This window comes from Lycorma delicatula, chromosome 8, assembly GCF_047948215.1.
Source record: "Lycorma delicatula isolate Av1 chromosome 8, ASM4794821v1, whole genome shotgun sequence".
Taxonomy (NCBI): domain Eukaryota; kingdom Metazoa; phylum Arthropoda; class Insecta; order Hemiptera; family Fulgoridae; genus Lycorma; species Lycorma delicatula.
The window spans coordinates 110575379-111113325 of record NC_134462.1 but is presented as its reverse complement, the minus strand read 5'-3'; the positions used below and the strand labels follow the sequence as shown (position 1 = coordinate 111113325).

General features: G+C 30.5%; 5 protein-coding genes and 1 long non-coding RNA gene across 9 annotated transcripts; 4 read left to right on the top strand and 2 right to left on the bottom strand.

Moving 5' to 3' along the window:
- Nucleotides 1-21824: 21824 nt before the first annotated feature.
- On the bottom strand, nt 21825-57244 carry LOC142328957 (gamma-interferon-inducible lysosomal thiol reductase-like protein). Of its 2 annotated transcripts, none has more exons than XM_075373158.1 (6): nt 57087-57244; nt 50418-50534; nt 41956-42117; nt 39219-39389; nt 29939-30085; nt 21825-22045 (listed from the first exon to the last, which is right to left on the bottom strand). In XM_075373158.1, the coding sequence occupies exons 2-6, from the start codon at nt 50505-50507 to the stop codon at nt 21914-21916; spliced, it is 702 nt and encodes a 233-aa protein (XP_075229273.1). In that variant the 5' UTR covers nt 50508-50534; nt 57087-57244; the 3' UTR covers nt 21825-21913. The 2 variants fall into 2 exon arrangements, with proteins under 2 accessions (XP_075229273.1, XP_075229274.1); XM_075373159.1 differs by having other exon boundaries at nt 41956-42114.
- Nucleotides 57245-81616: 24372 nt separating this feature from the next.
- On the top strand, nt 81617-101954 carry LOC142329508 (uncharacterized). The gene is made up of 4 exons (XM_075374183.1): nt 81617-81651; nt 87286-87308; nt 95911-99345; nt 99811-101954. Exons 1-4 carry the CDS (start codon nt 81617-81619, stop codon nt 101952-101954), a joined length of 5637 nt encoding a protein of 1878 aa, XP_075230298.1.
- Nucleotides 101955-117243: 15289 nt separating this feature from the next.
- LOC142328953 (gamma-interferon-inducible lysosomal thiol reductase-like protein) lies at nt 117244-176763 on the top strand. The gene is made up of 7 exons (XM_075373153.1): nt 117244-117298; nt 147735-147820; nt 149392-149512; nt 162467-162682; nt 171157-171348; nt 173047-173193; nt 176579-176763. The coding sequence occupies exons 3-7, from the start codon at nt 149435-149437 to the stop codon at nt 176705-176707; spliced, it is 762 nt and encodes a 253-aa protein (XP_075229268.1). The 5' UTR covers nt 117244-117298; nt 147735-147820; nt 149392-149434; the 3' UTR covers nt 176708-176763.
- On the bottom strand, nt 131187-445043 carry LOC142328952 (uncharacterized). Of its 2 annotated transcripts, none has more exons than XM_075373152.1 (12): nt 444510-445043; nt 262914-263052; nt 255499-255742; nt 250770-250876; nt 241949-242152; nt 214475-214682; nt 210434-210581; nt 207677-207782; nt 207285-207492; nt 200060-200164; nt 140303-140420; nt 131187-131218 (listed from the first exon to the last, which is right to left on the bottom strand). In XM_075373152.1, the coding sequence occupies exons 1-11, from the start codon at nt 444596-444598 to the stop codon at nt 140413-140415; spliced, it is 1566 nt and encodes a 521-aa protein (XP_075229267.1). In that variant the 5' UTR covers nt 444599-445043; the 3' UTR covers nt 131187-131218; nt 140303-140412. The 2 variants fall into 2 exon arrangements, with proteins under 2 accessions (XP_075229267.1, XP_075229266.1); XM_075373151.1 differs by lacking the exon at nt 444510-445043 and adding an exon at nt 270140-270515.
- On the top strand, nt 198103-217946 carry LOC142328954 (uncharacterized). The gene is made up of 2 exons (XR_012757387.1): nt 198103-198169; nt 217673-217946. It is a non-coding gene; the product is annotated as an uncharacterized LOC142328954 (long non-coding RNA).
- Nucleotides 445044-501036: 55993 nt separating the features above from the next.
- Nucleotides 501037-537306, top strand: LOC142329323 (uncharacterized). Of its 2 annotated transcripts, none has more exons than XM_075373805.1 (3): nt 501037-501287; nt 534473-534605; nt 537046-537306. In XM_075373805.1, the coding sequence occupies exons 1-3, from the start codon at nt 501100-501102 to the stop codon at nt 537283-537285; spliced, it is 561 nt and encodes a 186-aa protein (XP_075229920.1). In that variant the 5' UTR covers nt 501037-501099; the 3' UTR covers nt 537286-537306. The 2 variants fall into 2 exon arrangements, with proteins under 2 accessions (XP_075229920.1, XP_075229921.1); XM_075373806.1 differs by lacking the exon at nt 501037-501287 and adding an exon at nt 511164-511260.
- The last annotated feature ends 641 nt before the right edge of the window (nt 537307-537947 follow it).

Genomic DNA, 537947 nt, shown 5'->3' with positions numbered 1-537947 from the left:
AATAAAAATTAGACCAATGAAAAAGACTTGTCCTCGTTTGTATCTCAAATTACAGTTATCATTTAACGTCCTCGAGGTTTACTCTGGTAACAATATAATCTGAATAGAAAAGCCAATAAAAATAGGACCAATGAACAAGACTTCTCCACGTCCTTATCTCAGATTACAGTTATCATTTAACGTCCTTGAAGTTTACTACAGTAACAATATAATCTGAATAGAAAAGACGATAAAAATTAGACCAATGGACAACAATTGTTCTCTTCCATATCACAGATTACAGTTATCATATAACGCCCACACCGTTTTCTATGGTAGCAATATAATCTGTATAGAAAAACAGAGAAAAATTATACCAACAAACAAGTCTTGTCCTCATCCGTATTTGAGATTACAGTTATCATGTAACGCCCTGCCGGTTACTATGGTAACAATGTAAACTGAATTGAAAAGCCGATAAAAATTAGATCAATGAACACAATATTTTTTAATCCATAATCTCAGAATAAAGTTATCAGTTAACACCCTTGCCGGTGACTGTGGTAACAATATAATCTGAATAGAAAAGCCAGTAAAAATTAAACCAATGTACAAAATGTGTCGTCTTCCGTATCTCAGATTTCTGTTATCATGTAACGCTCTCTCCCGTTTTTACTATAACAATATAATCAGAATTTAAAAGGCGATAAAAATTACACCAATAAACAAGATTTTTACACTTCCGTATCACAGATTACAGTTATCAGTTAACTCCCTCGCCGGTGTTTACAGTAACAATATAATCTGAATAGAAAGTCGATAAAAATTAAACCAATGAACAAGACTTGTCCATGTCCGTCTCACACATTGCAGTTATCCATTAACGTTCTCGCAGCTTACTACGGTAACAATATAATCTGCATAGAAAAGACGATTAAAATTAGACCAATGAAAGAGACTTGTCCTCTTCCGTATCTCAGATTACAGTTATCATGTAACGCCCTCCCTGGGTACTATAGTAACAATGTAATCTGAATAGAAAAGCCGATAACAATTTGACCAATGAATGTGTTCTCGGCCGTATTTCAGATTACAGGTATCATGTAATGCCCTCACCGGTTACTATGGTAACAACGTAAGCTTAAGTGAAAAGCCGATAAAAATTAGACCGATGAATACGAAATTTCCTATTCCGAATTTCAGATTAAATTTATCAGTTAACGCCCTCGCCTGTGACTACGGTAACTATATAATCTAAATAGAAACATCGATAAAAATTAGACCAATGAAAAAGACTTGTCCTCGTCCGTATCTCGAATTACATTTATCACATAACGCCCTTGAAGGTTACTTCGGTAACAATATAATCTGAATAGAAAAGCCGATAAAAATTAGACCAGTGAACAAAACTTGTCGTCTTCCGTATCTCAGATTTCTGTTATCGTGTAACGCCCTCTCCGGTTTTTACGGTAACAATATAATCAGAATTGAAAAGCTGATAAAAATTAGACCAATGAACAAGACGTTTCGTCTTCCGTATCTCAGATTACAGTTATCATGTAACGCTCTCACCGGTTACTATGGTAACAATATAATCTGAACAGAAAAGACGATAAAACTTTTACCAATGAACTAGACTTTTCCATGTCCGTATCTCAGATTACAGTTTTAATTTAACGTCCTCACAGCTTACTACAATATAATCTGAATAGAAAAGCCGAGAAAAATTAGACCAATGAACAACACTTGTCCTCTTCCGTATCACAGAATACAGTTATCATATAACGCCTTCACTGTTTAATATGGTAACAATATAATCTGAATAGAATAGCCGATAATTCATGAATGCCTCATGATGATTTGTTTTAAAAATGGTGGAAATTGAAGAAAAAAAACAGCACATGCAAAACGTTGATGTTTGTGGTTGTTGATCAACTGATATGGCACCCATCATGACTTATCTTCCAAGCCATTCATGAATAATTGCAAACACACTACCATAACTGATGTTGAGTTCACTTGCAATCTCTCAGTTTAATACAGTGGTTACCTGAGATCATTTCATTCACTTGTTCCACGTTACCCTTTATATTTTTGCAGTTGAAGGATGCCCAGCATGTAGTTTTTCACTGACATTTATTCTTCCGTTTCTAAACATTTGGCACCATCTTGTGATCACAGGAACATTTTGTGACATTGCATTCTCACTATACCTAACAATTTGGTGATAAATTTCATAATTGTAATTTTTTGCCCACAAAAATTGCACTACTGAACTCACTTCTATGCTGGAAAAACCTCTAAAGGATACGCCATATTGACAACAACGCTATACACATACTGAATGTCGTACAGAATTGCTGCTGAGGGAGTGTGAAGACAACAACACAACCAGTACTGCCACCGCAAGACATTAATATATCCCTTTTAGTTCAAGAACATGGCAAGGGTGTAACTTATTTTTTATCCACCTGTCGTATATTTAAAAAAAAATAATAAATTTGAAAATTTTTAACTTTTTAATTTTTAATCTTAATTTAATTTTTTATATCTTATATATTACATATTTTAATTATCATTTTGAGTTTAATATATAAATTGTCAATAAATATTTTCTAAAGAAGAATTACAACTGAGGATGTGGGTTGCCACGAAAGTACTATTGTAGACATTTTGAAAAAATAAGGTGAGTGTCATTTTACTTTGTTTAATTCTGTACTTGGGTGGACCAAGTTGAATCATACATGTTGGGTAAAGTTTACAAAAATAAAAGTACACACAGCTCGTATCTGCCAAAAGAAATTGGACTTTAATTAGAAAGAAGACAACTAAACTTATGTTAAATCATAACCTTAAAAAAATTAAAAGAAATTATGAAATAAACATAACTTAATTCTATACAGAAATTATACAATGAAAAATCAGCTGAATCAGCATATCAGTTGTAATAATACATGACAAATACAGAAAATAAACATTTTTCAAATAATAGTTTTGAGAATCTACAATTAAACAAAGCCTGAAAAACAAAGGAATATAAGACACCTTATTTTACAATTATTGCATTTAAAAAATACGTGGTTACAATACAGTTTAAATACAGTAAAATACGGTAAATACAGTAAATACGGTAAAATACAGTTTAAATAAATAAAATACATTATTATTCAAACTACAAGATGGAATATAAAAACAACAAATATTACTAGAACAAATTACAATATTAATTGCAGAGAAGTCCACAAACGTAACTTCACATCAGGAGTTATTTTCTTTAGATTAATTTAAGAGAAGTAATATGAATTCGTTTCATGAATAGATAATAATTAATCTCTGCGATTAACAAATTACATTAAGCTGAATGATAGAGTCAACTATAAAAACAAATTGTAATAAGTAAGCACATAAAATATGTTGCACATGAAATAATAACATAACCTTATCTAAGCCACCTGTCGTGACTGCACTTGAGTGAAGAAATGGTTTTTTAAACCAAACTTGAAATTGAAATGCATAATGTACAATTAACTGAATATTTCACAAATTTTATTAATAACGTAACTGTTTACTATAATAAATAATGAATGATTTTAACATGCCTTAATCACACATGAATATTTGTAAAAAATGAACTCATGAAATTGAAGTGCAGTTCAATTATCACAGTTTATAATAATAATAATACAGTTTATAATAATTATAATAATACAGTTATAATTATAATTATACAGTTTATCCTTGGCGTAGTCTACAATGGCGAATCAAAAATAACAGAGGTAACAATTTGTGATTAAAAGTTGAATAATACGTAGCACCTCAGATATTTAGAGAGAGTTTGCATAGATGAAAATGTAATCAGCAGCTGAAGAAGATTCGGCGTCGATAGAATTGGCAGTTTGTAGTGATTGAAACACTTTCAAGAGAGACGTAATATACTGAATTTGAAGATTAACTTAACAAAGAAACGAGGCAAAACAAAACGTAGAGATCGGTGAAATCATGAAACACTGACGAGTAGAACTAGAGAATATTTCAACAGAGAAATACCACAACGTTTATGAGAGTACGAAAATGACGAAAGTATTTAAACATTAAGTATGAGAGAGAAAGGTCACAGTCGACCGCACATGGTGAATGTCTGATCTACTCTGTACGAGAGAGCAAGAGAGAGAGAACGATCTTCACATAAAGTATCTCAGATCTGAACTGCAATTGTACGAGATAGAGAAGTGACCGAGTCCTAGGTCCGCACACTATGAAATTATTTTTCGGACTGAAGAAATAATGGCGCAATGAGAAGAGGGGGGAAAACAAAGAAGGCAATAGACCGAAGAGAGTGTGTGTTGGCAACAAGAGGTAGTGTGCTGGTATTGGTAAGACAAAGAAATTAGCATAAACGGGAAGTTTGGGTAAGAAAGAACATTTATCAACGATTAATTTTATAAGCTAGCAGACCATTTAAAGAGTTACGTAAGACTGATAAAAATAATTTCTGAATACGCACAAGTTGAAGAAATGACATCAGGGCAGACAAAGAGAAATAAACTTCTAGGAACTATGACAATATTGAAATTGGTGAGAATAAAAACACTTAAGAATAATATATATATTAAGACTAAACAGCAATAAATAAAGTGTGATATGAAATACATTGACACCAATATGTGATGCAACAGTAAGTCAAACTGGAGCCTGAGAGAAATGATATCGAAACAAACCCAAACAACCTATTTTAAAAATACACGTATGATAAGCCTTACAAAAATGCAAAATAAATTTACCAAGCCTGTAAACTACAAGACTCGACCATAACCTTGAATTTATTGGAATAAACGCAACTTTACGCAATAGCGTAAACAATACATATATATATATATATATATTCTATCAACCTTGTTTTCATTTTACAAAGTTTTATTACTTTATCAATTTACACATTAATAGTGCCTACTTGTTTGTATACTAACATTTGCTAGAGCAAATGTTCCTGTACCGTTATAATTTTTTTTTGGCACGAGACCACTGCATCCCAAGGGCACATGGGGGAAGTGTGCTACTCAAAAATGTTAAATGTAAAAGGTAGAGTTGTATCATCATTTTAAAAGCATTGAAAAACAACTATTTTGACATAAAAAATATTGGACTACAATAACCCTAACTAAGATGGTAGAATTTTAATATTTTTCACAGCTAATTTTAAAAGTGGTCAACAGTATCTGTTAAATAATTACTCAAGAATGAAAAAAAAAATCACTACATGCTTCTAGTTAAATTTAATTTATTTTTTTGGTATTAGACAATTACTTGGAGTGTACTGTTTTGGCCCTTTTTGAAACTAGTCATGAAAAATAATTAATGACTACTTTTGTCTTGGGTTGCCTTAGCCTGATGCTTTTTATGTTAAAACCGTTGTTAGTTGTATCCTCAAGAGAGTAATGGTCTTGTACAAAAAATTGTTTGAAGGTATGAGCATTTGCCAAATTTTATTTTTCTGTGTTTTAACTATCAACAAATTATTTATGGGTTCCATTTATTTATTATCATGCTATATTTATTAATATAAAGTACTGACAATTACGCCCTTAACTTCACTGTGGAAAGAGCAAGAACAATATCAGTTTAATTTAAAAATGAATCATAATTAATCTTCGTTATTAAAAACTAATTATCTAATTCTTTATTTTATGTTTGATATCAGTAGATTACTATATAGAACATCTTCTCACCAGTGTCGGTCTGCTTTTGATCTTTTCTTTACCTTGTCAATTATAATTTTTAGGTACTTTATAAACAAATACGCAAATTCAAAATTTTTGTATTTTATTAGATTTGTTTAAAAAAAAGAAAAACAATCATTGCTTCATTATTATTTTTTAAGTACTTATTAATGCTCACAATTGTAGGCTGGTACCCAATTGAAATTGCCGTACTTCTTTTGAATGAAAGATGAATTTTACAGCACATGAAAAAAAGCCCAGCCTGAAAGATATTTGAAACCTTCTGAATGAAAGGTAACACTCTTAAGATCAATGGAGTATACAGGTGTATTTATTAATCTGGTAAATAAATAGATTATTCAAAGTACCTATCTTATACTTATGTCACTAATAATTTAATTATTTTGCAACGTTTTCTACTGTAAAATGTGGACCATCCTTGTATGAAGAATAATAAGACAAATTTTTGTTCATAATCAAATTTTATTGGCCTTAAATTTTTTTTATTAAAAACTTACATGATAGATTTTATGAAAGTAAATACATCTGATGGAGTTAACAGATTTTACAAATTATTCCAAAAAAAAATTTTATGTGACAAAAGTAATATTTAAAAAAATTAACCGATTAAATTAGAAGTTTATAGATATTGTAGTTAACATCAGATAAAAGTTGTAATGTTAATGAGAACTTTATAATTATTTGCCAAATACTCAATAAACCCAGAAAATGTTAATTCATGACGCGTTAAAATTGTGATTACACACTACACAACAGATGTAAATTAGAACATACAGAGTTTGGGGTTGACTTAATTAATTTTTGACTAGTAGAACTGACAATTACTCTCTCCTCTTTTCATTTGTTCTTTCCTTCCCCTACACTTAGTTATTCACAATATGCACATGTACGTCACAACATAAAAGTACTAGTAAATTAGAACGTGAGATTTTATTGGATAGTCTTTCTTTCATTTTGCTATATAAGAATATATTAGAAAATCATTCATTATAAGTTTTACTTACTCTTCAGCTGTACATTAACTTATTTCATATAATAAATCTGCCTATTGATTTTCAGTCTTTTCTGATAATTGAGAATTCAGTTATCAGTTATTGATTTCTAAGAGAATTCAATTATTAAAAGAAAGGTAAAGGTATTATTTTGTTAAATTTTATTTTTAGATTATGACATTTTTTGATTCATATTGACAACACAATATTCATATATTTGTGTTATAAAAATTATTCAACAGGCTGACTGTCCAGTAACAATCATTTCACTCTTTTCTTTTTATGATAAGAAATTAATCTTTTTAGATGAGAAAAAAGTCAATCCTAATCAAGATTTAAACCCAAAATTTTCGGGATGATAGAATGCTGTCATTCTGATATCAGGCCAACAATGTGTACTAATTGTATGTCTTTTTACTTTTAATCATTTTTAAAAGTTATTTAAGGATGAAAAATTTCTAATATATTAATACTGTATTGTGGTTTAAAATTCTAGCTTCAATATCAATTAATAAATAGCTTCTCCCGTTCTATCAATCTGTTAGTAACACAACTAATAAAATGCTATAATTTAAATACAAAGAATACAATTTAAATGTTTTTGTAAATATATTGCTATAACCCATTCAAAAATAATTTATCTTTTTAAATTTTTACTTTAAAATTCTTTAATGAAATCAGCTTTGTAAATGTAGATTGAACCAATTTACTACACAATGAAGCTGTGGATACTGGGTTGAAGGCTTTTTCTAAAGCAAATCTTAGGTATTTAAAAGAAGAATAAGAATTCATTAAAACTTGAATCAAAATTCTACTATTATTATCATCACCAATTAATACCTTAATAAAACAAATAATGTTTTAAATGGTCTTAAGTATGTCATTATTCTACAGTCTTTTGGTTTAATTAAACTTTTTTATTAATTTAGCCCCTTTATAAGAAGAGAGTCATTTTGTGATACACAATGGGTGATACACAATTTCAGATTTAATTGTTTTCATCTTATTTCATTAAACAAATTTCAGAGATTTAATTAAAATGTTTCTTTGAAAGGGAAATAAATAACAGGTTATTAAACCTGTTATTTATAACAGGGTTTTATCCTGTTTTAAATCTCTCACTCTTTTGTTACTCCTTTTTAAATGAATTTTTAACTACGGTCAATGCTCTTGAATGGTCAGTCTAGTATCAGCCATCAGAGAGTCCACATTTAACAGTCATTTATAATTAATATATATCAATGTTACATATATAAAGCATAAGTTTGAATATTATAATAAAAATAACTTGAGATATAAACAAAACAAAGACTTTTATTTATTTTAATGAACCAGCTAATAAAATAATACTTAGAATAATTTTAACTCAACCGAGGTATTAAACCAAGGCGGCAAATTAATCGACAAATATTGCTAGAACCTCTAGGAACACTAGAAACCGATTTCTAAAATTGTTATCTAAAATCAATTTCCAAAATGGTTTCCCATTTGTATTTCATAATTTATTTGATCAATTTTAAATAAACCTAATAGTCATTAATTTTTAAAAACCTAGTGTTGTATTTATCTGTCAAGGGCAAAGCCAGAAAAGTTATGCAAATCTTTGATACTTTTTTACTTTAAATTAACTAGACTTTCTTATTATGGTTGTAATTCGCATTAAGCACTCACAATATAAAAGTTCCTTTGATTAGAGTTACTTTGTGTCTAATTATGTTCAGTATACGTAGATCCCCCTATGAGGATTGAAAGTCAACTATGTTTTGATATGCAATAGCCTGCTTGGCAGAAAGTCTATTCATTCATATCTTTCCTTTTTTAACATGAGTTTGATCTGATATGAGATGCTTGTTATGCTTTACATTTTTATGAACGAGTTAATTGTCTTTTATCTCAAGTTATGACAAGTTAGTTAGTTTTATGACAAGTTAGTTTTATCTCAAGTTAGCTGTTTGGTCATGGCACCTTAGACAAAATTCAGAGATTAAAAAAAAAATGCACAAAATATGAAAATGATTAATTAATTTTCATTAAAAAAAAATTAGATTCACCTTTATTAAAATAATTACTTAAAATGTTTTTGTCTAAATTATACCTAAGATTTTCTCTAGTGAAAGAAGACTGTATGTAAACTTGCACTACTAATTTACAAATGCTATTAAATATGAATCAGAAAAATTCTAACAACTAAAAAAATATGATCTGATGTAATTATCATGACTTGTACATTATTTTGGAAAGTATATCCACTTGCAATATTATTTTGTATTGTTTCCTTTAATTAGACTTCACAGAAAATAAGAAGTAATATTTTTGAAAAAGTATATTCCAGCATTAGTATGGGATAAATCATTCTGTTTTGTTTTAACATAGAATCCAATTTTGTCTGTTACATTTGATATCCTTAGGATGACCTTCATTTTGAGGAGAGCCTTAAACGAATTTGTATTATTTCTTAAAAAAAATTCATTTTTATCTCAAAAAGAATAAATATAAAAAAAATAATGGTGAACCAGGAGAACAGTTGCTTAATAAAAATTAATTTGTATCTCTTTTTAATTTTGTTTTTTTTATCTGTTTTTCATATACATAATATTTTTAATTTTACTTTTCTAGAACAGAATGTATCCAAACTATAAATGCAGTGTGACTGGATTATTATTATCAGTGCTTTATATATTACTCATTTTTTGCACTGAACAACAGTCATGTTCTGATAATTTACCTGATAATGAAAAAGTAGTACAATATAAACCTTTAACAGATGAAGAAATGGGAGAAATGGTTTTTAAGCTGGTTGCACTTCTTGCCAGTAAAAGAGAAAATTCTTCTTCGAATTTCAGAGATTATAACGAACAGAAAGCTGAATTACATACTATGAATGAACAGAAGAGTTGTGATGAACCGATAGAAAAAACCTGTAATATAATTGGATTACAGAACTATTTGTTTTTACATGAGAACCATAAAATGTGCATTTCCCCAACCCAAGATTGTTTTAATGACTGATTTTAATTAAAAGTACTAAGTTAGATATAATTTAATATAATAATAATAAAAAAATGAAAGAAATTTAGCACATTGTTCTAGTTGTTTGTATACTATTGGTGTTTCATGTTCTTATAAAAGAACATTGGGGAAAATATAAAACATTATATTTTCCCCAGTTTCTTTTCAACTTTGTCTATCTACATAACTGTCAATATTCTCAAGTAGTTTCACATTTGAATAACCGCTATTTTGCCTTTTCTATTGTTTGAAGTTTTCTCGTATAATGCAAAAATATTTTAAAATATTAAATATTTATACAAATATTTAAAAAAAAAAAAATTTTTCTAATTTCTAAATATAAGTTTTTAATAAAATGTATGTGTATGAAATATCCTGTACTTTACCAGTCTGTTTTGATGACTTTCTTCCTTTTTTTTGTCATCTTATTACCAAAATCATAATAGTTTTCTTTTTTTGGAATTAAAGAGGAATTAACTAGTTTGCTGTAGGAGTAACTTTACATAGTGCACTTAATTTTGTTACAATTTTTTCAAAAATAATGCAGTATTGTGTTGATATTGTACGTTGATTGGATCAATGTATATCATATTATAATTTATTATTTCTTCATTTGATTTTTATAATTTTAAAATTGTTCTGCATCAGATGAAACATCTGTCTTCCAATTATGTCATTTTTGTTTGGTTCAATATAATTTGTTTCTATCAAGGTTAAACTTTTAGTCTCAAAACATTTACTATATCTATCTTATGTATTTGAATTAAATATTTCTTTCTATGTTGTTTTTACTATTTAAGAATTAAATTAATTAAACCCAAATGCCTTAACACATAGTCTGTCTATATGTAATCAATTCTTTTTTTAACAAACATTTATTACAAACTGTAGCCTTTCCAAAACTTATCTAACAAGTTCATTTAACTTAAAACATCAATCCAGCTGTTTTATATCATTCTCTATTACACAAAATTTTAACACATGGACACGAAGCAAAACTTTTGTGACATTTCCATTCAGGCTGTCTTTTAAAATGTTTTTCTACATTTTTGGCTATTAATACTTGTTAAATTTTAATCTTAGCTTTAAATTAAAAAAAAAGTGCGACTTGTTGAGTAACATTCTTGTGCCAATTTTGGGTTATAATAGCTATTTTGATGTATAAGTTACATTTTAAAAACCATCAAATAAGAAAAAAATTTGGCGATTATGAAAATACTTAAAAACCATAAAATAATAATAAATGATAAAAAAACAAATAAAATGAATAATGATAATAACAAATTTTTCTTTAGAATTCAACACTTCAATAAGAAATAGTTATACTTGCTTGAATAAGTGTACGGTGAAAAAACAGACTTTACAATCTTTTCTTTACAGACGTTACATTTCAGTTGTAATCTTTATGTATTTGATACAGCATTGACAAGACTGACGATTTTAACCAACTTCTTATGGCAATAGTTACAGTGTTCACGATTTGCCTTAACCAAAACATGAACTAAGACAGGTTGAGGGAATGGCATCTTATTTTTATCATTCTGTTCTAACAATTTTTCGATTATTGCTTCTTAAAAATCAGTTACATTTATTTGTTTCCTTGTTACTATTACAAGTGCACTAAGCATTGACTACAGTTATATTTATTAATAAATTAAAAGCTACTGTTTTGTGATACCATTTGGTGCTTCGTCTTAAAGAGCCAGAATGGTAGGTGCTCATCTGATCTGATAAAAGATTTACCTTGATTACAGTCCACCACTATTTGTGGCTTAGTTGTTTCTTTACCCTTTTTGAGAAGTGTTACCCTGTTATGTATGTGTTTGTTTGTAAGCGTTAAAATTTCCCTTCGATTTGTCTATGTCACATGACTATGTTTTGAATTTAAGGGTTTAATTTTAATGTACAATCTGCAACATACAATTTTAATTTTAATGTGTAATTTGCAACGAAAGATTTGAAAAATTATAGAGCAACTAATAATTCAAGCGAAAGTGCTCTTGCTTGAATTATTTAATAAGGCATGTCATCCTATTTTATTTTATTAATTCTGTACTTGGGTTGATCGGATTAATATAATTTGTATAGTGCAGAGGAATATGATTCCTGAAAGGATCAATTTTAGAAAAATACTAAATATTTATATCCTTTTTTAATCATAATCATACTTTTTTAAAACCTCTTCTCTAAAGAAACACTTCTATTCTTTTCTAACTTTGGCAATTTATTGCTATGCTGTTCCTGCATATTTTTTAATTTATATCTCCATTGATGTCTCTAGGTTTATTCCCCAATTTCTTACACTGTCAAAAAATATTCAGTCCATTTATACATGTGTCATTTTAATTCTTGATCCAGCTGCATTATCTCTTTAGGTTTGGCTTCTTTGCATGTACTATATCAATTATGTAGATGTGATACCTCATAAGTTCAGTACAGCTAGCCGATTTCTCAGGAGAGAAAACATTTAAAAAAAAATTCTTTCTTTCTTTCAATTAATCTGCCAACAGAATTGCTGCTTGGGAAATCTTTTTATAAATGCTAAGTATCACCAATATTATATAGGTCATTTTTGTCAGGAAATTTATGTATTGATCATTTTATGATAAAAATACACAGATATGAAGTATATCTACACCACTGATATACTAACTATACTAATATATTACAGATGATATATACTAATATACTATAATTTTAACAGATTATGTAAATTCATAATGTTTATAATATATTTCACTCACTTTTATGTTGGTAATTATTGGTATTTTCTTGTATTGAGAAATCTGTATAATTTTCTAATTTAATTTTCATTTAATGTTACAATTCTTAATAGATTAAAGATTTTTAACAATATAACTGTTGTTTTTAATTTATTTATTTTCATCAGAACATAACATTTCCTATTGATTTGGATAACAGAGTGTAAAAAGTTTTCTGCTTTTTACACTTCATAGAATTTAAATTAAATGACTGACATATTTTATTTTAAACATAAAGTAAAAATTATGCCAATTATTGTTATATTCCAGTAATTATAAAGTATACTTTTTCTTTGATTTTATTTATGTTGGGCTCTTATTAATTTCAATGAAATTCATGAGTATACTTGTATAATCATTTTATGGATTAATTAATATATTTCAGTTAGTGCATTGTAGACATATTTTACCAAATTTACTAGTGAACTGCTAATACATCAATCCTATTTTTAGCAGTATATGGTTCTAAGGAAGGAAAAATCTATTACAGCTTAGTACAACTCGCAAGTGCTGTCTAGACTCTATTAATAGCTGATAGTTAGGATCAATCCAGCTTTTGGGTTTTAAACTACTCTTTATTAAAAAAAATTGTAATCTCTATTTTTTTTTAATATTTACATAAATTTTCTTCTTAAAGTATAGTGTGATATTGTAGCATCAAATAAAATAATTATAATGTTGGTCTTTTAATAAAAAATAAAATAATAAATTAAATTAATTTTTTATGGAAATAAAATATAAACAATGAAATGTATGTTGAATAAAACTTCATATTAATATGTAAATTAAACTTTAAAAAATAATAATAAAATACAAGGTTTTTTAATTTAATATAATTGTAAATATAATATGCTACAACATAATTCAGTTTTGAAAAGAAAATCAATTTGAATCACCCAACAAGTTAAAATATTACTTAACATGTACAATCTTTTTTACCATTAACTTTTTTATTATATGTGTGTATAAATGTATAACACACAACGAATTAATAAAACAAAACAAAATTATAATAGAACAGCAAATCCTAATTTACCATAAAAAATATCTGCTTGAATCATTTACTGTTCATAAGTAATTATATCTTTCTAAGAAAAATAAATTGCATATTACCAGCAGCTACAGCTCTTTTATAACAACAAAATAGGAAGATGCAGAAAGGGGACACGTGACAATTTTTTAATTTTACAGGAGTTGGACATTTACAAATATTTGTTAAATATTCTGGTAAAAGTCATCCATACCTTTTCAATTATTTATTTTATGCATATCATGTTTCAAATACATTTTTAGTAAAATTTCATTATTTATAATTTTTTTAAAAAACATCACATTTTCCCTTTTTGCAAAGTTCAATGATTCTAGGCTAACCCCAATTAAACTTTTATTCATATTTGTTAAAAACATAAACTTAAGTCATTTTATAATGAAAGTAATTTGCATTCGATCTGAAAATGATGCTTAAGAGTGTCTAAAGTTAAAAAGTTCATCGAGTATGAAGTTTCACCAGTTGTCAGTTTTTAAAAATCTTTATTTAGCACCATAATAATGTACTGTATATTATAAGACAATAAATGACCGATTAAACTTAGATCAACTTAGTTAACTAAAAAAAAAAAAATTATATTTTTTGGCTATAAATATTTTTAACATAAACAAAGAAATTTTTTTTAAAACATTTTTGGATACACAAATTTTTTCTTCGCCTATTAAAACCTGCACTTTATTCATCATCACTAATTTTTTCTTCATTGTTGTCACTGGAAGATTTGGCTATTGAAGAATTTCATTGTAGAACTCAGCATCAGTAATGTACTTATTAACATCTATTTTTTTAATGTTAATAGAAATTTTTCCCTCATAGGCTTAATCAGGTTGGATATTGACATTCAAATTCCTGTGCTTAAGTTTGAATGTGTGAAACTGTAATCCATCAATATAAAACCTTACAACAACTTTTCGGGTTTGATTTGCGCTACAAATAAACTTGTTGAATTTCATGATCTCAAATGAAATTCTTTTTCTCGCAGTACTTGTCTTCCATATGAATGATCAGATAAGCAGATACTTTTGTAGTAGGTTCAACGCCAAGACTTTAAGTTCAGAATCATTTCTGTTGTTGGATAAATTACTGAAAATTTATTGTTTCTTGAAGCTTTTAACATTAACTCCCATTAACGTTCCATATTTTTCAACAGTATAAATCCTTTCTTTCTTTCTTTTCCTGTTTAGCCTCCGGTAACTACCGTTCAAATAATACTTCAGAGGATTAATGAGGATGATATGTATGAGTGTAAATGAAGTATAGTCTTGTACATTTATCAGTTCGACCATTCCTGAGATGTGTGGTTAATTGAAACCCAACCACCAAAGAACAGTATAAATCCTGTCCACCTCTGAATTAATACTTTTAATTGCTCAAAGTTCCTATCTCACAGAAGAAAAAGTGACCTCTAAGAAGTAAATAGTTATGTTTCTACACATGTTTTCTTGTTCAATGAAGGCCAGGAACATTCAAACCACTATGTGGTTTTTATTCTGCCCACCATACCCTTCACTAAAGAATTAAATTTTACATTTCCTCTGTTTTATGGCATTTATATAATATAAAATAATACTACAAAATTCATTTGGCTATTTCTTTACTATACCCTCATGTGTAAACATAAATATCTGATTTATTAGTGCCCATATTGTGAATGCAAAATGTAAATAAAAGAATTGTCTTAAACAAAAAATGTCCTGAACCGTGACTTTGGTTATAGCAAATTTTGCATATAATCAAATGTTAGAACTAGATTTACTTTTGAGAAGTCAGATGTCTTATACTCTAATTTGTTTTGCATTTCAGTTAATTTACTGTACAATTTTTTTGCTTTTCACTTGTGCACTATTAATTCTGCAGCAACCGTTCTCTTAGTGTTATCACTCAAAGAGGTGTTCCTTAACTTTTGACCCAGCTCTTCACAAGTTATACATACATCAACTGGTGGCCATCCAAAAAAATAACCAAATTTTTCATTGTAATCGAGCTTAAAAAGGCATATGAGAGTTTTTCTAGTATATTGTTTGAGATATAAATATTATACAATATTTTTCTATTAAGCCTACCATCTAGATTGTATTTAGTCATTCCAGAGTACTGTGATTACTTAAAATTTAGTGAACTAATAAAATCATTAATTCTTAGGCAAACAGGGCCTGGGATAGCATTACCACTGAAGTTTTTTCCCCACATATCCTTTGGAATCTCATTTTTTGACAAAAGTTTGCAAATACGACGTACTCTTTTTTTTGTTTACTAACCCCATGAATTGATATAGAAGTTCATTTGCAGACTTCATGCAGTTCTCCCTATGTTTAATATGGTACACATAGGAATTGATTTTTGGCTTTTTAGAAGTACTTTGTTCAGCAGTATCATCAGATTTTCTTCTAACAATGTCCCTACACACAATTAGAAATTGTAAATAAACATCTTGCATGTCTTTGCTTTCCATTTCATTGAAATACTGAATAATTTCATTAAATTCATCATCAAGAAATTTAAAAAAACTTTTGTACTTACATACACAGTCACTGCCAGTTGTTCTAGAGGGTATTACTGCACCTTTCCAATTTGTATGTTCTTAACCAGCTACCTTACTTTTCTTAATAAGATCCTTTTATAGGTATCAGAATTGTTTTTTTGTTTGATTCTCACGTTAGCAGAATTTTCCTCTGATGACATCGTAGAAATACTATTAAATAACTTCACTTAACAGTTAATGTACAACAACTTAAAGGTTATTCACACTCAATACCTTTTAACAGCTGGTATGAAAGTGAAGGCAAAAGAACATGGTATTAATGCTTGAAGAGTTGCCAACCTTGTAAAACAAAACTTCATAAAAAGGGGGTGTGTATCATATGTAACCTTTCTGCATCACTCATTCAAAAAAATCTGATACGGACACCACATAACTTCCTTGTATGCCTATTAAATTACATATACACATTTTTTGCTGCATTTCATTTAAACTTATTTCATTTGAAAGCGAGATGTGTACTCCAATTCTGTAATGAAATGGACAGTTACACAATTACTAAAATATTAGTTATTAACACCAAATATTTATACACGTATTAATTCAACAATCTTACCTGAAATATTAGGATAGAGTAAACGTTATCTATATATATATATATATATATATTTTACTCTTTAAATAAATGTATGTCTTATATCTATCTAATACTGTTTTTTTTTTATTATTATGATACAACCATCAACAAAATTAAAACAAGAATAAATAATCAGATCCTTCACCAAATCTGATATGGACACTACATAACTTACTTGTACACCTATTAAATTACATATACACATACTTTTAAATGAAAAGTACATCAAATTTTGTTTCATTAGATATTTTTCATTATTTTTATTATTGTTATTATTGAATTATTATTTATTGTAATTTTTTTTTATAATTAGAGGTTAATAATTATTAATAAATCAATATATTTAAATTAAAAAAAAGGAGATGAAGTCTGATTTGAACCAATGTACCTAAACCCTTGTAAGATTCAAATATTTCATTAATTAAAATTTCATTTGACTATAACTCTGGAACCAATGAAAACAAGTACCACTTAAGATACACAGTTAAAAAGCTTTCAATGAGGGCTTATTACTACAGTTAAGAAAAAGTTCAAAATCCAATTTTTTTTGGATTTTGAGCTTTTTTTGGACACTTTTGGTTCAGTTAATTGCAATCAAAAGGGGAAGTGCACAACTAGGTGTTACAATAGTCCTAAATCCAAAATTTCAACATCCTATGGTTAATTGTTTTTGAGTTATGCGAGATACACACATATGTTATGTCAAAATGGATTCAGGGATGGTCAAAATGTATATTTCCATTGAAATCTGAAAACCGAAATTTTTCGCGATCACAATACTTCCTTTACTTCGTACAAGGAAGTAATAAAGTAAATGTACAGCAATAAGCAGCTATAACACATGTATCCTTCTTGCTTATTATATGTAACTATCCTGTACTAGCTGATTTACGTAAAAAAACCAATATTGAAAATTTCCTCACATGTCCCCTTTCTGGATCTTCCTATTCAGTTGTAGTGTATATATTATATATACAATCAAAGATACGGACGTACATAAGAGAAAACAGAAGACCATAAAAATGAATCCGGGATCAATCCTTAGGTCATACCTATTCAATCTTTAAGGATATGAAGAGTACACTACCTACCACAGCTAATTGTAGATTATATTTGATTGTATGAAACAGCACCATGCCAAAAAGTGTAAGTGATAGGGAAAATGCATATAGCTGAGTAAAGCAATTTAAAGTCTTTAGTTGTGAATCATTGTAGTGACTTTTGCAGGAAATTGCTGCAACTAATCGAAGAAACATCGCAATTGCTGGATCACCTGCTAATGTCCAATGAAGTACATTTTCATCTAAATGGATATATTAACAAGCAGAACTTCAGATATTGGGATGCAGAGAACCCGTGCTTGTTGCATGAGAAGCCACTGAACAGTGAAAAGTTACAGTGTGGTGGTGTTAGTGAATTTGGAGTGATTGAGCCGTACTTTTTTGAGAATGCTAATGGTCAGTCTGTTATGGTCAAATCAGACCAGTATGTAGTGCTGTTGTGAACATTTCTCCATAACGAACTTTAACGGCGTCATATCACCACATGCCTGATGTGGTTCCAATAGGATGGTGCTACATCCCACACAGCACAAAATTCCATGGCAGTCATGCAAGAAATGTTTTCCCAACATGTAATCTTTTGTTTCAGAGATGTTGCATGTCCTCCCTGCTTGCCTGGTTTATCAGAATGCAATTTTTTTCCTATGGGGCCATTTGAAAGAGAAGGTTTACACCAACTCACCTCACCCTATACAGGAACTGAAAGATTTCATATGAGCAGAAATTCATCAATTCCATTGGATCAGCTGAAGGAAATCATGGACGATATGCAGAAATGTACCTTACTACTAATGGTGCTCACTTATATGATATTATCTTCTAAACATAAGTTGAAAACTAAATGGTTGTCCTTGTTCTTTACAATGGTGTACCTAGTTAGTATTTCATTTTCATTAAAGTATTCAATTTCAAGTTTTAAATCATCTAATTGTTTCTGCTCCACTCTGTATATATGTTCAAAAGTAAAGAAGGTGAAAGATTAAAATGAGTATAAAATCCCATGTGGAAAGATGAATTAGAAAAAGATAAGTAGCCTGCTTTGAAAAGAAAATGATTGAAAACTTTTGAAAATCCTGGTAAAGGCAAGGAATGTATGATATGACTGAGACTTCAGCAATTAAAAAGATGCTGATAAAGATGTAATTGGTGGAAATGAGAATATTAAAATGGATGAGTAGAATATTAAATGGATGACAAGAGGAACACAAAGAATGTAATATAGATTTCTAAACAGTTCTTGCCACATATCTTGTAAATCTATTGACCAAAAAAGTTGAAATTGGACTATATATATCCTAGCTTTGGCCTGATTTTCGACTCCGTGATACAAGTGAGCATCTAGGTATTTATATTTTTTTTTAATTGTCAATAAATTGGTCTAACTTACTTAAGTAAATAATTACTTCAATAGATACATTTTTAAGTGAATGGGGCCCGTACTTAAAATTATCAATTCTTTTATATTTTAATTTAACACTTTGATATATTACAATAAATTATATTTTCAGAATCAGAAAACATAAAATGCTAGTATTTGAAAAAAAACTGTCTAAGTCTGTGAATGTGTCCACAACAATTTTGCTATATATTTTCAGAATCGAGTATCCAATTTTCACAGAACTGTGACCTATATATCTAAATTTAATAGAGGCAGGTGTCAAATTATGGCCCTTTATTGGACATTATTAATATAAATTTTTAATTTTGCTCATATCTTTTTTTTTATCTTATTTTTGAAGTTAATTTTTTCTTTTTACTTTCTGGTTGTAGAGTAGACAGTATTGATAAATGAGCAGATTTTACGATTAAATGTTTTCGAGGAGAATTATGACTATGGTTTAATATAAGTACAATTTGATGGGGGATGCTGAACCACAAGATTAGATCTGAACCATAATATTAGATCGTAAATTTTTATAACACTGAAAATTATTTAAACATGCGTACTTTAAAAAAAGCCTCCATCTAAAAGTTTTATAACATTTAAGTTGCTTACTACTACTGACCAAGTTGTTTTGATTTTTATTCCTAATTTTTAAATTGATTATTAATAATTTTCTAATGCCAGAATGAAAGGGAATAATTAAAGCTCTTCTTGAAAACAAATTGTGCTTTCACCTTCTGCTGTTAAGACCTTCTGTTGTTAATTATTGACAACTTTCTTACTGTAGCATCTGCTAGTGCTACTGGAATTCATCTCTACAGTAATGGCTCACTCTAGGTCTTGCAGATTACATGGGTTTGCTCAATTGTAAAAAACTCCAGAGAAAGAAGTCTGGTGATGATAGTTAGGGGAACAAGGGGGCCACAAACCTTTTCAGACTATGCAATCGTCAAATGTTTCTTCCAAAAATTCCATGGTGTTTTTGGATGTATGTCATGTTGCCCCATCTTGTTGCAAGTAACAATAGTGTTCATAGGCTGGAGAAGAGCTATAAGTTACATTATTGTATGGTGGTATGTTGGACTGTTAAGGGTTTTGTAAAAAAAATCTGGCCCACTATTCATCATCAAGAAATTACAAACTAAACCCCCACTTTCTATGAGTACAGCAGGAATTCATTTAAATATGTAGATCTTGTGTTGACCAATATCTGTTATGACAATAAGGTGAAAATACTCTTTATCACTTAAATTACATTATCCAGTATGCCCATTCCATTACTTTTCACCTGGTTGATAAATCACTGGCAGTACCTTATTCTTTTAACAGAGTTTGGGGATTTCAGTTCCTGTATGCAATGTATTTAATATGCATGTAGACCTAATTTCTTTGTGGCCTTTTGTGTACTCCTGTCTGTCATGATAATTTAAGCAAACTTTTTCTTGAAGACTGTTCAAGTAATGCACGTAGTATGCATTAAAATGATCACACTGTATTAAGTATAACGGTAAATAATAAAATAAATTATAGAATACTACACTATTACATACCTGGTAAAAGTGATATACCAAAATTTATTTAAAATACGTATTTACATATTACAAATAATTTTCAGTCTAATATAGTGTTTAGTGTAACCACTATACAATCCTCCCTGTCTTGTTTTTCTTCCTACATTTTGTTCAATTTATAAAACCCAAATTGCTATATTTGTGGTGTGTATTTTGTTACTTTACTGTTGGGTCTTTGAATCTTGCTTTCAAGATAAGAAAAAAAAATCATCTATTTTCAAAGGTGTGTTTAAAAAATACTCTTATTTATGTATTTAAAAATATTTTTATAAAAGCATTAAGTTTTGTCTTCCACCAAATAAAAACGAAATAATCTTCCTAGTCACGATAACATTTCAGAAGCTGTTTGGGTCCCACCCTAAAAATTTTACTGTAGCTTAGTTATGCAATAAGTAGTAAGTCCTACTTATTCTTTCAATATGCATATCTGGGTGGCCATGCATTGAGTGATCCAATGGTTATTTTGAATCTATTCATTTACATCCTTTTGGTGCTTCTCATCGGTCACAAAAACTAGTAAACTACTCCGATGTTCATCATTCACTTTATCTGCTTCTGATACACAAAATTTTATTGTCTACCTACCAGAGTACTTTGATTAACAATTTCATTACATAAATGGCCTTAGATGACGATGAATGTTGCTAGCATTCAATTTTACCATTGTAAAAATTCAATCACTGTGTATTGTTTCAAACATGTTGACAACATAGCAGGACTTCTCGATTCTTCAATAATGGCAATCGACAGAAAATGACAGGTAACAAGTTTTGCAATGTTAGTATCGATGAAATGAAACTACAAGATGGTAATACTTGTGAGTTTGTGGGACATTTTGCAAATTTTGACAAAAATATGATTGATAACAGCAAATACATCAATATAAAAAACTTATATGTTATTTTGTGTATTAAATGCAATCAATGATAATTATGTAAGTTACAACTTACTTTCTTCATAAATAAAGAAAATATTTTGGAGTTTTTCTAAACCTAAGAATAAACTAATTTATGTTGTTTAACGACAACTGTTGTAAAACAGTTATACAACTTATATAAATATCTGTTATACAAGTGACTTCATCAAACTATGAAAGAAAAATGACAATAACGTTTCTTAAATGATTAAAACATTAATATGAATAAGTTGACATTTTCCAGTGAATATCAAAAAAAGTTAAAAATTATTTATTTATGTTACAGACATGACACAAATAATAACATTTTGAACACTATCACTGAAAATATAATTTTTTAAACAATTTCATTGGAAATATAATCTTTCTGTTGGTGATGTTTGCAGGATTTTGGTTTACTTTTCAGATATCTACAAACAACTTTTTGTAAATCTTTTTCAGCATCATCTTGATCTTTTTGTTTGTAAACCTGAAAAAGAAACAATTTTAATATATTACTTATAAAATAATGTTGATAATACATGTAAATGTAATTGGAATAATTAACTCAGCTTCAAATAATGGGTAGGCAGGAGTAGGTTTCATAATGAACAAGAAGATAGGGAAGAGAATAGAGTATTTCAAAACGCACAGCAATAGAATCATTGTAATAAGGATAAAATCAAAACCTAAACCGACAACGATTGTTAACGTCTATATGCCTACAAGCGCCCATGATGATGATGAGGTAGAGTGTGTATTCGAAGAGATTGATGAAGCAATTAAACACGTAAAAGGAGATGAAAATTTAATAATAGTTGGAGATTGGAATGCAAGCATTGGAAAAGGCAAGGAAGGAAATATAGTGGGTGAATACGGGCTGGGCAAAAGGAATGAAAGAGGGGACCGACTTTAACACCCAATTTAAAAATCATACTAGAAGAATATACACTTGGAAAAAGCCAGGCGATACTGCAAGGTATCAGATAGATTATATCATGGTTAGCCAAGATTTAGAAATCAACTTGTTGACTGCAAAACTTACCCTGGAGCAGACATTGATAGTGACCATAATTTGGTGATAATGAAATGTAGATTGTGGTTTAAAAGCCTGAAGAAAAGGTGTCAGATGAATCGGTGGAATTTAGAGAAGCTTGAAGAAGAGGAGGTAAAGAAGATTTTTGAGGAGGACATCGCAAGAGGTATGAGTAAAAAAGATAAGGTAGAAAATGTAGAAGAAGAATGGAAGAATGTTAAAAAGGAAATCCTTAAATCAGCAGAAGCAAACTTAGGCGGAATAAAGAGAACTGGCAGAAAACCTTGGGTTTCAGACAATATATTGCAGCTGATGGATAAACGTAGAAAATATAAGAATGCTAGTGATGAAGAAAGTAAAAGGAACCTATCGGCAATTAAGAAATGCTATAAACAGGAAGTGCAAACTGGCGAAAGAAGAGTGGATTAAAGAAAAGTGTTCAGAAGTGGAAAGAGAAATGAACATTGGTAAAATTGACGGAGCATACAGGAAAGTTAAGGAAAATTTTGGGGTACATAAATTAAAATCTAATAATGTGTTAAACAAAGATGGTATACCAATATATAATACGAAAAGTCGATAGATGGGTGGAATATATTGAAGAGTTATACGGAGGAAATGAATTAGAAAATAGTGTTATAGAGGAAGAAGAGGAAGTTGAGGAGGATGAAATGGGAGAAACAATACTGAGATCTGAATTTAAGAGAGCATTAAAAGATTTGAATGGCAGAAAGGCTCCTGGAATAGACGGAATACCTGTAGAATTACTGCGCAGTGCAGGTGAGGAAGCGATTGATAGATTATACAAACTGGTGTGTAATACTTATGAAAAAGGGGAATTTCCGTCAGACTTCAAAAAAAGTGTTATAGTCATGATACTAAAGAACGCAGGGGCAGATAAATGTGAAGAATACAGAACAATTAGTTTAACTAGTCATGCATCAAAAATCTTAACTAGAATTCTATACAGAAGAATTGAGAGGAGAGTGGACGAAGTGTTAGGAGAAGACCAATTTGGTTTCAGGAAAAGTATAGGGACAAAGGAAGCAATTTTAGGCCTCAGATTAATAGTAGAAGGAAGATTAAAGAAAAACAAACCAACATACTTGGCGTTTATAGACCTAGAAAAGGCATTCAATAACGTAGACTGGAATAAAATGTTCAGCATTTTAAAAAAATTAGGGTTCAAATACAGAGATAGAAGAACAATTGCTAACATGTACAGGAACCAAACAGCAACAGTAATAATTGAAGAACATAAGAAAGAAGCCGTAATAAGAAAGGGAGTCCGACAAGGATGTTCCCTATCTCCGTTACTTTTTAATCTTTACATGGAACTAGCAGTTAATGATGTTAAAGAACAATTTAGATTCGGAGTAACAGTACAAGGTGAAAAGATAAAGATGCTACGATTTGCTGATGATATAGTAATTCTAGCCGAGAGTAAAAAGGATTTAGAAGAAACAATGAACGGCATAGATGAAGTCCTACGCAAGAACTATCGCATGAAAATAAACAAGAACAAAACAAAAGTAATGAAATGTAGTAGAAATAACAAAGATGGACCACTGAATGTGAAAATAGGAGGAGAAAAGATTATGGAGGTAGAAGAATTTTGTTATTTGGGAAGTAGAATTACTAAAGATGGACGAAGCAGGAGCGATATAAAATGCCGAATAGCACAAGTGAAACGAGCCTTCAGTAAGAAATATAAATTGTTTACATCAAAAATTAATTTAAATGTCAGGAAAAGATTTTTGAAAGTGTATGTTTGGAGTGTCGCTTTATATGGAAGTGAAACTTGGACGATCGGAGTATCTGAGAAGAAAAGATTAGAAGCTTTTGAAATGTGGTGCTATAGGAGAATGTTAAAAATCAGATGGGTGGATAAAGTGACAAATTAAGAGGTATTGCGGCAAATAGATGAAGAAAGAAGCATTTGGAAAAATATAGTTAAAAGAAGAGACAGACTTATAGGCCACATCTAAGGCATCCTGGAATAGTCGCTTTAATATTGGAAGGACAGGTAGAAGGAAAAATTGTGTAGGCAGGCCACATTTGGAATATGTAAAACGACTAGCACTATGATTTTACTTTCCCAATGTTACATTTACTTACAATTTTAAAAATTAAGGATGTACAGTTTCTATACAGTTGCACATTTTAATCGTTTAAAATAAAACATATCTGTACTATGAGAAGTAGCTGAAATGTAGTGCACACTGGAATGTAAAAGAACAACCTTTTTTCTTTTTTTTTACTAGGAATTTTTCCATTTGTTTCTTGCAATTTAATTATTAAATATTAATAATTCATTATTAAATATTAATTATTAATGTAAGTTTATACAATTTTTTTTATTTTTATTATCTCTGTCAATTTTATACAAACTTCAATTTTTCTTTACACAGATTTTCTCCTTAATTTTAATGTCTAAATATTGTAATTTTTATCTATTATTATTATTCTCATAAATAAGCTTTGGATCAAAATATTTATTTACACAAAAACAATACATTATTTGCAATATTTTGTATAAATATAGCAGAGGATTTTTTAATTCTGCATCATATATGTTTTTCTCCAATGATGGTGACACTGTAATATATATAAATTTCTTCAGCCATATTAGAAGGGTAGTTCAAATTTGACGGTGAAGTAAGTAGAAAGTATTTTATTAAGAGTTGTAATTTATTTTGTTTGAAAATGATGAACAAAGGTTTGATATCCTAACAATACAATCAACGAGAATATCTATGAAATAAAGGAAAATGTGATCAGTAATTGTTGAATCATTATTAGAGAAATTACTGAAAATGTGAGATTCTCTTATAGAATTTGTGAAACAATTTTAACTGACATTTTTGGTATGAAATATGTAGCAGGCAGCAAACTTTGTTTCAATATTCCGAATTTTCAATAAAAGCAACACTGCAAGACAATTGTGCTGATGACTCAGAATTACTCAAATATGTTATTACAGGTGATGAAATAATGTAGGTTTATTCATAAACGTAGGTTTATGAATATGATATTGAAATAAAGTTCCAGTCATCCCTATGAAAATTTCATAAAAACAAAAACCGAAAAAACATTCCAAGTTCGATCTAATGTTACGATTTTTTTACTGTTTTTTCTTTGTTACAATGAACTTTAAAAAGAACGCCTTACAGTAAACAAAAAAATAGTATTACTTAGCAGTTTCATTCTGAGGCAGTCTGAAGAAATGACCACAAATGTGGACTAACAATTCTTGGATTTTGTCCCACAATAACGCTCCAGCTCACACTTCACTATTAATTTATGATCATACTTAGCCAATAACACCTACACTTATGCTGAAGCCCCTGGACAGATAAAATTAAAAAAAAAAAAATGCTAAGTGAATGGATATAAATTTTTTGTGGATATAAAATTTCTTTCCACAAATGTTTTGAGGTAGAAGAAATGTGGACACAAGTGTGTTGCATATCTTGGGGCTATTTAGAAGGTAACACAATAAAAGTACACTTTGGTGTTTTTGGTTTATACTAATACTTCTTTAAAATAATAGTAGTAATTAAAACTGAAAAAAATTGTAGATTAGTGTAATTAAAATTGCCCAGTGGTGTGTTCTCACAGCATAATTTTTTTGTTTGATAAGAAATTTAAAAAAAAGAATGTTTTTTCTATATTTAATATATTAATTCAAGGCAATATATTTTGATTTTTATTGAAAATAATTACATAATGTCATGAGCATATTCACTAAACTGTTAATACAATATAACTAGAATTATAACTAACTATAATATAACTGGGTTATAGGTTATAATATAACCTATAACTAACTAAAATTACAAATACTTATAAAAATATTTGTACAATATTTATATTTATAAATATTCTCAAAAATTACAAGTATTTATAAAGTAAAACTTTTAGACCTGTTATTTAGGTTCAATTAGATGCATACAAACCAATTAAGAGTTAATACTGTATTAACTACTAAAAAGCGTAGTATGGCTGAGAACCTGTGTCAAATTTGTTAGGATCACTACTGTTTAATGCAGCAGCTAGCTGTACATAAACATAAAATAATACAATCTTCATAAGGTATGTAATGGAAACAAAAATAAATATACAATGTAATTCTTTTTTCATGGTGGGCGAAAACTTCACTGGATAAACATAAAATAAATAAAAAGCATTTTAATGTAGAAAGAATATCATTTTAATCTTAATATTAAGATTTTAAGAATATATTTATATGTTATTATACAGAGTGAGCATCATAAAACCGAACCCATAATGAAACTGCTACCAACCACTATTTATGAAAGACTCTCACTCAACTAGCTCGACTAGTAGATGTATATGTTACTACTGATTGTTGCTGCCATTTGTGAGGTGATCACATGTCAGAGTAGTATATCTTTTGTTGCAGTGCAGTATTGGGAGTGCAGTTGTGTTTGTGTAAAATGCCTTATTCAATCCAGGAAAGGTTAGCTATAACTGAGGCCTATATTCATTCTGAATCATTTGAAGAATCACATCAAGTATTCATAGAAAAACTTACAAATGCCTGTATCTCAGTGAAGAGCAGCATACATGATGTAGTTAAAAATGGCATACAACAGGTTGTTTCAAATGCAAAATGAAATAGGCAATTTTCCGTTAGGGCTCCACAAGCCATTGCCAATACTGAAAGAAGAATTACTGCCAGTCCAAAAAAAAATGCAAGTTATCTCAACAACCTGGTAATAAATACACATCTTGTCGTAAAATTTTTCATGGATTAAAATTGAAAACATACCATGTTACAACTGTGGAGCAACTGAAGGAGACAGACAAACCGAAACTACTTGATTATTGCAACTGGCTTTTTGAAAACATTGTTGGTGGACAGATAAATCTGATGTATTTTATGTTAGACCAGGCATGGTTTTATTTATCTAGCCACGTTAATTCACAGAACACCGGCTAATGGATGGTGAGGAATTCTCACGAGATATTTGAGCGTCCACTTCACGATAAGAAAATTGGTGTTTGGTGTACAATTTCCGGTAATCGTATAAATCTAGTGGAACAAATATTTTTTGAACAGACTGGCTACACAAATTTACCTCACAATTTTTGAAGAATTCTATGCACAATTAATGGCTAATGAAAAAGAATACAGCTTCTTTCAACAAGACAGAGAAATGTGTCTCACATCAAACGTTTCACTGAAACGAGCTGTCAGCAGAGGATGGTTGCCTCCACGTTCACCAGAGTTATCTACTTGCGATTTTTTCCTTTGGGGCTACTTAAAGGAGAGAGTTTATCCATCTAATCCCCACAAAGTTGATGAACTGATTGTGAAGATTCAACGAGAAATCAATGCAACTGACAACGTTTTGCGATAGACGACTCTCAATATGATCAGTTGGGCACAAAAGTGCATTGATGTTCAGGGTGCTTATTTTGAACATCTTTTTTAACAATAAGGTAAATAAATGCAATATTTAAATTACATTTTATGTCTATTTAATTTATCTGTGTAATTCATAAAATTTCATTTAAACTTAACCTACCAATTCTGCAGCGGTTATGTTATGGGTTTGGTTTTATGTTGCTCACTCTGTATTAACCTGATGAAGCAGTGTGCACTGTAAAAGTGTTGCTTAAAAAAAGAGAAAGAAAAACCCAGTCAGTATTATGATTAATAATTTATTAGATACTGAATCTGTAAATAGTTTATTAAGGTAAGGTGGTACCCCATATCTTGACAGTATATTTTTAAAAATATTAAGGTACATTTTTTCAAAAACAAAATTAGTCATACAAACAAATATACCATTTTAAACATTTTACTTTGCACTTTCTATAGGCATTTCATCATTTAGCGTTACTGAGAAATAAAATTACATTTTTAAATATGTATGATTCTATGATATTTATCCAACTATAAAAGTTAATAAAAAATGTATTTTTAATCTATGGGAATCAAAAATATCAGTGACTACATCATAGCATACACAACTGATGGCATAAATTTCATTTACCTGTGACTAGTAGTTTTTGGAAAACTATACTTTTGTAGTTAAGAAATTAATTTTTGGAAAATTAGGAAAAATAAATATTATTAGTACATACTTGCTTCATAATCACTCATCTGGATCTTGCTCATAGCCTTCTTTCTTCCATTTAAATCTTAAATCTCTTTCTAAATTCATTTAATAAATTCTCACTATTTTTATCAGATTTCTTGATGCACAGCATGACAATTAATAGTTTTCCAGTATAGTTAGCCTGGTTCAATACCAAAATATTTGAGAATATTTACTCTTCCCATACATCCATAAATACATTTAAGTATAGAATCACACACACCAGTTCTAAATACATCAATTCCAACAAATTTAGTTTTAGGTAGTTTACTCCAAATAATAGTATTGAATGCCTCATTTGGGTTTTGTGTTCATTCATGCAAACACTTGTGCAACACTTCCTATAGTAGTTGGTAATGCATTTTTGTGATTGTAACTTCTTCCTTTCAGTTTAGCTTTATTATAACTGCACCATATTATTAGAAGAGCGGCATAACTCATGATGTTGTTTTTCACCTGTTGATGTCTTATGAAATTGTCATCCCTACATCTCGTCTTAAAAAACAAATGATGCCAAATTACTATTATTTCTTCTGATAGCCTCACCACAGTAATTTTGCAGATTGTCAATCTGTCAAGCTGTTAGTCAACCAGATCTTGTCAAACCCTTACCACCTTCTAACTTTATATTACTTTTGTAATTTTCTATACCCATTTTTTTTTTTAATACTACTGATGCATTCTAGCTTTTCAATTTCCATTTCTCCATAAATTTCTATTTCAAGTACTGCTTTGGATGTATTACTTGCCATCACCTAGATATTTACAGTACTGTACTCATTATGTTCAACAGACCTTTAAAATACTACCAGAGTACCAGCAACTTCCATACCACCACTGCAGCCACTATAAGCATAAAGTTATTGTTTTCTTTGTGAGCTTGTAGGGCTACATTAGTATTTATTTTTTAAATTTCTACATCTATAACTTTACTAATATCAAAACTAATGACTGACAACAGACCGTTCTAACTTGTATGACCACGTTTCTATCAGGTTTCATCTTAAATTAACCGCAAGGTTACATTTACCTTCATTTTCAGCAACTGCTTCTTTCAAAGAATTCTGAGCACAAGTTTTTAAACACTGGATAAACCTTTATTAAATTTTCTAAATTTATTTGGTGGTGGGGGGAGCCTCATGACAGCATAAACTTAATATTTTAAACATTTTGGGGTGCCACCTTACCTTAAAATGTTACTAAAATATGTACTTACTCCATTGAATGCAAGTGTAGGTACATGTTTTATGGTTGGTTGAAAATCATGTGTCCTGTTACCCATTTTAGCTAATAAATCTTCTCCTTTAGTTGAATAACGGCACTGATCCAATTCTAATTTATTAATGCTGTATTTTTTTGTACACTAAACATAATTAAAAATATATATATATATATCATTGCTCAAAATATTTTAATGATACTGGTAATCTTTGATTTTCACACAAAATTTAGTTTATATAATATAGTTTACTTGTGAGATTATCATAAATAACTGGGATAAACATTTTGATTACTAGTGGAATAATGGATAACGTTGCAGATTTCTGCATATTGGCAAAATTCCATGTGACCTCACTAGAGCGTGGCCACAGTAGAATGGTCTATAGATATTTTAACAAAACTTGAATAATTTTTTTTACAGCGACCGAGTATACATTTTTTAATTTAAAATAGTTAAGCACTATTTTTTGTACATAAAACAGTTATTTTTAGTTTTGGAATTTAGATGAGTCTCAGCTCATAGCCAGCCTCCAAATCCAATCATTTATACTCCAGTGACTTTTTATTTGCTTTTATTTCTCCTTCACCGTCATATCAATTAATTATTCTCTTCTTCCTTCTCTGCTTGTTCCTTCCATCACACCTTCAAAAGGTCTATTAGCACGCACTTTCTTTTTAACCAGTGTCCTACTTAATTTTTTCTCTGACATACTTTATTATTTTTCTATATTCTCCTTTAATTTCTCATTATCTGTCTATTTTTCCAATGACCTACAGTCATTATGGCTATTAAAAGCTATGAAGATAAGACTCATCAACATTGAGGTTGTACCGCATAGTACATTAAATACCTCCAAGGGAGTTGTTGTGTGCAGGAACCTACTAAACTGCACAGAAGAGATCGTCAAGGAGCTTCAGGAGCGCATTGCATGATGTTGTTGGAATTGTTGCATGTCAAAGTTTGAACACCCAACATAACGGAGAAGTTGTACCCTCCGTGTCACATGTTTTAACATTTAACAAATCTTAGTGCACTGAAAAAAATCAAGACTGGCTTTCACAGACTGGATTGAGGTATTTTGGATGTCATTAATTCAGACATACTCTGGCGAGATGCACTAGGAAACAGATCTGTCCCTGTGGCGATCCATTACACCCGGACAAGTGCAGCTTCTTTTAAATCAAAAGACATAATCTCTGAACTGTCATCAGTATTGGCAAGCATGGACAAATGATGAAGAGAGGTCAGACTGAAGAGATGTCTCTACACAAAAGATTATTACACAACTGAGGAATGAACCTTCGACCAATCAAAGGCAAAGGAAAATGAAACCAAAATGAAGACCAAGGCTAAAGTACAAATTGAAAAAATCTCCCCTCGAGGATTTGTGAGATCAGAAGTATAGATTCTGGAAAATGAAGATTTTGAAAAAACCAACAATGGAGTCTCAGAAAAAACAGAGGCCTTTAAAGAGAGTCTTGACTGTAATGTACTTCTGACTACGCCATCAGAGTCGATGTCATCTGATGCTGACAGCAGGAGATCCTACAAAGTTTACTGTGAAGGATCTGAATACTCCATCTTCAAGGCCTCAGATACCTTGGAATTCAACATGAGGCCTTTTGGAAGATGGAAAAATGGAAAAAGAAAGGATGGCCTAAGGGAAAACCTAGGCAATAGAATTATTGATTGAAATAGGTTTTTTATGAACTCTTGAATTTTAAAATCAAAAATTGAATTCAAAAATCAAAAATGTTAAAATCAATGAATTTATTTTCATTGTATTGATAATATTTTGTTAAAAATGGTTAAGTGTTTTAATGTGTTTTAGAAATGTTTTTAGTGTTAGTTTTTAACTGGCAAGGCCCCTTTACACCTTTGTCATGTTGTGCTTCTTTTGGGGTTTTGTAATACCCCTTGAAAAATCTATTTCTGGGTGTGATCTTGTAATGACTATCTACTGACTATGTCACTAGTGTTTTTAACATGAGGGGAAAAGATTTTTCTTTTTTTCATTTTGATGTGGAAAGGGGCTAATAACCACAGCAGTCAATGCCCCCCCCCCCAAAAAAAATAATACTTTTAATAATAATAATAATAATTTCTTTGCAGCAGTGGCAGAAGGCAACTGTGATCTATTTTTTGCCAATGTTGGGACTCCAGTTATGAAGCTGGTTTGAGGGTGGGCTGCTTCCCAAAGTATTGAGCCGCTCAGTATGAGTCACAGTAACTTCAGCCCTTGGCAAGGATTGTCCCATTCATAAGGGTATTGGAGGTCTTACTGCTATGTGTGAGCCCTAGGATGACAGTACTGTGGGTCAGGCAGTACCTGACCCCATGGTTCAGGCTAAATCTGTAGGAACCAGTTGACTGGGGGAACTCAGGCAGGATCAATGATCCGGGGCATGTCCAACCACCTTTCCACCTGCACCTTGCGACATATTGACTGGCAAAACATATTGACTGTCTAAGGAAGATAAAAGCTTGATTTCACAAGTTGGATGTTCGTTTGTTTACCCAGACATGCATAACCATTCATGCAACAGCAAAGTCGGAAATTAAATTACTAGAAAAAAGGACTTGTCGAATGATAGAGCATTCAAAGGTACAGAGGCCTTTAAATGAGAAAGTGAGTACTTCAGCTGCCCCATAATCTTTAGGGGAACTGTGTAGAGTCTTGACTCTGATACGCTGCTGACCGCACAATTGAAATGCAGTCTCCTGCTGCCAGCATCATCTAGTGACAGTAGGCAGGAGATTCTCTGTGATTTACTGCAAAGAATCAGAAAACCCATTTCCAAGGCTTTGGACAACCTGGAGTTTGACATCACAGCCTGTAGGAAAATAAAGAAAAAAAAGAAGAAAAGATGGCCTAAGGGTAAATCTAGGCAATAGAAATTAAGAAATTACTTCTTATGCGAAAAAAAAAGAAGAAAAGATGGCCTAAGGGTAAATCTAGGCAATAGAAATTAAGAAATTACTTCTTATGCGATTAATGTAATTGTGTGATTTAAGTTTTTAATTTATTTTCAAAGTTTTGACAACATTTAAATAAAAATTATTAGTGTTTATTGTTGTGTTTGTTTTAGTATTTTTTTGTGGCAAGGATCCTTTACACCCTTGCCATATTGATTCTTTTGGAGTTTTAATATTCCATGACAAGTCTTTATTAGATGATCTGTGACGACAATGACTAACTAGTTTTCCGAGTACGTCGCTAGAGTTTTTTTTATCAGAATGGGGAAGAAATTTTTTTTTTGTGACGTGGAAATGACTGAAGTAGTCAATGACTCTAAAACCTCAAAAAAAGTAAACACAGCCTACATGATTTAATATAAGGATGATTTTTGTTTTTAAATGTAACCTTAGAACCAAAAAGTAAAAAAAATTATTTTGTAGGAATCATTTTCTTAATTCTCTATATAAAAACATTTGTATTTTCTACTTAACTATTTAAAATTAAATATTTTACACAGATTGATATAAAAAATTTATGAGATTGAAGACGCACCTCAAATTTCATTAAAACAATATTTACACTACACCAAAGAAAACAAGAGCAAATAGATATTAAAACTACATCACTTATAATGTAATAAACTTATAAGCTTGACATTTTATACTTTCAAATTATTAATTTCAATAATTGTACAGTATAATGAAACCAAATAACTGAAACCATGAGTGATGAGTGATTTTTCCAGCTTTTGTTTTTTTTTTTAATTTTATCAGTCTAGTTTGCTTTGCTTTGGTGGAATTTGTAATTAGCAGATAAAGTATCACATAAGATTCTGTCGTAACAATCAGTTTTCTCATGACCTGAATCATTTTGCATAACAATCACAAAAATGTGTCCTAAAGCCTCACATACTCTTACTAATGACAAACAGTAGTAGTATAACATAATTAGTTTTTTTTAAATTAATTTGAGACTTGACCCATTACAACAAGGAACAGTATTAATGAACTATAAAATCAAAATGTATAAACAAGGACATTCCTGCATTACATTTTTTTAATTTGTTACTTAGTTGTTGAAAATGTTGAATTAGGATTATAACACTTAATCTAACATAGTTATTTCATATTAGTTCTAGAATGTTTATAATTAACAGATGTCATTGTGGGCAAAACTTGCACTCTGGTACAATACACCTCATCAAGTTATGCTCATCAAGTGTTATGTGAAAGGCATCATCAGTACTGTAAATTTGGCTTCATTTTACCACTTTTGATTAAGCATAGAAAAAATAATTTAAGCTAAAACTTGATATAATCATAATAAATACAAACTCTTTTAGAGGGTAGACTGTAGCAAAAAATTGCAGTGAGGTATATCTTGTTAGGTGTAAAATTTTTAATAATTTGAATAAAAGGCGGCATGGTTTAAAATATTTAATGTTGTAAACTCTTTTATAAAAAAACAAAACACGACTTTTTAAGTAAAATATAAATCAAGAAAATGTCGGAGACTCATCATCCATGTTGTGATCTTAAATATTTATATAAATTAAAAACAATTCCAAATTAAATCATCAGATGTTTTATCTAATAACAAATTTAAATAAACATCTTGCTTCTATTACATCTGTTTTCATTGAAATTAATTATTACTGTACTCAGCATGTGAACTATGAAAAACAAGAAATAAAATTCAATATTTCTATATTGTAATAGTAATTTTTTTCTTTTTTCTTTACAAATTTAATATTTGTGATAGATTTTTTTTAAACTGGTCAAATTTATATATTTAATAAAAATTTACTTAAGCTTTCATCATTTTCTTCTAATAAAAAAAAAATCCTCAAATTTAATTTAAGGAGTTTATATAATAAAATTTAATAAATTAAGCTCGATATTCAGAGTTTCTGGTGATAAAATAAAAAATGTATACAAGTTTATGCTTATAAAAACATTAAAAAAATTATAAAAGTATATTACAGAAATAAATATTATTCATCCTTACGTTGTAGAATGGAAGTGTAAATAAATTGTGTTTTAACTACCTTTTTTCTTTTTTTGTTTAACCTCTGGGACCACCATTAGATATTGCTTCAGAGGATGAGATGAATACTTTGTAGCGTGTGTGAAAATGCCATACCTGACCAGGATTTGAATCCTGGACCTCCAGCTGAAGGACCGAGATGCTACCACTCATGCCACGAAGACCAACGTTTTAACTACCTGCATATTCATCAAGCTAATACATCCCCGTATCACAATGTACTACACCAATTTTAACTTGTTTTTTCAAGTTACACACACCTTTTACAATTTGAAAATATAAAAATTTACAGCAATAAACTGTAACAAATTTTATAATATATTTTTTTAAATTTACTTTTGGTTTCCAATTGTCTTTGTGATCATTTTCAGTGACACCAAAATGATCCAGCTTATGTGACTAGTTGCCAAGACAACTAATTCAGCTTGTCAAGGTAAATATTTGACTATTAAATTTATATTGCTTACTGTCACATAAAAAAATATAACAAAATAAAACTCCTTTCTTTATCAGAAGAAATGAGCTTAAATCTTAGGCTCACTTTATACTATCTACAGTACAAATCTTTAATTTCTAATTTACTGTTTGGGTGACCTGCAGTCCAAAAATTTAATATTTTACTTAATACTTTTTCATTTTCTTTTTTAATGCTTGTAGAATGTCAGATAAAGACTGAGATCTAATATGAAAGGAAGGATTAAAACAGGTGAAAGTATGAATTTGCTCGATTAATGGTATTTAACATTTTTTTTTAAATGTCTGCCATATTAATTCCATTGAAGAGGAAAATTAGTACGTTGTACAATATGACCACTGCTCATTAGATGATATCATGATTAAAAATTTTCTTGCATGAGTTGCTGTACCTTATAAGCATTCATACAAAATATTTAATCACCTTTTTATTAATTCATCTATGATGTAATAATGGATGTTTTGCATTATTATATCGTTTTACATTTTCTTTTTCATATTATCAAATAAATTTTCTTTATTTTTAAAAATAACTATTCCTAACTAAAATAGCTACCTCTTAGCTACAAGATCACCCAAATTTTTTGAGAGCAGTGAGATAAGATTAGTTATTAAGAAGCGATTAATAGTTCACATTTTAGAGTTGTCTGCACATTTCACGTGGATGTAAAGTCAAGTATAGTTTAAAAATGGTCTCAAAAGGTGTTCTTTTTATTTAATTTCTTTTTAGCACCTAGTCCTGGTTGCTCTTGGCTGCAAACTCAACTGTCCTCCAACTTTCAAAATCCCTTGCCAGCTCCTCCCAGTCTGCCACACCAATCTACTGCAAATCCCCCATCCAGCATCATCTTGGTCGCCCCCTAGGTCTCTTCCCATCAATATCATCCAGTTTTTATATTCAGAAGAGCGGTCAGTCATATTCCTAGTCTTTGGAGGGGAAGTATGGCATACACCTCCTCAAATTAGACTTGTATTTGATGAACAGGATATAGTCAATACCACACCATCTTGAAAGTTCTTCTGCAGACTTAACTTTCTTAATACATTCTGCATGACCCAACCACCTCAGTCTATTTGCTATGTTAACTCTGATGTTACGGGGTTCTTTCTGTAATTCATGAATTTCTTTATTTTTCTATCTCTTCCACTTCTGCAATTTGTTGTCTTTCATGGGTTCAAATATACTGTGTAAGATTTTATTTTTGAAACATTGAATTCTACATTCTATTTGTTTTGCAGTATTCCATATTTCACACCTATATAAAACAGCTAATTAAATTATTCCTTTATATATAATAATTTTTGCTTTGTGCAATAGTATCTTTGTGTGATTGTCATGAGCTTCTTTAACTTCTTTAAAGCATAGAAGGATCTATTTCCAGCCTGCAGTCTTGCCTCTATTTCCTCTGTAATCATGTTTCTGTTGTTGAAAATTACACTGATATGTTTTAAGTAATATACATTCTGAAGGGACATATCATCTATCTGTAGAGGATCCGTTATGTTTTTTCTGCCTTCCTTGCAACATGCAAGTATTCTGTTTTTTCCTCACTGATAAATAACCATCTTTTCTGCTGCACTTTTTGTGCTTTGAAATGCTGTTACTGCCATCTCCTTATTATCTCCTACCACAACCAGATCGTCTGCATAACCAAGGACATTAATCACCTAACATTGTTCCTTTGTTGTTTAGTACTCCTTCTTCCACTGCAATGTTGAACAGCATGGGCAATAAAGTGTCTTCTTGTTTAAGACCATTGTTTACTGAAGTCACACAATTTGACTCCCTTATATAACAAATGTTCTTCCCATTCTCCATGCAGATTTTAGTCATACTCCTTAATTTTTTAGATATTTCCAGTTCACTCATTATATTGCATAAGCTGCTTCTGTGTATAGATGCGTATGCCTTCTTAAAGTCTATGAATATACAGTGGATTTCTGTCGCATGCATTGCATATTATATTTATCTGTGGTTTTTCTTATTTTGACTGAAACAACTCCCTTATTATTTATTAACTCATCTTTCTTATAATTGTAAATGTTTCTCTGCAAGTGTTTCTATATTTATTCTCATTATTGAAATTACTTGCCTCTTATCCATGTCAACCAAGCCTTTTTATTACCCACTGCCAACTTGTACTCATTAGCAAACAACTTCTGGGGGCACTGTTGTTTCTTAGTGAGACATTTTTTACCTCATTCCTTGATACCTACCTTTATTTCACCCCCACTGACTATTTATATCTACAAGCGTATCTGCACCACTACCTCTCTCCTTGGTGTTCATTTTGTTTTTCCTGAAGACATTTGATTTCACACAGATAGATTTATTTTTAATATCTGGCACTTTAAGTCCATCTAACTTAAAGCATGTCTCTTTATGGTAGTTTCTATTAAGCTTCATTCTAAAATTTTCTCTAACCAAGAACTGATCACGTTGCATTCTACTCCCCTGAAACTTCTAATCTTCTCTAGGCTGTTCAAAAATCCTCTGTTTACCAGTATGTGATCAATCAGATGAATTTTGTTACCATCTGGAGAGTCCAAGGTTTGCTTGTGAATATTCATCTGCATCATCTTTGGGCTACTTACAACTAATCGATCTGCTGTTTCTAGGTTTATCAAGTGGTATCAGTTATTATTGGAAAGATCATTTAGGCTTTCCTTCCCAATCACTTCTCTGAATCTCTCCTCCTTTCCAATTTTTGCGTTAAATTCACCCAGCAATATGATATCATTTCTTGGTATCTTTTGAAGGAGTGCATCCATTTCATCAAAGAATGTTTATTTAGTTCCTGCACCTTTATTCTCATTAGTTATGTGAGCATTAACAAAGTTTGTCCAATTGTTTCGATTCAAAATTGTGTGATTCACTCATTTACTGCTTTCAAGTTCAATATGGAATTAAACAGGAACTTTCATACTGCAAACCCTGTACCATACTAGTGTTTATCAATGTTAATTCCTCTATATATTAACATGTAATTTCCACTTCTTATGTTACCATTACCAGTCCACCTTATTTCTTGTAAAGCTACAAAAGAGTGTATGTCATCAGAAAAAGAGTGAGCTGCAAAGAGTGTATGTCTTGTAAGTCAAGAGTGTATTTATATAACTCACCGAAAGCTTGTGTAAGACACCATTGAGAAGGCTTCTGATATTCCATGTTCCTGTTTTGATAATTTGTTTACTGTTCCATTTTTATTTACCCAAAAATCCTGTCCTACTCAGAGGCATTTGTACTTGTTGTGTGACTTGCAGTCCTTTTACAATGATAGGGTTTTTGGCCCTACGCAATCCCCCAACCTGGAGGACCAGGTCTGACTCAATATCCTTAACCTGTCCAGCTTGGGTGACCTTATCAGGACTTAAGTTCCTGCTGGCATAGCTCTCAGAATCACTTGAGCATGCATTCTTTCCCATCACATACATAACTTTGAGAGGAAGGAGAATTTAATTTGTTAAAATAATATTGTAATAAAGTGAAATCTTGTAGGCTAACTTGAACGAAATACAGTTGTCGGCTACCCTCGATTTTTAATGTTATTCTTTAAAACAAGTCTAATAAGCATTAAACTAATTAGCAAAAGTATAACACAACCAAGAAGATATTAATTACTGGATGGAATGTTAAAAGCTTTTTTGCTAAGCAGATATTATATTTGTCTATTATCATGCCATAAGGAGATATGAAGTTATAGAAAAAGATGGAACTTGTTGATTCTGTCAAAAATTAACTGCATATGGAAGAAAATTAATGAAGGAATACAAAATTAAAGTTTTATATGTTACCTCATTTATATGTAATTCCTCTTGTTTATCTTGCATTAAACATGCTAAGAACGGAATCAATTTGGCTTGTGAATTTATTTTATCAATTGCACAGGCATGAAGTTCATTATATTCACATTCTGTTTGGCCATGCTGACAAGTAAAATGCCAGTGGCCTTCTGAATAGTTTTGCTGAAAAAAAAATTAATGATTTTAATTTTTAGTGAATATAAAATAAAAAAAATTATATTGTTAATATAAATTACTATAGTATTAAAAGTTTATGCATTGATATTGCACTGAAGTTTATGTACTTGTTTAGTACATTATTTAGATTATGTAGTAAATTACATCATCTTTGTAACAGTCTTCTAAATAATTTGTCTATCTCTTTCCCATGTTATCATGAAAGATTTATTTTATTTTAATTTTCTTAAAACTAACACTAATTTAAATTAAAATATATTATACTTAATCTTATTTCTGATATACTTACTACTTATTAAGTTAATAAGTAGTTATCATTGGTTAATCATAAGTTATTACTTATCATACTAATACGGCTGATGAAAGTATAAAAAACTATTTATTCAGGTCGTAAAGTACAATGAAACTTCTTGTCAATGGACCCTTTTATAATCTAATCAATGGATAGTTTTACAATTCCTAGCAGTACTTTGAAGTAGATTTTCTTAAAAGAGTAATCCAAGCAGTAAACACTTTGAATGAAAATAACTGAATATGTTGGTGAAAATAATTCTCCTGTTTAATTTTTGCGCTTGTTACAGATAAAATTCACCTTCATTATTATGATGTAGTGTTCTGGGAAGGGAAAAAGTTTACTATTAATATTCTGTTAGTGCAAATAATCTGATTAATAAAATATAATCTTAGAACATAATAAGACTTTTTGTACAGTGATTGGAAAAATCTAAAAAACCCCATTATATCAATGCAAAAACTAATGAAATGTAGTGAATCACCTAGTTATTCTATCATCCATTTAATTTTGCAATAGGTATACTACTAGCTTTTGAATTCCTTCCTGGAATAGTTTTGGTCGGGCGTTTAGCCAAGTCTGCACAACTTCTAGACTTCTTCATCAGAATGAAAATTATTCCCACACAGTTCTTTTTTCAGTGTGCTAAAACGTTAAAAATCAAATTAACTCAAACAAACTGATATGACTGTACAGACAGTGGTGGTCTGATAGTTCAAAATCAAGACCTTGAAGACAAATAATTGTTTTGCTGGTTGAGTATTATCCTATATCAAAATAACATCTCATGAAAGTTTTCCAAACATTTTAGACTTGAATTTTAATTTCACTGATTGCAGTAACGTACATTCATTATCAATATTCATGTTTGAGATTAATAAAAAATTCATTAATAAATTAATATTCATGTGTGAGATTAATAAAAACTAGACCTTCCATATTTTAAAACATTGACATTCTCAATTTTTCTGTAGTTACGTGAATTTTAATTTTTTTCCATAGGAGAAAAATAAGGATGTTTCCAAATTAAACTTTGTCGCTTTTTTTCAGGTTCAAAGTGACAGACCGTATTTTGTCAACAGTTATCAGCTTCAGAAATGAGTCTTCATCCTCATAACATTTCAAAAGCTTCTGGGAAATTAAAAAAAAATTCTCTTTATGGATTTATGTCAGTTGACATGGAATCCAGTAGGCACTAACTTTTCAAAAGTTTAAAATATCATGAACAATTGAAATTGCAAAGTTTTAACTTATATTTAACTCAATTGCAACTTCATCAACTTTAACTCATAAATTATTATAAATAATTTGCTCAATCGCTTTAATATTGTCGTTGTTCTTTAAAATGCAAGGCTTCCCTTAGCACTGTTCATCACATTGAAAAATCTTACCTTTTACGTTTTATATAATGTAATATTGTGTGTTTCATGTAAACTATAACAGCAGTACTTCATTATGACAAAACATGGTCTGTATGAAAAGTGATAAGAAAAAAACCAGAAGCCTTTGATATGTGTTGTGTCAGAAGGATGTTAAATGAGGTGTATTGGTAAAATAAAGTATGAAATGAAGAGGTCTAAGACAAATAGAAAAGAAGATAAGTTTACCGCAGAATATTGTAAAAAATCAAACTAGTTTTGTGGGCCATGGATTAAATGTCCAAGTTTAGTAAATCCAAGGATAAAAACTGCAGAAGACAGTCTAGAATTTGTAAAACACATAGCTTACGATGGAGGATGTAATGATAAAGTTGAAATAAAAATATAGCACATAATGGATAGGAATAGTGGATAGGATCAAATCAATCAAGTGATTGATGAGAGAAAAAATTGTATTACAGATGTTTATAAACATAAAATTAAAATCATTTTCATTATATAATCTATAAAATTCCAACTCTGAATAATTATATTTACTGTATTGAGCACTTCTGAAATCTTTATTTTTAAAATGTGTTTAATTTTTTATGCATTTAATATAATTTTTTTCTACTTTCATAACATGTACATTAAGCTCTTGGATGCATTTGTATAATACCTTAGTATCCTAGTTTTTCTATTTATAGTAACATCAGCTGCAATTATCATTAAAAAATATAACAAATAAAAGTTACCATTACCCTCTAATTAGGTAAATTTGAAATAATTAGAGAAAAAGGTTAACCAAAGATCTTTTTAGGAAGGGGGTAAAGCTTCAGTTTAAAAATTAAGTTCATTAAATCTGTACTAGTTTATCATATATAATAATAAATTACTGTACCTGCGATTTACCATATGGTACAAGATCAAATACAACATTTTTTTTCAAATTTTTATAAGTAGGTGAAATCTGTTGAGCAAAATAATTAACACAGTCACCACATTGTGTTTCATAGAATAAGGTCACTTTAACTTTGTTGCCACGGTCTTCTTTATCATCCTGCTGTCAAACACAATACAAAAAAAAAATGAAAACAATAATATAAGATAAGAAAAAACAAATTTAAAAAAAGAAGCCAACAAAGAATTGCATAACTTTCTTGACGATACTGGGGTGGGTAGCGGCCCCTTAATCATTTGTCACCAGAATTTAATTAATTTGATTAAATTAACACGCAAGCTTCAATTGTGTATGGGAATCTTCTAGAATATGGAAAATGTCATGTCTGACTGGGATTTGGGGTACTGGGATTTTCTGGATGAAAGGGTGAGATAATACCACTCCACCTTGGAGGTTGGCTTTTAATTATATTCAGTAGGCCCAATGTGGCTCAATTACAGTAAACAATTCTCTACCAATCTTCTCCAAAAAGGCTGAGACTATGGTTTTTGACGTTGCAGGATATTCAATTTCTTTTTAATTAACAAACTAAATTTTTCATTGAGTGACACTAATTTATTAGTTATTGAATAATTGCAATTAATTATGAGTAAGTAAGTGTTAAATAAGTCGTTAAGTAATCGTGTAAACATTGAAGGTAAAGTTCTATTATGTGTAATTTTCTTAGGTTATAAATAATTATTAAATGAATCTTTGTGTTTTTATTAGAGAAACTTGTTAGCATCCGTCTCAACTGATTATTTTAAGAACTGATGGTGACCTCAACACAGCTATGCGCTAAGGAGGCACTTATCCTTAGTACATATACTTTTATTTTTTAAGTAATTAACGATAATAAATAATAAAGCATTAATCTAAGTTTTTTCGTTAGTCTCTTAAACTGTGTTTTTTGTTTTTAGATTTTTATTTTTTATTAGATCAAATCTAAGAATTTAATGTTAATTTTTAAGAATTAAAATTTTTTAATGGAAATTCATTTAACGCTTTGTTTAATTAATTAAATTAGTTTAAATGTAGTAGTAATTAAGGATATTGTGATTTTAATTAACTTAGAGAAATTTTGTAAATTAGTTTATTAATGTTAATTTTATATTTTTCAGTTATCATAGTTATATGTTACTGTATATTGTAATAACATTCTTTTTTGTATATGTATTATGGAATAAAGAATTATTATTATAATTTAACATCAACTTAAGAATATAAAATAATAAGAAATTTGAAAGTAAAAGAAATACATGAACAAATACAAAAATGTATAATACATAACAAATATAAAATTAAATATATTATTATAATTTAACAATTATATTATTATTTAAATATAAAAGGGATATGTTTGTCTGCAGCAGGAGTGTATCAGAGTTCTTTATGTCAAGATAAGGGTAACGTTGGAGAAGAAAAAGCTTTTCAGGCTTTAATTGTAATTTATCAGAATTATTCTCACAACCATGAGGATAACGAAAACAGCGGGATTCCGAAGGGCAGAGCCCACTGGATAGACATGTTTAGTATATTTCTCTCCAATAAAAAAGCATAGTGCATGAGTTCTTTTGTTTGCTGTATGCGCTCACATTTTTATTTTGAATGAAGTGAAGTATCCAAATTATTCAGAATGAAGCGTTGAGATGCGAGTTATTAAAAAACTCATTCATCTAATCAAATTTTTTAAATTTATTTACATTGTATGTGCTCACATTTTTATTTTGACAAGTGCTTCTTGGCAATCTAACAAAGAAGCAACCTGCATTTGTTTGCTATATTTTTTTGGAAAATTTCCTTTTTGTGTTGAAAAAATAAAGCAAATTTATTGCAATTATTTTTTCATTGCTATTGTAATTTTTTTTTAATTATTGAAGCTTTTCGTTGTAAAAGCTTTTGTTGTTGTTAGTACGTTAAATTTATGAACGTTATTTAGTTGGAATTCGCAAAAACATTCAACAAAATCATGGTAATGAAACATAAACCATGTAACATTACCATGTAATGTTACATGGCGCCATGTAACATTACCATGTAATGTTACATGGCGCCTTTTTTCTAGTTAAATTAATTTATATATAATTAAAAATAGCAAAAAACTTTAAGATTATAAATAATTAATTTATAGTAAAAAATAAAACAAATATAGCAAGAAAAAAATGCTATATATATATATAGCATTTTTTAAGGGTGTATATATGTATATATATACATATATATATATATAATTTTTTGAATATTCAAATAATTCATTAACATACTGATCATTGTGTTAATAAAATTTAATATTATATGAAATATAAACCATCAAAACACAGTAATTAGATAAGTTAAAGTTATCATATTCATTTCCAATGACCAGTTCTTGCGGTATCCCGCAACTTCAGTTGTATTAAATTTTTTACCTAATTTTTTAAAACATATTCTTTTTACTAATATTTGTCATTTTATTCGAACTTGTTTTCTATTTTGAAATATTGACTGACATTTCGAATGTTCATATACATTTTGCTCTCCAGTACTGGAATAAAATGGGAATTGGAAATTAATATGGTAAGGTTAATTTTTCTAATTACAGTGTTTTGATGGTTTATATTTCACATAATATTAATATATATATATTTATATAAAGTGTATCATGAAGTTCACCCGGGACTTTCATAACCTATTCTACTTGTGAAAATAATGGAAAAAAACATCTGTGTCCTAAAATGCTTCATTTGCGAGTTACGGCTAGTGAAAAATTTCGCTCGAATAACAGCTACCTCGGTGAAATGAGGGGTCGTAATGAGATTTTTAGGATGTTAATTAAGGAGCAGAATTAGTCATTTCTTATGATTTTTGGTCTTAAATTTGAATGAAATACGTCACAGAACCGTATCTACAGTAGTTTTTGAGAATTCTGGTGTGAAAATAAAAAATTCAGGAAAAAACCCCGTTTTTTATTTTTGACGTAAAACAGCTTTGTTAAATGGGTAATGAATATATAAAATGTTTAAACAAAACTTATAGAGAATTTAATTCCAAATAAAATTATGTAAGATAAGTTGAATAAAACAAAGAAAGGTTAGAGAAATTTGAATTTTATTTAGAAACAATACATAGACCAAACTGCATTATAGGCAACAGCTTATAATACATGTTCAAAATGAGCCTGCCATTTTCAGCACATTCTTGGTACGCTTCTGTACTATTTTTGTTGTTATTAGTTCCTGGGCTGTCCTTAGGTTGTTCAACCGCATCCATAGAGCGTGCAATGAATTCCTCACGAAAATGTATTTTTGTTTGGTATACAATATTTCCATCCATCCCCAGATGCAAAAAACTAAAGCTCTTAGATCAGGTGATCTTGGTGGCCAGGAATGTGGACTTTCTCAACCGATCCATTTCTCAGGGAAATGATTTAAGCGAGAGGAAACTGTACAAGAGAAGTGGAGAGGCGGCGAGCCATCGTGCTGGAAATATACTTTGCGTCTCAGCGCTAGAGAAACATCTTCAATCAATTGCAGAAATTCTTCTTGAAGAAAGTGCAAGTAAACCTCAGCATTTAAGCGGCCAAGTAATATGAATGGTCCAAACACCTGATTGTGAAGAAGGCCGCACCATACGTTGAAACTAAATCGGTGTTGGTAATTGCCTTCCAATGTTTCATGAGGATTTACTTCTGCCCATGTATGCTCGTTGCGTTAGTTGTTAACGCCATCTCGAGTAAAAATTGCCTCGTCGGTGTATCGTTGTCGATTTGTATTCCCCCAATTACAGAACTCCAAGAGAAGTGGACCATCTCTGGGTGTAGATGTTGAACTGGGGATTTAAACATTAATACAGTATTGCGCATTGTTGATCAGCTGTTGTTATTTTATTGTCAACTTTAGAATATTAACTTTTCAAATAATTTATTGTATTTCTGCCATTAATAAAAAAATTATCTAAGTAATTTTTAATTATATATTTTTATTTTACAATTGTGTAATTTGTAGTTTTTATACTTGCAAACAAGGAATTTTGGACAACAGTTTATATTAAATTTTTCCATTATCTTCAAACATAGAATAGGTTACGGGTCTCAGAACTCCAGGATACACTCTGCATATGCTACACCAGATGATTATTATTATTACATGATATACCATCATTTAACATATCAATCATCACATATCACCTGCAAGAACAATAATCCTAAATGAGGCTTGGTTCTCGTGAAATAGATCCAGTTTTATAAGTTTATTTAAATTACTAAAAATGTATGATCAAATGAGGAGTATATACGGGAGACATTCAATAATTAAAGAGACAAATTTATATAAAAATGAAACAGTTTGTAGGAGGAGTTTTGTACTTCCTAAGGTGTACTTTCTTTAGGTTGGCGTCACTGGGATGAGATGAGAACAGCTGACGGATAAAAATTGTTTTGTTTATAACCTCAATATTGCATTTAACGATGGCATGTCCGCTTTAAGTTTCCACCTTAGTTGAACAACGTTTAGTGATCCGTGTTTTTCTTTCTGAAGTTAAAATACCGGTTAAAATCTACAGTATGGTAAAAGTTTTATGAACCACGGAAACCTTTACAAGTTGGTAGAACAGTTCAAAGACGGTCAAACCTCAGTGACACAAGCAACGACCTGGCCGGCCAATTGAAGTGTCAATTTCTTCGCTTGAAAACCCGCACTGACGACATTATTCGTGAAAACCGACGTATTACAGTTGAACATACAGCAAAAATAGTTGCAGTAAGTGTTGGCACAGCTCATTATGTTGTCAGTAACAAGCTCAAGTATAGCAAAACAAGTGCAAGCTGGGTCCCGAAAGAGTTAACGCTACGACACAAGGAAACAAGACTCAAAAGTATGTACAGACTTGAAAAAACACTGTGAAAGAGAAGGACCCTTTTCTAAACAAGATTTTAACGTGTGATGAAACTTTGGTTTACTATTTTGAACCAGAGTCCAAAAGACAAAGCATGGAATGGAAGCACACCAGCTCACCTGTCCGAAACAAATTCAGAACACAAGCATCAGCGGGAAAAGTCATGTTGACCGTCTTTTGGGATGCTAAAGGTGTCGTCGTCTTTTGTAATTACTTGGAGAATCAGCGTACAATAATCAGAGTCTACTACTCAGACATACTGATGAAAAAAGTAAAGCCAGCAATTAGAGAAAAACATCGTGGATCTCAAAGAAAATGCGTGATATTGCTACACGACAATGCTCGCCCTCGCACCGTCCGGCTGACCCAAAAAACCATTGGAAAAATGGGTCGGGAGATACTACCACATCCTCCCTACTGTGCAGATTTGGCTCCCTCGGATTTTCATTTGTTTGGTCCACTCAAGGTGGCATTATGTGGAAAAACGTTCAGCAACAACAAGGAGGTCAAAGAATTTGTGGGAAAGTGGCTCAAATAACAAGACAAAGACTTCTTTGCATCAGGTATAAAAAAAGAGTTCATCATTCAGACAAGTGTATTAATATTGGTAGGGGTTATGTTGAGAAGTAGTAAAAGTCTCATTTTGAAAAATACACAGTTTTTTCTACATCAATTTGTCTCTTTAATTATTGAATGTTGCTCGTATCATAATTAGTGGTAAAAGTTTTACTATAAAATAGGTTTTCTGACTTATAGTGAGATGGTAAACTGTAATAAAACATTTTTTCCAAGATGCATAGGTTGTTGATAATGCCACAAACTAGTCCTTTCAGATAAATTACTTGAGCTAATTGATGGTGGTTCTAGAGTGTCTATAATTGGAACAAATCTTTTAGCACTTCAAAAGGTACTGTAAACAAATGTATTAAGCGGTATATTAAGCAAAATTTACAAGATTTGATGAAACTGAATGGTCAGAAAAGAAATCATTTGTTAAATCTACATTCTAGATTTAACAAAGAAAAGCTTCTGTTTATATTACAGCTGTTCAAAGATTTTCTCTAGAGCAGAAACAGAGTGTTTAGCCTGTAATTTTTAATACATAATATCTGTTTCATGTGAATGTAATATTCTGAAATTTTTGATTCTAATTTTTATTTTGTTTAAATAATAAATAATTTTTACTCTAAACTCTCTAGATATCAAAGATATCCAAAAACTATTTTCCAAACTTAAAAACAACAAGGCTTTAGGCCACAATCAAATAAAATCAGAACTTTGGGAAAAGTTAACATCAGTATAAGGTAATATCAGACCACAAAAAATATCTCAAAAATAGATCCAAATAATTATAGGGGAATTTTACTACTAGAAGAAATACATTCAGAAGTATTACTAAAACAAACAGAACCACAACTAGATCCCCAACTTTAAAAATTTCAAAGTGGTTTTAAAAAAAGTAAATCATTTTTAACATTAAATTTTTAATTTTAAAAATATTATGAATTATTGTAAAGTCTCAAATAAAACATATGTAATAGTAAACATAGTAAAACAACAGATTCCAAGAAAAACCAAAATCCATAAGATGGGCAAAAGTTTTGGAAGAAACCAATTTCAAAAAGAATGAAAGTATATTGGATAAAGAAGAAAGCATCCAAAACACATAAAAAATAATTAATAAGATACACTATCTTAAAGTGGGTTCAAAAAATAAATAAATCTAAGTAGTAAAGTACTTTTACACTAAACAACGTAATTCAGTCTTTATCAGGATGTCAAAGCAATTTAAACTAAAAAATCAAATGAAAATTATCTTACAAGTGTTAGCTACTTATAAATTTTTAAATAAACAAGAACGATAAGAATGTGATATTTTGATTCAGTTAATTGATTTTCTATACACTGATAAAAAATTTGTAAAGTGAAAGTTTATGATTAAAAAATGTTAGTTTAAAACATTTTCCTCGTGGTACTAGTGTTTTAAAGATACTTCATCCTTAAGTGAGTGATGAAATCATATGACTAAAAAAGTTTAAATTTAAAACATTTTCCTCGTATTTTAAAAATATACATCCTTAACTGGGTGATGAAATAAGTAAGTACTAGGACTTCCTCTAACAGAGAACTATGAATACAGACGTCAAGTGATATTTACAGGATTTCATTAAAAACCATTTTTTTATATGAAACATACAAATGAGGTTTGATGTTTTTTTTAATTAGAATCTTAAATTTATTTATTGGATCTGGGAGTGTACTTTTATTCTATTATTGTTTATGTCACAGATATTTGTTAATACTGACTTTTATTAATTTCTGGTTAAAAATGGATTATATCATTTAAAATTCTGTTCTATTGCTTTTAACGATATATAATTTTATTTGTAAAATATAATTTTTTCATATGCTGCTTTTGTTTCTCCTCCACATTTAATACTTCTGCAAGCATCTCTGCTTTATCAGAATTCTAATTTATCAAATTTAATTAAAAACATTATTTAAAATTATAGAGAGGTATGTTTACCATCTCAGTCACTATTATAAAATAAACTGTTCTCCTATTACAATCTTTTGGTAGATAATGAAACTATTGTTACTGGTAACAATTTAAATGTGCTGAGAGAGCTAAACGTCAGTTTCCCTAATTATTAATAAGAAAACAGTAAATAAAAAAAAGAAGTTTTCTTATTTATTCATGTTATTTATTATTACATATCTAATATGCAATAGAGGAACTGTTTAAACTATATCATTCTTATGTCCTTATTCATTCATGCCATTGTTTAACTCTATAGTTTCATCACAAATTTATTTTATTTTATTACAATTAAATGATGACAGGATTTATCCCAAAGCTGCTTTTTTTCTTAAATATAACTTAAAAAAAGTCTACCTTTTTTTAAGCACACATCTCGTTTTATTAAGGGATTAAGCCCAACAATAAACCTATGAGTTCTGATATCTTTACTCAAAATTTAACTTCTGGATAGGCATAGCAGTATGCTAGATTTCCTACATATTTGTAGTTATAGAGAGATAATGCTGATTGTGATTGTGGGGTTGAGAAACAAACAGTGCAGCATAACCAACCCAGATGAATGTCCTATGTCCTAACCTCATTCATTCTGTCACAGACACACACACACACATACATATATATACATAAATGAATCATGGAAAATAAATTTACAATTAAATTGGTATAAAGACTGATAGCAAATTTTGATGAATGAACTATTTTTTAATTATTTACATAGAACTAATTAATGCGCTTATATGCATGCATAATAAATACATGGCATTAATGAAATAAATAAAATAGATAAAAATAAACCCACACCTTTTCATAAAATCCTGCTCGCTACACAAATTCACTATCTTTCTGTATTTTTAATACAATTAATTCTAATACAATATTACAATTAATATTAATATAACAATAACTGTAACTATTATTATAAGATTAATATAACTTTTTTCCTTACTAAAATTGATAAGCTTAGTTTCAGTAAATTCAATAAAATATAAAAATTATAGATTATACATACATGAGTAATCGTAAAAGAGTTTGAAATCACTACAAAGGTGCAAGCAATTAAACACAGCAGCTGTAGTTTACAAACAGAGTATGAAAACATTATTGTTGTTCAGTAGAAAACTTAATCCTGTAAATAAATTATAGAATTAAATTATTAGCTTAATTCACTTCATAAGTGACTTTTGTCATTTATAAAAATAACCTATAAAAGGATTTATACAGCAGTTATAAATTTTATGTAAAAATATTGAATCATATAGTATAAAAAAATTATTGGAAAATTTACAAAGCTTCTATTTTTCAAAATATTGGGATAAGGTCTTAGCTACTGCTGTATTTAAACGAGTAGACCAAAATAATATAATAAAATGTTTATATTTATTTATTTTGCTTGTATAAATTGATTTTGTATTCTGTTCTATAGATGATACATTAAAATAAATTTATTTCAACTAAAGACTGTATTAGGTTTATTTGTGTAAGGTTTATCTTAATCATATTAATTGAAGTGACATGCCATTAGTCTTTGAAGTTTTATCTCCTTTAATTAGACATATTATGATAAAGAATGAAAATAATGAAATAAAAGGAAAGGAATTAAAAAAATTATTTTTTTCAAAATATTGGGATAAGTTGTCTTAGCTACTGGTGTATTTAAATGAGTAGACCAACAGAATGTAATGAAATGTTCATATTTATACTTGAAATATTTATTTATTTTGCTTGTATAAATTAATTGTTTAAAGCTATTCTGTATCTTTGTACGTAAATTTTTGGATATAATCTGATTTTGCTTCAAATCTACATGTATGTCTTATAAAAAATTAGTAATTACTATACTTCAATTTCAAGTACTTTAAAAACCAATTTAAAATGTAATTTATTTTATTAATACATTGAAATAAGGTTCCACAAGTTTTTTTTTGTAATTATTATCAGATTCCTTCATCACTGGTGTTGCTGATGATGCTCATCTTTAAGTAGTTAGAAGTTTTCATTACATATCCAGTTTATCATTACAGTTGCCGAAAGAGATGGTCTAGATAAATCATGTAAAGTATATGAAAAGTTTGCATGGAGTGATTTGTTGAGTAACAGTTATAGTAGATTTCATGTGTGTTTTTAGGATGTGCTTGTGTATCTTGGATTTGGTGACTTTCTGTAAATCTACACTCTTCTGCAGTTTCTGTAAGGTGGATTATTGATGAATAGTGAAATTATAACACAAGTAATTATATTTCATATTCATGTCATATTACATATTAATAAAACACTGCAATATTTGCAAGTATATTCAGATTTATCTAGACTTATTATACATTAATTTTAATAAAAAATAATATTACAAACCTTTGAAAGTCTCAGACACGTTTTGTATTACATTTTGAAAAATAAAATGAATATATGAGGTCTAAATAAAGTAGTGAGACTGGTTCAGAAAAACCTTTTCTTTACAATCTAATACATGGACTCTATCACCTTCGAAATAGTTCCCTTGGGAAGCCACGCAATGCTTTAAACGGCTTTCCCATTCTTCATAGCAGTGTTGGAACTCAGAAACTGGAATATCCTTCAAATGGTTGGTTACATTTTTTTTTCTACTGTAATAAATGGATGTTCTTTGAGTTGTTATTTAAAGCTGGAAAAGTCGCAGGGACTCAAGTCAGGTGAATAAGGTGGTTGAGGAACTACAGAAATGTTTTTCTTTGCCAAAAACTCATTAATTGAGAGTCCAGTGTGACAAGATGAATTTTCATGATGCAGCATCCAGTTGTCTTTGATGGCTGGTCTCATGCAGCCAACTCTTTTCCGCAGCCTTTCAAGAATTTCTTGGTAAACACATTGATTTACAGTCTGTCCTATAAGGAAAAACTCCGTATGTAGTTTTTCGCCATTACTATTGAAGAAAGAAATTCACATGGTTTTGATTTGCTCATTTTTGCTTTTATGGGACGTGATGAATTTGAAGTATGCCACTTCTTGCTCTGGCATTTTGTTTCTTGGTCGTACTCAAATATCCAAGATTCATCACCAGTAATAACATTTTTTAGAAAATCAGGATCAGTCTCAATTCGCCCCAGAAGACAGTGGCACACTTCCACCCTGTTGTTTTTCTGTTCAATGAGGTTTTTTGGAGCCAATTTTGGACAAACTTCTTTCATGTCCAATTCGTTTGTCAAAATTTGATGGACTGTAGTATGGTTCGAAATCAATTGTTCTGCAATCATTCTGACAGTTAATCACCGGTCGTACCGTATCAAGTCTCTGATTCGCTCAACATTGTCGTCACTTTTTGACGTGAACGGTCTTCCAGAGCGTGGATCGTCCGCAACTGATTCCCGGCCATCTGAAAATGCTTTGAACCACCTAAAAGCTTGGGATCATAACAAAGCGTCATCTACATACCTCTTTTCAATTTTGAAGAAGTTTCAGAAGTATTCTCACCGAGTTTAACACAAAACTTGATTACACAACGTTGCTCATAGTTAGTATCACTCATTTTTTTGACGCACAACAAAAAATCATTTCACGAAAAGTTTGTTTACTCTCATGTGGTGTAACAATCGACTAAAAATATAAATCAGCTGTTCATATAACCATATGTTTACTAGTAACTAAACAGTGTTGCCACTTTGGTTGCAAAAAAGCTAGTCTCATTACTGTATTTAAAGACCTCGTATGTACATAGAATTAACGGTGACATTTCAATGAAAAATCACCAATGACTTTCATATATCTTTGTCTGAATAACTAGATTTGATTTTTGAAAATCTTGTTTACTGCTTCCACTTCAGCTTCTCAATCAAATGTGGAAACATTTTAAATTATTCCTACATTCAAAATAAGAACGTTTTTAATCTGTTCCGGAGTTGGTAAAGAGGCTTTCTCTTAATTATGTGGATGCTGCAGAACACTTTATCCCATGTAGTTCTGGTCAGGAGAGAATTGCTTTGTGGTGGACAAGAGAGTTTTCTGATCTGAAGTGGTTTGTGAGTCGTCTTAGATAAGCTTCTCAACATGAGGGTGACCCTGAGCGATGAGCGGAACTCGCTTCCGAGTATAGGGATATGAAAACCCAGTATTTTCAGTATTCGAACAGAGAAAAAGGGCTTCTCGGCATTCTTTCGTGCAGAATCAAGGTAATAAGGAGGCTTAGGGTGTGGTTTATAGGATTTTGGGAAAGAGACATTCTTTTGTTTGCTCTCTCGACCCAACAAGGTGTACTGACAGACAGGACAGAAATATTGCGCAGTCTGATTTACTACCAGATGATGTGCAGGGCGAGTGTCAGTATTATAATGGTGGTACCATGATGTTGAAAAAACGTTTTAGTCAAAACCGACTTCAAAAAAAAAATTATGTATTCGACCCGTATATTTATTTTTGTTTGTTCGCGCATAACTCGTATTTTTTCTATTAATACGATTGAAATAAACCTTATTGCAATCGACGCAGCTGTTTTCCGCGGTGGTACCATGATGTTGAAAGTAACTTTTACACACAAATATCGGTCTGAAAATTGACAAAAAAGATTTTCTTGCCGCCCGGTGGGTAGGTAGGAACAGTGGGAATCTTGATATTCTATATGTATGCGTCACGTTAGATGATATATGGTCTTCAGCAGGGGGTAATATTAGTTTCTGCACAAGATATGTATCACCGGAAATAAAATTATCAAAAATGAAGATATCTCATCTTAAACCTTTCAGACTCGATATGCATTATATATAATATACAGCATCACAGTGGAACCGTGGGAATCGTACAATCTATACACGTGCATCACATTACATTTTGAAGTCGGTTTTATCTAAAAGGTTTTTTCAACATCATGATACCACCGCGAAAAACAGCTGCGTTGAATTCATCAATATTTATTTCAATCGGATTAATAGGAAAATGGTTATGTGCAAACGTAAAAAAAATATACGTGTCGAATACATAACCTTCTTTTTTGAACTCTGTTAAAAAGAAACATGAAGACGGTCAAATGGCCGTACATGTGGTTTTCGGTTGTCATAATATAGCATCTTTTCACGAACTCGCGTCAGAAACGATCAAAGTATGAGACCTGTGTCTTTTTTCCTATTTAGCTACCGGGAATCACCGTCAGGTATTACTTTAGAGGATGAATGAGAATGATATCTACGAGTGTAAGTGAAGTGTGGTCTTGTACAGTCTCAGGTCGATCATTTCTGAGATGTGTGGTTAATTGAAACCCAATCACCAAAGAATACCGGTATCCACCATGTAGTATTCAAATCCGTATAGAAATAACTGCCTTTACTAGGACTTGAACGCTGGAACTCTCGACTTCCAAGTCAGCTGATTTGCGAAGACGCGCTTACCACTAGGCCAACCCGCTAGGTTATGAGACCTGTGACTGGAACAACAAAGCTATTCTCATGATTAACTCTGAGGTGCTGATAATCTTCATGTTACAATCATAAGCTTTTCAGTAGTCGCTAACAACAGTTATTTCGAGGTTAACCCTCAATAATTTCAAGTAGAATGTACGAACTACATGGTCGTACAGGAACGAGAAAGCAGTTATATCTTTCGTGCTCAACAAGATCTATATCCAGGAGCAACTTATTATAATGTGCCCTTCGTTATATTTGCGGTATTTTCGCAAATTTAATTTTCGTAATCTATCCACACATCCCGCAAATACATGAACAATCAGTGTAAGTAGCGCTTACAAACACCCGTTTCAACACAAAAAATCTTGCCAAGGAGGTTTCAAAATTACCCAGTGTGCAACAAATCGCGTTATTTGTTCCACGGTAGGTTATGATTGCTGAAATATAATTCGGTGAATTGCGTGCTATACAAATATTTCATTATTTTTCTCGGACGCTTTTTTTAATATTATTCACTGTTATGCTTACGACATCGAAAAATGTAATTTTCTCTAGGAGCATCATTTCGCTGACATAATTTGGGCATATTTTCATCCTCGTAATAACGTCGTGATCATATTAAATCAACAATTCTGCCTATTAGTTGTTAGAACGATGAAATTAGTTTAAGATAAACCGATAAATAAAAAATGCCATTTTGTGAGACATATAGCAGTACTGAAACACACGACATACGATAACCTTAAATCATTATATACACTTCGAAATATTACGATAACAGTAATCTTTACTTTCCGACCTTTAATAACATCTCTAAATATCTTATCTAAAACTAAAGAAACATAAGAACTAAAATTGACAATCAAAAGCAAGGAAGTAATTGTCTGCAATTGCCTTATTTTATTACAATCGTGTTAGAAAATAATACTTCATAATTATTTACCCCTAATACTATATTCAATTAAGTTTCAGAAACTGCCTATTGTGTTCACCTATTATTAAATCTTTGAAAAAAGTTAATGAATAGAAAAGTTTCATTATATTCATTGAAAGTTTTAATTTTAATGTTTCCCAAACAAGAAACAGCGTACCCAAAATTTATGTTTATTTTCAAGATTCTCACATTTGCAAGTTACAGGAATAACTTTAAAGCTAATTTCATAAAATAAAACTTTAAATTGATTTATTGTAATTATAGAAAAATATTTTTTGATGAAAGTATACATTACATCGATACTAAAAAAAAAATTTGGGTTACAATCATTAAATAGCTGTAAGTAGTTTTACTGTTGAACAGCATAACAAAATATGTTAATAATTTAAAAACTCTAAGTAATTTACTCTAAAATAATGTGAAATTATTCTTTCTAAGACATTTTGAAGCTAATTATATAACTTCTTCTTAACATAAGTGGTGCTCTTGATAATGGCGTTTGTCTTAAAAAAGTTAGGAAACCCATTTAGAATGTAGCTGGATAATATATTTGATCTATGTTGTTTATTAGTTAAATATGCTATTCTTTTTTGTAAGATTTAAGTATTTATAAATTTCATATAGTTAAGGTATGAGTGTTGGTATCTTGGTTCATATGAGGTGTCTTTTGTGTGTTTCCTATTTCTATCAGGTGTTTTTTTTAGGTGATTTTGTATTCAGCCTGATCTAGCATGTAATTTTAATAGTAAATTAGATTTAGTTTTCTTGATATTTTAGAGAGGTAATTCAAAGCAGAATATTTATGTTTTATCTTTTTGTAAATGAAATCAATATTTTATTCTACGAAATGTTATTTTCTAACAAGATACCTATAATTTCAAAATATGGCAAATAGAAATATGAAATCACTGTCAACATGATTATAGTAGAACGTTTACTAGAAAATTGGAATTTAATAAAATATATTTAAATTTAAGTTAGAAAGGTCAAATCAATCTACTGAATGATCTTTTTAGTTAATATTAAATGAATATATTAATTTTACTAATAACCAAAGAATGGTGTGTGATTAAGGTGGGTCGAAACAAATTAAAATTAAGAAATTTCAAAATAATCGGAGAAAAAGGAGAAGCTTGTCTAAATTTTATAGGCCAACTAGCTAAGAGATATCACAAATCTGATCCAAAAGTTATTCAAGTTAGTTAAAATGATATGTAATGCAAATGGAAGAGATGAATACAGTAGGTACTAGCAAATTTAAGCTATAATATATTTTGAGCTTAAAAAATTAATGCTATGCCAATATACAAGTATATCAAACCAATAAATTAACAAAAATAAATAAATTGTTGGAAAAAGTATACAAAATATTATAAAATACCTTAAATCTGTAATGAATTCAATCAACTGAACCCAAAGCACTGCCTAAAACCAAATGAACAAAATTAATAAATCAAATTTAGGTTTATAAATATGTTGTGACAGTAAGATTTCTCATTACAAAAATAAATCTTATCTTGACAAGTGATAACTAGTTTGCCCTATCTATAATAAATTTTTACCACTTAACTACTGTATTTTTCATCTGTCACAATTTTTATTTAATTGATATAATCATGAATCTATTGTTCAGAGGTTTTAATAATACTTAAAATAAATGTATCAGTAAACTCTTCATTTAGTAAATATGAATTTAGTTTTAAAAAGATGATATAATTCTTAAAAATGTAACACTTGATAATTATTTAAAATATACATAACGAGAAAACAAACTGATAAATAATTACGATTAAATATTATTTTTAAAATTATGTGTTTTTTAAGTGTACTTTAATACAAGGCTTATCAAAAATTACATAACATTTAGCTATTAAAAAAACTATAAATGGAAAAAGCTACTACTAACTAATCTCCACATAGTCATTACTGAAAATTAATTACAAAGGCTTAGTTCTTGAAGAGTCAAGCAAAACATTGCAGAAATGACTTGTTAAGACACATGGTTATTTAAATGAGGAACTTTAAATTTTATTTAAAGAACATGAGGACTTTTAAACATTAAAAGTCCTTCGGATGAACATTTATATAGATGTTATTGGGTCAAAGGGTGCTCATAATGTGTATAGAACATCAGTTAACTTTGTCTCAAATATTCATCTTATAACCTTTTTCCAGCTCTGTTTCTTTTGCAGATCTTTCGTTATACACAATCCAACAATATTCTTCTTCCTTGAGGTTTTCTTCCTATTATAATTAGATTCAAAACTTCCTCTGCTACTGACTTATTCTACACTGTTAAATTTCTCTACTGTAATGCTCTATAGTCTTAGTTTTTTAGAAAATTGACTTAGACAGGTTCTCTCATCTTTTGAACCATGTCGCAGGCTTGTACTTTACTGCCTTCATTTCTTGTAATCATTCAAGGTTGGTTTAGAATCAAGATTTTGAACCATATGTTAGAATAGGGATATTATATAGTGAATTAGAAATATTTTCTGTTTTATATATTTCATTGATACTTCCTTATTTAAAATGTAAAATTCCATCCAATGGATTTTGAATAGCATTTTTTTAGGCTTATATCTAGAGTCCTACCCTACAAATTTTGATGCAGTTTTTTAAAATTATTTTCTAAACCCAGAGATGATCTAAAAAAGAAGAAAACAAAATATACTGAACAACGTTGGCTTCAATAAAACTGTAAAATTTGAGCTGGATGGGAGATGTATACCAATTTTACTTGACATTACATTTTATTTAATCCATTTTTCTGTTTAAAATTGTCAAATTTAATGAAAAAAACCAAAATAAAATTAAGATTTATTTTTATTTTTATAAGTTTGTCTTGCATTTCATTACATAACTAACAGTAAGCAATTTGACTGGAGGCTTTGAATTTTATGAGAAAATTAAACAAACTTTCATTAGATAAAACTAAAAAAAAAAAAATGCCTAAAAGCCTGTTATTGAAAACTTAAAATAAGATTTATAACAAAAAGTTCTTCAATTTCAGTGATAAATGGGGCTGACCAGTTTTGGAAATGATTTTTAATGTATACAATTTGTACACATATAATCAGTAGTGACACAATGGTATAGTTGTCTGTAGTGGCAATTGAATCAACCATAAAATTTTTCCAAAAAATTTTCAGTTTTTTTTTTAATAATAATTAACCGAATAATAGTATTTATTCTTTTATTTATATCTTTCTAAACATTTAAAAAAAATTTTTCTTAACAGCATAAAATAGATATTTAAGTTTGTATATAATTCTATGAAATAAATAAAGCACAGCAACATATTATACATCAAATGATGTTTACCATTCTCAGATATTTCACACTTTAAATACCTAAAAATTTTTAACATTTTTCATATTTCCCTTTGTATTTGCAGATACCTCTTCCATTAATATATATATTTATATATTTTTTCTTCCTTATACTTAAAGCTAAACGTGTATGATCACAATCACTTTCTCATCATGCTTCTCTTAGAATGTGAATGTAGTTGTAGTTAACAAAAAGCATTTCAGCTGTATTAAATTAAAATGATTATTCATTGCTGAATAGAATTCTAAGTTTTAATTATAACAGTCACAAAAAAACAACTATCAATACAACTGTCACTCCCAACAACTATGCTAACCATAAAGGAGATGATTAAACAGAAAATATCAGTTTTCTTAGTACAATTTATTATTAAATGTAATATTAATTATAATGATTTGTAAAGTACACAAAATTTATTTGTCAGGTAATGTCATTTCAGTGTAAATTTCTATAAACAAAATCTCCTTCAGCTATATATTTGCTTTCAATACTAACATCATCATCAGAATCACCGGCATAGAATAAGGTTCCAGATAACATTGGAGAAGGTGAAGATCATCGGGATTCCAACAATTTCAATCTCTCTTTTGTTAACATAGATTGAATTCTGTCCTGGCAAGTAAGTTGGTTTCTCATGGAAAGGTCCCTCCACTGAGCTGTAACATATTTTCCAAATATGTCAACCTCGTCGGGATGGACTTTGAAGTTGACAGCTGACTATCAGTTATTTTTTGTCATTTTTCAACTGCACCCTCAACTTTAGATAACTTACTTACACGCTGTTTTTTTTTTATTAGGTGTTTGAAAAGTAGGCACAACTTGGGGTTGTGATATGTCCTTTTCAATCTATCTGTCGATATTCTGTTCACTTTCAACAGTTCGATTTTCAGATTCACCAATTTCCTCATCCATCACATCATATTTAGTGCTGATAGCTGGGTAACCTGAAATTACAAGACAACCAATAATTTACCGAACTCACAACTCTCTATGTTTGTAACTAATATTTCTTTTTAAGGTTCCGCAAACATCAGGAATGGGTGGAAACCCAAAAAAGTTTTGAAACAAAATGGAATTTTCCTTTATGTTGTGGCGCTATTGATGGAAAACATGTGGCCATAAAACATCGATTGGGAGTTGCTCTGAGTTTTATAACTACAAAGGAGGTTATAGCGTTATAATTTTGGCATTGGTAGACAGACGCTGATTGTAAATTTCTATACACAGATGTTGTAAACAATGGAAGAGCCAGTGATGCAAGTGTATTCCAGTTGTCCTCGCTTAAATCAGTTTTAGACAATAGTGAGCTAAATTTTCGTATGACTATTTATTTTGGGTGATAAGGTGATCCCTTTGTCACTGAACTTAATGAAGCCCTTTTCTAAAACAAATTTGATGTTATTGGAACGTATATTGAACTATCGTTTATTGCATGCACGCAGAGTGGTGGAAAATGATGTTTGGTGTAATGGCAGCAAGATAAAGAATCTTTGGAAAAGAAATTGAAAATGATTTAGAAACTGTAGATCTGACAGTACAATGTAAATATACTCTCCACACTGGTTGCAGATGTCACCAGCAACATACTTTGAATGAGGATGGGTTGACCATAAAGACACTGACACAGCAGTTTTTCATCCCAACCAGTGGTGTTCCACTGGGACAGAACAACCATCATTGAGAGGGGCTCGCTCGACAAACACATATTTGAAAAGAACTTTGAAAACAAGGAAGAAACTGGTTGAGTATTTCAGCGGAGGACGAGTGTCTTGGCAGATGAAGGCTATTGGCATGTAATCAGTGGCACAGCAAATGTACTTAGGCACTACTTTTTATTAATCAACTCTGTAAAAATGTTCTTAAAATCTTACCAGTGTTATTGTTCAGTAAATCATAAAATTAGTTTAAAATGTTAATAGTTGATAACACTAACAAGATTGCAAAATCTTTTAAAACACAATGGGTTTGTAGTCTTTTGATATAGTCTAGTATCTTATTAAATCAGATAATCAGGTGAGTGTTTTATTTTGAAATAGTTATTATTATACTTTTTTTGCTTATATTTACAAATGTTTGATGATTCTGTTTCTATTTTGGCAACTAAAAGAAATTATATGACCTTACCTCTAGACAGGTAATTAAATACCTATATACCTTGGCACACAGTTTTTACCTAACATATTCAAGGATTAAAAACCAAACTTACCAAATTCGATGTTGACTTCATAGAGATGACTACATCTCTCAATTAACTGTCGGCTGTAGTGAACCATGGTAGTTTCGGTACACAGACATCGTCAATGCCTGCTCCGCTTGTTTTTGATTCACTCACTTTCAGGAGTTCACTTCTGTACATGGCCTTTATACGAGCTCTCAAAAAACACAAGTTGGGAACTGCAACCTGTAGTCCATTAATTCACCTTTTAACTTTATCATTGAATTCTCCCTCTTTGTTTTGTTGTTATAATCAGAATGACGAACATTCCATAGTAGTTCATAGTTTATGTAAGTTTATAAAAATATACTGATATTGTCCGCACTCCGTTTTACACTAGCAGTTGATTTTGTCTTCGCTTCTTCAGATTTTGAACACATTTTGCAACAAAAGTAAATACGTAAATATGAAAGTAATTGGCAAATCACAAAATACGAAAAAGTACAGTAAATCACAAAAGTAGTCCCTCAACAGAATCTAGCACTCTACTGGTGGCCAGTATCTTTTAAGACACGTCCAATAATGGCTGCCACTACATCATGTGATCCTGTTACTGACCCTCTGGTGTCCACTAAACTCAAACCTGCTTGAGTTTGGTGGACGCCAGTAGCCAACTGGATGTTGAAGCAAAAGTATCCCTACACACAAGGGCAGTGGAGGGATAATTAATAGCGGCCATTACTATCTAGTGCTACTGGCCGCCACTACTGTCCCTGTGTATAGGCAACTTAAGGTTGAGTAACAATATGTCATACAATCATGAAGTTAATAAGATCAGATAAAGTTATAATCATAAAAGTACAATCATGATAATAAATCATAACAGTTAATAATCATGAAGTTACAGGATCATAAATTTTTTGCAATCAGAGATCAGTTTTATATATTACCCTAGGAATGTATAAACATTCCTAGAGTACTGTGTTTGTTAAATGCTCTCTATTTGATGGTTTGTTTTGTTTTATTTACCTGAAAGCTTCATTGTATTGAGGTATTTTTTTTAATCTACGAGTTACTTTTCTGAATTTTTAATTTGTCAAAACTCTTTAGCATCATATATTTGTTGTAATCATTGTTAATTACATTTATTTTGTGCAGAAGTGAGTTAATGACTGTGTTGTATCTATTTATGTGTGCTAAGTATTTTTGAGTTTTTTTTTTAATATAATATTTAAATGATTTTATTTAACTAATATTGTCTATTCTCCCAGACCAAATCTAGCAATTTTCTCCCACTTACAAATTTATTTTACTTGAAATTTTGTTTACAGACATTGCTAATATCAATCAATGATAATAAGCTAAATTATAATAAAATAAATTTTAGTAGGAACTACACAGAAAAGAGAAAAATGAGTATTTAATACATTTGAAGCATGATGTAAAAGAATCATATGTTTGATTTAATCAAGGATGGTTTATTCAAAGGATGTGTTTTGTTTATTTGTGTATGTGCTCTTTTACTTACGATGAGACATCTTATTTCAGTGTGAAATTATACTTGGTCAGGATCTTTTCTGCAGTGTTTTTCCTTTCTTCGTCACATAATCTCATTTCAGTGTGATGAAAAATGTCTTTCTTTGGCACAATCAAATACATTAAAAGAAGGTAAATTTACGGCATCCTGAACTTAACATCAACAAAGAAAAGGCATTTAATAGAAGGAAACCATAGGAATGGTAAATGGAAGGTTAGACACCTGTACAAGATTTCTTACACCACAATCCAAAAAAAATTATATGCATGGATCCCCTAATTCCTGTGAATATTTTTAGCATATAAAAAAAATTTAGCACAAATACTAACAACAAAATTATATGGAAACAAGTTTTAGAATTTCCCTTTAAACTGTTGTTAAAGAGCTTTATTCTGGAAAAGCTGAAAATATTATGCAAAAATGTTGCATGAAGTACAAAACTTTATCATCAGACAATGAAAATTCATTCAATCCATTCACAGAAACTTTGAATTGACTTGACCACAATGCATATTGACTTACAGATAAAGAACAATTTAAAAAACTTGAAAAGGCAAAGAAAAATAAAAGAGGGAAAAAAAATTCACTATGGTACTTCAGGTATTCATAAATTCCAAGTTGTTTGACTTTAGTTGAGATAAATACTGCATATTTGTACAATAGTACATTTTGTTTTACATATCTTTTAGAAACTGGAGACAGATATAATTATTTTTAAACCTTACCCAAGGATAATTATGATTAATATAGAAATATATATTTTAAATTGATCATTTCCAAGACGATACTCCTTTTTCTGGGTCTTGCCTAATATTCTTTATATTATAGGAGACCCAGATTTTGTCAAAAGACATAACCACTAAGTGGAGTTGTCCTTATTAACAATTTATCAAATATTACTTCATGTAATCTGAAGTATGAAAAACCTAAAAAAAAGTGGATATATCAATTGTTGGTTTTCTAAGTTTCACTCAAACAATGTACGTACACGTATTTTGCTAATTTTTTATAACTCTTGCAGTGTAAGAGGACAGCCCTAGGATATTAGGATATGTCATACTAGACTCAGGTTCCTACAGATCTAGAACAGAGTTTCATAGCATACTGATTTATAAGTTTTAATAGTAATGACTCTTAATGATATCTTGGAAATATGAACTACAATCTATTCCGTCTGCTTATTTTTAAAAGATATATTGCAGTTTCTTACTTTCTGTACGCTAATCATTTACATAAATTACAGAAAGAATGTAGTTAGTTACCATGGAATAATATAGAAGTGATGAAAATATCAGTTCATATAAATGATTTCACTTAAGAAAACTAAAATCTATCTCACTCTTGCACACGTGCGCAGAGAGAGAGAGAGAGAGAGAGAATGAGAGGGAAAAAGAGAGAGAAGAGAGAGAGAAGAGAGAGAATAAATTAAATTAAATATAATTCATGTAAGTAAGGATAAGTAATTATTTTTAAATGCTGTAACTTGACTACTGACTGGAAAAAAGAAAAATATATTTATAATGAACGACACATTCTATACTCATATTATGAGTAAATTTGCTTTCAGAAGATATCTTTTCCAGATAAAAGAGTTAATTTAGAAAAGGAGTCATTATATCATCTCTCAAAAGATTATGCTACTTTTCCATATGTTTTACATATTACTGAAACAAAAAATTTAAATTTTAAAACTTTGTGAATATAATTTTTATTTTTCTCAATTTATTACAGCTATTCATGACAATATTAAAAAAGATAGTATAGAAAATACAGTACACACTTCTTGGTTTTCTTTTTAAGTGTCTACAAACAAATCTGTCTAAGTTTTCCATATCATCTGCAAGATCCTGTTCTTTATCTGTAATAAATAAAAGAATGAAAGTGGAAAAATCTATTTAAAATGTAACTTTTGTCTTCGCTCTAGGCCTTGTCCAGATATCTTGAATGTCCTACATTGTTGCCTTCTGAACTAGCTAACAGAGTTCGCGGAAGCATAAACCCTGTGTCTAGTTTTACTTTTACTGAACCACTTCCTTGTAAATGTCTCATAGATTCGAGGCAAATTGAAAAACAACACACCACCAAAAATTTTGTTCGCAACAACAAAATTTGGTCCTAGTTCCTTTAGTGAGCTCAACTTCAGTTCATATCCCTGACTTGGTTAATTTACAGACCCCAGTCTGGTCTACAAGGGAGAGGTGAACAGACCTACTTTCACTAAGCTCCATCGCAGAGTCCCCTATAACATTTACTTCACCTACTACCACTGTCGAGATGCTGCTACACCTCACAGTTGCATGGGATCCACGCCCTCAGCAGTGAAGTCGCCATTCCGCCGATAGTGATGTTTGCTCATTCAAAAACTGCCCTTGTCAAAATGGTGCTACACCTCATGGCTGCATGGTAACCTATACCCTCGGCAGCGTTAGCTGTCAGCCGTTCTGCCAACAGCTAACATTCAATAATAATCACCACAATTTCTATCTGACTGTGGCTTGATGCCAAACACCTACCTCCAGCCAACAGGTGGTCCCTAGCCAACCGGGGTGCTACTCTACTATACCCCTTCAGCCATCCTGCTCGATAGATACGGTCTATCTATGTGGACATGATATCAGCAAGCTCACCTTCCTTCAGAAGACTATCATTTAATATGGCATGGCAGATTTTTGTGATAATTTTGTCAGTTGAAATGGCTTTTGTGTCCCAAGCGTTCACATCAACTTGAATGGATATACAACCAAACTTAAATTCAACAGCTGTCTTCAAAAATAAAGGGAAAGAATCCTTTAAAATGGAATCTAACTTGTATGTCCGTTGGGTATAAACCTTTTAAAACTAATTACTTTTTAACAGTTTAAACTTCAATTTTGCCCTTTTTCAGAAAATATCTAAACTTGTTTGCTTTCCACAAACAAGCAACTAAACGCATGTGTTTTGAAACTTTACAGTACAGCATCAGCATAAAGGATCATACTTTACAAATATCATAGTCATTTGGAAAATACAGCCATACTATATGGAAAAAGGTTAAGTTTTAGCTGTACTGCTGTGTACACAGTTAAGAGCCATATCTCATGTATTTGGAGAAGCTTTGTGCAATATATTTGAAGTTTTAACCAATATGTAATATGATTAAATGTTGCTATATGTTTTATGATGTACAGCAGTTGAAAATGGATAAGATACTACTTTATATACTAATAATATCATTAAAAATATTACTAAAACTTACAATAAAGAAATATTTTAACTAACATACAAATGTAATAACCACTTAAAATATTTAAAAAACAAAACAAAATACTAATAGTAAAATAAACAATCTGTGTGGAATTTATGAAATTAATATAATGATTGTGATGCTATTTATATAGGAAAAACGAATAGCTCCTTTAAAACTCCTTTATTAAAAAAGGAAAATTATGATAGGAAAAAAAAATTGAAATTCAATCTTTTTTGTTCTAAGGCAATAAATTTTAATAATAAATCCATAAGATAAGAATTCGTAATTCATAAAAAAAAACCAAAAAAAAACAAAATAATCTAACAAAACTCAGTGATTATATACAAAAAGATCACCAGTGGATACCGGTGTTCTTTGGTGGTTGGGTTTCAATTAATCACACATCTCAGGAAAGGTCGAACTGAGTCTGTACAAACTACACTTCATTTGCAGTCATATATATGATTGAATACCTGAATGGTAATTCTCGGAGGCTAAACAGGAAAAAAAAGGTAAGATATAATTTCTTCTCCAAATCAGCTAATTTGGAAGTCGAGAGTTCCAGCGTCCAAGTCCTAGTAAAGGCAGTTACTTTTATACGGATTTGAATAATCGATCGTGGATACCGGTGTTCTTTGGTGTTATTGGGTTCCAATGAACCACACATGTCATAATAGATAATAAACAATGTTTTTGTGTTCCATATAATAAGAAAAAAAAGTAAAATTTGTTACAAAACTCTTACCATCCCGATTTCATTTATTAAACAACAAATAGTACGTATCACATTTACAGAAATAATAAAATTCTTTTGATTATTCGTTATTTAATAAATGAAATTGGGCAGGTAAGAGTTTTGTAACAAATTTTTCTTTTTTTCTTATATGGAACGCAAAAAACATTGTTTATAATCTATTGTCTATTACACATATTTTACATGTATTTTCTTTTTAACGAAAATTCTAAATTAATAACAGATTTTGATAATAGAAATGTAGTGTCTTTTTTGATATCAGTATTGCTTTGTTAAAAACAGTTTTATTTATATTACAGAACTTTTTGTTTTTTGAGTAGAAGAAATGAAATATAAATATAAATATATATATATATATATAGAAATGAAACCTAATTAGCTACTTGCCATTTTCTAGAAGTACACTTACTTTCTGAATTTCCTACACAAAGTTATGGAATAACATGAAAACAAAATCAAAAATGAATTTATCTTATCTGAGTTATTATATTATCTTAAAAAATCCTTACATTATTGAAATTAAAATGACGAAATGAATCCACGAATGGCTTGTGTTTGGTTGTCTTTTGACTCAATTCTTCAATTACTTTTTTACCTTTACCTAAAACTTTGCATTTTTCCAATTTGGTTTCACTAACTGGATACTTAAGTGAACACTAAAATACAACAATAAGAAATAATTATTAATAGAAAGAAGAATAAAAAAGTGGTATAAATCAAGAAAGTGAAGGCCAATAAATACAAAGGGCCATTTAAAATAAATTAATTTTAAATAATTTATAATGGATTTGTATTATTACTGTAACATTTTTACTCATTTCTCTTATGATAAGTCTCAAAATGTTTTTGTTGCATTCAACAATCTCTTATTATTACAATCTGCTAAGGATGGACAACTTAGTCAAAAACAGTCCTATTTTAAAAAGAATTTTGATAAATTTCCACTAAAAAATGTATAACCAGTAAAATGTTACCTAAGATTTTTTTTTGGGGGTGGGGGGGGGTGGGGAGTGAATTATGATGTTAATTTTATTGCAATATTAATATTATTAAAAGTTTAAACCAAAGAAAATTTTGAAAAATTCAAAAAATCAATATTTTTAAACTCTGATTGGCTTCCGCAACCCCCAATATATATATTTTTTGGGTTGCTTGTATAGTATACTACTACTACTACTACTACTACTACTACTACTACTACTACTATGTCTAGGAAGACATTAAAAAAAATTCAATAAAAAAAAATGCAATAAATAAAAAGATAATTTTTTTTTTATTTTTGGGAATGGGAAAAATTTTGGAGCAAAATTTAAAAAATAATTGTAAGACAAGCAAGCATGCATGTATTGAGATTAATGTAACATGGGATTATGGTATAATTTTGAAACCCCCGTCATCCACTATAGATATTGACCATAAAACTTTACCAACAAATTCACCCACATAGATGAGTTTATAAAGTTTCATCAAAATCAGTTTATCCACTTTTCCTCTTGCAGCCAAGCTCTAGAGGTATGGTGCCAGGAAAATTAAGGTCAACTATTAATTATATACAAATTAATTTCCTGGCTATAACTATACAGTAATACTGTATACCTATATAGTATGTTAAATATAGGAAAGTTATATAGGAAAGCTAACAAACAAAACTTTGCTGATCTTGTTTTTCATGAATCTCTTAACCAAAACAACATAATTTTAGCATTGAAAAATTCTGGATGATTATATATTTGCTTGACATCTCCAAACTGGATAGAGGAGAGATTTGGATTAAATTTGGCACAATAGTTTATGTATATTAGGCACTGATGCCATTAAATTTGGTCACAATTGGTCAAGGGGATAGGGAGATACAATCTTATGGGTCCCTGTATCTCAAAATTTTACTCATAGATTAGGTGAATTTTTTCACATAATTTAATGCTTCCTTAGCTAGCTAAAGATACTTTCCGAAAGCCTTTTGGTCTTATTGAAACCCCCAAAAAGAGATCAGGATAAAAAATCTTTTTCCTTTTTTCATCCTCATTCCTGTACTACTTAGATGATTTCATCGCAGCAATATGTTCCTCTGGTTATGAATTAGGGCAATTTCATTTAGAAATAAATAAAAAATCAGTTACTGTTTTGCTTGTCACCTTCAGGCTGGATTAAATAACTTTTACAAAGAGTGACTATAGTTATATAGTATTAGTGTCAGATACACAGTATACTTTGAAATTTTGCTGCTGCATTCGAAGAAATGTATAAATATTCTAGATGTAGAACTCTCTTAAAATGTATTTTGCAATTTATTACATGTAATATTGTAATAATAATGTAAAAACTTTTAAAATTAAGAAAGCACTTCTTTAAGTTAATAAGTAATAATTTTATAACTTTATAGATAAGAATTATTCTTATTTATTAAAGTAAATTTCCTATACAAAATTACACAGATACGAAATGCAAGTTATAAATAAACTAAACAATTTTTTAATAATTATTTAACTGACTAAAAAAAACACCTGAAAAATAATACTATTTCAATTGGCATTCTTTAATTTTTGAAGTCCAATCAAAATAATTTTAACAAATATTACCAACTCAAAACTTAGTATCTACTTCTAAAGAATTAAATTTAGAAAAAAGTACTAATTTTTAAAGTTTTTTTGATTTTTTTTTTAACTTAAATTTATTAATGAATATATATATATATATATTCATATATTATATATTCTCTCTCACTCTCTCTCTCTCTCTCTGTGTATGTGTGTGTGTGTGTGTGTGTCTGTGTGTACCAAAGTAGATTAAAAATTAATTAAATACCTTCTTGTTTCATTAAATTCAGTTAAAAAATTATAAACAATGACTTAGTAAATTGAAATTGTATAGAAATTTTATAAATTTTAACTTTTTAAATTTTAAACAGTAATTGTGAACTTGAGAGTAAATTTAATATAAATTTCAATTTCAAATTTCTAAATAATTTGTGATGAGTATGGTAAAAAGTAAATTTGCTGGTTTGTAATTATTTCAACTGCCTGGCAGTTTTTGTGGATTCTGTTAGGTATGACACTTTTTCATATACGACAAAATTCACCTTTCATTAATATAATAATTATAATTTAATTGTAACTGTAGTTTAATGTAAGTTTTATGAAAGAAAATAAATAAATAAAATTTCTTTAGATATCTCTGAATCTCTTTTCAGTAAGCCATTACTGTTAACATAGTAAAAAAATGACATTATAGCTTAAATAATTTTGACTACAACCTTCGGTATAAATCAAATTAACACTAAATGACACACACTACTACTATATCACATAGTCTAAACATAAAAACGTAAAGATAAGAAATAATACATGTGACAGAACATCAGCTTGGGTTTTTTCTGACAGACAATATATGAAATTTAATAAAACAGTTTCTGAATGTATTATATTTATCGCACAGACAAGAATTTTAATATTTATGCATTCTTTTGACCCATATTTGCAATCAAACTTTGAATCTTTGTTGACAACATATTTCTGAAAAAAAAAGCATAAAAAAATTATAAGAAATATTAACACAGTCTTTATGGAATTCTCGTAACATAAACATATAGCAGGTTTAATGACAAGAAAACAAAGTGACATCATAAGTTTAGTCAACTTAAACTGTGGATTTGTAATGAACAATTCTAAATTGCCTGTTAATATTTTGAAATTGCCATTAAAAATATTTTATTACTCTGACCAAGGGTAAAATAACTTTTTCTTAATACCAACCAGTATTCTCAAAGCATTTCTTGAGTGATAATGGTTTTTATTCAAAAGAGAATTTTTTTTTATCATGAGATAAATTTCAGTACATGATTAGTAATCAAAGTCAAGAGTATTTTCTCTACAAGTATCCTAAGACTACTTCTTAAAATTAAGTTAAGGTTAATATTTGTTGAAAACTTTAGAAAGAATGGATCTATTAACAATAATAAGAAACTGAAAGTAGTGAATATTAAATACTAAAAATATTAAAGTATTGATATTAAATACAAAAAATGCTAATCAACTGACTTGTCATGAAAGGAAAGAACACACCTGAAATTATAAGCCAAAATGTATTGTTTAATGAGTCGCTCACTAAACTGATAAAACTTTTTTATCAGCCTAGAAAGAGTAATGAAAGAAAGAAGAACAAAATAATACTTAATTTGCAGTAATTAAGTCATAATTTAAAAAAGCGCATAGGACTAAGCCTCTCAGTAAAATGGGGAAGTCTACCATCTTGCTCTGAACAGCAATATTGTTTATTTAAATGTATTTGTAGGTATTTGTATATTTTAAGTTTACTAAATACTCTTTATGTACTGGGTGTACAAAAATAGAATATCAGGGTTTTAATTTGCTTGGATTAGATGTATGGTTTGATTTTTGGCAAGAATCAAAAGCAAAATGGACATGAACATTTTTAGTTGCTCATTTGGACATAAATTGATTCCCTAGCTTTTTGCTTGGCAGTGCCACGAGCAAAGGTGGCAGCTCATGAACAGAAAGTCTTCTGTTTTGTGTTCTGCTGTTTGCTAAATGTGAATTTGTAGTAACAGTTCAACAAATATAGGAAACATATAAAAAATTACATATATATTTCAATAAAAAATAAATGTGCATATCCTTTGAATATAATTGTTGTATAAGTGGGTAGTAAAAAAATCTATTAAATATATATGAAATTGTCATAAAAAAAAAATTAATGTCAAATGAAAAATTTGTAGGGTGAAATTAAGTTTAAACTTAAAAAAATTATATTCTTTAACGGAGCTGTTTAAGACTTTGTTAGCTATATATACATCATAAAATTAGTCCAAAATAAAAATGACAATGATTTATTAACAGAAATTAAAAATAAGCACAAAATGTTAAAAGTTATAAGAATTTTATTACTATATAGTTTCTCTTTATTCTTTTTCTGTTTAGCCTCCAGAACCACGTTAAGGTATTACTTCAGAGGATGAATCACATAACATGTATAAATGATAACATGTATGAATGTAAATGTAGTGTTGTATAGTCTCAGGTCTACCATTCCTGAGATGTGTGATTAATTAAAACCCAACCACCAAAGAACACTGGTATCCACAATCTAGTATTCAAATCCATTTAAAAGTAAATACCTTTACTAGGATTTGAACCTTAGAACTCTCAACTTCAAAATCAGCTGATTTGTGATGACTAGACCAATCCAATGGGTTATTACTATGTAGTTTGGAGCTCATTTAATTTATTATTAAACATGAAAAGTCAAAAACCATCTTTTTATAATTGAGTTGAATATTGTAGAAAGTATATTAAAATGCCATTGAAGAAACTGATAATTTTCAAATAATTATTTAAATAAATTGTGATAAAATTTAAAAAAAAGAATGACCTTTTCATAAATATATAGACAAGTTAAGAGGTTAGAATGTTTTATATTAAAAAAATTAGGTTTTTTGTGTTGTATAAAAATTTTCTATGCAATCAGAACTCTAAATGATTTTTCACTACAGATCAGATTTGATGTAATAAAATAAACAGTTTTAAGAATTTTCCAACATGTACTTCTTAAAACAAGTGATGTAAATTTTAAATAGTTTAATTTCTTTGTTTGTAGGTGTGATTCTGTTCCATGACATATGATTTACACTTAACAGTAACTCATGTAAGAACTGTAACAAATGTTTCAGTTCTAACTGAGGAATCATCAGATTTAAGCGGCATAATGTTAAATTTTCCTTTGTGAAGTATTACTTTACTAAAGAAACAATAATTCTAGATAACATAGAAATATGTAAATTCACTTAAAAACAAATGTTTATTAGTTAAATATTAATAAAAAAAAACTGAAAAAAGGATTTAAGAATAGGTCAGAATATAATGTACACATACCTGTCGGAAACCAAAAGGTACAAATTCCAATATCATAAAATATTTTAATCTTTTATTTGTCTTTAATAAATCATAGCATTATTAGGCAAATAAAATGCTGATAGTTCTACTTTCTTTTCATAAGAATAAGACTATTATAAAGTATAGTAAAAATAAAAAAATAAACTAAACTAAACCTTAATAACAATAAGAACTTTTTTAGATTTTAATTTATATAAGCTGTTTTGTTTATTGTTCATCTCTACATATTAAGTCATATCACAAGCATAATAACTGTCCCAAGAAAAACTAAAAATGCTACCCTCATCTTTCCTACAAAGATTTGATAAGGTACAAATAAAAAGATAATACAGTGCAAAGTTGAAATTATTAGACATAAAAGCAGATAATGTGAAATATCAGTTTTACAAAAATTATTACACAGTTCCCAACCTGATCCAAATATTTTAAAGATATCTTAAAAGGCATTCTAGGAAAATATTGGATCTTTGGCTTTTGCATGCAGTTTTTCTTATCTATACATTCATAAGCATTTTTAATTGTGAGGGACCCATTTATCCTCAAAAAGAAAAAGAGAAAATATGACATGTTATTTCTATTCCAGTTCTTTTAGTACTGGTAAGCTATTTCCTTGAAACTATTTTTTTAAACTTTAAACAACTTGCTTTATCATAATATTTTAATAATAAAAATGAGATAAATGATATATGATAGATGAAAAAATACCAAATTCTTGCTGGGGTTGAATCCAAAAAAAACTCACCCAATAATCAGGTCAGTATTCTCTGATTAGACCAGCTGGCTGTAATATTTCTTTCCTTATCACTTGTCTAGTTCTGTTACTGTTGACTCTTTTAGTTCAAAAAAGATACTAGTGATAATAACTTGGGTGGTTAAAGCTATTTACAACTGTGAAATTATCTTTATAAAAATTCAAAAATTATTTATTCATTTCATATTCTGTTAAATTTTGAAAGTTGAACATTCATAACAAAAATAAAATTGAACCAATAACTTTCTGAAATGTTTATCTGTGCCAATTGTGTTAAATGTTTCAACCTTTTATGTGTTTTAAATGTTGATAAGAATTTAATTATAACTCTGGTGACATCAAGTAGTAATTTCATGAAAAATAGCAAGTTAATAAACAAATGGTGCTGATGAGCAACGGAATAGTTGTGAAAAGTTTGATAATAAAATTATATAATAGTAAAAAATTAATCTGTGCTAAGGTAGTGCTTCATACAAATGAACTGTTTTTTTCTTTACTACACGTAAACAATCAGTATGTTATCTAGTGAATTATAATACAATACTGAGGAAACCAGCTAATATTATTCTGTAGTTAGATTAACAGAATTTTACTTCAAATAAATACTAAAAGAATAAGGGTAATTTATAGAGCCACCACAGATCATTATAAAATAATTATTTTAACAGTAATAGTAATAAGACAAAAGTAACAACAGTAGTAAAGACTATAATATTTAATTATTACTGATGTTTCACACTATTAATACATCTAGTTTAAATAATTGTATCATAAATAATATCTAATTAAAGCTTCTTGCTTTTAATCTATTTAAAGCAATTTCATTTATATAAAATGTTTATGCAAATAAAAATAACATTTTCAAATAATAAAAATGCACCAGAAGTACTCAAAAACAAGTTATAGAAATATTAAGAAAATTGATAACTTAATTACCTTTGAGAAAACATCAACTTCAAGAATAAAAAGGAGGTGGTTAAGATAAGAGCAGAAAAATTGAAAAAGTTTTTATGAAAGTTAAAGTTAAAAAAAAAAATGGTTTATCTAAAAACCTTAAATTAAGACTACAATGCCTAGCAAAGCCAGAAACATTACTTTTAATGGGATCTAAAGACATACTATAGACGATTTATAAGAAAAAGAAACCAAGTAAAATATAGACTCTGATCATTAAAAAAGTTGGGATTTATAGGATAAGATAAAACTCCATAGTGTATAACTTTTATCCAATAATAACAGTTGAAATTGGGAAAACATGGTTACTTTTTATGGCTACCTTCAAAGAATGGATAAACAAAATGATTAACTAAAAAATTAGATAACTTTTTTAAAAATAAGAAAACTGACCGAGATAAAGGTGGGGGAGAGCAAACTAGAAATCTAGCAAAAAATAAAATAGGAATTAAACAAGACTTGATACTTAAGAGAAAATATTTACAAAAAAAATTAAAGGTTTTCAGGAAGAAAAACCCAAAGAACATTTGAATAAAGAAATAAATAATCAGAAGAAACTTAAAAATTGTTTTCGAATGTATGAGAGAAACAGTAGAGAAAATGGAAAAGAAATTAAATAGAAACCATTTCTTTATAATTTAAAAAGAAATAGTTACCTTCTATAGCCAAGAAAAAGAAATAGTTATTCTTTCGTGTACATAGCTGGCCAGCAATGAAAACATTTTTTACATTAGTACCAATATAATTTTATATTAAATTAAGAGAATAATCACTCGTTAGATTAAAAAAAATAATTAGAATATTGAAATTAAAAAATAATTCAATAATTCAATATTTCTTTCAGCTTATTAGAAAGGGTGTTATGCTCTTGTCATTTAAAAAAAATTCTGAACCAGTTATAAAATATTACAACCAATTAATTAAAAATAGAATTAAAAGATTTTTTTTACATAAACAATACTTCTCTACTGATATACTTTTTAATAATTCAGATTAAAAAGTTTAAAAATCCTGAACTTTCTGTAATTCAGTTCAATGTGCATACAAGTCCTCAAATAATTCATAACACCTTTACAATTTTGATTTATTTTGCAGTTATTTGAAATATATTCACTACCCTATTTTTATATTTTATTTTATATTTAAGCTTTTATCATGATTTCCCTTGATCCATCCTAGTAAGCAGTTGGAGCAGTCCCTTTTTTATAGTTATAGAAGCCTAACTACCCATTCTTGACGCAATGTATATAATACATTATTTTGTACTGATTAGAATAAAATACAATTTATTTTTTTATAAAAAGGTAGAGATTTGCTCTCAGTCTTACATCAGAAGTGACACAGTGATCTGACCCAAACGATGTTACATAGGGCCGGCCAAGTCTCTCACCAACCAAAAATACTTTACGAGGCTTAGCAGTTATTCGCTGCCTTCATTTTCTTCATTTAATGACAGTTTATCTATAGAGTATGATACAACACTGCATAAACCTACATCAGTTTCACAATCAATGGAAACTCCCCAAACCAGGTACAGTGCTCTAAAGGAAGTGATAGGTACAACAAAAATGTTGCAAAAAATGGGAATCTGCATCATTTATACTTTCAAGATCAATTTTAAATAAAATCGTAACTGTTCCAGTTTTTGAGAATTTGTTATTTAAATTTTATCGTGCTTGGTTTTGCAAAGAATGTGCTCTCAACTTAGTGTAATAGTCCATCTTCTATAAAAACTTAACTATTAATAATATTTGTGTATTATAATATTAAAAAAAAACACATGAGATTGATCATACAGTTTGTTTAATGTGGATACCAAGTTCTAGAGGTACAATTATTCTGCAGAGATGGAAAAGAAAGGTGATGAGAACAATTTATTGTCTACTGAATGAGAATTGAAAATGGCAGGACAGAAGAAATTGTAAATCGCAGGATCTTTATGGTGAGCCTGTGATAATGGTTTTGTTAGAGGGGATGATTGCAATAGGTCAAGTTATCTATAGAAATAGCAATGAATCAGATGAAAAGGAAGGTGTACACTGAAAGGGCTGAGAGGTGTTGATGGAAGGAGGAAACCAAGCAAAAGATGGATTGATAATGGTGTTGAAGAGGATTTTGAGGGGGATGAACATCATAATGTGAAAAACATGAAGTGGAGGACAGACAAATTGGAAGAGTTGTTGTTACGGAAACTGCATGAACTATAGTGCTGAGGATGAATGTATGTAAAATAAAAAGAACCTAATTGGCAATCATGGATGGAAATTTATTTATGAATAATGATAGATATTTTCAGTTTTCACTACATTACTGAAAACATCTTCAAAATGTTTTTCACTATCTGTTACACTTTAAAAATCCCCATTCTAAAATAAGTTTTACAGGCAGAGTTTTACAGCAGTTATTCAGTTTCACTGGATAAAAAAAATATGGAAAAGAAATTTAAATCAAGAAATTTAGTTTCTTCTATCTATGTATCGATGTCATCTGGATAGTTCATTTTTTATCATGTTATGTCTGTTTCTACAAATACTAATTATTGATAATTTAATTTTACATTTAATCTCCTCTGCATGGACACTTTTCCTCCTTTAATTTTCTAATTTATTAGAATAAAATTTATTAAAATAATCATTCCATTCTTTCAGTGTGCCTTCTGTTCTTTGAATCTGTAAGAATAGGTAATTGCAACATCGAAGTACATTTGACAGTTATTTTGAACTAATTTATTTTAACCTATTACAGACATCAGAATGATTACATTAACTGATTAACACTAATAGTTTCATTTCTTTTATTTATCCAATTTTTCAATATTTTTTCTTCTAAACAACTTAAATCTACTTCATAAATATTATGTTACATAAATACCTTGCTACAGTCATATGTAATTTTAGCTGTATAGGTTTTGAAATCAGCTTATCAGGTATCTTCACTTGATACCACTTTTGAGTTTTAAAAAACTCCAATTTTATGAATACAAGTATTATAAAATAATATATACTAATTGTCACTTCAGTTCGTTCCAACTGAGACTTGAAATATTAATATAGATGCATTACAGATTTCATGAAAATCAATGTTTGGAATTGAAAATACATAGGTATGCTATCCTAATGCATTAATCCTCCTGCCATTATATCAGAAAGGATTATTAAGTCCGGATTTATCCTTCCTAATAAACATTTCAACTACATATTGTGAAACATTCTTATATAGCCACTATTTAGAAATCAGAGATTTTTCAGGCAGGTCAGAAGACAGTTCTACCTTCAATAAACCACACAATACACTAAACTGCAGTAATTCAAACAGTTCCAATTGTTAACATAGTTCATAAAGTATGTAACAATATCCTACAAAATCACGAGGAAGGAAAGGATCAAAGGTAAGGAAAGGAAAAACTACTTACAGGGTCTCGTTTTGCAGGCCAGGGGATATAAATACTGCCAGGGACAGGGGACATGGTTAGAAGTTCAGCGAGGCCATGTTCGTAGTAACAAGCAATAACAGTCAGTAGTTTTGCAAGCTTGAGTTTGACTTAGTTGCAGTGATGGCGATATTAGTAAGCATGTGGTAACAAACAAGTGAAAAGTATGTAATGCGTATTACAGCTTGGACAGTGGGTTAAAGCAAGAAGTTGTTCAGTGAGTTATTGGTAAACAGCAGTGAAAGTAAAATTATTCCCATTTATAAAGTGTAGGGTAGTTCTATTGTATCATAAAAGTTGCAGAAATTGAATTGTATGAACTTTAGACTGTTTGATTGTTATCTTGTTAATGCAATATTAGTTTATATCAGTCATTTTAAGGTTTTTAGTAAATTGATAAGTATTCTAGTTTTTATAATTTAACTGTTATTAAATAAATTTTGTCCCTTTTATTTGAATTACTATTCTGTATTTTATATATATGTATTGTCATTATTATTATTAATTTTGTTTATATGTTGCTAGAGTAATAAATTGTATTTATAAAAATTTTTGTTTGTTAGTCTCTTAATATCCTGGTCGAATCGCAAACATGCGACAATAGCTTATTCTATTATCCTTTATCTTTTACTATCTAAAAAGCAATATTTCTTCACTTTCTAGTAAATTGTAATTCCTCCCTTAATATATAATTCCCGGTAATTAATTCTCTCCTACCAATAAATCCATGATATTCAGTATTTTTTCTAATTTCTGCCAAAAGAACAATCTTATCGGCAAATCTTAACATCTTATTTTCTCTCTTTAGATATCTATTTATATCCAAACTTCAATTACATCTTTTCTTCAATTATGTTGAAAAACAAATTCTTTATCTCATCCCTCTCAAAGAGAGGCTTGTTTTTGCATCTTCTACTCTATCACCTGATTTGTGTTAAACATTCAATTATGGTAAATACATATTTTTTGAATTCGACTAATTCAAAATGAACAAAATAAAAAATAAAAATATTGGATGTAATATTTCGAACAGTTTAATCAATCTACTTGTAAAAAAAATAATTATCATATTGTCATACAAAAAAATTAAATTGATCTTACATGTTTTTCTATGTAAAAAAAGAAGAAAGAGTCTTGCTGTTATCCAACTGTTTGTGAATCAATAATGTATCATGTATATATTTTTAAATATGTTTGTTTTTACAGTAATGAAATATTATTTGTTCTGTATGAGATTAAAAAAAAATCTAAATAAAATTACATCATGTTTTATTTGAGAACTGGAAAATGATTTCATCATAACAAGAACTTTTGTATGTACATAGTGTGTTTTTTCTTACTGTAGTATCTTGATAAATATAACTTTTTCTCTAAAAGATTTTTATCAAATTAGAGAGCTATTTAATAAGAGTTTATGATATTTATATTGTAATTGACATATAACTGACAAATTGGATTTTAACACAATATATTAAAATTACTTTTGATCACACCAGCTACAGTATAAGTTACTAACACATTCAAAACTACATTAAAGAAGTTTTATGAGTTACCATAAAATGAGAAATCTTTTTTTGAATTTAATATAAAATGCTTTATTTTTCAAATTTCTTAATTAAAGTGTAATAGTTGTAACTATTTACATATTTAAATAAGGATCACCAGATTGTTTATAACAGGTTATGAGACAAGTGTGATTTTCAAAGTCAATTTTCAAATGACTCTGTACACTTGATAAAAGATAATCATGCTATAATCAATATAGAAAAAATTTAAAAGGCAAGATCATTTTTTAAATGGTGTATAATGTACTCATACAGAGCAACCAGAGCATTTAAATACCATGTATTAGAAAAAAAAACAAATTATATATAACCACACAAACATTAGAAACTGTGTATATATCCACATGAATAGGGAAAACTTTGTCAATTAATATCTAACATAAATCATAATGTTTGCAATTATACTGCTCTAAATGTTTTATTTATGAAATTTAATGACTATACAGTCTTGTGCAAATTAATGTGAACAAGAGATAATTTTTAGTGAGTTACTTTGTATTAATGATTCAAGATGCAGTATAGCTGTTTCCCAACATTTCAAGTATTGTCTGAAAATATCTTGTTTCTTTTGAGAGGTTATGTGTATTGCTTACCTATTTTATTTTGGTTTCTTAGACAAAATATTGTGACTGATAAAATTTCATCCCAACAAAAAGGTTGCTGTGGAAGAACATGTAAAACCATCTTAAAAGATGATGCTATTTTATGTAGAATAAGTAAAATTAATTATCAGAAAAAAAGTAGTTTTGAGTTACAAAAAGACACAATAAGCTGGTGTGAAAATTCACAATTCTACTGTATGCAAAAGACTTCTGGAAAGCGGTTGCAAGGCACAAAAGACTATAAGAAAACAACTTCTTACGGAGGCTATGAAAAAGAAAAGGCTTCTTTGGGCAAAAAAATACAAAAACTGGAATGCTGAGACATTGGGAAAAATCCTTTTCTCTGAAGAGTCACTTTCTAGTTCAGGGAATAAACGTGTCACATGTGTGAAGAAGCGATGATGAGCGGGTTTTACCAAAACACATCGACAAGTTTTAAAGCATCCTTTAAGGAAGATGTTTTGTGGATGTTTCAGCAACTAAAACTTTAGTACCCATCTCTGGAATGATGAACAGTGAAAAGTACATCCCGTTATTGGAAAATAGTACTCCACCAGAACTTCAAAAACTTACAGATTTACTTGAGAGTCAAAAATGCCATTTTTCAACAAGATTTGGCCCCCTGCCACTCATCAAAGAAAGTTAAGCTTTTCATGTCTGAAAAAGGGATTTAGTGTTTGGAATGGTCTGGAAATTCACCAGACCTGAACTCAATTGAAAATTTGTGGGCAATTGTGAAGAAAAGACTGAGAAAATGGACTGCACTACCAAAGAGAAGGTGATTTGTGCTGTGATGAAGATGTGGTTTCATGATCAACAAATTAAAGAAATATGTTAAAAAGTTATAGATTCATAAATAAAAGATTTGAAATGGTTATTCAAGAGCAAGGAGGATATATTAAATACTAAGAAAATACTGTAATAAACACTACACATTCTTTATATGTAATAAATTTGATTATTTTTGAAAATATACTCTTGTTCACATTAACTTGCACAAGACTGTATTACATAACAAAATAATTCAAAAATGTCTACATCTGATCATTAACAAGTGAAGGCACCGTAAGAAAGGTAAAATATATTTCTGGTAACTGGAATTTTGATATAAAGAGTACCTTTTGATATAACCAGACGATACCTTTTAAACATAGGAGCAAATTATTTTCATCAGTATACCTATATAGATAGACCTATTGTGCAACAGTTATTCTCTATGTGTGTATTTCTCAGAGATCAAATTCAGTAGCTTTTAATTGCATATTCTAGCCCTTTGGATCTACAAGTTATTTACTTAACAATTCCAAACCTATATTTTTCTTAGTCTAATGGTAATCCTATTAGTAATTCATACAAATAGTACTCCAGAATTGTCTGTACATTTGTAAAATACAGTTTTATGATAAGAGTAAGGATGCTGAAAAACAAGCCTTTACAACTACATTAAACTAAGACTTCTCCTGGTCTTAGGTGTCTACATGAGGAGTGAATAAATCAATAAACTTTTCATTGATAAATAAAGGATTCTGGAAATAATGGATTGCAAATGTTGGCTGAATTATTATTACTAAGGTTAAATTCATTTCATTATGATAACATAATGATAGGAAATTTTAACTTTAGTCTTCATAATGATAGGAAATCTTAATTATATAAAAATTCATATATTTTATTACATAAAACTTTATGCTGACTATGAGAGAACTTATTAAAAAAAATGCTACATTGTGGTAAGTGTTCACATATATTGATCTGATGTTATAATTTTTTATTACATAATGCAAATTTACATTTATGAATTAATCTAATTTCATATTCTGCAAAGATTTGAGTAAAAAAATGGTTGTGAAAGAACAATATTTTTAAAAAGGGATGAGATACAAGAAGTGTTATTGGCCTACTAAGTAAGTATTGGTGAAATCTATGCAGAAAGAGATAAAGGAGTAAGTGTGTTTTTTATAAACAGGTAAAAGCATCTGACCGTGTCATATGGAATAAACTATGGAGATATTAAGAAACCAAAGAGTAGATTAAAAAGATAGAATATTATAAGAACTGAATCTAAATCTGATAATGACTATGAAAATAAAGGATTCAGAAACTGAGTAGTAGTATGACCAAGGAAGAGGAAAGTAAGGCTACTGGTAAGACAAGGAGGCTGGATATCACCAACTTTGTTTAATGTAACTGTTAAAAATACTATAAACTTTCTACAAGAAGAAATAAGGAATAAATGTTGGAGGAAGAACAAATTGAATAAGAATTTTAGATAAGATTTTTTTTTAGGAAAAGCATAGGATATTTAACAGATAATTATAAAGTTAGAAGGCAGTACGACAGATTACAGTATAAAAACAAATGTTAAGAAAACAAAAGTCATGACAGTAGAAGACAAAAAGCTAATGAATATTTGTATAAAAGAAAGAAATATTGAACAAATGAAACACTATAGGTAATAGGTAAAATTTAAACTAAGAATACCAACAGCTAAGAAAATGTTAACAACAAAAAACAGATATTACTAGATTGAAGATTAAATGGACAAAGTGAAAAATGTAAATGAAGTTAATGAGAATTGAAGCTTAACAAAACAATTCAGAATAGGAAAGTTAACTAGCTGGGAAATCAAGAGAGAAGGATTCATTAAACAATTCTAGAAAGTGTAAAAAAGAGTAGAAGTTTATAGGTGATTTAAAAGGAAATCAGAGTTTATCACTCATTGTAAGGACAATATTCTGTAACATTGTTTAATCCAAAAAAAATCCCAAACAAAAGCTGAGTGAAAATCAATGTAGTGAATTTGTTACAACAAAAAGATGCAGAATGCAATATGACAATGAAAAAGGGACAACTTGCAGGATCATTAAACATACACAGACTGGCTGAAAAAGTTTATAAATTTTATATTAGTCTAGTTTTGTGTTTTTTTTTTGTTTTTCTAGATGAAAAACATTTTCACATTGTTGCTCATATATGATATATTAGTTATAATAAAAAATAAACAATAAAAATTATCAAATTATATATTTTAATTAAAATAATAAAATTACCAGCTGCTTCATGGCAAATGACATGAGTAGTTGAAATACACTACAGTAATTCAAATATTTGAATATAACCAGGCAGTCCAAAGATATCATAACACATAAGATAACATTTCATTATCCCCTAGAATAGTTTGCAAGTTAGCCCTTAGTTGAAACTTGCAATGCAATGGCGTATAACAAGACACAATTCACAAGGATGTGTGCACTGTTAGTTGACAGTCCATTAGATATCCATTAGTGAACCTAGTGTCCTATTTGCAAACAGCAAATAACAACCTCCTCTTGACGGTTACCTCTACATGAGCAGCTCTATGGTGACACAGTGTTCTTAAATGGGTGAAGTTTATTGCTCATGGTAGCAGTACATTCACTTTCCCACTCATCATGAACCACCCCGTTTCAGGAAACAGACAAGATTGTTCAAAGCGATGTAATTGGTGAAAGGAGGCTGGAAATAAGCCTCTTTTGCCACATCATCAGCATGCTGATTACCTGAAATTCCAATATGGCAGAGGATTCATCAGAAGCACACAGTTGTATTATGTCAAGTCATTTGTGAAATAACACACTGAATCTCACAGACAATAGGGTGTCTGGAATACATTTTATTAATCACCTGTAAGGCACTCATGGAATCTGAGCACACAAGTACATGAAATGTTGGACTAATTTTATTTACGGCTTTATTAATAGCATCCACCTTTGCAATGAAAATACTGATGATGCCAACCACAAAAGTACAACCAACAGAATTAGCTTTTTTAGAGCTGCCCATATGAACTATAGCATCAGTACTCACGCTATTTATATTACAAAATTTTTTTCGTAAAATAACTGGATTTATGTTCTTTTTATAATACAGACCAAGACTGAATCAGTAATTAATGAGAGAAAGCCGCTAAGAGACGTAATAACATGGAGCAACAGTAAGGGTTGGAGGTAATTGTAGAGCTCTAATGCCTAGTGTAGCAGTAGATCTCAGTTGTTCCTGGTATCTATTTACATGCTGGTTGCAGAATACCGCATTAAAGGTTGGATGATTTGGTTGTGCTTTAATGCAAGCCACATAGGAGCATATAATTTGCTTTAGTCTATTACAAAGGCATGGCTCACCAATGTTCACCAGCATACTTACCATGGGGCTTGACCGAAATGCACCTGTTGTAAGACAGATGAATGAATGGTGGTCTAATTTTGCTATGAAGTAGTAAGGATTTCTCCATATTTAGGTGTTCTAAACTTGATGGAACTACCTTGCACTAAAGTTAAACAGCATTTAAGAGAAAATAATTACGCCAAACTAGATATCAAAACTTACTTTTTTTTCAAAAAGAATGTATTGAAACAAGATAACTGCTGTAGGAACAGGCTATTATTCATGTTAATGGGCAGATGTTTTCAATTTTAGTAGTAGCATGGTCATATAACTCCCAACAGTGTTTTGCTTGGAACCCACACTCCTGAAAGAGACACTGTTATGATAAATGTATAATGTAACCTTTCCCGTTGAGTTTTATCTATGTTTTATCTAATTTCTGCATCAAATTGATGACAAAAAATTCACAATTTTTTATTTCATCCATTGATCAGAAAAGGAAGGGGGAGGGGATATGTTGATCTTTTCATTTGTTTAATGATGAAGAATTTAATCTGTTGGCAATAAGCGATTCCATGAAAAAAGCACACAACTTAGCAGCAAAATCTGATTTCATCACTTCAACATTTTTGAAACTAGCGAAACTGGAAAGAAATTAATCAAATTTATAAACTAAAATGAATGCATGATATGGATAGGAATGAAAAGTTTTCAGTTTTGTTACTTCTCACTTCTTCAGGTTAGATATACAAATCAAATTTTAATACGTTTACTTCAAGCAAACAATTAAACATTACATTAGTAGAATTGTTAATTAATATTAAAAAATTAGATTTTTAATTAATGATTGTTTTCAAACTTTACTTACAGAAATGTTGTAAATAATCAATGTTCATAAAAAAGTGCACTACAAAAAGATCTAATTTTAATTAAGAATAAGATAGTTCCTGAAATAAATAAATAAGAAAAAAATGTAAGTAGATTTATTACACACAATTCAGATAAATTTTTTTCATATTAGCATACATTTAAATATGATGAGATTAAAAGGTAATTCAGATTATCAAAATTTAGATTATCTGAAAATCTGTAAAAGTAAAAATTATTTGAAAAAAATTTCAAAGGTAGAAAGAAAATACTCAAAAAACATTTAATCAAAAACAATCTAAAGTTAGTCTGTCTTTTAAATAAACAATTATCAGTAGAAAATAAGGAATTTATAAATAAAAAAAATTGAACCTCAATATAAATAAAAGTAAATTATTAAAATTAATTATAATAAAAGAACATTCATGTAATACAATGAAGACTACCATTTCTGTTGGCATTTATGAAATTAAAATACAGTTTTCAAAAAGTATCATACTGGATATAATACCAGTTCAAAATTTCAACTCCTAACCTAGACTAATTCAAATTTGATCAACTCAAGGGGCCCCTTATTTCAGTTTGAATTTAAGCACATTTTTTATTTCAGCTGGAATTGTATAGTATGATATTTCATAGCTTTTGGTATAAACTCTGAAGAAATACTCTTTTTGTAACTTGTAAATATTGTTTGATTAATTTAGTTTATAAAAATATTTTATTTACATTGTTCAGTTATTGAACTAATTCCTCAATATCTACTGATGATTATTTAATAATCAAGATGGATACTTATTTTCAAATTTTAATTAATTTTCTTTTTAAATAATTTTTGAGCATTTTCTATTTTAACATTTTTTTGCATGCATCATATAAAGTGTATCCTTTGCAAGCTAATGGTTTCACATCTGTGATGTTTTGGAATAGGATAAAGAGGTTTATTAAACATTTAATAACCAGTTTCTATATATAAAAATTTTGATCAAAATGAGATGTGAAAATATTAATTAGGGTTAGCAGTCTGGACTTAGGCAAGCTGATAATCCTTATCTGTCCTGATGGATAGATTGTCCTTTTACTCTACAAATCTTTTCCTTATTCTTGACCTTTATTGTTTATACATACACAAGTGTGACCTTATTAAGAACTACTTCTTACTGAGGTTCTTAGGACCTAAAGAACAAAAGCATCCTTGAAATCTAGAAGGGCTGCCTATGGTATGACTTCAGGAGTCATTATTTCCTATAACATTTGATGGCTGCACAACAAGTCTCTTATGTTTGAAGTTGGTATACCTACCCAGTAAAGTTTGCCTACTAATCTCCATTCAAATATCAACAACCATTAACTATAGCAGTTGATAACTACTTAAAAATTTATATATATTGCAAATTAGATAATCTTTACAAATTATCCAGCCAGCAATTATATTTTTATTAGATTCAGCTGATTATTATTATGACTAAAAGATGAAAATAAAAATGTTTGGTACAAAGTTATCAGATACTTTCTATAAGATTAATAACCATTGTAAATCAACAACCCCTTCAATCAATAGATTGAAAGTAACATGTTTTAGAGTCAAATATCAAATGAATTTCAATGGGCTGGAATGGTTAAGTACTGCAAATTCCAGTGCCATATCCAGTAGCAAACCAACACAGTTCTCACAGGTGCAATCTCTGAAGAAGCTTATTTATTATAAAGCGAAACACTGATTAAAAATTTATAAACTTAATCTTAAAAAAAGTATGCTGCAGCTGATTTTTAAAAGAAAATTTAGAAAATAGACTCAACGAATTACATTTTCTCTAAAGTTCTTAGTGATGCATAACTTTTAATGCTACATGTAACTTTGTTAACCAGCACGCCATGATAATTACAATTAAAAAATGTTATTTTTCTTTTATAATATATTACAATATGCTTCCAGAAGAACTTCTCAAAGCTGTTATACTGCTTCTTTACAACAGATTATCAGGTAGTTTTGGTTTTGCCTAGCATGGAGGGTTGTCTAAACCCACTTAGTACAGTATGTATGAGTGTAAATTGTAGTATATGTACAGAATACTCACACTTTTTGAGTATCCTGATACTCAAAATATCAAGAATGTACATTCTACATTTGACTTGTCATATCTTTTTATCAAATTGAATCAATTTTATAACATCAATTTTTTTATCCATTTGCTTTTTTTAATTATTCAAATAAATTACTTTAAGTACAGGAAAATATATTACTCACAGCAATGTAATGAATATGAAACATAGAATCAAAAAAGAACGAGCAAAAAAATAGTGATTCATCTCTGGTTTTCTGATTTTTGTAATCTGTATTCTTTATTTTTTTACAGGGCGAATGTTGGTACAATAAATGGTAAGTTTTTTAAATTAAAAATGTAATATAGTATATATTATATGTTTATTGATTAAACAGATATATTTTACACTTAGAAAAATACATGTGTTTTCATCTATTGAAGAATAAAAGTTTAATAATTATAAAATTATTAGAAGTTACTGTTTCACTATTTAAAAATTAGTTTATTACCAATGATTGTCCTTTATCAAATAGGTCTAATACTTATTAGTAGAAATATACTTTTATATAAAAGAAATGAAACTTAATTGTTAGTGTTAAGAATTTTGTGGAAAATACATTAGAAATACAAGTTAGAGAGACTTAATTCTAATCTGTATATGAATCTGACTGAAAAATATTCCTTTTCTTTGAAAATAAAGGATTTAAGCAATATAAGAATTTAAGAACAAAAAATAGATGTAAAGATTTGATTAAAATTATATATTAAATGGAATTTTTACTAAAATAGTGAAAAGAAATAATCATTTGAATTTACTAGTACAAGAAAAATATAATTAATGTAAAACTTGAAAATTTAAGATAACAATGATTATGGTTCAAATCACTGAAGTTTTTATAATTACCTTTTGCTGTTGCAATTGGGAACTCTGGGTTAACATAGATTTCTCATGTCATTTAGTGATGTTACAATATCTTCCTTAAGAAATTGTAAACTGCTATAGTGGTTTATTATGATGCTGTGGTGGAGATTTAAACTAGAATTCAAAATTTGTAATATTAAAGTAAGAGAAAGTGGAAACAACAGTAACCACTGTTTATTCCCAATTACCTGGAGCTTGCTTACATTACACTACATTTTTTTATTTTGTTATACATTGGAGGGGGAAATCTCTAACAGACACAATCTGCCCACAAAGATTGTAGTGTCAGGCTTTCACTGACTAAAACTCCACCACCTCTACAACAGGTGAAAACATAATTATAAGTACAACAGAATCTCCAGAGGAAATTGCAGGTTTCCTGTCAGAAATGGGCGGCAAGAAACTCAGCGGGGTCGAATGGGTATTGACAGAACACGTACATCCGCATCCAAACCTAACTCAGGATGACCTAACCTAACTTAATCTGGCCTTATTTATCTTATCTAATCAATGCAGATGGACGTCCACCGACCCGTAGCCTGCCCTTATCCTATTCCCAGCCCACTTCCTCGCAACGATGCTCATCACCATCTTGGAAACCGCATTCCACCTCTTGGCACTAGCGAGCATGACACCCGATTACGTTGTTTGTGTCTAGCGGACCCGTTACCACTGCATCCACTGCGTCCTTGGACTCGTCCACATACGCACATGAAAATCACATGATCGACATCATCAAGGGCACCAACAATACAGGCACAAATAGTCGTCGCTGTGCCCACCCATCCTAGTGTACAGATATGACCTGAAGCAGCCATAACCCGACAGGAACTGAGTAAACAAAGAGATTACCTTTCCAAGTTTCCTACTAACCTATGGCTCGACACGCTTAATTATTATACGTTTTATATCAGTCTTCCCTTGTCAAATTCATTTCATTTGGACTGCCACTCATCTAGAACAACACCGTAAGATGAGAGAACACTATAAGTCGACGGCCCTATCCTCTCCCTGGTAACAGTCTTCCCTGAAATGTGCCAGCAAGTCTATCGGCGTACTGGAGATAATGAACGCCGCCTCTGAGAAAACAGTTCTGTCGCTCGAGCAGACTCGCAGAGACCTACTTTTCAGAACCCGCACAAGGGTCAATCTGTACTCTATTTGTTCAGGACTTTTAAGCAAGCAGGTGCCCCGTGGTATCAGGATCGAGTTCACAAGACTGGAGTACACGTGCCGTTTTTTGCGGAGAAGCCTGCTCGTCGCGGCCACAATCTTCTCTATTTTACAATCTTCTCTGCGTTTTCAATCATATTTCTCTTAAAGTAACGTGTTTTAATCTCCTCGTTCTGAAAAGAACGCAAGCATAACTAGCAGGGGGTGGTCCCCTAGCTTGTCACAGGGACTTACGACCAGGAGTCGTTGCCAAACAAACCGAAGTCAGTAGTACAGACGTTGGGTGAGCAGTAGGAGTTGAAGAAAACCGACTGTCCTACATCAACCGACCCCCACATTCGACTATAGAGACGTTGCGATCGGACACAACGACCAGGTCTACATCTTTCCTCGTGGCTACCTCGCAATAAGCGTATTAACACGTGGCTTCGGTTGTAATTAAATCTGTAATACCTTCATTTCCTATGTTTGCAAACCTTGCTACTTAACCTGTGCCCCTCCGCACCACACAAGATGCACACATCGGCTGACTGGAATAAGCTGTCTCCTTTGCCAAAATTGAAACACAGTTCGGAGCGATCAGAGCCTGATACTTAACCGCAACATGGTTTGTCTCCCAGCACCTGAAACAACGATCCTACTCTTTTCTCATGATAGCCGACAGAGGACCCAGCCAATCCAAATTCTAGACCTGTCAGAAATTGCTTTAGTGGCCCAGGCAGAAAAAATTCACCGACGCGTTCTTAGTATCGCTTAAAGGCCAGCCTAACCGAAGATAGCTTAAAACATGCTCTCACGGTACTGAAGTTGATGTCCTTGATCTGGACAACGACCCTACAATCCGCCCTACTGCGGAAATAAACATCAATAACCCCTACATTTTCATAAAGAACGGCCTTAAAAGAAGAGATTCCGTCGCCTTGGCCTTACCTCTCGCACGGCTGTCGATCTCATTATTCTTCCCCCTCCTAATGGAGAGAATCTCGCCCGCTTCCTCCTCCGGGACCCTTTCTTTAACTTCCTTAAGAAGGTTTGTGTAAGACATTCCACCAGATTTCACAAATGTTCTAGACTGTACGGCGCTCTCCTGTTTCTTTTTAGGGTCGGCTTCCTTCTTGGCCGCTTTCTTAACGTCTCTATAAAAGGAGACATCGAATTCTGATTTTGTCGTATATTCACATACTCAAATAACCGCCTAATGGACATGCCTAGTCTGGTATCCGGTAGACCAGTGATCAACTTTTGTGAATCTTTTAAAAATTTGTTCACAGCTTCCTGGACAACGAGTACAGCCGGCCCTTCGCTTTTTGATGAATTTTCGACTATATTATAAGTAGAACAACAGTCTAAACTGAGGTCATCACCCATGACGGGTTCGTTGTTGCTCTCCCTAATCAGGTGCTCCGACTTAACCTTCCCTGGTCCGAGGAGTTTCTTACGGTATTGGCAGTTCTGCTTGACCCTCTTGACGTATCTAATGTTCCCGATGACCAGGTGGTGGATCACAACAATGCCTCTTATCATTGACTGAGAACTCATCAAACTTATTGAGTCATTAACTTAAATAGTCATAACAAACAGCTCCGAGGGCTATCTCCTTGACACTAGCCGGGCAATTTCATCGTCTAGGAGTTCCTCCTCGAGCGGAGTCCTAATATCTGAAGCATCACCTTTTTTTCAGTATGTAACGAGACAGACGTAAAGGACGTGATCTATCGCCACTGTCTGTATCTTTCAGTTTTCCCTAAGCGCAGCCAGCTGAGTCACTAGCCCCTCCCTCCAGCTCCCTATCACTCTGCTTCAGTTCGCGCTCGTCGTTCTTGGCGTTGTGACCGCGGATCTTCTAATTAACGAGCCTGCCGACAAGCCCGTCAAACAGGGTATCCTTGTCCTCTAGCCACTCCAACCCCGGCGACAGGTCTACAAGGGTCTCGGTCGATGTGGATGGACGCGAACTGGAAGTGTCCATCCATCCATTTCACCTCAACGGTTCAAAGTCGCTCGCATCAACTCCGGGGTTTCGGGTTTTAGCATCAAAAAGATCCAAAGCAGTGCTCTCTTGCCACTTAATGCGAGAAAATGACGGTTGCTTAGCAACTGTAAACAAATTTGATGCGAAACTGAATTTAAGATTAAAAAACATAAACTAAGCAACTAGTTATTCTAATAATGACTACTAAAAACCAATAACGTTAGAAGTACGTGTGTAAACATCACATTACACTGACTAAACCAGCATACAGGCATAAAACTTCTTAAACCAAATAATTAAGTAAAAAACTCATCACAGTAATTCAGTAGACTGGTCTTCATAAAGCTAAATTAAAAAAAACTAATTCATGAAATATAAGACTTCTCTTGATTTTTAATTTATCTTATTTAATTATTTTTATCTACATCTCTTTAGCGTTCTTACAATATTTATTAGCAGAATAGTGCTTTACAAAGTAAGAAAGAAGGTGCGAGGGTCATTCAATAATTAAAGACAGAAATTAATCTGGAGATAAAAAACCCATTTAATCAATGTTGACATTTATTTCCAGCAATATTTATACATTTGTCGGAATCTGCTTATTTAAGTCTTATGGACAAAACATCTTTGTCTTGATATTCGAGCCAATTTAGCATATTTTCTCTGATGTCATCATTGCCATTAAATTTTTTACCACGTAGCACCTCATTGAGACCAAAGAAGTGGAATCCGTTGGGCCAAGCCGTGTGGGAGCGGGCGTCATAAAGAGACAGAATGTCTTTACATAGAATCCAGAACGTTTTTTAAACATTGCTGTCTTTACTTTATTGATAAGCCTGTCACAGTAGTATGCGCTGTTTATTATTGGTTGATCAAGGAAATCGACAAAGACAAACACTATTGCATCCAAAAAAAGTTTCATCATGATTTTTCCTACTAATGGTTGGGTTCGGGGTCTTTTCTTGACAGGTCAACTCTAGTGTACTTTCATTTCATACATCTATATTTTTGATTTTAGTTTATAATGGTGAATCTATGTTTCGTCACACATTAGAAAAAAAGCATCACTTTCTTGTTGATAACGTTGTTCCAGCTCTATGCACATAGGAAATCTTGTCTTCCTACAGTGATCTTTCAACTCTCTTGGAAACCATCTTGCGCTTGTTTTACGGTACTTTAGCTTGTTGGCGATAATTTTATGAACTGTATCGACTTAACTTGTAAGTTTTCATCTCAACTGTAATCCGTCAGTCTCATTGGATAAGAGAATCTATACGAGTTCCAAGCGCTGAAGTTAAAACCAACTGGAATCCAGAATGGTGCTCGTCAGTCCCTACAGTTCAACCATCCTTAAATCTTTATTGCTACTTCATACAATTGACAGTATTTTTTTTGATTTTTTTTTTGTCTTCAGTCATTTGACTGGTTTGATGCAGCTCTCCAAGATTCCCTATCTAGTGCTAGTCGTTTCATTTCGGTATAACCCCTACATCCTACATTCCTAACAATTTGTTTTACATATTCCAAACGTGGCCTGCCTACACAATTTTTTCCTTCTACCTGTCCCTCCAATATTAAAGCGACTATTCCAAGATGCCTTATAAGTAAGTGGCTTATAAGTCTGTCTCTTCTTTTAACTATATTTTTCCAAATGCTTCTTTCTTCATCTATTTGCCGCAACACCTCTTCATTTGTCACTTTATCCAACCATCTGATTTTTAACATTCTCCTATAGCACCGCATTTCAAAAGCTTCTAATCTTTTCTCCTCAGGTACTCCGATCGTCCAAGTTTCACTTCCATATAATGCTATGCTCCACACATATACTTTCAAAAATCTTTTCCTGACATTTAAATTAATTTTTGATGTAAACAAATTATATTTCTGACTGAAGGCTTGTTTCGCTTGTGCTATTCGGCATTTTATATCGTTCCTGCTTCGTCCATATTTAGTAATTCTACTTCCCAAATAACAAAATTCTTCTACCTCCATAATCTTTTCTCCTCCTATTTTCACATTCAGTGGTCCATCTTTGTTATTTCTGCTACATTTCATTACTTTCATTTTGTTCTTGTTTATTTTCATGCGACAGTTCTTGCGTAGGAGTTCATCTATGCCATTCAATGTTTCTTCTAAATCCTTTTTACTCTCAGCTAGAAATACTACATCATCAGCAAATCGTAGCATCTTTATCTTTTCACCTTGTACTGTTACTCCCAATCTAAATTGTTCTTTAACATCATTAACTGCTAGTTCCATGTAAAGATTAAAAAGTAACGGGGATAGGGAACATCCTTGTCGGACTCCTTTCTTATGTTCTTCAATTATTACTGTTGCTGTATGGTTCCTGTAAATGTTAGTAATCGCTCTTCTATCTCTGTATTTGAACCCTAATTTTTTTAAAATTCTATTTTATTCCAGTATACGTTATCACATGCCTTTTCTAGGTCTATAAATGCCAAGACTGTTGGTATGTTTTTCTTTAATCTTCCTTCTACTATTAATCTGAGGCCTAAAATTTCTTCCCTCGTCCATATACTTTTCCTGAAAACAAATTGGTCTTTTCCTAACACTTCTTCCACTCTCCTCTCAATTCTTCTGTATAGAATTCTAGTTAAGATTTTTGATGCATGACTAGTTAAACTAATTGTTCTGTATTCTTCACATTTATCTGCCCCTGCTTTCTTTGGTATCATGACTATAACACTTTTTTGAAGTCTGACGGAACTTCCCCTTTTTCATAAATATTACACACCAGTTTGTATAATCTATCAATCGCTTCCTCACCTGCACTACACAGTAATTCTACAGGTATTCCGTCTATTCCAGGAGCCTTTCTGCCATTCAAATCTTTTAATGCTCTCTTAAATTCAGATCTCAGTATTGTTTCTCCCATTTCAACCTCTTCTTCCTCTATAATACCATTTTCTAATTCATTTCCTCTATAACTCTTCAATATATTCCACCCACCTGTTGACTTTACCTTTCGTATTATATATTGGTATACCATCTTTGTTTAACACATTATTAGATTTTAAATTATGTACCCCAAAATTTTCCTTAACTTTCTTGTATGCTCCGTCTATTTTACCAATGTTCATTTCTCTTTCCACTTCTGAACACTTTTCTTTAAGCTAGTTTGCACTTCCTGTTTATAGTATTTCTTAATTGTTTTTAGTTCCTTTTACTTTCTTCATCACTAGCATTCTTATGTTTTCTACGTTCATCCATCAGCTGCAATATATCGTCTGAAATCCAAGGTTTTCTACCAGTTCTTTTTGTTCGGTCCTCTCTTTCATTCCTTTTGCCCAGCCCGTATTCACCCACTATATTTCCTTCCTTGCCTTTTCCAATGCTTGCATTCCAATCTCCAACTATTATTAAATTTTCATCTCCTTTTAGGTGTTTAATGCTTCATCAATCTCTTCGTACACACACTACCTCATCATCATCATGAGCGCTTGTAGGCACATAGACGTTAACAATCGTTGTCTGTTTAGGTTTTGATTTTATCCTTATTACAATGATTCTATCGCTACGCATTTTGAAATACTCTGCTCTCTTCCCTATCTTCTTGTTCATTACGAATCCTACTCCTGCCTGCTCATTATTTGAAGCTGAGTTAATTATTCTAAAATCACCTGACTAAAAGTCGCCTTCCTCTTCCCACCGAACCTCACTAATTCCTACTACATCTACATTTATCCTATCCATTTCCCTTTTTAAATTTTCTAACCTACCAATCTTTTTTTAAATTTCTAACATTCCACACTCCGACTCGTAGAATGTTATTTTTTAATTTTCTGGTGACCCCTTCCTTAGTAGTCCCCACCCAGAGATCCGAACGGGGGACTAGTTTGCCTTCGGAATATTTTACCAAGGAAGGCGCCTCCATCATTGCTATATGAAAATGCAGAGAGCTACATTTTCTTGGAAAAAAAGCAGTTGTATTTTTCCATTGCTTTCAGCTGCACAGTACTCAGAGGACTGAGTGATGTTGATATGGCCGTTTGTCGTCCTGACTTACACCCTTAACAACACTGAAAGAGCTGCTGCCCTCTTTCAGAAATCATAAAGGCAGTTATAAATCTCCCTCTATATACTTCTCCGATATGGTCGCACCTTCAGTCCAGCTACTCTGTATCACTGAGCACTCAAGCTCCCTCACCAGCGGCTAGGTCTCATGATTCATAGAGGAGGTTTTTTGATCATACAAGTGTAAATGGTAATCGGGTTTTCTCCTTCTCAAAGCAAAACAAGATCACTGCACGCTGTTCTACTAATTTGTTCTACTTAATTAACTTCAAAAGATCTCGCCATCGTAAAATGAGATTTTGAAGTTAAAACAATTTTAGGTTAGCTGATCAAAAGTCATCACCGGCTCACTGTTCTAAAATATCATAACCCTCTTACCAACTCTTTTGCTATTTATGTTTTTAATTACTGAACGATCCTCGTTATTGATTATATTTACGTCATTAATTTTTATGTACATAAAGACTTGTTTTTGTTTATTATATTTTGTAGTCTACTCCTCATAGTTCTTTTTCAAACTTTTATTTTTTTCAGTTTAAGAAAGTATAATATTCTATCGCTTGTGTTTCTCAGGAAATAATAACCTGTCTGGTAAATTCTTTTATCAAAAGATTTAAGATTACAATAAATTCTGAAATGTTCTGAATTTCTCGGTTTATGTAAAAGAAAATTGTTTCGAACAATGAAAAGACCTATCACCGGTCACTTTCAAGGAGATTTTACTTTTTTATATTTGTATATCTATACAAAAAAAAGCAACACAAAACCCATATTATGCACATTTCCACAAATATTTCTATCAACTGTTAACAATTGTTGTTTTTATTTGTTCTAGAAGTAGTACTGACGTACAGAACAGATGAATTAAAATGGAGACGTATAGTATTTCTACCTTTTAATTTTTACTGGAGAATGTTTATGGCAGCATGCTGTAGCGTCTACTTCGGTATGAATATTTTTGATGAGGTGTTTGTGTACGAAGAAGTTCGGGAAAGTTACGTACCGACGTCAGATTTTGTATCTAAAGTTATTAATCTTGTTTACTTAACAGATACAGTATTATCAGCGTTGCACAAGACTTGGGAAACCGTTCAGACATCAATGCCATATCAACCGAGATCTAGTCTCTCACTCTTACTTGATTTTATCGCGTTGATACCAAGTCGAACGTTCATGAAACATAGAATTCTACATGAAGATGGTTCAATTAACTGGACGATGATAACACGAATGAACGGATGCCTAAGAATATACAGAGTGTTTATAGAACTGATAAATCTTCAACAATTAATGGGTCTAAATCCGGTATTAGTTTGTGTAGTTCAAAATAACGCCCTTATATTCTTCACAGCGCTTCTATTGAGTAGCGTTTGGTATACGTTAGGATTCAAACTGAAGAGTGACGGTTCGTGGTTGTCAGATCTTCAAAGTTACACCGATGGTATCGACATAAATGATCCGACAGAAATGTACGCTTTCAGTTTCCAACAGATTTACGTCGTACTGAATAATAAATTGACTACAGATGTAAGAACAGACAAAATACCGGAAAAAATTTTATTTACTTTAACCCTATATGTCGGATTCATACTTAAGACGGGATATATAATAGGGCATATGGTTTTAAGTATATGTAAGTTTCAAAGTCGTATATATAAAATTAAAGACCATTTAAGAGTTAATAGCAGATGCTTAAAAAATGAGAAGTATAAGAAGGAATTAGAAGAATACTACACTTCCTTCTGGAATAACTGGTTCGGAGTATACAAATGCCCGCTTTTAGATAAACTTCCTTTATGTTTACAGAAAGATATATTGACGGATGTTTATTGGGATGCGATAGACCATTCCCATATTCTGAGATATTTCAGCGAAAACATTAAAAGAGATATAAGTCTTGTCATGGAATCGAAATTTATGCAACCGGGAGATTATATCTTTAGGAAAGGTGAGGTTAGAAGTAACTATTATTACATCGCGAGCGGGGTCGTTCAAATAATGTCGCATTACGATGGCGTTTCTCCGATACTTACGATCGCAAGCGGTTCCTGTCTCGGTGGATTATCGTTAACGTTACCTTCAAAAAGTCCCACGGATGTTATTTGTGCGACCGTTTGTGAAGTCCGTTTTCTGACGTATAAAAATTTTCGTAAGGCGTTAATGTTATACATAGAAGGAACAAAGACTCTATTTACCATAGAAAAAGAGCATATTTCACACGCAAAAAAAATGTTCGTATTATCAAAAGCTTACAAGAAAGAAGATCCGACGATGAAGATATACGGTATACCTCAAGACGATAAATTAAAGTGGATCAAACACAGATGGAGAACGGTAAACAACATAGAAATGCAAATGCATCAGTTTTCAGAAAAGTACTTACATAAAATAAAAGACGAACAGTTACCCACAGAAATGACCCATACCTCAAAATATCTGGATGTTATCGTCCTCAGCAGCGAAGTAAAATGGGATGCCGACAAATGCTGTCTTCGTAGCGCATGCCCGTTTGTACTGGAACCAAACTGTAATTTCATTAAAGTATGGCTGTCATTTGTCGTTATCCTGATAACCATCGACTGTACGCTATTGCCTTACTGCTCCACTTTTAGCGGAGAGATTCCTGAATATCTTACAAGATGGGAAGAAGTATTATGCTTCGCTTATTTATTTGATATCTATTCCCAAGCGATAACTGCTGTTAGGACCGTCGATAAAACTATTACCGAACCGATGCCTCTATTACGTCATCATTTAAAACGCACGATATTTCTTATAGATATATTAGGAACGATACCTATTCGGGGGGTCGCTAGTCTCTTTTTTCAACGAAATCAGGTGCCCGTAAGCTTGGGATTACATAGATTATTAAAATTAGTAAGAATAATAACGTTTCTTAAATATAAACACAATTCAATTTTAGAGAGCTCTTTTATGAATCAATTTCTAAAATATATATACATTTTTTGGTTTTTCGCATATTTATCGTCGTGTTTTGCTTTTATGTTGGTCTGTAAAATCGACGATCAAGTACTGGCTTGTAAATTGAATTCTTGGTATTTACATTTTGTTGATTTGCTACAAGGTACCGCAGAATCATATAATATCAAAGACGGTTACGGATATATAATGCAGTCGGGAGAAGAAAATTTCACGTATTTAGTCAATTCACTTCATAATTTATTACAAATGATATACGAATGCGGTTTAAATCCTTTACCTTCAGTAAATAAATCGGATATATATTTTCACGCTTTTTTAATATTTTTAATATTTAACATATATATGTATAACCTATCCGAATCGGTTGCCATATGCGTATTGAAACGCCAAAGAGAGCAAATTCATAAAGAAACGTGTACTTCGCTAAGAGCTATTCTCGGTGAAAAAAATTTGCACGCGGGTTTATTAAATATGCTCGACAATTATATAAGTTTACAGTGGGTTTCAAATTTAGCAGTCGACGAAGATCTTGATTCGACGCGAGCAGAAGATATGATATCACCGATAGTAAACTTTGAAAAAGCGAAAGTTATATTGAAGGCTGTCAGAAGCATATCGTTTTTTGATCAACTTGATAGTTATATGGTCCAACGAATTTGCGATTCCTTCAGGTTGTTTACTGTACCAGAACAATTTATTTTTTGTAGATCTGGAGAACACTCGATGAGTTTTAATATTATTTTAAAAGGATACTGTAATTTGACATCGATGTTAAAAGAAGATCTATACTCTTACCTGGAAGGAAAAACCATCGGTCCTGGAAGTTTCTTTCCCTTAATGGAATTAGCGCAAAATATTCCTTGTTTGCAAACAACGTATAGCATTACGGTTTGTGAGGTAGCTACGATCGAAGCGCACAAACTACGAGAAATTTTGTATAGCGACCAATTAATAGTCAATAATATAAAATCGGCAATCAATTTTGAAATATCAGAGCTCGATATAATAGTAAGCAAGAAAAAATATAGAAAAGAGAAAATAAAAATACCGAGTTTTCTACCACGTCAATTACAAAAAAAACCCAAAGAAACTCGAACTACGGTTTGGACAAAAGTATCGATGAAAGTTTTAGATTTTATTAAAAATCCTCCGTTTATAATAAATCCTAACGGAAGATTTTTATTTTTTTGGGAAACTGTAAAAATTATACAAGTAATTACCACACTTTTATACGTGCCAGCTGTCTGTACATTAGTGTGCGACGTCAATAATACATCAAAATTCATTGTAGCCATTTTACTTGATACTTTCTCACTGGTCGATATTTGTATGAGACTGTACGTCGGACATTACGATGAAAACGGGGTATTGATCAACAAAAAGATTAATTATTTTAGTCATTCGTTCGCAGTAGATTTAATATCCTCGTTTCCTACTTACCTATTTTTTTCTAAAAATAGTTACGAGGTAAGATTTTTTACCGCATTTCTTAATAAATCTCTACAAATCTATAGAATAAACGGATATATGTCCGCGTTAAAAAGAAAATTAAACATGAGTCACTTTCAAGCTATAATTTTAAATTTTTCTGTACATTGGTTTTTAATTTCTTCATTATTCTCGCATTGTATTTTCGTATATACCTGTAAAGTGAAATGCGATAACGGATCGTATAATATGAATTGCAATGTGGTGAATACGTGGTTCGGACGAATGTTAAACGAACATTTTATCAATAATCCATTTAAAATGCTTTTGTTATGCTTTTATAATTCGGTAATGTTATTCACAGGTCAGCATCAGCAAGCCTTTTCTATAGCTAACAGAAAAGAAGTTAAAGTCATATTATTATTCGGTTTATTGGCCTGCGGATTTAAATGGGTATTTATTAGTAAATCGTCTAGTTATCTCATCGGAAACGGTAAGAATTTTACTAAATATAGAGGTAGTTTTAAATTGTACTGGTCATTTATACGTAATGAAGGAGGCGACAGACAAGTGGCAGCTAAAATTGAAAAACACTTTACGTTTCAATATATAAGAATGAAAGGTATAAACTTAAAAAAATTCGTGAAAACTTTACATCCATCGTTACAATCGGATTTGACGTTCGCTGTGTATTATAGAAGTATGTTATGTTTGCACGACTTCGTCGGTAAAAGTAAAACGTTTATGAAATATTTAACGAATAACGTCGATGAAATCCATTACGTAAACGGTGTGAACGTAATAAACTTGAACGAAGTCAACGATAAAATATACTTTATTCGTCAAGGATGTGTAACTATATTCAACGATTTAGGTGATTACGTAAAAATGATCGGTCCCGGGTCGATGTTCGGATCGTTCAAGGTGAACGGAAAAACAAGACATACGTTAAAATTTGTCAGTCAATTTTATACAGATTTATTATTCATACAGTCCGATGAATTCTTACAGCTGATGGAAAATTACGAACCGGAATGTAGACGTAATTTCATTAGAGAAACTCGTAAGTTGGAGTACGTCAGTTGTAATCTGAAATCCGAAGAAGAAGAGTACAAACAGTACGACTTTGATATCGGCACTAGAGATCAAAACTGGTTTTATAAAGGTTCGATATTTTATAATTGGTGTATGGTTATTTTATCTATAGCGGTTCCGTATATAACCGTTTATCCCGTACTGTTTATTATAATCGCAAAAAAATATCTGGTTATTTATTATACCGTTATATATTTACTAGATGTTATTTCTATTTTTCGGATTTTCATCGGTTTCAATGCGACATACACCGATGAAAAATCAGGCATTTACGTATCGAATTTGAAATATATACGTTTGAAGTATATAACTAAACCGACAGGCTTTATTTTGGACCTTATTTCAGTAATACCGCTTGAATTTATTTTTTACTTGAAAGAAAATAAACTAATAAAAGAGCTATTTCTTAATAGAATGGCTAGACTGATTATACTGATCAAGTTCATTCGCGATCATAACGAAAGAGTTTACATTAAACCTTGGTTACGTTGGCAAGAATATATATGCAAAGTAACACTACTACCTTTTATAATGGCTTGCACTTGGGAATATATCGCTTGCGCTAATGGATGCTACATATTAAAAGCCCCTAGAATGATAAAACTAGATCCAGAAACTAATTCTGCGTATGAGTTTTCGATTTCCTTATACGAAGCTATAAACTCGTTTACGATTAGCGGATCGTACGATTTATCCAAGCCGTACACGGTTAACGAATGCGTTCTGATGACCATCTTTATAATAGGTACATTTCTTTTTCTTCCGATGATGATAGGGAGTTACGCACAAGTATTAGATATGTCAAATTATTATAAATCGTTATACGAGTACGATATTCTTTGTATGAAATTATATCTTCAGCTACGCGATCTCTCGAAATCGTTGTTAGAACTACTATGGAATTATTCATTATTACTTTGGTCGACTAACAACGGGCAAAGTGTGCCGCATTACGTACAAAACGCACCAAATAATATGAAATGCGAATTATTCTTCGATCTTTATGGAGCCCATATTAAATATAATGCCCTTTTTGAACAATGTCACGCGGATTTTAAGTTTCAATTATCCGGTAGATTAAATAGAGCCGTTTATTTTCCCGGTGATTTTATCGTTCGTAAATACGATGTCGACAATAAAATGTATTTTATTAATTCTGGTCAAGTTGAAGCGGTCGAATTCGACGATTTAAATGTCGAATTGGTTAAAGACATTTACATTACCGGTCAGTGTTTTGGGCTTAAACAAGGACTGTACGAACGCTCACCGCATCTTGTGACATATAAAGCTAGGAATACAGTCGAATTGTTAACGTTAGCTAAACAGGATTGGAGCGATTTAAAAATAGCATTCCCAAAAGATGAACAAAATATATATAAAACGGCTCGTAAACTTAGTCTTGACGTTTTGTAACGATCGATCGATTATACTTCCTTTCATTTTAATTACTTTATATACGAAAATTTTATTGATATTTAATATTACTCTTAAGTACGGTGTAAAGATCTGATTCAAGTAAAATGATCTTTAAAAAAATATAATTTCATTATTTATGTAGAAATACACAGCTATATAAGAGTAATAAATAACATTATTATTTATTCTGTCTACCGCTAAAACAAATTAAAGTATTTCATCAAATCTTTGTACTAATTTTGAAACTGAATAAATTTGATTGTTTATTAATTATTATTACTTTATTTATTAATTAATCGATTTATTTATACAGGATCCGGCATATAAATCTGACGAATTTGTAGTAATTGTTATGTTGGCACCACTGTCAACGAGAAGGCGGGAGTGTTGTACATCGACAGGTCTATTCATGCTATTTCAGTAACCAGTATGGTCGTGGTCGGGTGAACAACGAGGTTTGTGATTGAAGCCTATTTTAAAAATAATGACTCTGTTATTGTAACAGCGTTTATTTCGCAGACATTTCAATTTAAATCGACACGCGTCTTTCCTAGTACGAATACGATATTGTTGTGGATGAAGAATTTTAGGAACACATCGTCTGCTTTGAAAATGAAACCGACAGGACGAAAACGGACTGTGAGAACGCCTGAAAACATTAACGCTGTAAGGTTAGCTGTTACGCGGTCTCTACGACATTCAGCAGCGAGACAGGCTGCTGCGCTAGCCATTTCTGATGTACGACGAATTCTTCATGCCGACCTGAAATTCCATCCGTATAAGATGATGTTAGTGCAGCAACTTAATGCAAATGATTGGGCGTCTCCCAAAGCAGCTTGCGATGTCATCCTCGAAAATGTCCGCCAGGATGCCATTATTCTTTTAAGTGACGAGGCGCATTTTCATCTGTCAGGATTTGTGAATAAACAAAATTACCGTTATTGGGCTTCCCATAATCCCCGGAAAATTCTTGAAAAACCACTTCACAGTCAATACGTTACAGTGTGGTGTGCGGTTTCAAAGTTCGGCATAATTGGCCCGTATTTGTTTGAGGAGTTAAATCGCCGAGTAACAGTAACATCTCATCGATACGTAAACATGTCGATACGTAAACATGAATTTCCGCGACCGAAACCGAATGACTTTCAAGGACATGAAATTTAGTTTAAACAGGATGGTGCCACCGCCCATAGCGAGAATCGCAATGGATGTTCTGCAAGAAACCTTTCTTGGACGTTTGATTTCCCGATTTGGCGACATTCCTTGGCCAGCGCCGTTCACCTGATCAGGCAGTTTGTGGTTTTTTTCTGTGGGGGTATCTCAAACAAAGTTTTCAGTAGTCGTCCACAGTCAATTGCAGAACTCAAGGAGGCCATTCAACGAGAAATTGAAGCATTTCCACAAGTGATGATTGACCGAGCGATGTCAAATTTTAGAATGAGGTAAGTGAGTGTGTGAGGAGTAATGGAAAACATTTGGACGACATAATCTTCAAACAAAAAAAAATCTAGTTAAGTAATTCACTATAATTGCAAAAATTGATATTAATTTGATATATTAAATGTGTTAATAGTACGAAACACAGTTTAATTATTATCCCTCAAAAATCGTCAGGTTTATATGCCGGACCCTGTACTAAGTCGGTCAAATATAAATCTGACTTTCGTTTTTAACATCTGTTATTACAGAATAAAAATCTAAAATATATTTATTGCATTTCTACTTTGTCTTGCTGAAGTTCTTAGTATTCTTCCCAACGTGTAAGAATCGCTTCTTCATAAAGAGTCCAAACTGGACTCTTCCAACGTGGAAGAGTCCTTCTTCACAAAGAGGCTGGACTGTGGACTGTCATTTCCTCCTTCAATAGCCCAAACAATAAAAACCGCAGGAGGGTAAATTTTGACTGTATGGTGGATATACTAAGGTTTCTCAATAAATTTCGTCCAGTTTACTCAAAGTGCTAACGGCTGTGCCTTTTGTTTCTGTAGGCGGCTTTCATTTTGTCAAAGAGCAGAAAGTAGTGCGCAGTATTCACAGTAAGATACTCGTGGAGAAAATTGACGAGGCGTCCGCCTTTCCAGTAGTAAAAGACGGTTGTGAGGACTTTTACGGCTGACGAACGCGTTTTTTTGCCTTTTACCAGGACCAAGTCGCTCTATTCCTATCGCAATATAATCGCAGATTTCGACTTGGGAGCTTGTGACAACGGAATGGGGACTTACACGACAGATACCCATTTCCGAACCGATTTCATTTACCGTAAGATGCTAAACATCTTAAAAGATATCCCCTTTAAATTTGCTGGCCCAGTCGTAGACTTTGATAAGTCATATCCTAAATCGCTTACGCAGTCTAATAAAAATATTTCAGAGGTTCTCAGCCTCATTCGTGAGAAATTTAAACGATAAGTCGTTGCACAACCGCCTATTGCTCTGACGTGACACGAATGCCGAAGCGGTTGGAGTGTTCATCCCTCCCCAGATTTTCGCAATCAATACCAGCCCGATTGAAAGTCGTGAGAACAAAATATCTGGTTTTTATTTAACTGTTTGTTAAATAATTTTGTATTTAAAAATTGAAGCAGTATTATCTAACGGGTTGTTTTAACAGAGGGATAAATTAATATGCGGCTTCATCTAATCTAATCTAATCTAGTCTTTGTTATGATGTGATGTGCATAAAGCACCTGAGAAACAAGAGATACTAATTGGAGTTATTTTCTCTAAAAAGAGTAATAATGTTTCTTATCTGATAAAACCTTGAACCGAACAAAAATTAACGTATCACTTGTAGGACTGAGTATCGCTCGCTTTTGATGTCATTCAAGATTGGATGTGTAAAGAACACTTATTTTCCCAAATGAGCCTTACATTTACACACCTGCATACATTTATGTTGTATAGATAAATTTATGATAAGGTAAGCGATTACCTTCAAAGCTCTTAAGGATTTATACTATCATCACTCATAGAAAAAATAAATATTGTTCCGAGAAAAGAAGTATAAGAATCGCATAACATATACACAACTGGGTGAGCAACACAGCTTAAAATTTTACATACAGTAAAATCTCAACACTACATTTTGATTTAAAAGGAGCTAGATGTCTTTAAAGGGAATGGAGGGCTGAACTTCTTGAATAACTTTATATCTTTGAGTTACTCATTTTTTCAGCATGAACTTTACATTTCTTTTACTGATAGAAAATATTTTAAAAAGGAAAGTTGAAATATTACAATGAAGAGTTGTTTACTGTATTTGATAATTTTTTTATATCATGTTAGTAATATTCAAACTGTTATTTTCAAAAGAACAGTTTGAATACACCTGTTGTTCAAACTGTTTGATACAGACTCTGAATTAATAAAACTTGAGAATACTTGACATTTCATACTTAATGTTACATCTTAAACATTTTACACAACTATTCAAGAAATTAAAAATACCAGTGTTGCCAAAAATGTAGACCAAAACCAGCAGATTTATCTAACAACATTTGTAGTATCACAAAAGGATAATATGTCAGAAACTTGTTTTCATAATCATTAATTGTAATGAATTCTACACAGCTCGGCAAGTGTAAACATCTTAAATAAGGATTGATGATAAAGAAAGTAATAATAAAAATTACTTTCAAACAAATATTAAACGGACTAAACAAAATGATAAAACAAGGTAAAATATACAATTAACTCATTCAAAAAAAAAAAAAAAATATATATATATATAACCATAGATGAATGAAATGAAATCCAATAACATTTACAACCAGTAAACATAACTGCAACACATACTTTCTAATAGTATTTTTAAGGCACCTTTCTCAAAACTGACAAGAGTAGAAAATCTAGTCTACATTTCAGATTTAATCAGACAATAATCCATTCATATCTTAAAACCTTTAGTTTTTTCTATAGAAAAAACCAGTTTTCTGGTTAATTTTTTTGAGAAGATTACATACAATGCTTTTAGTTTAGAATGAGTCAAAAATAATTCCCAGATTAATCACCTTATCAACCACATCAAAATTCTGCGTTTGAAGCAACCCAAAAGAAAGTAATCACATGAAGAGACATATCTGTGTGATTTCACATTGTTCCTTCACGGATCTAAATGTGACTGGCTCTCTTGTCTTGTACTAAATGAACATGCACCACAGGCTGTATTTAAATGTGGGTGGTAAGGCAGTTTTTTTAGGTGTAGCCATATTGTTGGAAATTTGAGCAAGGAATTTTTTATAAATGTTAGAGGGTATTTTTTTCTGTCTTGGAAATTATTTCCCTCATTAATTCTTTGTACCTCCCGTGACAGAATTCTACCTACCTCTAATATATTAGTATTAAGAAATCTTTCTCTAAATATGCTTTAAATTTAAATAATATTAACACAGCAGTCAAATTAATACAAATTTTTTTGGATATCAAACTCTTCCTCCTTGAAAATAATACACTAACATTAACATTTCTAATAAAAATATTCATTTCTTAGGCCGAAAAGATTTTGGCCATTTCTGAGCTCAGTAAATTTAAACCTGGTGAAGCTTTTTATAAAGCTTCTCATAAAAAGGGAAGTCTCAAATTTTTTTTAATATTACCATTTCAATAAAGTTGAATGGAACCTTACATTTGTGGAAGAAATTAATTTTAAATGCTGTTTAATTCATTGACCTAGTTTAAAGTTGATAATGATGGTAACTTATCTCCTTTTGAGAACTTAAACTATCGGAAACTTTTTAAAATTCCTAATAAATTTAATGTTATAATATATGGTGATTTTAATGTTAACTTTCTAGACAATTCTAGTGTTGTGACAAATGAACTATTAAACTTGGTTTGAGTTAGCAGATCTAAATATTTTGATCTCTCAGCCAGCTTGAATTACAAGGGTTTTGACCAGGGTAGACAATATTTTTACAAATTTACCAAAAGGTAATCTTCAATCCTTTTGTGCAGATTACAGTCTTTCAGATCATAATTGTCAAATTGCAGTAGTAACATTTATTAATGAAAATATCCGATGAGAAAATGTTTACTTTCATTCTTTCAAAAGAGTGGTCAATAAAAATTTTATTACAAATCTGAGATGTTAGAAAAAATTAGGGTATATAATAAAATATTAGCTCTGATGACAAATGTAGCAACTGTCTTAATGAGTTTCAGAAGGCTTTCTCTTTTAGCTTGCTCTTTAGTAATAAAGAAACTGTTTAAACATAAAAGAAAAAAAGCAAGGATTACTAAAAGGAATCCTAGTTGTAGAAATTGTAAAATCTAACTTAACATGTAGAAATTTTCATGAATTGTCAAACTATAATTTAAATGATAATTTCTAGAATTGATTGAAAGATTACAAATGGAATTACCCTAAAGTATATTTGAATATAAAAGCAGATTTGAAAATAGAAGAGGTCAGATAATGTCACCAAAAATACAAAAGGACTTTACTTCTGTTATCTCATCCCCTATCAGGCAGCAGTGGACTTAATTATTTATTTTCCAGATATTTTTCAGAATTTTCAGTATTTCTAACTACAATAATGTTAATTCATTTCAAACAAAGCATCACCTTGAATAGTTTTCCTGATGAAACAGTATTTTTATTTTCAAATGAAAGTGACGTGTAGTGAAGTATACAGTGTATAAGAGGTCTAATCTGCTTTAATATTGTTTTTGGTAACAACTGCATATTCGATCAAGCTTGTAATGCATAATTTGCTTGTATTATCCAACACTGAGTGACAATAAACTTATTTTTGTTTTGGTTTGAACAGTCATAACTTCTCAAAAACATTTGATAATTACAAATGTAAAAGTTAATATAACTATTTAATTTGCTTTTTACATTGCAGTGTTTAAAAAAATAAGATATTTTTTATGTAAGAATGTATGACAATTGTTAATTTTACAATTATTCAATTACAACAAAATAGTTTTTTTGTCAGTTGTCAACAACCAAGATTTTGCTCATAGCAGCAGTTCAGGCTACCAAAGTACAATACAACCTACAACTTGGGATAATAACAATGATGAATTACTATACAAAAAACAATGAGCTAGTAAAATAGTTAAACAAAATGCCAACTGCTTATAACGTTCGATATTGTGCATTGTAGATTACCTAATTCACCAGTTATGTCATATATAAGGCAGATCAGATACCATGTGAGCACTATTTTTATTTTCAATTTTGCATATATAAATATTTATTTACTATATGTATTTAGCAATTCCAGGAAGTATATGAAAGAAAAAAACAATAATCTGCTACTGGGTTAATTGTAATGAAATTAGGTTCACAGTCAAAATTAAGTGAAATTTTTTAAAATCATAACTAAACAAGTATTTTTTAAATTCAAATTTTAAAATCTAAGATGTTCGTAAATAAATAATAAATATAAACAAGTCATTTTGCATAGATATTTATTTTCCTGTAAGAAATATATAACAAAACTTATGTAACAACTGTGGCATCAGTTGAAACAATTTTGGGTAGTTGCATGTTGCAAAATTGTAGGTAAGTTTTAGTGTAAAATTCAGGTACCGGTATATTTAATTTTTGTCTTATTGATGTTTTTTCTTTTTCTTTTCTTTAGATTAAAGATTTTTAATTGAATGGCAAGTCAGAAGAAGGTTGAATCTTGCTCTAATGAACTCTGATCTTTTTCAGGATTAGATAAAATTAATGTAGTTGACAAATCCTTATTAAGAGTAAAACAAGTTAATTTTTGCGATTTTATATTTTCAGTTAGCCTTTCAATGTTTTTACACTGATGTGGTTTTTTCTTAATATATTTACAAATGACTTCATGCAACTTGCCTTCATTAATTTTATTACTGTCATTCTCATCATAAACCTATAAAAATTGAAAAAAAATTGTTAAATAATTTATATATGTAAAATGTTTTTGGAGTGTAAGGTATTGGATGTGTCTCACCCAGCCTCTCTAACACAAATGTCAAGCTTTTCTTCATGTGTTGTAACTAAGGACTGTTACACGACATACCTTGTTATTACAGGAGGAGGCTCTGACGGACGACCAAATGATTAGCAGTATAAGCAGCCCCTCTCTACAAAGTACTAATGGTCTCTTAGGAGGGTAGGTGAGTAGAGTTCTAAGACACTCTCTTGTCTTTAGAGTGAGAAATCATCTGGTACAGAATGGAGAAAGGAACGGAAAACTATTCCATTAAAAATCCAGAATAGATATCCCAAGTTGCAGATATTGCAAAACCAAGATGGGTAGTCCTGAGAGGAAATTTGTATCAGAAGTTAAAATATCTCCAGGTGAAAACTGTCTCAGGAGTTGTATGAACAAGATTAATAACAATCAACAAACGATACGGATAGAAGTATGGAATGTAAGAACGATGAATGTTGCTGGCAAATTGGAAAACATCATGAAAAAAATTGAAAATAAAATAAACATACTCAGTTTATGTAAAGTTAGAGGGGAAGGAGAGGGTCAGTTCACTTCAGGTGAATATAAAATTATATTAATAGGGGAAAAAAGGAGAAATGGTGAGGGAATCGTTGTGAAAAAAAATAGAATACGTCTCAGGAGTGATACTGCTATAAAACTTAAAGGAATGATAGTGAACACAGTAATCGCCCAGGACTACTTATTGACATCAGAAGCTGATGAATATGTTGTTGCTAGAGTATATGACCAAATAAAAAAGTGTAATAATAAATAAGAGAGACTGGAATAGCATAGGGAGAAGGAAGTAGGGGAAATGTGGTTGGAAAATATGGACCAGGGGTGTTGGGTAAAGTTAACAAAAATAAAATGACACACAGCTCGTATTTGCCAAAAAGAAATTGGACTTTAATTAAAAAAAAAACAACTTAACCTTTTCTTAAATCGTAACCTTAAAAATTAAAAGAAATTATGAAATAAAATACAGAATTTATAGAAGAAATATCAGCTGGATCAACATATCAGTTATAATAATGCATGACAAATACATAAAATACATATTTCAAATAATCAATTTGAAAATCTACAATTGAAATTTATGCAAGTAATATCGGCTGAAACAACCAGTTATAATAATAAGTGACAAATACATAAATATACATATTTCAAATATAATCATTTTGAAAATCTTTTGCATTAAAAATACGTGTCTAAAAACAGTTTAAATAACTAAATACAATATTATTCAAATAACAAGATGGAATACAAAGGCAAAACATATTACTAGATCAAATCACAATATTAATTACAAGAAGTCCAAAATCATAACTTCATTTCAGGAGTTATTTTCTTCAGATTAATTTAAGAAAAGTAATAAGAATTCAGTTCATGAATAAATAAGAATTAATATCTGCGATTAACAAATTACATTAAATCAAATGAATAGAGTTTATGAATCAAATCACATAAATAGAGTTTATTTAGTAAGTGAGCTTTCTTGAAAAATATTTGAGTTTCTTAGCCATTCTCAATTTAATGACTTTGTTTTTCTAATTTGTAAAAATAATATAATACTTGAAAGAACAAAACAATATTTAACATTGATCAAAAAATATTAATAACAGCAATAATCTAACACATTAGAATTATGTAAAATAAAGGATAAATAAACTGTCTCAATAAAACTGTTATTTTCCAAACGAAAACAAGAGGTTGTGTAGTTACAAGAGTCAATGAAATACAATAGAAAACATTTCTGGAAATCACTAGAATGCATATAAGATATTAACAAACACATTTATATCCATGAATGTTTGTGTCACACATATGTTCTATAAATTCTGAAGTAGTATTTAATTACAAGTCTATTTGATAATAATAATAGTTGGCATTAATAGCACATAAAATATGTTATACATAATAACATAACCTTTATTTAAGCCACCTTGCATGACTACTTGAATGAAAAAATGGTAGTATAAGTCATCTTGGTATTTCATTAATTTTACTAATAACATAACTGTTTAATATAATAAATAATGAATAATTTGAACTTGCCTTAATCACACATGAATATTTGTAAAAAATGAACTTGTGAAATTAAAGTACACAAAAATACATACAGTTTAACCTTGGCGTAGTCTACAATGGCAAATCAAAAGTAACAGAGGAAAGAATTTGTGATTAGAAGTGGAATAATACGAAGCATCTCAAAATTGTAACAAGCAGCTGGAGAAGATTCGGCGTTGATAGAATTGGCTGGTTTGTAGTAATTGTACCACTTTCAACAGAGATGTAATCAACGAAACGAGGCAAAACGAAACATAGAAATCTGCAAAGCGAAACGCAGGCAACTGCACATCGTGAATGTCTGATCTACTCTGCCAAAACATTGGCGTGATGAGAAGAGGAGGAAACAAAAAAACTAGGCAGTGGACAGGAGAGAGTGTGTGTAAAAAACAAGAACACTTCTTGTTTTGTATTAGTAAAAGAAATGTATTAGTAACGGAACAAAACAGCAATAAATAATGCGATATATGAACACACTGACACTAAAGAAGACACAGCAGTCAGTCAAACAGGCGGCTACAGAGACGAGAACGAACACATAGACAAAAAAAAACATATTCTAACAGATACAAATACGACAAGCCCATACGAAAGAACACAATAAATTTACCTAGCCTGTAACAACTACAAGACCCTACCCTAACTTTGAATTCATTGGAATAAACGCAACTTTACGCAATGGCGTAAACAAGGGCTAAGGAATGAATGAGAGAGACTGATTGAATTTTGTGAAGAGAATAGGATGAGAATAGCTAACACATGGTTTAAAAATCATAAAAGAAGATTATAAACTTATAATAATAATAAAGTCCAGGAGAACAGAAAAGATATCAAACTGACTTTATTTTAGTAAATCAAAGTAGTAAAAATTGTAAAATCTTAGCTGGAGCCGATGCATATACAGATCAATCTTTTGAATGTAGACATACAAAAAAAAACAAAACAGAAACAGAACATAAACACAAAGTGAAATAGTGATAAATTAAAAGATGAAATATATGGTTTCAAAACTAAAGTAGAAGAAAAGATCTCTAACCCCACCTAAACAGGAAGTCAATGAAGAGTGGAATTCTATAAAACGGTGCATAAAAGAAGGCTTTGACAAAGAATTAGGAAAACGTAAATGTAAACTGAAAAGGAAAGAACAGATAATGGATGAAATTCTGGACAGATGCTAATAACAGAATGAAGAATAATGTACAAGAGATTTAACAATGAAATAAGGCGAATTGCAAATGACCAAGGAAGAATGGATGAATGGTCTGTGTAAAGAGACTGAATCATTAGAAAAACAAAGAAAGGCTGAAGAAATGCATAATAGAGCAATAGAATTGAGTACCAACCGGGTTGGTCTAGTGGTAAACTCATCATCGCAAAACAACTGATTTACAAGTTTAGAGTATACTAGATCATGAATACCGGTGTTCTTTGGTGGTTGGGTTTCAATTAACCACACATCTCAGGTATGATTAGTCTGAGACTGTACAAGACTACACTACACTTCATTTACATTCATACATATCACCCTCATTCATCCTCTGAGGTAATACCTTGCGGTGATTCTGAAGGCTAAACAGAAAAAAGAATAGAACTGAGTAAAAGAAAATGAATAAGAAAGGATTAATAAATAAATATGGAGAAATAGTATCAGACATAAAAATTACTTTGAAGGAGTACATAGGACAATTGTTTGATTTGTCCAATAACCATGAAAACCTAGATATCAGTGATGAAGAAAAATGTGGTGAAGAACTGAAGGGCCCAACCATTTTAAAAGCAGTAAAATAATTCATAACAAAAACAAAGAATTCAAACAATTATGAAATAATTGTAACAATTATGAAATAATTGTAACAATTTAATAATTATTTTAAACAATAATTTAGATTGAAGTAAAATATTCAGTCAACAAGTTAAAATGTAAGAAATCTACAGGCTGTGAGTGATGAGTTACCAGCAACGATGTTAAAGACCTTACGGGAAGGTACAATAGATAGATTGATAAAGCTTGGAAATAAATGTATGAGACTGTGCATTAGTCAGAAGTTTCCTTAAAATAATTATGACACCCTTGCTAAAGAAGAACTGTGCCAAATATTCTAAGATTGTAGGACTATAAATAAGTCTAAAATCCCAAAATGCTACAAAAGCATTAACAAGAATAATATTGCAAAGGATAGAGGGTAAGATAAAGTTGGATGATAAGCAGTTTGACTTTAGAAGGGAAGTAGGGATGCAATAGGTTGTGTAAGAGTTTCGATAGAAAGCATAATAGATTTAAACAAAGTTTTGTACATATGTTCCATTGAATGGGAGAAAGCCTTCAATCAGTTTAAATGAAATAAACTAATGAAAATCTTGGGGGAGTAGGATTGGATTGGAGGGATAGATTTATTAAGTAATTACATATAGAACAAAGAATACAGGTTTGAACAGGAGAAGAAACAGAAACAGTAAAGATGCGAAGAGGATAGGCAGAGTTGCTCCAAGTCACCAATCCTTTATGGAGACCACTAATTAAGGAAGCTTTGGAAAACCAAGAGGAGAGTGTTTATATTAGAGTAAGAGGAGAAAAAATAAAGATGATTAAATATGCAGCTGAACAAGTAATAGCGGCTACAATTGAAGAGAAGCTAGAACAAATGATGAATAGAATAAGCAAGGTAGGAGAAAAATATGAAATGAGAATAAACACTGATAAATCCGAAGTAATGAGGATATCGAGGGAATACAGTGGTCTATCTGAGGAAGAGTTTTGCAAGATGTTTTGTTTGGAGTGTGGTATTGTATGGTGCAGAAACATGGGTAACAATGAAAAGAGAAACTGTCAATATCTGGAAATTTTTGAAATGAGTATGAAGGAAAATGCTAGGTGTCAACTGATTAGGTATTGACGTGGAGTGAAATTACAATTGTAAACAGTTGTGTGGTAACCAAATGTAAGCAATATCAGACTAAATTTTTTAATAAAATAGTGACTGCTCAGATAAAAAATGTTTTTGAGTGCATTAAATAAGTTTAAAAATAAACTAAAATGGTAAGTAATGCAATTGATTTTTAGGTAAGAGTAATTTGCTATCAAGGAAGTGGATTGCACAGAACTACAAATAGTAAATACACTTAATTTAAGATTAGTGGATAGAAACAACAATTATACATGAAGGATTTTGACAATGAAATGTGTAACGAAGCTTATATATGAATTTATAGATTTTAATTAAAAATCATAGACTGTTTCTGTTAAATTTGAGGGGATGAAAAATATGTATTCTATTTTGTAGCGAGATGTATTCTATTTCATAATAAGTGTTGTTGAGAAAGTGAAAACATTGATAAGGTGGGAATGAACTGAAGAAAAATCTCTATTCTTTGAAATCTTGAATGATAAAAATTAATATGGATGCATGGAAATATAGATAGGGACTAATACAGGAGTTTACTGAAATAGTGATAATGTGTTAACATAAGTTGACAACATAACGATAACATAAGCTACCAACACTTAAATATGCATGTATTAACATTACTGTGTTAATGTATGCCTTAATTTGATTGATAGACTAGTGTGATTTTTAAGTTTTAAGGTTTTATGATACCTCATAACATTGTTTTCAAATTTTAGTTGAAATTATTTCTTTTATTATTCTTAACATTTTTAGAATGTAATTCTTGAGATTTCTACTGCTCGAATTGCTGAAATAAGTAATTGTGATTATGAATTTCAAATTAAAGGTAACTTATTATTGAGTGTAATAAGTTAAAAGGGGATAATTGTTGAACACAATGTATTGCTGTAAATATGAGGGTTATTTTTTTTCAAGGTCTGATCGGTGACGGAAAAAAAAACCGCACGAATCGGATGAACCTTTGCATATATGTGTTGCGCAGCGTCTCTAGTATGGCCTTCAATCACGCAGCGTCACTTCTTCGTTTAGTTCTGAACGTGCAGCTAGCATGTAAACATGTCTACAACATTAGCATCTCCTGCAAAGTGTGAAGTGTGTGTGGCAATTCGATTTCTTCAGACTGAGGGGTGTATGCAGCTGAAACTATCATAGACGAATAAGTAATGTGTATGGTGAAACTTCAATGAGTGACAGCAACGTGTGACAATGGTGCAGGGACTTTAAAGCAGGACGTACAGATGTTCATGATGCAGGCGGTCACGGAAGGAAGCGAGTGTCAACCGATGATCTCGTTGAGCGAGTGGATGAGGCAATTCGAGAAAATTGTCGGTTCACAATTTCTGTATTGAATGATCGTTTCCTGAAATTTCAAAGTCAGCTTTCTATACCATTGTGAGTGAGACTTCAGTACCACAAACTGTGTGCGAGATGGGTTTCCAAGATGCTGTCCGACCATCACAAAACAATGAGAATGGATGCCTCTCTCTAACGTTTCTCCAGCGCTACCACAATGAAGGAGAAGATTTTTGAACAAAATTGTCACAGGGGATGAGATATGGGTCCATTTCGAAACTGAAGAAAGAAAAGAATAATCCAAAGAGTGGATGCATTTTCATTCTCCCAGTTAACCAAAATAGTTCAAGCGAACCTTCTCCAACAGAAAGTGTATGGCTGTGTTCTGGGACCAGCGTAAAAACATGACTGAAAACACAGGCGGCTCTGTTCTATGACAAGAGTATTGGAAAGTTGGTACCACGCTACGACAAATGTCTAAATCGGAGTGGCGACTATGTAGGGAAATAGCGTAACTATGTAAGTACTTGTTACAAATAAAAAATTTTTTATTTTCACTGTGGCTTTAATTTCGTGACCGATCGGACCTTGAAAAAAAAATAACCCTCGTATAACATAGTAAGAGAGGAAGAGTAGAATAGTAGAATCAGTTTTTATTTGTTTAGTTTATAATTCAAACATTATAAGAAATAATATTTTTCATAAGGATAGTGAAGAAATAGAAAATTTTTTTAAACGCTTGCTAGATAAAATATTCTGTATGTAAGATTATGAAAGTAAGTTCTATATTTTATTACAGCGGTAATCTTCTTAGTTCTTAAAAATCTGATGTAGACACCAATTGACTTGTTTGTATGCATATTAAATTACATATACATACTTTTTTAAAATGAAAAGTTCATAAAATTTTATGAATTATTATTTATTGTAAACTTTTTTTTTTACAGTCAGAGGTTAATAATTATTAATAAATCAATATATTTAAATTAAAAAAAAAAAAAAGCAAAAAGGAGATGAAGTCTTATTTCGAACCAATGTGCCTTTCTCTTAAAATCCAAATATTTCAGTGATTAAAATTTCATTTGACTATAACTCTGGAACCAACCAAAATAAGTACTACTTATTTTGGTTGGTTCGTCAAAAATCTTTCAATGGGTGCTTATTGCTGCAGTTAAGAAACAGCCCAAAATCAATTTTTTTTTTGATTTTGGGTTTTTTTGGACACTTTTGGTTTAGACAATTGTAATTAAAAGGGCAGGTGCACAACTAGATGTTACAACAGTCCTAAATCCAAAATTTCAACATCATATGGCTAATTGTTTTTGAGTTATGCGAGATACATACACATGTACAGATGTCATGCCAAAACTAGTCAAAATGGACTCGGGGATGGTCAAAATGAATATTTCTGTTAAAATCTGAAAACCTTAAATTTTTTGCTATTACAATACTTCATTTACTTCATACAAGGAAGTAAAAATAATTTAATTATAGTACTTTTGTTATTGCTGTTATTGTTTTTATTATTTTTAATGATTAATTTAATACTTTTCAAAGAATTTGGCTGTCATAATTATCATGGTCATAAGGATAATTAGATAAATTCATATTATAGAAGGAAAAAGATTGTAACAAAAATTGGTGCAGGTTACATTCAGATTGTGGTACAAGTGAAAGCATGTTTGAGTGCTGTCTAGGAGAAGGTGTTATGCATTTGTGAATTGTATCTTTGTTTATTGGATTGATTTCAGCAAAGTTAAAGAACTGTTTATTGACAAAGTAATTGAAACTTATAAAATGATATATTCTACTGCAATTTCCAGCTGCTGACATATGTCAAGCTATAAGATGTTTGTTAATTATTGCTTTTCTGGGAAAAGAAAGTATTATTATTATTATTATTAATTGGAACCTACAGGAACTCAGGTTAATTCATCAACAGTAATTCAATTTACAGTATTGTATAACAAAGAAGAATATATAAATAAAATACTGGTATAAATAGAGTGAGAACAAGTGAACACTTATATGGTCTGTAATAACGTACAACATTTTTATGGGTTCAGACCGTATAAAAATTCTTTCAACATTAGTAAAGATTCTTCAATAAATAAGTAATGAAATAATGTCTTAACAACAATTCAGCTCAAACAAAGAAGGTAAATTTATATTCTTCTAATATTATTTATTAAATTCTTATGTCCAAGATTATAAATCTTATTAATAAATACAGTATAGGTCAATTTTTTTTTTTTAAAGACAAAGAACGCTTTCATGTTATCATCACCCAGAAAATAAACATATTACAACAAAAATACCTAAAAAAGTAAAAACTAAAGCTAGATTAAAATAAAAAATATTAAAACAAAGAACTAAAATTTAAAACTAATAACATAGATAAAATATCACTAAAAACTTACAACTAATGCCACCAAAAACTTACAACTATCGCAGTCAGGATCTTAATATTAAGATAAATTTATTAAAAAAAACACAAAAATAAATACAAAAAAAAATATATGTATATAAATATAAACATAAATAAAATTTAATAAGTCTGAGGGTGTGTAAAGTGTCCCTTCTCCGATAACAGAATAAATAAATAAGTTAAAATAACTCAACACCAGAACAAAATATATACACCACAATATTAAATTTTGTGTGGAATATTAACATTTTGTAGAAAAAGCAACACCCGATCTAAAACTTGCTTATCAATGCCCGGGATTTGAGAAATGTTTCTGGGCAATTTAAATTTACGATGCAAGACCACATAATGTATTTGATCCATAAGGATATGCACAGTCAAGCAGCAGTTGCATTGTACACATAGTGGTGCGTTTTCTGCTGATATCATATACTTGTGAGTGATTGGTGTTTGTGCCGGTGTTTGTGTAGCAGTCCAGTTACCTTGTCACTTTGCTCAAAGAGAGTTTTATACAATTAATAAAGTCAGAAGTAGTAAGACGAGTGATGAAGGAAGGTTGACTACATGCATCTTTAGCAGCAGAATCTGCATGTTCATTACCCGGAATTCCCACATGGCTAGAGATCCAACAGAAACTCACTTATAGGTCAATATTAAATGGATTTTATTAATTTATTTTTTCAGTAAAATTTATTATATTTTAAGAATAAACATTACATAAAGAAAATAGTATTAATATATTATAAAATATATTATTATAATATATTATAAAATAGTATTATATAAAATAGTATTACTAGTATTAATATTACTACACAAAAATAGTAATTACATTCTATGTTTTCAAAGAATAAAAACTTACTTTTATTATCATCATATGGTTGTCTTCCTTGAATCAGATTCTGTGCTCTATGTCTGCCTTTACACCATACTATTTCCAACCAAAGTTTTGAGTTCCTGAGAACTGTCTTTTCTTTCAGTTTGTCTATAATTTTTACTCTTTTTTGCATCTTCTACTGGTCCTTCTAGCACTATTTTAATCAGCTCTCTCTATTCTCATGCTATTTTTCAGCCAAAAAACTTGTTCTAAGCTTTTATTCTCATTTACAGTCATTACTTCTTTATTTTTCATTGTGTCAGTCTAATTAACCTTCTCCAATTTCCTTCATCCCAAATTTCAAATGCAGCTTTCCCCCCTTTTTCTTAGTATCCGTCTATGTTTCATATCTTCACAAAAGTACACTCCAAACATAATTATTTAGGTTTAACTCCATCTCCAAAACAACTGTTTCTATTTACTAAATGTTCTGTTTAATGATCATACATAATGTAATTTATATAGCACAGTTTCATATAAATAGACCATATTCTGTCTAATGTTCTCTTATTTGAAATCATTTATTGAATATCTTGTGCTTCATCTCCTAAAACATCTAAATATTCGGTAAATCTTATAAAATTTATTGTTCTTACTCTTATCTTCAGCATAAAAGTTCTTGTATGAAGAAGAATTTTTGAGACATCTTCAAAAAGGTTTATATTTTAATATCTTCATTTACCTTAACACTATTCTGTGTGTTTATATTTTAAATAATTAAAATGGACTTCAATCACATCTATTTTTTATTATATAATTAATTGTACCCCATTCCTGATGTGATTATATAATGTATATTAACCTACCAGAATAGTTTATTTATTTACGTATTAAACAAGGGTTTATTTACATTAACATCCCAAACTATGTTTTATAAACTGTATTGCAAAAAATAAGCAATACAGATTATGAATCACCTGAAACTATTTTAATGAAAATATTTTATTGGTGGTATATTCTTCATTTTCTAACATGAAAGCTGAAATGTTTAGCTAACACTAGCTTATCCAAAAAATCTACTTGATAGCAATTTTTTAACAGCTTAAATTCACTTCTTAAAAATTAATAATATCTATCACTACCAAGCCAGACAATTGAACTATTTTCATATGTCTCTACACGATACTTCAGCTTATGAGAAAAGGCCTTATTATGCTTCCATTCCTATTTTTAATAAATTACTGAATTATTTGAAAAATCTTCTAACCAATTTATTTAATATACAATTAAAACATTTTCTTTTATGGAAACAATATTGCTCAGTTGATGAATTTTTAGATAAATAAAATACTAATTAAAGGTAATAAAAAGACCCTCTATTTTTCTAAATTCCATTTAATATGTACAAAAAAAATGCCCCAAAATAATTTTCAATAATGCTATCTGAATTGTGAATTACTTTGTTGCAATTTTTAAAATTTGATGTACTTACCATATCATTATCTCACGCGATTGTATTTAAATAATTATCTGGAATTTAATTATATTTATTATTTATCTTATGTTATTTTTACATTTATACCTTATGAAGATGTGGCCTATATAATGTATTATTATGAACCAATTAGAACAAACAATTTATGGTATTTAGCCTCAATGAAATTCATGCGACCTATTCAGACATTATAACTCTGGACAAACTCAAATATAATATGTATGTATATCAAATACTGTAAAATCAAAGTTCTGACAGGTCATTCAGTGTATCTTTGATATAAAATATTTTGATATGTAACATGATATGAATGCAATATGTAAAATATGAAATGTGCAAAAATTAAAATATCAATATATACAAACTTACGTCATTAAACAATAATGTCGGTACATAATTTTTAACTTGATAATATTTTTCAGTTTTTTCAGCATGTTGAGCAAGTAAAGCTTCTCCTTCTGAAGAATTGGTACAATTAAATATATCTGACATATTTATTGTATTAAAACAGATTCTACACTGAAAAAAAGAAGTACAATAAAACATGAGTGTATTCCCACACCAACCAAATGCACATAAGATCTGTGGATTAATATTAGGATTTGTATTCAGATTTTTTTATTATCTTACTGGCAAATTAGAGAACCAAATTTATTTTGGTTTTAAGTAGTTTACAAAATTAAGTAGTTTACATGTTTGGCCTTCCCTCTGTATTTTAGTTGCAGAACAGTATGCCATTAAGAAGGCCTAATAAATAATTTGCCCAAAATATTAACATGTTCTTGTTTGCTCAGATTTCATGAGTGCCCTACAGATGATTAATGACGTGTACTATAGACACCTTGTGAGACAAGGAATACAACAGTGAGCTTCTGATTGATCCCAGCCATATAGGAATTTCAGGCAATGAGCACGCAGATAGTGCAGCAAAGGAGGCTTGTTTCCAGCCTACTTTCACCGATCGTGTCGCTTATAATGATCTTGTCTGTTTCTGTTTCCTGAAGAGGGTGGTACATTATGATTGGCAAAGTGAATGGGATACTTTCATGAATAACAAACTTCGCCCAATTAAGAATTGTTTCAGTATGGAACTCCTGATGCAGAATTAACCATCAAGAGGGGAGGAGGTTATTATCTGCCATTTGCAAATAGGCTACACTAGGCTCACCCCTGGATATCTGATGACGCAAACAGATGCATAGTTTGTGCTCGCTGCGACTGCTGACTGGCAGTGCACCACATCCTAGTGGTATGTATCTGTTATGCAGAATTACGTTGCAAGTTTAAGCTGGAGGCTAACGCTTGAACTATTCTAGAGGATGATGAAATATTTTTATCTTATATATTATGATTTCTTAGGGCCGTTTGTTTATACTCAATTTAAATTACAGTAGTGTGTATCAACTATTCATGCCAATTACTGTGTAGCAGTTTGAAATCTTAGTATTTTAATTGAGACATAAAATATAATATATATTTGTTTTTACAACACACATGTCATGTCCAGGCGATGAAGTTGGAGCTGTTTTATGCAACTATTTTATTAGTTACAATACAGGTAGTGTTATGTTTTATGATGCCTATATTGAAATGTTCTAACTATGAATGAAGAAATATTAATATAATAGTTAATAATAAACATATTTAACATTAAATGATCTCTTTTTTACAAGAATGATTTATTATAATCATTATAAGAGTAACAGAAGAACATATAAATGAAGCTTTTTGCAACTTGGCAGTTGTGATCCGAAAGACCATTATCTATGTAAAACAAAGTAAACGTGTCTACTGATAAATTGTGAAAATCTTATTAATACAGCTGGCAGAAATGTATATAGTTTTATCCGTTTTCAGAAATTTAGCCTTGGTAACTCAAATGAGCTAACAACTCATTCATCTCAAGGGTGGATTTATCTGTAAGAATAACATTAAAATTGTCACGTATTATATGTTGATCTCATAAGAAATTTGAAAAACACAGTTTCCGAGAAATTTATTGACTGAACAAAGTGAAATCCTATTTTCACATGTTTGCTGCGACAGATAAAATAGGGAATTTAACCAAACGACCTTGCTGTACAGGCAACTATGATGCTGTATAGTAAATTACCCACTATGTTTTACGGTGAATAGTGGCCCGTCCTGAGGCTTTGTACTGTGTGCATAGTTTTTATATGGATTTACTCTATATGCTGAAAAACTTGACTTTGGATTTTTGTTCGGTATACATTTGTGCCGTACTGCATATCACATTGTTTTTTAACCTCTTTCTGACAATTTTTTTATTTCCTTTTCGTATACTTTTATCATAATTTGTTCAATAACTTATTCAATAAGACATTCATAATATTACTTAAATCTTATAAATGCTGGTTTTTATTAATAAATTAAATTAATTATATTACGTCACCTAATCGATTACTCACAATTTTGATTTGTCAACTTATTATTCCTAAATGAAATATTTTTGTTTAAAAAAAAACATTCATTCAAATGCACATTTTAATAATATAAACATTAGGCAAACATAACATTTATTTCCAGATAATTGGGTCTGAATCACTTCACATAAAATGCTTATACACTTGCTTATAAACATAATCCAAATTAATAAATTGATTTATTTTGACTTGATTACGAAGATGCTAAATAAGAATACGTATATAAGAACTGTTTCGACTAGAGTTAGTTCACATGTTTTCCGAGAGATATCGTAGACTATAAAATTGTTTTAAAAAATACTTTTATTTATAAAGAAAAATAAAATATTCATTACATATGGCACACTATGTGTCGTAATCCACAGTCAAGTACAATATGGCAACAATGAGACTTGTACAACACGAGAGTTAAATTAAATAACTTATCAATCCGCACTACTGGAATTACACAAAGACAAGCACACAGCAACTCCTCCCTATTATGGCACATATATGCACCACACTGCAGCAAACATGTAAACTTGATCTTTTGGCACTTTATCTGTTTGTGGTATAGTAAATGACTAAAAGACTAAATGAGTTTCCTGATTTATTAAATTTTAAAGCAATGTTTCCTTCTACTAGCTGGAATGACAAATGCGTTACAATTTTTAATAGTATTTTCTCTTACAAAATGGCAGCTAGTAACTCTCTTACAGAAGAATAAGGAGGTGTATGATGACATGGAAGTTTAATCTTTCTCAAACTTAAATAAAAGTGGAGTCAAAATAAAACTTCACTGTTTTTATGTATATAATTCTAAAAAAAAAAAAAAAAATCAGATTTGATTTCTTAAAGGTAAGATGGACTTTGCATTAATCCACAAGTGTTGTGAAAAACACTTACAATTTTTCTGACTTGATACAAAGAAACTTATTTAATTTTTTAAAACGCTGAATATTTAAATCTTACAAAATAAATTAGTGTAATTATTGGTTTTAAGCCCAGAGGAATACAAATCTGATGTATAAATAAAATTAGTAACAGTCTGACTATAAATATTATATTCATCAATATTATTAAAATTTCATTTATTATTAAGGATAGATTTACTAATCAGAATTATAGTCTTTGTCTCTTATATTACAGTCCAAAGTTTATTTTAGATTTAATATATTCATGTGTTTGTTTGCATAATAATTAATATAAATTAAAACATTACCTGCTTTAGGACTTCAAAATTTTCATCCAATCTACCTCTCATAATACATGTTATAAATCTAACAGCTAAATCATAGTCATTTACTTTATCAAGTACACATGCATGAAGCTTATTAAAATAACATTCCTCTTTACCATGCTGGCATTCATAATTCCATTTCTGAGTTACAATATGCTTAAATCTCTGTAATGCAATACAACACAACTATAAAACAAAATGAAAAAAATATAAAAGAACTATACAAAAATTTTTATACACTTTGTAGACATATCAAATAGTTACCTCTAAAAATTTATAACAAGTAATAAATTCTGGAAGTAAAATGGTTAATTTTAATATTATCAGAAAGGCAAAGCATGAAAAATATTACTATCAAAGAGTATATAGAAATATTAAGATGAGTAAGTACTGTCAACTATTAAGATGGTCATGAAAAGTGAATTTTCATTATTATGTAGGTTTGGAGGTGAATGAACTATGAATGTTATTTTACAAAAACTTTACAGTTTTTATAGTGACTTTGGATGTGTTTTTGTAAATGCATTTTAATGGTGAAGTATAAACAAATGAAATGACAGAAGAAAAAGTACTAAAAATTTGTCAGTAATCAAACCTAAGGGCAATGATTTAGAAGCCAGCCTGGTTATCAGTTAATACACTAATAAGGGTTACTCATACACCATAAAGATAATTGTAAATGATCTACTGATATTGTAAATGACTGAAATTTATATTAAAACTTTTTAAAATTACGGTGAACTAAATTACAAGTTCCCTATTAATTGGAATAAAAAAAGTGTAAAAAATTGCTTTTTATGTTATGATTTAGGGATAGTGGGTGATATTTGTGAATACAACTTTCTGTAAATGGCAACAATTTACATTATGCATTACATTGCACAAGGTGCATTTAAATTTTATGTTAATACTTTTAACATAAATTTTACTTAAATTTTTTATAATACTTAGTCCATCTATTTACAATAGAACGATACACAGATTTTTTTTAGATGGATCCAGGTCATATACGAGGTATTTATAGTTTTCCTTTTTGGATGCGCATCCAGCCTAAAGTGACTAGCAATATGATTGTTATTTTAGGTTGCTTAAAAATAGATTCATCAATCGATAATTTTTTATAGTAATAAAAACTTACTGATGCGGGTCTAATAAATACTTAATGAAACACACAAACATACAGCAATTTTAGAAATGTAAATATATAACATTTTAATATTAAATATTTTTGTTGTTCAAGTAAGGTGACAGAAATGTTTAATATTAAATTAATAATAATCAACTGACTTGGATTGATTGTTGTTGAGGAATAGACGTATATTTTATTTTATAGTTCAAATAAGGTTGGAATTTCTGATAAATCAACAAACTGAATTCTCACAACTAGATGGTTCTATGACTGAAACATCTTGGGGATTAAAATATTGAAAATTCAAGAGTTTTAAATAAAATAAAATACCAATGGCCAGTGGAGGCTCGAGGGGGGGGGGGTGGAACTGCAGCACCCCCTATTTCCACTTGATATTATCGATAACATTTAATATAATGAGTTCTTTTTTCTTTAATTCGTTCTTTATCCTTGTACATACGTAACCTTAAGCTTAATGTCAGTAGCCAAATATGCCTAATGTGGAGATGGGTGGGGATAGAGCTGCCATCACTGGCAAAAAATCTCAAACCAATTGATATTCATCAGCAATCATCAGCAACTTTGTGAGGTGTATGGAGATGTAATGAGTAAAACTGGAGAGGCAGTGGTGCATTCAGTTTAAAAATGGCTGCACCAATGTTCATGATGAGGACCGCAGTGGTTGGTGTAGGCTTGTGACTGATGTCACAAGTTTACTGCATAAAACTACGGCAGATTTCTACAGACAAGGAATTGAAGCTTGTGCATTGTTATGATAAGTGACTCAATTTAAATGATGACTACAAAGAAAAATAGTTAACATATAATAAAATTTCTTTTTTTTAATTGATTGGTTGGTTTTTTATTTCAAAATATAAGTTACTTTTTGGACAGCCCACATATTTAGTGATACCCAACTATAAATAATGATCATTTTAAATAAACTTAACAATTACGATAAGATTTTCAAATTTTCATATGAAATGGAGAATAATTCATATAAAATGGAGAATAACAGAAAAATATATCTTTTAGATATTAATACAAAATAATATTACAGAACATTTAAATTCTAATAACTTATGATAATTAATACCTATAAAAACATGATATTTAGTGCTACTCTGTTCAAAGAAAAAAAAAACAATAGAAATACACTCAAAAAAGAAATAGATAAAATAAAACAAATAGCAATATTTAATGGTTTTAATAAAAATTTATAAAAAGAATAATACAATGATAATTATACAAAAATAAAACAGCAGGAAAACTATACAAATAAATAACAGAAAATATTAATAGTGATAAAAATAAATATAAAAAAGCAAATAAACTAAATAATGATCACAGATTTAAGAAGAATAGAAAATTACATGCAATGGATATAATAATATTTCTAATGGTAAGACCAACAGATCATTTAAAAAAGATTTACAGAACTTTACACAGCTTACAAAAACCACTTACAAAAACCAAAAGAGGCATATTTTGGAAGATTTGGATAATGATAAAAAAATGAGTATTACATGAGAAATATTACATTTACAAATATAAACAAAAATATAAATTGATGAAAATAAAATTAAAATAAAATAAACTATAGGATTTAATAGTTTAAACTGAAATAACTAATTTAATACACAGACTGTCCCATGGCATGGCTTTTGGCTTAATATAAACTCACCTACTCCTACATCAATTCTACTGAAATTTTACAGACCTTTTAATGAAGGTTCTAAAAATTTTCTATGAAAATTTCAATCTTATATAATTTATAAAAACAAAATAGCGGCTTTCAAATAAAAACATCAATTTCAGATAAACATTTTTATTCATTATAAAATAGCTTGTAAAAATGATTAAAAACAGATGATAATTAGAACTAGAATATTAAAGTCAGTTAGATAATTATTCATGGTTATGAATAATTATAAACTTGTTTTATTCAATTTGAACAGCTGTTTAACAATACATAATCTGTTTTCTGTTTTTAATCAGTTTCAACTTTCCAACTTTCAGAATCATTTGAAACTAAAAGTGAAGCCAAACAAGGAGATGGACTGTCACCAATACGCTTTAATTGTGCCCTAGAAAAGTTGTAAGAGAATGAAAAAGAACTAAAAATTAAACTTTTTTGAAAATAAAAAAATGAAATTTATAAATACCACAATTAGCCTTGGCATATGATACTGAAATTTCCTTTGACAAAACAGGAATGGTTTTAAATGACTTAAAACAAATTAAATACGTAGTATGTCTGAAAAGTTCCCAAACTAAATTAAATAAAAATACAGATTTAAAGATAAAACTTATTTACTCACACCAGCCTTCTACATAAAACTCTTCTATGTAGACGGTACCGGCCGCATTCGTTGCAGCGCCGGTAGAGCCCGTCAAACACTTTGGAGAAATCACTTTGTGGGATCGCCTTCTACTACTGCTTGGTGCAAGCCCTTTGAATGGTTGGAATGTCGTGGAAAAAGGGCCTTTCATCTTCAACTTGAGTTTCGGGAACAGAAAATAGTCTGCTGGAGCCAAGTCGGGTGGAATAAAATGACGATTTGATTTGCGGCGTAATAACGTGTCAAAACTGTTGCCATGTGTGCAACTGTTGCATTGTCGTGCAAGAAAGTCCAACTGCCCGGACTCCGGTACTCGAGCCGGATTCGACGAAAGCGACGCATAAAGTGTTTAATTACTTCCAAATAGACTTTAGAATTCACGCACGGTTTGACCGGTTGGGGCAAATTCATGATGAATCGGCCCTTCGAGTCGAAGAATTCAATCAACATCGTTTTCACCTTGATTTTTGCCGCCGATCTTTGTGCTCTAGGACTTAACCAAGTAGCGGATTGACGCGTCATTTGCAGATTATACATGAAGCACCACCTTTCATCCCCAGTTACAATTGTTTGCCAAAAATTCCGATCGCTATCGGCAGTTTCAACGAAGGCTTGAGCGCAAGTAAGACGCACCTGTTTTTGTTCTTCGTCAAAAGGTGTGGAACAAAACGAGAGCACACCTTTCGGCGGTTCATTTTTTCTGTTGGAATTGTACGTACCGCGTCTTTACCGATGTTTAGTTCTTCTGCTATGGGCCAAAGGATAAGATGAGGTGGTTCGAACAGGAGCGCCCGCACTACCGTAACGTTTTCGTTGTGAACAGCTGTTGACGGCCTCCCGCTTCGTTCGTCGTCATCCAACGACTCCACCGTCTTTAAACCGCTTCCACCATGTGTATGTTGTAGAACGATATGCGGCTTCAACAGCGAATGCTTGCTGTATCATAGAATAAGTTTCAACGAAAGATTTTTGAAATCCAACACAAAATTTTATCGTCCTTTTCGGTTTCATGTCGCGAGCTCGCACAAGGTCATATGAACACAACGTACGCAGCCGAATATAGCTTGAGATTGGAGTGACGAAACGTGATGAAATTTTGTACACACACTCGGCAGACATCGTACTACATAGTTCCTTGGTTGTCTGAAAGATGGCGCTGCTTCTACCACGTACAGAAATTTACTTCCGGAACTTTCAGAGAACTGTGTAGAATCCAAAAATTTAAATATTTGAGAGAAATCATTACACCAAATGTAATTGGCATAAAAAACACAAATCACCTATCATCTCACGAACATTTACAACAAAAAATTCCTGTCATATTACTCAACATTAAGGCAATATAAATCTCTAGTACTACCAGAATTATTTACTCTGCAACATATATAATGTACCACCATATGCTATAAAATATTTAGTCTCAGAACAACAAAATAACAAAAATAAAGAAAATAATTCTAAGAAAAATATAAGAACCAAATTATGAAGATGGAATTTATAAATTGAAAAGTGGAAAATAAATTTATAAAGATAAAGAAAAAATTGGGGATTTTATCCAAAAAAGAAGATTGAGATTTTATGGATATTTATAAAGAATGAATAACAGACTGACAAAAGAAATATTTGATATTTAAGAAAACAGAACCATAAGACCACACGATCTAAAGAAATAGAAAAAGATTTAAAAATACTGATCATCTCTAAAGATTTGATTGAAGACAGAGATGAATTTCAAGAAAGACAAAGGTTTCTAGAGAAAAGAAAGAAAAGTATATACCTGAATAGATTAAAGAAAGGAAACGACTGAGCGAAAGATCCAAAAATCTTTTGGGAAAATAAAAAGAAGTCCAAACTATGTAAACATGACTTGTAGGGTAAATAGACTGTACAGAAGCACACTGTCACCTTTAGGGCTGAATTTTGAATGCCTTAGTAGGGTTGGCACACAAATATCAACTTCATGTCTGGCTAAGTGTAATATTTCTTCTTTTTTTTTGGTTTGTTTTACCTCCAGGTCCACAGTCAAACAATTCATTCCGCAGAGGATGAGATGAATGTTTTGTATGAAAATAATGTGTGTGAAAAATGCCATGCCTACCGGGATTCGAACCCAGGACCTCCGGGTGAAAGGCCGAGATGCTACCACTCATGCCACAGAGGCCAGCGACTAAGTGAACTTGGAAGCAGGAAAAAGTTTCTCATGTTCGGTAAAAGATCAAGCATGGGATACTTTTTGTTCAATTTTTTTCTGTTAAAATGGCATATTTATTTTCAACTATAATTTATGCCTCATGTGGGATTCCCTAAAACCATTATGGTTGGCACCTAATAGATTAATTTCAGTATTAAAGCGATAACTATGATAAAATGAAGTAGATACTGCTTTTATGTGTAATATTTTTTCTCCTCTCTTTAATTTACGCAGAAGGATTTTTTCTAATTTTCATGTCCAAAATACAGATGATAAAAGTAATCTGACTTGGATTGTAATAAAATTTTGGTTAATATTTCTAAATAATTTGAAACTATTATTTAATTAGAGATATCTTTTATTTCGGATAAAAATAATTATAGTTATCTCATTCAGCACTGAAATTGCCATTGAATATACAAATCCTGAGACACAAACATGCAATATCACTAAAATTCTAGAATGGGTAAATTACTCAAATCATGTCATTATACTGGACGAATGTACAATGGCACACAAAAATTGTTGGAAGCGCTTCATTGAACACTAAAAGATTTAAGAGGAAATGAACAGCCCTTTGGAGGTGCACTCATTTTATTGTCTGGTGATTTTTGACAAACTCTATTAGTTATATCACGTTCAACATTCACTAATGAACTTAATGCACGTCCGTCTCAAATCATCAGTTTTATGGCAAGTACAAAAATTGACTTTGAAGACCAATATGTGTGTACAACTACAACATGATGCATCTGCTGAATGTTTCGCTAAACAGTTGTTGAATATTGGGAATGGGAAAATGGCAATCGATGAATCAACAAAATGTATCACATTGTCAACAGACAATCTATAAAGACACAATCAATCTAAAAATCAATCTATAAAATCACAGCAACCACAGATGAAGTGATTCACCGAGTTTTCCAAAATATCACATGGAATTACAAAAATCATCAGTGGCCAGTGTACGTGCTACATTAGCTGCCAAAAATTATGATATCAATGCCATCAATTTCAGCATTCGAAATGAAATACCAGGTGAAGCGACAACGTATAAGTCCATCGATACTGTAATTAATCAAGACGAAGTTGCCAATTATTCAACTGAATTCTTAATTCACTTAATTTGCTAGGTATGCCACTGCAGGTTTTAACATTGAAAATTGGTATGCCTATCATTCTTCTCTGAAACATCAACCCACCACGGTTGCAATGGTACCAGGCTTTCAGTGAAAAAGATGATGAACAATATCATCGAAGCTACAATTTTAAATGGAATATTTAAAGAAGGTGTACTGTTGCCACGCATCCCACTGATTCTGACAAATATGCCATTCGAATTCAAACATTTGCAGTTTGTGGTGCGACTCACATTTGCAATGACCATAAACAAAACACAGACAATCGTTGCAAGTTTGCGGACTAAATTTGGAAAATCCATGCTTCTCACACAGACAGTTGTATGTGGCCTGCTTTTGCATTGGAAAACCTTCTGATTTATTTGTGTACGTACAAGACGGAAAAAGAAAAAATATTGTATATCCGTAAGCACATCAGTAAACAGATTTAAAACACAAACACCTTCTTTCTTTGAGTGACATTGCAAATAATTTTAAGTATCAAAATGTTCTGGAATCGTAATATCTTTAATCTCACAATCAAAAAGCATAAAACATATAACAAAATAAATCAAAAAGCCATTATTAACTAAATGAATATTATATGACAGATTTCATGCACTAACCTTAGCTTTACCATATGGCACCAATTCTAAATTAATATACTCTTTTAATTCTGCATAAGCAAAATACAGTTGGTCAGTAAACAATCTAATACTATCTATGCACAATGACTCATAAAATACTGTCACTGTCACGTCAGCATTATTTAATTCATTATTAGAATGATTATTATCAGTGTTACCAATGTTTACACTTTGAATAGTTCTATTTTCATTGAATATAGATGCAAACACAAAGTTGGTGTCATTTTTTTCATCACTTAATGAATCCACCTGCAATAAAAGAATTAAAAAGTTATCTTTAATAATTAATTACATTCAGATGCCACTCAAGGTGTTGTAAACATCATTTTAATAAACAATTGTGTAATTATTATAATAAATATATTTGCAGAAAAGTAATTTCCAGTTTGAATATACTTACATCCAAAGTGGATATTATTTCGTAACGATGGAAAGATGAGTTTGTTGAATAGCATTATGTTATATGAAAATAAATTTAAAGAAAAAAATGTTCTTACTAATTTAACAACTCAGTAATTTTAAAAGTTGGTTAACCTATTTATACGTTAAATTTTGTAATTGCTAAATTTGTTTACATCGCTTGCCTCATGTTAATGTTATTATTATAATATGTAATGTTTAAAAATTAATATTTTTACGTCTATAAAACAACATTTTTATTAGTAATAATTCTTATAATATTTTTTAAATGCTACAACAATATATTTGAAAATTTTTATTTTTCCCAATTACTGTTCATTCTAAGTAGAATTAAATAAGTAATTTAAGTAGATAATACTGGGCGTTTCATAATGTTCTTAGGAGTTACAAGAGTTACAAAAATTCAGTACAAAAAAAGTATTTCACTAACCTAAATGAAAGTTGTACGAGGTGATGCAGGGACTTTTTTTGTTAAACAGTTTTTGTTAAAATCTATAAATGTTCAACATGTGCTCCTCTGGTGACACGGCACACATCAACAAGAAAGTCTAGCTCTTGCCAAACTCGTTCTAACATGTCATTTTCCATAGAGTTGATTGCATTGAGTATGCGATCCTTTAGCTCAGCGACATCATGCGGCATTGGTGGAATAAACACCTTATCTTTCACGTAACCCCAGAGAAAGAAATCACATGGCGTGAGGTCTGGTGATCTTGGTGGCCACAGCATAATGTGTTGGTCTTCAGACGCACGTCCTATCCAGCGCCGCGGTAATGTTGTGTTAAGGTACTGTCGAACCTCGTTATGAAAATGGGCAGGATAACCATCTTGCTGGAAGATGAAGTCGTTGAGTAGCTGAGGCATAAGCCATAATTGTAACATATCCAGGTATATTGTGCCAGTTTCTATCGTTTCCATAAAAAAGAACGGCCCATACACTGCCTCAGGAGATCGCACAAAAAACGTTTACATTCGGAGAATCCCGAATGTGTTCCCCAAACTCGCACGTTATGACGGTTTACTTTGTCGCTAATATGGAAAGTAGCTTCATCGCTGAAAATAATCTTGTTTAGAAAACCTTCATCTAACATCTTTTCCTGTTACTGAAAAAAAATCGTGGCTACGTGTTTTATCTCCATCAGAAAGACGCTGGATTAATTGAAGATGGTACGGTTTGTATAATAAACGTTTACGGAGAACTTTCCACACGGTTGTTTTCGGAATTCCTAATTCTCTGCCTGCAGCCGCAGTCGATTTTGACGGGCTGCGAATGAAACTTGCACACACACGTCCGACATTGACTTCTGAGGCTGATGGAGGACCAGTTGATCTTCGCTTACACAAGCAACCGGTTTCACTGAGTTGTTTATACCATGCACGAATTGAATTGTCACTTGGTGGCTCCTTATGAAATTTCAACCGAAACGCACGTTGCACAGAAATTACTGACTTTGACAAGTGAAATTCTAATACACAAAACAACTTCTTGGTTCCCGTGGCAACCATTTTCTCTACTGTCAACACCTAGCGAGCAAATGGTTTACTAATTGCCTAGTATATGTGGAAAAAACTATTTGAAGTACTCTTTCGTACGGTACTTGTTTTATTCTTATGAGTAAAATAGTTTTTTGTTAATGAATTTTCGAAACTCCGAAGAACATTATGAAACGCCCTGTATATATAAACAAATAACTTGAACCGATACTATACATGAATCAATAATTTGTAGTTTGTATGAATATATATATATAAATAGAAATAATGCAATCCATGAATTTATTGCAACTAAGCCAGACTAAATCTGTACCACGATTATCATAAAATGAATTGTTTTATTGTTTTTACAATTCATAGTTAATAAATCTATCAAAGAATTATTTTAAGAATAAATACATTCTAAAAAGATTAAATAAATAAATTAATCTAAGAAAAATCTTTATAAAAATCAAACAAAATTATGTAAAACATACAATAAAATTACACATCATTTATCTAATTAAAAAAATAAAATTACACATAATTTTTTTTTGTTTTCAGTCGCTTGACTGGTTTCATGCAGCTCTCCAAGATTACTCATCTAGTGCCAGTCATTTCAATTCAGTATACCTACAATCAACATCCCTAACAATTTCTTTCACATATTCCAATGTTGCCTACCTGAACAATTTTTCCCATCTACAAGTCCCTCCAATATTAAAGCGACTATTCCAGGATGCTTTAATATGTGGTCTATAAGTCTGTCTCTTCTTTTAAATATATTTTTCCAAATGTTTCTCTCTTCATCAGTTTTCCGCAACACCTCTTCATTTGTCATTTTATCCACCCATCTGATTTTTAACATTCTCTTAGAGCACCATATTTCAAAAGCTTCTAATCTTTTCTTCTCAGGTACTCTGATCGTCCAAGTTTCATTTCCATATAAAGTTACACTTCAAACATATACTTACAAAAATGTTTTCCTGATGTTTAAATTAATTTTTGATGTAAGCAAATTATATTTTTGACTGAAAGTTTGTTTTGCTGTGATATGCGGCATTTTACATTGCTCCTGTTTCATCCATCTTTAGTAATTCTAATTCCCAAATAACAAAATTCTTCAACCTTCGTAATCTTTTCTCTTTCTATTTTATATTCAGTGGTCCATCTACATTATTTCTACTAAATTTCATTACTTTGTTTATTTATATAAACAAGAACAAAATGAAAGCAGTTCTTGCGTAGGAAGGAGTTCATCCATGCCATTCAGAGTTTCTTTTAAATCTTTTCACCTTGTACTGTTACTCCAGATCTAAATTGTTCTTTAATATCATTAACTGCTAGTTCTGTGTAAAGATTAAAAAGTAATGGTGATAGGGAACATCCCTGTAAGACTCCCTCTTTTATTATTGCTTCTATCTTATGTTCTTTGATTATTACTGTTGCAGTTTGGTTCCTGTAAATGTTAGCAATTGCTCTTCTATCTCTATACTTGAAGCCTAAAATTTTTTAAAATGCTGAACATTTTATTCCAGTCGACATTATCAAATGCCTTTTCTAAGTCTATAAACGCAAGTATTTTGATTTGTTTTTTTTTAATCTTCCTTCTACTATTAATCTGAGCACTAAAATTACTTCCCTTGTCCCTATACTTTTCCTGGAACTAAATTGGTCTTTTCCTAAAACTTCTTCCACACTCTTAATTCTTTTGTACAGAATTCTAGTTAAGATTTTTGATACTTCAATAGTTAAGCTAATTTTTCTGTATTCTTACATTTATCTGTTCTTGCTTTCTTTGGTATCATGACTATAACACTTTTCAAGAAGTCTGACGGAACTTCTCCTTTTTCATACATATTACACACCAGTTTGTATAATCTAGCTATTGCTTCCTCATTTGCACTGCGCAGTAATTCTGCAGGTACCTTGTCTATCCCAGAAGCTTTTCTGCCATTCAAATCTCTTAATGCTGTCTTAAATTCAGATCTCAGTATTGTATCTCCCTTTTCAACCTCTTCTTCCTCTATAACACCATTTTCTAATTCATTTCCTCCGTATAACTCTTCAATATAGTCCACCTACCTGTCGACTTTACCTTTCGTATTATAAATCGGTGTACCATCTTTGTTTAACACATTATTAGATTTTAATTTATGTACCACAAAATTCTCCTTAACTTACCAGTATGCTCTGTCTATTTTACCAATGATCATTTCTCTTTCCACTTCTGAACATTTTTCTTTAATCCACTGACACCTTTTCTTAAGGTTGTTAAACCCCAATCTAAATTTCATTATCAATAAATTATGGTCACTAACAGTGTCTGCTCCAGGATAAGCTTTGCAGTTGACGAGTTGATTTCTAAATCTTTTAACCATGATACAGTCTATCTGATACCTTGCACTATCACCTGGCTTTTTGTGCATATTCTTCTATTATGATTTTTAAACTGGTTGTTGGCAATTACTAAATTATACTTCATGCAAAACTCAATGAGTTGGTCCCCTCTCTCATTCCTTTTGCCCAGCCCGTATTCACCCAATATATTTCCTTCCTTGCCTTTTCGATTGCTTGCTTTCCAGTCTCCAACTATTATTAAATTTTCATCCCCTTTTATGTGTTTAATTGGTTTGTCAATTTCTTTGTATATAAATTCTACCTCATCATTATCATCTTAGGTGATAATGATGGTCAGCTATACAAGCTATACAATCATTGTCAGCTTAGGTTTTGATTTTATCCTTATTGCAATGATTCTATCACTAAGCATTTTGAAATAGTTTATTCTCTTCCCTATCTTCTTGTTTATTACAAAACCTACTCCTGCTTGTCTTTTATTTGAAGTTAAGTTAATTTTACTAAAATCACTTGACCAAAAGTAATTTTCTTCTTCCCACTGAACCTCACTAATTTCTACTACACCTACATTTAACTTATCCATTTCCCTTTTTAAGTTTTCTAACCTACCAACCTTTTTTAGACTTCTAATATTCCATGCTCAGACTTGTAGAATGCTATTTTTTAATTTTCTGGTGACCCCTTCCTTATTAGTCTCCATCTGGAGATCAAAACGGGGGACTAGTTTACCTTCGGAATATTTTACCAAGGAAGGCACCTCCATATTTGTTACATGAAAATGCAGAGCTATACTTTCTTAAAAAAAAAAAAACAGAGGTAGTTTTCCATTGCTTTCAGTTGCGTAGTACTCAGAAAAATGAGAAATGTTGATATGGCTATTTAAGTCCTATGCCTTTAACAACTGAAAGAGCTGCCCTCTTTCATGAATCATTCCTTAGTCTAGCTCTCAACAGATACCTCTCTGATATGGTTCCACCTTCGGTCTAGCTACTCTGTATCACTGAGCACTCAAGCCCCCTCACCAACGGCAGTTCTCATGATTCACATAGGGAGATTTATAACTGCCTTTATGATTCCTGAAAGAGGGCAGCAGCTCTTTCAGTAGTTGTTAAGGGCGTAGGTCAGGACGACTTAAACGGCCATATCAACATCACTCAGTCCTCTTCTGAGTACTGTGCAGCTGAAAGCAATGGAAAACTACAGCTGCTTTTTTTCCCAAGAAAATGTAGCTCTCTGCATTTTCATATAAATGTCAGGAAAAGATTTTTGAAAGTATATGTTTGGAGTGTCGCTTTATATGGAAGTGAAACTTGGGACAATTGGAGTATCTGAGAAGAAAAGATGTGGTGCTATAGGAGAATGTTAAAAATCAAAAGGGTGGATAAAGTGACAAATGAAGAGGTGTTGTGGCAAATAGATGAAGAAAGAAGCATTTGGAAAAATATAGCTAAAAGAAGAGACAGACCTTTATAGGCCACATATTAAGGTATCCTGGAATAATCGCTTTAATATTGGAGACAGGCAGAAGGAAAAAACTGTGTAGGCAGGCAATGTTTGGAATATGTAAAACAAATTGTTAGGGATGTAGGATGTAGGGTATACGAAATGAAATGACTAGCACTGAATAGGGAATCTTGGAGAGCTGCATCAAACCAGTCAAATGACTGAAGACAAAAAAAATCATAAATCATACATATTTTAAGAGTTCATTTTATGAAGACTACTAAAACATATTTTATTTTTAATTTCATGGAAAATTCAAGATATTAAACAGATATAATCTTACTGGAAATGAAATGTCGTCAACAGTGTGTGTTGGAAGTATACCTCTGACACAGATTATTTGAAATGAGTCCTAAATAGTTAAAACATCCTACAATTAACTGAAAATAGCAATTGTTTCCTTTTTAAAATTTATTAAATTGCTTTATTCTCATAAATCAAGAGTGACATGTTAGTTATAAAGAAATTCTTTATTCTGATTGGGACATTGAAGTTCTCAAATCATGCCAGGAAAGTAGATATGCAACTCCAAAGATAAAAATGGAACTACCAAACATTTGCCTGGATGGATCAAGAGAAAGTACGGCACAACAACTTGATATGAGCACAATCATAAAAAAACAAATTATAAAAAACAGATCTAATTAAAGTCCATATTTATTATTTAAAATATAACTACATGAAATAATATTAAGATAATCACATAAAAATACCAAATATAAAAAATAACTACAAAATAAATTACAATTCAGAAGGGGTTCATGAAAGTTGTTTGAGCATAAATGTATGTATATATTAAACAGACAGAAAATTCAGGTTTTTTTCTCTAAATTATTATTTAAAAATTCATTGTTAGAGTAATATTGTTTTTGTAAAAGAAATCTTTTGATTGTCTTTTAAAATGAAAGAAAAAGATTTTTAAATAGCAATGGAAGCAATAAGGCAATAAAAAATGGCATGGAATAGACAATAAGACTCTTTTTCAAAAGCCAAAGTATTATATTGAGTTACAAAATAAAGAAAAACCTTGATTTTACAAATTATTTTGGGTGAGTCTATCTAAAATCAGAAGTCTGTAGAATTGAGGTAAAGATAGTCTGGTATGAGTTAAGTTTATTTAACATAAATACAAAATATAGGATTTATATTGAGCTATAACATAGAGGAGGCAGATCATTCGCAATATCTTTTAGAACTTATAATTTTTTTTATATTCTAATCACATATTCTGTTCTGTTGGTGACTGTGCTTTCAAAAACAAGTGCAAAATACTTTTTTAAAGTAGTAAAGCTAGGTTTTTTCTACGTAAAGATTTTCTGAAAAGGTCAGTCCATTCCCGATCTCCATGACTGTGTCTTTGCTTTTTATACATAGGATCTGGGTTCAAGTCCTACTCAAGCATGGCATTTTTCAAACGCTACAAAACTCATTATCATCCATCAGCAGCTGTTATAAGGCATCAGTTTTTTTTTTTTTGTAAAAGTATATAAATAAAACTTTACACATTCTAAACTAACATTCATTCTGATTAATTTTGGTTAAATTTTTCAAGTTTTCAAAATATTTTAATTTTTAATTTTTTTTACCAACAATTTTATTGCTTTGTTGACATGTGAGTTACCCAGAAAAATATTAGACTGTCTAATAGGCCAAATAATGCAGCAAATGACAATTCATATCTTCTATTATACAAGGTGTGTGAGAAAAGTAATGAGACTGGCTTTTTTACTTACCGAAGTTTTTATTTTTTCAAACAACAATATTATCCCTTGCATTGTCATGATGAAGCATCCACTTGTCTGCAATGTCTGGTCTCATGCAAATCACTCTTTTCCTGAGCCTTTCAAGAACACTTTTGTAAAACACTTGGTGACAGTTTGTTCTGGAGGAACAAATTCTTTAGGCACAATACCCATACTGTCAAAAAAGCAAATCACAAAGATTTTGATCTTTGATTTGCTCATTTGACATTTTTTCAGTCGAGGAGATGACGGAGTGTGCCACTCTTCGCTTTGCTGCTTTGTTTCAGGATCATATTCAAATATCCAGGATTCATCACCTGTGATCACACAATTGAAGGTTCTTGGTCATTGTCAATCCTCTCAAGAAGATCAACGCACACGTTTCTTTGATTGCTCTTCTGTTCCATTGTGAGGTTTTTCAGCACCAATTTCACATGTCCAAATAGTCTGTCAAAATTTGATGTACACTGAAGGTGTTTAAATTTAACTGTTCACTCATCATCCTTATTGTTAAACGACTGTCTGATCTCACAAGAACCCTCACATGCTCAACATTTTCGTCAGATTTTGAAGTTGAAGGTCTTCCTGAGCGAGGATGATCTTCAACGTGTTCTCGGCCTTCCAAAAATGATTTTTGCCAACGGAAAACTTGTGCTCTTGATAAGCAATGTTCCCCATAGGCATGTTTCAACTTTTCAAAGGTCACACTCACAGATTCCCCAAGTTTAACACAAAACTTGATTGCACAATGTTGCTCTAAATTCAGATGCTCCATTTTCGTAACACAACAAAAACACAACTTCACTGATGGCGCTGTCAAAAATAATGTGTTGGCTGAATGGAGTTGAAACTCGTACTGAGCATGTGGAAGGGATGAATAAACCGGTCTAGCACAGACTGGTAGACACAGCGTTGCCAGATTGCTTGCAGTATTACTAATCTCATTACTTTTCTCACACACATCTTCTCTTATTCATATCTTTTCATGTTCTACTGTCACTTCTGATTTTATTCATTGCTTTTATCATTTTCCCTTTTTATACTCTAAATACTAGAAAACACTTGATTAAAAGTTTAATCAGCAGTATTTGTACTTATGTATCAGAGATTTAAACTTGTAGAAATTAGAAAACAAAAAGGCTTAGGTTTTTTAGATACATTGCTGGAGGAGAGTTCTGAAGATTCCATGGATATGAATAATGGAGATGTACTTTTGAGAATGAATAAAATGTGATCATTCCTTTAAAAATAATTAAAAGGTGAAACAATATGATTCCATCTCATAAGATTCAATCTGATTTAAAAATTTTCTTGGGCATAGAATGAAAGGAATAATGAGGAGGGAAAGACCACAACAGGAATACATGGATGAGATCAAGGAGAGAAGAAAATACAAGATCATAAAGAGGATAAACACAGAATGAGATAAAATATACAGAACACCAACCTTTGAGGTTTAGGAGAGAAGAAGAAATATGGAATCATTTCAATAAATCATTTACTGGTTACTTGATGTGAGCGTCTTAGGGTAGCAACAGTAATATCTCAACAAATATTTGCTCTAGGTATGCCTCTACGCTTTAGGCTCTAGGTATCCTCTATGCTTTAAGACTCATGATGCTACCTGACCACACATCTTTCTATGAGTGTGTTTGTGTACATGGTTAAACAGATATCCAATGTTTCATTAGCAATGCCCAAGTCATAAAACATGCCAGATTAATATACATTAATTATACAATTTATTTCCATTATTACATTATACATTAATGACGTATGTGGTATACTCAAACTTTATAGCACACACTTTATAGTATTATTTCATATGTCTTACCTTTAGTAGAACTTTATTAATGGGATGATCCATTAACATGGCAGGAAAAAACGAAAATAATAAAAATGATAAACAGAAAGCCATTAAAGAAAGTGCCATTTTACATAAAATCAATCACCTGCAAACAAAGACAAGAAATAAATAATAAATATAATTTATATATAAATAAATATGTCAAACTATCTTTTGACAAAATTAATGTCAATAAAAATAAAGTACTTGAATTACAAGTGTGAATATAAATCTTAAAAACTTTGATCTTGAAGATATCAGAATTTTTGACATTTCTAACATTTTTTTTTTTAAAAAAAGGTTAGAAAATAAACGAAACAAAAATCATTACATTAAACAACACTGTGCATTACATAATACACAATACAGCAACTTCTTCTTTTAGTATAGTTAACAGTAATGGATAATAAAACAGATTTAAAATATTTTAATTAAAAACATTTTTTAAAAGTTTATAAATAAACACACATTCATCGTTAATCAGTTCAAAATATACCTCAAACATAGTAAAACAGGTTTTTTAAAAAAAAACTTTACTTAGACCATTTTTCATTTTTAATTTTGTTAAATTTTAAAAGATAAAATGCTGCCACCACCAAAAGTTGTTAACCACATGGCATACAGTAAAACTGTATTGCTACTCCAGCCTCTACAGGAACTGTACTCTACAGGAACTGAGTCTACAGGACTCTTGAGACTTCAGCCTCTACAGGAACTGGTTTATTTAATTTAATTTTAGTCATTAGCATTAATATAAATTTCACACTGATAATTATTTTAGGATGCCTGTTTAGACATTCGGGGTGAGACCATGAGCCAAAAACTTCAAAACATGTAGACCAATAATAACATGTTTTGAAATGCATTATTCAAATGACAGATGTGATTAAGACTTTTTTTTAAATTCTATGATTTACCATTCTAACATCATTTAACAAGTCAGGAAGAGAAATTTATCTTCCATTAAATTGTAAAATCTGAATCCAAAACAGACTTTATTTATAATAATGATTGAATTAAATGTTCATCATAATAAATCTATTAGTTTCTAGAGCTTTATTATATTTGTAATTGGCTCATATTGAGGGTTAAAACAGTTTGTTAAAAATTTTCATTAATAATAATAGTATAATTGTATAAAAGTATACATGTATAATTTGTTAGAATATATTTAAAAAAATACATATGTATATATACTTTGTTTTGTAATGCATTTTTAACTAATTCTGTTCTATCACAATAATAGGTGTTGCACACAGAAAGTTTCATGTAGGGTAATATTACTTGAGTTAAATGTTCCTTTTGGAAAGTGTGTAAAAAGAATAAGTTTAGGTAAAATGCATTCCAAAGAAAAAAAGACTCCGCTTTCCAAATCAAGTTCTCAGAGCATCAAAATCATTGGTAATTATACTGCAATGAAAGGAAGGGAGGGAGGATATCATCTAAGCACTTAGAAGACAAAAGTAATGTCAGACAATGATATTTTATTAGTAAATAAGTAAAACAAATGTAAGATAATGCAGAAAATCTGAAATTAACGAGCTGTGTAGTATCTAATAACTGTTCAAAATGTTAAAAAATCTCTATGGCACAAAAATAGCCTCACCAAATGAAATTTTCTTATAATTTATACCAAATTTAATAAAACACATTGAAATTTAATAAAACACTTAAAAACATTGGATTGTTTTTTTTTTCTAGAAGGCAAACAACCAGTGAGGTAATTTTAACCAGTAAACACCATCTCACATAGGTGAAGCCGATTTACAAAATGAAAAAACAAAAAACAGTTGCTTCATTTTCAAATAAAGCTGAATAAAGGACAGTTGTAAAGTTACATAAAATAAATTTATGAACAGACAGAAAAACTAAGATCACCAGCAGGGATTTAAGAAAGAGTCATAAGTAGGATGACAATAAGTGAGCATCTTGCAGACGTTCCTTGAAAGAAAAAACAAGAAAAGTAAACTAAATACAGTAAATGTATAAAAGTAAATTAAAATTTATAATATTAGTGTTAAACCCATCCACCACTTATTGAAATGGAGTGCTAATCATTATCTCTGTGTGACTAGAAATCTGCTTAAGTAATGTTGTCAGATTTATCAATGATGCAGTTAAAACAACATCAATCACAGCTGTGTAGCAACATATAAATAGAATCCTAATAGAAGAACTAAAACAGTATGTAATCCTAAAATACTTCAGCCTACAGGAACAGCCATAGGCATCATGGCTATCCCACAAAACAGAGAGAAAAATAAGAACACAAAAGAATTCCTCTCTCACAATCTCTCTCTCTCTCATTAAAGAGTATCTTTTAAAAATGAATTTACCAGTACAATTGAATAGTTTCTTTATGCCTATGAGAATTTATTCTGTGATCCAGAGATTTCTGAATTATAGGCAAATAAAAATGAAAAAATTCATTATGGAAATTATGGATAAATAGGATCTCTCTTCATCTATTCTAAAACAAACAATCTTAGCAACAATAGAAGAGTGTCTGTTAAGAGAATGGATTACAGTATGTATAGAAGTATTCCAGACCAGTGGCAATAAAAATGAAAATGGAATAATCTTATCTACCTTAAAATTTTGTCCCTTGTAACAAAAGTAAATCTGATTGTGATGTTTTAAGTTATCTCCAGATTATTTAAAGATATGACCTTTTTTTTTCTTCAGTCATTTGACTGGTTTGATGCAGCTCTCCAAGATTCCTTATCTAGTGCTAGTCGTTTCATTTCAGTATACCCCCTACATCCTACATTCCTAACAATTTGTTTTACATATTCCAAACGTGGCCTGCCTACACAATTTTTCCTTTCTACATGTCCTTCCAATATTAAAGCGACTATTCCAGGATGCCTTAGTATGTGGCCTATAAGTCTGTCTCTTCTTTTAACTATATTTTTCCAAATGCTTCTTTCTTCATCTATTTGCCGCAATACCTCTTCATTTGTCACTTTATCCACCCATCTGATTTTTAACATTCTCCTATAGCACCACATTTCAAAAGCTTCTAATCTCTTCTTCTCAGATACTCCGATCGTCCAAGTTTCACTTCCATATAAAGCGACACTCCAAACATACACTTTCAAAAATCTTTTCCTGACATTTAAATTAATTTTTGATGTAAACAAATTATATTTCTTACTGAAGGCTCGTTTAGCTTGTGCTATTCGGCATTTTATATCGCTCCTGCTTCGTCCATCTTTAGTAATTCTACTTCCCAAATAACAAAATTCTTCTACCTCCATAATCTTTTCTCCTCCTATTTTCACATTCAGTGGTCCACCTTTGTTATTTCTACTACATTTCATTACTTTTGTTTTGTTCTTGTTTATTTTCATGCGATAGTTCTTGCGTAGGACTTCATTTATGCCGTTCATTGTTTCTTCTAAGTCCTTTTTACTCTCGGTTAGAATTACTATATCATCAGCAAATCGTAGCATCTTTACCTTTTCACCTTGTACTGTTACTCAGAATCTAAATTGTTCTTTATCATTAATTGCTAGTTCCATGTAAAGATTAAAAAGTAACGGAGATAGGGAACATCCTTGTCGGACTCCCTTTCTTATTACGGCTTCTTTCTTATGTTCTTCAATTGTTACTGTTGCTGTTTGGTTCCTGTACATGTTAGCAATTGTTCTTCTATCTCTGTATTTGAACCCTAATTTTTTCAAAATGCTGAACATTTTATTCCAGTCTACGTTATCGAAAGCCTTTTCTAGGTCTATAAACGCCAAGTATGTTGGTTTGTTTTTCTTTAATCTTCCTTCTACTATTAATCTGAGGCCTAAAATTGCTTCCCTTGTCCCTATACTTTTCCTGAAACCAAATTGGTCTTCTCCTAACACTTCTTCCACTCTCCTCTCAATTCTTCTATATAGAATTCTAGTTAAGATTTTTGATGCATGACTAGTTAAACTAATTGTTCTGTATTCTTCACATTTATCTGGCCCCTGCTTTCTTTGGTATCATTACTATAACACTTTTTTTGAAGTCTGACGGAAATTCCCCCTTTTCATAAATATTACACACCAGTTTGTATATTCTATCAATCGCTTCCTCACCTGCACTGCGCAGTAATTCTACAGGTATTCTGTCTATTCCAGGAGCCTTTCTGCCATTTAAATCTTTTAATGCTCTCTTAAATTCAGATCTCAGTATTGTTTCTCCCATTTCATCCTCCTCAACTTCCTCTTCTTCCTCTATAACACCATTTTCTAATTCATTTCCTCCGTATAACTCTTCAATATATTCCACCCATCTATCGACTTTACCTTTTGTATTATATATTGGTGTACCATCTTTGTTTAACACATTATTAGATTTTAATTTATGTACCCCAAAATTTTCCTTAACTTTCCTGTATGCTCCGTCATTTTACCAATGTTCATTTCTCTTTCCACTTCTGAACATTTTTCTTTAATCCACTTTTCTTTCGCCAGTTTGCACTTCCTGTTTATAGCATTTCTTAATTGCTGATAGTTCCTTTTACTTTCTTCATCACTAGCATTCTTATATTTTCTACGTTCATCCATCAGCTGCAAGATATCGTCTGAAACCCAAGGTTTTCTACCAGTTCTCTTTATTCCGCCTAAGTTTGCTTCTGCTGATTTAAGAATTTCCTTTTTAACATTTCTCCCATTCTTCTTCTACATTTTCTACGTTATCTTTTTTACTCAGACCTCTTGCGATGTCCTCCTCAAAAGATATGACCAAGCCAACATTATTCTGATAAATTCAAAGACAGATATCAACACAATCTCAGTAATAACAGAATAAACCAATAAGTAACTCAAAGAATAAATATATATATATATATATATATATATATATATATATATCTATCCAATAATTTAAACTTTATAACTCAACATGTGTCAGCTTCTAATAAATTTCACCCTATATCAAAGTAGTCAAGAAATGAGGGAATGGCTAACAGACAAAAGAAAATCTGGCATCTACACAACATTTCAGTCAATGTTCTTGGTGTAAAAACTAACTTAAAAATTAACAGTCAAGAAAATAATTTAAAAATGAAGTTTAATAAACCGAGTAAAATATGAATAATACATAGAAAGTAGTTCAAGGTAAGATCAAGAAAATAGAATCAGTAACATATTTCCATCTGAGAATGTTAGACAAGACTGCTTTGCAGTGAATATTAAACAGATCAACATCTTATAATTAGAAATCTGCAGTATGTTCACTGCCTGATGCCAAGATAGATAAAGGCTTACCACACTACAGTAAACTGGGAATACAAATTAAGACCTTACAAAACATCTGTCGATTACACAGGTTTGAGAAAAAACTATAGGAAAGATCATCAGCTAACCAAATAAAAAAAAAAATTAGTTGAATATAGTACAATAAATTAACATAAAAAATCTATTAGGTATCCTACAATATTAATGTGGTATTAATTTCCAATAGGAATAGGGTAAAAAACTGTAGAAACAACTATAGTTCACAAATAACAAATGAACTGAGTTTTAATTTTACAAGTATATCTTATTAAATAATTGGAAAAAACTGCTTAAAACACAGATAAATAATATTTGCCCTTTATTAACAAAGATATGAAGGTCAAATTAATAAAAGAAAGTAAATTTATCTTAATCACATGAGTAAATGAAGTTATTAATATAAAACACACACACACACACATATATATATATATATATATATATATATATATATATATAGAATGTTATATATATATATATATATATATATATATACATATACGTTCTGACAAATATATCTTTTACTCAATTACAAGATTAACTATCTTTTAGCAGGAAATAAATTAATCAACTCATGAAGAGTTATTTAAGATTCTAAAATCTGAAACAGCAACCGAAATAAATTTTATTAATACTGTGTGTTTAATAATTTACTTCAACATACTTTTAATTACCTGATCATCTTCAGCAACTACAAAGGTACTGAAGATTATAGCTTTAAGTAATTTTAACATCAACCATTATAGACAAAAACATAATGAATAAAATTGTCTTTTAAAACATTTTTCCCTTTTACACCAATCTTTCAATATGATTTGAAAACTTTTGCTTTAATTTAGTCTCCCTGTAAAATTGGTTCTAAATTTACATTAAATTCAATTTCTTTTACAATATTAATAATTTCCTCCTAATTTCTTACATATATGATAACCGATACTTTTTCAAGATTTGAGGTTATAGATTTATAACAATTTCATAACAATTAACCAAGATGTTAATGTTAATAAACCTAATGATACAAAAAATAAGCTTATGTTAATAAGTACAAACTTCAAAAGTTCACTGTAACATAAAAATGATAAATTCCAATTTTTCTTTAAATTTTTATTTTTCAGGATGGTGTCAAACTAAAAACAACCAATTACTCCTTAATTTGGCATCAGATTAAAAATATCAAAATGTAATGAATTGAAAAGGTATTAGTTTTTTACTTTTGAGTGTATTTTTTGTAATCAATTTTTTCAATTTTATCTATTAACAGATGTTTAGTTTTATTTATGCATATAATGTGTGTAGGTCTACAAAAATACAGCCTGAAAACAAGAATATTATGTGTTTTTAAAATATTTAAACCATTTCACATCCCTCTGCAATTGTTATTTAGTTTTTTATTAATTCTCTACATAATATATTTACCGATGTTTTTTAATAATTTACTCATTGATAACTATTATAGGTACTCAAATTTCATATTGCTCTAATGCTTTTATGACTGCATTATTTTTATTATTTTATACATGATTTAAAATGTAATGTATTTTATTCACGTGATATAGCAATTCATAAGTTTATAAATACTATGCAAAAATTGTTTAAAAAAATTAAAGTTAGAACAATAAAACTAGGTAGGTAAATTAACATATCACTGAAAGGAAATTTACAAGGCAAAAATTTTAAATGAAGAAAAAGGTTAGAATATATAAAAAGAATAATTAATTAAAGATAAACAATGTAACAGATAAGAAAGAATGAAATCAGAAGATTAGTAAGAACAGAAAGAATATAGAACATCAAATTAGGGTGGTACTTTCTTTTGATGGTTGAAAATTATTCAAATTCTGAAAATTATTAAGGAATATCTGCTGAGAGGAAATAGAAGTTTGGGTGGCCGAAAAAGAGATGCAAAGGATCAGCTTTAGATAAGAGATCAATGGATGGTGTAACAGGAGATCTGCCTTATACTTAAAGAAAAGAAGAAAACTTTCCTAATATTTAAGAGATACATTTTTAAACTGTTCATTAATGCTGTTGTATTTTTATATAGGTTTTATTTACGTAAATAATACTTATTCTTTTAATGCAGTATATAATTAAATGCATAATTACATTTGATAATTCTTATTGCTTTATATAATAATATTGTGATAATGTGATTTATTTAGATTTCGAAGTGACTTTTGACAAATTCAGCCTTAGTTAGCTGCTAAGAAAGTGTGTACATTTGGATATTCAAGAATAGTAGTGGAACGTAAGTGAACACCTTTCTATTTGTGTATTTTACAATAATTTAAAATCTGACATTTTTCACAATAGTTCAATTGTTTTACAAAGAGATAGTTTGGGTTCTTTTATTCTTATTATTAATAAATTATTATCAACCATGAATGATTATGCAATCAAGATGTCATTTAATTTACTGATGACATAAACATTTATAAAGTTGTGAAGAACACATGTAATTGCCTTCAATTTTAAAATGAGCTGAATGAAGCATATAAATAAGAACTCTGCATTCATATATATATATTTATATATTAATATACATCCAAAAATATAAAAATAAGTCAATTATAATCAGAGCTACTTCATTCTAAATCAATTGTAAGAGGTAAGAAGAACTGCTTATCTAAGCACTGTATTTGTACTTATTTGCACTGTATTTGTTATTAGAGGATCAACACCTTTTTACTATCAAAATTACAGAGACTATTGCCTTAGACTGCCTGAAAATTGAATGTGGAAAAATAATTTGGTACCAACGTCAGCAAATTCATCATAACAAAGTTGAAATTTTATAGAATAATTTCTTGTGATATCTTTATATTAAGAAATTTGACTGTTCTTCTTTTGGATTTTCTAAAGATTTGTTTCACACACCCCTACTGTTTGTTTCACTTTAAAACATGGACAAAAATTACAACACTAACATTTCTGTTTATACTTCTTTTCTTAATAAGCAGTGTTATCTAAAGTCTTAACAAAGAACTGAAACACACGATTGTTATAACTCCTACTTTTCGCAGTAATAACTAATTAATAAATTTCATCAGAACTGACTTTTTTTTTAAATTTTATAATAAACAAATCAAGCACTTATAACATTAAATATTTAAGAAAATAATTTTTTTCGGCATTTAATTATTATTTAAAAAAAATTTATTTTAATTATTAATTTTATATTATTTTTTTCTTTATTAAAAAATTTGTAAAATATATTTATTTCTTATTTTGTGATTTATATATATATATATTATGTTAATGAGGTTTATTAGGGAGATGAACTTAAACCTTTTTTAGAATTAAATTAGTTGTAAGATGTGGTTATCTTTATTTTAAAATTAATATTAAAATATGTATGATCCCATCATTATATACTGAGATGAACCATATAAGATTACGACATTCACTGAAAAGACATATCTATTTACATTTTATAGAAAATATAAGTAAAATGTAAAACTCATGATGTACAATAAAAATACATTAAAGTAGTAATTAAGTGATGAAATTGCCAAGAAGTGACAGTGAATATCATACTGTAGTTAAGTAATAAATAATATATATCAAATTTCTACTTGTTATGTATATAAATGTTTTACATATATATAAAGAATACCAGTTTGATAAACCTGTAACCTGAGATAAAACAGTAAGTTTTTATAATTGGGTGAAGATTTAAACTAACATGACAAGAGGTCGTACTCGCATCTTAAAATTGATAACATTACAAATATAATAATGATAATTACAGAATTGAAAACATCCAATTGCAGATACTGACAATAATAAATACTAAAGTAAAACTGTTTTTTGTTGCAGTTCAGTGTTGGTAGTGTTGCAATAAACAAGAACCACAGCAACAATGCAGCTGTTCAGCTACTTAATAGTATTACAAATAATTTTTGTAATTAGTGGAGCACAAAGTGTATATACAAATTATGTAAGTAAATTACACATTTTTTTGTAAGTAAAATTCTATCCCTGCTGAGTTGAAGTATTGTATATAGTACATTATTTCACTAAACAATCAATATTTATTGCGAATAGATTGGATGTCATTTGTAGGGCTGAGTACCAATTGTATTTCTGTTGGCTTGGCATGCTAATATGAAATTATATATCTGGCACAGTGAAGAAAACAACTTCACTTCTCACTTTCCCTATTAAGTCTGGCATTGAATGCTTGTTATTCCTAACAATGGCTGTCAAGTAATTTCTGAATTGTCAATTTATCAAGTTTTGTAGCTGGTTTTGGAATAATTATATTTTCAGTAATACAAAAAAAAAATTAATAATTAATTGTTATATTTGTTAATTAAAATACTATGATACTTAGATAAACTATTTACAATATTAAAAAGATATACTCATTTATCTTAATCGTTATATTTTTTTTAAAACCATTAAATTTTGTAATATTTTATTAACTGTTAACATAAGCCAAACAAATGCTATATTACATAAAATAAAATGTTTTTTCCTTGATGAAATTCACTACAAAAACTCAAAGCTTGTGAATTTTTGTAGTGTATGAAAACTGTCATGTTTCATCGGGATTTGAACCCAGGACCTCCAAATGAAAGGCTAATATCATACTTTGCCTTTTAACAACAGGCTGATACCCAACTATAGTTATTCCACAGTAAATGAACTGCTGTGTATGAAAAATATCTTAACTAACAGGATTCAAACTCAGAACCTACAAGATGAAAAGGTGTTTTAAAAAGTTAGTGATATTGTTGCATAAAAGCATGTGAAAGATTAATTAATTTATTTATTAATTATGATATAACAAAAAAAAAAAAAAAATAAACAAATGTATCTACAGTACAATGAATAACACTTTTATATATTAGTTGGCAAAGCCAAGCAGCAAACTGGCAGTTTGGTGAACTAAACTCATTTACTAAATTACCATAAAATAACTATGGTCTATTTATCGATTTGTGATAAATAACCATTAAACATTTTCTTGTACTTGATGTCTTTCATTTCAATACTATCTGTCATTTCTAATTTAATAAACATTTATTACATAATATTTGTTGTTACTTTCAGAAAAATTATTTATTAACAGTATTATATACATTATACTTTATTTTATTATTTTTAATGTAGACAATTACAGTAATATGTAACAAATAAAGACTATTTTTGTTATTCCTTAGTTGCAGGTTTGTAGTTAAGTATCAAAGTTTTACCTCTTATTAAACAGTACAAAACTTCCTCTCTATGACATCAAAACAGTCCTGAACTGTGCTTAGAACTGTTTACGCTTTTGATCAATGAAGAGCAAACATAGGAGACAGTTTTTGGATACGAGGTTGTCTGAAAAGTTTTAAGCCTCAACACGAAGATGGCAGCACTTGGTAACAAAAGTTAGGGAATATATTCGCACATGCATCGGAAGGTACTCACTAAAATTTCAGCCATTTTGGTTGCTCAGTTGTTGTTTGAGTAAGTCATTGTGAATGTTTTTGTGAAAATGGAAAAAAACTGAATATTGTGCCATGATTAAATACTTGTATTTGAAAGGCAATACGCAAATTTAAACCAAGTTGAACACTGTTTACCAGGACTCTGTCCCACCATGAAAAGATGGGCAGCTGAATGAATTTAAATATGGTCATACCAGCAAGGTTGATGATGAGCATTTGGGACAGCCGAAAACTCCAACCACCACTGATATTGAAAAAGTCCACCAAATGGTACTGGATGACTGATGATTTAAGGTTAGAGAGATAGCAGAAGCTGTGGGCATATCGAAAGAACGTGTTTGTCTTATATAACCTGAAGAATTGGATATGTATAAGTTATCTGCGTGTTGGGTGCCACGTTTGCTCACTTTGGAACAAAAACGCTTTCGAATGAACATTTCCAAAGCCCTGCTTGAGCAGTTTAAGCAAAATGAGTCAGATGTTTTGCATCAATTCATAACTATAGATGAAACATGGATCCACCACTACACTCCTGAGATGAAACAACAGTCAAAACAGTGGACTGCAAAAGTTGAACCTGCTCTGAAAAAGGCGAAGACAATTCCATTGGTCGGGAAGGTGACGACTGTTTTTTTGAGATAATAAAGGAATTTTTGTTTATCAATTATCTTAAAAAAGGTAAAACAACAACTGAACAGTATTACACATCATTACTTGACAAGCTGAAGGCAGAAATTGCAAAAAAACGACCACATTTGAAGAAGAAGATGCTTTTCCATCAGGACAATGCGCCTGCTCACATTTTGACAGTTGCTAAGACTAAAATTCATGAATTGCACTTTGAATTGGCTGACCACTCACCGTATTCACCATATGTGGCCCTAAGCGACCTTTTCTTGTTTCCTAACCTTAAAGTTTTGCTTGGAGACAAGAGATTTTCATCGGACAAAGAGGTTATCACATACATTTTGTGGAGAAAGATGCCAGCTATACTTTGGAAGGGTTAAAGAGGTAAAATATCACTGGAAAAAGTGTATCGACTTGAAGGGAAACTTTGTTGAATAATAAAACTATTATTATTAACTTTGTTTGACAAAAAAAATATGTCTTTCTATGTTAGGCTCAAAACTTTTCAGACAACCCTCATATGTAAATATTCATGTAAAATATAACCCATTTATTTGAAATGTGTGTTTTCTTAGCGCAATTTCAATCTTCTATTCTGCACCACCATATCATGGATTTCTTCAATACATTCACTTTAAATGTAACTTCAACAGATCATCCAGAATGTTCATGTTGTTTGTGCTCTATGACCACTCTGAAGGTAACCAAATCACTTGTTAACTAATCTAATCTATGAAGAGCCGATTCATCTTAACATTTATCCAGATCTACTATAGTTTCCTGTTTGGTTTTGCCTTTCAAAATGTAATGTCCGATTACCTCACAAAATCTTCTGTCCATTTTTACAAATCATAATACTTGATCAACTCAAAACAACTGTCAATAACAGAATAATGAATACATCTGGCTGAATCCTAGCAGAGGTATGAGAAATTAAGAATGACTCATGCACTACAAGTCCCAGCTCTTGACTTGTTTGGATTTATCAAACCTCCTGTTATTTAAATATATTAAATAGTAATTTAAATACATGTACTCTTAGATTTATTAATTTAAAAAATTGTTTATCATAGTTATTTTCCTCTATCAAATAATGCTAAATAGAACTTACTAATTTTAAATGTATAAATAAAAATTGTATTTTCAATTAGTTTATTTTAACATATCTTTATAATTTACCTTTAAGTCAATTTAAACAATATAAAATACTACATTTCTATTATTTTATTTATCAGAAGTTGCAACCTTTCTTTAAAATTGAAATATAAACCATAAAAAAATTCAGTTATGGTTACATAACAAGAAATTCTTGCAGAGCGAATGGATAATGTAACATCAGCTAGTTATTTTTTAGATACTGGTAGCACGATATTAAAATAAAATAAAAATACTGAAGATGAAATCACTAACTGATTCAACAAAGTGTTTCTCATTTCAAAAAAGCAAGAGAAATGTAATAAGATATTGGAAGGAAATGTAATAATGCAAATGAACCAAAAATTGGAATCAACTTGGAATCATACTGTTTTTCTTTTTAATGAATTTGATACAATCATTCCAAATTAATTAATTATAAAAAAGATTGTTGGTGAGATAAATACTAGAAAGAGAAAAAAATAATAACTGATGAAAGAGAAGGCGACAAGAACAAAACATACTACTATGTGCCTGCAATAAAATCATTGAAAATGCTAATCAACCTACAACCAGTGGTGGAACAGAGAAAATTAATCAAAATAACTAAATTAATTGATTTCAAGTTTTTTAACAGTGGACCTGAGAAGTTAAAAGTGAAAGTAACAAATCATTATCAATCTGTATCATGTCCATGTCAAAATATTTACATTATCATTAGAATTAATTGTTCATTTTGTAATTTATCTCTATGTTAAAGGCATCCAATTATAGATAGAACATATAATTTTGTATTATAATAAATAACTTTGTTTTAAAATAAATAACTTTCAAAAATGTTAAAGATATTTCAAGAATTTTCATTATGGATTCATCCTTCCTCATCACAAAATATCTGGAAAGCTAGTTTTTTCAATAACTTTTTTTTAGAAGACAAAATAGTGTTTTATTTTAATCGCCTGAGGCGATTTTCTTGTAAACTACGCACATTAAAAAAAACCTAAACAAAAGTTACTCAGATGGGACTGGGATATTTCACGGTCAGTTTGTATTTGACCGTAAACTTGACCGTTATTTCAAGGTTAACACAATTTTTTTGAATGGAATGACCTATTTTTGACCTCACCAATGAAAAGAGAAGAAAATTTTACATTGAAATGTGATCACAATATAACCTTGGACCTTTTTCAGGGTTTTTCATTTTAATTGCACCAGGCGATTTTATTGTAAACTACAAACAATACAGAGAAATTACCTAAAAATAGTTACTCAGATTGGAGACACCTAATAGTGACCTTGGATTTGACCAATTTCAAGGTTATTCCATTTTTTAATTGGAATGACCCATTTTTGACACCACCAATGAAAGGAGCAGAAAATTTTACATTGAAATATGTAGTAAGATATATGACCTTCAACCTTTTTTGAAGGTCATACGGTTAACCTTCAGAGATAGTGTTATACAATTGTCTAAAGTCATTTTTATGCCTTTTCCTATAGTTTGTGAGAACAAATTTTGAAGGTCGTACAATATTCCTGTAATATTTATACTCCTGGAACTATTATTTTGCAGAAAATAATAATGTATTAAGGAATAATAGTTGCTTTTCGTTTTTGACCTTCTAAAAAATGTAACTTGTATAACACTATCTCTGATGGTTAGCTGTATGACCTTCGAAAAAGGTCCAAGGTGATATGTGTAAATATATATTCCATATTTCTGCTATTTTCATTGGTTAGTTCAAAAATAGGTAATTACATTTGAAAAAAATCGTTTTAACTTTGATACATGGTCAAATCAAAGGTGACCATGAGGTGTCCCCCTCCAAGAGTAACTTTTGTATTGTACGTAGTTTACGAGAAAATCGCCTGGGGCAATTAAAATTAAACATTATATATACAAGGTGTGTGAGAAAAGTAATGAGAATGGCAACACTGCGAGCGATCTGGCAACGCTGTGTCTACCGATCTGTGCTAGACCGGTTTGTTCATCCCTTCCACATGCTCAGTACGAGTTTCAACTCCGTTCAGCCAACACATTATTTTTGACAGCCCCATCAATGAAGTTGTGTTTTTGTTGTGCGTTACGAAAATGTAGCATCGGAAATTAGAGCAAAGTTGTGCAATCAAGTTTTGTGTTAAACTTGGAGAATCCGCGAGGGTAACCTTTGAAAAGTTGAAACAGGCCTATGGGGAACATTGCTTATCAAGAGCACAAGTTTTCCGCTGGCACAAATCATTTTTGGATGGCCGAGAACACGTTGAAGATCAATCTTGCTCAGGGAGACCTTCAACTTCAAAATCTGACGAAAACGTTGAGCGTGTGAAGGTTCTTGTGAGATCAGACCGTCGTTTAATAATAAGGATGATGAGTGAACTGTTAAATTTAAACACCTTCACCGTACATCAAATTTTGACAGACGATTTGTACATGTGAAAGGTTTGTGCGAAATTGGTGCCGAAAACCTCACAACGGAACAGAAGGACAATCGAAGAAACGTGTGCGTTGATCTTCTTGAGAGGATTGGGAATGACCAAGAATTCTTCAATCGTGTGATCACAGGTAATGAATTCTGGATATTTGAGTACGATCCTGAAACTAAGCCGCAAACCGAAGAATGGCACACTCCCGTCATCTCCTCGACCGAAAAAATGTCGAATGAGCAAATCAAAGATCAAAACCATGCTGATTTACCTTTGACAGCAGGGATATCGTGCATAGAGAATTTGTTCGTCCAGGACAAACTGTCAACCAAGTGTTTTACAAAGGTGTCCTTGAAAGGCTCAGGAAAAGCGTGATTGGCGTGAGACCAGACATTGCAAACAAGTGGATGCTTCATCTTGACAATGCTCCGTGTCACACGGCCATTTCCATCACGGAATTTATTACCTCAAAAATCATTCCTACGGTTCTTCAACCCCCCCCCCCCTATTAACCTGATTTGAGTCCTTGTGACTTTTTCCTTTTCCCGAAATTGAAACATGTCTTAAAAGGACGCCATTTTGGAACTCTGGAGAACATTCAAAAGACTGTGACCGACCAGTTAAAAGCCCTACCAGTTGAAGCCTTCCAGCACTGCTACCAGGAGTGGGAACAAGTCCGCCGGTGTATAGCTGCCCAAGGGAACTACTTTGAAGATAATATTGTCGTTTGAAAAAAGTAAAGTCAGTCTCAATACTTTTCTCACACACCTTCTTGTATATCAACCAAATGTAGAAGCATGGTGCGTTGGCTTGTTTGCTTCTAGGCTCACGTTTTTGAGTGGTAGCGTCTCGGCCTTTCACCCAGGGGTCCCGGGTTCGAATCCTGGTCAGGCATGGAATTTTTCACACACGCTACGAATCATTCATCTCATCCTCTGAAGTAATGCTTAACTGTGGACTCGGAGGTTAAAAAAAAAAAAAGGCTCACGTTTTTGTTGCCGGTTGAAGCACAAACTTTACTGAATTGAATTAATGAACTGTAAACTGTGAGCCTGTATCACTGTCAGCTGGGTTTGAACTGAATGATTAAAATCAACTGAATGAATACTACAAAAATAATAGTGGCAATTTAAAAAAAAAATTATTTTGAAGCTTTTCGTTGTAAATATTTTTGTAATTAGTATGCTAAATTCACAATCATTATTTAGTTACAATGGCAAAAACATGTGACAAAATCATGTTTAATTAAACATAAACCATGTAACATTTTCACGGCAGGTCATAAGCTCGCCTTTTTTTCTAGTATATATAAGCAAAACTTAATATATATGCATAAATAAAACCTCTTGTTATCAGAATATTGTGGACAAGAAATGTCCCGCACATAGGTAATTTTCAGATATGATAACAAGCTGCTAATGAAACTATTCTTTGTTACAAGTCTGAGGCCTAACATTCATTTATTTATTTTATTTCTATAATATACAAGCACAAATGGATTGTTTTTAATTGTCTATGGTTTTTCATTCTCACTAAAAACATAATTACGAGAAATAAGGATAATCAAACCGTACTGCTTTGCTTTGAAGAATCTTAGTAAAATGTTATACTTTATATCAGTGTTAAATATTTATTATGATTACATATATTCCTGTCTGGAATATAGTATCATCTCTTGTGGCTTTCTCAAAAAATTTTCAAGATTCAAAAGTGGGCTGTCAGATCATGTTTTGCCACCCATACCTATTATCATGTAGACTAATATTAACAAAATTAAAAAATGTTAATTTATTCGCATGATTACATTTATGAATATGAAATCTTTGCAAAAGAATAGTCACTTACTCTTTAAAAAAAAAGCCGACAATGCATAACTTAACTGTTTAGTTGAAGATTATTTAGTAATTTAGTGGCTTTATTGTTTAACAAAATATGTTGTGAGCATTAAAAATTTGAAATTGTGAAAAAAAATTTCTTTCATTTTGTGGTTCCCATACCTACAGACCAGCATTTAGGTAAAATTAATTTAAAAAAAAATAATTCCAAGCAGTGATAATAAATTTAAAGAAAGTTCTTAAATTTTTTTAAAATCTACAAAGATATAGCCATAATTTTAAATAAACAAAGGAGGTGAAATGTTTTGGCTATTTTTTTTCTTCAAGAAATAGTACTTAGAGTAAAAGTTATCAAAAAATTAATATTTTGACATTTTAAATGCAATGGGTAACTTGCAAGTTTGATTTAAATTTGAAATAGATTTAAAGAAATTAAAAAAAAAAAATATTTTTTGTTACTAGATGACTGGGATGGGATAAACAAAAGGTTTTTATAATAGTTTGAAGGCATATTGATGTAGAAAACACAGATGCAAGAAAACTCCCAGTAACTCCTTTTTTGAAGCAAGATACAGCTAAAAAAATTAAAATATATGAAGTCATTTTTTGGGGAGAGGATGAATGTTAAATACTACTTTGATAAACATTTTATCAGTTTCCCTTGATCTATCCATACAAATGCTGGAATAGTTCCTTTTTTATATGTGGAGTAGCATATTTACTCATACCTGATGTGATCTTTATAACTTATCATGTACCAATCAAAATAAAATATTTATTATTATGATCTTGGATATGCTTTCACATTTACTTTAACAAGGAATTTAAAATGGATGAAAAAAATTTAGACCAGTGTTACTCGATGAATTCTGAATACATTATTACATAACAGAGAATAAATGGTGACATTTTCTGTTGGGTTTTTTGAAACAACATTATTGACATTCTCATTGGGTTATAAGAGTAAATTTGAATCTTTATTCAATCTCTTATAATTGTTAAAATCTGTTTTTTAATTCAAATTTACCACTTTTATTGCTTGATAACATTGGTCAACAAAATTTTTTTTGTTTGTTAAATGAGAGTGAGTGGCTGATTCTTATAGTATTTTTTATGCTGATTTCATATATGTTAATAAATTTTTTCTATCGAGCTCAGTTTTTTGGTAAGTGAAATTTCTTTTGAAACAAAAATGTATGATGATTGTAATATAACAATATATTACATGCATTTTGTACTCGCCTAAAATCTATTTCTTTTAGATTTTCTGCTATAATTTGCTGTAGTAGATCCCTCTTTAGATTGGAAAGTAGTCACCTAACATTTTTAGGTTCCATTTTCCCTGGTATTGTGCTTCCATTGTAGATATCTCCTGGTGAAAGCGTTCTCCATATTCATCACTGATAGCACAAAGATAGTTAGGGAAAAAGTCCAAATGTGAATGTAAGAAATGGATTTTGAGTGACACGTTACACCCAAGTTCTTTGTAGTTTTGAAGATGTTCACTCACAATTTCTCTGTAGTTACTGGCCTTGTAGTTTCGAAGACAGTTGTTTACCACATTTTGAAATGATTTCCTTACAGCATGCTCCAAGTCATTCAAACATTCTTCAAAAACCGGATCACTCATTAGTTTTCTTATTTGTGATGCAATAGATCATAATGATCTGCACCATTATGATTCATTGCTTTAACAAAATTTTTGAATAAACGTTGCTTAATGTGTAGTGGCGGAAGATAAACTTTTTCTGGTTTTAATAATGCCCGACTAACAACGTTCTTCTCTCCTACAGTCAGTACCTCTCTTTGGCATCTGCTCTTTTATGCAGTGGTTTTTCCTATCCCTGCTGTCCCACTTGCACAAAGAGCAACAGTACTTGGTGAATCTGACTTGCAGTCCAAGTAAAAGCGCTATTACTTTATAAATATTTCTTATACTGAATCCTGCTCAATACAAGTTTCATATTTTCATAAGACTCCTTCATGTGAACAGTGTATGCTAACGGTATTAATGGGTATTTATTTTCAAAGTGAAGTATAACAACTTTCAAACTAAGCTTCGATGAGTCAATATAAAGTTGCCATCGTCAGGATGGTGGAAATGTCCCTAAGCTTCCAGTAAACAGTTTATATCATTACAGTACACTAAGTTTTCGTACTGAGAGAAGAAATGTTCAAATTCTGACTGTCTGTCATGGAAAGCACTTATTTTAGTACACAGTTGTAACAGATGCCATCCTGATCTTGATGCCAGTATTTCTGCTTCATTCATTGATAAATTTAGATCATGAACCAGATCATTTAATTCTAACTGATTAATTAAATGGGGTTCAGTATATCTATTCTTTAAAAAGTTTGTATCTCCTTCTTCGTCGCCTGATAAGTCAACACAAAATTTGACAGTTTCATTTAAGTTCCATGATTCTAGTGGCACTGGAATTGAAATCTTTTCTAATTTTAGCTGTTATCCCAGATATCTTTATTACACAAAAATAACAGTTTGTGGTATGATCCTTCAGTTTTTTCTAAACCATTGGAATTGCAAATGGCATGTGATGATATCTGTTTAGCCAACCAGTCAACGTTTTACAAGAAGCACAGCAAATATGAGGAGCCCAAGATTTGTCCTGAACACCTAATCTACATCTAAAATACAGTTCATGCACCTTTTTTATCAGTGGAGTTATACTTCTTTTCTGAGATTTCAATGTTATCTCACCACAAATGCAGCAGAAATTGTTTGGATGATTAATGCAACTGTGAGGCATCGTTAATACATTACAATAACTAATATTGTTTATAAAGAAACACTTTATAAACACACTAATTTAATAAACATACACTCACTTATTGAATAACATTTACCTAAAAATACAAAAGCCAGCTATAGAACTGAATGTTATACAAGAGAACTCACACTTGAATGAGAATTAAAAATATTTCTCTAGTCTGCACAACAGTCTATAAGTAAATATAATAACGACAGAAAAATAACTAATGAGTGGATGATAAGTTTATAGTAAGATGAAAATAGGAAGAATGAGTCACATTTTTGTTCATTTTAGTGCGTAAACAATAAACATTATGACTAATGTCTAACAAATCAAGGTGACAACAATTAAGGGACTGTAATAAATAAACAAAAGCTATTTAGTTGATAAATAATACAAAGTACTTCACAAAATACTATGCTTATGGAGTTCATCCATGATACTACCTGAAAATAAGAATGGTATTTAAAAAAAAAAACTAAGCCTGATAGAAAAATTCTGATTTTATATTTGAAATCAGCAAGAAAAATACTATAAGAATCAGTTATTCTCATTTAACAAAATCATTGTTGATCAGTGTAATTATTCTCAATTTAAAATTCTGTGATACTGTACAATACCTTCGTGACTAATTCAACTGTGTGGCTATCCACAACTAGAACAAAACTCAATTATCACAAAGAACACTAATTAAAATATCTGCCTTCTCTGTGAAATAGACCCTGAGAAGGGAATGCTTTTTCTAACTGATAAATATTTGATGTATATTTATACTTTAATGTTTTATTTATACTTAAATAAAAACACGTTACACCCAAGTTCTTTGTAGTTCTGAAGATGTTGACTCACAATTTCTCTGTAGTTACTGGCCTTGTGGTTTCGAAGACAGTTGTTTACCACATTTTGAAATGATTTTTGAATAAAAAAGAGAGAAGAAATGTTCAAATTCTGACTGTCTGTCATGGAAAGCACTTATTTTAGTACACAGTTGTAACAAATGCCATCCTGATCTTGATGCCAGTATTTCTGCTTCATTCATTGATAAATTTAGATCATGAACCAGATCATTTAATTCTAACTGATTAATTAAATGGGGTTCAGTATATCTATTCTTTAAAAAGTTTATATCTCCTTCTTCGTCGCTTTATAAGATTTGTCGTCATCACAAGATTTGGGGGCTGATATTCTGGACAAGATTATATTATTATAGTACAATTCCCTGTAGTCATTGTTGTATCAATTTCCTGTTTATCCTTAGACTTACTGATATATATATATAGATATATTGTAGCTTAATTCGCCATATTACACTTGCACTTGATTTCTTTATGTTGTACCTGACCATTCTTGGGTTTTGAAGAAAATATTAGTCATTTTATTTTCCTTATATCAGTCACTAAAAATCACTGTTGACAATAAATTATGTTTTTCAATTTTTTTTAATAACTTCAAACATTTTGCAGTTATAATTACAATCTTTTCATTTGCTCTGAGATCACAGCTGATTTAGCATATGAACACAGAATATTAAAAGCAGTAAGGCACTATTATGTAACTGAAAAAGGTGTTACAACAATCACAAAACTTTTTACCAATTAAGATGTCCTATAAGTTATATGAATAAATATAAATGATAAAATGATTTTCTGAGAGAATCTGGATACAAGATGTTTGGATATACAAAAGTTGTAATGTACATACAATAATGTATACTTTAATAATAATAATAAAAAGAAGAAATCACCAGGCTCGTAAAACTTTCCTAAATCAGCTGATTTCAAAGTTGAGAGATCTATTAACCAGACGTCTAAGGTATGGTCAGTCTGAGTCTGTACAAAACTGCACCTCACTCTCACATCATGAACAAAGGATGTGACTGCCTACTGGGCTTGAATTCAGAAGGCTGCATTGGATATTTGGAGACTTCCAGATATTCATACGAGAATAATAATAAAAATAAAGGACAATATAAGCAAAAAATACATACCCAATTTTGATGATGGTATATTTACTGATAAAATAGGTTGATTATTCAAACATTAATCCTTAAATATTAGAGAATATAAAAATGGAATTCAAAATCACATGAAATTTGTAAAATGAATGATAAATTGTAAATGTAAACAAATCAATTTTTTCACCTTACCCTATTGACTTGTCTAATAGATTTTTAAGAAATTATTAATTATTATCAATTTTTAAGAATTTATTTAATACTTTAATTTTAATAAAGAAATATCATAATATTTCATTCATATTCATGTATCTTTTATTCTACTTTTTTGTACTTAAATCCGTATAATACCATACATTGCTACATTTAATGCATATGTATCACAAGATTTGGGGGCTGATATTTTGCACAATATTATATTATTATAGTACAATTCCCTGTAGTCATTGTTGTATCAATTTCCTGTTTATCCTTAGACTTATTGAGAACCAGTGTTACCAATTTTTAACAATGTAAAATGTGGGTACCAAGTCAAATAATTATTATGCTACTTTGAGATTTAAAAATCTGTTGGTGTATAATAAAAATCAGTTAAAACTTATGAAACTGTATATTAAATCAATCTTATGAACTATAAATCTTACGTATAAATCAATTGTATACTAACTTTTACAATGTATGGTAATAAATAAGAATATATATGTTTTTCAGGGAGCTCAAACAACTGCTGCTGATAATAACACTGATACAAAAGATCAACATGAAGCAGTTCATCTTGACGAAACAGTTAGAATGACTGTATTCTATGAAACACTCTGCCCATATTCAATGAAATTTTTCACAGAACAAATATCAAAGCTGTTTCATAATGATACCAAGCTGTATAAATATGTCCGTTTTGATTTTGTACCATACGGTAATGCAAAAGTAAGTATTTATTCAAATTTCTTTAAATAAAATGTCACGATTATTTAATTTAGGTAGAGGACTCATGTGGGATAGATTCAAGCAATTGGTACATAGGGATACATTTACCAGTTAAGGGATACATTCCTTAATAATGCAAGAAAATTGGTAAATTTTAAATACAAGATAATTAGACATGAATGTATATAATAACCTAAAGCCTTCATTAGAAGTCTGGGATCTTGTTAAATGGTTTATTCTTCCTACTGAGTTGGTTACTTCTACACACCACACAATTCTTTGAATGAATGAGTGTTGAGGAAACCTCACACTTCACTAAGAAAAATTTTTATGGGCGTTTATTATCTGAAGTAAAGGGGCTTTGTTGCAGAACACCTTTGTATAAATTGATGCAAATCTATTAATCGGTAATGTTGTTAATATTCCAAATAAAAATACCCTATTGTAGAATTGTAGACAAGAATTGAAACACTTCTTTCAGTGGGGTTGTTTATATTTTTAATTGTTCCTAAAAAAAATTAAAAATTGAGTGGGTTGATTGTCCCTTTCATGCTATTCATCCCTTTTCTATAATTTTGGTACCTTAAACCCATATAATGTAATGTGAATTTTGATTGGATGCCATCTTGGGAAGCTATGGTGTGAGGAAAGGGTCTATTTAATATACCACATCTTAGATTTTTGTTTGATTTTGTTTCCTACGTGGTAGCTGTACAAAAAAATTCACCTGTACAAAAAAATTCACACTGCTTTTCAGGTAATGCCTCCTTTCCTTTCTGATTTATGCATCATTTTAGGAATTTGTTTTATCTTACAATTATTTCTTAATGTATTCAAAAACACCCAACTTTCTACTAATGAAGATTCTGCGAAATACTGTAATGAAGTAACTAACAAAATGTAAATTTATTAATATTTATGAAAAACTATTACTATATTTATAATACTCAAAGTCTAATAATTAAATTCTCATTTATTTTCACTATCAGTAATGTAAAAAAAAATTATTTAAAATGAAAAAAAAATTATTTAGGCTGACACTAAGTATAAAGGGAGAGAATAATCTATTTTTTTCTGTTTCAAAAAATGTATTCCTTAACTTTTTCATTTGTATGGAGTTATTGCTGTTCCAAGATCTTTACTAAATGTTAACCTTTTATTAGATCTAATATAAAGGTTAACATTGGATCTAACTTATAAGTTTTATTAAATGCTATCTGGTTAACCTGATAATAAGCTCAACTAAATAAAACCACAAACAAAACAATTTTGTTTTTAAAACAAAATTTAAAAATGGCAATAGTATTATTCATTTAATATTCTTATTATTATTTATTTTAATAAAATTTGAAAATAGCAACTTATAGCACTTATTTATTAGCATAATGAAATATGGTAATATTAAAAAAAAAAAAAAAAATTAAATTGTAAATAATTCACTTTTAAATTATGTGAAAATAACAAACTTCTTCATTAACATTCATTACAACAAATCACTAAGAGAAATGAGATACCAGAACACATTAACCAAATCAAAATCTTAGCTTCAAAATCAAATATGGAGTCTTGGTATTAAATTTCAACAAGTACAAATATTTATAAAACTACTTTACGTAAAATAATACTTTCTTCACTTAACCAAGTCTATCAAAGAGTTTACCAATTTCTGGCATTTTATAATAAAAATTTTTCATATTACTCATCAATGAGACACATGTATACAAAATATTGTACCGGCATTATAATGTTGATGGCAATATATGCCTATTGATAGAAGGGCAACAAAGGGCAATGTCTTACATCCATCATGCTCATTAACACACCTTTACACACAATATACTGAAAATTATAAGAAATATAATCATTCAAGATTCAGTGATTACAAATATAATCAATCACCATATGGAAAATAATCCTCACTATTTCATTAAGTTAAAAATCCACACAAGTTTAATCAATAACCTCAAACTCACAACCCAAAAATAATACTTAAACTTACTCCAAGAAAAATTCAAATTAAAGTAACATATACAATTACTATGAATGAACTAGATAAGCTGTAAACAATGTACCTATTTAAGTATACAAACATTAGAACGTGACAACTAACAAACATTTCAAATTTAAAAAAAAAATTTCTTAAGACAACACTTCAACAGATGTGCAATATGTTTGTGGCATGACAAACATGATTAATAAACATAAACACTAATCCACTGAACAAACAAACATAATTACTATTCATTGTAATTTCTTGTTTTTATTTGCTTTTATTAGAGAAAAAAAGAATCAGCATTCTCTGAGAATAAATTTATAGTACTAATACTCAATATTAATATAATTTTATAAATGGAAAATGTTAAAGCCAATTAAAAATACATTTAAGAGTCCAAATCAGTGAGTTATCTATACTTAAAGTATCAGTAAAGCCAGAAGTACAAAAGTAAATATCCCCAACAAATTCTTAACAGGACATCTTTAAGTAATTTATAAAAAAAAAACCTCATAACACTACAAAATCAATTGTATAAAAACTAAACTGCAGTGATTTCATAACTCTATGTCAAATAGATTGGATGTAAATCATCCATTATAGATAAAAGGATTACATGCAAAAACAGTTAGCTCTGGAAAATCACCCTGTAGAAACAAAATAATCCACAAAAATATTAACTGTACATGTAAATTCTACACAAATTATAAAAACACACTTGATTGGCTTGAAACTTTCAAATACACTAAACTTGACAAAAACATATTAAATTAATGAACACAAAACAGATTGAATATGTTGTTTGATTATATATTGTCGCCTAATGGCTTCAATGGCATATAATTCTATACCTTGTGGCGGACCCTGAAAAGGGCCATTTTTTGAGTTAACTCTGAGAAGAGCTGTTTGGTCCAGAAATTGATTTCTGGACAAAGTCAGGGAGTTGCGGCTTACCCATTGAAGTCCAACTGGGCTTTCACTCAGCGTCAGTTGGGTCCCCACTACAGTGTGGCAGTGGTGGCCCTCATAGCCCCGCAGTGTCGGTCGTCCTTCGCCGGCGCGGCCGAGGCGGTTCTCCCCGAGCGATTCCACGCTGGGCCGGCTCCTGCTGCTGAGTCCGCCGCGGCTAGGACGATTGAAGCCCGGCGAGCTGGAGCTGGAGAGGTTATGTGCATTCGCGTCCAGCGTCTCCGTCGGCGGGCCGGCCAGGCCTGCTGCTCCGGCGGGTGTTGGCATCCGCCGGGAGGTCCCACATTGAGCTTGTCCCAGGGAACTTCTGCTTGGTCTTCTCAGGTGGTGGTCCACGATGAATTGTGTTCTCTCGTGGTGAACGCTCTTTTATTGGTGCCTGAGAGTGGTGGGGCTGCAGCGCCGCCATGGTGGGAGAACTACGCGGTGGTAGTGATGCTTGTATTAACGCGTCCGTATACTGTGCGCCCCGCTCACATCGTTGCTACCGTTATCGTCCGCCGATATTAAATTAAACATATATGTGGTAACAATATAAAGGGCTACTGTTTTTAACATGACTGTATTCACAGTAGTGCAACTAGTAACTCCACCAAAAGAAGAAGATATTCTGGTATTTAGCTCTGATAGTTCCTATAGTAAAATAATCTACATTCAGTTGAAAGTGAGTAGTGTCTAATTTTTCAAAACTTTAAAGTACTATTAAGTTTTGTCATGATATTCAATGAAACTTTTGGACTTAGATACATTAAAAGAAAGTGGGAAACTCTTTTTATAGATATCTAACTATAGGGAAAGATGAAAATTTGGTAGAAAATTTTCTACATTCTGATCTTTAAAAATTACATATGTGGTGCTGTAATCCCAAAACTAACAATTCAAGAACTTAGTTAAAAAAAAATGTAATTTGTTATTGCTCAACTACTTACAACTGAAATCTTAATTGTTTTTTTAATCTCATTTTTGATTTGAGTATAACAATACTTTGAGATTTTATAAATTTATGTCAAAATTTCTCACTCAATAAAACTTCAAGGATTGGTTTTTTGAGTATAAAACATAATGCGAGGACAAAATGTCACACTAAATGATTAGTGATACCATAAATCAGTCATGTTGATGATAATATTTTGCTCCTAGAGTTAACCATCTTATGGTTATGCCAGAAGGTACTGTTTATTTAAAAATTCAAATTACCATAAATATATCACAACTTCCATATTATGCCATTAATTATTAGTCATCAGATGTAAAAATGGTCAGATTATTTTGTATGTAATATAGTCAATTATATTTCGTAAATAAAACATTTAGAGCAGTTTCAACTTTTTCTGTTCTTTCCTAAAATTTCAAATATGAGTATCTTCTGATTGATGTTAGATATTAATTAATGACAAAATTTTCTCTATTTTAGTGGACAAATATAGTTTCTAATGTTTTTATGACCATAAGTAGTTTATAAATGTGTTTTATATTTTGAAATATAAATACAAAGGCTATGGATGTCCTGTGTATTATACACCACCTAACAAAAAATTATCTTTTATGATTTAACATTTTTTTCTATATTAGTCATAGGATGTTTATTTTTTGCAAAGCGTATAGAGATTTGAAAATTTCATGTCATTCCTTTCCATAGCTAGTGTTTTTAAAAAATTTTTATAAACAATTTGACGGTCGTATTAACTCTGAAAAGATCATACTTTGTAAAAATGATAATTTCAGATACCTTAAGTGAATTTCAGAGGGAATACCAAATTTTATTTTGATTTTAAATTTAAAAAAAAAATATTTGCTACGTTAAAATTTTTCCAAAAATCCTTGTAATAATATTCTTGAATTCAAAGTTTTACCATAATTCATTCAACTTTTAAAACACAATAGTGAAGGGTTGGGTAAAACTATACTCAGTGACCACTTATTTTTTTTCACCTACAGTAACTTCACTTTACAGAACAATACAAACATCTACCATATTTAAAAAATTTTTTCTGCATCTATTATATTAATAATTACATTTTTTGACCATTCATCATATAACCTGAAATCATAATTCCGATGTAAATCAAAGGCCAAAAAGAAAAGATGTATACTTAGTTGGCTTAAGTAACTTTTTTCCTTCCAGTACCTAAATAAATTTAAATCAATACAATGTAGGGATAATGGAAACATGTCCGATTAGGTACCAAATTTTTATCCTAATATTATTAAAGCAACCAAAACCAACAAAGTGACAAGAAATATGCATGGAAGTTGGCTTATTAAAAAATTCTCCATTCTTTACCTCAAAATTACTTCATAAAACTTTAATAATCTAAACATTTCATGCTTTACAATAAACAATTTGTAATTTTAAAACAAAATTACAGGATAGAATATAACGTTAAATCAATTCTTGAGTTTACTTTTTGCGTTTCTAAACCTTACAATTAATCACCTGGAAGAAGTAGACATGTTTTTACTTTATGTACCTTTTGTGTTAGCTTTCATACTGTCCACCAGAACAATAAATTGTACCATTCAGTTGTAGTATGACTAAAGTAATGATGGTTAAACACATCATCATAAAATCATCTGATTTTCAAAGTTGAGAGTTCTAAGGTTAGAGTCCTTGTAAAGGCAGTTGTTTTTATATGGATATAAATACTAGACTGTGGATACTGGTGTTCTTTAGTAATTGGGTCTCAATTAATCACATATCTCAGAAGTGGTTGACCTGAGTCTGTTCAAGACTATATGTTTACCAGTACATGGTAAACTTATTTACGTATACATCGAACCACATCTGCAGCTATGTCATCTGGCAAAATAGTAGCGCTGATTGCAGATGCTATCCATACACAAATGCCCAGATCCAGCAATAGCTGGAAAACTGGTTGGAGAAAACATTCAGTTGTAGTCTGACCACTTAATCAAGTTTAGCACGCAGGTAAACTATTCATAGCGAAGTATTAATAATAAACTGTTATTTAAAAAAAAACTTTTGTTTTCAAAAACATGCAACTTGAAAAGTTCATTTTAGTTAATTTATTGAAAACATTGAGAATAATATAAAGTGAAATATCTTAATTAGCAAATTATAAATATACTCTGCATTATATCTGCTATTTCCAGGCCACCAGACTTAAAAAAAATAAACATACAAATATTTAATATTAATTTATTTTTAAAATATACTTATATTTTGCTAAAAAGGCACTTATTCTTAAAAAATAATAAAATTCACCTTTATCAAACCAGAAAATGAAACCGTTTTCATATAACTCAACACAATATTTCGACTTTCAAGGAAAGGACTTACCATTTTTATATTTACCAATTTACCATTCAAAAACAATATTGAATTTTTAGATAATACTAATCAAAAAATAATTCAGTACTTACGTATTAACGCCACCGCAGCTACAGCTTTATTTAAAAACAAAGTAGTCAATCGGTGGAAAATGGGCCGAAATTATATTAAATTAAATTATATTTATTTTATAAATATAATTCAACCAAACTTAACCTACGCTCGCTAACCTTGACAAATTAACACTGTAATTTTTGGAGTATTTATTTAATATCCAGTAATATTGTTATTTAAATAATAAATAATTGCAATAATTACTGAATTTATTAAATAAATACTCAAAAAATTATGGTGTTAATTAGTCAAGGTTAGCAAGCAGAGCGAGCGTAGGTTTGGTTAAATTATAATTATAAAATAAATAAATGTAAATAACCATTTCTTAAAATTAATAAAGAGACTCAATAAAATAAATACTCAATTTTAAATAAAGCTGTAGCTGCGGTGGCGTTAGTACGTATGTGATTTTTCTGTATCTCATTTAGTTTAAATATATTTGCACAAAATAATTTTCAAGTACGCTTTCAGAATTGTAATTCATTTTGTAGCAATTTTTTTATATTTAATGTACTTGTATTCATACTTTACAATTTTTCCATTGTTTGTATTAAATAATTAATAAGGGCTTAAACTAAATCTTTATTTATATAATAACTTGTTTTTACATATAAATACACAAAATGATTCCAAATTACATGGCAATTTCTCAGGAGATGATTCTATAGCCAAAAATTGATCAGAAAACATGAATTTTAATACTAGATCATGGATACCGGTGTTCTTTGGTGGTTGGGTAATGGTCGAACTGAGACTGTACAAGACTACACTCATACACATATAGTCTTCATATGAAGACTGTAATTCATTTGCACTCATACATATCATCCTCTGAAGTATTATCTGAATGATAATTACTGGAGGCTAAGCAGGAAAAAGAAAAAGATAAAAAAACAGTTCATTAGTGAGTTTCAGCTTGCAAAACATTTAGTCCTGCTTTCTGCTCCCTCTGTAAAGTTAAACCATACCAAAATTCTTGGGGTAAATTTGGTGCTTCTTTACGGTTTTTAAAGTAAGAAATTTAATAAAAGTGGTCCCAGGCTGCTATCTCACATAGGTTTCAAGAAAAATGGAGTAAAACATGAAAATGTTTTGCAAGAAAATACACTTTTTTAGGTTTGCAATAAAATAACTGTTAATTTACCGATAAATAAATAAAAATTTTTAGTTTACCTTGTAGGGAATTCAATTATGAGAAAATTGTAGTAAATAAAAAATTTGAGAAGTTCAACTTTAATCAGAAACAAAACACTCAAATTGGATTGGAAAACTGATACGATTTTAAACAGAACAATTTGCATACAAATGCTAAAAATTATAAAATTTGAAAGTCATCCTTCTAAAACAATTTAAAAATTTGTATTTTTTCATAGGTTGGAAATACAACTGATCACCAATTAAACTTAGTGTTAACATTTGAATATTCTTTTGGATGGTGTTTGTCCTGTTATTGTTTGGTCAGTCATTCATAATGGGTGATACCATAAATTTGTTTTCATCTTAAAAGTTAACGGACATGTTGTTAATTTATGGCAAAGTCGATTTACTTTAAACAAATTGATGAAATCTTTTAAACAGATCAATAATTTATTAAAAATGATAAAAGATGCATAATAAAGCCCTTTCTCATAAGCTGAATTATTTTGTTGAGTTATACAAAAACAGTTCCATTGTTTGGTTCATAGAAGTAGGATGCTATTATTTTTTAAGTATACCTGAGGTAGCTTTTGTCATATTTAAGTAACTGCACATAAAAAAAAAAAAACTTAATATAAATAAAACCAAACATAGTTTAAAAAAAAACCAACAGCTCTTTTTTTTTTTAGAAAAAAGAGCTGTTGGTTTTTTTTGTTACTTTCTTCTTTTTTTTTTAAAGTAACAAAAAAAACTTTTTTTGTTTTAAAAATTTTTTACTTAATACTTTTTTTAAAAAAAAAAAAAGAAAGTAAAAAATAATTTTACTTTTACAGGGTACTTCTTAAATAGAAAAAATTGTTTAAACAGTTCAAACAATTAAAATCAACTCAAATAATTTATTAAAACTACTTAACTAAGCTCTGACAAATAATCTTGATTTTTAATTATTTTATTTTTATTGGTCTTTAGCAAGAGTATAGTAAAAAAGGATGGAAATTCACCTGTCAACATGGTCCTACGGAATGCAAATACAACATGTTGCATGCTTGTGTTGTAAAAACTGTGTCATTAGCAAATGGTGTAAATGAAGATATAGAACGTTTTGTACCATTTTTAATATGTCTTATGTCAACAAAACAGGAACATACAGTTATAACACAGGTAATAATTATAAGTAATATCTTAATTAAATTTTAATTTAAAATATAATCGTTTATAAAATGTATTATTCAGATCCATTACTTAATTTTTTTAAAATACATATACTCATATATATTATACCAGGTGATTCAAAAAGTACTTCACAATTTTAAAAGCACATAAAAATTTATTAAATTAACTTACATATTCGATTGAAGTCTCATTTCATAGAAAAATACATCAATAGTACATACATCTATTGGGTGATGTCACCCAACAACATTCACTTTGATTCGATATGGTTTCCATATGTAATGTAACATATCACACCACACCTGAAGTTGATTTCATTCTGGACTGTAGTCAGCAAGTTGGGCCCTATGAAGCTGTAGTGTTAATTCGAAGTCTTACCTCAACAAGATCAGCAGGCAAAGGTGGTACATAAACCTAATCTTTAATGAAAACCCACAAAAAAAAAATCTAAAGGAGTCATCTGGGGAATGAGATGACCATGCGATTGAATTTTCATCAACAATCCACCGACCTGGGAATCGAGTATCAAGAAAATGTTCACCTACCACTGATGACTCATCACTAAAAATTACATGTCTAAAAATGTATATTTTTTGTAACTCTATCCATCATTTCCATACTAAACTGCAGCTAAGCAACTTTGTCATCATCTGTAATGTTTTGAATTATGGTTAATTTGTATGGGTTCAAGTGCAATGGTTTAAGTAATACGCGCCAAACAGTCGTTTGTGGAATGTCAGTCTCACGTGATGCACTTTGAGTTGATTTCTTTGGACTACATGAAAGCTTTCTTCGAGTTGTTCCACAATAACTTCAGGGATCCATGGGTGTACTGATGATTTTGTATGTTTAACAAAACAACCCGTCTCAATGAAGGTTTGGTGCCAAGAGTAAATTGTATGGTTCCTAGGAGACTCCCTACCGTACTCTATACAAAATTATGTTGAACTGCAGTTGCTAATGCAAATTGTGAAACCAAAACACACAGCAAGCCCGTTCCACACCAGTAAATGTATCCATTTTTAAGAACTCTGGTGGCCTGAATTCATTACTAATGAACTACTAGAGTCAAAATGATGTGTTTTTCTATGAAATGAGACCTCAACTGAAACTATAAGTTATCTAGACAAATTTTTATATGCTTTTAAAGTTGTGAAGTCCGTTTTGAATCACCTGGTGTATTAATACACAGAATATTTCAAAATATTTCTTAATACCCAGAATACAACTGGTGGAATTACTTATTCATGTGTGCCACCTAGTGAGAACATTGAAAATTAACGGTGTTAGGTGTAAATGGAACTTGAAGATATACAGTATTCAGTGTATCAAGTAATTTAGTAAGTTATTTACTTTTTTCATAATTAAAGGTTACTTATGTATGTGTGTATATATATATATATACATATATATATATATATATATATATGTTGCTAATATGTTGCAAATTTTGTTCTCATCGGTGATTTAATCTAAATGTCTTAAACTATTACGAAAATTGGGTAAATAGCATAGCTACATAATTCAGATCAACGTTCATCAAACCTATAATCGAGACTCACCTACTTAATTTAGCGTTAAAACTCAAGTAATCTCTATTTTATTTACAAAAAATTTAATCTCTATTTTATTTACAAAAAAATGAGAATTTATAATAATCTAAACACAGTTTTATTAAATTTTCAGTGTGCTGAAAAATATGACATCCCAGCAGATGGTATCAGACATTGTTTAACAAGAGGCAATGGAGAAAAACTGCTTGCAAAATACGGAAACAGAACACATGAATTTAAACCACCAATAAAATCTGTTCCAACAATTGTATTCAATGGAGTAAGTATAAAAACAAATAATATATTACATTACATCTCTTTAGCATAGAACTATACTTTAATTGGTCCTTAAAGCAAGACAGTAAATTATTCCAATCCACCCTGATCAGAGATCACTCCTCTGTGTGTTAATTAACGTTTTTACTTCCTTTCTTACTTATCCTTTATTTTTCTTCTTTGGATGATTGCTATATTAGGTCAGTTGCTGCCTTAGTTCAACTTAGGCATCATGCTGGCACCTACTAGTAGCAGGTGACGCAGTCATTTCTTTGTTGGAGATTATTAGTGATTTTTCACATTACCAAAAATCTGATGTGGACACCACATGACTTCCTTGTACGCCTACTAAATTATATATATACATTTTTTTTAAAATGAAAAGTACATAAAATTTTATTTCATTAGTAACTTCTGATATTTTTTCACGTGTTTTTACTTCATTGTACGAAGTAAAGGAAGTATTGATCGCAAAAAATTTTTGTTTTCAGATGTCAATGGGAATATCCATCCTGACTAATTTTGGCACAACCTCTGTTGCTCCAACGGTCCTAAATCCAAAATTTAGATGTTACATCTAGTTGTGCACCCCCCTTTTTTTTTTAATTTAAATATATTAATTTTTAATAATTATATTAACCTGCGATTGTAAAAAAAATGTTTACAATAAAAAAAATCAGAAGTTAGTGAAATAAAATATTATGTACTTTTAAAAATGTGTATATGTAATTTAACAGGCGTACAAGGAAGTCATGTGGTGTCCACATCATTTTTTTTTTATTATTATTATTGAATTACTATTTATTGTAATTTTTTTTTAGAATCAGAGGTTAATAATAATTATTAATAAATTAATATATTTAAATTAAAAAAAAAACAAAAAAAAGGTTAAAGAAGAAGGAGATGAAAAATCGGATTTGAACCGATGTGCCTTCCAAATATTTCAATAATTAAAATTTTATTTGGTTATAATTCTGCAACCAGTGAAAATAATTACCACTTACGATATATCGTTGAAAAACTCTCAATCAGAGCTTATTACTGCAGTTAAGAAATAGTAAAAAATCCAAATTTTTTGTATTTGGGCTTTTTGGGACACTTTTGGTCCTGTAGATTGCAATCAAAAGAGGAGGTGCACAACTAGATGTTACAACAGTCCTAAATCCAAAATTTCAACATACTATGGATAATCGTTTTTGGGTTATGCAAAGTAAATACACACATACATATTTACAGGCATCACACCGAAACTAGTCAAATTGAATTCAGGGATGATCAAAAGGATATTTCCATTGAAATCTGAAAACCGACATTTTTTCGTGATTACAATCCTTTTTACTTCGTACAAGGAAGTAAAAAGAATTTGGTTTTTATTTACATTAAATAAGTTCTAACAAATGAAGTAATGTACTGTTTCTAAATAAAATACAAATTTTTCTAACTTTTTTTTTGTTTCATACAACTAATCTTACACCATTTTGTTCAGAATTAAATTAATTCTCTACAAGTTTTTTTTAAAAAATGTTTTGCGTTTATTTCCCATAATATCAAGTTATTGTAGATCAAACATAAAAAAACAGGGATTTTATCCTAGATTTCACAAAAACTACTGCAGATACGGTTCTGGGACCTATATTATTCAATAATTCAGATCAAAAGCCATAAGGAATCAATAAGTGTGCCCCTTAATTAATGTCCAAAAAAATGTATTACTACCTCATTTCAGCAGGGTAGGTGAAATACGGCAAGTGGGCAAAACTTCCACTAATCGTAACTTGCAAACGAGAAATTTTAGGACATATGTTTATATTAACTTTTTCCATTATCTTCACAAGTACGAAGAGTCGCAGAAGAACTTCAGGATATACCCTGTTAAATTAAGTAACAAACAAAATCACCATTTGGAAGACATTTTTGGTCCTTTTACACTAGCACATGAGCATCTTCATCTATCATCTTAATTTTGGTTTTAAATTTAAAAATAACAGATTTTTTTATAACTGAAATTATTAATAAAATGAATAGAGTAAAAACGGTTTAAAGACCAGAAATTCTCTGTCAAGTGACAGAGTTCTGTTTTATTGTATTGGTCTTCTGGATGGTTTGTTTATTAATTTGATTTTCCATAGAATAGAGCAAATTATTTCTTAAAATTATTTCAAAAAATATATATAATATAAGATTTATTTGAGAAATAAAAAAAAAATATTTGGAAAATAAAATAGAATTCAGATATTATCTACATGTTTGTTTTGTAAAATGTATAAAAAAACTACTTTTTCTTTATTGTGGCAATTTTTTCCTCTACATGTATCAAGGGAAGATCAAAAATGAATTAGTATTTTTTATGTACTAATAAATTGTACTTGCATTTCATACTGTTCAACTATTTCCCGTTATTGGTGTTAGATGTGTATTAATGTTACGTTTAAAAGTAGTCATTTAAGTGATTTTCTGAATTTATCTAGGCTATGTAGATTATTGATAGTGTTCTTTTATTTGAATTTTGTTTCTAATTCTCAGCCGATGAATATTATTTACATTGCTTAAAAGTGTTTTTATGTTTATGTTGAAATGTAGAACTTCTATGGTTAAATCAGTAAGTTCATGAAGCATTTTTAACAGTAATGTACTATGCTATGGTGTAGAAGTTTTTTCTAGTTCTATAATTCATGATGAAAGCACAAGATAAACAAGAAAGTGCACAGAAATAAAGGAAATATATTTCAAACAAAGCAATGATAATGCCTAGTGATTTCTTTTGAAACAGTAATTTAAAAAATAAATTTGTGACCATCTCTTGAATCTGATTGGTTTTTTCAGATTTTTTCTTGTGCTACCATTAGGCATGTCGTGTACAAAAAAAAAACTAAGAAATATTAAGTAGTTCAAAGTATTAGCACAACACTTAGAACAGAATGATTAAATACATTAGATTGTTAAATGCTTAATGAACCACCTTCAAAATACAGAATTTTTTCTTACGTAAGATTTTCTGGACAGCACCCTCACTAGTTACGGAAGTGCTGTTGTTCATATCATCTGTCTTAAGATGTTAGGAAACTTATACATATGTAATCAATGTAGTATTTTATGTTCTTTAATTAATGTTATATTAACCAAACGCAGAATATTTATAGATTTCATATACTGTTCAAATGTGTTCAGATTTTGGCAAAGAATACATATATATAAAATCAGGATCATTAATAGAGTAGCACTACCGACATCTCCACTAAAGAATGTGCTCGAAAAAGATCTATGAAAAGAAAAGTTCCAGTATTTTGAAAGAGAGCTAACATATTTAGTTATCTTAAAATATTGACATAATTTATTTTTTATACATTTGTTTCTTTTTGTACATTGATTATTAATTTATAATGTTTTAGGTGTATAAAGAGGATAATCAGAAACTAGCAGAAACTAATTTACCTCAAGCCATCTGCAGTAATTTAAAACCAAAACCAAAAATATGCAACACTACTAAAATATACAGCGTGACAGTAACAATTGTTTAATAAAAATAACAATTGTTCTTCATCAAATAAAAGATGAATAATAATTAAAATAATAATTATTTATTGATTTTCCTAATTCCAAAAACCAAACTGTGCTATTTCCTCAATTCTATACATACTCTACATAAACACAAAAAATTATATAAAATAAAAAAAAATCCTGCACTAACATAAATTAATTACACTGCATGTAACTGCAAACATTTCCAAAAAAAATTACTTAATCTACTGTAGTCAGCAAAATCAATAATATAATAAGTTTGAAAAGATGGATAAAATTTTATAGGTCAGAAACTTGTTTTACATTTTATTCTTTTCTAATTCCTCTCTGATAAAATATATATATTATGGTGGAATGGTAGCATCTATACTTTTCATCTGGTTCTAAATTTGAATCCTGGTCAGGCTTGGCATTTTTCATATACTGCAAAATTCATTTCTTATCACAAAAAAACAAGGAATGTTAGCTGTAATTGAGAATAATAATCAGCCTTTAGTTGCCAAATTGCTGGAATGAATAAATAAACAGTATTCATTGAAATAACAACAGAGACAAATATTATAACCAAATAAAAAACAAATAATTGCAGTATTTTTTTTTCAAAATTCATCCATTTTCACAGATGCAATAAGTAGGAAAATTCTGCAATATGAACAATGTGTGCAAGTTTTCTTCTGGTTTTATGATTCGTCATTATATCAATTAATTATCTTCAGCTTTGTCAAAAACTAATTGTAATTAATAATTTAATTTTGAATACAAGAAATAATCACAGGAGACAAATCTGGATAATATCTGAATGACTAAAAACATACAACTTATTCACAAGCTAGAAATTCCTGAATCACTGTGAACCAGTGCTTGTTAAAAACAAGTAATAACTAATCGATTGACTGTTGCCAAGTACTTAAGATGACATGGTGAATATTACTCCATAACGATTTCAGAATAATAAAAATTTCTAGAAACTGTTTGTTCCACATTCTTATTTTCCTTCATAGAAAACTATATGCATTTTGTTAATTTTTGAACACAGATTCTCTTATTTTTTGTGACACCAATAACATCTTATCAGCACTTTGATTCCTTTTTTTTTAAGTTATAGGATCATAACATCAACTCCAAGTTTAACCCTTCATTTCAATTGAATTCAAGATACTTTTTTCTACGAGCAGTTTGAAAGATTCTCCTTCAATACTATATACTGTATATTTAACAAAGAATGCAGCAGACTGAGACTTGCAATTCTTCTTATTCACATTTTTTACTGAATGGGCAAACTGCCTTTGTGGAACTAAAATCTACCATCTGTCTGTCAAATTCTGACCGAATTTGACAGTCTAATGTGAGGTATAAAAATTAATTTTTGATAATAAAAAAATAAAAGATAAATATTCATGTCATGCAAAAATGAATTAACACGGAAAAAGGCTTAAAATAAATAAATTGTTTAGATAAATGCAATAAAAGATGTTTACCTGAATTAAAATTTGATTAAACAAATATTATGAATCACAAAACAGGGCTTTTATAAAGAAACTGATCACTTAAACAAAATATTCACTCTAGTAAAATTATTCATAGTATACACTTATAAATAAACATACTGTATAATTTTGTAATTAAATAGTTAGAACAGAAGGTAATATGAAACAATGTAACTAATCAACACTACATAAGTTAACTAAAAAAAAATTATATATTGCAAATTTTATTTACTCTTACAACTTCTTTAATTCATAATTAAAAACACTTCAAAGATATAATAAGTGTTTAATTATACTGTTCAATATTACCTACAAAACACTGACATAGAAACAGCTTTTGAAATTGTAGATCATAATAGTATACTGATTGATTAATTATATTATTCTGGGATGAGAGGAGGCAATATCTTGTGAACAGTTTAATTAATTTATTAAATGGCTAAACTAAACAAACAGTAGTTTAAACTCGAGCAGTACAGATATGATTTGATCAAGTAGGCTACAGGATTTGACTCTGTCTAAATAGACAGTCTATTTAGGACTCTGTAAACGGACCAATTTACAAGTCTATGTTGATGAATTAGTCAACTAAATTTAATGGTACAATAACATTTTTTGTAGAACAATATACCCTTTTACAAAAATGGAAATATGGAAGAGATCTGTAAAAAATATATTTAAGACAAAATGTCTGATATACAATTATCAGTTAATTGTATAAATTAATAAAAAAAAACAATTAAATCCTTACAGTTTAATGCTAGAGAAAAAGAAAATATGGGAACTGGGTAACAGCATATAAATTTTAATATAGAGTATTTTGACGGTGTAACTGCAAAAAAGATTTAAATTTTGAATTTTACAATCAAGGAATGATAACTGAAGTAAATCTAACCTAATCATACCGCACTACAAAATGAAAAAGTAATTAAACATAAAAAAATAACTTTATTAGAAATATGTTTCCTTAATGAAAAATGGTGCAGGTGTTTAAAAACTTTAATTATTTGATTTGGTATCTCAAAAAATTTCAAAGAATTAAACATTTGTAAAATGCATTTTTTTTTTTTTTGGTTGGTAATAATTTTGACTGGCTTAAAAAAAATAGTTGTTCTTAATCTGATCTATTCTTTTTACATATGCTCATATCTTACTCTTAACTAAATACAATGATTTTGACGATTCTTTCTTTTTATTTTCCGATATTGTTATAATAATGTTCTGACTCATTTGTTTAGTTTTAACTATGAGCAAAAGTAAATTTTCCTCTATATTTAAAAAAATTGTTGTTGAACCTATATTTAAGCGCCGTGAGCCGATACATCATTATTATTATATGTGGTCTTAAAAATTTCAGAAAAAATTATAAAAATTAAGCTTAATAGATTACCTTAAAAAACAGGATTTTTCAATAAAAATCAATATAATAGAAGGTAAAACTAAAGGTCAGCAAGCAGCAGGTTTGTTCTTCGATTTTAAAAATGCCTTCTATGTTGCTGATCATAATATTTTGCTTGACAAAAAATAGAAGCTGGAATAAGAGGTCAGTGCAATAAATGGTTCGAGAAATGTTTGAGAGAAAGATCTCAACAGGTCAAATTAGGAAAGAAATGAGTTTTCAAGGTACTGTTAAGTGCAGTATCCCAAAGGGATCTGTACTTTGAGCAATTTTATTTATTATATACGTAAATGATTTATGTAGTGGAAAATTTAATGGTAGAGTGACAACATTTGCAGATGACCCAGCATTAGATTATGAAGTTGAAAGTGTATACGAAATAAGGAAAAAATATTGAAGAAAACTTTAGGTTGTGGTTAAACATAAACAATTAACGTTAACATTTAATGAAGACAAATTACATCATTTTTCAATTAAAATGTCTGCTGAAAATGTTATACAGCATAAAATATCACAATTTAAACTGTAATACAAAGATAAATTGTACATTTAGAACTATAACGCACGGTTAAGTATGCGGGAATAAATTTAGATGTGAACATGTCTTGGAAGAAACATATAAATAAGATAAAAAAAAGAATTAGGATTCAGTGTATAAATTTTATTTTTTAAATAATTTTTGTACAACAAAGTATTAAAGATGTCGTATAACTACTTGACAGAATCGAGATTAATGTACAGTATAACATGTTGGGGAGGTATGTATTATTCTAATATATAAAGCCATTATTGGTAGCACAAAAACATATAATAAAATGATTTCTCATATAAATAGATTAAGCAAATCTTTTCCACTTTTTAAAAAACGTAGCATCCCGCTTTTTGTATGTTTTTTTAGTCCTAAAACTTTTTTATGAAAGGTGTAATATATACAGAGTAACAAACACATATGTCAAGAGTAATTTAGGTAGTAATTAAAATTTGCTACCTTTGCCAAAATTGGAACTATAGACATTTTTTATTCATCTGTGGCTCCGAAGGTATACAATTTGTAACAAAATAATACAAAGCAATCAAGAAACTTTAGAGAATACAATGCTTTGTTATTATTAGTTACTAGAAATTGATATTATTATTCTAATTTAATTACTGAAGAAATTGTTAAAAGGAATTACTATTTTAGGATTAGAGTATTTATAAATTGCAATTACTCTTTTAAGTTACATACTTAAAATAGCCTGATTAAAAATAACTAAAACAGCCTTATATCTCAGAATTTCTGTTTCACTTTATAAAATGTTATTGCGATAGTAACTCTCAACATGGATACATCTACAGAGAGTACCTAAATTTTCACACATTTTATGTTGTATTGTAGAAATTGTTTTATTGAATTTTCTTTTTATTATTAAAAATAAAATATGTAATAAGTTACTGTTTGTAATTATATATGAAAATAATAAATATTTTGTCAAAGGTTCTAAAGAGGTCCCATAATAAGTTTCTTAAAGAAATCTTAAACAAAACGTTTTTTCACAAAAATGGTATGGCCTGCTTATGCCACTGTGATATAATAAACCATTATAAGTATGATATGGTTGCTTGGTATTTCATTGTTATGGTTTAGTGATACAGAGGCCTGATTTCTTTCTGATATTCAAAGTATCAAATGAAAGTTTGGAAGAAAAGTTTAAACTAAATCAAAATACTTATTAATTCAATCCAGAGAAAGGAGTCTTTGTTCATATTCAGTATGCTTTTTTTGCATCCTTTTTTATAAGACCTTCTCATCTTATACATTTTTATGAACTACTTTTTTCATACAAACAATTTTTTTTTGTATGCAATTCGTAATAAAGCTAAAAGGTTTCAAATTAAATAAACTTAAAAAATTTGATGTGGACAGCACATGACTTCCTTGTATGCCTATTAAATTACATACACACATTTTTTTTTACATGAAAAGTACATAAAATTTTATTTCATTAATAACTTTTGATATCTTTTCATATATATATATATTTTTTTTTTTTTGCTATTATTGAATTATTATTTATTATAATTTTTTTTTACAATCAGAAATTAATAATTATTAATAAATCAATATATTTAAATTAAAAAAAGGAGATGAAGTCTAATTCAAATCAATGTGCCTTTCCCTTTCTAAGATCCAAATATTTAATTAATTAAAATTTCATTTGGCTATAACTCTGTAACCAATGAAAGAATACCACTTATGATATATCATAAGTGGTATACTTTACAATTATGGTATTCCAACAATAGAAGATTTCACGAACAGACTAAAACCCAGCTGAACAATAAATTAGAAGAAATCGTTCAAAAACTAAAAGACACAGCCCAAGAACTTGTTCAAAAAAGGAGGAAACATCAACAGTGGAACAACAGCTTGGCTAAATAATCAGTTAAAAGAACAAAACAATCCCAGAAAGAACTGTCTGCAACCCGCCATGAAGCATCAACAGAAATAAGAATAGTACAAAGATATCACCACAAAAAAATGATTGCACGAACAGATAAGACTTTTAAACAAAATAATACACGATAATACTACAGAACATTTAAACAAAATCTTGCCCCATATGCCCTACAAAAACATTAGCGGATTACTTCAAAGACCTCCTGAATTGTAAAGAACCTGAAGAATATCAACAGTTTAACAAGAACCCCTCTAACAAGATTCCACTTGAAAAAATTGCCCCATTAACCTACAAAGAAGTAGAATCTGCTATAAACTCCCTTAATTATTATAAAGCAGCTGGAGAAGACCGGCTCACAGCGGAACTCTGGAAGAATGCAAATGAAGCCACCAAAAAGAATCTTCATAAATGTCTAATCGATATTTGGAACTCTGAGAAAATGCCCGAGGAGCACTGGAACACGGCCATCATACATTCTCTCTACAAGAAAGGCAATAAAATAGATCCCAATAATAACAGATATTGTAATTACGTATAATGATTGTTGCGTTTTCAACGCGTTTTGTATTCCCGCTCATATACGATACATGTGTTTGCCTTGCTCTGTTGGGAGCAAGGCATACTATTCAATCAGGTCGTGCTAGTCGTGCTCCGGTTGCCGACGGCTGCGCATTCAGTTTTACAGTCCGCTATTCAATCAGTATACTTTTTCTATGAATATAGTCATATTTAGTGCATTAAGTAACAGTTTATATTCAATTCATGTAGTTTATAATCAATCCAAGTCAGTATATTAAATAATTCAGGTGTTCAGTGTTTTTTTTGTAATAAATCAGTTTATATATACAGTTCGTTGTGTTAATTCAATTTAATATTTGGGACCTACACCTACATGTTGGTCCACCATTGCCGGATTTTAAAAGACATTTTCATTTTAATTCAGTGTTTGGTGCAGTCAACTTTGTTCATAAAACAAAAAACATTTTGTTACAATCAAAATACTGTCTTAATGTGTTAAATTAATGCATTAGTTGGTGCTAATGATTATTTTGCATAGCGCATATAACATTATTTGTGCACACGATAATTAACTGTAAAACATTAAAAACATGAAAACATAAAAAGATAGAACCATTGTAAGTGTAACTGTGAATGATACTTATTCAGACGGATCTTGGAGACAGACACCCTGGCACTGTGAGCGCGCAATGCTGCATGAATGCATGGGATTATTCATGTGAGTGGTTCGCCTTATCTTTAATTACTTTTCATAAACCCAATACATTCCTTAGTCATAACAATTTCTTATCGTCATTTCCAACTACTCCTAATTATTCATTACTTTATTCTTAGTAATTTTCATTCCACCCATAATTGCCCTGATAAACAACTTTCTATCATTAAACAAATGTTTCATTTAATGAGTTCTTGTGGAGTTATTATACACATTATTATTGATTTACAAATCTATTTTTACATTCATCGTTTTAGTTGGAATTTTATTTACTCAAACCTATTTTACAACTAGAATAATATTTATTGATTTCTCATCTATACATTTTGAATAATATTTTGTTTTTGTTTATGTTGTTGATGTGAATTTAAAACGTTTGTATTTTACCTTTTTGTAGACATTCAGTCTCTTTACATTTTGAATCATGGATTTGAAAACTTTAATCTGTAAACAAGGGCTTATAAAATCAAAATCAACTAGATTTAAGACGTTCCTTAGTTCATGTACATCTGATGAGACACAAACAATAGCCCAACTGCAATTACGATTAGATAAGTTTAAAGAAACATGGGAAGAATTCAATAAAATACAAGATGAAATAGAAATTTTAGACTCTGCTCCAGAACTGGAAACAGAAAACGTAAATGAATGGTTGGAATTCAAAAACTCAAATTTTGAAACCGTTGCCAGGGCCGAACAGTTGCTTAATTCAATTCAACAGAGTAGTTCTGTTAAACAAGAAACACTTGCGTCAGAATTGCCGCATTCTGTAAGGGTTAAACTCCCTCAGATAGACGCACCGAACTTCTCTGGAAAATACGAAGACTGGATTAGTTTTAAGGAATTATTTACAGCTGTTAACGATAAAAACCCAGATTTGACGAGGTCCATAAACTTTATTATTTACGGCAATCCCTGAAAGGGGGAAGCGCTGCTAAATTAATCGATTCAATTGATTTGGCTGCGCAGAATTATAAAAGTGCATGGGAGTTACTCACTAAAAGATTTCAAAATGAAAGGCTCATTATTGAGCGTCATATTAAGGCTTTGTTTGATTAACCTAAGTTAGACAAGGATTCAAGTTTTGCTATTAGACAAATAATTGAAGAAAATAACATTCACATTAGGGCATTAAAATCTTTAAAACAGCCTACTGATACTTGGGATACTATGTTAGTTTACCTGTTGGCTACTAAATTAGATTCAGTAAAAGAATGGCAGATTCATGCTCCTCCTAATCGTGTTGCTACCTTTGCAGAGTTTCTGGAATTTATTGACAAAAGAGCACAAACGTTAGAGGCTGTTGCAGCTACTTTTCAAGGAAAATTTAGTCTTGCTCAACCAACCAAAGCAGAATTTAAATATATATATTTATTGTATATAAATAATTCTGGTGTTCAGTGTTTTTTTGTAATAAATCAGTTTATATATACAGTTTGTTGTGTTAATTCAATTTAATATTTGGAACCTACCCCTACAATGATAATTACAATAATTACATCCGTTCTGAATGTGACCTACAAAATCTTCTCCAAAATTCTCCTAACCTACATTCAAGGACAACTAGATCAGGAACTTGGCAAATACCAATGAGGATTCAGACCAAGAAGAAACTGCCCTACCAAATGATCCACCTCAAATGGATCACGAAACATCTAAGGAGCAGATCCAAGAAACTTGGATTAATTTCATTGACTTCAAAAAGGCGTACAAATGTATCCATCGAGACTCCTTACTGAAAATTTTGGAGGAATTTGGCCTTCACAGAAAACTAATCAATCAAAATCATCCTCACCAACACCAAATCTAATGTGACATTCAGAGGAGATATTTTGGAAGAATTTGAAATCAAGATTGGACTTCCCCCAGGGGATGGGTTGTCCCCATTACTTTTCGACTAAGTCCTCAAGAAGATCATGAGAGAATGGAACAAGAGTTGCCCATCGATGATCCAAATTTGAAAGGATATCAAAGTAAACTGCCTCACCTTTGTAATGACCTAGCACTATATAACTTAGAAGAAACCAATCAGCAAATCAACACCCCAAACAAGTAGCAGCAAAAATTGGGCTCAAAATATAAATGGAAAAAACAATCTTTAAACAAGAACTCCACACCCTTCAACTGAGCAATGGAAAAAAATAAAACTTGTCAAAAAAAAAATCTCTGTGAAATAATCCCATGGAATCTCAACAAGAAGCTATCAATCAAAAACCAAGTAACTAAACTTAAACAAGTCCAACCAATCTCCTGGCCCACCTATAAAAAGAAGTCCCTTTCAGTCAATGCTAAAATACGACATTATAATTAAGTAAGCAAACTAAAAGCCACATACACCTGTGAAATCTTATTCAAACTAAACACCCTATCAACAACCAACAAACTTAAAAAAAAATACAGAAGAATACTAAAGACCAAGTTCATGGTAAATGGTGAATAATCCCTAACAGTATAGTCTAAAAGGAAAACGAGTTGATAACAGACACAATGCAAAAAAGGAGAATCACCTTTTTCAGCCACCTCCACAGACTACCTGATACAATACTACTATACCACAGGTACTGTACCTGATACAACTCTACTAAACAGTTACTAAATTATCAATTCAACAACAAGGCCTAAAATAAATGGATGCAGGAAATAAAGTCTAATATGAAGAGCTAAAGTGTTACTGAAGAAATGATCAAAAATGAGAAGAAAAAGTTTTAAAAGAAAATAAGCTACAACATTACTCCCCTTCAAAAAAAGAAAATAACTGAACTTTAACACAATAGAAAAAACGAGGGTCAGCAGATCATAAAATATGAAACTGATGTGGGAATGGAGAAGGCAGCAGCAAGCTAACTCCGTAGCTCGTTCTTTGAAAACTTAATGGACATGGAACAACTTAAGTATTCCTACCGGGACAAAAAAAAAACAGCAGAATTTAACAAGTTTTCATGATCATGACGGTGGTTTTGAATAACTTCTAGCAAATCAGTAAAAAAAACAAATCAAAGATGTAATTATGATTTATTGAAAAAAAAGTGTAAACTACCAATAACAATAATATAAAATGTATAATGCATATAAACTACATGTATATTATTACTAACATACATCCACTGATAACTAATAATTAATAGATAACAATAAATAATAACATTGTTATTACAATAAAATTATAATAATAATTAATAATACAAAACACGCAATCACAAACATACACAAATTTTATTTAACATATCATATAGTAAATAATAGAATAACTTACTATAACTTTTCATGAGAGAAACACAAATTATGCAGTTTTAAAAATTATTCATGAACATTTAAATGTCTGGTGAAAATGTATATTATTATCATTTGATTATTCTGAATATGTTTCATAAATCATCAACTAAAGAAAATAAAGATCTCATAACAAATATACAATAAAAATAAGCTTAAAAGTAAACTATACTAAATTCTTTGGTGCTTAATAAAAGTCTATAGTGTCTGTATTAATAAAATTAATACACTCTATTAATATAATTATGTAAGATCACTAATCAAATTTGCAGTTTCTTAAAATTAAAAGCTTTTACCTAAAATAAAAATAAAAATTAATAGTATTAATAGTTTTTGAATCATATTTTCCAAAATTGTACAATCATCTTAACAGTTCTTTATTTAAAAATAATAAACTCACTTAGGTAATTAATCAAAACATATGCCATATAAACCAGTTTTTTTTTATGTCCCAACCTATTTACTAATTACAACAATTTTTGAATAAATAGAGAAATCCATACAGTTAAAGTAATTTTATTTTGGGGGTGATAACAATGTAGGAATAAAGATTGGGGGAATGGGTAATGAGAATATATAAGTGCAAGAATAAAAAATGTAAGTTGTTGGGCAAAATGAGAAAACTGGGCCACGGATGGTTGAAAGAATGAAAGATATGGTGATGAAGTAAAAAAGGTTGAAGAAAACTGCAAGAGAAAGAGAGGTAGATCCCTGATGACAACGAGAAACAAAATGCTCAGCGATCTGGAATGTATAAGACTGAACCTGGAAGATGTTATGGATGGAAGAACAACAGCCAAGTTGTTGATGTCATACAGGGAGAAACAGAGAAGGGTTAAGTAAAAAATATCAAAAATATACCCAAAAAAAAAATTATTTGGAATGCAGTATAGTCTGATTTTAGTTGAAAACCAGTGTTTCTCAACCTAGGGGTAGTTGGTGGTGATATGAAAGGGGGGTCGTGAAATTACCCTACAACTTTATACGTAAACAATAATGAAATTATTTTATGAGGAAAAAAATAATTTATTGGAAACATTCTACTTATACTTATACATACACATGTAAAGAAAATAAATTAATGAGATGCGTTTGTTTTTCATTTAAAACTTTCTCCAAATGCAGATCTATGTTACAAACACACAAAAGCAAATCGTTTTCAAGTGATAAAAGATGATTCCTATATTAGTTTTTAGCACAGCTATTGAGAAAACCCCCTTTTTCACAGAGGTAAGACGTGGCAAAAGGAATTAATATTTTCAGTGCTTCTGTGTGACTAAATTTCTATACTCACATCGAAAAGCAAATCAAAATGTACCTAAATCTTCAGATGTGAATTGTATCTATAACGTTTTATTAGCAGACATTTCAATGAGCTGGTCGTGAAACTGCTGACTTTGCAGTTGCAACAATGTTTTCACTAAATGAATTCAGTACCCATCTCTTCGAGAAATCATTTTATCTCCAGGATATACTTCGCCAACTGAATTTTTTTATGTTCAAACATGGTGCTCTCACACCAAATATTATGCAAGCAGACCAAATTACAAGGAGCACATACGCATCAATTTGGAATCTACAAATTGCTCATGTTTGTATAGTTCATACCTGTCGCTATCAACGCAGCTAAATAGTTTTATCTAGATTTCACTGGGTTGTGGTCGGGGAGGGAGGTCACAAGAAGATATTCATTATATTTTTTTTTTTGCTTTTTGGGAGTCGTGGAACTAAAGCAGTTGGGAATCATTATTCTATTAAAAAAAAAAAAAAAAAAAAATCCTGATTTAGCTAATCCTCTAATCTTTCAGGTTCCTAACTAGAATCTGAACTATCTACTGTATTTAGTAAATTATACTAATTTCCAAGAATATTAAAATTTATAAATCTTTCCTTTGGCGAAAAATATCTACTGAAGATTTTTCAGTGAACTGTATCACTGTACTGCAGCAAGGATTAAGAAAAGATTACAGAACACTATAAACAATTAAATGTTTTGCATCAAAATATGAAAAATTCATATGGGTGAAAAGGGAATAAATACTAAGAGAACAATCCTATAGAAGATAATTCAACAAAAGAGATGATGATAAGGAATACAAACGTTTTAGAAATAATGTTAAAAGTATACATAACCTTTTATGTATACATTACCTTTTCCTTAAAAGGTAATGAGAAATTACCAAATAATATGTAAACACCTATAATATATAAATAAAAGCTAATGGAAGACTGACAAAATTTATAAGGAACTCCTTACTTCTCAGTTCCAAGACTTCATTGTCTGTTTCAAGTATATTCTTTATTTTAAAAGTGTTCAAAAAATAAACTCCAGTTTATGAAATTGGTAACTTACTTGGTCACCTAACAGCAAAATGTTTCTCTGCTGAGTTGGGGCAATGTAAATTAACAAGGGTTTAGTATTTCCTAATACAGGTATGATATCTATTCCATCTTTTTATGTCTGTGACATATGTAAAATTCAAGAGATACTTCAACCAGTTGTCAAAACTGCTTTCTCAATAACTGCACAAATTATGATAAACAGATTGAAGGTACCACTTGTAGCAGCAATGTAGCAAATGTCTGAAACAATGAAAACAATGGGAAACACTTTACAGCTCACTTTCTCAAAGTAAACCTTGCATGAAATGCTAGCTATTCTTGAGAACTACGCTAGTTTTGGATGACTTGTGTTAAGGTAGCCTGTATGACACTTAACAAACAAATATGATAAAATTAAATATTTTTCATGACTATACTATTATCACTTTCTCAAGGCCTCGAAAACATCTACTATCTAGAACATCAAGAAGTATCCTTTGCGAAACATAGAAGATAAAAAAAATACAGAAAAAACTGTTTTTTTATCAATTTTTCAAAAAACTTTCAGTACAAAATCTTTTTCTATCAACTGTAGAACAAAGATTGCCATATAAACTATATCCATATCCATAAACAATTAGCTGTTTTATCTTTTCCGAGATCATAGTGAATTATTTAGGCAAATTATTATTTTTAATGTGTTAGTTGACAAGCATCAAATGACAACACCTAATGAGGGGAAAACTTTAAAATAAAACTAACAATTTTTAAAACAGATGAGAACTGATAAAATGAAAATTATACTGTAAATTTAGTTGCCACCAGAATAAACAGTTTCACCTAAACATATGAAACTAATTTCATTCTGAATAAGTATATAAAATTCTGTGCGGATAGTTTTCAAAAACAGTCTTGTGACAAGGCATTAAATTACATTCTAAATAAATGAATAGTTTTAGGTATTTTTAAAAACTTGTAATCAAAGAAAACCAACAGAAAATGCGATTTGAACTTAAAAAAAAATATAATTCTTCAAGGAAAAACTTGAATTAAGAAAATTTTATACTTTTGAAACTGGAATCAAAACTTATTATCTAATCTTGCCTACAGGTTGAGTATTTAAAACTCATTTCATAAAAAAAAAACATGTGCAGGATAGACAGTAAACAGTAAGCAACTTTGATAGTTCCACAATTAAAAATCTCAGGGAGCAAAAACCTTGGAAAATTAACAGACAGGTGCAAATGCTAAGATATAATTTTTATTTTCTAAAATGTATGCTGACGGCATTAGATGATAAATTAAATACCTAAATAACTTAATTTTATTATGCCTGTAACATCAGTAAGGATATGATATCCTGAAAAATAAAATAAATTATTAAGAAATAATCAATTTTCAACAGCCAAAATCAGTGTTTAATCAGTTGCTTCAGATAATTAAGTTCTTCAGGGACTACAAAAATTGTAATCCCTGTGAATAAAAATCATACTAAATATTTAATGACGTTTAATTTAGGAATGGTGACAACATGCTGTAGGTAATGAGTTGCTATTTCTAAAGCCTTTAATGTTATTTGAAATTTAAAATATATTTCAGAATTATACAAATTATTAATTCTTAATAACACAATGAATTAGGTATTTTATTTTTCGACATATCACAACCATTCAGTTGCTCTTTGCATTTTGTAACAACTGTTTCTCACCACAACATTATCTTATATATTACTTTTAATATAATTTTTTGTTATATTGGTAATTATTTGCTTGAGGAACACACACATTCAGCATGTCCTGGAAGAGAATATTCTGAACGATTTGATTTCTATTCAATTAATAAAATACTTTTGTTTTTTATTTGTATATTTCAGAATGTTTGAACATGTGAAGATGTGAAATTTTTTTTTAATTATAAAATTCATTGACTTTTAATATACTTCTATAAAGTGATTGATAAATGCAGACTGTAAATTTTTGTGTTTGCTGAGACTTTATTTAAAACTACATTCTGATTGCACAATATACATTAAACAGCATAATAAAATGTGTAATACTAAAATTTTTAAAGACAGACTTTCTAATGAAAATATTTCATCCACAGGGCCTTCAACAGCTAATTAACAGTACTGATTTCAATAGAATACCAAACATATTTTAAAAGAGACAGTTCAATTAATATAAAAGCTAGACCAATATATAAAATTATGCAGTCGGAACAGTTTATTTATAAATTCCAAGGGCATTGCTTTGAATAGATACCTTTAAGTATAGTGGAATGTTTTTTTCTGGATAATAAATTAATTTATCCAGCTTTTTAAATTTTTGGGCTATAATAGAAAAACGTGCTGCAAACTAAAATACAATGAAATGAAAAAAAAAAACATTCCATAACAACATAGAGTAAACATAAACCGACCATTTAAAAATAAAAAAAAGAACAAGAAAGCTTTCTGTTCAATGTTTAAAAAGTAATTTGATTCAGTATCACTAAACTTTAATGTAGTTCATACAATTTTCACCATCAACCATAACGGATAGCAATATTCAAATGTCTATATTATATCAACCCAGTTTGATCGTTTTTAATAATACTAAATTAAAAATCAACTTACTTTTTTTACTCAAAAATAAAAAGTTATTATTTTAAGAAATATTATATAATTTTACTGAGAATATAATACATAAATTATTAACTACGAAGATTAATGATGTATAGTGTTGATTTAAACCGGTGACAATCTTAACAATTACAATTTGCATAATAGAGAATAACGCATAACAGCTAATAATGGACACAATTGTAATTGAAAAAATTTGTAGCTAACTACTGCAGTAAAAATTTATATATTGTAAGAAAATATTATAAAATTAGTGCCTAAAAACTTATCATATGAAATATAAATGTATAAATATTGCTTAATATATTAATATTAAATTTATAAATAGTAATATATGGTATGATTGTATTTATAATTGTCTTAAATTGAAATTCAATAGTAACTATTTGAAAATGTTATATTAATTAATAGGCAAAGAAATTTTGATTAACTCAGGATTAGTTGGGTAATATGACTTGCAGTCAAAATGAACAGTACATACAAAAAGGTTATTCTTATTGTCTTTATAATCTGTAATCTATCCAACACAGACAAATTTACATTAAAATTGATATATGGTGATTTAAACACCACACCAAATTTACATGAACCTAACATGGTTCATGGATATCAGCTGTAATGACAGCTGCTCTCTAACAGTACTGATTATGGATGTATACATGTATGTAGCAGAATAAGAAAGGTTGCCTTGCTTTACCAGATAAGCTCCTCAGCTCTCTGTTGGGTTTTTGTTATAGCCACTGGATAGGAAATACATTCTTCAGACAGGCTTACAGACAATTATCCACTTAACATATAAGGATGCAATAACATTATACACAATTCATAGCATAAATCCTATAGGAATCTTAACCAAAAATTATGGAATACTAATGAATAATAAGTTATCATGGATAGGGGAAGCGATGACCATCCACAGCAGGACTGTGAAAAGATATAACAGTCAACTCAAAAGTATACTTCCATGTTCAATCTTATTTATGCAGTAACTATCCTGGCCACATGCATCAGAAAATCACAGAATAATTACCAGTTAATAATATTTTATTGATTAGTTTGAATACATCCTGCTACAAATTGTTTTTCCTCAGGATACAAAAGAAAATCTGAGAACAGGCTTGGATGCCTTTAAAAAAAATCCTTACTTACTTATCCCTACAACTATACAACTAAACTGTAAATCATCTATCCAAAGCTACATATTTTATACAATTAAATAAAATAAGTATTATTAATTGGTCTAATAGCTTTTAATTCAAGCGGTATTTTATTGGTTTATTAGATTTTGATATCCAAGACAAAAATTTTACATTCATAATTCAGAGTACTACAGATTCTGGGATCAAAGCTTATTATCCAAAGGAAGCAAGGATAGAAAAAAAATTATGTGGTAAAAGCATAAATTCTAGATAAGATAAGCCTCACATTACCTAAAAAAATCCTGAGTTAAACCATAATTTACAGTTTCATAATGTATAAATATACCCACAATAAACATTCACATATAAAGGCATGGATAGAAGCATATAAAGCAAGGATAGAAAAAAAATTATGTGGTAAAAGCATAAATTCTAGATAAAATAAGCCTCACATTACCTAAAAAAATCCTGAGTTAAACCATAATTTACAGTTTCATAATGTATAAATATACCCACAATAAACATTCACATATAAAGGCATGCTGTGCATAAGTGAGTAGTATTTATTTACAGCATATATCTATGGTTTAATAAGATAATTATATAATTAACATATAAAAAAAAATTATAATTTAATTTAAATATTTTTACCCAAATTTAAAGAATGATTCACATTCTACATTATAGATATATATATACACCAGTATATATGGAACATGCTTCCAGAATTAATTTTCTTTTTCTTTGGTATTAACTCCATCAGGGGTAGTAGAGGAGGGAGTTTGATTAACTGTCATTAAGTAACTAACAGTGCTGGTATGCCCAGGTAGCATAGCAGCACTTTTAGTACATGAGGAGATTGGTTTCAAACCTGGACAAATCCAGTTCACTTTTTATTCAGGATAGCAAGAAAAGTGTTACAAACAATTTTACATGTATAAATATGCTGATTTTTTTTTTAATCAAAATTTTTATCAGGGAAAAGTTTTCTGAATGGGATTTTTTGTTTATACTTATTTAACTTTAAAAAATATACACCTGACGTATTTTAAAACAGATCAGAAGGCTGCTTTTGCCATTCATATTGTAAATTTAAAAACAGAAATATTCATTCAGTTTCAAAAAACTACAATTTATTTTTGTTGACAAAAAAATTAATATCTTACAACAGCTCTTTAAAACAAAAATTATAAAATAAAAGGTACCAATTTTTTATATTTCAGCATTTCTTGAATTTGTGATGCTTTATGTAAACTTTTTCAGAATCCAATTTTGAGTCAAATCAAAATAATAAAGCTTACAAAAAAAAAATTAAAGAATGTAAAAAGTAATCATTTTTATTAGTTGAGCATAAAAACAGCTTATCAGCAATCATATTGAAAAATAGGATCATTTTTTTTTTTTGTTCAGAACTCAAAAATTTAAGGGTTTGGTTTTAGAAATGGTCAGTTATGAAACTAAAATTCTGACAAATTATCAGAATTTGAATCTAACTCATGATTTAATAAACATTTTTTAGCAGCATTTGGCAGGTATTGAAACAAAATAACTTTAACAACTTCTAAAGTGAATAAACCAATAATATAACTCTTAATTTTCAATAACAATGGAGTTGGCTGCACTTAAAATCAAGGTCCTCATATATTTTATACTTATTTGATATCTCCCATTTAATTCGTTGTTTTTTTGCCAAATATGGTATTAACCATAAAATGCAATCTGTTTATTCATAACACAAAAAACATCATGGACTACAAAAATAAAATAAAGTTAAGTTACAAATACAACAAATTTGACAAAAAAATTTAACAAATTATAAATAATTTATTTATAGAATGGCTGCCATTTATGACAGCACCAAATGAAACACCACTGATGAAGAGCCTACACAATAAGTCTGATAAGATATTTTGGAGGAATTTGTATTCATATTATATATATGTGTAGATGAGTTATTGAAGTTTTTTCAACCAAATTTCATCATGCTGATTAAGATATTTTCATTTATACATAAAAACAAAACAATAAATCTACAAACAGGTCTAATTAAAATGGAATGTATAATAATATTAATTTGGAAAAAGGAAAAATATTTTTTTTAAAAATTCAACTATAATTAGGGATGGAAGAAACCTATTTATTTCATAAGAAAATATAATGAATTAAAATGCTAATATTAATACAAATTTGCCAATTTTAGTGGTATATACATTTCAACTTAAAAATGGAATGACAGAATAAAAAACAATTCTAATGTCTAACAGACAATACTTAACTATTATCGAAAGAAAAAAGAATCGATACAAGTCTTCAGATATTGAAATCTTTCCTCCACAAATCCTTGATAATGTAACCTAACTGAAGTAAAATTTCAAACACCTTGTTTTACTGTCCAATCTTTAAATTTTTGGAAACATTTCCAACTGAATAAAATTTAATTTAAAAAGATTTGACAAGAAAATTGTAATACTTTCCTGGCATTGTTTATTTATCCTTATACGGTGAAAAAATAATTATACATGAAAAAGGTTGTCTAAGATTTCTTTTTTGGGGTGGGGGTTACTTATGATGAAGTTTTATTGTAAAATTATCATTATACATTTAAACAGACCAAAGTTTTAAAAATTAAAAAATCGGTGATTTTTAATTTTTTCTGCTCCCCACCTCCAAAATCACCTTCCAATAGGTTTTTTCATTTCTCTGTTTACTATGTAAAATGGATGAAAATAAAAAAAAAAACTCCACTAAAAAACATACAACCAATAAAAAGTTACCTAATTTTTTTTTTGAGATTGTGAATTATGATGAATTTTGTTGTAATATTACTAAAAATTTATTATTTTAATTTTGATCAGCTCTCCACCAAAACTTTTTTTTTGTCACTTGCACTACAACTATGCCTAGGAAGACTGTAAAAAAAATTCGGTTAAAACATATGCAATAAATAAAAAGATAGCTTTTTTCGATTTTAGAGAAAAGGGGAATTTTGTAGCAAATTTTATATTAAAAATGTGAAAAGGAATGCAGGCATGTACTGAACTATATAAAGAAGGGTTGTTGTCAATATTTTGAGAAAATTGACCACAAAACCCCTTCACAAACTGAAGATATTGACACCAAATTTTTACTAATTTTACGGTAATGATCAATACGGTAATGATGATATTTTGTCCAATATTATACAAGAGTTATAGAAACTTTCATCAAAATCGGTTTATCCAGTGAAAAGTTATAGGCTTCAAACACATTAACGCACTACATACGTATATTACCCCTATTTCTTTTTTGTTTTATGGATCCCTTTGGTCATGAAACGTCGAGAAATAGAAAAAATCCCAAAACCGATTATTTTCCATACTCTTTATTGCATATTTTCCTGCATTTTTCTCTTTAAAGCAATTTTATTGCTTTATTTCCATATTTTTTATTGCAGCATAACAACTATGATGCCTGTGAAGTAAAACAAACAATACTTCAATTTACGTAAAATTACATGTACGGTTTACCGTACATCTAATGTAAAATAGAATGAATAAGACATAAAGTAAATAGATTAGTTACCGAACGAATTTGTGAATAAACACCCACTGTTTCTTCAAAGTAGTATATTCCCTAACTCGAATTATCTCATGGCTAAATAGAATATTACAAAATTACTACTAATTAAATTCTTACCTACTACGGAAAAAATAATGTTATTTTTTACAAAATCAAAGTTATTTTATACTTACTAATAAGTATTCACGTTCCGTATTATCTACGTGACTTATACGTAAATATTGACAGCATTTTCACCAGTAACACTATTAAAACGGTTAATTTAAGAATATATAATCACAATGAAATATATTACCAAATAGAATTTTACCCAGCTAAAAACTGATGTAAGTGTAGCTATGTCAATCACACTGACAAACGAGTACTGGACTACAAATACCTAACACAAGCGCTTCAGTCGTACTGCTTTGATTTAGTTGGCTTTGGATTTAAATTTTTAACGCGATTATAGTGTTTGATTTTACAAATGGGATGAATTTCCTTTAATTATCTTACAAAGGGCCACGGGATTAATTATCTTACAAAGGGTATTTACTTTGCCTCAGTTGGTTAAAAACACAGTCCATTCTTTTGTTTATTATTGTGCATTTATTTATTTTTAAAAGAAAGGCTGTCAGAATAATAAAAAGTGGTAACTACGATGAATAGAACCGTTCTATACTATTATTAGTTTTTAATAGAATTTTAAATATCTAAATTCTTTAAGTAAAAAAACGTAAACTTGTGAAGACTTGCGTTTGTTAATTAGCGAATCAATTTTTTTATCGTTTAGTGGAAAAAGGACACTATCGAAACTCATTACTATAAATATTTATTTCCTGAAGAATTATAATTGCGAACTAATCGATGTAGTATATCGATGCAGTACATTTAAATGAATAGTACGAACAATTTTCGTAACTATTTATTTATTCGTAATCTCTAATAGTGTTATAGCTATATATACGGTATTTAGAATTGGATCAAGAAAATCTGATAAGGTAAGATCATAGCAGGATTTTCTTTCATATAAATTACTCCCTAATATGAAATACATTAAATCATCTGTTATTACATTCAGTGACGTAAACTAAACGCGGGAATATTTTTGCAACTGTTATATTCACCATACGTTTTATTGAACGGTAATGATCAAAATTATTTTATTTTTTTTCTAAATTAATCTAAAATTCAGTAAAATTATTCAATTATCTGTCGCTATAAGAACTTCTTTATGCAATAACCTATCTTAATATTAGTTTTTCCATGTACTAAAAAGTGTCATTAATATTGTACTTTTTATTTGATCATTAAATAATTTTTGGATTGGTTAATTTGCTACTTTTGTTGTTTTTTTCTGGTTGACTTATTATTTATTCTTTTGATTACATTATTATTTCATTAGTAAATAATATGTCAAATGTAGTTTATTATTTTTTTGTAATGAAATAATGTAAATATCTTTCATTTTATTGATTCAGCTAAATTTACATTACATCTACTTAAAATTAATTTTGCTTATAAATATATTATACGTTAAAATATTAACTTAGTCTTTGAGAATTTTCAATATAGTTTAATTAGCAACAGAATTGTGTTCTAGTATAAGTTATTTGTTTAATTGATGATTATTCTTACCTTACAAGTAATACGAGTAATTTTATTTTAATTTACTGTAATTATTCTATTTAATAATGATTACTTATGCAGTGATAAACTTAAACGAGGCACAAAAGTTCACAGTTATGTTAATATGAAATGATGTAACATTACACAAATAGCATTGCAATTCATTATCTTAATTTATTGTAATATTTTTATTTTTTGAAAAAAATCAGTTTCATTTTTTTGATGCAAATTATAATTTATTTCTACTTTTTAAATTGTGTGAAAGCCTTATCAATAGTGTTTTGGGAAATACTGTTTTTAGTGTTTTACAATACTGTTTTAGGAATCAGCCAGGAATTATATGATATTTAACTTCATCTTAGACCTCCTCATCACAATTTTATGTACGCTTTGGTTTATTTATTTCTCAATATTTATGTTACTGATATAATTATTGATAATTTTAAGTTTATGATGAACTCTGCATTATTTATTTTCAGATTTGAATGATTATTAAAAATAGTTTATCCATTCAAGATTAATGTGATATATCCAAAAAAATTTTAACTTTGAATATAATCTTTTGCTAACTTTTTTGCTGAAAAATTATTTTGATAATATTTTTTTTGAAATGAACATTTTAAGGTTAAATTATTTTATTCAAGAGTTATGTGATACAACAATCAATGTAGCACAAATTTAATATTATTTGATGGATAAAACTGCTAATAAACTTCATCTTTTAGAGAATACATATAGTTTATGGAATACATAATATTTTGAAGAATCAGAGAAATAAAAAAATTGTTACAGAAGTTAAATACATTACTAAACACAAGAAGTGTAAATTGTATAAATCACATAGATCTTTCTTTGGCACTCAAAAATTGGTATCAAAAATTTCATTGATGCCTCCCTCCACCACATAGTGTTGTGACAATTTCTAAGTAGGAGACAGGGGGAAATTCATTTCATACTGGTGTTTAGAAATACTCGTCTAAACATAATATTTCTAATTATTTTAAAAACGTGTTTGGTGCAATATTTAAAATTGTTTAAAGTCTATCAAAGTAAGAAACAGATAGGAAGTGATATGTAACAACAGGAAAGGAGAAAAGACTGCAAGACTATGTGCTTAGTCTACAGCATCATTGCGAAAGTAAATTTTCCTTATCTCTCCATCAACCCCTGACTAAGAAAGAAACCAGCTACACCATTTTGAAAAGCAAAATTTTATGAAAATTCGTATGTTGTTTCAAATAATAGCTATAAAAAATATTAGAACCTTGCTGAAAAATTTAATAAGATGGGAAAATGTGTTTGATCATAACTATAACTTAGACTAAGAACCAAAAGATTTACTCAGATATTGAGAAAACAAGACCTTACTTTGCTTGGTCAATTAAGCAGTTTTTCATGAAGCAAGCTAATTTTTTTGCTTTGTGCACCATTATCTTATAAATAGCTCATCTATTATAATATTCTTACTTCATCATGCTTACATTCAGTTAAGCATAGGTTTTTTTCTTTTTTTCATTTTCAGTTCCCTTACTTACTGATTCAAGAAATTAAATCTCTTAGAATGGAGTGGTTCTTCAGTTACCGTAATTTCATTAGATTCATTAGATTTTATTTTTTTGAAATGGCTGTGATTTCAGGATTGATTTACATCTTGTGTAAGGTCATCTCTAACGATAAGGTTTTGGGAATAATGTACATGATAATACATTTCACTAAAGATATTAAATAAACCATTTGGGATATAGATTTCATGTTGTACTGATAAAAAAGTTTTGAATACTCTACTTTTAACAGCAGTACCTCTATAATAACTAAAACTTCTTTTAAAATAGTTTAGTATAAGATTTCACTGTGGCAGAATATACTTAACGTCATACAAATTAAAATATGATCAAATTAAAACTTATTTCTGCTACCTCTACTACTGCTGATTTATTTATGATATTATTATTATGCTGATTTAAAGATATTCATTACAAGTAGACCAAGAGTAATATATATATATATATATATTATTAATGAAAACTAGTGTTCCATCTTTTTTTTTGAATAGTGTACATTAGCTAAAATGGTAAGACCATTTCAACTGTACCAGCCTCTTAATTTAACATAATTTGATATTTTGATATTCTATGTTTTGGCACATACACTGGACGACATATTACATTTAATAACAAATGGACGTTATTAAAATCACTATATATTTTGATTTTTGCGACTGCTTCTTGGATGAGGTTTTAGAACATTTTCAGCAAACCTTGATATTATATTACCTCTTGGATGGTAATTAGCAACAATTACTACTTGACCACATTCTGTTGTCGCTCTACCAATACCCATCAGTTCTGTCTCTTTCCATACCATTTGAGTGAAGTGACCTGAAAATATACAAATTATTACTTTTATTTATTGGATGTTAACTTAGATGTTAATAATTTGATGACTATGACCTGGCTAAGATAAATTAATAAGAATTTTTACTTCTTCTGATGTTTTTATTAGCAAACAGTCTATTAAAAATTTAATTGTTTTTAATGTAAATAGGTAAAATAAAACTAACATTTTTAGTCCTTTTTAATGGGTCTTCCTATAGTAAGTAGAGGCAATGTATGTAATGCATTGTTTTTTATCAGGAGAGGTAAATCAATTTGTTGCTCTACACTATTTGCCCAGCTTTTCTTGGGACTGAATGCAAGCAAATCATACATTCAGTTTAAGAGATACAGATTCAAAATTGATTTCTCAGAGAGTAATGATATTCACTAGTCAGTTCCTATGGTAAACAGATTGAAGGTGCAGTCTTGTAGAACTGAATATCACAAGCATTTCGATGGGCTTGTTAAGCTGATATGCAAAAGTATATCTGCTTAGTGAAGAAGAGAACAGGGATCATTTCACTGCTTACTTTCCTTTTGTAAGAACAGCCTTTCCTTTGTAAACCTGGCATGGGATCTTGTTATCATGAAAATGCCAATTTTAGGGATGACATGCATATCATGTTGGATTATCTACAATCTATTTTGTACTGCAATAGCAACTAACATGCATAGTTTTCTTTGCATTTCTAAAAAGAAGCTAAACAGCCTACTTTCTTGATTTGTGTTTGAGTGTCTGATTTTCAAAAAAGCTTGCAGAATGAATTCTATGTTAATTGCAAAAAGTGGACAAAAATGACAGCCTATGAACTTCCAAAATTTTTCATATATTTTGAAGTTTTGTCAGAAGCCGGCTTTTTAAATAATTTTTTTATACTAAATATTAATAAAAATTAAAACTTTTATTAAATCTTGATTGGATATTAATGCTTGTAGCTAAGAACTGTGAAGTAGAAAAGCAATGTCAGTGCTACCCTCCCTGAGTAATTCATACAGATTAGTAAAATAATAAATATGCGAAATTACAGTCAATTATAATGAAAGATTGAACAGAATGACAAAAATGGAGAAATACTTTTAAGTTAGAAGATATTAAATGATTTGCATTCAGATTAACAAAACTTTTTATCCCAGGTCTTTTAGAACTAATTATTGTGCTCCCCTCATTCAAGTATTTGATAGCGTGCTTTTAATAGTATCCCTCTTAAAATGTTTACGAAGTCCCTTACATATACAAAATATATTCTGACTATTTGTGTTTCTTTATTGAATATGTTTTTTATCAAATTGTGTTTGTAAATTTCATTTACATCTAAACATCCTACATGGCAAAAATATGCAACTTTCTTATACATTTTGAACTCGTGTATATGATTTTAATTAATTAATTAATTTTTTTTTATGAGGAGGGGGAATAATCCCAGTTATGGACAAAGTGTCAGAGTTGCAACAGGTTCCACTAGTTGTTGTTAAGTAGTGTGTGTGTGTGTGTGTGTGTGTGTGTTCCTGTGCCCTACCGACTAAACCTAACCACCTCACCAGCTCCCCCTCTCAGGGCCGGATCTGCAATCAAGCACTACATGGCCCCTGGAAGTGCATTTGGGCAAGGGAGAATCCAGAATGCTCTCTGTGCATCATCACCTCTGCCCACCCACGCATGAACAGCAGCCCTGCAGGGAGCTGTCCCTCACCCCCCCCCCCCACCCAACGGTTTTGTTCTTCAGCCTCTCAGAGAACTTACTTTTCCATTTGCCTTTTTGTCAAAGTTCATTTGATCCTGAAACCTTAGACTTTAATGTGAATACCTCAATAAGGGGACCCTACCAGGTCTCAAGTCTTTTCCATGAAGGGACGAGGGAGTCTCAGTGCCTCATCACTACCGTCCCCATTAGTGCAAGCACCAATGAACGACAGCTCCGCTGTCTCTCATCCCTCGCCGCTCCGTCTTCTCGAATTTTTTGTTGTAAAATACGTATGATAAAACTGTTTATTGCCCGAAACTCCTCCACTCCGGACAACATACGCTGATGTTCTCAACTGCATGGTGCCTAGTGACCATTTCACAGCCGTGGCGATTGTTGACCCACGTCCGGCAGTTGAACACAATGTGTTCCGGCGTGTCCAACTCCCCACAGTATAATCAGAGGGGATTGTCTGTCCTCCTCCTGGCATGTAAGTATGCTCCGAACACGCCGCGGCCGATTAGAAATTGGGTCAACCAGTAGGATACCTCACCGAAGTTGCAGTTGATCAACGGCTCGATCTGCCAGATCAGTCGGAGAGTCAATCGGCCAGTGGAAGTCCCAGCGGGCTTGCCATTCTTGGAGGAGCCCGTCTATTCATCTCGTCTCTGTCATCACCTTGGATGATTCCAAGGGAATACCCGCAATGGAAGTGCTGCTTCTGTTGAGATGGAAAAGTATGCAAAAATGACGCAGAGGGTGATCCGCCTCTACACACCCACCAGTATCCGACGATTCCGTTCACATCTTAAAGAATTTGACCAGACTGTGACTCCGTATAGCAATATTGAATTAATGATGTGACTGTATCCTTCCCATTTTGAAGCCCGCGGTCTGGCCACATTACCCAGGAGTCTACTTAGGGCCTTGACCATCGTCCTTGTTTTCTCCGCTGCTCCTTTAACGTGCACGACAAATTAAGTCGATGGTCTAACCATCTTTCCTAAATGCTACACCGACCTTACTTGGGAAACCAACGTGTCTCCAATCTTGATCCGCAGCGGAAGTTGGGGGCGTCTGTCAGCCATACATATAAATGATATTTTTTGTGAAGATTTAGATAGTCCCTTACTCTGTATCCAACATGGTACTCGTCCAGTAGTCTCGTTGGCGATTACAACTACCCCGTTTCCGTCTTTCGCCGAAACTAGCAGTGTAAGACCATCTATCTGCAAAGGCTATCGGCACGACTCCCGCTGGGTATTGTAATTGAAGCACATCATCGAACACCAGGTTCCACAATGTTGGGCTAATAACCGATCCCTGTGGTACTCCACACTAAGTTTTACAGATGATGGGTACTAGTAAGTCAAGCTTGGATAATTTTGCCAAACCGAATGCAGCTCTGTCTGCATCTTTCTGTCTGTCCTTAACACTTCTGTGTAGAACTGAGTTGTGAATTCGATGAATAAATAATCAGACATCGATTCTTCGTCCAAGACTTCCCAGTTTGGAAAGTCACATACTCTGTCACCCGTCACAAATGTCAGGTATATTACGAAAGATGAACACTCTCTCATAAACGTAGGAACTTAACTCGTTTACGAATATAAGCCCCATAGCCGCCGTCCTCTCTCAGAGATGTTGACCCCTGAGGTCAGTGAGTTGCCTTCGCATAAAATTTCCGGCTACTACTTTAAAAAACGACACAAATTCTTCAATACCAGTATTTGGAGAGCAGTAACAGGGAAAAACTGTTAGAACCCCGATATTAGCCCACACAAAGCTTCTTCCTGAGCCACTGGCCACTACCAGCGCCCCAGTCTTAGCAAAACCAATCACTGCATTTGATATGGTGTCCAACAGACACACAGCCTGCAGTGACCAAGGCTGGCAGTTCAGAGAGAAGAACACATTGGACCGCTGGAGAGCCACCTCCTAACAAACATCGAGCAAGCGCCTACTTCTGTCCGCGTTCAGTTGCAAGAATTTCATTTTTGAGCTGTACAGTCGTCCATCTTATAGCCCTCCAAACCACAAATCGCGCATTTTTGTGGGCAGGTATACTGGGCCCGTTGATGTCCTTGATCACAATTGAAACACAGCTTGGTGCGGTCTGGTTCTTTGCAGGCCTTGCAAGACATATGTCCTAGCCTCCAGTACTTACAACACCTTTCCTCCGGGTCACGTACCTGGGCTCTACGGTGTACCTACCCTATCTTCACTCGTGCTATAAGTTGTTTGGCTGCATCGTACAACGTAATGACTGTCGCGTTCTGTGTTTTCCCAAAAGCTGGACAGAGAGAGGATATACGGAAGTCTACATCTGGCCTGGTCGCCTGCCTCACTACTGTTGCAACCTCATCATTGATCACATCAATTTCAATGTGATGAATGTGCACTACCGTGCGCCTGTTGTCCTTCAATTTTAGGTCTACTTTCAAATCAGATGCATCACCTCGAATGATCGTCTTCAAGGCGGCAGCCTTCTTCGCACCTCTCACTTTAATGCACAACTCTCAGCCATTGCCTTGTCTTACGGAAAGGTTGTCCCCAACTTCCTGGCCCAACACTGATTGCTTAACTGGTTTACTAAATCGGCGCCCAGAGGCCCGCACAACCACCCTGCCACTCTTCACCTCCGCCTTGGTAGAACGCCGAGTAGATGGAGTTACTGCATCCCGTTTCCGTTTCTGTGGTGGCTCGATGGTCTACCACCTTGACCTCGGTACCTGTCCGGCCAAATAAATACAGGACTAACACATTTCCACACACCATCCAACCTTGTCCTGCGGTAAGAAAAATGGAGGTGTAGTCGTCTCTTTATCAATACCTTCTTAGGACTCTCAATATCATCCCTTGAGACGCGACTTCCCCGAACTCGGAGTCAAAGAAAACAGTGAAGCCCTTTGAGGGTTTGGTCATATCTTGCCTGAGAAATCTAACTATCTGCCATGACGTCATCAGCAGCGACTCCGGAATACATGACCCCACCGGACTTAACTGCAGCCAGATCAATGAATCGGGACATGTCTGCCTCCACAGTCTTCAAGCCTTCTGTGATGTGGTTCACTCGAGCCATCACACTGCTTGGGCCGGTTTGTGCTTACTGCTCTAATTAAATCGTCGTCCGAGAGAGCCTGGGATAGTATATATTTCAAATCATGATCCCTTTTTTTTTTTTTGTACAGTTTATTATTAACACTTACATGAAATTTCCATTACATATCCAGTTCCTGTGCAAGTTTACCTTCTTCTCTGTCTTCATCAGAGCTGTCTTTTTCTCTTGAGTATGATAAATTTATCCATCATTTCGTTGATTAGCGGTTCCATCTTCTTATACTCAGTTTCAGCTTTTTTTTAGATGTTTACAATATGGTTTCCATTATCCTTATTCATTTCATTAATTTTTTCCTCAGCTAATTTTTTAATATCTAACATTAAAAATGTTGTGTTATTACTACCAACATATTTTTTCACATACGACCATACCATCTTGATCGGATTTTTTTATTGGGATGGTAAGGTGGAAGTCACTGAACCTCACACCCATGTTTTTTTAATAGTTCATCAAAATTTTACTTTATTTTTGAGTTTCTTTGTGATTTTATTAAGTCATACTATTGTGGTTTTAATATTGTTTTATTAAACAGAATGTTGTTCTTTTCTAATTAATTAATCATGTCACTTTTCCTAACATTTCAATTCGGAAACTTCACTAAAAGTAAATTGTGGTGTGGCACATTATCAATAACAACCACTGACTGGGGGTGAGAAGACCAGGAATTAATTTTTCAGATTTCCCCTTCATGAAATTGTTGTTGTTGACACTATCATAATAGCCACTGCTTTTTGAACTTGTTTTCCAAGTTAACATAATGTTTGGAATGAATCCCATTTCTCCTTCAGCATGGATTATGATTAATCAATCACCTTTATTAATCAGCAGTTTTACTCCTGCACCATTATCATCTGGCCATGATTTTGTTGTCGAATGGAACATTAAAATATACAATTCATCCAAATAAGCAGTCAAAGAATTTTCTTTTTTAAAATTGTAATTTTTCTTAAACATACTATCCTTTTCCACTGGATGTCTTCTTTCTCAAACAAACATTTCCTATTATTATCAGTTTTACACCACTTAAAATCTAACTATTTCAGGATAGTTGTTAAATTGTATATTCTTTTGAACTTCTTTCATTTATTTAATGTAGGCAGTTCATTATGTTTTGAGTGAAACTCGTTAACTGTTCTTACAATGCCTTGATCAAAACTATCTAATCCACTAACAGATTTTAATATTGTTATAGTTTTTTGGCATGCTGAACAAGCATGACTGATTTAGATTTAAGAAAATCCTGATTTTCTTTTCAAAGTTTTTGATCTTGTGATCTTCAAATAGCTGCAACGGTTCTTTTTCACATTCTTGAATGAATATTAAATGTGTGTCATCTTCTAATCTTCCTAACTTTATAATTTCTTTCTTCATAAAATTGTATTTATTATTAATTGTTTCATGAGCTTGACAATGTAGTTTATTAACTGTGGATTTAAATTCTGCCATTGCAAAAAAAAATTCAATAACAAATAACAAAAAACACACATCCATTAACACACACAAAAATTAAGACGCTATACATTACAGAAGGAAACAATTATACCATTCATATCAGGACACACCAAGAATTGAACTAAATCAGTTTATTGAAAATAAAAAGTAAACATTAGCATTGAATATTAATCAACAATGTGAAAAAAAAAAATTACTTACTATGATACGTATAAAATGACTAAGCTATTAAAAAATTATTATAATTTATAGCGTTTAGGCCTGTTATTTAATGCTTATGTTTATTACCATAAACATCATCAACAATATCTACTACAAGTGCATATAAATATAGCACATATGAAATACTTTGATATTATTTATTTGTAAAAAGGGGTCATTCATTTTTTGACTTGGTAGAGGTTGTATAGTATTAATACAAGTATAAACTGTTAAGTACATTAATTATTTTTAGAGATTATTGTTGAAATTAAACAAAATGATAATAAATTTTAATTGTAGAAAAACTTTATGAAAACAGTTAAACACACTGAGTTGTAGAATACTCAGTTTCTGAATGAACCTAATATTACAAGAAAATAGTAATATAATGCCCTACACAGCAACTGTCTGCCTCATACAAGCAAGCTTTTATTTTCATCATATGTACTATACAAACTTATTTCGAAAGAATTGGTTTACTAAAAACCAATAAAGTTGTTCATATGAACAACTTTACCCAATTATTGTGATAGTCTCATGAAGCGATAAGAATCAGTAAATCAGTGAGTCTCATGAAGCGATACGAATCAGTGAAGAAGTGGTGTCATTTACTATTACCAATAAAATATTAATAAACTTTAAGAGTAATTCTGTTATGGTTAATTACCTGCTGGAGGATCAAGACGTGATGGTTCTTGACCATAACTATGAAATTTGACTTCTTCACTGTACCAACTTGTACAAGCATCAGCAGCTGTTACTTGATCTGATGAACGCATTGCAAATAAATTTTCACCGTACGGATTCGATGGTCTATGATGGAATGTTCTTGTTCTTGCTAACGTGTCAGCCCAGTCTTGAGCAAATGCACATAGCTGTAATTATAAAACTTGATGTTTTAAAATATATTATTCTATTATAAAAACTAATTAAAACATATTAAATGATTTAAACATATAATATTTAAATTCTGGGAATTTTTCTGTTCAGTCTTTTTCAAGTTATACCTAAAAAAGAATATTCTCTGATTAAAAAAGAGGAAAATTAAAATTTGTATACCTGAGTATTTATTGATAGTGGTGGTGAGGAATGTCTTGCTCTATATTCATTGTGCAGTCTTAGTGCTTGATCCACAAAGTTTTCTTCATCTTCTTCCTCAAAACCTCTGAATCATGAACATTGTTATAAGATTACATTATTTCAGTTTTTTTTCTTAAATGCAGTAAATATAGTCTAATATTTATGAATTACAAGGACTAGTCAATAAACAAAGTACAACAGTAATTGATCAACAAAAAAAAATTAAATAAGATGTATTTTACTTTTCAAATCATAAGTTGGCATCCCTGTCATCAATTTAAAATATCTAACTGAAAATTACTTATATATATATATATATATATATATATATTTAATATAACATCAATCATTCAATAATGAAAAATCATTTTGAAAAGTATATGTTTGAACAATTTTCAGTGATAAGAAATCTTGTTTCAGATGGTGTAAAGTCTTTCCCAGATGCTAAACCACTATGCTTGAGCTTTTCCAAATCTCAATATCATAAGTATGCTCAAGCATATTAAAATTTGGTTGGGCAGTTCAAAAGTGACCGAATAAGTTTTACTGTTGACCAATATGAAGAATATACAGTTGAGGTTTCAGTTCTTCGTAACTAGTGAAGTTATGAGATTGGGAATCTCATGTTAGTAAGACAGGCAAATTATTTGAAGAAGATAAATTTTTGACAGTGACTTGTGATGAGAGCTGAGTCAATCATTATGAGCCAGAATTCAGTTAGTAAAGCATGGACTGAAAGCATCCCAATTTTCCCCAACACGAAAAGATTCAACATCAGCCAGTAGTGACGCTAAAGGTTAAAATTTCTGTAATTTTTTTGGAAAGACGGCTTGCCGTCTTGCTTGAATAACCAGTAATTCAGAGATATGGTTGAAAATAAAGTGAAGCCTGCAGTAATAGAAAAAAAACACAGTGTAAAGGATGATTCTTTGGGCATACTATACAAATAACACTTGAAACTACTGACTAAATATCAAAGTTTTGATATTCTCATCGTAGTCTAATCCTTTTCCATCACACTATTTTTGGCCCCTTAAAGCATCATTAAGTGTAGTTAAGTTTTATAGCAACAAGGAAGCAAAAAATCAAATGTAAAAGAGTTGCTGGCTTCAAGATGTATTCTTTGGTGTTGGTATAAAAAAGACTCATTGAGGAATGAGAGGTGTGTGGTGTAATTTGGGATATGTTGATAAGTTATTAAAATATTTTGAATAAAATTAATTAAAACAAGAATCATTTGTTATGTACTGAGTGTAAAGGTTTAATAATCTTTATTTCTAAGTTCAAAAGGAATTTTCTTTGCTCTGATACCACAAAAATAATTCAGGGTGAAATGGCGAATTTGATTCATAATTTACAATTCTTATAAAACAGAAATGATTTTACTCTGAAACCAATTTTATCTTCTTTTATGTGTGTTTTATTTACTATTACTTCTTTTAACTTCATTATCTTTTTGATTGAAAAATATTTTTATTCCATGAAGTATATTTGAGAATAGAATCCTAATAATCAGTTATTCAGTATTTCTGAATTCCCAAGGATCAGTTCTGAATAAACATATAATTATATTTATTTGAATTAAAATATCTGATATCATCTATGTGCTTTTGTTGTTAGAGTTCATTTAATATTATCTCAGGAATTTTCTTCAGTCTGATGATGGAATATCAAAAAACAGTGTTTTTTTATTATCAGATTGTGGATTTGAAGAACTTTGATTGAATTGTTTATTTTTTATTAATCTTTTCGCTGGTTTGATAAAATTCTCAATTTATTTTCATTCAGTGCCAAATATCTTAATCCATAAGTAGTGATATGCCTTACATTCCTAATTATTTGTACTATGTACAAGAATTATTACTTTTTTCTCAGATACAGTTTTTATAATTCCTTTTAATACTAAATTAGTTAACTCTATTTAGCTTAAAATGTAGCCTACTGACCTAACTCATATTAGTTGTGCTATAAACTTGTGTTTTTACCATTATTTTAAACATTTCTTTAAATTAAACTTCTTCAATAAATACAGTTTTCATCATTCAATGAAAACAATGTTTTAAAAAATTTTTCTTTTTGTTTGTCTTGAACTTTTCTATTATCCATATTTTACAACTGTAAAATACTATTTGCCACTTAAATATGTTCAAGAATTATCCTTAATCTAATTTTAAATCTGCGTTTGAAAGAAAAAAGATCTGGTGAAAATATAGACAAAAAACATTCATAAATTTTAATTTACTGTTATTGTATCAGTAATAGAAAGTATTTAAATAAAAATAAAAGTAACATAAATAAATTTTGAAACTAGTTATGAAAAAAATTCATTTTAAGTCAGTAATCTATAATGCTACATTCCAGAACTGAATAAATAATGTTCGGGTTAAACATGCTGATAATGATAACACTGACCTCATGCTGTTTTTACTTTTGTTGGCTGGATACTGATTTGTTTACAAACATAGTGTTTGTTTTAGTTACACGTCTTTTGATCTTAACAAACTTTATAATTATTTTGTTCATTTTTAAATTACATCCAAAAGATATCATTTTTATTCAGTATTAACTTCTTCTTTTTTTTTTATCTAGTTAACTGTTTAATATTATAATTTAGTATTTGTTTTTCAAATTATTGCAGTACATTTTTATAATTTTTTAATCTCAAGATAATAAGTCAATTTAATCTCATTGATAATAAAAATAATATATTTTTAATGAATCTGGTGAACATCTTACCCAATTGGTGGAACATTTCTGGCATAAGTTCCTACATAATTCCCAGCTGGATCATAATTGCATACAACATATGTTTGTCCATCTGTATTTCTTGCTACACCAACTCCTAGTCTTTGACTCGTTTTCCATAGAACTTGTGTCATATGACCTGTAATTAATTTTAACATTAGTATACTATATTTTCAATTATTAGGATTGTATATATCTGTTTGTTCTTTAAATTTGTTTAATTTATAACTTAATTTTATTGTTATTAAAGTAAATAAATAACTAGGATGAAATGCACCATGTAACTGGCCAGCCAATGTTACAGTACTGTGTGGATTTGAATTAAATTAAATTGAATTATACATTATCATTATTTGAATAATTCAAATAAAACTGTGGCAGCACTTTTTCAAATAATGATAATGTATTATTCAATTTAATTTAATTCAAATGTACACAGTACTGTATTGACTGGCCAAGTTACATGTTGCATTTCATCCTAGTTATTTATTTTAATTTTTACCAAATTTTGACATCATATTTTATATATGTAGTTTTTAATTTTTTATTTTTTATTTCTTTAATTTATATTTTAAAAAAGTTTTAACTATTTTTAATTGAAAAAAAAAAAAAAAAAATTATTTTTACCTCGATAAATTTGAATGTTTTGAGTGTAGTATGTAATTTGGTATAAACAGTTTAAAATAAATTGTAACTGAAGATGGGTTTCCACATAAACTTTTTTTAAAGATATGGAAAAAATAAGGTGTCATCTTATTTAATGTATATTTCTGTACTTGGGTGGATCAGTTTGGTTTATTATATTTTTATATATATTCCTTATGTTGTAATTACTATTCTATTTGCATATAAAAAAAAATTGAATTAAATTATATCATACTGGGTCATTCCATAATTAAAGAAACAGATTATTCTGGAGCTAAAAGGTTTATTTAATCAATGTGGCTTTTTTCACTTTTCAGAATAATCTCTAGCAAAATTAAAAAGTATCATAACTCTCTTACCAACTGTTTTGCGTCCACAGCTGCTCATGTGTTTAATTATTGAACGATCCTTATACAATTGCTCTCCTAATTCTAAAAATGTTATTTCTATGTGATTTTTTTCTTAATTTTTAAAGAACTGATTTTTATCTGATCTGGCATTATCTGGATGGGATCATTTTCAATCCTTAGAGTTAAAGGGTAATACACACTTTAAAATAGGACTCATACTAACTTTTTATAGTTCCTATTTTTTTTTTTTTGTTTTATCTCCGGGACCACTGTTAGGTATTGCTTCAGAGGATGAGATATGAATGATTTGTAGCGTGTGTGAAAATGCCATGCCTGACCGGAATTCGAACCCGGGACCTCCAGATGAAAGGCCGAGACGCTACCACTCGTGCCACGGAGGCCGGCATAGTTCCTATCTAGTTCGGCATATTATTAGGATGAATATTGTTATAAAATTCTTTTATAGAGAAAGAGGATAAATTAAAATTTTTTTTAAATTATTCTTTTCCATATAACCATCAGAATATTATCGTTTAAGACTGTTTTTATAGAATACTTTGCAAATGATTGAAAAACTTAATTATACTGTTGACAGTATTTTTTTAAATAATTTTTTTTTTTAAATAGCATACAAGAATTAAACATTATGAGTGATAATTTAGGATTCTTGCAATAATAAACATAAAAGTTTTATATAAATTGTACAAATTGTTTTTTTAGTTTTGATTTCTATAAAATTGTGGTCTTGCCTAATTTACAGAAGTGATAGATTTGTGTTTTACTTAGGCTTTTTGTGTTAATAGGGTCACTCATTATATCTTTTGATGAAAAGTAGATTTTTAAATTTTCTTGCTTCAGAGGTGAATCTAGCCACTTTACCTGTAGGAAGAGGCAAAAAATCAAATGGCATCATACGTGTGTATGTTAGTAGTAGTTTTTCTCAAATTTATGAAAAATTAGTTCATGAACTAATAATGTTTTAGCGGTTTATAATAATATGTAAGTAATCAGAATTTTAGCTTATTGAATTTACAAGAATTCCTGAATTTACAAGTATTTCAATAAAATTGGCTAAATTAATATTTAAAATTAACCAGTAAAGAATCTTTGTTAACTATTAAATACCAAATTAAAGTAAGAACTCAAGTATTTTCTTAAGATATCTGCCAAAAAATATTGTTACCAAAGGAGATATTAAATATAAAAAAATATGATAAACTTTGAGTTTAAAAATAGGAAAGTGCTACTAAAAATTTTAAAAATTAATTTACATTAAAGGAAGTACATGCATACTAAAGAAATACATTTTCAAATAATACCTTAAAAAACAAATTACATGACCTAATCTTTTAGAAAAAAATTTGGTGTGGATACATTAATATTATTTATCAGATAGAATAATCATTCTTAATTCTAAAATGTAATTAATGAAGAAAAAAGTAGGAAAAATATTATTCCATGATAATAATAGTTTATCTTTGAGGAAATATATAATTATAACAGACATCATCAACTTGGTGTTATAAGGAATTCAAATATAAATTTCTTAAGGAGGATTGATTGTTCCCAATTTGCCTCTAGATGCATCCCTGTCTTATTCAGGACAAGTTTGCAAAAAAAAAAAAAAAAAAAAAATTAATTGCACAAATGATTCTATTAACTTGGAATCAGTTTTAAAAATGATGAGTTATATGCATTGGCCACTTTAAAGGCGAAACTTTCAAAAAACAAAAATTAAAGCATATAAAATTTGAAATGACTACACAAATTTTTAAGAATTTTGATTGTGGAGGGGAGGTTGTTTCCTCTTGCAGAACTGATAATAATAGTAAAAAATCAGCTAGTTTTAAGTGTATATATAGCATATATTTGTTTACAACTGTAGTTCATTATATTTTAATAAACACGTCCCAGAATGTCCAAATTCATTAGTATGCATACAGAGTAGTAGCTATTGTGGAGGGTCAGTGAATATAAAAGGATAACATACAATTTATTAGTGATAAAATGCAAGTAGGTTGGCTCTATTCCAAGGTAAAATTACTTTCTGCAGAAGCTTGCATCTGGAAAATTGAATTAAAAAATTGCATTAATATTGGGATTGCTAGTACCATAGATTACATTAAGTAGAACATCAATACATATCCATAAGTTATTCTCATGTTTATGTTAAATTAAATTAAAGCATATTTATTCATCCAGATCTATTTATTAAGTTTTAATATTAATGTTTATGTTTAAGAAAATTACTATAATTTTGTGTTATTTAGGGAATGTTTTATGATATATTTTTGTATTAGTTTATCTAAAAATCCTTCTATCTTCATTTATAATGATTAATTAAAAATATTTTACAGAACTATTTATTTATGTTGATTTGTGTAAGTTTATATAGTTCATTCATAGCATGACATCAGAAGAATGTCATTAAAAGTGAAATGCAGCTGATTTTAAGCCCTACATTCTTGCTGTTTAGCAGAAAGACTGGCTAGACAGTAAACATTATTATTCTAATATAAAGCAAATGTAATTAATTGGTATCTATTGTACTTCAGGTAAGATTGATGTATCATTACCATAAGAAAGATTTAGACTGTTACTATAAAGAAACAAATTAATTTACCTGCATTTCTTAAATATTTCTCAGGTTTTCGTACAAAGAAATATGTTTAGCTAAAGATGCTTCATTTATTTAAGGTAATTGAGGATTAGAATGCTGTGATTTTCTTTAAAATTAGTTTAACCCTGAAATGTATCATATTTTTCTACAACCAAATTTTTTTGTCTGTGAAGTTTGGTGAATTGCTGGAGATAACATTCTTTTGTAAGTAATTATATAAATTTTTATCGGTTAAATGGTTAACTTATGTCAAAATGTATAAAAATAACGTTGTAGATAAAGTTGAAAAAAATATTTTTCCATTAAAAATAATTTTAAATTGTTTATTAATGATAGATTTATAAAATAAATTACATTTATATTAAAATAATAGTTGTGGATTATAGATTCTTTTCTAATATTTTCTTTTACACTTACCTGATATAAGAGTTTTTGGTTCAACACCAAATGTATGTTTCTCTATTTCCTTGTACCAATTATCAACTGGATCTCTACCATGTACCCTTTCTCTTGGATTGCTTGACCAAAAGAAAAATATATTCTCACCGTAATCTGAATTTGGCCGATGTGATGTTGTCTTTACTTTTCCCAGGTGATCTGCCCATTCTTGACTATATCTGCATAACTGATTTATAACAAATATTGTAATGTTATTATTACTTAAAACATTAACAAGAAATTTTAGTAATTTTATGGTCTTAATACTGATTTTTTTTTATTCTGGTGTAGTAGAATTACTTTGATAATTCTTAGGCAGGATCGTAAAGTATGTTTTTTCTTTATGATATAAGTAAACGAATAAATTCAAACCAAAATTTATTTATACATTATAAGTATAACGTTAAATTATAACTTCTGATTTTTATAATCATTATTTGCAAGTGTGTTGAAGGTGTTTAAATCATTGTCCTCATATGGAAGGTTGACAGTTCAAGACCTGGAGAATGCATTTTTAATGCTACCAGCTCCTCAACGCCATCATCACTTATTGGGTTCTAATAATTAATGTATCCTACTCTGACAATTCATCACGTAACAGCTACAAGAAAAAGCATTACACAAAGATATGCACCTACCTACAGGTGCTGAATCGAATCAAGCTAGACTAAAAGCCTCCAGAATGTTGTATTAATCAAACAACATATATTGCTATATATATGTTATACATCAAAATAGCATACATAATTAAAAATAAATGTTCATTATGAATAATTAAGCGGTGAGAACAAGTTTAGTTAACTAATTTTCATCTTTTGATTATCAAAGTTATGACTGCATAACACAGTTGCAACAATTCAGAAGTTTTAGGTTATGTGACTACTTTATTTATCGGAACTCATTTGTATTACTCGTTTTAGTTTTTGTATTATCCAGCCTTTTTAATTGTTACGTGTTACCGTTAGAACCTAGGGCAACTGGCTGGTGACAGAGATTGTGTTACAGCTTAAATAAGCTATGTTGTACAGTAAACCTAATAAGTTGTGGTAGCTCGTAAACCTAATTCCTAAATACTTACAACTGAAGATGTATTTTAAAACAGATCTTGTTAACATGTGATTTTTTTAATTTCCATTAACCTGATTTACAATTTTTCATTCTAATTTCTATTAAATGGGACCTACATAGGTTTGTGCTTGACATGCTGTAGGATGTGGATTAAGTACAGATTCAATTTGTCCAGAACGTAAGACAGCACAATCAATTAGAACCCAACTGATTTTAGACTTAATTTAGACTTCATTCCATTTTAGACTTAAATAATTATTACAGAATAACTCATTTGCCAACTACTTACACCAACCAGCAAGATACAAATGTTAAAAAATAATTTTCAAGAATCCAGTATTTAACTAAAATATCCCAGCATTTGTGAAGTGTTAACTCTATTTATTTACTTTAACTTTTCTTCCAGTTTAATTTTTCTTCTAGAAATATTTTGCTTTGATGAGCTATTTACTTTCTTACCTACATAAAAGCTGTAAAAACATTTGTGCGATTGTTTGTTAAAAATAAATATTCAAACAAATTCAGTCCTGTGCTGAGAATAAAAAATGACTTTGAAGAATATTTTGAAGTTTACTTGGTACCTCTATTAAACTCATTAAAATTTTTCATGCCCTGTTAACACCTAATTTTGACATACATAATAGAGAAAATTCAAGGTTTGGGGTTGAAAATGTAAAAAGTTAAAGTAATAATGCATAGAATTGTTGATTTTAGTACAGGATGTATAAACTTGACCCCTGTGATATGCCATACAGTTCTGTTATGATCTGACATGAATACTACCACTTTTGAAATTGGTGCAACCATTCTCAAGGTAATAACTGTCCCCATGACATGCTTACTAAAGAATATGAGAAATGAACCGGTTCCTTTGTTTTCTTCATTAAACCAAACATAGAGTTTTACTTAGGCTTGACCAACCTAGCAAAATGTAGGGTAAGTCCAATTATACAAGTGATTTCTTCAATCTGTTTTTTAATGTGACTGAGTGCACAGTGACCATTACTTTCAAGGAAAGCAACTCTGGTTAGTTGCTCTTTTACTTTAACTGCTTAGGATGTGCCACAATCATAAGAAAGGCTGAGTCAAATAATGTAAAAACTTGAAATTTTTTTTCTTTATGAGATGTTTTTAGTTTATGAACAATTTTCAACTCATCATAGTCATGTTTTCTACAAATTAATGCATTTTTCTACTTAGAGTTCATTAATGTTGCTTTAATATTTTATTTTTTTCATTAATGAAATAATGAAAAAAATTTCACGTTTTTATACTTTAGTGGACAGATTAATACATTTTTTTTTTTAACTGGACCAAGTTTTGGGAATGGAAAATTTGAGACATATTTTTCAGCATTACCTGCATTATATTTCATTATAAATTCACAAACATGAGTGAATAAATCTGATCCTCTTTGAGATCATATAATTACATAATAATAGATAAAATGGTATTGAGATTTATTGCAAGATAGGTACCGATAATGCACTTTATCAAATTGCTATAAGTTTGCAAGACACCTGTGTGATGGTACAGTTGTAAGTTATTCTCTGGAAATTTTTTTTTTTGTATATATGTATAATTTTATACATCATGAACTAGTTAAAAGTTTTACAACAGTTCTTTAGATGTTACATATTCAGCTATCCAATTTTCTTTTCAGATCTCTTTCTTTTTTTATTCAGAATTAATGACTATTGTTTCAGGTAGAAAATGGATCTGATTTTGTACAGGTCAGCTGATGGTTGAAGGTCACACTTCCTTCAAAATCCTTTACAATGGTAAACCAGGCATATTATGGATGGTATTTTTATTTCAATTTTAATTTACTTTTGCAACTGAAACAAGGTACCTAAAACAGCTCTAACAGTGCTAACAACTATATCACATTTTTAAAACAGACTTTGAATTATGAATAAAAATTTAAATTGAAATTTTCTGATGTAGCGATAGTAAGGTAGAAGGTATTTAACAATTACTTCATTATTTTATTTTAATCATTGATCTTGTATATTAATAGATAGAACTCTCTTTATTAATTACGTGTAGTTTAAATATTAATGATGAGTAATTTTTAAGTTAATCAATATTATTATCTATTTATATTAGGTGACGGGAGGATGGTTTATAGAACAGAATGAATGAATGAAGGTTAGAAGGGTAACGGATGGTTGATAATGACCTTGTTCTGCGTTTGGAAAATCAATATTAAAGACTCGCCGCACAACTGACTGACTGCTTCCACTGACATTGAATACTCTTTTCCTGTAGGGTGTTATTACACCAGGGAAACGTGTTACATAATTATTTAATTAAATCTATTGTAAGAATAATTAAAAAAAAAATAAAATGTAATTAAATAAAATATTTAATGATATGTTAATCAAGATTTTTTATTTCATTAAGAACTGTTAATTTATATTGTAGCAAATAAAATGAATTGAAGGAAATAACTTGTCAAATAATAATTTTCTTCAATTTAATTTTATCATTATCATATCAGGTGTTTTTATTATATTAAGTGGAGAATTTTACTGTTTTTGAACTCTGGGTTTTGATATTTTTTAATTTATCTATTTAATCATTGATAATTTGGTAGGCATGATTTTATTCACTATTCTGCCTGATTTTGAACTTAACATTCTATATCCTCGTCCATTTTTTTTAAATAGTCGTCTTTCTTTCTCGAGAGTTTTACGTACTCTTTAATAATACAGTCTTCTAGTAACAATTTTTTTTTTTTTTCTTGAAATGACAAAATTGAAGTAAACTTGAATGTTTTATTTCATGACTAACTGGTCTATTTTGTCTCATTATAAGATTCATACCCTAATTTCTCTACATTCCCATTTGTTCTAAGACTTCTTCATTTTATACTTAATCAATTAACCTAAGTTTAAACACCCTCCTTTTAAACAGCATTTTAAAAACTTCTTTTCTTTTCTGTTTTTCTGTTCAAGTTTCAATTACACAAAGTGTGATCTACACTGCATACAAATATTTTTAAGAACATCCTTCTTTCATAGATTCATATTTGGTTCTACAAGAGCTCTGTTTTAAACAAGTAATTCTTCCCTTGCGTAAGGTTTGTTTTTATATCCATATCACATCATTTATTATTTGTAATTTTACTAAGTAACAATGTTCTAGTAAACTGTATTCCCTTATATATAATGAAGAGTTTCTCATTACTATCCTTTCTGTCACATTTCATTACCTTTATTTTATTCATAATTATCTTAAGACTGAATTTCTATCCTAGCAATAATTCTATGCCGTTAAATATTTTTTCTTCTAACTAAATTTTACTTCCTTGTATGATTAAAAAAAGTATTGTGATCGTGAAAAATTTCGGTTTTCAGATTTCAACGGAAATATACATTTTGACCACCCCTGAATCCATTTTGACTAGTTTCGGCGTGACGTCTGTACGTACGTAAGTATGTATATACAGTTATCACATATCAGCCTAACTTAATATCGGCGGACGGCAACGGTAGCAGCTCAGATGTCAGCGGAAGCACAGTATACGTACGTGCTGGCACAGCGTCACTCCCGCTGCGCAGATGACCGCGCGGTTCTCCCACCATAGCGACGCTGCGGCGCCACCGCAGCGTCCAGGCTCCAATAAAAGAGCATGCACGGGAGTGAATTTTTGAATTCATCGTCGATCACCACCTGAACAGGCCAAGAAGAAGATGGAAGAAGACAGGAGAAGTTCCCTGGCGTGGGACCTCCCGGCTGACGCCAACATCCCCGTCGGAGCAGCTGGCCTGGCCGGCCCGCCGAGGGAGCCGCTGGACGCGGACGCTACCTTCCCGCTCTAGCTCGCTGGGCTTCAATCGCCCGGTCCGGTGGACTCAGCAGCAATAGTCGGCCCAGCGTGGGATCGCTCGGGGAGAACACCTCGGCTGCGCTGGCGAAAGACGACCGATGTCGACCCAACACTGCGGGGCTCTGGGAACCACCACTGCCACGCTGTAGTGGGGACCCAACTGTCACTGAGGGGAAGCTCGGTTTGATTTCAGTGGACAAGCCGCAACTCCCCGACTTCGCCGGAGACCAGCTTCCGGACTCAACAGCTCTTCTCAGAGTTAACGCAAGAAACAGCCCTTTTCAGTGGTACCACAAGGTTATAAATTACAACGAGCCGTCGAAGCCAATCGACGACAACAGCCCTTCTCAGGGCTAATACAAGGTTATAAAGAGCCACGTGTCGTCGAATCCATTCGGCGATAGTACGTACGTATGTATCTCGCATTACTTAAAAACTATTAGTTATAAAATGTTGAAATTTTGGATTTAGGACTATTGTAACATCTAGTTGTGTTCTTCTCTTGATTGAAGTCGACTGAACCAAAAATGTTCAAAAAATCCCAAAATAAAAGAAAAATGGATTTTGGACTTTTTCTTAACTGCAGTAATAAGTCCTCATTGAGAGCTTTTCAACAACGATATATCATGGTAGTTATTTTCATTGGTTCCAGAGTTATAGGCAAATAAAATTTTAATTAACGAAATATTTGGACTTTAGGGGATGGCACACTGGTTCAAATCAGACTTCATCACCTTTTTTTAACTATTTTTTTTTTTTTTTTAATTTAAATTTGATTTATCAATAATTATTAACCTCTCATTGTAAAAAAACAAAATTTACGATGAATAATTCAGTAATAACAAATATATATATATATATATATATAAAACATATTAGAAGGTTTTAATGAAATAAAATTTTATGTACTTTTCATTTAAAAAAATAATAATTTTTTTACGCATTCAAACAAATTTTAACTGAGTCAAAAGATCGATAAACGACATTAAATATGATGAATAAAAGTTTGAAAAAATAACCCTTAAATTAAATTAAATTTATACAATTATTTTATACAATTTAAAAAGTATTGAAGTGTTCGTTGTCATATAAAATATTAGTTTAGTTCCATTAATTCTTCGGATAATAATTGAATAGGCACGAGGGTTGTCAGCGGCTTATGATATGAAAAATACAGTTTATGTATGAAACAAATAGTTTTATTTTATATTAGTGTATTTTATCAAAAATTTTGTTTTTGGTAAATTTAAAATTATTTATGCAAAATCAAGAATTTATTTAATGTGTGCTATTTTCTGTCATTAAAAGATATAATTTTACTCAAAAAAATAATACCTACATAAATATAACCTCAAATCATGATACACAATTTTCATAAAAAAATTAAATATACGCTGCAATATAAATACAATTTTATGGATATGAACAACAATATTCAAAGTTTAAAATATCCGTGTATATAAATATATATTTATTCCGACTCAAAATCTGTTGTTTACAATACGTGCTAATCACTTAATTGTATTGAACGACCGACTGAATTAGACACTTCACGCATATGCGTGCAAACTGATCCACTTTGGCTTGCGCAAATCTTCATGGTGTGTTACATCGACGCGCGCACTTCCATACCTTGCTAAAATTACACTCTGATCAGTTTCTCCTAACGCGCCAAAAGAAGCATAACTTAAAAAATTGCACATTCATAAATAAAAACAGAAAGATAAGTTTACATACTTAATTTTCTAAATATCGGTCTATACGATTCACATTTATGAACACCAGGATAACGATCTTAAAACCCATTTTTTATCTTAAAAACTCATTCTGACTTTTGAAGGGAGCCCCAAGACTATACTTTATACAAGAATATATTTTAATAATGATGACAAGCCAAGTATAAGAAGGCGCTTTAGAGCAAAACAGTATGGCTTGATTTTTAAATTTTTTACAAAATTTAATCATCCCTCGTAAACTTGTCATCCAATAAAAAAACCCAAAACTTTTGCTTTGTGGACAACTGAAATACTATTGTTATCATTGGAAATTCTATCCATATGATCAGCGATGTAGGAGTGAAAAAAATATACGATTGTTTTTGCATAAAAATATTGTATTTTTTTAAAATTTTTAACTACTTTTATAAAAGAATAAAACATAGTGTGTTGCTCAGAATTAAGTTAATGCTGATTTTACAACTGATTTATAACAAAACTACAGAAATTTTCTTTTCAAAAAAAAAAAAATAAACTATTTGAAAATAAGTTAGTCTGTAATAGTAAAGATAATTTTTAGCTTTTTTGATTAGTAGGGTTAAATATTAACCCTAATTTTTTTTAATGGTGAGAAAGTTCATAAAAGATTGTTGCTAACTGAGGTTTAAATTATTGTGACTATGAACTTAGTAGCGTATTAAAATCAAAAAATTCTTTCTTGTGCATAAATCTATTAAATATAAATACAAAGCACGACTAAATCCCTACTACATGATGCTAGAAGTACTGTTATTTAGACCGCAAATAAACCTGATAATCTTTTTTCTATCGATACAAAGTTATACATCTTCTGAAAACATGTTCACAATAATGCATTTGCAAATCAATTTATATTTGATTATTGTCTAAAGGATGTTACGGTTGAATTGCATAAAATTAAAGTGAAAACCGACTTCAAAGTTGCAAGCTCATATGTTTCTCATTAAGCGAAATCATTAAATTTGATTTAGTGGTTGGTTTAAAGCTTACTCTTTAAAAACTTGCTTGCTTAAAATTTTTGATTGTACTAAAATTTTGTCTAGCTCTTCTTTACTCCATTGTTAGCACAACAATAAGTGTTCAAATTATTTTCTTATATAAGGTACTTTAGGAACAAATATAATAATTGTGTTTCTTATATTTTTGAACTTCACACTAATCAGGCCTTAAACTTTTAACACGTTAAAAAAATATTCGGAGTTCTGCGGAATGTATTTACCGAACTTCAGTAAAAATGAGAAAAAAGTTTACAACGACATAAGTCCTATCTTACTTTGTTTTCCTTCTGGACGCCATTTTGTGATTTCAACAAAAAAATTATTTCTCAGGAACGGAAGAACCAACTTTAATTAAATTTGATAAATCTAAGACTAGTATCTTGTTCTACAAAATAAAAAATGTTGAAAACGTCACCTTCAAAAATTTCAAAATGGCGGCCATCTTAATTATTTAATCTTCAATATATTTTTAATCGTTTATTTGATAAAATTTGTACTCATTACAAAATTTATTAAACATTTTATTTTGAACAAAATGACCTCAGTTGTAAAAATACGTTGATAAACAATCGAGTTATTGCAGACAATTAATCCGGCAGTACCCTTGCGCACCGTACTGCAAGCTGATAATTTTTTTGCCCGTTTTTATTTCCAACATTAAATGTATTAAAAATTATTAATAATAAATAATAATTCCTGCAAATTAATAAAAATTAGCGTACTGCCGGGTTAATTATCTCCAATAACTCGGTTGTTTGCCAACGGATTTTTACTGCTGAGGTGTCATTTTGTTCAAAATAAAAATGCTTAATAAATTTTTTAATAAATAAAAAAATTTGATCAAGCAAATAATTAAATGGCTATTGAAGATTAAAAAATTAATATGGCCGTTATTTTGACATTTTTGAAGGTGACGTTTTCAACATTTTTTATTTTGTAGAACAAGATACTAGTCTTAGATTTGCCAAATTTAATTAAAGTTGGTTTACCCGTTTATGAAAAATAATTTTTTTTGTAAAAAATCATAAATTGGCGTCTAGAAGAAAACAAAGCAAAATAGGACGTATATCGAAATTAACGTTTTAGCTCATTTTTGTGTCCTGAATCAGTTGTCCCTGAAGTTCGGGAAATATGTCCCGGAACACTGTCTGTCATAATATCTGATCCAAAGGAAATTTTTTTTTGTTGCAGTTTGAATACCTTACTCGTGCTCGTAAGTCAGTACTTACAACACATTAATACTACTTTATACGGTCTGCTAAATATGAAAAACAAAATTTTAATTGAAAGAAAAAAATTAATTTTACATTAGAACAGTCATGTTAATTTTTATTATTATTATTACTTCCTTGTGCTTCGTACAAGGAAGTATTGTAATCGCGAAAAATTTAGGTTTTCAGATTTCAACGGAAATATCCATTTTAACCATCCCTGAATCTATTTTGGATAGTTTCGGCGTGATATCTGCACGTAAATATGTATCTCGCATAACCAAAGAAAGGAATAGCCGTAGGTTGTTGAAATTTTGGATTTAGGACTGTTGTAACATCTAGTTGTACACCTCCCCTTTTGATTGCAATCAACTGAGCCAAAAGTGTCCAAAAAAAGCTCAAAATAAAAACAAATTGGATTTTGATTTGTTTCTTGACTACAGTATTAAATTCTCATTGAGAGCTTTCCAACGATATATCATAAATGGCGCTTATTTTTATTGGTTCCAGAGTTATAGTCAAATAAAAATTTAATTAATGAAATATTTGGATCTTACAAGGGGAAGGTACATATGTTCGAATCCGATTTCATTTTCTTTTTCTTTTTTAATTTAAATTTATTTATTTATCTATAATTATTAACCTCTGATTGTAAACAAATTTTTACTATAAATAATAATTCAAAAATAACAATAAAAAAAATTATGAAAAAAAATCAGAACTTATAAGTGAAATAAAATTTTATTTACTTTTAAAAATGTGTACATGTAATTTAATAGGCATACAAGGAAGTCATGTAGTGTCCACATCAGATTTTTTTTTATTATTTTGTTATTTTTTTATTCTGGGAATTGTGTATTAATTAATAAAGATAAAACAAACAAAACGAGCTATGAATTAAAATTTTGTGATTTCTCCTTGATGAAATATCTTTCTTTAAATTTTATGAAGCAATAGTTGGCTTTTAATTTAAAGCCATATTAAATTAAATTTTATGAATTATGATTTAATTTTCAACTCTTTTCATACATAAATTTCTGTTTACTCTTTTCATCAAGTGCTTTCCTATGATTAATATAAGTTTTTCATGTAGATCAGAAGTACATATTTTGCACAAGAGCCATATCTCTTGATTGTTTATTGATGACATTCATTTAATGACATCTGGGCATTGTATAGCAGCTGATGGGTCAAATCAATTATTCAACTAAATATTTATGCACATACAATAGCATTTGTTGACAGTAAGCTTTTTTTTTACTCTATAAAGGAAGTTATGTAAATGTGTCGACTTTTGTAACAATAATATTACAATTATTTTACAGTACAACACCTTGATTTATCATACTAGTGTATATGTGTAAAAAAAAGAGAAGATAACTAATAAATCATGTGTTTATCATACGGAAAATATACTTTTACATACTTAATAATAAAAATTAGAGTTTGTAAACACTTTTTACTAGTGAAGTATGCAGATCAATGTTTAATTTTGCATTTATCCTATTTTGACATGAAGTATTGTTGTTACTTCCGCATGGAAACAAAGATATTGAATTTGACAAATTGCATTTTTATGAGTAGGAGGAGACATCTTTCGTGTCATCGACCTTTCAGTTTGCTAAATATGAAAAAAAAACTAGTTCTTTCGTTGGAAATAGAAGGTTCTATGAAAGTAGGAATAGATTATTTTTTTTGAAGAGTTTGAATGTTTGATTCTTAATAGGCTTGTTTCACGATGAACGTAGAAAATTGAAGCTCATATTTTATCAACCAATACTGTTGCTTTCTATGGATAACCTTTCTGTTTTCCTATTCAATTTAATTCTATTATGGATATTTTTTTCAAAGAACTAAAATGACATAAAGAAAAGTATCCTCTTTGTCAGCTTTTTAATGTTAATCAACTTAACGTGAAAAGCGCAAAAAAATTCTAAAAAATATAACTAAAAAAAAAATAAATCATATTTTCTCATTATCCTTACTAATTTTTTTTTTTTTTTTAACAATGGTTATCCTTTAATCGGGCATTTTCCAAATTAGGGATATCTCACTTGGAATGGTAAATACTAAATATTTAATGTGGGCACCACATGACTTCCTTGTAACGTCTATTAAATTACATATACACATTTTTAAAAGTACATAAAATCTTATTTCAGTAATAACTTCTGATTTCTTCTCATATTTTTATTATTATTATTATTATTGAATTATTCTTTATCGTAAAACATTTTCTACAATCAGAGGTTAATAATTAATAAATCATTTTTTTTAAATTAAAAAAAAAAGTTATAAAAAAGGAGATGAAGTCTGATTCGAACCGATGTGCCTTTCCTTTGTAAAATATTTCATTAATTAAAATTTCATTTAAAACATTTAAATTTCGTTAAAAAGCCTCAGTGAGGCTTATTACTGCAGTTAAGAAAAAGCACAAAATCCAAACTGTTTGGATTTTGGGCTTTTTTGACACTTTTGGTTCAGTCGATTGCATTCAAAAAGAAAGGTGCACAACTAGGTATTACAACAGTTCTAAATCCAAAATTTCATTATCCTACGGCTAATAGTTTTTTAGTTATGCGATATACATACGTACGTACAGATGTCAAGCCGAAACTAGTCAGAATGGATATTTCCGTTGAGATCTGGAAACCGACATTTTTCGTGATTACAATACTTCCTTGTTCTTCGTACAAGGAAGTAAAAATTAAAAATTCAGCAAGGCATTTTTAAACTTTCCTGAAAAATCTTTAATTACCAGGTTAGAATAAGACACCAAATCTAGATGTTGAAAATTTGGACTTAAAATTTTATTTTTGAGTACTGGGTTATTTTATGGAAAAGAATTTGTTCAACAAAATCATTTTTTTAAAAGAATTCAAATCTCGTACTATTAACATTTCCATGAAGTCCAATCCTAGCCAAAATATGTTCCCTATCTTACTATTTGTTCCCTTGCCTAAGGATCCAACCTCAAACTTCATTTATAGAAGCAATCATGTCATTTCTAAACATTTTTGTCCAGCAAATTCCGAGTAATTAATACAAACAATCGCCCACAAACACATTCACATACGTACAAAAGAATTTAACCCATCTTTTTTTTATTTTTCAATGTTTTGTATTTTGAGAAAATGGTGATTTTTTTTACACGAATACCATAAGTACACGCTATATTATAATAACTGCAGGAAAGATAAAGTTTTTGTAATGTTAGTTTTAATGAGGTAAGCCGAGTATGACAATATCATAATGAAAAACAACGATTCGATGAGATATTTGTTATTATATATAATGTAAATTCAGTCGATATACAATAACATTCCAAAGGAACTGATTAATAGGGGCTTTATTTTATAAGCAGAAAATCATAATAACTGCTAATCAAGTCTAATTACTACTGGCTGATAGTACATATTATCTTCACGATAATTAATAGTATTAACAATTTTTTCAAAGAAATTTTCATTAAGTGCTACTTAGCTACCCATGATAATAAAGTTTACTTTTAATTACCGTTTTGCTTTTTTTATTTAACTTGTCGAAAAGAACATATTTTTTTATATTTAAAAGTAAATATTCCTGGCTGGAATAAGAATACCATTCCTGAAATAAGTGTGATAATAAGATAATTAGATGTTATTTATAATTTCTAAAAGAAATGTATTATTTGAAAATTTTGTAATAAATGGAAAAATTTAATTCAAATACTACTTAATTTCCTGTATTAGTTTGTGCGTTTTTGTTCTTCTTAATCTATTATATAAATAGATAAGATTATTTATTAAATAATTCACTGTGTACTCTTTTGAGCGTTTCGTACGGGCGTAGATTTCAGTTAGGATAAAATTAATTATTCAACAATATAACAATTATCCATTTAAGAAAAATACCAGGGAATGTAAGGAGAAAAATAAAAAGATAATTATTTTTGAATACTGTACTAATCAAAAATGAATTCTTTACTTTTTATTTATTTATATTTTTAAAAAAATCGATAATAAAATAAAATCGCATTGATTAACAGAAAGTGATCGGGGAATAAAATAAAAGCTACTACAGATTTTTACTGTTATTAAAAAAGGGAATTACTAAATTTCGGTTTCTTCGGCAAAATTATAACTTAGTTAATTAAGTATAAATTGTAGTTATCTACATATAAAATGTTTAATTTCAATTCCCCAGGCGATTTACTCGTAAACTGCGTATAATACAAAAAAAAGGACTAAACAAAAGTTACTAGAACTGGAGGGGGACACCTCATGATGATCTTGAATTTGACCTTGAACTTCATCTTGACCTTAATTTTAAGGTTAACATGATTTTTTTCAAATGTAATGACCTATTTCTGACCCCACCAAACATTAGAATATGTGGTCACACATATGACCTTGGAACCTTTTTGTAGGTCACACGGCTAACCATCAGAAATGGTTTATACGGGTGATAATGTTGTACGAGTTACACATTTTTGAAGGTCATACAACATTGTTTTTGAAGGTAATATTCACATTCCAGGCCATTTATTTTGCAAACTATGGAAAAGAGCATGTAAATGACTATAGGAGTTATGTGGATAGAAGGGGGATATCAGACGGTGACCTTGACTATGATCTTAGGGACTCCTTTTGGGACGTTTTTTGATTATATTCTTGTTTTTTCCAACTTCTTGAAGTTCATGGTTTAGGAATTAATCACATATCCGATTAACATAATTTGCTGAATTTTGAAGACACTACCAGAAGCAATCTTCTTCTTACGACTTAGAAAACCAGTGACTGTAAATATCTCTCTTTTTTCTGTTTAGCCTCCGGAACCACCGTAAGGTATTACTTTAGAGGATGATTGAAGATGATATGTATGAATGTAAATAAAGTGTAGTCTTGTAATCTCAGGTTGACCATTCCTGAGGTGTATGGTTAATTGAAACCCAACGGCAAAGGAACATCAGCATCTACGATTTAGTTTTCAAATCCGAATAAAAGTAACTACAAACTATTCTGGGACAGATCTGTACTTACAGAAAAAATAATCACATGCAATAGTCCAGAATCACATTAATCGACATATCAGAAGAATAAACGTACATAATACATACTGTTATACCAAACGACAATAGTTCAATATTGAAAGAAAAAGAGAAAAAAAAGAGAAAAAAAAGTATACTCTCCTCGTAATAGAATTAAAAGAAATCTGGAAACAGAACTTGATGACAATAGTACCATCATAATATCAGTCGTAAGACAAAAACAATAAACAATAACTGAAGAGATTAGATCTCCTAATACATATTCACGCCAAAAAGGAGAAAGCTATAATTCTGAAAACAACTGAAATAGTCAATAAGTTCTTACGACAGAAGAACTTATGACTTTATATATACCCATCACATGATCTGAACAACCACTACAGGGAGAAACCTCAAAATAATAAAATTGTTTTTTTTATTTTTATAACATTTACAGGCTATTTCTTCCACCACAGTCACTGCTTCTTCTTCTTCTTCTTCTATATGAAGAAAATAAATTAATCTAACATTACCATTTTAAATTTGTTCACAGTAATCAAATAAAAGTTGTAATTTCTTGTTAGAAAAAAATAAATTTTATTTTTATTGTATTACAGAGTGTTTCAAAAATGTTTGGCTGGCTATACTTTTTCAAATTCTACTTGTAAAACTAAACAAAAAACGCTCTTAAGAAAAATGGCGATTTCTCCTTCGTTCTCCCCCTGTCCGCCATTTTATTATTTTTATATAAAAATTTATATCTCAAGTTCGGATAGACGAATCACATTAATATTTGGTAAGCGTCTTGGTAATAAAATTTTAAAATTAGAAAAAAAATCAGGAATTAAATACATTTGCAAATTACAAAATGGCTGTCATGTTTATTTTTCAATTCGTTACATCTCCGTAAATATTAGTTTTATCAAAATGTATGTTTTACTAAAATATTAAGCCTTTTATTTTGAACAAAATGACATTTCGGTTTTTAAAATCGGTTAACAAATAGCTGAGTTACGGGAGAAAATTGATGTAATTTTATGTCTGTTTTCATGTTCTCCACTTGACATTCAATTCGATTAAATATTAATTGTTAATTCTAGTATTGTAAATACTAGTATCAAATTAAGTAATAATTTTCTCACAATAAGATTTAATATTAAATAATAATAAAACAATTGATATTAACTTTTCACTTTTGAATTATTTTATACAGCGACTATTACTGATCTTGTTAACAATGCAAAAATGAAGCTTCCTTCAACAGGATTGGTGTACAAAACTACCTCAACCAGCGTATCTGGATCAACAAGAATCCTCATAGTACCTTTCAAAGTAGCCATCAACAAAGATTTTCCTTGAAAATATGTGCAGGTATTTTTAATGACTATCTTTTGGGTCCTGTCATTCTACCAAAAGCTTAAATGGAGAAAATTATCTTGCTCATTTAACCAAAAATCTTTCACGGTTTTTGGAAGACCTACCTCTACAATTAAGAGGAAATATGTGGTTTCATCACGATGGAGCTGCTGCAGATTTCAGTCAGTCGGTATCAGATTTCCTGCATGAAACTTTCCATGAAAAATGGATAGGCCGCGGAGGGCCAGTGCCCTGGCCTGCCCGAGCACCTCGCTTAAACTCTTTTGATTTCTATCTATGGGGCCATTTGAAACATATTATTGTTTATTCAACTCAACATTGAGGATCTTCAACAAAGGATCCAAAATGAGTTTCAAGAAATTAGGAATACTCCCGGAATTTTTGAACGGTTAAGACAATCTCTCAGTAAAAGACTGGAGACTTTTGTAATTTCTAATGGTGGTCACTTTGAACATCTCTGATAACTTTTAACAATTTTTATCTGTTTAATTAGACTTAATGTTGTATAATAATTAACGTAAGATTATCACAGTCATCAGTTGTTTTATTATTAGGTCTATTAATGTGAAAAAATTATTACTTAATTTGATACTAATTTACAATACTAGAATTAACAATAAATAAAAAGAATTAATATTTAATCGAATTGAACGTAAAGTGGAGGACATGAAAACAGACACAAAATTACATCAATTTTCTGCCATTGTTAACCGATTTAAAAAAATAAAATATAATTTTGTTCAAAATAAAAGGCTTAATATTTTAGCAAAACATGCATTTTGATAAAACTTATATTTACGTAGATATAACGGATTGAAAAATAAACATGGCATCCATTTTGTAATTTGCGAAGTATTTAATTCCTGATTTTTCTATAATTTTAAAAGTTTATTACCAAGACGCTAACCAAATATTAATATGATTCGTTTATCCGAAAAATATAAATAAAAATTTATATTTATATTATTATTATTATTATTATTATTATTAATATTATTTATTTATATTTTTAATAAAAATATAAATTTTTATTTAAAAATAATAAAATGGCGGACAGTGGGAGAACGAAGGAGAAATCGCCATTTTTCTTAAGGACATTTTTTGTTTAGTTTTACAAGTAGAATCAGAAAAAGTATATCCAGCCCACCATTTTAGAAACATCCTGTATAATAGGATATTTTGATATAATCTTTGGAAAGTCATTAGAGGAAAACTTCCTTTATCATATATCTCAAAATAACCAGCTGTTTATAATCCCATTTTGATCAGGACGTCAGCGATTATGAAATGACAACAACATTTATTGCATAAGATCAATAATAATAATAAAACCACAACGATTGCGAAAAATAAATAAAAGTTCAGTCGGGTATCAATTTTCACATTTATAGGCCTAGACCCAGGAACAACCCGGTTGTATATCGTATACTATTCTTCATATCAAATGTCGTGTGAATGAAATCACTTGTGCGGTATCTCCCTCGTTGATGGTTTCTTTATTTAGCTTATCTTTTCTTTTATTTATATTTTTTTAAACAAAATAAAAAGGATGACAGACCACGCCCTGTCTTACCTATTTCGTAGAATATATATATATATATATATATATATATATATGTGTGTGTGTGTGTGTATTGTTCACGCATACAGAAAACGTATGAGTATATTGCACGCTAAATAAGAAAAAGTAAAATACTTTCGCACAGTATTGTGCTCCACCTGGCCTAGCCTATATTTTTACTTTAAATAAAATTGAAAGCGTGCTTCCTTGTAATTTTTATATATAAATAAGCTTAACTAGTAATACGACTGTATTACCAGATCTTATTTATTACCCAGAAGGAAACTTTCGATTAAAATTATTTCACATGAAAATATTTAATTTACTGTTATTTTGTACCCCCCCCCCCCCCGCGGATTCGGGTTATAAAAATGCAACCAGTCAACTAAATAATAAATAAATTCCGTCACAATATGTTGGAATGTAACCTGAGATTTTAAAAAGGTCTGTGAGAGATGTTTACTATTCTTTTTTCTTAAATTTTCATCACCAGTATATTTTATTTAAATATATCCTTAGCAAACAAACTATAAAATCAACAGCAAGGAGAAATCTCACCAACCCTAGTTTGAAATGAAAAAAAAATTCTAGGAACATTATTTCGAAACTTTTTTCATTTCTTATTTACTTTTTTGATAAAATGTATCTTGAGGGAAAGAATTAAAATAAAAAATAAAAAGGGAGCAGGTGTAATTGTAAACCTACTATTTTAAATGCACCTGAACGAATAGATCACAAAAACTTAATTTTTTATTTGAAACTGCTTCAGTCGGTTCTCTTTTGGATAATAGATAAGAATTGACACTCGACTACTCAAAACTTCAAAAATACTTAAGCGATAATTATTAATTGAACGTAAAATCCGTAGATAATTCAAGGAGGGTAGTAATTTTGTTCCTGTTATCTATATTTAAAATATTCTCTTATTAATAAAACTAAAGCTTCTGTTTATACGTAATTTTCCCTTTTTTAAGGGCTACAGTTTTAAAGATTTTTATAAATTTCCCACTTTTGCCTTAAAGATTTCCCAAATTAATTTCGCATAATGTTAACAGATTGTTCTTTACCAATACAGTATTACTTTATTGATTATTTTTTAAATAATATTAATATAATGAAAAAAAATTACACTTGAATTTTCTTCATCAATGTTTAACGTTTCACAGATAAATGTTACTTTCCTGTCTGGATAGCACTAAAGCAGAGCTGTAGCTCTAGAATGGAAAGTATTGTAATCGGTCTAAATTGGGCATATGCAATTTTCATCGGATCTTGACATTTTGACACCTAAGGAACCCAAAAACCGGATGGAAATATTCCGGGTGTTAATGTTTGTGTGTGTTCGTTGTTGGCCTGTAAATCGCCTTATATCTTGGTCAGATTACTTCTATATATGGGGCATTGATGCCATTAAATTTTCAACTTAAAAGGTCAAGGAGAGAGGCTGTAGAGCAAGGTCGTACTCATTATCTCGAGATTTCGCCTAATTAAGATCATATTTTTCTTAGGCACATTTGTTAGCAATTAAAAAATAACAATATTTGCTAAAGTAAGCTTTTGTAAAATCGCACCCCTATCCCAAAAAATGCTCTAAACTACTGCTATGTTGTGACGTCACAAATGGGCGGTAGAATTAAATAAATTAATAATATTTAAAATATAAAAAGTTAACTCGGTCTTGCTGGGTCTAAAACTCTATCGCCTGGTTGACACGGTACCTGGTGCGTTAAGCCTCGTGGTTACACCAGTCTGCCAACCGTACAAGCGAAAGTTTTTCTATGCAAGTTGTGAAATTACATTAGTTTAGTTAGTGCCGACCATCGCGGCTAGTACCGCCACACCCGCACGATTAAATACGATATGCGCCCGCACTTGAATTAGAATCATTGAATTAAATAAACGAAAAAATGAATTTTTTTTAATTTAGATATATTGATTTATTAATAATTATTAACCTCTGTAAAAATTTTCTAATTAAAATGAAAAGTACATAAAATTTTATTTCACTAATAACTTCTGATTTTTTCATATTTTTTTATTGTTATTATTGAATTATTTATGGTAAATTTTTTTTTACAATTAGAGGTTAATAATTATTAATAAATCAATATATTTAAATTAAAAAAAAGTTAAAAAAATATATATGTATATGAAGTCGGATTCGAACCGATGTGCCTTCCCCTTGTAAGATCCATATATTTCATTGATTAAAATTTTATTTGGCTATAACTCTGGAACCAATGGAAATAAGTACCACTTATGATATAACGTTGAATAGCTCACAATCAGGGCTTATTACTGCAGTTAAGAAAAAGTCCAAAATCCAAATTGTTTTGAATTTTGAGTTTTTTTGGACACTTTAGGTCCAGTCGATTGCAACCAAGGGGAGGTGTACAACTAGATGTTACAACAGTCCTAAATCCAAAATTTCAACATCCTGCGGCTAATCGTTTTTGAGTTACGCGAGATGCAGACGTTACGCCAAAACTATTAGAAATGGATTCAGAGATGGTCAAAATGGATATTTCCGTTGAAATCTGAAAACCGAAGTTTTTCGCGATCACAAAAATGGATGTCTGTACAAATTCCTAGCTTATTTTATGTTTCATAAAAACATTCATGAAAATTTCCTGAAAGTGTACACAATTTTTACCTACTTTTGTCTAAAGATCAAATGTAGAAATTTTTAGATCCACATTTTCACTGTGAGAAATATCTTTCTCACAGTGAAAAATATTATAATATAATTTTCTAGATTATTTTTCTCATTTTTTTTCATGCCTAAGACTTGAAATTAACTGCTCGACAGTGGAAATTTCAAAAATGATTAACCGGAATAAATGTCCGTGTCTGTGGCGGAGTTATAGCGTCTCAGCCTTTTATTCGGAGCTACCGATTTCGAATCCTTATCAGGCATGGCATTTTTCATATGCTACGGGAATATGAAATGAAAATTTCATATTCCCGGGAATATGAAATTTTCATTTCATATTCCCGTGGCACAAGCTTGAAGCTTATGTGGTGAAATAATAAAAAAAAATTCCATTTACTTTTCGTTTTTTTTCAGGCTTAAAAAGTTAACAAATAAGGAGACTGAAAATTCTCATTAAAATTATTTGATAATCTTAAAGGTCGTTTCTTGTTTATTAATTTAAAAGCATTTAAATAAGTTACTACTGTTTAACTTCTTGATATCGCTTTCTCTGTTGGTTCTCTTCTATTATTACATTATACGTATATTTTGTATTAAATTAATTTTTATCAATTAAATTTTTTATTTTTTTAATCGTTAAATTTTACATTCTTTTACAAAAAAAAATTAATATCTTTAAAATCTAATAAGTACGGTATCTTATTTCACAATATGTTTTATTTTTATTTTCTCTTTCAATTTTGCATTCATACCACTTATCCGAAAGATTATGATTTAAAAATTCGTTAACTTTCAAAGATTTCATTCGTTAAGAAAAATAAAAAATAAATAAACTAAAAATGTACATTAAATTGTATCATTAGAAATTTCTTTTAGATTATTTTTTTCTCATTCTAAAAGAAAACTGCCGGATTTTTTTCCCTTTTTTTAACCAACTTCTAAAAAGAAGAAGCTTATCAATTCAACCTACTTTTAAGTGAGAATTCAAAGAGTATTTGTTTGAAAGGTTGCATTAATTACATATAGAAAATTCGATTAACATACTACCAGAAGGAAGAGAATCAAAAGATACTACCTGAGTCTAAAGAATTTTTGACTGGTAGTCAAAAATTCTTTAGACTCAGTATTTTTAATAAATTTATATGTATAAACTACATTTAAAAAAATAATCATATTTCGAATTCCAGAGAACGTTAGTTCACGATTTGTTGTAATACTTTTTAAATTCTTTTCAATCTTTTTGGTGTTTTATGTTAACATATAGGTGGGATCGGGCCACGAAGAGTAGGTGGACCCACCGCCTTATTGAGGACATTAGGGGATGGTGCCGGAGGACCCATGGCACGCAGAGTTTTGAGTTAACGCAATTCCTGGCGGATCACGGGGGATTCAGGTCTTATTTATATAGATTCGGGTTCGATCAATCTGAAAATTGTCCAGAATACGAGGTGGAAGAGACCCCCCAACATGTTTTCTTTTTGTGTCCGTGATTCTCCATAGAACGTAGAGAGATGCTCGGCAACCTGAGACGTGAGTACATGTTTCGCCCTGAAGATACCCTACGATTCCTATTACAAGGTGAGGCACAGTGGAAGACTGTGGAAAGATTCGTCAGGACGGTCATGAGGAAGCTCTAATTGTATGAGGATTCCCGCAGAGGAGAGTGGCGCCGGAGGGCGCGAGGGCGGACAGGTCCTCCGCTAAGTGCCTAGAGGGCCCCCGTACGTGTGGGGGTCGCCTGGCTGAAATGAGGCCGGGTACACTCTGGTCGTGGGTCTGATGGTGACTACTGGTAAGTGGTGTGACTATTTAAGGTTTCTGTCTTGACGGCTGTGTGGGTGTGTAACGCGTGGGTGTTGTGGATGTTAGTAGCTTGTCCTGTTTTCTACAGGTTCTTGTGTGTTGTTGTCGGTGTATGTATTTGACGTGCTGTATGTGTTGTTTGTGTGATGTGTAACATTGTTGGATTGTTATGACCGTGTGTGCGGGCGATTCCCCCTTCTTCTGATAAAATGTTTTTATAAGCAGTCCAAGGAAGGGGGAAGCCAAGGGTGGAGAAATAGTCGGTAGTGCGCAGGTATACATACGCCCTTGGTTATGACTGGCGGAACCTGTTAGCGAACCCGATACTGCTTAGGCGTCCGCGGAAGAAAAAAAAAGTTGAGGCAAGTATCTCGGCTTTGTGTTTCTTCAAAGAACGTTTTTGTATAAGTCAGTGATTTTTGTAAGCTTACCTACATTATAATAAAACAAAAAAAATCCTTTTTTTTAATTCATTTAAAACTTCCGAAGGTTCTGAGGTTCAACTCCTAGTAAAAGTTAGTTACTTTTACACGGATTTAATTGGTAGACAATGGATAGCGGTGTAGTTTGGTGACTGGGGTTCAATTAACCACACATCGCAGAAATGATCATCGGCCTGAGTCTGTACAAGACTGTATCTCATTTACACGTCATAAATATCATTCTCATCTTATTGGACCAGGGTGTGAGGGGGTTGCTTATTGTTCGTTACTAGAATAGATTGCAACGTACAATTGGTCAAAATCGGTCCAGTAGTTCTGAATATTAAGGTGATTTAGGTGTACGTGTGTGTGTGCGTTCGGTGTCACACATCGAACACACACACGTACATACGAACATTATCATACGGAAAATTTCCATCCGGTTTTTTGGGTTCCTTAGATGTCAAAATGCCATATCCGGTGAAACCTGCATATGCCCAAACTAAACCGATTACAATACTTCCCTTCTATAGCTATATAGCACTACAGCGCTATCTAGCCGGGAAAGTAAAATGAAAATTTATCCAATAGAAGTAATATTTTTACGGTTATTTATTACTACAGAAATTACCTTGAGTTCCAGGCCTAAGTATAATTTACAATATGCACTTTATTATATACGTTTATGATTTCTAAATGTAAACAAAGGTTATCTTATCAAGTGGGTGTATGGGGTATGTGAGTTTACAGTGGTGATAAAAAACAATTGCAAGCTATGCCGATCAAATGATTTAATCTATTGTACAGTGTTAATCGTAAATTACTTTATTCACATGATATTTGTTACATATATAAAAATATATTTAGAAGACTTAAGGTTGTTAAGGTTGTTGTCGGCGTATGTATTTGACGTGCTGTATGTGTTGCTTCCAGTAGTGTTGTTTGTGTGATGTGTAACATTGTTGGATTGTTACGACCATGTGTGCGGGCGATTCCCCCTTCTTCTGATGAAATGTTTTTATAAGCAGTCCAAGGAAGGGGGAAGCCAAGGGTGGAGAAATAGTCGGTAGTGCGCAGGTATACATACGCCCTTGGTTATGACTGGCGGAACCTGTTAGCGAACCCGATACTGCTTAGGCGTCCGCGGAAGAAAAAAAAAGTTGAGGCAAGTATCTCGGCTTTGTGTTTCTTCAAAGAACGTTTTTGTATAAGTCAGTGATTTTTTTTACATGCATCTTTACTTTTTTTACTGCATCTTTAAATGCATGCATCTTTACTTTTCTCTAGTATCTGGCCTCGCTTTGTTTATGTTACCATGTATAAGTGTTTTAGTGTGTGTGCGAGTTTTGTTTATGTTACATGTTGTTTATTAGATACGGTGTTGTGGTTATGGGTTTAGTTTTGCGCTAATAATTATCGTTTGGATGAGCACATCACCCGTATTATTTTTTTTACGTTAATTAATGTTTTAACATTTAGTCATTTGTTGTGTTTCTGGAGCAAGACGGCCAACATAAGTTTATTATTATTAGCGTATTAAAATAAAAAGTATATATATATCCAACGCATGTATAACCTACCGATTGTTGTATTTGTAAATATAAATGAAATATCCAACTAGTTTTGTAATTGGGTAAAAGTATAAATACTGCTATATCCAAATATTATGAAAACATCTCCCCCTAACTTTTCTTTAATGGATTTTCAGAAGATGAATGGGATTGTAATTACTATATTAATGATATAATAACGAGATTTACTATATCATTTTAAGATACTATAACTTAAATAGTCATCGTAGATGTAGGATTCTCAAAACCCAATACAGAACGGTCTTATGCGGATCGTATATTTATCCTGTGAAAGTAATGAGTAGGATCGTACCATTCGGATAATACGATAATGTTGTGTAAGGTTATGTTTCTTTGTTTTAGAACGTATGTGTTTTCTCTTATATTATTTTCTAAATGTTTTGTTAATATTGAGGCTACACTGTTGTGGGTCAGTGGTTATTCTTAAAACCGCATTATTCGTATTAATTTGATGCTTTAGTTGGCAATAAATTAATTTTTATATATACTAGAAAAAAGTTATACGCCGCGAAAATGTTACATGATTTATGCTTCATTACGCATGATTTGATTAAATAATTATTTTTGCCAATTGTAATTAAATAACCTTCATGAATTTAGCGTATTAACAACAACGAAAGCTTCAAAATCCTGAACAATTTAGTTGTTTCTTGAATTCTGATTTTTTAACAGCTCTAACCCAATTGTTTTTCTTTTTTATCCTAAAAACACAAATATAATTTCAGATAAATCGTTTGTATCAAGAAGTATAAATCATTCGAACGACTAAATCATTCAAACGAATGAATTGTTTGTGTGCTGGGCGTAGTTACCCGATGCACCACCATTGATCCGCTCTGCGCCAATAGCAACTAAAATAAAAATGTGAGCACGTACAAACAAACAAACCCACGCACCATCCCTTTAACTTTCTTGTACGAAATAAAGGAAGTATTGTGATCGAAAAAAATGTCGGCTTTCAGATTTTAACGGAAATATCCATTTTGACGATCCCTGAATCCATTTTGACTAGTTTCGGCGTGACGTCTGTACGTATGTATGTATGTATGTCATATAACTCATAAACTATTAACCGTAGATTGGTTTAATTTTGGATTTTGGCCTGTTGTAACATCTAGTTGTGCAACTCCGTTTTTGATTACAATCGATAGAACAAAAGTGTCCAAAAAAGCCCAAAATCCAAAAAAAAGTAATTAGAATTTTTTCTTAACAGCAGTAATAAGCCCTCATTGACAACTTTTCAACGATATATCATAAGTGGTAATTTTTTTCATTGGTTCCAGAGTTATAGCCAAAACAGATTGTAATTAAAGAAATATTTGGATCTTACAAGGGAAAGGCACACCGGTTCGAATTAGATCTTTTTTTTAACGTTTTTTTAAATTTAAATATATTGATTTATTAATAATTATTAACCTCTGATTGAAAAAAAATATGAAAAAAAATCAGATGCTATTAATGAAATAAAATATTATATACTTTTCATTTTAATTATAAAGTTTTTACAGAGGTTAATAATTATTAATAAATCATACATTTACATAAAAAAATATGCGTATGAAATCGGATTCGAACCGATGTGTGTGAGGTTACGGATCCGACACGTTTTCACATATACCACATAACTACTTGAGCAACGTGAAACAAATTTAATACATAAATTAATATAAAATGCTGATATGGACACCACAAAAAATGTGGAGTCCACCACAATGCAATTGTGTAACTGTCAACTTTATTAAAGAATTGGAGGATCGTATCTCATTTTCAGATGAAATAAGTTTAAATGAAGTGCATCAAAAAATGTTTATGTGTAATTTAATAGGCGTAATAGGAAGTCATGTGGTGTCCACATCAGATTTTTATGGAGTGATAATTTTTAAAGGAGAGTGAATTCAAAATATTCGAGTGTTGGTTAATTTGTTCGCTTCAAATTTTGGAGCCGTTGATTGATTAGATTCATTTTTTTTACCTGGTGTATTGATTTAATTCTGAAGATGTTTATGAAACATTTTTTTTGGATTGAAATACCTCTTTTGTGAGACTGTTTTAAGTTTACTTGTTTCTATTTTGGTTGGTCCTTACCTACTTTTTTTTTGATAGAAGAATAGTTATTTTATTTTTTGATGAACAGGAAGAATTAAAACCGATAAGAAGTAGATTAATTTTTAAAAAAATAATTTTTTAAATCACTGACTAAATAATATTCTGTAAGAAATATCTTCACGGTACCAAATATGAAATTTAGAAAATTGATTGAATTTTATTTTGATATTTTAATTATCCAAACCTCGTAAACTTTACCCGACTTATCAATGATTTTATGGAAGAATTAAACATAATTTTGGTACGAAGTAAGTTTTTGTAGTTAGTGAGTGCTTTGTCGACCTATACATACTACACTCATGTAAAATTAAAGTTTCATGTGTTAATCGATAAAATAAGTTTTATTTTTTTTATTGTTTTACAAATTTTATATCCACCTCTTCATTTTGAGAGAAAAATAACTTTTAATTTGTTTGTACTCAGAAAACGTTTTTGAAAATTTAGGAATTTTAATATTTAAATTTTATTTTGATAATCGAGAGCTATGAGATATAAATCATAAAAAAAATTAGTTGCTTTTGTTTGAATCTAGACAGTGGATACCGGTGTACTTTGGTGGTCGGAGGTTCAACAACCACAAGTCTCAGGAATGGTCGGCCTGAGTATCTACAAGGCTAGACCTCCTTTACGTGTCATATACATCATCCTCATCTCATTGAGTTGTGGAGAGTTGATTATTGTTCATTAATTGAACAGATTGCAAAATATTCATGAAAAAAAATTATTTTGGTAATCATTACTTGACCAGCGTAGTCCGAAAAGTCATTCAATACTTTGCCAGTTTTTTTATTTCACATCCTCAAAATGTATTTCAACAAAGAATTTCGGTAAATAAAAATAATAATTTTAAATACCTTTCCTTGGAAGTTTTATTTTTCATTTCGTACGGGGAATTTTACCTTTAATAATAAACTAAGTTTATTACTTAACTGTATTTAGCGACATATAACTTGGCGGGTGACTTTGCCATCTTATTACGTCGTTAATAAATATTGTAAAGAAAATTTAATTACAACATTGGAATCATCAATACTTTTCTGCGTAAAATATATAAAACAACATTTGCGTGCTGTTTTCTTTTTATTGGTATAAAAATAGAAAAATACAGGATTTTTCAGTAGATTTTCAGAAAAGAATAATATTTAGACAGTTATAAAAAAATGACACGCCGCAAAAAGATTTGAGTTATCTAATTCTTATTAATCACTAAGTACTATTAACAGTCCGATTAAAATATATTTAAAATGCCTATTGGTTTTTTAAAGTGACAAATGAAAAAGTATTGCGGCAAATAGATGAAGAAAGAAGCATTTGGATAAATATAGTTAAAGAAGAGACAAACATCAAACCAGTCAAATGACTGAAGACAAAAAAAAAATTGGTTTTTTTAAAAATATAAGCGCATTCCGAGATTTAATGTGCATTTTATGATACATTTGATATTGTTGGAATCGTCGGTGCAACTCAAATTTAATTATAAAAATTTAAATCAAAATAAAATTATGGAGACTAATAACGGATTTAGATTTGAAACTACTTTATGAATTAAAAAGTCAAGCGTGGAATGTAGTTTCTCCGTTTAAATACACACAATTAAAACTGAACACACTTCCTGCTGCAAGTAATAAAATACGGACTTTTTGTACTTTTTTTGTTTCTTTCTTTCTTACTGCGTAGGCTTATCAAATATTTAATAATCTATGAAGATACTTTTATTTAACAAGTAAATTGAAATTAAAAAATATTAATAAATACCGTACAATGAATATCTGGATGTTCACGAGAAGAAGAAACGCATGAAGATATGTTTGAACATATCTTCTGGAGGTTATGAAAAAAGTAATATTTATCGAGGAAACCTACGCAGCCTCAAATAACTTCTACTCGTGACTGCTATTTTTTTTAATTTTCATAGGAACCATTATCAAAATATGGTAAATTAAAAATGATTTAAAATATATTTTGAATTATTTTAATAATTTTTGGAATGATTTTTTATAATCTATTTTAACAGAATTTCTTAAAAAAAGTGAACTTTAGTTCGAATGAATTAGATTATAATTACCTTTCTGTCTAATTTGAGCTCAGGTACTCCATGTAAACGTCGATATTCATTGTGCGCTAATAGACATTCACTAGCAAAATCTTGCCTGATTTGTCCAGTACCTCCTGCGTCGTTTTGCTGTCTTTCTCTTAAATGATGTGTTGTCGGTGTAATTGAACCGTCAGTCCCTCCACTTGCGCCATTAATACCATTTACTCCCTTTATCTAAATTAAACATAAAATAGAAAAAAAAAACAATCAATAAATCATAATAAAAACTAAAATCTTGTCTATATACACTGGTTAAAATGCCCTCTATTCCTGATATGTATTCATTTTCTACAAAATTAAAGGCAATTGTGAACTGTTATCCCAATTTACGTTTGTTATAAATCTGTTCAAACATCAGGAAAACAACTGTAACTGCTGTAATTGTACGTATGTCATTACAAAGAGGAGAATTTTGAGAATGAATAATATTATAAAACTTTAAAAAAATTTTCTTTATACTTTTTAATCGTACTTTAATCAAATTATTATTGTCAAGTTTTGTCATTTTTTTTATGTCAAACGGCTATCGGATTTGTCATCTGCGACCCCGCATAGCCGTTTTGCCGATTTTGCAATTTTTTATACCTGCACCCTTAATTTCCAGTCTTAATTTACCTCCGTACGGGAGGATTTTTGCAAAAATAATGGTGGAATATTGTATTGTCATCTCACCTTAGTAACTTAGCAAAATTTCATCAATTGCCAATGTCAGGAAGTATGTTAAATTAAGGATGCAAGATTTGAGGACAAAACATGAAAAAAGAACATTTTGAATTAAAGAAACACAAGTACAATAAAAGAACATATACATATTTACTTTATTGATAAAATAATTGATGCACACCTCATTGGTGGGTTATGGTAGTAGACAGACTTGATATTTTTTGCATGCTACAAAAATTAATTTCTTTTAATTAAAAAAAAAAAGAAAACGGAGTTGGATATGTGTAATTGGGTGTAGATCGGTAATTGCTGTAGAGAGTATAAATAAACTATAATAATTATCTATGTTTGAGAGCTGAATTATTAGTAGATGGTAATATTTCCTCACAAAGTGGTCTAAAATTCCATTTCTTTTCATAGTTTTTTACTTAATTTTTTCGGTCTTACACAGAGTTAGGCGGAATATATTTGGTAGAAATTCCAATGTTTTAAACATTTATTAAATTTAAAATTGCATGAGAATTATTTTGGCAGAATGTAACGTAAACGTGAACGGGGTTCAAGGAAACAAAAAAAAAAAAATTATCACTAAAAGAGGGTCTAGCCTCCTTATATATATATATATATATATATATATATATATATATATATATACAGGGTTCAGAACCTGCACCCTCAGGGACGACCTGAATGCCCGGGTGAACCCCGGAGCCAACTCAGGGGCTCCTCGGGGCTTACTTCAGGACTGCAGAGCCCGCTTTTTTCGCCATTCCCGTCTAACCAGCGGGCGGAGCCCCCTGGATCCCCGCACACTTTGTTATCTTTACGACTGTGAGAATAATACTGTTAAATAACAGTTAAAATAATTAGGCTTTATAGAAACATGAAAAAGAAACTAATTTACAAAAGTAAGAATAATGGTAGCTTTAGTAATAACTAAAGTACACACAACTTTGACGACGAAAATTTATAACTTATTTCTTTGCCGTGGAGGTAGAAATATAATAATGAAGTAAAAGAATTAATCTGTTTTGCCTTAATGAATATCTTTAATTTACAACTTTATCCTTCTTGGGGGTGAACAAATAATGAATATTTTAAATATTTTAACCTTCAAAGGAGCTAGAGGCTCGGTCTGCATCTTAAAACCTTCCATGGTATAATACAAATGAATCCTGAAAATTTGTTCCATTTTTCGAGATGAAATATATCTAAAAATCTTCTCAGTTATGCCAAGAAACATCGGTAAAAATTTTGTTGTAATTGATGTAGTTTTTTTGTTTATCTCGAATAAACAAAAACTCTTTTCCTCTTTATAAAATAGCGTATACATATACATATACATATAAATGAGTATATTAAAAAGGGATTAATAAAAAATGTTAAAATTTTATTTTATGACGTCTCTAAAATAAAATTTATCGTAAGAGTATCAGAACTTCGACTCCAAATTTTTGAGAAGTATTCTATACAAGTTTTGTTTTGAACAGTATAGGGCAATCATTTTTTTCCTAATAGGTTTTTGATAAAAATAAAAATAAAAGAAAATTTTGCAAAAAACTAATTTTCACTAAAAGAAAGGCTAAACCTTGGTCTATGATTAGAAAATAATGGGTTTTTAAATTTAAAAAATATTTGTTCATTCATTTATAACTAACTGAATTGCATAAGTTGTAATGAACGAGGAAATGTGTTAGAAAACGTTTCGGTTGTTCAAAAAATTAAGAACAAACGTACAACATAAAGTAATATACGGATACAATCTGAAATCATCCATTTTTTTAGGGGATTGGAAAAATATTCTTCTAAATGATTATGCCTCGAGGAGAAACTATCAACACAGAAACGTAATGCAAAACTTTAAAAAAATTAACACGTTATACTGAACCCTTGGAGTAGCCTGCTTACTAAGGGAATTGTTTTTTCCATGATACGCTAAACAGAAGAGTTGTTACATAAAGGATGGCAGGTATTATACGCGTACTTTTCTCCATATTGTTTGGATGTAGCGTCATTTGATTTTAATCTTTTTATAAAATAAAGGAAATTTTTGAGCGTGAAACGCGTGTAGACCGATGACGTTAACCATAAAATTGTTATCGACCGATTCAAAGAACTAATAATAGAGTTCTTCATCGAGGAAATCGTCAAGCTTGTCTCCTTATTTCAAAAAATGAATAGGATAATAACGAAAATAAAGTTAAGAAATAGTTTAATAATTTTCTTTTTAAACTATGAATCGCCCGATGGCACGCATGATATTTTTCCTGATGTAAGAAGTATGCAGGTCTCTAGGTGAATTTCCCCAAATCAGCATATTACACAGTTTCTTTATGAACATGGTGTTTTTAGAGATAGGTTGGCCAGATTTGGTTAGAGTAATTCAGGCTTTTTTCCCGGAATGTTGGGTCATTGATGTGCGCCGTGTCTTATGTCTCTTCACCAGGTACGAAGTTGAACGTACCAAAGTAGTTAAGAGAGCTTGGGAGGGTCAATTCTGGTTTTGATCTGCAAGTTAACTGGAGAGCCGAAAGAGAATGGAATAAGTATTTTTGGTATTTAAAAGACTCAGTCAAATAATGATTTGAGTGCATAGTTTGATTGAAGTAGTTATGGGAATAGTTTATGTGTGAAACCTTCGGTGTTAGAAGAAGGATCGCGCTTTCACGAATCGGTTAGTTTGATAGTTGAGAGTTGTTAGTTACCCTGGGTAGTCGAGGTTGGAAGAGGCCGTACGAAGCGATAGTAGGCTGTGTAAATACACTGATGTCATTTCCATAAGTGAGATCCCAACAGAAGCCAAACTGATGACTGTGATGTGTTATCAGGTTTAGAGGGGTCTAAAAGACGACCTCCGGTTGCTGGCTTCCTGAGATTCTTAGCCCTACGAAGGATGGCTAAGGTGGTTTAATGCCGTTATGGATCTAGAAAGAGAATAGTAACCTGGGTACTACTGGGTAGTGGCCCGCCTGGATGGTAACTTCGCCTAGAAGGGTGTCTTAACTTCTGCGATTGAGCTGCGGCGAGGAAGGGTGTAGGCATTGATTTCGCTTCCGAAAGTGAACCAGAGCAGAGAGAAATAGGGTTTGTTTTCATTAGAGCTTTATCAAATTTATAAATTTCTTTCTCGATTTTTGAGTAAATCAAGAAGAAAATTTGAGTAGGTTGAATGGTAGAAAAAAATTGTCGTTGTTGCGATCAACGGTCAGTACTTGTTTTGTTGGAATGAAAATAGTATTTTTGGTGTTTGAAAGGTTCAGTTAAATAATGATTTGAGTGCATAGTCTGACTGAAGTTAAATATGGGAATAGTTTTTGTGTGAAACCTTCGGTGTTAGAGAAAGTTGTAGGGATCACGCTTCCACGAATCGGTTAATTTGATAATTGAGGGTTGTAAGTTATAGTAGCTGGTCGAGGTTGGAAGAAGCCCTACGAAGGCGATAGTAAGTTCTGCAAATATACTGCTGGAAATGTCTCCCGAGGCAAAGACGACCTCCGGTAAAGTCCATCAGAACTGGGAACGGAAGGAGTGGTGTGGCGACTGGGGATCATCAAAAGGCAGGTGTCTTCACTCAAGAAGATCAGGATGATTAGTTTAAAACAAAAAAAATTCTTATTTAAGAAATAATTTCCTATAATTTACACTTTGCGATACTGTAGTATATCAGTATATCATAATTTCAATGATAAATTTAGTTCAAATAACTTCACTATTATAACCATAAAGACCAGTTGTATACATTACTCTCAGAGAAAATAACTCTTTGGTAGTCGTTAAATTATTAGTTTTCTTAGATGCGTCAAAGACATTAAGAGACTACGGCACTAAAATATCTCGTTTTGTGGTGAAACAGTTCATTATATCGGTAGAGAAAAATAATAATTATTATTATTATTATTATTGTCAAAGGTTTTGTTATTTTACGCGTGTTGATAATGCATTTACTACAACGCTACATCACCATAGGCATTATTTTATTTTGTTAGCGTGGAAATATACAATTATAAAAGACCTTGAAGTTGCGTTGGAGTGTTAAACGAAGTATTTTTTCTTTTTTATTTTGTAAAAGATGTACATAAATCCGGTTGGCCGGTTATATCTGGTTTAGGCACTTTTTAAACTGCGGTACACTATGCAAAACGACATCAAGTTGTATAGCTTATATATATAGCATATACAATAGATAAATTGTTCGGTACAATAAATTAAACATAGAATTAAGCAGTGACATCACAACGCTGTATTTTAACGTAACATAGTTCAGCAGAGCTTTTATAATACCAGTAACACGACTATCGAGGCCTAAACGTTATATTGCTCTTGCTCAATGCGAGGGGATTTATTCTTTCTTCTTTTTAACTAAGATTACATCTCATTTCTCATTTCTTTTTTACTCTTTACTTCATAGTAATTTTCTTTCTCTTTCTTTAAAGTGACGTCCGTTTATTCATTTTTAATAGTTGATGTACGTGTACAGCGTTGCCAACAATGTTACATTAAATTCAGGCATTTAATTTTATTTTAATAACCACGAGTAGTTGTAAAAATATACCTCTCTCGGCTGTCATTTGAACGTTTTTGAAAGCAGTAAATACGATAACAATTATGTCATAACACGTTGTTTTAAATAGCATCAACTTATAATGTTGTTATACATTTTTTTATTGTAATAATTACTATTTTTTACCGACTTCTAATAAAACATTTGAATTAAAAAAAAAAACAACGTGTAAACAATAAAAGACCTTCAAGAATTAAGTAATAATATATTTTTTTAATTATTTCTTAAATTTCTATTATTTGAAGTCGGTGTTAAATTCAAGGATTTCAGAGCACATTTGATAGTTGTTTTCAAAAAGGTAAAATTTTAATATCACGTATATATATCTACCTTTTTTTTTCATTATTTTCACCAGTAGTATTAATTCGGAAAGTTTCTCCGTTTCTTCATGGGATACTCTGTGTATATAAAAAATGATTCAAAACAATGTAACGAACTTTCAGGACAAGTTTTCCTGGTGAAAAGAAAGAGGAAATTTCAATTCAAATCTATGTTTGTAGATTCGGAAACGCTTCGTTTGTGAGTGTCGGCTAGCGCCCTGATTTCATCGCCTTCGGTAAAATTAAGCTGCAGTATTATTCTTGGGACCCAAATTAAAGGGTAAATTTAGTGGTTCTGTATAAAATCTGATCTGAAAAACTGAAAAAAAACCAACTAGGCCCCGGAACTGTATTTTATTAGTTTTCGTTTAATAGTATTTAATTTTTTTTTTTTCATTTAATACATAGTTAAAATACATTACAAAAACTAAAATATATTACTAGATTCCTGACTAAAAGATTGTTGGCGACAAGGAATGAGATAATGTCTCTTTTGAAGATGATATTCTAAAAAAAAATCAGTCATCTTAAATAATATTTAATAAAGGAAACGAGATTATTATTAGTAAGTTTCCATTGTCTTTTTCATTGTTATTATACCGGATAAGTATACAAAATGGAGGTAATATTCAGCACTACATTTTTCATCTTACACTATATATTAAAGCGACTGACAAAGGTAATAAATAAGATTCATTGTATACAACAAAATTAGAATAAAATAAAATTGGAGTTACATTTATCTAGGAAAGATTTTCCAACATTTTGATTATTATTTTGGTTATTACCCTTCTCTTATCACGCAAATAGAGAGCTGATAGCAGATGAAGCCGCGTTAGATGTTACCGTGTGTGTTTGCTTGAAGCTAAGATGGAGTGATAATCAGATGGTAATAAATATGGCAACGCTGTTAATAATGTTCTGTTAATGACTGCTTTACGTAGCCTACTGTACAATACTAGGTGAATGTATGTTGATTTGAATGTTCATACAATGTATGTTTACACACAGACACACACACACACATAGATATATTCATAGCGCATATTCGTAATTTATTACACACAGTTTTTTATACGTTGATATTGTAGAATTTTGCAAACTTCGTATGTTTTTCAAAAACTTATTAACCTTTTCACGCTCTGGTTAGTAAACTAGAATTATTACTACTACACTGTATTTGTGAAGAAACCGACTTTGATTAAGTTTACTAACAATAATAAATTATACGAAGAATGATATATATTAATTTTATTTTTTAATCTATAATTCAAATTATTTATTATCTGAATATCCGGTTAATAAAATTTTAATAAATATAAATTAATAAAAGTAAAATCCTCTCAGCCAATTCGAATTTCTGTAGTTGGTATTCTTCAGCCTTGTGGAAAAATTCCTAATTCAGTCCGGTTAATCACTGGACAACACTTTATGAATGGAACGAATAATGGTTTTTATTAGAATTCATTCGGCTTTACCAGATTGATAATTTTGCGTTTTTTTACATTTTTGGTAAATTACGTTTTAGCCACACGATAAAAATAGTTCTCGATCAGATCACCCTACATTAGTTCTATACATCTGTAAATCCTTAGTACGAATTTAATAGGATTCGATCTGCACTCAGAGAACCCTAAGGAAGAAGGGATAAATGAAAAGGCTGAATCGGGATAAAAGACAAACTATCTTCAGAGGAGCGGTTCCTCTTAAGGTAGTTTGTTCCTCTTACGGCAGTACTGGACAAAGTGATCCATTCAGATGAAGGTTCATTCTACCCGCAATGAGAGTTATTTTTCTTCAAAAACTGAAAGCAAATTTAAGAAAAAATAGACTTCAAGAGGTTGCTAAAGAAACAACTTTTTCCATTTTTAAGATCGTATATATTACGGAAGTAATTTACTGAACCGAATTGAAGTAGTATTTAAATAAGAATTAAACAGTCTAGTCATTAAATTTGTTGTATAGCCACCGAATCTAAAACAGAGTCCTCAGATTGCCTTCGGGTATGTCCAAGGATTTACTTATTAAGTTGTTTCAGATTCTCAGGTCGAAAAAATTTCAGCACGTATTCAGGGAGGTCATGACCTATTTCAGGCAACCATCCCGTCAAATCCTTTGGAAATTCGGAATATTTAGGTAACAATTAAAAGGATACGATAATTATAAATTCTTTTCTTTCGTCCGGTTAGCATCTAGTCAAAATCAGAACAACATTCAGAGGATTAAAGCGTTAAAAAAAGAGTAAATAGTTGGGTAATGAGGAAAGGGTAATCTGTGAATAGCAGCACAATGAATCGTAATAAATAAACCCGTTTGTCTTCAAAGATCGCTTCGTAATTTACTTTTAATGTGATGTTATCATGAAATCACTTACAGTACGATTTCTCAAAGGGTCGTTAGCATTCAAGAGAGCAATACTTAAGAAGAATTTCTAATATAGGAGAGCTGTCCCTTACATCAGTTACTGAAGTGAGGATATCTATTAATTAAATATTCACTTTTCATTGATATGGCAAAAATTTATAGTTCTACTTTTAGGCTTTGAGTACTTCGCAGTTAGCCATTGGAAAACTACAGTCTATTTGAAGAGAAATATCTCTTCTTCATCTTTTATTTTTTTATATTTTGTTAGGGAAATTATTGAATGTGTTAAAATTTTGGAAATCTGAATTTTTTAAGTTTTCGAAGTTGCCCAAGTTAAAAAATTATAAAAGAAAAAAAGTTAATTCTGTATTGGTGTGTGTGTGTTTGTGAATGTGCGTGAACGTCTGTTGGCGAATATTTAGCATATGGAAAGAGTGAATTATGAATATCGTTAAATTTGATATGATGTATATGGGGCACTGAAATTAAATTTTATAAAAATTGGATTAGGAGTTAACGTAGTTTCCTTCAAATTAGGGTTAAAAATCATTCATCTCATCCTCTGAAGCACAATACCTTACGGTGGTCCCGGAGTTTAAAAAAAAAAAAAAAATAGGGTTAAATACAGCTGTGAGGTTTTCGCAACAACGTTACCAGCTTTTGTATTTAGTACAATATGACAGGGGCTGTAGTAAAAAAATAAATCGGAAATTAAAGATTCGTTTCCCCAATTGTTTTTAAGTTTCGGAAGATCTATTTAACACGAGGTCATGATAAATAAAATAATCTTCTGTTTCAGTACAGCTCAGAAAAGAACGAAGAATTGAATCGAATCAATTCATATGAATGGTGGCGAAAAATAATATAGTTAATTTAATTTTACCTTTGTAACTGGCTGTGGTATTCTTGTAGCCGATTGTATTTGTTCCTTTTTTGCTATTGAAGCGTCTCCATTGGTGGTTGCAACACATGCTCCATTTATGTTGCTTTCTGAAAAAATAATAATCATAATCAACACTTTTATTTCATAAAAGTATAAAACAAATACAAAGATATATAAATAAATAAAATAGACAAGAAACAAAAATATATTAAATTAAATTTTCAAGGCGGAATGGTAGCGTCTCGTTTCAATCATCTGGGAGTCTAGGATTCGTTTCCCGGTCAGGCACGACGTTTCTCATAAGCTACAAAATTTTATTTCCATATTCCCACATACAAACTTAAAAGTTTCTGTGCTGAATTAATTCATCAGCAAAATATATATATATACACACACAGTATACAGAGTGCTTCTAAAATGGTTGGCTGGCTATACTTTTTCGGATTCTACTTGTAAAACTAAACAAAAAATGCCCTTAGGAAAAATGGCGGGTTCTCCTCCGTTCTCCCGCTGTCTGCCATTTTGTCATTTTTATACAAAAATTTATATCTCAACTTCGGATAGACGAATCACATTAATATATGGTAAGCGTCTTGGTAATAAAGTTTTAAAATTAGAAAAAAAAATCAGTAATTAAACACCTTCGAAAATGACAAAATGTCACGGTTGCCATTTTGTCATTTTCGAAAAATGACAAAATGGCAAAAATGTTTATTTTTTAATCCGTTATATCTACGTAAATATTAGTTTTATCAAAATTTATTTCATTTTCTAAAATATTAAGCCTTTTTTTAACGAAACGCCTTTTTATTTTTTAAAATCGGTTAATAAATAGCGGAATTATGGCAGAAAATTGATGTAATTTTGTGTCTGTTTTCATCTTCGTGTTCCGGGACGTATTAGCCAAACTTCAGGAACCGATTCAGGATACCAAAATGAGCAAAAACGTTTATATCCACATAAGTCCTATTTTGCTTTGTTATCCTTCTGGACGCCATTCTGTGATTTTCAACAAAAAAATTATTTCTTAGGAACGGGTGAACCAACTTTAATTAAATTTGGCAAATCTAAGACTAGATCTTGTTCTAAAAAATAAAAAAATTCTATAACGTAACTTCAAAAATTTCAAAATGGCGGCCATCTTAATTTTTTAATCTTCAATATATTTTTAATTGTTTATTTGATAAAATTTTTACTTTTTACAAACTTTATTAAGCATTTTATTTTGAACAAAATGATACCTCATTTATAAAAATCTGTTGACAACAATCGAGTTATTGCAGACAATTAACCAGTAAGTTTGCGCACCGTAGTACTAATAGATAATTTTTATTAATTTACTATTATTGTTTATTATTAATAGTTTTTATTGCGTTTACGGGAAGAAATAAAAACAGTTAAAACATTATCAGCTTGCAAGTACTAGTAATCTTTTTTCGAAAATTATTGTGTAACAAAAAAAAAATGGAAACATGCTGTTAAACTGTCAATAAAAAAATAATATTTTGAAAAAAATTTCTAAAAAATTTAATGCTGAGAAAAGTAATGTGAACTGATCATGAAGAAGAGTTTTAAAAGTTTGAGTTTTAAAACAACTTGATTGTTTTGAAAAAAAAAACAGAGCGAAAACTACTGAGCCTCGACTATACTCTACCCTACGTCGAATTACATTACCCTTTTTGTCGATTTAAATTCACTCTACCTTGTTTTTTGCTTTCAACAGAATACGAAAACGATAGAAAAGTACCAGTTGTAAGTAAACAATGAAATAATGAAGCAAAATTTTCGGATTTGTAATTCTTCTTGATATTCATGATGTCCAATTAGCATATTTTCATACAGTGCCCTAAAAAAATTATTTCTGCATATTTTTCATTTTAAAACTGAAGAGGGATATTTAATAAAGGCCTTACTCAAGTGCTGTGATTTTCTCTAATTTTGAAAGCATACAAAAGTTTTTAGATGCAATATCAAATTCCAATTGTTGATCAAATTTTAATATTACCGATTTAAAAAAAAAATATCAATTTATTTTTTTTAACTAGTGAATTTTCGTTTTGTAAAATTTTTAACATAATACAAGGGAATTTAAATAATGGTATTAAACTTTTATTTATTTTTATTTATATTTGTATTTAATAACTCATTTTATTTCTAGATATTTTACAGTTACTTTCCTGGCATAGCTCTAGAGCTATGCTGCAGGAAGGAAAGTATGGTAATCAATCAAAAAAACGGGGTATGAGGGTTTTGCATTTCTCGACGTTTCATAAGCCAGGGACCCCAAAAAACATAACAATAGTGTGAGGTAATGTTCCGATATAATATATACCTGTGTTGGCGTGTTTGAAACTTAATAAATTTTGATTGGATAAACCGATTTTGATGAAATTTGGCACAGAGACTCGTGTGTATGAAGTAATTTGTTGGTAAAAGCTTGGGGTCAATTTTCTCAAAATTTTCCAAACATAACTCCACTTTATATTAAGCTCAGCACTATCTTACCGTTTAAAACAAATTTGCTTTCCAAACTCTTCTCCTTCCCGCAATATTGAAAAAATTATGTTTTTTATTTATTGCATATTTTTAATCCGAATTTTTTTGTCTTCCTAAGCATAGTAATAGTGCAAGTGGCTCAAAAATAATACTTTGGGGGAGTACTGGTAGGGGGGGGGGAACCAATTAAAGTTTAAGAATATTAATTTTTTTTTTAACTTTTCAAGTTATTATTTCTCCACAATATAAAAAAAATATAATCAATGCCAGGAAAGTATAACAACTTATCAGCTTTTTTTAAATTTATTTTTCATAATTTATTTTATTTGTAGATATTTTCCAATATTTAGATCATTATTCTCTTTTTTTAAAGTTATAATTACATTTTTTTCTCCAACGTTTTAACCGTAAAAGAATCTAAAGTTTGAAGAATTTTTGTATTCTAGTTTAGAATATTCCTTCTGTTCAGTTTGGTTACCGTATACGAAATAAATAAACTGAAAAGAAGAAAGTTATTTTCTGATGGTCTTTTATTTTAAATAGAGTAACATTAATTGTTCAGAGGCTATTGAATAGTCTTTGAGTATTTAATTACGTAATTGTAACATAAAATATGTATGTACATAAGGTAGAATTTGTATGGAAATGAAACTTGGACGATCGGATTAGAAAAGATTAGAAGCTTTTGAAATGCGGTGCTGTAGGAGAATATTAAAAATCAGATGGGTGCATAAAGTGACAAATGAAGAGGTGTTGCGGCAAATCGATGAAGAAAGAAGCATTTGGAAAAATATAGTTAAAGAAAGAGACAGACTTATAGGCCACATATTAAGGCATCCTGGAATTGTCGCTTTAATATTTAATATTGGAGGGACTGGTAGAAGGAAACAATTGTGCAGGCAGGCAACGTTTGGAGTATATAAAACAAATTGTTAGGGATGTAGGATGCAGGAGGTATACAGAAATGAAACGACTAGCACTAGATAGGAAATCTTGGAGAGCTGCATCAAACCAGTCAAATGACTGAAGGCAAAAAAAAGGTAGAATTTTATAAATAATTTTTTTTTAATGTAGCTTTTTTAAGTTTTGAAAATTTATAAAAAAAGTAATTATTTTGCAAAACTAATACCTCTGTTACAAGTTTTAAATAACAAAATATTTGTGCGTGTTGAATTCTTTAACGTAATAGTTGTAATCGATTTGTTACGAGACAAAATCGCTTTCAAAAATTCCATGATTTTTAAGAATAATAATATTTTATGCCTTTATTAAGAATAATGAAGAATGCATTGATTTCCCGTTGCGTTTTTCACCGAGTCGAATATAATCTTTAATATCAAGATGCTAGAGTCACTGAAATGTGGTTAATTTTCAGCCTCCTCAAAACTTAATCAAGTAATTGAACTTAGATATAGGAAAGTTTTTTCAGACACCTTCGGTATTACAGAAAAACGCGAGGATCGCGCTTCCGCGAATCGGTTAATTTGATAATTGAGAGTTGCATGTTATGGTAGGTGGTCGTGATTGTGAGAGGCCAAATGAAGGCGATGATGGTAGGTTGTATAAATTCACTGACCGAAATGTCTGCCAAGGCATTTCCGTCGGTGGCATACTGACAGGGGCCAAACTGATGATTGAGATGTGTTATGAGGTTTACAGGATCTAAAAGACGACTTCCAGTAAAGCCCATCAGAACTATGTATGGGGAGGGGGGTGACCGGAATCGTCACAAGGCGGGTGTCTTCCTCTACTAGGGTCAGGATCCACAAAAAAAGCCTTCACAAGCGATAACTTCACTATATTCACTGCAGGGTTTGGTTATATAATAAGCATCATTATTCTCAGAGGAAGCAACTCATATTTATGAAACTTGCATATCAGATGCTTTACATCCTTCATAGTCGTAAGAAAGACTGTGAAAGATGGTGTAAGACTACATATTTACATGTGCTTTTCTGTAAGAAAGAATGCATCTAGAAAGAAATCTAGAATGCATCTATAAGAAAGAATGTATCTCCATTCAATTTCGAAGAATACTTCTTAAAAAATATTAAAATGTTATAAAAATATTCAAAACTGTTTAATTTTTTTTAGAAATTTAGCTTAGATTTTTTGAAAAAATATAGGCCGGTTATTCTTACAAATTTTCTTAAGTTAATCCCAACGTCGAGTATCAAATTATTCACTTAAGGTTTTTATCCGCATTAAAATTCGTTGACAGTATTTTACTTACTATTTAGAGTTAATGGTGTATTAGATGCTGTGCCAGGAGTTGTAGTGCCATTAGCGGGGGTTGCAGTACCGCATGTCGCAGGAGTGCCCGGAGTGACAGCCCCAGGGGTGTTACTACCAGGCGTTCTAGTTTCCTTGTCTGTCTCATCGCCGCTCTTCTTTTGCTTTGTGACCTTTCTCAATACTTTATTGTTGCCGTCGAATGTTTGAACTGTCGTTCTCGTCACGGTTCTAAGCGTTGGAGCCTGTTTAAATACAAAATAATTACTTTAAATTCGTATTTTCAAGTTAAATGACTTAGAACTGAAGAGTTTTTAGTTTACTCTGGGACATGTAACATATATATATATATATATATATATATATTATAAACCTAAAATTTAAGCGATCTCTAAAATCAATTTCCCTGATCGGACAATATAATATTAACACAAAAGGTTGCTTTTGTAGTAAATTAGTTAAATTATATAAAAAATTAAATAAAAATTTACGCTAACTAATCACTGAAATAAATAGGAAAATAAGAATTTTCTCAAAAAATCATTTATAAAGATTCTACTTAAAATCTAAATCTAGATGATTGTTTCGATTGTTAACAGTCATCATCAAGAAATACTGCGGAAATAATATATTTAAAAAATAAACTAGGAAATAGAATTAAAAAAAAAAATTACTAATATAAAGAGATAAATAAAAATAATAGTAATAAATTTTTGTATAATAAAGTTCTTTTAAGCATACCTAATGCGAAAAAAATTGCTTAAAAATAATTAAGGCACTAAAAAAGTCCATCTCATACTGTTTTAAGAAATAAGATTCGATTTTTAATGAAAAAATAATAAAAACAAGATTGTTACTCAGAAATAAATTATGAATGACAATCTCTTAATTAAAGATTTCAGATACTTAAATTTTTTTAAGCTAACTACGCGTTTGAATGGGATTTTTTTAAAACAATGGTTGTTTTATTTTTAATCCTGTTAACATTATTAGAAAAAATACTTGTCATATAGAATTTTTTAATTAACTTTTCTTTTTTAATAATCGTTACTATTTTTTAATATTATATTTAATATTACTTTCTCGTCTAGATAGCGCTATAGCAGAGCTATAACTCTACAGCTATTGTAATCGGTCCAATTTAGGCATTGCGGTTTTCAACGGAGGAAAATTTTCCAGATTTAATGTTCGTATGTACGTGTGTATGTTCAATGTTGACCTATAAATCACCTTATACCTCCAGAACTACTGGACCAATTTTGACCAAATTTAGTCAGATTACTTCTATATAGGGGGATTGATGCCATTAAAATTTTCAACTTAAAAAGTCAAGAGGGTGAGGCTGTAGAGCAAGGTTACCCTCAGTATCTCGAGATTTTGCCTAATTAAGGTCATATTTTTATTAGGTACATTTTTATCGATTAAAAAATAACAATATCTGTAAAAAATCGCTTTTCAGAAATCGTACCCCACCCCAAAAAATGCTCTAAACTACTGCTATCAGAAATTATTATGTAGTCAGTTTTTTTTAACCGATTGATTTATTTTATATCTCTTCTTATTTCTTCAGTATCTACTACCGATGATTGTTTAACTCTCAAAATGCCCATTTAATTTTTGATTTTAAGTAAAATGTTTATAAATGGTTTTTGAGAATTTTTTTGCTTTCAGTGTTAATTAAATTATAATCGGAAACGCAGTAACTTATTCTGCTCGAAAATAACGTTTCTAAGGTCTCGTATCACTTAAATTTTATTGTATACAGAAAAATGCTAAATACCACTTTTAGGGCAATACCACTTTTTAACAAAATCAGTACAGATTTCAATGTCAAACAATATCAATGTCAAGGGACTGACTATTTTTTGAAACTTGTCTACTACTGATTTTTATCGCCAACAATGTTTTATGGCACCCTAGAAAGAAGGCTTACAAGAAAAACATCTCAAAATAGTGGATTCATGTAAGTTATTATTACATGAATAATTTCATCTGTTCAATAATTTCAGTGATAGTAATTATCACTGGAAATTGTAACACGTTTCTTAGTAATTTTGTTGACCTCAAAATACGATTGCTTTATATAACGATGCATTTGATCGTCAATTTTTACAAAATATTCCCTAACACATACCTTTTTCGCAATATTTATTTGTGTAATATTTACAAACTAGTGAAACTTAGATATAATTTCGGTTACTAGAAGAGTAATACTGAATTGGATTTTAATGTTGCAATGAAGGGGTCCCCGTGGCTGTTGCTCGAGCAGCTATCGGGAGCCAAATCCAATCCTGGGTTGTAGCGCCAGTGGGAGTGGGAAGAGAGGATTTTCTACGAAAATTACCCGGGTGTATAATGAAGGAGTTCGAAGAATGAAATCATATATTTCAATATTTGATTACAAGTATGCCTTTTACCTAATCTCAACTCTTGTCTTTCTCTTTGTTTTGACACACACACGCACACACAGAGAGAGAGAAAGAGAGAGAGAGAGAGAGAATTTCAGGCATTAACTACAGAATGTCTCATAATTTTCCACTGAAAGGAAAAATACACATTTTTTTTACGAAAGCCATTTTTATTATTTTTTTTAATGTATTTATTGCTATTATTAATTATTATTTATTTTTATGTATTGTATGAATGAAAGGGCAGCTCAAACAGTTTTAGCCGTGTACAAGCTTTAAAACCCACAGATTATGGTTGCGTGCTAGCTTTGCAAATGAAATGATGCGACGTGACGATGAAGACTTTCTTTATCGTGTCGTATTCAGTGACGATTCAACATCTTATGTTAACGGAAAACACTCATAATGTGCGTATCTGGAGATCAGAAAATCCTCAAGAAATATTGCAGTGTGAACGAGATTTTCAAAAACTGAATATTTTTTGTGCCGCATCTCGACGGCAAGTTTACGGACCGTTATTTTTCGCGGAAGCATGTGTGTCTGGAACGAACTATTTTGATATGCAACCAAATTATTATTTTAAACTTTGAATGTTAATTATTTACCTTATTTTATTTAATTAATATTTCAAAGGTTCGTAGTGCTAACGTACAGCTGTTGTAGTCTGCTACGTTGTGGCGCCACAGGTGAGTGGTAGAATTAAATAAATTAACAATATTTATAGTTTAAAAAAGTAACTCGGTCTGGCTGGGTCTAGAACTCGATCGCCCGGTTGACTCGGCACTTGGTGCGTTAAGCCTCGCGGCTACACTCGTTTGCCGGCCGTTTGTCTCATTCCAGCGAAGTTTGTTCTATGTAAGTTGTGAAATTACATTAGTTTAGTTAGTGCCGACCGTTGCCACTACCGCACGAATTAAATACGATATGCGTGCGCGCTTTAGTTAGAATCATTAAATTAAATAAATATTATATTTAAATTTAATAAGAGTTTTAAATTAAGCTGTGTGTGTATGTGTGTGTGTGTGTGTGTGTGTATGTATATATATATATATATATATATATATATATAAGTTGTGCATAAGAAACAACTGTGTTGTCAGCTTTTTAAAATATTTTAATGTATTTTTAACTAGTGTTTGTCTCTTTATTAATTTTAAAATTCCAAGTAAAAAGTTATTGATGTTACTTTTGTATATTAAAAGTATTTATTAAAATGTACTCTGAATGAATAGATTAAACAAAAATTACCGAAAAAGAATGGATTTCATTTGTGTTTTTTCTTCAAGAAAGGATAGTCTAGTAGTAAAGATATATCTATTTATGTATCGGATTGAGGTAGTCTATTTATTTTCATAATTCCCTTTTTATGTAAATATAGTTTAGTCCGTAATTATAGTTTTAAAAACTGTGTCTTAGTGAGAATAATAGTGTATGTAATAGAAAGTTTGAAATTAAAAATACGGAAAAGTCGCCTTTATACGCGTATTTTAAATAAATACCCTATTTCTGAGTCCTATAAAAAAGAAGAATATTAAGAATAAAGCTTGTATGCGCTTCAGAATAATATAGTAAAAAAATGAATGGGATTTTAAGAGAGCTAAATTTCCCGTTCTTGACTCTTTTAATAGCAGTAAAGCAGTTAAAAGATGGAGAAAGCATTTTCCCTTTTCCTTTTTTTGTCGAATACCGAGCGAAAAAAAAGAAAAAGAACCTTTATTTAAATGAGATTTCTTTTGTAAGACTACATAAGTTTTATTTAAAAGCTTACAACAAACTCCGTACGTTACATTTTTAATTTAATGTCAAGGCAATAGAATTCTTAATTATTATTTTACTTTGTTTTTTTTTTATTAAACATTTTTCCTGGCCATTTCTCTTCCTGAAATTAAAATCGCAAGTGATCCCAACAGTAATACGATCACCATCCGTTTAGTAATCATATTCGATGTTACTTAACATTGTTATTCATGTAATAATGATTTGTTTTTATTTAATAATTAATCAAAGCAGAAGATCTGGGATGTATTACAGGAGGTGCCAAACTTTACTAATAGGAATGGTAGAAAATATTCTTAATTAAAAAATAAGCTTTTTGTTTGAAGAGTTATGTCGTATGAATTATTTGACAGAAATACAACTTTACTTTTATTCAATATTAAACTTTATTATTTTGTGTGTTTTTGTTGGGAGTTTAATTAAACAAAACCTTTGAAGTTTGGGAAAATTACGCTAAAAAAGGCACCGTTTTTCGTTTGTTTGTCCGGTAAGATAATTTCAGAATTATATTAGTTTCATTAAGGGAATATACAGAGTAAGAGGAGGCCAAACTCTAGGAAGAGATTCTATTTAACATAATGAAGAAAAAATGTTCACTAAATAAAGGTCCGAAAACGCATATTTTTCTGTCTGTCCACCATTTTGTGTTTTTTAAGAAAAAAATTATTTCTCAAGAACGGTTGGAGATAATATTTAACAATAAAATTTTGTACTTTATTTTAACTAACATTTTTTAATAGGAAAAAAGAATGATACTCTTCGTTGACAAATTTCAAAATGGTGGTCGTTTCAATTTTCCAATCTTAAATATCTTAGGAATTATTAGATTTATCAAATTGTGTTTTATAATAAAAATTATGAGGCGTTTTTTTGAGAACAAAACGATACCTTAGTCATAAAAATCCGACGACAAACAAGAGAGTTATTCGAAAAAATTAAGCCTAAACCGATGTGGCTGCCATCTTAGATCTTCAAGTGTCACGATAATAAAAAAACAAGACGGCTGCCATATCGGTTTAAGATGTCGTTTTTTTCACAAAAAAAAATGTTTCATAATTTTTATAATACAACACAATTTGATAACTCTAATAATTCCTAAGATATTTAAGAATGGAAAATTGAAACGACCACCATTTTTAAATTTGTCAACGAAGAGTATGATTCTTTTTTCCTATTAAAAAATGTTAGTTTAAAATAAAGTACAAAATTTTATTGTTAAATATTATCTCCAACCGTTCTTGAGAAATAATTTTTTTCTTAAAAAACACAAAATGTTGACAGACAGAAAAATATGCGTTTTCGGACCTATGGACCTATGTTCACTGGACAATTTTTCTCCAGTATGTTAAGTAGAATCATTTCCTAGAATTTGTCCTTACCTTTAAAGGAGATCTATATACACATTTAAAATTATTTTAAATTATAAGTAAAAATCTTTCAATTTTGTATTTAAAAAATATTTTCCGATGGCCGGTCTTTATATGGTAGCCTTATTAAAAATAAAAAGTTACTATTTTGGGTGTAATAAAGAATGGGATTTGTGTTTCATTGAACTTTGAATTTTAAACCACTATGGATGAAAACAAAAAAGTCATGTTATTAATAAAACATCTCTTCCGGAGTTTAAGGCTCTTTGCACCACCTGTACTCCTCTTCCCCTCCTCCATGCGGGAGACCCACTTCTCCAATTCAGAGACCTCTCCTGAGGAGTACAAGGAACCCCTACCACCAGCCTTGGACTTCTATGTATTTTACGTTATTTTGGAGTTTTCTACTTAATTTTAGTATCAGCTGTTTAAGCGGAGGGACACTCCATCAAAGCGACACTTATTTACTTTTTTGACTTTGTTTTTTTCGTTTGTTCTTTGTTGTTTTTTTTTTGTACTTAATTGTGGTTAATTTGGAGCGTTTGACATCATATAATTTGAAATGTCGGACCCTGATTTAGGTAAGGTGATTAAAAAACCTAGTGGCTCGTCGAGAAATGTTAAGACAAGGAGCGCTCTGGCGCACGAAGTTAAAGCTGGAAGTGTGGATCGGAAACCTTCTAATGAAGATATGAAAATGCTAAAAGTGCTGAGGAAAGCCTCTCATGGTCGACGAGATGTTTTTTTTGTACCGGATCTGAAATTATGATGCTCGAAAAAGTGCGGCAAACTTAATTACTGTACCACATAGATGTTCACTGAGCATGGTAACATTGGTGGTTACCTACACCGTATCGGGAGGCGCGAGTCCCCTAACTACGTGTATTGTACGGAACACGACTTCGTTGAACAACTGTTTCAATGCCCTGAATGGGAGGAACAGAGGGGTCGCGCAAGGATCGCCAACTTGACACCAGCGACCCTCCATCATACATAGTAACTACTACAGCTCGTTGGAGTGCGTTTAGTAGTTACTCGGATTCTGTTCGACGGGCTAAGGATATCGAGGAGCAGAGAAGAGACTTATAGCTGGAAAGGCTTTAGTAAGAGTTTATTATATGATGTGGATCTAGACAGAGGCTGAAAAGATGAAAACCGGCAAAGACGGAGAATATACAGACGAATAAGCGAGGGGGTGAAGGACAGCCTCCTGCAGAGCCGTCGCGTGTCCGCGCTTGCGTGGATAGCTGACGGTGATGATGCACGGAAACTCTGGAGCCCCCGAGCACGAGATACCTTCCGGGGCTGAGTAATACTTAATTGCGGGTCCGGCGCCGGGAGGGGAGTCCGGTGAGATAGGAGGTTTTGTCGGTAGGGCGCAGGCATACATACGCACTCTTAGGAACACCTTGCGGAATATGTTAGCGAGCCCGACACTCTGCCCGTAAGTGGGGTTCCTCAGACTTACCGAGAAAAAAAAGAAGGTAAATGATAGCTGTCAGTTTATAATTTGTCGCCATCATTCAGATGTTTAAATTAAAAAAAAGAATCGAAAACCCGTAATTTGTTACTTTTAAGTGTGTTAAAATAAGAGAAAATACTTTGCCAAATACGAATTATAATCTAAAAAAAAATCGCGAATGACGAGAGACGTTTCTCGGTAAAAATAGGAAGATAGAAGCAAACAAACCAGTACTAGGAACGAGACCAGTACTAGAACAAGACCAGCACTAGGAACGAGATAAATTCTCTGATGTATCTCATAAACAAAAAATCAGTTATTACAAACATTATTATTTTTTTTAATGATTTGGTTTTACGTATTTAATCTTGATTAAGTATTTGTAATTATTTTATCGTCTTACCTCGCCTTGTTTTCCTTCAGCAAATGTCCTTTTCTCAGTTTTTCTAACCATAATCAGTTTATTTTTCGGTTGAAAATCATGACCATGTGATGGTGAAAGGCTGGCAAGCCTGTTCATATCCATAGACGCTGTCGGGTACCTGTAAAAGAAAAAAATATATTATTATATATTATTTATGTCATTTTAATCACTTATCAAATAAGAAATATTTGGTAGATTAATTATTTTTTATTTTTTATTTCCTTGTACAAAGTAAAGGAAGTATTGTGATCGCGAAAAATTTCGGTTTTCAGATTTCAACGGAAATATCCATTTTCACCATCTCTGAATCCATTTAGACTAGTACTTATGTATCTCGCATAACTAAAAAAAGATTAGCTGTAGGATGTTGAAATTTTGGATTTAGGACTGTTGTAACATCTAGTTGTACACTTCCCCTTTTGATTGCAATCGACTTCACCAAGTGTCAAAAAAGACCAAAATCCAAAACATTTAGCTTTTGGACTTTTTCTTAACTGTGGTAATAAGCTGTCATTGAGAGATTTTCGATGATATATCATAAGTGACACTTAGTTTCATTGGTTCCATAGTTATAGCCAAATTAAATTTTAATTAATGAAATATTTGGACCTAAGGGGGGCACGTCGATTCGAATCAGACTGTCTTCTTTTTTTAACTTGATTAAAGAGGCGGGAAGGTTTAACGACCCGATACGGATTCTGACCCGGGCGATCCATTGTGAATGCTGTGAGAGCCTTGATGGAAAGATTGGATATCGCAGCTCAGAGGACCTCGAGGACTAGACAGATACCGTTGCTGGTCCTTTTAGATATCTGGAATGCTTTCAATTCCCTAAAATGGGAATTCATAATTAAATCAGTAGATGATTGGGACATTAGTTCATATTTGAGATGCATGATACAGGCGTACTTAAGTGACAGATGGTTAATATACCAACAAGTTGCTGGTAGCCGACGTTTCAGGATGACCTGTGGAGTTCCTCAGGGATATATATTAGGTCGTTCCCTACTTTAGAACATCGCGTCTGATGAGCTACAAAGAATGGCCCTCCCAGATGGTGTCAATATGTTCGCTTTCGCCAACGACCTGGCATTGGTTGTGTCGGCGGAATCGCAGGCGGAGGTGGTTAATAGAGACGAAGAAGTCATTATTCGAATCCAGGTCTGGTTGGGCGAAACCTGGTTACAATTTTCATTACTGAAAACTCAGGTTATTCTAATGACCGGAAGAAGGAGGATACAGCCAGTGAGCATCAAGATAGGAGATACAGAGGTACAGACACAGGAGCAGGTCTTATATCTCGAGGTCTTGTTGAATAGGAGAGTACCCGTCACGTTAAGGAGAGTTTCTATAAAACTGAAACACCGGTGAGCAATCTGACTCGACTCCTTGGTAATGTCGAAGAGCCTCGGTCTAAGAAGAGAGAGTTATATGGTCACGTGAAAAATGCCTGTTTGTTGTAGGCTGTACCAGCGCGGGGAAGTGCATTGCAGTTAGCCAGAAATAGACGATTGCTGGAACATGTACAGCGCATGATGGCGTTAAGGATAGCGATGTGCTGTAGATCAGTCTCGACCGATGCATTAGTCATCGCTAGGATGCCTCCCGCATCGTTGCTGGTAGAAATGAGAATAGCGTTTTATGGAGGCTGCGAAAGGGATATCGTATACTATAGAATGGTGGCCGAATGGCAACGTAGATAGGATACCTCGGACAAGGAAACGTGGACGAGCTACTAAGGAACATCAAGCCGTGGCTCAGGAGGAAGACGGGAGCTGACCTTTTGTCTCTTAGTTCCATATGGGCAATGACTGTTTCAAGACATACTTGCATCCGACGAGACGTGTAGACGACGACAGGTCTTCCTATTGCCTACTGATGGATTCATCAGCACATGTTATGTTCCACTGTTCCAAATGGGAAGCCCAAAGACAGCACTTGAATGGAATTACTGGACCCTTAGACATCAGCATTATTATCAAAATAATGCTTAAATCGGATGAGGAATTCAATACTATTAAACATTTTGTCCACGAAATATTACGATATGACAGAGAAGCGTGTGTCACATGATTTGGCTGCAAAGAGAGAAGATGCCTTGAAAATCTCATGAAGATCTGAGTATCGAGGAACGGTGTTGTGGGGCCGATCAACCCGAGGGAGAGATCAGCATGATTGCGGAACCGTCATCTGTCCGCAAAAGCGCGGGTGGATAGCGCTAATCACGCTCCTGGGACACCCGATCCCCGTGCGCGACACCCCTCCGTGGAACCATCAACTTTTGGTGGGATTGAAGCGGATGGGACTGAAGGATCATACTGTGCGATGTATTCCCGCTAAGGGTTTATACCTGTCTAGGAACCGCGTATGCCTTTTGGTGAAGCCGGTTCCTAGACTGGGGATAAGGCGTAGTTTTTGGTTTAGCGGGTTCAACTTCCACATACGCGGGTGTTGTGCTTTGGCTCTTTAAGACCTGAATGGCTCCGAGGAACGATACTAACATCTTTGCTCCTTTCGTTCGATATCAAGGCCGGAGACTGCGGTAGTTTCATCACTGTGAAATGAAAAAAACTATAGACAGTTTCAAAAATTATAGGACTGGAAAATAGAGTAGATTATTTTAGTGTTTGATCACATAATCGCGAAAATTGTTCATTAGAAGTATATTATACCATAATAATAATGATCATAGGCGATCTGACACTCACAAAAATGACGGATCAATTTCCAAGAACAACATATCCCATGCCTGAATTTTCTTTAGGAAATTGAGAATTGAAGTTTTTACTCGTAATTTTCATTAAGCCTAATAAATAGCCAAAAATATCAATATACTCAAGCTCATTGAAATACGGGTGATAATTAACTGGACAAGCGATACCATCGACTCTACTCATCTTAACGATTGTGTTGTAAAAATCATTACTCTATAAAGCAACTCTGAGTAGTGCCTTTTGTACTTTAAATTCAACACAATCATCATAAAGACTAGGGCAGATTATGTATTGGAATAAATTAGTGTACAAGAAACTAATTATTATATTGCCTATAATAAGGCGGAAACTTGTATCAAACGATTAACATAAAACAGAAAAGTCTATTGAATCATAATTTTCGTAGGAGGCGAGTACCGTAATTATTCATAACGAGAAGTATTTTAGTATTATTTATATAATTTAAGTTACGTCTAAATAATTGCTAAGATTTAGTTAATTTATTCACGTAACTTTACGTTCCATATAACATTAAAGTAAAATGGCTTTTGCTTCAATGGCATTGTTTAATCAATTTGTGCCCGTTACCTCGATTTGTGTCTATTTTAATGTTACGTGATTACGCATGTTAGACACATAGCCTTTTGTAACGATTTTTTTAAGGACGAACAGAGAAATTTTTCACGATTAAAATTTTAATAGTATTCTTTCTTTATTTGGATAATATTTACTAGTACGAAAAAAATGAAACCCACTTCCCTTTGGTAAGTTCATTTTAATTATCCTTGGAGGATATATTTTAGTAAAATTTTAGGTATAGAGGAAATAGAATTGTATGCAACTTACACACACTTACACACACACACACCCACACACACACACACACACACACACACACACACACACACACACACACACACACACACACATATATATATATATATACACATACACATAGAGAGAGAGAGAGAGACACACACAAAGTGTTACGGAACGTATTCCCCGAATTTTGGGTACTGATTCAGGATACCAAAATGAGCAAAAAAGTTCATAACAACATAAGTTCTATTTTGGTTTATGTTCCTGCTGGACGCCAATTTGTGATTTTCAACAAATAAATTTTTTTCATAGCAACGGGTAAATTAAACTGGGAAAATCTAAGATTAGTGTCTTATTCTACAAAATAAAATATTTTGAAAACGTAACCTTAAAAAATTTCAAAATGGCGGCCATCTTAAATTTTTAATCTTCAATATATTTGTAATTATTTGTTTGATAAAATTTTTACTTATTATAAAATTCAATAAGCATTTTATTTTGAACAAAATGACACGTAATTTGTAAAAATCCTTTGATAAACAATGAGTTATTGCAGAAAATTAAGCCGGCAGTACGCTTGCGCACCACTCTATTTAAATTGATCACCTTTTCATTTTAATATACACAAATAATCGGATGAATTTGAGCGATGTTACTTTTATACAAATTTAATAAAACCTTTTAACACAGTAGGTTGTAACCTACAAGCCATTTTATTCTGAACGGTGAAAGTACAATATTAACTTTTACTATTAAAATTAGCCTATGAAATTTAGTAAAAATTTCAGTTTGCCTAATTATAAAATCGAACGGAAATAATTTAATTTTGTGAGCCTTATGCCTGGCATTGTTTTGAAGTTTCTTAAAATTCAAAACATGAATCTAATGTAAACAAGGAGAGTGTGTTTACATTAAATTGTTGTTATTCCCCTCCCCCCACCATTTAAAATCCTTTTTTTTAGAGTATTATTGAATCAAGATAACTGCAAAAAAATTGTTTCTTTTATTGTTTATTTATTTTTACCAATAAAAGGCGGTAAATTTCCCCCTCCTTGTAGTTGCAACGGTTAATTGAAATACTACATAGCCTAAGTTAGAAGTGGACCGAGACATAATTAACTTGGAAATTTCATTATAAACGGATGAACCATTCAAGTGTGATGCTTGAACAAACAAATAACAGTAAATAAATAAATATTTATTTATACGTATTATCTACAGAATATTAATAAAGTAAGGAAATTTTTAAATAACTTTTTTAACATAAAAAATTGAAATTTGACGTATTCTTTTACCTTTCAACAATTTATTTTTTTATATGTGATCAATTTTTTACTCCACTATGGAGGGGAGCTACTCAAAAGTTTTAGTTGGAAAGAATAGAATTGTGAAGAAGATTTAATAGGCCATGGAAAAAAAAAAATTGACAAGAAAAACGTCGGGTAACGACAACCCAAACCTAAATGTCGATCATTTAATATATATTTACACATGTAGTTTCAAAAGCGGTCTATAGAACTTCTTAAATAACTGTTCAGAATTTAAAAAATATATATCTGATGTGGACAACCATGATTTCCTTGTACGCCTATTAAATTACATTAACAAATTTTTTTTTTTAAATGAAAAGTATATAAAATTTTATTTCATTAAAAACTTCTGATATTTTTTTTGTTTTATAGAATTATTATTCATCGTAAAAAAAGTTTTACAGCGAGAGGTTAATAATTACTAATAAATCAATATGTTTAAATTTAAATTAAAAAAGGAGATGAAGTCGAATTCGAACCGATGTCCCTTCCTTTTGTAAGATAAAAATATTTTATTAATTAAAATTTTATTTGGGTATAACTCTGGAACCAACGAAAATAACTACCACTTATGATACATCGTTGAAAATCTCTCAATGAGGGCTTATTACTGCGGTTAAGAAAAAGTCCAAAATACAGATATTTTGGGCTTTTTTGGCTCAGTCGATTGCAATCAGGAGAGGTATACACATAGATGTTACAACAGTCCTAAATCCAAAATTTCAACATCCGAAGGCAAATGGTTTTTGAGTTATGTGAGATACGTACCTACAGACGTCACGCTGAAACTAGTCAAAATGAATTCAGGGATGGTCAAAATGGATATTTCCGTTGAAATCTGGAAACCGAAATTTGTCGCGATCACTTCGTACAAGAAAGTAAAAAGAAAAAAAGGAAATTTTCCAACCTCAAAGCAATCATCTGTTTTTACTTCCTTATAGAAATGAAAGGAAGTATTGTGATCGCGAAATATTTCGGTTTTTAAATTTCAACGAAAATATTCATTTTGACCAACCCATGAATCCAATTTGACTAGTTTCAAAATGACGTTTGTACATACATATGTATCTCGTATAATCAAAAACGATTAACCGTAGGATGTTGAAATTTTGGATTTAGGACTGTTGTAACATCTAGTTGTGCACCTCCCCGTTTGATTGAATAAACTGAACCAAAAGTGTCCAAAAAAGTTCAAAATTCAAAAAGAATTAGATTTTGGACTTTTTCTTAAGTGCAGTAATAAGCCCTCATTGAGACCTCTTCAAGGATATATCATAAGTGGTACTTATTTTCATTGGTACCAGAGTTATAGCCAAATAAAATTTTAATTAATGAAACGTTCTGATCTTAGAAAGCGGAAGGCACATCGGTTAGAGAATCCTACTTCATCTCCTCTTTTTTTTTAAATTGTTTGTTTTTTTAATTTAAATATATTGATTTATTAATTAGAATTAACCTGTGATTGTAAAAAGAGTTTTACAATAAATAATAATAATTCTATAATAACAAAAAAAAAAAAGTATGAAACAATATCAGAAGTTATTAAATGAAATGAAATTTTATCTACTTTTAAAAACGTGTATATGTAATTTAATAGCGTACAAGGAAGTCATGTGGTGACTGCATTCGATTTTTGAAATTAAATAACCTGAAAACGAAAAATACAAATGAGTAATAAAAAACCAGGGTATCCAAAATATTTATCCATTATACTCGAGGTACATTTACTTAATAAATTATAAATATTATAATCTCCCATAAAATAAAAATATTACTTTCAAAAGTTGTTGAATCATTATAGATTAAAATTTTCTTTGCTATAATTTATTTGACGAAGTTTCATTTTGGGAAAGTAAAGTCAAAATATTATTTTTTCTCAATATAGGAAGGTACCTTCTCTATAATAATTTGAAATGTAGTTAAGATTTCATTGTGCTTAAGATAATTCTCTCCCCATAATGACTTCCATTAAAATCGGTGAGAAGTTTTATGTGTAATACTTAGTAGTAAGTTATTTACGGATTGCCATATTTTGTTAACATCCCCGCTCCACACTCTCGCTCACTCTCTTCTCTCTCTCTCTCTCTCTCTATATATATATATATATATATATATATATATAATATATTTGTTGCATATTGTATTTATTATATCAATAGTGTTTAAAGTATACACTGTTGATTTGTATTTTTATATTTTCGTAACATATATTTTATTCAGATTTTACAAAACAATTGGTTTATTTTTGTAATCTATTGTATTTGTATGTTTTAATTATTTCTATATTTTTTGATTTTCTTTTTAAAAGATTATGTAATTCTAAAAACAATATATGCTAAACGAAAAATTAATAAACACTTACCTAATATTGCCGTTGTTATTATTATTAGTGTTGCTAATTTTATTATCATCATCACTATTTGAATTGTTATTACCATTAACACAATATTCACTAGTAATTGTTGTTGTTGTTGTTGTTGATAACATTTTTTTAATTTATTTTTATTGTTATTATTTTTTTTTTTATGTTTACTTTGATTTATTTTTATTTAAAATGAAATGACACGTTCGTAATATATGAATATATATATATATATTTTTTTATTTTTTTTTATAAAATGTCAAATAGAAATGATATTGTGATTAATTAAAACAAGAAAATGATAGTATTCTTTATATAGCTATATACATATAAAAGATAACTGTCACTTTTACATATAAATTATTTTTTATTAGAAAAAACGTTTTATCTCTTTTTTCAATGTGATTTTATCGCTACCGATTAATGTACTTTTTATTTGTTTACATAATATTAACAAAAAAAAACTTTTATAGGTAATAAATTTAAAAAAAATTAAACATTTAAATTTACAAAAAAGTATAAATATTTATTTTTATTTACTTTATAGAATCGTACAATTAGTTGTGAAAATTTATTGACTTTTATTTATTTATAATAAATTAAAAATAGAAAAAAACGTGAATTTTAAAAAATATATATATTATGTGGTTTTTAGTTCGTTATAATTCATTTTCACTGTCAGAATCGCGTCGTTCACAGTCAGTCATTCAGAGTCACACTGAGTTAGTTCTCGGTTTCGGGTCATGATCTGATGATGTCGGTGATGGTGGTAGCAGTCTACGTCGGTCGGTATAGGCTGCAGCTTGATGAGGCCAGAATGATATTAGTGCTGCCGTCCTCTCTTCCAGCAGAGTCGGTGTTTGTCTCTTCCTCTTCTTCAGTTGTTTGATGTGCATCACTGAACACCACAATGTACTATACACCACTGCTACTAGCAGTATTATTGTTATTACTACTACTATACCACTACAGTGTGCAGGCCCCGCATTTTTCTCTTTCACTCTCTTTTATTCGCGCTCTCTCTCTGCCGTTTCTGTTGCTTCTGGTTACCGCTGTAATATACGATACGATCAACGTAATGTATATACATTAGGTATGTATATATATTTCGTAATAACAAATTATTATTCTTTATTATTAACCTACTGTTACTGCCTCTGCCTGCCGATGATGATAATGACGATTACTGTAATAGTGTTTGTTTCATTCATTGTTCTATCCATCCTCGCCTTTCCCTCCCAGACACTCTTTCGCTGTCTTTATCTCTGTATATCCACGCGTGGGTGTATGTATGTATGTATATTATCGGTACCGTTATTAAATTTACGTTATGTATATTATAATGCGAGTTTCGATCAGATTATAGTAAAAAACCGTACAGATATAATTCCTATTAATGAGATAAAATAGGTATTTCTATTCCCTATACTTTGAGAAATATTTATTTACATTATAACCAAAATGAAATTGATTAACTGAACCGCATAATTTTTAAGCTTCTTCAAAAAATAGGATAATTCTGTTCCAAGCTAAAACAATTTGATGTGGATACCACATGACTTCCTTGTACACTTATTAAATTTCATATATACGTTTTTTTATTAATGAAAAATACATAACATTTTATTTCATTAACAACTTCTTATATTTTTTCTTTTTTATTGTTATTATTTATTGTAAAACATTTTTTTTACAATCAGAGGTTAATAATTATTAATAAATTAATATATTTAAATAAAGAAAAAAAAAAAGAAAAAAAGTCGAATTGGAACCGATGTGCCTTCCTCTTGTAAGATCCAAATATTTCATTAATTAAAATTTTATTTGGCTATAACTCTAAAACCAATAAAAATAAATACCACTTATGATATATCGTTGAAAAATTGTCAATGAGGGCTTATTGCTACAGTTAAGAAAAACTCCAAAATCCAAAAGAATTTGGATTTTGAACCTTTTTGGACACTTTTGGTCCAGTCGATTGCAATCAAAAGAGGTACTGCACACCTAGACGTTACAACAGTCCTAAATCCAAAATTTCAACATCCTACGGCTATTCTTTTTTGAGTTATGCGAGATACGTACGTACAGATGTCACGCTGAAACTAATCAAAATAGATTCAAGGATGGTTAAAACGGATATTTTCTTTGAAATCTGAAAACCGAAATTTTTCGCGAACACAATACTTCCTTTACTTCGTATAAGGAAGTAAAAATATAATTTCTAATCGTTCTTTGACTTGACTCCCCCCTCATAAATATAAACGTTTAGATTAATATCTAATAAATTATAAATATTATTATACAAATTCTAATATTTCCAATTCGTTTATGTTTTTACTATATTTTTCAAGTTATTTATGAATAAAATAAAAAATCATGTATCCACTTTCTATCTAATTAGATACTCTTTTCTCATTACCTTATGTAATACTTTTCCAAAACAGAAAGAAAGTTAATATGCTTTTATTTTTATTATAATAAATATATTAAAAAAAACAAAAAAATATTATATAAAATATTAAGGATCTTGTAGCCAAATCATTAAAAAATGTTACATCGTTGGTGAGATTTAAAATAATAATAATTTTTTTTCATTCAATTTACATTTTTATTAGGATCCTCTAAACTGATACAGTAATTTGTCTGGAGTTTCCATATAAATAATAGAGTTAAAAAAAAAAAAATTCAATAAAAAAATAAAACATAAAACAAAACTTATGATTAATTAACAAAAACAAAACAAATAAATTATTCTCCTTATCCTCATAAACATTAATATTCTGCTCTCCATTTCTCTCTTTCATGTTACTTAAAATTAATTAAATATTTAAATAAAAATTATTAATGTCTTCCTTCACGTTCTTCATATAAATGAAATAATAATAATAATAATTAATAATAATAATAATAATAATAATACGAGTAATAATGATAATATAATCCTAAATATTTTGCATCTTTTTTTAACGCGTATATAATTTTTTGTTCTAAATTGTTATTTTATTTGGTCTATCTTGGTTCTAAAATCGAACAAATTTAATGAAAAAAAGTAATAAAGTGTATGTATAATAGCTCATTTTAAATAAACGTAATTTAATTTTTTAAAAACGTCTCAAAATAAATAACATTTCAATACCTAGAATAGATTGTTTTAAATATATTGGAGAATGGATATGGAATAACGTGAAAAGAAATTAGTGGTAGAATCTAGAGTATAGAAAATGGAAAGAACGTTTCATATAACAAGAAATACGTATAACAAGAATATTAAATGGTTTTCCTCCACTTTAAAATTTTGTTCATGGACGGTGGTATCTCTTTGACTGGTTTAACACTCAACTTTAAAACTTGGTTTAAAACTTGAGATAAGTTTAATTTATCCAATCAAAGAAAGAGATACGCGTTAACTCTGTCTGGATAGGTCAGGATAGGAGGTTTACATGGTTTGGATACTTTTAAACATGTTTACACTTTCTATTGCGATTGCTTAGAACGAAAATTATTATTTGTGTTTTTTTTTTTGCTCTAAAATCCAAACTTACGTGATTTATTTTATTTTATCAGTATTATTTAATTTACAATTAATGTCGTTTATATTGTTATTATTATAATTTCCTTATCTACATTTACTGTAGTACAACTGATGATGATTATATTACAATCGAATGACCATTTAGGTTTACATGTTAGATAAAAATTATTTGTAATGGGGTTTGAAAAAATTCTGTTTTCTAATTTATTCTTGAAAAAATAAATGGTTTTATTTTTATCGATACATAATAGTACGTTATAATAGACACGTAGTTGTAAGATAAATTATTATTAATATAAAAATATTAATGATAAAATATGATTAAAACCCATATTAATTATTAAAAATACAAACTCACGAAATGTTAAGGTTAAATGTACACGTGTTAAATGTACACGCTGAATGCGATGCAGAAAATTCAAGGGTATCTTTTTAATTTTTAAATTAGTATTATTTAAAAACTCATCAATAGTGTAATGTTGTTTCTGTAAAAAAAATCGTTTAACTGTAGTTTAAATAAATTGGTAAGAAGATTTATTTAATGGCTTTGTATTTATTAAAAGTGACAACTGAAGTAAGAAAAATAAAAAAATAAGTCTTAAAATAAATAACATTTTAATACCTAGAATAGATTGCTTTAAATACAGAGTGATTTTTTAGTCCTGTTACCCAATTTTAAATGTAATTACTCTTATTAATTGCTAAAACTATTATTAATAAAAATCTTATCCAACATTTTTATGAAAGAGGGAGGAACTTTATTGATTTCTGTTAAAATTACATGTACACCATTCTTATCATATTTTTAAATAAAAATCAATAATATTGTTTATACGTGAAATAACTATATGATTTTATAAAAGTACAGAGTGATTTTTTTGTCATGTTACCCAATTTTAAATGTAATTTAAGAAAGGGAAATTTAGGTGAAATAAAAATATGTATTTGTTACTTACAAAAGAGATTTAATAAAAAGCTATTACTTACATAATTGTTAGAGAATATGCTCAAAATGCCCACCCGTTGCGGTTATACACGCACGGACTCTTTTCAGCATATTAGCAGAAACCTTTTTAAGAGTTGCATTGGAAATATTCGCGATTAAGTCTGTAATATTGACTTTAAGTTCATCAATAGTGTGAAGATTGTTTTTGAAGGCCTCGGACTTAATATAGCCCCACAAAAAGTAGTCAGGAGATGTGAGGTCTGGGGACCTTGGAGGCCATAAGCCCTTGCTTATTATTCGATCATCAAAAATCTCTTGCAGAAAATCCACGGTTTCTCGAGACGTGTGGCATGTAGCGCATGTATACTTCACCGTTTACTGTTTGTTCGAAGAATATGGGTCCGACTATACGAGGACGAGATATCGCACACCACACACCAATTTTTTAGGATGCAAAGATTTGACTTGTAAAGCGTTAGGATTGTCAACCGCCCAAATTCCACAGTTTTGACTGTTCACATAACCGTCGAAATGGATCCAAGCTGCATCACTAAAGAACACTGTGTTTAAAAATTCGATTCCGTTATCGTTTACGAGAGACCTAAACCGACGGCAATATTGCAATCGCTTGTTTAAATCTGGAGGCTGAAGCTCTTGGACTAATCGTACGCGATACGGATACAATTTCAATTTTTTAGCGGAATTTTGAACACTCGAATATGACAAACCGACTTGCGTGGAAATTTTTCGTAAACTTTTCCGTGGAGAATTGAGCAATCTTGTTTTCACATTTTCTAAAACGTCATCCGTCAATTTAATTTGAAATGATTCTTTTACACTCGCGTACGATTTCGTAGCAAAATATTGTTTGAGAATGAAAATTCGTTGTTGTTTGGTAAAAGACATTCTGTTCGTAACATGCCCGAAAACGGCACAAACGTTTACACAGCTCAAGGAGAATCAACTCACACTGCCGTATCTATACCGGTTGAGTAACGCTACCAACTTCGTGTCACAAAACAAAATTTTCCTTTCTTAGAAAAAAATTACCAGACATTAACAATTGGGTAACAGGACTAAAAAATCACCCTGTATTTTAGAGAATGAATATGAAACAACACAAAAGAATGATTAACGGTAAAATCTAGATTACCGAAAATGGAAAGAACCAATAAAATAAATACTAAAAAATAAACTAAAAATATGAAGAAAAAACCAACTCATCTTGAAAGGTGTAAGATAATCCCTATAAAAATCTAACAGGGACAAAAAAAATCCAGACAAAAAAGTCTGTTTTTGATTTTATTTTTCAGACTCTTTCTCAATTTCCGTTTGTTGTGCTCCGTGGTACGTCTCAATAAATGGTACCGACATTTTGTCGTGCGCGTAGGGGAAACGATTTCCTCTACCAGAGAAATAGCCGCTGGGGTTCCCCAAGGAGCAGTACTTTCCCCGTTCTTGTACACCTTGTACGTGAACGATATGCCGCTGTCGGAAGGGGTCAAAACGGCCCTTTACGCAGACGACACGGCATATTTCTACGAATCCGCAAATGTGGATTACGCGGTCCGGAGGCTCCAAAGGCAGCTGGACTTAGTGGAACCGTGGCTCGACATGTGGAGAATCAGGGTCAACGGTGAAAAATCGGTGGCCGTGATGTTCACATGCAAGACACGAAAACCGACCAGAGAGCTGGAAATCTCAGGGGAGAAAATCCCTTTTGAGAAAACAGTTAAGTACCTGGGGGTGGTGTTGGACAGGCGGCTTACCTTCGGCGAACATGTAAATTATGCGACCCGGAGGGCTAAGGCCGCCAGAGCCTCGCTATACCCAGTGCTGAACAGTGCCAGCCCGTACCCACTGGCAACTAAGCTCCTCATTTTTCGGCTATACGTACTGCCGATTCTAACATATGCTTACCCGGCATGGGGGGCAGTGTTGAGCTCCTCGCTTCAAAAGAAGATCGAGGCCGTCCAAAACATCGCGTTGCGGACGATCTTTGGAGCTCCGTGGTTCGTCAGGAACGCCACTCTCCGATCTGATGCGAGATTTCAATCCGTGTCCGAGGTGGGGGTGGCGCAGGCGCGCAGACTGTTCGGGAGAGCGGCTGTGTCTGAACACAGTCATCTTCGGGACATCTGCCGAGAGGACCCAACTCCGACAGTTGTAAGGAAGCGGCCTCACGCCGTACTGGACGAACCACCGTGATGGTGCGGTGCGGTAGCCGAAAATCGACAAACCAGGCTTAGGGGCCTCCATATCGCATGAGCCATAAACGGAATAGTGCGTCAGACGCGTTTCCGGGGTCGCGAGTGAAAAGTTTTCGCGAGTTATATAGTTTGAAGACGTCAAACACGGTAAGTCGCGCATAAAACAAAAACGCGGTCTAAATTTAAAAAAAAAACTTACAGTAAGACAAAATATCCCAGCAATTGCGACTCCTCCGGAAAAGGGGACGCATTGCTCCCTCCTTATAGCTAGTGCCCCGTTGTGGCGTATTCCTGCTAGCCTATTAAAGAGTTAGCACCGAAAGGACTTCAGTGGACGGTCTGAAGGGGAATTACGTCGGGAGGACAGGCTTTATAAGCCTAGCCTTCCGCGGTCGGCCCATGAAATGGGTTCGATAACGCTGGTTTAACAACGGATTGGAATGCAATTAAATCCGTCTTAAATTCACTAAAATAATAATAGACAAAACTTGAAAAATTAGATCCGAGATTAAAAAAATAACCCTTTTAAAAACAAGCCCGATTAGAATGATCCAGCAGCAAGGGACTCTGTCCAGGTTCTGCGATAAAGTAGGGAGTAATAGACTCCTGCCAACTTTGCATTCCATTCCATTCCAATAAATGGTTTTGACCGTTTACTGAGAACAAAAAAATGTTAACTATTCTTTCTAGCAAAGATCAAACACTCAAAAATATAAACACACGGATAAGTTAAAATATTTTATTTCCTATATATCGTTCTACGTAATTTATGAGAACAAAAAATGATCTGAGGGCCGATATTTTTACATAAAAACCTGACTTTTTTAGGGAGCCCCAAGAGATAACATTTGAGACAGGAATACACAAAATGTTAGTAAATATTTAATAATGATAACTTTTATTTAGGTACTTCACAGCAAACAGTACGACTTGATTTTGTTGCGAACGAAATCAATTTGATCATCTCGAATTTATCACTGCTTAATAGTACTAGATAGCATATAAAAATTTGATAATGGATTTCAAATAATAAAATTTAAAAATATATTACAGCTTATTTTAATAATAAATGCTCTTATGTAAATTAAAAAACTGAAGATGAAACAATTTTTTTAATTCTCATCACTTTCAATAAAAAAAAGGTATTAGTTTACAAGAAATTGTAGCTGCTAATGAAACACAAACATACAGGAACAGTAGGGAAATGTTGCAAATGTGGCAACAAAGATTTGTTACATCAAACAAAAATAAATACGATTTATAAAATTTTTATTTTACAATCACAAAACTATTTACACTAATTTATGGAGAAATAAAAAAAATTCATTTAATAATAATATAAAAAATGTGTCCACGTTTATGATAAAAATCGAGGGTTACACTTATAAAGTCCAAAATTACATCACGGATCTTCAATTCGAGAAGGTACTAGCTTTATTAAAAAAGGAAAAATATGGTATGAAGTGAATGATATGACTATCAACAAAAAAATTGACCGACAAATTCAAAAAATGTATATTTGTTTGTTCTAGAAAGGCAATAAATTTTAATAAATCCATAAGATAACAACCAATATTTCATAAAAAAAAGAATAAAAGAATAATCTAACAAATCCCAGAGTTATCCAAAAAAAATTACAATGAAATTGTAAACCGTACGGTAAGAGTCTCGCAGATATCATTTCTTCCCCTCAAAAAACAAAAATTTCTGTAATATAAAAGAATTAGTAACAAAATGATACTGATACAAAAACAAGAGTAAGACGCTACATTTTAATTATCAAAATCTGTTATTAATTTATAATTTTGTTTAAAAAAATATATGTTAAATACATGTAATAGACAATAGATACACAATAATAGATAATAAACAATGTTTAAACGTTCCATATAATAAGCAAAAATAGAAAAATTTGTTACAAAACTCTTACCTTTCATTTATATGTAATACATATCACATTTTCAGCAATAATACAATTCTTATAATTCGGCGTTTAATAAATGACTTCGGGCAGGCAAGAGTTTTGAAACAATTTTTTCTATTTTTTTCTTATTATACGGGACACTTACACATTGTTTATTATCTATTATTGTATATTACATACATTTATTATGTATATTTTTTTTTTAATTCTAAATTAATAACAAATTTTAATAATAGAAATGTAGTGTCTTACCTTTTATGATATCAGTATCATTTTTTAAAAACACTTTTATTTAAATTACAGAAATTTTTGTGTTTTGAGCGGAAGAAATGACGTCTGCGAAATTCTAACCTTACGGTTTACAATATCATTGTAATTTTTTGGATATTTATATAACCAGCACGTAAATAAGACTAATTTAGTCTGAAAGAGCGAGACGCTACCACTTGGGCCACGGAGACTGGTAGTGTTGTTGAGAAGCATAATACGACAGAAGTATAACGTATAAATTTATGTTTAATAATAGTAAATTTCTTTTCAGCCCACAGGTTTTTCTTTCATGTGATAATCTAATTTTAATATCTTTTTTATTTAGTCCATCTTTGTGATATTTTACTGCTTAAATGACAAATCTCTTCGTCTTCGAATATGTTGTATAACTTTATCAAAAAATTATTTTATTTTTCGTTACATTCCATTACCTTGCTTTTAATTTTATTATAATTTTTACGAGTATATAACGATGTCATTATTCTGTTTATGTGTATGCTCATTATAAATATATATAAAGAAAGGGAGAGAGAAAATTTTTGCAATTTTAGAAAATTTATTGCATTTTTCGATATTGAAAATAGATTATATAGAGCAATAAATTCCTGGATGATTCATTAAGTGTGTTGGTCTGAGTAATGGTTGGATTTGTGTGACCGTGAAATATTGTTAAAACGTGAAAACGGGCTTGTTTGCTTTTCTTCTACGTTTTTTTTCTCCAAAAAAGTAGTACTGTATTTGTAATAAAATAAAACTACATTGTAGGATCGTGCTTTATAATAAAACATACCATTTTTTCGATAGTAAAAACAATTTATATTTGTTGTACGTTATACGCGTCACCCCGTTTTCACTTGTTTTATTTTGTTCAAAGATGAATTAAGCGTCAACTAACATATTTTTATTATTAATGCAAATAATGTTCATTATAATAATTTCTGTTTCTTTTAATAAAAGATAGGAGTATTTTTAATTTTAAGCAATTAACGCATTTTCACAAATAAAATTGAGAATAATATATTAAGTAAAATATCTAATTATTCTTTGAAAATATTTTTTATTGAATGGTGTGAATATTTAACCAGATATATATATTTTTTTTTAAATTTTTAACTGGCAAATGTATTACCACATCTTTGCTAATAATTCGAACGCATAATAATTCGTTTCATAAAAATACTAGGTAACTATAACTGATTTTTCTTTACTTTATAATCAGTTTTCTATTACTAGTTGTAATTTTCGTTGTATCACTGAAAATTCTGTTAAAAACCTTTAATTACGTCATTATATGATGAAATTTTTAACCTAGCGCCACTTCTTTCTTCTTTCTTTTTCCTGTTTAGCCTCCGGTAAGATAATTCGTTTAGATAATTCTTCAGAGGATGAATGAGGATGATATGTATGAGTGTAAATGAAGTGTAAGTCTTGTACATTCTCAGTTCGACCGTTCCTGAGATGTGTGGTTAATTGAAACCCAACCACCAAAGAACACCGGTATCCACGATCTAGTATTCAAATTCGTGTAAAAATACTGGCTATACTAGGACTTGAACGCTGTAACTCTCGACTTCCAAATCAGCTGATTTGGGAAGACGCGTTAAGACCAACCCGGTGGGTGACCTAGCGCCACTAGGTCATTCTATGCAAACGATTAGAAAAATATTGTGTGATTTTTACATTCCCGCTTAGCCCTATAACTTTGGAATGGAAAATATTGTAATCGGTCCAATATGTGCGTATGCGGTTTTCATCGGATCTTTACACCTACGGAACCTAAAAAAAAACCAAAAACTGGATGAAAATTTTCCGGTTGATTGTGTGTATGTTCGGTGTTGCCCTCTAAATCACCTTTTATCTCCAAAACTACTTCACCGATTTTGATTAAACTTGATCAGATTACTTCTATATATAGGGCATTGATGCCAATAAATTTTCAATTTAAAAGATCAAGGAGGTGAGGTTTTAGAGCAAGGTCACCATCAGTATCTCGAGATTTTGCCTAATTAAGGTCATATTTTTCTTAAACAGATTTGTTAATGATTAAAAAAAATAATATCTCAAAAATAAAAGATTTGCAAAATCGTACCCCCATCCAAAAATATGCTCTAAATTAACTACTCGCTAAGTGGTTATACTGAGTAGTATCCCCTCTCACCACACGGAGCACTACTGTAGCACTGACGTACAGTTGCTGTAATCGTCTGCTATGTTTTGACGTCACAGGTGAGTGGTAGAATTAAATAAATGAATAATATTTAAAGTGTAAAAAGTACTTAAAGTGACCGCTAGCACCGCTACACCCGCGCGAATGAAATACGGCATGGGCGCGCGGTTTAGTGTTTTCTTTTCCTGTTTAGCCTCCGGTAACTACCGTTCAGATAATACTTCTGAGGATGAATGAGGATAATATGTATGAGTATAAATGAAGTGTAGTCTTGTACATTCTCAGTTCGACCGTTTCTGAGATGTGTGGTTAATTGAAACCCAACCACCAAAGAACACCGATATCCACGATCTAGTATTCAAGTCCGCGTAAAAATAACTGGCTTTACTTGGACGAACGCTGGAACTCTCGACTTCCAAATCAGCTGATTTGGGAAGACGCGTTCACCTCTAGACCAACCCATAATATTTAAAGTGTAAAAAAGTACTTAAGGTGACCGCTAGCACCGCTACACCCGCGCGAATGAAATACGGCATGCGCGCGCGGTTTAGTTAGAATCATTTAATTAAATAATCGAAAAAAAAAATTATTAATATTTTAAATTAAGTTGTGTGTGTAAGCACAAAAACACCGCGTGATGGGAGTCCTACAACTGTTTTGTCAATCTTTTTTAATTTTTTTTTTTGTTACAGTCGATTAAATTTGGAATTTTATTGTGTAATTACAAAATATTCATTCTGATATTCTTTAGAAGAAGATATTTACACTTGAGATTTAAACAAAAACTTGATCTAAAATAATATTTATTACTGAATTTTAATATAACTAATGATGAATAATAATTATTTTATATTAGTTTTCTTATTTTTAATCAAGATATAGATTTCATCTGTTTTGAAGTTTTTGTTATCGATTTATTTTTTTAATACGGTTATTAATGGTTATTACTTTCCCAGCGAATATAGCTAGAATATTTATATTAAAGGGGAAAGTATGGTGATTATTTCAAAAATCCGATATCAGGTTTTTTTTTACAAATTTTTACGTTTTAGGATTCAACTAGTCCATCTAACCCAAAAAAGTATGTATTAATTTTTTTTAAAATTTGGTTAAGGTGATGGGGATATATCGCAAAAAGAAACAATTTTGAATTTCTTCAGAAACATTTTATACAAAATTTTATTAAAGCAAATTTGTTGCCTACAATGAAAACGGCATATATACATAATTAAAATCCTTTTTATCAAAAAATTATCCCCTATCTTAAAGTTTAAATATTTTTTTATCATCTCTTGATCTATTTTCCTTCGGTTTAAATATTTTTCAAAAGTTTATACTTCTCATATCCGAATAAAACTATTAAAAAATTTATATAATTTTATTTTTAATTATAGACTTCGCACCTAAAATGCAGAAAAGTTTTTTGAAAATTTTCTTTTTCATATTTTAGCCTTTATTGAAGGTGGTGTTAGATTTAAAGAAAAAAACATTTTAATTAATTCCCCATCTCTACAAAATATATACTCTGTTTTATCTCTTTTAATTTTTATTATTTAAAAAAAGTGTACTTATCATCTCATTTAAAGGGCTATTTAAACCAAAGTAGCTTTGCCATATTTTTCTGGACTCAAAATAAGAAGCACTTTTTTCATTAATTTCTTTCATAAAAGTTATACTTTATTTTTACTAAGTAAATGACCGACGTAGCCATGAAAGTCATGTAATATTTTTCCATCTTTTTTGTAGGTCTACCCATATTTTAAATAAAATTATAACAAAATAAGAACCTTTTTCGGTAAGCGAGTACCACCCCACTTTTTTTCTTCCAAATCAGTGGGTATTTGGTGGTAATTGCAGAGAAATTATAAATATTATCTAACCAATTTTTACCTACGACCGCTAGTCAAGGTTAGCAAGCGTTGGTTATAATAATAAGCAATAATGCTTATATTGGACCTCTCTTAGATACATTTTCCATGTTTGAATAAAATTAACGAGTAGAAATAAAAAATATAAAAGGCCCAGATCGATTGTTAATATGGAAAATTGGTCGTTTTTCGGTAAAACGTTTATTTGATTATTGTTATATAAATCTAAAAATGCGTTTTTTTATTGTTATTCTTGAGAAACAAGTGATAAAAAGAAAATTTAAAAAATCCACGAAGTAGTTTTGAAAAACATATCTACTCCAGCGCCTCCTGGCGGCTTATAATCGTAAAACTAATCAAAGGACCTGCCCTGAGGTGATACCTATGTAATTAAAAAAGACTGCATCAAAATCGGCTCAGCTGTTTTAGAGAAACACTATACAGCAGCACTCTCTGGTGGGCTATAACCGTAAAACATATCTAAGAATCTGCTCTGAAGTGGTATCTACGTAATGCAAAAAACCGCATCGAAATCGGTCCAGTAGTTTTTGAGGGAAATTGGTAACAGACATACCCACAAACACAAATAAACACACACGCACATACAACGTCTTAATACAAACGCATATACCGTCTCCGTTCTGTCGTGGGTAAAAAAAAAATGATACCCGCTTACCAAAAAAGAATACCGCTACCCAAAATAAAAACAGTAGTGTAATTCTACTTAAAATTTAAAAAATAATATTTTTAATGCCGATCTCCTTGGCTGAGTAAGTAACATCTCGGGATTTTATGCGGAGGTCCCGGGTCGAATCCCGGTCAGGCATCTTTCACACGTTACCAGTTTTCACTGGTCTAATGACCATAGATATTGATGCCCACTCCTTCCACGTTTATTCCGCTCACGCTTTTAGGTTAGCTCTAGAAGCTAGTTAGGACACTTGTCGCTAAACTGTTTTGTCAAAATAGCCGTTTGTGGCACAGACATTCGGTCGTATGCTTTAGGGCGACCGAATGGGGTGGTGGCGGGAGAAATGCCTTTCTTTTTCCTGTTTAGCCTCCGGTAATTACTGTTCAGATAATACTTCAGAGGATGATATGTATGAGTGTAAATGAAGTGCAGTCTTGTACAGTCTCAGTTCGACCATTCCTGAGATGTGTGGTTAATTGAAACCCAACACCGCTAAAGAACACCGGTATCCACGATCTAGTATTCAAATCCGTGTAAAAATAACCGATTTTACTAGGATTTGAACGCCGGAACTCTCGACTTTTCAAAAATCAGCCGATTTGGGAAGACGCGTTCACCACTAGACCAACCCGATGGTTAGACGGAAGAAATGCCAAGCAAACCAATGTCCACTCCTTCATAAAAAATTTTATTTTAATAATAATTTGTTAATTTTTAACATTGATTTTAAAAAGATTCAATTCAAATTAAGGATAGTTGGTTTTAAATTTGGTACCGATTTATAAAACTTCAAAATCTAAATAAAAAAGTATGAATTTGAAACAAAAAAAAGTTAAAAAGTATTTGAAATCAGTTTCATTTTTTAAAATTTCTTTTTTTTGTAAATTTTACAGTAAATCAATACCTATATTGCGGAATTAGTATAAGTCATGCGTGTTGCATAACATATTTATTTGACGATTCATCTACACGTACATTTGTAATTTTTTACTAGACCGGCATTTACATATGAAGTATTATACATTTCTTTTCACATTGTTTTATTTCATTTTGTTCCATTTTTTCTTCTTTCAGCGTTATAAATAGCTCGCAAATGAACCGATATTACTGTATATTGTTATAATGTTATTTTGCTTTAACCTTAACATTTTGTTATAAATGTTACCCGATGCTTGCTATACTATATGCATGTAAAACATACTAGCTATGCTGTTAGGCTATAGCATTTAAATGAACCGCTTAACAGAGTTGTTACATTTAGCATTATATTGTTGACTAGCGGGGTGGCATACTTGACTATGCGTTAAATAACACGAGTTCGTATATATTATTATTATTATTATTATTTATTATGGTATACAGTGCAGTGTGTGTTTGTGTGTGTATATATATATACGTTTGTAAGGTTATGTGTATGCACTCGTGTATATATATATATATATATATATATATATATATGAATACAATAATGTTTATTACTTTATCACCGCAGTTTTGTTTCGGCCTTGGGGGGCTCCTTTGCGCATGGTTGGGCTCATTCACTGTTCACTTTTAAAATGAATAATGGCTCTTGAAAGAGGTTAAGTTCGATATATATACTCGTACACTATTTTATTTTATATTTCGCTAACTTTTTTTTTTTTAATTTGACGTTATGTGAAGCGCTGTTTTAATATAATGAAATATCATTATCGTGCTTTTGTTTTTAGATTATATTTGCACTTAAAAATATTATATTAATTGAAAAAGAAAACTTTTCGTGTTTTTAAAGATATATGAAAAGAGAAAGTAAAAACAAAATTAATTTCATACATACTGTTTATTCAAATAATAATGCTGTTAAAAAAAAAAAATAATAATAATAATAAAATAAAAGAGTGAATAAACCTTGCAACGTTGTTAGTAATCATTGATAGTTAATTTGGAAAAAAAGGTTACTTTCCAAAAAACATATCTGTGTTTCATGCACAGAGGTTACAATTTAAAACCCTTTCATTATCTTAATTCTTATGTCAGTAAAAAATTATAAAAAATTGCACTTAAAATAACAATAGTTTGGGTTTTATTTAACAACATATTCTCCTTTTTTTAAAAAAATATATCCTCATTCGCTGATTGTGATAATTAATCAAATTCGCCGCACATTTATAAAAAATTTAATCAAATTTTCAGGATTTTATAAATTGAAAGGGCCAGTCGGGATGTACAGAATATGGTTAAATGCATGGATGAACGATATCTACACAAATAAATGGTCAGATGGTTTGCCCTTTGTTCAATATTTTTATTCAACTTTCACCATCAATGCATGCTGAATGCGGTGAACTTGATTAATCGCCTCCAATGTTGCAGAATAACATTTATAATTTGTATATTTAACGTTAATTAGACGAGGTTAGCGAGCATAAGGTCATGGTTTGGCTTAACTTTAAACTTCATTTTTTTTTTACGAGGAATTGTTGTAATCCATTTACCTTAGAGATTGGTATCGGGTGATTTTTTTTAATATCTAGATCATTTTGGGATCGTTTTGATGCCCACCCGAGCTTATCTGTGTTTATCGAAGTGTACCGGTGAATGTCCGAATAAAAAATATTTCGGTCTTTTACCGGCGTATTTTTTATGTATTTACATTCACCGGAGAATATTGACATTTGCCAGATATCGGTCTTTCACATTTATATGATAGGTTTTTTTAAATAGTTAATAGAATCAATAGCTGTAAAGATTAGATTAGATAATCTAAGTAGATTAGATAATCTACTACATAACATTACAAGATTATATGTTGAATTGTTCTTAAGGTCTAAAGCTAGCATTAATCTATAAATTAAAAATTCTGTCATTTAATTTTCTTTGTTCGTTTGAACTCATAGGACTTAAAATTTTAATTAATTCCAGAGAACTGGTGGGATTTTCAAGCATTAGCAATATTTATATAAATTGAATAACTACTGGAAAAGCAAAAAATAAATTATTATAAAAAAAAAAATAATTATTAAAAAAATGAAGTAAAACAAGTATAAAATTTATTTTTTAAATCTCCGACTTTAAAAAAATAAAATAAAAAATAATGAAAGATAAAATTAAAAATTTTAAAGTTTTGTGGCTCAAAAACCTTCGTGGGAACGTGAAAAATAATTTTCGGAAAGAATCAAGTCGATAGCTGCAACAGGTACTGAAAAAATCGTGATGAAAATACGCTGCACACGTGAAACACATAACTTCCTTTAATCCCTTCACTACGGTCGAGGGTTAAATATTTTTTTAGTTGTCCTAATTTTGACTAAAATTTACTATACAACTTTCACAACGTAATAAATTTTCCATTTTACTTCTCGAAAAGACACGATTTTTATACAAGTAATTGGTCTCATTGTTATGGAACTGTTTGTATTCTTTTAAACTGTTTTTATTCTTTTATCTACTAACTTTTTTCCACAACTAGTATATTTAAAATCGGTTCCTTAAGTGGAACCATAAGTAAATCGTTTGACAATAAGCACGTGATAGGGGTTCTTAAGGAACTCCCGTAATTAGTCAATCTATTACAAAAGCTATCGGTAAGCAGTAATTTTAAAGTTCATTAGTAAAAAAAATATATCTGCCAACGCTTCATAGTCTATAAAAACAAAGAATTAACAAATAAAATCCAGTAAACATATAAATAGTCAATAAACAAGCAAACAAATTAAGCGATAGTTAGTCGAACAAAACAAAAGATCAATATAAACAAAAAAATAAACAATAATAATATGAATAAACGACATAAACAAAAATATCCGTCAGGGAAAGCGTCGACAAGGGGGTGGTTGAAGTGGTCTCGGTTAGAAAAGGGACGGATGACGCTGGTCAAATATGTGTACGGGCAAAACAGGCTGAGACACTGAAGCAGACAATTAGCCAGAAGGTCGAAGGGGTTGTGGTAACGGAAATTGGCCGGAAGTCACGCTCTGCATATTTTCATGTGAAGAACCTGGAGCACGATGTTACTACTGTCGGGTGAGTTTGTGGGTTGCGTCGCTGAAGAGTTGATAATCCCCTCCTTGCGTCCGGCTTATGGTGATTCCCAGAATCGTCAGTTTTGGTTCCCGGTTTCGCAGCTCGGAAATTAATGACGGCGGGGAGGGTTGCAGTGGGCTGGATCAACTACCATATAATCCGGTGTAGATGAGGTGTTATCAATGCGGCGAGAGTGGACATATCGCAGCGAGGAGTGGTGACTAGGATCGATCCAAGCTTTGCTTTAGATGCAATAGGGAAGGTCACAGGAGGAATGAGTGTCCGCAGTGTGAGGGATACGTGGTGGACAAGAAGAGGAGCGAGTGCCACCAACGGGTAGTGCAGGAGCGAGTGCATGGAACGTTGCGGGTAATGAGACGTCACATGTCGACAGGAATGGCGACGACTACAGTGATATTTTCTGGGAAGATCTGCCTATTGAGGCGTTCTCTGCAACTTAACATGGATAGGAAGGCCATGAATGCCTCGGGAAAGGTCCGCTCTCGGCTATCTGTCGATGTTATGATGAGTAGCAGACAGGCTGGAAGTCTGTAGTTGACCTAAGGTAGAGCGATTGATGCCGTGTGGCTATGGGGGGCCAGCCGTAGGGAGTTACCCACCGGGTTGGTCTAGTGGTTAACGCGTCTTCCCAAATCAGCTGATTTGGAAGTCGAGAGTTACAGCGTTCAAGTCCTAGTAAAGCCAGTTATTTTGACACGGATTTGAATACTAGATCGTGGATACCGGTGTTCTTTGGTGGTTGGGGTTTTATTACTTATTTATCGGCTCCTCGATACCATCTCATTTCTGTTATTGGATTCTAATTAACAATATAAAACAAGGTGCAGGTACATTCGCCTGTATAAAAATAAAGGGATGCAGCTTTCTACGGAGCTACAAATAAAGAAACTTGCATAAGAAACCTTGAGAGATCCGAAGTGCATAGTAAGCGATTAATCAAACTTATGCTACGAAAAAAAACTATAATTTTTTATTTTCTCAACTTAATGGAATTAAGTTCATAATATCGTATGAGATAATTCAAATTATTTTTCATATGGGACTATTTAAGTGATTAAAACAGTTGTTTTTATTATTATTAAAAGAATTTTAAGGTAATTTAGTTTTTTATAAATTATTTTTCATGTATTACTACTACCTTGTATAAGTATTGTAACAGCGAAAAATTTCGGTTTTCGTATTTCAACGGAAATATCTATTTTAACCATATCTGAATCCGTTTTGATTAGTTTCGGCGTGACGTCTGTACATATGTACGGATATGTATCTCGCATAACTCAAAAACGATTAGCCATAGAATGCTGAAATTTTGGATTTAGGACTGTCGTAACATCTAGTTGTGCACCACTCCTTTCGATTGCAATCCACTGGACCGAAAGTGTCCAAAAAGCCCAAAATCCAAACAGATTTGGATTTTGGACTTTTTCTTAACTGTCCTCATTGAGAGTTTTTCAACGATATATCATAAGCGGTGCTTATTTTCATTGGTTCCAGAGTTATAGACAAATTTTAATTACTGAAATATTTGGATCTTATAAGGGGAAGGCATATCGGTTTGAATCAATTATCTTCTCTTTTTTTTAACTTTTTTTTAATTTAAATATAGTGATTTATTAATCTCCGACTGTAAAAAATGTTTTACAATAAATAATAATTCAATAATAACAACAACAGAAAAAGTGAAAAAATATCAGAAGTTACAATGAAATAAAATTTTATGCACTTTTAAAAATGTGTATATATAATTTAATAGGCGTAAAATGAAATCATGTGGTGTCCACATCAGATTTTTTAATAGGAAGTATTTTATTTTACAAAAACCAGTGGACTAAACCTACAAGATTAAGCATGTACACTACTTTTTTTGTTATTATTTTCATATCTTATTAAACTTTTATTATCTGTAAGATGAGATTGTATATTATAAAAATCGGTGTCCCAGTTTTATTTGATTTTGATAACGTTAATTACATTAAATAAATAGTAATGATCAATTGATAACATTCAGAGATTACTGTAATCTGCAGTTTACTTTATTTTATATATATATATATATATTTAATAATATATATATATATATATATATATATATATATATATATTTAATAATATATATATATATATATATATATATATATATATATATATATATATATATTTAATAATATATATATATATATAAATGTAATTAATATTAAAATATTAGTCTGTTTCAGGATGCTAAAAACAAAAATTTGAAACAAGTTTTAAAGGTATTAAATTCTGAATGTAAGTTTACCTCAGTTCTAAAATTTTACAACGTATTGACGTGTTTTTCTATTTCCTTCGTGACAAGGAAAAAAAAAGTTGGAAATAAAATAAAATTATTCTTCTTCTTTTGAAAATTGTCATTCGGCTGATAGGAAGTGGACAGCTAGGGTAAAATATGTAAAAGATTGCTTTGCTGTATAATTTGTTAATCCCTACGCTCATCGGTATATTTGTTGTCGTAGTAATACTGTACTGTCCTTACTCTGTGAAACCTGCCTACGGATTGATGTTTAATATGATTGCCTAAACGATTCGGTATTGGTTTTTTAAGCGTTTACTTCTCTTGTGACGTAATAGACTATTACCCTCTCTCCATTTTTTTTCTGAATGTGGCACTGCTGTAGATACATTCAACTTTCAGTAGATTAAACATTTTTAATGGATTTTTTAAACAAACTTTATTGTCGATTAAAAGAAAATAATAGAGAAATGAATTTAAACAGCTAAATTAATTTCTCTATTATTTTCTTTTTGTTAAAAAATGATAATCACAAATATTCAGTTACTTTATTTTACGTTCATCCTTAGCCATCAGTTTCATTTATTCCAAGTTTTATTTTCTCTCAATCTTCTTCTGTTTACCTGTAAAAATTCACCCTTTACAATATAAGAGAAAAGTTATAGCCGTTTTAAATCTGTGTTTTCAGGTATCTTCGAAATTTTGATTGTATTATTCCATTTTAAACTACATATGAATTTCTTTTTATGAGATGACTAGCATCGACTTCTTTGGTCATTTAGCTCTATGAAATTTTTTAGCGTATGAAAAATTCTATCTCTGACCGGGATTCGAACCCGGGACCTCTGGAAAGTCCGAAACGCTACCACTCCGCCACGGAGATCGACACGTATGAATTTTAGTTACAGTTAAGTAAACAAATAAATAGTATTTATTAATTGATAATATTCAGAGCATGTTATCGATTAATAAATACGATTTATTTATTATTTTTTTTATATTATTAACTTTATATCTTCAAATAAAATTGGAGAACGATTTTTCAAGATAATGCTCAGTATTTGTTTAATTACTTATCTTAACAAATAAAATCTGCACTAAAAAAAAATACTAATATAAAATTACATCGTTTCTTTCTCTGAAAGAAACGACTAGTTAGTAACGACTGATTTCAGATGGTTTACATACTTCATGGCTATAAGAATAACTTGTTCATACTGTATAATGCAACAAGAAACAAGTTTATGTACCTTTTCTGTTGTGAAACAATTAGGTACATACTCAATTTCAATTCATTAGGAGAATTTTTATACATAAAATCTCTATCTCTGTTTTTCTACATCTCCCCTTATTGTAGCCGGAAAATATTTATAAAGAATTAAAAAAGTAATTTTTTGGGAACGTGTTCAAACAACCTGTTGTATTACACACGAGTCTATTTATCCTTCTTATATTATCACGTCTTACATTTTTTTTTTAATTATGAATAAAAAGGTTTAAAAACTTCTGTATAAAGCGGGATATTCAAATATCTGAAATGTTAAATGAAAAAACTGATGTATGCACCAAATGACTTCCTTCTACGCTTATTAAATTACTCATATACACATATTTAAAAAAAATATAAAGTACATAAAATTTTATTTAATTAATAACTACTGATATTTTTTCATATTTTTTTATTGTTATTATTGAATTATTATTTATCGTATTTTTTTTTACAGAGGTTAATAACTAATAAATCAATATATTTAAATTGAAAAAAAGTTAAAAAAAAGCAGATGAAGTCTGACTCCAACCGATGTGTCTTCCCTGGATACAAATATATAATTAATTAAAGTTCTATTTGGTTATAACTCTGGAACCAATGAAAATAAGTACAACTTATGATATATTGTTGAAACGCTCTCAATGAGGGCTTATTACTGCAGTTAATAAAAAGTCCAAATAAAAATTTGTTTTTTGATTTTGGTTCAGTCGATTGCAATCAAAAGGGGAGGTGTATAAATAAATGTTTAAACAGTTCTAAATCCAAAATCTCAAAATTCTACGGCTAATCGTTTTTGAGTTATGCTAGAACCATACGTATACGTACGTACATACATAAGTACGAACAGACGTCACGCCGAAACTAGTCAAAATGGAATTAGGGATGGTCAAAATGGATATTTCTGTTGAAATTCGAAAACCGAAATTTTTCGCGATCACAGTACTTCCTTTACTTCGTACAAGGAAGTAAAAACAAAATATCCTAATCGGATAGATCTTGACGATATATACATGTATGGAAAGACCGACTGGAATCATGTACTCGGTGCATACATGACAACAAATTTTTCTTTGTTAAAAAATTTATATTTACTGTTTTTTCTGTTCTAATAATATCGAGTTTCATAGGATATACAATCTAAAAGATACATTCTTTTTAAATATACATCAATATTTAAAAAAAATATGAGTTCAACCTTTCTACAAAGTACAAGGTCATTTCAGAGAACAACCGAACATTATTAATTACGCTCCAACTGAGATATTTAGTGACGTGCGGTTGGTAGCATTTTATTTCGAATAACCTCCACTGTAACCACATTTTCTTGGATTGTTGATATCTCGTTTAGTTTTCGTGTTATTGTTATTTGAGAGCAACGTTTTTAAGTATTAGTAGCGATTTTCGTAATGTGCGATTTTCGAGAGGATTGATAACAACGTAAAATTTAGCGTAAAATTGGAGAAAACTTTCACAAAAACGTTTCAACTCTTTTGAAACAAGCTTACGGAGATAATGTTCTGGGTCGTACGCAATGTAACGAAAGGTTTTCACAATTTATTAATGGTCATCAGTTGATTGATGATTTCCTTCGATCAGAAAGGCCTTTGAGTTCAACTGATGACTTTCAGTAAATCAAATCGCCGATTGACTCTCACAAAACTTGCAAAAGAGGTAAGCATCTCGATTGAATCATTTCGTGACATTTTGATTAAAAAACTTAATATGCATCGAACAACAGAAAGAAAACATTGGACGTTTGTCGCAACTTCTTAACAAGCCGATGACGATAAAACATTCATGCAAAGGATCATAACAGGAGAAAAAAGCTAGGTTTACGGTATCGAGACAAAAGTCCAATCATCAAAATAGATCGGTAAAGGATCTCCACGCTCAAAGTAAGCACGTCAGTCTCGATCCGATGTCAAAGTGATGCTCTCTGTTTTTTCGATTTTAATGTAATTGTGCATTTTGAATTCTTTCTTACGGTGAAAGAGTGAACCGCGCGTACTATCAAAGTGATTTACAACGGTTACGTGATAAAATTCGCAAAAAGACACCAGAATTGTGGCGAGACAACTCATGGTTCTTTCACCACGACAATGCTCCCGCACATACAGCTTTGTCAAGATATCAGATGACCGTTTTCTCTCAGCCTTCCTAATTTACAGACCTGGCTCCTTGCGATTTTTTATTATTTTCGAAATTAAAATCAGTGATGAATGGACCAATGATGACACTAAAGCAAATTCGTCACGGAGTTTAAAGACTATTTCAAATGAAACTATCCAGGACTGCTTCGCGAAGTGGAAACACCGCTGGGAAAATTGTGTGAATAGGGGAGGAGAGTACTTTGAAGGGGACAAGGACCAATAATCTGTAAAATTAATAAGTAAGATTAAAAAAATAAAGTTCGGTTATTTTCTGAACAGACTTCATATTTATTTAATTCAGTGGTTTTGCTAACAGAATTAAAATTAAAAAAAACTAGGTTAGGCTTTACTATTTTATTATTTGTATTTAAAGAAGGTTTTTAAAAATAATCCCATTGATATTGTTAAATAAAAGGTTTATACAGGGTCATTCACGGGAACCGGATGTTTTTAAAATATTCATAAAAAATTGAATATTTACTTTAAAAAAGTTTTATTGGTACTGCAACACTTGTTAAATCAAAGCATTTGTTACTTACTCATGAACGAAATATTATGTCCGGCAAGCGATGTCCATTTTGGGCAATACATTGTTGTAGCCTTTCACGGTAACTGGCCTCAATTCTATGCAGCATGTCTACATCAATCTGGGTGACGTGATGACGAATTGCGATCTTTAGGTCCTCCAATGTACGCGGTTTATTGCCGTACACACGCGATTTCAGAAACCCCCACAGAAAAAAATCACAACTACTCAAGTCGGGGGACCGAGGGGGCCAAGGAATGTCGCCGAATCTGGAAACGATCCGTCCCGGAAACAAGTTACGGAGAACAGCCATCGTTGCCCTCGCTGTGTGCGCTGTAGCTCCATCCTGCTGGAATAACACCTTTTGAAAATCGATTCCCCGGTTTCGTAACTCAGGGATGAAAAACGTATTCAACATCGCAATGTAACGATCAACTGTTACAGTTACGGCAGCGTCATTTTCTTCAAAAAAATACGGTCCAATAACACCAACCTTTCCTATTGAACACCAGACAGTCACCTTTGGGCTATGAAGTGGTCTCTGCTGAAGCCGGTGCGGGTTTCTTTCTGCCCAGTACCGGCAATTCTGTTTGTTGACGAAGCCATTCAGATGAAAATGGGCTTCGTCATTCATTAACAATAACAAATTTTCATTTTCATCAAAAACGGTATGCATTTGTTGACAAAATTGTAATTGCTTCGTGAAATCTTGCTCGTTTAACTGCTGCACGACGGCTATCTTGTAAGGATGGAAATGCAGGTCTGTATGCAGAATTTGTCTTACCGTACTTGTGCTCATTTGAAGCGCTGCTGAATGCCTCTGAATAGAGGGGCGTGGGCTTCTGACAATGGCTTTCCTTTCTCGTTCGATGTTCTCCGGAGTGCTAGCAGTTCGTCGGGGACCCGGTGGTTTTTTCTTCAATATTGAACCGCGTTCGAAGGTTGTTTACCCATCGCAAAATTGTGTTACGAGAAGGGACACTTGCGGCGGATATTAAATTGACGGCGGAAATCTCGCTGAACAGCAGTTACGGATTCGTCATTTCGTACATAACTATCATACGCATATAGGCGTTGGTCTAGCGTCCACGGCTCCATCTCAACGACTAAAATGTAAATGCTACGAAAAAAGGAAACGTCAGACACCAGCCACGTGCCCCTCCCACCACGAACGCCCGAGTACAACCCACTTCAAAAACATCCGGTTCCCGTGAATGACTCTGTATTAGTATTACTACTCTCCCTGATGAATGAATGAATTGTTAGGTTATCGATTACATCTATAAATTTCTCTTATCATATTCTGTGCGTAAATTAAGCAATAATGATAGAGCTTTAATGAATTTTTATAATGCATGTTGATAGCGTTTAGTGTTAGTTAATGTAATTCGATAGTCTCTGTTAGTGAACACCGGTCTGTTGTTAACGGGAGTCGTCTATTAAGCGCTACACCTTTTTCCTTTTTATTTATAAACTAATTTTACTACCTCCGTTAATTATATTTATTTTAATTATCGTTGTCATTATTATTTCTTAAAATATATGTTGAACAATTTATATATCGGTTGTTGTTACATTAGACTACACTTCAGATTTAATAGTCTATTTCCTACGGACTGAATACTTGGTATAGGCTCAGTTAGTCGGATTGTAGTGTAATAATAATAATTAAACTTATTTTCCCGTATTTTTTTTCTCTTATTGTTGTTACAGATCGTTGAGTTTCAACTTCCTTCCCTTGAATAGCCTAGCCTTCATTGTAATCGTGCCCTTGATGACCGATCATGATCGTCCTGTTTGTGAACTTAATAAAGAAATTTTTCTATATAAAAGAATATTTAATGGTATGTTGCAAGGTACATTTTGCTTTTATGAGCGCGTGTGTGTGTGTGTGTGTGTGGGTGGGAGATTGAAATTTTTTTATTGTTTTAATATTTTAATCAAAATTATAAATAAGTCTTTTACACCAAACAGCTGTGTTAAAAATTAAAGATCAGAAAATATAAAGAAAAAATTTAAGTACACTGTTTTCTTTTAAGTTCGATTATTAAAATTTATTTTTAATAAATATCTATTTATCAGCACATTCAAATATCTCTAGTGCAAATTTAATATATTTTTATTAAGTTTACGAAAATATGATCACAATTATTTAATACCCATATTACAGCTACTATGTAAGTTTTAAAGTGTGTGTAAAAATAGATCACCATTATTTCAATTTTATATTACTAAGAAATGTTAGTGAAAAAGTTCCTATTAAAATAGGTCCAGAAATTCTTTTTATCGGTTCGTCCATCATTTTCTTAATATAAGTAGTATACGTCGGTCTCCGTGGAGAAGTTGCAGTATCGCGGCCTTTCATCCGGGGTTCCCGGTCAGGCATAACATTTTTCATAAGTTACAAAATTCCATTTCCTTATACAAACTTTTCTGTAATGAATAAATTAATCGTTCATCTCCAGAACGGATTAAGTTATTTTAACGAAATTTGACTTAATTTTTTAAATTATTATTCTCATCAAAGAAATAAATTCAAGAATTTTATGTTTATAAATCTCAAAATTAAAATCATCTTAATTTTTCTTTTTAAGATATCATAAAAACCATTGTTAGGATGTAATTGCTTAGTAGTTGAAATTTTAAATATTTTATTATAAACAAAAAGACAATATAATGATTAGATTCGAACAGCTGAGTTGTAATGGAAAATATCAATGGAAATTTTTACTGTTCCTAGACCTAAGTGTCCGTACAGTGTCTTAATTTGTATATACTTAAAAATATTCATTAAGGAAAAAAAAGATTAATCCTTTTACTTCAATATTATATTTCTTCCTTTATTTTTTTGTAATTTAGTTTCGTTTTCAGGTTTTTATAAAGCCTGAATACGTTAATCATGAGGATAACGAACAGCGCGGGGGGGTCCAGGGAGCGGAGCCATCTTGGTAGACAAGAATGGTGACCGAAGCGAGCTCTGCTGGTATCCAAGGCGCCGTCCTCCTACAACACAGGAATGGCGAGCGAAACGAGCTCTGGGCGGTAGGCCCCGAGGAGCCCTTAAGTTGGCTTTGGGGTTTGCCTGGGTCGAGCTAAGCGCTTGGAGTCTAGGTTCTGGCTAGACAGACCGGATAGTTATTAATATATATTAAATGTGCCAAACAAAATGGTGAAAACCACTAAACTGATTAAACATAGTTGGTACATGGTAACTATTATAACTGTTCTTTACTTTGTCACAAACATAACTTATTTCAATTTCATACATAAATATAGGTTATGATGTGCCACGATACAACTTAAACCAGTTATTAGTTCATATAAACTTAAAAAGTTTGAGGATATTTTTTTTCAGTAATCAACATTATTCGGTAGTCCGAACTGTTTATTTATTATTAATTTGCTGGAATTAACGGAAATATTTTTTAATAAGAATATATACTACAAATTATTTTTCGAAGATAAAAAATTAACCGGTTTCATATCCAGTGTAATCGAATAAATATGTTCCATTAAAAAGTAACTGAATAAAATTTAAATGATTTTTTTCGTACTTAGTATTTAAACTGTTGAATTCGGTGTTAAACAGTTAGTTATGGTATGCAAATTAACTGTTTTTGAACAGTAGAAAAAAGTAAATACAGAAACACTTAATTTTTATTTATATACCATCCTTTTTTATCTGAATTATATTTAAAATTATTTAACAGGCAACAATCTTTAGCGATTACAAAAAATAAATAAACAAATATGGAAAACATTCTCCGTTTGCCGAAGAATCATTTTAATTGCAATTTTTTTTTTTTAATTTAGGACTGGTAGGATGCCCATTTTGATCAATAAGCTTACTAGTTTAGCCTTTTACGCAACATTTAGAATAGAAAATAATTACACGAGTTGATTTATCAACCACCACACAGAGTTTTAATAAAGAAGCGGATTTATAGCGGCCACTAGGAGGTGCCAAAATGACAACACCATTTCAGTAGCTGACCCAGTTTTAAGTGTACCAATCTGAGAAATTGTATACCTTCGGGGAAAAGGGATGAAGAATGAAAAAAAGGAAGGGATCTATCAACTCACTAAGGGAATACGTATTATCAAGGTAATATATCATCTTAGGTAGACCCGTTTTCATTTTTACCTCTTGTAATTATTTCTATTGACATACCTTCTTTTTCAGAATTTTAATAAACATTTTTTAAATAATAAAATATACTTTAACACATTCTGGATTTTTACACTTAATCGCGTATTTACAACGCTCTGATAATTTAAAAAATATTTTGAACGTTACTAGTGTTTTACGCTTTATCATATTGTACATATAGTTTATCACTCCTGACAATGAATTTGTATTTTCACTATTTAAAAATTTGATTCAATCAATAATTTCTTTTTGATTATTATTTTTTCCTTTTTATTTCCTTGTACGAAGTAAAAAATTTCGGTTTTCAGATTTCAACGGAAATATCCATTTTGAGCATTCCTGAATCTATTTTGGATAGTTTCGGCGTGATATCTGCACGTACATATGTATCTTGTATAACCAAAAAAAACGAATATTCGTAGGATGTTGAAATTTTTTATTTAGGACTGTTGTAACATCTAGTTGTGCACTTCTCTTTTTGATTGTAATCGACTGAACCAAAATTGTCAAAAAAAAAGCCTAAAATCAACAAAAAAATTGATTTTGGACTTTTGCTTAAGTGCAGTAATAAGCCCACATTAAAAGCTTTTCAACGATATATCATAAGTGGTACTTATTTTCATTGGTTACAGAGTTATAACCAAATGAAATCTTAATTAATGAAATATTTGGATCTTAGAAAGAGAAGGGAGATCTGTTCGAATCAGATTTCATCTCCTTTTTTTAACTTTTGTTTTAATTAATTTTTTTATTTAATTTAAATATATTGATTTATTAATAATTATTAACCTCTCATTGTAAAAAAAATTACAGTAATTAATAATTCAATAATAACAATAAAAAAACAGTATGAAAAAATACCAGAAGTTATTAGTGAAATAAAATTTTAATGTACTTTTAAAAATGCGTAATTGTAATTTAATAGGCAATTTAATTTAACGTGTGTGTTTATGTAGTAGATTTGGTGAAACATCTGATTATTGAATATTAATTCAAAATTATAATTTAGAATCGTATTATTTTTTTATTTTCTATTTTAATTTCTGTTTAATTTTATTTAATTATTCTGGAATGTATGTATAATTTTATCTACATTAAATTTAACTACAGAGTGACTGAAAAATAGACCCTCACCAGAAAAACATATACACTGAGGCATATATGCCCGATTCTAATACGATTTAATCGCTCTTTGGTTTGAAATAATTCTTTTGATCTTTGTGTACACGTTCTCTAGTATTTAATTTTTTTCTCTCTTTATATTCATCATCCTCTCTTAATCTTTTTTTCTTTCTTTGGTTTTAACATTTTCTTCCTCTTTATATTTATCATATTCTCTTAATGTTAAAGGGACTTATGCTCTATCCTAATATTTCATGTAAGATTATTGAATTAATAATTGTATAGATATTTGATGTTAATAAAAACTAATATTTCAGCAACTGTGTAACTGTCCACTTTATTAAAGAATTGGCGGAACGTATTTTACTTTCAAATGAAATAAGTTTAAATGAAATTTAATAGGCATACAAGGAAGTCATGTGGTGTCCACATCAGATTTTTTAATTTTTATTTTTGGGCTATTTTTTATCATTTGTAAGGTTATCTGACCTAAGCTAAAGTTTTAAATTTTGTGATATGTTTCATTTCCTTTTAAATGGACAATAGTCTTTTTTTGAACTCTCTTTTTAGCACCTTCCAATGATGCTTCTAAGGATCATTTTTTATTTGCTATACATGATTGATATTTTTAATCTACATATTGATCGTGTTTATTTGGTTATATACGTCACATATCTCTCCAATAAAAAGCACGATGCATTGGTTTGTTTGCTGTATGTGCTCACCTTTTTTTTTTTAATAAAGCGCACGAACGATTTATACTTCTTGATACGAAGGATTAATCTAAAATTATATTTGCTTTTTGGGGATAAGAAATGATAAAATTTGGTTAGAACTGTGTTAAGAAATGACAACTTAATCTTATATTATAAATGCTTATATCTTATATATTATAAGATTATAAGACTGCTTATATCTTATATATTATATATTATCAACTTATATATTATAAATGCGAAAGTTTGTCTGTCTGCAACAGCATCACGCGAGAACCAGCCAACCGATTGCTTTCAAATTTTCAGGATATATTTATGTTATTCCGCGGTAGGTATTAAGTCAAGATCGAGGCCCTAACCCTCTAGGAAGTGAATCTATTAATTAAAGATATTTAAAGGAAATAAAGTATCGTTTTACTTCATTATTATACTTCTGTCACCATGGCAACAGAAATATAATGAAGTAAAATGATTATTTTTTTATTTAATGAATATCTAAAATATTTAATACTTTAATATTTAAAATATTTAACAACCATGAGGATAACGAATTTACTTTACTCAAGTCAGATAATTAAAAGAACGGTCATTTTCGCAACACAAGCAGAGATTTACGGTTAGTTATAGAAAATTTATATAGAGATCAGTGTTCAAAATACAAAATCAGACCACTTCAACTGCATCGGTTTAAAAAGTGGTTTTATTCCTACTCTTACACTTACCTCTGCGCATGAGCCCCGTTTCATTTTATTTAGTTTTACCATTGATTAAGTGGCATTTTACCAATTCCAATTCATGGGATCCGCTACCCAGTTATATAAATCAGCGGTTACTCTATATAAATTCTCACGTTTTTTGTTACTTTAATTATTTGAATTGGTCTAATGCCCTATTTTTAGTCAATCCGAGGACTCAACGTGTTTGTTACGAATGTATAAGTAATTGATGTAATAATGATATATATATATATATATATAGATATAAATTATCTGTTTCGGTTCCGCCTGGTAGCTGATGAGCTGTGCGTCTGCGGGGAGATCCAGTCAGATGAACACCTGATGTTTGACTGTTTGACTGCCCTGCTCTTGGGGGAGCCAGGGACCGCGCCACCCTGGAACTTAGAGGGGAAAATTGGCCACCCGCAACCGGTGAGTCAATGTGGCGAGAGTCGCATTGTCGGACCGTGTGGGAGTTCCTTGATGCGATTGCTATGTTCGACCGACATCAGTAGTTTACCAAAGGGAAAAGACTCTTCCCTCACTACTGTGTGAAGCTAACCTAGAGATATATGTGGCTGACCACCAGCCAATTAAGGTTCCAAGCGTTTTAATATGGTGGACAGGTACTTGTTGTCATTTAGCGACCTAGCGAATTGCTGTCTAAACGAAGTCAATTTTAATTTATGAATGTCGTATATATTTTTAGTAGTTGACGGGTTGCGCCTACCTATTTTAGGAAATATATGACAAGTGAGCGGTTGGAACACGTAAGCCGGTGGTGTATGGCACCGCGTTTAGATCGCTCACGCTGTTCTAAGATAAGGTAAGATCTAGGAGCTATTTGTTCAAGGCTAAACTGTTTCGAGGCTCAGTAGCCGTTTGTGGCACAGATATTCGGTCTTATGCTTTAGAGCGACGAATGGGGTGGTGGCGGGAAAAATGCCAAGCAAACCAATATATATGAATTACAAGTTCAAAGTATAATAAATTAATTTACATTATAAATAAAATAGACTTTTATTTATTTGAACGAACCAGCGAATATCAAATATTTAGAATAATTAAACCTAATCGAGGTATTGAACCAAGGCGGCATATTATTTGACAACTTAAAGGGTTAATTAAAACCTGCATTTCAGTGGGGTTAGTGTGTTGATATGTAATCGTATACTCGTATTTGGTTCAATGAAGAATGTAACGGGGATTATCTTCACTCCTCATTTTTTCTGGTAAACCTGGAACGGGATGTTGTATTTGAAAATGGATATAATTTTTTTTTATATGTGTATACGATAACTTTATATGTGTTAAACGATTAACTGTTTTCAAATATTACTGTTGTGCCATTTAATGAACATACAAGTTTTTTTTTTTAATTTAAACGCTTTGTACTTTATTTTATTTATTAGTGGATCTGTAAAAAAACTTTAAAAAATAGTACAAATAATTTGGGGTTTTAAAGAATTTAATAAGTACGAATAGTGACACGTTTAATTTACTGACATTTTAAATCGGATTTAATGTTTTTTATTGTACTCAATTAAATGGATGACTGGTTAGACAGCTTGTTGGCTAGTGCGATAAGAATAATTTTAAACTGGACATCTGTTATAGCCCAAGCGACATTTAACCTAGATTAGATCATAGACGAATTATAGTACGTAGTTAAATGCAAGTGCTTCATTTCTATGAAGATAGATTATAATAAACTAAACGAGACTGCATTTTATTTTAATCATTAAAAATAATAATAATAATGGCCTTGAATAAAATAAAAATAATAAATTAAATGTTTATTTTAATCAGTGTAATTATAGTTGGAATATTATTGTTTGAAATTTTTGTCTGTCATCGTCAAAAATACATACAACATTACAATTATGTTTCTCATCGCTGCTTCTTCTTCTTGTCAATCATTTTACCACTTCGTTGTTGCAATTTTAAATTTCTTTCTGTTTTATTTTTATCTCTAACGATATTTTATTCACAATAGTAAAATGAATTGAGCCCTAATTCACTCGATTGTGTTATCAATTGCTACCCGTACACCCAGTTTCACCCTGATAACAAAAATTGGTACTTACGTATTAACGCTGCCGCAGTTACAGCTTTATTTAAAAACAAAGTAGTCAATCGGATTTCGGTAGAAAATGGGCCGATATAGAGTTTAACATAAATTAAAATAAATAAAAATTATTTATTTTATAAATATAATTTAACCAAACTTAACCTACGCTCGCTAACCTTGACTAATTAACACCGTCATTTTTAGAGTATTTATTTAATAAATTCAGTAATTATTGTTATTTAAATAATAAATAATTGGAATAATTACTGAATTTATTAAATAAATAGTCAAAAGATTACGGTGTTAATTAGTCAAGGATAGCGAGAGAAGCGAGTGTAGGTTAAGTTTGGTTAAATTATATTTATAAAATAAATAAATATAAATAACCATTTCTTAAAATTAATAAAGAGACTCAATAAAACAAATACTAAATAAAATAAATACTCAATTTTAAATAAAGCTGTAGCTGCGGTGGCGTTAATACGTAAGTACCCAAAAACTGTATTTTCTTAAACGTTTTTTGATAATATTTTACAAAAAAAAAAAAAAGATTGAATTAGTTTCTATCATTTACATTGGATTTCGATAAAAAATGAAAATTCAGTCCATAACTCCAAGTGCTTACAAACAAACAGTGGCATTATTTATTGGTAGATACTGAGTCGAGAGAAATTCTAATAAGTCTTGCAGGATAACCTCCGAATACGATATATGAATATTCTGAGCCTCAAGCATCCTTGAAATATATAATACGCAGAGCGGCTCTCAAACGTATATTATTTTCTCCACCATCATTTTTAAATGCATTTTTGAAAGAGTTAGCAGACCATTTGAAAAAAAGCTTACTTATCTATACGTATAATAAAATGACATCTATGATCATCCACAGGGACGACGACAAAATCTACAAGTCAGGTTAGAATAAAATTTTGCAAATTTATACCTTAAAGGCTTGGTCATTATTTTCAATTAGAATTATCATGATATTCATCTCTTTTTTTTTATCCTCTTTCTTTTTTTCTGTTTAGCCTCCGGAACTACCGTAAGATATTGCTTCAGAGGATGAAATGTATGAATGTAAAAGAAATGTAGCTTGTACAGTCTCAGATCGACCATTCCTAAGATATGTGGTTAATTGAAACCCAACTACTAAAGGACACCGGTATTCACGGTCTAGTATTCAAATCCGTATTTAATACGGATAATTAATGTACGTGATAGTACGTAGTTAATGTAACTGCGGTTTACTATGATTAGAACCTTAGAACTCGCGACTTTGAAATCAGTTGATTTGCAATCCACGAGCTAACCAACAGATCAGCCCGGTAGGCCTATCATGATATTCCTAATTGGGGTTAAAATATTAAAGATAAATATTCATTAAAAAAAAAATCTGATGTGGACATCATATGACTTCCTTATACGCTTATTAAATTACATACAGACATTTTTTTTAAAAAGAAAAGTACATAAAATTTTATTTCTCTAGTAACTTCCGATCTTTTTTTTAATCTTTTTTTTTTTTTGTTTTTATTGAATTATAATTTATTGTAATTTTTTTTACCATCACAGGGGCTAATAATTATTAATAAATAAATACATTTAAATTTTTAAAATAATGTTAAAAAAAGTACAAGTCGGATTCGAACCGATATGCCTTCTTCTTGTAAGATCCAAATATTTCATTAATTAAAATATCATTTGGCTATAAATCTGGAACAAATGAAAATAAGTACAACTTATGATATATCATTGAAAAGCTCTCAATGAGGGCTTATTACTACAGTTAAGAAAAAGTCAAAAATCCAAATCTTTTGGATTTTGAGCTTTTTTGGTCCAGTCAATTGCAATCAAAAGGGAAGCTGCACACCTAGACGTTACAACAGTCCTAAATCCAAAATTTCAACATTCTACGGCTAATCGTTTTTGAGTTATGCGAGATAAATACGTACGTCCGTTCGTACAGACGTCACGTCGAAACTAGTCAAAATGGATTCAGGGATGGTCAAAATGGATATTTCCGTTGAAATCTGAAAACCGAAATTTTTCGCGATCACAGTTCTTCCTTTACTTCGTACAAGGAAGTAATAATTAATACTTTTACTTAATTATATTTCTGTTACCACGATAACAGAAAAATATCTCTGAGTTCAGATCTATATACTTATCAGCCGGCCTCCGTGGCGGGAGTGGTAGAGTCTCAGCCTTTCATCTGGAGGTCCCGGGTTCGGATCCCGGTCAGGTATGGCATTTTCACACACGCTAAAAATCATTCATCTCATCCTCTGAAGCAATACCTAACGGTGGACCCGTAAGTTAAAAAAAAATATCGATATACTTATCACCTAACCTATTCAATTTAATTATTTTATTAGTTTATTATTAATAAAATATATTATCTTTTTTTTTTTACTGAAATTTTATTTAATGTAATTTTATAAATTTAATTAATTCTATAAGTTTTCCAGCCTCCGTGGCGCGAGTGATAGCGTCTCGGCCTTTCATCCGGTGGTCCCGGGTTAGAATCCCGGTCAGGCATGGCATTTTTCATACGTTAAAAAATTCCATTTTCATATTCCATGGAAAAAAAATTAATCTCTTATTTAATTAATTAATACTAATTTACTTTTGTATTACTTACTGACGTCACCTTAATTAAGTATTTGATAGAATTTTAACTAGTTACTAAGAATATAAGTATATTTTTCATTTTATTTTATTTTTATGTTGTACTATGTAGATAACTTGTATTCAATTTATGTTAATATAGGAACCTGATCATAAGACTTATGTCTTAGCAGGACCCTATATTGTAAAATTATATGAAAACATATAAGTAAAAGTAAAAAAAACAAAAAACTACTATTGTACTATTGGTAATTATCATAAATTATTATTTTGTGAACTTTTATGGGTTTTGATTGTTTATTTTTACTGTCAATATTAGATTATCAAAAGTTAAAATGATACCCTTCAAAAAGAGAAGTAACCTTTCTTAATTATTATTTAAGTCCGCTAAAAGTATGAAAGTATCTCGGTTGTCTGAATAGGTGAAGTGGATGATTCTCGGTTTGCTGCTGATCGAGAGTGCTACGCTCAGACTCGAGCTGTTCCTTCGTCTACAGCAGGAGCATATCACAGCTTCTAAACAAGAACGAGAAAAACGTTGAAGAAAAGAGAGCTTTTTAGGCTTTAATTTTTATTTATTTCTATTATTCTTGCAACCATGAGGGTAAAGAATACAGCGGTGTTCAAGGGGGCGGAACCCCCTGCCTATACGGGAAGGGGAGCAAAGAGAGCTCTGACCGGCTAGTTTCCTATAAAGTAACTTCTTTTGAAATCGGATAACAAATTTATTTGTATAACGTAAAGGACACTATTGAGAAAGATTTTTTTTAGTTTTAATTGCTTAGTAAAAATGTTGCGTTGTCAAAAGAATATAAAAAAGGCATTGAGAAATATAGATACGGACCGGTATGAATTTCTGGTTTACAGGGAGAATGTGCTGCACACCATGAACATTTTGACGAAAAGCAAAGAGATTTTACAACGTAAAAAGATGCGGTACAAGTCGTGTAACAATAAAAAAAATAGAAACGCCATTTATTATTTTGAAGTACTATAAAGTGCTTGCTGGAAGGTGATTGTACTTACAATTTAGAAGACTTTAAAATCGATATCTACTAAATAAAAAAGGAAATAGTACTAACGTATATATTTTTCTATCATTCAACATGTGTACGTCTTAAATGGTAGAATGTTGGAGATATATCTCCCAACATTCTACCATTCAAGCAACAGGTAAAACACTATTTGGACCAAGCACTATTTAGACCTGTTGCTTTTTATCCCCGATGTACTGATATGTTAATACTTGTATTCTCTTGATATCTACTTCAAATAGGGAATTGCAAGAGAAAGGAAATTTTTATTAGTGACATTAGAATTGAGATTGTAGAAGATCCACAACTTTTTCACAAAAATATATGAAAATTGGTTAAAAATTATACAGAGTGTTCTAAAAGTGACGCAACCTTATGGGAAAATGAGTAGTTGAAAGTGGCCCCCATTATGCGATTCACTTAATTGAATACGGCGTTGAATGTTCTTGAACACATGTTGTAACATATTTTTAGGAATTGCAGCAACACATTGTTCAATTTCCCTCAGCAATTCGGGAATGGTGCAGTGGTGAGTTTTGTAAACAGCATCCTTAAGGTGTCCTCATAAGATAAATCAGGAGATCGAGGAGGTTACGACCCCTTCCAAATCACTTGATCATGAAAATATTGATCCAGAAAATTAATAGTGTTGTTGGCTGTATGAGCCGTAGCATTATCCTGCTGAAACCACGTGTACTTCTAGCCGATCTGCAGGTATAGTGTTAACAAATTGTTGCACCATCTGTACAGCGCTCTCTGTTCACTGTGCCACGAAAGAACGTCATGAAGGTTCGCCTACGTGGTATTAGATACGAAACACCCACTTTTTATCCGTACAGTTGATGCAGGTGGAAAATCCACAGCAACTGCACGTATTTCACGCATCGACTGCACGCATCAATTTCAAGGATTTGGTGTATGGAAAGTACACAAAATGCATGAATTCTGTATATTCACGTATTCATCAAGCTGAACCGTGCCTCGTCAGACCAAAACTAGTCATCAAGTTCTTCCCCCGTCTGCGCATGACTGATGTCATGAACCACTGAAAGAAAGCTACACGTTTTTCAGTGTCTGCAGGTAACAACTCGTGAACAACACGAATTCTGTACGGATCCATGTTTAAATACTTACTCAATGGCATGTGGGCACTACCAACGGAGAGACCAGACTGACCAGATAGGCGTCGCAGAGAGTTTTTGTAACTAAAATAATATGCACCTTGCACGTCGATCAAGTTTTCTGATGTTAACAATTTCGGTTGACCACTTTTGGCTGCATCTGCCACATTCCCTATCTCTTGGAACTTGTCGTATAGCCGCATGATGGAGGACGTGTTTGGTGCCTCCACACCGTAATTTTCTGTGAAGGTATTTTGGGTCTGAGACAATGAATATTCTTTGCTGCATTGTGTAACTCATTTTTCCTCAATTAAACACGTAAAAAAAGAAGGAAACATTCTTCGATAATTACATTACTTTTAGTTGCATTAGTTTTTGAACACTCTATATTTAACATATATTTTATTAATAGAGCTGCATATCATCAAAATTCATTCTATAAAAATATTTAATTTACGATTAAGTTTTTTCGCTTTAAAATACATCTAATCTTAATAAAAGCGATTATTGTTAAAATGATTTTATTTAGATAATATGTACGAGTATGTATTCAGATTTTACGTAAGTTTATGGTATAACAAAATGATTATGACATTTGTCAAATATGTTCCTTTAGACGGCATGCAACAAAGTTTCAGACCCCTTCGTTTAGTCGTTTGTTTCTGGCGGTCGAGTAACGTAAACAAGTTTTGACATTTTTTGAAAAATGGATAAAACTGAAGTTCGAACTCTTATAAAGTATTGTGGTTTAAAAAGTTTTAATCCAGAAGGACATACAAATTGAGCTAGATTAAACTTTAAAGGATTCTTTCTCTTAACGACGGATTGAATTTAAACGTGTTCGTACATTCATTCAAGATGATAAACGCTCGGACGCCCAAAACCCGCTATATCACAAGAAACACAATGCAAAATTAAGTGATCGTAGACTGGAGGTAAGCGAGTTGACTGACATTACAAACATCTCGATAGACCTTATTCAAATACATTTCACGATGTTTATTGTATGAAAAAGCTTTCCGGTCGATGGGTAATGCGTTTGTTGATGTCGCATCGGTGGCATCCCGACCGAGACCTGGCTGATGTCTGTGAGATGTAATCAGTTAGTGGATCTAAAGACGACCTCCGGTAAAGCCCCTCAGGGCTCGGAACGGAGGGGGTGGTGTGGCGACCGGTAACGTCACAAGATGGGTGTCTTCCCCCTACGGGGTTGGGATGCGTTTGTTAACAGTTAACAAAAAACTCATTCGACTGAACATTTCTTGAGGGTGTTTGACTTATTTAAATGTTGAGATTTTTCAATGTTTTATAACAGTAGATAAAAAAGATTCACTATTACACACCAGAGACCAAACAGTATTTAAGGAAGGGTAGATGAAAGTCCGCTAAAGAAATCGGAAACAGCCCGTTTGTAGGAAAATTCATTGCTAAGGTTTTTCTTAGATTCTAGTAGTACCGTGCTAATAGACTTCCTGGAAAACGATAGTATCATTAACGGGGCGTATTACACTTCATTACTGGACTGATTGAAGGTTTCTATTCAGGCTAAACGTTCACATCTGGCCAAAATAAAATACTCCTTCACCACGATAATACGCCTTTACACACGACTTTGGTTTTTCCTGCAAAACTACACGACTTTGCTTCGAAGTGCTTCCGCATGGGTCGTATTTGCCGGATTTGGTTTCCAGCGATTATTTCCTCTTCATAAACATGAAGAAGTGACTCGCTGAACAAAGATTTACTTCAAATAATGAGGTAAAATCTGAGACAACCGTTTATTTTACAGACTTGACAAATCTCATTATACTGAGGATATTAAAAATTTTGAATGTGTAAATGTATTGAATTGCAAGGTATTAAATTGAATTATAAAAGGAAAATCTTTTATTTTCTTTGTCCGGTCGAGAACATTTCCATCTTCCGTCATAAATTAGTATAGTTCCAATAAATAGCACAAGTAATTCCATCAGAATCCAAAGAAAACATAGGAAATAAGTCTAAAATAACAAATGAATCCTTACAAAGTGTTTCAAGAGGGAAATATAGTGTAAACACTATAAGCGACCTTTCAATCGATTCTGTTTTTAGATCTCGTTTGGAATTGCTTTTTCTTTATTAATATGTTGAATTTTATTTATTATTTTTATAATATAGAATTACGTTTGCGAATTGATGAATAGATTTTTATTTTTCTTCTTTTTATAATTTTACTTAAACCAATTTGTCGCCACGCATCTTATTCTTAATTAATACAACTTTAGAAAATATTTAATTAACCACTGTGAATATATGTTATTTAAATGATATAAGATAATACTATTATAACGCAATATGTACACAAGTGATATGAAGGATTTGTTTTGTTAACGATGTTGTTATTAATTTACTGAGAAACGGTTAGAATATAGAAGTTGTTGTGAGGTGAGATAAAGGTGATCCGCGATACCTGAAACGTTTATTATGTTATAACCTTTAATATTTATTTATGAATAATTAATTGAATTCGTGGCACGTATACTATAGTTATATGGTCCTATTTATTATTCATTCTCGTAACATATACCTACAACATGTTATTTATTTACTTATTTATTAATTCATGTTAATCTGATCACGATATAGTATCATAGCACAACTTGTATTTGTACTTTCAATGTAAAAGAAAAATTAATTAATATTCAATGGAATTTATTTATTTACGTGTATCGATTGATAACATTATTTATCAATGTACTACGAATCTAATTCTAATTCCGTGTCGGCTCCATTCGGGTTGTCTCTTTCCTCTACCCCAAATATCGGTAAGAATTCATAAAAAATTTTATATTAAACTGAACTGAAGTTGATGCTTGTAATAATAGCCTTACTTAAAATAGTCGTTCACATAACAGTAGAAAATTTTAATATCCTTTCACGGTCAGAAAATCAAGAAACAGATTGATTATTTAACACGGTAATTAGATAAAGATTTATGAGTAATAACAGGGATTATTTTATTTTAATGTATTTTATGTGTGATATTGAACAACTGGTTCATTATATATTAATTTTGAAACACTTTACCACCAATTTTATGGCTTAAAATGTTTGATGATTTCAAAGTGTAACAATCAATAATTTAGGTCGAACTTAATAACTTAAACCAAAAATAAGATCTAGTAGCTTTTGAATTACAAATTTCCTCCCTTTTTAAAGCCTCTAGGCACATTTTGATATTATAAAAATTCCGCCGAGATCAAAATAGAACCTTTTTGAAGGTTTCACCAAGTTTGGTTGGGTGGTTCAGGTTCTGCCAGCCATCAAAGACTGTTGGGGTTTCTCTGTGATAGTGGGATGAAGAACTTAATTTATCGGCTTTGCTTAGGGGAGATTACTTAAGTAATACTGTGTGCACTGTGAAAACAGACTAGTGGTGATGTTCCAATATTTATTATCAATTTGTTATTCGTGTTCTAGTTTGTTATCCGATGTTTGTTGTTTATCGTTTAATTATTTACGATCATGTAGTTTATTTAAGTCTCTAATGACTATTATCGTTGATACAACTATAAATAAACGATGGAAAAAAATACAATTTTTCTTTCTTTTCTTGCAGGGATTTTTTCAGGATATAGTATGTTAGTCAGCGATGTTTAATTTATTACTAATTTTATGTTGTTTTCGGGTGCCTGTGTAGGTATATGATATGGTGCCTCCACTTCAACCCTAACAGGCACCCAAATACAACATAAAATGTAAAACTAATATTACTCGTAAATTTCATGTCGCTGACTTATCGAATTCTGAAAGAATGTCTAAGAAAAGAAAAAAATTTAATTAATTTTTGTTTGTTTTTCATAATTATTCTAGGTAGATATCTACAATTAAGAGTCGGGTTATTTGTTTTTTAATAATTGTTTTATTAATTTCATTATTTATAAATTTACTTTCGGTTAAACACATAAATTTTATAAAATAAAATTATTTTATTTATGTACGTGTTCTGCTAATATGAAAGGCACAATTAAGAGATATTTACAGCTCAAGGGTAAATAAGTAAAGAAAGGTTGAAAAAAAATTGTTCTAGCTAAACGTTTTTAAATTAAGTATATACAAGTCTACTGCAATAACGTTATTGTAGATACGTTTTAAATGCAATTATGTTCTGTTAATATATTGAAGTAATTCCCCATTCCCATACCACAAGGATATGAAATCGATTTTACAATATTCGTGCGATTAATTGAAACTATATTACTTTAATTACTGAATCCTAACTTATACTCGTACATGTTATAAGAAGACGGATTCCATAAAAGTTCCTCCCTCTGCGTGACTGGCCGATATAGAATAACATGAACCGCAAAATAAATAAATACTCTTGTAATTAAAAATAGATATGTCTCATCATTGTAATATTTAAATCGTTCAATTTAACATAAATTTGTTCAGAATTTATGAAATTTATTTTATTTTATTTATTTTTTAATTTATTTTTTTATTTTTTATTAGAATTTTGTTCTTTTTAAGGAGCTTAGTTTTTCTTTCTTATACAAAGTGTCCCACAAAGAAACGAAAAAACTTTCAGGACATGTTCTACTGATGAAAATAATGAAACAACTAATATAAACATTGGAAACGCTTTGTTTTCGACTAACGGCAAGCGAAAGATTCGCCTGCTTTCAGCTTTTCATATAAAAAGAAGTCCTACTGTAATTTTTTTGACCCAAATAAAGGAGTAATGTTGATGGTTTCTTATGTAATTTGAGCTGGGAAATAGGATACAACAGGTTCCAGAACTGTAACTTAGTAGTTTTTAAGATATCCGACGTATACATAAAATTCAGTGTCGTAAAACTAATTTTTTTTTAGGTTTTTAGTACAATGGCTTTGTTAAATCTTATATATATATATATATATATAAATGAATGTTTGTTTGTTTGTCCCTTATGTGTTCCTATACCGTTCATCCAACTGCGATGAAACTTTGGTGAGTTTTGCGCACGCCCGCGAAAGTTTCTGAATTAGTTTGAACCGGCTAGGTGGCACTAGGGTCGAGATATTTGAAAAATTGTATTTATGATCCGATTGGGTTTATATTCAGAATATGTGTTACATAGAAAGAAATACCTCTGCAAAAAATGGACACGCTAGATAGCATTGGGGTTGAGATATTTGGAAAAATTGCATTTATGTTCCGATTTGGCTCATATTCAGAATATATATTAGTTGCGTGAAAATAAATATTTTTTCAAAAATTGGATATAGGGAAATAGAAAGAAAGGGAAAAGGGGGAAAAGTGAAGAATAGAAGGGAAAAAGGAAAAATGGGAAAGGTTAAATTTTGTGAAGTTCCGTAATGTCAGTTTTTTAATGTTTTATCAAACTTTCATTTGTGCTCATTTAATCGATATATATATACGTACTGAAATCTAGCAATGGCGAAGCATTACCGGGTCAGCTAGTGATTAATGAATGTGGAAGATTTAGTGACAAAACTTGAAGGTAATTAATTTAACTTTGAGAAAATTATTGTAAATACAGCCAATGAAAACTTTTAAAAAAGGATTTTTTTAAAGAAAAACCGACAAAAAATGACAGAAAATTGTATTATTTTAAACCTAATAAACATTATTCTTAATATAGCAAATAAAAAAATACATGAAATGATAAACGGTAACAGAATAGCAAACCTCAGTTACAGTAATCGTTTGAAATTCCTTATCATTAACAACATATTTTCTATCGCTACTAGTCATGGTTGATGATAAACTTACGTACATACGTGTGTTAATTTGTGTTTTGATTAATATCTTCGGACGGGTTCATTATAAATTCTTCGGAAATGATTCAAAAGATTTCTGTATGTAGAGGATTGATGAAATTTGGACAAAATTAAAAAAGGGAAGGCGTAGTTTTGCCATTTTTAATTTTTGAGTTTTTTTAGAAAATTGAGCTTCAGTAACATGAAAATATAATTTAGTTAAAAATATTTAAGTCAAACTGTTTTTTCCCCTGCCTCCCAGACCCCCAATTAAGCATGAACACGGTTCCTGGACATGCCTTTCCCTCTAGTCGCCAGATGAGGGAAACGCCAGGCCCGGCTAAGCCGTTCCCGGCCTCCATCACCCAGCAACAGGGTCCTTTGTGCTTCGCCTCTAACGGGGATACCCCTAAAGGTACGGCCCGCCGGGACTCAGTTTTTTACCTCAGGGGGTCAAGAGTCCCCGCACTTCATCACCACCGTCCACCTGTGCAAGCACGGGCGAACGGCAGTTCCGTACAGAGCTGTCCCTCACCTCCTCGCTTCCCGGTATTTCATTTGAAGTATTCCCAACACAAAACCCATCATAGTGTCGAAGTCCACCGAAATACGAAACATCGTTCCACCGATGGTCCCCACCTCGAGATGCCCTTTTACGGTAGTACTACAGTCGCGGCGTTCCTCGTTCTACCGCGGACACTGGAATATCACGTGTTCCGGTGTATCTAACTACCGACAGTAGGGGCAGAAGGGGTCTTCAGCTCTTCTTCGTCAACACAAGTATGAACGAAGGACCCCATGGCCGGTCAGGATTTGTGTCAGCCAGAATCCCAGTTCGTCAAACTGATTAAGGGATATTAAACATCACTTCTTTAGTTTTTGCTTCTCGAAAAATAATTAATCAAAAAAGTTGAAATTCTAATTCCCATGTTTATCTCGGATCTTCAAGTCGATCGAACAAGGGACATCAAGTACCCGTATTTTTTTAAACTATATTTTTTTTAGCCTTACTGAATAACATCGCAATAAATCGGCCCGATTTATTGAAATAAATAATAACACCAATAAATAAATTTGTTGAATGGGCCACTACTTCAATTATCAATTTTTTAAACCTTTATTCTCAAGATTGAAAATCCATCTATATCTTGTATTAATAGAGACGATATTGAAACATTAAAAAAAAACTTTTTAATTGAACATCACTTAAGAATTTAAAAAAAAATTGAATTTTTTATAATTTTTGATGGTTTATCTGTTTTTCAAGTTGTGTTTTTTTTTTAATTTTTATATGAGCTAACTTAAAAGGAGGTCAATGGGATCCAAAAATGTCTAATAAACTTTATTTTATTTTAGTTTTTTTAGCAATTTTTATGATAAAAATGTTGTTTGATCAACGGACAACTGAGATCCAAAACATTTTACTGTCAAATTTGATTTTTTTTTACTTAAAATTAAAATTTACTTAAAGTTCCTACAAAAATATAATCGTTTGTAAGTAAAAAAAAGTAGCACTTTCATAAATATAAACACATGGATAGATCAAAAGTTTTAATTTATTATAATGGTTTACATAGTTGACAATTATTAGCGTCAATGATTTGGTATTTAATTTTTGTATCTTGAAAAGCTGTTCTAATTTTTTGAGGGAGCTCCAAGAGTTATTATTATATTTTAGATTAGAATTCGATGTGTTATCGTAACTGTATAATTAAACCTATTAAAGGTTTACAAGTTTTTGTTCTTTCATTATTTATTTATGAAGTAATAATCATGTGTAATCGGATAGATTTTAAAAGACTACATTTTTATCTTATATTTTTACATCATATTTTCGACAAAAGAAATTTAACTAGTAGGTTTGTGTACTTTTAATTTAAATAAAATTATTTCAGTATAAGACATGTAGGGTTAAAGTTCATAGAGAAGTTACAATATGATATTGATAATTGCCACAAATAGAAATATTTTTATGAAAAGAATACAGCAGTTTGTTTTATTAAGACAGTTTTCTACGCTATTGAAGAATTCTTTCCCCTCTCCAATCATAAGTAAGTTAGGTAGTTTTACCTTTAGAAGATATGAGGATTAGATTTAATTTCGACTTCCCTTTTATTCAAAGTAGTGAATCACAAAGAGATTGTAAAAAAATAGAATTCTTTGAATTTCACATATTATTCACCACCATAAATTGGTTGCAGGATGGTAAATTTTTCTAAAATCTTTCCTTCGTGAAAGAAAATATTTAAAACAAATTGTATTTTATAAACTTGGGCGTAGTAAAGATTATTTTGTTTTTTTTTTTTTGTTTAACGAATTAGGCTAATGCGCAGGCGATGCAGATGTTTGGTAATTTAAAAGGATTGAAAATTTTACGAACTAAAAAGATTAATTCAGAGTGTAGTACTTAAATTTCATTATACTTCAGTAATACTGTTGTAATTATTATTATTAAAATCCACGTAATTTAGATATATTTTTATCGTGTTCTAAGTAGGCTGTATTGTAATAGAAAGTATAATGTACATCTCATATTAAGAATACACAACTACACACAAACAAATTTATATTTAAAGGGCTGGGGCCAGGATGTTGATGGAGGTGTGCAGTTATAGTTTCATTGTTAAACTGCAACAGGAAGTATTTAATCTCCCTTCCCAACCCCTCCGCCACCCTCGCGACAAGAAACCCAAGTACTGTATAGTATTGCAGTAGTAATCCCCCCCCCCCCGCTTCTGTAAACCGTACTCTTATTCTGCTACGTTCACTACGCTCTGTATTTCACTAATATTGTATTCCGTCCACGGCTTACCTGCGCACCGCACTCGTTCTCTCAATTATTATTATTTGATGTTTGTGTGTGTGTGTGTGTGTGTGTGTGTGTGTGTGTGTGTTAGTAAGCATCAGTTTTATTGTTCCATTATTATTATTTCAAATAGTGTATTGCTGTCTGTTTCAGTAACAATTATAATAATAATTAACCTTTCTTGCTCACTCTTTCTCTCTCACTCTCTATTATATTACTTTCATTCCTAATAAACATCTACTTCAATTTCAAATGATAATTGGTCCTCTGTTCTTAATTTTTATAGTAATTAATATTTTTATTTTATTTTATTATTATTTTTTTTTTTTTAGTGATTTCTAGAAGATTGGATTTGCTTTCAAAGATATTTGTTAGTGCTTATTGACTTGCGCGCACACATATACTCAAAGTTTTTTTACTCTAATAAAACAAAATTAATTTTTTCCACAACTAATTAATATAGAATTCACTAAAATAAAAAATCTGATGTAGACACCACATGACTTCCTTATATGCTTATTAAATTACATATACACTTTTTTTTTTAAATAAAAAGTACCTAAAATTTTATTTCACTAATAACTTCTGATATTTTTTTTTTACTTTTATCTTATTATTGAATTAATATTTATCGTAGACGTTTTGTGCAGAGGTTAATAATTGTTAATAAATCAATATATTTAAATTAGAAAAAAAAGTTAAAGAAAACGTAAAGGACATGAAGTCTGATTCGAACCGATTTGCCTTCGCCTTGTAAAATCCAAATATTTCATTAATTAAAATTTTATTTGGCTATAACTCTGGAACCAAAGAAAAAAGTACCACTTATGAATATCGTTGAAAAGCTGTAAAACAGGGCTTATAACTGCAGTTAAGAAAAAGTCCAAAATCCATTTTGTTTTAGATTTTTCGAATTTTTGGGCAATTTTGGTTCAGCCAATTGCAATCAAAAGGGGAGGTGCACAAAAAAATGTTAGAACAGTCCTAAATCCAAATAGTCAAAATGGATATTTCCGTTGATATGTGAAATTTTTCGCAATCACAATACTTCCTTTACTTCGTACAATGAAGTAAAAATGGAGAAAATGCAGAAGCATTAAAAGAGATTGATTAATTAATTCCATAATTAATCAATTTCAAAATAAAAAAAGGCTCTAAATTGATATAATCTGTACATATAAAACAAGTTGTCCTGACTGACTCATTTATCAACGCCCAGAAAAACTATTGAGGATAAATTGATGAAAATTTGTATACATGTTTTTCTTACAGTGTTAAGTGTTAAGTGATACAATAAAGTAGAAAGAATTTTCTACTTTAAGGGTTAAAATGGAGTAATAATGAAATTTACTATTTTTTTTATTTTTTTATTTCTTGGTAATAAATGAAGATATCAACATGATTTATGGTGCGTATAATCTTCATGTCAGTATCTAAAAACCAGTTTATAGATTTTTTAAATTCCGCATTTAAAAATTAAAATCGATTTCAGAATATGTCTTTTTTTAAAGTCGGTTATCTTTTGAATCTGTCGGTAATAAATAAAGATGTTAACTTGATTTTTGGTGTGAGTAATCTTTACACGAATATCTAATAACTAATTTCTGGATTTTTTTAATTAGACCTTGAAACGGGTGAGAAAGGTAAGCAAATTTTGAATAATGATTGCAAATTTTACCCATTTCCGACTATTCTAAACAAAATATTCATTAGCTTTGGGCTTGAAAATATTATTTAGATAAATATCCAAAAACCATTTCGGGTTTTTTAAATTTCAATTTTTTAACGGGTGGACGGTTTACGGCGCGGCGGCTTAATCAACACAGCCTGTTGATTAGCCGCGTCCCATACTGTATATGGGACGCGACTGGCTGCATCTACCTCCTGTTTGTTATTTGACTAAAAAACGTAAAATAAAATAAAAAGTTGACCGCGACTGGAAAAGCAAAGCAAGTAACCATATTGCGCAAGAGAAGCCGTGACGAGGATGATAGTATATTTATCTATATATATATATATATTTATATGTTATAAAACTTTACTGTATAAGTTTTTAACATTTAAGCAATAATAAACAATAATAACAATAAATAACAATAATAATAATATATTCAAGCTGAATTACCCGCTGTTCTGGGTATCGATTTTTATCTCTTACTCAGAAACGAACCTTTTATTAACATTTAAAAAAAACTTTTTCCAAAAAAAAATGTAATACCTTTTCCCCTACAACCTGTAATAATTATTTATTATCTTAAAAACGTTTACTAAAACACACTCTCAAGAATTTGGCAACAATTCAATTACTCGTAGAACATATAACAGAATTTCAATAAATTCAAGTTTTTTCAAGCAATAAAAGATTTTCAAATAAATAATTAACAGTATTTTTTTTTTTCAAAAAATTACGTTCTGAAGTTATGAAAAAATTGAGTTTGTATTGAATCTCAGATATCTTAAGAATAGATATATTATAATTCCGATATGCCTTTCATCCGGTGGTCCCGGGTTCGAATCCCGGTCAGGCATAACATTTTCACACGCTATTGTTATTAATCTCATCCTCTGAAGCAATACCTAACGGTGGTCCCGAAGGTTAAAACAAAAAAAAAGATAGAATTATTTAGAATTTTTATGTTTCCTGCTATTTAGTTAAATTCTATATTTTTTCTTCCTTGTACGAAGTAAAGGAAGTATTGTGATGGCAAAAAATTTCGGTTTATAAATTTCAACGAAAATATCCTTTTTGACCATATCTCAATCCATTCTGATTAGTTTCAGCGTGACGTCTGTACGTACGTATGTATCTCGCATAACTCAAAAACGATTAGCCGTAGAATGTTGAAATTTTGGATTTAGGACTGTTCTAACATCTAGTTGTGGACCTTTCCTTTTGATTGCAATCGACTGGACCAAAAGTGTCCAAAAAAGACAAATTCAAAAACTTGGATTTTGAACTTTTTCTTAACTGCAGTAATAAGCCTAACTGGGAGATTTTTAACGATATTATGATAAGGTGGTACTTATTTTCATTGGTTCTGGAGTTATACCCAAATAAAAGTGTAATTAATGAAATATTTAGATCTTACAAGGGGAAGGCACATCGGTTTGACTTCATCTCCTTTTTTAACTCTCTGATTGTAAAAACATTTTACGATAAGTAATAATTCAATAATAACAATAAAAAAAAAATAATATGATAAAATATCAAAAGTTATCAATGAAATAAAATTTCTTGTACTTTTCATTTAAAAAAAATGTATATGTATGTAATTTAATAGGCGTACAAGGAAGCCGTGTGGTTTCCACATCAGTTTTTTGCACTTTTTATATTTACACTCATATATATATATATATATATTATATATATATATATATATATATATATATATATATATATATACAGGATCGAAAGGAATTCCCATATATGTTATTCCTTTGAATAAAAGGGGAATTCCTTTGTATGATTTACAAGCGAAACTATGCAAATCGGGTTAAATTTTACATGTTAGGGTGTTCACAGATTTTGACATTCATTGTTCTCTCTAACGAAAACACATAATTTTAGCGCTGAAGAATTCCAAAAAAATTGTATATTAGCCTGTTTTTTGTTTGATATCTACAACCTGCTGGACCAATTTAGGATGAAATTTGGTAGGATGATTTCTGTTTATGGTGGTTTTAATAACATTTAATTTTGATATAGACAAACATCACGGATCCCGTATCTCAAAACTTTAGTCAAAAGGCAGATCAATTTTTTTCACATAATTTAATATTCCTTAGGTAACTAAGATACTTTCTGATGACGTTTAGTCTTATTCAAACCCTGATAAAGAGGTGAAATAAAAAAACATTTTTTAAAAATAAATTTCACGTTTTTAAAGTACAAAAACTAAATTTTTAATTTTTTTATTTTTTTGGTAGTTTATTTAATAATTTTTTTGGCAGGAATGTTTGGATAATTAGTAAATACAGTAGAATATTAATTTAATCCCTGTTTTTTGACTATAATACCCAAATTAAAAAAAAATATATTTATATTAATTAAAATTTGAAAATATTTGCGTAAAAGAATATTTTTTTGCATTTCAGGATGTATAATAATAATTATAATAACAACCCTAATACATTCATGCATTATGGTTCTATTTCGTATAAAAGTAAGGTAAATACTCAGCTTACAATATACAGATCTTTTCCAATTTTTTTTTTTTATGAATAAAATAAAATCAGGTAATATTTTAAATCTCATTTTCAAACGTTATATAGTTATTATCTTACAAATCGTGATTTAATCAAGGACTCAAATAAATTACAAAAGGAATAATTGCATTGTAAAATACGAAATAATCGCTCGGTTTAACCGCTGAAAAATAATAGAATTATCAGGAAACATATTGTAATGAACATATTTACACCTAAAACCTATCTCAAAATTCGATAAATATAATAAATAAAGAATCGTTCAGATCGGCTAAGCGGTTCCGTATTTTTAAACGAAAATCGGGTTAAATAAACACACGCAAATTTTAATGTGTGCTTGTAAAAATATATTTTCAATACATGTACTGTATGTACGACTGTAGAAAATATATTGTATTATTACGCATGTAAATGTATTTGATTAATATTTTTATGAAACTATCCGATCGATTCTCATTATTATAAGATTGGTTTTGTATAAATTTGTATTCATTTCCGTGAAGGAATATCCAATTTTCCTGAAGGACATGGAACTCTGCGAGGGAATGAAACTACATTATGAAAGCTCACTCATACATCAGAATGTCCATTGATTATGTTTTCTGTTTACTGACTGTAAATTACATTACGGTTGTATTTTTATTCCAAAAAAACTGGAATGATTTCAATTATGATTTGTATAAGCTATGAAGTATAGTACTACCCGTATAATGTAAAAACATGAAATGTCTTTCAGTACTTAATTTTTGTTCTTCTAATTACGTTAAAAATCATTTCAGAGGAATAAATCGAGGAATATGCAGCTCGGCAGTAGAATGGGTTGTAGATCTATGTGGGAAATCCGACCACAATTTCTGATAGCACGGGCTTCGCCCCTATAGTTTAGTGTACCAAGATGCATGCATATGGGTGGCTCCGGATCGAGCCAAGTCCATGTAGTCAATTCCTCATTAGAAAAGTGATTTCACTTGGTGTAGCGAATCGGTGAGAGTAGATTGACTACATCGAAATAGAATTGGCCGTACCTACAGCCAATTGCAAGTACCAACTCACCGCCTTCGATAAAAGTACCTTGGTGTTGATGACCAGCCTCATTTAAAGTGGGAAGGATGAGCTGAATTTTGATTGGCTGTTGGGAATATCCATAAATAAATTGCATTTAATCTACCCGTTAGGCGGTAGATTAGATTAATGCAACTTATATTGCCAGCCTATGGCCTGGTAATATTGCAAATAACGATGCATTCGTTAGGTATTATTTTGTTAGCAAGTGTTGTCAAAGGTAGGCAGGTGATTAAGGTACTGCAGTTACAGTGAATCGGCTGGTTCGTGACGTCATCAGTCTTACAGGGCTAGATGAATATACTCCGTCGTTCGTCTACAGTATTGTTATTCCCACAGGGAAACCGTCAAGCGTGCTCATTCTAGTTTTTTACTCTCTGCTAACTTACTACATATTGAAGTATCTTTTACAATTTGATCATTACAATTTGATCACGATTTCTCGTTGCGGTAGTGTGTAAAGAAAGACTAATTCATTATTGTGGTAATTGGCAAAACTTCTTTCTTCCTCGGTTCGGCTTTAAGATTTCTTAATTTCAATGAAAAAATTTTTTAAGAAGTATTACATTCTAGGATGGACTACGGAGGTCCGGTTTAACCAGGTAAAAATTTCAGCCATTCAGCTCATTGTCCAACCAATCGGTAGGAAATAGTGTGTCTCGATCGTTCTACCCTCATTTTCCAACCAAACTACACCAAGGATGTAAGTTTTCCAGTATTCTCAGGATTGACGTAGAAAGATCCAGTGTACAACCAATGTATTTAATGCAGGTAAGATGTGAGTATTGAAAAGGGATGAATGATGAGAAGCAAAGTGGAAGAATTGGTGTACAAGACACAAAACTCTAACCAAAGTATTACTGGCATTGTTTTTTTTACTACTCCCTTCTCTGAGACATTAAAAGGCAAAAACCCTTTCTTTTTCTGTTAAGCCTACGGAACCACCAAAAGGTATTACTTTAGAGGATGAATAAGGATGATATGTATGAATGTAAATGAAGTGTAGTCTTGTACAGTCTCAGGTCGACCTATGATTGAGACCCAACCACCTACGATCTATTTACGATCTAGTATCCAAATCCGTATAAAAGTTTACTAGGATTTGAAACTTAGAACTCTCGACTTCGTAATCAGCTAATTTGCCATGATAAGTTTTCCACTATCCGATGGTAGTGAAGATGTTCAAGCTCAACATCCGTCTAGGCCGCAGGAGCCCATCCTCTGCAAAACCCACTAACCATAAATTTTTTGCAGTTTGAGACATTTTTTCCGAGAATAGAAATAAAACATATTTTAATTTTAGATATTCTGAGTTAATTAATAATTTTATTTGGAATTTATTTTTTTATAATTTATTTTATACTAGCTAATATATTTTTTGCATAAAAAGCTACTTATAATAGCGTGCTTTTGATGAAGCCTTTACTTTGAAGGTTCTTTTAATATGTAACTACCTAAATAACAAAAATCTCTTAAACTTCCGGTGTATTGTATTATTCTCTTATGAATGTAATTCGACATTATAATCCCTTTTTCTTTTTTTTGTTACTTTCCTTCCTTTTGTTCAATTTATTTTCTATAATTAAATTTCTCTCCTGCTAGTTAATTCATGCCATTCAGTAAATAATTATTTATATTAAATTAAAATTAATCTATTAAACTAATTTATAATATTATAGAGTTTATATAAGTATATACTGCATGTACTAAATGTTCGGCGTTGATTTTAAAATGCAAATAGGATATGTTGTAAGTTTTCTGATTAATTTTCAATATGTCGTACTTTTTACAGTTCAATTATAATAACTTACACAGTTTGAGGTCGGTTCCATTTTTACGAAATAATAATTCTATTTAATTAGTTTTAACCGACCTCATTACAGTTTGAGAACAATGCCATAATAATAGTTATAATAATAATAATAATATCCGTCCTTTATCTCATTCTCTTTCCTTCCCCCTTTCTATATTATCTCTTTGGTTATTATCTTTCTGTTTGTTTGATTGTACATCTATATTTTTGTGAATTTACTCTTCAAATTAAAAATTGTTGTATATATTTTATTTACTCACGAAAATCTTGCCTTCGTCTAAAGCGAACACTGTTTTTGTGCCAAAAATCACAAAAAAAAAAAATAGGTTACAACATATCCTATTTGCTGATTTTATTTTATTTTTGCTGATTTTATTTTTATTTTCTGAGACACAACAGAGATCATGTCAAGAAATCAGGAATAACGTTATTGTAATATTTGATTATTATTTGAGAAAAAATTTCTTTTCTTTAACTTAAAATGGTTTAATCGTGTCCTTAAATCTTGCATTAAATCATTTCCCGACGTCATACAATGGTAAAATTTTACATAACGACGTAAGTCGGGTGACAATACAATAGTCCATTGTTAATTTTATATATAGAAAATTTATATATAAGTTGTCGGAGATACAAGGGGCACATCTTGAGGAAGGGAACATTCGAGAATGAAATCAACACGTTTTGTGATAGCATCTGTGAGATTTGTACAAAACGGTGTTATCAGGTTTGAACAGTTCGATTTGCAGCAATAAAACCACCACATCTACCAAATTAATTAAAACAAAAAAATAAAAATAAATTGCTACGTTGTCATCGTAGTAAAACTCATATATCAAGCCGAAAAATGACATTATGTATATAAAACTGATGTAAAGTTTGATAAAAAATTAATTTAACTATGACTAAAAAGTAGAAAAAAATATTAAACACATGTTTTTAAACAACACAATTCGTACTATAATGTAAAAAATAGTTTTTTTAACAAAAAAAATTACTTTCAAGAAAATTACTTTTAAAGTAATTTCAACAGGATTTTATTTTTATATATGTCAGTAACTGATACGGCATGTGAATAGCACAGTTGATTAATTATTGATGATATTTAACCAAACCTTTTCATAACAGCAGCACCATCATTTGTTGATGCAACTATATTAATTGTTAGATCCAAATGAAAAATTCGTAGCTTTCCGGAAACCAGTCTTAACGTTGTCTTAGCATCACAAGAACTTGTTATCGGAGCTAATCCTAAATTAAAATAATTTTTAAGATGATGTACGTTAATATTCAAATATCTGCGATTTTTCTTGCTAGTCCACTCATCTAGAGGTATAGAAAATTTTCCCTTATCATTCTTCATACAATCTAATTAATTTAGATTTTTAATAGTTTCATAAAATTAACAAATTAGATTCATTACTCGAGAGTTTTTTTGAGGTAAGGAATAGCCTCGTTGTTGTTTTGATTCTCGTATGAACGAGCTTATTGTAATGCTATTAAAGGATACTCCATCCAAGGCAGCAAGTCTTGACAAAATGTCTACTAAACTACTTTTCAAGAAGTTAAAGATGCTGGGTTGCTTTTGTGAATTCGGGCCGGCATCAGATGATTTTTTTGTCCGTTATTTTTTCGTGAACTGTTTTTAAATGATTGTGGAGGCTGCTCGTGGATAATCCTTTGCAAGTTAATATTTTATTACAGTAATTACAACGTGCCCTATCTTTTTTAACCTTTTTGAAATAATTTAAAACTTCTGAAATTTTGGACTAAAAAATAAATAAATGAAAATACTTACAAATCGATATTTTTAACAATAAAAAAATTACAATAATGTCAGATGAATAAACACAGTACTCTGTGACACGAAATAATAAAAATGGAAATCGGTTCTGAATTTCATCTAAATAATCTCAACACATAATTGTTTACGTAGACACCGCAAAAAAAGTCAATTATATACTCCTGCAGTCTGATAAAGACTGGCCAACTGAGCCTACCGCACGCACCGATCGGATAGTGCAAAATGCACATAAATGTCTAGTCAGCATATCACGCGTGTTCTAGTGCAGTCGCAATCCATTCAGGTAACAGTGTTGCCGGACCTTTCTCCTATTTATACACCTTGCTGTATACTTTTTGCTTACATTAAAATCATTATAGCGGATAATTTAAAACCGGTTTTTAAAACCCGACAAACCCTATTAAATATATGTATATATTTTTGTAATACAGTTGGAAAGTTGTTCACTGGTCTCCTAATAAATAAACTTGAAAAGTGGATTGACTGTCATAATATTTAGAAAGAAGTTAAAAGCTGGCTATCGGAAAATGTATTCCATTACAGATAATATTTTCAATTTGATAAGTATCACATTAGAGGGATTTTGCAATAAATGGAATTTTGAAGTTAATGTTAACAAATCCAAAATTATGGTATACCAGAAATGGCGTTACGATTAAGAGGTCAGAAATGTTGTGGTTTGATAGTAAGGAAATTAAAATAGTAAATGACTATAAGTATTTACGAGTAAATTTGATTTCGAAACTGTCGTGGAAGAAGCATTTTCAAGAAAAAACTTGGTTTGATGCGAAATTGCGAATTTTTTATGTAGTTTCTAAATCTATAATCTGTTGTGGGGGCACAAGCGTGAGAAGCCAGAAGATATGAAATGGTGGGTAGTCAATGGTTTTTTCTTAAAAACTTTTTCATTTGCCAACGAATGCTTCTCATTACATCTTGTAACTTAAAACTATTTTTCTCTATTTTTATACATATTTTAAAATTCCACTTAAAATTTATTTAAATATATTAAAGTTTTTTACCTCACAGTTATCCAAATTTTCTCCTAAATAAATTTGTTGAGAGGAAATTGTTTTTATACTAAGATGTATAAAATGAATGAAAATTTTTATACAAAGTGGAAAGATATTGAAAAGCTGTTGTACGATATATCTTTGACGAATTTCAGGAACGGAAATGTAGAAGTCAATAATTTATTAGATAAAGTAGAAAATAAATTAAAGGCGAATCATAAATTAATAACAATGTCGATGCTTTATCCAAATTTGAAGGAATTTAAGAATTACTTAGAAGATAATCAAGATTTCAGCTTAATAAAATGGCTTTTTAAAGCAAGAACAGAATTAATCCGATTCACGCGTAGAAAATTACTTTGTCCTATTTTTACTCTTTTTTGATTTTAAATAACATGAAGATGATAAATACAAATTAAAAATACAGAAAAAACCGGCTACCAAAATATTTTATCCAATGTACTTGTAATACTTTTCCTTAATGAACTTCAATTATTATAATAGCTGGTAAAGTAAAAATATTGCCGTCAAAAGTTGTTGAATTATTTTAGGTTATAATTTTCCTGCTATAATTATTTAGTAAAGTTTTATTCTTGGAAAGTAAAGCTAAAATACTATTTTTCCTTAATATGGAATCACATCTCTAAAATGTTTAAAATGTAGTTAAGATTACATTAAGCGTAAAATAATTTCCTTCTGTAACTACCTTCATTAAAATCTGTGAGGAGTTTTGTGTGATACTAGAAATAAATTGTGGAAAAAATTTTTATTCTGAGAAGTATACAGACGAAATTTCAATATTATATAACTATACATTTTTTTTAGGTAGATTTAAAATGATTTTTATATGCTAAAAGAATAATAATAACAATCAATAAATGTCATTCAAATATAAAATAGTAATTCTAAATAATCAAGCTGTCATCATACCCAAAATAAAATTAAAAATAACACTTAAAAAAATAATAATTTAAAGGATATTGAGATGGATGAGTGAATAAATGTTTGTAAATAACTTTTTATTATAATCATTAATATTTCAACGATTGATATTTAGTACAGACTGTTGAACGTGAAAAAATTGACCTTTCACCTTCTTTTTAGTACATAATTAATCAAATAGCACCTGTCTACAGTCGCTAATTGTCCTGTCAACAAATATAAAAATAATAACAATTAATATTATTATATCGGAGAAATATTTTAGGAGCAACAGGCATAAGTAATTTATAACGTGACGTCACCAGCCGATGAGAGATAGCTTATACTCGTAATATTAAAAAAGTCACTTTCGGTGGGTGTAAATTCATTTTTATTTTTACCCGGCTAAATGAATCGATATACTCCTATTCCAACAAAAACAAACCATTTCATAGATGTCAATTTTATTGTTATTTTTTTTCTTAAAAAGTAACAAAATTCACTTATTACAATTTATACATCAACACTACAGTTATATTTTAAACTTAGTTTTATGTTATTCACTATAATACATTAGTCAACAAAATAGAATTTTATCTGGGTAGATTTACTTTTAGAAAATTATTAAAGGTTGCTATTAAAAAAATCACATTAGTCTACTGGTCGGCTCGTTTAACCAGAACCTGGACCTTTGGCTCAGGTCAGCCCACGTGAATCTCGGAACCGACTCAGGGGCACCTTGGGGTCAAGGAGCCTACCCCATGGCCGCAGAGCTCGCGTCACTCGCTATTCCCAATTTGCCAGGGAACCGGCGGCCTGAACACCCACACACACGACTTGCTTCTGTCGCCATTTCCATTTACCCAAAGGGCTCCAACCCGTGAACCTCGCACTGTACATTATCCTCATGGTTGTGAGAGTAATACTGATAAATAGTAATTATAGTATTCCTTATACTATACAGGTTTTATAGAAACCTGTAAAAGAAACCAAATTACAAAACGTAGAATGATAGTAACTACGATAACTAAAGTGCACACACCATTGAAGACGAAAAGTTCATAACTTATTTCTTTGCCATGGTGGCAGAATATAATAATGAAGTAAAAGGATTATTCTATTTTTTTTCCTCTCGGTCGATGGCTTAAAACCTTCCCTGGGATAACAAGAATGTATCCTAAAAATTTGAAAGTAATCGGTCAGTTGGTTCTGGCATGATGCGATAACAAACAGAAAATTTATATATTTCCAAATAACCGTGATCTGTTAGATTGAGAGTGTACCTGATGCATGCAAAAACCTACTAACAAATACGCCGTTTGAATTTTTAAAATCGGACGACTCTTTGCAAAGATATTATAAGAGCACCCATTGCATCTCCCAAAACAGCTCCTCAGGTTCACCCCGTTTGTTACCAGTTGATGGTGATGATTGGTCTAGCCTCCCACGAGGTGCTCGCATACCTCACCATTCTAGCCTCACACACAATCCGTACGGGAAGCCCGTTATTATTAAACAGAAAATTTTTTAATTTATTTAATATTACTTTATTTTATTTAACGTAAATTTAATTCTATTATTTTTGTAATATTATTTATTCGATTGATTCGAATCGATCAGTTCAACCCGAGTCAACAGAGGTTGACAGTTCATAGTTAAAGTTTGTGCTTCAACCGGCATATCTCCACTAATATATTAATATATTTTCAAGATTTTTTGAGATAAAATATATCTAAAAGCGTTCTTAGTTATACCATAAAATATGGAAAAAAGTTTGGTTGAGATTGATCGAGTAATTTCTTTTGTTAATACCGAACAAACAAAAACCCTTTTCCATTTTATACGACTATAATAATATAAAACGACAAGTATTTAAATAATGCCCTCCTATAGCCCTTTATAAACATCTTAAACTCCAATCTCCTTGAAGATAAATAATCTAAATAGGGAAGCGGGAAAGTACTAGAAATCCGATTTTACTTTAAAAAAGAGTTTTTAAAGTTAGAAATGTGATGCAGTAACCGATTTACGCAACAGCTTATTTGTCAAATATGTAATCTTTATTTATTTCTTACATATTTTTGTCTCACGCGAGTATATTATCAGTATTATTGTTAGATAAATTTAAGTTTAGTTACAAATATCTTGTTGTTTTGCACTCCTTGGAAGCATGAGATAATAATCTGTCGCTCGTTATTCATCCTTTTCAAATGTTTGCATCACTTAATTTTTTAATGTTTTATTTTTCTTTAAAACGGGAAATTTTTGATTTTTTTTCTGGGCGCACAACGAAGTATCGTCATCAGCGTCCGAACACGATATTTCTGTAAATAAATTAACGTTTAATATAATCCACCTTACCAGCCGTTGATACGTTCTTTAGATCTTTCGGCTTACTTGGAAGCCATCATCAGGAGTTAAAATTAATAAATTTAAAATCAAAAATTTTAAAATCATAGTTAAAATTTAAAAACAGTCATGAATGTCCCGGTCCTAATAGTATACTAGTAGGACCGGGAGAGACGAAATAAAATCACAATGAAATGTTACATTAATAATCTAAATTAAAACAATAAAATTGTTTGTTTGGCCATACGGCAAACGGCATGAATAGGTGAAACATAATATAGTCAAAATCAAATATTTGAATATAAACGGACGGTCCTAAGAAATCGTAGACATTCGGTAGCACCCTTTTATTGTTTCCTAAGATATTTCGGAAGTTAGCCCCTAGTTTAAACTTCCGACGCATTGCCGCTTAACAGACACAATCCATAAGGATTGTAATATACAGTCGTCGAATCTTTATGAATATTTTCATTTACTGTTCGATCTTTCAAATATGCAGTTATTCACTGCTCTTTAAAACCTCATTTCTAAGACATTTTGAAAAAATGTAAGTCCCGTTTTTCTTTGTTTCATCATCATCATCAGGTCTAAAAGACAACGCTTACTGTCTAAAATTTTGCTATGATGAAATTTAAAAAATCTATTAGGATAAAATTTCACTTAGAATTAAGAAAACATTTAAGGGATATATCGTATATATATATATAGGGTGTCCCATATAAAACGCAACCCATCAATCACTCATCCATGAAATTTCAAAAGTCAAGCGTACTCCCCTACTCGTTTCTGTAATGGACTCGTCCAACATCTGAACATCGCGGCGACGCAGTAGAACCCTAGTTCAGTGTATTGCTAGAGACAAGATGGTGTTTTCGCTAGGTGAACGTATTTTCACTGTTGAGTCGTACTTCAGTACGAAATCAGTGGTTGCAGTGCAAGATTTGTTTCGCCATAAGTACCCAGATAACCGGCTCCTAACAAAACATCAGTATTAAGGTTAGTCGCAAAATTTAGAGAGACCGGTTCTGTTTATAAGAAGTAACACAAAAGATCTGCGTCAGTGTTGAATACAGATACAGTCACTGAAATCAAAGACCGATTACTCGCCTCGCCAAATAAATCGATTAGACGTTTGTCTGCTGAAATTAATTTGTATAAATCAACTGTTCATCGGGCGACCAAACGATTACAATTACGACCTTATCGCATTCAAACGGTTCATCGACTTCTTGAGCCCGATAAAGAAAAACGGCTACAATATTGTCAACGGTTCCGTCTATTTCTGCGTGAGGTAATTAATGTTATGGATTCGTTATTTTTCAGAGATGAAGCACCGTTTCATTTGGATGGCTACGTAAACAGCCAAAACAGTAGAATTTGGAGCGCTGAAAATCCCCACGTTTATCACGAAAAACAATTACACCCGCAGAAGTTGGGCGTGTGGTGCGCGATATCGCGCAAGAAAATAATCGGTTCTATTTTTTTCGAGTACACCATTAATGCAGAACGATATCAGGATATTTTATTTCAGTTCATCGCACTCTTGGAAGAGGAAGACAGACACTGCCGGCTACAACATGACGGTGCGACAACTTCTGATTTCGTCGAGGAATTCTTTTGTAATCGTGTTATCGGTCAAGGCTTGTGGTCACCAAGATCTCCAGATTTGACTGCGCGGATTTTTTTCTACGGGGTTACCTCAAAGAAAAAGCCTACAGCAACAAACCACGAACACTTGAACGATTGAAAGTCAATATTGAACAAGCTGTATTAAATATCCAGCCACAAACTTTGAAAAAAGTTGCAAGAAACGCTGTAAAAAGAATTGAAGCTTGTATTCAAGAAGATGGCGGCCACTTCCAACATTTACTCTAAATGTAAGGTAATGGATGGTAATAATAAAAATTACATTTACATTTACACATGCCTTTTTATTATTTCAATACCTTCCAATATAAGGTTGGGTTGCGTTTTATATGGGACACCCTATATATATATATATATATATATATATATATATATATATATGTGTGTGTGTGTGTATGTATATATATTATTCAATTAATTTAGCGCCGTTATATCCTTTTAAATCTTAGTTATTTTTATTATCCTCAATGCTAATATAATCTAACCTATATAAAATAATTATAATTTCTACATTTATTTCAATGCTTAGTAATTTATAATTAATACTATTTTCTCTGTATTCAGAACTGTGGGAAAATATAAAACTATGATTTTACATATTAAGTAGCAAGCCTATAATAGTCATAATAATTTTTATTATTATTAATTTTTTTTTGCTAATTTTATCTGAAGGTTATTTTAAAATTAAATGAAACCATCTTCTGTATTTGCCCTTGTATATTATTAATACACATACATTCCCAGTAGATATGTGTTTATGTGTACATATACAAACATAAATATTTTTGTATTTAGGAGAAGATGTATAAGTTTTCGTGGGAATATTTTGAGGTTATATTAATAAATAAAAGAATACAAAAAAAATTAACAATGAAAGTTTGTGTGTTATTCTTTGAGATTTTATGTAAATATCAGCATTTCCGTTCATTGAATATTTTCATATATGAAATAAAAAAAAAAATTGTTGACAAGTGCGTGTATAGTTCTATAAAATATAAATAGGTTCAACGCGACGCCAGTAGCTCACGTGTATTTTTTTCTTTAATGATTTATGTACAATATACTAGGCCTCTGTATTCTATATGAATGTGCGATCCTTTTAGGTTGCGTAACAATGATAATAATAAAGTAATATTTTCTATTATTTTTTATTGTTATAGCGTATGAGAATAATGTAAAAAAAAATACCTAAAACTATTGTATCTATAGTATGAAAATTAAAAATACAATGAAATATAAAACAATAAAAAATTAAACTGATGAATTAACTCTAACTATAAAATCGTTTCAGTAGGAATAGAAATTCTAAAACTGATGATACAAACTAATTTTCTAGGTTTTTATTATTATTTTCTTTAATTTAAATTGAACGTATTGTGCCGTATCAAAGAATGTTATCAGTTTCTCGAGGGAGATTTAAATATGAATAGGAATTTTGTACCTATAATTTATTTAATGAATAATATGGAATAAAATACTCAATGTAGTCTCTATCAGTTCAGTGTATTTTTATTTGTGTTAGAAGAGTTTTTTTTTTTTTTTGTTATATGATGACCCATCCTTGAAAAGAAAACTCAATGACCACTTCCTGATTAAAATCGAATTTCTTCTCTCCTTAAAAGAGCAGTCATAACCGGCAAGAGGGAAAAAAAAAATCGTTTTTTTTTGGAATTTCTTCTCAGTTTATTTTTCAATATTTTCAGAATCATTTGATATAATATTCATACACTTGTATGTTAAAAAATAATTTTTTTATGATTAAAAAAAAAGTTGTTTTCCAAACGAAGACGCTCAAATTTTCCAGTAAAACTGGGAAGTTTACCGGTAAAAACTGTTCTTACTCACAAAACTTCTCTCCCAATATCTGTTCTTCAAGCTATAAAGACAATATTTCAAAGTTCATCTGATGAAGGTTTGTTAAAAAAATTTGTCCATGGACAGACGTAGAACTGCGAGTCTCTCAACAACATAATTTGGAACCGGTTGTCAAAAAATATTTTTGTAGGAAAGTAAGCATTTGAGTTTGCAGTACATGATACAGTGTCAACATTTAATATGGAAACATTACAAAGTGTGAACTTCTCCAGTACCTTGCAATTAATCCTTTTCTTAATACCGTGAAATTTTTAAAAAAGTTGACGCGGAACGGGTAACCGAGGTGGAAAAAACCGTTCAAGAAATACAGAAAAAAGGTAAGACAGAAAAACAGAAATAAAACTTGAAAATCAGGAAGCTGATGACCCAGATTATGAAGCTGGGCAATTTTAAAACAGCTAACTTAAAAAACTCGTTAATGTAATTTATAAATCCCGTTTTTCAAAAATCATATTTTGCTATATTTATGACCCATTATCTTAAGAATCACTGAATATAACAACTTGAATTTTTTGTCATTATTCTATAAATATATATCTTTCAATACATCTAGATTGTAAAACAAATTGTTAGGGATGTAGGATGCAGAGGGTATACCGAAATGAAACGACAAACACTAGATAGGGAATCTTAGAGAGCTGCATCAAACCAGTCAAATGACTGAAGACAAAAAAAAACATCTAGAATTATGAAAATATGTCAACAATTATCCGTTAAAAAAATAATTCCTAAAAATTGAAAAACATTTATTATTATAATTATTAATTTACATTTCATAAGGGAAGTGGTTTATAGTTATAATTCTAGATGCATCTTATCTACTTAGAATACCATGTATCCAGAAAATATTTGAAACCTGTAGAATTAATAGTTCTGATATAATAGGTCTTCAATAGCTAAAATTAACATGCAAAGGATAGGCGGTTACGACTGCCCTTGTGAGCTGGACACACGATTCTAAATCTATTGTGTAGAAAAGTGAAATAACATATCCTACTTAAGGATTTCTGTTGGAAAAGCGGGAAGAACAGAAGTCAGTATTATACCAAGAAAACAAATGGAAACTGGTTGAATTTTTTATTTCTCCAGAGGTATTTGAGGCTTACCTGTATCTTTTAAAATCATAGCATATTACTGAGCAGTAATCGTTTTTATCATGTAAGAAAGAACGATAATCGTTTTTATCATGTAAGAAAGAGCGATATATAATTTATTTTTAGCCGAATATATAATAATTTATTTTTTAGTTAATTTCTAAACCTAAAACTTTAGAAATATAACTTAAATAGTGCTAAGTGTGAGCTATATAGAAAATACTTCTTGTGAAATTTCAAAAAAAGATTGCAATTATTTTCCTAAGCAAAATTGTACTTTTACTTTCCTTAATGTTAGTGAATCAAAATATCACCGATGTATACTTGTTCGTTTTGATTCTGTCATGAGATAATGTACCTGTGTTTCATTACAGCTTATTTTAGAGTATAAAATGTGTTTTTATTTTTGAATTGGCTGCAAAGATTTGTAACAGCAATTCATCTTTTTTTGTTCTGGATATAAAATACGAGGTACCCACCAAGCACCATAAATTTTATTATTTTCTCTTTCTATTGTTTTTATAATCCAATTTCGAAAATTCTCATTCTATTTTTGAAATCCTCATTGTTGTATTTACAACAATATTGCAACATTGTAACATTTAAAAAATATATTAAAAATGATTTAAATAATTGACCCGCATAACCGTGTTTATTTCAATCGTTTTTCGCGATCATATTACTAGAATTTGTAATTCAACAGATTCCAGCTACCCTGGGATTTCTCATATTACTTGATTTCATGTATTTTTTTTAAAATTATTTCCTAAACAAAATTCTCAGTATATTATAATTAATGTATGTCTTAATTTTTTGTGAAGTGCTTCAATTTCGTTGTTTTTGTATCATGCCCAATACTGTTTCGTTAAGGAAATTTAAAAGGATTTCTTTCAATGAATAGTTAGTTACATACATAATCGCGAATATTTTTTAAAGGATTTTTTATTTGTTGATGTAATCGTTGCTTGTTTGATTAATTTTTTCGTATGACATTTCGAAAGTCTCCAAATATCTAGTTCAGTTTTTTTGATTTGTGGTCTGTCAACAGCTGCATTTCTTGTTCGTGAAATGAGTGTACATGGAAATTATTAGGTCCATGAATTTCCAAGTCAGGATGTATTGCTAATTAAATCTCAACATTGGAATTTTTAAAATTAGTTTAATGTAGTATAATGATATAAGTAATATAAACACACACGCACATACATATATTTAAATATATTGTGATTCATAATCAACGTCCAGCAAAAATTAGTGAAGATGAATTGATGAAAATTTGTATACATGTTCTTACAGTGCAAGCTAAGAAAAGATTTTTTGAAATTCCGAATTTAAAGGGTTAAAATGGAGTAACAATGAAATTTACTATTTTTTGAATTTCTCTGTAATAAATGAAGTTATAAAATTGATTTTTTGTGGGTGTAATCTTCAAGTAAATATAATAAAATAATTTCTAAATTTTTGAAATTCGATCTTGAAATGGGTGAAGAAAGGTAAAACAATTTTGAAAAACGATTGTAATTTTCCCCTTTTCCAACTATGCCAAACGAAATATTCACTAGATTTGGGCTTAAAAATCGTTTGAGATAAATATCTAAAATCATTTTCGGATTTTTTGAATTTCGATTTTAATATCCATTTTTACCATACCTGAATCCATTTTGACTAGTTTCTGTACGTAAGTATGTATCTCGAGTAACTCGTAAACGATTAGCAGCAAGATGTTGAAATGTTGGATTTAGGACTCATAATATCTAGTTGTGCACGTTTCCTTTTGATTGCAATCGACTGAACGAAAAGTGTCCAAAAAAGCCCAAAATCCAAAAACAAATTGGTTTTTGGACATTTTCTTAACTGCAGTAATAGCCCTCGTTGAGAGCTTTCCAACAATATCTCACAAGTGGTATTTATTTTCATCGGTTCCGGAGTTATAGCCAAATGAAATTTTAATTAATGAAATATTTACTCTTACAAGGGGAAGGCACATCGGTTCGAATTGGATTTCATTTCCTTTTTTTATTAACTTTTTTTAAAATTTTTTTAATATGTTGTACGTAAAAATATGTGTTGATATTTAATTGTAAAACTATTTTACGATAAATGGATTTCATTTCCTTATTTTTTAACTTTTTTTTAATTTAAATATGTTGTACGAAAAATATGTGTTAATATTTAATTGTAAAACTATTTTACGATAAATAATAATTCAATATGACAATAACAAAAAGGTAATATCATAAAATATTAAAAGTTATTAATGAAATAAAATATTATGTAATTTAAAAAAATATGTATATATGTAATTTAATAGATGTACGAGGAAGTCATGCGGTGTGCACATCAGATTCTTTTCTTTCATTTTAATACTCGCATTTCTAATCTTTGAAGTCGTCGAAAAGTTATAAAAAAATAATTTTAAATTAGATATAAACATATGATCTTGTTTGTCTTGATTTGGTGCTGACAAGTTGTTTTATTATACTTAAAATTCAATTTGTGTTTTGTTTAAGTTTATTTATTTTATTGTTAATCTGTAAAAATTATTTTTGGAAGACTAATAAATATTATAAATTGTATTTCACACTTTTTTAATTTTATAGATGCTTATCTACTTTTACATTTATGATGAAAAATGAATTTTTCAACATCTAAAAAATTCCGAAACTCACCGGAAATCGAATCCGGAACCTTCCGAATGAAAGGTAGATTATAAATATTAGCTATATGTACAAGTAATTTGATTTTACGTAAATACGTTTTTTAAATATAATAATGGAAACCGGTATACGAATATATATTTTATTGTTCTTTAATCTTTAGTAAGTGTATGTGTGTGTTATTCATATTAAAATTTAGTTTAATATTTTACAAATGAATAATACTAAATTTAGGCATTATTATATTCAAATAAAAGTAGGCATACTGTGTACTGTACACTCCTCATATAGAATCGAGGTATATAGGCTGTAATAGCGTAGTTCAACTACATTTGAATATTTATTACTTCTTTTACTATTCTATTGTTTAGGGCAAGGTTAAAAGTCTAAAACAACCATAACACATTACGCCACTCGTAGTTTATATTTTTTAAATAAATACATTATTGGTTAACTCAAAAGCTATAAGGTTACTATAGGATTATTATTGTTTTATACAGTTATTGTTTAACGGCCGTGGAGGATTCATATATAAATATGAGTTCTTATATTATTTTATAAGGAAGTTTGTTTACATCTTATTTTTTTTTTAATAATATTTGTAATAAAAATTATTCCCGAGTATTTATATAAAAACAACAGTACTCCCACGACGCGGTGAAACGTCCTTCGAAATTAAAAAAAGAATTGTTTTGTAATGAAAAATGTTACATGTTTTATTTTTTTAACCCATTGACGATGCATTTCTTTTTAAAAATCAATTCTAAATACGTTATTTACACATAATTCTTAGGCTTAGAAAAAAAAAGCGGTTGAAGCTTCCTTATAAATTTCAAAAAAATTGTTTTCAAAAAAAGTTTTAAAATGTTTATTTAATTTTAACTTAATGTTTTAGTGCACATAAAGGCAGAGCATAAATGAGAGCAATTAAACGCTGAAAAATTATTTTTCGTTACATTATGGAGGGGGGTGGAGGAGCATGTAAATAATATTATCTTAAGACTGTCTTGATATAAAAAATCTGATGTGGGCACCATATGACTTTCTTGTGCACCTATTAAATTAGATATACACATTTTTTTTTTTTTTAAATGAAAAGTACATAAAATTTTATTTCATTAATAACGTCTGTTATTTTTTCATATATTTGTTTTAATTATTATTATTATTATTATTATTGAATTATTTATCGTAAAACTTTTTTTTTACAAACAGAGTTTAATAATAAATAAACACTTATATAAAAATTAAAAAAAAAGTTAACAAAAAAAGGAGATTAAGTCTGATTCGAACCGATGTGCCTTCCCCTTGTAATATCCAAATATTTCATTAATTAAAATTTCATTTGGCTGTAGCACTGAAACCAATGAAAATAAGTACACTTATGATACATCGTTGAAAAGCTCTCAATGAGGGCATATTACTGCAGTTAAGAAAAAAATCCGAAATCCATTTTTTTGGGGGGATTTTGGGTTTTTTTGGATACTTTTGGTTCAGTTAATTGCAATAAAAAAGAGAGGTGCATAATTTGATGTTACAGCAGTTCTAAATCCAAAATGTCAACATCCTACAGCTAGTCATTTTTGAGTTACGCAAGATACATACGTACGTACAGAAGTCATGCCGAAACTAGTCAAAGTGGATTAAAGGATGATAAAAATGGATATTTCCGTTGAAATTTGAAAACCGAAATTTTTCGCGATCACAATACTTCCTTTACTTCGTACAAGGAAGTAAAAATAGGGTAAGTTATAATTTATATTTATATTGTGATATTTTTATTACATTTATTATAATTTTCTTTTCATGTTTCAGATTTTTAGCTTCGTCAAAATCAGTTTAGCCAACTTGGGTATTGTTTGGACAGAACTCAATCGTATTAAATTTATCATAACTGTAAACAAAGAAAGTTTTCAGATATTAATCTGAAAACTGAACCTGGCTGTCTTATACTTTCTGAAGAAAGAGCACTTAATCCGAGAAATATAGAAAAGTAAAGGAAATATGTGGTTAAAAAAAAGTGGAATCTTGACAAATGCATCGGAAGAGTAAGTAGATGGAGAAAGAAAGCGAGGAAGAAGAAGGATAAAATTAATTGATGATTGGAAACTACAACGGAATAAAAGAGAAGGCTTGGGACTGAAATGAATGGAGACAGCGGTGGCGTAAGGAACCTGCTGACAGGCAGAACATCGGATGATGATGATGTGGATGTCTTAATGCATGCCCCATTAAAATCCTGCCAAAAATTTTCTCTTCTTCTCAGAGAAAAAAGAAAAATTAATTTGCTTTTTTAATAATTGTTAAAATATATTTTAAATGCATCAAATAATTTATTTATCAAGTGGTGAAGAACCACTTTTTCAACCAAATTCAATTCAGGATGAGTTTTACAATTCACCTGTATGTAATCATTTATTTTTGTGTAATTTCAAGTAGCTTCCGTATAGAAGAGTGAAGACATTGATATCGTTCCCATAAGGGGATCAGAGCAGAGAAAGAAAGAATATGTTTTCATTAGAAGTTTATCTAATTTGTGAATCTGTTTGTTGATTTTTGAGTAAATCAAGAATTTTATTAGGCTGAATTGCAGGACAAAATTGTCGTTGCTGCAATCACTACTTGTTTTTTGGTATGAGAATAGAATTTTTCGTTTTTAAAAAACTCAGTCGAATAATGATTAGAGTGCACAGCCTTGATAGGGGAATAGTTGTTATGTGAAACCTTGATGGTAGAGGAAGGCGCGGGGATCGCGCTACCGCGAATCGGCTAATTTGATAGTTGAGGGTTTTTAGTTACAATAGATGGTCGAGGTTGGAAGAAGCCATACGAAGGTGATAGTAGGTTGTGAAAATTACTCATGAAAATGTCTCCAGAAAAATTTGCATTGATGGCTTCCTGACAAATACCAAAATGATGACGGTTATGTGTTATAAACTTTAGAGGAATCTAAAAGATCACCTCTCGTAAAAACTCATCAGGGCTAGGAATGGTATAATAGTTTTGATGATTCTTTTTTGATAGGAAATTTTTACAAAGGCCTTTGAAAAAAGGAAAATTTGAGTTTTATTGCTATGAAATCTTAATTAGTCAGCCAGTTTTCAGTCGGTTTCACCCGGCTTGTCGATGACTACAGTTTGAAAAATTTCTGATAACGAATATTAAAATTCAACTAGCCCAGTCATTAAATGATGCCGATTTCGAGATGTGACTTTTTGCTACCGTAAATCACATATTTTCATAAACAGGTATATGAATAAACAAAACTTCTGGTATCAGGCGACAAAAAAATATAATGAACACCAAGAAATATCGAAAAATAATAAAATCACTGTATAGTATATAGAAACATCTTTTGGAATAGTAAATACATTTTTTTTTTTTTTTTTTTTTTTAGTTCACGATAGGAATGCTGTTACAATCACGCCAGAGTGATTGATCCAACTAATTGAAGATTTCGTTTCCGAAAATAGCATTAAATCTATCCCAGATATGTAGTTTTAACAACATTGACCAATCAGTAATACATTTAAGTGACCAATTAATGCTGTTGATCGTTTCCATGTTACCACCAAAGATAAAGATATACTTTGGACTGCGAGAGCATCGTATCGTGTAACATGCGATGTTTTTCTTGAAAAAATATTTAAAGAGTAATTTTTTTTTATTATTTATTCAGTGATCCACCAAAAATGTTGAACAACTCAAAAAAAATTGTCATAAAATTATAATTATTTCTATGGATATATTACGTCGTTTGATGAAGAATATAAAAATTTGATTTGAAAAATGTATGAATTGAAATAGTAACCGACTTTAAGATGTAATGTTTTGAAGTTAAAACACTCTAACGTACAGTTAAACGATATTAAATAAACTGCCAGTATTTAGCTTTTTTTTAAATTATAAATAGCAAAATATTATTAAGTTTTTCAAATTGCATGCTTTTATTATGTATTTTTTACATTTTTTAACAGTTTTTTCCACATTATTTTAGTATATTGAATTTAATATTATTTTTTTATGCAAGGAAAATTTAAGCGTACTTAAAATATATGTATACTATTCTATTTTAAAGAAGAAAACAAGGAAATATATATTTAATTTATTTAGGAGTTTTTGATTTAATATGTGATATTACAGATTACAGCTTTTATTTTTTTATATTAAAATTATTCAATGCGGATATTATTATAAAACAAGAAACAAGATATCAAACTATTATTGTTTGACGCAAAAGATTACGTGCAAACAGCGAATTTAATTTATTTCTTCTTGTTCTCGTTTAATGATAGCAATCTAAGTTAAGTTGGCTCGTAAAAACTTCCCATGGCGCTTACTAGCAAAAATAAAATAAATGAGAGGCACTAAAAGCTATTTTTTTCCTATTTTCTAAATAAAATAAAAAGTATCAAGTGAATTCTGCGCTCATAGTTAATGTCTAGTAAACATACGCACATATATATATATATATATGGTTGGATTGGGTGGAGCGCACCAACCACGGATGCCTCAAGCAATGCTCAATTAATAACAATATAAATTGACCCTATGCGAATATGGGTGTAATGTTATGTATAGATTGTAATATTCAGATTCTTTCACGTATTATAATTATAAGAAGAACAAAAGAAAATCAAAATAATAAACGAAAATTATTTATCTTAATATTATCAAACGAAAGAAAACAGAACTTTTGGATGTTATATCATACACTAATAATATTTTTAACCTACTATGGATAAAATATCGCATCCTTAAATGATTTAGTATATATATTTACAGACCAGTCGTCCTTGTATACCAATATAAACACGATTATATCACCGTTGTTGTTGTTGTAACTAACCATAAAGTATATTTATAAAATAGGTAGCATATATGAAACCACAAATTTCCATTGATTATAATTAATTTTTTAAAATTTTATTAAAGACAATACATTATGGCATATCAGGATGATTCATTAACATTCATCTTATCGTATATAACAGTAGAATACATTAATAAATAAATATATTATTATTTAGATCATAACATAATCTATACATTATACATAGGTTACGTCAAGCATAATAAGTTTGTTATTCCACGTACGAATATTACAAAAACAAAAAATTAATATAGTATTTATTTGGAAGGATCAAGCGAAACTACGGAAAAACGTTATCAGAGCACATTACAAAGAGAAAAAACAAAAAAACGTTATGCAATTCCGGCTTAAAACGGCAAACTGAGCAAATAATTTGTTTTGTTGTTCACCATCCCTGAATGAAATTGTCAAAATAGACAAGAATGTGATTTTGAGTCCAGAAATGACAAAAAAATAAATGTTTTTCTATCTACCCTTTTATTGGGGTTTGATAAAATTAAATACAATTAGGAACTATCAAAGCTATTATTTTTATCTATTTAAGAGGCATTAAATAATGTAAACTTTATTTATCCTTTGAGAAAAATTATGAGATACGGGAACCATAAAGGTCTGCATCTCCATGCCTCTTATACGAATTATCAAACGGCATCAATGCTAAAACCAGAAACATCATCCCAAATTCATCCAAATCGTGCACCAACTCTGATGATATCAAACAAAAAACAGGCCAAAATAATATCAAACAGCTCTTTCAGAAACTTTTCAATGCCAAAATTGGTTTTCCTTTCTTTTTTATAGGAAGGGTTAAGAAAAGTCAAAATCTGAAGAGAAAACTCACCGTGCAATATTTGAACGGTTCTGTATACTTTCCATATACAGTATAATCATGTAGGCGAGAATGTAAAAATATATAAATAGAATACAAGGTGGTTGTAATCCTTATTAATTCACAAAAATAATAGTTTTATACGGTAATATTGATACAACTATGCAGAGTTAATAGTAACATCTCATATATAAAGCCGAAGTTTGTTGTCTGTCTGTTTGTTCTCGCTCACACGAGAACTAACCAGCCGATTACTTTCAAATTTGCAGGCTACATTCCTGTTATCCCAGGGAAGGCTTTAAATCATATAACGAGGTCTTACCTTTTGGATGTTGAATTAAGGATATTCATTAAAAAAAAAAACAAAAAAAAACGTTAATCCTTTTTACTTTATTATTATATTTTTGTCACCATGGTAACAGAAATAAGTAATAAATTTTTCATCCTCATAGGTGTGTGTACGTTTTTCTTCCGGCCTCCGTGGCGCGAGTGGTAGCATCTGATCCTTTCACCCGAAGATCTCGGGTTTGAATCCCGGTCAAGCATGGCATTTTCACACACGCTACAAATCATTCATCTCATCCTCTGAAGCAAAATACCTAACGGTGGTCTAGGAGGTTAAACAAAAGAAAAAAGTGTGTGTATACTTTGGTTACCATAGTTACCATTCTTTTTTTTCCTGCACTCCTCTAGTAGTGGAGTAGAGGAAAAAGTTAGCATTCTGTCTTTTATAATTTAGTTTCTTTTTCAGATCTCTGTAAAACCTGAATACTTAAATTGTTATTTTATCAGTATTATTCTCACAACCATAAGGTTGCGGGAGTCCAAGGGGCAGAGTCCCGAACGGTTACTAATAAAATAAAAATTTTAAAGTCGTTAATAGTAAATATTTTTTTATGAACATTTAATTTTCTTGGACCCCCATACTCGACAGTTATGGCTATTCAAGACTCCACGATCATAAAATTTCGCTATCAGAAAATAAAATGCATTACAAGTATTTTTCATCAGTAGAAATGAAGTCTAACATGTTCGTTACAAACTGAACTATTTTTGGCTTATCGTTAAGTTTAATTTCATGGAATAACTTCATTTTATAAACACGAAGTTTCAATCGCTTGCGAACATCATAGATAGTACTTTCAGAAATGTATGGAGATGACTTAACATTACGAACTGAACGTTTTGGGTTTCACTGCAAAAATTTTAATTCTTTGAATGTTTTTGGCCTATCCGGGGAGTGTCTTGGCAAAACACTTCTGATTTCCAAAAAACTGTTTACACCACTTACGTATGCTTATGTAACTAGGAGAATTTCTACAATTCGTACGACAGTCCCAATTTTTTTCTGCGAACCGGTTCACGTACTGTGCTTTCTTTTGTGGTAACACTGTGGTACTGAACCGATTGGTACGACTGGTCGATTGAACAGATTGGTCTGTGCAACAGTCAAACGCAGCTGCTATCGATAGAGAATGTATGAACTAAAACTTAATTATTATCGCTTCAAGATTACGCATAAGCCAATTTTAAGTGCTGGAAAATAAAAACTTCTTGAAACCCGGAGTTCTTTTTCCAATACCTGGTGTATATACTATCGCGTGGTTCCGTGCGGCTCGATTAGGATATAGAGAGGTTGTTGACAATTTAGAATGTTTATATAATTACAGTTTATTGGTTTAAAATGTTCAAATTACAACCAGGCAAATTAATAATAATAATAATAATAATAATAATAATAATAATAATAATAATAATAATAATAATAATAATAATAATAATAATAATAATAATAATAATAATAACAATAATGAAGATAATAATAGTTAGTGACAATAATAAAACAATTAATGAACACATCAAACATAAAAATACATAATCAAAACAGTAAGTATAACATAAAAACAGAGCGTAATCAAGAAACAATAACATTAAAGATATAATACATCAAATAGCGAGTAATAAATGTCATTAATAAATACAGATACAATTAATAAATGCACATTACACACAAGATAGAGAGTCAAAAATAAATAATCATTCGGAATTTATTCTAGGTAGACAATTAGATAAGTAGACCCGTTAACAAAACCCATCAGTTTGGTCTAGTGGTGAACGCGTCTTCCCGAATCAGCTGATTTTGGAGAGTTTCAGCGTTCAAGTCTTGTAAATCCGTGTAAATTTTTACACGGATTTGAATACTAGATCGTGGATACCGGTATTCTTTGGTGGTTGGGTTTCAATTAACCACACATCTCGGGAATGGTCGAACTGAGACTGTATAAGACTACACTTCATTTACACTCATACATATCACCCTCATTCATCCTCTGAAGTATTATCTGAACGGTAAGGCTAAACAGAAAAAAAAGAAAATGAAGACCCATTAACAAAAAAAACCGCTAGTCTTAACCCTTTCTAACCACTAGTCTTTTATTAACAAACAATCGTATATTGTTCACTTGCAAATACCTTTGCTACCTACCCTAACGGTTTATGAATGAAGTCTATTGCATTATTCTTTCAGTTATACACTTATAGTTTTATTATAACTCACCGATAGTATTTCTTGTATACTTTGATTTACTCGTGGCGTCACCTTACTCGTATCGAACTGGATACAGGAGTCCCCTCCTCCCTGGACCGTCGTCTCGCAGACTCACAATTGTGACTCTCTTTGCTGGATCGTCGTTGTACGTCTTATCTTGCTGGACTGGTTCGCAGACTCCGCCAAACCCACACAACTCGCAGCCTCTTCTCGCAGAACTGCCTTTGCGGGACTGACGTAACGCCTCGCAGAATGGTTCTAATAGAACTCTCTTGAACCCACACAACTCGCAGCCTCTCCTCGTTGAACTCCTCGCAGAAACTGCCCTTGCGAGCCTAACATCGTAATGCCTCGCACACTGGTTCTAATAGAAGTCGTTTTTTAGCTAGTCTTACTGGGCTATTTATTTATACTGTTAGCCTATTTACCTGTAGGATAGGACCCAAGTCGAAGCGTGACAACATTCGACCGAGGCTTTTGTTCCCATGAATTCCAAACCTGGGCTCTTCTCATCGTACAACAGGTGTTCATTGTGTGTTAACGGGCAATATAACAAAAGACTATTGTAAAACGGACCTATTCTTTATAAAAAGGGTTCTCCTTTTTGTGCCTTTCTGGATTCTTCCAATTATTTTATTAATTTTTACTTTCATTATAATCGGTAGGAATACGTTACTCAGGCGCGCTATACCGGTTTGTTACAATACATGTCATCGGGGAACAAAGATTTGTATAAAAATAATATAATTGCAAATTTAAAAAAGTGTAACATGTAATTAAATTCTAGAAAGATTTTTCATTAAGATCTGGATTATTCATATGTAAATATGAAATTAAACCGGCTTTGATTTCAGTCACTATTAAAATAAAATCTTTCTGTCATAGATTTAAGATTTTAGCTGGTTTATTCGTGATTATTTTGTCCATGAAACACAAAAAAAAATTAAGTTATATAAATAAATGCACACGAAACTCTGTTTTACATACATGCGCGCGCACTTAACACACACATTAAGCAGATTCTATTATTTTAAGTCGTTAAGTTTATTGAATATTTAGTTATGTGTGACTAACCTAATTATTACATGTTTATGGATACACATGTTCTGTCGTTATGCCGAATACACAATTATTGTGTACCTTTTTAAAACTACAGTAATTATATTTTTACAATTTACATAAATTACGTATAAAATAATTGTAATGTAAAATACAATGTATTATAATTAATTAAAAATGTTGTAGTTTCTAGAACAGAGGTATTTTACATTGTAACAAAACAATTAAATCGACTGACTAAAAAATATTGCTTAAATAGAGTAAGAATTATATTTTTACCGAGAAATCCACGTTTGTAAAATAAGTTTTTGTCGCTTATGTATAATCTTTGCTTTATTACTTATAATTTATTATTGTTTTACAATTTTGTTACTTTACTACATTGTAAATCAAAATAAATGAACCGATATTTTCCTGCATTTATTATTAAATAAATATATGAGTAATATAAAGCTAATACTTTAATTTTATTATATTGTATTATTCATATCTACAAAAAAGAGTAAATTTTGCAGTTTTATTATGAAGTACCAAAGAGCAATATACTTCACTATTGTTTTTTTTTCTTTTTATATCATATAATAGAATACCGGTAATTCTAATTGACGCCATATTATCACTTTAAATTCATTAACTGACTAAACACAGCCTCGTCATTATAAGATTATACCGTACTTAACATTTCCTCAAGGCTAAATATTAGATAAGAAATTTGTGTGTTGCATATATAATGTGAATATGTGTATGTGTGTGTGTGTGTGTGTGTGTGTGTGTATTTTTAAATATTTTAATCTATTAATAATAGGTGTTACCGTAAACACAATGATATGTTCTTTTTTTTATCAGTTTTATAATGTTCTCGGTGTCTCAAGGACTTACCCCCCATAAGCTTTTTATCCTCAGGGACATCAGAGATTTTAATTCGGCATAAAAAATAATAGATTAATTTCAACAACTTATTCTTTTTTCTTCTTTCAATTAAAAAAATTCCAGTAAGTTGTATTTAATTACCAACTCTTAATTGTCGTATCAATAAAAGGTTTACAGTAATTAATGAATTACGAAACGTGTAAATTTTATAATCCTAATTTTTTTTTCTTATTATAACAAATATTTTATATTATTACATTGTTAAGTAACCTGTTTAATCAAGTCAATCTAGTTCATAATTAAATTTGATTTTAATTATTTCCTGCAAGTGAAAATAATATACGTCGTTAATTTATACTAATTTTTTTATATCCTAATTTATGTAATTAGTTTATTCTAATATGTTTAATAATGTACTGTAATAGTATATTTCAAACTTAATTAAATCCATTTAATATGTAAGTAATTAAACAATTAAATCGTAAACATATATCGAAGTGTATCGTATGATTGCGGCGACAATAAAGATTTTTATCAATTGGATTGTGTACACCATGTTTGTCGAATAGAGAACTCATGTGTATTAGATAAATTAAACAGATAGTCTTATTTATATAAATGCAACCTTTAAATTTTACTTTCTCGTCTAGATATATCAGAGCTATAGTTCTAGAAGGGAAATCGTTGTAATCGATCCAATTTGGACATTTGCAGTTTTCACCGGATCGTGACGTTTTGACATCTAAGGAACCCAAAAAACCGGATGTAAAATTTTTCCGGATGTTAATGTTCGTATGTACGTGTGTGCTTTTGATGTCGACCTCTAAATCACCTTATATCTCCAGAAATACGGGACCGCTTTTAACTTGATTAGATTACTTTTGGGGGCATTGATTACTGAGGCATAGATGCCATTAAATTTTCAACTTAAAACGTCATGGAGGGGTGAGGCTGTAGAGCAAGGTGACCCTCAGTATCTCAAGATTTCGCCTAATTAAGGTATATCTTTTTTTAGGCACATTAATTAAAAAATAACATTTGCAAAAAAACTTTAACAAAACCACACCTCCACCCCAAAAAAATGTTTCAAACTATTTCTAAGTTGTGACGTCATCACAGGTGAGCTGTAGAATTAAATAAATGAATAATATTTATAGTGTAAAAAATTAACTCGGTCTATCTGGACGACAAACTCGATCGCTAGGTCGCCACGGTACCTAGTGTGTTAAGCCTCGAAACTACACCAGTCAGTACAAGCGAAATTTGTTCTATGTAAGTTATGAAATTAGATTAGCTTAGTTAGTGCCGACCGTTGCCGCTAATACCGCCATACCCGCGCAAATTAACGGTATTCGCGCGCGTTTTAGTTAGAATCATTGAATTAATCGATCAAAAAAAAATTATATTTAAATAAAATAATAAATTAGATTGTGTGTGAGCAGTGCATCAGAAAAAACCCACAGTTGTAGGACTTTCCTGGAAGTCGGCTTTAGCCGCGTGATGGGAAACTCTTACAATTATGTTGTCAGCTTTTTTTATATAGAAAAATAAGTATTTCCCATCCTTGTCTACCAAAGGTTTTACTTCTATAAGGTTAGTTAAACAACAGAATTTATCCAAGCACATCGAACGCATGTCGAAATAGAAGTTATTTTTACAGTTAACTACGTTAATAATACTAGTTATGCTACGTTAATTTTACTCTTTTGATTATAAAATTCGATTATTTATATATTTTAGAGTTAAGTTATTCTAATTTATAAAGTTATATTCTTACATTTTATAATTATTTCACTATAAATACTAATTTACTACAAACACTTTTGAATATTATGTTACTAAGTAACTTACATGGTTTTACTTGTATATTATAATGTAAATATTGGTTTGTACCTCGTATGATAAAAATCAGTGTCGCTAAATATAGAATAAATAGATCATGAAAAAGTAATTTATAAATTTTAAATAAACATTTCTGTATAAAAAAATAATTTTTTTTAAAATTTCGGTTAGTAATTCACATAATTTTGTAACAGGTAATGCGTTGTAATCTGATGTATTTGAATAAGAGAACTGTGCCGTTCCTCGAATGACTTTTTAACACATGAGATAGTTTTAATATATGGAAATCATATATCTCTATCATTTTATTTTGATATCATATTGTTGTGTCAAATTCATGTTGAAATTACACTAAATTAATCGCGAAACGCTCTACAGATCCTGGAATGCATTATTTTACAAAAGAAGAATTCATGGGAGTTTTAAATGTAGTTTAATCAAACTGGTAAAACTACTTAGTAATAAATATGGGATAGATCTATATCTATACTATTATATAAACAAGATGAGGGGTTTTGTTTGTTCGGGATAAACAGAAAAACGACTCACTCAATCGCAACCAAAATTTACCCATAAACACTTTACCAAATTTTTTATTCGGTTATGCATGCAGCCAAATTTTTCTCTTGGCATAACAGAAGGTTTTTAGATATATTTCATCTCGAAAAATCTCTAGAAAAAAAAATATCTATATACAGTAGTATTAAGGTATATAATTATATACTGCTGTATATATATACAGTAGTAGTGTGAGATATACAGTAGTAGTATATAGTGTAGAGAAGACTTCTCGGTTAAAGCACAAACTTTAATGAATTGAATTAATGGACTGTGAACTGTGAGTCCCTATAAAGTTTGTCTGCTTGTTTGTTATCGTATCACGCGAGAACCGACTTTCAAATTTGCAGGATACATTCTTGTTATCGCAGGGAAGGCTTTACGCCGTCAACCGAAGCTCTAGATCTCTTGCAGATTAAGATATTAAAAATATTCATTATTTTTTCATCCGCAACGAAGATGAAATTGTGAATTAAAGATATTCATTAAGGAAAAATCAAAAATCCAAAATATTTTGATTTTGAACTTTTTCTTAACTGCAGTAATAAGCCCTCATTGACAGCTTTCCAACGATATCTCACAAGCGGTAATTATTTTCACTGGTTCCAGAGTTATAGCCAAATAAAATTTTAATTAATGAAATATTTGGATCTTACAAGGGGAAGGCACATCGGTTCGAATCGGACTTCACATACATATATTTGTTTTTATCTTTTTTTTATTTTTTTATTTAAATATATTGATTTATTAATAGTTAATAACTTCTGGTTGTGAAAAATGTTGCAATAACTAAAAATTCAGTAATAATAATAAAGAAAAAAATATATAAAAAAAATATCAGAATTTATTAGTAAAATAAAAATTTTATGTACTTTCCATTTTAATAAAAAAAATTTTTTACAGAGATTAATATTAATAAATTAATATATTTAAATTAAAAAAAATATTTGTATATGAAGTCGGATTCGAACCGATGTGTGCATGGTTATGGATCCGACACGTTCTTACTTATACCACATAACTACTTGAGCAATATGAACAAAATTAATATATAAATTAATATAAAATGCTGATACGGAAACCACAAAAAAATGTGGTGTCCACTACAATGCAATTGTGTAACTGTCAAATTTATTACAGAATTGGAGTACCGTATCTCACTTTGAAATGAAATAAGTTTAAATGAAGTGTGGCAAAAAATGTGTATATGTAATTTAATAGGCGTACAAGGAAGTCATATGATGTTCACATCATATTTTTTTATGTCACATTATTACGGCAAAGTCTCCCCACAAGTTTTTTCCTGTCTACTCCCTTGGGCCGGTCCAACTGTTTGGTATTACGTCACCCAGAGAAGTGTCTGTTTACTCTAATGAGCGTCGTCACCTACCGGCTGGAAATCTGGCATGGCAGGTCGGCTCGCCGGTCAGCTCTTTTGAGTTATTTTTTTGTTGCCCTTTTGACACCACGCCCGAACATTTCTGTCGATACGCGATGTCGGATCTTTTGTCATTTTTCTTTTAGTGTCCTAGCATCCCCTGGAGTCCCCAATGGGTCTTTGAAGCCGACACACCAAGGCATGTCGGCCCTCATCACTGAGGCTATCCGCCCTACCATACGCTAAAACCTCTTTCGCCGCTTCTCTATGTCCTTTTGCTTGATCACTTGTCTTACGTAGTCATCCACCCGTTGCCATTGCAATTCACTGTCGAGCATTTAAGTTATCAATTTTACCGGCCTTTTCCCTGCGATTCCAGCTTCATATCTCAAGGTATTCCATTTACCGCAATCAAGAAAGGTATGTTCAGCGGTGTCATCCTCGTTGAAGTACATGCATTTGGGTTCTGATCTTTTTCCGATCCTATATAGGTAATCATTGAAGTTACCATGGGCAGTAAACAGCTGGGACATACAGTAATTGATCTCGCCAAACCTTCTGCTATGCCAAGCTAGTAAGTCCGGTATTAGCTCCTTAGTTCGTCTAGCAACCCCCTCTTCTCTCCATCTTTCCATTAGCCTGTTTTTGGCCTCATGTGTATCTAAGCCCTGCGCTATCTCTCTTCTTTCTTCAACTTGCAATTCAAGCGGTGGTGTCGAAGACAGTACACGCAACGCCTCATATGTTGTATAAGCTGAAATCATCGCTAGTAACAGCTTTCTATGGACTCTGAACATTCTTATCAGATTTTTTTATAGCTTAGAGACGACCCCCAGACTGGCGCAGCATATAACATAGAGGAAGTCATTGCCGATAATATCATTTTTTTTTGGACGCTCTTGGAGCTCTCTGCGAAGTCTAAATAATGTTGAGCGCCTTAACCATTTTTTTCTTTCTTCTTGCAGCTGTTAATAATGTGTTCGGTAAACCGACAATTCTTCTCAAATGTCACCATTATGTATTTTAGCTTTAGTTTTTTTGGTCCTTAGTATAGTAACGTGTGTAAGCAGTAAACATTATCTCTTTATAGTCAATTTTTCATTCTATACGGAATTTATAAAAAGTACTGATTCCAAGGTAGTATGCGAGTGTTTAAGTAATAACTGCGCATGCTCAAACTAACGTACTTATAATAAAATCGATATATATTCGTTTTTATACTGAACTGATATTAATAAGGTTCATTTTATGAAATACAATGAATGACAAACATTTCATTACTATCGTCTCTCATTATTTCTGAGATAATAAAGAATATCTAGAACGCATTAATATTATTCATAACATATTCTTTGTTTATTAATATAATATTTACGCTTAATGGAGAACATTATTTAAAACGTAATCTATGACTGCTTCTTTACGTTACATGTGAGCAGAATTTTTAAAAATATTTAATTAAGTTAATGGTTGATCGACAAGGACCAAACTTTTTAATAGCGCAGAAAATTTTTATGAAAGTATCGTTTGAGGTACGTTGCCTTAACTGTAATCCTCCTCGGTAAATATATATCATAATGGTGCTTCGATGTACCTTAGTGATTTTTCTTCAGCAATTTGGCACTTCGTCGTCCAGAAAGTTTTATCTATGGTAAACTGAAATGTTGCTGTTTCAAATTCGATAACGTAATTCCTTCTCAAAGAATCAGAATAAATGACCGATCTATAGATCTGTCAGAATTAATTTGTTGATTGGCCTCATTGTACAGTAATTCAAACGATTACTTACTATATTATACAGCCTATTGTAATAAACTATTCAGTGTAGGTGTTACGTTGACATAGAACACGTCACAATAACGTAACAACACAACCGATAAGGTGATTGTCTATAGATATCGACGTTCTATGTAAGATATCATCAGTTGCTTACAAAATGTAACAAAACTAAATAACCTGTTACTACACAAATATTACTAAAATTTTATCAACCATTAACTTAAATACTACTAATATCTTTTTACATCTGTAATATTTCAGTCTTTTTTTTTATATTTAGAAAATAAAAATATTTCAATAGCTTTTCATTATACAAAGTTGATCTAGTTTTCAATTATTATCAGTAATGAGAAATGGGATACACCTCAGACAATTTGTTTTTTTTTTTAAATTACCTTAACGAAAATTTTAACAAATTACTTTTTTTATTATTTTTTGTTAAAATAATTTTTGAGTAAATAAATCATAGGAAAGAATATTTTGACTAAGTTATATTAAAACTTGCATTAAAAATACTATATAATTCGTAACAAAAAAATTATTTAAATTTTTATTTAAATGCTAATATTTATATGGAAAATATTGTTAAGATATTTGACATCTTAATTTAATTACCGGGTTGGAGCAGAATGGTACTACTCAAATAATCTTTTTACATTGATCAGCTTGTATGTAATAGTTTTTTCCCAAATACAACACAGAGACACCTGAGAATAGGGGCTCAGTCTTCCTGATTCGATAATCTTCACCCATTCTAAGAATTATCTGATTTATGGAAGATATCCAACTGAATTATTATACTATTCAAAAGGACCACCAGCGAAGGACAGCCATAATATAAATGACAGTATTTTCTCTATCTTCCTCTCTGTCACTCACTCCCTCTCTCTCTGCTTGTGTGTGTGTGTGTGTGTGTGTGTGTGTGTGTGTGTGTGTGTGTGTGTGTGTGTGTGTGTGTGTGTGTGTGTGTGTGTGTGTGTGTGTGTGTGTGTGTGTGTGTGTGTGTGTGTGTGTGTGTGTGTGTGTGTGTGTGTGTGTGTGTGTGTGTGTGTGTGTGTGTGTGTGTGTGTGTGTGTGTGTTAGTCCACTTACAAGGAATTATTATGACTGCGTATTACAATTGATCTGATTTATACATTTTTAAATACATCAGGCTTACGTAACAGTACTTGATACAAGTATCTTTAATAAGTATCTCATCTAATCAAATACTGCAGCCTGCCTATTATCCATTAAGCTTTTTTAATTTCTTACAATTGCCAATAAATTAAAGTTTTAATTAATTAAATGTAACATCATAATTGCCATTCGTATTATTTCTTCCTACTCGCGATTAATCTGATCAAATTCGTATTTTATTAATCTATTTATTGCAACGAGTAAAGTAATAACATATCTAAGTCAAAATTCGGGTTTCCATTAATAATTTAATTAAATATATGATGCGATCTGAACTAGAATTTTTGTAATCAAGAATTAATTGATACCATAAATTTAAATAATCTAAAGTTGATTTGAGTATTATTTTATGTTCTTCCTAGCATTGTAACTCTAACATTCATAGTTGACGTGTACCTCCACTCTCTAAAGTATCGGAAACGCGTCAAATGCGAATGTTAGAGTGAAACAATCCTAGGAAGTAGAGAAAATAATACTCAAATCAGTTATGATAATCCTAGCGAAAATATAAAATATTGTGACAATTTTAAATAATTTAGTTCATCAAAAAGTTAGTTAGCCTCTAACTGAAATTTCTTTACAAAAATGTTTAATACACGTATTCCGCACGTTACACAAGCTAAATTACAATTATGTTCACATTTGTATATACATTTTTTTTTTAAATGAAAAGGACTTAAATCTTATTTCATTAATAACTTCTAATATTATTTCATTTTTTTTTTTTATTTTTTATTTTTGAATTATTATTTATTGTTTTTATTTTTTTACAATCAGAGGTTAATAATTATTAATAAACCAATATATATGTATGTAGATGAAGTTGGATTCGAACCGATGTACTTTCCCCTTGTAAGATCCAAATATGTCATTAATTAAAATTTCACTTGGCTATAACTCTGGAACTAATGAACATAAGTACCACTTATTATGTATTGTTGAAAAGCTCTCAATGAAGGCTTATTACTACAGTTAAGAAAAAGTTAAAAATCCAATTCATTTGGATTTTTGTTTTTTTTTGACACTTTTGGTCAAACTGATTGCAATTAAAAGAGGAGGTGCACAACTAGATGTTACAACAGTCCTAAATCCAAAATTTCAACATTCTACGGCTAGACGTTTCTGAGTTATGCGAGATATATACGTACGGACGTCACGTCGAAACTAATCAAAATGGATTCAATGATGGTCAAAATGGATATTTCCGCTGAAATCTGAAATTTTTCGCGATCACAATACTTCCTTTACTTCATAAAAGGAAATAAAAATAAAAGAAATAGATAAATAAAAAAGAAACTTGTTGAACATTTTTTATACTTATTTTTTTGTTTTAATTCTTCTTCCCTACATTAATTTTCAAACATAATTTTCACATATGAATAAATCACGAAGTAACTTTCGTGTATATATTGGGAAAGAACCTCCGATTTAATTTTCAAAAAGGTTTATTAAAATTATTTATTTAAATTTTATTTGTTTAATTTTTTTTACTAATATACAAGCGATTTCAGTTCGTAAATCGTGAAAATATTTTGCTGCAGTTTGCTTAAACTCACCGATCCCTATTTTAAATAAATAAGATAACAACCAACAGTTGTTTCAAATTTTATTTTCATTTGATTTAATTTTTAGTTAAAATTCATCATAGAATATACATTAAAAATATTTCACCAGTGTAGTCGATTTAAATATCGTACTTATTCACCTAATTCACGCACTTTTTGGACGAAAATTTTTTATTGAAAAGTAGTTACGAAAAACGATAAAGATAATTGAGAAAATGAAATTTAATTGACTTAATATTTTATTTCTGAATATTTTTTCAAAATATTGTTTAATAATTCATTTTTGTAAAATAGTGTAAATACGGCAATTTTCTACTATTATTTACTTATTAATGTTAAAGTCATACTGAAAGAAAAATGTGAAAGATTTATTTTTCATATAGAGTGTAAGTCTAATTGTTGGCAATAAATTTCAAGTGAAGACACAACAATAGACAATAATATTTTAAACAGCGCAGTTTAATTAAAATAAGTACACTCTGAAAAAGTTTCGTAAAAACAGATTTTTTCCGTTCAAGCGTAATTACGTAGTAAAAAGAAAACATACACAAATCGATGTAATAGATACATATTAATATAATTGCGTTTAATTTGGTTTTATATTAAATGCAAAGCTATCATGAAAATAAAACCCAATTTTAGTATCCGGAATAAAGATATTCAAAAGTAACAGCTTACGTTAAGAAAATTAGTTAGTTTAATTTAATAATTTTTTTTTAATCATCAAGTTTTAATGTAGACGTTAGTCAATTCAATGTGTGCATCTTTTGTAGTTCGGCAAACGTCTAGAAGATAATCTAACTGCTGCCAGGTAACCCACCGAGTTGATCTAGTGGTGCATGCGTTTTCCCAAATCAGCTTACTTCGAACTCAAGAGTTCTAAGGTTCAAATCCTAGTAAAAGCGGTTACTTTTTTCGAATTTGAATACTAGATCATGGAAACTGGTGTTCTTTGGTAGTTTAGTTTCAATTAACCATACATCTCAGGAATGGTCGACCTGAGACTGTTCAAAACTAAACTTCATTTACACTATACAAATCATCCTGATTCATACTTTACGATGTAAAGTAATACCTTACGGTGGATCCAGAGACTAAACAGAAAAAGAAAGTGAGCGATGTAGTGAAACGAGGAATTTTCAGTTCCTAAATAGCACGCCCAATTGATTTTCCAGGACTGGCAGTGAATGTATCGCGTATACGATCATAGTGTCGTCATAACTGAAACTTTTGGATGATTTTCCGATTGTGAAAGCCAGCTTCCAGTCTCTCTTAAAATCGTATCCCACTGACGAGTAAGATGTAGGATGATCGATATTGCAATCACTTCATACACGCTGTTGAACACGTGTAACTGATTGAAACTCCGCTAACCAAAGCACGTTCTGAACCTGCTGTTGTGGGGTTCATATCTTATCTGACCACAACTACATTGTGAGTCAGCTTGCCTGCGCATGCGTATTCCGCTGATCTTCAGAGTATACAGAACAAATCTTGGAGATATTTACTGTCGAATAAGCTTACTTTTAAGAAATTACGATGACAGGTTTTCAAAATACAGGTCATTTACTTTTGGATACCTTTATTCTGGACACTCTGTATACAGAGAGCATTTGCTAAAAAAATATATATTTCTTACCTACCTTTGAAATATGCGAGACCAAAAATCTGTTTTGGTATATTTTTGATTTCTATTTAGTAAATTTCCTGATTTTTATAAATGAAAAATCGTAGTAAAATTTAACCTATCTCTGATTTCTCATTAACGAATTTTAAGTTAAAATTTTGTTATAGAATTCGACAGAAAGCATCATTATACGAAAAAACACTGTGAATTTGTAACATGGTCTTGTAAAAAAATGGTCATGTAACATGCTCTTCAAAAAAATTAATCCGCCTTCTAGTAGATGTATTAACAGTTTTGACTTTTAAACCAGATAAATTAGTTACAGAAAAGATATATCTTTATCTATTTAAGGAAATTACGAAAACTTACAATTTTCTGTTAATTCTCGTGATTAATTTATCGGATTTTGATAGATGAAATATAAAAATAAATTCAGTTTTTTCTCAATTTTATAGCCTAGAGGGATACATCTATTACTTACAGTGACTTAAAATATTACATATAAAAAATTACGCTGTAATTATTGAATCCTCCCGGTTTTACTTTTTAAACCGTTTTGTTAAAAACTGTTGAAACATTCTTGCTTGTTATCCGAATAGACGAATAGACACAAAGTAATAGACATACTAATATTGTATATTGCTGTATTGCTAATATATTGTATTATATACAATGTAATATATTATATTATTATTATATATTGTATTACTGTATTATTAAAAATCTTAACTAGTATTGTATACAGAAGAATTGAGAGGAGAGTGGATGAAGTGTTAGGAGAAGACCAATTTGGTTTCAGGAAAAGTATAGGGACAAGGGAAGCAATTTTAGGTCTCAGATTAATAGTGGGAGATTAAAGAAAAACGAATAAACAAACTTGGCATTTTTAAACCTAGAAAAGGCATTCGATAACATAGACGAATAAAATGTTCAGCATTTTAAAAAAATTAGGGTTCAAATACAGAGATAGAAGAAAAATTGCTAACATTTAAAAGAAACAAACAGAAACAGTAATAATTGAACAACATAAGAAAGAAGCCGTAATAAAAAACAGAGTCCGACAAGGATGTTCCCTATCCCCGTTACTTTTTAATCTTTACATAGAACTAGCGGTTAATGATGTTATGGAACAATTTAGATTCGAAGTAACAGTACAAGGTGAAAAGATAAAGATTCTACGATTTGCTGATGATATAGTAATTCTAGCTGAGAGTAAAAAGGATTTAGAAGAAACAATGAACGGCATGGATGAAGTCCTACGCAATAACTACCGCATGAAAATAAACAAGAACTAAACGAAAGTAATGAAATGTAGTAGAAATAACAAAGATAGACCACTGAATGTGAAAATAGGAGGAGAAAAGATTATGGAGGTAGAAGAAGTTTGTTATTTGGGAAGTAGAATTACTAAAGATGGACGAAGCAGGAGCGATATAAAATGCCAAATAGCACAAGCTAAACGAGCCTTCAGTAAGAAATACAATTTGTTTACATCAAAAAGTAATTTAAATGTCAGGAAAAGATTTTGAAAGTACATGTTTGGAGTGTCGCTTTATATGCAAGTGAAACTTGGACGATCGGTATATCTGAGAAGAAAAGATTAGAATCTTTTGAAATGTGGTGCTATAGGAGAATGTTAAAAATCAGATGAGTGGATAAAGTGACAAATGAAGAGGTGTTGCGGCAAATAGATGAAGAAAGAAGCATTTCGAAAAATATAGCAAAAAGAAGAGGCCACATATAAAATATGTCGCTTTAATATTGGAGGGACAGGAAGAAGGAAAAAATTGTGTAGGCAGGCAACATTTGGAATATGTAAAACAAATTGTTAGGGATGTAGGATGTAAGGGGTATACCGAAATGAAACGACTAGCACTAGATAGGGACTCTTGGAGAGCTACATCAAACCAGTCAAATGACTGAAGACAAAAAAAAAACTGTATTTTTGTGTACTAATACTGTTTCCTTTACTTTACACCACGCCGCTCATGCTTAAACTCCCAGAGCTACGTAGGCACTACTGTACTGAATTACTGTTTAATTAAATTTGACAGCATATCAGAGATTTTTTCTCTCTCTCTCTCTTTTTTTGTTGAAAACATTGCTAAACGTTTTGTTCAAAATAAGTATTTTTTTTTTTTTAATTTTCTGTTTCACTCAGTTTTGCCTTTGATTAAAATCCATCAAATTAATTAATTATATCGATTAATCATTAGTTTGTCTTTAAATTATTTTAACAAAACTTTTAATGAAGCAGATATAATACATTCCATTTTACGGCATCCACTTATTTTAAACCTAGCGCATGTTCCAGGAACACATAGCTTAGACAGCAATATCGCCTGCAGTCCTGCAGCCAAACACGAACGAACGCTTTGATTGCTGGAAAACATTTCAGTTATTAAATATAACGTCATTTTTGATTCTGTCGGACATTGTTTATTAAATATTACGATTAACAGAATAGCTTATGTACTTCAACGGTAACTGGTAATAGAAAATTGCAGTATATTTATTTATTCGCTAAAATTATTTAATCATAATAAGCCATATCCCTTAAAATTTTGGGAAGCACTAACATGAAGGACAATTAGATTAAGTTTTACTTAATGCAGCAAATTATAGTGATCTAAATCAATCTTTTAAGTATTTCTGTAATTTTCTCTTCTACAATAACTTCAAATTTAAATAATACATTAATTATTTGAGAACTGCCATGCTTTATGGTTAATAAAACATAGTTATCGGAAAGAAAAACAATAGATGCTTTTAAAATTTAATGTTCAAACAAATATTGAAGATTAAATGGGTAAATGATTAAAATTAAAAGCTATTAAAGTATAAAATAATTATGCTCTTTGCATTCTTGTTTTTATATAAAAATCTGATGTGGACACCACATAAGCTGCTTGTACGCCCATTAAATTACAAATACACGTATTTAAAAATACATAAAATTTTATTTCATTTATTAATGGTTTTTTTGATATTTTTCAATATTTTTTTTATTATTATTGAATTATTATTTATCGTAAAAATTCTTTTACAATCAGAGGTTAGTGGTTATTAATATATCAATATATTTAAATTAAAAAAAGGAGAAGTCGGATTTGAACCGATTTGCCTTCCTTTTATAAGATCAAAATATTTTATTAATTATAATTCTATTTGGCTATAACTCTGGAACCAATGAAAATAAGTACCGCTTATATATATAGTTGAAAAGCTCTTATTGAGAGCTTATTACTGCAGTTAAGAGTAAGTCCAAAATCCAATTTGTTTTAGATTTTGGGCTTTTTTGGACACTTTTGGTTCAGTAGATTGCAATCAAAAGGGGAGGTGCACAACTAGATGTTACAACCAGGTGTTACTAGATGTTACAAAGTCCTAAATCCAAACTTTCAACATCCTACGGCTAATCGTTTTTGAGTTATGCGAGATACATATGTACGTAAAGATCTCACGTCGAAACTAGTCAAAATGGATTCAGTTATGGTCAAAATGGATATTTCCGTTGAAATCTAAAAACCGACATTTTTCGCGATCACAATAGTTCTTTTACTTCATACAAGGAAGTAAAAATTGCAAGGATTTAAAAATAAAATTGTTATGTATTGACAAAAACGTTTCTTATTTTAATAACATTTTTTATTTTTTTATTAAAATGAAAAAAAAATCAACATATAATAAAGTTTTGTGTCCTTATATTGTATGTTAATGCCAACCTTCCGGTTGACAATGGAGTTAATGTCGCTTCTTTTGTCGATGACACGGCTATTCTGGCTGTTGATAACAACCCAACTGTGGCCTCAACTAATCTAAAATCTAGATTAAATCTAATCAGCAGGTGGTTAGTTAGATTTAGCTTTATCTTAGAAGATAAGACTAAGTCGAGCCATGTTACATTTGCAATGAGGAAAGGACTGTACACGGTTTCGCCTTAATGGCATTTTAATCCCGCATACAGAAAGTGTAAGGTACCTGGTTCTTCACCTAGATTATCATTTGACGTGGAGGATTCATGTGACGGAGAAAAGAAAGCAACTTAACTTGAAATTCAAGAAAATGTAGTAGTTGCCAGGCAGGAAGTTTGAGTTATATTTGTCTTATAAGCTGCTTTTATACTCAGAAAGTTTGAAACCAATATGAAACATATGGCGTCCTGTGACGCCCAACCCAACTGTGAGTTTGGCAAGCAAGATAAACTTTGAAATCATACAACGGTTTCAATAAAACTAATGAGATGTACAGCTGAGGCATCGTGGTTTGCTAAAAACAGTGAAAAACACGAAAACTAGGATCTACGGTAAGACAAGTAAGAAATACAATGTTTCAATTTGAAATATGAACTTCGGCTAAATGACCACATTAACCACTTGGCCGTAAAACTACTAGACAGCGGTGAGAATGTTAGAAGATTTAAGCAATTACAATTTCTGGACCTTACAACATCTGAGATTTTACACTATCTGAGTATTTTATATTAATCAATACTTTATTCTCTTCGTCTCTGTTTCGGTTTACACTTTTGTTTTTAATTTTTTCTTTTTTGGTTATTTTTCCTTTTCCAATTATTTCATAATCTACTATTTCTAAGATTCTTGTTATTGTTTTCTACTGTACTTCTGATAGTACAGTTCTTTAGAACTACCTTGGGTACTCTTCTACCCTCATAAGTTCTATATAGTACTAGTATACAATTTTTGAGAAATCTCAATGAGGATATCTATTTTTAATGTGAATATATGTGATGAAATTTACTTAAGGTTCCTACAAAAATGTAACCGACTGTAAATAAAACTTTTGAAAAATAAAATATATATATATAATAAAGGAGTTAGGTAAATAAAGTTAGTGTATACTAATGAAATTAGGAGTTAGGTGGTGAAAATAGTAAAATAATTTAAATACCTCTGAGAAATAATAACAACAAATTACCTAAACGACAAAATCTCATTCCAAACAAGAACAAACAAACTAACTAAAGCAGAAAAATTAACCTGATACACCTACAGTAAAAAAGTCTATCCATAAACACAAAAATACGACAATACAACACAGTTATAAAACCGGAAGCCACAAAATCAGCAAAAATACATTTCCACCTGAACGAACAATCAAACACCGGCAGAATCCATAAAATCGAGAAAAGAATTGGACGAACTTGCATAAAAAATGTACCAGAAAGAAATGGGCAGTGGTGGGATAGTTCCCAACAAAGTCGTGTACAAATAATTAGAACCTACCATTTATATTATGTGAAACAGGAGACTAGGATTCTTTCGACACATCATGAGAATGCAAGATTTGAGACTTCTGAAACAGCTAGTACAGTACAATCTCGACTCGAAAAACACCAAGACAGGACGAAGATGAATCACAAAAATAAGAGAGAACTGAAGGCCTACAGCAGAAGACACCACAAACAAGATAAAATTAATCAAGGACAAAAACAGTCGCTTCATAGTCCCAAGAAAGAAACTGACAACACGAACATTTCCAACACAAGAAAGGACACGTAGATCGGAACGTATGAAAAGGTTATGGGAGGACCGCAAGGCCCGAACTGTTCATCCGGAGAGACTTGAATAATGGACTGACTAAAGTGATCCTATACTGTATAAAAGATGAAAAAAAGAAAAAAAAGGAGTAGGGTGCTTTTTAAAAATATGATTAACATTTTTAAGTCTATCCTAGTAAAGGCAGTTATTTTTACACAGACCACCGAGTTGGTCTAGTGGTGAACGCGTCTTCCCAAATCAGCTGATTTGGAAGTCGAGAGTTCCAGCGTTCAAGTCAGTTATTTTTATACGGATTTGAATACTAGATCGTGGATACCGGTGTTCTTTTGTGGTTGGGTTTCAATTAACCACACATCTCAGAAATGGTCGAACTGAGAATGTACAAGACTACACTTCATTTATATCCATACTTATCATCTTCATTCATCCTCTTAAGTAATACCTTATGGTAGTTGGTTCCGGAGGCTAAACAGAAAAAGAAAAAAGTCTGTTTTTTTTTTTAATGTTCAACAAAAACCGTTCAATTTTAATATATCATCACCCCATTTTTTTCGTGTGATTTTATAAAATCTAATTAAATCATTACTCTCATGCTCAATTTACCATACCAAATTTTATTACTATAAGTTTAACGGTTTTTAGAATATAACGGAAAAAATGTATGCCAACATATTACACGCGCGCGCGCGTCCACACACACACACACACACACACACACACACACACACACACACACATACATACATACACATACGATTTGTTGTTCTTTTAGATTTAGTAAACTTGAAAACTTCGAGGGAAAAAATTCACGTCGTTTTTTTACCAATTTGTAATACTTTCTAGGTTTTGCACAACATAACCTATAATAAAAGTTCAGTTTGTTTAAAACAAATTGAAATTATATGAATGTAATTCATCATACGATTAACTTGTCCATAAATTGTAGGGTAGTTACGAAATAGGTTCTATCACAATATGGTTTTTCTTTTACCCCAGTAATTTTTATTATAGATATATGTTTTACTACAAACAAAAAAAGACAGATATATATATATATATATATATATATATATATATATATAAAATAAATCACAATTACGCAAATTTCATGCAATTCAATGAAAAATTCGTGACTTAAAGAGAAAAAAATAACATTTTAAACAAACAATAATAATAATATAAGTTTAACAACCAGAAACTACAATTGTTTGCCAATACGAACTCAATTTCAAGTATTTCTAGTTAAAATTACATACTTGTGGTTGTATTGTATTATACTGTAGTAAAAATTCAGACCTACTATTTCATATTTCACCTTAACAAGTTTTTTGTTTTTTCATCGCAACAAATCTTAGTTAAACAGGTCAAATGTCTTTTATTTTATTTCTGCTACATATCTAATCACACAATTTTTTTTTAGGCATAAAACAAAGCTTCATACCAATTTGTCCGATTAAATACTATTACTTGCAGTCTTGTTTAAGTATAAATATCTCTAAAAAGGACTGTTTGATTTTCATAAATATATATAAAAAATTTAACCTGTTACATTTTTTTTGTTTTTCAAATACCTTTAAAAAAAATTTCAGATTATTTGAGAATTTTTTAAAAGTAAATCCGAAGTCCTGTTTTTCTAGCTCTGTTCCAAAGACAGACATTCACTAATTATATATAACTTGCGAAATCTATAACTAGTATTTTTTTTCAAATTGTAAATCATTACCAAAAGAAATTACAATGAAATTGTAAACCGTACGGTAAGAGTCTCGCAGATATCATTTCTTCTGCTCAAAAAACAAAAATTTCGGTAATAAAAATAAAACTATTTTTAACAAAATGATACTGATATCCAAAAAGGTAAGACACTACATTTCTATTATCAAAATATGTAATTAATGTAGAATTTTATTTAAAAAAAATTCATGTTAAATATATTTTATAGACAATAGATATACAATAATAGATAATAAACAATGTTTAAGCATCCCATATAATAAGCAAAAAATTGAAAAAAATTAGTTACAAAACTCTTACCGGCCCATTCATTTCATTTATTAAACAACGAATAATCGTAAGAATTGTATTATTTCTGAAAATGTGATATGTATTACATACAAATGAAATCGTGCCGGTAAGAGTTTTGTAACAAATTTTTCTATTTCTGCTTATCATATGGAACGCTTAAACATTGTTTATTATCTATTATTGTAAATTATCTATTACATATATTTAACATGAATTTTTTTAAAATAAAATTCTAAATTAATAACAGATTTTGATATTATAAAATTGTCTTACTGTTTTTGATACCAGTATCATTTAGTTGAAAACAGTTTTATTTATATTATCGAAATTTTTGTTTTTTGAGCGGAAGAAATGATATCTACGAGACTCTTACCGTACGGTTTACAATTTCATTGTAAATTTTTGAGTATCACTGCGTTTTATTAGATTATTCTATTATTTTTTTTTATGAATTACTGATTGTTATCTTGAGGATTTAATATTAAAATCTATTTCCTTTCAAGAACAAATAAATATGCATTTTTTGAATTTCACGGCTAATTTTTTTGTTGATAGTCATATCACTTCATACCACATTTTTCCTTTTTTAACAAAACTAGTATAATGACCTTCAGGAATCGAAGATCCGTGATGTAACATCGCACTTACTACTTTGTAAGTGTAACTCTCGATTTTTATCGTATCTGTGGACGCACTTTTTGAATTATTATTAAATTAACTTTTTTTTGTTTCTCCATCGATTAGTTCAAATAGTTCTAAATGTATAATAAAAATTTTACCGATCGAATTTATTTCTGTTTTTTATAACAAATCTTTGTTGCCACATTTGCAACACTTTCCTACCATTCGTGTTTTTATGTTTTATTAGCAGCTATAAACTCTTGTAAACTAATACTTTTATTTTTTTAAAGAAGTGTTGGGAATTAAAAAAATTGTTTCACCTTCAGTACTTTCATTTACATAAGAGCATTTACCACTAAAATAAGCTGTAGTATATTTTCTTATAAATTTTATTATTTCAAGTACATTATCAACCTTTTTTACGCTACCTAATAGTATCAAGTACTGCTACGCGAGTCCCGCGGTTCATCAAATGGAAGAAAAAAACGTTGTCTAACGAAATTCGAGGTATTTTTTTAAAGTATTCTTTATTGCAAATCTAATTGAACTGAAATAATGTTTTCATGCTTATTTTTTATTTTTCCCCACATTTTCATTTCACTTTTAAGTTAGGTCACGTTTAGAACTTTAAACGTAGCTTGTTGACTTCGCCGTGCCGTCCAGTTGTGCGGACTCTTACCGGCGAAGTTTTTACAAACTTTGTGATTCGTCATACTGTTTTAAATATAACTAAAAACTCTCGTATCACTGACTTTGAAATATTTCCATTTTTTATTAGTATGTAACCCCTTCGCTACTATAGATTTTGCGTTACGTCACACATTGTCTTAAATTAATTAAGAATTCAATATTATAAATAAAAATTAACTGAAATTATGATAACATGTTTTTTTCCTTTAACGGTAAATATTTCTTAAAAATAGTCGCAAGAGTAAAGGCACAAGCACGAAATTTCGATGAAATGAAACCAATTAAACGCTTTAGTCAAAAATATAAACATGAAAATTAATTTTTAGTAAATAAGTTTTATATAGTTTTATCCTTAAAACCAAGTTTTAAGGACGTAAAATTTCTGTGAAACGAGTTTCATACTCACCAATCCCCCCTCCGCTAACTTTTCCACACATAGTTCGAAATTTACGCTTCGATTTTATTATTCAAACAATCATTGTGAAAATTACGATATTCAACTATAATAAATTTAGAAATAAATGATAGGAAAACTCTAAAAACTACTGATATGTAATAATAAAATATTTTTGGGTAGCGTTACATTTTTTGTTTTCTAATAATGGCAGTCTCATCGACTGAACGAGTAAGAATGTTTAGACAGTGAAAGAAACTGCGTATTATGGAAGAGCACTGAGCTAATTACATCTCGCACCGATATTAATTTGACAGTAATAACAAAAAAGAAAAAAGGTGAAATAGAACTGTTCGATTTGTCTAACGATATCAATGAAACGAAAATCGATCAAGCATAAGTTCTTTTGCGTTATTTCATTAACATCCAAGTATCCAAACTACGGCCATATTCGTTGTCGTAATCACTTACAAGGCTACCCTAATATAGTATCACTCAATTTTTTTACACATTAATGTATTTATATATGTTATATGCTATAAACTAAACAATATAGGAGACCTGACAAAAAATATAATCTAATTCTTGAAACTTGTGCGGCTATTCAAAAAATAAACAAGCATCCAGTAGTAGGTTCATAAAATAAAATGAGAAGTAAAGTAGTTTCCCGTTTGGCTTCTTCACTGTACTAAACTTACTGTCGTAAATAGTACATATAATAATCCCACCGAATTGTAGATTTTCAGCTCTATTTTACCTTAATTTTAATTTACGTACTGGTTGTATAATGAATATTATTATTTTCAATGAATGCAATTCTCATTAATGCTTCTTGTCTCTCGGATGCTTTAAAATGTGTTACCACCATAAAAAATATTGAGAAAGAAAAAGCAGCAAATTAATCTGCCCCTTTCTTTCGAAAATAATGCCATTTATTTCTTTCCATTGCTCAATAGGGGATTATCTAAATAATGTAAGTTATCTTAATAGAAAAAAATAGACTTAAATACATATTAATACTATTATTCTAGCAGTAATGTAATACTAGTGTGACCGATTTCTATTTCTTACGTCTTTCTATATATACAGAATGTATCACGAAGTTCTCCCGGGACTTTCATAATCTATTCTACTCGTAAAAAAAAGGAAAAAATGCATATGTCCTAAAATGCTTCGTTTGCGAGTTACGGTTAGTGAAAAATTTCTCTCCAATTTCAGCTACCCTGGTGAAATGAGGTCGTACTGAAATTTTTATGACGTTAATTAAGGGTCAGAATTAGTGATTTATTTTGGATTTTGACCTGAAAGATTAAATAAAATAGGTCTCAGATGCGTATCTGCAGTAGGTTTTGAGAAATCTGGGGTGAAAACCAATAAATTTGAGTCAAAAAATTTTTACTCAAAAAGAAACTGCGTATTATGGAAGAGCACTGAGGTAATTACATCTCGCACCGATATAAATTTGACAGTAATAACAAAAAAGAAAAAAAGATGAAATAGAACTGTTCGATTTGTCTAACAATATCAATGAAACGAAAATCGATCAAACATAAGTTCTTTTGCGTTATTTCATTAACATCCAAGTATCCAAACTAACCCACCGGGTTGGTCTGGTGGTTAACGCGTCTTCCCAAATCAGCTAATTTGTAAGTCGAGAGTTCCAGCGTTCAAGTTCTATTGAAGCCAATTATTTTTTACACGGATTTGAATACTAGATCGTGGATACCGGTGTTCTTTGGTGGTTGGGTTTCAATTAACCACACATCTCAGGAATGGTCGAACTGAGAATGTACAAGACTACACTTCATTTACACTCATACATATCATCCTCATTTATCCTCTGAAGAATTACCTAAACGGTAGTTACCGGAGGCTAAACAGGAAAAAGAAAGAAAGTATCCAAACTACGGCCATATTCGTTGTCGTAATCATTTACAAGGGTATCCCTAATATAGTATCAATCAACTTTTTTACACATTAATGTTTGACGTACTATAACTTTGTTAAATGTGTAATAAACACGTAAAACTTTTAAATAAAACTTGTACAGAATTAAATTATGAATAAAATAATGGTGTAAGATAAGTTGAATAAAACAAAGAAAGGATAGAAAAATATTAATAGAAATATCTGTCTACACATATATATTTTTTTCTTTTTTTTTTTGCTTGATAATCTCGCCGCATAAGCTTGAAGCTTGTGCGTGGGAGATGGAAATAGAATTTTTGCAGTTTACGAAAACGCCATGCCTAAAAAACCGGAGGATTTGAATCCGGGACCTCCGGATAAAAGGCTAGATGCTACCAAATGTTGTGTGTGTATGTGTTTGTTTTTTGTATATATTATAACACATATTTTTACAATAAAAAAGGAAGTTAAAAAAACATTTAAATGTTTGCTCATAGAATTCTCTCAAATAAAATAAAAATTTTAACTAGAATGACAATTTGATTCTTTGATATACACATTATGCGAGTGGAAATATCATTTTTTTTTTTTTGATAAATTTACATTTATGTTTATCTGCAGTCTTTAAACAAAAGAAACTTCCCCTCATATAGCGATTCAAATAAATAAATAGATACTGGTCGTAATATTATAGCCTACTGTAGGCGGTGCGGGTTTGAGGGCTTTCAAACCGACGTTGTTGCCAGATGCTTTTAACTTCCCCTTTATGTTGTACGATAAAATAGTCCTGATAAAACAACACTGCGACAAATCAGACCCGGAAAACTTATCGATATTAGGTTGTTTTTTTCCTGCACACACACATATATATAAATGTTTATTGTACTCATAACCTATATTTATCGTATACGAAAAACGAAACAAAAGATTAAAAATAAAAAAAATTGGCCTTATTTTCTCTCTTACTCCGGAAGTTAAATAAAGCCCAAATAATCGTATCGTATTACTCTCAAAACTACAATTTCTATTGTTCTTCTCAATACTCTCAATAATTAACTTAATAATAATAAATACATTAAAAAAAAAATAACATCAACTTCATTAATCAAATTATACTTTTGGAAATTTTCAAATTTTAGAGAAAAAAAATCCCTTTATTCGCATAAGCCCCGCAGAATTTTTCATGTTTTCATTTACAATTTCAGCGTGCGGGTCTTATTCGAATCATTATTATAATGATTGAATGATTATTACTGCATGAACGTTCTATTATATTTGATTATTATTTTACAACTCAGTGTCGTATTTGAATGTGACTATTATAAAAACAGATGTAACACGTAAACAAAGATGAATTCTATTATAATACCCACCTCTGCCATTAGAGGAAGGGTATAAGGGTTAATATTGTTATGTATCTACTATTTTTTCTTATTCTGTAACAAAATTCGTAGAATGAATTGAGTTTCTAGAAATACGGTACATTCCAGTTTTTAGTTTTATTCATTTCAAGTGACTTCCTAAACGTTCTTTATATTCTTTTTGTTTTTTAAAAAAATACGTTTTGATTAAAAGTTATGTTTCCAAACAAAAAAAAGACTTGGGTTCATTTACCGTTGCCGAAAAGTTAAAAGTTGTCTCAGAAGGTGAAATTAATGGTTTACGAGCAGCCGGTAAATAATATGACATAGATGAGGCGTGTATTCGAGATTGGAGAAAAAAAATTTATTGCTCGGCACTTCTTCAAAAAGACGATCGTTTCCTTGATCGAAATTTCCTGAATTAGAGCAGGAACTACTTTTGTTTATTAAAGAAAAAAAGGGAAAAATATTTTGTTGTTGAACTGTGCATTATAAAGGTGAAATAAATTGTTTTAGCAGGTAATATTAAGAATTTTCCAGCTGCAGAGTTTGGTTTCAAAAATGTGTGTTTAGATCTGGTGTAACTATAAGAAGACGGACCATTGTTTGTCAAAGATCGCCAGATGCATACGAAAAACTTATAGAATTTCAATGATATGTTATTGGCTTACGCAAATAATTCAACTTCGAACTATCACAAAAAGGTAAACCTCATCAAACGCCTGTGTACTTTGAAATGCAACAGAATTCAACTATAATTTTGGTGAAAGAAGTGTTCCTAAACGAACTGGTGGTTATGAAAACAAAGGTGTACAGTTATGCTTGCTATTTTAGCGGATGAACTAAAACCTTTTGCTATTTTCAAGCGAAAGACATTGCCGGTGAAAAATTTTCCGAAGAGGATAATTATTCGATGTAATGAAAATGGATGGATGGGTACTTATTTAACGAGTGGATGGTTGAAATCGGTATGGTTTCGTAGACTTAAAAGATTGTGAAAAGTAAAATCTATGCTCGTTCTTGATAGTTTTCAGGGACATTTAACTAAAAATGTGAATAATTCATTATCGAAAACTAATTCTGGATGGTAATTATTCCAGGTGGATTAACTTCTCTCTTTCAATTTTTAAATTATGTATTACAAGTCTTTTAAAAACAGACTGAACAAATTTTATTCTTCTTCGATGGCTAACAATGTTCATTCATTTCCACTAACTGGACGAATTAAAAGACCATCTCTCTCTCCTGGATCTGCGAATGGATATTGACTGCATGGGAAAATATATCTTTAGAGCTGATTAAACGTTTTATATTGTGATCAATTTCAAATAATATGGATGGGACGGAAGATTATATCATCTGGATCCTTTGTTTCAGTACCGCCTGACAGCTGATGAGCTGTGCGTCTGCGGGGAGGTCCAGTCGAACAAACATATGATGTTTGACTGCCCAGCTCGGGGTGGTGGGGGTGGTCAGCATTCAGGCCATCCTGAAACTTAGAAGTCCAGGGGAAAATTGGCCACTCACAAGCGGCGAGTCAATGTGGCGACAGCCGCATTGTCGGACCGTGTGGGAGTTCCTTGATGCGGTTGCTATGTTCAACCGACATCAGTAGTTTGCCTAAGGAAAAAGACTCCTACCGCGCTGCTGTAGGAAGCTGCCCGAGAAATATGGCTGGCTACCAGCCAGATTAAGGCTCCAAGCGCTTTAATGGTGGGCAGATACTTGCTCGCATTCAGCGGCCTAGGCGTAGCAGCGAATTGCTGTCTTTGACCAGATAAATTTAATTATTGATAGTCATATATGCTTTGGTAGTTAACGGGGTCCGCTTACCCGTTTTAATGATATACGATAAATGGCCGGTGGGACATGCAAGCGAGTGGTGTATGGTACCACGCTTATTCCGCTCACGCTTTTAGGTTAGCTCTAGGAGCTAGTTAGAACACTGTTTGCTAAACTGTTTCAAGGCTCAGTAGCCGTTTGTGGCACAAACATTCGGTCTTATGTTTTAGGGCGACCGAATGGGGTGGTGGCGGGAGAAATGCCAAGCAAACCAAAAGAATATAATTTCTAGAAAAAAATCTTATGAATGTTTTGTTTAAAATTTTTCCCCTTTAATTTTCGCTGCTTGTAATATTTACCTATAACACATATACTATAGTACATCATTTTCACATAGAGAGATGCATTTTATTTTATATTAGAACATATAAAAATAGGACAAGACTCATTAAGAATAATAATAAGAATCAGAATGCTCAAGATGCCACCTGGGGAACTTTACAAACAGGACGTAATCTATTCAATACAGCTTTACGTGAAGAATTTTCTTTTATTTTTTATTAGGAGAAATCAATTCTAGATATTGATACAGCTGAATATAACATTAGACATAAAGTAGATTAAATAGAGATATTTGAATATCAAGAATACAAACGTCTTTAATATTATTGTATAGGGGCACTGCACAGAAGTTTGCTGCATGTGTAACGTATTGCCAAATTTGAGGATTCCTATGGCCTATGCTATGATATTCCGAACGTATAAGATATCGGTATTGATGCAAGGTAGAGAAGTGGGTGGTATCACTCATTCCTGGTAAAATAACAGATGCTTTATATTTACACATGCACGCACACACACATGTATAATTGATCTCTATATAACTGGATTGGGGATCCTTATGGCGTAAAATACAATTAAGTGTTCAATATTGAAGCATACTCCAGCGCCGCGGAATTAGCGGCTGGGAACTAAGTAAAATCATTGTACACTTTGGCGACTGTAATCGTGATGTTAGAGATGCTTATTTTACTAAAGTCAGATAACCAAAAGAACGGTCACTTTCGCAACAAAAGCAGACATTTACGGACAGTTGTAGAAAATCTATATATAGATCAGATATATAGTTGTATAGATCAGTGTTCAAAATACAAAATCAGAACACTTTTACTGCATCGGTTTAAAACGTTGTTTTATCCCCACTCTTACACTTATCTCTGCGCATGCGCCGTTTCATTTTATTTAGTACAATCACTCATCTAGTGGGGCTAGTTTATGCTTCAAATTTTATCAATTCCAATACATGGGATCCTCTACCAGTAATGCATATATATATATATCTGTGTGTGTGTGTATAAAAGCTGGCAAAATATTGCATAAGTTTTCTGGCTTTGGCGGTAAAGTTATGATAATCAAAATTCTCAAATTTCGAATAAAAAACCTTTTGTTTTTAGGGGATTCGTTAATATGTGGAAAAAATTTAGGAAAGATTTATTTATAAATAAGTGATCCCTAACAAAAAAAAATTTAAAGAGAACTGTTTAAAAATATTGAAAAAATTAAGCATAGCTTTTATAAAAGTAATGAAAAAAATTGCTTTTCATTTTGTTAGGAGAAATTATCAAGAAGCATAAAGAAATAAATCTACAAGGTATATTTAATTCATATTTTTTGGAAGCAATATTAACTTCTTTTTTTTTTACTGAATGCATTTATGTTTTTTTACAGCTCTGTTCTGGGAGTATTCATCTTAATTAAAACTGAATCCATTCCCACACATAAACTAAATTTAGGTGGCTGAATATTACACAGTTTAAATTAATAATAGCCACATAGTACGTGTAATGTTAACACTCAAGTCTATATTAGACAAAGTACATTGTTATGTCAGTTTGGTTGTACAGTTATACGGAGTGATATTAAAGTATGAAAACGGCTTTAAATAAAATAAGAGATACTAGGAAATAAAAACAAGAACTACATAATTAAATAATTACTGTTTTATGGTCTATGACATTTTTGTCCGGCATCTTGGATCCGCCAATAAAACCTAATTGGCGGTAAAAAACCTAATTGGGTTGTAAAAAAATAATTGTTTTTTTTTTTCAAATAAGAGGGTGGACCATGATGCAGGATTTGAATGTAAAACTTTACGATAAAAATGATGGTGATTACTGTTTCTCGATAGATGCCTTCTTTTTCGAGTTATAAGTAATCGAAATTGTAAAAACGGAAAAATCGCGGTAATAATAAAAGGAGGTAAAACGCTCCAAAGTTACTTTTTATTCTGTATTACCTTCAGAATTACATCCAACATCAAACTTTCAACAGTTAAAAATAATAGTCCAAACACTAATAATAACGTCCTTCGCAATAATAGATAACAGTTATAATAATAATAATATAAATAATAGACAATAATAATTTACAACACTACTACAAATTAAATGCCTAAATCAATTGATAGTATTTATTTTAATTATCACAATATTTAACTTAAAACTTTAGTTAAATGCTTTCAGTTATAAATTATATTTTTTATTGTTTCAAAGCTTATTTACAATCGGTTACGTTTATAGAGATCTTTAATAAATTGGATCACATCCCAAATCACATGATAAGGGGTTCTCAGCAAAACTTCTAAAAAATTACTCCTTAGTAACTCTTCAAAATTACACAAGTTTAACAAAAACTTTTATACCAAGTTTTGTGTGTGCTTGGTATAATGAGCGTCAATGAGCGTCATTCATAATTACAATTAGTAATTATGAATGACGCTCAATACCACTTCGACAATAGAAAAAAAAAAAAAATAAGTAGAATCAAAAAAATTATGAACCAGTCTAACAAAAAAGAAAATATATGTAACAAATTTGAAATTAACAGTCGAATAGATAATGCACAATACTCATATCCTAGTTTACTATCGATAGATCAAGACACTATATGTACACCTAGGTCTAGAATACGCAACCCATTGGGTAGGTCTAGTGGTTAACTCGTCATCGCAAATCAGCTGATTTCGAAGTCAAGTCTAGGTTCAAATCCTAGTAAAGACAGTTACGTTTATACGGATTTGAATACTAGATCGTGGTTACCGGTATTCTTTGGTGGTTGGGTTTTAATTAGCCATACATCTCAGGAATGATCGTGCTGAGACTGTACAAGACTACACTTCGATTACATTCATACATGTCATCCTTATTCATCCTCTGAACTAATACCTTACGGTGGTTCCGAAGGTTAAACAGAAAAAGAAAAGGATAGAATACTCAGTCGAGTCAACCTTCTAATGTCAACCCCATTGTTTACTCTCTAGTAGATTTACTACCAAGCGATTTGTATGGTTGTTAAGCCGAAATTTGTACTTTGAACTGAAGCGTTTTCTCCTCTCGCAAGGACCGTAATCCCAAATAATCATATAATAGGAAAAACCGGGCTCAAGGTCCGCTATAAAAATGTTACATGGTTTATGTTTCATTACACATGAAATATTTTTGTCAATTGTAACTAAATATTGTTCATGAATTTAGCGTACTAACAACAACAACAAAATTTTACAACGAGAAGCTTCAAAATCCTGAACAATTTTAGGTGTTTATTGAGTTGTGAATTTTAAAAACAGCTCTAACCCCAATATTTTTTTTTTTTATCCCCTAAACACAGATTTAATTTTACATAAATCGTTCGTATAAATAAGTATAAATCGTTTGAATGAATGAATCGTTCGTGCACTGCTTGCAGCTGCCCGGCGCACCACGTGGTCCGCTCTGCGCTAATAAAATAAATTTATTTATTTTAATTAATTTATTTTAGCACAAACCCACGCACCATCCTTTTATATAGACAGTGAAATTTTAATAAAAAAAAATAAACAATTTAACTAGATTTGAAATTTAAAAATGTATTACAGATTTAGAATAATAAATCAGCCGATACTTTACAACAATGCAATTTATCTTACGTTATAACAATGAGAGTAATTAAGTTCTCATTTTGGCTTTCTACTTCAATATACGAGCACAATATTGGATTGTCTTTAAATTAATTACGTATTGGAGAATTAAGTTTTAGTGGTTCAAATTTTTGTTCTATAGTGCAAATTTTATTATTATTATTATCTTTGTTTATTCATTTAGTTTTATAATTTATTTAATAATGCATCCTTTATGTGAAGTTTGATTCTATATGGCGGATCTAAGATGGTGGACAAAAATTTCAAACGTACCATAAAATACTAATTTTTAACTATGTAGAACCAACGTTGTTTCTACTTCGTAGTACCCCTCAGTTTTTAAATATGAAGTTTCCGTACTTTAATATCACACTGTATGTAATCTCATTTGCTCAATATTTTGAATTAATAAAATAAAACAATAGTAGGAATATATATATATAATTGCTTGATATCTTCAGATAGGATGTAATTATTTAATTTTGGTTACAACTAGTGAAGGAAATGAGGAGATAAGGCTATCATGGATCAAATATTTAAATATATATATTTATATAGATAAAGTATTTATCAAACTGATTAAATAATATCAATGCCCAATATAGAGAAATTCATCCATGTCAAATTTCATCCAAACTAAAGATATCAAGCAAAAACTAGATCAATATACTTTTATACATATACAGATGCTCTAATTTTATCATATTACGTAAAATTGTGTTTTTCGTTTTATTAAAAGGATGTCAAGCTCTGTCAAATACCTGTCATAAAAAATACAATTTAACCCGTACAACCGAAAGAGTAATAAATACAAAATACAAATTTAATTAAAAATAAAATAATTGTTTTTAACATTTTTTTTTAATTTAATTTTTTTACTTCGTAAGTACAAGGAAGTATTGTAATACGAAAAATTTCAGTTTTCAGATTTCAATGGAAATATCCATTTTGATTAGTTTCGGCGTGACGTCTGAACGCTTACGTATCTCGCGTAACTCAAAAACGATTAGCAGAATGTTGAAATTTTGGATATAAGATTGTTGTAACATCTAGTTGTGCACTTCCCCTTTCGCATGCAATCGATTGGACCAAAAGTATCCAAAAAATTTGAATTTTGGACTTTTTATTAACTGAACAAGCTCTCATTGAGAGGTTTTCAACGATATATCATAAGTGATCGAATCAGACTTCATCTCTTTTTTTTTTAATTTAAATATATTCATTTATTAATAATTATTAACCTCTCATTGTAAACAAACTTTTATGATGACTAATAATTCAATAACAAAAAAAAAAGAAAAAATGTCAGAAGTTATAAATTAAATTAAATTTTATGTACGTATCATTTTATAAAAAATGTGTATATGTAATTTAATAGGCGTACAAGGAAGTCATGGATCAAAAACAAAAAAATTGTGTCCACATAAGATTTAAAATTTTTTTTTTAATATTTATATAATACATTTTATCGAAACGTACATTTATCTTGCTTGATATGTTGTTATTTAGTTATGAGGCAATTTTTCATACGTGTGGGAAAATTAACAGACAGAATTGTCGAATTTGAGGTACTGAAAACCTCCATACAGTAATCGAAAATGAAAGGGACATACCGAAAATCAATGTTTGGTTAGGACTGCACAAAAATGGTTTGGTGGACTGCACATCGGTCCGTTTTATCAATAAAAACCTTGCTCGAGTCCTTTAAGAACTTTGCTCTTTCTCAGACTCCTGCAGGTTTAGTCTCTAACAAGATGGTGCTCCACCACACTATCATCGATATGTTACCATGTTCTTGAACAACACTTCTTCCGTATGTTGGAGCAGACGAGGTTGTCAAACTGTATGGCCACCTAGAACTCCAAATATCACTCCCTTGGACCTTTTTTCTTGGGGATTTATTAAAGGTTGTGGGTACCAAAGAAGAATTTCAGATTTGAACAATTTAAAACAGTGAATTGAAGAAGCTGTAAATATAATAACACTGCAGATGCTCCTAAATACCTGGTATTTTGAATACAAAATTAATAACTTTGAAGATCCCTGAAGACGAAGAAGTGACTCCGAAAGCGCTCGGATATTTACATTAAAAATTGTTGGTAAGTGGAAATATTATTTTATACAAACAACCTCTTTTATTTGCTCTAGGATTGATTTGAGTGTTATTTTCTGGCCTTCTTAGCATTGTCACTCAAACATTGGTAGTTGACGCGTTTCGGTTACTTTTGAGAATGAATGTACTAAACGCCATGCAGTGGGCCCAGACAGGTGCAGCATACAGCACAATAGCTTCGGTGACACCATTGTAAAGGATACATCTTATGTTGGAGACTCCAGAGTCGGAGTGTCTCACAAGCACGGGCAGCCCGGAACTCTACTTCGTTACGCGAATCCCCTTCAATCAGTAGCAGCGCGTCGTCGGTGTAAGCGACGACACGACAACCACATGGCAACCTTAAACGCAACATCGAATCGAATTCTATGATCCAAAGAGGGATACTCAGAACACAGCCCTGAGGGCATCCTTTAGTTAAGGTCTTGCGAACGTCCGAGCCGCCATCACGCAGGGAAACGGTCCGATGGCTGAAATAACTTGAGAGCACTTCTAGTTCATTTCGTGTACACTTATGCTTCTGTATCTGAAACAGGGCAGAGGGACACGATAAGTTGTTAAATGCCCGGGATATGTCCAGAAAAATCCCTAATACATATTTACGTGGAGTAGAGGAAGATATATCATTCACCATTAGTATGGCATCCTCAATGCTCTTTCCCGGTCGGAAACCATTAGCAAATGATCAGTGGCCAAGAAAGGAGGCACTTCGAAACGCATTAAGTTTAGCCCGTGCACTCTGTATATTATAAAATATAATATGTAGCTGGTTTTTTCAGCTTTGGTCGGAAAGCCATTTTGACATGACGGCTTATCAAAATTAACACTTTTTTAGCTTAATGATTAGGACCTAAATTTTACTTTTCGTCTAACATTATAGCAGGACTATAGCTTTAGAAGGGATAGTATTGTAATCGGTTCTATTTCGTAATTTGCGGTTTTCACTAAGTTTTGACACCTAACGAATAAAAAAATCCCAAAACTGGATGGAAATTTTTCGGATACTCATATGTACGTGTGTATGTTCGGTGTCGCGCTTTAAATCACCTTATATTTCCAGAACTATTCAACCGATTTTGACCAAAGTTGGTCAGATTAATTATATATATGGGACATTGATGCCATTAATTTTTTGGCTTAAAAGGTCAACGGGATAAGGCTGTAGAGCAAGATTACCCGCAGTATCCCGAGATTTCCCTTAATTGAGGTCTTATTTTTCTTAGGCACATTTGTTAACAATTAAAAAATAATATTTAAAACAAAAACGTTTTGGCAAAATCGCATCCTCACCCCAAAAAAATATTCTAAATAAACCTTTTGCCAAGCGGGTATACTGTGTCATTAATACCATTTCTCACCATAAAGAGCGCTAGTATTGCACTGACGTACAGTTGCTGTAGTCGTCTGCTATGTTATGACGTAACAGGTAAGAGGTAAAGGCTACGTGTGACGTAACAGGTTCCTGAATTAAATAAATGAATAATATTTAGTGTAAAAAGAGTATTTAAAGTGACCGCCAAAACCGCGCGGGTATACGGTATGCGCGTGCGCTTTAGTTAAAATCATTGAATTAAATAAACAAAAATATTATATTTAAATAAAATTAAGCTGTGTGTGTGTGTGTGTGTCTCTGTGTGTGTGTGTGTGTGTGTGTGTGTGTGTGTGTGTGTGTGTGTGTGTGCGCGTGTGTATGTGTATGTGTGTGTTAGCCGTGCATCAGATAAAAGCCACGTGACGAGCAAGTCCTACAACTGTGTTTTCAGCTTTTTTAGCTTAATTATTAGAATTTTTTCTTTAGTTATTTGGGAATAAAATGATATATTTCAGATTTTTGGCGCATTTCACATCGGACTAAATTCGTAATTGGTTATAAAGCTTTTTTTTCAGTTTCTGAAGAAACATTATTTAAGTAAAGAGATAAAATTTTAAAGGTTAACAACTACGTGATTAGGAATTAAATATGACAAACTTAAATAACGTTTTTGTAAAGCGAATTATTAATTTTCATAAATATTCGTGAAGTTATAACTTCAGTTACGGGTTGTTCTATCTGAAACCCATTCTGCTAAATAATCAAATGATCGTGTGGACAAATATTTTATTATTGTTCACCCACTTGTTTAATATTAATGAAACCAATAATTAATCACTTTTTTTTACATATACGCTGACTGATATTCATAATGATTAATGTTCTCTTTTCAGGCTCATCCAAATTTGTTACGGCCTAATTATTTTTTTTATGTCGTAACTTTTTTAAATTGCAGTTTTTTCTCATTTATTTTTACATTACATTGACGCATCCTCTTCTTTGATAATGTGTTTTCTATTTAAATGAAATTCTCATTATTTTATAGATAACATCGTATTATTTATTTTACAAAATAATTTAACTGTGTTAAAATAACAAATAATAGAATTTTTCTGTTATTAATGTTAATTATCATTCATTGTCAATGTCAAGGTTAAATCAATGTCATTACCAAGGTTTAAAGGTAGAACTATAATATAGTACAATAAAAGAGATACAAGAACGAGATTTGTGTTGCATGTTTTTGTATTATATTATGATAAAAGTGAATTCCGCTCGCATCTAACACAATTTGAATCCTAACATTCTGATGATTTGTTGTTTTCCTCCTCTCTTCCAATTAAACGTTTTCTCGTTTAATGTAATTTAGATTCTCGTTTTATTTATTATTATTATCTTTTTTTACTTTTCATTTTTCGTTACCCATGAATTATTCTAAAAAAGTTTTTCCCAGAAATTTTTATATAATTATTATTATTTTATGTGTACTACTCTTCATAATTGTATAATATATGATTTGAACAATTTTTTTTTATTGAAATTTTATACACTTTATCTTTAGTAATGTTTTAGTATCTGATGTTAGACATATTTATAAAAAAGTCGACAACACAGTTGTAGAATTATTCCGTAACGCGGCTTTTTTCTATGGTCGGCTTACACACATACGCACACAACATAATTTAAATTATTTATAATTTTATTTAAATACAATATTTTTTGTACAGCTGTACATCAGTGCTACACCAGCGCTCCTTGTGGAGACAGGAGGTATTATTGACGCAGTATACCCACTCAGACGCTAGTTTAGAGAATTTTTTGGGGTGAGGGTGTGATTTTGAAAAGAATTGTTTTGCAAATATTATTATTCTTTAATCGTTAACAAATCTGTCAAAGGAAAATAAGACCTTAGGCGAAATTTCGAGATACTTAGGATGACTTTGCTCTACAGCCTCACTCCGTCGACCTTTTAAATTGAAAATTTAATGGCATCAATGCCCCGTATATAGAAGTAATCTTAACAAGTTTGGTCTAAATCAGTCCAGTAGTTCTGGAGATATTAGGTGTGAGACACGGAACACACACACACACGAGCGTACATACGAATATTAAAATCCGGAAAATTTCCATCCGGTTTTTTGGGTTCCTTAGGTGTCAAAACGTCAAGATCTGGTGGAAACCTCATATGCCCAAATTGGACCGATTACAATACTTTCCGTTCTACACAGTTACAGCTTCGTCACAACGCTAGACGGTCGGTCGGGCGATGATAACGTACAGACGTTTTTCGCCCTCAAAAAAAAAAAAAAAAACATCGCTAGACGGGAAGGTAAAAAGGAAGAAGTTTCTCATTTTGACCGATATATATATTTTTTGAATGTTTTTTTCATAATTAACGTTCAACGTAGAGATGATTTCTTTGTACTTTATTTTGTAGAGTAATGATTTTCTGTCATGTTCCTCAACGTAAACAGATGTTTTAAAAGAAAATTAAATTTTAAAATATTTTTTATTTATTTTCCTTTTCATTATTTATTTATTATTAGAATTTTCTAGTGTAATAGTAATATAGAGCCTAACTCTATTATTATATTCATAATATTAAATATAATATTATAATTATGAATATATTATATCTAGATTAGAAATTTCTGTTGTATTGTTTCTATAATTAAAAAAAAAAACAAAAAACAAGAGGGTAATTAGTTATAGGCGCTGCATGGAAACACAGTTATCCATATTATAAAAATTAATTTTAAAAAGAGATTTAAATTTGGAAAGAACAGAATTTATGTATTTAAAGGACGAAGGATAAATTTCCTAAAATAAAATGATTCCTTGATAAAATAATTGTTTATAAATCCGTGATTAAACGGCCATGTTCTTTTTTCTAAAAATAAACAGTGATAAATTTTTCTTATTACAAATTCTTAATGAAATAACCTCATTTTTTTCTGAAGGAATTAATAACAATATCTTTTTTTAAAAACTGCGCTGTTTTTCGTCTTTTTACCATTTATTCCTGTATGTAACGTATACATAAATCTTTACTAAAGTTAGTAAAATTAAAAATTACTTATTTTTTTAATTTTTATTATTAACTTAAATATCTAGGATATTTAATTCTTTTAAAACATAATCATAATTTAAGGCCGACGTTTACAATTAAAACATACACACACACACACACACACAGAGAGAGAGAGAGAGAGAGAGAGAGAGAGAGAGAGAGTGAGAGAGAAATATTTATTCTACTGGTAAGATGAAAATTCATATAAAAATTCGTTCGTAATCTTTTCCTTACCGACTGTCGGCTGGCGAAAGATTTCGCTCTGCGCCTTCGGTAAAATTAAACCAGACTATAATTATTCATGGGATCCAAATTAAGGGGTAAATTTAGTGGTTTTTGTATGTTATTTTCTAAAATATCTAATTTTTTTTTGTTTTGTAGTATTGAACATTTTACCAAAGACGCAGAAATCGGGGCGAAATCTTTCGCTGGCCGATATTCGCTAATGAAGCGTTTCCGAACCTATATTTATGGGTTCGGGTTTATAATTAATATATAACATGTTCTTAAAGTTTGTTACAGTCTTTATGAATCACGAGTATATTTATGAATCACATACGAGTATATATATATAAATCCACATCAAAAACCACCGTAAAAAGTGAAGAAACGGAAATAATTAATGTTCTTCGTTAAATTTCGGCTTTTATAAATTGAATCAAACTTTTAAAAATAGCTGAACCAATTATTTTACTAACCCTTAATTTAATGTCTATTGAAAAAAATCGAAATATTTTAAAAGCAAAATAGAAAAGTGCTTTTTCTTTTACTTTATATTTTTAAGGCGGTTTTTACATCAATTTTTTTAAAAGATCTATTATATGAAAAAAATGCAAGAAACTTGCATATTCATAAAAATAAGAAAAGGAAAGCGAGAAACGGTAAAAAAAAATCTAAGCGTGAGCTAAAGTTTTCTGGATTCTCGAGCGTGAATTCCAGTTTTTTCTTATTATACTTTTAAATTTTCAAATTTATTTTGAACTTTCGCAGAAAAATACGTTGAAGGCCAAGTTTAATTATATAGCGATCCAGTACAAAGTAACTATGACGAATCAAGAACAAAAAAAAATTCAGATTGTCTACGTACAAAATCTAACTTTTTCTTAAAACAAACTATCTTGAGTTATTTAGAAAAATCTTACAAATTCATAAGAAAAAATCTGATGTGGACTTTACATGACTTCCTTGTACGCCTATTAAATTACATATACATATTTTTTTTTGCTGCCCTTCATTTAAACTTATTTCATTTGAAAGTGAGATATGATCTTCCAATTCTTTAATAAAGTGGACAGTTACACAACATTGTGGTGGACACCACATTGCATAACATTTTTTTGTGGTATCCGTGTCAGCATTTTATATTAGTTTAAATATTAATTTTTTTTCACGTCGTCCAAGCAGTTACGTAGTGTGAGAACGTGTCGGATCCGTAACCACGCATACATCGGTTCGAATCTGACTTCATAATATATATTTTTTTAAACTTTTTTTTCAATTACATATATTGATTTATTAATAATTACTAACCTCTGTTAAAATTTTTGAATTAAAATGAAAAGTATAAAAATTTTATTTCACTAATAATTTCTGATTTTTTTTTAATTGTTATTATTGAATTATTATTTATTCGTTTTTTTTGCAGTCAGAGGTTAATAATATTTATTAATAAATCAATATATTTAAATTAAAAAAAATAGTTAAAAAAATATATGTGTGTGAAATCGGATTCGAATCGATGCGCCTTCCCCTTGTAAGATCCAAATATTTGATCAATTAAAACTTATTTAGCTATAACTCTGGAACGAAGGAAAATAAGTACCACTTATGTATATCGTAGAAAAGTTCTCAATTAGGGCTTATTACTGCAGTTAAAAAAATATCCAAAATCCAAATTTACCACATACGTACAGACGTCACGCTGAAACTAGTCAAAATGTATTCAGGGATGGTCAAAATGGATATTTCCGTTGAAACCTGAAGACCGATATTTTTTGTGATCACAATACTTCCTTTACTTCATACAAAGAATTAAAAATAATAAATAATCAAAGAAATTGTTTTAATTATTTAAGAGTATGTATTGAACATATATCAATACGAGTAAAAATATGCTGGCTGAATTGGATCCGCTTTCTTTTTTTTATTAGAATTGTTTAAAATGCTTGTAGTAAAATGAATATTTAAAACATTAACTTAGTAGTGGTTCGTTCTTTGATAATTTATGTGATATAAGAACTTCGTAACTTAATTACGAATAATTAAGTTATATTATTGGATTCAAGATAATAAAATTTTATTTATCTTTTTTTTTCCATGACAAAAACATAAATAAAAATAATTAAAAATAAAAATTGTTGTAAACTCGTTGTCGTAAATCAGCTGATTTTGAAGTCGAACTTGTCAGGCCCAAATCTTAATAAAGGTAGAAATTTTTTCGTATTTGAATACTAGATCGTGGATACCGGTGTTTTTTGGTAGTTCCCAACCCAACAGGGCAAGGAACCGGGGGGGGGGGGGGGGGTGTCGACCGGAACGTCACTAGGCGGGTGTCTTTTATTGGAAAGGGAAAGTTAAATAACATTAGTGCCAGTATTTTTATACGCGTATTAAGTTTCAGATAAAATATTTAAAAATTCAAGAAACTTACACGAGAATATAAGAATATAATTAAAATGTTAAAACACCGCGTTTATCAGAAAGAATGCTCTGATTTTAGAACTATACACCTATGCAATCACTCGTGGTCAAAGAATGAAATTCGCATCATCTGAAACTCCTAATCTTTTAAATGCCGGATTGGAATACCAGCGCTTAAACGTACGCTAACCTCAGTCGTAAACAGCATGGAATCTATTTAACAGAAGGCGTTTTGTCTTTAATAATTTAGCTAGATATAGTTCGTAATAACGGCAGCATGTATTTCAATAGTGTTTCAGAATCGATCCAAAATCAAGCTAAAAACAATCGTCGCTGGTATAAACAGTTTCAAGTATCGGAGTATTTATGTAAGGAGAAGACTCCAGAGAAAAAGCTCACTTTAAAATAAAATATACAAAAAATTCTAAAGATTTTTCACCGAAACCCGAAAAGTTTACTCGTATCGCTAGCCGAGAACTTGCATTCCCTCATATAACTGTTTGGCATGTGTTAAAATGACGCTGCGTTTCAGGCCATACCGATTAAAACTGGTATAAGGTTTTCGTGTAAAAGATAAAAGAAAACGTAAAACATTCTTTGATAAACTCTTATTTGATATAGTAAACGATTATTTCTTACCAAGGTAAAATAACATTTTATTAAGCGGTAAAGTTTCATGTCACAATGTTCGCATATAGTGACTTGAGAATCCGAACGATATTTTACAACAGGAGCGAGATTTACCAAAAGTTAATACTTTTTGTGCGGTTTCGTTTAGAAAACTTTATGGCCCTTTCTTTTTTAAAAGACCACAGAGGCATTCTTATCAAGAGTTCTTGCAGAACATAATTAAATCAAGATTCTGAAAAGTTAAATTTTCAGTAAGATGAGAAATCCACCATATCGGCACAGCCGAGTTCATCGGTTTCTAAATGAAATATTGCCTCGATATGGATAGGGCGTACGGAAGCCCAAGACTTGGCACTACATTCTTGTACCCCAACATCTTCTTACGTTACAACTTGTGACTTTTGTTGGAGGGTATCTGAAAGAAAGTGTTTTTGTTCCACCATTACCTGCTGAATTAGATGAGCTGAAAACCAGGATAACATATATAGTAACTTCTGTAACAAAAGACTGTCTGCAACGTGCTGCAGAAGAATTCAGATGTCGTCTTAATATTATTTTTGCAGCAGGTGGAGAGCATTTATCACTTTGTAAGTAAAATTTAAAAAATTTTTGAACAGTACGTAATATTTTTATTATGAATTATATCTGTTTGAAGTCGGATCATTATTTTTGATACACTCTGTATGTACGAAAAAAGAAAGATTATACAAAACAATTCACGGTAAAAAGGGGATTTCTCTTCTTAATAATAAAAAAGAACTGACAATCGATGAAATGTTCGTTAATTTAAGCAGTAAAATATATACGTAAAATGTAAAAGTAAGCATCTACCCACAATCGTTACTGCTCGTGTTTTGTTTTTTTTTGTACTCTATTTTAAATAAATGACGTTAGTTAATAGGATGTAATAGACTGTAGATTTAATCACTTACAGTAGGCTTAATGTACAGTGGTGAAAAGTGCGCTAGTCGGGATGAACAAATAGGCCCACAGGATATTACAGTTATCACTCTTTATTATTATTATTATTGTTATTATCATCACTGTCCGCCTACTAAATTCCGGTATTTTACTTAAATTAATTCATAAAGTGAATAAATTTACGAGTTATATTCTTCTAAAATAACATCACTAAAACTGAAAAAAAAAATTGTTGACTATAACCAACCAGGATTATGAAATAGCATGCAAATTATATTTACATACATAATACTGTATTATTCTTATGCATATACAATTTGTACTGTCATATAAATTTACATTGAATATTTTTCATATGTTATGTTTGCATTTTATCCTAATTAAAAAATAAATTTAATGTTCATTTATTATCATTTTTACTTCCTTGTTCGAAGTAAAGAAAGTAGTAATCGCGAAAAATTTCGGTTTTCAGATTTCAACGGAAATATCCATTTTGACCATCCCTGAATCCATTTTGATCAGTTTCGGCGTGACGTCTGTTCGTACGTACGTATATATCTCACATAAGTCAAAAACGATTAGCCATAGGATGTTGAAATTTTGGATTTATGACTGTTGTAACATCTATTTGTACACCTCTCCTTTTGATTGCAATCGAATGGTCCAAAAGTGTCCTAAAAAGCCCAAATACCAAAAAGTTTGGATTTTCGACACTTTTTTTAACTGCAATAATAAGCCCAAATTGAGAGCTTTTCAACGATATATCATGTGGTACTTATTTTTATCGGTTACAGAGTTGTAGGCAAATAAAATTTTAATTAATGAAATATTTGGACTTACAAGAGGAAGACACATCGGTTTGAATTCGACTTCATCTGCTTTTTTTTAACTTTTTTTGATTTAAATATATTTATTTATTAATAATTATTAACCTCTGATTAAAACAAAAATTACGATAAATAATAATTCAATAATAACAATAAATAGAAAATATCAGAAGTTATTAATGAAATAAAATGAAATGTACTTTTCATTTAAAAAAAAAAATGTGTAAAGGAAGACATGTGGTGTCCACATCAGATTTTATTTCTCCTAAAAGGATTAATAATTTGCAATGTACTTTGATATATTTTTTGTATTTATTTTATAAAAAACATCTCATCTCTACCATGTTTAACAATCTATATTTAAGGCTATCTATATATTTTTTATCACGGATTTATTCCGGGTTCTTTTAAATAAATTATGCGTTGTCATAATTTTTCTTTTCTTTTATTTATTTATTTTTTTGAATTTAACTGAAGTTAAAACCAAGGCCATGATAATCTCTTTTACTCACAGTAAATTTTTTTAATAATTGGTTGTCATTCATTCTTAGAAATCATTCTTAGAAACATGCAATCAGACAAAGCAGGCACAAAAAAAAACGGATAGATTGACAGATCATTGTGTAGATAGATAATAATTATTCTTACTTATATTTATAGATATCTTAAGGGACTGCATTAGTGAAATATCTCACAGCCTCATCCTGATGATCGAGTAAAGATGTAATTTTATTCTGCTGTAAAAGTTGAATGTACTGACAATTTAATATGTATGTAAAAATGATTCAAAGAATTTATATTAATTTGAACAAAAAAATAGTTAACGAAGTGGTATTATTTTTTCAAAATTATTGAAAGACCAACATTTTAAGGAAACTTATCAAAAACTCATAAAAAAATTTAAATACATAGAGAATTAACAAAGTACGACCTAAACGTAACGCAACTTTTCAACAGTTCCTACAAATTTCACGGTCCCTAGAAAATGGGATTTAGTCCATGGATTTCCTCACATTGTATGATCTTGCTCGCAATCTCATTAGGTTAAACGAGGACGAGTAAAAAATTATCTACATTTTCGCCATAACACACCTTCGAAATTGTTATTCTGTCTTCTACGCATGCTTGCTTAGAGTTAGTACGACTACAATAACGTCGGCGAAATTTTATCCCGATCGCGTCATTTGTCTTCTGGTTATAACGGCGTAAACATACCCGCTTCACTAGCATTTTGCACCAAAGAGGAACAACGAGCAGTGATCAGATTTCTCTTGGTATGAAAGAGTCGGTAGACAATATGGAGGAGACAGGCCTTTATCACATAAAAGTGTTTTTTCAGTGGATCGAGAAGTTTAAATATGGCCGAACGAGTGTGACACACGAAGAGAAAGGAGGATGGATGCCCGTTAACCTCCACCACGAACAACAGGATTCAACAAGCTCAAGAGATGGTTCTGGCGAATAGGCAAGTTACCATCGAAAAGGTAGCGTCCTCTTTGAACATCATTTATGGTTCTGCCTATCAAATCATCGACAACCGCTGGGCTTCTTTAAATTTTGTTAGCAACGAGTCCCATGACAACTTACTAAAGAACACATGCTCAAACGTATTGATTCCTGCCAACGCTGAATTTTGAGGTTGTGGAACATCTTCTCACAGCCTAAATCTTGCTCTCTCTCTCTCTCTCTCTCTCTCTCTTTCTCTGACTCTCATCTATTTGGGCTACTCAAAGATGCTCTGCGTGGTCATCGATTTTCCACAGAATTATACGGGCAGCAAGCGGTGCAAAAGTGACTTTGCAACCAACCGAAAACGTTCTTCTTTGAAAGAATACACGAAGATTGTGGACCGCTAGACCAAGTGCATTCACAAGGTAGGTGACTATGTAGAAGAATAATGTACATATTGAACACCTTTGGGTAAATAAATTATAGAACGAAAAGTGTAGATAATTTTTGTCTCTCTCTCGTAATTGTGATCCCAAGTGTGTTACAGTAGATAGTAAAACAAAAATAATAAGATTAAATCTATTTTTGCTTTATGAAAAAGATTCACCCAGTGGAGGGTGGCAATCCTTTTCAAAATTAAAATTTTCAACATTTCATATCCATACATTTGAAGGTCAAAAAATTATTATCCCCTTGAAATCTTCAAGTCGGATGTATTCTCAGCGAAATCTACATTGTATCGAATACTTGTGTATGTGTAGAATGTTCAAAAAGTATGAGAGTCCTTTAATAATTCTTCAACTGTTAAACATAGCAAAATAAAATTTAGCAAATACTCCTAGCTCAAAACGATCAATTTTTCGGCATTATACCACTGGTTATATCTCGAGGCTATTTTTAAAACTAATAATAAAAAAAAATTAAATAGCGAAATTTTGATTAAGCTTGTCGTAGTTTGAACTTTTTACTTCCTTGTACGAAGTAAAGGAAATATTTTCATCGCAAAAAATTTCAGTTTTCAGATTTCAACGGAAATATCCATTTTGACCATCCCTGAATACACATTGACGTCTGTACGTACGTACGCACATAATTCAAAAATTGACATAACTCACTGAGTTCGCATAACTCAAAAACGATTAGCCGTAGGATGTTGAAATTTTGGATTTAGGACTGTTGTAACGTCTAGTTGTGCACCTCCCCTTTTCATTGTAATCGACTGAACCAAAAATGTTCAGAAAGCCCAAAATCCAAAGAAGTTTGGATATCGGACTTTTCGTAACTGCAGTTATAAGCCCTCATTGAGAGATTTTCAACGATATATCATAAGTGGTACGTATTTTCATTGGTTCTAGAATTATAAGCCAAATAAAATTTTAATTAATGAAATATTTGGATCTTACAAGGGGTGGCACATCGGTTCGAGTCAGACTTCATCTCCTTTTTTGAATTTATCTTTCTTTTAATTTAAATATATTGATTTATTAATATTTATATTAATATTTATATTTTTACGATATACATTTCAATAATAACAATAAAATTTAAAAAAATTAGACAAAATATCAGAAGTTATTAATAAAATAATATTTTATGTACTTTTCATTTAAAAAAAAAGTGGGTTGTAATTTATTAGGCGTATAAGAAAGTAATGTGGTGTGCACATCAGATTTTTTTAATTAAAAGTTTTGCCTTTAAATGTCCTTTAAAACACGTTACAACTCTATTCTTGGTATTTAAAATTTTTGAGTTTCTTGTGTTGGATTCTTACAGGTATGGTAGTTTCATACAAAATATGATTCAGATAGGAACATTTTCTAAAGGAGCATTTGATCAGGAGTTATTTCTACAGGATATAATAATAAGATCTGACAATCGGGTAATTTAAATATTACTAGATATTTATTTTTTATTTTTTTGTAAATGGAATTTAAATTTTCGATTATTTTAGTTATTTATTGCTCTATGACGGAAAATTAATTTTGTATGGAAAATTGGGAGCGACAGAATCACGTGTGAGGAAGTTTCACTGCACCAGTTATATTATGCAGTGAATAGTGTTTTATAGATTCTTTCGTGGTACAGCGATCGCGTGCATGTCTTATACTCCTTTTTGTCAGTTATGCGCATGACGGTGAACAAATTCGATCTACATTACCTCTGAACTATTAGCAGAAATGTACTAGGACAACCTTGCAATATATACATATTCTACAAAGGTGTACATCTTTGTACCCTGAATTAAAATAAAGATATACCGCTTGGATAATTGATCAAATTTATTATAATAAAATTCACTTCTTTGTTCTCCTTTTTCAAATAAACGCGTAATATTTTAAGATGTCTAGAAGACTGAAATCTAAACACAATTATAGTGCTTGGCTTGCACACCTTCAGAACAAGGAAAACTAATAACTTGTAATAGGAATCAAACGTAGTAATTCATAAAAATTCAAAATTCAATAAAATTATTTTAATTATCGAATAAACTTTTAAAAAAGTTATAATTTTAATTTAAAGCATATTTTTATTACTTCACTAGTTAAAAAAGGAAATTATAGCAAAAAAAAAAAAAAAATGAAGAGCTAAAGATAAATTAAAAGATATTAGAAAATTTAAAATCCTACATTGTAACTCTTCTGTGAACGGAGTTAAAAAGTTTTTCAATTGGATACTTCTATAAAAACTACATTTCAATAGATTGACAGATTTTTTCCTAGTACAAGTACAAGGCAGTATTGTAATCTCGAAAAATTTCGGTTTTCAGATTTCAACGGAAATATCCATTTTGACCATCCATGAATCCGTTTTGATTTGTTTCGGCGTGACGTCTGTACGTACGTATGTATCTCGCATAACTCAAAAACGATTAGCCGTAGTATGTTGAAATTTTGAATTTAGGACTGTTGTAACATCTAATTGTGCGACTCCCCCATTTGATTGCTATCAAATGAACTACATCAAGAAAAGCCCAAAATCCAAATTTTTGGATTTTGGACTCTTTCTTAACTGCAATAATAAGCCCTCATTGAGAACTTTTCAACGATTTATCATACGTTGTACTTCTTTCATTGGTTCCAGAGTTATAGCCCAATAAAAGTTTAATTAATGAAATATTTGAATATTATAAGGGGAAGGCACATCAGCGAGAATCCGACTTCATTTTTTTTTTAAATTTAAATACGAGTATATCAATTTTGTATATTTATTAAACCTACGATTGTAAAAAAATTTTGCAGTAAATAATAGTTCATTTATAATAAAAAAATATGAAGAAAAATGTAATAAAAAATATAAATATATAAAAAATATGTAATTTAATAGGCGTACAAGGAAGTCATATGGTGTCCACATCATATTTTTTCTAAAGAAATCTTATCGTATTTTTAGGCATTACCTTGAAGGAAAACTAATTTGTTCCAGAATAAATTCTCGACGTAAAACGATTTGTAAGGAACGACCCGATCTCTCGGATAGTTCTTCAATCTCTTCACTACTTGAAAAGGTCTTCAAGTAGTGAAGATCTCTTCACTGCTTGTTTGTTTATTACTTGTCTGTTTACTTTGCTTGTTTACTAGATCACACTTGTTTGGTTGGGTTTGTTTATCTTATTTCACTGTCTTTCTTCGGGTAAACTGTCCATTTTCTCAACATTCACCCCTTTTTTTAATACTTCATCTCTTTCTCACTGCTGATCTTGGATCTACTTCCTGGTATTTTTGGTATTATTTTCGATTTAAAAATATAACTGTCTATATATATGCTGAGAAACTTTGTTTCCTAAACGGCAACTGTAAAAAAGTACAAAGTGAAATTGTAGGACTTACCGGGTTAATTTGAACTTTGGAATTTTTCATAAAATGTAAGTATTTACTCGTGTGTAGCTAAATTTATGGCTGTAATAAATAATATTAAGGTCATATATTGTATTATTACTAAATTATTATTTTTTATTACCTTATATATTATATAAATTATATAATTTAAATTCTATATTATAATAAATTGATGTCATTTCTGAAATTATACAAGTATACTAAATAAAAAATTTAATTTTTATATTTTTATTTTATTACTCCTTAACCATTAAATTTGTAAAGACCTTATATAAATACGTAAGACTTATTGTACATAACAGAGGGAAATTTTCTTTTACGATGAAAAATGACAACTGTATTTTAATCGCATTTTTTCAACTTTTTTTAGATCCTGTGAGTTAAAGATATTAAAATCATTATATACAGTTAAAAAATGAGAGGCGGTAAAAATGAAATATACCGATAATTAAAATTTAAAAAAAAAACGGTATGCTCCTGAGTAGTTAAACTTCATGTACATACATAATTACTTAGAATGTTACGGTACAATCTGCTAATTTCTTCATCAGATAACTGATAATGGATTATTTTCATGAAAAATTAATTACGGTAAAAAAAATAACTTCATCAGAAAAAGACAAGTAAATATTTAATCTGCATTTAAAATTAATATATAATTTTGAATTTTATTCATTAATTGAAAGTAGGTCTAAAATCTAGGTTACAAAATCTGAATGTGTGCATGAATATTAAACTCTAATTTGCTTTATATATCAAGCAAGCTTTAATATACAACAATGAAAAAATAATAGTTCAACTATAAAGGAGACTGATAATTAAAATCTTTAGTTAAAAAAAAAAAAAAATGAAAGATTCGGGAAGGCGATATTTAGAGAATTCTAAATTTTGAAGATACATGAACTTCAGAAAAATTTTATTCCTCCATAAAAAAAATAACATCATAGGGAATTAGCATTATTTTATCTTTTTTTATGACTTAAAAAAGCTCAAAAAGGTGAAAATCGGATGGAGCCAAGTCCGGGCTGTATGGTGGGTGAATAAGAATAAGCAGAGAGGAATGTTGTCATCAGTCATTGTCTTTCTCCATGACAATGCTCGGCCGCATACCTCAGCTGTAAAGAGCTCACAAAGAAGCTCCTGCAGCGTTTTCGTTGGGAAGAGTTTGATCACCCACCATACAGCTCGGGCTTTGCTCCATCCGATTTTCACCTATTTGCTCACATGAAACGCTGGCTAGGAGGACAACATTTTGACACAGACATCTAGCTGCAGACCAGCGTAGAAACATGGCTGAAAACACAGGCGGCTCCGTTCTATGACGAGAGTATTGGAAAGTTGGTACCACGCTACGACAAATGTCTAAATCGGAGTGGCGACTATGTAGAGAAATAGCGTAACTATGTAAGTACTTGTTACAAATAAAAAACTTTTATTTTCACGGTGGTTTTAATTTCGTGACCGATCGGATCTTGAAAAAAAATAACCCTCGTACTATTGGTTTTTTAACCAATCATCTTATGATTGGTTAAAAAAAAAATAATACGATTGGTTGGAATTTTGTGCACGATAATGATAAGAATTACTCTCACCTTATGATTGGTTAAAAAACAAAGAATACGATTGGGTGGAATTTTTGGCCCGATAATGATGAGATTTACTCTCACCTTATGATTGGGTATAAAAAAAAAAATACGATTGGTTGGAATTTTGAGCCCGATAATGATAAGAAGTACTCTCACCTTATGATTGGTTAAAAAAAAGAATACGATTGGTTGGAATTTTGTTCCCGATAATGATGAGATTTACGAGGATTATTTTTTTTTCAAGGTCCGATCGGTCACGAAATTAAAACCACAGTGAAATAGCGTAACTGTATAACTACTGCGTAAGTAATTTTTTATTTTCACTGTGGTTTTAATTTCGTGACCGATCGGACCTTGAAAAAAAATAGCCCTCGTATTTATTTAATTTATTACCAAAGCACAACACCAATGGGGTCGCTATCAGGAAATCTTCAGAATTCCCTTCATAAGCTGTCCTAGGGCAAACTTCTGTGATGTGTCTAAACTTTGATTTTCACCACATTCACAAAGGGGCGTCGGTGTTTTACCCCATTTATACAGGAAATAGGCGCACCTACCATGCTGAGTTCGTATTCTGTTTAGCGTTGACCATGTCTTACGTGGCAAGTCAAAACCCGGCGGCCTTTGAATAATACATGGAATTTGGTTATTCTGCTTTGTGGTCCATTCTTGACGACAGGCGTCAGTTAGATTAAATCCGTCCTCCGTGGCAGCAATTGCTGTTTTGCTAGGTGCCTTTCTAGATCGAAGGCGACCACGATTGGCATCCTCAATGTCCTCATGTATTGGTAGGTTGCGATTGTCCATAATCTCTTACAAGAGCGTTCATACAGCGCAGCGCAGATTTGGTATGTGGCTCAATACAGGGACTCATTCCATGGGAGTAGACCTGATAACCCCGGCAATCATTCTATGAGATAATAATAATTTGAAGTGTTTTGAATTTTGTTCTTCGATACCTTTTTTTTATTGAAAATAATATATAAAACTTTAATTGGAATTACAATTTTCAATTACTAGAGATTCTTATTTAGATTTTAAGGAAATAACAGAAGTAAAAAATTGTCTCTTTTATTTGAAACTATAAAATAATGGATAACACTACAATTTATGTATATTTTAATGTAAACTATTTATAATTCATGAATTTTATTTTCATTTTTATTTTCCCGGTTATAACTTCTTTTTCTCAGCAACGTAGCTATAAAAGAAAAGTATAGTGATCGGGCAAAACTTTTGGTATCGAAGTTTTTGAAAATTTCGACGTTTCAGGACTTTTAGTTATTTTAGTCCAAAAATATATAAAAACATTTTTGTTATGCCAAATGTTTATTGGCCTGTATCTTGATTAATATCACCGGATTCGCTCAACAAAAATTCTTCAAAAATGACTCAAAAAATTTTGGATATTAAACCCCGATTGATAAAATTAGACTTTTCGTATTTATCGTAGCAGATTAAGGCTTAGTATGATGAAAGCATAAATCAATCGTATTTAGAGATAAAAGGATCATATCTCAAAAATCTATTGACTAAAAAAGTATAAATTTGGCTTTGTATTTATCATATAAGCTTTACTAACTAATAATCCGTTAGGGTAACATAATTTATATATTAAAAAAATATATATTTTTGGTTCGATGGGATCAAAAATTAAGCCAAAGCTTAATTTTCCCTTAATTCGTTTAAAAAATTAAGCTTTGGGTTAATTTTTGGTCCCTTCGGACAGGGAGACAAGCGGTACACATTAAAATTTTTTTTTGTTTAATAATATTGTACAACGTGTCCTATAACATACTGAAGTAAATAAGTATTGTCATATCCAAAAAAATAAACTTTAAAATTCCAAAAAGCAAAGGAGCTGAATGGGACCAGTACATAAAATATCAACTTTTTTTAACGATAATTTTCAAAATTGAAAATCCAAAAGTATCTAGTATTAATGTAGACAAATCAGGAATTTTTTTTAGAAAAAGGGAATCCGAGGGATCTGAATTAGAAATTTAAAAAGATATTGCTTTTTTATCATTTTTAATATTTTATCTGTCTTCAATTTGTGTCTGTTATTAAAATGTTACATGAACTAGTTACATTATTTTAATAAAAAATTTTGTTTTTTAACAATTTTACTCTAAATATAGCATATTTTTTATGAAAACATCTGCCGTGGACAACACATGAATTTATTTTACGCTTATTAAATTACATATACACATTTTTTTAAATGAAAAGTACATAAAATTTTATTTTGCTAATAACTTCTGATTTTTTCATATTTTTTATCTTTTTTTTATTGTTAGTATTGAATTATTATTTATTGTAATTTTTTTTTACAATCAGAGGTTAATAAATTATTAATAAATCAACATATACAAAATTAAAAAAAAAAGTTAAAAAAAAGGATGAAGTCGGATTTGAACCGATGTGCCTTCCCCTTGTAAGATGCAAATATTTTATTAATTAAAATTTTACTTGGAAATCTGGAACCAATAAAAATAAGTACCAATTATGATATATCGTTGAAAAGATTTCAATGAGGACTTATTACTGCAGTTAAAAAAAAGTTAAAAATTCAATTTTTTGTATTATGGGCTTTTTTGGACATTTTTGGTGCAATGAAAAGGGAAGGTGCATAACTAGATGTTACAACAGTCCTAAATCCTAAATTTCAACATTATACGGCTAATAGTTTTTGAGTTATGCGAGATACATTCGTACTACGTACAGACATCACGCCGAAAATAGTCAAAATTGATTCAGGGATGATCAAATGGATATTTCCGGTGAAAGCTGAAAGCTGAAATTTTTGGGGATTATAATACTTTCTTAATTCGTACAAGGAAGTAAAAAACGCCGGTCAAGAGAGTCCATTGGGTTCGAAAATCTTAAAACAAAGAATTTTTATTTTTTTCTCAATTATATTTTTAATACTGCATACATTTTTAGGTAAAAACAATATTTGATTAAGAGAATCAAACTGAGAAAAATTTTTTATTGAACTTTTTAATCCTTTTACGCGATGTTACTGTGAACATGGCACGATTAAAAGTAATTAATACTTGAAATCCCTATGGTGTATCTGATATAATAATCTGACAAGGGCAAAGCCGGGCAATTTATGTCCGCTTTTTTCTTACAAACTTATAATCTGAAAGCTAATTAAAATATTTACTAAAAATAAACGTAAAAATTTGCAATATTTTGTGAAAATATTTTTACATTAAAAGAAATATTTAAAGTTTTAAATAGATTAAATTTTAATAGATTGTCAACTTAGAATTATTGTTAAGTAACTGTTATAGATTGCAAGAGATGTTTATTATCCATACATTATTAGTGTGGTCAGTAAGTAATAAACGTTTTATATAAAAATAAAATCTATCTTGCTGCTTTTATTAACTTAGAGACAAAAAGTTGTTACGTGCATAGAGTAACATTATAGCTGCAATAACATGTTTTCTGTAAATGTTTAAATTGAAGAAGTTTAGTGTCGTGGGACGGGGGAGGGAGATGAGAGAGTCGATGTCTGTTGATTTCATAAAATACATTGTTACATTACATCATATAGGAAAAAGCGTATTACCGGATGAAATACCTTTCACTTACCGGTTTCGTTTGACAAATTAAAATTATGACCGCAGTCTCTTCTATGTATAATTTATTTTTCTCTCTCTCTTTCCTTTTATTTTCTCCTTTTTCATTTCCTTATTCTTCTTTATCTTCTTTTTTTCTCCTCATTTACAAATAAAGTGTTATCATTAATAAAGAGATTAGTTTTATGGTCATTTTTTATATTTATTTTTTTTTATCCATGATAGTTAGCGATGAAATATATTTAAAATTACACATTTTTTTTAACGTAAAACTACCTGAAAATTTTTTTTATTACATTTTCAGTATTCATATCATAACCATTCAATTGATATTAATTATAAAACAATCAACATAAAAAAAATACTGATATTTTTATAATAAACAAAAACATGTAATATGTTAACTCACGTGAAATTATGAAACACACACACACACCATGTGCGTGTGTGTGTAAGAAACTATAATGTATAGAGTATACACTCTGTATATATATATATATATATATATATATATATACTGAGTGTCCCGGGAGGATTCTGCAAAACTTCATAGGCGCATTTCTCTCATTAAAATAACGAAAACAGTTCATATCAATATGGGTCCGAAAACACTTCGTTAGCGAGGTATGGCTAGTGAAAGATTTCACCCCGATTTCAACTCCTCGGCTAAAATGAAGCACTACTGAAATTCAGGGATGTACATTAAGGTGTGAATTTAATGGTTTCTTATGATTTTTGAGCTGAAAAATTTTAGAAATGGGTCACAATTATTTTCTGCGAAATAGGGTGTAATAAATAAAAAAATTGAGTTGAACAATAGTTTTTTAATTTTGTGTAAAATAACTTTGTCAAATTGTCAATAAACAAATTAAAGTTATTCGTTAAATTAATAGAAAATTCAATTCTAAGAAAATTTATATAAATAAAGTCAATAAAAAGTAAATAATAGTGAAAGAAAATATTGTATTATTTAATGCAAAACAATACGTACGAAAACGTACTGAATTACAATTTTAGACTAAAACTAACAGCCTTCTGTTATTGGATAAAATTCTAAATTGTGAAAGTTATTTACATTTACTGATTTTTGTGGATACACTAACGCTTTCATATATCCTCATAAAAATAAATCCAATGGCTTCATATCAGATGATCTAGCTGGCCATAGTTGAAGTCCACCTCGACCAATCTAGCGGTTAGGAAATGTTATATTAATATAATGAGTAACAGGACCATAAAACGCTATCCTGTTGGCAATAAATATCAGTTCTTGTACTAAGTGGAACATTCTCTAAAAGTATTGACAAAACTCATTTTGAATAATGTTCAGATAACTATTACCTATGAGTCTACCGTCGATAATGCCAGATCCGATAGGAACATTACCTATTATCCCACACCAGACATTTAAAGAAGATTAGACATTCATGAAACCCAAATTAAGGGATAAATTTGTTATTTTTCTGTACTATTTATTTTATTTTTGTTTTCTAATATTAAACATTTTACGGATTACCTCAGAAACCAGTGCGAAACCTTTCGCAAGCCGATCGATACTCGATAACGAGTCGTTTCCAAACGTATCTTTGTATGAATTTACTTCTTTATTTTCAGAACTTGTCCTGAAAGTTTGTTACATTTTTCTTAAATCACTTTGTATATATACATATATATATATATATATTTACTTATTTTACTTAATACCAGATTATGCCGGCCTCCGTGGCGCGATTGGTAGCGTCTCGGCCTTTCATCCGGAAGTCTCGGGTTCGAATTCCGGTCAGGCATGGGATTTTCACACGCTAGATGTCATTCGTCTCATCCTTTGAAGTAATACCTAACAGTGGTACCAGAAGAAAAAAAAACGACGATGTCAACAATACTCTGCAGAGACCAATGCATTTGTTCGCAGTCTGGCATGTAAGTATAAATGTACCGGTAAATGTATAGTCTTGAATAGACTTAGCCCGACTACTTCAGTGTTCTGTGATATTTGGTTAATTGAAATTAAACCATTAAACACCGGTATTCACAGTCTCTAGCATTCAAATTCGTATAAAAACAACTGTCTTTACAAAGACTCGAATCTTAGAACTCTAGACTTCGAAAATCAGCTCATTTATATATTCACACACACACTTCTTTTTCTGTTTAGCCTCCGGAACCACCGTTAGGTATTACTTCAGAGGATGAATGTAAATGAAGTGTAGTTTTGTACAGTCTCAGGTCGACCATTCTTGAGATGTGTGGATTTGAAACCGAACCACTAAAAAACACCAGTATCCATGATCTAGCGTATGCGCGTATATATTTATTATATACGTTATTGTATATAATATATGTATTTAAATATGTTGTATTTTATATATATAACATATTTTTCGAACATATTTTAAATATCTAAGTTGAAGATTTAAAAAATTTTCAAACACTACCGCCAGTAATTTTCACCGTTTGCTAATAGGATAAAAATAGCAACACTAAATAATCATTAAAAATGGCCGCAAAAAACGATAGGAAAAAACATTAACTTATTTGTTTTAAAAAAAATTATATTTAATCGATCGAACTAAATAAAGTACCTCGATATTTTAACATTTCGTAACAAATGGAATGAAGTTATATAAAATAACTTTCAGTGACAAAAAACTCGATATGTATTCGTTGAATATATCCGTACGTGAGTTATATATAAATATGCTATTTGATAGTTTGTAAATGTATTTAATATTGTGCATTACAAAATATTGCTTACTATTAAACTACTTTTGTTTCTAGCGATTTTTGAAAATTATATTTCTTTATTATTTTAGATCATTTAAGTTCGTTGTGTGTGTATTATTTAAATGTTTTATTTTAACTTTTCTAGAATCCTTCGTTAAAAAAAAGATATAAAATAAAAAATAATAATAATTTGTAAAAGCGTTATTTCAAATTATATTTCCCTTAATTTTAGTACCGCTGAACTACTATTAATACCTATCTTTACCAATTAAATAAACATACGTGATTACATTAAATGGAGAAAAGATCAAAATTCAAATTCCAAAAAGAAGTTTCTATAAAAGTTCCATAAAATTCTATTTATTTTAAAATTTATTGCTATTTACAATACAAAATCAATTCATCGCCAGTAAATTGTGAAAAGGATTTTGGTAAAATAAGGGCGGACACCTCGTTCCCTATTCAGAATTTAAAAGTAAACTTCCTCGGAAAATAGTTTAACATTTTATTTTTGAGAGTTGAAGTAAAATCTTTGGGGTTTTACTTCCTTGTACGAAGTAAAGAAGGTATTGTGATCGCAAAAAATTTTGGTTTTCAAATTTCAACTGAAATACCCATTTTGATCATCCCTGAATCCATTTTGACTAGTTACGGCGTGACATCCGTACATACGAGTGTGCGAATGTACGTTACGTATGTATCTAGCGTAATTCAAAAACGATTAGTCGTAGGATGTTGAAATTTTGGATTTAGGACTGCTGTAACATCTAGTCTCCCCTACTGATTACAATCTACTTGATCAAAAATCTGCAAAAAAGCTAAAAATTCAAAATATATGGATTTTCGACTTTTTCATAATTGCAGTAATAAGTCCTCATTGAAAGTTTTCAGCGATGAATCATAAGTGGTAATTACATTAATTGGTTCCAGAGTTATAGCCAAATAAAATTTAAAATAATAAAATACTTTGATCTTACAAGGGGAAGGCACACCGGTTCGAATTCGACTTCATTTCCTTTTTTTTAGTTTTTTTTTTTAAATTTAAATATATTGATTTATTAATAATTAATTATTAACCTCTGATTGTAAAAAAAAAATTATAATAAATAATAATTTAATAATAACAAAAAAAGGAAAAAAATCTGAAATTATTACTGAAATAAACTTTTTTGTACTTTTAAAACGTGTATATGTAATTTAATAGGCGTAAAAGGAAGTCATATGGTGTCTATATCAGATTTTTTTCCATTATAAAAGTTTCACTGTGAATTTTACTTTATTTTGTTGTATTCAAGATCGACGTTATTAATCGATGTAAGATACATATTTTACACTGAAATATATCAGTTTTCAGTCAAAAAGAAATAGCAAATCTAATACATTTTCGAAATTAATTTAGCATAATCGAAAGCTTGCTGTTTTCTCATTTCAAATGTGCCACAGTCAATTTTGTAGCGTTCACTTTGCTTTCTTCATTTCATACGGGCGCGCGCGCACACACACATTCATTTCTGTTTCTACAAAGAAATAAAAACGTGATATAGGACAAATAAATTTCACTATTTAGATTAAGTAGTCAGGTATTTATTTCAAGTGGCCAGAGGTCTTTTATAGCTGTCAATATTACTTAGAAAGGGTCGTTGTCTCCGATTTGATGACACTACATGAATTCAGTAAAGTAACTTTTCATGTGATGTCGCAAGGTTCTGGGTTGTCTTTTATTGCACCATTTAGAAGTCCCTCTCATCTTTGTGATCGTTTGGGCGTGAGCACTCGTATCAGGATCTATAAAACTGTAACTGTTATTCACTTTAAAGAGCATAAATCCGGTTTCCTCCTCTATATCAACTGATGTGTATGCACCCCAATAATCGATATTATGGTTGACCCTTCCTTCAGTTCCCCTCAAAATAATCATAATGAATGAACACTAATGCTGTTATACATTATTCACTTGCTTGCATCGTTGGGATGGAAAAATATCAACCCGTATTTCCTTCATGATGGTGGAACAATAAATAACAGAAATCTTTTCTTTTTTATTGTTACAGATCGAAAACCAATGTATTTTATATTAAAATAGCGGGTTAATAAACAATTAATAACTAAGGGACATTTATAATATCGAGCTCGAATAAATTTTCAATATACAAAGTTTTGAGGGCGCTGTTTTAATAAAAAAATAGTATTTTTTCAAAAATTCTTTCTGAACACGAAAATACAACAAAAGGTTGCATTAAAAGAAAAAAAAACATATAAATAATTTAAAGTACGTACTGAGTGAGAAAATAATAAAAATCTATCGTTTTATGGAGCAGACGTAAAAAGGGTTATTTTGAAATTTACATATTCTTATGAAAAAGTTATATTAAATAAATGTATTTATAATGTTTAAATGGAAAAAATATTCCATTTACGAATTCATACGCAGAATTTATTTTTTTGAAGCTAACATCTTACAGGTGAACTTGGTCTCTCCTTGGATCCGTCCCCGTGTTCCGTCCCCGTGGTTCGAGGCAAAATTTCAACAGGAATTTCAATAAATATTGTTCGGATCTTGGCTTTAGTTCTTCTGTCTTACCAAGTCACCTACTATATATTTTACTGTTAAAGTTATCCACAATTAGAAATCGTACACCGACAAATGAGAAGATCTAAGAGGCCAAGAATGTCACCATTTCTCGCAATTATATGATTGTCAAAGAAATAGTGTACAGCATTCATCGATATTAGTGTTGTATACGATGTTTATCCATCTTGTTGAAACCAACCATTTCAATAATTTGTGAAAATGTTTTTAGTTTGGCACTAAAATATTTTTCAGGGTGGCGACGTATCGATCTGATGTGACTGTAGTAGTGAGTCCATCCTAATTTTCAAAACAATAAGAGCCTACTATGCCATACGATGAGACAACAAATCGCACGGTTACCTTTTGCTGTGTAGTGGGCATTAGTGTAGCTATGTAGGATTCTTTTGAGCCCAAAAGTGAAAATTTTCTTTATTAATAGATCCGTTATGGTAGAAACGGGCTTCATCCGAAATCCACAGTTTGTTAACGAAGTTATTGCCCACGCAATAACAAGCATTCGTTCAAAATATTCGAACAAGCATTCGTTCAAAATATTGATGGCATGTTATTTGGCGATGAATTGAACGACGAGGGATTTTTATGATAGCAGGTCGAACAGTTTCGATATTGTCTCGCGTACGAACACTCCACGGACCACCTGGAGGTTTCTTTTTTTATTGGCCAATCTAATTTCCTCAAAATTACGTATCCATATGCAGTGGCGGCTCGCATATAGGCAGTGTGAAACTGCAGCAACCCCTATTACCAGTTGATATTATCGATAACATTTAATATAATGAGTCCTTTTTTCTTTAATTCTTACTTTATACTTGTACAGTATATAATCCTTAAGCTTAATGTAAGTAGCTATCTTTCAGTTTATAAAAAATATACAAAAAATCTTTGTATGGAACTATGCACTTCACAGTTCCAGCGGTGTGGTGTCTGGCTATTGTGCGCATGCGCATATAGAAAGCTACACGTGAGGCTGTGAGGGAGAGAGGACACAGTCGCTCCCGCAGTGTTTTACTCCGCGTGTTAATGGAATGTTCCTTGTTCGTTCCCTTTTCTAATTTAGTCGATGAAAAGAATACGAAAGCGGTTTAATTGTTTTTTCAGTAGTGATCTGAAGATGGTGGAAAGCAACAACTCTTTGATCGCCAAGTCTGTCCAAAAACACGCGGGAAGGGGGAAAGAGAGGGTAATTAGTAAAAATTAATTAATTATTTGTTTTTATGTACAAAGAAATTTAAATTAAGCACCGTTGTATTATAGTGTTTTTTGAAGCGCGGACGTTTTATTAAGTTATTATCTAATAATACTAAAAAATATTATTTAATACTATTAAATATCATTAAGTATTGACATTTTATTATTTATTCCATTAAACTGAATACGGTTTTTAAGCACATTGTGCTTAAAAACCGTGTACCGTATTCTTGAATGTGATAAAGTGTACAATTAGATTACTATCCTGCTTCCAGCTATTGATTCATTGTTTCTATTTGATTCATTTTATTTCGGTTCTTTTATTTTACATAAAACTCTAACCATGCCCTTGAAAATACCCCAAAAAATTTTTTTGGAGCAGCATCCCCACTAATTTTAGCTGTGAACCGCCACTGTCCATGTGTTAATTGCATGTGCTGACGGTACACGATCGTGGGGTAGCGAAATTCTCTACCCCTAGCCTCCAAACCGTCATTATTTTTATAAAAAGCTTTGATGGAAAAATCCGTTGCGCACCACTCCAGGTATCCATGATGGCATAATGGCCTGTGAGCTGTGGCTTCTGTAATTTATTCAATGTTGATCCTGCTCATGGGCTACCAAAACAAATTTCAAAATTTCCCATTTTCCTGAATCAAATGAAAGGTATATTTCTTTACATAGAATATATTATATAAATGTTTATGTCTAGTTACAATTCTGTAAGTTACATTAAACCAGGTTTTGCGGTTCACGTGTAATTCTGTATAAACAAATATTAAAAAAAAATATAACAGAAACATAAAACGATATAACGTACTGACATGATATTAACAGTAAAGAGAAATAACAGGTTTTTAGTTCATGTTTAAATAAAATCCAAACATAAAACACGTCCTTATCAGTTTATATATAACTAGTTGTAAATACAGAATACAGATAGTTCTCACTTTCAAAAATTATGTCACTCGCCTATCTTCGAAAATTATTTAATACCTCACTATTAAGTCTCTGATAAATCAAGAATAATTAAACATGTTTTTGTTATAACAAAATATGTTTGAATTCTACTTTTTTTTTCTTTTAAATTACACTCCCAAGAACCAAGTAAATTTATCAATTACAGAATGGGATTTAAGTAACGACTTAAAATATTGTAATAAGGAAGCTTAGTACTTTAAAATGCTACTCATTATTCCTTTCTTTTTATGATTTATTTTGTTTAAATTTTTATTGTTTATTCAATGATCTAATCAATGGTTAAACAAATCATTTTAACATTCGAACAGATTTACCGTATTTTTACCGTATTTGGTGTATAAGACGCACCCAAGAAATTTAATACAATTTGTTTGGAAAAAAACTAAAATTTAAAGTATGATTTTAAAAAAATTTGTTAAATAATAGGTCATTTTAAACAGTAAACTGACTTTTTAGAAACTTGCAAAACCCATGTCACTGTCATCTGAATCTTCTCTCTCATCAATGTCTTCATCCTCTTGTTCTTCATCATCGTCTTCTTCATACAAGAAATAATCTTCACTTTCATCAAGGGCGTTGCTAATTACACATTTCAAGATAGATTTAACAATAGTTTGTTCACTCAGTTTTGACCAAGACATCTTAACCCACTCGCACACTTGAGAGATTGATGGCCGTTTCAGGGTACCCTTTGGTGTTAGCTGATGTACACCAGCATTCATCTTGTTCCACTCTTCCCTCATAAAGACTTTAAAGGACTTATTTAATTATACATCAAGTGACTACAGTTATGATGTAAGTCCTCCTTGTATGACAACCAGTTCAGTATTGCACTCTTGGAATTTTTGTTTGATTATTTTCTTCAGATGAGCCCGGTACTGAACAAATACAAGAAGAACTTTCTTTTTTAGCAGTGCACCATTCCTTCTTTTCCGTACTTTGTCTATCCACACTTTCATCCATCCAGCCTTTTTCATGAACATGTACAATTACCCCTGTTTAGGCAGTGTCTTCCGCTTAAAAATTATCATTGGCGGCAGCTTCGTACCACCAGCACAACATGCAAGAACTACAGTGTGGTATGTTTTTTCATGTCCACTGGTTTTAACTGTAATGCTTTTCTCACTTTTCTCAGCTACAGATCTATTTGAGGGTACATCAAAGTTTAGGGGCGTTTATCCATATTAGCTATCTGCCCTATTTCAAAATTGTAATTTTTCGTTGTTGAATCACATATTTATGAACGGAAATAATTTTGTCTTCGTTTTCTTTTGACACTTTTTGACTGATTTTTGTTTTTGTATGCATACAAAGTCCACTACGTTTCATGAAACGGTAACACCATGACACCCCACCTTTAAAATCTTCTATATTACGATTACACGCTATTTTGATTGCATGTATACGAATCATTTTTGTTGAAATGACAATGCCATTTTGCCGATTTTAAAACTTTGGTCTCGAGTTCTGGCCATTTCGTAACTTTACCACGTTCCGCGCGCTTTCCTTTATGCAAATTGAACATCTCCTTCTGACCACGCCAATTTCTAATCATTTTCTCTGTAGGCGGAGGTACAAAATGTCTTTCAGCTTCTCTATTTCCGTGTTCTTCCGCATAGTTTACAACCTGCAATTTGTAACTTGAAGTGTAAGAATGTCGCCTACTTTTTGCCATCACTAAAAACTATCAAATTAACACAAATTATCGCAACACTGATTACTCGGATAAGGGATTACGCAACTTGAATTGGGACTCCCCGTTCTGAGCCAATGACGCGCTAGAAGTCACGTGAAGATTACGCATCAACTCGGTCGCGTCATTCACCCGCTATAAAGATCTTGAAACATAAAATGAAGTGGTATAACTATGAAAAGAGGAAACAATCTTTACCTTCATTGTATAAGACGCACCCCATTTTTAAGGTAAAAAATACGTCTTAAGACACCGAAAAATACGGTATATCTAAAACTATTAACAACAAAGTTTAATAAAAACACCCATAAAATAAGAATCAATCAGATCGTTCCAGTAATTCCACTTTTAAGCAAATATGTTGTTACATACAGACAAAAAAAAAAATCATAAACAAGTAGAAAATTTCGATTTATGTATAAAAAGTTAATTTACACAATTATACTTGTGTATACGAAACATTTTGTTAAAGTATTTTCTATTGTTTCTTCTGTGTTTGGGTATTAAATCATCATCATAATTTCGCTTGTTTATTCCGTGATGAAAAGATTATCAACGAACCTCTTTCTCTTCTATTTTTCTTTTACCGACATTACAAGACATGTACTTGATGTCCAATTAGATTTTTGTTTATTATTATATAAGACCATAGAAAGATATTTATATTGTTGGCGGAAATAAAATGTAATTTATTAAATGTGTTATACTACTAGTAATTTTTGTTTAACAGAATTTATTTATTTTTTATTATCATTGTTATTAAATTTTGCATTATTTACTTAGTTTATTTGTAAAAAGATAATAGTTAAGTATGATGTGTGACATTTGTTAATGTTAGTTAGTCATGCACATTTATCAGATTAAATAATTCATTTTTTCAATGATTTATCGTTAAAGTAATAAAATTTCTTTTGAAGAGAGTATTACAATAAAAAAAAAAGTGAATATAAAAAATTAATCTAAGTAATTTTATTTTTTTTATGATAATATGATTAAGATAAAAAAGTACTTCAAAAAAGCAGTAAAAATAATTGTAAAATCTTCAACACAGTAGTCAAACTTAACCGCCACGCGGCTTTTTTTTTAGGCACGGCTTACATACATAATTTAAAATACTTATCATTTTATTTAAATATAATATTTTTTGTTAATTTAATGTTCTGTGCAACAGCTGTTTTTGTGTAAGACAGACGTGTCTAGTGAGTTATAGTGAAACTTTATCCTATACCGAATATAATCAGGTATTATATTGAAGATTATATTATCTATAGATTATATTGTATATTATTACCTTAGTATTGTCTCGAGAAGGAATATTTTTACTCGTTGTCGTTTTTAAATAAGCAACATAACCTTCCATAGCGCGTTGCTATGGACCAGCCACAGGCTGTTACTCCTAGCAACGGCGAATTGCATGTAAACAATAACCTACTATCTCACGCAAAATCCAACCTACAAGGTAATAGAGGTTAATAATTACTAATAAATCAATATATTTAAATTTAAAAAAAAAGTTGAAAAAAGGAGATGAAATCTGATTCGAACCGATGTGCCTTCCCCTAAGATCCAAATATTTCATTAATTAAAATTTTATTTGGTTATAACTCTGGAACCAGTGAAGATAAGTACCACTTATAACACATATCATTGTAAAGCTCTCAATGAGTGCTTATTACTTCAGTTAAGAAAGAGTCCAAAATCCAAATATTTTGGATTTTGGTTTTCGGTTCAGTCGATTGCAATCAAAATGGAAGATGCACAACTAGATGTTACAACAGTCCTAAATCCAAAATTTCATCATCCTATGGCTAATTGTTTTTTGAGTTATGCGAGATACGTTCGTACATACATAATAAATACATATATACGTACGTATTTACAGACACGTCGAAACTAGTCAAAATGGATTCAGGGATGGAGAAAATGTATATTTACGTTGAAATCTGGAAACCGAAATTTTTTGCGATCACAATACTTCCTTTACAAGAAAAAAAACAATATAATTTACATAAATACGTAAATTTATATTCTGAATATTATTTCCTATTTAATTATAATTAAAGGGTAAAGCAGTTCCCTTATAATAATTAATCATCTATTTTCCATCTGTTGATTAATTAACGGAATGGACAAACTGAAAAACTGTAACCTTTATCAATAAAATTTGTTTTGTAAATATTTGGCTAAACGATATCGTCAAATAAATTGCCCTTTTTTTGAATTGCAATATTACTACTTTGAATATGTAGGCAGCTGATAAATAGCGTGACGATATTTTTCACTTCTATTCCCCCACCGTGGCATTTCACCAAACTCGCTTAACAGTATCGTGGTAAATTAATTATCTCCCCCCCTTTTTAAATAACAATGAAAAGTTTTATTAATATTAAAATCAATTTATTAGACGTGATTAATATGAGTTTATATATAAGACACGCACAAAATAATTACTATATTTTTCATAAATGTTTTATTTTACTTAATGAATATTTAAGGCCAAATCACAAAAGAAATAAAATGAAAGAACCATTATAATCTTTATTCATTCATTTAAAAGCATTATTTTTTAATATAAAAGTATAAAAAATTTATTGTTGACAAAGTGAGCTTACAGATGATTAATGTAAGTTCTTAGAACCGTTTATTATAAATTTATTATTTTAATCTGATGTAGAGTGGTAGCGTTTTCACCTTTTATCCGGAAATTCTGGGTTTGAGTCTCGATCAGACATGATCTTTTATCACACGCTACAATAAATTAAGTTCATTATCATTCATCGACTGTTGTTACACCGTCCATATCAGAATAAAGCTAAATAGAGTAGTTAATTACTGATGGGCTTTATCTCCTTCAATTCATTTACAGACATTCGTCTCATCTATTAATTAATTGTTCCTAGGGAACAGATTTTATGTATCTGTGTCAACCAAAAAAGTTAACATAATTTTGATAACGAGGCTGTTTATGTGTATAAATAAACAAAAGAATAATTTAATTCTGGATATATATACATATATATATTTAATTTACTTACATTTTTCTGCACAAAATATATAGAAACCTGCCTGTAACACTTTCATCTGAATTATTAGTATATTTTTTTTAAAAGTATTTTGTTAATGTTTATAAATTGATGTAATATACGATTTTTAAATATTAAAAATCATTAAAATCTACACAATTCAGATTCAAACTGTATCCATTGTGAGTGTATGAAGTCTGCTAAATATTTTGAGAATTTCTCGTATAATACTTAATAATAATGGTAGTTTTTGCTTTCCTTTTTCGGTTTACCAAGAAAACTTGGAAATTATTTCGTACACTGACAAAATACAACATAAATAAATACTTAAAATATGCTCTTAAAAAATTTTCGTATGGCATGACACGAATTTGTGAACCTCTTCCTACTTTCTGATAGAAATACGGAATCTCGACTTTCCTGCCATTTTCAGAGAATCACACAATTCATTAGTTTTTACAATGTTTGTTGGGTAAGAAACGGTTAATAATATTGTTATTGTTAAGATATAATTACTACTATCTTTTCCACTAAAATCACATAGTTTCTATGTTTAGTACTGTTTATGTTTCTTAATATCATTTTTTCATCACTTGTTGACGCGTTTCGGAATCATTCCACTGTCAAAACTTAAGTTATAAGATGCAATACTATAGAACTCTGTATTATAGTATATACTAAGAAAGGTAAGCAGTACTAAACATAGAAAAAAGATTAATAAACCGTGGATTTTTTTTCTTGGGGGAAGCTCCCTTATGTGGGAAGCTCCCATGAGGGGGAGCTTCCTACAAAATGCCAAAGTTGCATTAACTATAGAAGTCCTTCCATTTCCTTAGTATAGATCTAGTAGTGAGAGTTCCTCTGAACCATTCACAAAAATGTATTTGATAGAAATATAATGCAGCTAATTAGTTTACCGTTCGGCCAGACCGCTACAGGAGAATATTATGATACATCTATTACATGGCAGGGTATAACTGTGAACTCGTTTTAAGATTACTATTGGTCTACAGTATGTTACAAAAATAAACCAACCAGAATTTTGATAATGAGTATTTTAACAATTTTTTACTTCATAATAGATATTGAATGTAATTCTTACAATCTGTTTATAGCTACGAAATATGATGTTTCATAACTGTAATAAAATAATAATTTATTTCACTTCCCGTAATATTTTTACAGTTGTTTGAAATCTGATTTTTAATTTTAGGATTTCAATTTTAAATTTAATATTATGTTTGTTGCATGAAAATTGAGCTGGAATTTTACATTTCTTAAATATCCTCAAACGACCGAGTACAAGACCTTACTAAATAGATTGTGGTGCAGTCCTTTTTAAAATTATGGTGATATACGATCTAAATATTTTAATAGCCACAAATATTTTGTGGTGTTTTGAGATCATACGATGATTAAAAAATGTTTGCAAACTGTTGAGATAGACTTCATCATTTAAACTTTATAAAAGAAAATAAGGAAGATTATGACAGGAACAGTGGCGGCTCGTAACTAAAATTAGTGGGGGTGCTGCTCCAGAAAATTTTTTTCTGGGACTTTTCAAGGGCATGGTTAACGTTTTCTGTAAAATCGAAAAAACGAAAACAAATGAATCAAATAGAATAGCTGGAAGCAGCATAATAATCTAATTCTACACTTTATCACATTCAAGAATATGGTACACACAAAGGTTTTTAAGCACATTGTGCTTAAAAATTGTATTCGGTTTAACCGAATAAATAATAAAATATCAATACTGATAATATTTTTTAGTATTATTAGATTATAACTTAATAAAATGTCCGCTTAAAAACACTATAGTCCAACGATGCTTAATTTAAATTTCTATGTACATAGAAACAAATACATAATTAGTTTTTATTAATTATCTTCTCTTTCGTCCTTCAAGCGTGTTTTTGGATACACATTGCAATCCTTGCTTTCCGCCATCTTCTGATCACTACTGAAAAAACAAAATGGAACGAACAAGGAACGTTCCATACACACTCGGAGTAAAAAAAACTACCTTCCACCACCCACCACGCCAGAGTCGGCACTGCGGGAGCGACAGTGCTCTCTCTTCCTCGCAGCCTCGGGTGCAGCTTCCTATGTGCGCATGTCCACAACAGCCAATCACTACGCCGCTGTAACTGTGAAGCGCACAGTTCCATACAAAGATTTTTGTATCGTTTTCATAAACTAGGGGATGGTTTTCTGACATTATGCTCAAGAATTATATATTGTATAGTATAAAGAAAGAATTAAAGAAAAAAGAACTCATTATATTAAATGTTATCGATAATAACAAGTGGAAATAGGGAATGTTGTATTTCCACATAGCCTATACGCGAGCTGCTATTGGATAGGAAATAGGACATCAACATCAATTTTATATTGTTTAGACTGTTAATGAAAACTACGAATATCTTTTCACCGTTTCATACTCTGAATTTTGATTATTTGAAATTTAAACAAATCTTCATCGATAAAATAAACTCTATTCAGTCCTGTAATTCCGTTTTCAAGTACGAATGATGGAAACCAACGCAAATATTGTAAACCGTATCATAGGCTGTTTATTTCCATCCATGAACAACACCAATGCACTAACTACGAATTTTTTAATATTTTTTTAGAGTAGAAAGCAATAGATGTTGACAACCCAATCTATGAGGGTAAATGTTTAAAACAATCTCTAGGTGAATTAATTAAATGCTCTTTTATATCCTCAACCATATTATTAACTAAGGAGTTAATAATTGTGGCCTGATCCAAGTTTATTTTATACATTTTTCCTTCCAAAATTTTAATACGTAATATTATTGACTTATTGGAAACTTCAGAGTAGGGGAATTCAAATATAAACTCGTTTTTATACATAGAAAGGTTTATACACGGAATAAGCCTGTATAAAATAATTGTACATTAAAAACTAGTGCATAATAAAGTTATTTCAACTACTAGTGTAGTTACGATGTGTACAGTGTTGCCACCTGACAAATAGAGTAATTTAAAATTTACCCATTTGTTAAATCGTTTTACCTCATTCTAAGATTTATATATTTTTTAAACGATCATTTTTAACTGTTGCTTAGGCTTTATAAAAGAGATGATCGAAAGAATCAAACTCTTTATAAAACCTTTCTGGACTTCTGAATTTAAGTTTATATGAATTAAAGATATCTATTGACACTTTAAGCTAGTGGTAATGTCCAATGAATCGTGAATATTTTGGTAATATTTCAGATATTGTAATTTCAGTAAGCGTATTTGTATTATTTTTTCGATTATATGATTTTTATTTTAACTATAAATATTAACAATTTAATACGTATATAAGTTATTATTTTTGGTTATATAAATTACTAGTAAATTTAAAAATGCGTTGAATAATATTCAAGAAATATCAGTGACAGAATTCCAGGTATAGTAAATTTTATGATATGTATGCAGACTGTACATTATGAGGTTATATAATAGATTTAGAATTAGTAATAACTATTTTATTTACATGGGGATAATTTTATTTTTTCATCACAATGAATTACACTTAAAATGTTTTTGTATGTTTTTTCGTAACAGTTTTATACTGAAGACTTTGAAATTCAAATTTTTAGGGTTTCTTTTACATACATTGTGTGTAGATCTATTATTTTGGCAACCCAATTCATTCTATTGTTCGCTTTCATTTACTTGACTATTTTCATTCAGATGCCAAACGATAACTGTGTTAATTATTTAAATATAGGAAAATTGTACTTATAACTTATTAGCGCGTGCCTACGCGAGTACGTATTAGTATATGCAACTATGTGTGCTAATTGCTTCGTAGCATTCTACCCGAATAAATACATTATTAACATGTTTTCTAAAGTTTTAAATACATTAATTATAAGTGCAAAATTATGTTATACTATAAGGTACAGTATATTAAAAAGAGCTGAATTATTGGGCACTCCAGGTCCTATTTACAGTACAATTATAATGAGGAACCCTAGAACAAAATCTCTTGTAATTCTTCCTAAGAAAATTGTTTTAAGTTTCTTTTATTTGGTTTGATTCTGATTCCTTGAAATTTTAAAACAAGAACATCTTCAGCCAGAAAACAGATTTGTAAAAATCTAATAAAGATAAAAATTATTATCATTCTTACGAATTTAATTTATATATTTATTATTTGTTCAATTATATTTTTTACTGAGAGAAAACTATTAAAATCCCACTTCAAAATGGTTTAAAAAAAAAATAAAAACTATGAAAAGTTTAACAAGTATACAGAAATGTTCAACAAAATTATACAGAATTTTTGAATGTTTTAAGTACCTTATATACTAAGGGGCATACCTAAACAGGTTCAAAAGAAGATCCTCACCTGGCTGTACATATTGTGGAGCGGAAGATACTCCGGAACATGTGTTCTTTGTTTGTGACAGATGGAATGCTTTTAGGGTCAAGCCTGAACTACCCGGCTTGATACCGGAAAATGTCATACAATTTATGTTGAAAGAAACTAGATAATGGGAACTGGTATCAGGTATGGAAGCAAATATTCTAAGTACAAAGGAAATAGAAGAGAGAACTGAATAGTGACTGACTAAACTGGATACTCGGTCGGATTTCTACAGTGCAGCCAGCGGAATGATAGTTTCAGGGAAAGGTCCTCTGAGAGAGGCAGAAGAGCACGACCGGTGGACGAAGGGGTGAAGGACAGCTCCCTGCTAAGCTGTCCGCTGACGCGCCGGACTCTCACTGCCCCTAGCAAAATCAACGCCTCCACGAGGCCAACACCAATGGTGGGGTACGCCTAACAGCGTGGTGCCCCCCGCCTCCGTGGTACCCATTTCAAGCGGCTGGGTCGACCGCGCAGCTGCAAACTCACCGAGGACCAAACGAGAAAACAAAACACACATGTGTACCAGGGCGTCATCCGCAGTCGACTTTCACTGTTTCGAATGTATTGTAAAATATCAATCCACCGAAACGTAGATGATGCAGCTCAAAAAGTGACACCTAGAAGGAACTAACTAGAGGGAATGACTGCGTAATGAAGAATGTAACCCTCACTGGTATCTTTTGTACTTCATATGTTTTACATATATATTATAAATAAATGGGAAAGTTTGTCTGTTTTTTTGCACCAGAATCACGCAAAAACCAACAAATCGATTATTTAAAAATTTTTAGGATACATTTTTAATATATCAAGTAAGTTTTTAAGCATAAATCGAGGCCCTAACCCCATTGGAGGTAAAGGTATGAATTAAAGATATTCATTAAAGAAACAAAAATTAATTTTTTTACATTATATTTATGTCACCATGGCAACACAAATATAATCAAGAAAAATATTTAATTCCTTTTTATTTAATGAATATTTGTAAAATATTTATTATTCTCACAACCATAAGAATAAGGAACGCGTTGGAGGTCCAGGAAGCTCCACCCCCTGGCTAGATCGTCCGGGGAGCGAAGAGATCTCGGACCTGTTAAGTCATAAGAAGACTAGTATATATATAAAAAATAAAACATTAATGTATTCCTTCTATTAAGGAACAATTTATTATAAATATCTGTGGTCTCTATTTAATAATGAAAGAGACTTGTATAAAACAAATTTTTTTTAACAGTTATGAATTATTTTATATCTGCAATAAAACAATTTCCAGTCTGACTATGCATTATTCAGAAAAATACTCAAATCGATAAGTCAGAAATCATTGAACTCCTATTTTAACGATTTTCTATTTATAAAAACTCCCACCATTAAAAATAGAGGTTTCTATTTATAACAATATGTACTTTCTAACCCATCAGTTGGATAAATTTTTATTATTACTATATATCGACTTTAATATTAGCTGATTACAATGTTATAAATCGTAATTTAAATTCATCTTAAAAGTTCTATCAGGTGTAATTAAGATTTTGAATCACTTTTGCCGTTTTTCAATTGTCGTTTTGTTAATGATACTGATTGGTAATTTTGATCTAAGACTACTCAACATCTATTTCCTGTAATTCCAATAACATTCACTGACAGGGAGTAAAATTTATCTGTTTTATTGCAGAAATACTTTCTACTTTATACATTTTTTGTATTATTCATGTTAAAGTTATCAACTATTTCAAACACTATACACTACTGAAAAATATTTGAATGAGGTAAACTGGTTGACTGATTAATAATTCGTATGATATTTCATAAAGATAATTAGTGAAGCTTTTTTGACTTACGTTATATAGATCATTTTTTCCGGCAATGAGTGTAATTTTAATTGGTTAAAACCATAGGCCGCTTGACAAGGTTGTGTTGTTAATTAATCCAACTGGATGGTGATGGGGGCAGTTTCTAGCCCAAAATTAAATAATAGTAAACAATCATATCAGATCTAAAAAACTACAAATCCTCAGGAGAAAACAAAATAACAGTCAAACTGGAAAAAAACAACAAAAATACCGTAGAATTTCCAAAAAAACTTCGAAGAAATTTGATTAATTGAGAAAATTCCAACGGAATGGAACGGGACAACCCTCATTCTTTTACTCCATAAGAAAGGGACTCCCAACAACTGTAGACAGATCTCATTTTTAAATGTAACTTACAAGATATTCACCAACGCCTTACTAAATAGAGCAGAACCACAACTGGATCCTTAACTCGGAGAGTACAGAGAAGGCTTTTGGAATGAAAGATACTGCCGAGAGCAAATCCCAAAACTCAAAAACACTATGAACTACCAAAACTCAAGAGCAAAGTCATACATCATAACTTTCATCGACATCCAAAAAAGCGTACTACTCAATAGACCGAGAAGTCCCTCTTTTTCATACTAACACCTAGACAATAAAACCACTAACTTAATTAAAGAAACCCTTACCAGCACGTACTCCAAAATTAAACTCAATGGAGATCTATCCGACCCGTTCGAGATTAAAACCGTCGTTCGACAAGGCGATGGACTCTCCCCACTATTATTCAACTGCCCCTACAAAAAAATAGTTAGGAAATGGAACGAAAAGATCCATAGTGGAATTCGACTACGAACAAAAAACAAATATATCAAAATCAATTGTTTAGCCTTCGCAGACGATATGACCCTACTAGCTGAGATGTGGGATGAAGCCAAAGAACTGAATCTAGAATTTGAAAAACAAGCAGCAAAAATAGGTCTCAAAATCTTCTTCGAAAAGTCCAAAATAATGATACATAAAATACCACCAGTGCACCTTATAATTGAGAATAAAAGATAAAAGTAGTGAAAGAATTTAAATACCTTGAAGAATGAATTAGTTGGAATTTCCTCGAGAAAAAGGCAATGGAAATCAGAAGAAACAAATTAGAAATAGTCTTTCAACTCAAAAAACACCTACAACAAAAATTCTCTATCCTAGAATGAAAAAATACAACACGGTAATCAAACCGGTAGCTCTATATGCAGCCGAAACATTATCCATCAAGAACCCAGTCAAAAGAGTGGAGATCGAAGAAAGAAGAAGAAAAATCCTAGGCCCCAAATTCCAAAACAATAAAATAATCCGTATCAAAAACGATACCTTATACAAAAAAAACTCTCATTGTGTTGTCAGAAACAATGAGAAAAAGAATTGACTTCTACGGATACATCCGTAGGGTGTGTATTTAATTTTATAAATACAAATAAACGGAAAAAATAAATTATAAAACAAGATTACGATCAAAAACCATTTACAACAACTTTACTAAAGGTAGATAAATGATTCAATTGTTAAATTATCATCGGAGGATGGCCATCTTGGTTTTACGTAAATTTTTTTAAAAATAATTTTTAAACATCATCATATTTTCCAAACTCTTTTTCTATATATTCGAAAAATATAATAGCACAAAAAACATCAAACTGGGAAAGAATTAAACTAAAAATTTTTCATTCCGATTTCCAGACTGGTTTTACTATTTTCTTTATTTGAAGGAAAATATTTACGTCAAAAATTAAAAACCAACCAATCTATAGAAATTAATAAAAATATACTAAATGTTTGAATATTATATTTAAAAACATTTTGTTTTTATAAAAAGCCTTAAAAAATAGTTTGAATGTCAAATTATTACCAAAATTTTGTTAATTACGTAAAATTATTTGAAAAATATAATTATTTAATTGTATATTTTGTTTGAACATTTTTACATTCGTATTTTTAAATAATTTTCTTTTCCTTTAATAGTGTATCTATTTATGGAAATTTTCTATTATAAAATTATCCTTTAAATTGAAGTAAGATTTAAATGTTATTATAATTACACTTTAAATATAAATTTACGTGCTTTATTAAAGAAAATTTTTGTATTACGTAACAGTGTATATAAATTAATATAATTTAAAAAAAAAGTTTAACAAACAAATTTAGTATTATTCTAGCAGTAATATGATACTAGTGTGACCGATTTGCTATTTCTTATACCTTTCTTTATACAGATATATTTATATATATATATGCATGTGTGTATGTGTGAGTTTTCTGTGTAATTATTGCTTGGTTGCATAATTGTATATATATTCATTGAAAGTATTGTAATGACCTTCAATTTACCTGTTAAGCCTCCGAGCGTTATAATATATATATGTACAATATTGAAACTTGTTGGTGTAACGAATTAAAATATTGTATAAAATAATTAAACTTCGTCTACATCAGTAAATTAATAATATTTAGTATTAATGAATAAAAAGGTCTTATAAATGTTGTCTTCTGTTTTTTTTATAAAAAAAAAAAAAACAAAAAAAAACAGATTGCTATTTTTATTCAGCTTATCCTCAGTTCATTTCATTTCATTAATATTTACATTTTAAAAAGAGACAGCAAATTATATAATATTCTCTAAAATTAATCTTAGCAAGAATTATTTTGATTATCAAATCAGCTGATTTTGTTGCATATAGTAAATTTGGATTAAGAGCCGACCATTCGATGTTACACAGAATAGTACCTTGAAAAAACACTATAAAAAACGGTTAATTTATGGTTTTTTGGTTATCAACTAAGGAATAACTTATTAATTAGGTTATGTATAAATAGAAAGGGGTAATAAAATTTTAATTCACCTTTTTTTTTTTAAAGGATGCCAATATTCTTTATTAAGATCACTGGTAAAAATTGGTAGATATCCACTTTTTGTAAATAAAAATTTAATCAAAATAAATACGTTGTATATTATTTTAAAACGATTTTTTATTAATTTTTTTAGATAAAAATAATTAAACAAATAAATAAATGTAATTAAAACATACCAATTAATAAAATTCCTTGATTCGATATTTATTTACAAACGGAAAACTTATTCATTTTTTACTTCCTTGTACGTAGTAAAGGATATTATGATCACGAATAATTTCGGTTTTCAGATTTCAACGGAAATATCCATTTTGACCATCCCTGAATCCATTTTGACTAGTTTCGGCTTGACATCTGTACGTACGTATGTATCTCGCATAACTCAAAAACGATTAGGCGTAGGATGTTGACATTTTGGATTTAGGACTATTGTAACATCTAGTTGTGCATCATCCCTTTTGATAGCAATCGACCGGACCAGAAGTGTCCAAAAAAGCTCAAAATCCAAAAAATCTGGATTTTTTATTTTTTCTTAACCGTAGCACTAAGCCCTCATTGAGAGTTTTCAAACCCCATATCATAAGTGGTACTTATTTTCATCGGTTCCAGAATTATAGCCAAATAAAATTTTAATTAATGAAATACGATATTTGGATCTTACAAAGGGAAGGCACATCGGCTTGAATCCAACATCGTGTACATATATATATATATATATTTTTTATTTTTATTTTATTTTTATTTATTTTTTTATTTAAATGTATTGATTTATTAATAATTCACTGATTGTAAAACAAATTTTATAATAAATAGTATAATATAATATATATATATTACTATATATATATATATATATATATATATATATATATATATATATATATATATATTACTATATAATATAGTATAATAAATTTTATAATAATAATAATAATAAAAATCAAAAAAAAATCAGAAGTTATTAGTGAAATAATTTCTGATAAAGTACATAAAATTTTATGTACTTTACATTTTAATTCAACAATTTTTACAGAGGTTATTAATTATTAATAAATCAATATATTTAAATTAAAATATATATATATATATGAAGTCGGAATCGAACCGATGTGTGCGCATAGTTATGGATGCGACACGTTCTCACTTACACGAAATAACTATTTGAGCGACGTGAAACAAAATTAATATAAAATGCTGATATGTACACCACAAAAAAATGTTATGCAATATGGTGACCACCACAATGCAATTGTGTAACTGTCCACTTTGTTAAAGAATTGCAGGATTATATCTCACTTTCAAATTAAATAAGTTTAAATGAAGTGAAAAAAAAAATTAGTATATGTAATTTAGTAGGCGTACAAGGAAGTTATGTACAATTCACATCAAATTTTCTAATATGAATGTATATAACTAAGTGTAATATATTGAAAATAATCAGAAAACTGCAAATTAAATAAATTTCTTTCAGGATGGAATCCAATTCAGCATAAAAAAAACTTCATACAATGTTGTTGAAACTATTTTAATCGACTTTAAATTTTGTTATTTTAATTTATTTTCAATTTTATATACCCTAAACGAATAATTCTTCCTTAAAATTATAGAAAAACAACCACGTAAATAATTTTTAGTAATGGCAGGCTAAATTTAAATAACGGTTAAGATTTATTCTTTTCTTAGTAAAGTTATTAGGTTATTTTTATCAACAAAAAAAATGTCCGTACAAAAATATAGAAAAATATTGGTTGATTTCTATTTTACATAAAATTAAATTTATTTTAAAAAAATAATAAAATATTTTTAATAATGGTTGCAGGAAAAATAACAATTAATGGGATGTATGTATGTATTGAATCAGAATCTTTATGATGACTTGAGGATTACTCAACCAATAGTTAAAAAAAAAAAAACTAGGTTGCAGTTCTATAAGTTGGCCTATAGATGTAAATATATTCGTGTGTTTTTTTTTACTTTCCTGGCATCATAACTAGTTGTGCTACAAGAAGGAAAGTACGGTAATCAGTCAAAAAATGTGATATAAATTTTTTCCATTTCTCGACTTTTCAAGACCCAGGAACCCCAAAAAAGAAAAGAGTGGGCGGGGGTAATGTTCGTATTTACGTACGTTGGCATGTTTGAAGCTTAATAACTTTAGACTGGATTAACCGAATTTGATGAAATTCTTACGAGACATAGAGCAGATTCTTGGTAAAATTTTGGGCTCAATCTCTTTACGGAGTGGATGGTTTTAGGAGACAATTTTTTTCAAAATTTTGCAACCATATCCCTAACTTTATATTAAGCTCGTAAATGCAAGCATGCTTATCTTAACCATTTTTAAAAAATGCCCAAATTTCCTTCTTTTCCAAAAATTTATTTTTATTTATCGCATATTTTTTTAAACGATTTTTTTTAATATCTACCTAGTCATAGTAGTAGTGCAAGCAACTAAAAAAAAAAAAAAAAAAAAAAAAAAAAAAAAAAAAAACTGTAAAACTGTGGGTAATATTGGAGAGCCGATCAAAATTTATATCGGTTTTTTGAATTTTTCAAATTTCTTTGGTTTTATTTAAATTTTTAATAGTATTAAAAGTAAGCATAACTTTTTTTACATTGAGTGGTTAATAATTATTAAATAAATCAGTACATTTAAATTAAAAAAAAAGTTAAAAAAAAGAAAGGAGACGAAATCTGATTCGAACCGATGAGCCAAGTATTTCATTAATTAAAATTTTATTTGGTTATAATTCTAAACCAATGAAAATAAGTAGCACTTAAATCGTTGAAAAGCTTTCAATGAGAGCTTATTACTGTAGTTAATAAAAAGTACAAAATCCATTTTTTTTTTTTGGATTTTAGGCTTTTTTGAACACTATTGGTTCAGTCGATTGCAATCAAAAGAGGTGGTCCATAACTAGATATTACAACAGTCCTAAATCCAAAATTTCAACATTTTACGGCTAATCGTTTTTGAGTTATGCGATATAAATACGTACGTACTGAGAGACGTCACGCCGAAACTAGTCAAAATGAATTCAGGGATGATCAAAATGAATATTTCCGTTGAAATCTGGAAACCGAAATTTTTCCCAATCACAATACTTCCTTTACTTCGTACAAGGAATTAAAAAACATTAATTGCATATTGATTTAACGAAAATCTTTTGATATTAAACTAATTTTATAATTCTTTTTAATCTGGCTTAGTTATTTAAAACATTAGTAGGCTATGTTTCAGATAAATCAAATTTTAATTTATATTAATTTTAGTATTTTTTTTTTTTTTAATTTCAATACATTACGAAAAAAGTGATGGCTTGATTTATTTAATGATGACAGTAAACTAAATAGTAAAGTATAGTATTTCGTATAATACCTTTATATCAATCGATTATGCTAAAGATACGTGACATTTTTATCAATGTGGCATTTCAGAAAATAATTTAATATTTATTTGCCACCTCAGTTTTTAACTACTGTTAAATATTACTAATAATAATGTAATCAAATCGTGTTCCCAATTTTAAATCATAACATAAAATTAGGGTTATGATTTAAAAAAAGAATGGTAAATAAACAAACAACGGCGCCACTTCGCTTTTTCATGTTTAAAACGCTCTTCAAAGTAACGAAGCCAACTGAGTTAATTGTTGATACAAATTAAATTCAGTGTTGTATAATCATATTTCCATTCAGGAGAGATCTTAATTTTAGATTAAAATTATTATTTATATTATTAGATTAATTTAAAATTTTATAGAATTATAAAAAAAAATAAAATAAAATTTTGAGGAAACGCCCATTTATAAATTATTTTTATGGTAATTTTAAGTGAACAAGGATTATTGTACTCATTAATTCATTACAGAGATCAGGTTTATATCTCAAATTTCAGAAGCAGAAAAGAAATTAATTTTGTTTTTAACTCTTAAATTCAGCTATTTTAGTTTAGTTCATTACAATAAAAATAAAGAAAATGAATCTCTACCATAGTATCCAAATCGAAAGTATATTTTATACTGTTTACGAACATGGAACTGTGTAAGCAACCTTGTACTATAATATAAAGTACTTTCTAACTGAATTCCAAATGAAAGATTTTTTTAAATTTGTTTGCTGACGCGATCTAAGGAGCGACGGCAATGTAAATATAAAATGTTTTTCAACCATTCCGTTATATTGTAATTAGTAACAGACATATTTAATGACGGCACTCATAACCTAAACGTTTAATTAATTTATCAGTAATAAACTGTTTAATTTCTCTTTAATCCGAACATTAGTAAGCATACAAAGACAATAATATATTTATAAATAAATAATAAAATTTACTTTTAAAAATGCCCACTCTCCCAAAAAAATTAAAATATAATAAATTTTTCATTATTTTTACCTCCTTGTACAAAGTAAAGGAGGTAAAAATTACCTCCTTGTACAAAGTAAAGGAGGTAAAAATCAGGAGGTATTGTAATCAGGGAAAATTTCAGTATTCAGATTTCAACGGAAATATCCATTTTGACCATCCCTGAATCTATATTGATTCGGCGTGATGTCTGTACGTACTTACTTATTTATCTCCCATAACTCAAAAATGATTAGCCGTAGGATGTTGAAATTTTGGATTTAGGACTGTTGTAACATCTAGTAGTGCACCTCCCCTTTTGATTGCAACCAACTGGACCAAAAGATTCCAAAGAAGCCTAAAATCCAAAATTTTTTTGATTTTCGATTTTTTCTTAACCGCAGTAATAAGCCCTCATTAAGATATTTTCAACGATATATAAAAAGTGGTACTTATCTTAACTGGTGCTACAGACATAGCCAAATAAACTTTTAATTAATAAAGTATTTGGATCTAAAAAGGGAAAGGCACGTCGGTTCGAATCAGACTTCATCTCCTTATTTTTTCTAACTTTTATTTTAATTTAAATATATTGATTGATTAATAATTATTAATCTCTGATTTTTTTCTTGTTTAACCTCTGGGACCACTGTTAGGTACTGCTTTAGAGAATGAGACTATGAGTTGTGGAAATGGGAGGGCTTTTTTGTAAAAACAAAATATCGCTAAACTTTTCAATTAATTAAAACATTGAATTCATTTAAAGTTCCTACTATTCTTTGGATAAGGACCTAAAACTTGTGTGAGTAAAGTTTTTTATATCACTAACCAATGGCCCAAGGGGTGAAAAAATGAGGTTTCGAAGACAAAAAATCATACTTCCCTTAATAGGCACAGTATCGGATCGATTTAAAGTGGTCTTTAGTCTTATAAACAATACCTAAAACTTTTGTCTGAAACAATTTTTGATATGACCAACCCTTACGGCAAGGAATGACCAAAATATTGTTGAATTTTAAGAAGATAGGGCTTGTATGCTAAACATGTGAAACTTTTTTCACATGCAATCATTGTCGTATTGAGTAAATTTGAAGTTTTTCTTAACTTTAAGGTGGAAATCTTTTTTATCCCCTACTTAGCATGATGAAATCTACCTCCACCTTCCGGCGTGCCGAAAGGAATTTTTTTTTAGTTTCTTATTCATTTATTTATTTTTATCATAGTGTTGAATTGTTTTGAATTAATTTTAACTAAACATTGAAATAAATTTGTATTGAATTAAGCATTAGTCTTGTGCTCACTTAAAAAGAGTATTTTTTTTTTAACCGGCTTAAACAGGAGGTCCTCAATTCGAGCCGTATTTTTTTAAATTGTATTTCTAGTTTTACTTTGCACAAAATTAACCGGTTTCGATAACTGTTTTAACAATCATCGATACGAAAACATTTTTTAAACGAAACACGACCTACGTACTCAAAACAATTTTTTTATTTTCCCACATTCCAGAGTGCCTTAGACACAACCGTAATACTCTCTTTACATCATTTCTCTAGAACACTTTTCTTTTTAATAAAATTCAAGATTTTAGTCAGCATCTTGCAAACTATGTTTTTTATTACCTTCCTACATTTTAAATTAAGAAAAAAATGTAAAACAAAAAACAATTATCGAAAATTAATAAAACCTGTATAAAAAACCGCAGTTAAAATTAAAAAATAATATTTGTTTAATTACTTTTAGATTTCGACTTTCTAAAGCTGGAGTCATTGCTAGTGTTCGTAAATTGTTAATACAAAAAAGTCATCAAATTAAAACGTACTTCTAAAAAAAATTTCTTCTCTCATTATTGTAAAATATATTGTAATAAAAATAGTATTTTCGTGAGCCAAAATTTTAAGTAGCGTATCCGGGTTTTTTTTTCATTTCTTAATATTTTTTATGTTTTATGATAAATCCAAAAATGCAAAAATAACGTTAGGTGAAACTCACTTTCTCTCTGTCTGGCTGTCTGTCTCTCCCCCTCTCACAAACACTCTCTCTCTCTCGCTCTTTCTCTCTGTGTGTGATATTATATATATATATATATATATATACAGTGTGTTATGTGTTTTTTGCTTAATATCTGGGATTGCGTTTTATATAATAATGAAATCTGGTATGGTATCTTTTGTATTAACAGAAAATTGAAAGTATTAAATTTTTATGAAAATTGATCAAAAGTGTAGAGTAATTCCCTTTTAACAAATTTTGCGATTAAATACAACGATCAAAATTTTCTAACCATATGCCCAATTTTACTTTTTTATTTATGTAAGTTATATTTATCTTAAATGAATTAAATATTTCCATTTACAAAATATGAAATTATTTTAAATTTTTCTGAATAATATAAGCCAATCTTTTGCCTAGTCGATACACATTTTTTAACAGTATCAGAGCCGATTACAAGTAATGTGCTTTATGTATTCATAAATCTATTGTTTGCAAAAATATAACCTTATAAATAATAAATTTACTTACATTTATAAATATCGATTGATCATTTAAAGATTTTTGTAGCTTTCACTTTTCTAGTTAATAAATAATAATAACAATAATGTAAAAATAACTAAACACATATTTAATTTATTACAGTGACCGAGTGCATTTATACGTAAACGTACATGCTAGTTGTGTTGGAAAGGAAGTGTGCAGTAAGCGAATTGTGTTTTTACCCTATATATCTTCTCCATAATATACCTCACATTCTGTATGTAATGTAAATTGATTGTAAGCGGATGTCGTATATGACAGTATTCTTTCTAAAGGCCATACTACAACACACAAATATATACAGAAATGCAGGCAGGCGTACTTTGCATTATATTATAATAATTTTTAGTGTTGTACCAAGGAAGAACATCCTTTTTTAAATTGATGTTGCATATACGTACGACAAATTTATGAGAAGCCAATATATGTATATGTATATAAAAATAGTAGATCAGGTCTATACTTTATTTATCGAGACGTGAAAACGATTATAAGAAAATGTATAATCAGCGAAATATTTATCCAGATATCATGATTTAGAAAGGTAATCTTAAAAAGAGTGGTACAGTCGCTTTTAGTTGATGTATACGATTAGAATATGTTAAAATTGTAGGACATTCACCATAGACTATCAAAGTTATTGCAACACATAAAAAACATATTTTCCGCGTAAAATCGATTTATATGTTATACTAACATATTTTTATATTTATTTGGATTATACTGATTCATAAGTTGTAAATGATACATTTCATAATAAAAATGAATGCTTTATTTGCAGTATAATAATATTTAAAACATTACGGGAATAGATTATCCATATTAATATAATTAATATGGTTTCTTATAATAACCATAAATATTATTTTAATAAATTATTTAATTAAAAATGACGGAATAGAATTGAAAGAAATCACAAAAAAGAAGATCTTTTAATGTTCTATTTGTCACGAGAAGAGGTTGTACTATTGTCTATAGATTAACATTAAAAAGTTCAGTTCACCAAACAGCCCATGTGCTATATATAAGTTTCGTTCACCAATCAGCCGGTTTGCTATTCTGCCTTTACTAACTAATAAGTACGTTTTAGTTGTACAGTTCTGTTGGTAATGAAATAATAGAGCAGATTGAAGTACACTGAGTAATATTTATCTATTTCTACTTATTTCATGTTATTTTATGACATATAAATGGAAATTAACCGTGATAACTTTCCCAATGTCCTCAACACTTATCGGTTATCCTTTTTTAATTAGTTTAGTGAAGGTCTGTACAGGTAATTTATTTTATTTTTTAATTTTATTTATCGCTAGGTTTATTTAATTATTTATTTTTCATTTCAATTTAATTTTTTCGTGCTTATAACTGATAATTCAACTGAAAAAACTGCCATTTAATTATATAAAAAGTATTTTGAAAACTAGGAAAATCGTTTTATATTTATAAAAGAGGAAACTAGAATAAAATATTTATAATACCTGTTGCCAAAGCCGTGAAAAATACAGTGTAGCATTTAAGGTTGGTTTGAATAAATATTTTTATATGCTATGTTATGTAACAAGTAGTTACAACGATATTATCATAGAATTATTAAACTGTGTTGGAGAAGCGAGAAATGATAAACAAATTAAAGAGTAAACTATATATTTAACATAAGTAGTAAGCCTATATAAATAGTCGTGATGTAAGAAATGAGCAAACATAACGGGTCTGCTATAACTGAATGTGACTGGTAATAGCTATAACTGATTGTAACTGGTAATTGCAAATTATTGATAGTTACTATTAACATTAGTAACTATTCCTAAGCCTAGCTTAGGAAAATTTAACAGAAGTAGTCATCAAAACTAAATCTTATTTACCTATGTTAAACTAAATTTAACTTGGATTTCAATTTGTTTTGATAAATTACTAACATTTTATTAAGAAATAAACCCGATCAGGACCTCATCATTTCCAAAAGTAAAAGCATGATATTCACATAACTTTTCTATTTGAATGGTTTAATAATAATTTGATTGGTTGGGAGCAGGATAGTTACTATAGCAGCACGCGTCGACAGATTACAATTTGACAAAATGTTAAAAACCGCCAATTCATGTCGGCCTGTTTAAAAATCGGATTAATTATTTATTTTTAAAAGTTTTGGTTTACTTTTTTTAACTGAAAATATGGAACTAAAATAAAAACCGATGTCCGTACGAAAAAATTTGCTTTTAAAAACCTCATGAGGCGAAACCTTGTAGAAAATCCAACACACAAAATAACATAAACTACTACCAAAAAAATATATATCAAAATATACCTAATACCAAATGCGGGAATACATAATTTTTTTATTTTTACTTCCATGTACGAAGTAAAGGAAATATTTGATCGCGAAAAATTCCGGTTACCAGATTTCAACGGAAGTATTCTCCATTTTGACCATCCCTGAATCCATTTTGACTAGTTTCGGCGTGTACGTATGTACGTACGTACGTACGTATGTATCTCGCATAACTCATAAACGATTAGCAGTATGATTTTGAAATTTTGGATTTAGGACTGTTAACATCTAATTGTGAACCTCCCATTTTGATCACAATCGACTGAACCAAAAATGTCTAAAAAAGTCAAAATTAAAATAAAGAAGATTTTGGACTTTTTCTTAACTGCAGTAATAAGCCCTCATTGAGAGCTTTTCAGCAATATATCATAATTGGTACTTATTTTCATTGGTTCCATAGTTATGGCCAAATAAAATTTTAATTAATGAAATATTTGGGTCTTACAAACATCCAAATAATTTAATAGGCGTACAAGGAAGGAAGTCCACCAAAGATTTTTTTATTTTAAGTTACCAAACTAATTTTTTTTTAATTTTTGATTGAAAATATTTTAAATATCAGAAATACATCAGCATTCTTATATTTTATTAACTTATAAGAGTTCAGTAACGCATTATGATAACGATAAAGAAATATCTTAAAATCTACTACATATCTATGTAGTTTTTCGTCAATAAAAAACAGATTTTTTATTGATTTTATCTAGATAAGATTTAATATGGAACAACCATAGTAACTACAAAATAATTTTTTTTTTATTTTTAATTATCATAATCAATCAATTTGGTAGCAAATAACGGACAACCATAAATTTCCGATCTCCGTGTCGGAGTTGTAGCGTCTCAGCCTTTCATCTAGAAATTCCCGGGTTCGAATCCCGATCAGGCATAACATTTTTCTACGGTCTAAAATTTCCATTCTATATTTCTATACACAAACTTCGATCTTATACAGTAATTAATCATCAACCAAAAAAAAGTATTTCTTTTTTTTTAAAGTCGACCAGACTTTAGAAATGCAACTCACCAGTTAATCTAGTGTTGAATTGGTCATTGCAAATCAACTGATTTCGAAATCGAAAGTTCTAAGGTTCAACTTCTAGTAAAGGCAGTTACTTTTATACGGATTTGACTACTAGATCGTGGCAAAAAATTTATATCTCAGGAATGGTTGACATGAGACTGTACAAGACTACATTTCAGTTACATTCATACATATCATCGTCATTCATCCTGTGAAGTAATGCCTTACGATGGTTCCGGTGGCTAAACAGAAAAAGAGTCCAGTTATTTATATAAAGCCAGTTAGTTGCTTTTATACGGATTTGAATACTACATCGTGGGTACCAGTGTTCTTTGGTGGTTGAGTTTCAATTAATCACACATTTTCATCTCAGGAATGATCGACGCAGAAAGTACAAGACTACACTTTATTTACATTCATACATATCATCCTCCTGAGTAATACCTTATGGTGGTTCCAGAGGCTAAACAGAAAAAGGGAGGGATTTTAAAAATGCGGTGTCACGTGTTTTAATATAAAAAAAATATGAGGATTACGTACTTAAAAAACATTAATTTATTTTGATATCGAACAAGGAATTATAATGTGAATCGGTATTTCCATCCGTGCAGTTCATTCGAAAGTTGAATAAAACATTTTGCCAGTTTTCCATAGAAATAACAAATATAGGTTTTGTGTATTTAAAAAAAAAAAAAAAAATAACGTAGTATATGGTTACAATTGACTATAAATAATTCAGGTCACGCACACAGACCTACGATATAAATTAATGCACACAAAAAATTTATTATTGATTCCCTTCATGCCTGTAGCTCACTTTTCATTCGTGAAATTATTATACACCGTTTACAATCGTATTGATTTACATTAAACTATATTAGACACCTTTCTCTTTATCATCCAATTACAATTTGTCTTTTTTAGATTTATGTTAATTTATTTTTCATAGGTACAGAAATTTTTTCCGTTGGAATTCGGTTAGTTAGTGACGTTTACATGTTCTCTAAAACGTTTAGCTCTTACATTCGTTTTTATTTTGTGGTAGAGCTCTACCACAAAATCCTTGCCAAAAATTTTTTTTTTTTGTAAAATTTCATTTAGATGAATTCTATTTTATAGAATAATGGTCTAGTTTATGATAGATAAGTAATATATTGGGTATGTTAAATAAAAAAATTAATGTAATACAAAGACAGATTGTACTTATAACAGAGGAATAACGTAAAATTTTTATATCATCATATTAAAAATCATTACTATTAATAATTTAGCAACTATTAAAATATGCAGAATTTTTATACTGATTATTTTAAAGATGTTTTTACTTTATGTTAAAAGTCAAAATATTAAACATATTTGAAAATATGTTAACAGTTTTCAGCGTATTTTTTCTAAAAGAGTTATACAAATATTTTCTTTAAAAAATACACGTAAATTCATGTACAATATAAATTTAAAAGAACTTTTATTTAAAATGATTTTCAAATCTACATTTTTCGTTTAACATATGTTAATGCGACTTTGTCAACCTATATTTTTTTTAAGTTTACAGTGAATATCAGAAAATGACGTCAGCTTATATATCCTTACTCTACGAAAACCAGTTATAATCGATGACGCAAATAACAAATAAAAATAATTTACTTATAAATATTCAAATTGTTTACAAGACTTCGAATTTTTTCTGTCAATAAACCTTCAGAAATATTAATTGGAAGAAAAAATTATGAAACCACCAGAAGAATTTTCTAAAAGAAAAATAAATAAATTAAAAAATTATTTATTATTTTTTTATGACTGAAATCATGATGGAACATCAAATCATTCACACAAAACACAATAGGAACTAAATACCGAAAGATAATTATCGTCAACCACTTTAAGTACTTAGGAGAGATTATACTGTAGTCAGAACAGGAATAAATAAAGCATCAATTGAAAATAGAATATTAAAACTTAAATTCATTTCTACAAGATCGCAAAATTAGAACATTATACAACTGTAAAAAGATCAGTAATCTTAAACGGTATTGAAACATTACAGTTAACCGAACTCGAAAAATTGATCAAGATAAAAAAAAGCTTTTAAACTTGAGCAAAGCTCCTCTCATTACCTTTTACTAAAGAGAATTATAATCCAAAGGTCACCGAGGAAGGATACAGAGGACTTCCAAAGCACAGGCTTGAAGAAGAGGACTGTTACGATAGAGATAAATTCCAAAGAATCATTTACAATATAAATGTTTTTGTGGCAGAAAAGAGAAATACAGAAACAAGAAACGCAAGGAAGAAGAGAAAAGAAGCTAGAAAGAAGTAATATTTGCGTAGTCCTAAGTTGGCCTTTTCACATAAAAAAATTATTATATCGGAGCATTTAATCTAAAGACCTCAATACAAATAATCAGTAGCGGCTCGTGGATAAGCACTCTGGAACTGCAGCACCCCCGATTTCCACTTGATATTATCGATAAAATTCAATATAATGAGTCCTTTTTTCTTTAATTCTTTCTTTGTACTTGTACAATATATAATCCTTAAGCTTAATGTTAGTAGCCAAACCCCAGTTTATGAAAAAGATACAAAAATCTTTGTATGGAACTGTGCGCTTCACAGTTTCAGCGGCGTGGTGTTTGGCTGTTGTGCGCATGCGCACATAGGAAGCTGCACCCGAGGTGCGAGGGAGAGAGAGCACTGTCGTCCCGCAGTGCCGAACCTGGCGTGCTGGTGGAAGGTGGTTTTTTTTACTCCCCGTGTATATAGAACGTTCCTTGTTCGTTCCCTTTTCTATTTTGGTCGGTGGAAGGAGTATAAAAGCGGTTTAGTTGTTTTTTAAAGTACTGATCAGAATATGGCGGAAAGCAAGAGTTCTTTGATTGCCAAAACTGTCTAAAGACAAGTTGGAAGGGCAAAAGAGAAGGTAATTAGTAAAAACTAACTATGTATTTGTTTCTATGTATGTAGAAATTTATGTTAAGCACCGTTGGACTATAGTGTTTTTAAGCGGACATCTTATTAAGTTATTATTTTATTTAACTATTAATTAATTTTTATTAATTATTAATTATTATTATATTATTAATTAATTATTAATATTATTAATTATTGTTATTAATTATTAATTATTATCACATTATTAATTAATAATTATTTTATTATTATTCTATTTGATTTATTTTTTACGGTTCTTTTACTTTACAGAAAATTTTAACTATTGCCTTGAAAAGGTCCAGAAACAAATTTTTGTGGAGCAGCACTCCTACTAATTTTAGCAACGAGCCGTCAATGCAAATAAAAATAAATAGGGATCTAATTAAGAACTTTATCATATATTATAATATTAAAATTAATAACCTGATAAAAGTCCCTTAAGTAACTCTGTTTCTTTCTGTTTAGCTACCGAAACAACGGTTAGCTATTGCGTTGGACGATGAACGAACATGATATTTACGAATGTACTCGTAAATGAAGAGCAGTCTTGTGCAGTCTCAGGACGATCATTCCTGAGATGTATGATTAATTGAAAATCCAACCACCAAAGAACACCGGTATCCACGACGTAGTATTCAAATCCGTACAAAAGTAACTTTCTTACTTTTCTGCCTTTACTAGCATTTGAACCTTAGAACTTTCGACTTCCAAATCAGCTGATTTGCGATGACGATTTGCTTATTTCGTCAAGTAAACTGGTTGTTATTTATTAACCACCGGTACAACCCCGCAAAAATGTAAGAATTTCCTACAAAACTATTTTATTTTTTAATCATCTTCCTTTGAATATTATTTTCTATTTTTCATCCTGATCACTAAAACCTATTTCACTTAGGAGAAAAAAAGGCTTAGATCCCGTGTTCCAGTTCACAGAAAAAGTTACCAAAAGTTATACAAAACTGCTGTTTCTTATTCTTTTATCTTTATTTTTATTATTCTTACTAGCAACTATTCTTACTATTCTTCTTAAAATAATAATTCCTATTTTTATTTTTTACGAGAATTGTGGAGAAAGACAAACATAGACAGCATGATACTACAAAAAAAAGCTTTCTAACTAACAAAAGCTTCTTATTTTTTTTAACGAAAATGTATTTTTTTTAAACAATTTTATTTATAGTCACAACAACAACAACAACAACGACAAATATCATTAGCAACTTAACAGTGTAATGTAACTGTACCGATAAACGTGTAGTCTAGAACAAACTCAGGCCGACCATTCCTGAGACATGTGGTTAACTGAAACCCAACCATCAAAGAACACCGGTATCCCAGATCTAGTATTTAAATCGGAATAAAAGGAAATACTTTTATTAGGATTTCAACCTGTGAACTTCGACTTCGAAATCAGCTGATATACGATGACGAGTTTATCACTAACCCGGTGGGTTGAAATGATTTTTTTATTGAGTTTGTATCGAATAAACAATTTAAATAAATAGTTGTTTTTTTTAAATTTAAGTAATTTTAGTTAAGAAATAATCTGCAAAAAATTAATTTGTTCTGCAGGTTTTAAATCAAACCGTAAGATTTTACCTTTGTATGATTCCTAAATAAGATGATTTTATTTTTGTATGAAAGTCTTAAGGTATGAAAAGAGGGACTCTGAGCTTTATAATGAAAATTACAATACTTCAATTTTGTAGAAATAAATTTATTAAGGTACATCACCTTTTTAAATTCATTTCAACTTTTTCTACATTTTTTACACTTTATAACTTGAAAACCATAGAAATTGTGAAGCATATTTTTTGCATACTAATTTCTACAACTAAATGAAAAAAAATTTGCATATTTTCTTTAAAACAAAACTATATTCTACTTTCAAACCGTAGTTAAAAGTATACATTCATGCGACTGTTAGCTGTTTTTAGGTCAGCACGGAAATTTAAATTCCATTACCAACCTCTGATTCTTTATACTTTTAAATAATTAATCATTTTTTCGATACAAGAAAATCTTGTAAATATTTTGTTATATTATTCTGGTTTTATACATTTCTATTAAAAAATATTATTAAAAAAAAAATACTATCAGTTAATTGACTGATTTAATTTTATTCTCCATTTCTTTTTGCTCTATCCTTATCTTTTAATCTCAATATATTTACATGTATCCTACATTCTCCTAAATTCCAATCTTCCTCTTACTTTACGGTGTTTTCCTTTTACATGTCCCTCCATTACAGAATTAACTTAATCTAGATGTTTTAATACATTCCCAATAACCTAGTTCATCTCTTTAAAAAATGTTATCTCAAAATTCTCTCCTCATCTATTTACCTTAAGACCTCTTCATTTCGAATTTTATCGTCTCATCTAATTTTCAACATCTTCCTGTTATACCAAATTTAATCGACTTCTATTATTTTCTATCTGATTCATGTATTGTCCATGTTTCATAACCATAGATTGCTACACTTCGCACAAATATTTCTAAAAATTTCTTCCTTTTATTTGAAAATATAAAGCTTCTAATAGATGGATATTAACTTTTTTTCTGCATCAAAATTCTACTTATGTCAATTTTCTTTTGATGTCTGCATTTTTTTGTACGTAATTTTATTACATAAATAACAAACTTTTTCCTCTTATGATATATTCTTTTCCCCTACCTATATATTCAGAGAATTTAACAATCGTTTTTTCTCCTTAGGTGTTTGTTCCACTCTCATTTTTTTCCAATTCCTGTACTTGTTTATTGTATATGCAATTTAAAAAGCAACGGCCGTAGACTAGATCCTTGTATCACCCCTTTTCGAATCAATATTCAATTTTCTTTACCTTATAGTGTTATCTTATTGCTACCTATTTCATGTAGAGAATATAAATACCCCTTGTTTCAACTGTAATTAATCTTCTGTATTTTAACTCCAAATCTTAATACATTTTTAAAAATTTTATTTCATTTTACATCATCCAAGGCAAAGTAATTGTCATTAACAATTAGATTTTCTTTTTATTTACATAGAATAAAAAAAAACGTTAAAAAAATATTTTGGATATAAATGAACTCGATCTATTTTTAAAAATGTCGTGATACGAAAATAAAATGAAATTGGTTTAGGCATTTGATTTCATTTTAGTCAAAATATAAATAATACACTTTTTTTAACGCAGTATAAAGATTAAATTAATTGGAACAATATTGATATTTTTGAAATTTTTTCAAAGAACATTAATGTAATAAAAGGGATATTATATAAAAATTTATACTTTTAAAAAGTAAAACCTTCAATACTTCAAAATTCTTGCATAAAATTTTATTTTTATTATTATTTGATCTTTTTGAACTAAAAGAGATACCGAATAAAATTAAAGCACAAAGAATTCCTCATTTGCATGATATTTGAAGGCGGTCTTTAAACAAAAAAAAAAAACTTATATCCAGAAGAGGACAATATTATTGAATTTTTCAGTTAAATTATTTTTACTCAAAATTCTAATTTTTGGATAAAATTTAGCAAGTATAACTTTCTGAAATGTACTTATGATAAAAATTTTGACTACAATCACTTCTTTCTTTTTTTTCCTTTGTTCAACAACCAGTATATTTACAATCGGGTCTTTAAGCGGAATCATAAGTAAGTCGCTTGACAAGAAGCACATGAAAAGGGGTTCTTAAGGTATTCCTTTAATAAATAAATCATAATAATAGTTATCAGTAATATTAAAGTCCATTAGAAAAAAATATTTCCGCCAACACTTAATAGTCCACAAAAACAAAACTTTAATAAATAAAAATATCACGAAATTTGGCGTTGTCATTTATCAAACTGTCATGTAGTAGTCCCTAAGTCAAGCATATGAAGACGTTACAACCTTCGGACGTCCCTGCTGTTATCAAGCATATTGATTGCCAAGTTGACGTGATTTTCAAGTTTTTGCTGGTACTTAACACTGCGCTGTCTCACAATTTCACGAACCGTCGGAAGCTCTAATTATTCGTGAATTTCATCATTCCGTGTGGACGATGGTTCCTCTGCAATTGCTCTCGTTACTTTGTTTTGGAGGCGTTGTATAATGTCTATGTAACTATTACTTGCTGTTCCCCACAACTCCACACCGTAAGTCTAGATCGGTCATAGAATAACCTTGTAAATCAGTATTTTATTGGCCTGAGTTTCTCCGTAGTACCCGATGCGGTTCCCTATATTTCGCATTTAGTTGTTTTCATTTCATTCTCACGTGACACTTCCAGGTCAAACGCCGATCTACCTGGAAGTTAAAGGCTATGTAAATGGGGGTGGATGAAATGACAAGTATACAAACAAAAAGTGAATACACGTAATTAACTGATCGCTTACATTCTCAATGCTGCTGCCACTTGTTCAGGGCAACAACAACGCGAAGATATCATTAGGTTGGCGAAAGAAGATGTAAGAAAACGAGCTGAAAAGTAGATATAAATCAATGGTGAAATTTTCGAACATTTATTTAAATTAATTCAGTATAAACCAAAGCGAGTATGTTTTTTTAAAGTAAGTTAAAAGTATTTTAATTTTTCAAAAGTCTAAATTTATTGTCAGCCTCCGGGCGGCTGACAATATTTACACGGATTTGAATACTAGATCGTGGATACCGGTGTTCTTTGGTGGTTGGGTTTCAATTAACCACACATCTCAGGAACGGTCGAACTGAGTATGCACAAGACTACACTTCATTTACACTCATACATATCATCTTCATTCATCCTCTGAAGAATTATCTAAACGGTAGTTACCGGAGGCTAAACAGGAAAAAGAAAGCCTCCGGGCGGCGCGAGTGGTAGCGTCTCGGCCTTTCATCCCGAGGTCTCGGGTTCAAATCCCGATCAGGAATAGCATTTTTATACGCTAAAAAATTTCATTTCATTTCTGAAGTAATACATAACCGTGGTCCCGGAAGTAAAAAAAATGGTCTAAATTTATTTTACCAAAAACAGCCATCTTTAATTTTTACAAATTGATATAATTTTTCTGTTAAGTTTTTTTTTTAATAATAAAAGTTGAATTTTTTGTTTTTTATAGAATTTATTAAATAAATTTTCTCAAAATTAAAAACTCTATAAATTTTGATGATAAAATTTATTAGACATTTAACAAAGTTATTATATTTAAAATCTAAAAAAAAAAAAAATATTTTGTCACCAAATGTTTCTGTTTTACGTTGGATATCGTTAAAAACTACAGGACATAAAGTTCTGAGACTTATTTTATTCAATTTTTAAGCCAAAAAACATTAAAACCATCAAATTTATATCTAATATAACGCCTTAAAAAATTCAGTACAATCTCATTTCACCTGGGGGAACTGAAATCCGGGTGAAGTTTTTTGCTAGTTGTAACTGGATAACAAAGTATTTTCGAACATAGATTTATATGAATTTTATTCCTTATTTCAAGCTCTAGAATAATTTTCCAAATTATTTCCCTTTCTTCTTGAATCACTTTACATATAAAAACTTTGTGGAATGTTTTTATTTTCAAGAACAATCAATTAATCATTCGAAAATGATGGATTTATTTATAACGTTTTATGTTTAAAGAAGTAGTTAAAAGTAAAAACAAAATAAAATAGACGGCTACACAATGAAGAGATTTATACATTACTATTATAAAATTGCTGTGTCTGATGTAGGAGAATAAATAAATGAAGCCTTAGAATATCTTTTGTTTGTTTTACTCGCATTCGGTAAATATTAAATACATAGTTTTATTTACTTTTAAAATTTGAATAAGAGTAGTAGAAATAAATGTGTACACATTAGTATAAACACAGTGTGTTAAAACGTTTAATTAAAAAATATCATTAGCAGGAAATTAGACCGACTAAATTCCATTTTATCAGATTTTATATTAGTTATTCTATTATATTACTTTTATTTATAAATGCAAACATCTTCTGTTTTTAATGTAACAGTGGTTTAAAAATATTTAAAAACTTATATTTATTAATGTAATATAACATATATTTTAAGTTTAATTAATATGTTTTAATAGTTAAATTAAATTGAATTGCGAAAAATATATTAATGAGAGGCTATAAAAATGCAATTATTCCGAATGACTCGCCGTAAATCTTCAGTTTTTACTTAAAAATTTAAAATTATTATTTATTATTTAATAATTATAATTATTATTATTATTATTTAAAATTAAAGATTAATTTTGTTAATTATAATTTTTTTAAAAAGATTTTAATGTTTAGAATTCAATTTTCAAACATTGTAAATAAAAAAATAATGGATTTTGTTTAAAACACAATCCAAACAAAGTATTATTAGTAAAGTTAATAAAATAATTTTGGAGAAGAGGTTGGCAGCACTACCTATTATTGTTGTTATAGTATCAGCAGACATAATTTTATATTTATTTTTTGTGATTTTTTTATCGCGGAAAATTATTTAACTACTATATCTTTTGTTTTGTGCCAAGACGCTTTTTACTTGCAGTACCCGGGAAAGAATGTACTAAATCTTCAGTTCTTCGTTTGTTAAAGAAATATAGAGGGACTGGTTCTGTTTGCAATCACACACATAGCTGGAAAGAAACGTTCAGTACTTAATGACGAAACTTTGAAAGATGTTAGGGTAAGCTTTTTAACCCACCGGGTTGATCTAGTGAACTCGTCTTCCTAAATCAGCTGATTTCGAAGTCAAGAGTTCTAAGGTTAAAATCCTATTAAAGGCAGTTACTTTTATACGGATTTGAATACTAGATCGCAGGTTCTTTGGTGGTTGGATTTCAATTAACCATACATTTCAGGAACGGTCGACCTGAGACTGTACAAGACTACACGTCATTTATATTCATCATCCTCATTCATCCTCTGAAGTAATACATTACGGTAGTTCCGGAGGTTAAACAGAAAAAGAGAAGGGAAGCTTTTTAAACCTAATTAACAAATCATTACTAAAACTGGGACAACAAATATAAATGTATCAGTATAATGACTTTAAACATACCCAGCCAAACCGAGTTCATGTATTACATGAATTGCTCCCAGTTGATTATCCTGCTAGGCTCCACTGCTGTCTAGGTTTAATTAGTTTGTTCGGAAGAACATTAAAGTATTAAGTGTTTGTTTACAGATGAGGCTTGGTTTCATTTGAGTGGTTACGTTAATAATTGGAATAATCGCTACTGGACCTCCAACAATCCTTACATTATCCATTCACGATCTCTCCACCCACAGAAAATTGGTGTGTGATGTGCAATTTCCAGGTGAAGAATAATCGGCCCCATATTCTTTGAAAACTCTCTTAATACAGACCTCTACCAAGAAATAGCGCTGCAATTTACTGCAAATTTACAATTAAATGGAAGAGATTCGAGTTTTAAAACAATGGGGGCCATCTCACACGGTAAGAGCAACAGTGGATCTTTTGAGAAATTTCTTTGGTAAAAAAATAATATCGACTGGCTTACGGCCAGCTAGGTCATCTGATCTTTCTCCTGTAAATTTTTTTCTTTCATGATATCTAAATGGCTTTGTATTCAAAAATAACCCACGCACTATTGAAGGTCTGAAAGCCAACATAGCTCTAGAATTACAAGAAATTGTAATTCACACTGTACATTGTAATTGTGCAACACTTCGAAAGGTTGCACGGAATATGAGAAAGAGGATAAAGGCTTGCACTGATGAAAATGGTGGAAAGTTTCAACATTTGTGGTAAAAAACTTTTATCTCAATATTGTATTGCGTAAATAATTCTAATATTTTTAATTAATCGTATTAAATATAGCTCATTATTTTTATTTAAACTAAGTTAAGTTTTAAAAGAAACATTCAGTATAAGTTAATTCAGTTTTGAAATTATGAACAAAAAATTAATAATTATTTTATTTAAAATTTCTTAACTTTCCTAAGAAAAAATCTACTAGAATAAAGATTCAATTTTGTTGTTAAAATTATGTTTACTATATTGATTATATATATTTCAGAATTATATAAAAGAAAAATATCAAGTCCACAATTTAGTTTCCTAATTATCATAAAATTTCAGTTTATGATGTCAAAATAAATCCAGTTTTGAAATTTATAACTTGAATAAAAGTTAAAAGTTTAATTATACTTTAGATGTTCTCCGTTTATAAAGAAGGAAAATAAAATAAACTGCAAAAACCCTCAATAAAAACTTAAAAAATAATTCGTTTGAACTTTAATGAAAAGGGAAAAAGTGAATACAATCACTAATAGTTTTAACTAATTTTAAAGTTGTACTTACTAAATTTGAACTTAAAAAAAATTGTAAAATTATAATTTTTGTTTTTCATTGATTTTTTACTTTTATTTTATCAGAAAATATATGCAAACTACAAAATAAAAACTCTGTTAATATAAAAAAAATCGTTCACAATAAATTAAGGTCTGAGAAACATTCATTTGATAAAAAAAAAAATCAAAATAAAAAAACTGATGTGGACACCACATGACTTCCTTATACGCCTATTAAATTACATATACACATCTTTTTAAAATAATAAAATTTATTTAAACTTTAGTCAAAATACATAAAATTTTATTTCATTAATAACTTCTGATATTTTTTCATATTTCTTTTTTATGGTTATAATTGAATTATTATTTATTGTAAAAACGTTTTTACAATGAAATATTAATAAATTAATATATCTAAATTTAAAAAAAAAAAGTAAAAAAAAATGAAATTCGATTTGTGCCTTCCTCTAAGATCCAAATATTTCATTTGGCTATAACCCTGGAACCAATGAAAATAATTACCACTTATGATGTACCGTTGAAAAGTTCTCAATGAGAGCTTATTACTGCAGAAAAATTTCAAAATCCAAATTTTTGGATTTTGGGCTTTTTTGGAGACTTTTGGTTCAGTCGATTGCAAGTTGCAAAACTAGGTGTTACAAAAGTTCTAAATCCAAAATTTCAACATCCGACGGCTAACCGTTTTTGAGTTGTGAAAGATACGTATGTACGTACAGACGTCATGCCGAAACTCGTCAAAGTGGATATTTCCGTTGAAATCAGAAAACCAAAGTTTTTCACAATCACAATACTTCCTTTACTTCGTACAAGAAAGTAAAAATGATTAAAATTAAATTATTGGTGGAGTAAAAATTAAACATACATAAAAAAAAACACTCAAACCAAAGTGAAAACTCATTTTTTTGAAGTGAATAAAAATTTTACTGACATTTGTTAAATCCTAAAATAAGTAGTAAAATATTTCAAATGTTAATTCATTCATCTTTTTTTTCTTTGCTTGATGAATTAATTCACAACAAAAGCTTATACGTGTGAATATGGAAATGGATAGCGTATGTAGCGTATGAAAAATGCCATGCCTGTCCAGGATTTGAAGGATTTGGGTGGAAAGCGAAGCGCTACCACTCTGCCGTGGATATTGACGAATTTATTTTTAAGCACTAATATTGATTGATTTTTATCTATCTCTATATATATATATTAATTTAAAAAGGAAAAAGTTATAAATATGTCTTTGATTTTTGGTTAATTTTGATCCCTTGGACGTTAACGCGGGACATATCCTTAAAAATCAACAAAAGATGAAAAAAGGAGTTTACGATAATTATATCTGTATAAGCCGTTTTTTTTTAACTTGTTTTTTATTGATATTTAAATTATTTTATGTTAAATGAATATTTAAGTTATTTATATATATTTTTTAAAATCACGACTAAGTTTAAAAAAAATTTCATTTAAAAAAAAAATCACGACTATGTTTAAAATAAATTTCATTTAAATAAACACTTTTTCTTTAAATTAAATTTAATTATTATATAATACATAAATTACTTTTATCATTTTCTATACTTCCCGTTTTTAAAAATGAGAAATAAAAGTGAATAAATATTGGATAAAAATTTTGATTTTAATTTTATCAAACCTCTGCAGTTCAGAACGCATCCTCTCGTAGTAAGTTAAAAACTGAGATCATCAGATAGACGAAAGGGAAAATTCAACACTTAAAGTACTTAATAAATTGTGTTATTTCTGGTTATAAAACTAATAGTAATAAAAATCATTATCATTTTAATTTTATGTGTGTGTACACGCACGCGTGTGCGTGTTAGAATGATAAGTATAGGCTTATATTATCCTACATACAAAATATTGCATTTTATGAGATCTATTTTTTTATTTGTTTAAATCTAAAATTAGACGTACTTTTTACAGAATTCTGAGGACATTAATTTTTTATGTGCGTTGATCATACGATATCGTTTGTAGCCTAATACCGCAGCTAAATTCGTTAAAAAAATTTTTTATACACTATAAAAGTTATTGTTCCTATCGCAACATAGTTCATTTTTTCGTTATAGTTATAAGTGTGTTAAAAACCATTTAAATTGAAAAATAAAAAAATGTCAAAAACAATATTTTTGTCAGAAATGCTAATTATTTAATCATATACGCAAAATTTATGTAATAAATCGTTTCATGTTTACATTTTAAGTAAAATAAATGTTAACCGGTAAGGAGTTAAAGTCGTTCTTTGGAATTTCTTCTCATTTTCTTTTTTAATATTTTCTGAGTCATTTGATATAACATTCATAACTGCATGTTAACAAATTTTATAATTTTTTTTTTTTTAAATTCCGTCACAGCTGTTTTGCTAACAACGATGCTCAAATTTGCCATTAAAACTGGGAAATCTTTCAGTAAAAACTGTTTTTACTCAAACAAAACTTCTTTCCCAATAACTATTTGTTATTCAAGGTATAAAGCCAATATTTTTAAGTTTATACAATCAATATTTGTTGAAAAAATGTCTCCACGGACAGACGCAGAACTCTAATGAGTCCTTCAACCACATAACTTGATACCGGTTACAAAAAAGTATTTTTTCTGGAAAGGAAAAACACGAGTTTGACAGTATCGGCATTTAATAATGGAAACATTAACAAGTGTGAAGTTCTGCAGCATCTTGTTTTCCTGTTTTTAATCCTGTTTTCCTGTTTTCAATCCTGTTTTTAATATCGTAAACACTTTAAAAAAGAATGACGAAGAACGAGTAACCAAGGCGAAAAAAAACCAGTTAAGATATGCAAATAAAGGCAAGACAAAAAAGAACAAATAAAAAACTAAAGCTAAAAGATCAGAAAGCCAACAGTGATGATCCAGATTATGAAGGTGGGGAGTTTTAAGTTACCTGATAACTTTAAAAAACTTGATCGTGTAATTACTAAAACCCGTTTTCTAAAAATCATATTTTTCTACACTTATGACTCTATCTAGGAACCACTGAACTATCTTAGGAACCACTGAAGATAACAACTTCACATAGCACCAAGTTACGAGTGCCCGGCTTTGATTTTACTGGAGTTTCGTACAAACTTACGTAATTTCCATTTAGAGTATTTTATTTTTCTCGGAAGCGATACTACAATAAATGGAAAGTATGGTAATCATGTCAAAAGGCACATTTTAATTTATTTTTCTTTTTTTTTTTAATTGAACGTTTATGAAATGTTGCGAAAAGGGATAAATTCTATTTATCGTTTGTGTATATGTTTAGGCTTCTATCTGGATTAATAAATCGAGATCGACTGGATCAGAAATATTAAAATTTTGTTCTTCTATACCAATGGGGAGCGGGTTTTAAATATTAAACTATGGAGTTAAGGTCAAAAGAGGTGGAAAAAAAAGAAACAGATGTCATATTTCGGCTAGCATTGACAATGTAAATTTTGTTCATATGAGTTTTGAATTTTTTTTAATGAGCTTTTTAATACAATTTTTCCCCAAATAAGTGTTTTTACTAGACTTTTTTACTTCTTTCAGATTATTGGTGCTTCTTTTTTAAATTTGATCTACACATACAATTTCCGAAAAACTTACCAATGCGGCTACCGATTTTATTTTTAAATAGTAATCTTTTTAACGATTCAAAAGTATGAAAAACTAAATGAACCTTTTATTCTATTCGATACATAATAATTTAATAAACATTTTTAAACAGTAATTTTTTTAACGATTACAAACAGAACTGCCCGAAAGTTTTCCCTGCTGGATCAAAGGGTAAGTGTGGTAAAACCTTGATCGAGTAGCAACACAGAATACATAATTAATAATAAAAATGTAAAAAAATTAGATATGATTAAAGCCCATTTTAATTATTAAAAAACACATGTAAATTCTTGAAGGTACTAAATATAAAAAATAATTGCAAAATAATCCGTAATTCGGAGGATGTTAATGAAAATTATTCGAGAACATTTTCATGTACACATTAAAGAGAGTTGCAAAAAATTCAGGGATTTTTTAATAAGTACATTTTACAAACTGAATAAGATTGTACACATAATTAATATTAAGCAATTATTTTATATTTAAATCATTTTCACGAAAGGTTAATTATTTTTTAATAACAACATCGCAGAAGGTTTATCTACCCGAAATTTTCTGAACATTTATTTTTTTTATATGTAATTTAAAAGAAATGCGTGTACATTTCTATTTATTTATTTAAATAATTCCTGATTTATTTAACTGTATTTATCGATTGGCTTTTTTTTCATAGGTTATACTTCGACTCCCTTCGCTCACTCCGACGAATAAGTTTAAAAAAGATTTTTCACTTTTAATTTGATTTGAAAAAAAAAGTCTAAACTAGAAATTAAATATGAAAAGTTATTGACAACCGTGAATTTTTTACTTTGAAAAACAGGTAATCGAATTTTAATTTTTAAATTTATATGTTAGTACGATCGAAATTACGTACAAAAAATAGCTGAAAGATTTAAGATTGAAAACGTCGTTTAAAAGTAAATGAATGGAATATAGTTAATAAATGTAAAATATCGGTTAAAATTTTTATATAAATTTTAATAAATCCAGTGTTAAGAAAAAAATTATTTACATTATTAGGGGACTTAGTATTAAATATTTAATTACCTCGTAAAGTTTAATCGCGTAATCATTTTTTTTAAATTAAATTTTATCAGTTTTTTCATCATTTGCATATAAAATACGTGTTTATTATGTTACTTATTTAAATTTTGACACACAATTTATTTACTTAATTAGGTTAGACTAAAATTCATTAAGCAATATGTTGTAAATATGTTATTTATATACAAATAAAACAAACTAAAGATGTATACCTAAAAATTCAATATATTTAAAATTACGTTACCTTTGACGTCGAGGTGTTGTTGCTAAAGTTGCTGTGTCAAGAACATTATTTGATGTGGCGGTACAAAACCGGTGTCGTAATGATGACATTTTGAAATTTAAATAGAAAAACTAAATTCTCATAAATAACCTATGATTTTATCAAATTGTAGTATGTAATATTATATTTCACTTATTTTAAACAAAATTTCGTTATTAATTCGTATTTTAGTAGATTATATAAACATAATAGAAATGCCGGTGACATGCGGCGTTGTTGTAGCACACCGGTTGTAGTCTGTTACAGTTGTGGCTGATGCCGGTACTTCGCATTATAACTTAATGTTTGATAATATACCTATATATACGACATACGTACTGCACGACACACATTTACACGTTAAAATAAACAACAGCAACTAACATAACACAACGCTAAGCCCGTGTATACTGTTTCAAGTCGGCGAGTGTTTTCGGTTGTTATAGGTACATGTGCGTCGGCGCGACTCATCGATTGTGTTACTATGGTTACCTGATGCGCTTCTACACTCGCTCGGCTTATCACGCTCACCACACATATACGCATTAACAATCACTACTCACTCGCACACTCTTGTTTTCTTAATTTCTCTCTCCCCACCGCTAAAGAATCTCTTTCATACAACTGCGTATACGTTTGTAGTATAGAAAACACAACCGTACACAACGAGCAGCCGCTAGCGCCCCCTATTGTTTTATATTTATATCATCATCATCATCATCTGGTTTTTAATTTTTATGCCAAAAACGTGGTTTAAATATGGTGTATATAAACCACAAGTGCATATGTGGATGTATATGCACATCCACATACGTATTTAAATTAATATTTGTATATTTTGAGACGATAATTTTTTTTCTTTTCTGTTTAGCCTACGGGAATCACCGACAGGAATTACTTCAGAGGATGATGTGTATGAGTGTAAGTGAAGTGTAGTCTTGTGCAGTCTCAGGTCCGCTATTTCTGAGATATGTGCATAATTGAAACCCAACCACCAAAGAACATCGGTATCCACGATCTAGTTTTCAAATCCGTATAAAAGTAAGTGCTTTTACTAGGCCTTGGACGTTGGAACTCTCGACTTCAAAATTACATGATTTGCAAAGACGCGTTCACCACTATACTACACTAACCGGGTGGTTTTTGTGGGCTGATAATTAATCTTGTTTACCCTTAAATCATAATTTTCTCTGGTTTTTAAAATATTTGTTTTTTAAAAAATATTAATTAATTTTTCTTAAAATAAGGAGTTACGAGGTAAACAGATATATTGGTAAATTATTAGAGATAATAATCTTATTATCGGTAAATTTATGTCATATATATGGAATGGCAGCAGGAATGAGGACGTGTGGTACTCCACTGATAAAAAAAGAGAAAAAGAACTACCTCTGGATTTGCATGATGGATCACAAGAAATCATAGTAAAATTTTGATCAGAACACAGTAAAAAAAAATTCATTAATTATGAAAACTAATTAATTAAAAATATATTTTAATAATTTAGAATACAAATTATAATAAATTAAATATGTAAACTCCAGTAAACTACCAGTATTTGATTAAATAAATCAAATACTGGTAATTACGTAAAATAAATAAAAATTCCGAAGGAATTACTGAAGTAATTGACGGCACTTTTATCTACACAATAAATGGAGATGCACAACGTTTTATTTTACAATTTACAGTTTTGTTCTGACAAAATCGAATCAAATTCACCAATAATAACAATAAGCAAAACATATTAACTAAACTTAATTCCCATAAATATATTTATAAACTAAACTGTTCCGATTGTACAATTTTCTACATTGGCCAAACAGGACCACCTTTAAAATAAATATTTAAACACCCTCAACCTTTTTTAAAAAGGTTGCTTCTCAACCTTTTTTTATGGCGGACCAGCAAAATTATAGAAAAATATACAGGGACCGGCAGACCCTAGCTTAGAATTTTTCACAAACAAAAAAAAATTATTAATTCTAAAAAATAATCCTATTTTTATTTTATTAGTAATTAAATTTACATATCTTCTATATATATATATATATATATATATATATAAATGAATGTTTGTCCCGTTTGCGTTCCTATACCATTCATCCGATTGCGATGAAACTTTGTTGAGTTATTGTGCGCACGCCCGCAAAGATTTCTGAATAAGTATGGACCCGCTAGATGGCACTGGGGTCGAGATATTTGGAAAAATTGTATTTATGATCCGATTTGACTTATATTCAGAATATATATATATTTTTTTTTTGTCTTCAGTCATTTGACTGGTTTGATGCAGCTCTCCAAGATTCTCTATCTAGTGCTAGTCGTTTCATTTCGGTATACCCCCTACATCCTACATCCCTAACAATTTGTTTTACATATTCCAAACGTTGCCTGCCTGCATAATATTTTCCTTTTACCTGTCCCTCCAATATTAAAGCGACTATTCCAGGATGCCTTAATATGTGGCCTATAAGTCTGTCTCTTCTTTTAACTATATGTTTCCAAATGCTTCTTTCTTCATCTATTTGCCTCAACACCTCTTCATTTGTCACTTTATCCACCCATCTGATTTTTAACATTCTCCTATAGCACCGCATTTCAAAAGCTTCTAATCTTTTCTTCTCAGATACTCCGATCGTCCACCCTTCACTCCCATATAAAGCGACACTCCAAACATACACTTTCAAAACTTTTCCTGACATTTAAATTAATTTTTGATGTAAACAAATTATATTTCTGACTGAAGGCTCGTTTCGCCTGTGCTGTTCGGCATTTTATATCGCTCCTGCTTCGTCCATCTTTAGTAATTCTACTTCCCAAATAACAAAATTCTTCTACCTCCATAATCTTTTCTCCTCCTATTTTCACATTCAGTGGTCCATCTTTGTTGTTTCTACTACATTTCATTACTTTCGTTTTGTTGTTGTTTATTTTCATGCGGTAGTTCTTGCGTAGGACTTCATCCATGCCGTTCATTATTTCTTCTAAATCCTTTTTACTTTCGGCTAGAATTATTATATCATCAGCAAATAGAAGCATCTTTATCTTTTCACCTTGTGCTGTTACTCCGGATCTAAATTGTTCTTTAAAATCATTAAATGCTAGTTCTATGTAAAGATTAAAAAGAATATATATTAGCTACGTGAAAAGAAGTATTTTTGCGAAAAATAGTGGCGCTGGGGTCGAGATATTTCGAAAAATTGTATTTATGGTCCGATTTGGTTCACATTCAAAATATGTGTTACTTACATGGAAAAAAAATCTAGTTTTTTTTAAAGTTTAATGAATACATAGGTGCCCAAGGTGCAGAGTCTCCTGATTAGACGGGAAGGGCAAGTGAAGTGAGCTTTGACTGGCTAAACATCCCTGATCGCAACGGAAAACGCAAGTAACCATATAGCGCGGGCGAAGTCGCGACGGGTCTGGTAGTACATAATATTAATTAATATCATTTTTATCTATAAACAATAAAACAATATATAAATGAAAATCAGAAAAAAATAATAAATGTAGGTTGTTGTATTTGCCGACCTCCGTGGCGCGAGTGGTAGCGTCTCGGCATTTTATACGGAAGTCCCGGGTTCGAATCCCGGTCAGTCATGGCATTTTCACACGCTATAAATTATTCATCTCATCCTCTGAAGCAATTCCTACCGGTGGTCCCGATGGTTAAAAAACAAATTTCAAGTCATATTGCAAATGAATTGTAAATAGTGAAACTTAGAGAGAAATTTGTCGGGTTGTAAATTACTTAAACCTGATCGAAGAGATGAATTCGTTGATAAACGATTTCTTGTTTTGTTTTTAATAAGTGCCGTAGCTGAGAATCCAGCTTCACACAAATATGAGGTTGCAAAGGGAAGTAGCTTTTTCATGGATTTGCTATGCCAATTTGGATGTTAATTTTTTATTTCAATGTTAATTGGATGTTAATTTTTTAAATTTTGTATAACAAAATTTAATTAAATTCGTATATAAAAATTTGTTTTTAATGTTACCTCTGAACTCTGTTCCAAGAAACTTTCTTGGTCTTCGTTAGTTATATTTATATTATTTCAATTATTCTCAATAAAGGGATTAGTTATCCGTAACTAATCTCCTGCTTAATTAATCTTAACTAATCTCCTGCAAGTTTATGATTGTAGGAAAATTTTTTTCAAATCCATCATATAATTATTGTAAATGTTGACTTATTACTATATTCAAATTATCAATTATTATTTCCTTTTGTGTAGTAATAAAATGGTGATAAGAATTAAATAGATCAGGATTATTTTCTTCAATTTTTTTTAACCAAATTTATTATTTTTTTTAATGCATCAATTTTGTAGAATAAATTAAATGTAATCGTCATACTTTCCTGTAAACTTAAATTTAAGTCGTTTATATAAGAAAATATGTCAATTAAATATCCCCGTTTCGCAAACCAACACATATTGGAAAAACATTTTGTTAACGGAGACTGTTTTTCTACCAAAAATATCTTCATTTCCATCCCTAATTCGTAAAGTCTGGTAAACACTTTTTCTCGCAAGAGCCATCTTCCGAATGAAATAAGAAATGTTGGGGTTCTTCTCCTACTTCTTGAAAAAGAACGGCAAACAATCGACAGTTAAGATCGCTTTTCTTTACGAAATTAACAATTTTTGTCGATTCCAGGAGAACATCGTTTAATTCAAGTGATACATTTCTGGCTGCTAAGTGCTGGAAATATATTATGCAATGTGTTAGTAATATATCAGGAGAAGCGATTTCTGCAATCCTTTTTGTTATTCAGCAATGTTTTCCAGTCCATATCTGCTGCTCCGTCGGTATACAGACCGATACAATTTTTCCAGTTTAAGGAATGGTAAATTAAATATATGAATTCAATGAACCAAAAAGTTTTACAAATATCGATTATATATGAATCATTATCATGATTATATGAATCATATATCGAAATATATGATTCGACAATGTGGATGGCAAATATTGCTGATTCTTTAATACTTTTTATTAACTGGTATTCAATATTTTCAGATAGAGTTACAATTCGACAATTAATTGTAAAGAGGAATTGATCTGATGCTGAGGGTCCAAACATTTCATTGCAAAAATCAATTAACACCGGTTTAATTAAATTTTCTCCGGTTGTGAACGATTTTTTTTTTTGTTTTGCCTATACGTATTGGAACTAAATATGAACATTTCAATTGCGATTTATTTTGAATAAAAGTTTTTTTCTTTTGAAGATTAAATTCTTGTTTTTGTCGTTCAAAATATTCCAGTGGTTTTTTTTTCTAGTACGGGATGTCTTGATTTTAAATGTCGCAACATTTTGGAGGATTTCATGGTATCCATTATTCTCAACTTCCTTACATATTATGCACACTGGACGTCATCGTTCGTAGAAACTGTCCAAAGTATAAAACCGTATTTCAAGTACTATTATTACGGCGTCTTATAAAAGCAGATTTACATTTCATGTTTGTTGGACATTCGTTTTCTTTTTCACTCGATTTTTCCATTTCCCGGAGTAAAACTTTTAGTACAGAAAAAATTATGTAAAGTTCCTTGTCTTTTTTTCAGTCTATTTAAGAGGAATAAAAATCTGAATTTTTGCAATAATTAAAAATAAGCCGCTTCCCTATAACACTAGCAGTCGAGTGCGTAAAAAATGTAATTGTAAATGTAGTGTTTTCAATAAATTGAACATGCGCATAGCTGTCATAAAACAACAGTACCGCGGAAGCCGCCCTCTTTAGTGCGGCCTTGTTTTGATAGCTTCCGCTACTACAATTTATGCGCCGCGGGATTATTTATTGTCGCTGATTGTGCAAAGAATACAATGCATTCAATAAATTAAACATGCACCAGTATTAGCTAACGTGTATGTACAGAACATTATTAAATAATTATAATATATAAATTTTATACTGTCTTATATGAATTTTTTTTATTGTTAATTTTTTTCTCACATGTTTAAACTTTTTTGTGAGCCAATTTGTTCAGGGACCGGTAATATTATCTCGCGGACCGGTATCAGTCCTACAGACCAGTGGTCGAGAAACACTGCTCTACGGCAACATAAAGTAAATATTTTTTTACCCATCTTATTGAAACAAATCTAGCATTCTCCAATTTTGACTAAAAGCTTAATAATTTAGATTTTTACAAAAAAGACCACATCTTAACAAACTTAAACAATACGAAATATTTAAAAATAATCAATAAATATACACCGATTAAATAGGTAAAATTCAAATCATACACACTTTTCGAACACATTCTTAAACACGTTTTCATAATTAAAAAGAAAAAACACGATAAGCGTAAGAACACGATCACCAGTCGCTAAAACGACTGAAAACGTTTTGGAATAAGTTTTAAGAAATTTTTCGTTATAAAATTTGGTTCGGTTTGTCAGTAGAGACTTTTAAATGTTAGATTAATTTCATCGCCGCCCATATAGATTAAAACAAAAATTAAGCTTTATTTTTAAATGTTTTTGATTAGTTCTATTTAAAAATTCATCGAAAAAAGTAATATAATATTTTTTAATTGTATTTTAAATATATTAATGGAACATTTTTTAAAATGAATCTGTAATATATTAATGTCGAAGAAAGCATTATAAAGTCTTTTTCTGTTAATTTGAGTGATAATATTATTTTGAGTTAAAAATGTTCTTCTTTCCTAGAAATTATAATTGTAATTGCAGTATAGTTAGTTTCTTATTTTTTATTCAGTTTAAGTTTAAATATCGTTTATGATATTTCAAAGAAAATTTTGAAATCTAACTTACGATTAATTTAGGATAATTTAAATACTGTATTGTATATTATCCACTGCTCTCTGATTAAACTAATTTAAACTCTAATTATATAACTAATCTTTTTTATGAAAATTTCGGTAATAGACTCTAACATTTTTGTGTACAAAAAATGTACATTGTTCAGTTTTTCTTCTTTTGAATATTTTAAAAATATTTTATTTGATATATTCTGTAGTTAAATTCGAAAATAAATCTGTCTCTATAGCTTCAATTCTGAAGGTATTATTGTTGTTAGTGTGTAAATTAATATATTTAAATTTAAATAAAAGTTAAAAAAAAAAAAGAAAAGGAAATGAAGTCTGATTCGAACCGATGTGCCTTTCCCTTAGATCCAAATATTTCATAATTAAAATTTCATTTGGCTATAACTTTGGAACCAATTAAAATAAGTACCACTTATGATAAATCGTTGAAAAGCTCTCAATGAGGGCTTATTACCGCAGTTAACAAAAAGTCCAAGATCCACATTTTTTTTATTTTGGGCTTTTTTGGATATTTTTGGTCAGATCGATTGCAATCAAAATGGGAGGTGCATAACTAGATTTTAAAATTCCTAAATCCAAAATTTCAACATCTTGCGGCTAATCGTTTTTGAGTTATGCGAGATACATACGTACAGACGTCGCGCCGAAACTAGTCAAAATGGATTCAGGGGTAGTCAAAATGGATATTTCCGTTGAAATCTGAAAACCGAAATTTTTCGCAATCACAGTACTTCCTTTACTTCGTACAAGGAAAGTAAAAAAGCTTTAATTTGATTTTTGACATCAACGATATCCATTTTTTTTTCTTGAATATTTAAAAAAAATTCTTTATGAATAGCATTGCACAAAATTGGTCTAACCTCTTAAAGTAAATAATTACTTCAATAAATAGATTTTTAATCTTCTAAAAATAAGGAGAACGGGATCAGTATTGAATAATAATTTTTTTTAACTTTTGAATATCTATCTAACTGTATCTAATATTAATGTAGACGACACGGAAACGTTTTAAAAAAAGGGAGTCTCATGAAACCCGAATTAAGAATTTAAACTATTTTTTATTTTATTTTTATAATATCTGATACATTTTTTTTTTCAAAATATGGCTATTATTAAAAATGTTATACGAGTGAGATAGCAGTCAAGCCTGGAAGGTCGGTCAAATTGGACCCAATTTTTTTATAAAATTTTATTTTTTCTGAGTGTAGTATAATTTTAATTATTAAAAGATGATTTGATGAAGTGGGTCGACTGGGATCCAACATACTTTAGTAAGAATTTACTCAATTGTACTTTTAATACAGAATAACCTTTAAGATAAAAATAGAATTTGATTAAGGCAGATCAAATCGAACTGTATTACTTTCCCTCTAAATAGCGCTATAGCAGAGCTATAGCTCTAGAAGGGAAAGTGTTTTAATCGGTCCAATTTGGGCATATGCGGTTTTTGCCGGATTTTCACGTTTTTACACCTAAGGAACCCCAAAAAACCAAAACATCGGATATTAATGTTCGTATGCACGTGTGTGTGTTCGGTGTTGGCCTCTAAATCACCTTACATCTCCAGAACTACTGGACCGATTATGAACAAACTTGGTCAGATTACTTCTATATATGGGGCATTGATACCATTAAATTTTCAACTTAAAAGGTCAAGGGGTGAGACTGTAGAGCAAGGTCATCCTCAGTATCTCAAGATTTCACCTAATTAAGGCCGTATTTTTCCTAGACACATTTGTTAACAATTAAAAAATAACAATATCTGCCAAACAAATGTTTTCAAAATCGCACTTCCACCCCAAAAAAAAGCTGCTGCAGCCGTCTACTATGTAGTGACGTCACAGGTGAGCGGTAGAATTAAATCAATTAATAATATTTAAAGTGTAAAAAGGTAACTCGTTCTGGCTAGGTCTTGAACTCGATTGCGGTTGACTGGGTACGTGGTGCGATAAACCTCGTGGCTATACCTGTCTACCGACTATACAAGCGAAATTTGTTTTATGTGAAATTACATTAGTATAGTTAGTCGCTAGTATCGCGGCTTTAACCGCGTGACGGGGAAGTCTTACAACTGTGTTGTCAGTTTTTTTTTTTACTGAATATTTTGATTTTTTCGCAATTGTACGCTAAATATTACATAAGTCATTAACATTTAAAAAAATCCCTTTCGACACGCCGGAAGGCGGTGGTAGATTTCACTGGGGCTAAGTAGGGGATAAAAAAAATTTCCACCTTAAAGTTAAAAAAAACCTCAAATTTAAAAATCAAACGTCAAACGTAAAAAAAATATGTTTTTTGGTCCTATTTTTGGTGGGCTATCCCTATTTTACATGGGATATCTTAGAAACTAAGAGAAATACAGTTCTGGAACCTATTTTTTTCAATTTCTCAGCTCAAAACCTATAAGAAACAATTGAATTTGTCCCTTAATTGACCTTCCCAGAAATTCAGAAAGCCTTAATTTACCCGGAGGAACTGAAACTCGGGCGAAATCTTTCACTCTGTATAACTCGCTAACGAAACGTTTTCGGACCTATGTTTATATGAACCTTTTTCTTATTTTTAGCCTCTAGAATGAGTTCTCAAGGTATTGCCCTATCCTCCTGAATCACTCTGTATATATATTTGTATAAATGTATATGTAAACTTTTGAGCTGACGATGGTTTTGGGGTCTGGAGGATGTGAAAAGCGAAGATATGTCGCAATTTTCCGGACGTCAAATCATGGTACCCATTACAATAGGTAGCTTTCTTATGAAATCTACCTAAAACCTTATCGCGTATTTGTAATAAAAGGCAAATTCTGAGAAAGTTATGCAATACTTTTCCGACATTTTTAAATAGCTGTTATGTTGACACAGATCTACATAACAGCATATTTTTTTAATAATTAAATGACAAATGAAATTGCTTTTAAATATATTCGTAAACGCTAATTATTTTTATTAAAACCTAAACATAGAAGTGAGAAACATGGAAGTTTGAGGATTTGGGCTTTTAGGAAAAGAGGTAAAAATGGGGTACGTTTTAGGAGTAGTTTTTGTTATTTTACAAGCTTTTTTTAAATTTGAAATTTTTAACAATAATAAAAAAAATAGTGGGTTTTAATTAGGTATAAAACTCAATTTCATTTATCTAATACTGCGTAATATGTAAAGGTTGATTGACAGGATGCCAGAAACCGGTCGAGTTAATAAGCGTGCGTGTTGTTATTTGATCGGTTTTTCAACTAATTAAACAAATTAAGGTGCGTGACCTTGAATAATAATTTGGCATAAAGACTAATTATTTAGAAACAGGGTGAGATTTTCATTGGATGTTGTTGTTTGGTATACAAAAAGGACTTACTCTTTCCGATTTAGTTTACCTTGTATGTAATTAAGTTTTTTAATATTGAATTATTTCGGAAAATAAAATATTACCTCGTTGGATCGTAAAGTAGGTATGAAAGTTTTACTAAAATTAGCCAATTTTGTGGGACACTAATGTCAAAAATTACAAAAAAAAACAACAAATCAGCACAAAATGAGATTTTGCTTTACATTGTCAAAAACATGAAAATTTTGGTATACCATAATGCAAACAAAAAATAAGGAATATAAGCCTTGCATTATTGGTAAGAGGTTGGAAAGGTCAGGGGTGAAGTAGCTGATGACAACTAGAAGCCTTTTTTTTTTGGTTTTTTACAGTCCAGCTTCTGAGGAATTTTCTTACAATATAATTTTTAAATGTTCTTGCAAATTTTTATACATAAACGAATTTAACATTGATTAAAACATAATCTTCCATTTCATCCGAGTGTAAACTGCAACTAATACGGTTTAGTTTCTCATCCTTGTAACACAGTTTTTATACAAACACGCACGCCAGTTCTCTCAACCGTTTTACATAACTTTCAGCATGCTTATAATCTCGACCGGTTTCTGGAATCGTGTCGATCCACCTTATATGTTTAAAAGTAAAATTTTTCTTTCAAATTCATATCGCAGTACTCTTATTTCTTGTATGAAAGTACACTCATTTCATACCAAATCTAGACCTCCAATAATTTAAACTATGTAGTTTGTATTTCAGTATGAATTACAAGATTTTACTATCTATTGAGTAATTATACGCTGAAATTTCCTTAATAATTATTCAATTTTAGCTTGATTAGCTAAAAATTAATGTGAAAACAAAGGAGATATTTTATTTCATTGGTTATAATACATTTAAATGTTTTTATTGATATTTTGCACTACCAAACAATTTTTTTTTGAATCAGCATTGTAGTTTATTTCTAATAACGTCACTTAATTTTTTATATCATTCATGCCACTATTATTTTATTTATTCTATTGATTATGGATTAGTCACTAATCAGATTGGAGACAGTTTACTGATAAAGTACGAGGTCTGTAAAATAAAGTAATGAGACTGGTTCAGAAAAACTTTTTATTTACAATCCAATTATACATGGACTCTATCACCTTCGAAATAGTTTCCTTGGGAAGTCACGCAACGCTTCAAACGGTTTCCCACTCTTCGTAGCAGTGTTGGAACTCACAAACCAGAATATTCTTTAGATGATCGGCTACATTTTTTAAAAAATGTTTTCTACTGTTCCAAAATGGTGTCCTTTGAGGTGTTTTTATCAAAGTCGGGAACAGGAAAATGTCGCAGGGAGTCAGGTCAGTTGAATAAGCTGGTTGAGGAACTACAGGAATGTGTTTCTTTGCCAAAAACTCACTAATTGAAAGTGAAGTGTGACAAGGTGCATTGTCTTGATGCAGTCTTGGGTGGCTGGTCTCACGCGGGCAACTCCTTTCCGCAGTCGTTCAAGAATTTCTCGGTAAACATACTGATTTACAGTCTGTCCTGTAGGCAAAAATTCCTTATGGACAATGCCATTACTATCGAAGAAACAGATTAGCATGGTTTTGATATTTTATTTGCTCATTTTTACTTTTTTGGGACGTGGTGAGTTTGAAGTGTGCCACTCCTTATTTTGGCGTTTTGTTTCTGGGTCATAGTCAAATATCCAAGATTCATCACCAGTAATAACATTTTTTTAGAAAATCAGGATCAGTTTCAATTCGCCCTAGAAGATACACACTTCCACTCTGCGGCACACTTCCACTCTGTTGTTTTTTTGTTCAACAGTGAGGTTTATTGGGACCAATTTTGCACAAAATTTTTTCATGTCCAATTCGTTTGTTAAAATTTGATAGACTGTGGTACGGTTCAAATTCAATTGTTCTGCAATCATTCTGACAGTTAACCGCCGGTTGTACCTATCAAGTCTCTGATTCGATCAATATTGTCACCACTTTTTGACATTAACGGTCTTCCAGAGCGTGGATTATCCCGAACTGAATCCCGGGCATCTGAAAACGCTTTAAACCGCCTAAAAACTTGAGCTCGTGACAGATCGTCATTTCCGTACGTCCTTTTCAATTTTTGAAATGTTTCAGTAGCATTCTAACCTAATTTTAATACAAAACTTGATTGCACAACGTTGGTCATAATTAGTACCACTCATTTTTGTAACGCACAACTAAAACTCGTTTCACGAAAAGTTCGTTTGTTTCACGTGGCAACAATAGACTAAAAATATTAATATCCAATATAAATCGGTTGTTCATATAACCAAATGTTTACTAGTAACTTTACAGTTTTGCCACTTTGGCTGCCAAAAAAAAAACTAGTTTCATTACGTTATTTAAATACCTCGTATAACAGCGATATCTATCTCATTACTGACAGTTTAACTAGGTTGTAATATAAGAAATTAAATGTAACTTATACTAGAATTTTATTTTAGAATCACTTAACCATTTCTTGTTACACATTAACAATATTTACATAGATAATCTTTATAAAAATGATCAGTTTGTAAACATAGATAATTTTGATCGGTATTCGAAGAAATTGCATATAAAAACAATGTTAATAATGGAAACAATGATAATGAAGTTTAATGAAATTTTCAAATCTGTTAATAAATTACTGTTAAAGATTAATTACACATTTTAAATTCAGGTAAAACATAGATACATTTACTAAAACAAGTTATTAAACCCCGATGGGAGATCTGACTTAACGATTTATAATTTGGTTGATTATTTCTCATACTTCACATCACGAAGGTGGGTGAATTTGTCCCTTTAAAACCTTGAACATGTTATCTGACGGCTCTTTAATTCCTTGTAAGATAAATTATAATAGAAATTTTGTAAAAAAAAGCTGGCAGAACGACTGGAATACGAAATATAGAAAGAGCAAAACTTAGTGCGGTAACTCCAAAATCAATCAGCGCCCATATTCAACCGAGTTAAATCATAGAAAACGAAGTAGTTATAATACGGCTTTCTATAGGGCTCACTAACCTAATCTCTAAAAGGTAAAAAACAACTTTGTTACTACAACTGCAACACATTCTTGAAAATTGATATCCGGCTACTATATAAAACATCATCAGTTCCAGTTTATTTTTTTTGTCTTCAGTCATTTGACTGGTTATGCAATTTTCCAAGATTCCCTATCTAGTGCTAGTCGTTTCATTTCGGTATACCCTCTACATCCTACATCCCTAACAATCTGTTTTACATGTTCCAAACGTTGCCTGCCTGCATAATTTTTCCTTTCTACCTGACCCTCCAATATTAAAACCACTATTCTAGGTTGCCTTAATATGTGGCCTATAAGTCTGTCTCTTCTTTTAACTATATTTTTCCAAATGCTTCTTCCTTCATCAATTTTCCGCAACACCTCTTCATTTGTCACTTTATCCACCCATCTGATTTTTAACATTCTCCTATAGCACCGCATTTCATAAGCTTCTAAATCTTTTCTTCTCAGGTACTCCGATCGTCCAAATTTCACTTGTATATAAAGCTACGCTCCAAACATATACTTTAAAAAATCTTTTCCTGACGATTTAATTAATTTTTGATGTAAACAAATTATATTTCTGACTGAAGGCTCGTTTCGCCTGCTATTCGGCATTTTATATCGCTCCTGCTTCGTCCATCTTTAGCAATTCTACTTTCCAGTTCCAGTAACGACCACAAATAAATGATTTCCAATACTAATCAATAAACATTTACGTAAAACGTACCCGTTATTTCACAGAATCTAATGGATTCCTGATTTAATATTTTTATATAAATACCATATTCACTAATATAAAATATATTATTACGCATGAGATTAGTATATCGACAATAAAATTTATTTATCATATTTTTATTCAGTTTTTAAACGGTGTAATTTTAATGTTCAAAACTTTACCTACAGCAAAAAATAAATAATATATTTTACAATTTACTATTATCTTAGTAATGAACCTAAGAGTTGACGTCGTAATTATAGATAAAAAAATTTCTACAATGGAAAGGAATTTTTGCAGCATTTATTTTAGCTGATTAATATAAAAACGTGCTCCCATCTTGATAAAAAATTATCCGATCACTTGAGCAACTGTTAGTGGGATGAACGCTGGTTACATTGGGGAGTTTATTTGTCGTACTGCGATTCCTAGAGATTAAATTTTCTTTCTCACAACTCATCCCTTTATTTATGAGTAATCTTATGTTCTCCATTAACAGTTTTGTGATCATAAATCTAATTGTAGTAAATTATCTATTATGAGGTTATCAGGTCCATAACCATAAAACCAGTGTATTCTTGATTTTCCTGGGCCGGATTGGAAACTCATTTTTTCCAATGTCTACACAATAAATCTAATCACTGAACTGTCTATCTGATAAAGGCGAGCTTCCTAATCCTTAAAAAAAATAAATAGACAAAGTAAATTAGTATAGATAATTTTTATAAATATTACAAAACGACATGAACGCAGTAATTAACTAAATATTCTTCGTTCACTTTTTTAGTTTGCTTTTACACTAATATTCAGTCACCAAAATTCTCAAAAAAATTTCCAGTTTAATGCTAAAAATCGTTTAATAAATAAATCATAATAAAATTATAATGTGTGAGCTATATAAAACTGAACCATCCAGACCCCGTAGGGAAAGATGCCCGCTTTGTGATGATCCTGGACGCTACATCACCACCTCCGTTACTAAAATTGATGGGCTTTACCGGATGTCGTCCTATAGACCCTCTAAATTTGATAAAACAGCACAATTATCAGTTTGGCGTCTGTCAGGGTGCCACCTATACAAATGCCTCGGCAGACATTTTCATCAGTGTATTTGCACAACTTACTATTGCCTTGTATGATCTCTTCCAACCACGACCACCTACCGTAACTTACAACCTTCAACTATCAAATTAACCGATTAGCGGAAGGTCAATCATTTACTTTATTGAGTCTTTGAACACCAAAAATACTATCCTCAAACCAACAAAACAAGTTTGATCGCAACAAGGACAATTTTTTCCTACAATTCAAAAATTAAATTAAATTCTGTATTTACATTGGCAAATGTTTACATATTTTTACATAAGATATATTTTTTACATATATATATATATATATATATATTTTTTTTTTTTACATATATTTTACATAAGATAAGTGAGAGCCCTGCACAGCGATGCACTTTTGTGCTTATATTGAGTCACCTGACGCAAAACGTTGTTAATACCGTCGATTTATTGTGAATGTTGGCTTTCAGTTCATCAATAGTGTAGGGATTCGATTCATAAACTCTATCCTTCAAAAGTTCCAAAAGAAAAGATCGCAACTGAAAAAATCTACGAAATGTGGAGGCTATTGCTCTCTGCTTACAGTTCATTGTTTTATAAATAATAGCTGCGTAAACGCGAGCTAGTAAATCGTTTGATGTGTGACACGTTGGAAGAAGCCGTACTTTTCTCACAATATTTTAACAGAGCGTAGAATTCTTCGAAAATTGTACGGTATACTTCTGTATTGACACACCTATAAAAAAATATTAACCCTACTACAGAAACAGCATAACATATACCAATTTACTCATCGTGATATGGACGCTCAAATATCTGGTGAGAATTTTTAATTATACAATACTTGGTGTTGTGCGGAATTAACATTCTCAAATAAATGAAAAAAATAACTTCTATAACATGATGCAGAATTAGGTCTATCTGTCTATCGATAATGTTTTTGAAAAGACAGTCTCAATAATTAGGACATTTTAGTTTGTCTGTTCTTTTCAGTTGTTTCACGACATGATTTCACATTTAAACGTGAAGAATCTTACGGCAAGATACGTGTATTACACCTACTTGGTGCGGTAATTTATATATTATTGATTTTTTCGGACAGGCAGAAATTCTCCGAAAAAAATAGTGTATGCTACTGTTTAATTTGATACTCGTATTCGGAAATTTTCCCCAAATATTTGAAGATAGCACCGTCAAAAACGACACCAAATAACTGCAGTCTGTTTGGTTTGGTTTTAAGCTGTTGTTCATCCGGTCGTCTAACTGAAGGAAAAAACGTTTTTTTGATACATTATTTTTGTGAAATAAAATTAGTCTTCATTTGGTACACCTTGCACTACTTCTTTAGATGAGTACTACACGTTTGTAAATTAACCTAATGAATATTTTCAGTACATGAGATAATAGATTTAATATCTTTTATATTTTTATTTTTTTTATTTATAACTTTAAAAATTATCTATATTTGAAGTTTTAATTAATTTTTTGTTATTAATTTATACGAATTGAAAGGTAGAAATAGTATTAATCTGGATAGAGATTATACATTTTTACGATCGATTGACCAATGTGAAACATTGCTTAAATTTCTTTCTATTCTCTCATAACTAAAAATGAATATGATAGGTTATAAAAATATTTTCACTTTCAGTGATAATATACCATAATTTTACTTTTTGGTAGTAAAAGAAATTTACTGACGGCGGTTTTTTTTTATTACTTTCTTTACTTCACGCTGACTTTAGATGATATCATATAAATGGTAATAGTTTTCTACAAACTTTTAAATTGCGAATACAAGTCAAAAACACAATTTTAGAAAGATTTATTTAATATTTGTTTTCTCTTTTTCGCTCAGTATCTGAAAAGGGAGAAATATAAAAATTTCATCAACATAAAAATATATTTTCAATTTTATTCTCTGGTGACCCTAAAAAAATACTGTTTTTTTGTTGTCATTTTTATAACCTTTGCTTATAGAAGGGACAAAATATTATTGAATTATTTGAAGTAATAATGATAACACATTATTAAATTTTTTTACGAAGTTTCTGATTACTATTTAACAGTGAAGTATTTATTATAAGAAGCAAGCCAGATATGAAATAATTTTTTTATTTTTATTTATAATTAATTTATTTTATATAATAAGAATCGATAAAAAACTCTGCCTCCCCATTTAGCCAAAGACTGAATATTTACCAACAAGAATTAAATTTATCTGCTCCGAGATTTTCTAAAAAAGGGAATGTATTCCGACATGGCTATGTACTTTTTCGGAAATTGAATATTCGTTGGTAACTAAATATAAACAAAGTTTAAATAAAAATACAGTCAGGAACCAGTTTAACGAGATAATTCAGATCAAAAAAGATCATATACACGTCTACACAGACGGTTGCATCTCCACTGAAGGATGTGACTGCTCCATTATATTCCCTGAAGTGAACTAGTGAACTGTTGTATAAACTGAATGAAGCTACGCTATATATTCTGCTTTTGAAAATATTCGGACACATAACAAAGAAAAAATTCTAATTATAACAGACTTTAAACGTACGCACCAAAGCTTAAACTGCAGCAACTCAAAGCCAATAATTAGGAAAATTATGTTAACTTCAAATACGAGGGTCAGTCAATTATTATCCGCAATTTAGTTATATCTTTGTTTATGTTGGTAGTACTGTCGCGTTGCATAGATAACGCATGCGTGGTTTAATTGTTGTTATGTCTGTGCAGGTTTGATGCTGCTAGGTTAGTTCCATTATCGCTGCCCTGCCGTTAATCATAGCTGCTCCGCTTTCTGTTTGCACCAAAGAAGAGCAACGTTCTTCAGCGATCCGTTTTTTGTGGTCGGAAGGTGTATCAGGGGCGGAAATTCAACGAAGACTTTCGGTACAGTACTGGAACAGTGTGTTGCCGCAACGGAATGTCTACGAATGGATTGAAAATTCAAAAATGGTCGCACGAAGGAGCCGGACGACCGCCACAAATGAGGAAAACATTGAGCGTGCACGTAACATGGTTTTCTTAGACAGACGAGTAACTACTGATGAAGTGACCGTGACCATGAAGTGAAGAACCAAAGTAGTCACGGTTCTGCCTACGATATCATCCACAACAGACTTGGGATTCATAACGTCTGTGCAAGATGGGTCCCAAAACAACTCACACGGTCGCATAAACAAACGAGCTTGGACATCTGCCAAAAACATGTGGATTGCAATGGTAACGAACGGGACATCTTTTTGGACAGAATCATCACTGGTGACTAAACTTGCATCCGTCATTACGAGCCGGAGAGTAAATGGCAGAGTACGGAATGGAAACATCCAAATTCGCCCTGCAAAAAAACAAATTCAAGACCCAACCGTCTGCAGAAAAACTGATGCTTACGGTTTTTTGGGACTCACAAGGCCCAGTACTGGAACATTATGAGGAAAGGGGCACGACAATAAACAGTGCGCGTTGCAGTGAGATGCTTATTGCCAATCTGAAGCCTGCAATTCGAAGCAAACGCCGAGGACTGCTGTCGAAAGGCGTTGTGTTGTTGCGCGACAATGCCCGTCCACATACTGCTCCCCGCAATGCTGAAACACTCCAGAAATTCAACTTTGAAATACTGGCTCATTTTCCATATAGTCCTGATCTTGTCCCTTCTGACTACCACTTGTTTCGTTCCTCAAAGAGGCATTAAGGGGCCGTAGATTTACCTCGGACGAAACAGTGAAAGAAGCGGTGCATTCCTGGCTTGCAGCTCAACCGAAAACCTTCTTTTATGAGGGCATCAGGAAGCTTGTGAAACGATGGACCAAGTGCGTTGAAATGCAAGGGAACTATGATGAAAAATGTTGTACATGTAAGTTTCCTATTTGTATTGCAATAAAATTTTCAACTACATTATAATTGACTTACCCTCGTATAAAGGAAAAGGTGGTATTTGTTCGGGTTCCAAGTAATTTCGGCATTCACGGTAATGAACAGGCTGATGAAGCCGCTAAGAGAGCTTCGTTAAATGGACTTAGAATGGATTTGATAAGTCAGAACGACTTTATCTGCTTGGCTCCTTCGAACATTTAACTACTATTGTATAAGAATAAAAACAAATAACATTTTAAACGAGTACGAAATTAAAGTAATTTCAATCGAAAAAATGGCTGAATTTTCAAGACTACTTTTCTCTTTCGATTGGTGAAATGAAGTGGTTCGTGAAACAAAAAACAAGGATGCTGCTTTCTTGAATCCAGTTTCTTTATTCCCGACAGCTTTTATTTATTAAACGAGTAAGTAAATTAATATTCTATTTTGATCGGTTTAAAATAATACATTACACAGATCATGTTAGGAATAGAGAAAGCGTTTAATTTTTTACTTTAATTTTAATTTACTTTACTATTAATCTACTTCGCAGATAAAAAAACGAAATGTCAAGCATTTGCCTGGATGGTTCAAAGCAAATCTTGATCAAAGTAGCATCACAAAATACTTAAATATAAAATAAAACTAGATTTAATTAATGTCCAAATTAATTATTAAAGTATAAATAAATGAAATAATATATTAAAATAAATAAATAAAAGATATTAGATATAAAAGATAATTACAATCCTGAAGGTAAGTTATTTGAGGTCATAAATTTTTATGACATCGAAAGCATAATAATGCACTTTCTGTAAGTCAAAGTATTGTATTAGGTAACACAAAAATATATGCTGTAGTTTAATATTATAAGTAAATAAAACGTAAAATTTGTTTACAGATATTTTATTCATTTAACAAAATTACTATAGGAAATCTAACCAAAACATTAATTTTGTTTTCTTGCTCTAATTAGCTTTTAATACAGTACATAACGATACATTAAAATATACTAACTGTACATCTTAATAATTTTTACTTTCCCGTGTAGATAGCGCTTTAGCTCTATAAGGGAAAGTATTGTAATCGGTCCAATTTGGGCATATGTGCTTTTCACCGGATCGTGACTTTTGACATCTAAGAAACCCAAAAAACCGGATGGAAATTTTCCGGATGTTAATGTTCGCATATGCACGTGTGTGTTCGGTGTTGGCCTCTAAATCACCTTATGTCTCCAGAATTACCGCATCGATTTTGACCAAAGTTTGCCAGATTATTTCTATATATGGGGCACTGATGCCGTTAAATTTTCAACTTAAAGGTCGTGGTAGGGATGAGGTTGTAGAGCAAGGTCATCCTCAGTATCTCAAGATTTTGCCTAATTAAGGTCATATTTTTTAGACGCATTTAGCAACAGTTAAAACACAACACTATTTACAAAATCGCGTCCCCACCCTAAAAAATGCTCCAAACTACTGCAAAGTTGTGACGTCACAAGTGAGTGGTAGAATTAAATAAATGTGTTAGAATAAATATATTTAAAGTGCAAAAAATACCTCGGTCTGGCTGGGTTTTGATCTCGATCGCCCGGTTGAATCGGTACTTGCTGCGTTAAGCCTTGCCGCTACACCTGTCTGCCGACCGTAGAAGCAAAATTTGTTGTAAATTGTGAAATTACATTAGTTTAGTTAGTGCCGACCGTCACCGCTACTACCGCCACACCCGCGCGAATTAAATGCGGTATGCGCGCGCGCTTTAGTTGTAATGATTGAATCAAATAAACAAAAATTATTATATGTAAATAAAATTATAAATATATTAAATTAAGTTGTGTGTGTATGCCGTGCGTCATAAAAAGTCCTGGATAGTCCTACATCTGTGTTGTCAGCTTTGTTTCTAGTTAACTGAAAAAACCAGAAAAAATAATATGACAAAAAATTATTATTTTATAATTTTATAGTTTGGTGCTATTTTCTTGAGAATGATTTAAACAAACAATAATGAAATTTAGTTGCGCTTCAATGAAATTTAGTGACAACTAAATGCGGAGGGAATGTTTCGTTGTAAGTTGAGGTGATATAATGTTGAGTCATTTTCAATGAGATTGGGTTGAACGAAAATTCTACTCGCACGTTAAACACAGAAAAATAAAATTGAGCAAAAACTACTACCTCAAAACAGTCTATTTTTTTTTTTTTTTTTTTTTAGTGAAACCGCTTTACCCCAAGCACCCCGGGAATCTCATGATTCTTTGAGAAAATCTAAAAAGTTTTTTAAAGCTTTAAAGATTTTAAATCTTAGGATTTTAGCATATAATTTTAAACAACATTAGAAAACAAAAAGTTTGATGTAAAAAAAAAATGTTCAGCTACTACTCTTTTTAACTAAAATTGTTGTCATATTTTCCCAATAGTTTGAAAAGTTGCTTACAGCATATCTTAAATAAATTTTAAACTGAAACATTTAAAATATAGTACTTTTTCAATAAAATATTAGTAACCCTATAGCCCAATAATACATTAGATAAAACACAGTAACATGTTTTTTATACCGGTCATTTTAAACATTCTCGATATTAAAATATTTTACATATTAAAAATATAAGCATTATTGCTTATAATTAAAAATATAATCTAACCAAACTTAACCTACACTCGCTTCGCTCGTTAACCTCGACTAATTAACAGTAATGTTTTGATTATTTAAATAATAAATAATTAACCCACCGGGTTGGTCTAGTGGTGAACGCGTCTTCTCAAATCAGCTGATTTGGAAGTCGAGTGTTCCAGCGTTCAAGTCATAGTAATGCCAGTTATTTTTACACGGATTTGAATACTAGATCGTGGATACCGGTGTTCTTTGGTGGTTGGGTTTCAATTAACCACACGTCTCAGGAACGGTCGAACTGAGAATGTACAAGACTCTTACACTTCAATTTACACCCTCATCCTCATTCATCCTCTGAAGAATTATCTAAACGGTAGTTACCGGAGGCTAAACAGGAAAAAAAGAAAAAGAAAGAAATAATAAATAATGGCAATAATTACTGAATTTATTATTTAAATAATCAAAACATTACTGTTAATTAGTCAAGGTTAGAGAGCGAAGCGAACGTAGGTCAAGTTTCGTTAGATTATATTTATAATTTCTCTGCAAATATTCCTCCAAATACCCACCAATTTGGAAGAATTCTATCTTTGTTGTACTTTCTTTTTGAAAATTAGGACTCGTCTATTTCTATACTCAATCCTCGACCACCTGTTTAACAAATGATCAGCACACACACTTCTCTCGCGTGGATTTTCCATTCCGCTATTGCTTCACTTGACATTAACCTACGTTCGCTTCGCTCGCTAAGCTAGACTAATATGTTGTAATATGTTTAAAATTACCAATATAAAGCACATGTTAGTGTGTTTTCTCTAATGTTTTATTCATAAATTATTATAAAACATTAAGTAATTTTTATGTGAAAAAATGCGAAAAAAGTGGGGAGCGTAAAACGAAAAAGTATTAAAATATTAAACGTAGAAAATGTCATTACTTTTTTTTTTTGGTATCAGACCACTACTTGAAGTGTTCTGTAGGCCCTTTTTAAAACCAGCCGAGAAAAATATTAAATGGGCGCCATTTTGCTTATGACTGTCACAGCTCGAAGTTTTTTTACATAAAAATGTTTCTTTTTCAATACCCTTTTAAATATTTTATTTTTTTATTTATTTTATTTTGTAAATTATTTAAGTTTTCTAAGTTACGTTTTACTTAATTTTCCCCGTTTATAAAAGAAATTGAAAGAAAAGTTTTAAATATTTTAAAAATTAATTTTTTTATAAATATTCTAAAATATTATTGTTAGAAGTTTTTTCTTTTAAATACGTTTTATGATATACTTAATACTGCTGTTAGATTTTTACTTTTTTCTAATTTTACTCTAAATTAAATTTTTTCCTCAGGTGTTTTTTTCTTTTAATTTATGATCATGAATTTTGTAATATTTATGTAGTGTACTGGCCTGTACCTTCCTGTCAGTGTACTGGCCTAGAGGATATATTATACAAATCTTCAGGTTAATAGGTCAATTATATAATCATTTACTACATCATGCTCCTTATTTCTTAACTTTGTTGCATAATCTGACGGGAAATTAGTATGTCAATACGACTAGCGGTAACATTTACAAATAAATTGTACGTTTTATTTATAATATTATTTATGTCTATACTACGTTTAAAATCTATTCTTTAAAAAAATATGTCGCTTAATTATTTTTATTAATAGAGGAAAGGTTCTATTTAATTATTACGCTTATGAATATTTATATTATTCAGATAAGATATTCTGAAGTTTTGCTTTTCTTTCCCGTTCTTATTTAACACATATGAAACATAGAGTACACAAATTAAAAATTGCGGTAAAAAATAAATTATTGTACATCCGGAGGTTCCTGGTTCGAATCCCGGTCAGGCATGGAATTTTTCGTACGCTCCAAATTCCATTTCCATATTTACATGAACAAGCTTCTTTTTTGTTAAGACCCAGGGCATTTAAATGAGGTAATTTATTTGAATTATTTAATTTTTAAATATTTTTTATAAATGCTCAATTTTTTGTGACTCCTTTTTAAATGAGGAATTTTAAAAGAAGGACTTTTAATTTTTAAAAAGTCCTTCGGACAGCTGCACTCGGCTTCGAACAACTCACACAACTCCTGGCAACTAACTCGGCTCCATACGACTCACACAGCTCCTGACAATTCACTCGGCTCCGTACGGCTCACACAGCACCTGGTGACTCACTCGGCTCCATCCACGCTATAGAAGCTGGGTCTGCACTAGAATAATTTAGTTCCTTCATCCATAGACTCAACTTGTGTCTGTTATGAATGTACAAGTAATTAATTAATATAATAACGTTAAATATATGAATTTACAAGTTCAAGATTACAATAAAAACAACTTATAAATAAAGTCAAGATTTTTATTTATTTGTATGAACCAGCGAACAACAAATATTTAGAATAATTTAAACCCAATCGAGTTATTAAACCAAGGCGGCAAATTATTCGACAACTATAAACTTCTGTGATGAATTAATTCATCAAATAAATATATTAAAAAAATATCATTCTTACAACTTATCCGTGATTTAGGCAGTAAAGAACAACACGTGTAAATTCTACACCAGAAGGATGTATTTTATCAAAGTCGTCAATGCTGGAACGGTTCATGAGTTGATGTTGGCGTTACCGGGACACAGATCCGATAGTTTGCGATGTAATTCACACAAAAATGCAGGATAGAAATTGGTCTATGGAAAAGCACATAGTAGACCGCTTCAAATTGTTGTTAAAAAAACTATTTACGTAAAATATGTACAAACTGTATAATCCATAACAAAATAGTGACAGGCGATCCCCTAAGAAATTATGTTTTGAAATTCACGTATAATTTTTTCCAGACAAAACACGGCGGCGGAACACAGGAATACGTATTCGGCGGCTAATGTAGACGAAACAGGTGATTGTATTTTATAAATTGTACCTGAATATTTGGTTAACATGTTACAAATATAATATGAGCCTCCATTCGACGGTGCGGTATAACTGCAGTATAATTGTGCCGATTTATGAAGAGCGTATGATGACATCTCTAACTTAACCGGCGTACGGTTTTAGCGTTATACTATGAATTGTACGCTTAATTTCGTTGACTCCATTACGGGAGCTCACAAGTAAACTGTAAAATCTTTACGGACTTCTGCTAAATTATGAAATAGATGTGAATGCGCAAAAAACTGCACGTTACTGGACTCCTCATATTTATGTGAAGTAATGTGATGGAAACGCAACCATAATAGGGATTTTTTACAAATAACGGTGGATATCGACTCTTCCTGGGCAACATAATAAGAAAAAATTGTTTTCCAACATCAATATTATACATAAAAAGAATCTTCTTTTAAATGTGTAATCTAAATAAAGAGTGTTCTGGTTATTATAGTTCTGCTAGTATCAATAAATTCCAGCGGCGGGCTCTAAAGAGAAAAGACTCTAGATGGGTATAAAAAAAAAACACTGTCCTACAAAATAAATACTGTTTTCCAATAAACACAAAAGTAAAAGTTTTACATTATGATAAAAATAAGAAAAGGAAACGGTGAAGTGATATAAAAAGTTAAGACTGAGCATTAAATAAAACTGTTTGAAATGGGAGAATATGCATTATTTTTATAAATCAAGTATTTTCATATTTTTTTACCTTTAATATTCGCGTGAAAATATTTTGATCAGATATCAGGTTATGTATGTTACCGGCAATAACTGAAATGTAGACATTGTTGACATTACCTGATGATTTTAGGCAATTTTATCATTGCAGTTTTGACAATTCCGAGCAGATTTAGGTAATGTCCATATGAAATACCACATAATACATAATTACCTCAATTACCAATGTCCATACGTAGTTACCACAAGGATAATTATATACAATTATAGTCTCACCTTCGATTTTGATGAAATTTGGAATATATCTTACTTAAGACTTAAGTTATCTGTTACAATTGAAATTACTTGTCGAAAACGCCTTTCACTCGAGTTACGTTCTTAGTAAGTTACATAGTACCGTCAACAAAAATTTCGTTATTCAGAATGTGTAATATACATTATTTTCGTGTATGCAATTTTGGACTCTACTTAATAAACAGCTAATTTAATATTTAAAGTTAATTAGATGAAGTTAGCAAGCGAAGCGTGCGACAAGTTATGTTTGGTTAAGTTATGTTGATATTTGACCCACTGGGTTTGTCTAGTGGTCAACTCATCAACGCAAATTACGAAAATTAAGATCGAGATTGATTACGAAGTCGAGAGTTTTAAGGTTCAAATCCTAGTAAAGCCAGTTACTTTTACACGGATTTGAATACTAGATCGTGGATACCGGTGTACTTTGGTGGTCGGGTTTCAATTAACCACACATCTAAGAAATGGTCAACTGAGGCTCTACAAGGCTACACACATATATGTATTCATTTACATATATACATATCATTTTCTGAAGTAATACCTTATGGTGGTTTTGGAGGCTAAACAGAAAAAAATTAAAAAAGGTTATGTTGATATCGTACGAAGTACACGAAATAGTTAGTTATCTAACCTAACTTTTACGTTGACCTAAACCTAAGTAAACTCAACTAAATTTTACTTACACCGAGACATTTACTCTGAAAATTTTCATATTGCACGTTTATCAAAATCCACATCGTAAGTTTAGCCTAACTTTTTTTTTGCGTGAGTCTGAGAAACCCCAGTTACGGGCGAAGTTTCGGGCTCGCTAACAGGTTCCGCCAGATGTTGTTAAAGTGCATATGTGTGCCTGCGCCCTACCGACTAAACCTCCAATCTCACCAACTCCCTAAGCTTAACGTACTTAATTTAGTCTTAAGTAAATCTAATCTATTATTAATTTAAATAAAACCAAATTATCATTTATAGCACTCTCCTTGTGAATCATATGTTAATTGATTAATTTCTATTAAAAGACATTCCCTATAGCCCTTCGGTCATTGACAATCCCTAGACAATGATGAAATTCCTTAAAATCATTAGGCAATATCATCATTGTCTAATCGATGTCAAATGCCGGGTGATTTTAGGCATTCTCTTCGTTGTCTGAATTCGGTCGTTGCCGGTATTTTATATATCATTACGCTATCAAAATTCAGAGTTTAATATATTACATTTGTTTAATATAACATTAAACGAATTTAACAATTAATTAATCTATACGCTGTAACAATTATAACAAAATAAAATCATCAAATCAGTTTTTATAGGGAACGTAACATTTAAATTTTAGAAAACTTAGAATGAATTACCAGAGGAATTTAGTCTACAAAATAAAAAAGAATATTTGATGAAATAATCTTTTGTTTAGTGAATAATTTCGAACTAATTGATCTAATTTTTTTTTTCAAAATTGCTTAATATTAAATGACGATGACTGGGAAATTTTGAAATAAACAGTTTTCGTAAAACCTTTGTAGTGTTGTTTCTTGAATAAATTATAGTAATTCTGTTAAGAATCGGGTTTAGTTTACAATTATAATAATTAAAGATGACGGTTATAAAATTCTCATGTTTTATTTATAACAAAAATCTTGTTTAAAAATTTAATTTAATTTTTAAAAAATTAACATTATTTTTGTGCTAGAATGGTTTTCTTTGACGTTATAATTTAACAGGCGTTTTTACATACCTAATATAGAATGTACCACGATGACTGCAGTTCACAAAAGTAATAGTTTAATCAAACGTTTAGTTATTTTATTTATTATTTTTAATTCTGTGGTAGGTTGTTGAATAAATTTATTACTAGAATAAATAAAGAATGAAAAATCGGCGCGCTCCTTCCCGTAAAAATATATATCATAATAGTTTACGCACGTTGTGTCACATGCACACCACTGTAAATATGATTTAAATGACTAGGGGAAACACTGTTTTCTTTCAGAATTATGCTATAGTAAATCTTAACCTCCCTTCGTTTTTGGAAAATATTCAACTCAATAATATTGATCTCTCCTAATGGAAGATTTTTCATTTATTATTATTTATTTTTAATTATAATACGTCTATTAATGAATATAATAATAGAAATAGAAATTCATTACGTGACAGTTTACATTATATTAGTATGTTACATCCTACGCTTGTCAAGTTAGGATATGCTTTTAATTAAAACCGAACAAGACCGACCAAGTAGTAGTCGTCGGGAGATAAAACTGAGCGATCGATATCGTAATATTTGACCTCGAACTGTCGATTCTTTTCCAGTTGAACTTTTAACATTACGAATGTCAATATTTTATTACAACAACGATGATATTAAAAAAGTTTCATCTATTCAATATTATTATTATTTTTTTTTTACTAATTCATACTTTGAAAATAAATATTCATTGACATAAAATTTTTCTCTTAAAATGAGCAGACGTTAAGTTCGTACATTTACCTACGTTTCCGTTTTAAATATCATGAATTTTCATTGTTATCTGTACTCGGTTTCGAATGTTAACTAACTTATTTTTTGTATGCCTACCTTCAATTTCTTTTTAAATGTTTAAGTAAGAAATTATGAATATCTGTTTATTTTTCTTGTTTTCTATTAAAAATTGAAACTAACTTCAAATGAACTACTGTTGGCTAAGAAAAAACTGGATTCAGTTGTACATTTTATATCGGTTTTCAAAAGAGGAAAAATTAATTATGAGGAAGAAATATACTTACTTTTTGCTCAGTCTTTTAGTTATTATATTCAAAGCCTGTTATATTTTTTGAAAAAAAAAAAAAAGAATAAAGTCTAACTTTAAATAAATATCCGGCTTTTTAGAAATAAATTTGAACAGATGTATTCTCCTAAAAATCAGACTTTTTTTTGTTGTAGAAACGCACTTTTTTATTAAATATACCTTAGGTTTTAATTATAGAATTATTATTATTGTCATTATCATTATTTGAAAATTAAATTATGAAGGTATAAAGCATATTCTTTTTTTTTTAAATAAACTGTATTGTGTAAAAAATCCTTTTTTGTTTTTCTTCATTTTTGTTTTTTTAATTTCCACCTAACTAATTGTAAAATATCTATGCTAAGAACTTAATGAATCAATTTTTCTTCTCGAATGAATCTTTTGACTATGTTGAAAATTAATCTTCATTACAAGTTACCACTTAAAAATCTATCAAAGTTTGAGTTTTATTTTACTGCAAGTTTTTCTTCTACTGTTCACTTTTTTTCATTAATGATTACATCAACTTGAATATTTTTTCGTATTAAAAAGAATTAGGAGGCTCGTTTTTCCCCGATAAGTATTTTAGCTCCTGAATAGATTTTTGGTAAACTCATCGTACAAGAATAAACTGTCCGTTTTTATAGGCAGAGCCTTTTCAGTTAAACCACATTAATATCCAAAACTTAGTTAATGAAAGAAGTGCCCATAATGTTAAAATAAACCCAGTAGGCTTCTAAAAGAAAACCAGTGGGAAAGAAAGGATCAGTAATAAACACATGGAGTGGATGGTGATAGATTATTTCCACACAAAAACTGATACTAAAAAGAGATTTTATCTAAAGCCTTATCCTTCCGGGTAAGTTATTTTCTGGAATTCAACATCCATCTCATCCACAATTTCCTCAGATTATATTTACCAAGAATTTGAGCACTTATCAACTTTTTTGTATAAACCAACCTTAATATATTTTAGTATAAAATATATCTTATTTATATTTGCCAAAATAATAATGAAGTCTAACAAAAATAATTTTCATAAATATATAAATACGCTGCAACAAATTGCTTTTCTTCTTAATATTAAAGAGTCACCTGAAACTAGCACGGATTTCCTCGAGGAAATCCGAGCTAGTCCCATCCTTTTTCTTCCACCCTTGATGGAAGAAAGAATCAAACTGGACTTTATTAACCATTCAGATAGAGTTCTTCTGAAAAAAAATCGTTCATATTTTTTTTGGGGTGTTTTCTTCAATCAGGAAAAAACAGCTGTAGTTTTCCATTGCTTTCAGCTGCGCAGTACTCAGAAAATTGAATGATGTTGATATGGCTAAGTCCTCCTGACCTACGCCCTTAACAACTACTGAAAGAGTTGCTGCCCTCTTTCAGAAATCATTCCTTAGTCTGGCTCTCAACAGATACCTCTCCGATATGATTGTACTTTCGGTCCAGCTACTCTGTATCACTGAACATTCAATCCTCCTCGCCATCGGTAAGGTCTCATGATTCATAGAAGGAGTGTCTCCCTTTAGTGGAAAATTTCAGGTGGGTATCTTGTTACTACTCGATTGGTCTAACAGTGAAGAAAAGATCATAATATGTTCAGTCTGTTGACTGCAGTGGATTGGTGACGGGAACCTCCCCTTACACATCTTTATCAATCAGAAAAAAAAGATACCACTTGTACTTTCAAATGAAAATCTCATGAAAACTTGTGACACATATGTCATTTCTTCTAATAGCAAAAACAAAAATTTCATTTCCGATTAATTTCACGAGAATATAAAATTGGTTTAGCCGTAACCGCATCATAAACATATAGAGAGACAAAAGCCAAAATTTAGAGATAAAATCAATAAGTTTGCTAAAAATGAAATACAGATCGGTTCAGTGGTTTTAAAAATGTTTGTGGATATAGTTATTCTGGTCTGATTGTTGAAAATATATTTTTACTTTGAAATCAGGAAATACGAAAGAAAAATAATTTATTTATTTTTAAAACGTAAAAAAATAATTTTTAAATTTTTATATGGTGACTGTGTAATGTTTCCTAATGTAAATTTAAAAAACGAAAATTGTTTGGCCCGGGTTGTATTTTTAGATAACTGCTGATATTTTGTCATGTAATAAAAAGGCTACTGACATTTTCCTTTGAAAGATCGTTATTATGTCGCCAGACATACGGCGACAGTCATTGTGTAGGCTGTATATGTGTCGGTTTATTTACTCTATTCTTAAGTAGTTTAAATTTAGTTGCAATGGCCCCTGAAAAAATCTGTAACATCTAGTAATGTTGTAACAGTTATGTAGAGCGGTTTGCAGCAGTATAATTTTGAAGGCTATTTTAAATTTATAATACTGTTATTTCGCACCGTTATTATTATTATTGTTTATAAAATAAATATTAAAAATTCTGTTTATGTTATTAGTTATAAAATAAAGACAATTTTTTTATTTACTTTATTGCTGATTTTTGGCGAACATTTACTACATGCTATTACTACATTTACTGCTAATTAGCAGTCTGATAGTGCCTCTGAATTTCATCCAAGTTTTTAATGTTCAAATCAAGCCCGTTGTTACTACATAAATAAATAAATAATATTTCATATTATTATTAACTATTGAACTACAATTCCGTATAATGGAAGATGAAGCCTTGTTTTATAACTATATATCTAATCAATTGTAATCTACACACACACACACACACACACACACACACACACACACACACACACACACACACACACACACACACACACACACACACACACACACACACACACACACACACACACACACACACACACACACACACACACACACACACACACACACACACACACACACACACACACACACACACACACCACCCTCTACAAAATAATGTGAAATGTGATATCTGAAATTCATTAGGCAGGGATTAATAAACAACAATTCGTAAAAAGAAAATTAACCAGGTAAGTGTTATTATTATAACCCACCGGGTTGGTCTAGTGGTTAACGCGTCTTTCCAAATCAGCTGATTTGGAAGTCGAGAGTTACAGCGTTCAAGTCCTAGTAAAGCCAGTAATTTTTACACGGATTTGAATACTAGATCGTGGATACCGGTGTTCTTTGGTGGTTGGGTTTCAATTAACCACACATCTCAGGAATGGTCGAACTGAGAATGTACAAGACTACACTCATACATATCATCCTCATTCATCCTCTGAAGAATTATCTAAACGGTAGTTACCGGAGGCTAAACAGGAAAAAGAAAGAAAGGTAAGTGTTATTATGGAATTTCTTTAACTACAAAAAATATCGATTAACTACAAAAAAAAAATATATATATTAAGAAACAGATCCATTCTTCCTGATAATTCCAATTCCTTCCAGTTATTAGATCCTTCACCTGTCTACATACTTGAATTCTTCAGAAAGTTTTCTGGAATAAGAAAGAAAAATTCCTGGTGTTTCAAAATTTTGTATAAGAGTTTAGCAAATTCACAATGCTTCTATCTCGCAGACGTATTCAAACTCAGTCTTTTCCACATATCTATCACCTGGGAACGATAAAAGATTAGAAGTACTTGAAGGTCATTGTCACAAGGCAGGAAATACTGGAATGAATCCAACAAAGAGAGTTCTAATCCCGTTAACGGGATTTCAATCTGATTCCTACAATAATATAAATAAAACAAACAATCCATTACTTCCTATTAATTATTATTATTGGGTTCAGTGCTCCTTTCTAATCAGATAATCCGGCAAAATGTAGACTTGAAGAGTTCTGCCACAAACATTAGTTGAACTGCTTGTCTGAAGACTATATTTCCCGCGGTTAATCTGTAGTATCATGCCATACAATTTCAAATGTTTTTCTATTAGTCATCATTTCTAGTTTTATGTTTTTTCCGGTGAGTATATTTACACACAATATACTCTTCCTCCTGCTCACAAACCAAAGCTGTACGATAGGCACCATTTTGATATCCTCATAAAACGCGTGCATGAAGTATCAACAAAACTCATCTTTTCTTAACGATAATCGACTCTTCCATGACCTATCAACTTTCTGTGTTGATAGACTGAAATACATCTACCAACATTTTAGGCATTTGAAATAGACGAGTGAGATGATGTTAAACCTATCAATAATAAGTTTTTCAACTTTCTTGCCACGCTTCCATCAATATTATTTTCTGAAACTCGGCATCTATTATGCCTACTTGCTTTTTTTCTAAATAGACTTATGCGGTGATAAAAATTCCTGCCAAAACGTGTAGTACGTTATTAAGATATATATATATATATATATATATATATATATATATGATATAGGATAATATTAACAAACCAAAATTAGAATTAGACTTCGTATACAAGTAAAATACTACTACAATTTGAGAAATCAAACCAAATTTATCTATCTTACAGCAGTACTGGTTTCAAAAAATCACGGTACAATATCTACAGAATAAGATGTTCAATTCTCATACAAAAAGAATAAATATATTCTCCATCCTGACTCTCGTAAAGGAAGACACCCTTCTCGTGACGATCTCGGTAGCCATACCCCCCCCCCCCCCCAATCACTAGACCAACGGAGGTCGTCCTTTACAACCTCTAAACTTGATAAGACAACACAGTCAGTCATCAGTTTGGCTTCTGTCAGGATGACACCATGCAAATGCCTTGGCAGACATTTCCATCAGTGTATTTACAGAACCTATTATTCGCCTTCGTATGACCTCTTCCAACCATGACCTCCTCCCATAACTTACAACCCTCAACTATCAAATTAACCGATTCGCGGAAGCGCGATCCCCGAACCTTCCTCTAACACTGAAACTTTCACACAAAAATTCTTCCTATATCTAACCTCAATTAGACTGTGCACTCAGATCATCACTTGATCAATTCTTTAAACAATACATTCTTATATCAACAAAACGAGTATTAATCGTTACAATAACAATTTTGTCATACAATTCAATTTAGTCAAAAGTACTCTTGATTTACTTAAAATTCAAGAAACATATTCAAAAATTTAATAAGCCTGTAATGAAGACATATCTCTGTCTGCTCTGGTCCGCTTTCGGGAGCGATGTCAATGGCTACACCTTCCTACACCACAGCTCCATCGCACAGTTCTCTATATATCCATCTCCTTCTAATAGCAAGTATCTAAGCTAACTTGGGCTAGATGCCAAAACGCCTATCTTGACGAAGTAAGCATCCAGACGGGTCCCTAGCCACCCGGATTGCTATTGTATCCATAGATCTATAACAGCATCAGACGCCCTTAGTCATCCTCCGAAGGGATAAGAATCTAAGGAAACCACGAACTATCCCATTCCCTTTTGGTTTTCCAATTAACTTGCAGATCAAAACCAGAATTGATCTTCGCAAGCTCTCTACTTTGGTACGTCCAGCTTCGTATCTGGGACAGATATATGAGACATGGCGCACATCAAAAATGACCCTAAGATACTGACGCAAGCCTGAATTAATCAAACTAAATTTTGCAAACCTATCTCGAAAAGCACCATATCCAGAAAGATACTGTGTTATATGCCGATCGCGGGAAATCCAACTAACTACCTGCATACTTCTGACATCAGAAAAATTCCATGCGTGTAACGGCCATCAGGAGAATCGGTTCACTTGACCTCCCATAAATGGAAACACTGGTCGTTTTTTTTTAAGGGCCCAGAAAGCATCGTAATGTAATTGGAGCTCAGTCGCAAAGATATTATAAAAGAAGAAATATATCCCGTTTGAAATAGTGAGAAGGTGGTTTCCGTTTTTTTTCATCAGAGCCGAATTTTTACATTAGATTTGAACATTATTATTTAATTTACATTATTTTTTTATTTGTACATTATTTGAATCTTCATCAGATTTGTACATTAGCACAATAACCTCACGGAGATAACGGACATTTAAATATAATTCAGTACTATTAGTTTCAACTCCATACGGTTTAACACAGGTAATTTTCACTACACAGACTACAGTGTTCTGAATAACATTACGATTAGAGAAAGAAACTGATGAATGGCGGCTTTTGTATAGTTTATCCACAAACCAAGACTGAAACTATACATAGATAGAAAAGCCAGTTTATATATACGGTTATTAACTCTGAGCATAACATTATCGAAAATACCAACGTGAATAAATACCATAATGGATGAGTAACCTAGTTTGAATTTTAATTTTTTTATCTGTATTATTTTTTTTTTATATTTCTTTTAAAAATGTAAAAAAACTTTTTCTTACATATTTTTAAATTTTATGAGCAGATTTTAAAAAGTAGAAAACGAAGTGAATATAGAGAAAATCTTGAATAAAATTTTGAGTTTAATCTGAACTGAAGTTTCATAATCTATACTATTTAATCTAAACTAGGAAAAGACGAGTACATCCTGAAGTACATCCTGAACGTTTTTAGCTGTTTCTTGAGTTATGATTTTTTAACACAGCTCTAACCCCAGTGTTTTCCTTTTTTATCCTCAAAACACAAATATCCTTTTAGATAAATCGTTCGTATCAAAAAGTATAAAACGTTTGAACGAATGAAATCATTCGTGCGCTGCGCGCACCACCATTAGTCCGCTCTGCGCCAATAACAGACAAAATAAAACTGTGAGGACATGCAACTAACCCACGCAATATCCTTTTACTTCCTTGTACTTCGTACAAGAAAATGTAATCGCGAAAAATTTCGGTTTCCAGATTTCAACTGAAATATCCATTTTGACTATTCCCCTGAATCCATTTTGATTAGTTTCGGCGTGACGTCTGTACGTACGTACGTATGTATCTCGCATAACTCAAAAACGATTAGTTTTTAAGCATTTTAATCGAGTTATAAGCATTTAAAATTGCAATGACAGAAAATCTTGTTAACAATAAAACGAGCTGTATAAACAATTCTATTTCATTTTACATTTATAATGCATACAATAACGAACTTTAAACAGCGCTATAATACTGATAATAATAGATAATAATTAATAATTGCACCACAACGAATCGATTGCTTTTAAAAAAATTTTTTTTTCAACAACCAATATATTTACAATCGGGTCCTTAAGTGGAATCATAAGTAAGTCGCTTGATAAGAAGCACATGATAAGGGGTTCTTAAGGGACTTCCTCAGTAAGTAAATCATAATAATAGTTATCAGTAATCTTAAAATCCATTTAAAAAAATATTTCTGCCAACACTTCATAGTCTACAAAAAAAACTAATGTTTTGTTTTTGATAAATGAAAAATAAAAATAAAAAATAAATATAAATAAAAATAATATCACTAGATTTGGCGTTGTCATTTATCAAACTGTCTATTCCGTAGCCTCTAAGTCAAGCACATGGAGAGGTTTCAACCTTCGGACGTCCCTGCGTTATCAAGCAGATTGATTGCTAAGTGGTTGACGTGAGTTTCAAGTTGTTTACTGGTACAAATCAATATAGTGGACAAAAATTAAAAACCCACTATAACGCAGATTTTTTTTAACTATGTAGAACCCTATTTCTTCCTGCCTTCAAATATCACCCAGTTGTGTGTATATATATATATATATATATATATATGTGTGTGTGTGTGTGTGTGTGTGTGTGTGTTTAGCTAATTATTATTATTATTATTATTTTTTTTTTCTAAAGAGGTGGAGGAACCCCATCTACAGGCGTCGAAGCAGTGTCGGACTCGCTAACAGGTTCCACAAGATTGTAAAAAAGGTGTATGTATTCCTGCACACTACCGACTAGACCTCCACCCCTAGCGACTCGCCCCTCCTGGGAATAGCTGATAAAGCATTACTTCAGAAGGGGGGATAAGCGCTCACTCACATTCAGACAACAAAGCAAATAGCAACGGACATACACAAAAACAGACCCACACATAACTAAAAAACCAGCACAAAACAACACCAAAAACATTTGAAACAAACATACCAACACGAATACACTACCCGCGCACAGCCACACATACACCAACAACTCTCGCAACACTCATATTTACCATACGCATACTTACATTTTTACTACTATCACCTTTAGCACGGAAATGGGGAAAGCCCCCATTACCACAGCCGGAGATTATTTAAAAATTTGGAAAAGTTTTTAAATGGTTCGATAATAATTTATTAAAAATAGCAATAGAAACAAAATAAGGCCTTTCTTATATTCTGAAGCACTGAGTTACACGAAAACAATATTTTTTTTGTGAAAGCCATCAACAGCTATGGTCATTAGCCTTGTGGAAATTGGTAGCGTATGAAAAGATAATATGCCGGAATTCGAACACGGGATCTTCGCATGAAATGCCGAGTCGGTAGACTCGGCCACGGAGGTCGGAAAAATACAATTCTGTTTCTGGTTGGATAAAAATGGATATTATTATTTTTTAAAGAGTAAGTGACTGTTGTGTTCAAAAACATTCTTGAAGTAAGTTAGCATTTTTAATTTTTTTAAACATAGAATTCAGATTTAAATTATACAAAAATCATTCAGTTTTTTCTATTTTCATTTTGCCACACAATTTTTGAGAAATACCGTATGTTCAGAAAATTTCAAATAAAATTTTTTTAGCGGTAAAAAAATAAATTATTAATGAAGGGGAGTTTAAATCCAAAATAGGTTGAGTAACCCAATTATAACAATTAGCTATATGGTACGTATTGTTTCGGTAATGGCATTGTGTGTAGTTAATGACGTGTTATAAATATTCTCTATCTCTCTCTGAATGCAGTTTGATCCTGATTACCTCAGGTACTTTGCACGTATAACAGTCATAATACAAACTGGTTTAGAAGGGAAAAACGAATTAATGTAATAACTTCAGTGCTAAATTAATAATAGTTTTTTAATCAAAAATAAACAAAAAAATATTGATTTTAGATCCTTATTATTGCTAAGTTACCAATGTTATACGGTTTAATCACATTTAGTGCTGTTTAACCTTTATAATAGATTTTTAGGAAATTTAGAATGATAGGGAAGAGGGAAGAATAAGAAAAAAACCTTTTTCTGGTGGTGGTCAGTTCACTTTTATTATCGGATATATAAATAACCAAATAATGATAATTACAATAATGATTGGAAATTTTTCTAAATTATACTACGTAATTAATGAACCGATAAAAAAAATTGTGGTTTGGAGGAAAATAACAAGAACAAGCTGGATGGATAGGAAAAAAAAATGACCAAGTGTTAGCAGGAGTGAGAGGATGTCCTTGCTAAATGTTATACGAAGAAGAAGAGCGAAATTGATAGGACATGTAATACGACATGACCAGTTCTTGACGGATATATTTGAGGGCGAGGTTTTAGGTAAAAATCCTACAGGTAGATCGTGAGCAACCATCATCAATAATGTTAAAGAAGAGATGGGCCTTGGTTTATACAGAGCGTTTCATAATGTTCTTAGGAGTTACAAAAATTCAGTACAAAAAAAGTATTTTACTTACCTAAATGAAAGTAGTACGAAGTGATGCAGGGATTCAAACAGTTTTTGTTAAAATCTATAAATGTTAAATATGTACTTCTTTGACGACACGGCACACATCAACACAAAAGTCTAGCTCTTGCCAAACTCGTTCTAACATGTCATTTTCGATAGAGTTGATTGCATTGAGTATGCGATCCTTTAGCTCAGCGACATCGTGCGGCATTGGTGGAATAAACACCTTATCTTTCACGTAACCCCAGAGAAAGAAATCACATGGTGATCTTGGGGGCCACAACATAATGTGTCGGTCTTTTTCAGACGCACATCCTATCCGGCGCCGAGGTAATGTTGTGTTAAGGTACTGTCGAACCTCGTTATGAAAACGGGCAGGACAACCATCTTGCTGGAAAATGAAGTCGTTGAGTAGCTGAGGCGTAAGCCATAATTGTAACATATCCAGGTATATCATGCCGGTTACTGTCGTTTCAATAAAAAAGAACGCCTCAAACACTGCGTCACGAGAGATCTCACAAAAAACGTTTACTTTCGGAGAATCCCGAGTGTGTTCCACATAAGCGTGTGGGTTTTCAGTTCCCTAAACTCGCACGTTATGACGGTTTAGTTTGCCGCTAATATGGAAACTTCATCGCTGAAAATTATCTTGTTTAGAAAACCTTCATCTAACAACATATTTTCCTGTAACTGTAAACAAAAATCGAGCCTACTTTTTATCTCCATTAGAAAGACGCTGGATTAATTGAAGATGGTACGGTATGCATAATAAACGTTTACGGAGAACTCTCCACACTGTTTTCGGAATTCCTAATTCTCTGCCTGCAGCCGCAGTCGACTTTGACGGGCTGCGAATGAAACTTGCACGCACACGTTTGACATTGACTTCTGAGGTTGATGGACGACCAGTTGATTTTCGCTTGCACAAGCAACCAGTTTCACTGAATTGTTTATCCGTGCACGAATTGAATTGTCACTTGATGGCTCCTTTATGAAATTTCAACCGAAACGCACGTTGCACAGAAATTACTAACTTTGACAAGTGAAATTCTAACACATAAAACGACTTCTCGCTTCCCGTGGCAGCCATTTTCTCTACTGTCGACGCCTAGCGAGCAATTGGTTTACTAACTGCCTAGTATATGTGAAAAATAACTATTTGAAGTACTCTTTCGTATAGTACTTGTTTTATTCTTATGAGTGAAATAGTTTTTTGTCAATGAATTTTCAAAACTCCGAAGAACATTATGAAACGCCCTAATGACTTGAAGAGAGAAGCTGAGATGGGAGTGACAAGGCAGAGATGGGGCTAAATCGACAAGGCATAGCCTTTAGTGAATGATGATATAACATTCTTTAAACCAAATATCACCAGTCCGTAAGATTTGTGGCTGCACTAGTGTGTATTATACAGAACAATTAATATTATACTCTACGACAGAGTAGATAGATGTTGTGTGATGTGGTTAAGTTGAATTTCACATAGGTGACAGTTCTGATCGAGTTAGAATTAACTATAAGACTTTTTCAGATTATTTTAAAACATTTACTTCATTTATCAACAACACCGTTATTAATGATTGCCACTTCTAAGAATTGCTCTGTTAAATAAATTGACTGTTTTTATTATTCGTATTTTTATAATTCGTTTCTTGTCACAGGATTATACAGCAACGCTATTCAATGTTGTTTTTTCTAAAAGGAATGAAAATTAAGTAGAAAAATGTCTCAGTAAGATTTACGATTTCTCTTTTAACAACATTTAAAAATAAATGAAAATTTTAACCTTTGTTTTTTTTTTTAATCAACGATTGATTATTAACTATCCCTTTAAACTTAAACGATAAAATGTGATAAATTTTGCTCTCTCTCTCTCTCTCTCTCTCTCTCTCTATATATATATATATATATATATATATATATATATATATATATATATATATTTTTTTATATATTTTATATATATTTTATATATATTTTTTTATATATATATATATATATATATATATATATATATGTAAAATTTATCACATTTCACACACACACAACGAAATTTAGGAAAGTTTTGCAATATGGCTTTGTTTTCTTTATTTTTTATAATTTTTCAAAATAATTTCCACTACACATTATACACTTTTCCATCCTTCAAAACTACTCTTCAAAGAAACACTGCCATATTTCGTCGGAGATGTTTACCCCCCCCCCCCTACCCATACGAACCCGAAATTAAGCATAGAACAGCGTAGGGGGTGTCCTTTCTATTCTAACTGTCCTTCCCATCTACCAGCAGTATGTCCAGCATGGCAGGTCGAGCTGCCGGTCGGATCTTTATTTTATATTATATTAGTAAGCAACCCATTAGAGACCCCCTACACTTCCTGTGTAGTTTTTTAGCACCCATGTCTCTCCAAATCCAAATCGTAAATAATTTGAGTGAAAAGATATCAGACATGTAAAAATTTCAATAATATTAATTGCTATTCCTAATTACAGTAAGTTGACCCTTAATGTCTCATTAATACAAATTATGTTATCATGTATAATTTTGTCAATCAAACAGACAAATTTACATTAAATAAGCTATTGAATCAAAAACCGCTTTGCTTTAATTCTGTATGGAACACAAGGATTAAAAAAACAAACTTAATCATAAAAATAACAAACATCTTAGAAATTATTTACTCAATAGTACAATACACAGATAGCGTTCGCTGCAAAAATTACATCATTCGTCTACCTCTTATTCTGTTTACCCTCTGGAACTACTGTAAGGTATTACTTCAGAGGATGATATGTATGAGTTTAAATGTAGTGTAGTCTTGTACAGTCCCAGGTCGAAAGTCCTGACATGTGCCATTAATTGAAACCCAACCACCAAAGAACACCGATAACCACGATTTAGTATTCAAATCCGTATAAACGTAACTGCCTTTACTAGGATTTGAACCTTAGAACTATTGACTTTTCGAAATCAACTGATTTGCGATGACGAGTTCACCACTAGACCAGCCCGGTGGGGTTTCATCACTCGCTAACCGACAAAAATTGTAGTAGAATAATATTCTTTATTAAATAACTTTATATTGAAAACAGTTTTACCGATTATAATGAATAAAATACCGGCCATCATTAGACGTAAAATCACAGACTTAATTTGTGTTTCTCTGATCCTTTCATCCGATCGGGTAGAAGACATTTGAGGAATGTTATGATTTTTATGAGTGAAGTACTCTCGAGATATCTTTACACCATGAAGTTACGATGGGAGTGATTTTTTTATGATTAATTTACCATATAAGCTCGAAACTTGTACACGGGAATATGAAATCGAAATTTTGTAGAATATGAAAAATTTGAAGCCTGACCGGGATTCGAAAGGCTTTTAGATAAAAGGCCGAAACTTTCTGTTACATTTTAATTTAACTCGCTGTCTTTCTAGCTATTGAGATTCCTGACCCGCCTGCAAAAGTTTTTTTTACTTGCTTTTCTTTAAAAAAATGTTTTTTTTTCATGTTTGTCCTCAAATCTTGCATCCTCAATTTAACATACTTCTTGACATTGCCGGTTGATGAAATTTTGCACAATTACCAAGGTCGGGTTACAAAACAATATTCTACCTATACTTTTGCAAACATTCATCCGTACGGGGCTGAATTAAAGGTGGAAATTAAAGATGCGGTTGTAAAAAATTGCAAAATCTGCAAAACGGCTATGCGGGGATTTTGGGGTCGCAAATGACAAATGCGATAGCCGTTTGACATAAAAAAAAAATGACAAAAACTTGGTACGGGAGTTTTTGTGGTTTCGAATTTGACATTTCGTCATCACTCATATATAGATGTATTCACACACACATGATTTTTGGTAGTATTTTGAGACACAGCTCCTTAATTAATAATTTAATTAAGTAAATAAAATAAAAACTTCATTATTTCCTTGTTTTGTGTAGTAAATCTTTGATTGGGAAATTGTTTGATATTTTATAAATATATTAAAAATTCCAATATATGATGTTATCTTTTGAAATCCAAATTAACCTACTAATTAAACTCGTGCAATGTATGACAATAATTTGATTAAAGTATCAATAAAAAATATAAAGCAAGTTTTTAAAACCTTTGAAAAATTTTTGTAATATTATTTTAAATTTAAATTCAGTTTTATTCCAATTATTATTTTACAAAGTTCCATTCTTGGAATACCTGGAGCAACATTTAAACTCCAGTGGCAAAGGTAATAAATAATACATACATAGGTCTTAAAATAATACTCCCTAATCGAAATATAATTAATCTAAAGTTTTTCACATCGAGTCCAGTTCATATTACTAATAAGGCGCTATGTGGTTCGATTCACAACTGCAGTACAAAACCTTTATATGATTGTAAATTTTGGATACTACTTTAATTTTATTCGTTCTATATTAATTTTATTCATTCTAATTTAGAAGACAAAACATTAGTGTCCTGAATACTTTTTCTTTTTAGGTAGATTTCATAAGAAAGCTACCTATTGTAATGGGTACCATGATTCGACTTCCGGAAAATTTCGACATATCTGCGCGTTTCACATCCTCCGCATTCCAAAACCACCGTCAGTTCAAAATTTTATATATATATATATATTTCACTTTCTTGTGGACACGATAACTGCCGTAATTTAGCGCCAATCACTTTCAAATTGATACATAAAATATAACAACCCAAAATTTCAGTCAGGTTTTTTAATGGGCAAATCGGACCGTTGGGGAGGAAATGGGAGGGCTTTTTCGAAAAAAACAAAATATCGCTATAACTTTTCTATTAAGTAAATTATTGAATTCGTTTAAAGTTTCTATTATTTTTTAGATAAGGGCCTAAAACTTATCTAAGTAAAGATTATTGATATCACCAACCATTGGCCAAGGGAGCGAAAAAAAAATGGGGTTTAGAAGACAAAAAAAATCATACCTTCCTTAATAAGCACAGCATCGAATCGGTTTAGTCTTCTAATCATTATCTAAAAATTTTGTGTAAAACAATTTCTGATATGACTAACTCTTACGGCAAGGGATGACCAAAATGTTGCTGGAATTGTAAGAAGATGGGACTGTCGTATGCTAAACATGTGAAACTTTTTTCACATGCAACCATTGTCGTATTGAATAAATTTAAAGTTTTTCTTAACTTTAAGGTGAAAATCTTTTTTATCCCCTACTTACCAACGGTGAAATCTAGCTCCGCCTTCCGGCGTACCGAAAGGGATTTTTATTACATTCTTAAAAGACGAGAAAGTTAGAATAATACTTTTGTTTGAATAATAAATGATATAGTTGAAATATGTTCTTTGTTCATATAAGATATAATTATTCCCTGATATAGGATGGATAGTATTCTTTATAGACATGAAATTATTAGGAATTAATTGTTAGGCTATTTAATCGCTGTTATGGCAACTAATAGATTATATTACGTGAAAAATTAATCAAATTTTATTCAGATCCGAATAAAATATAAAAATTAAGCGCTTTTTTGAGACAATAAAGAAGACAACTCTATTTTCATGTAGTAACACTAGTAGTAATTGTTGTTCATTAGGATGAAATGTCTATTTAGCTCAGCCTTCCAAGACAATATGATTCATTGTTAAGGACACAAAAAAATACCTGAACCACAAGGATCAGATAATTGTTAAAATAATTATAGTTTAACGCATTTTTTTTTTCACTTTTATTTTATTTCTACCCAGAATAATTTATGTACATTTTATTATGAAGTATTATACTACCTTAATTTATTTTAAAGAAGTAAAAAAAAAAAAAAATAGTTACTGTTGTTAGTTGTGCCGATTATGTTAATTATTTCCTGTTTGTTATCAGTTTTTAGAGCATCCTTTATTATTGTTATTATATTATACACCGGTATCGCTAGCATAAAACCTTAATAAATTTTATTGTTCCAAGGACCTTTTTACGATTATTATTATTATTTTTCTTTTAATTTTAATTATTTGTACCTTCATCATTCCGTTTATCTTGGTGCTGTACCATTATCGTATTATTCGTTAGGAGGGGTTGTATGATGAGAAAAAGAATTAGATGTCGTAAGTTTTTATTCGTTGTGGCCAAACGATGACGGATTCAACTCAAAATGAAGGACAAGATCAGCTGTGAAGTAAATAAATAGATATCAGATACGGTTTAACCCCGTAACTAATTTACCGTAAAATATATTATTATAAAAAGTTAACAATTATTATTACATGTACTTGTTTAATTTTGTTTGCTTTATTTATTTTTTAATATTTAATATTTATATTTTGTGTATGAAGGTCAATTAAAAAAAAAAAAAAAAAAAAAAAAAAAAATTAAAAAACGTATACTGTAATACATTATTCTGTATTTTTAACTACAATATGACAATACATTAAATTTTCTTTTTTATTATTATGTAATTTGATTTCATTTTTGTGTAACTAAATAAAAATATAAAGACTTAAATTAACTAACCGAACAAACTTATGTAACTGTTACACGACATTATTCAGTTAAAAATTTTTTATCGTTATCAGGAGGGAAAATTCATAAAAAATTTCCAAAAAAATGTTGTTTCAATTTTTATATGTTTAATTTTCGCAATTAAAGTTTTTATTTTTATTTTATTGAGCACAAAATAGTAAGCGCAAAAACTTTTGCCAAAAAAAAGAGGAATGCCCTTATATGAAATTTTAAAACAATTTTATTAATATAGTTAACATTATTTTCCTGGCTATATATTTAAACTGTACAGCTATATCATATAAGGATATACCACCATCTTAATATAAATACAAGTCGTAGGTATGCATGTTTGTTCCACATCTCCTCCTAAACCACAGGACCAATTTCAACCAGACGTGGAACAATTATTACTTAGTAAATCAGCAGAAATACGAGGTGCGACAATAAAGTAATGAGACTGATGTGAAAAAAAAATGTTGCTTACCGTTTTAGTCATGTTTAGTGTTGTCTCCTTCAAAGTAGTTCCCCTCTGATTGCACACACTTATTCCAGCGCTTCTGCCAAGGTAACATTTCTGGAACTCATCCTCTGTAATATCCTCCAAGACCCTCGTCTTTTTTGGACATCTTGTGTTGTTTCAAAATGGTGTCCCTTGACCGCCATTTTGACTCAAGTCGTACGGAGCGATATCTGCTGAATAAGGTGGCTGTGGTAGTACAGAAATTTGTTTTGAGGTTAAAAATTGCTGTACTGACAGAGCAGTATGGGATGGCGCATTATCGTGATGCAGAATCCAATTATCAGCAATGTTGGCACGGACACGAAGAACTCGTTTACGAAGTCTTTCTAAAATTTCTTTGTATAAATATCGGTTAACTGTTTGTCCAGGAGGCACCCACTCTTTATAAACAATTCCCTTGAAATCGAAGAAGCACACAAGCACGCATTTCACTTTTGACTTTGATATGCGAGCTTTTTTCTGGGTGATCCCTTTGAACACCATTGCGAACTTGGGCGTTTTGTCTCTGGATCGTATTGAAAAAACCAACCTTCATCATCAGTGATAACACGGTTCAACAAATCTGGATTGATTTCCGTTTGCTCTAACAGATCGTCTGCCACATTTTTCCGTGTTTCTCGCTGTTGTTGTGTCAGATTTTTGGGGACCATTTTTGCACAAATCTTTCTCATACCAAGATCTTCAGTTAATATTAGACGAACCGTTTCTCGATCGATGTTGAGTTCTTCTGCGATCATTTTCACGGATAATCTTCGATCAGATCGTACGATTTCACGCACCCTGGTCAAGTTGAGATCTGTCCGTTTGGTTGATAGTTGTCCACTGCGGTCTTCATCTTCAACATTCGTTTTGCCTTCACTAAAAATTTTATGCCACCGAAAAACTTGAGCTCTTGACATAACCTCCTCTCCAAAAGCCTTCTGAAGCTTACCGTAAGTTATCGTCGCGTTTTCACCCGATTTAACGCAAAAAGAAATGGCATACCGTTGCGCAATATTTTGCGGTTTCATTTCTGTGAAGAGAGATACAAACACGTGTTCACTTATTCCCACACAACTCACGACTGAGCAGTTGCATCAATGTGCTGCTTGGACTAGAAGTAGCTTATAGACCAAGGTCAAAGATGGTTTGCCTACTCAAGCTGCAGGGTTGCCACATCTTGCAAAGAAAAATCAGTCTCATTACTTTATTGTCGCACCTCGTATACTGTGAGTATCTAGTCATCCTTACCGTAACCGGTTCAGGAGAGGTAAGGGGTGAAATCACTATTACATTATTACTATTATTTTTGTACATTATTACATTTTGGAAATTTATAGAACCTCATAAAAGTTTCTACAACATTTTTAGACCGATCTAGAATTTTTGAAATATTTGTAGATCATTCTGGAACATTCCTGCGATACAGAAGATCTCGAAAATTCTTTAAAAGTAGCTGTAATATGTCAGTTTCTTCACTATATGAACTTAAAAGTGCATAAGTTAAAATCGAAGTGCGAAGTATGAAACTTAGTTTCTTGATAATGAGTGAATTCAGATCGTAGTATTTAATGAAATTTCGAATAATATTATCATTGAGAAGTGTATAACTTTATCGTAATAATTTGACGACGCTTAAAAAGAAACGTAAGTATATCGATCAAATTCAACCGAAAGCGAAAAAAGGAAAGCTTTTACGAAGAGACGAAACAGATGATTAACAAGAGCAATGGCTTCAGGACGTGCCAGAAAATCGGGAGCGGCTGAATCTGAGGAATAAAGAAGCCATCGCCTTCAAAAAATGCGAGCATATGCTAGCACATCGAATAGCTAGCATATACGAAAGCAAGAGATTGTATCTTGGCAGATCAGGTGGGACGAATCCCCCACAGGTATATGTATATTTCCTATATTGTCTGATTTAGGTGCGATAGGATGGGTCTCCCCAATCGGTATATCACACAGTTTCTCTCTGGGTATGGTGCGTTTCGGGCGAATTTGGCTAGGTGTCGTTTGGTGGATTCGAGTCAATGCCCGGATTGTGGGACTGATGATGCAGTGGACCACGTCCTCTACGTCTGTTCCTGATACGAGGTCGAAAGTTCACGAACTGTTAGGGAACTTGAGAGAATACATTCCTTTCCGGACCTCCGTATTAACTGGATGATTCGCGATAAATGGTCTATAGTGGCTAGTTTTTTCGCACCCTTGCGGTGTGTAGGTCCGTAGAGGGAGTTTAATCGAGGTACTCGATCGTGGTAAGATCCCGGGTGGCTAGGGTTCCGGCTCAGGCACTGGATTGGTTGGATGTAGGCGCATTGGCATCGTGCCACGGTTATATTGGTGTTGTTTGTGATTCGCTTTGGAGCTCCCGCTGGTGGGGGTGGCCGCGCCTCCGGGATGTGGTAACCCGTGCGATCGGGGTCGTGGCTTCCCTTCGCCGGTGGCGGTTCTGATCGTGACTTGGTAATGCTACGCGAGACACCATGATGAGACCGGGTAGAGGTACGGGGTTTGCCCCGGCTCCTGCGCGGACCGGAATGAGGTTACATTCCCCTTCTTAAGTTACCTAAATTGATCGACTTATTTAGGTGTAGGTCTGAATTTCTACGTTGCGTATGCCATCATCTTGATTGGTATGAGTGTAGCACTGATTTAACTTTCAACTCGTTCGTTTACTGAGACATTCACAGTCACGAACGGTGCTGTCAAATCTGGACAAGGCACGGGGTTCGCGCTTCCGCGGTTTCGGTCAGTTAGTTTGAGGGAATCATGTTAGGTTGGATGTGAAGATATCCGTTTGAAGCCTACGTGAAGGCGAAATTTGATTTGTATTTTACTGATGCAAATGTCTGCCGAGGCATTTACATCGGTGGCATCCCGACCGAGGCCTGGCTGATGACTGTGAGGTGTAATCAGTTAGAGGGTCTACAGACGACCTCCAGTAAAGCCTGGAACGGAAGGGGTGGTGTGGCGACCGCAACGTCACCTTGTGATCTTCCCCCTACGGGGTTGAGATGCAACGGACATCGAAGACCACTGAATATGAGGATCAACGTGAACGTCTTTAAGAAATGCGGATCCAAGCTAGCACACCGTGGATTAATTAATCAAAATCCTTACAGAATCAATTAATTAAATTTAAAAAATTAAAATTCAATCAAATTAAAAATTAAATTAAGTTGTGTATATTTATGTAGTTGCATTAATTATTGTTCTGTATACTGTATGAAAGTTTAAAATACATGTTATTTCTTCAAACTCCTCGCGTTTTCATTCAAACAGTATGGCCTTTTTTATTGCCTTACAACAGTAAGACAATATAAAGGTTAGATTTGAAAGGTTAAATTCAACGAGAAGAAATGCAGAGTGTATTTATGTTTGTTGCGGAAAGTTATTTTTTATAAAAAAGAAATGGATAAGCCTTTGAAGAAATTATGACCCCGAGGCAACGCCGAGTAAATACGTTATTGTACTATATAAATAAAATTATTCTAATCGGATCAAATTTTTTATACTGGTATTGGGTTTTTTTTCATATAATGACGTTTAACAAAAAAACATAATTTTAGCATTGAAACATCTCCAGCCTAGATGAACCGATTTGAATAAAATTTAGTAGGATGATTTCTAAACATGGAACAGTGAAGTCATTTTAAAAAAATTTCATTTTGTTTACAATTGGTCAATTGGAGGAAGATAGATATTGACCTACTCTCTCTTTATCCTGTTTAGCCTCTGGTAACTACCGTTAAGATAATTCTTCAGAGGATGAATGAGGATGATACGTATGAGTGTAAATGAAGTGTAGTCTTGTACATTCTCAGTTCGACCACTCCTGAGATGTGTGGTTAATTGAAACCCAACCACCAAAGAACACCGGTATCCACGAACTAGTATTCAAATCCGTGTAAAAATATCTGGCTTTACTACGACTTGAACGCTGGAACTCTCGACTTCCAAATCAGCTGATTTGGGAAGACGCGTTCTTTATTTCAAACGTCTACACAAAGAGTAGGTAAATGTTTTTAACATAATTTAATGCCCCTTAGACAGCTTACATACTCTCTGTTAGTATTTAGTCTTATTCAAATCTCTATAATGAGGTGGAGACAAAAAACCATTTTACTTTCCCGTTTTTTTCTGCTTACCCTCCAGAACCACTGCAGAACATACATGAGGATGTTATGTATGAATATGAATAAAGTGTATTCTTGTACAGTCTCAGGTCGACCATTCCTGAGATGTGCGGTTAATTGAAACCCAACCACTAAGGAACACGGGTATCCACGATCTAGTATTCAAATCCGTATTAAAGTAACTGCCTTTACTATGCTCTAAACCTTAAATCTCTCCACTTCGAAATCAGCTGATTTGCGGTGACCAGTTTACCAATAGACAAACCCATCGTATAGTCGGACCCATATTCTTCGAACAGATAGTAAATGGTGAAGTACACAGGAATACTGTGCGCCAATTTGTGTCCCTCCTGGAACCTCAAGAACGGTATTGCTGGTTTCAGCAAGACGGCACTACATGCCACACGTCTCGAGAAACCGTGGATTTTCTGCAAGAGTTCTTTGATGATCGAATAATAAGCAAGGGCTTATGGCCTCCAAGGTCCCCAGACCTCACATCTCCTGACTACTTTTTGTGGGGCTATATTGTCTGAGGCCTTCAAAAACAATCCTCACACTATTGATGAACTTAAAAGTCAATATTACAGACTTAATCACGAATATCACCAATGCGACTCTTAAAAATGTTTCTGCTAATATGCTGAAAAGAGTCCGTGCGTGTATAACCGCAAGGGGTGGGCATTTTAAGCATATTCTTTAACAATTATATAAGTAATAGTTATTTATTAAATCTCTTTTATAAGTTACAAATACATTTTTTTATTCCACCTAAATTTCCCTTTCTTAAATTACATTTAAAATTGGGTAACAGGACTAAAAAATCACTCTGTACTTTTATAAAATATATAGTTATTTCACGTATAAACAATATTATTGATTTTTATTTAAAAATATGATAAGAATGGTGTACATGTAATTTTAACAGAAATCAATAAAGTTCCTCCCTCTTTCATAAAAATGTTGGATAGGATTTTTATTAATAATAGTTTTAGCAATTAATAAGAGTAAGTGCAATTTTAATATATTATAAATAAACTACGTTTTTCTACATGTTTTATTTAAAATTTGAATAAAATGGAAATTTCTATAACATAATTTAAATCTGTGTAAAGTAATTACATATTATATAGTAAATTATAAATTTTCAGTTGACCTTAATATGTTGTACTGTTGACCATTTGAGGGTATGTATCCAGGTGGTACTGCTGTAATTTAGCTTGTGGTAAAGCCATTTTACGTTATAAATTAACGCATAATTTTCCTTTTCATAAATTAATTATAAAAACTAAACCACATAACATGTAATATTTACTGAGCTTTTTTAATTTTAAAATGTAAAAACTGAGCAATGAATCCCTACTGTAACATAAATATTTGTTAAATATTAAATTAAATTAGTGGTTTTCTTTTGTTTTTTTTTTTTTTTACAGTATTTAATTTTCTTCAACCCTTAATTTGAATTTATATTAATGAAGTCTTCTACTTATAAAACTAATGTTACCAATGCTTATTAAATTTTTTAATAAGCATTTTTTTTCTTTATGTTACGTTTTGGATACATAAATAAAAATGACATAAAAATCTGAAAAAAATGTCGCTAAATTTTTCCAGCGTTACCAGAAAGCTTAAAATTTTAGCCTTTAATGATAAAGTAAAACATTATTATTATCATTTCACCTAATTCATATAACATCCATTGTAAAATTCATGGAGATTTTTCAGGTGAAGTGATTGCCACGGATATTCTAATGGTGAAGCTTTTACTTTTCTGCTTCATCACATACATAACAAATGAGCTAACTTTTCTGTTGATTTCCTGCCAAAATGAAATTATTATGGCTCATGGTTGTACTTCACACATTCATGATGTATTAAATACTCCTATATCATTCCTGAACACCCCCCATTTTCCAAATAAAGCTGGGATGTGATATTTGTTGTTCTTAGAAATGGTTTCAGCATTTTTAGTAGTGATACGTGACTCATAACAGGTCTCCTTCTGGTATTACAGTTATGATGCTACACATATATATTTAAATCAATCTAAAAGTAACATTACATTCCTTGCTATTAAACCAGGGAAACTAATTATTAAATAAATTGGTAAAACAAATGTATTTTAGATTTCAGTTGTACTGCTTAGAAATGGAATAATACAGCTGAATTTTCTATGATAATACTTTTCTTCATTCCTTCATTCATTAAGCCAGAATATAGAACGATAAAATCATAAACATAAGCAAGATTAAAATAGATATAGTTAAATTAGGGCTAGATGCATTATGAATTATTGAGGTTAGGCAAAATGAACTGTTTTTTTTATGGGGAATCTCAGAATAATAATACTAAGTAAAATGCAAGTGTAGTAATATTAATGAATCAAAATATGGACAAAAAAGTATGTAATTACAAGCAGTGTGTTATGAGAGAATTTTAATCATCAGAATTTGTAGATTAGTCCAATAGATTTGAAGTCCAATTCTAGGTCAAGAATGCCAAGTTCTGTATGCCAAGCTCCCAGAAAAATATGAAGCATAAGGATATATGAAGAGATAGATGTTTAATCAAATATATAAAAGAAGAAAAAATTAGACGGCATCAAGAAACGTAGAATACTATATTAGTATAAGGACAAGAAGAGGAAATAATCAGAATATGGATTAGGTTAGAGAAATGAAAGAGGAACTTAACTTTCAAGAATTTTACACTAAATAATGTAAATTATTTATTTCAAAAATCACCACAGATAATAGTCATGGGAATACAGAAAAGTATCAGATGAATTAAATTACAGATAGATACAGAATTTGAAACCAAATTATGGATTACAAAAGGTATCCAGGAGCAGTTACTAATTGTGACTACAATTTACTTTGATGAAGTGTAAAAGGTAACAAATAGATGACTGGACAGAGAAGAGTAACAGTTATACTAGAAAAACTATAACAAAAGATATATTAAAATAAATGGATTAACAAAAAGTTTCCATTTTAAATCTCAGCAAACTTTTCAATTTAATCCAAACATTTCTTATTGATAAAAAAATGTCTATTATAAAATCAGATGAGCTGATTTTAATTGATTGCAGTCATGTTCTTTATAAACCATAAACAGCCAGTAACTGGTTGAAATTTCAACTTTTGTTAAGAATACACATGAAAAATTTAGGTTCTCCACTTCAAGATATAGAATGCACAATGACAAAGGGAAGCGTCTTAATTCCTTGTTTTTCTTATTATTTGTAAATGATCTGCTTCAAAATCTTGAACCATTCAATTCTACACTTTTTGCTGCTGACACAATTGTATTTATATCTGAAGGTAATTGTTTAAAATGACTTAAAAATTCTATGTTAGCAGTTAAAAACTATTTATTAGATTTTTATTTTATTGTGCTTAATAAAGCACAATGCTTATATTCAAAATAATATATTTATAAAGCTTAAGTATATTCTCATCTAACATACAATATCATCTCTTGGGGCTCCTTCAAAAAGTCAAAATGAGTGTTAAAGATACAAAAATGGGTTGCCAGATCATTGTTCGGTGCCTATAAGAATGAATCACATAAACAGATATTTAGTAAATAAAAATTTTAACATATTGTATGTTATATCTATGAATGTTCAATCTTTGCTAAAAATAATAATCACTTACTCTTAAAAATTAATAATATATTCTATCAAACCAGATGACAGAATTGCTTTTGTGTAACTCAGTACCTCTTGTGAAAAAACTTCTGTTGTCAGTTTTAATTATCAATCGAATGATTTAAAAATTCTTCCCACGAATTTATTTAAAATATAATTAAATGATTTTTTTTTTACAGAAACAATATTACTGTCTATCAATTTTTAAATAATACTATTTAAGTAATTAAATATAGTAATAACTAATTAATATAGTATTTATACTATATTAACTACATTTTAATGCTGAACTAGTCAAGGTTTTAACATAGTTTTCCTTGCTCCATCCAGGTAAATGATTGGACAGCAATTTTTTTTTTACCTATTGAGTAGCATACCTACCCATTTCTGACATGATCTACATAATGTAATATAAAAAATATAGAAATTCTTAAATTCTTAAGATGATGAGGATGAGAGATTTTATAGGTACTAGCATTTTTTTTTACGTGTGAAAAATGCCATGCCTGACTGGGATTTGAACCCAGGACCTCCAGGTGAAAGGCTGAAATGCCACTACTTAGGCCTAGGTACTACCGACTGCCAAGGAGGTTGGCCGGAGATATCAGACTCAATAGATTATACAGAAGAGTATGAAGAATTTTAAATTTGGAGAAATTTAAAAAGAATTCATTTTAAAAGAAGTGTTATTTACTGTCACCATGCCAAAAAAAGCAAGAGCATATAAGTCTGAAAAGCATTATAGTATTAGTAAAAAATCATCTACCAAAAATCCCCAGTAGGATAATTTACAAGCAAATAGAATGCAAGGTACAATGTGTATGAAACCCAGCTGTTTCACAAGAGCATATCTACAAAGGAAAATATTTTAGCCCTAAGATTAATCTTTGAAGGAAAAAAATTATAATTTTAGGAAATATTTTTTTTAAATTTAGGCAAAATTGAACTGAATTAAAATTTAGTCCCATTATTTCTCAGTTAGTTATTTTATTGTTACTAAATTTACGTACATTCTGTATAAGAATTGTGTAGTAATGATAAAAGTAAAAGTTGTAGAAAGACAAGCTCTGGTTGAGAAAGGAATGAGCCAAGAATTTTGTGTCTATTAATTTTCTCATTATATAATAAAAGAAAAAATAGGAATTGAATAGCAATTTTTGACTGTAGTGACTCTTCAAGAAAATAATAATGTTAAGATTTGCTGATATAATGTTCTTTTAGCAAAATTAAATTGGAAACAATTGTAAATGGTATGGATTAATTGATAGAGGGGAATTCAGTTTGAAAATAACAACAGGAAAACAAAGATGATAGAATGTATTAGAAAGCAGAAGTGAAGATTTAAATATTAAGAACAATTAGAAAAAAAGATGAAGTGAGGCAAGCTATAAGAGCTTTCATGGAAAAAGAAGTCAGGTAATATAAAAATGGATTTAAAAATCATAAACATATTATGGTAGTGAAAAAATATAAAAAGCAGAAAGGATAAAAATGGAGATGTTTAAGACAAGATATGGCATTACAGGAACATATTAGAGTTATTGAAGTATTGAAGTAACTGAATTGATGAAATATGAAAAGGTTTTAAAATAAACAGGACAGCAAAGAACTTTATAATATAATCTTGTAAAAAGACAAATAAAACTGGTTGGCATTAAGAAATCTAGATATAGCTAATTTTCCAGCCTCCATGGTGCAAGCGGTAGCATCTCACCCTTTCATCTGGAGGGCCCGGGTTTGAATCCCAGTTAAGCATGACATTTTTCCATGATACAAAATTGTCATTTCATCTCATCCTCTTAAGCAATAGCTAACAGTGGTCCCAGAGGCTAAAAAAAATTTAGTCAATTTGGTAAGAAAAAGCTTTGTAACAGATTAAAACTAGAGAAAGATGAAAATTGAAATAGATGAAACAAAAATTGAGGATGCAAAGTAGTAAATATGTTGAGGTTAAAAGGTGGCATAGAACAGAAAGGAATAAAAAAATAACATCAATTATTCATGATTCAAAAATTAATCAAATGTTCCTTAATTTCATGATAGCCCTATTATATTTTTTTATCAAAAATTTAAAAAACCATTCTATAATGATTTACCCAACTAGTGAAAACAGTACCAAAACTTAGTTCCACACTTGCTAGGGAAAAGACTTCTTCACTGAACTGAATATTTAATTGCAAACCAGCACAAAATGTCCATTAGAATACTGGATACATTGAAAATTCTAAGAACAGGAGGTTTATCAAACAAGAGGCACCAATCAAATTTGTTTCATGTTTCTATGATGAAAGACTGTGAAAGAAAATGTAAAGTAAACACTTAGTTTACTTCCTTTTATGAAAACACTTCCACTACTCACTAGAGAATTCAAAATTGTACAGCATTGATTTTTTGCTAGTAACACCTTCCCCAAAGTAAGCAAAAGGTATTAAAAAAAACATTTTTCATCAGGAGAGGTAAATGAGATGTTAAAAAACATGAGAAACTTGTGTGAATGAGATATGACAAATATTGTTGCAGTATTTATTTGCATTATATTTAATTACTTTGATCTTATGATATTTTTTATATAATGTAAAATAAATGAGCAAATACTAAATAAAAGGTTTATTCTGAGAAAGGGATGCCATTCTCAGGAATACTTTTGAGATCTCAACTTCAAATTTCACTTTTAATTTTTTTATATAGTTAACTTTACCTTTCATTTTAATTAGATCAGCAGTTTTTAATTTGAATATTTAAACTAATTGTAATAATCAAATTTTTAGACAAAACCCCGATATCGAACAACAAACATTCCTGAAAATAGCATAACCATTTTCAGAATAAAAAATATCCTAAACCAGATTTACTTGCCTGAAAACAGCATAGTCATTAGATACCTTATTATTGGTTTTTCATGTTTAACTGATGTTATAATGCTGCTGTTACGGGTACATCTTTTCAATGCTGGAGAAAGCTAAAACCAATATTTTTAAGAAGAATGGACGATTTTTTTAGGTTATGTTGGGTTATCCCAACATAACAAAAAAAAAACATTTTATCATAATCTTAATACCAGTGAACCAATTTTTAATTTATTTGTACCAAATTACTTCTAATTCAAAGGGTCTTCCAATGACTGGTCAACAAGCTACATCGTCTTATTTTAAAAAAATAAGTTTTCACTCCTTGAAAATTTAGAAAACATTTAAGAACAAAATTTTGTGTTGGTAATTTAAAAAATAATTTTCCAGTTTTAATCCACAGATTATGATTAATTATTTCAAATGCTTTAAGAAGTAATATCACATAATTTTATACTTATTTTTGTTGGACTGAAATTTAAAAAAAAGTACTACTCCAAATGGTTTTACGCACCTACCGAGCGAAGGGGTGGACGGATTTTAATTTTGTTTTCACCAAAATTCATTATTTCTTTTCGGGTTGTCAATTAATGTAATTAAATGTTACTATTGCCATTTAAGATTTTTGTGTTAGATGTAGGTGTAGCGGAGAGGGTGCGTTTCACCCCTTTGAAAATAATTTTAAAAAGGTTCCTCCCGAGAATGGTATGCATGCCTGCAAACAGAAATATGATGGGATTGATAGGTGTTAAATAATAAATGTGGTAACTTTTCAAATGATGAGCCGGTATGCTCCATATGCTGAATTTTCATATGCTTAATATGCTTGTGAGAGAAGTTTCTAAGTTATAAATAGATGAAAAATGTTAAAAAAAATTTTTTTTATAATTAGGTGGGTTGAATTTGACGAGATTTTTATCGATCGATTATCCTCATCAACCTGATAGAGTATATTGTGTGGTAACGTAAAAAAATATATCATGCGTGATGGGAATTCGAATCCGGGTCCTCCAAATTAAATAAAAAAACGGCTACCGACCATTCCACCATAAAGGGGGATAACAATCTTTGTATAATAATTTTAAATTAAGTATTTAAACTTTCAAAAATTTCAGTTTTCGAACAGATATTTATGTAGATGGTATAAACAAAGTTTGACAGTTCAGACAGGTGGGGGTTGGACAAGTGAACTAGTCTCATTGTCATTAGACCGCCACACCAAACCGATTCCATCTAACGCAGCCTATCTAATGGAACACGGGTTACACTTTTATTTAGTCTTCTATCATATTGCGGTGTAGTGTGACACGTTCTCTAGTAATAAAATAAAAACAACTTAAAATTCTAAGTTTCGTTTACGCGATTGAATAAATTGGACATTTATAAATTATAAAATGTCGCAAAGTACTAATAACTATTATTATAATTATTATAATAATTATAGAAGATATAATATTGTATTTATAGTATTATTTTTATTATTAATTATGAATATTAATGAAGATTATTCAAGAAGTGGAAATGGTGTTGTATTCGCTTCGTTATATCAAGCTAATTGGCAACAGTATTATCCCCATCGCAAGTAATATGATTTATTTATTTATTCATTACTACTTATTTATTTTTACTAAATTTTTAATTAATTTATATTTTATTAGTAAATAAATTATGATTTATTTTTTAGCTTCAAATTAAAAATATTTATTATTAAATATGTTTTCTTTAAAAAAGATATTAAAATCTATAATAAAAGATAAAAGCAGAATCGTTAAATAAGTTATAGGTAGGTATTTTATACGGAAACCTTGTTTATAATATTAAATTTAAAGAGGAATTAAAGTTAATTTATACATAGTAAAATTTATTAAAAAATCTTTTTCGACAGCTTAATGGGAAAGTGTTTGTAGCTTCATGGTTCAAAAAGGCATCTCTCCAGTTTAATTAGCAGTCTCCTGTTATAGTTATTTTACTTTTAATACCGATTAAATGATTGCTTTTATAAACGTTTTTGGCATATTGTTAAAATTATTTAAATATTTTGCAAAATAATTGTTTAAAGACTAATCGCGAGTCTTTTACGTCAATCTGTTCGAGAAAGGTTAAAACCGAAGCATTTTTAACCTATAAATTTCATTTTTCTAGATGTTAAGAAATATGACAATAATGATTATGAAATAATAATAATAATTATACAATTTTAGTTTGAAAAATTTTTAGATTATAATACTTTCTTATGTCGTGTAAGAAAATAAGTAATTTCCTAAAATAAAATTCTATGTGTTGATTTCTAGTTCAGATATTTTGCACTTGGAGTTATATATATATATATATATTTACCGACACATTTGAGGCTGAATAACTTACTTCTTAATTAGTTAAAAAATCGTAGTTGTTTTAACCTAATCCCCAATCAGTTTTCTATTAATCTATGAAATTTTTCATTTTATTACGGAATATTTTTTTTGTCAAAAAATAAAAGAAAATTATCTCTTTTTGATTACTTTACACAATTTTTTTTTGACTACATTTTAAATACAGTAAAATAATGTAATAAGGTAGACTACTTGACTTACTTTTTTTTTTACTGGAATAATATTTTTTATTTAAATTATAAGTTAAAACATTTTATGTTTCATTTTAAAAATTCCTGACTGAGACAACTATTTTTGAAAAAATGGTCGATAATCGAGAAACCAACTGTTAAAATAGACTCAATTTTGGTAAAAAACAATAAGATATAATTTTTTTATTAAATAATTAATAAGGAATATTTTGGAATATTACTTACTGCTCCATGGATTTAAATCTGAGTTTGATTAACAATTTATCAAAACCCGGATATGTTTTTATTTATTTATTTTTTTTAAATTATCAATAATGGAATTAGTAATTTATTGTATAGATTAAAAATAAACATTTGGGGAATAAAGTAAGAATATTATTTTTTAATTAATATTACAAAATATTTTATCATTAAATTTTAGAATAATTGAATAAAATATAAGACTCGGTAGAATAAAAATCTAAACCAGTTAGTTCATAATATAATGAATGTTAAAAAATTTTATTCTATTCTAAAAAAAAAAAAAATAAAAAAATAGCATTAATACATATCAACACAATCTTTAAAAAAATTTTAAGAATGAAAAATTAGGGATCATCAACCTGTGTGGTGATTATTTTTTTATTTTTTTTTTAACCCTGCCCCCCGGAACCAGATTCCCAATTAAGCATGAAGACAGTTCCAGTTCGAGGGAAATGCTAGACCCGGCTATGCTGTTCCCGGCCACCATCACCCAGCAACTGGGACTCAGTCCTTCGTGCTTCGTCTCTAACGGAGACACCTTTGAAGGGACGGCCCCGCCGGGACTCGGTGTTTTAGCTCAGGGGCTTGAGAGTCCGCGCACTTTATCACCATCGCCCACCCGTCCAAGCACGGGCAAACTGCTGCAACTCCGTTCGGAGCAGGCTCTCACCAATACGCTTCCCGATATTTCATTTGGAGTATTCCCGACGCAAAACCCGTCACAGTGTCAAAGTTCACCGAACTGCGTAACATCGTTCCAACGATGGTCCCCACTCGAGATGCCGAGTTACGGCAGTACAGTCGCGGCGTTCATCGTCCCACCGCGGTATGTGATGATTTAATCATTCATTTAATTACTTTAACGTCCCAAAATGCAGCTGTAAAAATTGGAGCTTAATTTATATAACATATGGCAGGTAATCATAAAATTTAGATTTGCCAGTAAATAATAGATTATTCGTGCAATAGAACTAATTTACAATACATATAATAAAGTGACAGACAGATTTTGTATGTCATGTTATTTATTTCGTGGCGGAGTGATAGCGTCTCAGACTTTCATCAGTAAGGTTTGAATCCCGGCCACTCATACCTACAAAATGTCATTTCCACTTTCCTAAGCACAACCTATAAACGTAACAGGTGAATTAATCATCAAACGAAATAATAAAAGCAAATGAAACATCAACATTAACGATAATTCGAAGTACATGTTCGATAAAATTGATTTGATCATAGATTAGAAATCTTCATCTATAGAGTAAGGCCACTGTAGAATAGGGGTTGATTTTACCATGTAGATAATATTTTTTATTTCAATGTTTACACGGATTGGAAGGTAATTATTTTAAGAATTATGTCCTATGAAATATGTTTCTTTCTCAAAAAGACTTATTCTATGAACAGAATGCCTGAAAATAATTTTCTTCTTAGTTTTATAAGATTGGACCAGTTTTAGAATATCTAATTTAGCAATATATTTTCTAACATAGATTAAAATTATCTATAAAATTAATTTGTTGGATCCTTAATAGTTTGTTTTTTTATTTAAAGAAAGGGCTCTTAAAGAATCTTAAAGATTTTCAATAAAAAATACCACAAATTCACTCTAGAAGATTATACTACTTGGTATTAAGAATAAAAGAACAGCTGTGGTACTCTTTATTGACAGACCTGAAGTCCTTTATAGGCCCTGACTTAATCTTTTAGAAAATTCAACAATGTGCTTTTTTTACGTTAAGACGGTATCAATCTTATCTCACAAAACACCTTTTGATTCTTCCAACTAGCGGACTCACTCGAATCCAAATTAATATTTATAATAATATTAATTCTAATTCATTAATTGAATTGTATGTAATTTTAGTTTTTTTTTTTTTTTTTTATAGTTTATACCGTTGTATGTAAACCAACTGAACATATCTTCAATTACACTCCTTTCAGTTTCACTTCTTTAATAATTTTATTTTTCTTTATTAATAAAATTTATTAAGAAAAAATAAGCGACTATTAATTTTTAAACGAATTGAATTTTCAAATAATTCTCAATAATTTAGAAAATTTTAATTCATCAAAAACACAAATATATTTATTTTTAATGAGTTTTACATATATAAATTTATATATATATTTATATATCCAACCTACTGCAAGCTCTGGGAGTTTGTATATAGGAAAATGCAATTATTGCTATCGGCTTACCAGGCCTGACGTAGCTGTTATGTAAGTGTAAATGTACCGGGAAACATCTAGTCTGAATTAGAATCAGATCGACAACTCCTAAGACGTGTGGTTAATTGAAACTCAACCATAAAAGAGTACCGGTATCTACAGTCTAGCATTCAAATCCATATAAAATAACTGCCTTTAAAACCCCAAGGAGTCGAACCTTAGAACTGTTGACTTTAAAAATCAGCTGATTCTGCGAGGACAAGTTTAACCATTAGACAAACCCGGCGGGTTAGTGTTCCTTATACATATATATATATATATATATATATATAAGAATATTTAAGTTAATTGTAATTTAAGTTTATTTTCCTCTTCATTGGATAGAATTAAATATAATAACAAGACATATTTTACTTAAAAATATTATCTTTATTAATCTCTTGGGTTAATCAATCAACTATACAAACTTTATTCTCTATGATGTGTATTGTTACCTGAGGAAGCTTAGAGAATTCTAAGTGAAATGTAGTAAATTTAATTGATAAGTTTGTATAGTTGATTGATTAACCCAAGAGATATGTCTTGTTATTACACACATATATATATAAACATTTCTTAAAATATAATTCTATTTGTTGTTAGACACAAATCACTTATAAAAATAAAATAATTTACCCCTGATAGGTAATAAAGTTAAATAAAAAATACACCCATTCTGTAATTATCCCATTTATATATATAAAAAAAAAACGTATAAAAGGTATAAATTTGATGGAAAAGAAATTATAAAATTACTTTAATGGATGCAACGTATTAAACCTGTATAACACATAATAATTGACCTATATTCAGTACTTATAATTTAATACCCATTAACGGAATAAGAGATAAAAACTGTTATAATTCCGGTGACGCCCTAAGTAGAATAGACAATAATTAAAAAAATTAATAAAAATAGACATTTTTGGAGGTAGTGTTTCTTTTACGAAATATATCACTTTTTTTACGGTGTATCTCTACATATTTTTCGACAGAAAAAGTAAAAATTCAAAAGATCCAAACGCTTTCAAGGTATAGAATTCTTTAATATCTCTCTACCTATCATCCGATTTTTCTCAAAAGTTTAATATAATAAAGCCTTTTTATAAAAAAATTACATCAGTGAATTGAATGGTTGTAGCTTAAAACACTCCTGAGATAAATTATAAAGAAAAATACATATACGAAATATACTACTATACATATACTCGTACATATATGAACAGAATACTTTAACAGAGATTTTAATATTTTCGGGCTTAGAGGATGTTAAACCGTTGAGAAATATAATAACGTTGTGAGAGAGAAGAATTTTTTTTATTGATAACAGAACTTGTTTTCAATTATATTTATTCTTAACAAAATTTAATTTTTTTTTTTATTGAATCATTTTTTGATTCAATGAGAGAGAGAGAAAAATCTAGGAAAAAAGACAATGAAATAGCCTCCTGTTACATACCACACACTTATATGTGTGTGTTCGCGCGCACGTATTTGTCTATGCCAGCGAGAAAGTATTATTGCGTGTAAACATGAACATTTGTGAGTACATCATTTACTTAATATATATTATACAGCTTTGGTCATATTATATTAATATAATGTGCTACTAACAAAGAATGAAAAAAAAATAAATACAGTTTTTGAGAAAAAATCTAAAAATGAAAGATATTTATCAGTACATTTGTATACGTTTTAATATCATGAACCTCTGTGCCGATCTGGATAATTTTTTGCGATTGTATTTATTAGAACTTTAAAATGATTTTAGACATAAATTAATTCAGACAATTCCGTTATTTTATGTACATAAAGCCTTGAACACAGTGGATCGTAATTTTTAGCGTGTTAAAACGCAGGGTTATTTAAATGAGGAAGTTTAAATTTTATTTTAAAGGAGTTTTCATTTTTAAAAGACCTTCAGACAGCTGCACACAGCTCCTGGCGGCTCATTCGGCTCCACTTATGCTTAAAGGGAAGCTTTATTTTACGCCGGCTCCCACTGGAATAGTCAGTCTAGTACCAGCCTTCAGAGACTCAACACGTGTTTAACAGTCATGTATATAATTAATTAATTTATAACAATGTTACATATGTGAAGCATAAATATTGTAATAAAAATATTAAAGATATAGATCATAATTTATTATTGAACGATAAGAGAAAGACAGAGAATATTGTTATAACTAAATTTGTTAACGTCTTTATTTTCTAAATTACTCATTGTACAATCTTCCAGGGAAGTTTCCATACCGAGCGCTACGTACTGTATATACAGGTGATTCACGAAGAACGTAACAAACCTTCAGGTCATATTCTATTGATGAAAATAAAGAAGAAAATCCATTTTATAAACATACGTTCGGAAACGCTTCGTTAGCGAGTGTCGGCTGGTCAGAGATTTCGATCTGATTTTTGCGCTTTCAATAAGATTAAGCCAGATTGTTACTCATAAGACCAAAGTTAACGGGTGAATTTGGTAGTTTTACGTGAAATATAATTTGAAAAACTTTTTTAAATAAATCCCAGAACTGTATTTTTAGTATTTTTCAAAAATTCAGGGGTAAAAGACAAAAAATTGGGGGTCGAAAATCACAGTATTTTATGTTCGGCGTAAAAAAACTTTGTTAAATTGGTAATATGTAAAAGCTTTAAACAAGCTTGTAAAGAATTTGGTTCTAAGTAAAATGGTATGTTCTAAGTAAAACATAGCCTGGATGTTTTTTTTTTTTGTTTAACCTCTGGGACCAGAGGATGAGATGAGTGATTTGTAGCGTGTGTGAAAATGCCATGCCTGACCTAGATTCGAACCCGGCACCTCAGGATGAAAGGCCGATACGCTACCACTCGAGCCAGGAAGTTTGTTACATTCTTTGTGAATCACTCTATATAAAATTAAAATTACTTTGAAACCGAAAAGATGTGTTCTTGTTTTCTGTACTAAGTTAATGCAAATTTAGATTTTGGCTTATTGTCTACATTTATGTCCGTTTCTCTGTTCGTACGCGATTACGTATGAATGGCATAACCTGTTTTAATACAATTTACAGAATGGATCTATTTTTTAATCAGGCATAATTATTAGAATGTGCTATTTTTTACTTAAAAGATTAACCCAGTTAGAATAACGTTACACCCTTTTATTGATATAAATAAATACGAAGAGAAGAAATTGTATGAAATTTCCAGGTTATTAAAAAAAATATGATCATTTTTTTCCTCTGTATTTTTTGTAGAGGATTCGCCATTCTAAAATTTCAAAAAATGCATGGTTTTTTTTTAATAAATTTATTTAAAATCCAAGGAAACTTTTTTCTTTTTTAAGGTAACGAGCTAGAACCAGTAAATTTTTCTTTACTTATCAATGAAATATTAATACGATCGCTGGACATTTCATCCTAAAAAATTTTATTTTGAATTAAACTTTTGTTTATTTGATCAATTTTTATCCAAACATCATAGATTTTTTCTAGAAAATGTTCACCACTTTATTAATTATTTAACTAATTAGTTAACTTGATTATCATTTTAAGTTTTTTTTTAAATACATTTCTTATTTATTAATTAATTTATTTTTTAGTACTTTGACATTTATAATTTTTATACCATCAAATAAATTTATTTAACTGGTGTTTGAAACTGATAAGATATTATTATTAAGGAGTGTAATGTATTTATGTATGCATGTATGCTTGTTCCACCGTAGCAGCTCAACGATTGAACCGATTTAGATGTATGAGTCTGTATTGGAATCCTTACGTTACCGGGAGTGTCATAGGCTATATAGATATATTTTTAAATAAATTTGAAAAAAATTATACTGTATACAATACTGTCACGCGAAACGCTTTTTAATTATCCTATATTAAAGAGCAATATTTTAAAATTTTTAATATTTATCTCTTGTAATAAAGATATTGTTAAAACTAATTCCATTCATTCAAATAAGGAAAAAATGTTAATAAAATGGTTAAAGAAAATTGTTTTGTCACCAAAGTATTTCTTAATACAAGTCTTGTATTACTTAGGTTTTTCAATTTAAAAGGAAAAATATTATTATTACGAATTTTGGAAAAAAATTAATTTTATGTGCTCCAAGCAATTTTCTTACTCTAAGCAATTGCTTACTAAGTAATTTACTTCCATTTAAGGTTGTGAAACATCCTTCAAAATTATACAGCTGAAGCGTTAAGGGTTACAGCTTTGACGAGAACGCTCACCCTTTAATCATTACAAACAGTACTTTGATATTTATTGTAATAATCCAATTCCGAAAACGGCGAACTTATTGCATTCATATTAGCAAATTTATTTGTAAATAAAAAAAAACAAGATTTATCTTTGTCCTTACGATAACACTATTATGTTAAAATATTATTTAACTATGTATGATTTTCTGTAAAACCTGATGATTTATTTATTAATATTTTCAATGATAGAAATTTAATCTTATTTGTAAGAAAATTATTTTTTAGACAAACCTATTATAGCTCTTATCTATTTACATAATTGTTATCGGAATTCTGGTTAAACCCGTCGAAATAAACGAATTTTGCTTTTAAACAAGACAGTATAATGTCGGACATGTTTACTCGCAACAATGGGTATTTCAGGACATATACATTGCGAAAAAAATGTTTTTATTATGCTGCGCCGGACAGTACTGTTTAAAAAAATGTTTAGTGTTACAAGGAATTACATTTTTCCAGGTACAGTAATATATACTCACCGGGTATATATATATATATATATATATATATACTCACCGGGTTGGTCTAGTGGTGAACGCGTCTCCCCAAATCAGCTGATTTGGAAGTCGAGAGTTCCAGCGTTCGAATCCTAGTAAAGCCAGATATAATTTTACACGGATTTGAATACTAGATCGTGGATACCGGTGTTCTTTGGTGGTTGGGTTTCAATTAACCACACATCTCAGGAATGGTCGAACTGAGAATGTACAAGACTTACACTTCATTTACACTCATTACATATCATCCGGAGGTTAAACAGGAAAAGAGAGGAGGTACAGTAATATAAAACTTATGTGCATCGTATATCGGTGTATAACTTGCTTAAAATGCATTTTGCCATCGATCATTCCAAGAAATCCCATAAATCCCCAGTCGAGTGCGCGCGCGCCCACACACACACGAGCTGTGAAATCATTGTAGGTTTCAGTGAAGATCGAAAATTTAAAAGAGTTACTAACAATAAGTGATGGATTCCTAACTTTGAGAATTCATGTTGATTAAAAACTAAAGATAAGGTGTTTTTCAAAAGTATGGGTTGACATAGTATGAATTTTATAATATTAATCATAAATAATGGAGTATCAGCTCATTTTTATAATTTGTATAAATAAAAAAAATTCAGTAACACCTTCATTTACACCTCATTCCATATAACCCAACTGATCTACTGTCTACTGATAAACTCATCACCACAAATCAGCTGATTTCGAAGTCGAAATTTCTAAGGTTCAAGTCCTAGTAAAGGCAGTTAATGTTATACAGATTTTTATACTAGATTGTGAATACCTGCCTTCTTTGATGGTTGGGTTTCAATTAACCACACGTCTCAGGAACGGTCGACCTCAGACTGTTCAAGACTGCATCTCATCTACATTCATACATATCACCCTTTGAAGTAATACCTTTCTGTGATTCCGGAGGCTAAACAGAAAAAGAAAAAAGATTTCATTGCATACGATCATGATAAGTTAAAATTATTTTCATTTGCTAATAATAATCGAGCATCAAAATGACAATTAATTTTGAGTTTGAAACCGATGATATTTTATTTAAAAATTTTTCATGGAAATGATTATTTTCAAAAGTTGTTTTGAATAAGCCAATTTATTTGACCTCTAACTCCGTTTAAAAATTCTAATAAAAGATCCCCCCTTCCCGTTACAAAAATACTTCCGTACTTCAAATAGGGTAGAAAATAACCATTATATATATATATATTAATAAAATTATTTGGGTAAAAATGAATAGGAAATGATATACACATTTAATTAAATTTTATATTTCTTATTGCAATTTATTGTTAAGCTAACAACTGATGGAATATTAGATTTTTTTAAGTTTATAAAAAATCACTCTATAACGACGACGACAACAACAACAATAATAATAATAATAATATTAAATAAAAAAATCTAATTCGATCATTATAATAAATGGATTTAATGGATGACAATGGTTTGGAAAAATCAATAACCATTTGGCAGTATATATATGTATACATATATATGTACGCTATACGTATGCTAGTTGATAAAAAAACGGCTTGAATAGATATTTAGGAAGAGAGGGAGAGAGAATGAGAGAAGGAAAACAAAATCAATTCCGGCAGTTCATGTCAGTGCATTATCTATCTAATGTAACTGCTGCAGTACAATAAAATAGCTAATGTAATTTTAGCGTAGTAGCAGTCTGCGATGTATGTTGTTTGGTAAAGAAACTTTATACATCGTATATGTAGTGGTGGATACAGCCTACTGTTTCTTTAGGAGGTTACATATATATATAGCGTATGTATCAATTTAAATTATTTGTCCCCCGAGGAGATTCCTGTTAGATGCGCATTGTACGGTTTATTACGTACCAACAATTTTCACTATAAACAATCTTAACCACGTTATGTAATTTTATCTATTTGTTATTCTTTGTATCTTTAGTACTGCATTGTTATTATCGTATATTATCATATCTATATATGTGTTGTGTAGTTTATACTTATTTATGCGTTCAAAAAAATGATTAATCGATTAGTTGTGTAACCGATTTTTTTTTTCTTAAGATGATAAGATTGCATCCGTGTTTTCTTGTTAAATTTCCATCTAATAGACTACAATAAAGAGAACAGTAGATTTATGTACCCGCTCTTTAAATCCTTCTATATAATTAAAACTTATTAAATTACTTTGTCTGAAATTTAATTTATTCTCATATTGTAAATTTATATTATAAACAAACCGGATCTTAAAGAGAGATTTTAATTGGTTAGAATAATCGGGTATTGTTGTCATGGAAACATATTATATCGGGTTTAGAACATCGATTAGTTGTATGTATTTTATAAGGACCATCATTGTCTTTTATTGAAAAAGTTTAAATTATTCATTTAATTATATTTAATATATAAAACGTCTCATTATTTCATTCAGATAGTTCTTGGTTCAAATCCCGGTCATATTTGGCATTTTTCATACGCTATTATTTTGCGCTAATACATTCTTATGCAAATTAATGTGAACAAGAGTATATTTTCAAATATAATCAAATTTATTGCATGTACAGTTTTTTTAGAATTTAATATGTCCTCTCGTTTTAATAATCATTTCAATTCTTTTAGGTATTAAATATATAAGTATTTTACGTATTTCTTTAATTATTTGATCGTGAAATCACATCTTTATCACAGCAAAAATCATCTTTTCTTTCGTAGTGCAGTCCATTTTTTTTCAGTCTTTTCTTCACGATTGCCCACAAATTTTCAGCCGGGTTCAAGTCTGGTGAATCTCCAGGCCAGTGTTCAAACACTGGATCCGTTTTTGAGACATGAAAAGCTTAACTTTCTTCGATGAGTGGTAGAGGACCAAATCTTGTTTAAAAAAAAGCGTTTTTATCTCCAAGTAAATCTGAAAGTTTTTGAAGTTTTATTTTGTAGCCCTACTTTCTAATAACGGGATGTAATTTACACTATTCATCATCCCAGAGACGGGTACTAAAGTTCTAGGTCCAAAGTAGTTGAAACATCCCCAAAAAATCTTCTTTAAAGGATCCTTTTACTACTTGTTTGATAAAACATAACTAAAAATTACCTCTGTTCACATTAATTTGCACAAGACTGTGTAGTATGTGTAGCTTACGTAAACCTATGTAAAGAAAAGAGTACTAATCTAATAAAATTTTACTTGTTGGAGATTTTTACAGATCTTGAAATTTCATGACCCGATAAAAAAAAAACACTTTTAGCGTTGAAAAATTTCGAAAGGGAAGTGCCTCGATCGAAGTACGTATACATGTTGGCCTGTTTTTTACTTTATATTTCCAGACTGAATAGACCGATTTATTATAGTGAGCGATACAATATGGTCACTATGATTTCTGAACATCGGAAAATAATACCGTTTAATTTTGATCACAATTATTGAAAGAGGCAGGGAAATCCAGATATCGTTATCAAAAAATATACTAGGAAATACGATGAGTGCCTATCTTAAAATTTTACTCAAAGTATATGTACATTTTTTAACATAATTTAATGCGCCCGTTAGGTAGCTAAAATACTTTCTAATAATGTTTGGTTTTATTCAATCCCCCCCTAAATGAGTAGGGACAAAAAACACTTTTTTTCTTTTTTATATCGTTTCTGGGATGTTGCATTTTTGTATTTATTATACGATTCATTTACATTATTACGTCACGTTGGTTATTGAGTGTTCTGGGATATATTCCCCGAATTTCAGGTCACCAACTGATTCAGGGCACCAAAATGAGAAAAAAAGTTCATATCGAAATAAGTCTTATTTTGTCTTGTTTTCCTTCTGGACGCCATTTTGTGATTTTCAACAAAAAAATTATTTCTCAGGAACGAGTAAACCTACCGTAATTAAATTTGGCAAATCTAAGATTAGTATCATATTCTACAAAATAAAAAATTTTGAAAACGTCACCTTCAACAAATTTCAAATGGAGGCCATCTTAATTTTTTAATCTTCAATATCTTTGTAATCATTTGTGTGACCAAATTTTTACTTTTTACTAAATTTGTTAAGCATTTTATTTTGAACAAGATGACACATCATTTTGTAAAAATCCTTTGATAAAATATCGAGTAATTGCAGACAATTCACCCGGCAGTACGCTTGCGCACCGTTTTGAAATTTTTGTAGGTGACGTTTTCACAATTTTTTATTTTGTAGAAGACTCTAGTTTTAGGTCTGCCAAAATTAATTAGCAGGTTTACCCGTTCCTGAGAATTTTTTTGTTGTTGTTGAAAATCACAAAATAGGCGTCCAAAATGAAAAAAAAGCAAAATAATACCTATGTCGATATGAACGTTTTTTCTAAATTTTGGTTTCCTGAATCAGTACCTGAAGTTCGGCGAATACGTCCCGGAACACTCTGTACTTGGGCAATTTCATTCAAAACTGGAGAATAATAAACCTAATCTTTTTTCGTTAGCTATCGTTTTATTTGTTATCTTCAGGCTAGATTAACCGATTAATATGACATTTTTAACGTTGACTTCTAAATAAAAAAATTGATGCCATTTAATCTTGGTTACAATTTATCAATGGGACGAAGAGATATGTCACCGTAGGTCCCGTACCTCAAAATATAGAGTAGAATTGTTATTTTCCATAACTCTTTTTTTGTATACTTACATACTTTAATGTTTCACTTAATTTTCCTGTCTGTGAAGAGCGAAGTCCCCGATAGCCAGAATTGCATAACTCTCTTAAATTTTTTCCTTCCATTAAATCTCACTTATTAATTTATATGTTATTTAAAAAAAGAAAAAAGTAAATTAATGATGTTATTAAATTGTATTTAAAAAATATCATCAATCAGTGGTGGAGTGTAACCTTTCATCCGGAAGGTTCTGGGCTCAAATCGCGATTACGCTAGGTATTTTTTTTTACAAACTAATAAGTTCAATTATTATAATTAGAAAAAAAATAATAAAGAAACTTGTAATCGAGAGGTATACGTCTATAATAGTTAATGAAGAAAGAAAAATTAAGCGAATGAAATATTAATTCTTGCATTTTTGTGTTTTTCATTATGACGGTTATTTGGTGGGTGTGTGTTGTGCGTGCACACTCGCACGCGTGTGTTGGGAATTTTTCACGGAAAATATAGGTAAGGAGGTAATACTAAAGTTTATGTAACGACCGTACAGTGTTTATAATTACCAAATAGAATTAAACTGTTGAGAAATTTTCTTAAAAACATATTAATTTTTTTCGTCAGTTTAGGCGGAATTTATTATTATAGTCTGTTACTGTAGTTTACAATGAACGGTCATTATTAATTTACAGTGTATATTATACTAATGCGCGTGGTGTATGATAAATTCGTTAAATATGCCGTACCGTAGTATTTCTTTAATCTCATATTTTTATTTTACTATTATTTTTAAGTGTATGTTTTGAAATAAAAATCGCTATTTTTGTAATAAGATATTAAAGTAGTAAGTTATTTATTAGTATTTCTTATTACAAGTAAAAAAAAAAAAACTTAATTCCAACTGTTCATAAAGTCACGCAATCTACAAGTAAAACAAATTATATTTATTTAATGACAGAATTAATCCGATTATACGTTACAGGAAACTAAGCAAACCGTATTTTTATTTTTTGTATTACACTTACATATCCCATTAAATATTCAAAATATCTAACTTGAACGTTGACGCACTGGTCAACTCGTTTCTTCATGTTCGGTTCAATTTTCTTTAGAGTTGCTGTTAGTAATGTTACTGATGTTATTTCGATCAATATGTTCTTTCAACTCATCCAAAATGAGCGAGTCATTCTTGAAATCAGTATTCAGATGACCCTATAAATAAATAAAAATCTTGTGGTGAGAGATCCGGAGACCGCAGAGGCCGTGGTCCACGGGAAATTACACAGTTATCGAAAACTTCGCTTAACAATGTCATTGTCAAATCGGCAGTGTGGCTTGCAGCACCATTTTTTTCAGCAGTTTCATTCTTCAATTTCAAGAAAGGCTACGTAATTTTTAATAATTTCTAATAACATTTGCAGATAATATTTTTATAAAACAATGGATCTTCTTACGAAATATTTTAATTTTTTGAGAATTTAATGCTCTTTGATGATAAATGTGAGAATTCCCAGAATTCCGTGCTCAACTGATTTAGTTGTTATCCAGGAAAATAAAACTACGCTTCATCTGAATAAAAGACTTTGTCCAAAATACACAAGTACCATTTGGAATCAAACGTTTGAACTAGCGATTGCAATATCGGTACACCGGTATACAGAATACCGGTATATCGTGTTATTTTGCAATTTCATGAAACCGGTATTTTCTAAGGTAAAATACCGGTATTTTCGGTATTAGCTATAAATAATAAATATTTTTTTGATAAAGGATTTAATTTAACTCATTGGGCATTTACTGTTATTTGAAATACGTATTTTTTTATCGATGTGGCAGTACCAGTATTAATCATTTACTGTTTCACTTCCGTTCCGATCTCCTCTCTTGTCTGCGTAAAGTCAAGTACGAAGTGTGTATGATACCTAACCTCACATTTAATGTTGTAGTGAAATTATGCGTAGTGTTTTAAATGTTTAAATATTTAGATATTTTTTTAATTGGCGAGTTCCTTTTTCACAAATAAGTACAGATTTTGTATTATATTTTATTGTTCAAAATATTGTAACGTATATTTTTTGAGTTTTATTTATCCATAATGAATAACAATAACTTCAAAGAACTTAAAACCTCCGCGGATAATACTTCGGCTTGGTTTTACTATATATATAATAAAAAAATATACTGGGAAGATGCAAAACAGGTTCAAGGATTATTAAAGGTTTTGGAGGAAGTACAAGCGGACTACATACACATTTAAAAACACAACATAACATTAATTTATTGAAAAGAAAAGAATCCGAGGCAAATTCTAACTCACCTAAAAATGATATTACTAAACCAAAGACATCATCACAAATTACAGATTTTTTTAACAGAAAAAATGACTGTTACGATGATGTTTTATCTAGAATGACAGCATTAGATGATTTGTCGTTCAGAGTGTTTAGTACTTCAGTTGAATTGAGAAAGTCATTAATTGCAAGAGGTTTCAAAATATTCTGTTAATACTATAAGAATTGTTATAAACTGTATTTACAGCGTTCGCAATTCTCAGAAAAAATAATTAACAGAATTAAAATTAAATGGTAAAAAATTTAGTCTCAGATTTTATGAAAGGACAAGTGTACAAAATAAACGTAATTTAATTATAAATATTCATTCAGAAAAGAAAATCTGGAATACAGGACACAGACATGTCTCAGGAAGTATGCCAGCTACAGAATGTGTAGAAGTAGTTAACTGAAAATTGGGGGAACATAAATTATCTCTGAAAGAAGATATTGTCTGGATAACTACTGATGGAGGAACGGTGATGAAAAAAGTTAGGAAGTTGATCGATGCAAATCAGCAATTATGCTACTCTCGTGGAATTCAACTTGGAGTAATCAGTGTGCTATATCGACAAAATCAAGTGCAGAAGAACCAAAATACTCTGGATTTAGAAACTTCTGATTTTGACTTCGAAGCGAGTGATAATGAAGAAACTAATAATATAATTGTTGAAAGTACCTTATCTGGATATCAAGAAGGTAATAGTAACGAGGACGAAATATTAACTTAACAAGGGTTGCTTCCTGTAATTAAGAAAATCGGAAAAGTTGTTAAGATATTTAATCTACCCAGAAACATCCGTGATATCTTGTACAATAATAACGAAATTTTGAACCGGTTGTTTCTGTTTTTGCATAGTTCCAGGTTACTGCAAAAAATTTAACATTATCATATATATTTTTATGCTAGAAGAGTTTTTGATGATTTTTAACCGTTACTTTAAATTTTGATTTTTTTGGTTCTGTCTTTAATTTTATTATCCGAGAAGGGAGCCTTTTGCACAACCAACCGGAATAGGTAATTTTTATATAGTTTGTTTATTCTATTATTTTAACTTTTATATTTTAAAGACTTCGTCTGCGATATTAGATTTGAGTTTTATTTCACGTTTTTGACTTGTTAAACAAATTTTTATTATACGATTTATATTAATTTTACACCTTATAAGTTTTATTATTTTGGAGTTATTTTACCCTTCTATTAATAAAAATTCCGATAAGCTCAGGCGTTTTTCGCCCCCCTCAAAAAAAAAAAAAAAAAAAAATGCATTTTACAAAAATAACTACTTACTAAAATGAAAAAAGAAATTATGCTAATGTTAAATTCTAAAACACGGTGAACCAATTTGCTCTTACTGATGGAACGATTTTTGAAATTAAAAATCCAATTAGAAAACATTAATTGATTTAAATTAACAAATTAATTTATCCCATAGTGAATTCGATTTAATATCTAAAATTGTATCAGCTCTGCTTCCATTAAAGCTGACTGTGGAGGCATTATGACGAAAGAATTCAAACTTATTAACAGCGAATGCACAATAAATTTTACGTTGCAATCACTTAAAGATCAGGACACGCCGCTATCTGAAGAATTAATACAGTGCATTGAAAATTCGTATGGAGGAACGGCATAATAAACTAGAAAATATTTTAAGGTATTTACATAATTATAGCGACATTAAAAAAGAAAACGAAAAGGAAGAAAAGAAAGTAACTAAGGTCAGATATAATTAAGTTCGTCGTAAATTTTCGCAAAAATATTTATGAAAAGCAAACACAAACCTATCCACAGGAATTTGTTGAAGATGATGTTGATGAGAAAAAAATTTTTTCTCGAGAAGAAATTACAATTAACTGTAAATAAAAAAATTGTCACAAAAGTAATACAAAAAATAGATTTATCCAAAACCGTCAGACGAGAGACCGAGTTCTTAGAAGATGAAGGACTTCGAGGTATATATTTAAAGGATATCGCTTATTATTAACAGTACCATCAACCAGCGTGGGTCCAGAAAGAGCATTTTCAACTGCAGATAATTTGTGTTAAAAATATGTTCCAGGCTTAATGACGGTTCAGTAGATGCATTATGTTTTTTACGATCACATTTCAAAAATATGCAGTTAATAAATTAGTATTTTTTTTCTATTAATAGATATTATACGAGGTGTGTGAGAAAAGTAATGAGATTGGTAACACTGCGAGCGATCTGGCAACGCTGTGTCTACCGGTTTGTACTAGACCGGTTTGTTCATCCCTTCCATATGCTCAGTACGAGTTTCAACTCCGTTCAGCCAACACATTATTTTCGACAACGCCATCAGTGTGTCTTTGTTGGGTGTTACGAAAATGGAGCATCGGAATTTAGGGCGACGTTGTGCAATCAAGTTTTGTGTTAAACTTGGGAAATCCGCGAGTGTGACCTTTAAAAAGTTGAAATAGGCCTATGGGGAACATTCCTTATCAAGAACACAAGTTTTCCGCTGCAAAAATCATTTTTGGAAGGCCAAGAACACGTTGAAGATCAAACTTGCTCAGGGAGACCTTCAACTTCAAAATCTGAAGAAAATGTTGAGCGTGTGAGGGTTCTTGTGAGATCAGACTGTCGTTCACTGAGTGAACAGTTAAATTTAAACGCTTTCACCGTACATCAAATTTTGACCGACGATTTTGACATGCGATTTTTTGTGCGAAATTGATGCCGAAAAACCTCACAACGGAACAGAAGGACAATCGAAGAAACGTGTGCGTTGATCGTCTTGAGAGGATTGACAATGACCAAGAATTCTTCAGTCGTGTGATCACAGGTGATGAATCCTGATATTTGAGCACGATCCTGAAACAAAGCGGCAAAGCGAAGAGTGGCACACCCCGTCATTTCCTCGACCGAAAAAATGTCGAATGAGCAAATCATCAAACGCTAATTTGCTTTTTTGACAGTAGGGGTATCGTGCATAAAGAATTTTTTCCTCCAGAACAAACTGTCAACCAAGTGTTTTACAAAGGTGTCCTTGAAAGGCTCAGGAAAAGAGCGATTCGCGTGAGACCAGAAATTGCAGACAAGTAGATGCTTCATCATGACAATGCCCCGTGTCACACGGCTATTTCCATCACGGAACTTTTGACCTCAAAACGCATTCCTACGGTTCCTCAATCCCCATATTCACCTGATTTGAGTCCTTGTGACTTTTTCCTTTTCCCGAATTTGAAACGTGTCTTAAAAGGACGTCATTTTGGAACTCTGGAGAACATTCAAAAGACTGACCGACCAATTAAAAGCCCAACCAGTTGAAGCCTTCCAGCGCTGCTACCAGGAGTGGGAACAACGACTCCGCCGGTGTATAACTGCCCAAGGGAACTGCTTTGAAGGGGATAATATTGTTGTTTGAAAAAAATAAAAACTTTGGTAAGTAAAAAGTCAGTCTCATTACTTTTCTCACACACCTTGTATAATAGACTATACAACAAGGTTTTTATGTGATATTTACTCTTATTATTATTATTATTATTATTATTATTATTATTATTATTATTATTATTATCTTAGTATTATTATTAAATAATACTATATGTTTTGTTCTTTATTGTATTGTAATACTGTAATGGTTTATTTTTTATATTATATTTTTTGTTTCTATGTTAACAATTATTATTTTACTGTTCTTATTAATAATTGATTATAACATTTGTTCTTTTATTTTATATTTGTACATTACAAAATTGTTTATATATTTAGAGTTTATGAATTTTTGAATAAAACTAATAAATGTGGCAAAGAAATAACTGTTTTTTTTAACTTTTTTGAAAAATTCCTAATATCAATATTAACACCGTATTCCGGTACAAAGTTTAATAAAATACCTAATACAGGTAATGTATTTTTGGTTCGGTATTGCGATCACTAGTTTGAACTACCTAAAGTACTAACGTCATCTATTAAATTCAGGTTCTAAAATTTTTTACAGTAATCGAATTCGATACGGGTGAAACTTATTTTTTTATTACCCTTGTAAACAACTCCGACCGAAAGTCCAGACTTTTAAGAACATTTCCTGAATGATTGGCCGTAGAAAATAAAAGCGGTGATAAATGTTTTGCAAATCGTCATTATATTATACTTATAGATGGCATTACGTTTACGATAAGCTGCATTTCTTGTCTCATGAAATCTAAACACCTAAGTGTAAAAAATAATTGATTTATTTGGTACTATATTATCGGGAAAATTGACCATAAAAACATTCTGGAATTCAGACCAAGACCAGAATAATTAAGTAACGTAATAATCAAGACCACTGACACAGACATGGGAATTAAAGTTATGCAATCTATGCGTTTTGACCTCGTCCAGTATAGTCTCAGTAAAATATCTACCTCCCCAAGAACCCTAAAATAACAAACAATTGCGTAGATCGGTGTCCGTTTTGGGTTTCATGACTTTATGAACGCAATAAATATTATTCGTATTTTTATGGAAAATCTTCACGCATAAATTTGCTATAGAATTAGCAGATAAATTTCACAAAAATTGTGCCTTCTTAGAAAATATGGTAATCAAAGCAAAGCTAACGAACTAATAATAATTTGATATAAAAATTAGTAATTTTATGAACAATAGACCTCTCTCTTTTTTTACTAAACTCTACAATTAAACACAATTAAATAACAATTTTAATAAAGGCACAAAATGGGATTATTAATGGAAATTGATTAATAAATTCTGGCCAGCGCAAAAAATATCTTATTACTTCAATAATTTCAAAAACAATCCTAGTTTCACCGGATATTATTGATTAATGATTATCAAGTTACTGCACTCGTATGTATGTATCTTCACTCTTTTTGTATTTAGTTTTTATAACTGCAGCGTATACAATAAATATATAAAAACATTTACAAAGTAGTATAAACAAAGAGCAACTCCAGACATCGATTAAATGAGTGACGTCTAACTTTTTTTTTTATTTTAGACTGATGAGGGGGAATACCACTAACGTACGCCCCAGAAAGGGCAGTATCGGACTTACGGTAGGTTCCGCTAGATGTTATTAAAAGTCCATATGTGTGTCTGCGCCCTACCGACTAAACCTAACCACCTCACCAACTCCCTCACCCCAGGGGCTGACCCACAATAAAGCATTACTCAGCTCCGAGAGGTGCCTTTGAAATCGCTGGATCACAAGTCCCCGTGTTTCATCGCCATCCTCCACCCACGCAAGCGCGGACAAAGGACGGCTCCACAGAAGGCTGTCCATCCCCCGTCACTCTCCGGTCTCGGTCTTCATCTCTTTCCAGTCTAAAGGTCTTTAAAAAAGGCTGTTCCTGGAAATCCAGTCCTGAACTTCCTACTTGTCGAAATTCGTCACCAGCTTAGTTTGGTCTGAACCCCAAATCCAATACTCTTCCTCCTTGGTTTTAAGTATTTCCGTCACTATCTCACCACTGTGGACAACTCACACTGATTCCGCAACATAAACTCCGTAGTTTTTGCAGGGGTCAACCTTTCAAGATCGGCTCCTCTCTTTGTTCCGTCCCATCTAGGACAATCAAACACAACATGCTTTGGGGTATCTTCAGAGGCACAATATATACATCTCGGTAACTCTCTCCTACGAAATCGATGTAGGTAACTGGCGAATTCGCCGTGATCCGAAAGGAACTGGTAGTAATCCACATCGCGATGATTCCTCCCAATCCACAGCCGTACATCCGGAATCAATTTCCTCGTCCAAGGAGATATCCTACTCCATCTGCCATTCATCCATAGCAAGAATAAAAGCTTCTTTTTTTGGCATACCCTCATAGGATCTTTTAACCCGGTCCACTTTCAATCATATCGGCATGAAGCCAGCAGTACCTTCAATGGCCCTAGCCGAGACAATTCGGGATGCCGATACTACACGTACAGCAGCCCGCTGTTGAAAAGAGGTGAATGTTTTTACGTTTCTCTTTACTGCGAGGACCTCCGCCCAAGCAGGCGTCGCATATAATAACACTGACAGTACCACCGAAAAAATAATCCGCCTACTCTTTGGTCGGGAACCGTATCTATTCCTCATGAGCTTATTCAGCCCTTCAGCCCTTTTGGTAATCTCATTTAATCTCAAAACGTCTATTCTTCTCAATTCATACGTCAAAGTACTTTATGTAACCCGACGTGGCTACTCTAACTCCAGCCACTTGAATTACAATATTCCGGAGCTGCCTCCGACCCACTATCGCCAAACAGGCTGATTTGTGGGGGCCTAAGCTCATCTTCCTGTCGGCCAACCAAGCAGTAAATTTTCCCACTGCACGAGAGGCTGAATCTTTTACCTTTCCCTCCGTGCTATCCGAAACTAACACCACCAAATCATCGGCGTATACAATAATCTGGGCGCCACCTTCAAGTTCGAGCGAGAGCAAACTATCATACCAGAGGTTCCACAAAAGTGGACTCAAAACGGAACCTTGCGGAATCCCCCCCCCCCCCCAATAAACCTCAAACTCCTTTTGACCATCTTCCGTCGAGAGTATCATGAGCCGGTCATGCAAGTAATTATTCAAACCATCGAACATGGCAACGAATTAAAAGCCCCCTTAACATCCAAAAGGATTATTGGGAAATCTTTCTCGTTCTCGGTGATCCTCCAACTCTAGCCTTGGGCCAATCCGAGTGACGTCTAACTGAAAACCCTTACCTACTTCCAAGTTCTTTCCAACAACTTAACTCTACACATTGGCAGTTTTGGAAAAAAATTATGAAAGTGATGTTACACAAACGCCGTTGTGCCTAATGGGATTTTCATTGAACAATTTCATAAAATTTGGAAAAAAATATTGCCTATAAACAGGTTACACAAATTGAGGAATTATCAAAAGACAGAGTTAAAAATAGGGTCTCGCTTTTCGACAGTCAGTAATCAAATATAATTAAAATTTTAAAAATTTATGAAATCATATTTAAATTTTATCGGCGATGAAATACATTTATCATTTAGATAAAATACGAATTCTGGACTCAGTGGCAGAATATATTCACCTTACATTTTAAAAATTCTGAATTCGAATCCCAATCAGGTTTTTTCATACGCTAAATTTATTTCATATTATATTCTAACTCATTAACATTGAGTTTACGTGGTAAAATAAATCATCCAAGGAAAAAAAATTTAGCAATAAAAGGAGAACCGCATTTTTAATGTCAGTGATAAATATTTTTAAATTAGGATTCCAAGTCGTTAACAGAAAAAATTTATTACAGAGCACTAGATGATTCCATGAATATATTTCAACCATTTTTTCTTGAAAATTAATGTCTATCCGACGCCATAATGTTAGATAATACGAGATATACGTGTATTAGGGACATAGTGGAAATGTTGTCGTGTTCCTTTTTTTTTAAAAGAAAAGACATTTTAACAAATTATTATGAAAAATCTACTTTATCAGAAATATGATTTAGTATTAATACAAGCACTCAATGACTTTATTTATCTTAAGGTAAATATATTAATTAATTAATAATAATTAATTTGCAGTTGTAATAAGAAACCGGTATAAACATTTATATTATTGTTAATGGTAATTCATAATAGTGTAAAAATTAATTAATTTTCAATAAAATAGTTATGTTTTATTTAACTGATGATTTAATTGATGCGTTGTAATTAAATTTAATATATTATATGAAACAGATAAAATTCTACTTGTGTAATCTTTTTGTAATTTATTTATTAATATTATTATTTTAGTGAATTAATTAAAAATACCGGTTGTAAAAGAAGAATACGGCGTCAATTTTTAATTAGCTAATTTGTTGTATCTCTTGGATGATATATGAAGTGTTGATTTAGGCAAAATTCAAAGAACACTTAGTTGTAAGTTGGCCAACTGATCTCTATATTACTGGTTAGAGGGTCCTTATGGCGAAAAATTCAATTAAGCATACTTCAATATTGAAGCAGAATGAGTGGCTGGGAACTAAATAAAACCATTGTACGCTTGCGCGACAATAATCGTGTTGGTAGGGATGTTCATTTTATTCAAGTCAGATAACCAAAAGAACGGTCACTTTCGCAACACAAGCAGAAATTTACAGCTGTAGAAAATTTATACAGAAATCAGTGTTCAAAATACAAAATCAGAACACTTGTACTGCATCGGTTTAAAACATGATTTTATACCTACACTTACCTCTGCGCATGCGCCGTTTCATTTTATTTAGTTCAACCACTCATTTGGTGACGCTAGTTTTTACCAATTCCAACATATGGGATCCTCTATCCAGTTATATAGAGATCAGTGGTTTGGCCGCAATTGGTTCCCTATCTTTCCGCTTGATAGCGTTACTGGTAAACATGACAACTTCTGAGCTTTCAAAAAGCCTTCAGCGTTTGTAGTTTGTTAATGTGAATCTGTAGTTACAGTTCAACGTGCGTTCCGTAGAAAGTTTAATTGTTACCATTCAAGAGATAATAACAATCGTCGATGGCATAATCGGTTTGAAACGATCGGATGTCTGCGTAAAAAGAGATGTACGGGACGACCGAGGATGGCTAAAGAAAATTTTTAACATGTTAACGGAGTCTTTCCTACGCAGTCCTAAAAAATTTGTTAGAAAGACCAGCCGCCAACTAGTAGTGCCGCGATGATAATGTAGAATGTTTAAGTAAATGCTTACATGCGTCCACACCGTTCCCAGCTTTTATAAGCTTTGAAGCCTACAGATTACACTGTACGTGTCGATTTCGCGATTAAATTGCTGTACCATGAAGATGACGACATTTTTTATTGTATTGTGTTGTCAGCGTTTGATCTTAGTGGAAAAGTTAACATACATAATGTCAATATTTGGAGGTCAGAAAAACCCCGTGAATTTTTACGCGAAAGTGGCTTCCCAAAATTAAATTTTTTCAGTGAAATATCCCGACGGCAAGTTTAAACCGAAGCAAGAGAAATAGGGGTTGCTTATTTGGATATGGTGGTACATGGTTCTTTTTTCAACAGCATGACGGACCAAGAATTTTATTTCGCAACAAGATGGTAAGCCTCCTCTCCTTACCGGCATAACCCTTACAGATATGATATCGGTTGAATGAAGTTTTCCCGACCACTGAATCGGTCAGCACGGACCCTATGATAGAGTTTGTATGTGATGGCCTCAAAGGTCACCCGATCAGACCCCATGTGATTTTTTCTTTGGAGTTTTTAAAGAATCTTGTGCCTCTGTTACCTACTAATTTACGCAATTTGAGGCAAAGGATTGAAGCGGCTGTCAATTCCATTATTCCAGACATGCTGGTAAAAGTACGGAACAATCTTTTCAATCGAATGGATGTGTGCCACGTGACGAAAGAAGGCTAGTTTATCTCGGAAACAGCCTGCGCTTTTGTTCGTTAACCTAAAAGAGAGGGCTGCTTCTAATTCTACAAAAGAGATGAACGACGAGTTTCAGGACCTTAAACAAAAGAGGTTGAAAATTCTAAATATAAAAGAACAAATAAGGGATTAGTCATCATTCCTGAGGACAAACGGGCAGTGCAGGTCACCTCAGACTCGCTTAAGGTCGACAGCCCCGACATGAAAGTAGACCCTAAACATAAAAAAAAATGCACCCAAGAATTATGGAGTATGATATACATCGACGATTATCTAAAGAAAAGTTAACGACTGTTATCCAAAAGCAAAACACTCAAATGACTGATGATACCTTCAAGTCCGAAAGTCGACTATTGTTTAAATCGGGTAGGGGCGAGGCTAAGCGCTACCACGAAATTTTTTAGGTTAGTCTGATTCTTTTCCACAGCTTTATAGACAAGGGCAGATTGTGGATTTTTCTTAGTGTAAAGTCAGAAGTTTTTAGATGTCCAGCGGTAATCCACTGGGTTGGTAGTGGTAAACTCGTCACCGCAAATCAGCTGATTTCGAAGTCGAGATTTCTAAGATACAAGTCCTAGTAGAGGCAGTTAATGTTATACAGATTTGAATACTAGATCGTGGATACCTGCGTTCTTTGATGGTTGGGTTTCAGTTAACCACACATCTCAGGAATGGTTGAACTGAGACTGTATAAGACTACACTTCATTTACACTCATACATATTATCCTCATTCATCCTCTGAAGTAATTCTTGAATGGTAATTCCCGGAGGCTAAACAGGAAAAAAAAAGAAAAAATCTCCAGCGGTGCTTCAAATGCTGCCGGTTTGTTCACAGGGTTAAATTCTGCAATCATCCTGCAGTCTGTGCTCATTGTGGTGACGAGTGACCAAAGAAATCGGAGGGTCCGACTTGTGCTAATTGCAAGCGTGTTCGGAAGGAGTCCAAGCACTCTGTGAATAGCAAAAAATGTGGTTTTATCAGAGGGCTGTCATTATGTACTTGAATTCTTTAGCGTTAAATGGTTTAAATTCGGGCAGTTAAGTGCACAGTGTACTTACATTGATCAGACTGAGCTCGGTGAAGTCACTCTCCGTAGAGGGTTGGATGTTGTTTAACTGCAGCATCCATACATTATACCCGGAGAACTGCTGCGTTTATTTTCTTGGAGGCGATTATATTGTGGTTCTAATAGCATGTCCGCTGTTGCATGCAGAAGGGAAATAGATTGTGTCTTCATTCGACCTCTCTCTAATAATTATCATGTTGTTGTCCGTGAGGATGTTCGGAGCTTGCATCTATATGTTACAAATTCATCCTTTCAGTATAGACCCTGCTGATTGTCATCTTGAAATCTGGGATAAAGTCCTACGATTCTTTGGTACCAGTCCAATTCTTATTGATACGGATGTAAATACTAAGTCATTACCGTGGTATAGTGGCTTCACCAATGATGGCGGTGAATTAATAGAGGGCTTTTTAGCCCAATGCGGTCTACAGGTATTCAATGTACCTGGTGAGTTGCCCACCTATGCGGGTAACATAGATAGGGGTCGGTTGCTTTGTGGAACGAACATCGATGTTACCGTTGGTGGGTTTATTCTACCAATGTCTGTAACTGGAAGGTGGTGGATGATTGCTCGAACGGTCATTAATTGATTATTTATGAGACTGTTGATAAATGAGCGTTTATTGTTGCCAAATGAGTGCTACAAATATAACGTTCCAGTTCAGCAGGGTCGCTTCCTGTACAGGCAAGCAGACTGGAGGAAATTTATTGACTTGATTTCGACCAGACTTCGAATTTTGGATCGGGGTCTGGAATCTCTGGAATCGGACGATCTGGCAGACAGTTTGACGGCGGCTTACATCGACGCCGCTGATAGTTCGATTTCCTGCAGTTCAGGTCGAGAGAGGCTTGCTCCATGGTGGTCCAGGGAATTATCAGTCTTGAAACAGGGTGTCTGTTGCTTAAGGAAAGTGTCGAAATGTGAGGGTGATCCTGAGCGGCGAGCAGTTCTTGTTGCTGAATATCAGGACCGCAAGATCTCACTACTTTCATAAGGTTCATATGGTGAAGAGGGATTCCTGACATTCCTTTGTGTGTGAACATGGGGACAAGGATCCTTGGGAGTTACATATAGTGTTTTGGGACACAGACGAAGGAAGGACATTCTTCTGTCTGCTCTCATCCAGGCTGGCTGTGATTTCAGATACTGATAACGGCGAAGCTGGGGAGACCGCATACCATCTGCGGGTGCGACGTGAGGTTGCTCATTTTTGTGGGGGAGCATGTCTTTGGAGATTACTGAGGCCGAAGTGCATCAAGCCATCTATTACTTAGATAGGGGTAAGGCCCCGGGCTTCGATGGAATAATGGCAGAGCTCCTTGTTTTCTTGGTAGGGATAAGTGTGAGAATTATCACGCATATTTTCAATAAATTGTTGTCTGGCAGAGGCTTCTGGCTTGTTGGAAGAAGGGGATTATTAAATTATTGTTTAAAGATGGTGACAAGGATCGCACTGTTAGTTTGTCATATAGGCCCTTGACGTTACTACCAGTTATTGCCAAGGTCTTTGAGATGGTTCTGTCACTTCGCATAAATATGAGAGATTAACCTCGCGTTAAGGGTTTAGTAAGTTGTGTAAATATACACTGATGGAAATATCTGCTGAGACATTGCATTAGTGGCATCCTGACAGAAGCCAAACTGATGAATGTGTTGTGTTATCAAGTTTAGATTATCTAAAAGACGACCTTTAGTAAAGTCCATCATGACTAGGAATGGAAGGGGTGGTGTGGCAACCGGGATCGTCACTAGGCAGGTGTCTTCCCCTAAGCCAGTCAGGATGCTCACATTACTTAATTTAATATGCTTAAATTTAAAAAAGTAAAATAAAATATTTAAAAAATTCAAATTCAAATGAACCTGATTTTTGGTTCCAATTAAAAATTGAACTCGTCTTCATTGCTATATGGTTACGGATGTGATGTATCTGTTTTTGACATATGTCATAAAATAAGGAATGAAAAAAAATAGTTTTCGGAGATATAAAATTAATTACCTGTTTGAAAATAGTGTCCCCATTATAAAGATACAATGGAAAACTGAGAACTATTTTTTATTTCAATGATGATAAAACAAATTTAAAAAAGATTTTTAATCAATTTAGCCAGTTTTTTGGATGATAAGATTAATAATTAATTCTATCGGCAAGATTATTTAACACAATATCTAAAACAATATTAACTTTCCCTTTACACTATTTCTAAACGGATGAAATACTATAAGCACAGTTTCCCCTAATTCATGAATATGTTTAATCCACTAAATAGAAACTAAAGATTTAGTCTGTGACTAACCACAGATTTAAAAAAAAAATATATATATATTTCTAGGTTATATGTATAAGCCATCTTTAGGAGAGGGTTATACTTAAAATGATGAAATCTGAAGAGGTCTCAGGAAAATTCAGCAAAAATTATTTTGATAATAAAAAAACATAATGAATTAAAAAACTTAAAATTTAGTAATTGCCCATGCAAAAATCTCCAGGTAATTATTTAATATAATACATCTAAAAATTCTATCTTGCTCAAATTAAGCAGTTTATTTACAGCAATATTCAACAAAAGAAAGGGCAATATTAATTTATAATTTTACATTACTATACCCAGTTTTTTTATTGCTGTGACCTGATATATATAAAGAAAGGATTGCAATGGTAAAGGAACCCTTCAGTAAGAAGAGGAAATTACTATATAGTAAAAGTACGGACATAGAGTAAGGAAGAGGTTAGCCAATTTCTGTGTATGGAGTGTCTCGTTATATAGGAGTGAAGCATGGACAATGATGAGGAAGAGAAAGAGGGACTGGATTCAGGCTTTTGCGATGTGGATACAGAGAAGGATGGAGAAAGTAAGATGGATGGTTAAAATAATGAATAAGATTAAAAAAGAAAGAATACTTAAGCAAGAAGTACATAAAATAAAAGTAAAATTGTCAGGATATATGATTAAAAGAAGTGGAATCTTGATAAATGCATTGGAAGGGAGGATAGAAGAGAAAGGATGAAGAGGATGAAGTTAATAGATGATTGGAAGCTACAAGGGGCCGAAGATGAAGGCTTAGGACAGAAATGGGTGGAGACAATGGTGGCTTAAGGAACCTACCGCCAGACAGAACACCAAATATTGATGATTATCACATATCTAAAGATTAATTTGAAGACATAAATATAAGTAAATTTAAATTGCAATCCTGGAGATCTTTTAAAAAGATAATTTGACATCAATAGCTCTATTGAGAAATGTAAAAAAAGAATGTTATTTTGAACTATTTGAAAATAATATACAGTATTGTGTGGGGATAGAACAATATTAACTCCCTAGTACAAACTAAAAATTACCAAATAAATTTCTCTTCGCAAATATGTACACTTTTAGTTTACAAACTGCATTTGAGTTTTTATGAAATTTATATAATTATGTTTTTTACACTTTTTAACCTTTCTAATAAAAAAATGTGGGGAGATGAGTGTGAGAATATTTAAACCTGTCAACAGTTTAAATATATACAGCAGTTAACAACAGTTCATTTGGTAAATAGCGAAACAGATTTACAGAAAGGGAGACAATGAATTAATAGCCTTTTTCCACAGTTAAAAAAAAAATTATTTGTTTTTGTTTCAAGGTTTTACTAAATGATTATAAATTAATATTTATATAATTTATTAAATAATAATCCATAACCGATTGATGCAATAGTTCATAATAGTTTACGGTTGTCTATCTAATACTGTTATTAAAATAAAATAAAAAAACAAATGAACAAGCAGTAAAAGATTATTATTCGTGAATTTATTTAGTTTATCAATGTGTTTATTATCTTATTTTTTAACAAGCTAATAATACTTCTATATTCTCAAAAAACCTCTCTCTCATTTTCTCGTATTTAGTTAAAAAAATTTATTACTTTGGATGAAATGGGCATCCAAAGTACTGAATAATAATTAAAATTTCAGATAATATTAGCTCCAAGAAGTTTAACCTTGCTTTACTAAATTTTCAATAAAATAAAGTTAAAACTTTTCTATTAATTAATTTAGATGTTTTTTGTTGTTGAAATACATATTTTTTATCATATCAATTCAAATGAAATGCAAATTGATCAAAAAATAAAATTATAAATTTTAATCAGAAAAAATATTTTATCATGTTTTTTTTCAAAGCAAAATATTAAGAAAATAATAATAAAAATAATTCATTAAAAAAAAAAAAAAAAAAAAAAAAAAAAAAAAAAAAAAAAAAAATAATAGCTGCATCAAAACAAATATATCACAAAAGAAAATAAATTCCTCTGCATATTTTTATGTTGACACAGAGAAAGAATGTAAATGTTACTGAACGTTAGTAACCCATATATTTTGCTGAGTTGGCTTAGTTGTTAAATGCCTTAAGCAATGGTTTAGTTGTTAATGCCTTAAGTTTCCTGTAGGATAAATAAATTTCACACATATTACATTCATTCTCTCTCTCTTTCCCCCACAATCTCTCTCTCACCCCTTTCATAAATAAATTACCTCACTTTTTTCTACCTCATGTGCAAAGTAAAGATTGATGAAACAAGAATATCTATTTTTTAAAGCGTTAAGAGAAAATATTACATAAAAAAGAGAACCGAAGCAGACTTTCTCCCTCAATCCATAATCCAACTTTTTTAAATTTAATTTAATAAAATCAATATCCCAAATGTTACCATAAAAAATTCTGTTACATAGATTAGATTGTTTTTTTATATATAAAACCAGTTTTATATTTATATAACACAAATTATAATTTATAAAACCAGTTTTATAAATTAGATAGTTCAATAATTTATACAAACAAACAATAAATGATGTTCACAAAATGAAAATTAATGTAAACTAAATTGTAAAGAATAAAACTCTGTGATTTTGTTATCAAGATAAAAAATTGGTGAGTCACATGTTTTAAATCTTAAAATTAACGCAGGCTTTTTTTTGAATACATTTTTAATAGATAATACATTAATTTTCATTAAAATATACATGCTGTAATAAAAAGGTTGTGACCCAACATGAAAAAGAATTTGCTCTTAAACTGGAGCAGCCATTCTGATACTTGAAAATAAGCCTCCTATGTCAAGCTTAGTACAGAAAATAAGGATTGAAGTAGTTTCCTGTTGTCTTCATGCACACAAAAAACACACTGACATGTCAAACACATCATATGGAAGAGAAGTTCAGTTCTACAATTAACACATTTACTCTGTTTATTACAGGGACTGGGTATATAGTGAATATCATTAATATCAGAGAAAGCAACTATAATTTGTGCTTCTTGCATCACAAGTGCTTTACATGCATAACAGCCAAAGCAAGACTGGCATATACAGTGTAATGTAACCATTCTGTTAATGTATTATTTACATAGACTTAATTTTAAAAAAATATTAGAGCATAATATATGAATATACATAGGAATGTAAATTAAGTCATAATAAGTATTTAATACCAATTAGAAATCACAAACAGCAGTTTTAAGACACTTTAAAACAAAACAAATGGTTTAAATTTGTTGAAATGCAATTAAGTTGACCTTCCCACAAAAATTTGTCTAAAAAGCCCCCATCAAAAAACACACTGTCATTACAATTAGTAACAATACTATCCGTGCAATTAGCAATATTTATGTATATCTGAGAAAGACATTACAACAATTTTATGCATATTTAAAGTTATTACAAACCCATCCCATGAACAATTTTTTAAACTGCTAATTAAGAAAATTCTAATTATTCTGTGATATTTATAGATCTGGATGATTTTGTAAACCAGAAGAAATTTTGAGAAGAACCGAGGGTATAGAATGTTGAGAAGAGATTCATAAATACTGTCACAGATACAGAGTTTAGGATTTAGTAAAATTACTAAACTAATCTAAGAAAATAACTTATTTATGAGTTCATTGATATGATGATAAGAATGAACAAAGTAAAAGAAAGAAAAAATGAGGAAATATAATAAGATAATTTTTGTACATAAGAATGATTTGCAGAAAGTGAAAGAGATGCAAAGCCAGTTTAATGCTTGGAATGATTTTATAAAGGATATCAGACTTATAATAAGTAACAAATAGAGTGAAGCGATGAAATGGAGAGGTAGATCTGTGTTGCACAGGATTTGAGCCTTCAAACCCACCGGGATGGTCTAGTGGTAAATGTGTCTTTCTAAATCAGCTGATTTGAAATTCGAGAGTTCCAGCGTTGAAGTCCTAGTAAAGTCAGTTATTTTTACATGGATTTGAATACTAGATTGTGGATACCGGTGTTCTTTGGTGGTTGGGTTTCTATTAACCACAAATCTCAGGAATGGTCGACCTGAGACTGAACAAGACTATACTTCATTTACACTCATACATATCATCCTCTGAAATATCTGAATGGTAATTACTGGACAGGAAAGAAAAAAGGATTTGAGCCTTTGAAAGAGGTGAGAACTTAGAAAATAAGATTTGGATGCAAAGACAGTAAATAAAGTTATAAATCAACTATGAAAGAATCTATATCAAGCTATTAACAACTTGTAATAGAACTAGAAGGTACAAGAAAAAGCCTTCCTGGCTTTCATCTTCTGATTCTTATGTATAAAATATATTATTTAAGTATAATAACAAATAAAGCAAAGATCTGGAAAATGACAAAAAGAGATTGCAGTAGGCTTTACTTTCAAGGAATGAATTGCCTGAGAACTATAAAAGGGAAGATCAGAAGAGAGAAAGTGAGAAATCTGAGTAGAAATGAGATTATGATATGGACATATTAAAAGAATGAGTAAGAATTTACCAAAAGTGATAGATGAAAGAAGAGCCATGGAGTATTGAAGAGCAAAATAAGCTTAGCTTTTAGGAAAGTATGGGAGAAGAAGGTACATGTGGCAACAGGTGAAGAAATGGTGAGCCTAATGAAAACCCAGACTGGCTAGTGTCTAAAATGAGAATAGGATATGTGTATAATGTATGTAAGGAAAATTAATAAATTATGAATTAGAATCAGCTGTCACCATGAATATGAATACTCAAAATAAGTAAAACCAATAAATGACACCGAAATATTTATTGATTAGATATAAAAGCGACTTTTAAATACCCAATACTCATCTAAATATTATACTTCATATATAACATTATAAAGTATTTAAGGCAGTTGAAATTTAATCTGCAATTTTTTATAATATTACTCTTGAGTTTTTAATTTTAATTTTCCAGGTTTATCTGGGCATAAGTAGAAGGAATTTGTAAAAAAAATTTGCGTCACTATTTCTTTCTGTTTTCTATTAGAGAAAGCTGACAGAAGGTACTGTAAAACATTAATATTAATATTAGGCTTTTATATCTTCCCTTTTTTTTGTAAGAGTTTGTGTTGAAGATTTAATAATTTGTCAGAGCAAGAGTAAGGCTCCAAACATGCAAATATGGAAGAGGAAGTACACAGTCTGCCATCTCCCACAGCTATGCACACTATGTATTAATTTGAAAGAAATAGGATCTAGCTAGAGAAGTTGGGTAATTTTGTTCTCACTTGCCCAATGAATCTTCTTAAGATGAAATATCTGACTTCAAATTTTACTTTAAATTACATTAACTGTAAGCTTTAAAATATTATCATTTCAGATGGGCATCATATGATGAGCAGATACATGGAAGACCTCCAAGGCTGAGAGTAGGTCAAGGCAGGTACAGGATGATGCCAGCTGGTGCACAACTCATGTGTGACTTTCCAGATACTATGATGCTAATGATATCTGTAAGTATAAATTACAATTTAAGTGTTTACTACATTCAAGTAAAAGCTATTCAAAATACAAGATGCTGCTACATCATGTGCATTATAGGCTTCCTTATATCTCAATCCATGAATATCTCACTCCAAAATGAGCAATTTTTAACAGCCACTCTCATCTTAAATGGATCTCTATACAGAGCTGCCTGCATTGAATCATGCTCAAATAAAAAGAACATTGTAATTTAACAAATCTCTACTATTTTAGCACAGATTTATTTTGTTGTGAAAAACGCTTCTGCATTATCATCACTCAGGTCAAAATAATAACAGAAGGCTTCTTCTCAAATATTAATAAAATGTGATTAAAACTATGATGAAAACTTATATAGTAATAGTAAAACTATTATAATAATAAAACTGAAAAATTAAAAGAAATGTAACAATTAGAATAATATATGTAACATGAATAAGAAAATAATATCAAAATTTATGGTTTATTAAATCTTATGAAGAATATTTTGATTCTTCTTAGAAGTAATAATAATTGGTCAGTACACTCTTATCTAGAATGTGACAAGTGGCAGTCACACTGTATACACAGTGGTACATTTTCTGCTGACTCTGTGAGTAACTCTGGTATGTCCTAATCGCAATCGGCATAGGACCACTTCCTCTTGGTGAATTTTCCTACATGAAGCATCCCACAGTAACATTGTATTTTTTACATGCCAGAGTTCATTATCTGCTGTAGCAGTCCAGTCACCTTGCCACCTTCTTTGAACTGTACGTTTAACGGAATGAATAAAATCGGTATTAATAACTTACATGGTGAAAGAAGGTTGGTTACATGTATCCTTACCAGCAGAATCCACACGTTCTTTATCCAGGATTCCCACATGGCTAGAGATCCAGTGGGAATTTATTATAGCACAGATATGGTATGCATTTATTCTAAGCTCAGACATACTAAAGAAAGGACAATCAAGGATAAGAAAATGGGAAAAGTAACCCACAGAGTTTTCTACAATACCAGATTAGCTGGGTGGACTTTGTCAAAGTGGTAGCATTGCCAGCAACTATGAAAAAGTTATTTTTCTTGTATTTTTACTTTCTAAACATCTCTAATAGAGAACAGAATCATAAATTGACTTACGGTTTCAAACTATCAGAATATACATGTTGGCGATACTTTAAATCTTACATGCCTTTCTTTTTCCTGTTTAGCCTCCAGTAACTACCGTTTAGATAATACTTCAGAGGATGAATGAGGATGATATGTATGAGTGTGAATGAAATGTAGTCTTGTACATTTTCAGTTCGATCATACCTGTGATGTGTGGTTAATTGAAACCCAACCACCAAAGAACACCGGTATCCACGATCTAGTATTCAAGTCCGTGTAAAAATAGCTGGCTTTACTAGGACTTGAACGCTGTAACTCTCGACTTCCAAATCAGCTGATTTGGGAAGACGCGTTAACCACTAGACCAACCCGGTGGGTTAAATCTTACATGCCTACTAGCAAATAATCCAACAAGCCAACATGGGCAATCTGTTCACATGTCAATACAGCAATTTGATGCAAGCATACAGGTACATCAAGTGGATGTTCCTTGCTGTGGATGTGATTTATCAAGATACTCACCAAAACTTTTTGCCTGCCTACTGATATATGTGTCTGTGCTCAATATACTGGGCAGATTGCATTTGCATTCATCTTGATCTATTCAGACCTTGAATAAATTGCATAATTTTATTAAAATTAAATAATACATTCTGAATTTTTTTTTCCATTAGGTAATCAATTAAAAAATTATAAAACAGTTTTAAAATAACTACTGTAAAATTTAATTTAAAATGAAATTTAAAACTTAACTCAAATCGAAGTTAGGTTTTATTTACTCAAGCTTTTTCAGAGAATGTCATTGAGAGTCCTGAATGTTATGCAGGCTGGTGTTAATGTTTGGATTAAATTTTAAAGGACGTTTTTTGCAATGACAACAAAGAATATTCGTACGTGCGAGTTTAAACTATTTTTTCATTTAGAAAGTTTTACATCTTATTACGTTTCTATATTTAAAATTCCTCAAATATCTAGTAACAAGGCACTGTTCAACTTAATATACCAAATAACCTCAAAAACATTCCAAATATATAATCGGAATTTAATTCACAGTCACCTTTGAATAGATCATGAATAACAAGCTCTCTTATAACTAAATCCTAAAACCTGGTTTCATACAGAATACTATAACATTTATCACTTTCAATGGCAATCTTTGAAGAAGTTTATTTGAATAAAACCTAGGTCAGATTCAGAAAAGTTCTATTTTTTTAACAGTCTTTTCCATAAAAAAAAGTGTATCATAGTACACTTAGTGTACCATAGTAAACTGTTCTATTCTCTAACATTATTCACAACAACAATGATATTACAAAATTAAATGCTCATTTTTTTCAGAATATTGTATGGGAGAGAGCTGACTTAGGTCATGGTAACAGCCTGGATGACATATACAGAGACCATGGAATTCAACAAGATTATATTTTATTGTCAAGACCACGTGGATCAACTTTACATCTGTTGGATGTGACACCTCTTGATAGAGGACTGTATCGTTGTATTGCATCTGCACTAGATCCAAATACTGGAAATACTGTTACATTATTTCAAGATGTTCACTTTTATCCTATTTTTTAATGAACATTTTAAAAATAATAACTAATTATATTGGTTAGTATTATAATATTCATTTTATGTAAATTTCATAAAGTCTGATTCTTTTGTATTACCTCAATCTCACTATTTTTTTAATAATAATATAACATACTTATCAACTTGTTCAGTTACATTACGTTCTTTTCTCATTATAATTTATAATGGAAAGATTTTTGAGTCATGGGTTTTTTTTTAATAATCAAGTAATTATTAAATTTACAGTACGATTTACAACATGAATTTGTTGGTAAATCTAAATTTTATCAAACCTTGTCAGTATAGTTTTTCTCTCTTTTTGAAATTTGATATTACATTACTGAATTTAAAAAAAATGTATAAAAGCATAAAAAAATAAACAAGTATTTGCTTTATAAAGATAATTCCGCCCATCACCGATTACAATATTTAATTGTTATCAATCAATTTTGCAATTTTTCTTAATACATATGTGCTGCGTACATTATTTTTGTATTAGCTAACACAACTATAATGTTTTTAATTTTTTCATCCAGCTTTCTGGAAAAAAATCGTACATATTCAAACACTTCTCCATCTCTATGGTCTTATAACATTTATTTTTGTCCAGGGAATCTCTGTTTAATGCCTCAACTGATATTAAATTACTACCTATAACAGTAGTTCAC

Coding starts and splice junctions, on each gene's coding strand:
- LOC142328957 (XM_075373158.1), bottom strand. CDS start 50,507: ATGTTTTCATACTCTGTTTGTAAACTACAGCTGCTGTGTTTAATTGCT. Junction 30,086..39,218: donor AGGAATTACATATAAATGAG/GTAACATATAAA, acceptor AATTATGTTTAG/TGTACAAAAAAATACAGCAT. Junction 22,046..29,938: donor CTACACTTGCATTCAATGGA/GTAAGTACATAT, acceptor TTTCTTTTTCAG/GTTTACAAACAAAAAGATCA.
- LOC142328952 (XM_075373151.1), bottom strand. CDS start 270,264: ATGTTATCAACAACAACAACAACAACAATTACTAGTGAATATTGTGTT. Junction 242,153..250,769: donor TACCACAGCCAGTTACAAAG/GTAAAATTAAAT, acceptor TGTTTAATTTAG/ATAAAGGGAGTAAATGGTAT. Junction 207,783..210,433: donor AGAAATGTTCCACCAATTGG/GTAAGATGTTCA, acceptor TTCATGATTCAG/AGGTTTTGAGGAAGAAGATG.
- LOC142329323 (XM_075373805.1), top strand. CDS start 501,100: ATGTCGCAAAGTACTAATAACTATTATTATAATTATTATAATAATTAT. Junction 501,288..534,472: donor CAGTATTATCCCCATCGCAA/GTAATATGATTT, acceptor TTATCATTTCAG/ATGGGCATCATATGATGAGC. Junction 534,606..537,045: donor CTATGATGCTAATGATATCT/GTAAGTATAAAT, acceptor CATTTTTTTCAG/AATATTGTATGGGAGAGAGC.
- LOC142329508 (XM_075374183.1), top strand. CDS start 81,617: ATGAGAGAACTTATTAAAAAAAATGCTACATTGTG. Junction 81,652..87,285: donor AAAAAAAATGCTACATTGTG/GTAAGTGTTCAC, acceptor ATTTTTTTACAG/GGCGAATGTTGGTACAATAA. Junction 87,309..95,910: donor GAATGTTGGTACAATAAATG/GTAAGTTTTTTA, acceptor TATTTGTTCTAG/AAGTAGTACTGACGTACAGA.
- LOC142328953 (XM_075373153.1), top strand. CDS start 149,435: ATGCAGCTGTTCAGCTACTTAATAGTATTACAAATAATTTTTGTAATT. Junction 149,513..162,466: donor AAAGTGTATATACAAATTAT/GTAAGTAAATTA, acceptor TATGTTTTTCAG/GGAGCTCAAACAACTGCTGC. Junction 171,349..173,046: donor AACATACAGTTATAACACAG/GTAATAATTATA, acceptor TTAAATTTTCAG/TGTGCTGAAAAATATGACAT.